We start from the raw sequence: 576716 nt of genomic DNA on the forward strand, positions 1-576716 counted from the left end.
TCCTGGGGTGTTGGGTTCAACTTTTAAACTTCTTCTGAAGAAAACCAACCCCCATATCTCTATCTTTTCCATAAATTCAATTCACTTCATGCTATTTCGTCTTACGCGACTTTTTTGTGGAACCAATAAATTGCATGAAGCGAGGGACGCATGTTAATTACCATTGGCTACCTTATTATTTCGAGGGCGCTTTAGTTAAAAAGTATTAGAGCAGTGATGTCACGCACCAGATCCGAGAACCACGCTCACTGAACCAAGGCAGCACTTATTATATAGCCCTGTTTTCTTTAGGAATTTTTAATTTTTGCAAAGCATAATTTGAGGATTTTCAGGGACTTTTCTGTACAGCTACAAAAAATTGGAAGAATTTGGTTTTTAACCAAAAGATTTTGAGGCTTAGAAGCACTTGCACATTATTTATCTTGTAAGTGAAACTTTCTGGTTTTTTCCCTTTCATTCGACTTAGGATAGAATGCAAGATGATAGCGTTTTTATACGAGAAGTGGTCTGTCTAGATATTTTTATAGGGTCCAAGTTTTTGTAAAAATGTTCCTTAATTTTTTTATGAAAAGTAATTTTGTGGCAAATGAAACAATGTAGTTGATTTTGTATAAAAGAAGAGAAAGGTCAAATTTATGGTTTTATTCATTTTTTGTGAAGTGTCCAAAAAATTGACCTATTTTTCAGCTGGACACACCTCCTGATTAATAGAGCCTTCATTACTTTGTATGGAAAAATTTGATTCAGGATAGTTGATTTTCATGGTGCAAATAACATTCAGGTATAAGGTGAGCTTGTCGGTTGCGATACTACTGTAATTTATGCTAAGCCAGACCATAGACATAAACTTGTCTGGTACATGTGTGCCCAAGCCTCCCCCATCAACATTTTCCACCATGTACATAGTAACCTATGTAATATTAGGTTTGATTGTCCTTCCCCAATATTTCCAATAACTTTACCCCCCATGAGCCTCACAAACTAATTATATGAGTATGTACTTCTATATTCTGTTGATGATCTACTGTACCTATATTTCACATACTTATTTTAATTCCTTCTTTGCCAGTGGTTGGAAAAAAAAAACCCTAACCAACGCATCAAGAATCCTGATTTCGATTTGTAAAATTTTATAATTGGGAGGTATATATATTATGAATGTATGCATTTTTTTTTTATTGTTTAGGTGATGGACTATCATTTTATTATTTTTAGTATTCTGATCATTGATTGAGATGAAAACATGTCTACGACATACATTAAATGCAAAAGGAAATTATTTACAAATTTTAGTCATTTTTTTCTTCTTTGCTTTAATTTTTCTGATGGAAATTCAATTTCATGACATATTTGTTGTAATAGTTGTTTATCCTATTTTAACTTCTTTTTTTAGAATAAATATCAAGAGTCATGCTTTTGAAGCTTTTGTTACGAGTGGAAAATTTATTGCATATTTAATTTAATTGAGTTGTTTGTCTATTAAAATCCCCAAAGCAGAATGTTATGCGTTAAAAATTCCCATATAGCAGTCGAGAAAAAGTGTTATTTTCCCTTATTTTCTTAGAATTCTTTCGAGGATTGTTCTGTGACATTCACAGTTTTCAGTACATTCTGCTTTAGGGGTTGAGGTCAAAATACAGCAAAAAATCTCAAAAGGTAGGTCCATGGACGGGGTAAAATCTGATATACACATGCTACTTAGCTGTATGGAAGCATGTTACTTTTGAGAAAATGCAACCAATAAGCTTATTGCCCATAGGCTTAACCCTTTCACTCCCATTAGGACATATACAAGGCGATTCTTCCATAATTCCCTTTGATTACCCTTCTGCTTTAGCTGGTGTTGGCTCTGAGAACCAAGGCGCTACTCATCGAGAGCCGAAAATATGTGAACTGAACTTTTCGTTTACTTGGATCTCTTGCTACAAGTTCTAAATTCTCCTGTAAATCGAAACCACATTTGAGAATGTGTTTTCAATTGAACAGTAACAAAATCCACGGGATATAGTCAGACCTCGTTAGTTCATCGACTGGGCCACTTTTTGGAAACCCCAATTGTCCTCTATGAGGTTCTAATGCTAATAATCTCCTGATAATACGTCACCCCACTCCGCTTAAGGGGGTTGGTGCACGCAAATTTTCCGAAAACCACATTTTCCAATTTTTAATTAGTATGAAAATTTCTGCGTCTAACTGTGTTAAAGTTTTTGTCCTAGCTGTATTAAAAATATTTTTATATAAACTGCTGGCAGGCATTACACATGCTAATGTTTTTCACTAAAATGCGTTTTTCTCAAAACTAACTTTTTTTCGAACACTGTTCATTCAAATGTATTGAAACTTTGTGTGCCTCTCAACACTATAGTGTTACACACTTTAACACGAGGATTTTTTATTAAAATTATTGTAAAAATTTTTATGGCACAAAATATGGGCAAATTTTGATGATTTTTGAAAAAGTTACATGTTGTTCGAGTTAAATTTCGATAAAAACATAACCAACAATTAAAATCCTAAAAGCTCGTGTTAAAGTATGTAACAGAATAATGTTGAGAGAGACACAAAGTTTCACGTCATTTGAATGAGCGGTGGTCGAAAAAATGTTCCGTATCTAACAAAAAACATAGTTTTGAGAAAAACGCGTTTTAGTGAAAAACATTAGCATGTGTAATGCCTGCCAGCAATTTGTATAAAAATACTTTTATACAGGTAGAGCAAAAACTTTAATGCGGTTAGACGCAGAAAATTTCATAGTATTGAAAAATGGGAAAATATAGTATTTTGTAAAATTTGCGTGCACCAACCGCCTTAAGGAGTCACTTTTGTGACTATATATTTGCACTCTATCAATACACATCAAGTTCAACGTTCACTCTTATCACGTCAAAGATCTACCTACCTATCATTTCAAGCAGAAGCCACTGAAGCCTCCATTACCCCCACCCATCTGTCACAGCAGGCTTGTTGACGGATTCTTTTAACATTAGGCGAATTTTTGGGAATGATTCAGCGGAAATTTTTTTCTTTCTTGGTGAGTAAGCGATTCTTGGTCACTTTCTGAAAAAGTGTCAATGGCAGAAATTGGCCGTATTTTGTTGTTTTACGGAGAAAAAAAAACCCTTTTGTTTAAGCCACTCCATATTTTTGTCGGCACTTTGACGCTTTAAGATAAAATCTTAAATGGATGATTGTCAAGCACCTGTAACCCAGTGTGTCAGAATGTTCTTCGAATTGAAAAAAAAAAAAGAAGCTCGATCACTTTTAAAGACAAAGCAGCGTTGTAATGGAGGAATATGAAAAATAGACTTATAAAGAAAATTTTTTTGTATCGTGATTTTGGAAAGCACAACAGACAGACAGGACCGTCTAAGAGCATCATGGGCCCCCGGGCCAAGGGATTTTTCTGAGGCAACTAACTGGCAAATTGTCGAAAATTTCAATCGGTTCTCATTTCTGTGAGGGCCCCCGGGCCGTGCCCGGTTGAGCCCATGCGTTAAGACTGCACTGCAGATAAAGACTTCCATCTTATTCAGAGAAAAGGATCCTCCTTCAACTATCAATTCCATTCAAACAAACGCGTCAGTATTTTTTTTCAATAAAAAATAAGCAATTATTTTCTTTGAACTCATAAAGAATATTTTATTTTCATTTAATGATTTCCAAAAGAATTTAACTGCATACAACACGACGATAGTTTGGTTTCCATAAACATGCAGAATTTGAGAATTTTTAAATATTGAAGAGGTAATATTTTGTGTTACTCAAATGCCTATAATTATGTAGCAAATAAACATTAATTGATAAACAAAAACTAAATTAGTTTGAATAACTAAAATTTGTTTTTTTCTGGATGAATGCATCAACAGGGAGATAGGAATCAGCGCGGCCGCTCCGCTTACGAGGTCATAGTTTTGGTCTCCCAAGAGTGACTCATTAACGAGGTTTGACTGTATATTAGTTTTGAGACATTAACATTTAGATAACTGATGCCTTAAGAAATTCTCTTGGGGGGGGGGGGGGACGCACCTTCATTACGAGCTGGCTTCAGCAGGATCACGGTATAGGCTACTTCCCTGCGAAGGGCATCAGAAGTGTTTTATACCTGTGGGTGATCAGCTTCAACTCGATACACAAAAATCTCATTTTTAAATAAATGTTAGGGTGATTTTGATCTCTTCTAGAGAGAGAATCACTGTGATGACTATGCCATCGAATGCCCCGTCATGGCGTTTTAGTGAAATTTTAAGGAGACCTAAATAGCGCTAAAGTTGCCAAAACGAGAAAACACATTTGCTAATGCTCAATTCCGATGCGTAGTCGCTTTACCTAGTGGCTATGAGGCTTTTTTGGATCACGTGATATTTCCTTCTTTTTTTGAGGGACATGCAAATCGTATCCAAGGCAACCAACATGGACTTCCTCGGCAGTTCATGAAAAAACAAATATAAATTGAAGAAATGTAGAAATGAAATACATTTTGTTTTATTGATGAGTGCTAATTATTTCTTTTTTTTTGAAGCTCAATTGAGCTTAGCACAGATAAGTATCTGCCCGTCCAATTATCTCAATTGCTGCGGAATTATTTTAATGTAATTTATGAGCCATTTATTAATTTAAAAAAAACTTAACCCATATGAATTGATGCAGCTGAATATTAAAAGGCAATAAGGGGACATAAATTTCAATTTTCATACTCAAGAAGATGTGAATAAAAAGTTGAAATCAATGTTAATGCATATGGATATCCAACTCAAAAGTAGATCCGGCTGATTATTTTATATTAATTTTCTGGGCTTTGCTAAAATATACGAATGCACAGTTATAACAGAAAAAAAAAGAGCTGTACCATACAAAAGTCATACTATGCACGCATGATTGTCAGTAAAGCTCATCATTGGATGCAGGGGCGTAGCCAGAAATTTCGTTCGGGGGGGGGACCAAAGTGACAGAACAATGGATTTGGCCATCTTTTTCCCTTTTTTCGGTCATTTTCTCACATTTCGGGGGGGGGGACCAAACCCCCAAGTCCCCCCCCCCCCGGCTACGCCCTTGATTGGATGAATGTCCAAAATCCACGTTACGAGATCGAACCGAAAATGAGTCTAATATGGGGTATGGTCCCCTCTCACAGTCAAGATAGGTCGCACAGCGCGACGGCGTACTGGACATGAGGCAGTTTAGGGAGTCCCTGTGGCAATCGGTCCCACTCCTGCAGCAACAGTTTTCAGTTCCGGGATGGTGAGATGCAATTGGGCGTCCCAGACATGTTCTATAGGGTTTAGGTCAGGAGATCTGCTGGCTAGCCAATCCACACGCCGAATATTCTGACTTTCCAGATAATCGTTGATCAGGTGAGCCCGATGTGGACTGAACAGAAACTGGGCCAACTACGCCCCTGAAAAGTCGAACATAGCGCTCTAAGATTTCCTCTCTATACCTCCTAGCAGTCTCACGGACCCTCTGCCAAACACATGGAGGGGTGTGCGGCCGTCCAACATGATGCCTGCTCAGACCATGACACCACCACCATAGTGGTCCATTTCCCTGATATGGGAAGGATGGCATCGGGTACCAGGCTCTCTTCAGATAAGTGTACGTCGAGAATCAGTGTCGAGGCTGAATCTCGACTTATCTGTGAAGAGCACGGTGCACCACTACCAAAGTCTGGTCCATGGCTGATGTTGTCTGCACCATGCTAAACGCGCTCTCTTGTGTGCTGCAGTTAGCGGGACGCAGACAGCGGGTCTTCTGGCGTAAAGCCCTCTCTCACGAAGCCTTCGGGCAACAGTAAACAGTGAAACTCGAATTCCAGAGGCAGCATGCAGCTCACGTGAGAGCTGTGATGCTGTAGCAGTCCTGTGGCACTTTCAGCGCTGTGACTCCGTCGTGGATCTCCGACGAGCTTGTCCAGGTCTTTTCGATATGGATCCAGTTTCCTGAAACTATTACCACAAATTGCAGATGATACTGGGCGTAACATCGAGCTCTGTAGCCACCTGCAATTGTGATTGCCCTGCCTCCTATCTACCGATGATTCTCCATCTCATTCCGTCATCCATACGTTTGTGCCTGCTCATTTTACCTGATAGCTTATAAAATTTACCATTCTTGCGAGAAACACAGCGAATGTAGTCGACGAGTACGGGCACACGAATCGTGGAAAACGCCTCGTGCCCTTATCATCCCCTCCGTGGGCACAGCCCGCCCACACGCACGTGTAACGCTTATGTATTCGACATTGAATATTTGCATACTTTTTCGGTGGCATTATTAGCATGTTTTTAACGCTGAAAGATCAGAGCTACCAGTCCGATATGGTTAAAACATGTGACGCGGTTTATCTCCCACTTTACAAAAGCATAAAAACAAATTTGGAAATCCGAGCCGTTCTCCTCTTCTCAACAGGAATTCATATAAAACGATTGATAATCAAATTACATTTTGGCTTTCACATCATTTATTTTAGTAAAAATAAAATCTGCGCAGGATTCAAATTGCACATTTTGCAACATGGGGGTAATTGAGACCTGGTCTCATATTTTGCTAAAGTGCCCTGCTTATAACTCGTATAGAGTGCACTTTCTGGGACACGTCTCAACCGATGATATAGCAACCTACCTTAATAATCCCACAACTAATTATAATAGCATCTTCCGTTTTTTCCGCCCCATTTGTAATTTTCGTTCTTCGACTGATTTTTTTCCCCACGCACAATCTTTCAGACGTATTTGCTTGAGTCTTTTATTTATTTTGCACATGTAAATAGTTTTTATACTTTGTAATTCTTATTTTTTTTGTGTTTTACTCTTACTTATCTTGTCTTTACTAATTTATACTTCGTAATCCTATGTTTTTAATAATATCGCAGCTCTATTTTAATTGCCATCATATTTGTGTTGTCATGGGTCCATGCACACAAACAAATATTTGATTGATTATTTGTACCTCTGGTTCAGTACTTTTTGTGAAAATAGACCCAAATGTGCAAATTCTCTTAATTTTGCACACGAGTGTACTAACAGTGTGCTTGCGTGTCCAGCATAGTGAATTTCTTGCGTTCAGTAGGTGCTGCTATCTATCATCCTCCAGATGACTAATATGTGAATTTGCAATTTATTGTATGTGTTGTAAGTTTGCTGATCGTCATGACAAGCGTGGCTTGAGACAAATCTCTGCTCGTTCAGAAGTAGTTTTTTAGCGCCCGCCCCATCTCAATTTTTGCCCTGTTCAAGCAATTCCTAAAAAAAATCATAGGACTAATTTTTTTTCGCCTTTTCATCTCAGGTTTAGCGTCCCTCCAATTGATGCGCAGAAACTTTTTCCCTTATTATTTTTAATCGGTAATTTTTTTAGCCCCTTTATCTCACATTTAGCTTTTTTCCTACAGTGGGAGGAAAGAATTTTCTATTATTCTTTTTCGCTGAATTTTTTTCCCTTTGATCTCTAATTTGGCGCCGCTCCCAGAAGAGCCGTCTCTGCGTCGTGGCAGCAGAACTTTTTTCAAAGGAATAGCCAACTCGAAAATGAAAAACTTCAGAAAATCGTATTTAACTGACTATACCACTGTGTCGCGAGGCCGTGTTCACGAACATAACAGTATATGAACTTAATAGAAATTGCAAACCACCAGAATTAAATAATAATTAGGGCTCGGATTTTTATGCCCCTAAAGATGAAACGGCGTTGCTGATCGGTAAATTCAGGTTTTTTTAACCTATCAGCAACGTCGTTTCATCTTTTAGGGCATAAAAATCCGAGCCCTAATAATAATATTCTTAGACGTGCAACATTTTTCTAACACCTATTTTATTAACGGTTTACTTCTTAAAGATTCCTAAGTCCCAAACTCGGATTTTCGCAATGTGAAATTCACAAACACATAGAGGCTTATTTACTTACTAACCGAAACGACGACGCAGTCCATATTCCGAATCCCCTCCATAGAGGCTAGATGACAAAACGGAATATTTATGATCAAGTATCACATATTGGTCAACCTTATGTATAATATCAACCTTACACATATTGGTTATTTTTCCCCCTCCAATTATCGCGGAAATTTTTTTTCAATTTGAACGGGCAATCCCATCCTATACGATTTTTCAAAAAGGTGCATGTGCAATCTTGTGGGAACGAAGTGAATTTACTCAGTAAATACTATCTCTGGATATGGGTGAGTTAGCCGCAAAAGTAACTTCCGTAACTCCCCAATAAATAACCCACTGGAGAAAAAAACTCTTAGAAATGAGAAAATTCTGTATGATAGCCGCTCATTCAGGGACACAACTAGATATTTCGTTACCCTTTTCGCGATAGCCCAGTGTGTTATATATTTTATACAGTACAATACTTTCTTTGTACTTACTTATCAAGGTCACGACATAGCGCGATCATAACAGATAGTGAGGAGGAAAAAAAAAAGGTTGGTATAGACATTTTTCCATCCGTTTTTTCTCTCAGAACTCGGGAAAAAGTCGTCCCACAAGACGCGAACAGAATTTTCACACATATATGCATCCTTTCCCAAAATTCCAGATATTTGACAGCTATGGGATGTTAGCGGCATCTATAGTGATAGGGAAATAGAGAAGTTATTGGTTTTTTTCATTGGCTTATACAAGAGTGATTTTGGGGTTCTAATCCCCCTTCTCTTGGGACGAAATTATAGAGTTATTTTGCTGGGAAAAACGTAAAAAATCCCTTAAGGGAAAAGAATTGTGAACCCCTGTGCTTGAGAAAATCCTACGTACGCGTATGATTGGCTCATTCAATGTTTGAGACTCATAAAACCTCCTACCAGTGGCGTAGCCGAAAGGGGGGGGGGGAACGATTGCTGTCCTAATCAAAGTTTTACCAAAATTGGCGCCTATTCTTTTAAACGAAATTTTATCTCCACAGCAAAGAAAAATTATGTCTCCAATTTTTCTCTGACCAAGAATCTCTCCAACGCAACCTTAACATTATTTCCGAATGGTGCTCAACCTCCGAATGGGATTGCCCTCAACTCCTCAAAAACAGTTTTTATGAAAGTTACCCGTAAAACAATTCCCCATTATCTGGGCATTATAATATCTTCCGATCTCCGCTGGAATCTTCACGTTGACTCCTATATTTTTAATAAATGTCTAAAAAAATTCTTTTTCCTTCGTCGTAACCTGACATACTCCACCCGTCATATCTTCCCTGCTTTCTCTTTTATGCCTGTGAAGTCTGGGAACCCCATAACAATCAACATAGACAAATTAGAATCTATCCAAAGTCCACTCGCCTCATTTTTAACTGTTGGTCTTCGTCTGTCTCCATATCGGAGCTCATGCGCCAAATCAATATCCAACCGCTTTCCTCTCTGACTTATTTCTCGTTTAACTTTTCTTTCCAAAATCCTCCATGGATTTTTAATATCGACACTTCCAACATTCTAATTAAATCCTCACATTTCTCTGTTAGACTCAACCATTCCCAAAAGTTACAGCCCATCTTTTACTTCTTCCCAAGAACTATTATCGACTGGAACAACCTACTACCAAATATTATAGATTGTACCGAATAGATTTCCGAATTTTCTTGTATCATCAATCGTCATACATAACTTCCGCATCCTCTTGTATAGGCCTCGGCCAAATATTTGAATAAATAAATAAAATTTTGTCTACCTCCATATTTACTATAATCGCGCGAGAGGATGAATACCTAAGTGTGAGAAAAACTTCATTTACATGCTTCCATCATTGCAGTTTCACTGGGTTAGTGTTATTCATTTGAGAGAAGACAGAAAGGTGTAGGGATTTCCTTACTATTTTTCAAAATTGTTATTAAACTTTTTATCTCAAAACATGATCAAGGCAGCCCCCCCCCCCTTCCGAAGGACAATATTTTGAATGCATCTATGTGAAGCTTTCTTTGTTCTGTTGATCGTGCAGGATAGAGCTCCTAGAAACGCCTTTCTTTGGCACCTTAGTTCTGACGACCGAACGCTCGTTCTGTTGTGAGGGTCTTATAGAGCAGCGGTTCTCAACCTTTATTGACTTTCGGAGCTCATTCTACCTTATAATTTCTATGGCGGAGCCTCTGGGAAGTGCACATAGATCTCCGCGGAACACTGGTTAAAAACCACTGCAGGAAAGCTTTAAGAACTGAAAAAATTAGGTACGATATTGAATCCTATTGTGAAAAGACCACTGACCCGAAGAAGTAATGGCTAGAGATTTCGATTTCCTAAACTGTATGGTGATTAGAACACAGCCCACTGATAGATCGATATATTTAATGTTTTTTCAGAAACTGACTCTACGAATCGCATTTTTTTCATGTTGTGTTTCATCTCAATCAACTGTCTCATACGGTAGAGCAGTGAGTCGGAGAAATTATCCCTGGAATAAGTTATGACCGATGCATGCCTTTTTTTTGTGACACCTGCATCGTTCTTCCCATTAATTAGTTAAAAACTTTCAAAAACCTATATATATATATATAAAATTAGTTTTCTGTCTGTACGTGTGTTCTCTATACAAATCTACAATTTTCGATCGATCGTCGTCAAATTTTGCATATATACCAAACAGGACCGGGATTCAACCGTAGGCTACTTTAAAAGTTCGTCAGAGCTGGGCAAATGCCCAAAGGGGCGAAAAAACTGTCGGGCAACAATGGTTTCTGAGCCTCAAGAATCACTTTCAGAATTTTTACTTTGGTTACCGCGGTTTTCTAGCAATGTATTCTGTCAGTTCTGCTGTTTCAGGTCAAATGCAAAGACCCCCCCCCCCCCACTAGAAATATTTTGTCCGACAGGAATTTAATCAAACAAGCCTTGTCTATTCATCACTCACTATAGTTCGTTCTTTTTTTTGCTTTGTTCTGGAATCACTAAAATAACGAACGAATGAGGCAAATAAAAAAAAAAAACCACGAAATTCCTAACCCGTTTCGACACACTATAGGTGCCGTGCCATCTTCAGAGAATATATATGACTACACCATCACACTAACCAGGGATCCCAATTGGGTTGGTTACCAAATCTTAATTCCCGGTTGCTCAGCGCAAAAATACGTCTGTTCGAGTCAAAGATTTTGACCTCGACGATTGACTCGCACAGAAGCATGTTTTTCCCGCTGAGCAACCGGGAGTTAAGATTTTGTAACCAACCCAAGTGGGATCCCCGTCAGCGTGATAGTGGTCTGATTTTTCCTCTGAAGATAGGTACCTATTGGGTATCGAAATGCGTTAGGAATTTCGTCTGTTTTTTTCCCTTTTAGTTGCATCGATTGTTGGTTCTGTTTGTGATTATAACAGGCAAAGAATTATTTAATTTTTATGTCCTCAAATACACCCCGTGCAGGGGCGGCTCTGTAAGGCTATGCGGCTTGCAAAGGGCGCCACGATAGCAGGAACGAAAAATCAGAGTTGTAAAGGGAAAAATAATTGCAGAAAAATTTAGAAAAATATTTTTTCTGTAAAATTCAAATTACAATGTGCAGCAAATTTGCATTGGATGGAATGATTCGTAGAGGGAAAACTATAGTTTTGTAGTTTTTGATGCATTCCATCTAGCTGGGGACAGCTGCGAGTTTTTGCGGTTGTTTCACTGGTGCGTGTTGTTTTACTGGTGCATTAAGCGCACACACATATATATATACGACATAATACGGCATACACCAATTCATTGAAATTCCTGCACGGTAGTTCCAAAACTTCTTCGGTTCGCAGCACCCTTTGCGTGAGCGCCTGCAATCTTGTAGCATGTGGTATCTGCTTACGATAGCACTGTAACACTATAAAAGCAATTATGAAAATGTTTCTAAACTTTTATTTCTTATACAGTAGCTAATTGTTATTTTTCTTTTCTATATATATTTTTATAATATCTAATCTTATTTTTTTCAGTCACATTGTTGTGGCCCTAGAGTTTGTATTTTTATAAGCATACAGTATGTACTAAAATAATAACAAACATTTTAAAGTTGATTGCATTGTGAAAGACTCGCAAAGCCACTCACAATCAAAAGGTTTCACAGTACTATACTATGCTACATTTGATTCAACAACACTTTTACTGGAACGTTTCATTTCAACAGTAGACGTAATATTTCTACAGTTAAATGCAAATATATATCGTACAAAATCCGTAAAGATCCTCCTTTTAAAGCTTTTTGCATAATATCTTTGTCTAATTAAAAGTCACTGCTGCTCTCAGCTACAGCATTTTAACGCATATGCTTAAAAAGAATCTGAATTCGAAGCATAATAATTGTCGGCTTCACAACAATCACTGCTTTCAAACCTATCGATGGTCATATTGCGCTTAAACATCAACTCTTTACACTCCGTGATGTCACTCTCTGATGAAAGAATTCCTCTAAGAAAGTCATCGATGTCGAAATCAACCAAATTATTAGCAATAGCAGCAAAAAAATTCATGCTCTGAACAAAATCAGAAAGGAATTTTTTTTTATCAGCTTCTAACGCACAGTTTATTATCATCTTTATCGTATCAGTATCACCACGATTGAGTAAGTCATGGAAAATGCTTCGATGAAATTTTTGTTTTGGTTTCATCACATCTTTCAAGAAGCGTGTTTTCAAGTTCAAAGGGCTAGCGTACCACACTTCCCCGAATAACTTCTCAGTCAATCTACCTTTTCTAATCTTCGAGACAATTTTTATCATTATTTCAACGTAAATAAATTCGTCCAGGAATGGGAACATTGCGGAAATTGTTCGCAAGAAGTATTTTTGCCATGGCCAATCGTAAAGCATCCGCTCCAGGATCTCCTTTCCATATTTTTGGAATACTTGTCTCCATTGCTCGCAGTCATTCATCTGACGTAGCAGAAAAAATAATATATCAAGAAATCCGTTATCTACATTGTCATACCAGCCGTCTTTTCGAATCAAATCAGTGATCCATTTGATTATATTCTTATGCTTTTCCTCTTCTGTCAGTTTTCGCCAGAAGTATTTTGCTGCAAGCTTATTATGCGTCAAAACTGACAGATCAAACATGTTCTCTGAGACGCTGCGATCATATTTATATACATAAGCGTAATCTGCCTTTTTGATAATACTAATCAAACTCGACAACTCGTCTTTGCAAAAGCAAGTCCAATAAATCACGAGGTGATAACCATACTGGTGTGTTCCGCACAACTGCATATTGCGAATACTGTTAGCGTCTTTCACATGCTCTGGCAATCTAGTCCACATATCCTTAACAAGGTCTTCCAAACATGCATTCGAAATTGCCATAAACATATCCTGATCTTCGCTGTTTCCATCAAAAATAGATCTGATCGTTTCTGGGACATTGATCGTTCCTTCGCTCGTCCAATGAATGTGACCCAATGAACGTAAACCCAATTTGTTGAAATTGTCAGGATTCAACCAATTCAACAAGTGCTCGCCGATAGGCCTCACATATAGCACAATCTCTTGCTCCAGCTGTTTTGGCAATCCCAGAACAGACAACTTATTCAACACTTTTTTTTCCATACTCGGAAAACTACGGATATGAGAATCAGGACGGAGCGCGCCCTCAAAGTTGATAGCTTCCAGAGAGCACTGAAGCTCCCACAATTTGGTAATAATTCTGAAATTTGCGGCGTCTTTCAATGACGGCACAGAAAAGCAACTGATAAAATCTTCACACTCCTCCATTTCTTAAAGCAAAATTTGTCTGGGCTTTACTTGAACAAAATTTCAATTCAGAACCATCGAGACTCAACTGGAAAGAAAACAAAAATTAGCCTGAAATAGGAGAATCATTTTAAAGAACATTGTACACATTAAACATTTTTTTAAAGAAAAAATTTGCCGGGGTACCATTCATGATTTGGTGAAATTTTGATTTCTATTGCTAAAAGTCATCATTTGGCGATCAGGTAATTTTCACTACTTCAGAAACCTACGTCGTCCTATACACGCTAGCGAATATTTGAAAAAAATTATCACTAAAAAAAAAATATATATATATACTGGATTAATTTAGGAAACGACTCCAGAACTAATGCTGATTTTGACTGATTGAAAATTCAATACAGAGTATTTATAAAAAAAAATCCAAGTCCAAATCGGGGAGTAATATAATTAATTAATAAAAAATCAAGGTTAATTAAAAAAAGCATATTTTTTTGGTTAGCAAAAGCATTTGCATCAAAAACGATAAAATTTATAAAAATCTTTCAAATTTATAATAATTAATTAAAATAAAAAAATAAAATGTTTATTAATGTATATAACATTATTTCCATATTAATTAACCTACAAATATTTCTTAAATTTTAATAAAAACCAACTTTTGCAATTTAACTATTTGAAGTTGAATTCAAGGAATTATTTTGTTTGATAATTTGTTACTATTAACCATATAAAGATGTTTTTCCAGTTACTTTCAATATGCTTAATTAGGAAGTTATTCCACAAAAACTGTGATAAAAACTAGGTAAATACTGTGTGTTTAATGAAGCATATTTAATGCAGATTAATTAGTTATGATTTACGATATGCAGGATGATTATAACTAAAGTTCTGATTTCAAAACACTAAAATAAGAACCAGTAGTCAGAATAACTTGAAAATTCGAAAAAATATTCCTGAATCAATGGAATTTTGTTCGTCGTCACATTTTGATAACACGATTTGCAGAGGCCGGCGGAAAACTTGAGTTATCGTTAGTTCGACTTATTGAAAATTCCAACTTGAGGGTGCGGATTTTTGATTATTTATAAAAATAAAATAGACGTACATAGTGTATTATGGAAACGGACGCATACCCGATACTCGTATAAATGAAGCAAATTATATAAATCGTGTTCAAGATTATTTCCCGTCAAAAAATGCGGTGATTTTTGACTGCTTCTCTCTTCCTTCTTCCATGAGGAAGTCACATTGACTTTTCAGTAGCAGACAAATAAATCACCGTCATCATTGTCTATGCTCTCTATGAAACGTTGCACCGTACTAATGGCCAAAGTCGCTTCTTTCTTCGAAGGGGGGAAGAATAAGAATCATCTTCGTTCCCTGAATCATCACTTTTCTCTTGCAGCGAATTGACAATGCACCCATCAGACATATCATCACAAATAAGTATCTCATCAACATTAAGGAACGTATCTACATTTCCCTCCACGTCCAATTGTGGAATCATCTAATTCACACAAATGATCCATACTTGGTACAATTAGATCACCAAAGAATTCGCACATTTTAAAACAATTAACAGCTGTTTGTGGTGTTACATCCTTATTTCAGGCGCTAGAAAGTAGCAGTATGGCTTTCAGACATCGATTCGGCTCGTGCCATTATTGTCTATGTCATAAATTGCCGCTCTCACCAGTCGCTTTCTGTACGAATGTTTCAGACACTAAAAAATGCCTTGATCCAGAGGTTGCAATTTCGCAGTGTGAGAAATGCGCTTCCATAATGGAGGAGAAATATGAGGGATTTCATAATGGAGGAGGTATATGGGAGATTCCATATAATGGAGGAGAGAAGTGTTATTCCATAATGAAGGAAGGAAAAGTGTAATTCTATAGTGGAGAGAAAAATTCGATTCCATAATGGAAGAAAGTGAAATTCCATGATGGTGGAGAGATAAGTGTGACTCCATAATGGAGGAGAGATAAGTGTGACTCCACAATGGAGGAGAGATAAGTGTGATTCCATAATCAAGGGGAGATGTGTGAATCCATAGTGGAATCCACCCATCATTTAAAAAAATACTCTTATTTCTATTCTTTTATTTATTCAAATACTTATTTAAAAAATCTGAGTGGGAATCTCGTGCGATAGATGTGAAACTTCTAGGTTGTTGAAGTCTCATTTGACATGTGACTAGATTCACCTCGCTTCACATCTATCTTTTACTGGTCGCAAGATATCGAAGCGTGGGACCACACACACTCCTTCCCACTCCATCCTAACCCACTTTTCATTTCTTCCAAACTGTGTGCATCGCCCATATCCTACCATTTCTAAAGGGGACGTTCTACGATTCCAACGGCATCGTAGGGGTCGGGTTAGAAAAAGAATAAACTGTCTTTGTCCAACACAAACCCCAAAATGGTTCGACGCAACCGTTTTTAATTAGGGAAAGCTTAACGTTACTTCCGTTCTACTTTTTCTGACGTGGACCTGAAAACTCGCATCGTCCGTAAAGACGTTTCATCTCAAAAATTCTTATATTTATTTTTTATCGAGAAAACATGATTCGCCTAGATTTGCAATAACTGATGAATTTATCTTTAGAGGCCATATAATAAGGGCTGTCTAACGACTCGCCGCAGTCTGTACTCGTGAGACGTCATCGCCCTGACAGAACTGCCTGATTAGTTGCCATTAGCTACCCTAGTATTGTATGCCCATACTGAGTTGGTCCCTGACCTTGACGCGCGAAGGGAGGGTTCATTTTCCAGGGGGGGGGGGAACTCACTAAAACAGCGCAAAAGACGCCAGCGGAAAATACCAACCTGCTCCTTTTCCCTGCAACCTTTATAAATGGAATCGCCCGTCGTGACGTAGCCAGAGGCCAACTCAGCGTGGGTATACAATATTTCAAGGGCGCTTTAGTAAAAAGTATGAGGCTTACCGCATAGACGTCATAATCACCAGCCGCATCACTTTGAGGGACAGGCACAAGATATTCCCCATAGAAATCAATGTTAAAATTGCCGATTTTACTTCAGAAATGCAAAAATTTAATTGGGTTTTCTGCCGCATCAATAACTTTAAAAATTGAATTCTTGGTTTTCGAAACATTTTGTTTAAATAGTTCGCTTAGAGATCCCAAGCTTAGAAAATTAAATATAAAATAATTAGCTGGACCCACTTTTTAGTTCGAATATCTATGCAATAACTGATTTCAACTTTTTAGTTATATTTCCTCAAGTATGAAAATGAAAGTTAATGTCCTATTGACCTGTAATATTCAACTGCATCAATTGATATGAGTTTTATTATTAATAGTGACTCGCATAAAATTACATTAAATAATTCCACACCCTCTAATGAGGCTTTTTGGATCACGTGATACTTCCCTCTTTTTGACGGACATACAAGGCAACCAATATGGCGACTTCCTGTGCGACTCATGAAAGAAATCTAAATTAAAGAACAGAAATGAATCGGTTTTTTTCTTCTTTTTAATGGGAGCTAGATATTTCGAAATTTTTTTTTTAACTTAAGTTATCGATCCGCCTGTTTTTCCTTCAAAAATGCTTGTTTTACTGCCGTAACTGTGAAATTCGATTGCGCAGTATTTTTTTTGAGACAAGGTGACTTGAGGATGTCTCAACAACGTGATTTACCGGAATCCATGGCATGGCGTGTTATAGGCAGACTGGAATCCGGGCAAACACAACGTAGTGTCGCGAACGCTGTTGGAGTCGCCAGAAGTGTTGTTGCAAGGCTGTGGAATCGATTCCAAGAAACAGGAAATGTTAGACGTCGACCAGGGCAAGGTCGGCCACGCGCCACTACAGCAACTGATGGCCGGTATGTACGGTTAACAGCCCGTCGAAACAGAACAAAGAATGCTACGCAGCTGCAAAGACAGTTGCTCTTGGCAACAGGACGAAGGGTGTCCAGCCAAACAGTACGTAATCGGCTTCATGAGGGAGGGCTCTATGCACGTAGGCCAATGGTCTGCATTCCGTTGACCCCACGCCACCGTGCGGCCCGAAGAAGATGGGCTGCTGAACATCGAGATTGGGAGCAACATGATTGGAGCCAAGTGCTGTTTACAGACGAGTCCCGATTCAGTCTGGAGTGTGACACCCGACGTGTTCTGGTATGGAGGGCACTCGAAATAACCCCGCATTCGTTCGTGGTCATAATACAGACGAGCTGGTTGGATGGTATGGGGTGGAATCAGCATAGGCGGACGTACGGACCTGCATATCATTCGGAATGGCACTTTGACAGCCCGAAGGTATGCAGACGAGATACTGCGACCTCATGTCATCCCTTACGCTGGAGCCATTGGAGATTCCTTTGTTTTCCAGGATGATAATGCCCGACCGCATAGAGCTCGTCTGGTGGAGAACATGCTTGAAGCTGAAACAATACAGCGTATGGAATGGCCAGCGTGCTCTCCTGACCTGAATCCAATCGAGCATGTCCCAAACATAAACGACGACGTATTGCTGCGCGACCAAGGCCGCCTGTTACTGTCCGAGACTTGCAGATTGCACTTCTTGAGGAGTGGAACAGTATTCCCCAAAGTCTGATCGATAACCTCATCGCATCCATGGCAAACAGGTGTGCAGCAGTCTTAGCTGTTCGAGGAGACCACCCGCCCTATTAAAACTCATGCATCATGTCTAAACAGTACTTTTTTGTTATCGTTTACATGTAACCAAATTGTTGCCCTAAATCATCTTTTCATGTTTTTTCCATATTTTCAAAGAATTAAAGCTTAATTCCAAATTTTTTTACGTCTTTTTTCTGTATTGCGCATTGATACGCGTGTACTATCCATTGTATGCCAATACGTTGCTGTCTCGCACGGTTTTCTTCACTTTTTTGCTTGCTCCCCTAATTGTTTTGAGCAGTGTATATGGGGTGATGCGATTGAATAATATAAGACAATACGAGGACATTAATTCTTATTTTCGCTCTTGAGAAGATATAAAAAGTTGAAATCAATGTTATTGTATGAAAATCCACCTCAAAAGTGGGTCTGGCTCATTATTTTATACTTAATTTTCTGGGCTACGCATCTCTATGTAAACTCAATATTTCGAAAATCAAAAATTCAATTTTTAAAATTATTCATGTGGTGGGAAAACCCCACTAAATTTTCGGCATTTATACGCTAAAATCGGCAATTTTAATAATCTAGTGTTTGTCCATCAGAGTGATGCTGATTATGACGTCTATTCGAAAAGCCCCATTGTACAGGCAGATAGATAACTTGAACTTCCAAAAATATAAAAAAAATCGAAAATATTTAGCACTCATCACAATGAAAAAAAAAAAAAAAAAAATCAATATTTCACACATTTCTGCATTTATTTTAGATTTGTCCTTTCAATCTTTCATGAGCTGCGGAGGAAGTTGCTATGTAGGTTATCTTGGATACAGTTTATCTGTCCCTCAAAGAAGGAGGGAAATATCACTTGATCCAAAACGCCTGATATTAGAGCAGCGATGTTATGCACCTAATCCAAGACCACGCCCACTGAACCAAGGCGGCAGGAGCAACTCTAAAGGGATGATAAGTCCTTGCTACATAGCCGTTTTCTTCACGGATTTTCTTTTTTTGCAAAGCATAATTTGGGGATTTTCAGGGACTTTTTCGTACAGACATCAGAAGAATTTGGTTTACGACTGGAAGATTTTTTTGTGGCAAACGAAGGGAAGGCCAAGTTTATGGTTTCATTAAATTTTAATTTTATAAAGGGGCCAAAAAACATTGACCTCAATTTCAGCTGGACAGACACCCCCCCTCCCCGTCCGATTATAAGAACCTTCATTATAAGTTATATGGAAAAATTTGATTTAAGATAGGTGATTTTCACGATGCAAATAACCATTAGGGTATAAGTTGAGCTCGTCGGTTGCGATACTACTGTAATTTTATGATAAGTTAAAAGGCATACCCGACCCGACCCGACCAGAGTCATACGGAAAACTGATTGCTAATCGTCGCGACCGTAGTCCCAATACAATACTAAACAATCTGTACTCCAGATTATAACTTGAAACAATTTTTGAGTCCAGTCTTAGCCCAAAATAAACTTAAAAAATCGTATTACAACTAATTATAATTCCACATACCCTGTGAATATTATACAAAAATACAATTTTAAATTAAACTAAAATAGTATACTTTCTTCATTCAAATAATACAAATATTCTGTATCAATAGCGATAAATGTGCTATTTCTCGTATAAATTCTTTTTTTTGCACAAATTGAGTATTCTCATTTGTCTCGCACCTACTGGAAAGAATGTCTTTTCTGATTCCAATATGTACATTCCAAAAAATAATGATCCGATCGGGTGTCTCAAAAGAGACACGAATTATCTCTCTTATGGTACCATCCCTGATAATAGGGCATGACAAGACACGGCCAATAAACACTTGATTCAGATGAAAATCTACCCGATTTCTCTTAACGGAGACTATTCACATTTGGTTGATGTGTTCTACTGAACCTATATTTTGCATTCTAATTTTAATTCCATTTTCACCGGAGGTTGGGGAAAAAAACACCGAAACAATGTAATAATATTCTTCAGATTTTGGTTTATAAAATTTTATAATAGGGATGTGTATATTTAATAAATGTGTGAATTTTTTTAAATTGTTTAGGTGATGGACTATCATTCTATTATTTTTACTATTCTGTTCATCTATTGAGATGAAAACACTGTCTACGACATAAAATATGTACATTAAAAGCAGAAGGAAATTATTTACAAATTTGAGTTTTTTTTTTTGCTTTAATTTTTCTGATGGAAATTTAACTTCACGGCGTGTTTGTTGTATTCCTATTTGAATTCCAAGTTGTTTATCCTATTTTTTTACTTTTCTTTTAGAATAAATATCAACAGTCGTGCTTTTTTTGAGTGGAAAATTTATTGAGTTTAATTTAATCGAGTTGTTGGTCTGTCAAATTTCCCAAAAGCAAAATGTTATGCAGTGTTTTGCGATAAAAATTCCCATATAGCAGTCGAGAAGTCTTTTTCCATTATTTTCTTAAAATTCTTCTAGAGATTTAGTTTTCGATACATTCTGCTTTGGGGGTTGGGGTCAAAATACTGTATCTCTAAAGGTAAGTCCATACTATGCTTGCTCCTATTCCATGGGAGGGATAAGGCCTAATATACACATGCTACTTAGCAGCACGAAGCACGTTATTTTTGAGCAAATGCAACCAATAAGCTTATTGGCTCAATCTTTTCATTCCCATTGGAACATATACAGGGTGATTCTTCCATAATTCTACTTGCCGCATTTTACAGGGTGTCCATATAAACAATTTTTATATTTTAATAACTGCAGTCCTTCGTAATATAAATGACGTATGTGAGTTCTACACGTGATTTGGAGACTTTTTCCAATTGGAAGTATGCTTCTAGGATCAACAGTTCGCCAGTACAATGCGGCAAGGAGACTTATAGAAACAACATTTATAACAGGGGGTTCTCACTGTGCACCTCCAGGTTTTTGGAAGAGATTTTTTGTTAAACAGCTCTGAGAAGACGTGGATAAGCGTTGATTAGGAAAAGGGGTGCTGTGGGTGGAAAAAGTTTGAGAACCCGTGCTGTATGCCATGTCCGAATAGTTTACAGACTTTTTTTCTGGGTAACTTTTGTAGCATATGGTACAAGAAAAAAAAAAAAAATCCCACGGAAATGAAAAGTATTTTTCTAATATATTTCTTACGAAATTATTAAAAAACTTATTTCTAATAGTTAATTAGTTGAAATTATGCGTACCAAAAGTTTAAGGAAACTAGTGAATATACACATCATGTCTACGCAAATTTGAAACGAACACAGTAAGACAGAATAAGGGAGGGGGTGAGAAGAAAGTCTTTTTATTACACGATGACAACATAGCGAGTGACGGAGCTTCCTGTAGACGAAGTCAACAAAATTTTGAAATTTAAGTTGCAAGGTAAGAAGTATTAAAGAAATTTCAAAGGCTTCAAATCGTTGCAAAAGCATTATTTATCCAGGGCTCAGCACGGATCATGGCCTCAAAACTAGTGAAAATAGTGACCAAAATATTTAAAAAAGTGACCAAATAGTGACCAAAATGTTTAAAAAGTGACCCAATAGTGACCAAAATAATTTTAGAAAGAGACCAAATGGACAATGAATTTTGATTATTACCAAATTGAATGAATTGAAATTGAATTTAGTTTTCACTAAACTTTGTATTTCAATGGAGCTCATCGAAATTGCTTTTTTTACATAATAGTGTGAAATAAATCAAACTCGAATGCATTCTGCTAACCAGAAAAGTTTTGAATAACTTATCAAATTTATCAACAACTATGTGTGAGAGAGTAACATTACATCCTTTCTAAGTAACAGTAGTAATGCCTTTCCCCCCCCCATAGGGGCCGTTCAAGTATTACGTCATCATAGATGGGGGGGAGGGGGGTTTCCGATTTGCTGACTTTTGATGACAAGGGGGGAGGCTGAATAACGCTTACGTCATCAACCACCCTTTATGAAAATATGAGTTAGGATTCGGGGGGGGGGGGGCAGAGCTGATGACGAAATTTTGCTGACAAGGGGGGGGGGTGGTCAAAAATGGCTAAAAATTTGCTTATATAATACTTGAATGGCCCATATTGCTATCCACAACCCATCTTAAAATCAATTTAAGCAGGAAAAACTTCAAAACGGGAAAAAATTTTCACATTTAAAGAAGGAAAAAAAAAATGAAATAACACAAAATTTGATGAGAGAATTTGTCCCATCTACATTCTAGTGAATTTTTCATTATGTTATGCTATGAATGACAGTATACAAAATGTACTCAAACTTTTTTTAACTAGTATAAATTGATTTACATAATTAGGTTTGTATAATATCTTCCAACAAATTAAGAAATTTACTATAATGATTGATTTAAAAAAAAACTAAAATTACATTTTTAACAATATTATTTTAAATTATTAAATTAAAATATTACTTAAACTACTGAATTAAATAAATTATTTAAATTATTAAATTAACTAAATTATTTTAATTGTTAGGGGCCGTTCAAGTATTACGTCATCATCGATGGAGGGGGGGGGGGTTTATGACTTGCTGACTTTTGATGACAAGGGGGGAGGGGGGGTTTCGATAATGCTTACGTCATCAACTACCCTTTATGAAAATATGAGTTAGGATTCAGAGGGGCAGAGCTGATGACGAAATTTTGCTGACAAGGGGGAAAGGGAGGGGGTCAAAAATGGCTAAAAATTTGCTTACGTAATACTTGAACGGCCCCTTATACGTTGAGGGAGGGCAATCCATCCTTCCCCCCCCCCCCCCCAACGTCAATGGCAGAGCCTACTGATGTATACATGATGTATATCAATTGTCATCTGCCGCACCTCTAAGACCTTCAAGTCTATCTGCACCTATGGCTGGACTGGGAAGGGTTGCGTGGGTCTACTCTTTTACAGGCGGAGGAGGTACCAAAATAATACTGCCCTTGGGTGAGGGAGAAAACAAATCAGTTTTGAAATTGTTTGGTTTTTGAGAGAAAAATTTGTAAATATATATTTTCCTTTTTTTTTACACACAACATACACCCCTGCAAAAACAACATTTACTACTTTACCCAGAAACAATATAATTTTGCCCCCCCCCCCCCCGTAATTTTTAACAGAAAAAGACTCCGCGGTCTTCCCCGGTAAATTTCCCATGAACCTTGTAAGCACCAACGTGGCGACTTTTTTCCGCGCCAACCAATCGCCGTTTTTGCGGCGGTCAATTCAAGATGGCTGACAAAGGGAACATAAAATTACAAAAAAATATATAATTTATAACATGAATCAACCAAATACGCGGCAATATGCGAAAATCGATAGAAATATATCGGGAAATACGGAAAATTAGGATAAAATTAACACAAAAATCGAATCAACGACATACGGGGTTTATAAATGCGGTTGATAGAGTTTATGGATGCTGCTGTCAGGGCTACTTATTTTAGCGCGAAAAAAAGTCGCCACGTTAGCTCGGACTCCTCCCGTAATTTTCAAAGAACAAAAACAGTGAATTCGCCCCCACCCGGGGCACTCGATTTACCATGGCCGTAATACGATATTTTTTCTGGAGGGGAAATGTAATTTTACTGCCCCTTGACTGTGAAATTCGATAATTTTGCAAAGGAATTTATTTCCTTTTCTTAAATATACCATTCTATCAAAAATTCCATTCGAGGCATTGCCCCCCCCCCTCCCCAGTTTTGGATTTGATCACGGTATGTAGCAACCCGGGCCACAAGTACGTACGAAAATTTACTATCGCCCGGGGCCGGTATCCATTTTTAATAACGGAAAAAAGAGTAAACTCGGCACCCTTCCTCGTTCAACACCCGTGGAACCAGACCCCGCCCTCTCCTATTGCGGTCGTAACAGCGACTCGACACAAAAACGTTGTAATAACTTCCGAGGTCTGAAAAGGGGATTTTTTTACACAACACCGAGAATGGAGCGCAATATGTCGATATTAAGTCAACAATCAGCATCGTGAAGATGCTCTAAATTAAGTTACGACCAGAAGCGGATAAAGGTCAGTTGATGACGGCCCGGGCTTAAAAAAAAATTAATATTACGCCCCTTAAATTAGGAAAAAGTATAAAGTAGGGGCCAAAGGCGCGGTCGGTGTGCCCACCGTTAAATCCGCCTCTATGTACGGCTCGCATGCACGTTAACTGAGTTTTCATCAGCCTGATGACCAATTTTCATCTGATTTGGTTAAACTGAACGTTGAATCCGAAGGTTTTTAACAACTGGCTGTTGCGAAGATATATTTTGGAAAGAGAAAATTCAACCGGAAAGTGAAAGGACGTGGGTTCGATTCCCAGCAGGGGCAGCTGAAATTTTCTCTCTTTCCAAAATATATCTTCGCAACAGCCAGTTGTTAAAAACCTTCGTATGGTAGCAGAGAGTGACGTCCTCCTTCCATAAACGTTGAATTGCAGGATTCTGTGATCTTATCATAAATAGTTCTCCTTTCGATCATATCTGGGGCTACGGTTTCTTGCTGAGATTTAAATCCAGTTAGAAAAATAGTACGAATTTTATTTCTAGATAGATCGCGATTTTCAGTCGGATGATATTTTATTTTATTGTAAGTAAATTCAAAATACTTGCGAGCTGCTTTAACGTTGGCCAGCTACAAGAGTATTCTCCAAAGCGTACTAATAATACGCTTAATACGTATTAATAGTACGCATCTTTAATATGCGCGCTTTGGTATTCTCCCGCTGCGCGTAAGTTAGTTTCTGCACGGGCTCTCTTTATAAACTCGCTCAATGTAAATGAGCCTTTAAATCGTCATTTCAAATATTTAAAAAAATTAATGAAAGTAACGATAGAACAAACAACAAATGTAACTTGCTCGATGCTCCAAGAAAGGAATTCGGCCCTTAGGACTAAAACTTTTTAAAACAAATAAAATAAAGGATCAATTTTAAAATAAGATGAAAATGAAAGAACGAGTGGGGAAATAAGAAAGAATGGTAGTAGAGGAGGGGAAAAAATTCTTTGTTGTAAATACGCCTTTTACGCTATTTTTTTCCGACCGGCTTTTCCATAAAATGACGACTCTTAAACTATAAGGAGCTTTCTTTCCAAGCGCCTTGAAATCAAGTTATGCTGACGTCACACGGTATGCTCCCGGGAAGATAAAGACGCCTTCATATATATATAGGGGTTCCTTGTACGATCGTAGTTCAATGAAGGGAGGGAGAAAATTAGCGACCTTGAACCGGTAAAGTTCCTCCTTGAAGAAAAGAAAAACACTGACAGCCGAAAAGCGCGCGAGACCGAGGTTTTTTTGCTAAAAAAAGTGGAAAAAGTGACCTGGGCCCGAAAATAGGTAATAAAAGTGACCAACTTCTAAAAAAGTGACTTTTAGGGGAAAAAGTGACCCGTGCCGAGCCCTGTTTATCACGTTTCAGGTAGTAAGATGCCTTATCATCCAAAAGCACGGTTAGGGAGACCTTGATGTACGACTTCACAAGACAATAGGCTGATAGTAAGAATGGCATCTAACCAGGTAATGCGAGTTTGTGGAATTGCTTAGCCTTGTGATTTGAATGTGCGTGTATCGAAAAATACCGTTATAAGACCAATCAAAGAAACTGGTTTCATGGTCTATATGAAAATGGTGCGTCAGCTACCCCTTTAAAAGCGGCACATACGTAACAGGTTGTATAATAGTGGGCTCGCAAGTACGTAACTTACAGGGACAAATGGATCAGTGTTATTTTCAGTGATGAAAAGAAATATAACTTAGATGACGCCCCCCCCCCCAAATGGATAATGCTACGAAAATTATGTAAATAGTGTATCATTTATTGTCATTTTTTACCTGTAAATAATCGTTAGTGCATGTCTCTGTAAATCTCGCAAAATTAAGGACAAACTTGGCACATTTGGCGACAGTTCCAACTTGATGCCATAGAAGAAATGTAAAGATGTCACGCGAATCTTGGAGATTATTCTAAAAAGATGCTTTTACCTGCATATATGTTGCACCGCTTTTCCGGAACCAAGGAGTTGTAAAATTTGAGTCGGAAGACAAGGTCTGATTTGAAAAACGCTCTCGCTATTTTTAGATCACGTTCCATCAAGATATTTGTTGTAAATAGCTATTCTGTGAATAAATCTGATGTCCTGCATTTTGTTTCATCTCTGCTCATTTCAAGGATTTGAGAGAAATTATCCAGAACAATATACATAGTATGGACATGATTCGGGGAAAAACAGCCATGCTCATACTTTAGCAGACATCAGGGTGGAGGTTCTGTGATGGTACGAGCAGCATTTGGGCAAACACTTTTAGCTCTCCTAGATGGGAAACAGAACTCGCTTAATACATAACAACACTGGAAAATCTCATTCCTTTCGGTAAAATTTGGGGGGGGGGGCAGAATTGGGTTTATCAGCAAGGTAATGCTCCTATCCATATACATCTACCGCTACAAAAACCTATTTGGAAATTAAAAATATGACTACTGAATTGACCACGTCATAGCCCCCACAAGGGTGGGGCAGACAGGGGGTCCAGCTCTGGGGCTCCGGACAAATACTATAATTTGTTTTTTCATGATATAAATAATATAATATAAATAATATTAATATAATAATTATATATATAATATAAATTCACCATGAAAGGGCTCTTGAAAAGTCTGGCTTGGAGGCCCGCCAAAGATCCCAGCCCAGCGGCCCTGCCCTAGGATGTGTGGGCCACCCATCCTGGTCTCTACCAATAGAGAATGTGTGGAGCATAATGACCCCCGAAGTCTACTCAATAGGTGACAGTTCAACTCGGTCAATGCCTTGAAGCATTGCCATAAGAAACTGCATGGTACAACATAGATCCACAACACAACTCCTACAAATTTTAGTTCTTTTAATGGAAGATCACTTGTTTGTTCAAAATAGTGGAAAAATGATGTTATTAAGTAACACGTTTGTCAGAAATAACGTACAGTGAAACCTTGCTACAATAATTTTCCCGTATCTACTTTGACATTGCCTTTACGTTAAACTCCCTCGATACAACGCCATCTTATACCACAATAACTCCCTCTATAATATTTTATCAGAGAGCTATAACATTTTTTTTGGCTTTGCTATTTTCCTTTAGAAGATTTGATCCACTTTGCCCAAGAATATTTAGAAGACACCAACGAATAAGGCAAATACACAAAAAAATAATAAAAGTCCTAATGCATTTCAACACCAATGGGTGCCGTCTTCAGAGGAAAAATTTAACCACTAGTTTCGCTGACCGAGTTTCCCATTTGGGTTGAATACCAAATCTTCACGCTCGGTTGCTCAGCGGAAGAAGTACGTCTGTTCACTTCAATTAAAAAGTTTAATCTAACAACCATAGATGTGCCCACTAAAAACTTTGGTTTCATGCCCCCTAAGGATGCTATACCGCAGAATAAACAATGGGGCATTTATTACATTCCATGTGGTGATTGCTCTCTTGGTTATATAGGACAGACAAGGAGACCCATAAAAGCAAGATTAAATGAACACGCTCGATGCGTTAAGAATCAGGAATGTGAAAAATCGACCATCGCCGCTCACTGTTGGCAAGAAGGCCACAAATTCAAATTTCAAGAAGCGAGAGTTTTTCACAAAGTCAAGTCCACAGTTGATCTAGATTTCTACGAAGGCACATATATTCGGGCCTTCAAAAATATACTTGTGAACGATAATAAATCTACACCCCCGATCGCAACACCATGGCTTAAATTCATTTTGAGCGGGAATTACAAGAAAATTCGAATGGACCAATCGGATAGCACTATTCCGCAAAGGTCCAATCAGGACGCTGCATTAGTATCTCACGCAGGCTCACAGCTTCATTCTGACCACGACGTTTGAAGTGAACAGACGTACTTCTTCCGCTGAGCAACCGAGCGTGATTTGGTATTCAACCCAAATGGGAAACTCGGTCAGCGAAACTAGTGGTTAAATTTTTCCTCTGAAGACGGCACCCATTGGTGTTGAAATGCATTAGGACTTTTATTATTTTTTTGTGTATTTGCCTTATTCGTTGTTGTCTTCTAAATATTTTCCTTTATTTTTAAAATCTTTTCTGAGAGTCTTTAAAACCGGTTTTGTTCTGTTTTCTTTCCCCGAATGCTTGCTGTGGTGAGTTTCAGATTCCCATCTGCACAACATCCCCTGGCTATTCCCACAGGCTAGCTTTTTGAACAATCTTTTGGCTATTACACACACTTTTTGGGTATTGTTTGTCCCACATGCAGGCGGCTTCATTAGAGAATAGCAGCACAATATAATTATCCGCTACTGTAGTCGTATGTGGGTTTTCTGACAACTACCTTGTCCCTTTTTTGATTTGTCGACGTGGGCGATGGAAAGTTCCAAGGGGGCGGTAGAAGCTACGGGTATAACATAGGATCCTATGAATTAGATTGCGTTAGGGGGCGATGGGACGAAAAAGGTTGGGAAACTGGTCTAGAGAGAGACACCGCTATTCTTTTTTTTCCCCCAGGAACGTTAATCCTAAAATTCAACACTTTCTGCTGTGTTACAATAATGATGTCTAGTGCTTCTGACTATATGCAAGAAACCACTGGGTGACAATTTTCCTACAGGGTAGGTTTTAAAATTGAACGGGGTGAGTAATAAGGTCAGAACTAAGTTCTGCCATCAGTAGGATTCCTTCGTTGGTCACTATTATATGATATATGCTGTGTTGGAAAAAAAATTACTTTCCACATCTCTTGTTCATAGTGATACATGTTGACCAAACATACAAAAATATTGGATTATTTCAGGTGAACATTAGACAATAAATCAGGTAGTCGAATCATTAGAATTTTTGCTTTCAACATTTTACCAATTCTTTTTGAAATGCATGTTTTTGTGTGCCAAAATTGATCAGTATTTAATCTGTCATATATAAACAATATAAAAGTTTCTTTACCAATATTTCCAAACAAAATAGTACAGTACATATTTTCTCTAATTTTAGTCATTCAAATTTCTGTTGTGACGTGTTGTTCTTATTTTAAGTAATTTAAATTATTGTTACCCTCACTAGCGTATGCAGGGGAGATGGGTCCTTGAACATTTAAAAAAAGTAGTAAAAACCAAACCCACAGATAAAATTCTGCCTAGCCTATGATTTTAAAGCCTGATGGTGAACACAATTTTTTTCCATTTTTTTTATACATAATTTTTAATTAATCAATATTGGGCAAAATAAGAGCTCATCAGTGCATTTATGATGATACCGACTATGAAAAACTGAAAGAAATACCTGCAGTGTCATAATTGCGGCACGGTGAGATACCTCAATATAAATTACATCATTTATATATACTCCAAAGCAGAATATGCTGAAATCTGCGACATACGTCACAGAACCATTACTGCAGAACAATCTGGAAGAATTTTAAGAAAACACTATTATGTATGGGAGCTTTAACTACAGAACATTTCCAGTCACCCGAGGGCTTGTTGCAAAACATTCTGCTTTGGTGGATATAATGATACTCCCTCTACGTTATTTTTCTTGGGTCCACAGAATACAGTGCATAGATTTCACTGTATTCTGTAAACATTTGGGACAGCCTTCATTCGTATTTATTTTCAATTGAGTTGTTGAATGCCAATCACATTTGATCTGCAAAATATTTTTCACGCATTCGTGTATTTTATGTGCAAAAAGATGCCTAGATTATAAACAGTAGGCCTTACAGGAGGCACTGGTGCATGTGCAAGTCGTTGCTTGTTCATCATGTGTCTAAACTTTATTTCACAAGACTTGTAAATGACGTAATTTAGTATTTACAATATATGTAACTATGCTACAACACTTAATTCAACAATGCTTTTACCAACACATTTTATTTCAATAATAAACAAAATATTTATTTCTACAGTTGAATGCAAACATATATTGTACAAGGCCTGTATACATAGTCTATATAATATGTACATCTTTTGATGCTTTCAAGCTCAAAATCTTTCTCAATACCAGTCTAATTCAAAATCGCCACTCTCAGCCATTGCATCGTAATGCATATATTTAAAAAGATCCTCTAAATCCGAATCATAATCATCATCTCCAGAGGAATCACTGTTTCCAAACCAATCAGCGTCCATATTACGCTTCATCATCAGCTCTTTACACTCCGAGATGTCACTCTCTGATGAAAGAGTTCCTCTAAGAAAGTCATCAATGTTGAAATCAACCAAATAGTCAGCGATAGCAGTAAAAAAATCCATGCTCTGAACGAACCAAGAAATGAACTTTTTCCTATCAGCTTGCGAAGCACAGTTTATAATCATTTTTATGGCATCAGTATCACCACGATCGAGTAAGTCATGGAAAATGCTTCGATGAAACTTTTTTTTTGGTTTCATCACATCTTTCAAGAAGCACGTTTTCAAGTTTGAAGGACTAGCACACCACACTTCCCTGAATAACTTCTCAGTCAATCTACCTTTTCTAATGTTCGAGACAATTTTTTTCATTAACTCAACATAAATAGATTCTTCCAGGAACGGGAACATTGTGGAAATCGTTTGCAAGAAGTATTTCTGCCATGGCCAGTCAAAAAGAATTCGTTCCAAGATCTCTTTGCCATATTTTTGGAATACCTGTCTCTGTTGCTCGCTGTCATTCATTTGACCCAGCAGAAAAAATAATATATCAAAAAAACCATCTTCTCTTTCAAAATACTCATCGTCATTTTCAATCAAATCAGTAATCCATTTCATAATATTCTTATGCTTTTCTTCTTCCATCAGTTTTTCCCAGAAGTATTTTGCTGCAAGCTTGTTATGCGTCCAAACTGACAAATTAAACATGTTCTCTAAGATGCTGTGATCACTGTTATATACATCGGAGTCGTCTGCCTTTTTGATAATTCCAATCAAACTCGACAACTCATTTTTGCAAAAGCAAATCCAATACATCACAAGGTGATAATCATAACGGTGTTTTTCGCACATCTCCTTGTTATGAATGCTGTTAGCGTCTTTCACATGCTCTGGCAATTTGCTCCATGCCTCTTTAACAAGATCTTCCAAACATGCATTCGAAATTGCCATAAACATGCCCTGATCTTCGCTGTTCCCATCAAAAATAGATCTGATAGTTTCAGGGACATTGATTGTTCCTTCGCTGGTCCAATGAATGTGACCTAATGTACGTAAACCCAGGTTGCTAAAATTCTCAGGATTCAACCAGTTCAACAAATGCTCGCCGATAGGCCTCACATATCGCACAATCTCTTGCTCCAGCTGTTTTGGCAGTCCCAAGGCAGACAACTTATTCAACACTTTATTTTCCATACCGGGAAAACTACGGATATAAACTATATCCTCCACATCATCATCGTCGTCGTCAGGGTCAAGCGCATCCTGAAAGTCAATAGTTTCCAGAGAGCACTGAAGCTCCCACAGTTTGGTGACGATTCTGGTCATTGCTGCATCTATCAATGACGGAACAGAAACATAACTGATGAAATCCTCACCCTCATCCATTTTTAAAATAAAATTTTGTCTGTGCTTTATTTGAACAAGATTTCAATTCAGAACCGTGCAAAGCTCAACTGGAAAGAAAACAATCCATAATTAGCTTGAATCAGAAGCAGGCGGGTCAGTTTCAAAAACATGTATATTCAACATTTTTTAAGGTAGAAAACTTTGTAGATGTCATGATTTGGTGACATTTTGATTTCAAATGCCAAAAGCTATGATTTGGCCATCTGACCGATCCATGTTAAATAGTCCTAAAAAAGTGAAAAATTACCAGTATACAGAATATTGAAAACAAAAATTGAATTTTTTCTTTTTAACTATAATTTTTGTTTGGCATTTTGAAATGCTGTCATTAAGCTTTTTTTGGGTTAAAAAAATAGTTTTACACTGAATATTTAATAACTTTTGAAGATACTGGAGTTGAAATTGTTAAACATGGCAACTTGACATAATAAAGCAAAAGTTAAGGTCGACTATCTGAAAAGGGTTCAAGTTCTTGAGAATAATCTTTAGGACTATTATAAATAACTTGAGAATATTCTCCTGTTATTTATAATATATATAATATCCTTGAAAATATTCTCTGAAAGGACTACTTTTACAAACTATTCTCAAGTTATTTATAAGTCCTTCCAGTGGGAATGGAATATTCTCCTCAATATAAAAATATTATTCAGTTATTTATAAAAGTAGTCTTACCAGAGAGTTTTCTTAAGAATATCTGTAATAACATATAATAAATAATCTATAAATAACGAGTATTATTTTATAAGAATATTCTCTCATAATTTATAATAGTAGTCCTTTGAGAGAATATTCTCAAGAATGTCTCTCTTCTCATCAAGACAGGGAATATTGAAGCTTGTACCCACAATATTAAAGTTTAAAAGCAAGAAAATGAAACCAACATGGTTGAATTGCACAACTTGCAAAGAAATGAGAGTGATAGAATTTAAATGTATGTACATTGAAGAAAATAACAGTTCTGCACCTTCTTAGAATGAAGGTGATTGTAAAACAATAGCTTCCTTTGTCAATCAACTTTCAGTTTTACTTTGCACTGATTTTTGAAAATTTATCTAATTTTAAATAACTTTTTAAGGTTTTAATCTCAAAAGTTTCTAAACTCTTCATAACCTATAGGTGCCAATTCTCAGACCTAAAAAATCTGTAGTTTGTCACGTGACAAAATATTAAAAAAAAAAATACACAAAAGAATCTCATACAAGAAAAAAGAGAATTTTTCAAGGGAATGCATAAGGTGACCATATTACCTACCCGCTCTTTTTTTGGATATCCCGTTTTTAACATGCAACTTACAAATTATAGTACATACTTGACTGTAAATATCAATATTTATCACAAGTTTGTCATGCTAAAACTTTATTTTCTTTGTGTGGAATAATTGCATTCATTCTTTTCCCTTTAATCCACAGTGATTTTCAGTCACTCTTCATTTCCTGCCATTCTAGCAATAATTGACTAGTTCACTGTTGGTGTCATATTTGGCAACAAAAAATCGATGATTTCCCGTTTTTTGAAATCTAAATCTTCCCCAATTTTTGTCAAGGAAACATGGTCAGTGTATGAGTGCAAGGACTGAAAGATTTTCTTTAGGAATTTTTCATTTTTGCAAAACAATGAGAATTTTCAGAAAGTGTACAAATTTACAAAAAAATCTGAAGAATTTGGTTTCCGACTGGAAGATTTTAATAGGGCTAAAAACCAGAAGGCTTTCGGGTAAATCGGAAGCATTGGCACTTATGATACAACCAAACTTTTAAAACCTCTCCCCATGACCAGGAGAATATTCTCTAACTAAAGTGATTATGCCAAAAATTGTTTTGTTATAAATGTTTCAGGCGATGAAAACTGATTTATATTTCATAATATAAACAAAATTAGTGAAAAAATTTAAATTATTTAAAAGAAAAATGAATATTCTTGATTATTCTCCAATTTTTACATCCAGGAGAACATTCTCAGAATATTCTTGTTCTCTGAGAATATTCTGCGGATCTCACTTCACATCTCTAAATTCAAGTGATAATTTTCTAATTGGAGAGAATTAACATAGCATAAATTATACGACAAATACTTCAGTGGTTTGAGAGATACTAAGTCTAAACTTTAGCTCAAGTAAATAGAAATCAACAGTATTTGGTACATGTGTCCTTCCAAAAAAACGTAGGCTACATTCCACATTTTTGAAATGGAAAAAAAAAAAAAAATGGAATTTTCAAAATGAAATTGATCTCAAATTATAGCCAATGAATTGAAGTTTAGCATTTTATAAATATTATTTTTTGGGTTTTGTGACCGATTTATTGCCTGTGAACTGCAAAAATGCTTCCCATAACAGAGTGCACAGAAATGTTTAACTGAGAGCAAGATACTTCAAATATTCTATAAACAGACTATGCAACTACTTTTATTTCTTAAAAATGTGATCAGTGATTCCTCCTGTGCCCCCCCCCCCCCTCGGCGGCAGTGATTCTGATGATCTGTACTACTCAACTTTGGTGTTTAATTGAAAAAAATAACATGATGGAGAATGTGGTAAAGGGTTTAAATTGAATAGATAGCTTATTAAATTTAACTTATAACTTCAAAACCTCTTAACTAAGAAAACTTTACTTTAAATCATAGTTTACCTCGCACGAGTTTTAGGAAGATGTAACAGTGGACAAATGAGCCTATATTTTTTCATTAAAAATTTAAATGATTAATAAAAACTTTTATTATATTTTGAAGCATATCTCCATGCACTATCACTTGATGTTAATATAGATGAAAGAAAAAAAATCACAGTATATTCCAGTGAAAAATCTGGTAATAATATGAATCTTTAGTTTTCAAAATTCAAATTCAAAAAAAGTTAATCAAGCATTAAAAGTAAACCTTTCAATGAGCTCAAAAGTGTTATCAGATTTAATCTGGTATAAAAATGTATTTCCCAAATGACCGTAACAAAGTGGACATTTCAAAATACAAACAAAAAAAATAATTTTTCCATAAGAATTTTTTTTTTTTTAATTTTATTGTCAGTTTTATTCATCTATGGCACATATATAAAACATGATTCCAATTTTTCGAAAAAATAAATAAAATCCAGATTTGTACCAAGTCTCTAACACTTTTTGAAGCTGGGACAGCCAGATTGTGAGGTTTTGCTACAAACAACCGATTTAAAAAAAAAATTAGGTACTACCTGAAACAAATTAAGAAATACTATATGACAGAGAATTAACTAGGAAAAAAAATTAAAATTACTACTTGAGTGATCTGAAATTTTATTTAAAAAAATGATTAAGTCTCGGAAATGGTTTGTACACTGTCATTTATAAAGACAGGTTGTCATACATTTAGATTTCTGCTCCCCTATCAGTACTTAGTTAATACAGTGAAATTTAGTTATAACGACAATGAAAATTCCACTAAATTTTGTCGTTATAACCGCAGTGTCTTTACAGCTGAACTTGATGTTTTTGACATTTTTGATGAAAAATACAATCAGAGGCAATCAAGTACTGTGCATGACAATTTTATTTATGATTAGAGTGACCAATTTGATCGAGAGAAGTACGAGAAATTAGATTAATACAAGACTAAAGGCCCTTTTACAAGTACGATTTTCCTGCACGCCTGGAGCGGAATGTTCTTGAGCGAAGAATTGGAGGGCAGTTAGGAAGGCGACGTTCAAGAGTGTTGTTAAAAAAAGACCGTGCAGGAAAGAGAGCGGACTAAAATGTAAGGCCCAGTTCAGAATTGTGTGCGCAAAGGGAAGCGTGTGGCGACATCCATACACTTTTATGTGGCGTGCAGACTTTTGGGGAAGCACAACATTCCATGTTCCGGGCCAAAGTTCTTTCCCTGCCGATGTTTACACGGAAAAAATATAGATTTCAAAAGCTTATTATATTACTATGTGGATTATTCATTTTTAAAAATAATTTCAATAATTATTAATTGAAATTAATGGTTACTAATTTATGGTAATTTTTTATGCAATTGATAAGAAATTGAGAAATAAAATTTCTGTGGCCGTTAATTTAAAATTTTTTTTTCGATTCGGCTTTCATTTGACTTTAATTGCTGTAATTAGCTCAACCACATTTTCTGAATTTAATCGAATATATACTTAATATAATTTTACCGAAACAAGAAAAAAAAAATCAGACTTTTTTCCCTCCCATCAATTATTAACACGGTGTGTGTAGCCGATGTTTTTTCAATATTATCAGCCAGAAAAATAGATGAAAAGAATTACAAAATTATTACACTGAAACCTCACCACAATGATTTTTGATATAACAAGGGTTTGAACCAAATATTTGGTTTAAACCTTGGTTTTTTTAAAAATCAAATTAAAAGTGGCCTAAATATAATTTTTTCCTTGAAAAATATCATTATTAGCCAAAATTTTTAATTTTTACCACATTTTATATTCCTGGGGTACATTTTGATGGTATATCTTTAAATGACATAAGATTTTATAAGTGGTTTTTTTTCAAAAAGTCTCATAAAAGTGGCCAGAATATATATATATATATATTTTTTTTTTTTTCATATAAAGTATCTTAGTTATTTAAAGTTATATGCAGAAGCCAAAATTTCTCATTCTTATCACATTTTCTAACCTTTGGCTACATTCTAATACTCTATATATCTTTAGCAAATTCATGAATAAGGATTGTATCACACATCTAAATGTAATTTTTTTTATACTTTCATGGTTAAGCCCAGTTAATCAAGGTTCTACTGTATAGTAGTAACAGATTTATGAAAAATAATCAGCTATATATAGAGTAATTATAATTAAAGTTTTGATTCCAAAACTATACAATAAGAACTACTGGTCAGAATGACTTGAAAATTTGCATGGATACATCTGAAGCAATGGAAATTTCTTTCGCAAAAGACAAAAAAAGTGCAAGTAGATGATGCTGTACTTGGCCAGCAGTACAATCTATTTTGTGCAACCACATCATTTCGGCACTTCCACAGCATCAGTGTGTGGATAGAACAACTTTTATCAAGATGCACATTGCAATACCAGCAAAGCAGCTGCTGAAGATCCATTTTGACAATAACAGGATGGCACGACACCTGGCTGGCCGTCAGTTCACTTGACTTAGACCTTAACCCTTGTAACTTCTGGCTGTGGGGGTATCTCAAAATGTTATGAACAGTGGACAGATCGCAAACTTTGGTGAATTGCAAGCTTCAGCGTATCCCCCTATATATTAAAAGTTTCTCAGGAATATTAACGTACGGGTGCGTTTGGTTTAATAAAGGTGAATTGCAAGCGCATCCACATCGTGACCATGGCATACTCTGATCTGTTGTTGAAGAAGAATTTTTGTGCTTTCACCTCATAGGCAGAACACGGTGGACAACATAGGTGAACACGGTGGATTTCCCCCCCCCCCTTACTTAATAAAATTCCATTTCTTCAGGAATATTCATGTCAATTTTCAAGTCATTCTGACAATCGTTCTTTTTTTACAGTGTTTTGAAATCAGATCCTTAATTATAATCACCCTGTATATCATAAATCATGGTTAATTAATCTGCATTATTTATGCTTCATTAAATACATTATATTCACTCATTTTTATTATAGTTTTTGCAAAATAGCTTCCTAATTAAACATACTGAAAGTAACTGGAGAAAACATCTTTATATTATACGATTAATAATAACATTAAAAGAATTTTCAAACACGAAGTAGTCCATTGAGTTAAGCAAAAAATAATTAAATTGCAAAAGTTGGTTTTTGTTAAAATGTAAGAAATATTTATTAATTAATATGGGAATAGTATTAATTACATTAATAAACATTTTATTTTAATTGTTAGAAGTTTGAATGTTTGAAAATTTTTCAGAAATTTTATTGTTTTTAATGTTAAACAAAAAAAACCGGTTTAAACCAAAAAAAAAAAAGTATTTTTTTTCCAACCCTGGATATAACGATAAATCCTTAGCCTATACAACGATATCTCTTCAAATCTTGTTTAAAAATGTCTATATTCTAATGTTAAACTGCTGCCTCCCAATATAACGATAATCCCTCTACAATGATATTTTTTCCTTGATCCACTGAGTATCGTTATATCGAAGTTTCACTGCACTTTTTTGGAATTATGATAATATTTTGTAGGGTTTCATTTCAGATACTTTTAAGAAATTCTTGATAAATTTCTCTCGGTTGTATTCATATCCTCAAAAAATCACTTCAGTCTACCAAATTGATGTTGTCGAGCATAAGCAGTTCATAATACAAAAAATAAATTGAAGCATAATTTTTTAAAAAATTTTACAACTCTATACACGTATTCTTACCCATGTAAAACATTCCGTTGCACGTCATGCTATGACAGCAATAAAATTAAAAGTGCGAATAGCAATACGTTTTTAGTTGGATATCATTCATGATATTCAATGGTTTTTGATTTTAAATGAAATCGGCGATAATCTCATATAACACGAAACACCCCTTTTACTTGGTATTTTGATCACTTGATCTTGGACATCTTTTGTGATCTTGCCATGAAGAAGTGCAGCACAGTCCACTGAACACCTGCTATGAATGCAGAGTTGGTTAGATCTAATGAATAGGGTGCTTCTTTTTAAACAGCATCATTGTTAACCTTCAGACATTCAGATAATGGAAGTTTTTTTCCACAACCCTAAATCCCTTTTAAAGTTTTTTTTTTTCTAGTGTGTTGAAGTCAAATTTATACTAACAAATTTAAATCAGAGGTTCTTAATCTTTTTAGCAGCGACTTAAAAACATCAACTTCCCCAGATCTAATTCCAATTTTATTGAATAATTCCCAGACGTGACAACTTTTGGAATTCAGAAATCCAGAGATTCACAGAGATCTTATGCTATGCTTTATTCAAATTGTATATTTTATAAGAAAAAAACATACATTGTCCAAAATAATTCTGTAGAGAGCAGAAACTTATTTTGCAATCATATTAAATGTTTATTCTTTGTATAGGCCTAACAGTCACTTTAAACATTAAATGCAATTAACGTGCGTATTTCCAATGGGAATTTTCATTTGAGGATTTTGACGTGACAGTTTAAACAATCAAAAACTGCCATGTGTCAAAAATCTGCCAACCATGCTAGAAACTTAATATTCCCATCTTTTTGATGGGAAGAGAGATGGGGGACATAAAGGACTACTATTATAAATTACTAGAGAATACTGTTATCAAAAATAATTTTTTATATTTACATTTATGTATTTTTTATATTTATATTTTTTACATTATTTATATAGATTATTATAATACATGTTATTACAAATATTCTCGAGAATACTCTCTCTATAACTGAAGAATGTTTTCATCAAGGAGAATATTTAAGAATATTTTCTAAAAGGACTTACTAATAATTTGAGAATTCTTATTATTTTCAATAAGAATATCCCCCCCCCCCCCCCCAGTAATTTATGAAAGTATATTCCAGAGAATATTCTCCAGCCTACTCTTGAGAATATTCGTCTAAAGATTATTCTCCAAAATTTTACATCTCTACCTTGGTTACAATGCAAAAAGATAGCTGTCCTGTTTCTAGATTTTGTGCGCGGCAAAAAATTGAAGAAAAATATAGGGTGCTAAACTTAAGATATTACTCCACTAAGTATTTGCAATACATTAAAGTGGGGCACTAGGGTTCCCCTCATGAAAGAGAGAAATTAGTTTTGTTTATGTATAAAGCCTTGAATGAATTCTATGCTCTAATCGCTCATTTAAAACAATAGATGTTGAATCAACACAACTGTTACGAAGGGTAGCAATTTGAAGAGGCTATTCTAACAAGTCATGCGATTGTTAAAAATAGAAGAGCTAGATTTATAATGGACTCGGACAGTAGAATTCAAAGGTAGAAGATGTATGTTTGGAAGGTTGCTGTAGTTTTAACAAGACTTCTAGTTAATGTAAATAAAGGAGTTTCTTTGTTCTCAAATCAGCGTTTCGGTGAGTTTTTACCCATCTTCAAGCCCTCAACGAAGACCCAGAAAGGTCAGCGTGACGGAAAAATCTGGTGACAGAAGTTCAATGAGACCCAGCAGAGCCACACAATACCATTGGACTTGAAATTTTAATACAAAAAGTGAAAAGATCTAGATAATTTGATATTTTTTTTAAAACCAAAATTGTGAAAGAATAAAAATGAGTAAATTATGGAGCAACATCATTCAAGTCAGAAGCACATAACAAAAAATGCACCCATCAACTGTGCAAGAAACAATCTTGTCAATAGCTTTTCATTTAGTTGATGCTGAATGACCCTTTCACATTAAGTGAAATCGAGAAATCTGCACCATAAATGAATTTTCCAAATAACGCAACAAATAAATGAGAATCAGAACTCAAAAGAGCTTCATGATCATTTCCTCTACAGGCTCTCAGCGTCTGGTAATCCCGAGGGAACATGAACACTTTATTTTTGGCATGGAATCAATTTTATTTTAAAAATGCAGTTATCATAAGCCATAATTGAAACAGTAGACGGAGTAAGTACAACCAATTTTTTAACCAGTTTTCGGACAGTCAAAACTTTATCTTTCCACTAATTATAAATGTATTTTTTTAGTGCTTATTTCTGGAATTTTTAGCGCTGTTTGCTAATATATTTTTAATATTTCTGTGCCTAAACTTCTGGACTCTATTTAGGATTAACAAGATTTGTTTTAACTAATAAGCACTCAGCTGATTAAAAAAAAAAGATTTTTTTTATACTCTGTTAGGTATAGATAAAGCAGATGAACATTTCTTGGATTTGATCAGAATTTCTTGGGAAAACGTCATGGAAATAGAATACAAAAGTAGCAAAAAATTTGTCCCATCCGTCTAGCAGAGTTTTCTGATGCATCAAGATAACAATAATAACGGCTCGCAAAGCGGAGCCTGGATATCACTCATTGATTCACAAATATTCTAACACGCCATTTGCGTTGCTGAAAGCTGTTCATTTATGAACATTATCATTCATTTTCTATTATTTATAAATTGGGGGTGAGGGGGGAATGAGCTTTCATGACAAAATAAAAGCAAAATCACATCCATGGTTATAGCTGTAGCAATTTTTCACGCTCACTTTTATAAGTCATTTGAATATTCGCATATACATACATTAGCGATTGGCCTCAAAGCAGAATATATAAAAATCTGTGATATACATTACAGAACAATTAGTGCTATTGCAAAACCTGAAAGAATTTTGCAAAAAAAAACAGTGCAGAAAACACTATTATGGGGATTTTTACCAAAGAACATTTCCAGCCAGCCAAGGACTCGTTGCACAAAAATACGAAACATTCTGCTTTGGGGGCAATTGGACAAAACGTTTTCCACATTGATGTATCGTTAAACTTTGTGGAATTTCATTTCACTTTCATCACACGGTGGTACTGATGCATATTCTGCTCGTGGTTGCGTTTCAACACTGATTTTTTTAAATTGTTTTTAATGGTGTTAAACGCATTTGCAGTGTTTAAGCTAGATAAATAATTCAGCAAAAAAGCAAAAATGGAAAAAAAAGCTTTAGCAAAATGGTAATGATTGACGGATAGATGTCTATTCGCTTCGTACCTCCTGTATGAATTTTTGCAAAAAATGTCACATGAATGTGTTGACGTTGTTCTAGAATGTTTTTTCTGTTAAAAAAATACAGCGAGATGGCGCTGGTGGCTGTTTTCCATTGTTTCTAGTGCATCTTTTGAAACTTCCAACTGCCATTTTCAAAGGGTCTTCTCCCTTTCCATTCTTTCTCTCTCTATATTTTCTCTTCCAAATGACATCACCTTATAGCCGCAGTGTTTTGAATGATTTGAAAAACTGTTGGGATCATTTTCTCTTCCTTCCGTATATATAATGTAGTGTGTGGGTTGGATTAATTATTGGATATCTGGAACCGGATATCTCTCAGGTTGCACCTTTAATATTTTCCAATATTTATTCTTTTCTGCATACAGGATGTCCCGTATCATTTTTATTTATTTTATTTATAAGAACCTGGATACCCGGAAAGCGAGTCCTGGTTTTCATTTATAATACATAGAATATATTTATTTATACAACATGCAGGACTGTTGTTTATTTATAAGAACTTGGATTCCCGGAAAGAGAGTCTGGGTTTTAATTTATATTTTTATTACAATTATGCTTGTTGGTTTTAGCATTTTTATGCCCGCTCAATCCAGCTCTTATTTGTTTTCATTTCTTGTGTTTCATGATATTTTTCATATTGTTTTCTGTGCAGGCGATTTTTTTTTTCAGTGCCCGTAATGTGTCTAACGGCCTTGGTGACTTTTAATGGGGTTGTCGGACATGTTTGGCACCACAAGAAGTCGCTGAAAATAGCCAACCTGTCCCTTATACCAAAGCTGCCTCCCCTTGGATAGTTCATTGAGAGTTGTGAGAAGCGTATCGTATTTCACATTTGGAATTCCAAAGCAAATTGACACTGAACCTTCTATTATCAAAGGAGGGATTAATTATTTATCCAGGCTCGCGTTGTCCACTGAGGAAAAAAAAAGATCATCTGATGGCCATTATATTGTCTGCGACGCAAGGACGGAGTGCGGTTTGCCAAAAATGCGTCCAATGCGACAAATAGGTCTATCAAATATATGTTTTCTTTCTTTTATCACTGCCATTACAGAACATTTCGAATTTCCTGCACGCATTTTTATGTTAAAAAAGCCAGTATGTGTTACGAATTTGAATTTTTAGTAGAAAATAGAAAATTTAGTACAATAACTGTACTCCAGTAATAAATAATCGTTAGAATATAGACGATACCACTTTCCGCTTTCACCTCTTCCCAAGTGCCAATGTTCCACTTATTGAACATCGTGAAAAACGAAAAAAATTTTTTCTTCAAATTTCAAAGTTGATCTATGTATAGGCATGCAAAAGGACCTCAAATTCCAAAACAATAATTGATCGGGAATCTACAGGGAATTTGGAAGCTCTTCCAAATCCTCTGTAGACAAGGGGCAACCTCGCTTACGGAATCAAGCATGATGACACATGCTCATGTTTGATGAACGAAACCAAGTTTCACCAACTCACATTTGTAGCACGACTCGGCTATCACATCATTAATTATCCAAACAAGCTCAAATTAACTAATCTCACTGTTACACAGGCCAAGATTACACTGTAAAAGTTTGAGAAAAGAATTTATAAAACTTGAAAAATGTCACCAATAAGATTATTGGTCACATTCTAGAAAGAAAATGCAACAAATGATTTCACCGGTAGCATTTCTCAAATTTTATAAAATAACTTTTATCAAACTTTCAAAAAAAATAGTGTAATCCCGGCTTTAGAAATACAAATGATTTATCAGTAAATTATATTCCGACAGTGTGTAATACTGGATAAAAAGATTCAAAATTTTGGCTTCACATTGCCAAAGACTCGCAAGTTTATTTATTAGAATTTACTTACTCGATACTAACTAATATTTGAATAGAATTATATTCTAATTAGTTAATTTTTGTTTATGAAACAAGAAATAGCACAAAATATTCTAATTACCGCAGAAACTCCACAAAACGAAAGACAATACAATCATCAGTCGCAACAGCCGAATCCGTTTAAAAAACGTGCACAACCACAACTACAAACAATACAATAATAATTATACAGGGCTTTTGGGGCTACTATGACCATCCCCTGTGCACATCCACAACTATATCAAGAGTGATCCTACTAGATTAGATAGGAGTAGCGCAATGGATGTCGGATGTCCACACGTCCGGCCTTGTATTTCGTTGAATCAGCTCTCCATTTTCTGCCGTTCGGTAATGTTTCCGAGACATCTGTGTCATAATTAGCGGCTTTGTTCGCCATTGACAAAAGTCATTTTTGGTGACAATTGGCAATTATTCGTGTTTTTCCGTATTTGAGATCTCAAGCTCCCGCACGTTTCTAAGGAAAATATGATCATTATAATTAAAGTGACCATACGTCCCGGTACAGTCCGGTATTTTCTGTTTTTATGGTCGTCCCGACTTTTTGGCAAAAGTGTCCCGGTTTTTCCCGTATTTTACACGAAGCCTACTTGAATATTTAATTTTTATTGAAGTCAAAGATTGACATTATTTTTCAACTCATAAATTATTTTATGATAATTACAACTATAAAAGAGAATATTAATCTCCCACATTCGTGTTGACGTTTTTCTTCGTCTTCGTGGAATTCATTTTAATTCACTTCAATTTGCAGTAATGGTTCATTTCCCACCATTTTGATTTTTCCGTAATTTCAACAATATTTGGCAACTTTTTTTGATTTGGCTCCATTTTTGGCGATAATTGGCAGTATCCCGTATTTTCCCGTATTTGGAATCCCAATATTTCGTCTGTCGAAGAAATATGGTCAGCATAATTATAATACTAATAAAGTCTATGTCCAGCTATTGCAGCTCTTGCTGCCATCTATTCAGGAATTGGAGAACTGCATTGATGGATCATAGACAGAAAAATAGGAACCATGCTGTTACCTATTATTTAGAAAGTAAAAGAAAAACCGTCTGCTATGTAGCATATCTTTTCTGAACCACAGATGGCAGTAAATTCAGTCTGGTAAAGAAAAAGTGGTCCGAATTTTCTCATGTAAACAAACTTAGCGGTCAATATGGAGGATTTTCAGCCTGACCATGATGGAATGTTTCTAACGGCCGTATTCACCAACACAGTTTCAACTGCAATCGCAGGTGAAAGGATTGAAGATCGAAACGGATTGGTTAAATTAAGGATTTTAACCAATCCGTGTCGATCGCTGATCGTTTAACCTGCGATTGCAGTTGAAACTGTGTTGGTGAATACGGCCGTAAGAGCATTACAGATACAGGCAGGGCCGTCTTAAGAGCATCATGGGCTCCCGGACCAAGTGATTTCATTGAGGCCCTACCTGATAAATTATCGAAAAATTCAACTACTTCTGTGGCCGCTGTGGTGGTCGAGTGGTTATAGTGCCGGACTCGTGATGCGAGGATCCGGGTTCGAACCCCACAGTGGTGGTCGGCTGAAGTTGGTTTTCTGTGGTTCCCAACTTCAAGGCGCAAATGCGAGCCGATCTCCCCGTTAAAAAGTCTCGCCACAGAGAGCAACAGTCCTACAACGGTAAATCATTCAACCATAACACTTCACTCATAGTTTGTAAAACTGGGGGCAGATGACAGCACTACACATAACAAGCATTACACAGAAACAAACTTTACGTCAGGTAGCACTACACGTACACGCACATTCCCGCATGTACCGATTCGTTGGGGGGTTCCGCGGGGGGGTGCATGTGTGGGTGGCAGTAGTAGGTAGGGGCTCGGGGATCCATGATGTTCTTAACTCAGCCACCTCGTTGGGCAATTTGCCTGTTGTGGCGTTGTATTTGTTTTGTATTTGTATTTTTCTGAGGGGCCCGGACCGTTCCTGGGTGGTCCCATGCGTTAATTAACGCCGTCTTAAGACGGCACTGACCCTAGCTTGAACTCGTAAAATGGGTATTTCCACTGTTTGATTTAAATTGTTGGTGCTGCGATATAGTCTCGAAATTAGAGATGACTAGAGCCCAGAAGTTCAGGCACTAAAAATGGTCGGAATAGGCAGGAAAAAAGGCCCTAAAAATGCCTAAAATAGGGACTAAAAAAGACATACTTTTTGGAAGGAAGAAAAAATAACTACGGTATTAAGGGACCAAAAATTAGCTGAAAAATTGGACTTAAAAATGCACTTAATCCGTCTATTGTTTTAATTATAGTTTATAATAACTGCATTATAATCGAAATTATATATAAATTGATTTTAAGTCCAAAATAAAGTGTTACCAGACTCTCAGGAAATAGGCCAATTCCTTGGACTCCTTCTATTTGCGAATAATTCTAGTTTATTTGTTGTATTATTTGGAATAATCATTATCATTTATATGGTTGAAACATGACTATATTGTTCTATTTTTGTAAAAAGAAAAAAAATATTTTTTCATTTTACCACGTATGTCACACACACCTCTGAGGGCGACTCTTGCCAATTTCGAATATTAAATATGCATGTTTAATAAATAGCCACGATTGTTTTCAGGGCATTTATGGTGCAAAAATAAAATCAAAACAACATGGGGCTCAGAACCTGTCTGCTCCTACCCCGCCTTGTGTGAGTTATGACATCAATTCAAGACCTCTTGGGACAATCATCGGTCTGCTATACACCTACAACACAGTACAGTGCCCGAGCGAGGCATATTATGTGCAGCAAGTGTGCGGAAACAAATTTCTAATTTTCCTCTGTTTTTCTCTAACACAAGCTGCATTCATCTGAAACAAAATCACTCTCGACTAACACCACCCGGTGAAAGCAAAGTTAACTCATGACAACACTAACCTCTCAGATCACTTGGTTGCGTCTAAATGGGGCTGGAAGGGGGGGGGGAATTGATTGATAATTAATACTTAGTGTTGAAAAATTTTAAGAAAAAAATTATTTTGGAGTACTCAATGCCCAACATATATCGCAGATTTTTATGGGGCCACAGACTGGATATATCTTGGGCTTCCGCTATTGCAAATTTTTCAGTGTTAAAGCAGCAAGAAAACATTGAGATCCATCAAAGGCCCTTGGAAATAAAACATTTTACTTTCCCCATGAAGGTATATGTGCAATGCACCACGCGTACCCCGACCTTGTGCGCTGCGAGCACTGGTAATATATCTATATTATACATATACATACCTCTCGGCATGGCCCTCGCAAGGGCAGGGCTGACAGGGGCCGGAACGATTCTTACAATTTTTTGATTTTGCACACTATAAATTAACTACAGAAAAAGCTGGTTCGGGGGTCCGCCAACTATCCCAGCCGTAGGGCTCTGCTGCAGGATGTTGGGGGGGGGGGGGGGGTACGCCTCTCGGTACATACACATAATTTGGTCCCGATGAGTCAAACGGTTCCCGATCCAATTTCCGTTGCATAAAAACAGGCTTTTTTCAAGTTTGTTATTGTATATTATAGAATATATAAATAAACCACGCACGTGTAAATTTATCTCGAAACATCGAAATTAAAAAAAAATCGTGTGGGGGGGGGGATGTGTCATATGCGTGCATATTTTTAGAATGTGCGGGGGGGGGGGGCTGACTGAACACCCTACTGAATACATATTTCCGTTGGCTTGAAATAAGAGCCGGATGGCCAGGGGCGTAGCCAGAAATTTCGTTCGGGGGGGGGGGGGACCAAAGTGACAGAACAATAGTTCCATCTTTTTCCCAGGCCATCTTTTTCCCTTTTTTCGGTCATTTTCTCACATTTCGGGGGGGGGGACCAGACCCCCAAGTCCCCCCCCCCCTGGCTACGCCCTTGCGGATGGCTATATAACCGTACATCCCGTACTTCCGTGCACAGTCCTGGTCTTTTCTGTTTTTCTGACTTTTTTGCAAAAATGTCCCGGTTTTTCACGTATTTTCAGCGAAGCGAACTTCCCTTTTAACCTCTTACTTTTCCCTTACTAATTTAATTCTTAATTTCATTCATCAAATCAACGAGTAAAAGTATGTTCCAAACTCAGAAATTATATCAAGACTACAGACAATAAAATTCATCTCACATTTTTTCCATTTCTTTTTTGTTTTAATTCACTGAATTTGAAGAGGGTTGCATTACCCGAGATTGGCGACTTTCCTATGATTTTAGGACTAGTTGGTAAATATTCTTACTTCTACCATCGATTTTGGCGATAATTAACGATATTCTGTATTTCTAAGCTTAATTTACCGTATTTTTCTCGAGCAAATATGTTCGTTCAGTCCACTAATGATACACGTCAGCACATAAAGAATCAATAGATGTCACTGCAAGCAGTTTGTTGTCTGTAACAAATGTAAGTAAACGAATCAACCTTGTACCAATGCCTAAAACATAGTAAAAGCCCAATACACTTCTCTGAGCTCATGATAATTCCTTAACATATAAAGACTCGTTAGATGTCATTGCAAACAGTTAGTTGTCTGTAACAAATATAAGTAAACGAATCTGGCTTTCTACCAAAGCCTAAAATGTAGTAAAAGCCCAATACACTTTTCACAGCTTATGATGATGTCATAGCATATAAAGACTCACTAGATACCGCTGCAAACAGTTTGTTGTCTGTCACAAATATAAGTAAACTAGCTCAAACTGGTACCAATGCTTAAAAAGGAGTAAAAGCCCAATATTATTCTATCTATGATCAGCATCATCTATGAACATGTCATAGCATGTCGTGACAGCTAGCTGTCGCTGGAAAATGCATATTGTCTATTACAAATACCAGTGGACAAACTTGTTAGTCACTGTTATGCATTACGTATTTCATGTATCACGTGCGATATTGCTTATTCTAATGCAGTGTTTATGGTGCATTGGGGTTCATTGCGTATTGTGGTGCACTGCATATTCGGGTGCATTGCGCATTGTCCTGTGTTACCTATATACGGTGGAGGTGTATTTCTTATTGTTCTATATTGCGGATGGTGGTACGTTACGCTTTGTGTTGTTTTGCTTATTGCGATGGTGGTGTATTGCTTAATGTGGTGCACTGAATATAGTGGTGCATTGATTATTGCGGTGCTTTGAATATAGTGGTGCATTGCTTATTGCGGTGCTTTGAATATAGTGGTGCATTGCTTATTGCGGTGATTTGAATATAGTGGTGCACTAATCATTGTGCTGTATTGACGATGGTGGTGTATTAAGTACTGTGCTGTATTATTTAATGCGGTGTCCCCTGTGTTGCATTGCTTTCTGCGGTGCCCTGAAAATAACTGTATAGGGGGTATAGGGTGCACTATTTATTGTGCGGTATTGCCTATGATGGTTGTTGCATTGCCTATTGTACTGAATCGCCGATCGTGGTGGTGCATTACGTGTTTTATCTGCAGTATTTCTTATTGTAGTGCATTGTACGCTTATTACGATTTATCGCGTGTTGCGGTGCATTACATTTTAGGCTGTATTGGGGTGCACTGTAAATAGTGGTGCATTGCGTATTGTAGTGCATCGCGAGCTGAATTGCTTATTCTAATGCATTGTTTATTATGGTGCATTGCGTATTGTAGTGCATCGCGAGCTGAATTGCTTATTCTAATGCATTGTTTATTATGGTGCATTGCGTATTGTAGTGCATCGCGAGCTGAATTGCTTATTCTAGTGCATTGTTTATTATGGTGCATCGCGTATTGAGCATTGTCGTGCATCGCGTGCTGTATGGCTTATTCTAATGCATTGTTTATTATGGTGCATTGCTTATAGCGGGTGATGCATCGCGTATTGCGCATTGTTGAGCATCGCGTGCTGTATTGCTTATTATAATGCAGTGTGTAATGCGTATCGCGTTGTATCGCTCATTGTACTAAATCGCCGATGGTGGTGCATTGCTTGTTTTATACGTCATATTGCTTATTGTAGTGCATTGCACGCTTATTGTGATACATCGCGTATTTCGGTCACTACGCTTTATGCTTATTCTAATGCATTGCTTATAGTGTGTGATGTATCGTGTGCTGTATTGCTTATTATAATGCAGTGTGTATTGCGTGCGTATTGTGCCGTATCGCTCATTGTGGTGCATTGCTGATTGTGATGTGTTGCGTATTGTTATGCATTATGCATGATAGTGCTTCGCGTGCTGTGTTTCCCATTGCTTGTTATATATTGTGGTGCATTGCGTATTGGGTTGTATTGCTTATTGTGGTGCACTGCAAATAATTGCACATCGCTGATTACAGTACATCGCTTTCTTATCGTATTTCAGTGGTTACGGTGTATTGTGGTGTTTATTGCTATGTATATTGATGTATTGCGTATTGAGCTGTACTACTTATTGCTGTGCATTACGTGTTGTAGTGTATCGCGTGCTTTATTGTTTAGTATAATGCAGTACGTATTGTGTATTGTGGTGTATTGCGTTGCGCATTGCGTATTGTTATGCATTACGTATTTTAGTACGTCGTGAGCCGTATTGCGTATTATAATGTCGTGCCTACTGCTTATTACGCTGCATTGCTGCAATATGGTGCATTGTTGTAGGTGGTGTATTGCATCACGTATTATAGTGCATCGCGTGCTGTATTGCTTAATATATATCAGTGGTTATTGCTATTGTGCTGTATAGTGTGCTGTACAGTGGTACAATGCTAGTTTTAGTGCATCGCATGCTGCATTGCTTATTACAATGCAGTCCGTATTGCGTATTTTGTGGTATTGCGTATTGTAGTGGCTTGCTTATTGTGATGCTCCGCTGATTGCAGTGCATTGCTGATTTTGCTGGTTGCGTAGTGTTATGCATTATGTATTATAGTGCATACATGCTGCATTTGCAGTGCATTGCTGCTTCTGCTGGTTGCGTGCTGTTATGCATTACGTATTGTAGTGCATACGTGTTGTGTTGCTTATTGTAATGCAGTGGGTATTATTGTGCTTTGCTTAATGCGAGACATCGCGTATTGTGGTGGATTGCATATTATAATGTATTGCTTATTGTGGTGCACTGCAAATAGTGGTGCATTACTGATTGTTATGCGTTGTGTATACACGTAGGCATCACGTGCTGTATTTGCAGTGCATTGCTAATTCTGCTGGTTGCGTACATTACGTACATTGCGTTGTACATTACGTATTGTAGTGCATACGTGCTGTACTTGCCGTGCATTGCTGATTCTGCTGGTTGCGTACATTACGTACATTGCGTTGTACATTACGTATTGTAGTGCATACGTGCTGTATTTGCAGTGCATTGCTGATTCTGCTGGTTGCGTACTGTTATGTATTCCATATTGTAGTGCTGTAATTGCTGTAATTTCTTATTGCAACGCAGCGCTTATTGCGTACTGTGGTGCATTGCATATTGTGTTGCAATGCAGTGCTCATTATATTGTGGTGCATTGCATATTGTGTTGTAATGCAGTGCTCATTATATTGTGGTGTATTGCATATTGTGTTGTAATGCAGTGCTCATTATATTGTGGTGCATTCCTTATCATGGTGCACTACTTATATCGCTTTATTGCCGATGGTGGTGTATTGCATATATTGGTAGTATTGTGCTTTATTGCCGATGGTGGCTCTTTACGTGTTGAAATTCACAGCATGTAGTGCATGATGCACTGCTTAGATAGTGGTGCATTACTTATTGTGTATTGCCTATCGTTGTGTATAACGTATGTATTGTGGTGCATCGAATATTATTATGTATTTATAATGGCAGTGCATTACTTATGTGTAGCATTATGTGTTGCATGTATGGTGTAGCAGTAGTAGGTAGGGCCTCCAAAAAATGGCTCGGGGATCCATGATGTTCTTAAGTCAGCCACCTCGTTGGGCAATTTGCCTGTTGTGGCGTTGTATTTGTATTTGTAATTATCGCAATGTAATTTCTGAGTTGGGAAGATAATTTTAATCGTAATAAAAGTCAAGTTGGCTTCGTTGAAATTACGTGAAAAACCGGGACATTTTTGCATAAAAGTCGGGATAGCGAGAAAAACAGAAGAAACCGGGACTGTCTCACACTCACTTAAGTTCACATGTTTTTTGCACATGTGAACTTAACACAAGCCAACTTGACACAAAACGTTCGCAATTTCCCGTATTTTTTCTCGAGCAAATATGGTAAGTCTGCCATATAAAATAATTGAATTACGCAAGATTTTTTTTCCCAATTTATTTTTGTGGTACCCCAGATGAAATTTTTTGGGGCCCCCCTCTGCCCTGATTCATACAATACATACAATATACAAATACAACGCCACCAGTTAGCGTTTTCAAAATACTGTGTTCGCAATTTTTTTTTTTCAATTAATTAGTATAAAAGTGTGCACTTCACACAGTCTCTCTTCCCCTCTCGCCTTCTCATAGAGAAACCACAAACCACACGTTATAACAATACATGGGATGCAACACGTGTGCTCTCCTTTCCCTCACCAGGTATTTCTAAGACGCACTTGAGCACCGAATAAGTACGTATTACATAACACAATCACAACTCCGCAGACAGACATTGTGCCTCTGGGCCAATGAAAACCCCTTACTAAAATCAGGCGATTGCCTTTGACCAATAGCAGAGGTCTTCACCAACTTGGTTTGGGAACACACGAGGCTTTTGCCAGAGAGTATTGCTGGAGGTTGATCGACCAACATGTCACGCTTGAAGATTCCATAATTTTCTCTCTCTCCTCCTAACCCCGGGTCGAGATCCCTCAATGTAGGGGACGCAAGAAACCTTGCCCTCAGATGACGGTGATGATTCAAACTATATATAATTATAGTGTGACCTTTCTTTTGTGTGTATTTTGGTGGAGTGAGAGTGTCCATGTTGAATATAAATTGTATCGAGTTTAGTGTAATGCACCGTGTCGAAATATTTTCAATGAATGAATAAAATTAAATAGTAATTCTCTAATCGGAAAGGTTATTATTATTTTCGCAATGTCCTGTTCATGATTTCCTAGTAATATATAATATGTCGTGCTACGAAACTAGTTCGTTTAAATCTCCGGCCGCGTCGTAGACATGAGGTATGAAACATGGCATTATGTAAAATATCGTAAGTTACATCACAACATATAGTGGTGCGACTTAACGCTTCCGCAACACATCCAGTCCCTGTGCAGTGTCGTTTAGTTCGAAAAAAATATATTTTTTGGAAACCCTCTTCCCCCTACCCTGGACTTATGAATTAAATATATTTTACACAAATATGTTGCGTCTATGACAATTTAATTGAGGCGCTGCTCGCCCCCTCCCTGCACGTACCAATTAAGAAACGAAAAAGCAGAGCCTGACTTTGATCTGGGGGGGGGGGGTGAACCATGAGCAAAGCGAAAATTGGGGACCCTGCGAATGATGTGAGAAGTGTTTGTTGATTTAGGCAGTAAAAATACTCTATGTGTCTAATTATTTGTCTTATTTGCTTAATTAGTCATCTTGATCACTCATCCCTCAAATTAACCACCCCGGGTTGTTATGCCTTCCTCCTCCACTCGAAAATAGCCTATGTCTCTAAAGGCACAACTTTTCATCCCTCGCCGTGCTTGCACACTTCCTTGGTCACTCCTATGCTTACACACTCTCAAGATTACTCTTTTGGTCACTCCTATGCTTACACACTCTCAAGATTACTCTTTTGGTCACTCCTATGCTTACACACTCTCTCTAGGTCACTATTTTGGTCATTCGTGGATTTGTTCATTGCTCTCTACGTCATACTTTTCGTCAATCATATTACAGCTCACTATTTTTTGGTCGCCCACATGCTCTCCACATGCTCTAGTTCACTCTTACGATCACTCACAGGCCTAGCCCCACACTCTCTAGGTCACTCACATGCTTGCAGACTCTTTGGGTCACTCTTGATCGCTTGTATGCACTCATGGTGCAGAGCCCCTTCATTATATTTGCCTACCCTCCATAAGTTCCTATGCCTATAACCAGGCTCGGATTAAGCAAAATAAGAACGTGCTTAGGGCATCAGTACAAAAAAGGCACCACAAAAAGGTATTAAATGTTTTTTTTGTTAAATGTACAAATGTTTTTCAACATCGATCATCCGATAGAAGATCCTAAAATTTTAAGAACACTTGATTGTATAGTTGAAGATCATTATCACAAGGATGGCACAAAGATAAAAAAACTAATAATATTACAAACTGGACTTCACATTATTTTGATGAGTTTTCCGATTAGCTTTTCACAATTTTCATAAAGTATGCCCAGGGCTGCCTTAATATTATCCTACGCCCACATACGAAGCGATTTTTCTGAGAGAGGCACTATTATCTAGCTAAGAATTCCTACCTACCTACCTACCTACCTATTTGCATATTTACTCTTGAAAATTGGAACCAGATCTAATTGTCACTTGACACCCCGGAGAAGTTCCCAAATGGGCCCATGAAGTAAACTAAGTTCTACAGAATAAGGACATGATTTTTGTGGGTCATTAGTGGATCAACTGTGTAGTTTGATGAGTAAAAGAAATGCTATCAGGTGTAAATTACAAACTTGAGAATGTATCTAAAAGAAAAGATACCCAATGTAACGGTGATTCATCAGAAATAAGATACCTATTGGCAGGGCGGCAACTGGATACTTGGTTAGCCGGGGCAACCACTCATTTAGGCATCCCCCTCGTAATGCTGAAGGATAGGTTAAATGGTTAAATTTGCGCCCTCTTTTGTGGTGCGTCTGGGGCACCAGATCCACCTGCTCCCCCCCCCCCCCACTATTAGCGGCCCTGCCTATTGGTAGTATTATGGCCCTTCTAACGTTTCCAAATTACATTCACCGCTTCAAAAAACGAGTAACAGATCATTACCTTTGTGGTGAAATCGGCACTCCCATTCATCACTTGACAACATGCAAATGAACCGCACATCCAAAGCACGTGACCTGTGCCCGCTGCTAAAAATGTCACTCTCTGGATCAGAGAGATTTTTAAAAACAAAATTATAGTGAATAAAGTCAAGAAAATAATTAGATGGATAGAAGACAATGAAGACTAAGTGATCCCATAGACGCCATATCAACAAATAGCGCAAGTACAAACTGCACCACCTCTCTCGCCGTTCACAAAGAAACTGATCAGCTATAAAGAAGACTGACTAATAGCACAAGAACAGTACAATGCCGTGGAAATCGAACGATTTAAATTAAGGATGAAATCGATTATGAATTTTATATCTGATTTATTATTGATTTCAATATGCAATTTAGGATTTTATATTCGAATTAAGGTTTAAATATGGAATATATAAGATATAATATATATATATATGCTTGATTTCCGATTCTATACGTAGATCGTGATATCGCTGATTTTATACTTAGATTATGATTTTATACTTAGACTAGCTATAATACCCGGCGCTACCCGGGTTTTCTTCAATGGGGCTTTTCGGATCACGTGATATCTCCCTCTTTCTTTGATGGACATACAAACCGTGTCCAAGTTCACCAATATGGCGACTTCCTGCGTGACTCATGAATAAGCAAATCTAGATTTAAAGAAACGTAGAAATGAATATATATGTTTTTCCTTTTTTAAGGGGCGCTGAGTATTCCGATGACCCCCCCCCCCCCCCATGAACTTCAGGTTATTCATCTGCCTGTTTGAGCTTCCAAAAATTCTTAGTTAAAGGTGTGGAATTTTTTCGATGTACTTTTTACGGGCCCATAATTAATTTTAAAATATCCTAACCCACATGAATTTATGCAGTTGAATATCAAAAGACAATACGGAGACATTAGTTTTCATGCTTGAGAAGATGTAAATAAAAAGTTGAAATCAATGTTATTGCATGAATATCCAACTCAAAAGTAGGTCCGGCTAATTAATTACTTCATATTTAATTTTCTGGGCTTCGTATATCTCTAAGTGAACACAATATTTCAAAAATTGAGAATTCAATACAATTTTTCAAATTATTGATGTGACAGAAAACTCCACCGAATTTCCGCATTTCTACATTAAAATCGGCAATTTTGACACTGATTTCAATGGGGATCATCCTTTGCCTGACCCTCAAAGTGATGATGATTAAGACGTCTATTCGAAACTTAGAGGAGAAATACTTTATTTCTCCTCGATGATTCGAAAAGCCTCATTACTGGAAGCATTGAAAAAGTGGCAAACCATTACAAAGGCATAAAGTATATATATATATATATATATATATATATAATATGAAATAAAAACCACGCAAATGGTTGTCCTCATAAGCAACAAGCATCGAGCATATGCTACTGGAGGGAGCATCCAGCCGCCGCGACGGTAGCGACATCAAATGCAAGGAAATCACGTGACTCGGTGAAAACACAGTTCGTGCCTGGCAATTTGCCCATAGAAATGTACGCTATACATTGTACAGTTCGATCTCTAAATATTGGGTTTTAAAGATTAAAAAAAGGATAGAGAACTCCCATCTAAATATGAAAAAAGATTGAATTATTTATTTCATTAATACTGGAGTCATTTATTTCATTAATACTGGAGTCATTTATTTCATTAATACTGGAGTCATTTATTTCATTAATACTGGAGTCATTTATTTCATTAATACTGGAGTCATTTATTTCATTAATACTGGAGTCATTTATTTCATTAATACTGGAGTCATTTATTTCATTAATACTGGAGTCATTTATTTCATTAATACTGGAGTCATTTATTTCATTAATACTGGAGTCATTTCTTTCATTAATGCTGAAAAATTTCTTTCATGAATTCTGGAATTTTCCTTCATTAATTTTCATTAATTCTGGAATTTTCTTTCATGAATTCTGGAATTTTCCTTCATTAATTTTCATTAATTCTGGAATTTTCTTTCATTAATTATAGAATTTTCCTTAATAAATTCTTGAATTTTCTTTCATTAAATATGAAATTATATCTCATTAATTCTGGAATTATCTCTTTCATTAATTATGAAATTATATCTCATTAATTCTGGAATTATCTCTTTCATTAATTTTGGAATTATCACCCTGGGCGGAGATACGGGGGGGGGGCAGCGTCAAAGGTGGAGTCGACATATATATGAATTGATATCATCATCATAGTGCCCCCTTAGCAATAATGACCGTGCCTCCCCAGACTTCCAAGTCTATCTCCGCCTATGATCATCACTTTCATCAATTCTGAAATTATTTCTTTCGTTAATTCTAGAATTTTCCTTCATTAATTTTGGAATTATCCCTTTCATCAATCTGAAATTATCTTCCATTAATGCTGGAATTATCGCTTCCATTAATGCTGGAATTATCTCTTTCATTTAATTCTGGAATTATCTCATCGATGCTGAAATTATTTCTTTCATTTATTGTTTTAAATTCCTGTGGATGATATAAGAAAATAACGGGGGATTGTGTGTGTTTTCACCGAGTCACCTGATCTTCACCTGAAAGATGTTGGGGGGGGGGGGGACATCGGTCATCGCTTTGGCAAGACGGAAGCTGTATGGCTTTGACCTATCGAGCTCGATGTTTTGACCTATAGAATTGGGTGAAGAATGCTGTTTGGTTTTTTATGCCATCATTTCCTTGCTGCCATTAGGTCATTCCAACCATTCTTTCGATGGTTTGTATTAAAAAAATCAAGGCAACCTCTTTTTCCATTTCTGTCAATTTTTTTTTAATGATCAGGGGATGATAGTAGTAGCCAAAATGCCCTGTATAATTATTATTGTATTGTATTCTCTCTTGATACCAGAAGACCTGATCACAGAAGATATTCCACAATCGATTTCATTTTTTCCAATGACGTTTTTCTTGTCGATAGATGGCATCAAAGATCACAATGTGTTAAAAACGTTAATGTTCAAGAACTGAGCCGAAAGAAATTGGCCTGCAAGGCGGTTCCAGTTTCGTACTTCCGATTTTCGACCACAGGGAGCGGCACGTTTCCTATAGATTTTACGGAGTACGGTTTTTTTTTTTTCGTTTTCTCTTGCTGTAATCCAGTGAGTCCTCCATAAGCACTAAGCAGTTCAGCCCGTACATATGTCAGCTCGTTAAAGGTTGGGTCTCTCTTGGGATGGAGGACGCTGTCATTGTTAATGTGCATCAGGTTGTTTCTTTTTCATGAAAAGGTAGTAAATTGTTTTGAATTTATTGTTTTTTCCCTTTCATTATTTTAGCCTAGAGGCTCCCGTAGTTTTAGTTGATTTATAAATCGGTAAATTCAGATTTTGAAATTTGAGGATCCACCTTGATGGGTCTCAGCCATGTTTCATAACCAAATCATTTTGTGCAAGAATGGAAAAAGTAAAGAATGACAATTCATTTTCCCCCTTTATCACAAGCACTTGCAAGAAGTATTCTGTGTTAAATTATAACATATGCTTATTGCAGTCATAAACAAGCATGTGCTGCTCCCCCTCCATCCCATGATTAGGGCTGATACCCCCCCCCCCCCGCTTTTCCCAGGTGAACCGTTTTTTGTTAGTTCCCAATATACGGTATACGATTTGGTGACTTTTTTTTGTATGAATTGAATTGTTCGGTACAACACGCAATGAGTTCTTGATTATGTGTCCCAATCGTTCAATAGTGTTAGTATGACCATCAGTTTCTGTGTCTTTGAAGGTTAAGCTCTGATTTACAGTGGAATGAGATTTCCGACTTCCAGTAATCAGAGATTACTATTGTTCTCGGTAGTATATATTTTTTCAGCACGTTCAATAGTATATTTTTGTCATGGTTCAGCACCACTTCAACGAAACATTTGTTGTGCCTCCACAAAAACCAAATCGCCTTTCACTTCCTATCGCCAGCAATCCAAGCATTCTTTTTTTGCTTCACCTGCACATATATAATTTTTCAAAATGCTGGTAAGCATGAGCCAGCTTTCTTCAAACCATGTGCCTCCACAGATAGACCTTAACAGTGTACGAGAACCCGTAAGTTGATCCTGTCAACAGACATACTGATCCCATGAAGTCAATTGACGGGGACGGGGGGGCCACACACACAACAGAAAGCATCGCTTATGTCTTTGCTCGCCACCATCTTCATGGGTGAATGGAAGTTTGGGCATTCATAATTGTTGCTACTAAGCAAGGGCGTAGCGAGGGGGGGGGGACTTGGGGGTCTGCCCCCCCCCCCGAAATGTGAGAAAATGACCGAAAAAAGGGAAAAAGATGGCCAAATCCATTGTTCTGTCACTTTGGTTCCCCCCCCCCCCCCGAACGAAATTTCTGGTTACGCCCCTGCTACTAAGCCCATCCTTCATTCAGAAATCGTTAATGCTTCTTGGCACTTCGAGTTGTAGGCAGTGTAGAAACATTCAATTGGCATGATCTGTGGTGATGCAGGAAAAGAAACAGTAATCAGAGGAATCATAAGGAAAAAGCAGCAGAAGCACCAGAGTGTAAAAAAATGAGCACAGTGACACCATCTACGTTTCAGGACTTGGAAGGATTATGTTACATATCAATGCTTTGATCAACCAAAAATTCAGTGACAAAGAGGTATACAGTGTATTGGGAATTAACCAAAAAGTGGCGACATTGACAACACTTACTGAAAATGACCATCAAAGCGCCAAGATAATCAGTTTGCGACAAAAAAATGATCATATTTGGCTCAACCCTGCTTGTGGAATCGTAGCCAATCTTACAGAATGTTAGCGAAAAAAAAGTTGGGTACATTTTTTAAGTTGTGGCAACTTTGTTTTTTCACAGAGTTTTTGAAACCCTGACTGTTAAATCGGCGTTGCTACCTTTGGCTATCTTTAATCTTTTCTTATCGTCTTAATGCACCCCTTATCTCTATCACTCTTATCTGGGTCCTTTGCCCGTCGAAGTGCGGAAAGGGTAAGATGCTCGTCGATCACTGTGAAGGTTGCCATCATGTCCCAGGTTTGATTCTGGGGAGAAGAATATATATATAACGATATTTTCTTTAACAAGCTTCATTCGCTGATGTAACCTTTATTTCTAACGCAACTCGTTAACAGTAGTAAAGTGTGTATATCGATGTGACTGGGTTGGTGTGTGTGGTGAAGTTGTTGTCCCCTGTGCTCATCACCTTTATTATCGCTCGTCTCTTCGTCTCCTGTGATACATTCTGTTCTAGTTCATTTCTTGTAATTTTTTTTCCGTGAATGGCGATCTTGGAATCCGATGAAACTACATTAAAGTCTCTGTGTGATGTCTGTGCCATTCCTACCAAAAGTAGTATGTCATCGTGTCCTGTGTGTGTGAAAAACATGCTTATGGAAAATCAACTGCTTTTGGCTCTTTGAAAATTTTTGTATTGGGGAAAATAATGTTTTTCAAGTCAACGTACTGTCCATATCTGTATTATCACCATTATAATTCCTTATTGTCACCAGTTCTATTGTTATCATGAGGTCTCATTAGGTCTCATTATCGTGTTTGTCAATCAAAATTTAGTGAGCATAGGCTGAAGCTCTGTTCGTCATCATGTTTTTTTTTGCAGTTTTTCAACTTTTTCATGGATGAGCATTCTTCAGTTAGATGAGAAAACACTTCAGTTTTTGCAGAAGTTGACTTAATACCTGCCAAAGAAATTATAGTTTTTTGATTGAAATATGCTGCTAGCGTAATTCTGAACAGTGGCCGCACCAAGAAATTCAGTTGGCCCTGTGCGATTGCACAGGTTGCACCACCCTAAGACTGCCTCTGTGCACATGGGAGAAAATGGAAGACAATCTCTGGCTATTAAGGAAGTCACCAAAGAGAATAGGGATTATACATAGACCTACTATTGCTGTTCCGGAGAAACAATGCCCAAGCTCTCACTGTTATTGTTAAGCAACAAAATTTTGAAAAATTTGAATTGTAACATTCACTTTTATGTATTGCAAAATGATCAGTGCAGTATAAACCATAAATGACGTTTGAAGGGTACCTGTAGCACCATGAATGCTGGCACAAGATGCAGACAAAGAAATATCTTGCCAAGGGGTTGGTGCACTAATCTCTTAGCGCGGAGGGGGGGGGGGAGACTTCAGCACTAATGTGATCTGCATTGGTTGTTTCCACACATCTTTGTATCTATCGCAGGCATTTATCATGCTACAGGTACTGTTCAACACTATTTATGAGCTTTTTTACTCACTAATTACTTTGCAGTGCCAAAAGTGAGTGTTGTCAAATTTTTTGAAACTTAGTTGCTATGATTAAGGCCATAAGAGCTAGGGTTTTTTTTCTCTTCATTCTCGAGGGTATATTCTGAAACACCTATATCTCGTATTTCATTCACGTTAGTTGATTTTTGCAGGCTCTGAGGCTTAGGTCTTCAAATTTTTCTCACCTGCACATAGGCAGAGATAGACCTGGAAGTCTTGGGGGGGGGGCGGGAACACGATGATGCCAATTCATATATACATTAGATCAGTCAACTCCACCTTTGACGCTGGAGGGGCAATGCCCCCCCCCTACCCTGTATCTCCACCCATGCACCTGCAGCTCGCTTGCCCAATTCATAGTTCATCTGCAACTCCCCAGTAGTTTGGTAACTGGCTTATATCTCCTAACACAGGATCTCTCCAGATCCTGGGTCATGTCTGGTCTTAAAGTAGTATAGTTTAAATAGTTTAAATTTAGTATAGTTAAACCTTATAGTATAAAAACCCTCCCCCTGGTCTTAAAGTATAGTTTGATAGGCCTAGATATTTTCCCACATGAAAAAAAAAACCACTTTTAAGCATTAACAAGCACGCAAATCAATAGCTCCAGTTCATTGCGATGCTCACTTCGAGAAACCCTGCTGAAAGGGCTCATTTATCAGCATTGTTTAAAATCAAGAATTCAATATTTCAGTTTTGAATAGGCCTACTAATTAGTGATTACTTCAATTATTATTGTTATTACAGTATAACCTTAACTTAGAGCATGCAGATAACTCGACTGGCCTGGTCACTCGATATTTATTATTGTTATAGTTGGGCAAATACTAAATCTAATGGCGAGAAACCAAGAAATGGCTAAACCCTGCTTAAGTCAGCTACAATTTGTACTTTGTTATCACAACTAATTTTATAAATTTGCTCATGTGTTGGGCAGTTAATAAATTTTCACGACAATGTGTATTTTTCAAATTTTTTTTCGTTGTTTGAAGATTCTTAGGATAGGGTCTTTTCCCGTAAAACACAACCTGCAGACCAAAAAAAAAAAAAAAAAAAAGTCACCAATAGGTGTGAAAATGATCTCGGCAGTTTTCCAACGAGTGATTATTGAGTAAGTTGGATTGAAAGTTTTAACCTGTAGAATGTTTCTTTATTTTCTCCTCCTTTCACTGAAACACATTTTCCCCTTTCCCTTGCGAAAATGCACCAAAAGTCGAAGATTCGCCATCATATTGAGGAAAGAGAAAAAGAGATTATTTTAGTTGTGGATTTTTTTTTTTCAAATACATTCTTGGTTTCAGAACAGGTTTTCGAGGCGGTTTGCTAAGTGGAGATGGAGTTATATAGGCCTATGAGTGGATATTCGTCATTACAATAGATAACAGTTTTCAAAGTATTCAATGTTTCATTTGTTTCTCTTATTAAAATAAGACTCGTTTTTTAAAGGACACGTTTTAAAACTTCTTACATTAGGGACTGTTTATATAACTTCGTTGGCAAAACTTGCGTCAGAGCCATGGGTGAACAAGCATCGCCAGTATTTGTTTTGTCATGAATTTGAGCACACCAGAATTAATTCAAAAATCAGAATTCTTTTACATGAAGCTCAAGCCGAGCACCATAGATTTGATCTTTCCTGACTCTCTCCTGAATTTAGTCATCTCTTCTTCAACTGAGCGTTTAGATTCTAACATCATTCATGAATATATGATGTTGAACGAAACATATATCTAACAAAAAAATACTAAATGAGAAATTGATCCTCAAATGTATTCCTTTAGTCAAAAAAGAATTATTGTGGGTGTAATGTAGTAGACAGATAATTATATAATGCCAAATTATCATAGGCATAAACTTTAATCTGGTTTATGAACCCAAGAACATAATATTTGCCACCATCTCGATAAGACATAAAAGTATTAGATACGAGTCCCTCCCCCCCCCCCCATAATACTTTTGATGAATTCCCAATATTTTCAATAACTTCACGCAAGGGTGTAGCGAGGGGGGGGGGGACTTGGGGGTCTGCCCCCCCCCCCGAAATGTGAGAAAATGACCGAAAAAGGGGAAAAAGATGGCCAGATCCATTGTTCTGTCACTTTGGTTCCCCCCCCCCCCCCGAACGAAATTTCTGGCTACGCCCCTGACTTCACGCCTTCGCATAATGTGCTTGATATCATTTTGAGTCTGATAACGCACTAGTCCGTTTTAAATCCTCACTCTATCAAATTATTCTAATGTATGACCTCTCAAGCAGACACACAGGGAACAAAAAGGGGAAAAGAAGGTTTTGGGTGAAAACATGTTCGAGTGAGAAACACGTGAAAAATTCTCAAGGTTACATTCTTATCTCAAATCGGCGTAAATATAGGGTGCCCGAGAAAGACTTTTATTATTCTAAAAATTAATAAAAATATGAAAAGGTGAAATGAAATGCAGTTTGCGACAAAAGAATGAAGAAATCTAACTTTTTTTAGTATCAATCGCCTGAGGTAGATGGCGCTAGTTGCAGCTGTTATAAGAAACGAATATGATGACCACACACAGGAGAAAGCATGATGTATATGGAAACAAGATCACCAGAAACCGTGCAAAGAAAGTTTCGCCTGATGTGCCATAGAAATTCACCAAGTATGCCTTCAATTTATGCATGGATGCATAAGTTTAGAGACACAGGATATGTTGAACATGTGAATTTCTTGATTTCTTACCAAGTGTCAATTACAGCATCATGTAAAAGATCACACGAAACATTACATTTTGGGCTGTCTCGTTCATGTTCGACTGAAATGCTTCTCTGATTCGCTCGACACTTTTTTTTGTCGACGGTGGGCCGTAATTTGTCACACGCTCAACATTTCTGGTGTCTTTAAACGTCTTCATCTATACATAAGTTGAAAGCATACTTGGTGGGTTTTTATGGTCCATCAGACGAAACTTTCTGTGTCCGGTTTTCTGTGTTTTCGTTTCCACTGACCACAATACACACTGCGCGGCTGGCATTTTTGTTTCTTATTGCTGCTGCTGAGCAACTATTGCCATCTGCCTCAGTCTACTAAAAAAAATTGATACTAAGAAAACTGTTAGATTTCTTCATTCTTGTGCCGCAAACTGCATTTCATTTCACCTTTTTGTATTTTTGTTATTGAATAATAAAGATCTTTCTCTGACACCCTATACTTGTCAAGCTAAAGAATGGTGTTTGTATTTCTTCCGTAGAACTTCTGATGTAATATTACATCAGTAACACTGGACAGGTTAACTTAAAAAAAATGAAAGGTTTTCTTTATTTTTTCAACAACTGCAGAGTTGCCAACTCTGTTGTCTGTAGTTTCTATGGACAGCCACAATAAACTACGGAGCTACAGGAGACGCTCTCAATACTACGGAAATCTGTTTAAAAAAATCGGATCTTTGAATTTCTTGTGGTGTTTTACTTATTTTTTATTAGTATTTTTATAAATTTGCATTGATCTTTACGTAACGATGAATTTGTATATGCATGTAGGAGAGTTTGGGAGAAGACAAACTCGAAGCGATCTGTTTAGTCCGTGGGTGAAGGCAATCTGTAAATCCATTTCTAAACCCTGCTGCTCTACCAACACCTTCTATAGCTTCTGCGCGAATCTCATGACATCATTGAAGTTGGGCATTTCACCTGGATATACTACAATAAAAAGGTAAAGGCATCGACCTGTTATATCCAATTCCTACATGTGAAATAACTTCTTCAGTGACATCACAAGCTTCGCTGGAGGCCTACTTTAGAAGGTGTTGGCTCTACTCGATGCCCAAATGCAAAAAAACCTGTTTTCCGTCAAAACTGCTCCACGATGTGGGCTAAAAATGGAATGGTTCAGCTCGCAGTGTCCAGACTCTGCTTTATTTGCATAGTGCATGGTCAAGCTCAGGGAACTTGTCTGAATGTTTCATTTAGGTGCCATAGGAGCTTTGATATGAAGAAGATGGGGGTCTAGGGTTTGTAGACGTCCGTATGTATGGCTAAAGCCTCCTAGATACTACTTCTAGGAGGCTTTGATATGGCTCACGAGAGGGCATATGTGGATTGGGATTGCATTGAATATTCATGAATTATTAAGGGACTGCAACTTTGTGATGTTGGTTTGCGAGGTGGGAGGAGGACTCGTGACCTGAGCCCTATAGGTTGCGGTGCCACTGAGGTGCTGTATTTAATGAACTTTGAATTAAAATTAAAAAAATAAGTAAATTTTTGAGTGATTATTTTTATCGTATTACGATTATAATGTCCTAGGGAGAGTACCTCCCCATAGCAAAGCTAAACATTCATCACTACTGACGAGCTTTAAGCCAATGTTGGCATGTCTGCAATTGTTTTGCTCATTCTCGAATAACATATTTTGACAACTAAGTTTTTTTTAACCATAAAACATTTAAAGTATGCATGGGAAGGTTTCAGTGGGCAGCTGTGCACACCTGTACACCAACACTGTACCAAACTACATTTTGCTGTCCGCATGTTTAGATTTCAGCAAAGAAATAACGTTACTTCAAGTTTGTGCTCTGCCGTAGCAAGCAAAGCATGGGGTTGTGTTGTAAAAGCAACCCCAAAGTAAATACCTAATGAAATTTTCTGTTTACAGCGTGCTTCAGCTTCTGATCAATTTGACTTCGATTTAATGAATAAAATTGTTGGTTTATCCGATTTATTACAATGGAGTTTGACTGTATTTAACTTTTTTCTTTCCCAGCCAGACTTTTTTTTATTCTGTCAGTAAGGCATTCAATTGGGTCCAACATGACAAACTCTTGAGCCGTTTACACGAGATTGGAATAGGGGGCAACTTGCTGAATTGGATAGAATCGTGGTTAAGAGATAGGTCGCAACGAATTATGGTGAACGGGGAATTCTCTGGTTGGACAGACGTCACAAGTGGAGTTCCTCAGGGAAGTGTCCTTGGCCCCATACTTTTTTCACTTTTTATCGACAAACTCGATCAGGGTATCGATGGGATTACTAGCAAATTCGCAGATGATGTGAAGCTAATGGGGGTAATCGGGAATGAAAGCGATAGGGAGTTGCTCCAGACCAACTTAAACAGGATTGCAGCATGGGCAAATGAATGGAGCATGACGTTTAGCGTAGATAAGTGCATGGTCGCTCATTTTGGTTCGAACAACCCACGGTTCTCTTACGAGTTAAATGGTATCACTATCCCGGATGCAACTAGGGTCACCGATTTAGGAATTCTCATTGACGAACGACTTAGGTTTTCTGAACATTGTTCAGCGGTGGTAAAAAAAACGAATAGAATGCTTGGTCTCATTTTCAAAAAGGTCTCTTCGCGTTCTGCTAAAGTCATTCTTCCGCTTTTTCGAGGCTTAGTTTGTCCTGGACTGGAGTATGCTGTAAGGTTTTGGAGACCATACCTACAGAGGGACATAGACTTGGTTGAAGGGGTGCAGAGAAGAGCTACGCGTGTCCTTATTGGCACGCAGGGCTTGAGTTATGAAGAGAGACTTCATTTTTTGAATATGTTTACATTGGATGAACGCAGGTGTCGAGGAGATATGATCGAAGTGTTCAAAATTTTCAATGGGATGGACCATGAACTTTTAGTATACCGCCAATCGACTGCTTTTACAAGGGGACACCAGTATCGATTGGTGAGGGACAATTCAAGGTTATGGTGTCGCAGGGAATTTTTCTCTAATAGGGTTGTTAATAAATGGAATAGCTTACCCCCGGAGGTAGTAAATTGTAACACAATTGACACGTTTAAAAAGAAATACGATAAACATGTTGGGGTAAATCGAGAACCTATCCATTCTTAGAATAAGACAACCATAAGTATTCATTATAGGCATTTTATAATATTTTATCATAACATAACATAACATAATTTATTTGTCCCCAGTCAATTTCAATAATGCTATACAAATTAGAGTTTACAATTAAATTACATATTTACAATATTTGACAGAAAATGCAAAGAGAAAGAAAAAAATGTTTGAAAGGACACGGTAGAAAATAGTTAATTCATAATATGGTGAAGAAAGCTGGGACAGGGAAGAGAGCAATAGCTAAAAGCTAGTAAAATGCTCTCGACCCTATGACATCTTTGCTCTTGCGATACACGTAAATCTTCTTATTTCTTTTGACCTGAAAGAAAGATAAAAAGAACGAAGTATATCGGACAAATAGGTGCAAATATATTTATTTATTAAATAAAAAATGAATTATGGCAACCCAAAGCTAATATAAGAGAATTTCATTCTACGCGTTTTTTTTTTTTTCATGTTTATATATTGTTAATAATTTGTGTCAATTGCATTTTTAATTGGGTTGCTGTATTTTTTAAATATGACATCCATATTTTTATGGGCATCTTTTTATCAGCCACCTCGTTGGGCATTTTGTCTGTTGTGGTGTTGTATTTGTACATATGTGCCTATAATTTTCTGGGCAATCAATTTAAATTTTGATTTGTTTTCATAATTTTCAATATGATCTCCCAATATAACCTCCGTTTTCCATGAAAAAGGGGGTTATTATAATGAGCATTTATTGTATATTCTTTATAGTTCTATAAAAATCTCTAAGAATCCCCCCCCCCTTAAACTATACAATTGAATTGGTGAGTAGAACTACTACTAAGAGTCCAAAATTCTCGATTCAACATAATCAAGTTTTAAGTTTCGATATAAGTACTGTGTTTTTACTAATTCAAGTTTATGACATGCCTGGAACCAATGAAGAAAGGCTGGTATAGTATAGTACTGCTGTTACACTCAGTGTTTAGATCAACATTTATCAAACCGATTTATTAAAAAAAAATAGAGGCAGAATTTTCGGACTTGTACTGTTCTTCTCACCGATTCAATTAAATCAAGGAAATTATACCATGTTATCATTAGAGTACATCACCATGACTCTGTCTTTGATCAGTTTATATTTTTCTGCAAAAGTTACGGGTATTTCAAATTAGTTGAAGTTTTTTGTTTTCTTTTCAGCGTAGTCTTGGCAATAGTGAAGAAACTGAATTGAAATTTTTGATGACATATTACTCGAAAAAAGGTTGAGGTAAAGAACAGATATGACATATTATATGCATGGTATCCCTAAAATGATGCTGTCTTGATGTTTGTTGGAACATATGTTTAAGAAAGAAACTGATAAAATTTTGTTTCAGAAAATGGATAAAGGCAGAGATTTTATTAGTTATACAAGTCCTGTACCGCCATTGAAAGTTGCTGCGATGATCAAAATTGTCACTAAACTGTGGGAGCACCAGTGCTGTCTTGAAAGTACTGTTTTTTCTGATGTGGCTGACTATGATGCCAAGTACACATTTCGTTTTAGTGGTTCCTCTGTTATGGAAAAACATGTGGTAGATAAGTTGTCTATTTTGAGATTGCCAAAACTGTTAGAACAGGAAATTGTGCGATACGTAAGGCCTATCGGCATACACTTGTTGGGTTGGTTGGATCCAAAGAACTTTCATAGCCTGGGTTTACGTAAATTAGATCACATTTGTTGGACTAGTGAAGGAACGATCAATGTGTCAGAAATGATCAGATCTGTTTTTGATTGCCATAAGGGAGATCCAACTATGTTTATGGTGATTTCGAATGCGTGTTTGGAGGATCTTGTTATGGAAGCATGGAGTAGGATGCCAGAGTATGTGAAAGATATCAGAAGCATTCATAACAATGTGTTGTGCAGTAAATACAGGTACAAGTATCATCTGGTGATGTATTGGCTTTGCTTTTGTGCGGGTAAATTGTCTCAACTGATACAAATTATAAGAAATACTGATGCTGAAGATATATATCATCATGGCCAAAGCGTGTACAAGAACATGTTTGATTTGTCGATTCAGACGGGTAATGAGCTCGCAGCTAAATACTTCTGGCGAAAACTGACTGGAGAGGAAAAGAACATTAATATGATGGAATGGATTGATGATTTGTTCTTCCGTATGAAATCGTATCATGATATATTTGATAGAAGATATACTGGGCTTCCAGGTATATTGTTTTTTTTGCTGGGTCGGATGAATGACTGTGAACAACAGAAACAAGTGTTCCAAAAATACAACAATGAGGTCCTAGAATCGCTACTTTTTGATTGGCCATGGCAGAAGTACCTTCTACAAACAATTTCTGTGATGTTTCCATTCCTGGAAGAAAGCGTCTATGTACAATTTATGAGTATTCTTGCCTCAAATATTAAGCGAGGTCGAATGGAACAGGAATTGTTCAAAGAAGTGTGGTGCGCTAGTACCTCAAACATGAAAATATACTTTGTGGAAGACATTTTGACTGGTTTGTGGTTTACTGGGAGTGTTTTTAATAACTTAATTGAAAGTGGTGATTTTGATAACTTGAAGCTGATCATGAGTTGTGCGGCAGAGGAAGAGAAGAGAAACTTCTTTTTCGCTTGCGCTGAGAGCTACGTTTTTATTTCTTCCGTTATCGACAACTTGGATATCATTGACAGTTTTCTTAAAGACATGCTACTCTCAGAGAATGACATTGTTAAGTTTAAAGCTCTGATTATAAATTACCTTGAACATCCTCGTGCAAGATATTGGTTCCATGAACTTGATAGAAAAGCAACCGAAGATTTTCTTAAATGGTGTTCTAATTCTGAAGAAATTATTCGTTTGTCAAAGAATATATTGGATTAAAAAACCAATCGATAAAGAAACCTCTGAATATTATACATGATGGCTATAACATGTATATGATGGTTATTGACTTGATGAAATTAAGTGTACATGTCACTGGGAAGTGATTTGTGGGGAAAAAAAAGATGATTGAAGTTGTAACATATTTCTGCTCAGATACATACAGGGTGCATAGGTAACGGGACGTATGGTGTTTTTCTGGCAAACCGTTGATCCTAGAGGCAAACTTGTAATTAGAAAAAGTATCCAAATAATGTGTAGTACTCAGATATGGCATTCATGTTTCAGGGGGGTTGTAGTTATTAAAATAAAAACTTTTCATGTGGAGACATCATGTGCTCTAGAACCCAATTACAAAGTGTTGTCCTGTTTCTTCTGATGGCAAAAAAAAAAGCCAACATTTCTAAGTGTAAATTATAAATAAAAAAAAACTCTAAAAATGAAGGGAAGTTTGGAAAAACAGCTTTAAATATGGGAAAACTGTCTGACCTGCCTGCATTTAATGCTGTTTTCACCCAACTTTCCTCCATTTTGCAAATTCAAATATCGCTGCAAATGTTGCACTTAGAAATGTGGGAATTTTTTTTGTTGGCATCAAAAAAGTCAAGACAGCAACTTTGTAATTGGGTTCTGGAGCACAAAGTGTCTCCACATAAAAAGTTTTTTTAAAAACCGCGTAAAAAAACATTTTTATTTATTTTATTATTTATTCAATATTGTTTGGCTGAGGCCAAATTTTATTTTAACTGTGCAACCCCTTGAAACAGGAATGACATATCTGAGTACATGTTATTTGGATACTTTTCTAATTGGAAGTATGTCTCTAGGATCAACCGTTCGCCAGTAAAATATCATACGCCTGTTACTTATGCATCCTGTATATGTGTATATCAAATTTAAAATTTAGTACAGAAAATACACATAATTACATACCAATATTAATGTGAATGTAATGTCAGTTAAATGTGAATTTTCTTAAATTTAAAAAAAAAGGTCGTGATAAGTATTTTAGTGCAAAATCTCAACTTTTTATGTCAATGGGGTAGATTTGTTGATAATTTTCAAAATGTGTCTAGGACTTCTCATCTACCCTGTGTTATTGATAGAAGTTTTTCAAACTCTTTTGAAAAGTCAAAAAACCTGAGGAGGTTCTATCATTTTGATTCTATTACTCTGTACAGATTCTTGGTGCTTCCCTCTTCAGCCGGCCATATTAATAAAACTAGCCTTAAATACCAAATTCCCATGTGCTAATTTAACGTTGTAACTACTGTGTAGTGCATGACTCGACAAATATGAAATCACCGTGGTGACCTAAAACACCTAAAATTTCTTATGTGTGATTACCAAGCTGGAGTCTGAGGAATAACAGAGTCCCTAGGCAAATAACAGAACCAGGGTCTATCTGTTTAGTAATTGAGCAAAACAAAACCCCAAAAAAAAACTTATCTTTCATTTATGTAACAGTTTAACTTTAGAAAATAGACAAGCATGCTTAGATATGTACAATTGATTACTACTTAACTCTATGTGCACGTCTTAAACATTCCTCTAGGGCAGCGGTTCTTAACCGGTGCTCCGCGGAGCCCTTGGGGCTCGTTGTGTACTCTCCATTGGCTCTGCGGAAGCTCAAGGAAAATAAAAACAAGAAGTAAAATTAAAAAAAAAACAATTATAAATATTTTTAAATAGTAAAAATAAATCACTAACTTTGATTATATAACTATATTAAAAAATTGACCTACGGGGCTCTGTCATATACTTTTTTTTTACTTGTAAGGGCTTCGCTAGTCAAAAAAGGGTGAGAACCGCTGCTCTAGGGAATTCTAGGTAAATTGGTGCATGTAGAAACATGCTTTGTGTGTGTATATATGAGTGGCCATAATAGAGGTAGAGATGCGAGGTGAGAATATTTTTTCTCCTGGATGTAAAAATTTGAGTATAATCAAGAATATTCATTTTTTTTTTATTAAATAATGAAATTTTTTACTAATTTTGTTTATATTTATGAAATACAAATTGGTTTTCATTGCCTGAAATATTTAAAACAAAGCAATTTTTGGCATAATCACCCCCAATGACAACTTTTAATTTGAAAATATTCTCTTGTGTGGTCATGATAAAAGGTTCATAACCAAAAATTTGGATTTTAGAAACCTTGATCGAAACCTTAAAAAATTATTTATTTTAAAACTAGATAAATTTTTTAAGAAATAAGTTCAAAACACACACAAACCAAAGTTGATTGATAAAGGAGAAGTTATCCTTATGAGACTTTTGGATCACATGATATTTCCCTCTTTCTTGAGGCACATACAAGGTAACTAATATGGCGACTTCCTGTGCGACTCATGAAAGAAAGAAATCTAAATCAAAGAAACAGAAATGAATCGGTTTTTTTTAAATTTTTAATGGGAGCTAGGTTTTTTTTTTTTTTTTTTGCACTTCAAGTTATCGATCCTTCAAAAAATTTGGGTTTTGCTTCAAAAAATACTTGATTAAAGCTGTGGAATTCCTTCAATGTAATTAATATGGGCCCCACATAATTAATTTCAAAACATCCTAAACTACATGGATTGATGCAATTGGATAACATAAGGCAATACGGAGACATTAATTTTCATTTTCGTGCTTGAGAAGATATAAATAAAAAGCTGAAATTAATATTATTGCATGGATATCCACCTCAAAAGGGGGTCTGGCTCATTATTTTATATTTAATTTTCTAGGCTTCGTATCTCTAAGTGAACTCAATATTTTGAAAATCAAAAATTCAATTCAATTTTGAAAATTATTGATGTGGTGGAGGACCCCACTAAATTTTCGGTATTTCTACGTTAAAATCAGCAATTTTAACATTGATCTCTATGGGGATCATCTAGTGTGTGTCCCTCAGTGATGCTGATGATGACGTCTATTCGAAAAGTCTCATATGATCACCAACTTGCCATTACTTGATTTTTTTTTTTAATTGCGCAATAAAGTGAGGTGTGCTACACATGAAACAGTTTAAATTAACAGATTATAGTGGAACCTCCCATTTTGGACATCTCACCTTATCGGGCATGTTTAAAAAAAAATCAAGTTTCAGTATATTTTACCATTCATTGACAGCTAAAAAATTCCATTCCCAAGGGTGTCTGTTATTGTCTTGTCAAAGAAAAGATATATATATGTGATCAATCTATATATGTAAAATAACATGTCCTGTGACTGACTGATTCATCATCACCAAGCCAAAACTGCTGGAGCTATAAGTATCAAATTTGGTCAGTAGTTGTGTTTCATGACTTAAAGACCACGGCCATAGTGTGCCTTTTTGGGGCTCCCAGGGCAGACATTTTCCTTGGGGGCGCCTATTCAGCTCGGGCCTAGGGGCAGTGCCCGGTTGCCCCAGTAGTTATGGCCCTGGTAAAGACTCACTAAGGTTTTATTGAAATTCGACCCCTAAGAGGGTTCAAAGTAACTTAGAGATATTATGCTGAAGCTATAGTCATGAAATTTGGTCAGAAGTTTTGTTTCATGACAAAGAATAATTAAACGCTTTTTCGCAATTTGACCCCTCTAAAATACACATAAGGGGGGTTCAAATGATAGCATTCAGTAGTTTTATTTTATGACTTAAAGGTTTTTTTGAAATTCAACTCCTAAGGGGGTCATGGGGGGTAAAACAAAATTTCTTTGTCCTGTCTCTTCAATGTGTAAGATTCATCCAAGTGTTGTACAGCATCATTGATTTTATTATCACTTAAATGCTTCTAGAACGTTTTTATTGTAAAATGGTACAGTTCATTGAAACCTCTCGATAAGGGACCATGGAACCAAAAGTTTTGTCTGTTCACAGGGAGTGCTTGTTAATATACAAATACAAAGCCACACAACAGATCAAAATGCCCAGCGAGGTGGCGGAGAAAAAGATGCCCATAACAAATATGGATATCATACATTTCTAAAATACAGCAAACCCCCAATTAAAAATGCAATTACAGAAACTAAAAATAATATATACATACATGATAAAATATTATACAATGCCCATGAAATATATTTATGGTTGATGGTTGTCTTATTCTAACTATGGATAGCTTCTCGATTTCCAACATGTTTGTGTAAGGGTGTTTACCCCAACATGTTTACATAATATGTAGTATAATGGTGGATTCACATCTACAGACACTCACCATGTTGTGTCACGCACTGCAAACATGCTTTAACATAAAACCAATTAACGTATTCTTATCTATCACATCATGGCTATGCAGGTGCAGACACATTTTTATGTTAAAGAATATTTACTGCATCTTACACAACCCAGTGTGTGTCTGTAGGTGTGAATTCACTCAATGTATAAACATTGAGGCTGTGTTTCATAGGTTTTGAAAGTGCCCGTTAATGGGAGGTAGGCCTATCTGTTATGGAGGTTCTGAAACACAGTTTCAGAGCCACATTAGTTCCAAACACTGAAGTTCCACCCAGCTGAGTACAGTATGTCTACCAGCGTGAAATAGATCAAGTTCCAAAAAAATCTAAAACAGCATTATTTCGGATCCTTTGGTTTCTTCCAATAGTTTGAGTTGTATTGCCTATTCTCTCACTAAGATGGGTCCATGCTACTCATGATGGGATTGTTAAGTGATATATGCTGAGTTTGTGCATTATGTTAGACAGGGGCGATGTCATTAGGCAAGAAACTTGTGAGTATAACAGTTACATTGAGCAGTTTTTTTATTTCAATGTTTTTTAACTGTGATGTTATTTCAAGAAGTATGGCTAGTTACATTAAGAAAATATGCTTAATCGTGTCATTTTGTCTAGTCGTACGTGCACTCTTTCATTTCTGAATGTGGTTATCCATCTTTTTATGCAATATATTTCTATTTCAAGTTAATTCGGTTTTCTCCTCTTTTTAGCCAGGTCTTGCAAGGAACTGGAACAACATTTTCAATTGCCACCTTCACGTGTTGAGGTGGAAAAGTGACTACACATTTTCTGGATTCTCAATGTTTATCCATTATCTTTTGTGAAAAAAGAAAAACCCAACGGAATTTATAGAATGGATCAAAGTGAAGATTATATTAGTTATGTTTCTGTACCATCACTGCAATCTGCTGCAATGATGAAAATTGTCATCAAACTATGGGAGCTGGAGTGCTCTCAGGAAACCATAGATTTCACACTCATGGTCAGTGATTGTGATTCTTCTGACGAGTCAGAGTATCCTTCTGTTCATTCCGAGGGATATCGAGCTATGGAAAAAAAAGTGTTGGATAGGTTGTCTGGCTTACCACTGCCAAACCAGTTGAGGCAAGAAGCCATGCGATTTGTAATGCCTATCGGGCAACAATTGTTGGGTTGGTTGGATCCAAAGAACTTTAGCCCTGGTTTGCTTACATTAGATCGTGTTTGCTGGACCAATGAAGGTACGATAGATTCACCAGAAACGATCAGATTAAATTTTGACAGCCACAGGGAAAATAAGTCCATGTTCATAGCGGTTTCGCAAGCATGCCTAGAGGATCTTGTTGTAGATACATTTAGCAGGATGCCGGAATCCATGAAAGATGTTGACAGCGCTGAGAATGACCAAATGTGCTGGAACCACAGTTACGATTATCATCTCATAATATATTGGATTTGCTTCTGTAAAGACGAATTATCGAGATTCATGGAAATTATACGAAAGACAGACCCTTTGCATGTGTATAATCAAGATGAAAGTGTGAATATGAACATGTTTGAATTGGCAGAGTATACTGGCAATTGTCAAGCAGCAAAATACTTCTGGCATAAACTAACGAAAGAAGAGAAAAGCCTGGGTATGAGTTTGTGGATAGATGATTTGATAATAAACTCTGAATCACGTGAACATGCTTTTCATAGGAAAAATGAAGAGTATGCAGATCTGTTGTTCTATTTGCTGGGTCAGATGAATGTTTGTGAACAGAGAAAAGTATTCAAAACTTATGGTGTGAAGCTCCTAGAAACGCTTTTCTATAATTGGCCGTGGCAGAAATATCTCTTACAAACTATTTCTGCTATGTTTCCAGTCCTGGAAGAAATACAGTATGTTAATTTTATGAGCCAACTTGTCTTAAGAATCAAAAAAGATACAATGACTGAGAAGATATTCAGGGAAGTGTGGTTTGCTAGTCCTCAGAATTTTAGAATGTACTTCGTGGAAGACTTGGTGGAATTCGGAAAGGTTACGCTGAATGCCTTTGATAATTTATTTAACATTGGTGATTTTGATACCATAAAGCTAATCCTAAACTGTGCACCGAGAGAAAAGAGGAGAAAGTTCATTTTCTCATATGGACTGTTTAATATATGATTATTTATTACATGGATTATATGTTATTTATTTTCCTCAAAATTGTACATGTTCTGGCTGAACTCTACTTTGCGACCACTCTGCGAGTTGATCAAGAGTTTGCTAATCACTTTGTGAAGTGCCAAGACTTCAGGCATTGACTGTAATATAATCAACAAAAGTATACATTTCACAAAAAATTGAAATGGAATATTTCAGTAAAAGGATTGTTGAATATTATATTGTTGTTATTCTCATCCCCCCAACACCATCCCATGATGATGCATATTAAAATAACTATCTCTCAGGTTATCGCATCGAGCAGGTTATGATAATTTTGAGTGAAGGAAACGGAACAGACTTATGGGGGGCTTATCTTGTCCTTAATGTGTACGTATGGAAAGTTTTATGCATCAACGCCGATTTTTTTAGCCTGGGATTTATCAAGCCCTGATAGAGATGTGAGGTGAGAATATTCTCACGTAAAAGCGAAAACAAAAATTAAAGAATAATTGAGCATATTCATTTTTCTTTTAAATTTAATTTTTTTTACTAATTTTGTTTATATTTATGAAATACAAATTGGTTTTCATTGCCTGAAACATTTACAACAAAACAATTTTTGGCATAATCACTCCCCAAATACAACTTTTAGTTTGAGTATATTCTCAGAATATTCTCTTGGTCATGATGAGAGGTTTTAAAAGTGGTTATGAAGATTTTAGAAACCTTTAGATTAAAACCTTAAAAAGTTATTTAATAGATAAGTTTTCAGAAATTAGTTCAAAGCAAAGAGTAAAATTCAAAGTTGATTGACAAAGGAAGCTATTCTTTTACAATTACCTTCATTCTAAGAAGATACAGAATTGTTTTCTTCACTGTACGTGCACTTAAATTCTGTATCACTCGCATTTCTTTGCAAGTTGTGCGATTCAGCCATGCTGGTTTTATTTTCTTGCTTTTAAACTTTAATATTGTGGGCTAAAAACTTCAATATTCCCTGTCTTCTTGATGGGAGATGGGGGACAGAGAATATTCTCTCAAAGGACCACTATTATAAAAATTACCAGAGAATATTCTTATCGTAAAATTATAACAATTATTCTCAAATTATTTGTAGAGATTATTTATTATAATGCATGTTATTACAAATATTCTTGGGAATTCTCTCTGGAAGGACTTAAAAATATAACTTGATAATAATTCTTATTATTTTCGATAAGAATATTCCCCAGTAATTTGTAAAAGTAGTCCTTCCAGTGAATATTTTTGAGGATATGTATATTTATATTCTAAATAACAATAGGATATTCTCAAGTTATTTATAACAGTAGTCCTTCCAGAGAATATTCTCCTCGATGAGAGTATTCTCCTAAAGATTATGTGCAATTCTCAAGCTATACGTGTTCTCGAATTTTACATCTCTAAGCCCTGGTGTAGGTGCTCGTCCGAAGCGTAGATGGTGCTTGGCAGGGCCGTAACCTTGTCTGGGGCAAGCGCAGGGATGGGATTGTTGCGCCATTAGTAATTTCCTGCTACATACTGCGCCATAACGTTGATTTTCCGAGAAAATTTGGTGCTTCTGCGCCAATCGGGGTTCTCTGAAATTTCCCTCTAACTTTTGATGACGTCATTGAGTCATGCTGTAACTTAAGTTGTAGAAAACCTTTGTGTATGTTTCCGGTTTTTTTTTTTGTAGAATTCATCAAGATAACCGGTTCTGCCAAGGTTTCCTGCATTTGGGTGTCAACATAGTGCCAGTACCGTCTTAACGTTTGCGCCCACCCGGGCACCTCAAGAGAAGAGGGGCCTCAGAAAAAAGAGAAGTAATTGAATTTTTCGGGAATTTGTCTGGTAAGGCCTCAGAAAAATCACTTAGCCCGGGGGCCCACGATGCTCTTAAAAAGGCCCTGCATATAGCGCGTCCGTATTTCGGATTCCGAAAACCCACGTCGTCTCCGATTGATTAAAAAACCGAATTTCAAGCTAAAAAAAAGTTCGGATTTTAACCAATCGGAGACGACGCGGGTTTTCGGAATCTGAAACACGAACATACAAGATATTTGCACCAAAGCGGCTCAAGATTAATCTTTAAGATCTTTAATACAGCTTTGGTTTGCACCATCGAGTAGGAGGGAGTATGACGTCAGCGGTCTTCTCCTTGGCAGTGCTGAGAGAAAAAGTCAGTCTTGCCTCTGTTTTTTTTTTTATCTTCCGAAATGATGTCACACGTTGTAAATGGGGGGGGGGGAAATAATTGGAAATTCCTTTTTATAAGGAAGTTTTACAAACCCTCTGATGGTAACAAGAAAAGTTGTTTATCTTATCGTGCAGGGAAATAGCTTAGCAGCCAATACTCCTGGATAATAATTGAAGATTATAGTGACGCGCATGTGGTCAAAACTTCCTCTTTTGTTGAAGTTGCGTACGTGCGATAACAAAAAAATTCTGATAAGCAAAAAAAATATCTAAATTTTAAAGATACTTATTCCCCGATGAACTTCATCAAACGTTTCCAGAGAAGGGCCGACTTTTTTTTTGTACAAGTTGTATTCGTACATAAACATCGGTCATGGTGGAAAGACTGACATCATTACCCATGTGAAATCAAAAAAACATCAAGCAAATGTTACAAAAAGTCACGTGTTCTTCAAAAATTGACGCTTTTTTCTCCTTTCGATGATTTTGGGGTCATTCGCGCAGAATGTTTGTTCACATCGTTTCTGATCGTTCTGAACACTATTTTTTTTTAGATCACCATTGAAGTTTTGGCCTCCAATTTCATTTGTTTTTTGTATAGGGATTTTATTTCCAAGGGTTTAACTTCTCCATGCGTGTAAAATCCCTATTTTATTTGGAAAAATCCCTTTTGTGTTTATTAGGGAGTGGCCTTAGTATAAAATTGGTGATCTAGTTTAGGAGAAATTCAGTCTTTTGTTTACAACACTGAAATCTGCGTTCGTCAAAGTAATTTTAGTAGGTTTCGGCAACTTCGATTTTTCACTTCACCAATCTCAGCGCTTGAAACCTCGCCATGAAATATAGGTATCCTGTAGGTGTAGACAGAGGCAATGTCACAATATAGGATTTTTTTTTCTGCGAAATCAAATGTTAATCAAAATCTGTAACCTCGAATATCTACTTTGACAAACGCTGATTTCAGTGATGTATTGCGAACAAAAGATAATCTCTCCTGATCCAGAACAACGATACGATTTGTTGTAGGTTCAATGGACAAGTTTTCTGTAAATTTCACCGATTGTAGCTACATGCATGCTAGCATAGATATCTCTAGATGATGACTGCCCCGAAGCGTACTCGCTTCGGCAGTACATATACTAAAATTGGAACGATACAGAGAAGATTAGCATGGCCCAAGTGCGCAAGGATGACACGCAAAATCGTGAAGCGTTCCACATTTTATTGTGTTGTAAGAAAGGAGAGAAGGTTAGCACTCCCCTTGACAAGGACTGCCCCGAAGCGGTGCAACTTCGACTGTCCTCTGGAGTGTTAATTGCATGCCTTTCTGGAAACCTCTGAACTGTCTTGTTTCCCTAGGGAGCCTTGAGAATTTTTCATTCATAAACACCACCCCATCTCAGAATCATTCTCTCATATATTCCGGAATACAATGTGTAAATTCTAAATTTTGACAATTTTTACTACTGAGCTTCCGAAAAAAAAAAGGTAAGACTTCTTCCCTTTTTTCTGCTGTTAAACAATAACAGAGCGGCTATATTAATCCAAAAAAAAAAAAACCATGCTTAGAGCATCAAACGAAACGGTAGACTAGAAAAGATAGCTAGCAATTTTTTCCCCTTGAACCCCCCCCCCCCCCCTCGTTGGAGTTACCATCTGGTCTGGAGGTACCAATAGTGCGCACAAGGTGAATGTAGTTTCATTCGGCGATGCTTCCACTGTTGATGTTCCATAGTAGACTAGCATGGATATCATAGATATCTGTAGACCAGTGGTTCTCAACCTGGGGCCATATGGCCTTCTTGCGGTCCTGGGATGTTCTAAGGGGGCCACGGGAGAAAATCAGAAGCAAAGCTTTAAAAATGAAACATGGTTGAAAAATATTACTACTTTCAGAATCCGTCCCAGGGGCATCTTAACCCTTGGGTCTGTGTGGGTATGACCCGGGTCTTCATGTCTATAATGGAGGGAGGGGATATGGGATCTGGTGCTATGATTTTCATATGTAAGCTGTTATTTACAGCTAAGTATGGAGGGCCGCCAGAACAACGGTTGATATGTTGGGAGGGTCGAGTTATCTGGCAGATTCGTTGGATCGTCCCGTATTTTACACAGACCATTTTTTTACCATATAATTTGACTCCTGGAACTCCCTCTTTGGTGAGGGTAGAGGGGGCCATGAGCTGAAAAAGGGGCAAAAGCACTGAAGCTGAAAAAGCACTAGATGACGATTGCCCCGGGGCGAGGCAACATCGACTGTTGTTCGGGGTGTTAAATGCATGCCTTCCTGGGAACCTCTGAACTGTCATGCCATGATCTTTCCCTATGGAGGCTTGAGAACTTCTTCGAAATTTTAATTCATAACAAACACCTGGGATAAAACTGCTGGTCAGTCTCAGGAGACGTAGGCCACGGTGGAGAAATCCAATGACATCCGAGACCAGTAAACCACCCACACCAAGCCAACCAGCAGCAGGACCCCTTCATACAAACTTCACCCCCCCCCCCACACACACACACACACTACCCCACTTGTTGTACATGATATATCAATAGAAAGATACGGGGAACATTCGCAGGTGTAGAGACGCACATCGCCTGCAGGCCACGAGTGGGACCCATGAAAACTAGTTATACACATATAGGAACGTTCTCTCCACTTGTCAATACAAGATTCATCGAAAGACTGGTTATTTGTGGAGATGAAGATTACAAGGAAGAAAATTCATCACTGTCCCCCTTTCTATACTATTTCTCTACACTTTCTATATGCATATGGCCATCTGGTTGGCCTTAGTCATTCACGAGCTATTAGTTGATTGTTGACGCCGTCCATGTACGGTGCCTTTCAACATATATATACGCTCCAAGGTTGAAATATTCTATCTGCTTCCGTAGCTTAGATGGTAGAGCACTCGTCCGGCAAGCGTGAGACCGGGGTTCGAGTACCCGTGGGGACAGTGATGAATTTTTTTCTTTGTAATCTTCATCTCCACAAATAACCAGTCTTTCGATGAATCTTGTATAGTTATACACAGTTTATATATACTGGGGGGGGGGGCGGCTCTTCTCAACTGTTGCTATGGCGGCCAACCTCCCCCTTTTCTTTTCACAACATATCTTGTTTATTTCGTCCCACTTCATCAGCGTGCTATGGAAAGGGACATGTGAAAGCACCAGCTTACTGAAGAATCGAATTTTACAATAATAAAGCAACAAAAAACAAATGTCATTCATCAAGTAACCCCCAGAAAACTTCCCCATGGGGTCCCCAGACTCCAATTCACTGAATTTTAGTGGGGCCCACACTGGATTTATCTCGGACTACCGATGTGTTACAAGTTTTACAATGTTAAACAACAAAAATCAATGAGATTCATCCAGGGTCACCCGAAATGAAACCTGCCAACATTTCCATGGGGCCCCGACCTGGAGGCTTGTCGGACATCCCCCCCTGTGAGAGACCACGAAAATTTTTCATTTTTATCAATTTTACAGCAAATAAAATCCAGGGCCCACATCCTGTAGCGGGGACCCAATACGCAGATTTTTAGAGGGAGACTTAGACTGGATTTATCTTGGTCCTCCGCTGTTGCAAATTCTACAATGTTAAACAACGGAAAAGAATGAGCTTCATCCAGGGCCCCTAAAATGGAACCTGTAAACATGGGGGGCCCCCGACTTGGAAGCTTGTCGGTCATTCCCCGCTGCGAGTTCTATGAAAAATTTTCATTTGTATTCATTTTACTAACGAATAAAATCCAGGGTCCCCAACCAAAACTTGGGACACCAATTCGCATTCTTTTAGTGGGTGCCCAGATTGGCTTTATCTCAGGCTTTCGCTGTTGCAAATTCTACAATGTTAAATAACAGAAAAAAATGAGAGATTCATCCAGGGCCCCCAAAATGAAACGGGCTCCCTACTCGGAAGCTTGTCGAACATCCCCCTGTGAGTGCCACGGCAAATGTTCATTTGTATTCATTTTACCAACGAATAAAGTTCAGGCCCCCTCAATTACCCGTGACCGAATTTGCAATTTTTTTGGGGCCCCCAGACTGGATATATCTTGGGCTTCCGTTATCTCAAATTTTTCAATGTTAAACAGCAAAAAAAACAACGAGATCCATCGAGGGCCCCTGGAAATGAAACCTTTTAACTTCCCTATGAAGGTATACGTGCAATCCCCCGGGTACCTCCACCCTGTGTGTTGGGAGCACTGCTGATATATGTATATTATACATACCTCTCTGGATGACCCCCCCCCCCCCACAAGGGCAGAGCTGACAGGGGCCGGAACGATTCTTATCACTTTGATTTTTCACACTATAAATTAATCACAGCGAGGCCCTGGAAAGCTGGTTTAGGGGCTCTGCTGTACGACGTGGGAGCCTTTCGGTACATGCACATAAATTGGGCCGATGGGTCAAATGGGTACCGATATACGCTAGAGTCGAATGAAAACTTGACCCAAAATCGTAACCGATTTCCGTAAGGGGCCGTTCAAGTATTACGTAAGCAACTTTTTAGCCGTCAGCAAAATTTCGTCATCAGCTTTGCCCCTTTGAACCCTAGCGCATATTGGTGGGATCAGAGACGTACACGGGGGAAGGGGGGGCATAGGGGGGGGGGTGCCGTGCCCCCTCCCCGCGATCAAAAATATATTTTTTTAACGTAAAAAAATATTTTTTAATTGAAATTTCGGAAGAAAATACCTTTATGTGTGTTATTATAATCAATTTCTGTTAATTTCCATGTTATTTGAAGGCTCTGAACTCAAAATTACTCTTTAATAAATTCATAGCGACCCCCACCCTCTAAGCCATATAATGATAAATCGCAAAAAGGCCCGCGGACCAAATATGGCCTTGGGGGTTATCTGATGTGGCCTTCCCTCCTCAAACCTAATTTTGTAAAAATGAACTAAGCGGTACATTTAAAGATCGGTTAAGTGTCCCGTGGTACAATTCCAGAACATTTAAGCTGCCCGTGGAACATTTTCAGATCATTTAAATGACCCGGGACACCGTTCCAGAACACTTGAGCGATCCGTGCCATATTTAGAGATCCCTTGAGTGACGTGTGACGTAGTTTTGGAGCACTTAAGTGGCCCCCCCCCCCCAGTGCGGTTCTACATCACTCAAGTTACCCACGGCACATTCTCAGATTATTTAAGTGATCCACGGCATATAATTACGGATCACATCAAACTTCCAGTTCAGTAATTTTTTCAAGACCCAAGGAGACATGTAAAACAAAGGACCTCCACACAAGCAGATGACAGGTAAGATCGTAAAAAGTGAATTTTTCCGCACTCCACTTTATAGGAATGTGCTGCCATCTAATGTCAAATTTAAAAGCGACTCATGAGGTGATGAGGAAGTTTAAAGTAAAAAAAAAACTATATTTTTTATTTCGCTCAGTTCCTTATAAACAAAGCTCATAAACTGAACTGGAAATTCAAACTGAAAGTTCGGTTATTTTTTTCGAGCATAAGGAGACGTCCAAAACAAAGTACCTCTTAATGAGCAGACGACAGATGGTTTGTTCGGTTCCCTATAAGCTAAGCTCACAAACTGAACTGGAAGTTCGAACTGCCAGTTCAGTAATTTTTTCAGGACACAAGGAGAGACGTCCAAAACAAGTAACCCGGAGAGAAGCAGACGACAGAGATTCTCTGAGGCCTGCATCGAGCATATATTACTGGAAGGAGCATCCAGCCACCCCGACGGCATCAAATGCAAGGAAATCACGTGACTCGATTCACGTCTCTCAAAGTTCCCGCTTGGCAATCTGTCCGTAGAAATGTACAGTTTGGTCTCTATGGGGTTTTAAAGATTAAAAAAAAGATAGAGAACTCATCTAAAGGTGATAAATAATTGAATTATTTATTTCATTAATACTGGATTTTCCTTCATTATTTCTTGAATTTACTTTCATTAATTCTGGTATTATTTTCTTTATTAATTATTATTTCTTTTATTAATTATTATTTCTTTCATTAATGCTGAAATTATTTCTTTCATTAATGCTAAAATTATTTCTTTCATTGATTCTGAAATTATATCATTCCTTCATTCTGGAATTATCTTTCATTTAATCTGGAATTATCTTTCATTTAATCTGGAATTATCTTTCATTTAATCTGGAATTATCTTTCATTTAATCTGGAATTATCTTTCATTTAATCTGGAATTATCTTTCATTTAATCTGGAATTATCTTTCATTTAATCTGGAATTATCTTTCATTAATTTTGGAATTATCTTTCATTAATTTTGGAATTATCTTTCATTAATTTTGGAATTATCTCATCGATGCTGAAATTATTTCTTTCATTGATTCTGAAATTATTTCTTTCATTGATTCTGAAATTATTTCTTTCATTGATTCTGAAATTATTTCTTTCATTGATTCTGAAATTATTTCTTTCATTGATTCTGAAATTATTTCTTTCATTGATTCTGAAATTATTTCTTTCATTGATTCTGAAATTATTTCTTTCATTGATTCTGAAATTATTTCTTTCATTGATTCTGAAATTATTTCTTTCATTGATTCTGAAATTATTTCTTTCATTGATTCTGAAATTATTTCTTTCATTGATTCTGAAATTATTTCTTTCATTGATTCTGAAATTATTTCTTTCATTGATTCTGAAATTATTTCTTTCATTGATTCTGAAATTATTTCTTTCATTGATTCTGAAATTATTTCTTTCATTGATTCTGAAATTATATCATTAATTTTGGAATTATCTTTCATTAATTTTGGAATTATCTTATCGATGCTGAAATTATTTCTTTCATTGAATCTGAAATTATTTCTTTCATTGATTCTGAAATTATATCATTAATTTTGGAATTCTCTCCTTCATTAATTTTGGAATTATGTTTCATTAATTCTATTATTATCTCTTTCATTAATTCTATTATTATCTCTTTCATTAATTTTATTATTATCTCTTTCATTAATTTTATTATTATCTCTTTCATTAATTTTATTATTATCTCTTTCATTAATTTTATTATTATCTCTTTCATTAATTTTATTATTATCTCTTTCATTAGTTCTAGAATACTTTCTTTCATTAATTCTGGAATTATCTCATCGATGCTGAAATTATCTCTTTCATTTATTATTTTAAATTCCTGTGGATGCCATAAGGGGCCATTCAAGTATTACGTAAGTAGATTTTCAGCCATTTTTGACCCCCCTCCTTTGTCAGCAAAACACTGACCTCCCCCCCCCCCCCCGAAAGCAAAATTTCGTCAGCAGCTTAGAATATTTCATATCTTCAAAAAGGGGGTGGTTGTAAGCAGCCTTCAAACCCCCTCCCCCCTTGTCATCAAAAGTCAGCAAATCCGAAACCCCCCCCCCCCCCCTCGATGCTGAATAAATGGAAAATAGCGGGGGATTGTGTTTGTTTTCACCGAGTCACGTGATGTTCCGAGAAAGATGGGGGACACCGTTCTCGGCACTGCCAAGGCATAGGCGGAGATTGACTTGGAAGTCTGGGGGGGGGGGCACGATGATGATGTTGTCAATTCATATATACATTAGATTAGTCGAATCCACCTTTGCCCCCCCTCGCGCCGCTCCCCCCGCCCGTATCTCCACCCATGCTGCCAAGGCGGTGACGGGGCTAACGAGAAAGAGAGCCTCTCTTGCTGCCATCTAATCTCGAAATTTCAGGCAACTCTTGCGATGGTAAAAAAGAGTTCTTTGTTATTTTTTTAGCATAAATTTTTTTATGAGACGAAAATTTCGGTAACGAAATTCGTACATTTGCACAATAATCGATATTTTATGTAGAAAAAATAATTATTTCTTTCTACAAAAACATTCGGACAATATGGATGATCGAACAAATACGTGAAAATACGGATTATGTGGTCTTCAGATAGGGTTACCAGATTCAAAACTGAAAAAGGAGGGCGCCTGGTACGAACTTAGGCAGTGCCGTCTTAACGCATGCCTCCCCCACCCCGGGCCGTGCCCAAAGGGCCTAAAGATAAGAAGTGACTCAGAATAACGAGACGTAGTTGAATTTTTCAGGTATTGCCTCCAAAATAATCCTTGGATCGGGGGGGGGGGGAGCCCATGATGCTATTACGACGATCCTGCCTGTCAGCCACACCCTTGTAGGGGTCATGGAACTCCAGTACTTTATTCCTTTACTTCTATTAATTTACATTAATTAAACAGAAACAGCAATTCAAAAAATGATATGTTATCTAATTGCAACGTATATTTGATAAAGATACATTTATGATGTTTGATAAGAGAAGTATGACAAAAATTCATGTCTGTTCAATATGATTCGAGCCACGATGAAGTGTCAGCAGGTGGACCACGCGCTAATTATTATTAACAATTTATGAATTTTGTAAAATTAATTTAAATGCCATCCCCTCTCAATGGGTCGTGTTTGATTACGATCCGGACTATCAACGCGTTCCTGAAATAATGAAAAAAAAAAAAAAAAGAGTGTAATAGAATTCGTTTTCTTTGTGAAAAAAAAAATTCCCTTCAAGATGTACGTTCGTAACTCGAAAGTTTGTAAGTCGGGGAGCAACCACATAAATTTTTTTTTTGTATTGGGCCTCGAAATTCTCCTAGGCCCGGACCGGTCTCCGATTTTTGAATTTAAATATCTCGGGGAATAATGCAGTTAAAAACATGTAATTAGTTTGGTGGGATCAGAAGAGAAAGAGCAACAACTGTTTAATTGAAAGGAAGAGGACGGGGGGGGATCGTACAAAAATTTGAATTTTTTTATTTTGTGTACACTTTCATCTTCAAAACTCGTACAAGGTGGTCTGGTCATATTTTTAGAATTTTTCTAAATCAGAACCATACCACCACGACGAACGGTTGATGAGATAAAGTCTGTAACAACACTCCAAGGAGAAACCATTGAATCTTAGAATGGCCATAATATTACCAATAGGCAAGGCCGCAACTAGTGGGGGGGGGGGGCGGCGAGCCGGCGGGTCTGGTGTCTCGGGCGCATCACAAAAGGGGGCGCAAATTTAACTTATCCTTCAGCATTACGAGGGGTTGCCTAAATGAGTAATTTGCCCTGGCTCACCAAGTAACCAGTTGCGGCCCTGCCAATAGGCATCTTATAGGTATCTTATTTCTGATGAATCAACGTTATAGTATTGGGTATTTTTTCTTTTAGATACATTCTCAAGTTTGTAATTTACACTTGGTAGCATTTCTTTTACTTCTATAGATCAAACTACACAGTTGATCCACTAATGAAACACAAAAATCATGTCCTTATTCTGTAGAACTTGGTTTACTGCATGGGCCCATCTCGGCACTTCTCTAGGCTGTCAAGTGACAATTAGATCTGGTTCCGATTTTCAAGAGTAAATATGCAAATAGGTAGGTAGGTAGGAATTTTTAGCTAGGTAGTAGTGCCTCTCTCAGAAAAATCGTTTCGTATGTGTGTGTATGATAATGTCAAGATAGCCCTGGGCGTACTTTATGAAAATTGTGAAAAGCTAATCGGAAAACTCATCAAAATAATGTGAAGTCTAGTTTGCAATATTATTAGTTTCTCATCTTTTGTGCCATCCTTGTGATAATGATCTTCAACTATACAATCAAGTGTTCTTAAAATTTTAGAATCTTCTATCGGATGATCGATGTTGAAAAATATTGTACATTTAAAAAAAACCATTTGACATCTTTTTGGGGTGCCCCTTTTGTACTGATGCCCTAAGCACGTGCTTATTTTGCTTAATGGTTAATCCGGCCCTGGCTCCGTGCGGCTGTGAGACGTGGTACACTCGGCATGGCCCATCTTCCGTACCGGTAGCTGCGACTGAGCATGCGCTCCGCGGTTGGCCTTTTTCGTGGCGTTTCCCAACGACTTGTCTTTCTGTGTCCCACGATCGTTCTTGGCACTCTTCAGAAGTTCTTTCAGCTCTCTGATGATGTCCGCCCTAGCATCCTCCGCAACAGTACTGTTGACCATTCGTCTGTCTTTCCTCGAAGCTTTCTGGGCTGTTTCGAATTTCATAGCGTAGACGAGCACTTCTCACGTCCTTGTACTCGCCCAGACGCAGCGCGTGTTGGATGTCGGGGTCCATGGCGGAATCGACGAAGCTTTGCAAGGTCAATCCATCTCTGATGTCCGGCAGGCGATCGGAGTAAGCCAACTGTGAGAGCCTCTCGATGTCCATGGCCAATTCTTGCAATGTTTCGCCAGCCTTCTGTTATCTGGTCTTGAGCTGAAGTCGGTGGAAGTCCTTGAGGTAATTTTCTCCGAACCTCGGGTCGAGTGCGTTGGTCAGAGCTTCATAGTTGGATCGGTCCTCGGCGGCGAGCGTCTGAAGAACTTCGGCAGCTCCACCTCGGAGAGCGGCTACTAGGTGGAAGGCCTTGAGTACACACTCCCTTCCGTTCGCTGAGGCGATCATCTTGAACTGGGTCCTGTAGATTGACCGGGATGTCCTCCCATCATACGTCGAGGGCTTGATGTTAGGCCGACTGACATCAGCTATGGCTGGCAGGACCTGGTGAGCGTCCGTGGAGTTCTTGAGGGCTCTTGAATTTTCTTTTCTAGCTCTTGTATCTTCTTTGAGAGCTTCTCGTCATTCGATCCGTGACAGAGTTCATTTCCTGGGTGAGTTCCTTTTCACGGCGTCGACCATTCCATCCACTCTAGTTTCAACGGCGGCAACATCATCCTTCACAACGGCAAGGGCGGTGGCGATGTCTTGCTTAACGGCGGCGACATCATCCTTGACTTCAGCGATGGAGTTGGTGACACCCTTCTTGCCTTCAGCGATAGAAGTGTTGACAGCGGCAATGGAGGTGGTGACGTCATCCTTTACAGCAGCAATGAATAGACGTGTTGACGGCAGCCATAGATTTGTTCATCTTTTCCACAATGCCCAATTTCATCTGTGCCATCACAGACATCAGCTGGTTCAGCTGTTTTCGCATCTCGTCCATGTCCATTCTTCTCGTTTTCATGCAAGTCTTGAATTATCCCACTCCTGACACCAAATTGTTCCGGATAATTTTCCACAAGACTTCGAGATTGCAAAACAAGAAGCGGTTCGACAAACACAGATTTATTTACCGAACAGCAATTTACAACCTAATCAGAGCGCTAACAACTTTCTCGCAAAGTTCAATCACAACTGACTTTTCATCGAATCTCTCTAATCTGGAATCTCTCCTCTTGTGATCGCCTCGCTATTTATAGGTCTGGCCGAAACTTCGAGAAAAAGAATATTCCACAAATTTCTATTTCATAGTACCACGTTTGTGGGACCACTGTCGGGTGGGGGCGGAACCCTCTGGAATGTTCTTGCCAGCCCTCCGCCAGTTCTCCTCCAATAGCACGTCTCTGCGGTAAACCGAAACCGGTATCATCTGCTGTTGCCAACAGATTTCGATATTTTTGAGAGCCATAACAAATCGCGCCATCTATCATCTATAGATCGCAACAATATGAAATCCAAGGGGGCCCGAAGTTACTCTCAAACCTGGCCCCGCGTCTGATAAGGGCAGCCCTGCATGTTTTTCCTCCCACCAGTTCCCACCTAAAATTGTCGCAACCCCTAAATTTTGCAAATCGGGACAGTTGCCCTACTGCCCTCTCTAGTTTTGGCTCTGTCTTGGATACAGTTTGTATGCTCCTCAAATCTTTCAATGGTGTGACCATCGAGGAGGAATATAAGTTCTATTTCCTCCTCTAAGGGTGTGACACATGCTTCGTAAAGAGGGAGACATCATGTGATTTAAAAAAAACCTACCGATTTCATGTATTTTTTTCGAGGAAATATGGTCAGCATAAAAAAAACCGCTCTAGACGAGAAAAATTGTTATTTCGTCGTAAAAGGGGGAAGGGGGTTTGTTGTGCATAGGGGTCATTCAAGTATTACGTCAACATCGGGGGGGGGGGTTTCGATTTGCTGACTTTTCATTTTCATGACAAGAGCGAAGGAGCGAGTTGCATGATGCTTACGTCATCAACCACCCTTAATGAAAATATGAAATATTCTTAATGACATCTTACTCTTTGCGCCAAAAAACGAGAAAAATCTTTTGCTAGTTTGTGAGCACCTGAATTAACATTCCCCCAATGATAAATCCCTTACAGAGCCACTTCAGCGATCTCTAAATGTTTCACGGATCCTTCAAGTGCTCTGGAACTGTGCAACGCATCACTCAAGTGATCCGTTGATCCGTAATTATGCCACAGATCACTTACGTAATCAGGGAATGTTCCGCGGGTAACTTGAGTGATGTGTAGAAGCGCACTGCGGGGGGGCGCTTAAGTGCTCTAAAATTGTGCCACATGTCACCGGGGTCGCAGCTAGATGCTTCGTCACCTGGGACAAGCGCACATTTTGACGCCCCCTTGAAAGAATTGAGAATTCCCCCTTGAGAATGAAATTTTCGCCCCTCGGGTCTAGCGCCCGGGGCACGAGAACCGCCTGCTCCCTCCCCCTAGTTGCGGCCCTGCATGTCACTCAAGGGAAACCTTAAATGTGCCACGAAGTGTTCTGAAACTGTGTCGCGGGTTACTTAAGTGATATTTGAATGTGCCACAAGCCAATTAAATGCTCTGGAATTGTGCCACGGGTCATTTAAGAGATCTGTAAATGTGCCGCTTAGTTTATTTTTACAAAATTGGGTTTTAGGGGGGAAGCCACGTCAGATAACCTTCAGGGCTACATTTGGTCCGCGTGTCTAGGGTCTACCATATACGGCTTAAAGGCTGGGTCGCAACATTGAGAAGAAAAATATAAGATTTAACTATCTATATCTATCCCTATTTCTTCTCCAAGGGTCGCAATGAAATTCTTTTTAATAACGTGATCCTCACGTATTCCCAAGGGATCAGCATGATCCGTCCAGGGAATTTGTTAGTGTTAGTAAACATCCATGCCCGAACCGGGATCCGAACCCAGACCTGCGCAGTCAGAAGCTAGCTCCCTAACCACTGGACTGCCAGGCGGCCTTCTCTTGAGATTCTTGAACAGAAGTTTTGAGTTCTTGTCCTTGAAACAGCATTGAAATTAACAGAAATTATATATATATAAAGGTATTTTCTTTCGGAATTTTAATTTAAAAAAAAAAAATTTTCATCTGGTGGGGGGGGGGGGGGGGAAAGGGAGGTGCACGATTCCCCTATGCCCCCCCCCCCTCTCGCGTATGTTTCTGATCCGATCATTATGCGTTAGGAGGTAGCAGTGCTGACGAAATTTTGCTGCCAAGGGGGGTTCAGAGTTTCGTTGACAAGTGGGGGGGGGAGGGAAAGGTCGAAAATGGCTAAAAATTTCCTTACTTACCTTACTTAATACTTGAACGGCCCCATATCATAAAAAAAAAACAAATTTGTCCGGGGAAAAATAAGTCATATGGTCACATAGTTTGTGATACAAATGCATCGTGTTATAGAAAACCTTAGCAGCCAATACCAATGGATAATGCAAAACGAGCTTTTTAAATTGAAAAACGTGGGAGATCTTTGCTTTGTTGATTAGAGGCTTCTTCATTGTTGAGAGGTATTTATGGTTTATTCATTTTCTTTACATTATAAGTGAAATGAAAGTAAATTCTTCGGCCTATTATACTTAATATGTCATTGAAATAGGTCAATTGTTTTCTAAATAAGTAAATTTTAGATCTCCGATTCGGTAGGCTTCTTGATTACACAGCTGAACCCGCTTATAATCCAAAACATCGCTTATAACGAATTGCCGTTTTTATGAGTATCGGATATAAGGATATTATTTTTTTATTATAATTATGCTTGTTGGTTTTAGCATTTTTATGCTCGCTCAATTCAGCTGTTATTTACGTTTCCATTTCTCTTGTGTTTCATGATATTTTTCATATTTATACAAAAATTGCCACGTTTTTCAAGACAAATAAATTCAATTGGTCGACGCGTTTCGGCTCTTCAATGGAGAGCCGTCATCAGGACCTCGTGGTCAGAACTCACACGAATGAAGAGTGATGTTTACGTCTGGTCGTCCGAAGAGTTCGCCTTTGTATTTGCTGCGTCCGAGTGGTCTTTGGATGCGAATTGGGGAGCCATCTGTTGTAAAGTGTTGAAAGTTTTTTCATGACTGAGGTTAATAAAGCCTGTCCAAGCTGACGAAATAGGTGGTGTGTTTCTTCCATCATTAACGAGGAAATTCTGGCATGTTCTGATGAAGTATCCCTCGAGAAAATTCAATTCCGAATTGTGTGTTGCTTTTTTAAAAACAAATGCTTTGTCAAAATCAAAATAATGTGAATGTTGCCAACAGTGTTGGACAATAGCCGAATTATCCGTCCGTCCCTTCTCAACATGCTTTCGGTGTTCGAGAACTCGAATATTTAGATTTCTTCTAGTTTGGCCAATATATCCATTTTCACAATTCTTGCATGGGATGAAGTAGATACCAGATTCTTTGGAGGGTGAGATAGGATCTTTCAGATGGGAAAAGGTGAGTATATTTGTTGGCTGGAATATTGTATGGAAGTCAAATTTCTTGAAGATAGAAGAGATCATGAAACTTGAAGAACCGAATGGAAGAACAACGGTATTAGAAAACTGTTTTGAGTCAGCTGGGAGCAGGTTCGTGGTGCATGTCTGGGTCATTTTTCTGAGGACCTTGTTGATGATAAAAGGTGAAAAACCCCGATTAGAAGCGATGTCATGAAGGATATTGAGTTCATTCTGGAGGGAGGCTGAATCACTGCAAAGTTTTAGTGCTCGATGAACAAAAGAAGAAAATGCAGAAAGTTTCTGATTGGGAGGATGAAAGGATTTTGCATGAGGTGGCATGGAGATAGCGAATGGCTTACGGTACACAGATGTATGAAATTCAGTGTCTGTCTTTTTAATGAGCACGTCGAGAAAAGGCAGCATATTATTTTTTTCCATTTCATAGGTGAATTCAATATGTGGGTCAATAGAATTCATAAAATTGAATAACTCAGTGACATTAACATCAGTCTCATCAACTAAAGTGAATGTGTCATCAACATACCTGATCCAAAGTTTGAAGTGGTGGGTTTCCAAAAGTTTTGTTTCGAAAAAATCCATATATATGTCACAGAGGATAGGCGAGAGTGGGTTGCCCATGGCAAGACCTTCTGTGTGGCGGTAAAACTTTCCAAACACTGAAAAATAATTGTGCGATACACAAAGTTGGGTGAGTTGACATATTTCTTCGATTTCAATCGAGGAGAAGTGGAATTCTTGCAGCCGTTGTTTCAGGAAAGAAATTGCACCGCTGATGGGAATGTTAGTAAACATGGATTTGATATCGAAGGTTAAAAAACGTGGAAATTTTTGTATAAATTAAAACCAGGCAAAGTTACTCATTTTTTGTGATAAAATTTTTCATATTGTTTTCTATGCTGGCGATTTTTTTTTTTCGGCGCTCGTAATGTGTCTAACGGCCTTGGCGACTTCTGATGGAGTCGTCGGACATATTTGGCACCGAAAAAAAAAGTCGCCGAAAATCGCCAACCTGTCCCCTATACCGAAGCTGTTCCCATAGGGGAAAATTTGTCTGTGCTGTAGAATATGGGACAATATTTCTGATGCACCTGCACAATAAATTGCTTCGTCGATATGTTGCCTTGGTTCTCCCGCCTCTGCTCTATTTGCAGTTGAAGATGTCTACCTTCGCTTCATTTGTAGCTTAAACTGTCTGCTACCGTTCCATTTGTAGCTGAAGACACTCGATCTTGCTTCATTTGAAGGTGAACATGTTTACCTTGGTTTCATTCATAGCTAAAAATATAAAAATATATGCCTAGGTTTCATTTGCAGCTAAAGATCTCTATCTTGGCTCATGTGCAGCTGAAATAGCTGTCTTCGCTCAATTTGTAGCTGAAGATGTTTGCTTCTTCTCAGGCATGGACCTGGGGGAGAGGGGCAGTGAGAAAGACTGCCTTCCCCTGCCAAGATCCAAATAATATAATATGGGAAAATTTGTGTGTTCTGTAAAATATGGGACAATCAAACACAACAATCATAGGCGGAGATAGACTTGGAAATCTGGGGGGGGGGGGGGACACGATGATGATGATGTCAATTCATATATACATTTATACATTAGATCAGTCGACTCCACCTTTGATGTTGCGGGGGGGGGGCATATCTCCACCCATGACAACAATACACCCCCTCCTCTCACGTGATCCTGGATTCGCTCCTGCCAAGAGTGATACAGTCATGCTTTCAGCTGTTTTTCTTGCCAAAGAAAAAAAAAAGTTGCCAGTAAGGGGGAAAAACCCTGGCTATCAAAGCGAAAAAAAATGACAAAAACGATAACAAAACATTCTTAGACGAAATAATGGATGCAGATTTGAAAATAAAACATTTTTGGACTAAGTAAGGATTGAGATTTAGAATGTAATGTCCTAAATCAGATTCAGGATTGAAAATAATAAATTTAATTGAAATAATAAAACAACGGTCAACAAAAAAAAGCTGTCTGGGTCTCTAGGTTCAATAAAAACTATAACGCTCAGTACGCAAAAAATTAAAAATGGAGATATGAATGCATAACCGGAGAGAAATAAATCTTAAGCAAGCTATTTCAACAAGATAACTGAATGCAACATACTGTGAGAAACGAATATATATTCGTGTTATATACGAAGCAATGTGTAAATGAACAAACAAGAAATAAGCTCCAAAATTGTAATGACTCAATTAATTCAAACACTGTATGTCTCTGTGGGAGGGGGTGATAACATTTATTTCCAGATGATATGCAGTAGCAGGAAATGGCAACTAGAAGGAGATAATGCAGTCGAATCCCGTTATAACAAACTCCGAGTTGCTGAATAAATCACTTCGTTATAAAGAAATTTCTGATTTTATGAATTTTAACATTCGTTAAAAAAATTTGTTGCAGCTGAAGTTGATTCTTTGTTACTTATTACTTATTTACGTTCTAGAGAATGAACGAATGAAGTCAAGTTTAAAAAATTACTCAAAGCAAGTCAAATGAAGTAGGTATTGAATTTTTTTTTGGAACAAGTAATTTTTTAGCATATTTGAGGCAAATAATCTGTATTATTACAGTAAAACCTCGTTAAGTCGTCACTCCGGTTAAGTCATAATTTTTCTTCAGGCCCTTCCAGCTTTCATAGACAACAATGCTATTAAACTCTTGTTTACTCGTCGCTAATTTTGGTTAACTCGTCACCATGAAAAAGTTTAAGAGAGAGAAACAAGGCTATTTTTATGGCTCTCATTTGAAAAAAAAAGAAGAGTTTGTTAACAGCATTGTCATATGCTTAAAAGCAACCATAAAATCATATATACTCAAACAGGACAGTTTAGGCTGAGTAACGAAGGTTATGTTGGGGAAGTTCATTTGCCGACTAAGGTTTTTGAAACGTTGGGGACTGTGCAAGCTAAATCTCATTTCTGCATGGGCCCTACTAATTTAGGGTTTCAAATTTAAACCATCTTTGTTGAAAAAAATCAGACATTCTTTCCCAAGTTGAGGTCCTCTGTTTACTTTTCACTGCCCAGGGCCCCCACCTCACGTCAAAAGAGTTCGAGATCCTGTGTTCAAGATTACCTTGTAGTTTTATCATGAACTACTGATGAAGAATTGAAACACTAAAATTAAATTTGATGTATATGTAAAATTAATGTGCAATAGAGAGTTCTGTTATGGAGAAAAGCAAAGCTACCTATTCTAACAGTTGCTCTGTTAGAATAGGTTAGTCTAAATTAAAAATTACTAGTATAAATCAAAGTGTACCAGTATATTTTACCACAATAAGTTAAGTAATAAGAGATCAAAAGGTAAAAAATTGCTATTATTTATATTCTTTTGCAATCTATAAATGATATTAATATTGTAATTTTGATTCATACTTTAATAAATGTCATTACTTTAAATTGATATGATTTTTTTCACAAGATTGCACATTAAAACTGACGGCATTCCGCTTAAGTCGTCACTCCGTTTAATCCATCATAAATTTTCGATAACATGAGGTGACGACTTATTGAGGTTTTACTGTATTTTTACACACACACACAAGTATTTGGAATTTAAGAAGCCGAGAAAACAACAAATTCCTCTAAAGTATACGCTTGCTCAAACGTGTGCAATTTTTGAAAAAAATGCTTGAAAGATTTTGCATCCAGCACCACATGCATATTCCAAAGTCTTTACTCATATCAGTGAGCTGGTGACTGGCACATTTCGGGAATGAATATCCTGAAACCATGTAGGCCTATGTTTCTGGTAAATGCTGTGAACGAATGTCCTGCAAAGACTATTACATCTTAAAGATTGGAAAAAGTCTAGTCCTTTTTTCCATGGGATCCTATAACTGCTGTTAGATTTTGAAATTCAAACTTAGTCTGATTTTTCAAAAACGTTGAAAGAGTAGATTGAGATGTGTCGTATTTTTTATTGCCATGTATATTATTTTCATTTACTCCTCTCCAGCATAAACTTCAGAAATGGGCTTAAGTTTTTCTTCAATTGAAAATTGTTTCCTTTTGAGACTACTCTTTTTGAAATGGAACAAACATGAAACATTCCTAATGCATAGCGACTGGTCTACTGCAGATTTTTTATTTCTTTTTTTCACGCACCGTATTAGTTAGAATTTCTTTTCACAAGCCATAGAAAAACAACCCTTCTCTCCCACCAATTAAGCAAATTAATTCTTTGAAAAAATGATTCCGTAAAATCTGTTTCACATTCTGTACTGTGTTGTTGATTTTCAGAAACTTTTTTTTTTAATTCGTTATAACAGATTTTTCATTTCGTAACATCGGAATTCGCAATACATTCCTATGTAAACTTATTTAAAGACTACGTTTCTAAAACTACTAAAGTTTTCGTTACAATGAGATTTTTTTTATAACGGGACTGTAATAGCTGACAGAAAAAAAAAATAACAGAAGAAAAGGATTATACTATAGCTGTTCCTCTTCAGAAACAGTCTGATTGTAAAGTGTCGTCGACGGCGCTTTATGTGATCACATCCAGGATTCTGGGTTTCTGATAACAATAACCGAATGGTAACTATATTCGAAAAAGTCTTGTTTGCAAGTATGGTGACCATATATCTCACTTGGTTGAATGGGACATATGGTAAACTATATTGTGCAAAACGGGACAACCATTTTTCTTCCCCATATAATTGATTGCAAAAATGTTCAATCATTCTTCTTTTTTTTTTTAAATTTTAAAACGAGACCCTTTTCCCTCTTTAAGCTAAAATTTAGTGTCTGTCAATCAGCCATTGTGAGGTGTTAGAATGAAACTGTCTGATGTTTATCACAAAGTATGATATTTTTTTTAATGTACACAATACATTTCACAGACCCTTTGAGAGTCTCTCGGAAAAGAGAAATTGATCAAGAACTGAGCAGAAAGCACTTTTTTTTTTGTCATACATCTTCCTTCACTATAAGGAGGCAACCATGGCCAAAGATCATCCAATATCAAAGGTAAGGCTGACTGATCTAATGTATTTGCATAGGCCTATATATGAATTGACATCATCATTCCCCAGCAATCATCGTGTCTTCCCAGACTTTCAAGTCTATCTCCGCCTATGGAGGCAACAAGGGAAGTGTACATTATAGTTACCAAAATTGACAAGGATTTAGTGGTTTACAGTTTCTTCTATTGTTTCTTTTCCAAGTGTTCACATTTGAAATCTGACTTTTGGAAGAAATTCGGCATGACTAATTTTGATAACAGCGTAGAATTGGTGTAGCTATCTCTAGCTTCATCTCCTTATACTTTAGTTGAGGATTCGGTAAAAAGTCAGGCACATCTTGACTGCTCCTGAGTGGGACTGGAGCACATGTGAATTGCGAGTGGGAAGACCACTACAGTGGTTCGTGTGTCTACTCCATTTCAACGAACTCCCTTTCCGTCATATTTTTCAGCATATAGATGGTGCACCCACAGAGCCAAAATCTTTCTCTCGACCAATTGGATAAGAGCTTACTGAGTTTGTAAAGCTCACTGTGGGGGGAGTATGAATAATGAGATTATTTGATTCTAGAAGTCGCAACTCAATCAGTAGTAAATTGCTTATGGCGATAGACCGGAGTTGTGCTCAGTTTGTATGAATGAATGATTCTAGAAGTGCCGCTATATGGTGGTCGGCTGAAGTTGGTTTTCTGTGGTTCCCAACTTCAAGGCGCAAATGCGAGCTGATCTCCCTTTAAAAAGTCTCGCCACAGAGAGCAACAGACCCACAAACAGAACAAATGTGATTCAATCATAACACATCACTCACTTCCCTTCTGAAATATAGATGGCAGCACTAAAAAATCAAACACAACACTACATATGCACTCAGACTGTTAGGAACACACACACACAGTTACACTTCCGGCACAACTCACTAGGTAGTAAATCGCCCATAGATGGTGATAGACCTGAGTTGTGCTCGGTTTGAAAAAAAGAAATTCTAGAAGTAAAGCCAACGAGGGAAGACGTGTGGACCTGGCCACAGCGGAGGCTTACCCGAGCCAACAAGCCATCGAGGGAAAACATGGTTCAGAACCTGGCGCTTGGCTGCAGAGAACAACAAATGGCTCAAGCTCAATAGAGCTATCATAAGAGCTCATTGAAATAAATTTTATAACAGAAATATTTAAATCTGTATATGCTTTTTTCTTTTAATAATGTGTTTTTTATATTCATGTATTTTTAATGCATAATAAAGCACCTGACACCGCTCAGCCCTCTCATCTGGGGCAATGGCTAAAATTGACAATGGTCGATAGAGCCTGTGTGATACGCGATATGAAATGAAATGGTTCTAGAAGTAGCCAGTTGTTGTGCAAAGGCCAGCAGTACTGTATGTATTAGACATTGTCCAGAGGATCTGGATCGAGATCCAGATTCTAGATCCTGGTCCTCTGTCACAGTTCCACATAAAAAATAAAGTATTTTAGTGACATACTAATCATGTTTTTCTAGCAGTTCAAACTTTGCGGTATTTATTTATCCTTCAAGTTGTAATTGAACATAATGCGTTCTTTGGCCACCAAAATTTACTATTGGCTATGATCATTGATGACAGGGAACACGTTCGAGAGATATTGGGTATAGAAGAATTTTAAAAGCAATATAATCTGCCTCGAATTAAGAACTATTGAACACTCCATGCTAAGCTTAATTTCATTAGCCTAGCTAAATTGTTATTTTCTGTTACATTTTTAATTTTCTCACTTTTCTTTTCTCTTGATCCCTTGATTAACTGGCCGGACTACCGACTGGAGTTTTTTCGGCACGACAGCGCCCTTCTGAGCACTCGGCTTGCATCGCTAATGTGATAGAGCCTGGTTGTGATCGGTTTGCTCTGTTCAGTTCAGACACTTCATGCTACCTAAGACTAACTTTGAAGCTACCGATTACCTTCAGATTATTTACTGGAATGCTGGCCTGTTGTATCCTCCCCCAATGCTATGGGAAGTATGTAATGGTAATATTATATTTATCAATTCCGACACTAACGTCAGAGCCATCATAAAGTTTCCCCTGTCACACTCGGATAGTCAACCACGAGAATTATTATTAGTTAAAATTTTTCACACACACACAAAATTAGATTGTAAATAATACTTCCCAAGTTTTTTTTTTGCTAACCTGTTTGTACAAAATCATGAAGAAAGGTTGATTTGTACAACCAATGTTGATTTGTTGATTCGTTTTTCACACGAAAAATTTTGGCTGGTCAAAATCTGGTTGACATACTACCAGACTGTTTATCAACAAGGCAGGACTTGACAGATCAAAGAAAAATCTATACGCCAGCCAAATATTTTATTAGCCAAGCGCAATTTGGGAGTAGTAGCCCGGGCCAATAAGATGCTCCCTTAAAGTACCAAAGGATGTTTAGAAGTGTTGCTCGATGCTCGGTTCGTCCTCGTCAGAAACCTTCCTGATGGCGGGTTATGAAAGAAACCGTGACAATATGACCATAAAAAAAGATTGCTACAGCAGGAACTCCCTCGCCCAGGACTTAGAGTACCAACCTCTCGCTGAGTATAAAAATGCAAAATGTTGGACCCTGCCATTCGGAATCGGCAATAAATTGTACATAGCTGCCAAGTCTCCCGAATTTTTCGGGAATCTCCCGAATTTTAACTTCATCGCTCGACCTCCCGAAAAGTTCTTAAATCTCCCGAATTTTTACGAAAATCACAAAAATCCCTAATTGTCCGTAAACATTCCCTACTTCATTAAAAAAAATCCCCGCTTATGAAAACAATCCCTAAGAAATTTCTTGTGGGGCATCAAGCCTCTTTTTTTTCCCTTTCGAAATGACGTCACACGTCGTAAATGGGGAAATTCCCTTTTTAAGGAAGTTTTACAAACCCTCTGATGGTAACAAGGAAGTTGCTTGTCTTATCCTGCAGGGAAATGGCTTAGCAGCCAATAGTCCCAAGGGCGTAGCCAGAAATTTCGTTCGGGGGGGGGGACCACTTTCATTTCGGGGGAGGACCAAAGTGACAGAACAATGGATTTGGCCATCTTTTTCCCTTTTTTCGGTCATTTTCTCACATTTCGGGGGGGGGGGACCAGACCCCCAAGTCCCCCCCCCCCTGGCTACGCCCTTGAATAGTCCTGGATAATAATTGAAGATTATAGTGACGCGTATATGGTCAAAATTTCTTTTGTTGAAGTTACGTACGTGCGATATAACAAAGCATGAATACTGATAAGCAAAAACATATTTAATCAATTTTAAAGATACTTATTCCGATGAATTTCCTTTCATCAAACGTTCCAGAAGAGGGCCGACTTTCCCTTTTTGTACAAGTTGTGTTACGGACATAAACATCGGTCATGGAAAGACTGCCATCATCACTCGTGAAATGAAAAAAAAGACCATCAAGCAAGTGTCACAAAAAGTCAGTGTTCTTCAAAAATTGACGGTGTTTTCCTTCATCTTCCGATGATTTTGGGGTCATTCGCTCAGAATGTTTGTTCACAGCGTTTCTGATTGAACACAATATTTATTTTTATATTATTGAAGTTTTTGGCCTCCAATTTCACTTGTTTTTTGCGTAGGAATATTATTCCCAAGGGTTTAACTTCCATGTGTGTAAAATCCCTATTTTAATTTGACTTCAGTTTTTGAGTAGGGATTTTATTCCCTACGCTTTAACTTTTATGTTTGAAAAATCCCTATTGTATTTATTAGGGAGTGGTTTTAGCATAAAATACGGGTGTGCGCGAAAATCTCCCGAATTTTCATTTTCAAAAGTTGGCAGCTATGAATTGTAGGTCCCGGTGAAGTTAGCCCTCATGTGTGCGAAAAATGACCAGTGCGACAAAAATGACCGTGAGTGCCATATTTTTGCCCAAGCTAGTAATTACACAGAAAATTTTAGTCGCCAATACCGATTTCTTTGTCGCCATGTAAGCGTCTGGAATTTGTCAAGCCCTCAAATAAGGTTCATTACATACGTGATGTAATAAGATTGCTTTTTAAAAGCCTATTTATAAAGAGATATTCTGACCAGAATTTAAAGCCTATTTTTATTTTTTACTTCTATCCACATCAACATATGATAAAAATATGTTTATGCCAAGAGAATTTATAATATGAAATGAGCGTATTCAGGCACTTTAATAGTCATGCTAGTAAGAATATAATAATTTTTCTTTCCTGTGTGTGCACGATAAGTGGCTTAAAATTATACATTTTGTTCAGAAAAAAACAAAGAATCTCTCAGTAGTTAAATGTTCTAAATGGCATAAACAGTGATTTTGTTCTCCGAAAGCGGTAAAAAACATGGATTTTTCCCAAGGTGAAAAAACCGTGAGGAAAACATGGTAAATATCTTGCCAACCCTGACCAGAGCTCGATTTTTAAATGATACGACAGTTGTAGAAATAAATATTCTCTGGAATAATAAATTAAAACCTGGACTTTCTTGGGCGCGGTAGCCCGGCAGATAATATACTCGCCTAAGGTACCACAGGATGTTTAGAGGTGTCGCGAGTTCGATACCCGGTTCGTCCTTGTCAGAAAACTTTCCTGGCACAGGGGGTGAAACAAAAAACGGCGACTTGACCGCAGCAAAAAATTGCTATCGCAGGGAGTCCTCCATCGAGAGGTTAGTGCACCAACCTCTCGATGAGTATAAAAAACAAGCCTGCCGTTCGGAATCGGCAATAAATTGCAGGTCCCGGTCTAATTAGCCCTCGTGTGCAGAAAATGACAGTGGTGCGACAAAAACGGACTGGACTTTCTTTTGAGATAATGCAGTCATGGTCCCACAAGGGTAGGGCTTACAGGGCCCCTGGATGATTTTCATCATTTTTTGTTTTTTCCCCATTGTAAATACAGCATAAAGGGGCCCCGTAACAGATCCCAGCCTAGGGCCCCTGCTCCAGGATGGGGGGGGGGGCATGAATACAGTGGCGAAGGCAAAAAAGCTCTGGGTTTCGTCCAAAGGAAGTCTTTGGGTTCAATAAAAACGTGATTGTAGTATTAGAACTATAACGACCAGTAGCAAAAAATGAATAAAAATGGGAATATGAAATGCACAACCTGGTAAAACGAATCCTAAAATTTTCATCCGATCTCTAATAATAAATCTACATTCTTGTGTGTAGACTACTACTCTTTCATTGCTTTCTTTGCAAATTATACACACAGCTGGTGTTTTTTCCTAACTAATTATTTTCTTTTTCTTTTTAGTTGTGTTGTGACGAACTGGAAGGAATTTTATGTTATACAATGGATACAGACAGAAATTTCCTTAGTTATGCCTCGGTACCATCATTACAAGCTGCTGCAATGACCAAAATCGTTGTCAAACTGTGGGAGTTACAGTGCTCTATGGGAAAAATAGATTTCACGCTGATGGATCACCGCGGTTTTGATGAGTACGATGATTATGAAGAGGCCGAGTATACTATAGTCCGTTACCAGGGGTATCGAGATATGGAAAAAAAAGTGATGGACAAGTTGCTTGCCTTGCAACTGCCAAAAGAGCTAGAGCAAGACATCGTGCGATATGTAATGCCTATCGGCCAGCACTTGTTGGGTTGGCTGGATCCGGAGAACTTCAGCCTGGCTTTATCTACATTAGATAGCATTTGTTGGACCAGTGAAGGAACAGTTGCTGAGGCGGAAACGCTCAGATCTGTTTTTGACCGCCACAAGGAAGATCTAGAGATGTTCGTGGCGGTTTCGAAAGCGTGTCTGGAAGATCTTGTGGTGGAGGCATGGAAGAAAATGCCAGAATATGTGAAGGATGTTGACAGTGTTGAGAATGACAAATTGTGCAGGAAACACCAGTATAATTATCACCTTGTGTTGTATTGGATTTGCTTCTGTAAAGACGAATTATCGAGATTGATCGGAATCTTGAAAAAGACTGATCGTTGTAATATATATGATCAAGACCACAGTGTGCACAGGAATATGCTTGATCTGGCAGTTGAGACGGGCAATAAGTTGGCTGCAAAATACTTCTGGCAGAAGTTATCGGAAGAGGAAACAGATATTGATGAATGGATGGATAATTTGATGCCATTCCTAGATGAATACGATCGCGTGTTTGACAGAAGAACGGATGGGATCTTGGACGTTTGTGTTTTTTTGCTGGGTCGGGTGAATGGCTGTGAAGAACAAAGATTATTGTTCGAATCATATGGTGATGATTTTCTGAAAGCCATCATGCATAATTGGCCTTGGCAGAAATACCTCTTTCAAACTATTTCTGTGATGTTCCCGTTTATAGAAGGCACTGACTATACTGAGTTCATGAGCGCTCTTGTCTCAAACGTCAAGAGAGGTAGAATGACTGAGAAGATATTCAGGGAAGTATGGCGTGCCAGTCCCTCCAATTTGAAAATGTGCTTCGTAAAAGGCGTGATGGAATTCGAAGAGTTTGACTCGAGTGTCTTTGATAACTTGTTTGATATCTGCGACCTTGATACTGTAAAGCTGATCATGAACTTGGCATCCGAAAAAAAGAAGCGGAAATTCCTCTTTTCTTATGTCCAAAGTGACGTTTTTGTTCGTTGTGCTTATTATAACTCTGTTAAAATTGACAACTTCCTTAAAGAGATACTGTCCTCAAAAAATGATTTCTTAAAGTGTAAAAGACTGTATACGAAGCTGTTGTAGATCAGTTTGAGAAACGAATCGAAAAAAATGGCTATTAAAGACCCCCCCCCCCTCCTTTTGTTATGTTGTCTCGATTATCATTTTGTAATCCCTTAACGTACAAGCTTTTGGCAACAAATTGAGATCTGTATTTGACGAATCAGTGACAGGTTTGGTAACGTTGCCCTGACCTAACCGCACGTTAGAAAAAAGATCGGAAAAAGAAACAAATAGAGAAAGGGGGGGGGGAAACAATATAGCTAGATAAAAGAGAGTGCACAAAGTAACCATCATGGCGAATTCCTTAGCGGTTCATGAAAGGAACAAATCGAAATTAAAAGAAATGTAGATATATATTTTTAACCCCTTCGCTTACAAGCTATTTGCCAGAAATTTGAATGATCTCTATTTGACGAATCAGCGATAAATATTGTCATCTAACCGAATGTTAGAAAAAAGAAAAGGGGAAAAAATGTAAATAGTACGATAAGAGTGGGTTTCCCTTTTACCCTCACCCTACGTGTTCTCTTTTGCTTTTACATGTACATAATAGAAAGATACATTATATGTGGGGAAAGTATAACGGAGAAGGGAAAAAGAACACAGACCTGCCAACTCTCCGGATTTAGGCGAGAGACTAATTTTCTGTCAAAATCCGGAGATATTTTAACAAATCCGGAAATCCAAATTTTACACGAACTAACACGTCGTGACGTCAATGACTGCCGTTGTCGTTAGGGAAAACACCCATAGAGGACACTCGTAAAAAAAAAAAAGTCTTGGTGACCGCATTTAAGTAACTGGCAAAGACGTGACTTTGTTTACGTAGCGTTTATCGGCAATCATTTATCAGGGGCATGACCTTGGTTGCCGAAATTCCTGTATAATCGTTATTGTATTCCATTAACAGCCGTATGCTAAACACAAGTTTTTTCGTCAGCAGCTTTGTATTTTGAAGTTTTTTAATTGTTTCTCCTCCGATTGAATATATCATGAGAAAGAAAATTTAAAACTTTAAGCTATATAAAGTTTTTAAGAGTTCATATATCCAAGATTATCAATCTCTGATAGCATCCACGAAAGGAAACTTATGTTTTATGAACAGTATGTAGATGTGATTTCTCTATTCTGCATGGAAAGACTGACATGGAATTATATTCTGCTCGGGGGGGGGGGGGGAAGTGTGGGACTTTTTCTTTACTGATATTTAAAAAAAATTTTGTGAATTTTTTTGATCGAGTCTATGAGTGTGTGGGGGTACTCCGTTCGAGAGAATCTCCGGATTCCAAAAGTTGCCACGTCTGAGAACGTTTTCTTAGGGTAAACAACAAAGCTTCGCGATGATGAGGAGAGAGGATAGAAAACACATAGAACTGGATTGAATTCATTCCACTCTCATTTGGACGAAATATTTCGCTCATGATCGCAAAAGGGTTAAAAAAAAAGAAATTGAGCTCTGAATGTATCTTCCCTTCCGCTATTCAAATATAGCCCGTATCTTTTATGGTTTCACCACAAAAATACACTATTTTGATCCAAGGGTAACTTTCATTCAGCGAATCACAGCGCTTCTTGTCTAACGATGATTCCCATGTGCGAAATCGTACCCCATTGTTTTATAGTATTGATTATATATAGCAGGGCTTAACAAATTGAGAAAATCTAGGTGCAGTATCTATATATATAAAATTGATTTTCTATGTGTATGTATGTTCTCTATGCAAATCTACAATTTTAGATGGATCGTCGCCAAATTTTGCATATATACCAAATGGGACCCGACTTGAACGATAGGCTACTTTAAAATTTCTTCAGAGCAGGGCAAATGCTCCAAATGGGCAAAAGACTGTCGCGCAACAATGGTTTTTGGGCCTCAACAATCACTTTCCGAACGTTTACTTTGGTTACCGTGGTTCCCTGGCAATGCGTTTCAGACGTGTATATGCCTTTACAATGGTTTGCCACTTCTCTAATCCTGTTAGTATATGTATAATAGTTTATGCCTTTATAATAGTTTGCCACATTTTCAATATACTCCCAGTAATGAGGCTTTTTGAATAGACGTCATAATCATCATCCGCATGAGTTTGAGGGGTCAGGCAAAGGATGATTCTCATAGAGAAATCAATGTTAAAATTGCCGATTTTACTGTAGAAATGCGGAAATTCGGTGGTGTTTTCCGCCCCATCAATAATTTTAAAAATTGAATAGAATTCTCGATTTTTGAAATATTGAGTTCACTTAGAGATATACGAAGCCCAGAAAATTAAATATGAAGTAATTAATTAGCCGGACCTACTTTTGAGTTGGATATCCATGCAATAACATTGATTTCAACTTTTTATTTACATCTTCTCAAGCGTGAAAATTAATGTCTCCGTATTGTCTTTTAATATTTAACTGCATAAATTCATATAGTTTAGGATATTTTAAAATTAATTATGGGCCCGTAAGAAGTACATCAAAGAAATTCCACAGTTTAATTAAGCATTTTTGAAAGCTTAAACAGGCAGATGGATAACTTGAAGTTCAGGGGGGGGGGGGGGGGATCGAAATACCTAGCGCCCCTTAAAAAAAGGGTAAAAAATTCATTTCTGCGTTTCTTTAAATCTAGATTTGTTTATTTCATGAATCGCGCAGGAAGTCGCCATATTGGTTAACTTGGACACGGCTTGTATGTCCCTCAAGAAAAAGAGAGGGAGATATCATGTGATCCAAAGAAACCTCATTGAATAAAACCCGGGCAACGCCGAGTATTATAGCTAGTATACTATATTTCTTTTACCTGAGTTAGTAAACTTTTGGGAGCTTATACTATGGGGGGAGGGGTAAAGCTGACTGATCTATTGTATTTGCGTATATATGAATTGACATCATCATCATGCCCCCCAAGTCTATCTCCGCCTATGGCTTATAACAATTTTTAAGTCTCCCTGGCAACTTGAAAATTGGTATTGGTGCCTAAAATTTCCCAGAAGTGATTGCTACATTGCATAGATGCCAAGTTCCCTGAATTTTCTGGTGATCTCCCGTCCCGAATTTCTACCCCAGACTCCCGACAAATTCTTATATCTTTCTAGTCGAAGAAAACGTTTGCAATAGCACCATTTTTCTTGAGCAAAAACATTTTTGGCTCCTACGAAATTTGTCTGGTGCCTAAATTTTTCTTTGATTTGTCATGCTATGAGATATAGCGAATTCTTTCAGTACTTGACAAATCCCAGGTCCCTACTAAAAAATTGGCATTGGCGCCTAAATTTTTTTTGTATGAGTGACAATTGAAGTGTGAGGATAGCACCAAATTTCCGGAAATTATGTCAGTGTGTTTACTGACATGAAAAGTGGTCCCGGACAAATAATGCACTGTTTTGTGCAGATTTGCCAGTGAAGAAAAAAAATATGCTTGACGCCAATGAAATTTTCATGGAGGCTTGAATTTGTTCCCGATACGTCAAGCCCTGCCGTACATGTTCCGGCTGTAGACCCGAACTGCATTCATATTCTTTCATTTCATTATAGATATACTTAGGAAAGTAAGCAATAAATATTTTATTTATTCGATATCACAAACATATACATTAATATTGTAGACATTTTGTAGAAAGTATTGCCCCAATTGAACTTTTTGACACTTTTATTCACTGGGGGAGATATCTTATTGGGAAAACCGGATCGAGGCTATAATGCTTGATGAGTGGGTGTAACCAAATTCTCAATAGGATGGAAACGCCAAATAATGACTATTTACAAACAATTTTTTTTTTATCAAATTGTCTCATGCTCTCCCGGGACAATTTAGAAACTGACCGAGTCATCGAGTTTTAACAGAGATGATGTAATTAATGGGGGATAGCAGTCCGTTCAATATTGAGTAATTCAATATTTTCTTGCCTTTTTTTCAGAGTGTAATTTATATTTTGCATTTTAATATTGTGTGTGTGATTGCAGTGTGTGCAACGTTTCAGGCCATGGATTTTTTCGATTGAAGCCCGTAGCCGAACAACGGTCTATGCCGTTTTTTTTTCTTCAAACTATAGAGGGGCCGCTAATAAAAGTCATCGCTGAATTGGAGAAATACCTTTTTTGCATGGATATGCATAACAACTACATCTGTTGGTTAATGTAGAAACTTACTTTAGGAATGTTTAACGGAAGCTCTATATGGAGCATTATTCAGTTAAAAAAGATTTCGCAAGAATGCAACGTAGACCGTTATTCGACCTAACTCTTCAATTTTATTGCCATGGCTGATATGACAGAAATGTGACCCAACTGCTAAAGGAGCAGAGGAAATAGCCTTTTTGGAGTTGAATTACTGCATCGAAAAATCTACAAAGGGCTTACCAAGTGATATATGCACCCCCCTCTCTCTCTCTACATACCTGGCAGTAAAATCCCGGGGCTACAGCTCGAGACCCCTCCGTCTATCGTAAGAGGCTTGAACAGAAGGGCGGATCCCCTGCGGCAAATTTCAGGAGGCAGGGGAAAACACCGTTATAAAATTATAGAAGTTTAAAAGTTATGTTTGCCCCCATCCCACAAAAGTCCTAATTACAGCCCTGGGTTGATCGTCCCGTATAATCTGGGAATTAAATACTATACATTTTTATTTTTTACACAAAGAAATCAATATGTGGAGCTTATATATCATCACTTCAGGGGTATATAATGGGGCGGGGGGAAGATAAGTAGTATCTACAAACGTGGATTTTTGCTGATCAGTTCAACTTTGTTGGGCATCACACTGACCGATTACTGCACGGTGAACCGAGGTAGCGGTGTTATGTACAGAGCGCACTGGGAGATTCAAACGCACCTTGTATGGCAAAAAAACAGAACTGAAAATGGTCCCGATTGTCACGTGGTTCGCGTCTGCGAAATACAGTTTAGTTCTAGTTCTTCCGCAAAGTTCTTTTGTGTCTCAGAGTTTTCAATATTGGAAGACGGGAGAAAATGTAGTTTGTTTTCGACTCTCATAGTCGCTTTCTTGGCTGTTGCTTCTCGTAATACTGGTTGCTGGCGAAGTTATTCATGTTGGGCAGGTCGAGTTTCTCCTTGATCCTCCTCATCCGAAGACACAGGAATACGCAGATGATGACGACGAGCAGGAAGAAGAACATGAACGATGTTGTCACGGCTGTCACTCCAGTCACCGGTAGGCACATGACTTGAGAGGACAGGTCATCTGAAATGAATACTGTAGATTAGGCCGTGATTACACACTAAAAAATCTTTATTAAAGTTCTTTTTTATAAAACTTGGAAAACGCAACCAATAAGCCGGTAGGCACATGACTAGCGTATTGGATACATTCGAGCGAATGTAATCAATAGCTTCATTGGTTCTTCCTTGCAAGTTTTGCGAAAAGATCTTTTATCAAACTTTTACAGTGTAATCCCCGGCTTTGAAGGAGAAATCGAAATACATTCTTATCGAAATGATAATTATGAGACGATTATATAATTCTGTTTTTCTTTTCGGGACGTTTCTAGCAGGAAGAAAAAGAGAATGGAACCCCATTCACAGATGTTTTTTCAGCCCCATGCTGTACTGTGAATACCCTCGGCTCCGACACTACAGAGTCCATTTTTATGCGATGGTGATTCCGAAATCGGGTTATACGACTCCAATAACATTGCCGAGTCAGAGTCAGTCAATTATTCCAACCATGGCACAAACAAATCTCAGGAATCAGAACGCCATGGCGAGTGGAAGATCGGAAAATTTCATCGGAATCTTTTTCTTATTGTCTTTCAATGTCGAATAGCCAAGTCTTCAAAATGGTCGATAGCGGGTGATGCGTCCAATATCTCTGCTCCAAAGAGTGGTTAACCGTTTCAGGTACAGGCTTCAGGCATCTCAGGATGTCTAAATCCTGTACCCTTTCACGTGTAGGATTTGATATATCTCTTCGAGATGGGAAGAGGGGATGTGTCCGGGGTCGTCAAAGGCTTTAGGCAACAAATATGGACGATATATGCTTGAAGTAACAGTGTAAAATCTCAAAAACTGGTTTCTTTGCTTGTATGCTGCAATAGTAGGGGAAAAAAGAGCGCAGTAAATTTCTCTTTCGCAATTTTTAAGGGGAAAAACAAATCTCGCGCGGGGAGAATACAGGGATACCTCAGCTTACGATTTTTGTCGGCTAACGACGACTTTTTTGCGTAATTTTTCTGCTTCAGCTAACGGATATTTTCGTTGATATAAATGGAAGCAATAAATAAAACGGCCCCGTCGTGAGCTGAATTTTAATGACAATCATCATCAGAATTAGTGTCACTCGAGTCCGATTGGCCAACACCACATATAGCAAAAGGCTTCCACGCGAAGCTCGCGACGTCACTGAAGAAGGTCATCTCACCTATAGCTATTGAATATCCTATAAGGAAAGGTAAAGATGGCGCATGCGTCGGCCTGCTATATCCTACAGCTATAGGTGAGATTATAGCCACTGGAGCCTTATTCCAGTCGCCCTTAGGTGAGATGACCTTCAGTGACGTCACGAGCTTCGTGCGGAGGCCTTCTGCTACAGATGGTGTTGGATTAACTCATGTCCACATCGGAATATTTTTCCAAATGTACCTTTACTTCTCTTTTTGAGTGTTTTTGACTTATTTCATGGAAAATGAAAGATTCAGCTAATAGAAAATGCATTGAAAAAAAAAAAAAGCAGCCTTTGTTTTCAGACCAAGCGCTTTTTCAATGCAAGACTCGGCATCAAACTGAACTGTCTGGACATTCCAGAAACTTATCTTTCCCATTCACATGTCGGCATGTACGAGACAGAAATAAGCTGACCAAAACACAAATGGATCGGGACACCTACGAACTCGACTGGGTTTTGTCTCACGACACCAACTTTAGCAGAATAAAGCTGGTGTTGGTTGTGTATATCCAGTGTGAAATGAAAAAAAATCTTCATTACACATCTTCCTGTAAAATGATCATTTATCTAATTTTGAAGCGGTTAATTGTAGCCTTCAATCAGTTTTTGTCTTCTTTTATGGCGTCCCTTTTGGTGTTTCAAAGAATTTATCTTTAAATTTTGGGCAATATCTGGAACGAACTAAATTACCTTCCACAGAAATCGCGTTTAAACTAACGAACGTGATTCCGGAACGAATTGTCTTCGGTAGCCGAGGTATCAATGCAAATATTAACACAGCTCCACGAAGAAAGGCGATTGTGTGTGGGGGCAGGGGCGTAGCCAGAAATTTCGTTCGGGGGGGGGGGACCAAAGTGACAGAACAATGGATTTGGCCATCTTTTTCCCTTTTTTCGGTCATTTTCTCACATTTCGGGGGGGGGGGGGACCAGACCCCCAAGTCCCCCCCCCTCGCTACGCCCTTGTGTGGGGGGATAACTTCCGTTTATAGGGTTCACAATGAAACTTCGCCGATGAAGAGAAAAGAGGTAAAGAAAACATGGGGAGTGTGTGTTGGAATGAGTTCTTTCCATTTGTGTTGGTGCTCCTAATATCGTTAGAGGGGTTTAAATCGAGGAGACATTTTTACGTTATAAAGTCAGGAAATATAATTATAATTATCAGGATAATTGTTATTAATTATAATTATCAGGATAATTGTTATTAATTATAATTATCAGGATAATTGTTATTAATTATAATTATCAGGATAATTGTTATTAATTATAATTATCAGGATAATTGTTACTATAATTATAATTATCAGGAAAGCGATTTACCCGATTTGAAACTTCCTGGTCCATTGGCATCTGGCGTCTCTTGCATGACTTGAAGTGCTTGGAAGAGGCTTACGTTTTGGGACACTGATGGATCGTCGAAATCTTGCAGTTGCGAATCTACCGACCTCTTCGTCAGACTCTTCCAGTGACATCTTTGAGCCTTGAATGTGAAAAACATAGAAACATACCAGAAAAATTCCAATTAACAACTACATATATCCGTATACAGTATTGTGTGTTTTATTCCGTACATTACGTGTTGACGTCCGTATATTATGATAAAAGTCTAAGAGCATGTTTACTTACGGGACAAGTTCCGTGGCACATGTGCACGTCACACTCAAGGTAAAGCGCAGGACTACTCGTGAAGCGGAACGCTTTGAAGTACGCGTACAATATCACGTGCTGGGCACCGTTGTTGTTCCTAACTCCTCGGAAGGGACTCATCAGTTGGTCTTTCAAGATGCATCTGGAATCGAACGGAAATGATACATTTCTCAAGTGTTAAACTGCATAATAACAACGGTTTTGGAAATTTTCTGTTTTTTTTAATATTAAAGAGAATGTTATAGTGTTGCACATTCCATGATATCCATTCTCTCATTACCAGTTCCGTCTTTTAGGAGATAAATGTGCGCACCTGAACACGCGCACTACTTAAATACAGAGTTTGGTTCCACAATAATCAATTTCGTCACAGTCACCTCTTCGTAGGTACAATGGTAGTGAATTGCCTGCGTTACGAAAAGACAAGGGCTATGTGAGCTTTGTTCTACCTAGAGGATTGTAGAGGGCGTTGTATTACCTCAAATGGCATCAAATTAGAGCCACAGACATTTCAAATGGTACATTGACCATTTAACGGATAAAAAAAATGGCTATAATTCGGTAGGTGGAGACTGTTTGAGAGGTGTTTAAAATACCCTCTTGGTTAACAACCATGCTTTCGACAGCTGAACGCACACCGACAACATGATACTTCCATAAACACGAAACCCTCCAGGAACTTGTCACTTCAACCTCTGCAATGTTTTCTCCTCGCTCCTCCTTTTAATGAAATAAATTTTTTCCTCCCCAATGTAATTATCCACCAAAAGTGTATTACGTCAGCATCGAGGGGGGGGGGGGAAGGGGGTTTGAAGGTTGCTTACGTCATCAATCACCCCTTTTTGATGATATGAAATATTCTAAGCTGCTGACGGGGGGGGGGGGGGGGTGAAAAATGGCTGAAAATCTGCTTACGTAATGCTTGAATGGCCCCTTGGGGGAACACCAAGGCATTGTAGTGAACATCTGTAGAACGATTTGTCGGGCGGCACATATCGACGAATTTTTTTACTAATCTTTTTTTATTTGAATAAAGGGCATCATTTGAAACGTCTGTTGTCCATTTGGACCAGTAAAACGCTTTCCACAATCCCCTGAGTTGGGGGTGATATTCCCAAATGATATATATATTTATTGATATTTTGCCCCTTTCTCCACCAAATGGAGCCATGATCGGTATAGCATCGATTAGTAAAAATCGGTTCCGTTATAAATGATTGGTGATTAGGACCTACTGTGAGTTGAGTGCATCGGATTCATGAAGTGAGTGGCGAATTTAGAGCCATGGCGCAATTCTTTTAAAAAGATTAACCCATGTTCACGCCCCCCTCCTACAAAGGCAACATTTGGGGGGGGGGGGGGTCAGGGGAGGCCGTTGACCCCCCCCCCCTGGCTTTTGAAAATACACTACAAATGTTATATATATACAAATATATATATACACATAAATTGAGTATATGTTGTTTGCCCGGAAAAAGTTGAAATGACGTCCCTGCGCAAAGGTGGGACTGACAGTGTCCGGGACAAAAAATTCTTATTTTTTTCCCACTATAAATTCACTACATACAAATGGCGTGAAACATTTGGCCTAAGGGTCTGATAAAGATCCAGCCTAGGAGCCCCGCTGAAGAATGTGGGGGGGGGGCGTGGGAATGTTCTCTAATTTTAGGTGAGTTTACGGGTGCAAAGATGTTTTATACAGCCAGTACGAGAGACTGTAGGATTTTATATGAATTGTCATCGAAAATAAAATTGTGTCAAAATATGGTATTCACCCGTTAGCGTCTATGAGCTGCAGTTTCTTCTTGGCCCCGTTGTGTGCGTAGCAACTGCTGACCGCCACATCGAATTCAGCTGTCGCCAAACAGAAATAGAAGAAATTTGTAGTTATTTTTTTGGGATGGCATAATGCATTACGTATTGATTATACATTGCATGATCATGAAATCGCGATACTTCGTATATCACTCACTGCTGTCGCTCTCCATGTGAATCATCAACGTCAGTGGATCTCCGACGGTCACGGGTCCTGTCAGTCTTTGACCGTTGGGTCCGAATCCGCTTCTGACTTCCATGTAACATTGTGGTGGAGAAAGTGTCACGAGGTACGGGCTTGCCGTATTCTTCCTGCGAATGAAGGAAACAATGAAAGCGTCATGTGTAGTTGGAAATTACAACAATTTCTCATTATAAGTAGCTGTAAAAATATTGATACAGAAATATATTTGGTGGAATATACAGGGTGTACAGCTAACACATTACTGGTGCTTTCACAAATTGCAGCACCACAAATTACTGGTGAACCGTTTATCTAGAAGGCATACTTCCAATTAGAAAAAATATCTAAATGATGTGTGGACCTCAGATACGTCATTCGTATTGCAAGGGATTGCATATATGTAGTTGCTGAAATACAAAAACTAACTTTTTATACGGACACCCTGTTTTCAAAAACCCAATTAGAAAATAGTTGCCCTGTCTCTCCTGAGGCCAACTAAAGAAACTCCACGTTTCTAAGTGCAATATTCGCAGAGATATTTGAATTCAAAAATTGGAGTAAAATTGGCACAAAAAAAAAAAAAAAAAAAAAACCGCAGCAAAAACTTGCAGAAAACTATTTTTTCCCTCATTTTTATGCAATTTTTCCCAAATTTTTGAATTTATTTAATCCTATGTGTATATTGATGGTCCAGTTGCAATGCGCAGTCATTTTGCGGATCTCCAGTATACAGAGTGATTACATAATTCCCCCTTGCTGTTGATCCTCGAGGCATACAGCCAACCCTCGGTTTACGAACGGCTCAGTTTGCGAACACACAAAAAGAACTCGAGGGAAGGGTATTCCGGAAGTCCGTGGTCTCGAGGCTATGTTTTTTTCTTGTTTGAGATAACGAGTTGGGTGAAGAATTTGATTTCATCTGAGCAATGTTCACGCTCCCAAATACGACTCCATTGTCCACTCTATGATTGATGGGATGAGCAGGTCGTTTCAAACTTCAAGAAGCTGTACACAATGAGAACTCTTTTTCAAAAAATTTTTACGCCAGTTTTTGGCACTTTCAATGACTTCGCAAAACATTATATTAATATTCCACATTGCATATTGAAAATTGCGTATCGCATTTGCTCTCATTGACAAAGCTTAGCCACGCGGCCGTGAGTGACTCTTAGCGGCAAATATTTTACAGATCTATTAATTACGCTTGGAGGAGATGTAGCCAGATTGTGTTGCGGACAGAAACTGCGAGGGCTTTGACACTGGGATTATAGGTGATATTCAGCCACCCCGTTGGGCATTTTGCCTGTTGTGGCGTTGCATTTGTATATTGAATGGACCACACAGACATCCACTTCATTCCGTCTCTTACGGCTGTAGTTATTTTTTCAGTAACTTATTGTTCTAATGATTCTTATCTGTTTCACGTTATGCGCAGGAACTGCTGCGAAAATTCACTGACTTCGAGTTGGCAGAAACGGATGAATTCATTTTACATTGATCCTTATGGGGAAATATTGTTTCGGTTTACGAACAATTTGGCTTTAGAACGGACTTCAGGGACGAATTAACTTCGTAAACCGAGGGTCGACTGCACTTCCAAATAGAAAAAGTATTCAAATAACTTGAGTTCTAAACGTTATTTCGGTAATTTTTCTGATTGGACGTATGCCTCTAGGACATAGTTTCCCAACCTGTTTTGTCCCATCGCCCCCTTCTTCAGAATTTTTTTTCCCCCATCGCCCTCAACGCAATCTAACCCATAGGATCCCATGTTATACCCGTAGCTTCTACCACCCCCACCCCCATGGAACTTTCCATCGCCCCCGAGGGAGCATTAACACCCACGTTGGGAATCACTGCTCTAGGATCAACGATTCACCGGAGAGGCAAAGGGGGAATTAAGTAATCATCCTGTAGATTAATTCGAACATTTTCCACTGTCCTCATGTGAGCTTCGAATCAACCAGGTTCGACTGTGCATATGATTTTACTATTGCACTCACTCGACTCCAACCACTGGGAACGTGACCGTGCGCCGGAACTCGTAACCGTATTCGCAGGTCACTTGGAAGTGCTCGTCCCAATCCTCTTCGATTTCTGGGTTGTACTGGACTGTTATTGTATTCCACATGAAGTGGTTCCGGTCCTAAAAAAAAAAGTACACGCATTAATTTTAATACAAGCAAAACAAAGAGCAAATTTCTTCCAATACCGTGAGTTGACTTCAGTAAGTAACACAGTTGGATCCAGATCGCAACAATAGATGGATCCAGTTCGCTACAGGCATGTATCCAGATCGCAACAATAGATGGGGTGATCATAACGGAGCAAACGTAATACGGGGAATATGTCCTGTATGTTAAGGACAGAGAGAGAAAAAGAACCATTATTTTCCATGTTATACTTAGATAAGGCATAGGATACGCACTCACCCTGAGGCCAAAGAAACTTCCCGGAAAACCTACAGCCTCGACGTGTGAAGCAATCCTGCTCCACATTATTCTTTAATGACACCACTCGCGTGTGCGAACCAATCCGGGTCCACCTATGCGTCCCGCATATATAAGTGGTACTTCTCATTAACAGAATAAATTGTTCCACTAGTGCAGTTTGCACGAAAGTGGATTTACACCGAGGACTTACTCACTCTTATAACTGTGCCAAAATGTGTCCCGTGTAGACTGGCCACAGGGGGCCTTCTACGTGAAGAAGACGGATAACTGTGCAGCCAGGCCATAAGGGCTCTACACGCAATGCAATGAATATCTGAGGAACTGTTGTGAGAAAATTGACATTACTACAAACGGATGCGCCGTAAAGGCCTGTGTCGTGAAGCAGCACCCAGATGTCTGTAAATATGTTTTGTGTGTAACTATTTATTGTTTTGATTTATGATGAAGCTCCCGAAGGGGGGGGGGATTCGGTCGCGGGGCGTGATGTGGGGTTTCTGGGAGGTCGGGTGGCGGATTTTTTGTGGGACTTGGCTGAGGATGTTTAGTTAGGGTCGGGGGCTCGAACGTCCTGGTGTTGCCGGGCGAAGATGCTAGGCTATTGTTGGGTTGGGAATGAGATGGAGGCAGGGTGGCGAGAGAGTTGGCGAGGGGCGCCCTGGGGTGGCTTCGCCTGGCTGATACACCAGTATGTTTTTCCCGGCACGTCCGCGGTCTTATGACCACTGTGCTTAAAATTTCAAAATAGCGATAGAGCCTGGACGTTCATTCGGTTCATAGAGCTCGGCTCATTCTGTATTCGGTGTCAAAATGTGTCAGACACGACGTACATCCTTGCAGTTACAAACCGTGCAATTACACCGCCATGTCTGGGGGGGGGGGGGAGAGACAAGGAATTTCTTCCAGAGAAATTTTGAGTTAAAAAAACATTTAAATTTTCAGAAGTCGATTAAAATAGCATATAAAAGGTATCTTAATTGAATATTTAATTTTTGGTTGCCTTGAGAGGTGGGAGCTTCTGCCCCTTACGCCCCCCCCCCCCGTTGCGTACACCTCTGACCACACCCTGCATTTAATCACCAGGGCGATATCAACATGCAGTTTTATCTGATGTAAGTAAAAGTTGCAGAGAAATATCTTAAAATACAAACGTACCGGAACTTCGTTGGCCGAGAGTTCGAATTCGGGTCTACCCAGAGTACCGCAGCGGTTCAGTCGTATGGAGAACTCGTACCGATCCGTACCGGATCCATTCACGTACACGCAGTCGCTGTCGTGGGCGTAGCCGCTGCTGTATATGAGACCACTGAACGAACCATTAAACTGCACCACGATCTTCATGTAGTTGCTGAAACAGTCAGCAGTGACGTCTGGAAAATAGTAAAAAACATAAGCCACATTGGTAAAAAGAAAAGAATTGCATGTACCCGTTGTTTAAAGTAATGAGTGGGCGAAAAGCCCTGGAAACATTTAAAAAATTAACAGTAAATCAACCAATTTACATACAAAAAGTTCTATCTGCACCAAAATACTCATCACGGCGTTGAGATTTTTTCTGATAAGTTTCAGTTCAGTTTTACTCACAGATGTCGCTGTATCATTTAGTGTTCATTTAGTGAAAAAACTCGGCATGATACATAAAATGCGACACTACCAGTGCATAATAAATGTTTATCAGGATTTGCGTTAGGGGCCATTCAAGTATTACGTATAAGTAGATTTTCAGCCATTTTTCACCCCCCCCCCTGTCAGCAAAAGTCAGCAAAACACTGCCCCTCCCCCGTCAGCGAAATTTCGTCAGCAGCTTAGAATATTTCATATCTTCAAAAAAGGGTGGTTGATGACGTAAGCAACCTTCAACCCCCGAAGCAAATCCGAAACCCCCTCCCCCCCTCTCGATACTGACGTAATACTTGAATGACCCCTTACATGAAACTACCGCACATTCGAAATTCAGTACTCTTTCACCCATTTAGATGTAGCCCGAGCTACAAAGGGTAAGGTAGTAGTTTTATGCAACGAAAATCGTAAAAAAACACTAACTGTTCACTGTTTTCAGGACCTTCTGAAGAGCATTGTGGGCCCCGGGCCAAACGATTTTTTCCTTGACCCTACCTGGCAAATTCTCGATAATTTCAACCAGATTTCATTTTTGTGAGGCCTTTTTTTTTCTCTTGAGGCCCCAGGGTCGTGCCCGGGTAGGTCTATGCGATAAAGCGGCACTGACTGCTTGTATCGCCTTTTTGTGTTACGTCAAGTTATTCGTGATACAACGCCATCTGTGAGCGAAATTTCAAATTATTATTATTTTTTAATTTACCGAAAAACAACAAAAAACTCTAGGCCGTGATGAGTATTCTGGTGCAAAACCACACACCTCTTTGTGCCAATTGGTTGATTTTTTTCTGAAAATTAATTTTTAAAATGTGTCTGGGCCTTTTCGTCCACCCTGCATATGTGTATAATATGATAGGAACTCCAGATCTATTCCGCCAAAACTAGAGTGGTGAACACGTCAAGACAAAAATATGCAGAAGTAGACCCCACTTATCAGAAAGATACGTGCAATTTTCCATTTTATAAGTCGCCAAAATACGACAACCTTGCATTACCATCATGAGCAACGACAGGGAAATTTCTCCCTTCCAGTTACAGAGGGGAAAAGTTATTGTCTTTTTATCTCTCTATTGGTATTATGTGTATAGTGAAAATACTTTTTCCCCTCTCACTTCCAGGGTTACTTTAAAAAACACTTTTCCCTCTCTTTTTTCTGGCGCCAAGGCCTCATTACGTGTTAACAAGCGCTGACCAAAAGAATCATTTGCGACCATTGTTGCCATAGGGGAAAATTGTTTGCTCTTTGACGTATATCGTATATCTCTCCTATTTTGGCTGGGGTTGTAGGACAACCCGGAATATACTTACATTCGACTCTGGGAGTATCTCTTTCGTGCTGGAATCCAAGCATGATTGGAGCAGATTGTTCTATGACCGTCGCTGGCGGTACGTAGCCGGCTCCCGGCGCTGGCGGGAATTGGGGGTGTTTGGCTGTCCTAATGATGTCTTGTTCTTCCGGAATCTCGTTTCCAGACACAGCCGGTGACGTAGTCAGTATCCTGTTCGGAAGCTCACGGACCTCTCTGGTCTGAGATTCTTCTCTAAGCTCGGCATCTGCAATGAATATGGGATTATTTTCACTACAATCCTCACCATGTATGCAAAAGTTGAGGTAAGGGTTCCTATAACCCTTTTTAAGCCGTGACCCAAAATCAACACCAAGATAAGCTTCACGACCTATAGGACTGTTTATTTTTAGAAACTAGTGACGAAATAAGTGCATTTATAAAAGGACTGTAAGTGAATTTGTATGACTCATATCGGCAGTCCCTGTGAATTAAATTTGGGTCGTGACCTACGTGAGCTAGTTCAAGTATCCTTGGCTGTAAGTGAATTGGTATATCCCATCGTGGAAGACCCTGCAAATCAAGTTTGGGTTGTTACCTACAGCTCAAGAATCTCTGGCTATAAGTGGATATGCATGACCAATCTCGGAAACCCCATTAAATCAAATTTGGATCGATCCATAGCTCAAGAATACTTGGCTGTAAATGGATTTGAGCGAAACATCTCAGAAAACCCTGTGTTAGAAAGTTTGGGGTCATGACCCATGGCTCAAAAATCCCTGGCAGTAAGTGGATTTGAGATCTTAGAAGCCTCTTGCGATTCAAGTTTGGGTCATGACCCATAGCTCAAAAATCCCTGGCAGTAAGTGGATTTGAGATCTCAGAAGCCTCCTGCGATTCAAGTTTGGGTCGGGACCCATATCTCAAGAATCCCTGGCTGTAAGCGGATTTGTGCAACCCATTTCGGAAGCCCCATGGGAATCAAGTATGGATCGTGACTTATAGCTCAATAAAGTGGATTTGCAAGACACATCTCGGACGGCCCTGTTGGGTCACGACTCATAGGGTGAGAACCTCTGTGTTAAGGTAGTTAGTTCTGAGTGAAGAAGATTATACATACCTTTTCGGACGTACGGGGAACCAACGTATGATCCACTCCGGACAGCGCCTGCGTATGACACCTTGCTGTATCCCGAATCCGTACTACCGGTACGCCTGGATTGCGGAGTTTTGGCGTTGTGGTTGTAGACAGGGCTCACGGTGGAGTTGTACGTAGGCCTGGACATCGGTGACGAGAGCGAGTCCGACGGAGGCGTGACTTGCAGGCCGGACGGTAACGTGGCTGTCGTGCTTCCAACCACCTGGGCCACGTATCCCATCACGTACAGGGTGAGATGCCCGAGCACGTAATGCATTTTTCTGAACTTAGAAGCCGGAGGACAGTTCAGCCTTGTCCCGATTTTGATGTGGATCGCAACTGGTGTCGTCCTTTTTAAGGAAAGTTGGAGCTGAAATGTGCAAGCATTTGCCGGGTGTCAACGTTTTTTTTTTAAAATCGCTATTCACGTTTGATGTCACTTCAATGGAATGAAAACTTTCAGTGATGGGGGGCCAATGTCCGAAGCCGGGTCAGGCACTTCAGCGTGCTGGCTAGACTTCGGACATTGGCATATTGGCAGTAACATATACGAATACAAATAAACCTAAAATAAAACTAATTTAATTAATAAAAACTGAGATAATTATGAGACAATATACAGTAAAACCCTTCTTAACGGACTTTTCTCTTTTACGACCAGAAAACAACTTCCCCGTGTAACTAAAAGTATTCATTTCAAACTCCTGATTAACGGTCACCCCTCTATTACGGACGAATTTTTTTGTCCTGCTGATGTCCACAAAAGAGTCTGTGATACACTACCCATAAAAAATTATGGTTGTCTTATCTAAGTATGGATAGATTTTCGATTCGTCCCATGTTATAACCATCGCATTTCTTTTTAAACGTGCCAATTGCGGTAGAATTCACTGCAATAAGGGGTAAACTATTCTGTTCCATCACAACCCCGTGAGGGAAAAATACCCTGTGCCACCACAACTTGGTGTTGTCCTTCATTAATCGATACTGGCATCCCTTTGTCGAAATACTCGATTGAAGATGTATTGATAACTCACGGTCCATCCCATCCATTCCGTTGAAAAATTTAAAAACTTTAATCATATCCCCCACGACACCTTCAAGAAGAGCGTGTTTCTCTTTTCTCTGCACCCCCCTCAATCCAAGTCTGTGTCCTTCTGCAGGTATGGTGTCCAAAACCTTAGTCCAGGATGAACTAAGCCTCGAAAAAACGGAAGAATCCCTTTAGGAGAACGCGAAGAGACATTTTTAAGAATAAAACCAAGAATTATATTCTTTTTTTTTCGCCGAACAGTGTTTAGAAAAACCTAAGCCGCTCGTCAATGAGAATTTCCAAATCGGTGGCCCAAGTTGCACCCCCGGAATCGTAATATCATTCAACTCGTTAGTGAAACGTGGGTTGTTTGAACCAAATTGAGCGACCATGCATTTGGCAACGCTGAAACTCATGTTTCATTCATTTTCCCATCCTGCGATCATATTCAGTTTCGTCTGGAGAACACATGCTCAACCTGTAGCCCGCGAGCCAAATGTGGCCCACGACCTGAAACATAATTTTGTAAAAATGGGTAGAAGGGTTAAGGGACCCGCAGCAGATCGCAGTGCAGTTTCTTATCACTTGAGCTACCCGCGGCACAGTTCCAGATTACTCAAGTGGCCCGCGACACGTTTTCAAACCCCAATGAAGTGGTCCTCACTCAACTAATGGTTGAGCACCCTTTGTCTGGAGCAACTCCCTATCGCTTGGTTTCCCGGTTATCCTTATCAGCTTCCCGTCATATGTGAATTCGCTAACAATCCCATTGGTACCTTGATCGAGTTTATCGATAAAAAGTGGAAAAAAGTATGGGCCCCAAGGACACTCCCTAGGGGAACTCCATTTGTGATACCTGCCCAATCAGAAAATTTCCCGTTGGTCATAGACCGCTGTGACCTATCTCGCACCCACGATTTCTATTCAGTTCAACAAGTTGCCTCAATGCAAATCTCATATAAACTCTTAAAGAGTTTACCATGTTGGGCACGATCGATGCATGACTATAAGAATCGGTATACAAATTAACATGAATAAACCTTTACGGATTTCGCCAGTATATGTAGCCATACAATCTTTCCTAAGGACCATACATGGTTCACTGGTCAAATGACAGCCTGCTGATCGGTATACGCCGCTAACATATAATACTCACTGAGTAATATGCGCCGCCGCAATTACGGGTGAAATCCCTGGTTGCATTTGAAAGTTTGAACTACGCCGTAATAGGGGTTCTTTCAAAAGTGGTCTGTGGCTACCCTCCTCTCAACCAGGGTTTGCTGAAGGTTGCTAAGAATTGGAAGAATACTATGGCATAGTGCAAGGAAGTCCTCGGTTCCATAGGCGCGTCTCGATTGATTGCACTTAACCGAAAAATAGTAGCTTAGACCTGAACCTAAAGAACCAGGTGCATCCAGGTGGCCATCACTCATGCGATTTCGAATCTTCTCTTAGGATGGATGCAGCGTGGAAATCCACATAGAGAACTAGCCTAGACCAAAAATGACCCCTTCACTTTCCGAGTATCCCCTGGATGCATAAGAGGCATGGGAGAATGGGAGGTTATAAAATATCACTACTTCAATGTTCCCAGAAAGTAGAGAAAATCCAGGGCAGCAGCGGATATTATAGCTGGGACAGAGGCGCCGACATGAAGAAAACATTGGAGGGGGCTGAAAGTTGCTGGTTGTCCCGTATATACGGGACTCAAGCGCGTACGCGGGAGGAGGAAGGTGCATTGCATTGCTTTTTCAGAAATTATTGGGAAGGGGCTCAGCCTCCTTGGAAAATTTATTTGGGGGGGGGGCTTAAATGGCCTCAGCCCCTAGGTTCGGCACCTATGAGCTGGGGGGGTTGATTAATGAAATTCATTTAGTTGTTTCACACTGTAAAGTTTATTGTGCAACACTTTTTTATGCTACACAGAAAGTAGCTTCGCGCAACTTCATCAACACTTGCATGGTGCAGACAGTGCAAAATAGCGATATTATCAAAAAAAAATCTTCGAAAGAACAAAAACTAGCGCTAATTTCAAAATATATCAAGTGATTTTGAGCGAAATATCAAAAAAATAACATCTACAAAAAATGCAATTGTAGCAGTTTCAAAATATCCTTAAAAAAATATCGTTATAGAGAGATCCATTGTAGTAAAGGATATCGTTGTGTCGAGAGAAGTGTAACATAATATAAGCAATTCCAGAAATAATTTGAAAAAACCATATCGTCGTAGAGGGATTTATCGCCATATCGGGTATCGTTACAGCGAGGTTTCACTGTACTTCCTTCAAGACCATGTTAAAATTAATGGAAGGGGACGACTCTAGACTAGGTGGCCCCCCTACAATGGTGAGGCTGACAGGGCCCGGGACGATTCTCATCATTTTTTTCTTTTTCACACTATAAAGGGGGGCCTTGAAAGTCTGGCCCAGGGCTCACAAAAGATCTCAGCCTAGCCCCCCCCCCCTGCTCCAGGATGTGGGGGGCATGGAGATTATATTAACTGAAATTACTCACCGATTGTGATCCCAGGATTCTTTTTATTCCATTGGCTCATAGGTTATATTCCAATTTCCCTCGATGATTGAGTTGACGACGGCACTACTCACACAGAAACCTGGACCAACCGAGATAATCACACACGGTAGTGACGGCGGTGGCTGTGCTCACACGATAAGATACTCACAGGAAAATGATACGAGGGATGTACAACGACATGCCATTTTATACGGACCTAGTTATAACGCCATTCAATGGACCGACCGATGTTTCGAGATCACTCCCGTTATTGGTCTGGGCATCCAGTGACGCAACTGATGACGTACAACAGTGGTGGTGATGGTGTTACTACATCTACGGGAGAAGGCAAAAGGAATTTGCTTTTGTCTGTGGGAAGAAGAAGAAGAAGCGGCAACTTCTTCCTCTGCCTTGGATGGCAAGACAAAAGGGCATCATCATCAACTCGTATTTAATTATTTCTTGCGGAGCAGACCTTGCCATGGTTGGAGGGACATTGACAACGAGAGACAACAGACCATCTTTGGAAATCACCGTTCTGTACTATATACACCATTCCATACCCTATCGGGTGCAACCAAAGTTCTCCTTCTTGTTTTGTTGTTGTTTCTTCAATTGTGGTCTCAGCGAGTGATCATTACGGGTGATGAAATATATTTATATAAATTATATATATATATATATATAAAGTCATCCTCGTACATTGACATGGCGATAACTGGGTTAATTGAATTACATCGTAATTAAGTAATGCTTTCACTTCGTGATCACTCATGGATTGACAGCCGAATGTAGAAGGAAACAAAAAGGATCCCTGTGGAATTTTTCGAGACGCAATACCTACTGGTTTATTAGTTGCATTGTGTTTTGTCGGTTGATGATGATGATGATGTCACTCATCGAAGACTCCTAACGTTCTTGGCATGTGGTTTGCCGAAAATCCTGCCTTTGGGCAGGGCAGCAACTAGATTCTTGGTCACCCGGGGCAAGGGCGCATTTTGGCGCTCCTTTGTAATGTTCAAGGAGAGGTTTGAGAATAAAATTTGCGCCCCCTCCCCTCTGTTCCAGCGGCAGGGGCACGAGACCTGCCTGCTCCCTCCCCCCCTAGTTGCGGCCCTGACATTGGGTGCCTCACTCGAAGATGTGCGGGCTATGATTGATATACAGTCAAAATCACTTATAACGACCGTGGTTGTTACTGCTTCGTTTGGCCCCTGCACATATCACATTTACGTATAAGCAGTCGAATTTCGATTTAACGAATCTTATAAGAGAGAAACCAACCATTTTATTCGTTAAATTGAGGAAATTGTTCAACACACTCGAAACGGCGGATTTTAAAAGCTATTTACTTTGCTATTGCAACTTATTCCTGACAAAAATTCTAACAAATATATATAAGTATATTGTATAAACTTAAGAATAAAGTCAAAATGAATACAAAAATTGCCTTATAAAAGTTATTTTGGTATTCGTCGAACATTTTTAGGGGCCGTTCAAGTATTACGTAAGCAAATTTTTAGCCATTTTTGACCCCCCCCCCCTTGTCAGCAAAACGCTGACCCCCCTTCCCCCCCCCCTCCCTTGTCAGCAAAATTTCGTCATCAGCTCTGCCCCTCTGAATCCTAATGCTATGCCCTCCCGTAACTTCGTAATTTGAGCACTATTCCTCATTCCCCCAGCTCCTTACATATTCCATACCAAGTACGGTTTTTATCGTAGGATTATTCGCAGGCAGAGCAAACGGACTTTTCATTGCAGAGAACACGTTCTTTCAGTGGAAGACTCAGCATCAAATTGAACAGTCTGGACATTCTAGGAGCTTATCATTTCCATCTGCGTGTATCAGACACAAACATGAGCTGACCAAATCACAAATGCATATGGGGCTCACCCACGAACTCGACTGGGTTGTGTCAACATAGTGTGAAATAAGATCTTCAGTACCTCATCTTCCTGTGGATTCTAATTTATCCAATTTTGAAGCTAGGCCCGTCATTTAGGGCTCTTGAAAATACACTAAAAATGGTATATATATATATATACACACACAAACATGTACATACATTGAGTACATGTATTTGCCCCCCCCCCCGGAAAATGTTTGCCCCCCCCCCCTCCTCCCCCTGGAAAAAGTTGAAATAACGGCCCTGTGTTTGAAGCTGTTCATTTTAGCCTTCAGTCAGTTTTTGTCTTTTTAGAGCGTTCCTTGGTGTTCTAAAAAATTTATCTTCAAATTTCGGGCCATATCTGGAACGAATTAAACGATTTTTCGTTGAAACCTACGGGAAATCTCGTTCCGGCTAGCGAACGTGATTCCGGAACGAATTATCATTTGTTAGCAATGTGTAAATTTTTTTACTTCGGTATTGATTACATTTTTATTTCCTGGGTGTGTTTCATATAGTAGGTATGTGCGTAACTGTATCCCAGCACAGGGCGGCAGCAAAAAAAAAAGTACGTGTACTTATGTTATCTTCTTTCACGAATACTCCATTAGGGTATACTATCGCGCTGGAAGTTGGGTTTTCAGTTTTCTCAAACAGCCCCGGGCTCACGACGCACCGGGAAATTAAATATTAGGACCTTGAAAACTGATCAAAAGACGTTGATTACACATTTGCATCATGGCTTTCAAAAGGGGGGGGGGGGAAGAAGCATTTCTGTGGAATTTCACGCGTGTGTGTAAGAACACTTGCATGCCGGTTGAAATTTTTACATGTCCCGGGCATGTCGGGCAATAGTTGCGACTATAGTTGCGACTATTGCCCGACTACTGCACCACTACTAACGGTCCAGTTGCGATGCGCACGTATTGTTGCAACACCTTCTATAGCAGAAAGTCTCTGCGAGAAGCTCGTGACGTCACTGAAGTCGCCCATTTCACCTAAGGCGTCTTGATAAGGACCTTATTCTAGTGGCCATAATTTCACCTATAGTCATTGAACATACTGCAAAAAGGGTAAAGATTTCGCATATGTCGGATTGCAATATCCAATGGCTACAGGTGAAATGGACGACTTCAGTGACGTCATAATTTTGCATAGTTTCTGCTATAGAAGGTGTTGCCACCTTTATACATATATATATGTAATCTGCCATCGTCATCTTCTGGAAGAAGTAGCTAAGTTTATAATCTAGGTACAAAAAGTTTTATTTTTTCATTGAAAGGAAAATGTTTTGTTTTTAAAAAAGATAAAAAAAAGCAAGTTTAAGCATAAAATACATTATAATAATAAATAGCAATAGGAAATTAATATAATAACATATAGTACACTTTTTTGATCAGGCAACAGTTTCTATCTCGGTGAAATTATATTTAATATTGTAGGTATATTGAGAATGTTTGCAATGTTCGAGATTTATTTTTGAAAACATGTGTGATCTGAGAGAAGTAGCAAAAGATGTTTTAACTTCTGCAAATTGTTGAAAATGTAAATCAATATACTAGTATTGTGTTCTAGTAGTGAGAATATTTTATGTTTTATTTATATAATATAAAAAAAAAATCACCGACTGTTGTTTTTAAGCAACCGTTTTGCCATTGACTGATCAATATCTCTACCCTAAGTAAAGAAACCAAGACGGAGAAGACGAGAGCTCAGTGCTCGGTACTTCGCGTCAACTAGCAACGGCAACGGCAATAGTTTCTAACGTACAGAAATGTCTAGATATATACACTGCTAGCCACCCAAATTGCAACACCAAGAAAGACAAGAGATATCGCAACAATATTTATTTTGTATATAACATGTTGACCAAGCATCAAATGATTAAATTTATAGACTTCTGTGAAGTGTGGTTCCTGCCAAAATCAGTAGCCAGAGTAGCCGCCATTGTTGGAGATGACCGCTGCCACACGCCTCGGCATTGATTCAAAGAGACTTTGGATGTGTTCTTGGGGTACAGCAGACCAAGCAGCTTCCACGCGTTGCCAAAGTTGATCTGGTGTGGCAGCTGGGGATGTAATCTGGGTCAATCGTTGAGCAACCATGGACCACATGTTTTCTATCGGCGAAAGATCCGGAGAGAGAGCTGGCCAGGGAAGCAATTCAATCTGGCGATTGACGAAGAACCTTTGGACAATGCGTGCCACGTGTGGTCGCGCATTATCCTGTTGAAATATGGCTGTGGGCAAGCCCTGAAGGTAAGGAAGGACAACTGGCTCCAACACCTCGGAGATGTAGCGCTGGCTTTTTAAAGTACCGGCAATGCGTACTAGAGGAGTGCGAGAGTGATATCCAATACCGCCCCATACCATAATACCCAGTGCAGGACCAGTGTGGCGGTGCATAACGCAGCTGTTCAGCATCCTCTCTCCACGGTGTCTCCAGACTCGAATCCGACCATCGTGGTGTTGCAGACAGAAGCGTGACTCGTCAGTAAAGACAATTTCATTCCATTGTGCCGTCCACATCCTTCTTTCATCGCACCATTGGCGGCGGAGACGTCTGTGGTTCTGCGTCAAGGGTAGACGAAGCAATGGACGTCTTGCGGACAGACCACTCTGCTGTAAATGGCGTCGAATGGTACACGCAGACACTGAATGATGCGGTACAGACTGAATGTGCTGTGCTATGGTTCGTGATGTGGCTGAGCGATCCGTCACTGCCATACGCACAATACGCCTGTCATCACGTGAAGTGGTGCACTGAGGTGGATGCGATCGAACACGTCGGTCCGTCGTACCTTCCTGCATCCAACGATCACATATCCGCATTACAGTTGTTTGGTTTCGTCCAACACGACTACCCTGAAAGATAATCCACAATCTCGGTAGGCCAGTATCCTTCCTCTGTCGAACTCGGATACTTGATCAAAAGATGATCGCTGTTTTCTACGAGGCATAATTGACCGTTTTTTTGAAAAAAACCACAAGAAAAAACACAATTGCCGTACTTCAAATCGTGGAAATCTCCAAGCCTTAAATAGCGCTTTGAAGGGCGTGATGTGCGTCTGTGCTGAAATTCTAATCATTTGCAAATCTCACCTCCGCTAATGCATGTTGTAAATTTCATATTATTTGCATGCATCCTTCAGGGTGTTGCATTTACGGTGGCCAGCAGTGTATATTAGTATATATTTTTGTCATAATACTTATATTGAGGCCGTTCAAGAATTACGTGAGCAAATTTTTAGCCATTTTTGACCCCCTTCCCCCCCCCTTGTCAGCAAAAGTCAGCAAAGCGCTGACCCCCTCCCCCCCTCTTGTCAGCAAAATTTCGTCATCAGCTCTGCCCCTCTGAATCCTAACTCATATTTTCATAAAGGGTGGTTGCTGACGTAAGCATTATCCAAACCCCCCTCCCCCCCTTGTCATCAGAAGTCAGCAAATCGGAAACGCCCCCGCCCCTCTCCCATCGATGATGACGTAATACTTGAACGGCCCCTTATCAAATTCTATCGAAATTGGTATTTTTTTTAGCTAACCTAAAAACGTTTCTCTTCAGATGAGCGCCATTCTTTGCTTGTCAAGACAGAGCCCAGACTTCTTTACTATAAAGTAATTTTTTTTACTGAAACCTAAACATGCGGACAGCACAATGTTTTGTGACATTGGTGCGCATCAATTGGCGACTGAAACCTTCCCACGAACGCTCTAAATAGCTTCATTGTCTTCTTCGCTCAAAAAATGCAACAGAATCCCACTCTTCCTTTTTTATTTTTAGTTCGTCTCCAGAGGAGAGTTGACGGTCAAATCCTAGGAAGTCAAATTCTTCGGATTGTGGTTTTGGGTGATGAGAAATATAAGGAAATATAAGGATATAGTTCGAAATTAACTCGTTATATATGGAGGATTTTTATTCGTTGAATAGGGGTTTGAACTTTATTTACGTCAGAATGTCAGAAAAAATTTGTTCATTAAGAAATGCTTAATTAACGAATCGAGGGATTCGTTAAGCATTACCCAAACCCCCCCCCCCCGTCATCAAAAGTCAGCAAATCGGACCCCCCCCCCCCCATCGATGATGACGTAATACTTGAATGACTCCTTAAGCCAATTATTTCTAAATTTCCATATTTAAACTCTTCTTTCAACTGCAGTAGGGTCAACCGGGGTAAACGTGGCACAAAAACAAATAAAAAAAAATTGAAGTTTGACAGTGAGGCAATACTGTAGGTAAACTAATAGAGTTGCGAAACAATTTTGTTTCCCATTATTTTGTCCATAATGTAATTGATTAATAATTTTTAATCCAAATTCGGACAAATGTGTCGTAGTTTAAAGATAAATTATTATTTTTTTGAAAAGCTAGTTGGCATGCCACACTTACCCCTTGAATTGGGGCAAGTGTGGTTTCAAAAAGGTTAAGTGTGGCACCACTTTTTCCATTTTTTACAAATACAGAGTGAGGTTAAGTAGATACTTCTCTTTTCTTCTCACAAGAACTTTTTTTGCATACCTCAAATGATAAATAGTCTTCCAAACATATAAAATGTATACTAAATACAAAAATCCTGAAAAAAAACCCTTTAATGTACTACTCGAAGGAAACACTTTTTAAAAGCTGTACAGTTAAAAGATAAATTGAATACAACAAGAAACATATTCTGAAGAAGATGAATTAAGGTGTTTTGTAGACATACACGTTAGATACAAATTTCCAAGGTACTGTGAATCCTAGCAAATGCCTGAAGGAAACGTATGAGCCATTATATATCTTATATATAAATGTGAAAGTATGTATGTATGTATGTTCTTTATACAAATCTACAGTTTTAGACCGATCGTCGCTAGATTTTGCAAATATACCAAACAGGTCCGGGATTGAACCGTAGGCTACTTTAAAAGTTCGTCAGAGCTGGGTAAATGCCCGAAATGGGCGAAAAACTGTCGGGCAACAATAGTTTTGGGGCCTCAACAATTACTTTCGGAACGTTTACTTTGGTTACCGTGGTTTCCAACAATGCGTTTCAGACGTGAATATATGCCTTTACAATGGTTTGTCACACCGTTAATTCTGTTATTATAACAGTTTATTCCTTTATAACGGTTTGTCACTCTTCCAATCCTCCCAGTAATTGAAGAAAACAGGGAAGCACCGGGTATTTCTGCTAGCCTATATACAGGGTGTCCTGTAAGTGATAATGCGGAATTTATCTCATCAACCACCCATTGTATAGGTATAGTTTCAATTTAAAAAATGCTTAAAAGGCGTTTGAATAATATTCGCTGCACAAGTTGGACGTATGCCGTCGCTAACAACAGAGAACAACAACTACGACGACAAAACTGGGAATAAAAATGTTCAACGCCAACTGATGAACTCAATGCTTGCCTCAAATCATCAACACTCTGGCACGAAGCTAAAAAATGATCATTATCCACCAACATGCGAGTTCAACTGCAAAATGATTCAGCACTGCTATCATTTTCACGTCAGTTGATCAAACTTGGCAATGGAAGAATTCCCGTAGACCCAAGCACTGGACTGATTACGTTCCCAAATGGATTTTGCCAGTTCTTATATATATAAACTCAGTTCAAGAACTAGCAGTCAAAGTTTCAACATTCAAGTCCCAAACATTCAACAAAATGACCAAAACCATGAGTGGCTTTCTCAGAGCGATTCTGGCACCGAAAAATGACAGTGTGAACAAGAACAACGAAAAAATCCTAAAAATTATTCCAGGAGACTCCACATCTTACAAATCGGTTGACACTGTCACAGACATTTAGTTCTGTATCCTGCAGAATTTCTGAACTCCTTTGGATATTCCGGGTGTGCCACCACACAATTTGACGCTCAAAGTCGGAGCACCTGTAATGCTTTTAAGAAAATTGGACACACCGAGACTCTGCAATGGCACCAGACTCTGCGTGAAGCAATTGCACAATTGCATCATTGAAGCAACGATTCTAACTGGATGTGCCAAAGGAAAAGAAGTCTTCATTCCACGTATTCCAATTATCACTGAAGAAATGCCATTCACATTCAAGCGATTGCAGTTCCCGATTCGTTTAGCTTTTGCCATGAAAATCAACAAAGCGCAAGGCCAGTCGTTAGCAGTGGCAGGTATCAACTTACATATATACATTTTTTACGGGGCGGGCAACGTCGCCGGGTATCAGCTAGTATATATATATATATAGGAACTCATTTTTTAAATTAAAAAATGCATACACATTCGACTCATCACTTTCAGTTCATTTTCATCATCTGCTGCTCCTTAGGGGGGGTCATTCAAGTATTACGTCAGCATCGATGGCGGGGGGGGGGGGGTTCCAATTTGCTGACTTTTGATGCCCAGGGGGGGGGAAGGGGGGGGGTGTTTGGATGATGCTTACGTCATCAACCACCCTTTACGAAAATATGAAATATTCTTAATGACATCTTATACTTGGTGCGCCAAAAAACGAGAAAAAATCTTTTGCTAGTTTGTGGGCACCTGAACTAACATTCACCCTAATGATAAATCCCTCACAGAGCCACTTCAGCGGTCTCTAAATGTTTCACGGATCCTTCAAGCGCCCAGGAAATGTGTCCGGGCCGCTTAAGTGCTCTGGAACTGTGCAACACATTACTCAAGAGATCTGTAATTATGCCATGGATCACTTCAGTAATCTGGGAATGTTCCACGGATAACTTGAGTGATTTAGAACCACACTGGGGGGGACCTTCTTAAGTGCTCTAAAATTGTGCCACATGTCACTCAAGAGATCTCTAAATGTGCCACGGATCGTTTAAGTGTTCTGTAACCGTGTCGCGGGTTACTTAGATGATCTTTGAATATGTTACGGACCTACTTCACTGATCTGAAAATGTGCCACGGGTCATTTAAGCGATCTGTAAATGTGCCACGGGTCATTTAAGCGATCTGTAAATGTGCCGTTTGTTTCTGCTTTGTGCCGATAACCTTCAGGGCCACATTTGGTCCGCGGGTTAAGGACTTACCATATATGGCTTAAAGGGTGGGTCGCAATGAATTTCTTAAAAAGAAATTTTGAGTTCTTACCCTTCAAATAGCATTGAATTAACAGAAATCGATTATATAATAACATATAAAGGTATTTTCTTTCGAAATTTTAATTTCTTTTAAATGTTTTTTTTGCATTAAAAAAAATGTTTTTTTCGTCTGGGGGGACGGGGAGGCGCACGAGCCCCTATGCCCCCTCCTCCCGCGTACGTTTCTGATCCCACCAATATGCGTTATGAGGTAGGGGACAGTGCTGACGAAATTTTGCTGACAAGGGGGGGGGGAGAGGGGGTCAGTTTTGCTTACTTTTGCTTACGGGGGGGGGTCAAAAATTTCTGATAAAATGCTGACGTAATACTTGAACGGCCCCCTTACAAGACGACTCAAAAATATTGATTTGATGCATGATTTTTTTTTTTAATTCCCGTAAAACACGATAATAAATACGCATTCTTTTGAGGGTTCATATCTGCTGGAACATGACGTTCAAATTTACGAATTACTACTTCCTGCAGTAATTCGATTGTTTGCAATACAGTGCAATAATCAGACGAAGTACTGTATCGGAACTTCAACAGAAAAACTGCAACATCTAACGGCTGAAAGATTCAAAAAATGGAGAATCATGGAAAGGTTGCTTGAAAAAATCGTTACATATTCGAGGCGATATCAGTTATAACTAATTCAATAGGTCATATGCTTTTCTTCATTTACATCGTAGTTTCCCAACCTTTTTCGTCCCATCGCCCCCTTCTTCAGAAATGTTTTTCTCCCACCGCCCCCCAACGCAATCTACCCCCATAGGATCTGATGTTAAATCCGTAACCTCTACCGCCCCCTGGAACATTCCATCGCCTCCCAGGGGGCGTTAACGCCCACGTTGGGAAACACTGATTTACATCATTGATAAGAAGATTTGGATGAGTTGTGTAACTTACCTTCACATACAAATTCTTGAACCAATTTAGAGAGAGCGTTCAATCAATTTCCATCAATTTTCTTTTGCATTAAGAAAATTGCAAAAATTGGGGTCAAAAATGGCTAAAAATTTGCTTACGTAATTCTTGAACGGCCCCTAATATATAAAAAAATGCACAAAAATATTTTTTTCTTCCTAGAAAGTCCACACACCTGATGGCAGGTGTTTTTGTAATATAGTGAGGGAAATAAAACCGATGGGACGGGGCTAATTTTCTTGTTGTGGGGGTGGGGGGAAGCAGCCATCAACTCGCGATCCCCGGGTAAAAAAAACTAAACTTCTTGAAAATAGGGTGGCAATTTGTGAAGGTTCCACTATTTCAAATGTGGCAGTTATAATGCGGTGCCAAACTTACACATCGCATATGTTTATATGGGGGGGGGGGGGGTCTATCGATCATAGATGGGTATAGATAACTCAGGTCTATCACCATCTATGGGCGATTTACTACCTAGTGAGTTGTGCTGGAAGCGTAACTGTGTGTGTACCTAACAGTCTGAATGCGTATGTAGTGTTGTGTTTTGATTTTTCAGTGCTGCCATCTATATTTGTGAGTGATGTGTTATGAATTACGTTTGTACTGTTTGTAGGTCTGTTGCGAGAAGACTTTTTTAAAGGGGAGATTGGCTTGAATTCGTGCCTTGAAGTTGGGAACAAGGGGAAAAAAACCAACTTCAGCCAAAAAACTACCACTGGGGTGACGGTGGGGATTGAACCAGCACCTCCTAGAGATAGAAGGCCTCTGCAGACTCCTTGTGACGTCAGTAAGTAGTCCATTTTCCCTCAGAAGATTCAGGGGAGAAAATTCCCGGCTCGTGCCAGTATTCGTTGTGAGGAAAAGAAATGATCGGGCTCAGAATTGGCGATTTCTATGCCCCACATCCAATCACTATGCGGTATTTGTTATCCAATCGGGAAGATTCTACGCCAAAATAAGAAGAAACGAAATAGGATGCTGTGTTTCATTCAAAATGTGGCAAACTTGCTAGGTAGTAGAGAATGACGTTTATGGCAAACACTGCAGAGGCCTTCTATCTCTAGGAGGTGCTGATTGAACCCGGATCTTCGCGATGCGAGTCCGTCGCTATGACCACTCGACCACCACAGCGGATGGGCAATTTACTACCGACTGAGTGTGCGTGTACCTAACAGTTTGAGTGCGTATATAGCGCTGTGTGTGAATTTTTAGCGCTGCCAAAACTGAAGAGCCAAAAAAACTGTTACAGGCATGCGTATGCAAATAAAGAGATATGGGAACCAATCAGAGCGCTGTGGTCGGCAACGCCTATATAACACAACAAGTGTCTGGCACAGTTGTTAGATCGGTTACTGCTGCTAAAATGGCAAGTTATCGAGATTTCAGTGAGTTTGAACGTGGTGTTATAGTCGGCGCACGAGAGATGGGACATAGCATCTTCGAGGTAGCGATGAAATTTGGATTTTCACGTACGACCATTTCACGAGTGTACCGTGAATATCGGGAATCCGGTAAAAAATTAAATCTACGACATCAGGAAAAAGATCATGCAAGAACGGGACGACTGACGGGACACATTAAACGTGACAGACGTGCAACCCTTCCGCAAATTGCTGCAGATTTCAATGCTGGGCCATCAACAAGTGTCAGCGTGCGAACCATTCAACGAGCCGGTTTACGGAAAATTCACCGCCAACAATTCACCGCCATGCAATTCACCGCTAGGAAAATTCACCGACCAACAATTCACCGCCAACAATTCACCGCCATGCAATTCACCGCTAGGAAAATTCACCGACCAACAATTCACCGCCATGCAATTCACCGCCGGAAAATTCACCGACGACAGTTCTATGCGAGTCAGTTAGCGAGGGAATGAGCGATTGAGTTACTGAGTGAGTGACCCAGTGAGTAAGTGATTCAGTGAGTCAGTGAGCGAGTGAGTTACTGATTCAATAAGCGAGTAAGTCAGTCCGTAAGTGAGTGAGCGATCTATTGAGTGAGTAAGTGACATATCCTAAAGATATGGCGGAAAGTTTAAACAATGACTTTATGAGAAGAAATTCAGATGATACGGATTCGGGTTGCTGTATTTTTGAAATATATGACATCCATATTTATTGTGGGCATCTTTTTCTCGCTGGGCATTTTGCCTGTTGTGGCCTTGTATTTGTATAAATTACAAATTGCTGTTGCCCAATACAAGATAGTATATTCAACAAAATTCCATTAACTCTGTTTTACTCAGAAACTTCTAATGAAATGTTAAAAGGGATAATAACAGAATTAAAAGATAATAAAGTAAGTGGATACGCGATGAATTAACTTCCTAAAAATGCTTAAAATCATCTCCTGTTATCACTTTGATGCTATAAAAAAACATCGCTGATCATCAGTAACCAATGGATGATGAAGTAGCTGTTACCCGCGATTTCACGTGATGAACTTTCAGGAATCCCGCCTTAGTGCGTATCTAGTATATGTACTCTATATTTACTATATACGTATATATATATACTTCCTATGCAACGGAAATTAGTGACGATTTTTTTATTACGGGAGTCGGTGACGTTTTTTGAGTGATGGAAATCTGTTACGTTTTTGTGTTACGGAAGTCGGTTACGATTTTGGGATCAAGTTTTCATTTAACTCTTGCATATATCGGGACCAAGTTATGTGCATGTACCCAGAGGTTACCACATCCTACAGCTAGCAGTCCCCTAAGCTGAAATAGATGGCGGGCCCCCAAACCAGCGTTTTCACGGGACCCTCTGTGCTTAATTTATAGTGTGAAAATATCACAAAGGATAAGAAACGTTCCGGCCCCTGTCAGCCCTGCCATCGTGGGGGTCATGCCGAGAGGTATGTATACGTAAAATATACATATATCACCAGCACTCCCAACATACAGGGTCGGGGTACCCGGGAGATTGCACATACACCTTCATGGGGAAGTTAAAAGGTTTCATTTCCAGGGGTCCTTGATGGAACTCGTTGTTTTCTTGCTGGTTTAACATTGACAAATTTGCGATAGCGGAAGCCCAGTGTATATCCATTCTCAGGTCCTATAAAATTTGCGAATTCGGTCACGGGTAATTGCGTGGGGGGGGGGGGGGGGAGAAAGCCTGGATTTTATTCGTTGGTAAAATGAATATTTGCAGTGGCCTACACAGGGGATGCCCGATTAGCTTCCGAGTCAGGGGTCCCGTTCCATTTTGGGGGCACTGGATGAATCTCATTCTTTTCCGTTGTTTAACATTGTAGAATTTTCAACAGCACAAGCCCGAGATGAATCCAGTGTCTGTGTGCCCCACTAAAAATCTGAGTATTGAGTCTACACTACTGGATGGGGGACCTGGATTTTATTCGTTTTAAAATTGATAAAAATTAAAAATTTTCGTGGCCACTCACAGGGGGTATGTCCGACAAGCCTTCAGGTCGGGGCCCCATGGAAAAGTTGATAGGTTTCATTTCGGGTGTCCCTGGATGAATCTCATTGGTTTTTGTTGTTTAACATTGTAAAATTTGCAACACATCGGTAGCCCGAGATAAATCCAGTCAGGGCCACCCCCCTAAAATTGAACGAATTGGAGTTTGGGGACCCCCCATGGGGAAGTTTCCTGGGGTTACTTGATGAATCACATTTGTTTTTTGTTGCTTTATTATTATAAAATTCGCTTCTTCAGTAAGCTGGTGCTTTCACGTGTCCCTTTCCATAGCACGCTGATGAAGTGGGACGAAATAAATAAGATATGTTGTGAATAGAAAAGGGGGGTGGGGTTTGACAGACGGCGGGGGGGGGGGCAGAGCCCCCTAGTACTGTATATAAAATAACATGTCATGCCTGATTCATCATCGCCGAGCCAAAACCGCTGAAGCTGTAAATATCAAATTTTGTGAATAGTTTTTTCACGACGTAACGACTCACTACTCACTAAGAAATGGTTTTTCCATATTCGATAACACCTAAGGGCGTCCTAAGAGGGGGGGGGGGGTCAACGTTGAAATCATGCGGAGCCGAAACAGCTGAAGCTATAAATATGACATTAGATCAATATTGTAATATAGACTCATTGAGAAGGGATATGTTTTCGGAACAATCGGATTTTTTAATCATTTGTGACACTACTACGTCAAAAAAATTAACTAACTAACCAATTCCCTCACTCCCTCACTCACTTACTGAACATTCACTCACTCACTCACTCCCTCCCTCACTCACTAACCAATTTACTCGCTCGCTCAATCACTGACTCGATCACTCGCTCAATCACTCACTCGGTCACTACTGGGTCACTCACTCACCCGCTGAATCACTTACTCACTGGGTCACTCACTCAATCACTGACTCGGTCACTCGCTCAATTACTTACTCACTTGGTCACTCAATCACTGACTCGGTCACTCGCTCAATCACTTACTCAGTCGGTCACTCGCTCAATTACTTACTCACTTGGTCACTCAATCACTGACTCGGTCACTACTGGGTCACTCACTCACCCGCTCAATCACTTACTCACTGGGTCACTCACTCACTCGGTCATTCAATCACTGACTCGGTCACTCGCTCAATCACTGACTTGGTCACTCAATCACGGACTCAGTCACTCAATCACTGACTCAGTCACTCAATCACTGACTCGGTCACTCGTTCAATCACTGACTCAGTCACTCAATCACTGACTCAGTCACTCAATCACTGACTCGGTCACTCGTTCAATCACTGACTCAGTCACTCAATCACTGACTCGGTCACTCGCTCAATCACTGACTCGGTCACTCGCTCAATCACTGACTCAGTCACTCAATCACTGACTCAGTCACTCAATCACTGACTCAGTCACTCAATCACTGACTCAGTCATTCGCTCAATCACTTACTCGGTCACTCGCTCAGTCACTTACTCACTCGGTCACTCAATCACTGACTCGGTCACTCGCTCAATCACTTACTCACTCGATCACTCAGTCACTCACTGGGTCACTCAATCACTGACTCGGTCACTCGCTCAATCACTTACTCACTCGATCACTCAGTCACTCACTGGGTCACTCACTCACTCAGTAACTCAATCGCTCACTCCCACGCTCACTCCCTCGCTAACTGACTCGCACTAAAACTGTTGTCGGTGAATTTTCCTAGTGGTGAATTGCATGGCGGTGAATTGTCGGTCGGTGAATTTTCCTAGCGGTGAATTGTTGGTCGGTGAATTTTCCGGCGGCGAATTGTTGTCGGTGAATTGCTGGCGGTGAATTTTCCGGACACGCAACGAAACATCATCGATATGGGCTTTCGGATCCGAAGGCCCACTCGTGTACCCTTGATGACTGCACGACACAAAGCTTTACGCCTCGTCTGGGCCCGACAACACCGACATTGGACTGGAAACACGTTGCCTGGTCTGACGAGTCTCGGTTCCAATTGCTTCGAGCTGATGGACGTGTACGGGTATGGAGACAACCTCATGAATCCATGGACCCTACATGTCAACAGGGGACTGTTCAAGCTGGTGGAGGCTCTGTGATGGTATGGGGCGTGTGCAGTTGGCGTGATATGGGACCCCTGATACGTCTAGATACGACTCTGACAGGTAACAGGTACGTAAGCATCCTGTCTGATCACCTGCACCCATTCATGTCCATTGTGCATTCCGACGGACTTGGACAATTTCAGCGGGACAATGCGACACCCCACACGTCCAGAATTGCTACAAAGTGGCTCCAGGAACACTCTTCTGACTTTAGACACTTCCGCTGGCCACCTAAATCCCCAGACATGAACATTATTGAACATATCTGGGATGCCTTGCAACGTGCTGTTCAGAAGAGATCTCCACCCCCTCTTACTCCTACGGATTTATGGACAGCCCTGCAGGATTCATGGCGTCAATTACCTCAGCACTACTTCAGACATTAGTCGAGTCCATGCCACGTCGTGTTGCGGACTTCTGCGGGCTCGCGGGGACCCTACACGATATTAGGCAGGTGTACCAGTTTTTTTGGCTCTTCAGTGTATATTTCGAATTGTGAACGAAGTGTAACGATTGAATGTTTATGTCGTTGAGTGTAGGCCTGTTGCTCTCTTTGGCGAAACTTCTCAACAGGGGGGAGATAAGCTCGCATTCGCTCCTCGAATTTGAGAACCACAGAAAACCAATTTCAGCCGACCAACACTGAGACGGTGCACCGCCGCGGCGGTGGGATTCGAATCCGGGTCCTCGCGATGCGAGTTCGTCACTATGGCCACTCGATCACCACAGCTGCTCTCTTCAACACAAGGGCCGTAATTAGAATTTTTGTGAAGGGGTGGAGGCGGAAGAGGCAACGTAATTTTTCTGTCCCTTATTTTTGTAAAATTCGGTGACTTTACAGCAGTGCTTTTGTTTTCACCTAAAATCTTCCTCCTCCTCCTCCTCCAAATTTTGCCACCCGTTCAGTTGCCCCGCTTCGCCTCAATACTGCGATCGCGGAGGGCATCTTGCATATAATTTTGTATGTCTTGCATATCATTAGAAAATCCAACCCTTGCACTGATTTCTCCTGTAGAAAAAAATTTGTTGCGATTTCATAGAAAGCAATTTCTTCTCTACATACGGCTCATTAAAACCACAGCATCAAGTGCGGAAACGGTTTTTGCCAATCTACAGAGGGTGGAGGGGATGATATAGAACTCACATATTGGCAAGCAGAGATACCGGAGACCACTTAGCTACTTCACCAAACTCCAACTCAGGTCATATCGCTATTTACTGCCATTAATGAGATGGTTTGGGAATGAAGGCGCTGTCTGTCGATGGTCTCGCCTCGAGTTCCTTAGGGAAAATATCTTATATTATATCGTCCCTCGGGTTCGCGAACAGCACCTCCTAGAGATAGGAGGCCTCTGCACTGTTTGCCATAAACGTCATTCAGAATACCTAACAAGTTTGCCACATCTTGAAACACGACATCCTATTTCGTTTCTTCTTATTTTTGGCGTAGAATCTTCATGATTGGCTCACAAACACCGTATAGTGATTGGATGTGAGGCATAGAAATCGCCAATTTTGAGCCCGATCATTTCTTTTCCTCACAACGATTATACTGGCACGAGCAGGGAATTTTTTTTTCCTGAATATTTCTGAGAGGGAAAATGGACTAATTGCGGACGTCCCGAGTAGCGTGGGGAGGCCTTCTATCTCTAGGAGGTGCTGGTTCGAACCCGGGACCGTGGCAGCAACCTTCACGGTGGTAGGCGAGCATCTTACCACCATGTCACTCGGGCTAAGGACCACTTAGCTGATTTGGCACATTTACAGTTCACATAAAAGACTCGCGGCACATTCCCAGATCATTGAATGGCCTGCGGGACATTTACAGATCATGCATGTGGTGGCCCGCGACACGTTTCAAAACCACTCAAGTGACCCGCGCTCATCGAAAGTTTGAGCACCCTTGGTATAGAGAGGCAGCACTGACATGTATAAGATATTTATTCTGTAACTATTTCTAACAATTGCCAGAGTAAATGACACACAATGCCTCAGAATAACCAAGCGGAATGGAAGGATTTGAATGAAGCAGTCACTCTTCTCTCTCAGAATATCACCAGCAATCCATTGTTCAAAGAGGAGCATATAATCATCCGCAAATAGCGGACAGAGGATGAAACGAGGTAAACACTTGCATAATGAAAAAAAAAAAAATCAATATTATAAATAATAATCAATTAATTTGATACACATCGATCCAGTGGTGGTCCAGTATTGCCATAAAAAACAACATAATGTATTCAAGTCTAACTTATAACGAGTTGACTTTGAGGTCAACGAAATCTCAGTGGCTATTTCAATATGAAAAGGGTGGTTAAGGTCATTCATATCATAACCCCCATTGAATGTAAACAGCGACAGTTTATATATAGACAGTTAGACCGTTTTATATTAATTATAATATTATGGAATTGTGTGTGTGTTTTTTCCAGTAGCTTTCCCCTTCGATGTGTTCAGGCTTTCACCGCTTTCGCTAGTTTGGCCTAGTATTGTAGATGCCCGGAGTTATATGAACCGGGCCATCTAAGCCAAGTAGACCGTGTATTTCTACTGGACAATAGAAAGGCCCAACGAAACTTAGATGTGGATGATCATCATCATCATCCCTTTCAGAATCATCATTGCGTGGCTATCCACATACGCCATCGGTTTCCAAGGCCATTCAATGCAAGAAGCATTCTTTTGATACCAGTCCCCCAACGGGTGATGGTGGATTTTTGTTTTTTCACTCGTATATGGTCACGTATAAAGAAGTATATATTGATTTCGGGATCGTTGAACACCAATCACAGACAAAAGGGCGAAAGTGATTTCGACACACTTCCACAGTCTTGCCCCTTTTACAACAGAAAAGGATGGTTTGTGTGTGTGTTATATATACGCGTGTATTGATACTTCTTGTTGTTGTTTTTCAGTCCATCCATAGAAGATGTTCATTGGCTTCTTTCGACTTCCTGGTGATGTCACGGGTTAAGTTCTGTGTTATAACTAGGCTATATACGAGGGGCTTTATTTTCCATGTGATTCTTAACTCGTGCTTTTTTTTTTATCGCTATAATTCAGGTTGAGGAGGAGATGAAGCCATAACACGCCCGTTAATTGAGATTAGCATTTGCCGTTATGGTGTTGTTAATTATACGTTTGTCATTCCGGTTGTGCAATGATTCCGTATTATAAAGCATTTCCTTATTGGGAAAAGTTTTCCTTATTGGGTACGAGCATTATTTGAAAAAAAAAAAAAAAACTGATAGCCCTGGATATGGTCAGAAAGATTGAATGCAAATGTTATGGCGTATCATATGGCGGGATATTCTATGACACCGTTTATGAGGAAATCGAATTTCTGTAACGATTTGTGTTTTTTGTATTCAATTCGAAATTGGATTCTGAATTTTATACAAATGGGCAGTCGAACAGTCGTGTTTAGGAAGTAGGTGAATCATGAATCATTTGGTTTTTTTCAGGTGAATCATACACCGACGCGTACCAAGTAGTCTTCATAGTGGCCTGCTCCGTGCATTGTACAGGTTTAACTCAGACCGGGATTAGGGGCCGTACAAGTGTTACGTAAGCAAATTTTTAGCCATTTTTAACCCCCCGCCTTGTCAGCAAAACTCTGCCCTCTCCCCCCTTGTCAGCAAAATTTCGTCATCAACTCTGCCCCTCTGAATCCTAACGCATATTGGTGGGATCAGAGACGTACACGGGGAGGGCCATAGGAGGGCTCTCACGCCCCCCCCTCCCACGATCAAAAAAAATTTTTTTTTTTTAAATTGAAATTTTGGAAGAAAATACTTTTATATATGTTATATTATAATCACAATTTCTGTTAATTTCAATGCCATTTGAAGGCTATGGACTCAAAATTTATTTTTAATACATGCATTGCGACCCATCCTTTAAGCCATATAATGATAAATCGCATAAAGGCCCTTGGCCCGCGGACCAAATATGGCTCTGGGGGTCATCTGATGCGGCCTAGGGTGGTTGATGACGTAAGCATTATCCAAACCCTCCTCCCCCTTGTCATCAAAAGTCAGCAAATCGGAAACCCCCTCCCCCCTCCATCGATGCTGACGTAATACTTGAATGGCCCCTTACACTATTAAAGTGTGATAAAGGATCTTTTACAAAACTTGGGGAAAAAAAAACTAATAAGCCTATTGGTTATATTCAGTCGAATGTAACCGATACGCTTATTGGTTACATTTTTCAAGTTTCATAAAAGAATTTTTCTGAAACCTTTATAGCGTAATTACGGCCTGAATTCGAATTTTAAGAATTTCCCTCGAGTTTCCTAGGCCGGTATTTCACTATAAAAGTTTAATAAAATTTCGTTTATAAAACTTGAAAAACGCAACCAATAGGCTGATCAGATAAGTTCAGTCGAACGTAACTCGAATGTGCTTATTGGTTAGATTTTTCAAGTTTTATAAAATAATTTTTATCAAACTTTTATAGCGTAATACCAGCCTTATTCAACTTAATATTAAAATTATCTGTTTAGTCCAATCTTTCCCCTAATGCTTTGGGTAATTTGAAATTTCGTTCAGATAAGGCCATTCGCGAAATGTCTATTTTTTCATGATTTCTGGCTAAAATTTGGTCACCTTTTTCTTTATTCCGTGGTTTACTGATCTTTTTCCACAGTATAACATGTGGCCAATATCAAAAATTACAAACAACATCCAAAATTTTCTTGTTGTGGCTCTGTGGGGGGAACCAAAATATTATTCGCTCACTTGGAAAATGCTTATAACCGGCATTGAGGCCATCGCATAGTCAAATGACTACTTACATGGGGGTAAAAGCAGGGGTTTTTAACCTATCGGTCGTGACCTAAAATTTGAGTGGCTGGGGATTCCGACATGAGTCATACAAATCCACTTACAGACGGATTCCTGAGCTACGGGTCGCTGGGCCTTCGAGATGAGTCATACAAATCCACTTAGAGATAGGGATTCCTGAGCTATGGGTGACGACCCCCCGATTCTCACGGGTTTACGAAATGTGTAGTACAAATATACTTACAAACGCGAACCCTTGAGATGTTTCTAAATGGGTCGTGTCATTAACAGACAGGAGATCTTGAGTCATGGATCACGACCCAAACTTGATTCCTAGGACGTTCCAAGATGGGTCAGACAAATCCACTTACAGCTAAAGATTCTCGAGCTATTATTCGCTAATAATAGCTGATTCGCAGGCGTTTCTGAAATGGGTCGTACAAATCCCATTACAGCCAGGGATTCTTGAGCTATGAGTCACGACTTAAACTTGATTCGCTGCGGCATCGTAGATGAGTCGTACAAATCCCCTTATAATCTTGTTATAAATGCAGTTAATTCGTCACTAGATATTCACTAGTTTCGGAAAACAGTCCCATGGGTCGCGAAGATTTTGGGTCACGATTGAAAAACGTCAAGGACCACTGGGTTAGAGGAAACTATTTTCTGACGGGATAAAAAGAAATTTGAAAAGCATTGGAGAAAGTGTGTGGAGCTTGACACGACTCTTGAGACTAAAAAGTTGAGCAACGGAACACAGTCAATGCACATCACACATGTGTAAATTTTCCATTTATTACAAAAAACAGCATAAAAAATACGGCTCTTCCCTAAATAAAATAAATAAATAAATAGAACACAATACAAACACACAATACACTGCTTGCCATATTCAAGGGCAAATACGAATACACGTCCAAAGACAATGACGGGCAATGAACGGGTGTTTGAGCCCATGGGTAAACGCTTTTGAAGTTTGTCATATTGCATGAATAGGAAGAATCGAGTTTGTTCGTCAGAGCTTATATAGTGTATTTTAGTGCAAATTATAATCTACTTCAAACAAGGGATAAAACAGAGGTAGAGCCAACTCCTATCCACAAGCCGTGCCACAATCAAAATTATTTCCGATTTCGCGTGTCACTACAAAAAATTCTAATATGCAGACCATGCATCCCGTTTTTTACGGGACATGAGAGCATTCTCTAAGTTCCTACAAAATACAGCTGCTCTTCTGTTCTCTTTATTTTTGTAAAAATATTTAGTTTGTCACTCTTGAGTCCTAAATTGTTTTGATTTTTGAGTCATAAATTCGATTATCACAATGCAGGTTGTGTATGTATATCGGTAGAAGCTCATTTCACCCTCATCACGTTGGGCATAGACACCGGAACCTGAGAACTCATGGTGCTTGGGGCCTCCCCACTCCCCCAATAAACTTTGTAAGAGTGTTTAGCCCCCCCCCCCAAAGAATTTATAGATTTACAATGTAATTGTATTATACAATGCATGTCTCCCATGCGGACGATCCTGAATCTCGTAGACATGAGACGGGACGTCCAGCTACTATGCCCAAAGATGGGCCTATCAGAAACGCATTGAATCGAAAGTCATCGCATAATTATTATTTTTAAGAGTGCCTACCATGCTAAACATAATTTTGGCAGCCTAACAGCCTAAAAGACCATCATTCATAAGGAAATTATAGTTTAAAAGTTGGGGGAATTTCTTTGATCGGAAAATAGAATTTGTTTTAATTTTTGAAAAGCGTTCGCGTTCCACTCATGATACCACAACGTACCACGGGTTGGCCACCCCCTGGGATATGGAAACAATATTAGACTTCGTTATTTATCAATATTTGGGGAGAACGCCATTCATTATCCCACTCAGCGCTTGAAAACTTATCGTACGCATAGTTACTTCGGGTGCAGATTAGTTAATTTTTCGACTTAACGGATTACATGTGTTGACGTTCTCACCGACGGCTCTGATTTTGACGGTGAACTTGCTAGCTTTGTGAATAGGCGGTGGCCTGTAAGTCTTCATGTACTGGTGATTATCGACGACTTCCTCCGCTTTCCGCGCCGACATTTCCTTGCGTTTATCCGCAGCCTTGGACAGCCCGGCGGTTTGTCAAGAGAATTCGCGCACGGGCCCGTACGGGAAGCCTTGTCTCGACATCAGACGCCGCCTCAGTTCTCGGGCCCGCACGCACATACATATGGTGACTACCAGGGAAATGAGCAGTACACCCAGCAGCACTCCTATGATTGCGACCATACGGGTAGAATTCAAGCAGAACATGTCTTCTTGTTTGCTCGAACCATCCATTGCAGCTGTTGTGGAAGACAAAAGGAAAAACAATATCTTACATACAACACAAAACTTTTTTAACAACGCATTTTTGACAAAAAAAAGTTTTCCCAACAATTGTATTACCTACAAAAAAAAATGTTTTTATAACAATGCATCACTAAAAACAAAGGTTTTTATGCATCACCCTTTACAAACATTTTTTAACGATGATGCATCACCCTTTACAAACATTTTTTAACGATGATGCATCACCCTTTACAAACATTTTTTAACGATGATGCATCACCTACAGTAAAGTCTTTTACAACAATGCATCACCTACTGGAAAGCTTTTTATAACAATGCATCACATACAACGATTTTTTTTAAATACGTGTATCCCCCTATGACGAAGGTTTTTATAACGACGTATAAGCTTCAACAATGGATTTTGTAACAATTTGCTACATGCAACAAGGTTTTTCCAACAATTTGCTACATGCAACAAGGTTTTTCCAACAATGTATCACCTACAGTAGCGAATTTTATAACCATGTGTAACCTACAAAAAGTTTTAATATGTCATCTACAATAAAGGTTTTATGACTAATTATGTATTACCTACAACAAGGATTTTATAACAATGTGTCGCCAAAAGCAAAGGTTCTTATAACCAGTATATCTTATACGATAAGAGTTCTTTTTAACAATGCATCATCCATACAAAAAGTTTTGTATCTTTTAAACAAGTAGAGGCGAGATAATAGAGAGACATCATTTAGAGAGCGATACTACATTTTTATTCTCCATAACATCAACCATAATAACTCTCTCGTTGCCATACAAGTAACTTTAAACTCTCCGAGATATGTACGGCTTTTACCTCAAATAGACTTAGCACTTCAAATTACGTAACACCTAATAATGTATCACCAAAACAAGGATTTTGCGACAATGCATCACCACTAAACAAAGGTTTTCATAAGGTTTTTATAAGGTATTTATAACATGCATCACACATGACAAAGCTTTTATAACAATGTATCACACACGACAAAAGCTTTTATAACAATGCATCACACACGACAAAAGCGTTTATAGCAATGCATCACACACGACAAAAGCGTTTATAACAATGCATCACACACACGACAAAAGCTTTTATAACAATGTATCACACACGACAAAAGCTTTCATAACAATGTATCACACACGACAAAAGCTTTCATAACAATGTATCACACACGAAAAAAGCTTTTATAACAATGCATCATCTTCAACAAAGGTTTTTATAAGAATTTACTGCATAAAACAAAGGTTTTTTTTTATAAAACAATGTGTCACCTACGACGAAGGTTTTTATAACAATGTTCGCAGCAATGTACTCACCTGCATTCTGAAAAGTAGACTTGTGCCCTCCCGACTCGTCGAACGGACTCTTGACGCTGACGGAATTGAAGACGTCCAACTGCCGTAAGATGTTGCCACTGACGCTGTAGAACTCCCTGGACATCCTTCTCCGGGATCCCCATTTCGTGGATGGGCAAGGTTGCTGCACCAGAGAGAGAGAGAGAGAGAGAGTAAAACGGTGTTGATGTGTGATCAGTAACATATTTATCATTCACAAACGTCACGTTTTTAAATATCAAGAATCGAATGCTCTCGAAATCACGAACCAGGGGACACGTGTTGTTACATATCAGGACCCGGCACTGCAGGTGGAGGTTGTCCCTCTCCGGGAACTTGAACGCTTGAAACGATGCGAAAGCCATCTTCAACCCGGTTTTCGGATCGAGCATTTCTTGCAGATGGGGCATAATTTCCGGATCAACGGAACAGCTGAATGAGAAACAAACGTGCATTTCAGCAAACAGAATGGATGTTGTGACCATTTAGTTAAACAATTTCAAAATTGGCGCACGAAAAAAAAAACACTGCCAACAAAATGCCAACAAATGCCAAAAAAAAAACAAACTTCCACGTTACTAAGTGCAATATTCGCTAAGGTATTTTTGAATTTAAAATCACAGAGAAAAAAGTCAAGGAGAACTGCATTTACTAACGGAAAAGCTAATTTTGCGGTTCTTTCCCGCATTGTCAGCGAGTTTTGAATTCAAATATCTGAGCGAATTAGAAACTCGTTGTTTTTTATGCCTCAGGAGAGACAATACAACAACTTTCTTATTGGTAATTTTAGGATATAGGTTGTCGCTATAAAACTTGACTTTTTATTTCATTTTAATATAACTACACAAGCCAATTTTTGCAAACTTTTTGTTCCATTGCGCTCCCCGTATTCAAAAATCTTTTGTTCTCATCGCCCCCCCGATTTAAGAGCCAATCTCCATAGGATCATACCAAACCCAAAGCTTCTACCGCCCCCGGACCCGTCCATCACCTCCGTGGGGAGGGGGGGGGGTGATATCGCCCACTTTGAGAAACACTGATACAAGCCCTCACAATATGAATGATGTATCTGAGGGTCTACGCGTTATTTTGATACTTTTTCTAATTGGAAGTACATATGCCTCTTTAAGATCAACGGTTCACCAGTAATTTATGGTCAAGGGATTTGAGTAATCATCCTGTATATTGGACATTTTGTGTGACTTACCCGTTAGAGTCAGTGAGTTCTTGTTGCGCCTCGTTCGTGCCATCACTGGCAACGCATTTAGTCACTTTCGCCACAACGCCTCCTACGTTGAAGAAACATAGAAAAATGTCAGTGGAGTATTTTTTTAGATCATATCTATACAGATTGGGGGTAATAAGCAAAGAAAAATGTCCGTGCCTGGGTCATTGAACGGATGTTCCTATGATCTGGATATTTGCAAATTTTATGAGCACTGAGCCCGAAAAATTGCCCCCACACAGACTTTTCTTAATTCAAGTTTTTGTCTCATTTAAGGTTCATACAATTTTATGTGTCACAACAGAGCTTTCACGATCAAATTTTCTTCACAAGGGGGGTGTTTCATAATGTTAAACCTGGTTTATTGGAATCGTGCGCATGGATTATTGTTAGTCCCTGCACAAGGGTGGGGCTGATAGGGCTCTAGTTCAGGGCCCTGGGCAATTTCCATTATTTTTTGTTTTTTCTCATGCTATAAACTCACTATAGAACTATAGAAGGGCCCGTGGAAAATCTGCATTAGGGGCCTACCAAAGATCTCAGCTTTGGGGGGGGGGGGAGGTGATCCACATTCATCCCCCCCCCAAAAAAAAAAGGGTAGGGCTGACAGGATTCAAGACAACCGAGCTTCCGGGACGATTATTATTATTTACGATTTATTCACACTATAAATTTACTATAAAGGGGGTAGTCTGTGTGGGGCACTGCCAAAGATGACAGCCTTGGGGGCCGAGAACGATTTTTATCATTTTATGTTTCACAAATTCTCTCTGAAGTGGCCAGTGAAAAATCCGTTTGGGAGGCACATAGCTTCTCCATACTACATCAGAGGCCCCCCAGGTTAAAATGTTTCTTGGGGCCCTTCTGCAGTGAAATAATAGTGTGAATAAACAAAAATTGCAAGAATAGTCTCTGGCATCCGTGCTGGAGCCCTGCCAGCCCTCTCCTTGGGGAGGGGCATAAGAGGCCCCACTACCAAAGATTACAGCCTAAGGACCCTGCTGCAGGATGGTGGGGGCATGACATTAACATTCTGTTAATCAGCCAGTTAATTAACAGGAATGTTTTAACAGCATCTTTGGTCTTCGGGTAAAGAATAAAGCCGGACTCCCCGGGCCCCACCAAAGATCACAGTCTTGGGGGCTCTACTACCGGATGTGGGGACAATGCTATTATGACACATGCTTTTTGCCGATTCACTGAATTTTGTTAGGGCAGAACTTGCTTTGAATTTGCACCAATAGAGGTCAGCTACCATTACTGTGAGTCTTCGAAATAACCTTGGCACATTTCGGAAATTTTCAGAGTTACATACGCATATGCATACGAGATATAACATAACTGTTTCTTAACATTTTTTAACCCACGGTCTTCTTGGACCATACTTTCTTCTCAGCCCCCCCTCTCCTCGCCCCATCCACGAGTGAAACCCTTTCTACTTATTGAATCAGCGAATTCTTGTGAACAAAAATTTTATAAATAAGCTCGATCTTCGTACCCCTGGGCTGGAGGTCCAACGAGCTTCTTTTTTTGTGTGCGAGTTCTGTGTTTCCCTCGAAATCATGGGGGGGGGGGGGTGTTTCGATGCAAAGTGATGCTCTGTCCAAGGCCTAACTGTAGAACCTCAGGACCGAAAGGAGGCCACAGAGACCCCCTGGTAGAGAAACACTGGTCCAAAAGATATTACAAAAGTGATTTCCAACATTACCAGCGTGTCTTACTTTCACCATCATCGTCAGTTCTTCTCCAACGTCGATATGCTTGTGTATAGGTTGAACCATCGGCATCTTGCCACGAAGAATTTCCATCCAGGTGTCGACTGTCAACGGTGACATCTGGTGAATAACAAAAATCTTATACATGAATGTGAAAGTATGTATTTATGTTCTTTTATACAAATCTACAATTTTTGACCGATCGTCGCCAAATTTGGCATATATACCTAGCAGGACCGGGAATGAACTATAGGCTACTTTAAAAGTTCATCAGAGCTGAGCGAATGCCCGAAATGGGCGAAAAAACGTCGGGCAACAATGGTTCCCCAGTCCCAACAGTCACCTTCGGAATGTTTACTTTGGTTACCGTGGTCCCCTAACAATGCGTTTCAGACATGCACATGCCTTTACAATGGTTTGTCACTTCTTTGGTGCTGCCAGTATTATGTATAATATTACCATAATGGTTTGTCACTCTTTCAATCTTCCCAGTAATTCAAGAAAACCCGGTATAAGCGCAGGGTATTTCCGATAGTAATATATAAAAGTCAGTGGATGAGGAACAAGGAACTGTGATTCAAATGTGCTCTGGCGGGTTCTTTAGAACAGTGTTCTTCCACCGCTGGTCCGTAAAACACTTCGCCAAATTCGTCAAGTAACTATATGATTAGGAATCCCGATATTTTTGTATAGAAGATAAATGCGCATAGAATGTTGCTTGAAATAGAGGAGCTTTGAATGCTGGAACACCTGCTGCCACCTATCAAATAAAAACAAAACCTATTTGTTGTAAATTCTTCAAATGAAATCTACTGTTGGTTTTTCACCGGTTGCAGCTTGAAAATGAACAATATGTCACTGATGCCATATATTGTTTGTTATCATACAACATATCGATGCGAATCTTACGCGCCATTAATATCGGTTACTACTTGGTTTAGCCGAAAAATTATTTTGAGGTAAACTTAAAAAAAAGAAAACATAGTAAACCGGTATTATATGGAGCATAAAATTTACAGAATATGTAGCATGAAAATAAAATATATATGTGGTATCATAACATTTTTACTTATTTGTACGCTGCACACCGCTATAAAACATACAACCAATTTCAATTTGAGAATCACAACAATTAGTTTTTTTATTTGATAGGTGGCAGCAGGGGTTCTAGCAATTTTTTTTTTTTTTTTTGCTATGAGTTGAAAATGTTTGTAGTGACTGGTATTATGACTCGTAAAATTTACATCATGGAAATAATTTTTTTTTACTATCATACAACATACATTTCATGACTGCCCTCTGACTTAAAATCAACACACAGTTTCACTTGAAGAATAATAACAATCAGTTTGTTTTTATTTGATAGGTGGCAGCAGGTGCTCCAGCGCAATTACTTTTTTTTGTGTGTCAAAAATGTAAAACATAGCAACCGGTCTTATGACTCGTAAAATTTACACTGGTGTTAATCATGAAAATGAAAAAAATACATGATATCATACCAAACACTATTCATTTTTCATGCCGCACACCGGTTTAAAACATGCAACCAATTTTTATTGAAGAATCATAACAATCAGTTTGTTTTTATTTGACAGGTGGCAGCAGGAGTCCTGGCGCTATTTTTAAATTATTAATTCAATCTCACCGGTCTACAAGTAGAGTAAGGTTGCAAAGGTTTGTATTTACTCACGGCCGTCGTAGTGAAAGGGTCAGTTGTGGATCTCGTCGATCTATCCGTATTTGAGATTGGACCACCTATTCTTCCGCTCATGGCAAGTTCTTCTTCCGATGGGGAGCATTCCACGAGTATCAGATTATCCGTTGCCTGTTGCAAGTTCTTGTCGTGCTGGACGTACACGTATACTTCATACTTCCACATTCCGCCCTGCGAACAGAAGAAATCATATTGGTATAGTGCATATTACCAATTACTGCGGCAGCATCCTCATTGTGCTGTGGTAATAGAGCTCTGGCTTCATAAGATAAAGTTCCGTACGAGCGCTGTGTTCGACCGTCTGGCGCTGATGCGTTTTACGCACGATCATGCACGTGCAAAATAACCGTTCGTAAGCCTATTTTGTTTGTATTATATTAACCTATGCAGTACATATACGTAGTACCAAATTTCATTGAAATCTATCCAGACGTTCTGGAGATAATCTCGGCCAAAAGTGAAAAGTCTCTTAATTTTGAACATCGGTGTAGTTTCTGAACCAAGGCTTCTCAACTTTTTTAAGAGTGCGGGTCACTTCACTGGTTTAAAAACGTGTCGCGGGCCACTTAAGTGGTCTGTAATGTGCCGCGGGCTTCGTAAGTGACTTTTAAATGTGTCAGGGGTCACTTATGTGATCTGGGAATGTGCCCAGGGACATCTAAGTTGTCTGGACATGCACCGCAGACTACTCGATTGAAGTGAGAATGTACTGTGGAACATTTAATTGATGTAGAACTGCAATGAGGGTCACTTAAGGGATTTGTGAATACGCCGCGTGTCACTTAGGGGTCATTCAATTATTACGTCAGCATCGAGGAGGAGGTTTCGGATTTTGATGACCGGGGGGGGGGGAGTTTGAAGGTTGCTTACGTCATCAACCACCCCTTTTTGAAGATATGAAATATTCCAAGCTGCTGACGAAATTTTGCTGACGGGATGGTGGCGGGGGGGCGGGCGGTCAGTGTTTTGCTGACTTTTGCTGACAAGGGGGGGGGGGGGGTCAAAAATGGCTGAAAATCTGCTTATGTAATACTTGAATGGCCCCTAATATATTACTCATTCATATTTATTTAGAAGAATGTGCATACTACCACAAAGGGTGTAAAAAGCCATAAAAACAATCGTTCGGCGTATCGGTGATTCTCCCATAGGAGATTCTTCCGCGATCGATGTATCAACGCGGAAGGACAGGGTGGGAGGGAGGAGTTTTCACTACTGTGGTCCCGCGGGTCACCAGTTTTTTTCCCTGTGGTCCGATTATTAAATCAGTGGTCTCGGATCAGCGGACCGCCAATGATTTCGAACGCCAATGATGATTTAGGAATATAATTTCATGGCATCTAATCAATTTCACCAAATAAATAAAAATATATATTTATTAAAAATAATATAAATGTATACGGGGGGGGGGGTCAGTGTTTTGCTGACTTTTGCTGATGGGGGGGGGGTCAAAAATGGCTGAAAATCTGCTTACGCCATACTTGAATGGCCCCTTAAGTGATTTGGGAATGTGCGAAGGGACAGGGCCGCAACTGGGGGGTGGGGGAGCAGGAGGGTCTCTTGTCCCGGTTGCTTTACCCGAGGGAGCGCAAATTTCGTACTTCAACATTACAAGGGGCTATCAAAATGCGCGCTTGCCCCGGGTGACCAAGCATCTAGTTGCGGCCCTGCGAAGGGGTGATTTAGTGGTCTGAAAGTTTGCCGCGGAGGGATTTGGAACAGTGTCCCCAAGTTCAGAGTTATTATTATTATATATATTTTATTATACTTGAGTTATCTGCAAATGTGTTGTTGGCCATTTAAGTGAGCTGGGAATGTGCTGCGGGTCACTAAAATGATCTGGGAATGTGCCACTTGGTTAATTTTTACAAAATTAGGTTTGTGGTCACGGGCCATATCAGATTGCTTCGAGGGGCCACATTTGGCCAACGGGTCATAGGTCGAGCACCTATCTTCTAAACTTTGGAGCAATCCTGTAGACACGCTCCAGCTAGTGCTTTAGCCTTGGTTGCGTGGACCAGTATTTAGGAGCGGGACCTCTTACATCCCACTCTCCTGAATTTTACGAGCTAGTGGGCAACTACTGATCTATACCTAAGTAAAGAGAGAAGCCCGCTCTTGAAACCTTGTATAATGTACCTTTTTTTCGACGACTTTAGCACCACATTCATTGACTGGAATCGTGAGGCTGATTTCTCTGGATCCATTGCCGTAAGTACCACACTGGTCCGGATAGCCCCGGCTGTAGAGCTTGCCGTAGAACGGATCACGTAGGAGCAGGATAGCCTTCAGCGCATCGCGGCTGCACCCGGTATGAACAGCTGTAAACATATGATACGGAAATCATGTGAGATGAATGTGATAAATCTGGTTATTATGTATAATCGCCGGGCGTTTCGGTAAGTTTGATAAATTTCCCTAAATTTTATCACTCTCACCGCGGTGATTATGCATAGTACCCAAGCATCATTGGTAAATTTAATAAGTACTAAAAATAATTATCACTTTTCCGGGCGATTATGCATAATACCCAAGCGTCGCGTGGTTGCTAAACATGTAAATCTCATTTGGAATTAATTTTCATATTTATCAAATTCACCAATTACACTAGGATATTATGCATAATCACCGATAAAGGCCGTAAATTTTAAGTATTTATCAAATTTATCAACGACGATTGGTTTTATTATGCATATTCGATGGCAAAAGTGACATAAATTTATCAAACTTACCAAGACGATTGGTAAGTATGCATAATAGGCGGTTAATTATGTATAATATATAACCGATTTATACCATTTACCGTAACAAATACATGTGCGTTCATCTATCCAATTATCATGAGAACTAGTTCTAACACTCACATATAATTTTATTCAGTGAATTCCGATGACCATCAGTCGTGAGTTGAGGTGGATTCGAGCTGGTCTCGGATGCCTGTCAAGACATAGTTCGTATCAAAAATTATCACTGAAATTATCATTGAAATCAATTCATAATTTCCGCTACGATTAATTAATTACTCACCAAACTAGGCACAATAAATGCAATTGCAACGAGGAAGTAGAGGTTCATGTTCCGATACCTGATCGAAAGAAACAATGAAAAACCATTAATATGATGACGTAGATGATTATTTACAGATGAATTCAATTGAAAAAAAAAATAATGCGGGTGCTGCCATCTATTCTTCAAACTAGCAATTAATGGACGTTTCGTATTTTCGGAATGTCACGAATCTGCCGTCACTGTTACGAAATTCGATTAAATTGATCAAGGGTGCTGGATGCTAACATACCGAGCCGAACTACGGTCGAATCCCGTCATAACGAACTCCAAGAGACCGGAAAAATCGCTTCGTTATAAGCGAAATTTCGTCATAAAGGAATTCCAGGTCTTTGCATTGTTTCTGTATAAACTTATCTGGGGGATTACAAAAGTGTTCGTTAAAACGAGATTTTTTCGCTGTAACAGCATTCGTTAAAACGGGATTCGACTATATATACCGCCGGGGAACCAAGCCGCAGTCTTCTTGTATTTTAACGTAATTATAGCCAATACACCTCTTTCAGTAATGATGTCCCGTTTTTCACGTGTTTTCACCGGTGCCTACTTATATCTTTATTCTTTATTGAAATCATTTTAAACTCATGAGTTACATTATGATAATTACAATTTTAAATATTTACCGCTGAATATTCATCTCACATAATCATCACACACACACACACACACCTACACTTTACCATTTTGTTTCGGGGAATTCATTTTAATCTACTGCAATTTGCAGTAATGCTGCATTTCCCACTCCCCATTGGAGATTTTTCATTTTTCAGTGATTTTAGCAATGGTAGGCACAACTTTGCTTACGTTTGGCGTAGTTTTTAACAATGTATGTGTGTATTTTCCCCGCATTCGGAAGATCTGTATTTCCATCGAGGAAATATGGCCAGCTCATGATTATCCCAACTTCTCGGATTTGTATGGATTAATTGCGGCCAACTCAGTTATAAATGTATGAGTATAGTGACCAGATTTCAATGAAAAATAACCGGGACATATCTACCACACATCGCCACCTTTGGGAAGGGGGAACCGTCACCTTTGCCACTTCCTGGGGCAGAAATTGGATTTCATTATTATCAAATGAATTGAAATGATCTGCTTTGGCTTTCTGCACATGTTTCTTTGTCTGCGTTTAGCGCCGGCGTTTATAGTGCTGCAGGTACCGTTCCAATTATGCATTTTTTTTACTGCGCCGATGTCTTTAGCAAGATATACAAGTGAGTGTATTCATTTGCTCCTTCCACAATTTTGTTGCTGTAACCGTAACCACGAGAGCTAGGTTTTTGTTCCTTTGCACGCTCCGAAATACCTATATCTCGGATTTCATTCTGCTGCTAGGGGCTCGTGTACCGGCAAATTCCTTTTACGACCACCGTGTATACTAGTTTCGTTCCCGAGAGCAGCAGGAATACCGCATACCTGGCCCGCGGACTGAAAAGGTTGTGCACCCCAAAATCTATATAAAAAATATCTATAAAAAAAAACACCAATATATTTCGAAACATGAAATTTCAAACAATGAAAAATGACACTAAACCAATAAACACTCTCTCTCTATAAAAAAAACCCACAACAACGACTGCAATAGGAAACTCTTTATGAAATCGAAACTGGAATCCGTAAAGAAAATTAAAAAAAGGATAACGTCCTCCTTACGAGTGCCTTTCACAATGTACTTTCGCTTGGTCCAGCCCTGCTGCATCATAAAACAAAATGGTGGACGACGTTCATCAGACCGAAACTCTCTTAATGAACCGGCCAATGCTCATATCTTAAAAGAAAAGCACGTCCTTTTTTTTTGTAGAATTTAGACAAAAAAAGAAATGCCCATTCAATTTCCAGAGAGTAAAAAACAAAAAAATCGTGTTATAAGGTGAGAAATAATAGGCGTTATAGCGAAATCTCTTCTCGCACAACGGGAAGATGATTTTTATATACGATATATAAACCTCTCTCTTTTTCTTTCTTATGTTACATCATCTTAAAGGAAATGATAACCTGGTTATAGGTTATCACATAAAGATAAAGGGTTGAAGAACTCCGTTGAAATTAAATAGTGAAAAGTGATAACACGGTTTGGAAGATTGGAAGGAAAGGGAGGCCATTCAATTTGGAATTTGATCGCAAATTATAGTTTGGCGACAGATATACGCAACGTCATTTCCGCACAATTGTAATTTGGGGACATTTACGCACAACCAAGTTCTTTCTTAAATCTCTTCTTTTTTCTTTCTTTCTATCCCCCCCCCCCACTTTCTTTCATTCCCTTCCTTAAGGAGACCTTTTTTTTACGTGGTAACAAACTATACTCTATTTAGAAATATCATTGAAAATACTATTTAAACACTGATTAGTTTCAAATTTTTTACACGTATTTCTGATTGTATGTGCTATCCTATGCCAATATCAAGAGTTCTGCATTTCTGTGATACTTAATTTTTTGAAAATTATAAAAAAAAAAAATTGCATTAAAAAGAGTTTGCGCGCAGAGAAATGTAGAACTCTTGACACTGGCGTAGGATAGCGCATACAATCAGAAATATTTCTAAAAAAATTTTAAATTAATCAATGGTTAAATAGTATTTCAATGATACATCTGCTAGAGCATAGTTTTTCACCATGTTAAAAGGTATGAGACCCCTTAAGTGGATAGGAGTTGTATAGGTGATAGTGATAGGAACCGAGAGACACCCAGGCTCTGTCACACTCGGTGATATAAGCACATTGTCCCAGGGGACTCGGGTGCCTCCGGGGAACCTAACCATTTATTGAGCTTGAGAAAGATATATTACATACATGGGCAGGTGCCATTACGCACCTCGCCAGTAAACAAGTATAAAATTTACGATCGAAAAAATGGTAATTCATGTAAATAAATCACAATTATAAATCACAGGTTATAAATCACGCAATCATCATAATAATCGTCATAATCGAGAATAGTTCTTGATAAAATTTGATTTGATTCTCCTCAGGGATTTTCATTGAATCAGTAACTATCACATCAATGAAAGCTGTCAATCTGCTGCTGGGTTGATCTAATCGCCGCAACGTGTGGTTTGATTTGATCTAAAGACATTCGTCAGTAATTGCTGCTTGTATCCAGCTTTTCGATAAGCCCGCGTGAATCAAACCATTCTCGACTATTCAGGCTCCTCTTCGCTAAACAGATGTATGAGATCACTGTCTGGGTGTAGTTGACGTCGTATTCTAGTGGATCTCCTAACTGGCATAGGTGGCTCTCTATCTGGTTCTGGCTCTGGGACTGTAGCTTTGATATCCTCAGGGTGCTACTCTAGAAAGCGGACCAGTTTACGTATTTTACTTTTCGAATCTTCCCGCTTCAGGATGCACTCAAGCCAAGGTATTCGCAGATGTTCAGCTGGCTCTCTGAAGTCTTGGAGCACAGAGTTGCGTAGTGAAGAGGCGTGCCTATGGCCGAACATGCACATTTATCACTGGGGATTGATTTGAACCTATGAAGGTTATCCGGAAACGGACCATGGCTCGTTACGAACATTATCATCTCACGTGACCATTTATGGTCCCGAGGCATTACATGTCGCAGGATGCTATAAGTTGATCGACCGGGCTCCGTGTTGTCATCCCACCTCTGTTGCCATTTATTCATTAGATCCTTCCATAGAATTGCTTTGGCGTGTTCAGCAGATCACCAGTAATGATTCCGACTTCGGTAGCTTCCTTCGCCGCGGTATCCACCAATTCATTGGTGCTGTATTCACATAATATTGCAACTATTTCTTTATCACTAGAATGTCGAATGTTTCCCCTCCAAACCATTTTTTACCCGTAAATGTTACGAAAAAAGGGGGTAAATCATTCATAAAATGCACTTCGAACTTGGATATCTGACCATTCCTTGGAGTTTTATGAATTTTTAAAGTTTGGAAAAAAAATACAAATTTCAAAATCTGAATTCAAAAATTTTTAAAAATACTTCCCATCGTTCAATCGCAAAATTGATTCATTTTATCATCACATGTCGAGTATAAACATTTCTGCAAAATTTCAGAATTTCCAATGTAGTCAGTTTCTTTAATCTTACGGGTGAGCTCAAAATGTGCACAGTGAGAAAATCGCGTTCAAAGTGTTTTTTCTTGTATACGTTTACACTACAATTCACACACACATTCTTTCTTTCTTTTATTATGAAAGAACAAATTAACCGATTGACACGAAATTTTTAGTATTTCATTCGCAATTAAATGAAATATTTTCTGAAGTCATTTTTGAAAAATCGACGTCAAGGGTCACGACACCCCCTTAAAAATTCAATTCGATTCAATTCGTGATTCTCATTCATGATTTCAAATTCAATTTCGATTCATGGTTTTAATTTAGTCAAAGCTTACGTAATTTATTTTCTAGACGAAGTATATTCAATTTTTCTTTTCCATTTCGTATTTAATTTTCACTTAAAAGTGTGTTTAGTTGAACAACTTTTTTAAATCGATCAGTTCTCGTTAATATGCCTGTTGATTTGTTGAGATATGTACGTTGAAGATTTCATTGGCTATATTACCTTCACCTGTTAGAAATCTAGCCAAGAGGTAGACTATTTGAAAAAAGTTTTTTTTCTTCATATTTTCCGTTGTGTTATACTTGGATCATTATTTTCATATTTAATAACTCTTCAAAGCACTTTTTAACATTATCTATTTTGCAGAATTCGTCATAATCGCATAATATTTCTTTTCTTACTATTGATTTTGCTGATCAACTCCATCGTATAGAGTAGCATTTTGGTGAAGTGTACATGTGTGGCTGATCTTGGTATTGTATCCATAATAATAACCTCAGCTAGCACACTTTGTTTTTCTTTTGCTTCTTGTGTGCATCTCTTAGTCTTTTATTTTTCCTTTTATTTAGTTATTGCAGTTCGTAACATTTTGGCGAATTGTACATAAGTGATTTCGTGTTAAATCCATTTTATTACATGCACATTTATCACATAATATTTCTTTTTTACCACTGGTTTCATGTCATTTGCCCAATCTCTCATACTGTCAAAAATGATTGTTCATGCCATAAGGTGTTGAAGCGTGTAAGTTGGTAATCGATGTTGATGGCTCTGCCTGCACGAATGGTGCACTGTGTTGTTCATTCCTTGCCATGTTTAATTACACATATAATATGTGCCTACTTTTTTTTTAAATTTACTTTTTCTTAAAATTTTTCTGAAATTCCATCCTTATCGTTTTTTTTTTTGCGTCACAATTTGTAAGTTCATCTTACGTGGTGTTTCGTCCCCCTCCCCTTCCCCTGCAGATCATTTGCGTGACTTAATTTGCTAATTGAGAACTCGTGGTGATATAGGGATTGAGCTTCAGGCAAAAAGATCTGAAATAATAATCTGATGGTGGCATTTACCGAACCCCGTATGTTGTTTTTTCTTTCTATTAACTGCAAGCACTTCACATCTACACAAACACGCACACACAACCTTGTCTATACTTGTATAATTTCATTACCAATAATCATTTGCACACAATTAAAGTTCATCACCAATATATTTCCCGGCGTACAGTACCATAGTAAAGAGTTTAGGTATCGCTCCTGGGGGGGGGGGGGGCTATAAGGAGACAGGACCGAAACTAGAGGGGGCGTGGGGTAGGCAACTGCCCCAGGCTGAAAAATTTAGGGGGAGTGGCAATTTTCAGGTGAACACACAGAACACCGTTATAAAATTGTCTAATTCGGAATTGGTGGGGGGGGGGAACAAAATCATGTTTACCTCGAGCGGCGAGAAATACAAAAATACAAAAATCCTAGTTACGACCCTATGAGGAGCTATATCTTTAAGGTATGACTGCCTTAGGCAACGTTACATACGTTTCATGAGCACGAACATCACCTTCCCTCCTAAATATAGAGGATGATGGGAGGATTTCAACCTGTGGTACGCGAAACTCTCTGGGAGATACAGCTGGTCTTGAAAGATATGGTTTGTTTATCAAGTTAAACTTTGTTCAAAAATATCGCTCTTCTACCGAAACATTTGTAAACCAAAGTTTTAACACTTTATTTACCAGATAATGAAAATAGAATACGAAGAAAATTGCAATAAATATAGATAAAAGAAGGTGGCTGGAAATCGGTCTTCACTACAGAGGGTTTTCAGAACATTGATCTTCACCAAAACCGCTTACCCTATATTAATCCAATCAACTCTGATTTAAATACCCTATGTGTAAACACTGTACTCAGATTTTACCCAATCAACTCGTATGACGTGACGTTCACGTCTTTGCAATGCTTACAGGCTTTGGGTAAGGGTAAAAATGTAGATGTTGTTTACCTTGATTTCCAGAAGGCATTCGATTGGGTCCAACATACTAAACTCTAGAAGCGTTTACAAGAGATTGGGATTGGGGGCAACTTGCTAAATTGGATAGAATCGTGGTTAAGAGATAGGTCGCATCGAGTTATGGTGAACGGGGAATTCTCTGGTTGGACAGACGTCACAAGTGGAGTTCCTCAAGGAAGTGTCCTTGGCCTCATACTTTTTCACTTTTTATGGATAAACTCGACCGTGGTATCGATAGGATTGGAAGCAGATTTGCAGATGACATGAAGCTAATGGGAGTAGTCGGGAAACAAAACGATAGAGAGTTGCTCCAGACCAACTTGGAGGACCAACAGGATTGGAGCATGGGCAAATGAATGGAGCATGACGTGTAGCGTTGACAAGTGCATGGTCGCTCATTTTTGTTAGAACAATCGACAGTTCTCTTACGAGTTGAATGGCGTCACTATCCCGAATGCAACTAGGGCCATCGATTTGAGAATTCTCATTGACGAGCATCTTAAGTTTTCTGAACATTGTTCAGCTGTGGTAAAAAAAAAAAACGAATATAATGCTCGGTTTCATTTTGAAAACGGTCTCTTCGTGTTCTCCGAAAGTCATTCTTCCGCTTTTCCGAGGCTTCGTTCGTTCTGGACTTGAGTATGCTGTAAGGTTTTGGAAACCATACTTACAGAGGGACATAGACTTGGTTGAAGGGGTACAGTGAAGAGCTACGCGTGTCCTTATTGGCACATGGGGCTTGAGTTATGCAAACACAAAACATGGCCCCCGCTCTGTCCCTTGGGAATATGAGCAGGCTACCTTACGGCTTATCGGCTGCTTTTAAAAGGGGACGCCAGTATCAATTGATAAGAGACAATTTTAGGTTATGGAGTCGCAGGGAAGTTTTCTCTAATAAGGTTGTTAATAAATGGAATAGTAGTAAATTCTAACACAATTGACACGTTTAAAAATACGATAAACGTTGAAGGTGAATCGAGAAGCTATCCATACTTGGAATAACACAAACATAAGTATTCTTTATGGGCATTGCATAATATTTTATCATGTACACATAGGCATCCATATTTGTTAAGGGCGTCTTTTTCTCGGCCACATCGTTGGGTATTTTGCCTATTGTGGCCGGTGTCACGGACCGTGTATAAAGTTATACAGTTTCATGTAACTTTCGAGATAGCTAAAACACTCGAAAGGACGCAAACTTTTGATTTTTTGGGTTGTGAAACACTTATCCGACAGATAATAAATGTAAAGAAATATTTTTACCGCCATCTCTCGACCGAAAATTCTGAACAATAATTGATAACTGCAAGATAATTTTTTTTCCCGATGAATAAAAAATATGAGATAGTCTTCAAAATAAATAAAAATATAAAAGTTTTACAAAGTTTTGAAAAATATATATCAATTGATCATAAAAAATAATTATTAATCGATTTTATAGAACTTTTAGTGATTAGTGATTAGTGGTTGATGTTTATTAAAGGTATTAATATTGTGGTATATAAATCAATTAAATGTCACGCTAGCAATAGGGAGAACGTGTGGAAGGAATTTGCTCGCCGCTTCCCCGTTGAAAGGTGTTCAGAGGGATAGCTGATGATGATGATAACTTCCCTCAGTACCACATATAGGAACATCGAGGTGGACCATCACTGGGATATGCGCGTGAGGATACGTTCCAACACGCGTGCGTAGCGCCCACTAACATTCAATAAGTGGGATTCGCACGCGTGTCGGATACGTATTTACTCGCATACGCTGATGAAACTGACGTCGATGGCGTAATGAGGATGGGGAATTTTATCCCCCAGCAGCTCCGTGAAAACGGGGCTGTGGGTCGTTAACGTCGACGGAAATGGGCCCAAACGTCGTCGACATCAACGAGCGACAGCCGTGCATTCACGTGTTTGGCGACTGCCGGAAAAAAAAAAAGAAATAGGTAACGGAGTCGATCCATTTCACGCATTTGCCGCCGATAAAAATCTTGAGTAACATCGGAGATAATAGCGTAACTGGTTGTGGAACATACACTACTGTTAGTTATATATTAGTGGCGACGAACGGCGTATCCTGATACCCATTGGGAGAGCCGTACGCCGTGCCGACCTCTACTGTAATGAAACATCAGTCAACCAGAAGCGAGAGGAACAAATTAATAATGGGTAGTACAACTTCCTTCCACACGTTCTCCCTATTTTATAATTCACAAATCCATACGCGGAATGCGAGGAATTTTGCGCCGTGTCCTCTCTCGGGGCGATTACAGCGGCTTACAAAAGGCCTGGTAGGCTGAAAACTCAAGCTATATTTCTTGTAGCAATGACTACATACAGTCGAAACAGCGATACCATTATTCCATCATTAGACTTCACTCATAGCTTGAAAAATTGACGGCAGGTGGCAGCACCGCACATAACAAGCATCACACGAAAACAAGCTTCACGACAGGTTCACAACACATATACTCCCTACTGTAGAGGAATGTGTACGAGGTGCATGTACGGTTAAGTAGTAGTGGGTAGTAGCAGTCGGAAAAAAGTTCGAATATTTTGAAATTCGAATCATCCAATTAATCTATCGTGGATCTGTAAAATGACAACAACTTGCAACTTAATCATGACATAAGATAATAAGTATTGAAATTTCATCATCATTTACGAAACTTTTTCCCAAATTTGAGTAATTTTGGAATCGTAATAATTGATCTCTTAACTGCTACATTATTCCTCCGTTCCAGAATCAGCATCACCGCAGAATTCCGTGACCATGTTCGAAACCTGATTTATGGGAAAAGTTCACGTGATTATCCGCTATGAAGCTGTTTCCCAAATTTCGCTCATCATTCTTATGCTACCAAGGAAAAATATGCATTCATTAATGAATTAAAAAATCTGAACTTCCCGATACTTTCCATACTCTTAATGACGACAAGAAGATTCAGATTTTGAATGTTTACACCTCGATCTATATGTTGAAAAGCATAAAAATAATCGGTATTACGTTGTACACAGTCTCGGAGCACTGTCATCTACAAGAGAAAGTCTGGCTTCTTGTAGAATTTTTCCAAATTGAATTTTCTCCCACAAAAATAATGAAATACTTCGAATTTTCCAAAAAAATTCGAAAAGTTCGAATTAATCAAGTTTAACTATACAGTCGAATACCGTTGTAGCGAAAATCTCGTTTTAACGAACACTTTTCTAATCCTCCAGATAATTTTACATAGGAACAATGATAAAACTTGGAACTTCTTTATAACGAAATTTCGTTATAACGAAGTGATTTCTCCGGTCTCTTGGAGATCGTTCTAACGGGATTCGACTGTATATATATATTTTTTGAAGTGAAACTTCTCTTTGGAACCATGGTTCAGTGATTTTGTTTCATAGAAAATCAGCTTCATGACAACTGAAACGTTTCTATCAATACATCAACAACACGAGTCTCTAATAACAAGTCTTTGGTAGCACATGGGATGGTGTGATGGTTATGTCTTCATGTTTAAATGCCATCACGTGTGTCGATGGCAGTGCGTTCTAACCAACACCTTCAATAGCAGATAGCCTTCGCGAGAAGCTCGTGACGTCACTGAAGCCGTCCGATTCATCTATAGTCATTGGATATACTGCAAAAAAAAAGGGTGAAGATTTCGCATACGTCGGATTGCTTTATCCAATTTCTACAGGTGAAATGGACGACGTCAAAGCTTCACGCGGAGGCTTTCTGCAGCAGAAGGCGTTGGTCCTCACTCCTTGCACTGGGTAGAAAATAAATGTTCATCATTTCAGTACTTCATACTCCCGATATCGCGGGAGGCTGCAAGCACTTTGAAGCTGCAAGCTTCTACGTGTTATAATCGCAGTGGAAAATTATTTCGTTGGATTTTGTAAGACCTTCATTTTCGCGTTCTACCTGTGTTCATGCGACATTTCGAGATTTAGGGATCAAAAGCCTTTGTAGATCATATTGTATCATTCTCAGAACATACGCATGTATGCATGATCAATGCGAAGTACATAATAAGAATGTTATATAATTCAATGATTAAGTTTTAATAGCCGAAATTCCTAGAATCATTGTTTGCTAACCAAAAGTGAAGTGGGGAGGGAGGTGGTGTTACCTCTTCTCTCTATTTAAAAAGAAAGGAAATAGGATGTAAACAACACCCAATGCTAATTCCTATGTCAAGTCACCTTTGACAAAAACAAAACAAAAAAAACACAGCACTCCCGAAGAAAAAGAAACCTACTGAGTGTAGGCATAATAAGGCTATGGAAGCTTTTAGAAATGCCAATAAATGTAACAAAAGACAAAGCTCTCTTTGCTGAGGGAAACCTCCTGCCCCAGGCAAAGCAATAGAACTGAACAGACGGCAGAAACAATTCACAAAAAGCGAAGGGAGACAGATAGTTATTTTGTTCCACAATAGCGGCGTCATCTATTGTGGAAATTGGGACAAGTTACGTTACCAAAGGTGCACGCGCAGGCGTCCTCCTTTCTCAGTTTTCGCATCTGTTCACCCTGTGTGTGTGTTGGATAGACCCCCTTTTTAACACTAGAACAACGGGAATTTCGAACTGCAGTTGAACCCCGATGTAACGCCAACATCCGTCACAAAGAATTTTGGCGGTATAACGAGTTTGGCGTTATATCGGATCATGGTCGGAATAGCGTCTCGGAAAGGCATCATTACATAAATTCACTCGTTTATTATGAGCTACTGCATCTCAGCGTCTTATTAGTGTTTGTCCATGTGACCTATTTTACAAGCATTCAATTTTAAGGTGAGAAAATTCATGAAGTTTCAAAAACTGTGCAATTTAATATTTCTTGATACAAAACTTAAGAGATACATAATTTCACACTTCGTCTGATATTATTTTAATTCTGCATAAATTTATCGATGCATTTTATAAGTATAAAAACAAAATAAACAAAGCAAAACAGTGCTTTTTTAGTCCGTATTGGTTTGATAATCACAAATTTCCCGTTTCTCAGATATTGAAAGAGAAACACCTGTCGACTGAAGGACATAATGGGAGCAAATCAAGGGAGATGATAGTACAGGAAATGTAATGAACAGTGAGCAAGGCCATATCATGCCTTTTCGGGGTCTCGGGGCAAACTTTTCCTTGGAGCCTCTTCTTGAAACGGTTGTTATCAAGCAAAATAAAAATAATAATTCAAAGCAAGTTAAAAGAAAATCCAGAAAAAGCAAAAACAATTGAATCACAAAGGAAATAGTAAAAAGAATAAATTACAAAGAAAGATTGTTCAAAAAATATTAAAAATACCCAAATATTGTTTAATACGAATTAGAATACAAAAAAAAATATAATAAAGATCTGAAAATGTATATTAAAAAAATAAAACAGGAGCACATTATAGGGACATATTTAGGCTATGTGGAAATAATGATAGTGAGATTGATGAGATAATAACAAAATTAAAGATTAACAAAGCAAGTGGATACGATGAAATAACCCCTAGGATGTTGAAATAATCGCCCATTATCACATAGACATAATAAAAAATCTAATTAACTCATCTATATTAAATGGATACTTTTACAGGGAGTTAAAATATGCCATTATACATCCCATTTATAAAACAGGAGAGACAGATAACTTATTGAATTACGGACCTATATCAATTCTTCCCATTTTTTTCAAAAGTAATAGAAAAGTGTGTGAAAAAGCAGCTCATAAGTTTCTTAAATTATCAGAACTATTTAACACCTAACCAATATGGGTTTCAAAAAGGTAAAAATACAGAAATTGCCATTTTAGAACTAAGTAATTATTTGAACACCGGGTTTAACTGTAATAAATATTCAATAACGGTTTTTCTGGATTTAAAAAGAGCTTTTGACGATGTGGATCTAATTATACTAACAGAGAAATTGTCATCAGCTGTGATATATACGAGGTAATACATTAAACTGGTTTAAAACATATTGCTTCAATGGAAAACAAGTAGTTAAAATAGGTGAAGAAATCGGTCGGTACATTTCTAGAAGTATAAAAAAAAAGAGTACCCAGGGATCGGTTCTCGGGCCGATTTTGTTTCTTGTTTATATAAATGACATATTCAAACTGAATATAAATGGTAAATTAATTTCTTTCGCTGACGACACAATACTGTATGTTGAAGATACCGAAATTACAAATTCACTAAAAAAAATTCGAAGAGAACCTATTCAAAATCAACAACTGGCTTAAGAAAAATAAACTTAAACTAAATATACAAAAACGAAATACATATGCTTAAAAACTAGAAATATAAATAATTTAACTAACATAAAAATTAAAATCTGCGATCACTGTCCATGCCAATATATTTCACAATGTGACTGCCACGAAATTGAAAGCGTTCAGAAATACAACTACCTAGGAATAATAATACAAGATAATCCAAAACGGAACTCGCAATGTGAGAAAATAATAAAAAAAATTAAGAACATATGCCGTCATTTTATATAGATTAAAAAACACAATCGACAATAACTAAATATCTAAAACATTTATTTTGTGCTTGGCCGCCGCCTGGCAGTCGAGTGGTTAGGGAACTAGCTTCTCACTGTGCAGGTCTGGGTTCGAATCCCGGTTCGGGCATGGATGTCTACTAACCTAACACTAACAGATTCCCTGGACGGATCATGCTGATTCCTTGGGAATACGTGAAGATCACGTTATTTATATTATATACTCAATAGTAACATATAGAATTACTGCCTGGGGAGGTGCTTATGAAACAGATATACAAAAGCTCGATAATTTATATAATAAAATAAGGTCCCTAATAACAAACGCCACAGCAAACAACAATGCAACAGAATGTCACAAACTAAGAAAGACAAAACTATTTTAGGCACCCGTGTAGGAACCGATGCAGGGCACCGGTGTGTAGGCGCCTATTTGTAGGACCGGTTGTTGAGCTCCATTGTTAATGATAACAATCAGAAGGTTTTTAAATAAATACATGTTTAATTTGGTACGGACACATAAAAATGAAGGACATCACATAACAATGGTTGCTTGCCGACTGTGTGGGAAGAAAAACATTTGATTTTATATCACAACTAGGGGGGCTCTGCCCCCCTGCCGCCTTTGGCGGCCAACCCCCCCCCCCCCCCACTTCTCTCCCGGACATATCTTGTTTATTTCGTCCCACTTCATCAGCGTGCTATGGAAAAGGGGGAAAGGGACGTGTGAAAGCACCAGCCTACTGAAGAAGCGAATTTTAATGAAAATAATAATAAAGCAACAAAAAACAAATGAGATTCATCAAGTATCCCCAGAAAACTTCCCCATGGGGGTCCCCAGATTCAATTCACTGAATTTCAGTGGGGCCCCACACTGGATATATCTTGGGCTACCGATGTGTTGCAAATTTTACAATGTTAAACCACAAAAATCAATGAGATACATTCAGGGGCACCGAATTACAACCTGCCAACATTTCCATGAAGCCCTGACCTGCAAGCTTGTCGGACACCCCCCTGTGAGAATTTTTCATTTTTATCAATTTTACAACGAATAAAATCCAGGGCCCCAAAATGAAACCTGTAAACATGGGCCCCGACTTGGAAGCTTGTCGGTCATCCCCCGGAGCGAGTGCCATGAAAAATTTTCATTTGTATTCGTTTTACCAACGAATAAAATCCAGCTCCCCCAACCAATTACCCAGGACACCAATTCGCATAGTTTTGGTGGGGCCCCAGACTGGCTTTATCTCGGGCTTCGGCTGTTGCAAATTCTACAACAGAAAAGAATGAGATTCATCCAGGGCCCCCCAAATGAAACCTGTAAACATAGGGCCCCCGACTTGGAAGCTTGTCGGTCATCCCCCGGAGCGAGTGACATGAAAAATTTTCATTTGTATTCGTTTTACCAACGAATAAAATCCAGGGCCCCCAAAATGAAACCTGTAAACATGGGGCCCCCGACTTGGAAGCTTGTCGGTCATCCCCCGGTGCGAGTGCCATGAAAAATTTTCATTTGTATTCGTTTTACCAACGAATAAAATCCAGGGCCCCCAAACAATTACCCGGGACACCAATTCGCATACTTTTGGTGGAGCCCCAGACTGGCTTTATCTCGGGCTTCGGCTGTTGCAAATTCTACAACAGAAAAGAATGAGATTCATCCAGGGCCCCCCAAATGAAACCTGTAAACATAGGGCCCCCGACTTGGAAGCTTGTCGGTCATCCCCCGGAGCGAGTGCCATGAAAAATTTTCATTTGTATTCGTTTTACCAACGAATAAAATCCAGGGCCCCCAAAATGAAACCTGTAAATATAGGGCCCCCGACTTGGAAGCTTGTCGGTCATCCCCCGGAGCGAGTGACATGAAAAATTTTCATTTGTATTCGTTTTACCAACGAATAAAATCCAGGGCCCCCAAAATGAAACCTGTAAACATGGGGCCCCCGACTTGGAAGCTTGTCGGTCATCCCCCGGAGCGAGTGCCATGAAAAATTTTCATTTGTATTCGTTTTACCAACGAATAAAATCCAGGGCCCCCAAACAATTACCCGGGACACCAATTCGCATACTTTTGGTGTGGCCCCAGACTGGCTTTATCTCGGGCTTCCGCTGTTGCAAATTCTACAACAGAAAAGAATGAGATTCATCCAGGGCCCCCAAAATGAAACCTGTAAACATGGGCCCCGACTTGGAAGCTTGTCGGTCATCCCCCGGAGCGAGTGCCATGAAAAATTTTCATTTGTATTCGTTTTACCAACGAATAAAATCCAGCTCCCCCAACCAATTACCCAGGACACCAATTCGCATAGTTTTGGTGGGGCCGCAGACTGGCTTTATCTCGGGCTTCGGCTGTTGCAAATTCTACAACAGAAAAGAATGAGATTCATCCAGGGCCCCCCAAATGAAACCTGTAAACATAGGGCCCCCGACTTGGAAGCTTGTCGGTCATCCCCCGGAGCGAGTGACATGAAAAATTTTCATTTGTATTCGTTTTACCAACGAATAAAATCCAGGGCCCCCAAAATGAAACCTGTAAACATGGGGCCCCCGACTTGGAAGCTTGTCGGTCATCCCCCGGAGCGAGTGCCATGAAAAATTTTCATTTGTATTCGTTTTACCAACGAATAAAATCCAGGGCCCCCAAACAATTACCCGGGACACCAATTCGCATACTTTTGGTGTGGCCCCAGACTGGCTTTATCTCGGGCTTCCGCTGTTGCAAATTCTACAACAGAAAAGAATGAGATTCATCCAGGGCCCCCAAAATGAAACTTGTAAACATGGGCCCCGACTTGGAAGCTTGTCGGTCATCCCCCGGAGCGAGTGCCATGAAAAATTTTCATTTGTATTCGTTTTACCAACGAATAAAATCCAGCTCCCCCAACCAATTACCCAGGACACCAATTCGCATAGTTTTGGTGGGGCCCTAGACTGGCTTTATCTCGGGCTTCGGCTGTTGCAAATTCTACAACAGAAAAGAATGAGATTCATCCAGGGCCCCCAAAATGAAACCTGTAAACATAGGGCCCCCGACTTGGAAGCTTGTCGGACATTCCCCGGAGCGAGTGCCATGAAAAATTTTCATTTGTATTCGTTTTACCAACGAATAAAATCCAGGGCCCCCAAAATGAAACCTGTAAACATGGGGCCCCCGACTTGGAAGCTTGTCGGTCATCCCCCGGAGCGAGTGCCATGAAAAATTTCCATTTGTATTCGTTTTACCAACGAATAAAATCCAGGGCCCCCAACCAATTACCCGGGACACCAATTCGCATACTTTTGGTGGGGCCCCAGACTGGCTTTATCTCGGGCTTCGGCTGTTGCAAATTCTACAACAGAAAAGAATGAGATTCGTCCAGGGCCCCCAAAATGAAACCTGTAAACATAGGGCCCCCGACTTGGAAGCTTGTCGGTCATCCCCCGGAGCGAGTGCCATGAAAAATTTTCATTTGTATTCGTTTTACCAACGAATAAAATCCAGGGCCCCCAAAATGAAACCTGTAAACATAGGGCACCCGACTTGGAAGCTTGTCGGTCATCCCCCGGAGCGAGTGCCATGAAAAATTTTCATTTGTATTCGTTTTACCAACGAATAAAATCCAGGGCCCCCAAAATGAAACCTGTAAACATGGGGCCCCCGACTTGGAAGCTTGTCGGTCATCCCCCGGAGCGAGTGCCATGAAAAATTTTCATTTGTATTCGTTTTACCAACGAATAAAATCCAGGGCCCCCAAACAATTACCCGGGACACCAATTCGCATACTTTTGGTGTGGCCCCAGACTGGCTTTATCTCGGGCTTCCGCTGTTGCAAATTCTACAACAGAAAAGAATGAGATTCATCCAGGGCCCCCAAAATGAAACCTGTAAACATGGGCCCCGACTTGGAAGCTTGTCGGTCATCCCCCGGAGCGAGTGCCATGAAAAATTTTCATTTGTATTCGTTTTACCAACGAATAAAATCCAGCTCCCCCAACCAATTACCCAGGACACCAATTCGCATAGTTTTGGTGGGGCCCTAGACTGGCTTTATCTCGGGCTTCGGCTGTTGCAAATTCTACAACAGAAAAGAATGAGATTCATCCAGGGCCCCCAAAATGAAACCTGTAAACATAGGGCCCCCGACTTGGAAGCTTGTCGGACATTCCCCGGAGCGAGTGCCATGAAAAATTTTCATTTGTATTCGTTTTACCAACGAATAAAATCCAGGGGCCCCAAAATGAAACCTGTAAACATGGGGCCCCCGACTTGGAAGCTTGTCGGTCATCCCCCGGAGCGAGTGCCATGAAAAATTTCCATTTGTATTCGTTTTACCAACGAATAAAATCCAGGGCCCCCAACCAATTACCCGGGACACCAATTCGCATACTTTTGGTGGGGCCCCAGACTGGCTTTATCTCGGGCTTCGGCTGTTGCAAATTCTACAACAGAAAAGAATGAGATTCGTCCAGGGCCCCCAAAATGAAACCTGTAAACATAGGGCCCCCGACTTGGAAGCTTGTCGGTCATCCCCCGGAGCGAGTGCCATGAAAAATTTTCATTTGTATTCGTTTTACCAACGAATAAAATCCAGGGCCCCCAAAATGAAACCTGTAAACATAGGGCACCCGACTTGGAAGCTTGTCGGTCATCCCCCGGAGCGAGTGTCATGAAAAATTTTCATTTGTATTCGTTTTACCAACGAATAAAATCCAGGGCCCCCAACCAATTACCCGGGACACCAATTCGCATACTTTTGGTGGGGCCCCAGACTGGCTTTATCTCGGGCTTCGGCTGTTGCAAATTCTACAACAGAAAAGAATGAGATTCATCCAGGGCCCCGAAAATGAAACCTGTAAACATAGGGCCCCCGACTTGGAAGCTTGTCGGTCATCCCCCGGAGCGAGTGCCATGAAAAATTTTCATTTGTATTCGTTTTACCAACGAATAAAATCCAGGGCCCCCAAAATGAAACCTGTAAACATAGGGCCCCCGACTTGGAAGCTTGTCGGTCATCCCCCGGAGCGAGTGCCATGAAAAATTTTCATTTGTATTCGTTTTACCAACGAATAAAATCCAGGGTCCCCAAAATGAAACCTGTAAACATGGGGCCCCCGACTTGGAAGCTTGTCGGTCATCCCCCGGAGCGAGTGTCATGAAAAATTTCCATTTGTATTCGTTTTACCAACGAATAAAATCCAGGGCCCCCAACCAATTACCCGGGACACCAATTCGCATACTTTTGGTGGGGCCCCAGACTGGCTTTATCTCGGGCTTCCGCTGTTGCAAATTCTACAACAGAAAAGAATGAGATTCGTCCAGGGCCCCCCAAATGAAACCTGTAAACATAGGGCCCCCGACTTGGAAGCTTGTCGGTCATCCCCCGGAGCGAGTGCCATGAAAAATTTTCATTTGTATTCGTTTTACCAACGAATAAAATCCAGGGCCCCCAAAATGAAACCTGTAAACATAGGGCCCCCGACTTGGAAGCTTGTCGGTCATCCCCCGGAGCGAGTGCCATGAAAAATTTTCATTTGTATTCGTTTTACCAACGAATAAAATCCAGGGTCCCCAAAATGAAACCTGTAAACATGGGGCCCCCGACTTGGAAGCTTGTCGGTCATCCCCCGGAGCGAGTGTCATGAAAAATTTCCATTTGTATTCGTTTTACCAACGAATAAAATCCAGCTCCCCCAACCAATTACCCAGGACACCAATTCGCATAGTTTTGGTGGGGCCCCAGACTGGCTTTATCTCGGGCTTCGGCTGTTGCAAATTCTACAACAGAAAAGAATGAGATTCATCCAGGGCCCCCCAAATGAAACCTGTAAACATAGGGCCCCCGACTTGGAAGCTTGTCGGTCATCCCCCGGAGCGAGTGACATGAAAAATTTTCATTTGTATTCGTTTTACCAACGAATAAAATCCAGGGCCCCCAAAATGAAACCTGTAAACATGGGGCCCCCGACTTGGAAGCTTGTCGGTCATCCCCCGGTGCGAGTGCCATGAAAAATTTTCATTTGTATTCGTTTTACCAACGAATAAAATCCAGGGCCCCCAAACAATTACCCGGGACACCAATTCGCATACTTTTGGTGGAGCCCCAGACTGGCTTTATCTCGGGCTTCGGCTGTTGCAAATTCTACAACAGAAAAGAATGAGATTCATCCAGGGCCCCCCAAATGAAACCTGTAAACATAGGGCCCCCGACTTGGAAGCTTGTCGGTCATCCCCCGGAGCGAGTGCCATGAAAAATTTTCATTTGTATTCGTTTTACCAACGAATAAAATCCAGGGCCCCCAAAATGAAACCTGTAAATATAGGGCCCCCGACTTGGAAGCTTGTCGGTCATCCCCCGGAGCGAGTGACATGAAAAATTTTCATTTGTATTCGTTTTACCAACGAATAAAATCCAGGGCCCCCAAAATGAAACCTGTAAACATGGGGCCCCCGACTTGGAAGCTTGTCGGTCATCCCCCGGAGCGAGTGCCATGAAAAATTTTCATTTGTATTCGTTTTACCAACGAATAAAATCCAGGGCCCCCAAACAATTACCCGGGACACCAATTCGCATACTTTTGGTGTGGCCCCAGACTGGCTTTATCTCGGGCTTCCGCTGTTGCAAATTCTACAACAGAAAAGAATGAGATTCATCCAGGGCCCCCAAAATGAAACCTGTAAACATGGGCCCCGACTTGGAAGCTTGTCGGTCATCCCCCGGAGCGAGTGCCATGAAAAATTTTCATTTGTATTCGTTTTACCAACGAATAAAATCCAGCTCCCCCAACCAATTACCCAGGACACCAATTCGCATAGTTTTGGTGGGGCCGCAGACTGGCTTTATCTCGGGCTTCGGCTGTTGCAAATTCTACAACAGAAAAGAATGAGATTCATCCAGGGCCCCCCAAATGAAACCTGTAAACATAGGGCCCCCGACTTGGAAGCTTGTCGGTCATCCCCCGGAGCGAGTGACATGAAAAATTTTCATTTGTATTCGTTTTACCAACGAATAAAATCCAGGGCCCCCAAAATGAAACCTGTAAACATGGGGCCCCCGACTTGGAAGCTTGTCGGTCATCCCCCGGAGCGAGTGCCATGAAAAATTTTCATTTGTATTCGTTTTACCAACGAATAAAATCCAGGGCCCCCAAACAATTACCCGGGACACCAATTCGCATACTTTTGGTGTGGCCCCAGACTGGCTTTATCTCGGGCTTCCGCTGTTGCAAATTCTACAACAGAAAAGAATGAGATTCATCCAGGGCCCCCAAAATGAAACCTGTAAACATGGGCCCCGACTTGGAAGCTTGTCGGTCATCCCCCGGAGCGAGTGCCATGAAAAATTTTCATTTGTATTCGTTTTACCAACGAATAAAATCCAGCTCCCCCAACCAATTACCCAGGACACCAATTCGCATAGTTTTGGTGGGGCCGCAGACTGGCTTTATCTCGGGCTTCGGCTGTTGCAAATTCTACAACAGAAAAGAATGAGATTCATCCAGGGCCCCCCAAATGAAACCTGTAAACATAGGGCCCCCGACTTGGAAGCTTGTCGGTCATCCCCCGGAGCGAGTGACATGAAAAATTTTCATTTGTATTCGTTTTACCAACGAATAAAATCCAGGGCCCCCAAAATGAAACCTGTAAACATGGGGCCCCCGACTTGGAAGCTTGTCGGTCATCCCCCGGAGCGAGTGCCATGAAAAATTTTCATTTGTATTCGTTTTACCAACGAATAAAATCCAGGGCCCCCAAACAATTACCCGGGACACCAATTCGCATACTTTTGGTGTGGCCCCAGACTGGCTTTATCTCGGGCTTCCGCTGTTGCAAATTCTACAACAGAAAAGAATGAGATTCATCCAGGGCCCCCAAAATGAAACTTGTAAACATGGGCCCCGACTTGGAAGCTTGTCGGTCATCCCCCGGAGCGAGTGCCATGAAAAATTTTCATTTGTATTCGTTTTACCAACGAATAAAATCCAGCTCCCCCAACCAATTACCCAGGACACCAATTCGCATAGTTTTGGTGGGGCCCTAGACTGGCTTTATCTCGGGCTTCGGCTGTTGCAAATTCTACAACAGAAAAGAATGAGATTCATCCAGGGCCCCCAAAATGAAACCTGTAAACATAGGGCCCCCGACTTGGAAGCTTGTCGGACATTCCCCGGAGCGAGTGCCATGAAAAATTTTCATTTGTATTCGTTTTACCAACGAATAAAATCCAGGGCCCCCAAAATGAAACCTGTAAACATGGGGCCCCCGACTTGGAAGCTTGTCGGTCATCCCCCGGAGCGAGTGCCATGAAAAATTTCCATTTGTATTCGTTTTACCAACGAATAAAATCCAGGGCCCCCAACCAATTACCCGGGACACCAATTCGCATACTTTTGGTGGGGCCCCAGACTGGCTTTATCTCGGGCTTCGGCTGTTGCAAATTCTACAACAGAAAAGAATGAGATTCGTCCAGGGCCCCCAAAATGAAACCTGTAAACATAGGGCCCCCGACTTGGAAGCTTGTCGGTCATCCCCCGGAGCGAGTGCCATGAAAAATTTTCATTTGTATTCGTTTTACCAACGAATAAAATCCAGGGCCCCCAAAATGAAACCTGTAAACATAGGGCACCCGACTTGGAAGCTTGTCGGTCATCCCCCGGAGCGAGTGCCATGAAAAATTTTCATTTGTATTCGTTTTACCAACGAATAAAATCCAGGGCCCCCAAAATGAAACCTGTAAACATGGGGCCCCCGACTTGGAAGCTTGTCGGTCATCCCCCGGAGCGAGTGCCATGAAAAATTTTCATTTGTATTCGTTTTACCAACGAATAAAATCCAGGGCCCCCAAACAATTACCCGGGACACCAATTCGCATACTTTTGGTGTGGCCCCAGACTGGCTTTATCTCGGGCTTCCGCTGTTGCAAATTCTACAACAGAAAAGAATGAGATTCATCCAGGGCCCCCAAAATGAAACCTGTAAACATGGGCCCCGACTTGGAAGCTTGTCGGTCATCCCCCGGAGCGAGTGCCATGAAAAATTTTCATTTGTATTCGTTTTACCAACGAATAAAATCCAGCTCCCCCAACCAATTACCCAGGACACCAATTCGCATAGTTTTGGTGGGGCCCTAGACTGGCTTTATCTCGGGCTTCGGCTGTTGCAAATTCTACAACAGAAAAGAATGAGATTCATCCAGGGCCCCCAAAATGAAACCTGTAAACATAGGGCCCCCGACTTGGAAGCTTGTCGGACATTCCCCGGAGCGAGTGCCATGAAAAATTTTCATTTGTATTCGTTTTACCAACGAATAAAATCCAGGGGCCCCAAAATGAAACCTGTAAACATGGGGCCCCCGACTTGGAAGCTTGTCGGTCATCCCCCGGAGCGAGTGCCATGAAAAATTTCCATTTGTATTCGTTTTACCAACGAATAAAATCCAGGGCCCCCAACCAATTACCCGGGACACCAATTCGCATACTTTTGGTGGGGCCCCAGACTGGCTTTATCTCGGGCTTCGGCTGTTGCAAATTCTACAACAGAAAAGAATGAGATTCGTCCAGGGCCCCCAAAATGAAACCTGTAAACATAGGGCCCCCGACTTGGAAGCTTGTCGGTCATCCCCCGGAGCGAGTGCCATGAAAAATTTTCATTTGTATTCGTTTTACCAACGAATAAAATCCAGGGCCCCCAAAATGAAACCTGTAAACATAGGGCACCCGACTTGGAAGCTTGTCGGTCATCCCCCGGAGCGAGTGTCATGAAAAATTTTCATTTGTATTCGTTTTACCAACGAATAAAATCCAGGGCCCCCAACCAATTACCCGGGACACCAATTCGCATACTTTTGGTGGGGCCCCAGACTGGCTTTATCTCGGGCTTCGGCTGTTGCAAATTCTACAACAGAAAAGAATGAGATTCATCCAGGGCCCCCAAAATGAAACCTGTAAACATAGGGCCCCCGACTTGGAAGCTTGTCGGTCATCCCCCGGAGCGAGTGCCATGAAAAATTTTCATTTGTATTCGTTTTACCAACGAATAAAATCCAGGGTCCCCAAAATGAAACCTGTAAACATGGGGCCCCCGACTTGGAAGCTTGTCGGTCATCCCCCGGAGCGAGTGTCATGAAAAATTTCCATTTGTATTCGTTTTACCAACGAATAAAATCCAGGGCCCCCAACCAATTACCCGGGACACCAATTCGCATACTTTTGGTGGGGCCCCAGACTGGCTTTATCTCGGGCTTCCGCTGTTGCAAATTCTACAACAGAAAAGAATGAGATTCGTCCAGGGCCCCAAAATGAAACCTGTAAACATGGGGCCCCCGACTTGGAAGCTTGTCGGTCATCCCCCGGTGCGAGTGCTATGAAAAATTTTCATTTGTATTCGTTTTACCAACAAATAAAATCCAGGGCACCCAAAATGAAACCTGTAAACATGGGCCCCGACTTGGAAGCTTGTCGGTCATCCCCCGGAGCGAGTGCCATGAAAAATTTTCATTTGTATTCGTTTTACCAACGAATAAAATCCAGGACCCCCCAACCAATTACCCGGGACACCAATTCGCATACTTTTGGTGGGGCCCCAGACTGGATATATCTTTTGCTTCCGCTATCGAAATTTTTCAACGTTAAAGCAGCAAGAAAACAATGAGATCCATCAAGGGCCCCTGGAAATGAAAACTTTTTACTTATACGTGAAATCTTCCCCGGGTACCCCGACCCTGTGTTGGGAGCACTGCTGTTGTGTGTGTATATTATACATATATATACCTCTCGGCATGGACCTCCCCCCCCACAAAGGAAGGGCTGACAGGGGCCACAACGATTCTTATCACTTTTTGATTTTTCACACTATAAATTAATCACAGAGGGGCCCCTGAAAAGCTGGTTTGGGGGCTCGAAATCTAAATAGGGGCCTAAGGGCTCTGCTGTAGGATGTAGGAGCCTCTTGGTACATGCACATAACATGGTCCCGATGGGTCAAATGGGTCCCGATATGTGAATATCGACCCAATATCGATATATGATATATGATATCATATCGATATATGAATATATGAATATGAATGTACGATATGTGAATGTGAATATCGATATATGAATGTGAATATCGATATATGAATCGAACCCACTTCCGTAACAGATTTCCGTCACTCAAAAATTTCACCCACTTCCGTCACTCGGTTGCTTAGCAACAGGCCCTTTTCGAGTTTGTTTGTGATTTTATATTATAGAATAGACTAGCGTTGCTAGGTAACAATCATTCGCACCAGAAAATTGCGAAGTGCGACGTCATTATTTTTCCACAATCGGTAAAAGTTCAAGTAGAGGTCGCTACACTATATTTATAGACTAATAAAATTTTCATTCTTAAACAATAAATGGCTAGAAACAAAATAAAATAGAGCCTCATCTACAGGGCCGGATTGAGATGTTTGAAGGCCCTAAGCACTTAAATGATTTTGGTGCACCCCCGTACGTATATTTTACACAATGTTGAAACCATCAATGGAAAAAAAAACCCCATTGAATGAAACTTTGAATTTCAGCAGTAACTAGTCTAAGACCAGCCGGGGATCCAGAAGCAGGATGGGGAGTAATCACCCCTTCCAAAATCCGGATAATGTGGTGAAACTTGGCCTGTCCCGTAAAATACAGGACAATCCTACAATCTTACACAATTAGCCACCCCTCCTGACTCATCGCTGTGGATCCGTGACTGTGTCAAAGGTTGAATATATGATCTGTATATTTCTGAGCACTCACTTTATTTATCTTAGAGCTTTCTCCTACTTTTTCTAGTTCAAAGTCTTTGATAACATCTTTAAAACTAACGCTACTTATCCACATTTGTGTCAATACTTAGTAGAGAGATGAGCCATCATATATTTTTACATACTTTAATCGAGGAAACGGACCCTCAATCAAAAAGGGTTTTTTCCACATTATTTGGTTCTTAACTCAACGCATCTTAAATTTTCCTTTTCAGAGTTTTGATACTGGCTTTGAAATTACACACAATGATAAATTTTATTGCTTTCTCCATCCCCAAATTCAACGCTTGATCTCTCCCTATACTTTTCTTGATTAAAAATTGTTATGAAAAATTTGCTAAAAGATTAATTTTTAAAATTATGCAAGGTAGAGGCATGAATGTCAATTTTATCTTTTTTTTAATTGCCAAAATGTACGCTTTCGAACTTTTTTTTTCCATTTTTTAGATAGACCATAGATTTACTATATAGGGTGTCCTCTGTTAATTCGTCCTTCATCTCATCAACTATTTGTCGGAGAGGTAAGGTTCCAATTTGAAAAATACTAAAAATGTGTCCAGAAACCAATCTGATTCAGTTTTGAGAATGAAAATACAGTGTGTCGCAAAATAAATAAAAAAAGATTGATTTTACATGGACACCCTGTGTTAAAAACCCAATTAGAAAGTTGTTGCAAATTCAAAAATCTGCGAAAAATTGGGAAAGAACATGTAAACTAAGGGGGACAAGCCTCTTTCCCTCATTTATGCTGTTCTTTTCCAACTTGTCTCCGATCAGGACCGGACTTGGGGGGAATGGTGTGAAAGGTGCGGTCGCACCGGGCCGCACAATTTCAGAGGCCGCAATTTTTTCAACAGAAACCTTTTCGTTTCTCGGCAGATGCTTTGGAAATTCTTGATTAAAATTTAATTTTTTCCCCATTAAACTATTATTGTTTGTGAAAGAAGATTTTTTCATTTCAAATCCACAACAATATTACTTTCAACGTTATTAGGTTTGGCAGTAGCTTATTTCTAAAAGAAAGAAAGAGTATGTTATGCAGGTGGTCGCACTCTTTATCCCTGAAAAAAGTCTGGCCTTTCTTTCAGCAGTTAAACAGTAACAGAGCGGCTATATTAACCAAAAAAAAAGAAACATGCTTAGAGCATGAAACGAAAAGGGGGACTAGAAAAGATATCTAGCAATTTTTTCCCCTTGGAAACCCGCCCTCTCGTTGGAGTTACCATCTAGTCTGGAGGTACCAATAGTTCACACAAGGTGAATGTAGTTTCATTCGGCGACTTCCACTATTGATGTTCCATAGTAGACTGTAGCATGGATATCATAGATATCTCTAGATGACGATTGCCCCGGGGCGAGGCAACATCGACTGTTGTTCGGGGTGTTAAATGCATGCCTTCCTGGGAACCTCTGAACTGTCATGCCATGATCTTTCCCTATGGAGGCTTGAGAACTTCTTCGAAATTTTAATTCATAACAAACACCCCATCTCCGAATCATTCTATCATATATTGCGGATGACGGATATACAATATATAAATTCTAAATTTTGATTAGTTTTACTACTGAATTTCCTAAAAAGGGTACGACGTTTCTCTGATTTTTGTTCTCAATATAATTATTCACCAAGTACAGTTCCAACATTAGAGCTATTTTGTTTCATGAACAGGAGCTGGATCTTGAATCCTGTGAACTACGCGGCCGTAAAAGGCGCCAACTAAAAGGGGTGATTTTTTTAATCACCAAAACAACATTCGCTTACACTTAAAAACGGAGGACGCCTGGTGCGAACCTTAAAATATATCTGAGCCTCCACCCCACTTCTGGCTGGAAATGCTTACCTAACAATTTGCATGAAAAAAGCTGCGAAAAAAGTTGACAAAATCCTATCATTCTGAGCCTCGTCCGAGTGGACACTGGCCCATAAAAGGGCTGGTGCAACCAGAGTACTGTCTCGAGCAAATGGGGGGAGGGGGCTTACAAAAAAATATGCACTTATTTTGTATGATAATAAATATTTTCAAGAGGCCCCAACAAAGTCTGCCCCGGGACCCCGAGAAGGCACACTACGTCCCTGGGTGGACTCCCATAGGCTCCTTCCCACAAGCAGGGTCGCAACAGGGTCGATGCTCGATGAGCCGGGCAAGATCACATTTTGGCGCCCTTTGTAATGTTGAAGGGGAGTTAAAAGTTGAAATTGGTGCCCTCTCTGGTCCGGCGCCAGGAGCATTGAACTCGCTTGCCCCCCCCCCCCTCCACTACTTGCGGTCCTTTCACAAGAGTAGGCAGGACTGTAACTAGATGCTTAGTCAACTGGCGCAAGCACGCATTTTGATGGCCCCCCCCCCTGATCCGAGGCCCGGGTCACAAGACCCCCTCCTGCTTCAGAGGGCCGCAACTAGAGGGGAGCAAACACGGGAGGATAATTATCATTTTTTTGTGTGTTTTCCCACATCATAAACTTACTCTGGGGGGGGGGGGCATGAAAAGTTCGGCCTGGAGGCTTACCAGATATCCCACCCTAGGAGCCATGCTGTAGGACAGCGATTCTCAACCTTTTTTGACTCGCGGAGCCCTTTTTGGCATATAATTTCTATGACGGAGCCCCACAGGCATATTTTTTCTTATTCATCAGAGTTGCTGATTTATTTTTATTATTTAAAAGTATTCATAACTAGCTATAATACCCGGCGTTGCCCGGGTTTCCTTCAATGAGTCTTTTTTGGATCACGTGATACCTCCCTCTTTCTTTGAGGGACATGCAAACATGTCTAAGTTCAGCAATATGGCGACTTCCTGCGCGACTCATGAAAGAAAGAAATCTAGATTTAAAAAAAGGTAAAAATAAATATATATTTTTTCTTTTTTTAAAGGGTGCTAGGTATATCGATCCCTCCCCCCCCCCCCCCCCCATTTGAACTTCAAGTTATCCAAGTCTGCCTGCTTCTCCTTCAAAAAATGCTTCATTAAAGCAGTGGAATTTTTTCGATATAGTTTTTAACGGGTCGATAATTAATTTTAAAATATCCTAAACTGTATGAATTTATGCAGTTGAATATTAAAAGACAATACGGAGACATTAATTTTCATACTTGACAAGATATGAATTAAAAGTTGAAATCAATGTTATTGCATGGATATCCAACTCAAAATTAGGTCCGGCTAATTACTTCGTATTTAATTTCGTGGGCTTCGTATATCTCTAAGCGAACTCAATATTTCAGAAATCGAGTATTTAATACAATTTTTGAAATTATTGACGTGACAGAAAACCACACCAAATTTCCGCATTTCTACAGTAAAATCGGCAATTTTAATACTGATTTGTATGAGGATCACCCTTTTCCCTGACCATCAAAGCGATGCTGATTACGACGCCATTCAAAAAACCTCATTAATGGGAGTATTGAAAATGTGGCAAACCATAATAAAGGCATAAATATTATACATATACTGACAGCGTTGAAGATATGACAAACCATTGTAAAGGCACGTTTGAAACGCATTGCTAGAGAACCACGGTAACCAAAGTAAACGTTCGGAAAGTGATTGTTGAGGCCCAAAAACTATTGTTGCTCGACAGTTTTTTGCCCATTTGGGGCATTTGCTCTGGTCTGACGAAATTTTAATGTAGCCTATCGTTCAAGTCGGGTCCCATTTGGTATATATGCAAAATTTGGTGACGATCGATCTAAAATTGTAGATTTGTATAGAGAACATACACACACAGACAGAAAATCAATTTTATATATTATTAGATTATTAGAAACCCTGGGGAATGGTAAGATATGGGATCCATGGTTCTTTTATAAATTCATTACGGAGTAATGAATATCCGTTAAAAAAAAATCGGACACAGCGGCCCTGTTTATGGAGGGGGGAGGAGGCCTGATGCATCAATATGCGTTAAGAACAGAGGTGACTCGAGAAGAAATCTGTACTTGTGCGGAACCTATTTTTGTCCCCTTCCCACGTTTTTTTTTCGTCGACAAAGCTTCTTACTTTTTCAACTCGAATTTCGCACTCGTCTTAGAGCAGTGCCCAAGTGCGGATTCAGACGGGGACGATCGCCCCTCCCAAGAGCCGAATAATACGGGTGAAATTTGTCTGTCCCGTGAAATACGGATGATCCAAAGTACCAAGGGCGTAGCGAGGGGGGGGGGACTTGGGGGTCTGGTCCCCCCCCCCCCGAAATGTGAGAAAATGACCGAAAAAAAGGAAAAAGATGACCAAATCCATTGTTCTGTCACTTTGGTCCCCCCGAACGAAATTTCTGGCTACGCCCCTGCAAAGTACCTACACAGGAAGTCACTTCTCCGATACATAGCCCTGGATTATTACCTTCTATATAAGTGCCTTATGTGATGACGAGAAGCTCAGGTATAGAAAACTAAATTCTTCATTCAGCTCAGCTCCTTATAAACAAAGCTTGTAAACTGACGCGAAAGATCAAACTTCCAGTTCAGTAATTTTTTCAAGACACAAGGAGACATCCAAGGGACCTCCACACAAGCAGACGATAGGTAAGATCGTAAAAGTGAATTTTTCCACACTCCACTTTATAGGAATGTGCTGCCATCTAATGTAAAATTTAAAAGCGACTCATGAGGTGATGAGGAAGTTTAAAGTAAAAAAACTATATTTTTTATTCCGCTCAGTTCCTTATAAACAAAGCTCATAAACTGAACTGGAAATTCAAACTGAAAGTTTGGTTATTTTATTCGAGCATAAGGAGACGTCCAAAACAAAGCACCTCTTAATGAGCAGACGACAGACGGTTTGTTCGGTTCCCTATAAGCTAAGCTCACAAACTGAACTGGAAGTTCGAACTGCCAGTTCAGTAATTTTTTCACGACACAAGGAGAGACATCCAAAACAAGTAACCCGGAGGGAAGCAGACGACAGAGATTCTGAGACTTGATTTATATTCTGTTGATGCTGCCATCTAATATCGAAATTTGAAGCAATGATGAAAAAAAAAGAGAGAATGAGAGTTCTTTGTTATTTTTTAGTATACATTTGTTTTTTTACGGAAATTTCGGTAACAAAATTCGTACATTTGCAATAATCGATTTTATGCAGAAAAAATAATTATTTCTTTCCACGAAAGAATTATTATTTAATACAAGATATACAGAAGACTGGATGTTGTGAAGATATTTGTTATTTGAGATGTTAATTTTTTTTTTTTTAAGGAAGGAAAAAACTCATCTCTGCCTCTACCGGGAGTCGAACCCGGGTCCCTCGATTGCCGGACGAGTGCTCTTTGAGTTTTTTCCTTCCTTAAAAAATTAACATCTCAAATAACAAATATCTTCACAACATCCAGTCTTCTGTATATCTTGTATTAACAAGTGGAGAGCGACATTCATGTCATATTATTTAATAATTATTGTTTCTTTCTACGAAAGAATTCGGACAATATGAATGATCGAAAAATAAGTGGAAAATACGGATTATGTGGTCTTCAGATAGGGTTACCAGATTCAAAACTGAAAAAGGAGGACGCCTGGTGCGAACCTTAGGCAGTGCCGTCTTAACGCATGTCTCCCTCTCCCCCGGATCGTGGCCGAAGGGCCTCGCCCTATATTGTTTATAATTTTTTATCAATTGCATTTGTAGGGTTGCTGTATTTTTGAAATATATGACATCCATATTTTTATGGGCATCTTTTTCTCAGCTACCTCGTTGGGCATTTTTCCTGTTGTGGCGTTGTATTTGTATTTGAGAAGAGGTGCTTCAGAAAAAAGGAGACGCAGTTGAATTTTTCGAGAATTTTTCAGGTAGGGCCTCCAAAAAATCCCTTGTCTCGGGGGCCCATGATGCTATTACGACGATCCTGCCTGTCAGCCTCACCCTAGTGGGGGTCATGGAATTCCAGTGATTGATTCCTTTACTTCTATTAATTTACATTAATTAAACAAAAACAGCAATTCAAAAAATGATATAAGTTATCGAATTGCAACGTATATTTGATAAAGATACATTTATGATGTTTGATAAAAGAAGTATGACAAAAATTCATGTCTGTTCAATATGATTCGAGCCACGATGAAGTGTCAGCAGGTGGACCCACGCGCTAATTATTATTAATAATTTATGAATTTTGTAAAATTAATTTAAATGCCATTCACTCTCAATGGGTCGTGTTTGATTACGATCCGGACTATCAACGCGTTCCTGAAATAATGAAAAAAAATGAGTGTAACATAATGCGTTCTCTTTTTGAAAAAAAAGAAACTCCCCTTCAAGATTTACGTTCGTAACTCGAAAAGTTTGTAAGTCGGGGAGCAACTACATGCTTTTTTTTTTGCATTGGGCCGCGAAATTCTCCTAAGCCCGGACCTGTCTCCGATTTTTGAATTTAAATTTCTCAGGGAATAATGCAATTAAAAACATGTAATTTGTTTGTTGGGCTTAGAAGAGAACGAGCAACAACTGTCTGATTGGAAGTTAGAGGACGGGGGAGAGGACGTATAAAAATTTACATTTTTTTATTTTGTGTACACTGTATTTTCATCCTCAAAACTCGTACAGGGTGATTTCTGGTCACATTTTGAGAATTTTTAAAATCAGAACCATACCACTACGACGAACGGTTGATGAGATAAAGATAAAATTTTAGAATGGCCATAATATTACCAACTAGGGGGGGGGGGGGGGAGCAGGTGGGTCTGGTGCCCCGGGCGCATCACAAAAGGGGGGCGAAAATTTAACCTATCCTTCAGCATTACGAGAGGGTGCTTAAATGAGTAATTGCTTTGGCTAACCAATAAGTATCGAGTTGCGGCCCTGCCAATAGATATCTTATAGTTATCTTATTTCTGATGAATCACCGTTATATTGGGTATTTTTTTCTTTTAGATACATTCTCAAGTTTGCTGACATGGGGGGGGGGGATCAAAAAGAGCTAAAAATTTGCTGACGTAATACTTGAACGGCCCTCAAAGTAAATTTTGAAGTCTTCAATCAAAGTCAGAAGTCGACCCCCCCCCCCTCCCCGACGAGAAAAAGGAGTGTGTGTGTAGTTTGAGTACAGTGAAACCCCTCTTAACGGCCAAATAATAGTTTCCAATTTTATACCAGAAGTATGCATTTCAAACCCCTAATATAAAACACCCTTATTCTTTTACGTACGAATTTTTTTTTTGTCTTACCAGTGTCCGCAAAAGAGAGGTTTTAATGTGTTTGGCAATCAAAAGGGTATTGATAGAAATATAGGACTATGCTTTCCCATCCCCCTCCCGATGAGTTCCGGGGTTCTGAGAGTAAATATTTTTGGGGGTTCTAATTTTGCACACGAGAAATACGCTGCAAAAGAATTGGAAAAAGTAATTGTATTCTGGGTTGTTCTTCTGTGGTTCCGTGGCGCCATCTGTTGCAAACAATATAAGTGACGTTTTCAAGAGTGTCACATGTGTCCTTATTTCTAAGTTTCGGGAAAGTTCTACTGAAAAAAATTGAATTTCGCATTCATTCATGCGAAAATAGTAATAATAATAATGAAATGGAATAAAATTTTTCAATTCAAGAATTTTTGGATTCATTAGCAAAGAGTAAAATTTTTTTACATCAAAAATTGCCCTCGCGCAAATGAAAGTATAAACCAAGAATTTCACATATTTTCATCTGCAAAAATATTTTTCCAAATCAAAAGTTTCGCATTCATCAGCAAAAATGTTTTTCAAATCGAAATTTTTGCATTCATCAGCAAAAATGCTTTCAAATCGAAAATTTTGCATTCATCAGCAAAAATTCTTTCAAATCGAAAATTTTGCATTTATGAGCAAAAATATTTCTAAATCGAAACTTTTGCATTCATCAGCAATTTTTTTTTTCTAAATCGAAATTTTCGCATTCATCAGCAAAAATGTTTTCTAAATCTAAATTTTTGCATTCATCAGCAAAAATGTTTTTCAAATCTAAATTTTTGCATTCATCAGCAAAAATGCTTTCAAATCGAAAATTTTGCATTCATCAGCAAAAATATTTCTAAATCGAAACTTTTGCATTCATCAGCAAAAATATTTCTAAATCGAAACTTTTGCATTCATCATCAAATTTTTTTTCTAAATCGAAATTTTTGCATTCATCAGCAAAAATGTTTTCTAAATCTAAATTTTTGCATTCATCAGCAAAAATGCTTTCAAATCTAAATTTTTGCATTCATCAGCAAAAATGCTTTCAAATCGAAAATTTTGCATTCATCAGCAAAAATGCTTTCAAATCGAAAATTTTGCATTCATCAGCAAAAATGCTTTCAAATCGAAAATTTTGCATTCATCAGCAAAAATGCTTTCAAATCGAAAATTTTGCATTCATCAGCAATTTTTTTTTTCTAAATCGAAATTTTCGCATTCATCAGCAAAAATGTTTTCTAAATCTAAATTTTTGCATTCATCAGCAAAAATGTTTTTCAAATCTAAATTTTTGCATTCATCAGCAAAAATGCTTTCAAATCGAAAATTTTGCATTCATCTGCAAAAATGCTTTCAAATCGAAAATTTTGCATTCATCAGCAAAAATATTTCAAAATCGAAACTTTTGCATTCATCAGCAAATTTTTTTTTCTGAACCGAAATTTTTGCATTCATCAGCAAAAATGTTTTTCAAATCTAAATTTTTGCATTCATCTACAAAATGAATTCAAATCAAAAAGTTTGTCTTCATTAGCAAAAATAATTTGGGAATGAAAAATTTTGCATTCATTCGCAAAAACGAACTAAACTAACAGGATTTTTTTTTATAGTTGAAATGACGAGCCAAGTACGAATTAAAGTGCTGTACTTTGTTGAAAGTTCTAAAACTCGAGTGCTCGGCCAAAGTACAACCATAATTTTTAACAACTAAAATCAAAAAATGTAAATTATCAAGATGTCGCGTAAAAAACAAATTTCCGCATTTATCCATCAAAAATGCCAAATTTCGCATTTATCGTGTAACCGCGAACCGCGATTCATAGTTGAAGCATTTTTAGATAATAAATATAATGTACGTAACCGGTACGTAGCGCTCCAGTGGCGTGGTGGTAGGATACACGACTGCAACCCTGAAGGTTATCGTCAGTTTCCAAGTTCGAGCCGATGAATGTAGATAATGAGATATCTTTTTGTAACGAGCTAGAGGCGATCATCGAATGCCATAGTGGTGGTGGAAGTTTTTCCTGTGTTCGAAACTTCGAGACCTCAATGTGAGCCGATTCAGTCATTGCACTTCACTAATAGTTAGAAACATTAATGGCAGATGGCAACACTGGACATAACAAGCATTACACAGAAACAAAATTCATATGAGATTTACAACATATACATGCGTAGCATCCAGCATTATAGCGGCCGGCGAAAGCGCGAATTTCGGACACTGGCAGGGTCAATACCGGCCAGTTCACGAACTGGCTAATTTCGGGCTTTGGCAGTAACACACGCACGCACACATATATATACAGTCGACGCTCGTTATAACGACCATTCCTTCACAACGGCCGGTAGGATAAGTCCGAAATGTTGGGACATAGGGTCGTTATATCGAGCGTCGACTGCATGTAGACATATATAGATACTGAGTCCTTCGGTAACCGCCGTTGTGCAGTCGTGTGGTCATCGTGCTGGATTCTCTCACCCTGAGGATCCAGGTTGCACGTTGGTGGTCGGCTGAAGTTGATTTTTCTGCGGTTTTCCAACTTCCAGGAGCGTATGCGAGCCGGCCTCCCATTAGAAAAAGTCTCTCCGCAGAGAACAGGCAGACCTACAATACGATACTTACATAACATCAAACACACACGCGTTTGCCATCTTCACTTCGAAATACGGAAGACAGATGGCAGCATTAGGAAGAACACGAAACAAGCACAACGCTGACAACATAAACGCGTTAGGGCCAAGCATATATATATAGGTGATTCCATAATTTCCCTTGCCGTATTTTACTGGCGAACCGTTGATTCTAGAGGCACATACTTCCAATCAGAAAAAGTATTCAAATAACGTGTAGAACATCATCTATCTACGCATTATGCTTTACGACTAGTCTGAGTACCCCAGAATTCACTGAGATTTCAAAATTTGTCATTTTAAGCTCAAGCCAAGCACCACAGTGTATAACTCTCCTCTAAATACGACAATGCAGTATGCCCACAAAGGTACGCCATCTATGAGGCATTGAAAAAAAATTGCATATAAGGAGAACCAAGTACGTTGTTATCTGTTGAAATGATAACAAAGTGTTAATTTACATGGTATATAAATGAGAGTACCTTAAGTTTTTTTTTTTTTCTCTCTATTAACTTACAAGCACTTCACATCTACACAAACACGCACAAACTTGTCTATAACATTCTTCATAGCTAGCAAGAGCAGTCTGTAAGTCGCCAGGCAGCCCCTTTGGGCTGGGCAGCGACGAGAAAAATTAAATTCTGTCTGTCTGTCCTTAAAAGTGAAATACTCCTCCAGTGCCATCTATGAAACATTAAAGCAACTACATATCATTATCAGGCGAACCAAGTACGGTGTTATCTGTTGAAATGATAACAAAGTGAAATTTACATGGTATATAAATGATTACTACCGTACGGCCATCTTAAGGTAAACAATTTCTCTCATGATGAATTTCTCTCGCGATTTGTCACGTCACTGGGTGTAAGGAGGTAATTCTTGGTGTGATGCATATCATAGATACATATACACACAACTATAAAATCAATATACAGGGTGTCTCGATGAGTACCAGTAATGTCCGTGATAAAGTAAGACCTAAGACACTACACCAAAGAGTAAATAACAACGTGTTTGGTTCACGTTAAGGCGACTGCTTTCTGTACATCGAATGTTAAGATACGTACTTGACAACCAAGCGACGATAGTCCTCTTCTACCCATAGGAAGTACCTGTCACCGTGCCGGCCTCCGGAATCATTTACAAAATGGACATTTGGTGACGAAAAGTTGCGGAGAAACAGCGATATGGGTTGCCAGAAATTCATCCACTGTTTACCTTATGCTACAGGATACAGTACTGACATCGTGAAATCAACAGCCAGGGCCGGACTTAGGCGAGTGCGAAAGGTGCGGTCGCACCGGGCCGCAAAATTTCAGGGGCCGCAATTCTTTCTCTTCGCAATTCCTTTTCTTTCTCAGCAGGTGTTTTGGAAATTTTCGATTAAAATTTAACTTTCCCCCATTAAACTATTATTGATTGTGAAAGGAGGCTTTCGGTTTGAAGCCCCTATAATATCATTTTTAGTGTTATTAGGTATGGCATTAGCTTATTTCAAACAGGAAAAGAGTGTATGCAGGTGGTCACATTCTTTACCCCCTGCAAAAAGTTCGCCTTTCTTTCTGCCATTAAAGAAATAACAGGGCTGCATTAACCAAGAAAAAAAAAACATGCTTAGGGCATCAAACGAAACGGGACACCTTAAAAGAAATCTAGTAATTTTTCTCTCGCACAAGGTGAATGTTTATAGTTTCATCCCGCGGTGCTTCCACTAGCCATAGTAGCCCGTGGCATGGACATCTCTAGATGACGACTGTCCCGGAGCGAGGCAACTTCGACTGTCCTTCGGAGTGTTAATTTCATGCCTTCCTGGGAACCTCTGAACTGTCATGCCATGATGTTTCCCTGAGAGGCTTGAGAATTTCTTCGAAATTCCGGAGAACTTGTATTCCGACATTAGAGACATTCTGTTTCATGAACAGAGAATTCATGCGTAAAAACATTTAAGATCACAAAGGTCCGAAAATTTAAGATGTAGGCTACGTTGCTTGCAGCCCGGGCAGTTCATTCTCTGACAAGAAAATGTGTTTGACAACTATATATTAAATAAATTATATCTGAGGTTTAGGCTGATTGCACCTAGTGTTGCTAATATTTGACAACCTATACCAGGGCGTCTTTTTGAATTTCGAATTTGAATATTCAAATATTGAAATTACAATCTCATTCTCTTCGTGAAATAATGAAAAAATGAGTGTAATAAAATGAGTTCTTTGTGAACAATTTTTTCCCTTCAAGATTTATGTTCGGAAGTCGAAAAACTTATAAGCTGGGGTGCGACTGCATAAAATTTTTTTGGAGGGGGGCCGCGAAATTCCAAAGCCCGGTCCTATCAACAGCTGTACCCAAGGCCATCTTAACAGCATCACGGATCTCTTCCCCCATTCAAATTTGAGTGTTGGAAGTGTTATCTATATCAGCATCTTTAACCCGTTGCTCGTGCAGTAAAACCCACAGAGTAAGAATAATTATATCTTTAGTCTATGGTAAAACCATATCCACGCGGCTGGAAACATCATGATTCAAAAGTTTGGTGAAGGATGAAAAATTGTTGAAATTACTTAAAGAGTACTAGCTAGATTTCTGGAAGAAAAGATCAATTACACACTAAGATCGATCCAGCATTAGAGATCCTGGCCCAGAGTCGCAGCAGGAGCGAAAGGATTCGGGGGGGGGGGGGGAAGTAGCCCAAAGAAACCACTATAACGAAACGGAAAGGACAAAAGACATAGAAACTGTGAAGGGGAAGAACAGAAGAAGACAACTGAGCTCGGAACAGAATTGAGCTCGGACTGGGACTTCATGCGAAAACAGAATTGAGAGCTCACCTGAAATAGGATGCAATAACGTTTCGCAAAAGGTTGACAGGAGACATCATGTCATAAACGAGGCTAGAAATCGAACAAAAGAGGCGAAAAGCCCAAGAAAAGACCGCGGCGAATTGGCCTAGAGCCAAAATCGATTCGTAATTTACAATCATATGAAGCCGGGATTGCACTATAAAAGTTTGATGAAAGATCTTTTACAAAACTTCAAAAGAAAAACCCTAATAAAGTCTATTGGTATTCGATGCGCTCATATTGGCTGCATGAGCAGAGAGATCATCTAAGGCCGGGATTACACTATAAAAGTTTTATAAAAGATCTTTTCCAAAAATTGAAAAAAAAACCAGCCAATAAGCATATTGCTTCTATTCGCTGGAATGTTGATGAACCGATGTCCGTATTGGTTGGATTTTTGAAGTTTTATAAAAGGACTTTTCTAAAACTTTTATAGTGTAATCCCGGCCTATGAGAAAAAGATTAATAACGTACTTATAGGAAGTTATTGGTTTGACGGTCAAAGCACGAGCTGGGGATTACGCATAATCACCGGTAAATGGGAAAAACTAAATTTATTAAACTCACAAAAATGGCATGCATAATAGCCGGTCATTATGCATATAATAACCGGATTTGTGAAATTTCCGTAGCATATATGGTGATTCTATTTTAATTGGGAAAAGAACGGTGGACATAGAGAAACTACCAATTATTTGGCACAACTGGTTGCATGTCACCAAGAATTTTGGGGAATTCCGATTTAAATGCTCACTAAAGGATGGGGGAGCTTTTCATAACTTGCAGTATTAAGAGAAGGGGACGACCGTCTGCCAATAATTTATGTTTGCCTATTGCTTATGAGGAACCAAGTAAAAATTCAAAAGAAGAAGTACGACGACATTCTTTCTTTCTCTGTTGGAATTTGTTGATCCTCTATACCAGTGTTTCTCAATCTTTTTTTGCCCGTGGCCTCCTTTGAACCATGTTTTTTTTCTCGTGGCTCCCCGGTCTTACCCAAAGTTTTCGACCCTCATCTGGAAGCAAGATCCTATATACGTACTGAATTGATTTTTTCAGTGAATATACGAACATTTTGCAAATGAGATCGGCCTCCAGACCACTGGCCTAGAATTTATTGAGCTCCCCGCTAGTTCGAGTTCTTTTCACAGCCGTCTCAACATCATGGGCCACCTAGGCAGAGTGACGCTATGGTAGTCCCATACTTAGCTGGAAATAAACAACCTACTTATTTTCAAACTTTATATTGTACTATACAAAATATCATAAGGTGGGGGTCACTTATGGACATGAGACCCCCTGGGCATGACCCCCCACAAGCAGTGCCGTCTTAAGGCATGAGCCCACCCGGGCACGGCGAGATCTGGTTGAAATTTTCGAAAATGTGTTTGGTAGGGCCTCAAAAAAACCACTTGGCCCGGGGGTCCAGGATGTTTTTAAGACGGCTCTGCTCACAAGAGTGGGACTGACAGAGCTGCAGCCCGGGGCGTGATATGGCTTACATCATTTTTTGTTTTTCACACAATAAATTTAATATAGAGAAGGGGGGGTCTGTGAAAAATGTGGCCGTTGGCCTGCGAAAAACCCCATCCTAGGGAACCTGCTTCAAAATGTAGGCGGAAAGCTCGGGTGGGTCCATGCCCTAAAACGGCCATAGTTTTATGGGTGGTTTTGTTGGATTCTGCAAGTGTATAATCACTAATATAAAAGCATTATTTCTTCACACCTTAATTTTTCTTCTCAGATTTCTGCAGCCCTCCAAACCACCTGTCATGGCCCCTTTCTCCATTTTTTTCCGTGGCCCCCCTGAAGTATCCCGGTACCACTAGGGGGCCATATGGCCCCCGGTTGAGAACCACTGCTCTATACTAGCGGTTCTCAACCTTTTTTGACTCGCTTTATAGTAAAAAAATTCTATGGTGGAGCCCCGTAGACCATTTCTTTAATTATTCATCAAAGTTAATGATTTATTTTTAATATTTAAAAATATTTATAATAATGTTTTTAAATTTTACTGTTTTTTATTTTCCTCGAGCGGCCGCGGAGCCCCTGGGGAGTGCACAAGGAGTTCTAAGGGCTCCGCGGAGCCCTGGTTGAGAACCGCTGCTCTATATCATACATTCTACCAAAAACTTAATTCGTCTGAGAATGTCTCTGCTTACGTTAGTGACAGCGAAGAAGAATCTACATGATTAAGAAACACACTTGTTATTTAAAAGTAAGTAAGAAAGTAAGAAATAAGTAAAGTAAGTTAAGTAAGAAATTTTGGCATAATAACCCTTTTTTAGAGGGATAAACATAATTTAAATTTGAAATGTGTGTGTGTTGATGACTTGTCTTACTTTGATATTTAATACAGGGTGATCAGCGAATAAGCCCTTATTTCAAAATTAAATATCTCTACAACAAAGATCAATAGAATTATGCGGTAAACGGTACGTTTATTAGCAAAACTATAAAAATGTTGTACAGAAATTTCGAAAATTTATTTTTTTTTTAATTTTTTTAAATTTAAAAAAAAAACAAAACTGGAGATTTCGGGGTTCCGAAAATCCTCATTTGTGTGAAGAGAAACCACTGCATTCGCCTAAAGTTACTGCATGGCCTGCGGTATGCGCCATGTGTGCTGACAAATTGTTCCAAAATTGTAACGTAACGTTCAGTAGTAATCGTTTCTCGCACGAAGGAGGGGCCGATAATGCCTCTGGCGCATACCGCAGCCCATGCAGTAACTTTAGGCGAATGCAGTGGTTTCTCTTCACACAAATAAGGATTTTCGGAACCCCAAAATCTCCAGTCTTGTTTTTGTTTTTTTTTAATTTTAAAAAATTAAAAAAAAGACTAAATTTTCGAAATTTCTGTACAACATTCTTACAGTTTTGCTAATAAACGTACCGTTTACCGCATAATTCTATTGATCTTTGTTGTAGATATATTTAATTTTGAAATAAGGGCTTATTCGCTGATCACCCTGTATGTTTATTTGTTAGTTGTTAATATAGTTACTTAAGAACAAAGATTGAAAACAACAATTCTTGGAGTTATCATGTTCTGATCACATCACAGAACATTTGGTCAGAACATGATATCTTGCTAATTAATATTTCTTGCTAATTACAACCAATTAGAAGTGAGATAAACGCACAGATACGAGCATATGGCTAAACAACATGCTAATGTATGATATTTTCATTTGTATTTGTATCTATACTTGATTTCTGATTTTTAAAATGACAATGAAATTAAAAATGCTTATATCTCAAAACTGTGATTTCGGAGTTATCATGTTCTGACCAAACACCACAGAATTATTGAGGGGGTGCATTAGCCCCCTCGTTTATTGTTGAGGGGGCTTAAACAGCCTCAGCCCCAAGTTTCGACGCCTATGGATTGAACGTCTGTTCTAAAACAGGGGGTGCACAACATCCGGCCCGCTTTCCAAATGCGGCCCACCTAGGGGTTTTACCCGACCCACGGAAGATGCCCCGATTCCCAGTAGAAAAGTATCAATATAAACAAGACCATAAATACATAGTCTGATCATATTTCCTTCATAAAAGTACGGGAAATCGCCAATTATCATAAAAAAATTGTCAAAAGCAAGTAAAGTTGCCAGTTACAGCCGAAAAATTGTAGAAGGCAAACAATTTCACAAAAAAGCGTACGTGTTTCACAAATACGTCAAATGACTATTTTTATTCGGTTACAATTACTTATGATGGATGAATTAATTATGATGGAGTCATAATTATCAATAATATAGTTTATAAATCATGAAAATAATCGTTATTCTTGATTTCATAAATGTCGTAATGTAAAGCGTCGTTGAAAATAGGGGGAAACGGGACATTTACAAGGTCGGGTACATTTTATAGGTCGGGCCGAAATTAGGCACGGAAATGTTCCGTAAAATACTGATCGTATGGTCACTATATATATATAAAAAAAAAGTTTCCGGCCTTTAAAACGGCAGACATGTAGTACATCTGGCCCGTGAACTGAAAAGTTGTGCAGTGCCAGCCCGGGGGCCTCAAGTGCAGAGTAGCTTCACAAAAAAAATGAGATCTGGTTAAAAATTTCGAAAGTAAACGTGTCGCCGAATAGGGGGCCCTCAGGACAGTGCCGTCTAAAGGCATGGGCCCGGCACGGCAAGGGGGCCTCAATGGAAGAGGGGCCTCGCAAAAATGAGATCTGGTTGAAATTTCCGAGAATTCGTTCGGTAGGGCCTCAGAAAAATCAGTTGGCCCGGGGGCCCATGATACTCTTAAGACGGCCCTGCCTCAGGAAAATCCCTTTTCCCGGGAATGGGGCCCCAGGATGCTCTAAAGACGGCCCTCAGGTTGTGCACGCATTTCTAAAATATCGGAGGGAAAATTAATTTCATTGATAACGATTTTTATTGTTAAAAAAAAGGAAAATATCGTCGGAAATTTATGAAAGTCAGAAAAATCCGGAAAAACAAATAAAATGAAGAGAAAAGATTGCGTCCGGGTATTTATAGAATAAAAGAGGATAAAAAATGGAAAACAGCCATTATTTATATTTTGAGGAGATTCCAGAATGCTCTCGGTGCATTACGTCACTGATAACGTGTCTTTTATGACGTCACGCAAGGGATGAGAGAGAGCTTCGGAGAGCTCTTTCGGTTCGGGTTACCAGATAGCCTTCTATTGGCGATATTTCTTGGCGCGATTATTCAGTAAACAATACGATGTTCGTATTTTCCAAAATAAGCACAGTAACGATTTGAAATTTGAATATTTTTCTATTAAATATCAAGAAATTAGAAAGAAAAAAAAAATTTTTTTAAGTATCATAATTAGAGATACGTGAATTGCGCTAATAAAAAAAATTTAAATTTCGCAAATTTTCCTTTTTTTTGCCAAATCGGAAATTTGGCATTTATTCGCAAAAATTGAAAAAATTGAACAAACATTTTGCGTTTATATATCAACAAAAAAAAGTAATAATAATAAATAAATAAAATTACAAATTTTGCATTTGTCAGCAAAAATATTTTTTCAAATCAAAAATTTTGCATTTATTTCACAAAAACGAACTAACGACACAATTTTTCTTTGATTTAAATTATGAATTTGAGTGTTCAAAGTACAGTACTTAGTTGAAAGTCCCATAGAATTCAAGTGTCCTGCAAAAAATCCCTACCTATTTTTGTTTCGAAAGGCGTAAATTTTTCCAAGATTTCGCGGAAAAATAATAAAAATCGAAAATTTTCGCATTTTTTCTCCCAAAATGTCAAATTCCGCATTTTTGGCATTGTTCGTAAATACGAAATGTATGTATCCCCCAACTATGAATGTATGCAATTCTTATACCAAGTAACTTAAATTATCCTGTTAAGATAACAAATTTCAGTCTCGTCTTCTAAAACTTCTATCAAATCTAATTCAAAAGCTGGAAAAATCACCAGTTTTTGTTGAATCGACTCCATGTTGAGAAATTTTATCAAAAAAAAAAAACATTGATCAAAAAACTTTTATAAATGTTCACTTATCTGAAATGTGTTTACACAGTCGAACTTGGTCAATTCAGTCCAAAATCACATTGGAGAAAAATTCGAACTATCCAAAATACGAATTATCCAATTGATCTATCCTGACTACAAAGTGCAATATAATCATCGACATTCTCACATAGGATATTAATTATCTATCATTAAAATTTCGTCATCAGTTACGAGACTGTTTTCCCAAATTTTAATAATTTATAATTATAATTATTAATCTTAGATGCTGCATTGGTACTACATCATTTATTTTATTATCAGCTACGAGACAGTTTTATACAAATACAAATACAACGCCACAACAGGCAAAATGCCCAACGAGGTGGCTGAGAAAAAGATTCCCGTAACAAATATGGATGTCATATGTTTCAAAAATACAGCAACCCAATTAAAAATGCAATTAACACAAATTATAAACAATATATACACATGATAAAATATTATACAATGCCCATAAAGAATACTTATGGTTGTCTCATTCTAAGAATGGATAGAGCTTCTCGATTTACCCCAACATGTTTATCGTATTTCGTTTTAAACGTGTCAATGGTGTTACAATTTACTACCTCCGGGGGTAAGCTGTTCCATTTATTAACAACCCTATTAGAGAAAAATTCCCTGCGACACCATAACCTTGCATTGTCCCTCACCAATCGAAACTGGTGTCCCCTTGTAAAAGCAGTCGATTGGCGGTGTACTAAAAGTTCATGGTCCATCCTATCCATCCCGTTGAAAATTTTGAACACTTCGATCATATCTCCTCGACACCTGCGTTCATCCAATGAAGTCTCTCTTCATAACTCAAGCCCTGTGTGCCAATAAGGACACGCGTAGCTCTTCTCTGCACCCCTTTAACCAAGTCTATGTCCCTCTGTAGGTATGGTCTGAAAAACCTTACAGCATACTCCAGTCCAGGACGAACTAATCCTCGAAAAAGCGGAAGAATGACTTTAGGAGAACGCGGAGAGACCTTTTTGAAAATGAGACCAAGCATTCTATTCGATTTTTTGACCACCGCTGAACAATGCTCAGAACACCTAAGACGCTCATCAATGAGAATTCCCAAATCGGTGACCCTAGTTGCATCCGGGATAGTGACACCATTCAACTCATAAGAGAACCGTGGGTTGTTTGATCCAAAATGAGCGACCATGCACTTATCAACGCTAAACGTCATGCTCCATTCATTTGCCCATGCTGCAATCCTGTTTAAGTTGGTCTGGAACAACTCCTTATCGCATTCCAAATTTTAATAATTTATAATTATAATGATTAATTTTAGCTGCTTCACACACACACACACACACACACACACACACACACATTAGTACTATTAGTACATCATCAATTTTATTATTAACTACGAGACAGTTTTCCAAATTTTAATAATTTATAATTATTAATTTCAGCTGCTACATTATTCCACCGTTCGGGAATCAGCCTCACTGCAGAATTTCTTGACCACGTTCAAAACCTGATTTACGGGAAAAGTTCATGTGATTACCCGCTTTTGAAACTGTTTCCCACATTTTGCTTATCATTCTTATGCTACCAAAGCAATATACTTTCATTAACGCATTACACAATCTGAACTTCCCGATACTTTCCATACTTTTAATGATGACAAAAAGATTCAGATTTTGAATGTTACACCTAGATCTACAGGTTGAAAAGCATAATATCGGTATTAAGTGGTACACAGTCTCGATGTGTGTGTGCACTCGGGCTGAACAATGTTAAAATAGATAAATAAATAAATTAATTATCATCAATAAATTATTCATCAAAGAGTAGAGGAAGAAAACAGAATTTTCAAACTTTTATGTATTTTTGAAAAAATTTGTTGATCACTAGCCCAATTCGTAGAATTTTTCCAAAGCTAAATTTTCTCACACGAAAATCATAAATTTTTCCATCCAAACCATCGAATCATCCAAAACATTCTAAAAAATTTCGAATTAAACAAGAAATTTTAACATTAAATTGGGAAAAAAAAACAACTCGAGGGAAGTTCTTAAAAAAATTAACCAAGTTCGCATTAACGAAGTTTTACTGTATTTAGACAGCTGTTAGAATTGAAAAATGAAAGTCACTGTTCGACCCACGGACGACACTAATTGTTTAGTGGGCTATGGTTCGACCAGGAGAGCCTACAAGAACATACTGGTCAGCAGCCATCATGAGTAGTCCGCTAAACGAAATCTGCTCTGAATGATAAAATTACATAGTTTTCCTGAATATAAAATACAAGTAAGGGGTCATTCAAGTATTACGTCAGCATCGGGGGGGGGGGGTTCGGATTTGCTGACTTTTGATGACAAGGGGGGTTGAAGGTTTCTTACGTCATCAACCACCCCTTTTTGAAGATATGAAATATTCTAAGCTGCAGACGAAATTTTGCTGACAAGGGGGGGGGGGTCAAAAATGGCTGAAAATCTGCTTACGTAATACTTGCATATCCCCTAATATATTACTCATATTTATTTAGAAGAATGTGCATGTGCATACTACCACAAAGGGTGTAAAAAGCCATTCGTTCGGTGATTCTCCCATAGGAGATTCTTCCGCGATCGATGTATCAACGCGGAAGGATAGGGTGGGAGGGAGGGAGGAGTTTTCACTACTGGTCCCGCGGGTCACCAGTTTTTTTCCCTGTGGTCCGATTGTTAAATCAGTGGCCTCGGATCAGCGGACCGCCAATGATTTCGAACGCCGATTTAGGAATATAATTTCATGGCATCTAATCAATTTCACCAAATATAAATAAAAATATATATTTTTAATAAAAATTTAGATATATATAATTGGTCGAGCCAACCCACTTTTGACCGCTCCTCCAATTCATGACAAATGCAACACCGCAACAGGCAAATGCTCGGGAACATCGGATTTATTAATCGGAAAAAAATATATTTTAGGTGTTCATCAAAGAACTTGATTTTTTTTCCCTGAAGAGATTCCAAACTCAATTTAAAAAACAAAAATTTTAATCATTTCCCCACACGTATGCTGTCAATTTAATTTCTTTTTTTGATTTTTAAGGAAAAGAATAAAATTTAATATAATTAAATAGTAACTATTCCTTTTAATTTTTTTCAAATTTTTAAGGAAGAATTAAAATTTAATTTTTTCAAATTTTTTAAGAAAGAATAAAATTTAATTTTTTTTGTTTTTTTTTTTATTTTAATGGGCATGGGCGATTCCAGAAAACATACAGGGAAACTTTTCTTTCATAAATTTTTTTTGATTGATATTTATTTATTTATTTATACAAATACAACGCCACAACAGGCAAAATGCCCAACGAGGTGGCTGAGAAAAAGATTCCCGTAACAAATATGGATGTCATATGTTTCAAAAATACAGCAACCCAATTAAAAATGCAATTAACACAAATTATAAACAATATATACACATGATAAAATATTATACAATGCCCATAAAGAATACTTATGGTTGTCTTATTCTAAGAATGGATAGAGCTTCTCGATTTACCCCAACATGTTTATCGTATTTCGTTTTAAACGTGTCAATTGTGTTACAATTTACTACCTCCGGGGGTAAGCTATTCCATTTATTGACAACCCTATTAGAGAAAAATTCCCTGCGACACCATAACCTTGCATTGTCCCTCACCAATCGATACTGGTGCCCCCTTGTAAAAGCAGTCGATTGACGGTGTACGAAAAGTTCATGGTCCATCCTATCCATCCCATTGAAAATTTCGAACACTTCGATCATATCTCCTCGACACTTGCGTTCATCCAATGTAAGCATATTCAAAAAATGAAGTCTCTCTTCATAACTCAAGCCCTGTGTGAAAATAACGTGTAGCTCTTCTCTGCACCCCTTCAACCAAGTCTATGTCTCTCTGCAGGTATGGTCTCCAAAACCTTACAGCATACTCCAGTCCAGGACGAACTAATCCTCGAAAAAGCGGAAGAATGACTTTAGGAGAACGCGAAGAGACCTTTTTGAAAATGAGACCAAGCATTCTATTCGCTTTTTCGACCACCGCTGAACAATGTTCAGAAAACCTAAGCCGCTCGTCAATGAGAATTCCCAAAACGGTGACCCTAGTTGCATCCGTGATAGTGAATACACAGATATAAAATACATAAAATCGAAACAAACACTAGTCAATACCAAATAAATAAAATTAAGGCCTGCATAAAATCACCGGATCAATTAAAAATGAATATAAATAAATAAAAACACACGATGATTGAAAATAAAATGAAAAATGAATAAACAAAGGAAAAAAGAAAATATTTTTCAACAGTCAAATGCAAGAAATCATTTAAAGAAAAAAAAAAATCGCTGATCAATCGGAGAGAAGAAGCTCTTTGAATTCACCAATAGGTGTTGCAAATATATCAAATTCGTCAGGTAAACTATTATACAAAATACAAAATCTGTTTATAGCACAAGACAGACAAAATCAATGTCCTAAAGCGAGCTATATGAAATAGTTTATTTGACCTGGTGTTGTGACCAAGAATCCTATTTTAGATAACAGAAAAGAACAATCTATATATTACCATTAACTAAACTCCAGAAAAATTTCAAAAGAATGAAATATGTCTAAACTGAAGGATCAGAACGGGTAATGAAAAGGAAAAAAATTATAAAAATCAATCTAAATCCGAGTTCGGCCGGTAAAACATTAATTTATAACGAAAACACCCAAAATACAGTCGAATCCCGTTTTAACGAATACCGATATAGCGAAAATCTCGTTTTAACGAGCACTTTTCTAATCCCCCCAGATAAGCTTACATAGGAACAATGAATAAACCTGCAATTCCTTTATAACGAAATTTCGTTACAGCGAAGTGATTTCTCCGGTCTCTTGGAGTTCGTTATAACGGGATTCGTCTGTGTAGGAATTCGTTTTTTGGATTTATATTTAAAATCTAATTTCAAGTTAATTTTTTTTTTTAAAAACTCATGAATAGAACTTGAGAAATATTCATTTCATCTCCATTTAAAATTGTGATTTGAGTATTTTATTCATTTCCTGAGAATATTTTTTTTTAAGTTCTAAATATAATTTTCTTCTTCTCAGGCCTTGGCATTGGGGAAACGAGGATATTGGCGTCAGTTTCACGTCGCCAAGGTCACTTCCAACTCCTGCGGCAACCCTGATTGCGACGGAGGCGAAACGGGAACCTTCTCGATCTTTCTGCGTGGCTTTAAATGCGCGGCGGGAGTAGCTGTTGGTCATAAATTGGATCTCGCTCTTGAATCAGCTGTTAGCTCTGTTGACACTGACTAGCATCTACGACGCATATTCGATCGTTGTTTTCTTGACATTGTGCGATATTTCGCGCTTAGGATTAACCAGATTTCGCGCTCGCTCAAACGATAAGGACTGTGAACATCGATATGGCTCCAAGATCACCGGCTATCGGCATCGATCTCGGAACGACGTACTCCTGCGTCGGAGTTTTCCAGCACGGAAACGTCGAGATCATAGCCAACGACCAGGGCAACAGGACGACACCGAGTTACGTGGCCTTCACCGACACCGAGAGACTCATCGGCGACGCGGCCAAGGCTCAGGTTGCCCTCAATCCCGAGAATACAGTCTTCGACGCGAAGCGGCTCATCGGGAGGAAATACGACGATCCCAAGATCCAGGCCGATATCAAACACTGGCCGTTCAAAGTGGTCGGCGAGGTCGGCAAACCCAAGATCAGCGTCGATTACAAAGGCGAGAGAAAGCTCTTCAACCCCGAGGAGATCAGTGCCATGGTGTTGACCAAGATGAAAGAGACCGCGGAGATGTATCTCGGCCAGAAAGTGACTGATGCTGTCGTCACTGTCCCGGCTTACTTCAATGACTCTCAGAGACAGGCCACGAAAGATGCCGGGAGAATAGCTGGACTGAATGTGTTGAGGATCATCAACGAACCCACGGCAGCTGCCCTCGCTTACGGACTAGACAAGAACCTGAAAGGTGAGAAGAACGTCTTGATCTTCGACCTCGGCGGTGGCACTTTCGACGTTTCGATCCTGACCATAGACGAGGGTTCTCTGTTCGAGGTCAGAGCCACATCAGGAGACACCCATCTCGGTGGCGAGGATTTTGATAACAGGATGGTGAATCACTTCCTAGAAGAATTCAAGAGGAAACACAAGAAAGACCTACGACAGAGTCCCAGGGCCCTGCGAAGACTGCGCACTGCATGCGAGAGGGCCAAGAGAACGCTCTCGAGCAGCACCGAAGCGAGCATCGAAATAGACGCTTTGTTCGAAGGAATCGACTTCTACTCCAAGATCACCAGGGCGAGGTTCGAAGAACTGTGCATGGACTTGTTCAGAAGTACCATCGAACCAGTCGAGAAATCCCTGAAGGACGCCAAGATGGACAAGAGCAGCATCCACGACGTGGTACTTGTCGGTGGATCGACGAGGATCCCGAAGATACAGAAGCTGCTGAAAGACTTCTTCAACGGCAAGGAACTGTGCATGTCCATCAACCCGGACGAGGCCGTGGCGTACGGTGCCGCAGTCCAGGCTGCCGTGTTGACCGGCGACACCAGCGACAACATAAAAGACGTCTTGCTCGTCGACGTGGCACCCCTGTCCCTGGGCATAGAAACTGCCGGTGGCGTCATGGCTAAGATCGTCGAAAGAAATTCCCGGATCCCGTGCAAGACGTCGCAGGTGTTCACGACTTACTCCGACAACCAGCCGAGTGTCGACATCCAGGTGTACGAAGGCGAAAGGGCAATGACCAAAGACAACCATCTCCTGGGCAGATTCCAGCTGTCTGGTATCCCACCGGCTCCGAGGGGCGTGCCCCAGATCGAGGTGACTTTCGATCTGGACGCCAACGGTATCCTTCAGGTTTCGGCCATGGAGAAAGGAACGGGCAAATCCCAAAGTATCCGAATCACCAACGACAAGGGCCGTTTATCCAAGGAGGAGATTGAACGCATGCTGTCCGAAGCCAAAGAATACGAGAAGGAGGACCAACAGCAGAGAGAAAAGATAGCATCTAGGAATTCTCTGGAGAGCTACGTCTATTCCGTGAAGCAGGCCGCCGAAACTGCCCCCGAAGACCGCCTGTCCGCTTCTGACAAGGCCAAAGTCAAGGAATGCTGCGACTCTGTCATAACGTGGATGGACAATAACACGTTGGCCGAAAAAGACGAGCTCGAACACAAGATGAAGGAAGTCCAGTCCGAGCTCTCGCCCTACATGATGAAGATCCATCAAGCTGGTGGTGCTGGTGCCAGCGCTGCCGCCGGTAGTGCAGGCTTTGCCAGTGCTAGAAGTGCCGGACCCACTGTCGAAGAAGTGGACTAAGTGAGATTGAGATTTAACTTGTGACTGTGATAGACATTCGTGCGCGTTCGTGACTCATCATGGACACATTGTATATACATGAACAATATAAATAGATCTCTCTGCAGTCCCTGTCACGCTACAGCAAAGATTTTGGTATGTACTGTACATATGTTTACGATAGTATTACTGCAATTGTAAATGATGTGTTGAATTTTTATTAAATGCAGTATTTTTTTTTTTACTCGGTGTAAGTTTTCCTATGTGAATGTCTTATTTTGATATATATATTATTTAAATATAAATGGGAAGTTTGAAGAAGTGAAATAAATTATATATATTGCTAAATAATATTCACCTTGAGATTCTCAACAATATTTTAATTATTTTACCAAACCGGAGATAGATTCGTACAAAAAAGGAGCAGTAAATTTATTTCTATAATTTATCTCCAAGGAGATGAAAAAAGAAATGTCTTGATGGAAACCTTGCAAATAACCATGTATGAAATAATGTAAATTTGGAGAGTTTAATTGCGGGAAGTTAATTTTCAGAATTTTTGAAAGAGAAATAACTTCGGGATTATTGAAATTATTATTTATGATGAGAGAATGCAACAATTACGAGAGTTGCATTTCGTGATTCAATAATATCAACAAATTAACCTGAATGGAATTTTTTTAAACTGACCTGAATAGACGGAATTAATGCCGTTGCTAGTTGATGCGAAGTACCGAGCTCTAGGTATTGGTTTCTCTACTTAGGTAGAGGTATTGATCAGTCAATGGCAAAATGGTTGCTGTAAAACAACCATCGGTGATGTTTTTTAATACTATATAAAACCTTTGCATCAGTCCGGGGTTGTGGGCGGTTCTCTATCTATATACATAAAATATTCTCACTACTACAATACAATATTAGTATATTGATTTACATTCTCTCAAAAATTTGCAGAAGTTAAAACATCTTTTACTACTTTTCTTTCAAATCACACATATTTTCAAAAACAAATTTCGAACATCGCAAACATTCTCAATATCATCAATATTAAATATAGTTCCACTAAAGTGATTTACTTTGCCACAAATCGCAAAGTTTATCGATCTTTTAAACAAGTTACAGGAGGAATTAAAATTATAGGAAAATCTTTATTATAGTACATATATATATACATACTTTTCTAATACATCAAAGGCTTAATAGTCACAAAAACTCCACTATGTTAGCAATTACAAAACTTATTCAAAATTTCTTAAGTACAAAAAACGCTCTTACACACTGAAAGATTTAAAAACAAAAAAAAAAAAATCAAATTTATCAGTTTTAGTATTGACAAAACCTCTATAGATGGCAGCACAAAACGAAATCATTTTGTCATCCGTGGGGGTGTGGAAAAATTGGTCCCTCCCCAAAGATACAACAGCCGTCGAGCTTACATATAAGGTCCATGAGGAAAATAAAGGAGGATTGCGTTGCACGAACATCTTTGATGACGTCATTTCTCCGAATTTCCGCAACAGATGGCGCCACTTTCATTCCGGGGGAAAAAAAAAAAAAAAAAGAAACCACCACCAGGATAATTTTTTCTAACAAATACAGAACCGCGCTGTATACTGCATGTTAAGAAAATTTGATAAACCCGGTTATTATGATGCACAGTTATACCTACCATACCATTTTTGTAAGTTCAATAAATTTTGTTTTTCACATTTACCGGTGATTATCATAGAGCTTATATTACTGGAGAGCCATAGGCGGGGATAGACTTGGAAGTCTGGGGGGGGGGCACAACGATTATGATGTCAATTCATCTATACATATATGCATTAGATCAGTCGACTTCACCTATGATGCTGGGGGGGGGGGAGGAGGGGGGGGAGTGGGACTACCCCCTCCCCCCTGTATTTCCGCCCGTGTGGAGAGCGTATGACGTGGGTGGTCTCCGCCTTGACAGTGATGAGAACGGTGCCCCCCAACATCTTTCGTCGGAAGATCACGTGACAACAGACACAATCCCCCGTTGTTTTCTTATGGCATCCACAGGAATTTAAAAAAATAAATGAAAGAAATAATTTCAGCATCGATGAGATAATTCCAAAATTAATGAAATAAAATATTCTAGAATTAATGAAAGAGATAATTTCAGCATTGATAAAAGTGACAATTCCAAAATTAATGAAAGAGATAATTTCAGCATTAATGAAAGAGATAATTCCAAAATTAATGAAAGAAAAAATTCCAGAATTGATCGAAGAAATTATTCCAGTATTAATGAAATGAATTACTTAATCCTTTTTTTTTAAAAATAATTTTAATAATAATTTTTTTTATTTTAATTTAATAATTAATTAATAACTTTTAAATAATTCCCATATTTATATTAGTTTTTCTATCCTTTTTTTTTAATCTTTAAAATTCAATATTTACAGACCGAACTGTACATTTCTATGGACAAATTGCCAGGTACGACCTGTGTTTTCACCGAGTCACGTGATTTCCTTGCATTTGATGTCGTTATAATTTTCACGCTATAAATTCATTGCAGAGGGGTGCGTGAAAAGTCTGGTCTGGATGTGGGGGCAATGATAAACAATGAAAAAGGGCGAACATTTGCGTGTAAACCGGGCTATAGTTATGAGGTCATCCGAATTCACCCGATAAGTTGTCAATAAAGAGGGGAACAAATACTAATGATACAATCGATGTTTGTGACGTAGAAATGTTACAATCTGCAAAAAAGTAATACGTCGCCCCTACAGTTGTCAAGTTTATTTAATGTTGTTGTTAACTGGCAATTTTTTCCCCTTCAGAATTTTAGACCAGGTGGAAAGAAGAGTAGGATAATGGCGGCCAAAACAACCTATACAATATTGTCCAATACAATATCAAGTTCAATAGTTTTGGACTTGAAACGTCTCGACACAATTTGACATTATGAGTTGGCGCAAAAACGAAAAAAAATAACGATCCGTCTACCCCTGGCTTTTAATGAATTGTGCTCACTGTCTGGTCAGTTTTATTACTTCGCCTTTAGCAAGGAGGTGGTGGGGCGGGGGGGGGGCACGTTCTTTCTATACCCTTAGAAGTTTTTTTTCTAAATGCTTTATAGAAGTGTTGAATTTTTTTGCCAGAGGAAGAAATCAGCAATGAGTGTTGTTTTCATCGTATTTTTATTATTTCTGAATGGAATAGGTAGCCCCTCCCTCCTCCCCACCCATACTTCAGTACACGGCAACTGCTGTTGGTGAGCAAACAATGGTATTATCAAAATGTATATTACGGTTTTCTTCTTTCAGAGCTACTTTTTCCGACTGTCTTTTTCATGCTACCTTGGGGTAAGCTGGGCTATGGTTAGAATAGCATCTGCCCTGCTTGGAAGGCAACTTGGATTCATCTGGGAATTTCGAGAGCGTCGGTCAAAGCGTGCAAAAATGTGTGGGAAAAAACACACACGCAAACATTCATGCCAAAGAGCGAAAAAAATGTCCCCTAAAAAAAGAATGATTCCGGAAACCTGAAAAGGAGGATAAAAGGACGAATTTTCTTAAACGTAGGAGGAAGCTTGAAAGGATACCAAAAAACGAAGGGACGGATGGTAACCTTACCGTATTTCAGTGGTCCTAAACGTGTGACTAGGGCTTACCAGGTTCAAAAACTGAGGAAGGAGGACCTGCGCATGCGCACCTTTGCTAATGTAACTTTTCCCAACTTTCGCATCGGCAGAAAAAAAAAACGAAAATAATTCCGAAATTTCAAAAGGCGCACAAAAAGACAAATTTTCCGAAACGTAGCAGGGCGCTTGAAACGACATAAAAAAAGAAGGACGTCTGGTAACCCTACATGTGACCCGCGGGACACATCTGACCCTCGGAGCTATCTTACAGTGACCCGCCATCCAGATTTAGAAAATGGCTTCAAAACATTCAAAACAGCCGATTGAGATAAAAAAAAACCGAAGATCAGTGAGAGACGGAGCAAGAGCCCTAAACAGTTTTTAGGTGTAAATTCACCCTCTAAAAAGGCACTTCCTGGGCGCGGTAGCCCCCAGATCGATAAGATACCCGCCTAAAGTACCAAAGGATGTTTAGAGGTGTCGCGAGTTCGATACCCTGTTCGTCCATGTCAGAAAACTTTCCTAACACAGGGGTACAAAAGAAACGACGACATGACCGAGGGAAAAATTGCTACCGCAGGGAGCCCCCCCCCCCAACGAGGGGTTAGCGCACCGACCTCTTGATAAGTACAAAAAGAAGGCTGCCGTTCGGAATCGGCAGTAAATTGTAGGTCCCGGTCTAATTCGCCCTCGTGTGCAGAAAATGACCGTGGTGCGACAAAAATGATCGAAGGCACTTTCTACCTACAGAAATTCTTGAAAAATACATTTGTTAAAAAATAATTTCATCACTAATGAAAAATGAAAAAAATAATTTCGAAAAATTAATGAAACAAACGTGATTTCGGAATTATTGAAATTATTATTTTCGAAATCGAATTTCGTAAAATTATTTCGTGACTGATGAAACTTTTCAACTATTGGGAGTGACTCACGAATTACTGAAAGAAATAATTTTTGCAACAAATAATTTCAGAATTAGTGAAAAGAAATAATTTCGGTATCAACGATAGAAAACTTTATATAAAAAATAATTCCGGAATTATATTGGAAGAAATTGTTTCTAAATCAGCGAAAGTAATATTTTCGGAATAATTTCAGAATGAATGAATTCTTCAATTATTTATGCCCCGTTGAACCTCCTCCTTTTCAGGTAAAAACCACTGTAGGTATGTATTGAATCTTATAATAAGTCTAAACACCTCAGGTTGTTTGCCCGCGGGCTCAGGACCGTCTTGAGAGCACCATGGGCTCCGTGTGAAGTATCTTTTTTTAGGCCCTACCAGGCAAATTTACATGTATGCTCCTTGAAAATTTCAACTGTGTCCCGCGGACAAGATCAATAAACTATTATAGTTTTCACATTAGTTTCGAATGACGAAATTGTGATTAATGTAGAAAAAGGGGGGGGGGTAGACCTTCCCCCCCCCTTCCCGTTTGCGTACGGCAATGTCCACAGTGTGCGCGAACAACTAAATCTATCTCGATACACATAGAAAAAGGCGCACATCATCAAAACGGAGCAATGGACGTTGTGATGTTGGTGCAATGTTTATACATGTTTTTTTCATAGAAAATCTTGTCTCAGAAGTTGTTCTTCGTATTCACGTTGGGTAGTCATTTTATGGACACCCTGTATGCTTATGGAAAAATAAATTTCCTCGAAATTAATAGATTAAAACACGTGGGACAATGTGCTTGCTATTTTTTATTTTGAAAATTTAATGCGATTAAGTATATTGTACTGAAAAGCAGCAGCAGTCAAAATGACTGCAGGTGGCCCTTACAGGTAGGTACAATGTGTAGTCCGGCCTTTCTAGTATTAAGCCGCCCAGCCAGGAAGCGGTCATGCATAATTTGAAAATGGAATTGCCAAACCAAGTCACACATGCGCATGACCATCTTCGATCTCCTCAATGACTCAGATAAGGTACACTACTGGCCGGAATAATGATATCATATGGTCTCACCCTGATGGTCATGCACTGGTGAATAAGTTCATGGATGGATATGGTGGATCCCCGTGATGAATACAAGAAACTACTCCCACGTTTAATAACACGGGTCATGTATTATCATTGCTGTGATCGGAACTGGTTCTCGGACTATATTTCGGCCCACAAAAGGACTCTTATTTTCAAGGACCGTGAAGTCGCAGAAAAAAAATCGATTTTTATAAGGAGAGGGGAACAATTTTCTGATTGGGTAATCGAATTTGAGAGGGACCAGTGGTGTATTTTTTTTAGGAGCCGGGTCGTCAACGCATGCATGATGAACCCGTGGCCCTTGGTATCATCTGATGTGGCCCGCGACAAATGAAAAAAAAAAACCACTCAAGTGCCGCAAGAAAGATTATCAAATCACTCGAATGGCCCGTGGCACGTTTTCGGATTACTTCAGTAGCTCGCGAAACATTTTCAGATTATTCGAGTAAGCTGCAAATAGTGCATATCTAGATCACTTAAGTGACCACAAGCAAATTTCTGAATCACTAGAGCGACCCACGACACACCTCCATTTTGACACATTGTACATTTTCAGATTACTTGAGTGACTGTGCTGTCACACGTTTCAAGATCACTCGAGGCGCCCCGCAGCGCTCTTCGAGATCGCTTGAGTAGCTCGCGGTACACTTGAACGCCCCTCTCGCCGCAATTTAATAAATCATTGAAGTGGCTCTCGATCACTTCACTTTCGCACTTTCAGATCAATTGAGTGACTCGACGAACACCTCCATTTCACTTACGTGGCGTGATGTAATTTTACATATTGCTTAAGTCACTGGTGACAGGCACATTTCCTGATCTATCCAGTGGCCCGCGGCACGGTTCGAGATCACTTGAGTGGCTTGCAGCACATTCACAGCTCACTGGAATGACTTGCAGCACACTCACAGATCACTGGAATGGCTTGCAGCACACTACCCTTTTATCTCAACGAACACACGCACACCAGCATAAAGAATGGTGTACATAGCTACGAGAATGTTGGAAAACATCAAAACACAAGAATATGAGCATGAGGCGAACAAAAATTAATGGGAAATTTGGAATGAATGTGATACGAAAATTATGTAAATAGCACTCATTTACCATTTATTACGTCATTTTTCGCCTGTAAATAGCCATTATCGAATTCCTCTATAAATCTCACCAAATCACCCTCAAACCTTGCAAATGTGGCAACAGCTCCGATGATTTAGCGATGTCATAGCGCCGAGGGAAGTGTAAAGATCCCGCGGGAATCGTGGTGACTCCTCTGGAAGATTTTTCTTTCCCTATGCAGTGGCGCCGCCACAACGGAACTATGAGTTTTTACAATACGAGATCTTTCGTGCGTGAGAGAAGCCGCGCTCTGTTTTTACAGTGTTTCATCACAATCTCTGCTTGTAAATACTACGTGCAAATAGCCGTCCTGTGTTGTCCTGGAAATTGGATCCGTGCTTCGCCAAACTCGAGTGCTTGCGAGAGACAGTATCCGGAAAAAAATGATTTCGAATTAATGAAAGATGATTATAATTAATGCTATTCTTTTAACACTAATCATTCATCATAATGCATATATTACCTACTCTCATTTTTATATTTAGCGTCAACCATATATCATATTAATAAATGCGATTATATGTTAATTATGATTATTTGATTAAATATATATTATCTACAAAATTTGATATTTTGCAGTTGGTCTAATTATATACATTTTTCACAATCCCGGTACCTCCGGTCTTTTCATAACCAGAAAGTTTTTGGAATTGATGAAAATTCACAGAATATTAAGGAAATAAATAATTTCGAATCAATTCAATCACTAAATATTTACCGAATTATCCGAAAAATAATCTCACGGAGAAGAGAATTCAACAAATTAGCTGCGACACGATCATGCAATTTTTATATTCATAGTAGGCAACGCCATCTATATTTCAAGTTTAACAGCTCTCTCCAAGAAATTCATATTTCCGGAATTTTATTTTCAAAATATATATTAAATAGAATCCTATTAATAATTTCTGATAATTAATCATGAAAAAAATTGTTGAATTTATTGAAATCGTTCAAATAAATTAAACATTCATGGAATCATTAGGAAAAATAAAATATATTTACACGCAACAGCAGCTTAATGTTGGAATTTTTCATCAATATCCGTATAAAAAAAAAGGTTGAACCGGCACACTGATCTTCATGTTGGTTAACTATACTTTGTCATCATCGTACGTTTGTGGTTATTCTTTTTACATGGATATTCAACATGAACATAGTTATAGGGTAAAAAGTATCGGTAGTGGGAATGGGCGGAGAGTCGACTGATCTTAAGCATAAATGAATTGACATCATCGTGCTCCCCCCCCCCCCCGGACTTCCAAGTCTATACCGCCTGTGTTAAGGCCGGGATTAGAATATAAAAGTTTGATAAAAGTAATTTTATAAAACTTGCAAAAAAAAAAATGCCACCAATAAGATTATCGGTTCCATTTGCTCGAATGCTTTATTGGTTGAATTTTTTGAGTTTTATAAAAGGGGGATTTTATCAAACTTTTATATAGTGTAATACCCCGGCCTAAGTGTCACAGTGCCATAGCATTTTGCGCAGATTGATTCCATTTTGCTGAACGATAGAGTTCGTCCAAATCGAGCACTGCTGATGGAAGTGCTCGTTAAACGCGGGGAGGAGGTGAAATTCTTTCGGCGCCCCTCCTGCGAATAAGCCGCACATGTAAAATGAAACGGGAACTCGCAGAATTGTATATGTCACTGACAAAGAGTCCGCGAAGTGGCCAGCCCAGATGCCGCTGTGGTGGTCGAGTGGTCATAGTGACGGGTTCGAACCCCACCGTCGCCACAGTGGTGGTCGACCGTAGTTGGTTTCCTGCGGTTCCCGACTTTGAGGAGCAAATGCGAGCCGATCTCCCCCATTAAAAAGTCTCGCCACAGAGAGCAACAGGCCTACAACGATAAATTATTCAATCATTACATTTCATTCATAGTTTGAAAAACTGGTGGCAGATGGCAGCACTACACATATATAACAAGCATTACACAAAAACAAACTTCACGCCAGGTTTCATTTAGACGTACATGCACGTTCCAACATGTACCAATTCGTTAGAGGTTCCGCAAAGGAATATGAATGAGGTGCATGTGTGGTGCAGTAGTATGCAGTATGGCCCGCGAAACGTGTTCCGGTAGAAAAGGGCCCGCTCAAGTATTACGTCAGCAAATATTTAGCCATTTTTGACTCCTCCGCCCCCGTGTCAGCATAAATTCCGAATTTCCTTCAGTTCTGGGATTCTAAATTTACATCGATTCTGGGATACTGGAATTTCATAAATTCTGGAAATCTGCATCTTCATTTAGAAAGTAATTATTCTGGTGTTCTGCATTTTCATCTAGAAAAAAATCATTGTGGAATTATTATTTTCAGAAAATCTAAATTTCCATTGATTCTGGAATCGCGAATTTTTATAAATTCTAAAATGTTTCCCTTCATAAATTCTGAATTTCCATCGATTCTGGGATCACGAATTTCCATCAATTTTCTGAAATTCCGAATTTTAATCAAGTCTGGAATTATCTCTCTTTCAATTATTCTAAATTTTCATGAATGAATTTTCTTCTTTCATTTTTGCTGAATTTCCCATGGATTGCTGAATTATTTCCTTCATTTATCGTGAATTGTCATGGGCGATGGAATTATCTCAGTCAATTAAACTCATGTCCATAAACAGTCTGAACCGGGATTAGAATAGCGAGGAAGGAATTTACTTTTGTCGAAAATCATGAAATACACTCATGTCCATAAATTAAGGATAATGCCAGCTCCGGCAAATAAAGGTTCAAAAACAAAACAAACGTTACTTATTCATAAAGCCCATTTATTAAACAAAAGATAAAGAACAAAAACGATGGTGTATGTATGATACCATTCATAAAAACTACGATTTTTGCTCCCTGAAGCAATTGTAAAAAATATCTCCTTTACAAAAATTTCCTATTACATGGTTGGTATGATGGTTAATACATTGTATGTCTCCCATGCGATGAAATACAGTCCGTACAACGCCTAGGCATGCTGAGTATCAAATAATCGATCTGATCTTGGGGAAGATCACTCCACTCAGCAAGCAATGCTCTCCGGTACACATGTAGGAGGTGGTTGACGGGCTGCAACTCGTCGGCCAAGCATGTCCCACACATGCTCTATCGGATTCAAGTCAGGTGAGAATGCTGGCCATTCCATACGGGTTATATCCTCAGATTCAAGGCATTCGTTTACGATGTTTGCTCGGTGAGGACGGGTGTTGTCATCCATAAACACAAATTCTGCGCCCATGGCACCCCTAAATAAACGTACATGTTGTCCCAGAATGATGTCTCGATAAATTTGGGCTTTCATGGTTCCGGTTTGAACATGCAGATCTGTTCTGGAACCCAGTATAATTCCACCCCAAACGAGCAATGCTGCACCACTGTAACGGTGTCGTTCAATGATGTTGTCTTGGTGGTAACGGGTACCAGGCGTTCTCCATATGAAAGCCCGACGAGAATCAGACTGCAAGCTAAACCTGGACTCGTCGGAAAACATCACACAAGCCCACTGTGACGATGTCCACATTGCATGTTCTCTCACCAGGCTAATCGCTGCCGACAGTGAGTTGCCGTGAGCGGAACACATCTGACAGGCCTGCGAGTATATAGACCAATATCTCCCAAACGTCTGTACACGGTTTGCCTTGAAACTGTAGTACCCGCGGCTTGCAGATAGCTGACGAGACGGGTCGGATGCTGTGCTCCGTCTGCTTCTTTTGGTAGTTACTGCCAAATACCGGTCTTCATTCGGCGTTGTAACTCGGGGGCGACCTGTACTGTAACGTCTACTGACATTTCCGTTATCTTGGAATCGTTGCCAAAGCCTAGAGATGACGCTTTGGGCAATTCCAAGTCCCTCGGATACTTCCATCTGAGTATGTATATCCCACATTCCAGGCGGCCGATAATTCTACCACGTAAAAAATCATCCACATGCGTCCTCTGTGTCATAACTATTCGCTTATGGCACTGAGCGCCTTACAGAACTCTCTTGTGAACAATTTTACTTCTTTGCCACCATTCCTTATATACCCCCCCTCTTACACTCTCGTCATTGTGACGTACTACCGGCATGATCTGGTGGCTTTCTGAAATTTGCATATCATTCTTGCAGATGTGTGTGATAATTCTACAGGTGAAATTTTTACTTTAGATTGCGATTTCCGTGTGATTCTGAATTTTCCTTAATTTATGGACATGAGTGTGTTTTGCTTATTTTTGATTTTTCAATAGTTAATTTCCATCAGTTCCCAGATAATTTATTTCATTAGCATATGTATAATTTGAATTGGTTATGGAATCACGTCTTTCATCATTTTAAAATTTTCACCAATTCAAAATTTTCATTTGTTAATTTACATTTAATTGTGCCTATATATCTTTTTTGGTATCAATACTTTTCAACGCATTCTTCCTGAAGACTCCTCTCTCTCCCTCAGAATATACATATATATATATTCGGGGCTAAGGGGGCCCGAAATTATTAAGAGATGCCTCTGGCGGCCACCGCTATACATTTACGCACCCGGCCCCGCGTCTGTTGAGGGTGGCCTCGCGCTTTAACGGCCTGCCACGGCTTCCTCTTTTACCGGATTTTCTCTTGTGGCCATCTTAAAATATTCCACGGTCACAGCGATTGTGGACCCACTGATTTAAAAGGCGAATCGCACCTTGTGTTAAAGTCGGAGAAGGTCGTACCTACGTTGAAGTTTGTTTGGTTAGCTTGTATAGCCGTAAAAACACAATTTTTTTTTTTGCGCAATTTTTCTCTAAATGGCCCTAATCGGGAAATAATTACAAAATTTAAACATGCTGTAAAAAAAAAATCTTTTATGAATGAAAAACTCATAAAAGAGCATTAAAAACTCTCGAAGCAAATATAGTCACGTCATACTTCCTAACTCGCGTTCAACTTTTGGCAAGCACTACACTTAAATAACCAGAGAAAAGGAAGGGGGGTGGGAGGGGGAGCTCACAATCTCCGGCCATGCTTAGGCTCACCATATTTCTTACATAAAAATAAGGAAAATCAGGATCCATACGGGATATCATCAATTATCATGATAAAATTGTCAAAAGCAAGTAAAGCTGCCAATTACAGCCAAAAAAAAAAAAAAGTTTTTTTTAAGGGAAGCAAAGTTATAATTTTTTTTTATAGCCAAAAAAATTAACAAAGGGGAGTAAAGTTGCTGAAAAGCTAAAACTGCTGAAAAATCGCGAAAACGGCGGGAAATACGTGGCTGCAAGCCGCAATGGGTAAAAATGCCAATCCACTAAAAAACCGTATATATTTGACCAATATGTGAGATGAATATACTTATTTGGACATAATTAATTATATTCAGTCGTAATTATCACAATATTATTTATAAGTCACGAAAATAATCTGAATTCTTGGTTTAAAAAATTCAAGTAAGCCATGTTGGAAATATGGGAGATAGCGAGACATTTTATTGGAAAAGTTGGGACGGCCAAATCACGGGAATGTCCCGTAAAATACGGGTCATGTGCTCACCTTATGACAAGTTTTCGACTGAAAAGGTTCAGGGCCGCAACTAGAAACGAAAGGCTTATTCTGTCGCCAGGGACCAGTGTCCCCCCATTATGCCACCCCTCTCTTCCCCGTTAGTTTGAACTGAAATCAAGTGAACTCGCATTCTTCCTGGTCCAGCGCCCGAGCACTAGACCCCCCTCCCCCCACTGCTCTTCCCTGGTTGTGGCCCTGGGTATGTGCACCCCGACACTAGAGGGATGATCAACACTATCAAATGCATTCCCAATGTCAAGTAAAACGTCCATGTTCTCGATACATCTACATTTTGATTGGACGTGTTTCGGTGAAGTATAAAAAGAACAGAAATTCTCCGTATTCTAACTAGTAAAAAAATGAATACATGCAACGAATTAGTAGAAGAAAACCGCACTTACCTTTTTACATGAACACAAACACAATATCCTTTATATCCTTACACTGAAAATCACCACCACCTTGTGTAATGAATAGCACGTCCAGTGTCACTTTCCCGATAGGAATGAACGCTTTGCAAAACAAACACAAGAAAGCATGCTTGCTACCTCTGCCGGTATGTTATTATCATTATAATGATTATTATTCTCCCCCCTTTCAACCAAGGTCAGCAGCAGCAGCATCATCATCATCGGATCCGACCGAACAGCAGCGCCACCTGTCGGCCCTCAAATTAATCAGGTAGATTACGTATAATAAAATAACGGTTTCGCTTACCGGTTTTCTTTTTTCTATGCTCTTTACCCTCTCTCTTCTTCTTCTTCAAGCTTGACTGAAATATGCCGTATAAGAAATAATGATGATAATAATGATATGACTGGGTGACTTCCGCGTGCTGTTAGATCCGGTTGTTTAGTTTGCGAAAGATCAATTAAATGGCTCGAGTTTATACCTGAACTTCGGGCCCAAACCTTGCGAGGATAATCGCCATATGATTGGCCGCGATCGCTCTATAAAACTTCGTCGAGGAGATTAGTATGGATCCCGAACAGATTTTATTTATTCCAACTTACTTACCGTGGATGGTAATTTAAAAATTTATACAGTGGAGTATGAGTTCGGGTACTGGGTGGGCCGTTCAAGTATTACGTATGCAGTTCCTTAGCCGTTTTTGACCACCCCGCTCCCCGCCGGCAAAAGTCATGGAACCTTTGACCCTCTCTCTCCTTGTCGGAAAAATTTTGTCAGCTACGCCCCCTACATCCTAACGCACAATGGGATCAGACACATTCGTAGGAAGGAGGTGGTGCACAAGCTCTCCTATGGCCGCTCCCCCCCAGACGATGAAGAATTTCTATTTTTTTTATGCAAAAAGTATTTTTAAAAAATTAAAATATCGGAAGAAAATACCTTTATATGTTATTATAAAAAATTTCTGTGTTAATTTCACTGTTATTTGAAGGGGCTGAGAACTCGCAACTTCTTTTTAAGGAATTCATTGCGACCCACCCTCTGAGCCAGGCCTCGGCAACCTATGGCCCGTGGGTTACCGAGTGACCAACTTCAGTTCCGCAAATAATAATTATTTTACGGGTATATATAAAGTATACACCCGAAACGTATTCTTAATACACACATTTTGGTTGATTTTGACAGCAGCCAAAAAAAAGTTGCTGACAACCCCGTGGGCCAAATGTGGCCCTCGGGATTGTCTGATGTGGCCCGCCATCACAAACGTAAAAATGAACTAAGAGTCACATTCACAGATCAATTAAGCGGCCTCAAACGACATTTTTGGATCAGTCAAGTATGCTCGTGGCACATTCACGTATCCCTTAACTGACCCGCGGCACAGTTCCAGAATGCTTAAGCGGTCCGTGGCACATTTAGTGGGGGTACATTAAGTCACATGTGACACATTTTTATAACACTTAAGTGGCTCCCAGTGCAGTTCTACATCTCTCAAGTTGGCCGCGGAACATTCCCAGATTACTTGAGGGATCCGCGGCATATTTACGGATGATTTGAGTGACGCGTGGCATATTCCTAGAGCACTTAAGCGGCCTGCGATACATTCCTTGAGCACCTAAGTGGCCCGCAACACATTTCTAGAGCATTTACGTGTCCCGGACACGTTTCAGATCACTTAAAGGATCCGTGGAACATTTAGAGATCACTATAGTGGGTGGCTCTATAAAAAACTTATCAATTGTGGGAGAATATTAGTTTAGCTGCCCAGAAACTAGGGAAAGGTTTTTCTCGTTTTTGACACACTCAGTATGTCAAGATGCCATTAAGAATATTTCATATTTTGATAAGGGATGGTTGTGGGATGACGTAAACATCATTCGAACCCTTCTCTCCCCCCCCCCCCCGTCATCAAAAGCCTGCAAATCTGACTACCCCACCATCAATGCTGACGTAATACTTGAATGACCCCGGGCAAATATGATTTTTTTTGTGGTATCACTTACATAAGCGGAACAGGGGAGGGCGAAGAAAGCGATCGCCCCTCCACCGCTCAGTAAAAAGAATGTCATTGACATAGGAGGGGGGGGGGTGGACATTCAGCTTCCGTCCGCGAGCGTTCACATTATACACCTCCCTCAGTGAGCTCCCCCTTCTCCGATCGAGGAGCCTGTACTCGCTTATGGCCACTCATACTACGAACACCCTTGGAGCCGAAAAATTTGTCCGCTAACGGGAAATATCCGTTAAAAAGTGGTAAAATACAGGGTGTCCATAAATTGGTAAATGGTTTGAAAAATTGAGATTTTTGTTTGCACAGAAAAAATGGTTCCGATTTTGGTTGATAGAGGGTGTTGCACAAAACCCTGGCAGGAGTGATTAGACCTGAATCTTTTTTCAATCTCTTCCGTGTCCAAAACATTCGTGAAGTTTCGGCCGGCGATTCGTGGCTGAGGTACCACAGCTTCACAAACAGAGCGTAATCCACCCAATGTCAACATCGCAATGAAAAGTCAGTTAAGCAACGACGGTAATTTAGAAAGTGCCCGAGTGGTATGGTGGTAAGATGCTCGTCTACCATCGTGCAGGTTGTTGTCTGGGTACCGGGTTCGAACCCGAGGGAGGATATCGATAAGGTATTTTCCCTAACTAACTCGAGGCGACCACCGATAGACATCGCATTCACTTCCAACCCATCTCACTAACGGCAGTAAATTTCAATATAGCGATATGGCCAGTGTTGGTGTTTGGTGAAGTAGTAGTAATTGAGAAAATACCTTTTTTCCCCAAACTTTTTTAGGCACCCTGTACATTAAGGCCCGTTGGCCGAAGCTGTCCGCGGATATTTTCCGTAATGGGGAAGTTCCTTTGTATAAATTGCGTCCTCTGGGCATAGGCGGAGATAGGTTTGGAAGTCTGGGGGAGGGGGCACGATTATGATGTGATGTCAATTCATATATACATGTATACATTAGATCAGTCGACTCCACCTTTGATGCTGGGCCCCCACACTCCCTTTGTATCTCCACCCATGTCTCCGGGGCAGAGGCTTACTTGGAGAACCCGTGTCCCTAAACGATCAAAAATTGAAGAAAAAAAGGTAACATTTTTGTGAAAAATTAAAGTATCCAAACAAAATGCAAATTTTGGGGTCCTGGAAATGTGTGGGGCCCTAGGCACGTGCCCCGTTTGCCCACGAGCACTGGTGGAAATTGGTTAAAAAATTTTGATAGTTCAGATTTTAATAATCTCTCACCTGAATGAATGAACGCCAGAACTTTGCCACTGGACTTATCCCGAGATCTCTTACATCCCAGCTTCGTGGCAGAGTCTGGAACTGCAATAATTTCCCCTGTAAGTTTCGTTTCAATTCAATTTAATGTTGAAATTATCTGTTCAATTTGATCCCCCCCCCCCCCATGAACGTTTTGGTTAATTCGAAATTTTGTTCAGATTTCTCTTTTCCTCTGAATTCCTGGCTAATGTTCAGCCATTGCCCCTCTTTCCTGATATTAATTGAGGCCTACATAAGGGAGAAAATGGCAATCGGCAAAATGTGAAATTTTTTTGTTTGTTGTTGCGGAAATAATTCGGGAACCGGCAATAAAAAATAATGTGGAAATGTCCAAATTTTATATTTTATTGTGAGAGAAACCATCGTGCTGCCACCTACGAAATAAAAACAAAACTATTTGTTATAATGCTTCATTCGAAAATTGTTTGTTGGTTTCAATCCGGTGTGCAGCACGAAAACGAACAGTATATAGTATTATTGAAGTATATGTGTTTTTTTTTTAAGTTCATGATACACACCGGTGTGAATTGTAGGAGTCATAATACCGGTTGCTATCTTTTTATACAAACAGACAGCCGCTGTGCGGTCGTGTGGGCATCGAGCTGGACTCTCGTCCCGTGGATACAGGTTCGAACACCCCCCCCCCCTAACGGCACAGTGGTGATCGGCTGAAGTTTGTTTCCTGCGGTTTTCCAGCTTCGAGGTGCGAATGCAAGCCGATCTTCCCATTAAAAAAGTCTCACCGCAGAGAGCAAACAACGGTAAAATTTTCAAACATTACACTTCGCTCATATAGTTCGAAAAATACGTGGTAGATGGCAGCACTTATAACAAGCATTACACAGCAACAAGCTTCACGTTAGGTTCACAACACGGACACGCACATTCCAACATGCACCAATTCGTTAGACGTTCCGTAGAGGAATATGGATGAGAGGTTCATGTGTGGTTTAGTAGTAGTAGTAGCTTCGAGTTGCGAATGCGAGCCGGCCTCCTATTTAAAAAAAGTCTCTCCGCAGAGAGTAGGCAGACCAACAACACGATACTGACATAACATGGAAATTCAAGACAGATGGCAGCACGAACGCAAAACAAGCGAAACTTGACAACATACATACGTTAGAGCCAAGCATACGCTCAGAACACACATTCTCCGACATGGGCGATAGAAATTCCGTAGAAGAATGTGTGCGAGGTGCATGTACGGTTAAGTAGTAGACAGGCAGACACTCCCGCTGACCGCCCAGAGAGACCATCTTGGGATGGTTTGCGCGTACCTTTTTATACAGACATTTTTCACACATAGCAAAAAAAAAAAAATCCAAAAAAACCAATTGAATTGGGACATCTGCTGCCATCTAAATAAAGAAAAACCAATAGCTAATTTAACTTGGATAATTTATGACAAATGGATTTGCTCTTACTCGATAGGTGGCAGCAGAGTTCAACTAGCTTTTACGCACATTTCTTTTCTATCTGTTGACAAGTGCATGGTCGTTCATTTTAGTTCGAACAACCCACGTTTCTCTTACGAGTTGAATGGTATCACTATCCCGGATGCAACTAGGGCCACCGATTTGGGAATTCTCCTTGACGAGCGGCTTAGGTTTTTGTTAAAACTGTTCAGCGGTGGTCAAAAAATCGAATAGAATGCTCGGTTTCATTCATGAAATGGTCTCTTCGCGTTCTCGTGAAGTGATCCTTTCACTTTCCAGTGGCTTAGTTAGTTCTGCACTGGAGTATGGCGTTAGGGTTTCCGACATCATACCTACAGAGGTACGCAGACTTGGTTGGGGGGGGGGGGGCTACGCGTGCTCTTGCTGGCACACAAAGATTAAGCTATGAAGAAACACTTGACGTGTGTTCACATTGGAGGAACGTAGGTGTCGGGGGGGGGGGGAGATATGATCAAAGCGTTTAAAATTTCCAAAGAGACAGATAGGATGGACCGTGAGTTATCAATACACCGTCAATCAACGAGGGGACCCCAGTATCGTTTGGTAAGGGGACAATTCCAAGTTGTGGTGTCGCGGGGAGTTTTTCTCTAATAATGAGGGGTTGTTAATGAAGGGAATAGCTTACCCCCTCGGGGGGGGGGGGGTTGTGAATTCCAACACCATTGATACGTTTAAAAAGAATTACGATAGACATAGTGGGATAAATCGAGAAGCTATCCACACGTAGATAAGAGTAGTTCTCTGCAAAACAGTACAGCAGAATTCGATTTTCCGCGCGTGGATTAACCGTGCTACGAAAATTTCAATTTAATGTTTAGCTCTTCCCTATCCGTGTTGTTGGTTTTGTTTATTGGTTATGTAAAATTTGTTTTGAGAAGGTTTTGTGATCAAAACAAACATTTCCATTTCGTAAAACTGGGTCCCTTCACTGTTTTTTACAGAACGGCCCCGTGCCCCTTATTCTCAGAGCTGAAATCCCACGTCAACGCGTTTGAAACGGTAGCCCTCAATATGCACACACACAGTGATGGTAACCTCTTCCAGCAAAATTTCCCTTTTGACTAAATTTTTCCCACGCATTCCGAAAAATGTGCTGCCATGTAGCGGGAAAAATACGTAATCAAGTATTTTACAATAGAAAAGTATTGCCAAAAGCCCTGTATAATTATTATTGTAATTAGAAAAGTATTGCACTGCATTAATTTCTATTTTGTTCAAAAAATTCTTTTGTTTGATGAACTCGCAAATACTACGAAATTTCCCAATTGGGCAAATTTTGGCCAATTTTTCCCACGAATATGGGAAATTTCCCATGAGTCAATCACTGCACACACACAAGAACCGGACGTTGTCCGGCACGCACGCCGTCTGGGGGCGATTGGCACTTTTACAGCCAATTGCAGGAAATGCCGGAAAGTAAGTGGAAATTTATTGCCCTTTCCTTCTTCTTTGCGACTGATAAGTCACAAGAATGATGTAACTTCCAATGCGGTCACGAGACCTCACGACTCATCATCAGCTGGATCAGCGCTATTCCTTTGTCTGTATCGTTCTCGTAATGCATTTTATAACTGCAGAATGGCCTACAGGAGAAGGATAACCCTTTTTTTCGGTTACCCGCGGTCCCAACATTAGCCCAGATAATCGAGGCTCTACTGTATTTCTGCCATCAATGAAACCCAGTATAATAATAGTGTGACTATCATTCGATAAGTGCAATTTTTTATTCGATTTTTTCGCACGGATAATACGAATATATACAGTGGATACTCATTTTAAACAGGTAAAATACATTTTCCAATTGATAACATTGAATTTTTTTTTTCTATTTTTGCGGTTTGACCGTGTTTCGATTATCCGTGTTCACCTTCCTCACCATTAGCCCGGATAATCGAAGTTATACTGTACTTATTTTTTGACCGTCTGCACAAAATTACTTCTTCTATTTATTTTTTTTGCCATTCCATAAATTATTTCTCCTATAAAAATGGCATTTAATTTTCGCCAGTCAGCAAATTACTGTATTTCTCCTATGTATTCTTTTTTTGCGGTCCGCAAATTATTTCTCTTAAGTATTTTTTTTTTTTCCGATCCATAAATTTCTCCAAATAAATGGTATTTATTTTTGTCAGTTCTCAAATTATTTCTTCTATTCATTCATTTTTTTTGCCGATCCTTATATTATTTTCCCTATTTTCTTATTTTTAGCTGGTCCTCAAATGAATTCTCCTACGTATTTATTTTTTTTTACTTTACGCCAAATTAATTCCCCTATGCATTTATTTTTTTACTTTACGCAAAATTAATTCTCCTATGTATTTATATTTTTTACTTTACGCCAAATTAATTCTATGTATTTATTTTTTTACTTTACGCAAAATTAATTCTCCTATGTATTTATTTTTTCACTTTACGCCAAATTAATTCTCCTATGTATTTATTTTTTTACTTTACGCCAAATTAATTCTCCTATGTATTTATTTTTTTACTTTACGCTAAATTAATTCTCCTATGCATTTATTTTTTTACTTTACGCTAAATTAATTCTCCTATGTATTTATTTTTTTACTTTACGCCAAATTAATTCTCCTATGTATTTATATTTTTTACTTTACGCCAAATTAATTCTATGTATTTATTTTTTTACTTTACGCAAAATTAATTCTCCTATGTATTTATTTTTTTACTTTACGCTAAATTAATTCTCCTATGTATTTATTTTTTTACTTTACACCAAATTAATTCTCCTATGTATTTATTTTTTTACTTTACGCTAAATTAATTCTCCTATGTATTTATTTTTTTACTTTACGCTAAATTAATTCTCCTATGTATTTATTTTTTTACTTCACGCCAAATTAATTCTCCTATGTATTTATATTTTTTACTTTACGCCAAATTAATTCTATGTATTTATTTTTTTACTTTACGCAAAATTAATTCTCCTATGTATTTATTTTTTTACTTTACGCTAAATTAATTCTCCTATGTATTTATTTTTTTACTTTACGCCAAATTAATTCTCCTATGTATATGTATTTATTTTTTTTACTTCACGCCAAATTAATTCTATGTATTTATTTTTTTACTTTACGCCAAATTAATTCTCCTATGTATTTATTTTTTTACTTTACGCCAAATTAATTCTCCTATGTATTTATTTTTTTACTTTACGCCAAATTAATTCTCCTATGTATTTATTTTTTTACTTTACGCCAAATTAATTCTCCTATGTATATGTATTTATTTTTTTTACTTCACGCCAAATTAATTCTATGTATTTAAATTTTACTTTACGCCAAATTAATTCTCCTATGTATTTATTTTTTTACTTTACGCCAAATTAGTTCTCCTATGTATTTATTTTTTTACTTTAAGCCAAATTAATTCTCCTATGTATTTATTTTTTTACTTTACGCTAAATTAATTCTCCTATGTACTTATTTTTTTACTTTACGCCAAATTAATTCTATGTATTTATTTTTTTACTTTACGCTAAATTAATTCTCCTATGTATTTATTTTTTTACTTCACGCCAAATTAATTCTCCTATGTATTTATATTTTTTACTTTACGCCAAATTAATTCTATGTATTTATTTTTTTACTTTACGCAAAATTAATTCTCCTATGTATTTATTTTTTTACTTTACGCCAAATTAATTATCCTATGTATTTATTTTTTTACTTTACGCTAAATTAATTCTCCTATGTATTTATTTTTTTACTTTACACCAAATTAATTCTCCTATGTATTTATATTTTTTACTTTACGCCAAATTAATTCTATGTATTTATTTTTTTACTTTACGCAAAATTAATTCTCCTATGTATTTATTTTTTTACTTTACGCCAAATTAATTCTCCTATGTATTTATTTTTTTACTTTACGCTAAATTAATTCTCCTATGTATTTATTTTTTTACTTTACGCAAAATTAATTCTCCTATGTATTTATTTTTTTACTTTACGCCAAATTAATTCTCCTATATATTTATTTTTTTACTTTACGCCAAATTAATTCTCCTATGTATATGTATTTATTTTTTTTACTTCACGCCAAATTAATTCTATGTATTTATTTTTTTACTTTACGCCAAATTAATTCTCCTATGTATTTATTTTTTTACTTTACGCCAAATTAATTCTCCTATGTATTTATTTTTTTACTTTACGCCAAATTAATTCTCCTATGTATATGTATTTATTTTTTTTACTTCACGCCAAATTAATTCTATGTATTTATTTTTTTACTTTACGCCAAATTAATTCTCCTATGTATTTATTTTTTTACTTTACGCCAAATTAATTCTCCTATGTATTTATTTTTTTACTTTAAGCCAAATTAATTCTCCTATGTATTTATTTTTTTACTTTACGCTAAATTAATTCTCCTATGTACTTATTTTTTTACTTTACGCCAAATTAATTCTATGTATTTATTTTTTTACTTTACGCCAAATTAATTCTCCTATGTATATGTATTTATTTTTTTTACTTTACGCCAAATTAATTCTATGTATTTAAATTTTACTTTACGCCAAATTAATTCTCCTATGTATTTATTTTTTTACTTTACGCCAAATTAATTCTCCTATGTATTTATTTTTTTACTTTAAGCCAAATTAATTCTCCTATGTATTTATTTTTTTACTTTACGCTAAATTAATTCTCCTATGTACTTATTTTTTTACTTTACGCCAAATTAATTCTATGTATTTATTTTTTTACTTTACGCTAAATTAATTCTCCTATGTATTTATTTTTTTACTTCACGCCAAATTAATTCTCCTATGTATTTATATTTTTTACTTTACGCCAAATTAATTCTATGTATTTATTTTTTTACTTTACGCAAAATTAATTCTCCTATGTATTTATTTTTTTACTTTACGCCAAATTAATTATCCTATGTATTTATTTTTTTACTTTACGCTAAATTAATTCTCCTATGTATTTATTTTTTTACTTTACACCAAATTAATTCTCCTATGTATTTATATTTTTTACTTTACGCCAAATTAATTCTATGTATTTATTTTTTTACTTTACGCAAAATTAATTCTCCTATGTATTTATTTTTTTACTTTACGCCAAATTAATTCTCCTATGTATTTATTTTTTTACTTTACGCTAAATTAATTCTCCTATGTATTTATTTTTTTACTTTACGCAAAATTAATTCTCCTATGTATTTATTTTTTTACTTTACGCCAAATTAATTCTCCTATATATTTATTTTTTTACTTTACGCCAAATTAATTCTCCTATGTATATGTATTTATTTTTTTTACTTCACGCCAAATTAATTCTATGTATTTATTTTTTTACTTTACGCCAAATTAATTCTCCTATGTATTTATTTTTTTACTTTACGCCAAATTAATTCTCCTATGTATTTATTTTTTTACTTTACGCCAAATTAATTCTCCTATGTATATGTATTTATTTTTTTTACTTCACGCCAAATTAATTCTATGTATTTATTTTTTTACTTTACGCCAAATTAATTCTCCTATGTATTTATTTTTTTACTTTACGCCAAATTAATTCTCCTATGTATTTATTTTTTTACTTTAAGCCAAATTAATTCTCCTATGTATTTATTTTTTTACTTTACGCTAAATTAATTCTCCTATGTACTTATTTTTTTACTTTACGCCAAATTAATTCTATGTATTTATTTTTTTACTTTACGCCAAATTAATTCTCCTATGCATTTATTTTTTTTTACCGGAGTCACACTATTTCTCCGAAAAACGGTATCTATTTTTTACGGTCCGCAAATTATTTTTGTCTCATTTATTAATATTTTGCCGGTCCGGAAATTTCTCCCAAGTGTTTATTTTTTCCGCCGGTCCATAATCGTTGAAAAGTAGATAAACGCGTTTGTTTTTTAGGGAAACCAATCATCGGCCAACGTTTCAATTATAATATTGAAACGTTTCTCAATTTCCATAAAAGTGCGTAAATCATTTGAATATGTCAAAATACTGTTGTGGTCCAGGAGCGGATTTTTTTGTGGTTTTTGCCGCCCTTCTCTTTAGTCTAATTCTCTTGACTACTCTTTACTCGAATTCGAAAACCTGTGCAATAGCCCGCTTAACCTTCTCCCCCACTCCTGCAAGTACACCTGTATCTGCCCCGTGATTAGGCTGGGACAACCGCGGCTCGGGGCCTGAACTAGAATGCCCGCCCCCCCCCGCCCCCACATAAAAAAGTGCACTTACTGTGCATATTTCTTAGACAATTTGACAGTTCTTTGTTTGAAAAAAATCTGCAAAATGAGAATGGGAAGAGGAGGGAGGAACCCCTTCTTTTCTAAGCGTACCCTTTCCAGGGGGACTCAAGAAAAAAAAATCTGCCCCGGGACTCAAGAGGGCACGCTACGGCCCTAACCTGTGTCTCTCTAAAGTCACTTCTAATCATTCACACGGTTGAACACTTTTTTAGTCACTCACATGCTTGCACACTTCTTTGATCACTCAAATGCTTGCACACTTCTTTGATCACTCACATGCTTGCACACGCTCCAGGTCACTCACTGACCTGGTCCTTCACTCTAGATCGCTCGTTTGGACATCCGCATGCTTGCTCACGCTCTAAGTCACTCTTTTACTCACTCACAGTTGCAAACTCTCTAGGTCACTGTTTTAGTTACTCAGTGACCTAGCTTGCTGTCTAGACAGAGGCGGATTCAATGAGGGTTATAGAAATTTCGCCGTCCTTCTCTCATTCTATTAATTCTCCTGGTCAGTCATTCCTCAAATTTGCCACCCCCTCTGAACTTTCCACCCTGGGGCTAGGCTCTAAGCCCGCTAAGCCCCTCTGTAAATACGCCACGGTTGAGGTCATCGGCCGCTTGTCCAACGATGTCTTTGAAAATGAACGTTTCTGACTGTCTTTGACCGGCGTCTCGTTCTACCTCAAGGCAGAGATTTTTGAAAGGATTCTCCTTCTTTATTATAATATCCACGGAAGAGAAATTACATAATACCCTTGTGCCTCCTCGTCACGCTAAAATAAAATGGTAGTAATAATAATGCATGACCGATCCCGCTTGGTTTAATTCAAGTACAATACCAGCTCGAGCATTTAAGTTTAAAATATAATGGACGGCCATTGTGCGCATATTTTTCGTGATTTTTATGGTTCTGTTTGGGTTTTTCTTATTCTTTTGATATAGACAATTGAGGGACAACTTCCGCATAATAATGGCTGTTTTATATAGATATATATAAAGGACATCACGTGACACTTTTACATGTCGCGACACGCACGTGGAGGCCGTGTCATGGGACTCGTGACGTTCGAATTCAATTTTTGTGCTTCTTTATAAAGCTACTTCGGAGAGAGTTCACAGGAGAGGAACCATGACGTCTGATAGTCGGGTTGCTCTTCCTTAAATCAAGGGTTCCGCAAACTTTACAAGTTCGTGGCACCCTCGAAAACGGAATCAGAATTTCAAGTACCTTGCGGCACCCATGCCGATTTTCGAAGCAGTGTAGAAGCGTTTCTTAACTGGCCTAAAATCAAAGACCATTAAAAAATTTTGAAGTGATTCGACGGACCACCAACTAATAGCATAAATAGTGTGGCCACATACGACCCTATTCCGGGCCGGATTAGCGGCCCGCTGCGAGCAGGGGCGGCCTTGGGATAGTGCTACCTGTGCACAGGGCGCCGAATAATAGGGGGGGGGGGGTGTCGGAACAAGTAAAAATTTTGTTTTTATTAATTACTGCGCAAAATATACGATAAATATACGATTGTGGTCGGCTGAAGTTGGTTTTCTGTGGTCCCCAACTTCAAGGCGCAAATGCGAGCCGATCTCCCCGTTAAAAAGTCTCGATAAACGCGGGGAGGAGGTGAAATTATTTCGGCGCCCCTCCTGCGAATAAGCCGCACCTGTAAAATGAAACGGGAACTCGCAGAATTGTATATGTCACTGACAAAGAGTCCGCGAAGTGGCCAGCCCAGATGCCGCTGTGGTGGTCGAGTGGTCATAGTGACTGGTTCGAACCCCACCGTCACCACAGTGGTGGTCGACCGAAGTTGGTTTCTTGTGGTTCCCGACTTCGAGGCGCAAATGCGAGCCGATCTCCCCCATTAAAAAGTCTCGTCACAGAGAGCAACAGTCCTACAACGATAAATCATTCAATCATATCACTTCACTCATAGTTAGAAAAACTGGTGGCAGATGGCAGCACTACACATAACAAGCATTACAGAGAAAAAAAAACACTTCACGTCAGGTTTCACTACACGTACACGCACATTCCCGCATGTTCCGATTCGTTGGGGGTTCCGCGGGGTGCATGTGTGGTGTAGCAGTATTAGGTAGGGCCTCCAAAAAATGGCTCGGGGATCCATGATGTTCTTAAGTCAGCCACCTCGTTGGGCAATTTGCCTGTTGTGGCGTTGTATTTGTATTTGTATAAATTAGAATTCTAAATTCATGAGCGAAATGTTTTCAGAACTGATGAAAAATTTCATCAATTTAGCGATCGCAGTTTGATACGGAGCCTTGGGCTCAAGCCCTGTTATCCCACTTGTTAATAATGAAGCCATGGACTAGTTCCACTAATTTTGAAAACTGAACATTTTGTTAATCAGAAATATATTTAATAAACATTTTTCAAATTCAAAATAGACCAATGGGTCGCAAAGTTTGATCGTGTTGTTGATTTTGGGTCGTGGCTGGAAAACGTTAAAGAACCCCTGTCTTATCAGTATGCTGAGACGATTCGGACCTAAATATATAGGAAAATATCTTTGTGATTGATGTCGGGCATCCTAGGGAGCCGCGACACACACACACACACACACATTTGGGAACCACCATAATAAGCACTACTTTGTCTCAGACCGGCCTTGTCATGCAAAACTGGACTCATGGCATAGGCGCTTGAACCTAAGGGCTGAGGCCGTTTGACCCCCCCCCCCCAATAATTAATGGATATACTATGTAACGTACCGATCCCCCTCGTGCACAAGGGCTCAAGTCAAGTATATACTGGATAACTTTCAGCTCCCCCACCCCCAATGTTTGCTTCATGTCGACTCCTCTGGCTCATTGGTCCCTGTAATTACTTTAGATAGCCTTCAGTGAACCCATCAATTCGAATATAAATAACAATTTTTCCAAAAATTAATTGTTGCTTTTCAGAATCTTATTGTTGATCGGATTCTATATGCACTTTTCAACAGAAAACATATCGTTAACAAAGGACAAAAGGGTTACGTTTTTCCATCTCGAGGTCTTTCAGTTTCCCACACCTTGAATCCGATTGTTGTTTAATCCTAGGAATCATTGTTTTTTTGTCGCTAATACAGCAACAAGGGGTTAATGGAGCAAATCTCTCTTCAAGTATTGTTATTCCACTCTTGATTTATTTTTTAATAACACGCAAAAAAAGGAGGTAACGAAGATTTAATAATGCCGTAATCCTCTATTATGTTGATTCCCACGATTTTCCCCCTCACGTAACAAGTTCGAAAATCTTACCATTGTCATTATGATTGTTATTCGTTTGTCGTCGTTGACATTTAAGCTCCAACCAAGTTCCAGATCGAGATGTCTTTCGCAATTTCACGCGCCGATTGTTGTCTCACTTGGAGAAACGAGTCACGTGATTCAATTATTAATTCAATATAGCTATTTTATTACTAGATTTTTTCCTCTTGTTATTGTTATTATTTGTCGTATTGGAATTGTTGCGTCGTTTACCGTCTCGTAACCTCTTGTGGTATTTGATTAACACTCATGGTAATGTTTGGTAAGAATGCTAATAGAGTTACGCTGACTGACTCGTCCGGTGTGCGATGGGTGTGGTAGCACCGCGACCCCAAGTTTTCAGGGAGGGCGCACTTGCGGCAATAATAATTTCTTTCATATGTAGTCGATCCCGCTTATAACGTTTTTCAAAAAACAGCAGCTAAAAAACTTTATAAGCGGGAAATGTCTATATAAGAATTGTAAGACGTAGTTTTTTACCGACCATAGCTTCGGCAGCAGCGTGTTACATAACCACGCTATGTGTTTGTGTTTTCCTATCGTGTCGCATCAGATCGGGCGGATATATTATATTGTATGGCTTTGGCATCAGCTACTGTGTCGTCTGCATGCTCCGGTTTGAAGGGAAGGGAGAGAAAACACACAAGAGTGAAGAGAACATCGGCAAAACGCGCGGCGCACGACGCATTTGACTCCTCCAGAAGCAGTCGGCCAATCACGCCCGCCGTAAAGCTCTGTCGCGAGGCGTATTGCGCTCTGCAGGAAAACAGTCATGCTGCTTTTCTTATTGGTGACTGGACGGCGTGTCGCGCTGGGCGAACTGCGCGCGGCACAGGAAACCTGCTCCTAGGAAAAACCCGGCTTCACTGCTTCATTTTTCCGAAATTTCAAAGGTCATGAAAGCATCGTATTGGCTGTTCTGTGAAGAATTAAATTCCAAGGGTGGTATAGTTGGGAAATCCGGCATTTCTTATCCGGAAAAGTCGCCTTTACATGCAACTTGACGCTGGCGTCTGAAAATCTGTGAAGTTGTTTATGTTTTGGGTCCATCTCACACACGCTTTTCCGGCTTCATTTTGTATCAACAGATTCAGAGGTGGATGAAAAGAACCACCTCCTGATTCCTTTGTTATATGCAGTCGTCTATAACACCACTTATAACGTTAGAGAAGATTCGCTTTTTGTTTTTGGAATCGATCTAATGCCGAAAATTTGAATAAGACTGCAAAGCGAAAAAAAAAAATTATCCTCTTCTGAGAGAACTTTCCCTAGTTCTTATCTGTTATGGTCTCCCCTATTCAGTGGCATAACTTTGATCACCCTGGAGTATGTGAAGAGTGGTAAGGGCAGTTTATGCTCTGTTCCGCACTATTGTTAGACAAAGTAAAAGAAAAATAATATTAAAATTATTGTGTATAACTCTTAAAAAAAGAAAGAAACGTAGTTTCTGTCGATTCTTTATGTCGAAAAAATAATCGGCTTCCAAAGAGCCATAAAAGTGAAGTCTAGTTTTCACATAATAGTTAAGCGCTAGCACATAAATAATCACAATTTTCGTTTCTTTACCTGTGAAAAAGGCAAAAAATACGCTGTTTTCAAGGGAGGAAAAAGCCCGATGTGAACGTTGTAAGCGGGAATAGCAAAGAATCCAAACGTTGTGTCCGGGAAAAGTTAACATTATCAATATACAGGGTGTTTCACGAAGGACCCCTAACTTTGAAAATAAATAACTCGGAAACGGTGATAGATAGAAGCATGAAACCAGTGATATGTTTATTAAAAAAACTAAGACAATCTGATAAAGAAACCCAAAAAATTTAGTTACGAATTGCGCCGATAGATGTTGCCGCAGGTGGCATTACCATAAGTAGACTGTTCGTAGTGGGTAATGCAAGCAGCCCGCGTTGCATTCACATCAAAAGCGATTCAAAATGTGCACCCTTCGCACAACACACATGTCGCAAACGAAGAATGAAATTGTCGGTGACTCTTTGTAGCGTGTCACCGACACGCCGTGAAATCGACACACAAGCTTGACAAAGAGCCTCCTCCAGCTCGTCGAGTGTTGCAGTAAACAGTGTCCTTCAGTGTGCCCCACAGAAAGTAGTCGCAGGGGGTGATATGTCGGGTGAATACGGAGGCCAGTCCATGTCTTCCCTTAACCAGTAGTGTATTTACGGGGGGGGGGGGGGTACTTTCTCTGAAGGGCTGTCTATAGGGGGGGGGGGTGTCGGTACCAACACGTTCTAACGTTCTAGAGCAGAAAGCCTCCTCCCGAGATTCGTGACGTCGTCGAGATCCGTCCCCGAAACCCATCTTCCCTATAAGATCGTTTTTCAGCAGCAGCACCACAAACTATAACCGCCGATGTTATATACTGTATTTGACCCACACACGTTGCTATTGTATTTTTTCTTGATGTTATGGAAAAAGAGGTCGAATTAGTAAAGAATTGAGCACTCGAATAGACGAGTTTATAATTCAATATTATTTATAAATTTGATTATTCAGACCTGTGGAATTGAAATTTTGGAGAATTATCTGTGTAAACTAATGAACATGCCAAGTTTTGGAAACCATGAAGTTTCGTGATGAATTTTTAGTCACTGATTTTAAATGCAATCCCTTGAAACAGGAATGACGTAGCTGAAATTCCTGACTTCGCACATTTATATTCCGCTAGAATGACTTAAATATCGGTCACCGTTTTCTTGCTATTCCCATTCTGAAAACCGTGTGGCGATTGTGGGACACAATGTATATTCAAGTAATGCAAGCACATTCAAATGACACGAGTGCGCAAACCACTACACCACACATGTACCTCGTCCATATTCCTCTGCGGAACCTCTAACGAATTGGTACACGCGGTAATGTGCGTGTACGTGTAGTGAAGCCTAACGTGAAGTTTGTTTCTGTGTAATGCTGTCATCTGCCGCCAGTTTTGCTAACTATGAGTGAAGTGTAACGATTGAATAATTAATCGTTGTAGTCCTGTTCCTCTCTGTGGCGAAACTTTTTATTGGGGAAATCGGCTCACATTTCCGCCTCGAAGTTGGGAGAAACCACAGGAAACCAACTTCGGCCGACCAACACTGCGGTGACGGTGGGGTTCGAACCCGGATCCTCACGATGCGAGTTCGACGTTATGACCACTCGACCACCGCAGCGTCTGCACAAACCACTGTCGGGGCCCATCTGGAATTTTAGTTGATCCACGAAAAAGTTTTGAAAAAGTATTTCATTATTTCAAAATACACTTTATAGGATGTGCGGTTAAATATAATATGTATAGATATTATGTAATGCATTACATATTCATTTTGTTGCTAGACTATAACCAAGTACGCACAAAGTATCTCGCCACCACTGATAACATACAGTACCACTTTTTTGTTTTTCTTTGTTTATGATTTGTTAATAATGGCATGGGGGGGGGGGTAAAAAAGTTAGACTGAAATGGGAGGGGGCTGCAAAATTTGTATAGCCCACAGGCGGCAAATACTTGCATACGGCCCTGCCCTTAACTATCGAATAGTTCAACGCAATAACTATCATCGAAGTATTCGTCCAGAAAGTCAAAAACGGCTTGTGTACGGTGTGGGCAAGCCCCCATCTTGCATGAACCACGCCGTGCCTGGTCGATCGTCCAACGCTTGTTGAGTGGCGACAAAGTGTTTCAAAAGCTCAATATACCGGTCAGTCGTCACCGTTTCTCGCAAGAAAAAGGGCCTAATGATGCCTTTGCAGGAGATTGCCGCCCAATTCTCGGCAATGGAGTGGTCGTGCGTGAGACAAATGTGGATTTTCGGTACCCCAAAATCGCGAATTGTCTCTTAATGACACCATCCAGATGAAAATGCGACTCGTCTGTAAAGCATATTCGGGCGACAACGAAACCAGAACCATCAATCACGTTGAGCATCTCGTTGTCGTTCAGTTCGAGCTGCTATGGCGTGCCGGCATTGAATCTTGTACGGAAACATGTGTGTCTCCCGCAGGATTCCGTACGTGCTGGATGGCGTGATTCCGGATTCAGCTGCAAGTCTGCGGACCGATTTATTCGGATTATTATTTCTTTCACTATATGCTAATAACGGTGGTGTTTTGACGGCAAGTCTTCGACGACTGATCGATCTCGACGTCTGAACTCTATTCATTGAATCTGTCGTGCTGCCCGTGGCGCCATCTATCAGCGCAATTTGTAACTAACATTTTGAGGTTTCTGTATCATTATTCTTATGGTTTTTTTTTTGATAAACATACCATTGGTTTCATGCTTCTATCTATCACCGTTTCGGAGTTATTTATTTTCAAAGTTAGGGATCCTTCGTGAAACACCCTGTAGGAGAAAATTCTGCATTTTCACCTTAAAAAATAATTGCATAATTCTGCATTTTCATCTTATTTGCCCATAAGTTCCCCCAATATTCGCGGTTTTCCAACTCCGAAGTCAATTTATTCAAAATTACACACGAATAAGAGCTGTTGTTCCGAGTAATAAGTTAGTTTCGAAATCGCGCGCATGCGCTCTAACAAGAATATTGCTCTGTATACTTTCACCTCAAATGATATTTAATTTTATTTCTGAAAAAAAAAAAATGGAGGCAAGACCGGCACACATTGTCTCGATGTGAAAATTAGATAAGGCAATCAATGAAACAAACACAATCGTATCGATGCCATTTGATCTTTTTCTTGTTCGGTGTTGATAAGTTTATAGAAACCCATTGCGATAAGTTGACGCCTCTTTTTTTTTTTTTCTTGCAGGGTGTTTTTGGAGAGTCTTATAACTTTCGAAACATGTACTGTATTCGCCGATAATAATAGAAGGTAAAAACAACAGCAGTGGCGTATATACAAAAGAATTCCGATCTTGAAGAGGAGGAGGAGGAGGAGAGAGGGGAGCGAGACCCGTTGCTGCCTCCCGTGTCTAGAAATCCAAGACGTGATGAGATGGGCGACGTCTCCAGGTCCACTATTTCGTTCCGGAGATTCAGTGAACGCACCAGCAGCGCCCTGTCCAACTGCGCCGGTTTTGAAAGTACGTGGAACAAGGGTCTCGTATGGGGATTCCTGTTGGTCACCGTGTCCCTGATTGCTGGCGGATGTTACTTCTCGGCCATCTTCCTCCAGGATATGGACATAAACGCGGCCGTTTGGGCTTTTCTCACAGGTAAGAGACGTTGTTTTGTACCTTTCCAGGTGGGTTCGGAACCGGGGGGGGGATGAGATTGGGGGGGGGGGGGGCGATGTGAGTACTTGAGCCCTCCTTGCATATTGTAGCATGGTGTCGAGTAACCCCCCCAGAGCGTATTAAAAAGTCGAAATCTTCTACACGAGACTCAGGCTGACTCAACGGATCTGAAACTCTTCCCACGCCTCTGTTCAGAATCTTAATAGTACCAGGGGTGCTGTGGGTGCTTTAGCAGCACCCCTGGCATTTTGTAGCATGGTGTCGAGCAACACCCAGAGTTAATTCAAAAATCAAAATTTTCTACATGAGACTCTAGCCAAGTACTCACGAGTCTGAAACTCTTTCGACGCTCCTGTTCAGAACCTTAATACAATAGAACCTCCCATAATGGACACCTCCCGTTAACGGACACTTCTGGAGTCCGTGGAAGGGACCCCAATGTATGAGACAGAAATTTCGGTCTCATTGGTGTCCGTTTGTCCGTTATGGAGAGGTTCAAATGTAGAACTAGCGTCGGAACCAGGGCAGTAACTAGGATTTTTGCCGCCCTGGGCAAACAGGTTTTGGCACCACCCTCACAACATTAAATTTCGATGATTTTACAATGGTGTTTTTTGTTCCCACCTAAAACTGTTACCTCCTAAAATTTGCCGCCCGGGGTCCCCCTTTAGTTCCGACCAGGGCCGAAACTGCGGGTACTCTGGGTACTTGAGCACCCCTGGTATATTGTAGCAGGGTGTCGAGCAACCCTCGCAATTGATTCATAAATCAAAATCTTCTACATTGTACTCAAGCTGAGTACTCATGGGTCTCAAATCACTTCCTTCCGACGCCCGCCCCTGTTAAGAACCTTAATAGAATTTCACCCTTATTTCTTAAGCATTTTTTGCACATGCTCCCCTCCCCGTCGGACCATATTTTTTTTCTTGTGGCTCCTCTATCTTAACCAGGGAGAAGGCTTGTTTCTCATAAGTTCGGGTCCCTGGCAAATGCGAATTTTCGGGGCATCTTATATATAGTGTTCTTTTAGGCACACACAGAGGTGTGGAGGAGGGAAGAGGGCCCCCGTGCCTATAATGCAAAAGGCAGCCGATTTCGGGGCCCTGAAAATTTGTGAGCCCGTTTGATCATGCAAAAAACAGGTGCTCACGCTCTAAGTCACTCTTTTGGTCACTCAATAACGCTGTCCCTTGATATATGAGCAGAGGCGGATTTATCGAGATTTATACAAATTTTTCCGTCTTTCTCTCATTCTACTAATTTTCTTGAATTCTCATTTGCCACCCGTTAAGCCCTCCCCCCCCCCCTAAATACGCCACTGGTGATCTTCCTTCTTGTGTAGATTTTATGCATTGCCGTCTCAATATCGTGGGTCGCCGGATAAAGTGATGTACTGGGTCGCCCAAACTTTGCCGAAAGTAACAGCTTGCATACTTACGCATGTAAATCATAGTACCAAATCTCATTAGATGCCCCCTTCCCCCATGAGTATGAGGCCCCGAGCCATGCCCACATGGACCCGTTGGTAAAGATAACTCTGGTTCTATAGACAGCTCTTCTATAGATTCTGAAAAATAGCAACGTTTTCCCCCCACCAATATTTCACTTGAAAGCTCTAATTCTTCACAGCACTCTGAGAGAGAGAAGTTCCCCGCTTTACCACTATTCCATTTGATTTTCACCCGTGGCCATCTTAGAATATCCCACTATCGTAGGTGGGGGGGGGGGGAGGGGCATATGACCCCAGGTGGAGAACCACTGGTAAACCATTGCATGAGGAGGACGCTATGAAATCATGTAAAACTGTGCGCAATAATATTAATATTCTCTGTGTTTTTTGATTGGCAACATTTCATGTGCAGCCGGGATCGCCTTGTGCCTGTCATCACTGTTTATCCTGCATCTGGTGAAGAAACTGGAGTACTGGCATAACATAGAGACGTTGGAAACTATCAAAATGTTCGGCTTGTGCATGTCTATCTTCTCCGGCACCGCTCTGGGTATCTATTTCATCCTGGGTTTCCTGAGACATCAAAGTGAGCCATTATTTCGAAATTTCACATGCAAATTCCTTCATATAACAAGTATGTAAATGATTAAATTTGCGAGACCAATGAATGTTAACTTCGGTCATAGCGCGCGTTTCTATTGCGCAGCTAACATTGTATAAAACAGGTAACAATCGCGGACGGCTGATCTTTTCTCGTTGCCGACGCTGCAGTTCCCTGAAGACGCAACCAATAATGCCGTTATGACGTTGTCGAAGACGTCCTACCTTCTAGCCAATTGAACGAGTTCGAACGTGGCCGCATAGTCGGGATGCGTGAAGCTGGCTGGTAATACCGAGCAATAGGCCGCCACCTGCACCTTACAGGCACGGCTGTGCAAAAGTGCAGGCAGCAATGGTTTCTGCAAGAAACTCATCGGCGGAATGAAAGCTCTGGAAGGCCAAAGTGCACGATCACGAGGCAGGCCCCCGAACTTCCCCAACGACATCATTGTGACCTATCCAACCAACGTGCTACAGCAGCACCTCCTAGAGATAGAAGGCCTCCGCACGCTGCTTGTGACGTCAGTAAGTAGTACATTTTCTCTCAGTATATTCAGGGGGAAAAAATTCCCCTGCTCGTGCCAGTATCATCGTTGTGCGGAAAAGAAATGATCTCGAGCTCAGAATTGGCGATTTCTATGCACGCACATCCAATCACCATACGGTATTTGTGAGCCAATCAGGAAGATTTTACGCCAAAATAAGAAGAAACGAAATAGGATGCTGCGTTTCAAAATGTAACAAACTTGCTAAGTAGTCTGAATGACGTTTATGGCAACCCGTGCGGAGGCCTTCTATCTCGAGGAGGTGCTGGCTACAGCCTCTTCCCTAACCCCCGTGGTGCCTTCCACTATCTCCCACCCACAGCTCGCGGGATTACGCTCACAGCGGCCTATAAGACGTCTGTCTTCAACCCCCACAATATCGGCAGAGTCGTCTAGAGTGGTGTCGCAGCCGATCATCATGGCTGCCAGCAGACTGGAATCGCATAGTGTTCAGAGATGAAACCCGCTTCAGTCTTGGAGCAGATAAAATGTGGTCCAATGTTATGAGTGTGGAGGGGCCGGGGCCCAACGGTCCCACTCAGCCTTTGTTTTACATAGCCATACGGCCATTACACCTGGTGTAGGGTGCTATCTCTCGACAGCAGGTCGCCTCTAGCCATCCTGCGCACAACTTTAACAGCTCGACGATATGTTGATGACATCCTCCGGCCAGTCGTGTTATTACCCTTTATGGCACGTCATCCTGGGGTAATTTTCCAACAAGACTTCCTAACAAGTCATTCCCCCCATACGGCTCGCAACATCTCTGGACTGCCTCCGTGCTGTTGATGTCATTCCTTGGCCAGCAAGGCCACCGGACCTTTCGCCAATCGAAAATGTATAGGGCGCCAGATTCGGGCAAACCTAAAATGTCGCACATATCTGGTGCAGCAGTTGATGAAATGCCGTGCAGAATGTATCGCAAGATGAGATTAGGAATCTTTATCACTGCTTTCATCGACGTATACAAGCACGCATCGCCGCCAGGTGGGGCACGGGTTTCACCAATTATTGATATGAACATTGAATGCGCGACTGCTATCCGTTGATGGGTCCTACGGCTTTGAATTTTTGATAATTTCATCATCTGTGTATGAGCTTTACGCATGTTTAATTTCAATAAGAGCAGTCACTTTTTCTTCCTTTTTTTTTTTGCAACAGTGTATTTAGTTATTCATTATTATGCTAATTCCTCGGGGCATGCAGTAAAATGTGCAGATGATTCATGTAATGATACGGGACTGATTCAGGATTTTTTATCGACAGGAAATATTTTTGATTTCGTTCCATCAGGTCTCGACTCCAAAGGAGAAAATTATTTCAGAGCGTCACTCTTCAGTGGATTATGCTTAGGATGCAACTTGTTGACGTACTTCTCTGCGCAGTGGTACCAAAATATCATGATGGTCAGTGTGTGGTGTGTGTGTACACCTTTTTTGTTTCTTCTCTTTTAATGTGAAGAATGTTTTGTATAAGTACGGACCTTTATACATTCGGACTCGATTATAACGACAGTGAAGATTCTGCGAAGTATTGTCGTTATCCAACCCAGGTGTCGTTAAAGCCGTGGTTGACGTTTCAAAACCTTTTTGGTGAAACTCCACGCCGCTTAATGTGATCAAATCGGGACTCGGGGTTTCCGACAGCAATAACTGAATGACAACTATATCCGAAAAAGTCCCGTTTGCAATTACGATGCGATCACGACGGGGGGATACAAACTCCACCGTCGTGGTTGGTTTTCTGCTAAATATCTGTTGTTTTCTGAATATACACTGGTGTAAGAAATTAAGAGAATTTGTAGACTTGGTCGATTATCTATAGAACTACTGTATCGATTTTAATGAAATTTGATATGTACATACATTGATACAATACAAAACAAATAACCATTCAATAATTGTATAATACACACACGCATGATCGTGCGTAGCACTCGTTGGAGTCGGAAGGTATGAAACAGCTGTTGCAGAATAAACAAAAAAATGGGTTAATGGGGGGTATGGTCCCCTCTTACAGATATACAGGTCTCGCAGTGTGATTTCATACTTGAAATGAGGCAGTTTACCATTTCCTGTGGCAATTGGTCCCACTCGTTCAGCAACGCTGTTTTCATTCCCTGGATGGTTCCCGGAAGTGGGTTGCGAGTTGCAATTGTCCTCCCCAGAGCGCCCCAGACATGTTCTATAGGGTTAAGGTCTGGAGATCTGGCTGGCCAATCCATCCGGTGAATACGATCACTCTCTAGAAAATCGTCGAGCAGAAGAGCTCTACGTGGCCTCGCGTTATCGTCCATTAAAATGAACTCAGGGCTAACTGCACCCCTGAAAAGGCGAACATAGGGCTCCAATACCTCACACCAGTCACAGTACCTCTTTCAAAGACATGGATAGGTGTGCGGCCATCCAACATGATGCCTGCCCAGACCATTAAACCTCCTCAACCATAATGGTCGATTTCGCGGACATTGGAGGGTAGGTAGCGGGTCCCTGGTTCTCTGCATATGAACGTACGGCGAGAATCGGTGCTTAGGCTGAACCGGGACTCATCAGTGAAGAGAACGGTCGCCCATTGATCCATACTCCAATCTCTATGCTCTCTGCACCATGATAAATAGATTCTCCTGTCCGTAGAAGTGAGCGGGACGCAAACAGCAGGTCTTCTTGCAAACAACCCTCTCTCATGAAGTCTTTTGGAAACACGGGTTCCTGTCGCTATAATCGACAAATGGCGATTTTCTCTGGCCGTCATGGCTCTTGGATGACCTTGCCCCGGCTTTCTCTCGATGGATCCGGTATCCTGGAACTGTTTCCATAAGTTACACACGACGCTGGGCGTTAAGTTGAACTCTCTACAAATCTGGACTTGAGATTGGCCTGTTTCTAGCCTCCCCACAATTCGCCACCTCATTCCATCATCTAAACGTTGGTGGTTACTCATTTCTACTGTTACAATTTGAAATTAACCGATTGAAATTAACACCAAGAAATTCGCCGAGGTGTGCTAGCGAACGAAATGCGTCTTAACTTACGCGCGCTTATAAAGCCTGTTTCTCTACCGGCTCCGCCTACACACACGTGTACGCTTACGTATTTGGCGTACAATATTTGCATTTTTGTCTAGAAGCAGTGGTTTTACATTCTGTTCAGTTCTTTTCATGAAATTCGATAAAATATGTAAATTCTCTTAATTTATTTCACCAGTGTATATATTCTCAACTTCGAGATACAAATGCGAGCCGATCTGCCCACTAAAAGTCTCTCCACAGAGAACAACAGGATAACGAACAACAGGCCAACACACAACGATATAATTATTAAACCATTACATTTCGCTCATAGCTAGAAAAATTCATGGCATATGGCGGCATTGCTGGAACCAGCACCAACTGACTACCATGGTATGTTAATGTACGAACCCCTGGTATGAGTTCGGATTCCGATCCGGATTTCGACCCGAGAGAAGAATAATTCGCACATAGACATTGTAATTTATTAATATACCAGCTATAATACCCGGCGCTGCCCGGGTTTTCTTCAATGATGCTTTTTGGATCACGTGATATCTCCCTCTTTGTGGGACATACAAACTGTGTCCACGTTAACCAATATGGCGACTTCCTGCACGACTCATGAAATAAACAAATCTAGATTTAAAGAAACGTATAAATGAATTCCCCCTCCCTCTCTTTTTAAGGGGCGCTAAGTATTTTGGTCCCCCCCCCCCTCCATGAACTTCAAGTTATCCATCTCTGCCTGTTTCAGCTTCCAAAAATGCTTAATTAAAGCTGTGGAATTTTTTCGATGTACTTTTTACGAGCCCATAATTAATTTTAAAATATCCTACCCCCCACGTGAATTTATGCAGTTGAATATCAAAAGACTATACGGAGACATTAATTTTCATGTTTGAGAAGATATTAATAAAAAGTTGAAATTAATGTTATATTGTGCCTGGATATCCAATTCGAAAGTAGGTCCTGGGCCTCGTATATCTCTAAGCGAACTCAATATTTCAATACAATTTCTAAAATTATCGGAGTGGCAGGAAACCCCCACTAAATTTCAGCATTTCTACAGTAAAATCGGCAATTTTAACACTGATTTCTATGGGGATCATCCTTTGCCTGACCTTCAAAGTGATGCTGATGATGATTCTGACGACTATTGAAAAAAGTGGCAAACCATTATGGCTACTTTGTTCTATTGTTATAAAAAAAAATTAATCTTTATTTTTCATATTACCACACATACGGGATTCCTTCAAGAACTGGGCCCGATGTGACTGCATCTGAGAGCGACTCTAGTAAATTTAATAGAATATTTACACGTATGTAAAATAAATAGCCATTGTTGTTTGCAGTGCATTTTTGGTGTACAAAAAATAAAATCAAAACAACATGGGCTCCCAAGAGCCCTGCCTGCTCCTACCCCGCTTTGTGTGAGCCATCACGTCAACTGATGACCTCTTGGGTCAGCTATACATATGCAATGCAGTCCAACGCCTATTCAAGAACGTACCTCAACAAAGCTATGACCACAGTGTCAAGGGACGCCGTTTAGAGCGCATGTACGCTAGAATGCTCATCTTCGGATGAAATCAAGAACTTTCGGAACATTATGATGTAGATTTTACGGTTAATTTTTAATTTCTCCCTCCGTATATTATAATGCGTCCATTGACGAATATTGATTATATGTGAATTTATATGTGCAATCTATATGTAATGTTTTTATTTATTATTCTGAGATATTTAATAAAATTTCCAGACACACCCATCCTCCGGGAACGCTTCGATATCTCAATGAGATGGAAAGCGGGGTGTGTTTGGTTTTCAAAGGTCAAAGTCACCTATAATGTTAAGCATGTGTTCTATGATGCATGTTCTATCAAGCATGTTCTATGATGTTAAGCATGTGGAGAAACAAATTTCTGAATTTCCCCTGCCGTTCTAACATGGGCTGCGTTCATCTGAGAAACAAAATCATTCACGTCTAATATCATCCGGTCAAAGCGAAATTAATTTTTTTTGCATGGCAACACCAAGTTCCGTATCTCTCAGATCACTCGCAGTCGCTGGTGTTTAAATGGGGCTGGAAAGAGAGGGGGGGGGGGCTATGAAAAATGAATACTCAGAGTTTTGGAAAAGTTGAAAAAAACAACAACAATTCTTTTGTTCTAAATGCTCAAAATATCCAAGTTTTGCAGATTGTGGCCTCTGAAATCCACTAATAAACTTAAAACTATATTAAAACAGGCATTTATAGCAGGAAAAGTTAAAACATTTTTTTAAAAAAAGCTTGAAAATTGGCAAAAACGAACATTTATGGCATTTTTCCTAAGCTTCCGGGCTCTATTAATACTATAACATTGTGGTTTCAACTTTTCCAGCCTCGCACAAGACCTCCGCCGATTATGTCGATGCGAACGCAAACTATAACAGCGTAGAAGAGGACAAAAATGCAATACTCTTTTTCCCCGGGATGTCCACAGCTGCTCATTTGTACTATTGCCATCATTACCGCTCGTCATTTTACCTGCGTACCGAGACAGAAAATTATTTTCGGAAGCCAATATATGTGTACTCAGTACATGAAGTACTTAATCTGAAATTTTGTCTGTATTGTATGATTAAATTATTTTTTGACACTTTCCTGCTCTTTCTTAGTGTTTTTTTTAATAGTGTTAACATGTCTGTGTAATGAGAAACTATTCCGTGAAAAATTTCAATTCAATACTCATGAAGCATATTATCAAGCTTGTTACTAACTACTAAACCATATTTGCTCAACCCACGGCCCGCGGGCAAAATGTGGCCCAAGGAGTCGTCTGATGGGGACCGTGACCCGGAAAACTAATTTTGTGAATTTTACAGATCACATATATAGCGAGGCGATTACGAGGTACGGGGGCGCGTAGTAAAAGACTAGCCACGAAAGCAATTCTATTTCTTTGTTCTCGAGGAGCGAGAGAAAGAGGGCACATAACGAGGTGCGCGACTTGAACAGTCCTGTTTGTTTTAACCTCGATCAGCTGATTTTCGCTATCTGCTAATTGGTCCGCATCTTTTTTTTTTCCTTTCCCCATTTTGCGGAGGGATCATCATCATCACTCTCTTTTACATTTGAGAACCCCAACCGCCATTTTTTTTATTCTCTTCCTCTTTTAGTATATAATATATATGTGTGTGTGTGGACATCTCTTCATCCATCCCTACGCATTTTTTTTCTTCCTGGTCGCTATTCTTGGAACTCGTATCTCTTCGCTCCACTGTGACCAGTCTCAGGACCGAGAGAATTGGCTCGCGGTGCAGTTCCGCATCGCTCGCTCAAGAGGTCAGCGACACATTTCCAGATCACTTAAGTGATTTGTGGTATATTTACAGATCGCTTGAGTGATTAGCGGCGCTACTCTAGCCGCAGGTTCGAACTGGGGGGGGGTGAATATAGATAATATTTAATACCTACGGCATAAATGCGTAAGAGCATACGCAAACACTCTTCCTGCATGTGTTAATTCGATAGGATTTATCTAGGGAACATGTTCACGAGTTGCATGTACGATTAAGTAGCAGTGACACTGTGCGGTCAAAGATCACTGTGGAGCAGTGACTCGTATGGTGAGGACCCGGCCACGGGTTCGAATCCTACCGGCGGCCCTGTCGTTTTCTGTGGTTCCAAACTTCCAAGGCGTGAATGCCAACCAATTTTCTCGTTGAAAAGTCTCGCCACAGAGAGCAACGGGCCTATAAAACGACACCAATATTCAATTAATACACTTCACAGATTGAAAAATAGATGTCGCATCTCTAAAAATTCTCGTAAAACACTGTAAGGTACACACACATGCGCGCACTTCCGGCATTTGGTAGTAAATTGCCCATCGACCCCAAAACCTTTACGTATATATATCACTCCTCGGTGAGTGGGGTTTCATTTTCGAAGTAAATTGTCCATGGTGACAGACCGGAGAAGAATCACCACCAGCTATAGAGTAAGGCCTCCACACGAAGCTGAAGGCCATTGGATATAGCAGGCCGACGCATGCCATATATTTACACTTTTTTGCAGAATATCCATTGGATATAGTAGAAATGGCCTTCATTGAGGCCTTGCTCTATAGGTTGTGCTCGGTTTGAAAGAAAAAAGGGTAAAGTGGATACGGAACACAGTAATCGGCTATAGCGATGGCAATACTAACATCATTAAGATTCCGTTGCTCTAAGATGGCGGAGGAGTGACTATGTGAGCCCTTAACGTATTTGTGACGCGAGTATTATTCGTGCTCGAGAAGTGCCGCCACCTATGCTCCATTTTCGAAATTAAAGTGGTAGATGTCTGAAATCTCTCATGTTCATGTGTTGGAGGTTTGTCCGCAGCATGTGCAGCACAAAAAAATAATTCTCATGAAACACATAATTTCTGAATAATTTTCTTTTTTTATTGATGTAAATAGGAGATGAGGAAACAATATGCATGATGATATTATAACAAGTGTTTCATAATTATATATATATAATCATTCTCTATAAATTTTTTTTTCCAAAAAAAAAAGAGAACCCCATCAACGGTTTTTCTCGCTCATCATGATAATTTGCTCACGTCCGTTGCCACCGGTAAAAATCGAAATCAATTTCTCTGCTAAGAACACAAAAAATGGCTAGTTAAATAGACGTTATATATTTTCCTATATTTACAATCCTTCTTCCAGACAAAAGAACTCGAATCATTCACGTAACTGTACATTTGTGTCCGTGGGAAATAAAAAACATGCAACCATGAATATATATAATTACGTACTTATACAAATTACACTCAACAACACAAACATTAAAATTACTAGAGAATAATTATTCATGAACCATAAAAAATCACAATATGTTCTCGAACGTTACGGAAATAACATGCAAGTGAAAAACGGGTTCATTAATGTTGTTCGTGACATCTAATCTTCATAACAGGTACAGAAAATTGTTTTTTCGAGATCTTATGCAGTTTCAATGTACAGTTTTCTCTGGGATTTCGCTAAATTTATCCAAAGATTCTCCAAGAACAGTTTTTTGGTACAAATATTTTTTTGTCAATTTCAAGTTATTGAAAATAGATGCATAATATCTTGTTTTAATGCAACAAAAAAAACTGAAATATTTGATTGGGGTACCCCCAAGAGCTAGCAGCACAACATAATTTGATATCAGTGGTGGCAACACGGGCTAAGGTTTACTGAGATTATAGACGTGCCTTATTTTTGATATCATTTTTAGCGTATTCATACGTTTTTAAAACTTCGTTGTCCTCATTTTTAGGCATCCAACAATATTTGAACATTCAATTTTTTGGGATACTTTAGAAGAAAAGAATATTCAATTTTCTTTGAATATTTTTCGTGGCGATTTCTATGATCCTCTCACACTACACTGGTTGAAAAACCCTGCCTTAATTAAGAATTAAATTAATTTAGAGGTAAATCCTATTACCCGAAAGAATTCCCGTAGCCAGAAATTTCGTTCAGAGGGGGAACCGCTTACATTTTGGAGGGGGGGGGGGGGAACCAAAGTGGTCGAATAATAGATTTGGCCACCTTTTCCCCCTTTTTAGTAATTTTCTCATATTTCGAAGGGGGAGGCGACTAGATCCCCTCCCCAAGCTACGGCCTTGACCCAAAATAATAGCAATTTTTTTTTTTTAATTCTCAAACTTTGTCCTTCTGCGGCGCTCTTGTAATGAAAACGTTTACCCATGGCTCCCCAGAATAGTATAAAAAACAACCATTTCAAAACACTCAAACGGACATATATAAATGTTGTATGATGCAAAGTTTGAGAACCACTGATGCATATTTTTTTGGCGAGGAGGTAATTTTAAAAGTACAGTCTCAGAGTTACCTATTGAAAATATGTATTGAGGGGGGGGGGGAAACTTAAGTAAACACATATAGATGAGCAGATTGTTTCACAGTGGAATTCTGGAACCCTGAAAGTGTGGAGACAACAGGTAGAAATTTCAAAAACGTATGGGAAGGTTCAAAAAATAAGATTTAAAAAATTTGATGTCCTCATAAACGAGAACGGCTCGTAACCCTAATTTGACGATCACATGTTCCTGGGAAGAGATCCAAGTTTGTTTTTACATTAATCTTTCATTATCTGTTTTTGATTATGCAGGAAAACATTTAAACATTCATGTTTTGGATATTATTGCCATTTAATTTATAATTTTTATAATATTCAATTACTCATGTATAAAATTCAAATGCAGTAGAATCCGGACTATCCGACCTGATGTGGCGGAAGGGCAGTCTGGATAACAGATAGGCCAGAGTTCTATAAATGCTCACTTCTTACCCCCACCATACCACCAAAAACACCATTTTAATAACAAAAACCCCTCCTGTTCATATTTTGTGACCTCTTGGTGCAGGTCAGTACTTTATACACAAATGCATACCTAATGTAAATGTTTGTTATGTACTGTACATTTTAAAAATTTATTGCAGGCAAATTTAGTCCAAGAATATAAACATTGTTATGAAAATTATGTAAATAGTTCTTATTTAGCATTTACTTTGTTATTTTTCGCCTGTAAATAGTCGTCACTTTACGTGAAAATGAAAATGAACACATTTCTCTGTAAATATCATCAAAGTGGCAACAAATTTAGCGACACCAAGAGATTAGGCCAAATAGTCAAGATTCTACTGCATTAAAAATATTTTCACAAAAAACAATGATTTGAGACGAAACCAGATCCGTCCCAAAATTATGAATGATTCTGCAATGATATAGAGATCAAAGTGCTTTGTTTCCTTAAAGAAAAAAAATGGAGTGAATACGTAAAAAAAACATTTACAATACATATTACAAGTGGAATTGCACAAATTCATATGCACATAAACATTAAACAACACACTGTAATAGTTTTGAAAATGGAAAAAAAAACTTCTTGTAATAATTAGCGAATGATATTCCCCTCTTTCGTGCATTATTGCCTTCTCACAAGTCTTCAACGATTTTGGCACTGGTGAACTCACACAATTTGTTAGCGTTCAATTCACAACCAATCAAAAATTCTCATTAAAAAAGCCAAATGAAATATCGCACAATGAAATGAATATAACTGTACATAAATAAAGTAAAAAAGAAAGAAATGCCCAACAAAAATATTTAACGTAAATAAAACTTTAAAAAACATAAAAAAAAATTACAAAATTCACAAAAGTGATAATAAAAATGATTAAATTGGTTTTTTTTTTCAGTTTGAAAAAAAAAAGAAGGTGTTTTTCTCATGAAAACCTGTGTTTAATACGTGTGAAATACAAGGCGATTCAGAAAGAATCGTCAGATTTCAATATATATATATATATTAAATTAAATATGCAGAAAAATGTCTGTCTTATATTATGAATAATTAATGATAAAAATGTGTCATTTATAAAGCTCTTCTGGTGAAAAAGTAGAATGGGGCATCCAGTTAGCACAAAAGTACTTGTGTTCTTTGATTTGCATGATGTCAGTCAGCTGGTAGAGCACCAGAACAGCACACAGTGGTAAGATACTTGTCTTCCACTATGAAGGCTATCATCAAAGCGCAAAGTTATGTAATTTGTATGATCAGTAACACAAGTTGCAAAGCTTGGTGATGAGCTAAAATGACTTTTTCTCCATATGCAAGAGACAGGTGGACAGGTTTTGCATCTGACTTCCAATAGAATCTGTTTTGCAAGATTTTACAGATTGGCTCGACATCTTATGTGTGATCGAAGAAAATCATGTATAAAAAAAATCTGACATTTGACCTTTATATTCATGTATTACGCATTAATCTGTGTCGTTAATTAAAGAAATATAACCTATTCATTTGAAATTGGATGATTTTTAAAATCACCCTGTGTACTAATCATGCAGTGATAAATAGCTGATCTTAATGAAAGATTCCCTTCGATGAAAGGAGAAAATTATGTTTCTAATGGTAATTTTGTTGAGGAATTTATGTGCATGTAGGAAAGCTTGCTCAGAAAACTGCAGACAGAACATGCTTCAAATACAGCCACAAACAATTTTACCGAGCTAATCAGATTCATTACGGAGAATAAAATTTATTTAGGTCTAAGGTAGATGCTTATTATAACTTGCGTTTATTTTGACCTTAAACACAGTGCAGACCACATTCAACATTTTAATGAAGCTTGTGTGTGACACCAAGACATACTTAACATATGTTACAGCTTAGCAGGCCACCAGTGGCTTACTGATGTTGCATTGGTGTAAGGCAAACTCTTAAAAATGCACAGTGATAGCCAATTTCTTCCCCTTACTTGTGGCAATATTTATAGGATTTTGGACATCACTGATTGATTGTACAGGTCGGAAACTTGTCAATATTATAAAGGCTTCAATACACTGGATCAACATCAGAAGAAATTTCATCATTTGCAATCAGAAATTCTTTCTTATGGAATGAAAATTTCTTTATGATCTAATATTTTTCACCACATTTGAAAACTTTCAAAGCAAACTCTATGCTGATCATAGTTACCTTGGCATACATGCCCAACTTTGTCACCTTTCTTACATTTGAAGAATCAATAATCATCATGTCATGGATACAATTGATTCATTAAATATGGCATGAACATGGCACCGGTTTGAAAAAAAAAAACTGCATTGCATTTTGCAATTCTTAAGAATAACATTGAAATGTGAGGCAGCTTTGGCTTTCAGAAATAGCCCCATCAACATAGACTTTACAGATCTAAAGATACACATCATTGATGAGATATGCAAAGAAACAACATTGAAAAGTAAATTTAAAAAAAATAATTATTATAAACCTGTTAATATTTCTCTTGCTCATATTTTTCAGAGTTGGGACATACAACTTTTTGGCACCAGTCCATATCAATACATCATACAGTGCTTTTATATTTTACATCAGTGGTACTTAGCCATGGGTCCACGGGCCCCTTGAGGGTCCTTGGAGAGGTTTTTAGAACAATTATCTTATGGTATTGTCTTGTTGGCACAAAAGGTCTATGGAACGCAAAGAGTTAAGGACCTCTGTCTTACATGGTTTTAATTATTATCAATTAATAATGCAATTGACCGTGATCTATTCAATGATAGGAATGAAAAATGACAGGAAAAAGTCCACAGCAATGTATAAAATACGATACACTGGCAAATGAAGATAAATAAAATACATTATTTCAATGTTTAAAATGTTTGTTAAATCTTACAGAAGTGCTGTTTGAAATAGAATGCGGTTGATTTTAAAACAGAATTGTCTTGTGACTACCTGAATGAAAGTTATGCATTTCAATAGACTTATCTGCGGCCTTTTCATCCAATACGCAACAATCATTTCAAAGAGCAAACCAGCAACAAAGCCGACATAAGAAAGGAAATTAATTCATTAAAGATGAAATGAAAATTAACATGGAAATCAAAAACCACTTTTCACTGAAATTTTAGAAGTTTCCATTCCATTGAGATCAGAAAAATACAATGGTGTGTAGGTTATTTTCATGTGAAATGCTTTGATGATTCTTATGTATTGTAAAAACAAAAACAATAAAGGACAACATATATATTCACAATAACTACACACTATATGTATATATATTCTACACTATAATTCACTGTACATTATCTTCATGTGTACACAATAACATGTATAACACTTGATACAAAACAAACATTCAACATTAAAGTAAAAATGAGACATTTTTACTATTATGAAGGGAAAAAAACAAATCAACATGCACTAACAATTAGAAAAAAAAAGAAAAAGAAGTTATAATGATGCATCCACACTTGAGGTCTGCGCAGAAAGATGGCCCGTTTCTCCTTCCAGCATTGCAATCCTCTGTTTCAGCATCCGAACCTTTATGAGAACAGACATATAAAAATATTTTAAAGAATAACATACAAACTAATTTTACAAGGTGAGTAATTTTACAAGCTTGTAAGTGAGTGATGGTAGCAGGCATTAAAAGGAAAACAGATTTCCACAGAACATGCTATTGCAAACCATGTTTAGTTGTTGAAAACCACAAAAATACTTATGAAGAGTTTGATGTCAAGCAGGGATGACAAAAAAAAGTAAAAAACATTTGACAATATTTACAACCACAGGCATACACCAGAAATGCACCGAAATTACAGGGTTTTTGCAGTAAAATTAGAGAAGAAAACCCCTTGGGAAGAAACAAGAGAAACCCAGGAGAAAATCATGCTTAAACTAATGTAAAGTATGTCTAAGAATTTTTAAGACGGTCTGTAAATTGAAATAGAAACGAGAAACTATTATTTGTTTTGGTTTTGTATTCAAAACAAGTCCCTCCAGATTCAATACATTGTTTGCAGTGAATTAATAATGATTTGAATCCCTGTTCTAGTTAACTTTATGGAATTGCCTCCAAGGCACACGTTGAAGCTTGTTTTTTTTTTTGTTTGTGGTGAGTTTTTTACTTCTATTCTGCACTTTGTCACTTCGTTTTAGGATCGCACTGAAAACATGTTTTGTGAACTGTAGAAATCGATTTCAGAAGTTTCTATCATTTTCAAGAAATTCTGGTTCTGCCATCTATTTTCAAACTGTGATGTGAAATGATTGAATATTTATACCATTGCATCCCAACTTCAAGGCACAAATTTGAGCTAATATTTCTATTGAAAAGTCTTGTCACAACAAACAACAGGCCTGCCAAAAAACAGGCCTGAAATGGTGTGTGTGTGTATATATATATATATATATATACACACACCATTGCGGGCCTGTTGTTCTTTGTGACAAGACTTTTCAATAGAAATATTGGCTCAAATTTGTGCCTTGAAGTTGGGAATCACAAAAAAAGCAAAGTTCATAGTGATTGCTGAATAACAAAGATGGTAGAAAAAAGAACTGTCATTGGCTATTGTGATACATAGTAGCTAGACAACGACAAATAATAATTTGTGACCAAGCTGGTCAAGGAAGCAAGTTACCTGAGCGTTATGCCTGTCCATCATAGAACTCAGTTGTTGCTCCAACTTCTTAACTTTCGTCTGCTGTTTCTTTTTGGACTTTTCAAATGCAGTCACCAAGGCACTAACAACACATACAAACCACACGATTGAAAAAAATGTCTCAGAATCAAGAAGCAAATATATAAAAAGTTTTGATAGGAAACAGATTGCAAAAAGAACAACTTTCTTTGAAATTTCAAGAAAAATTTCAAACTTGATAATGAAGAAAGGTAAACTGATGGATGTATACCTATTAGCTCGCTTTAGGTCATTGACAAACTCAACAGACTGCTGAGCACGCATCTCTGAGTTCTTTGTCACCTTCTCGACCATGGCAACAAGCTCTTGAATCCTGGCTTTCAACTTGGATTCTTTTTTGGCAGCTTCATTCACATCTTCCATAGAGTCAACACCAGAATCACTTTTCTAGAGTACAAATAAATCAAAATTAAAACTTAATAAATTGTGCGTGCGTGCTGACATAAACAAATATAGTTCTTGATACCTGGAAAATACAAATGAATTTAACTTGTGATTTTGCAGAAACAAATATAAAGGATGTTCTGAAAGCATGTGTATGGCCTTAACATGTCAAAAATAAAGAATACCCATATTCAGACTGTCCTGAATGCGTGACAAAGGTTTGAGGTGAAGCGGTGCATGTATAAAGTGCCAGAGATTTGAGTGATAGGTAGCAAGAAAGTGTGAGAATGCTAAATCGAATTTGAAAAACATCACACGCAGACATGTGATAAAAATATGAAAAATGAAGAGTGAGTGAGTGAACTACAAAGTTGGCATAGAAAAGTGTGGAAGATATCCACAGCTGATCACAGAGTAATTATGGTCCTGCCATCATGCCCCATCAAAAGTGGTTAAACAAACTGTCAAAAATTTTATCAGGGCACAGAGTTACAAAAGGAAGGTTTCTTTTGAGTCCATATGCACAATACACCTCAATGCCAGCAACATAAAAAAATAGCCAAAACATTGCATTGGGTTTTAATGTATGTATAAAAATCTGTTTGCTTCTGGAAAACAATAACAAAACTTATTTTACGAATATTCCTTGTGAAAATGTGAGAATTTTGTTATAACTATGGAAATTCCCAAATGACAGTTTTTTGTTCTAAGAATGGCATAAAAAAGAATATTATAAAAACATCTTAACCCCTTAATCGTTATAACTATTTTTACAAATCCACATTTATAAAGTGGCACAACTTTTTTTCTTTTTTTTTTTTGCATGTGTTATCCCAACTCCAAGAACAATTAAACCCATAAGGGAAATACTCTTTATCGTATTCACTCCAAAGGCGCATTTGTTTAATACCTTGGGTTAGACAAAGGGAAGGAAAAAAAAGATACAATAGACTCATGCTAATCTGGCACATATCAGACCAGAGTGTGAATGATTACTAAAATCACTGAATTACTGGAAGTATACTGAAAAAGCCCATTTAAATGATACAAACTTTGGTGCAAAGACATTGAATAACATATTTTTCCCATCTATGGTCAAAGAAAACCCATAAAAAAACCAGTATATTGATGGAAGGGCCAGATTAGTGCATGGCCGGATTATTGAGAGTCCACTATATTTCAAACGCACTTTATTTTTTACAAAATCGTTAGGCTCATCATTGCCGGAATAAGAGGCTTTTAAGGAAGCAAAATATTTAAACATTGCTGGTGAAAGGGTTCACGAGTTCTTGGAAACTGACTGGGAGAATCAAACACATTCATCTTTAAAGGTTCAGAAACTCACAAGACGTGCTGATCATGACATTTATGACATTTCAAGGAAATATTTACACAACTGATTAGATACACTTATAGCACATTAAAAAAAAATTATTCAAATGAATTCAAAAAATACCTTCATTTTCTCAATAGCTTCTACTTTGTCTTGCAATTCACTTTTGAAGTGCTCAATCTGTACCAGGTATGCCTGTTCCTGTGCTTCTCTGCTACTCAACTGCAATTCTAGAGATGTCTTCTCTTTTTCCAGCAAATACACCTGAGCTTTCAGTTCGGCTTTTTCCTCCTAAATGAGAAACAATTTTGGTTGCAAAAAGAAATTCATTTCAAACAGATGACGTAAATTTTAGTTTCTCAAGTACATGTATTCACATAATCCTGCTCATTCATCATTCAATCTGCAATGTATTATAATTCTGATTCCAAAAACAGTGACATAAAAAAGATGAAGTTTGCACTGAAATATATTTTACGTGGCATAGTTTTTTTTTTGATAAATTGAAAAAAGTTCAAATTTCACTCACAGGTGGTGCTGTAAAACGTAAAAATTAGATGCAACACATAAAATACAACACAAACAGGGAATAATCAATGTTTATAAAAACTTACGTTACATAAAACTGCAATATTTCGAAATGAGCACTCTTTCACCTGTTTAGGTGTAGCTCGAGCTAAATAAGGCACTTATATTGAAATGTGATAGTTTTATGTAATTGTAAATTGTCATGAACATTAATTATGCACTGTTTGTGTTGCATTTTTATGCGTTATGACAAGTTTTTTGTTTCACAGTGCCACCCGTGAGTGAAATGTGAACTTTTTCTTAATTTATCAAAAAAAAACTCTAGGCTATGGTGCTTCAGTGCGAACTGTCATACCTTTTTATGTTAATTAGTTAATTTGTCTAACTTTTAATAAACCTGTATAACAGAGTTCACTTCAGGGGGTGCACATTCACTACAGGTAGATCTTACTACTACAACTAAACCATATATATATATGCACCTCATCCATATAATCTTCTACATAATTTCTAACGAATGGGTAAATGCCCGAATGTGAGTGTATGTATTGTAAACCTAACATGAAGTTTATTTCTGTAGAATGTTGGTTATGTGTTGCTTGTCAATTGCTGCTATCTGTCTTCAAAATTCAGAGGAAGACAAATGGGCTGGTTATATTTTTGCTAGTGTCGTGCGTGGATTTTTTCAATGATGTAGGTCTGATTGCTCGCAGTGGAGAGATATTTTTTAAGGATAAATCTTACTACTTCACCAAACACCAACTCAGGCCATATCGCTACATTGCAATTTACTGCCATTAGTGAGATGGGTTGGGAATGAAGGCGCTGTCTGTCGATGGCCGCCTCGAGTTGGTTAGGAAAAATATCCTATCTACATCCTCCCTCTAGTTCGAACCCGAGACCGTGGCAGCAACCTTCACGTATATAACATAAACATGCCCATAACAAAATGAAACTTATGCTTACCTTCATGGCCATCAACTCTTGCATAAGGACAGCATTTTCCAAGTCCAGCTTCTGAGCATCCATCATAGTAGGAGACTCCTTATCAGCAGGATCCAAATAAACGCTCTGAAGTTCCACGACTGTCATTCGAACTGCAGCACGATCATTTTTCAACTGCACTATATAGTCCCTGAGTCTTTGCTCGTCTGCTTTGGTAAAATCTGCCTCACTGCTACTTGATGTGGAGCTTGTAGTGCTACAAATGAACAGAAAAATTAGACAATGAAGCTCAAGTGAATTAGAAAACATAGAAACACGCCTTTTGCAAGCAGCAGTTTAAAAAGAAACTGAATTCTGAAGACCTTCATGCACAGCATTACTCACCTATTTGTATGACTGTGAGAGGAGAGGTCTTCCCATGGACTAACATTACAGTTTGTGGCACCACAAGAAACACCATAACTACGATCCAGTTTTTGTAGGAAGTGTTTTGCAACATTTTCAGCCGATTTCCTGTTGTCTTGCGCTCTCTTAAGAAGAGTAGTAACTTCATCGTAGTCATCTTCAGCCGAATCTTTGACTGAAATTCAAGTGCAAAAATTTGAATTATGTCAATAAAAAAAACAACTAAAGAAAGAATTTCAATAACTCTCAACCAAGAGAGCAAGATGATATAAGCAATCAAAACGTCTCAGGTCCTAAAGCTAGATAGTAAATGCATGTCCATTATTAATGGAAAAGAGCTGAATAATTTTGATCTTCAACTGGGCTTAGATTGCGCCACTGCTTTTAACTAAGGTACCTATCGTGGCTCCCATAAGGGTGGAGCTGACAGGGCTCTAGCCCTCAGACTCGGGAAAATTCTCAGCGATTTTAGCTTTTCACGCTGTAAATTATCTATAGAAGGGCACAGGAAAAGCCTGACCGGGGAAAGGGAGAAAGATCCCAGCCTAGAGGCCCTGCTCAAGGATGTGGGGGGGGGGGGGCACACATACACACATGGAACCTATATAACCAGGTGGACTTCATCCTCCTCTCTCTTACAGCTTCCAAACCAGATTTTGGTTCAAAGTTAAAAACCAGGATATTGGTTATAGTGATAATACTGCATCACATTTAGTTAAAAAAATGGTGGATAAGTCAACTGGAGGTGTCAAGGAGCCCTACTTTTAGCTATTTTGTTGGACAGCTTAGCTATTATCGCATTAGAATGAAGACCTATCATTATCAATCAGATTGAAATTTCTGAAAATATTTGAGTTTTATCAAGGAAATAAATTTTATAAAAATATATAATCCCTATTGATTTACCTAAAGCTCCAAGGCCAGCAGCACGACAATTAGCCAGTATCTGCCCTTGCTCCGTGTCCAGCAGAGCAACTAGTACCTCAAAAGTCTCTATGGCTTGGTCACTGTAAGATAGAGCCAACTGCAGTGCAGTGCTGTTTGACTCGTACTTCCCCAATAGCACACTCAACCTGTCACAGTGTCCTTTACTTTCCTCCAAAGTGAGACTGAGAACATCGTTTTGCGATTTCAAATGTTCCACTCGACTGTTCAGTCTCTCCATTTCGACTTCAAACTCTCTGATTTTATTTTCTGGCACTGTCGAGCCAGAGGAGAAGAGGATCTGGAAGATTTCCTGGGCATGGGATTCTTCATGTACATTCTGAGCCAAATGCTCTGCAACTTTTGTAGTAGACAGCTGAAAAGAAAATTGCATGATTAAGTTCTTTGATTTTTAGTGTTGAGAATTCACTAATGCATAGAATAAGTAGAAAATAATTTACTGCGATTGACATGTGATGATAATTACAAGAAAGAAAAACCATGCCTCAATCGGTTCCATGCAATTTACTCAAAGTATAAAACTGATGATTTGACACTATAGTGATGGCTCACTGTATATAGAACTAGATAATTTAGACTACCCTAATGGTGGTTAGGTGTATGTGAGAGCCATTTTATTTCTCTAAAATTTGAAATAACGTCTAGGACAGATAAGATGAAAGCATTGCCCTGTCCCAGCTATTTAGGGTTGCCCCTAAAAGGCAAAGGAAGAACTTATATGTCTATTTAAAGGTTGAAGTCAGTTCTCATTCAGATCCTACGGATCATATTTCAAAGTATTTTTACAATTCTTGAAAGGAGGTCCCTTTGCTTATTTTTCAGTAATGTGGTCTCACACACTGTGATCTCTGTTCATTATAATAACTTCGCCTCACTTGATACAACTTTAGCCTCGTTCTGTAACTGAGTATATAAGACTGAAGTAATATATTTTGAAAGTAAGCAATATGAAAGTGATGTCTTTTGAATGTGTCTGAGAACTTACTCCTAAACTAGATATTTCTGAACCAAGTATATGTCTGTCACCACTCTCCATCTTCTTCAGCCGAACCCTTTCAGCCATTTTGGCAATAGGAACATCTTCCCTAGATGTAGGTGTCCGCTCTCCAGTCGTAGGGTTGATATGTGGACTTTTGCTTCTAGTTGGCGAGCTTCCAGTCTGAGAACCCTGAGAGCTCTGGGACTGGATGCTTGTCAGTTTCATCTGCATTTCACGAATCTGAGTAAACAGAAATTTTTTTATTAAATTAAAATTTGAATGATATAAACCTAAGTACAGTCGGACCCGCTTATAACAAAGTCAGGAAAAACAGTGAAACTATTCATCGTATGCAAACTTTGTTACATCTGTACTGACTTTAAAATTATGCATTTAAGTAAAATGAAACAATTTAAATGCACAATTCACACATTTTTGAATAATATGAGCATTTTTAAAACAAACAGAGCCTAAACGCTAAACAAAAGACATCGAAATTTTAATCGAAATCTTATGTAATGAAATACATATATGGAAAAATTTGTCATTTTCTCCTTCATGATACGATTGATTATAATTGCAAAATGTTTGACGGCCACAATCAAAATAGCATAAATAAGATATACCAAAGTCATGGGACATGGAAAATCTTTATTATATGTGACAATTTTTGTTGTGCCCATTTTGACAATGGGCTTAATTTTAGAAAAATTACAGAAAATGTGCAAACCAGAGAAAAAAATAAGCATAAGCAGTTTTTCTAGCAGCAAGTCAACAGTGTAAACAAAAAAACAAAACAATCATTACATAAATACTCACTCTTCGCTGCAGCCTGTCCCTTTCTTCTCTGCAACTGGATAATGCAGTCCTGGTGCGATTAAGTTCTGCTTCCTGGCGTCCAAGCTGTTCTTGAAGAGCAGAGGTCTCCGTCCTTAGAACTATGACTTCTTCCTGTAGTTGGGAAATTTGAAGGCTGTGACACGATGTTGCTCTGTTTTCAGTAAGGCAAGCAATATCAATCTCTCTGCCAGACTGAAATCACATAAAAACAACAGCATTAAGACAAGCAAGAAAAAAAAAAAAGATTCACTTGTGAATGTAAATCTCAGTGATATTTTAGAAAATTCCAGGGAGCATAAAATTTTGAAAATCTAAAATATTTGAAGACTTAAGAGTTAAAATTTCCGGTAACTGACCTGCAGAGCTCTTTCTTCACAGCTTTCGTTGTCACCAAGACCAGAGCTTGCTTCATCTCCATCTTGTAGAATAGTCCTCGAAACTTCTCGATGAGAGTCATCTTCTCCACCAAAGCCGGAAAGCTCTAAATAAATATGGTAAATGCACGATCAATTTGTTTTCTATGAATAAACTTAGAAAAAAGTATTATCTACTCATATTGCATTATTTTTCCGAAATTACATAAAATATAATCGTTTCGTTATATGGTTATAGGAATTTCATATATTGGGGAAAGTAAACAAAATATGTGAAATTAAACAAATGTTCTTTTCTCAGGAAGATGATTGGTCAAAAATAAAAATCAAGCAATGGAGTGAAATAAACCTGGAGAACATACAATGCAATAAAACTGCTCCAAGAGAAGTACCTTCAGATATCTAGAAACATTGATGTACGCGTGGAGGGAGTTGGGGTCTAACCCCTCTCCCAAGCCGAGGTTATAGTGTTATTTTGCAGGAAAAAATGTAAACCCCCCCCCCCTTCAGAAAAAAAATTACAACTTTGAGGGCCACTGAATTATATATAGAATTAAATCATGAATACAATATTGAATACGGAAACAGAGCTAATAAAACATTCTTGAAACATGCAATAAAAATCTAAGATTATAGAATAATGATAATGAAAATATAATTAAAAGAATCACCTTTATCACTGCAAGACTCAGTAGCATTATTGTCATTGCTGGTTCCCTGACTCTGTGACTCACTTTGCCTTGACTCATCACCAGACTGTTGACTACACTCATCTTCCTCCCTGAATATAGAAAAAGCATACATGAATATTCTTGTGACTTTGAACAGACAATATTGTACCATTAATTATATGCAGGGATATTTAAAAAAAATGTTTGTTTCAAAAATCTAAAGTATTTAATTTCTTACATACCCCCAACCATTAAATCTGATTTTGAATAAAATTTATTAAGTATGGTACTTTCTCTCCCACAGAGCTCATTTAAATAGGTGGTGTGCAGCTTACATACAGTCCAGTCACCCACCATACAATGAATTCGTTTTGTCCAATGAAAACAATTATTGTAAGACTAGCTTTAATACCCGGCGCTGCCTGGGTTTTCTTCAATTACTGGAAGGATTGAAAAGTTGACAAATCATTATAAAGGCATAAGCTATTATACATATACTGGCAGTGACAAACCATTGTAAAGGCATATGGAACACATTGCTAAGGAACCATGATAACCAGAGTAACCATTCTGAAAGTGATTGTTGAGGTTCAGGGGCCATTGTTGCCTGACAGTTTTTTTGCTCATTTCAGGCATTTGCACAGCTCTGACAAACTTTTAAAGTAGCCTATAGTTCAAGTCGGGTCCCATTTGGTATACATGCAAAATTTGATGACAATCGATCTAAAATTGTAGATTTGTATAGAGCGCATACAAACACAGACAAAAAATAAATTTTATATATCTAGATAAGCTTGCAAGCACTGCTGCATTCTGCTTGTGTGGTAGCTCTCACATATCTGGCCCACTTGAAAATGCCATGTATATCCCACTTGTCTATAGGATCAGTGATCATAAGTATCAAAGATGAAATTTAACTTATTTGAAAAACTTGTCTGGTATAACCTCTACCACCATGAAGATTGTAGTCAGGTCCCAGGTTTGAACCTGGGGTGGGGGGGGGGGAAGAATATAGACAACAAGATATTTTCCCTAACGAGCTTGAGGCAACAACCTATAAATGACACCATTTCCAAGCCAACTACCTAATAGCAGTAAATTGCAGTATAGCGATATGGTCGGAGTTAGTGTTTGGTGAAAAGTTAAATCTATGCTGAAATACAAGAAATTAAAATGATTAAAATAAGAAGGACAAAACAGACTTGCAAACATTCTTTGGAACTTTTCTAGTGCTTCACGTAAATTACTTTAATTTTACTTTACTCATAATCGCCAAACAAGTTTGCACAATTCAGCAGATGCCTTCAAAAAGTTGAATTATTCCTTACTTGATAACGTTAGCTCGCTGAGCTTCCAGCTTTTTTGAAAGTTCAGCTATGATGCTGTGCAGCTCCGTCAATCTCTCTTCATACCTTTGTGCTTGATGATCTAACCTCTCTTCTTGTTCTCGCACTAGCCTCAGTCTCTCAAGCTGATGAAAAGAAAGGGAGAAATATATGTGATAAACTGCCATATTTTACTATTTTAATTACATTATCGAAAAAAGAAAAGTGGAAAGAATTTTAAAATAGTAAAAACAAAAACTTCAAGTCGGATTGAAAATATAAAGCATGCAGTGATTGGTTTGTGAGTAAAAGACTACTTCTGCAAAGCAAGGAAGTATGTGATTAACAATTTACAATGAGAAACTCACTTTTTACTTGTAGGCTCATATTAACTTGAGAGATTCATGATGCATGCATGTACATTATGAAATTAATATACATTGATTTCATAACATGCAGAATGAGCGCCACAATATTTGTGCAAGAGTACATCTATAGATCTGAGAGCTTTGATTCAACAAATTCCTTTTCTACCAGTGTGGGAAGTCTGCAAGCTAGAAAATACCCTACGGATAAAATTCTGTTTTAGCCTATCAAGACACAGTCCTATGACTTTTGCGAAGTCATTAATTTATGTAGAGAAAAGACGTCCTTTCCTTGTTTATACAATTTATTTGTAAATTTGGCTGTATGAGGAGATATTCATGTTCAGGAAAGGAAAATTTGTCTCTGCCCTCACGGGCTCTATCTCTAAGCTATAGGTTAGCTTATAATTATAAGTACAGCACTTATCTGGTATATGAGAGACTGGAGTTAGAGTCCCCCTGAGGGTAAAGAATTTTTCTTTCGAAAACATCAATATCTCTTCATACAGACAATTTTTCGAATAAATTGTCATTCATTTGTTTCTTCACAAAACCAAAAATATGGAAATCTGAGGGTTTAGTTTCAGTTACCTAACAGTGGAAGCAGAACCTTTCGATCGTTTTGAACACTGTTATATGTCTTTCTTAGTGATCATATCATTCTTCATCTTCTGTTCTGTGCCGGGGAGTATGCGGACATCTGCTACAGGGTTGATACTAGTGTTCCCATTTTTTGACGTGTTCCACCCATGAACCAATCTCAATATGCATGCAGAAATCTTTAACAGATTTCTGTAGCAGGGACTTCCCAAAATAAAACAACAGTGTGGGCCCTATTGTATCACCTGCCCATAGGGCTGGAAGTAGAGGGGGAAGGACTAAGGGTGTAACTGCCCCAGTCGGAAAACTTCAGGGAACGGGAAATTTTAAAAGGTAAAAAAAATTATAAAACATTAAATTTTACAGTGCAAAACCATGTTTGACACCCACAAAAAATTCTAGCTGTGGCCCAATAACATTTCAAGTACTTTTGTACCCGTGTCCAATAACGGCAGCCCGAATATTCATGAAATCAAACACGTTATAAACTACCGCATATCATAAAACTGGTAGAAAACATTTATGATAAAATAAAAATAAGAACTTTGAACATTTACACAGGTCTTTTACTGCTCAATGAAACATTAGTGATTTCAAACAGCGTGTCATGACACACTGGGGGTGCTTTCAGATAGGTTACGGGTGACAAACTATTTTGGGTATTGAACTGAATGTAGTCTCAGGGCTGCATTCCACTAAAAAGACTAGCAATCATAGGAGGTAACGCAAACATTGCACGAATCAACAACTCATGGATGCCATATCCAAAGAGCATACAAGAAGCTTCTGTATCAGATGGATAACTTAGGATTTTTTGCTATGGTGTGTGTGCTCAAGTACTTTTTATACTTTTTAAATGAAATCCTATGAGTGGCGAAAAGATTGATGAAAATTAATTTCTCAGACTACAAAAAAGAAATTTCTTATTGCATCTATAGTGTAGAGGTAACGCACTCGCTCAGACTGCGAGAGGGCTGTGGCTCAAGTCCCAGTAGAAGCAAATGTGAATTTTCTTTCCAATCATCATCTCTGCATAACAACAGTTCCTGTATATTGTATTAACAAGTGGGGAGGGCATCTTTGTCTCTACATATTTGTCACCATCTGATGGCCTTGATGTTGTTTACGCGCAATTAGCTGATTGCTGTCACCGTCCATTGCACGGTACCGGTTATCATTTACGCCCCAAGGAAGAAATTTCTAATTGCTTCTACAGCGTAGTGGTAGCGCACTCGTCCGGAATAAGAGAGGGCTATGGTTCGAGTCCCAGTCGAGACAAATGGGAATTTTCCTTCCAATCATCATCTCTACAAAACCAGTTCCTGCGTGTCTTGTAATTTATAATTTTGCCAGTGCCACATTGTTTTCCCTGAACATCTTTCTTTATTTTTTTTGACAGGACCGTAAATAAACTAAAAATACATATATATATATATATATATATATATATATATATATATATATATATATATATATATATATTGAAAGCTGAGACATTAAAATGAATTTAAAAGGAAAAAAGGGGTATAAAAAACCAACCTGTGTCCTGTTCAATTGCCTTTCAAGAATATCTCTCTCTTGCGCAGCATGCTGAAGCCTATTAGTGAGTTCCATTATTTCACCCTTCAGGGAAGCCAGGGCTGCCAAATGCAACTGAAAATACAATTGGAGAAATAATTTGATATCATTGAAATTCAAACACACTTGCACCGAGTCGTTCATCAAGTTCATATAAAAATACGTACATGCAAAGCAGGGATGCACAACCTCTGGCCCACATGCGGCTAGCCAAAAGGTTTCATCCGACCAGCGAAAGGTGTACCGGTAAAAAAATTTGGGTAGTAGTAGGCTGACCGTATTCATAAATACGGGAAATCGGTATCCATACAGGCCATCGCCAATTACGTCCAGAAAAATTGTCAGGGGTAAGTAAAATTGCTAATTACAGCAAAAGAAATTGCCAAAGTGAAGTAAAGTTGCTAATTACAGCAAAAGAAATTGTCAAAGTGAAGTAAAGTTGCTAACTTGCGTTAAAATTACTGAAAATTCGTAATCATCATATAATTTATAATCTGAATCCTTGATTTCAGTAAAAAATAGACATTCGGCAAGTTGAAAATCGGCGAAAACGAGATATTTTACAGAAAAGTCGGCACAGCCAAAAATGTTCAGGAATGTCCCTCAGAATATGGCTTCACATTGTCACCTTATATCTTCCGGTTTCTGGTCCTGGCCAGCAGACTGGAAAGGTTGCGCACCCCGATGTAGAGCATTGTTTTTGAGTAAAGATGCGTCTAAACCATAGTTTTCCAACGTTTTTTGTCCCATCGCCCCCCTTCTTCAGAAATTTTTTTCTCCCATCGCCCTCCAACGCAATCTAACCCACAAGATCCTATGTTAAACCCGTAGCTTCTACTGCCCCCCCCCGGAACATCCCATCGCCCCAAGGGGGCGTTAACGCCCACGCTGGAAATCACTGGTCTAAACCATAGTTTCCCAACCTTTTTTGTATCATCGCCCCCTTCTTCAGAAATTTTTTTCTTCCATCGCCCCCCAACGCAATCTAACCCATAGGATCCCATGTTATTCCTGTAGCTTCTACCGCCCCGTGGAACATTCCATCGCCCCCAAGGGGGCGTTAACGCCCACGTTGGGAATCACTGGTCTAAACTATTAAAAAAAGGATAGGCCTATGTTATGTAGCATGCATGTAGAGTTGTTCTCATTTATGTAGATTTAGAACGAGCAATGTGTGCTTTTTTTCCTCGATAATACAAGGTGTCATCAGATCACACTTTTTGCAAGATTAAGGCACCCCCAATCTTATTTCTGGCTAAAGCAATTCCGACGAAACCTGTCAGCACCAGTCGCTCCTTCTCTTTTATCATACCCCCACCCTCTACTCTTACAGCGCAGTGTAAACGAGCAATCAGACGCTTGACAACTGCGGACGATTTACTGATGGCGGGGGGGGGGGGCTCTTTCAGAGATCACCGAGATCTTTGACACCTTGGAATGACAGATGCAGAAAAAGAGGAAAGCTCCTCACGTTCCAACAAAATAGATCAATTTCCTTTTCTCTTTTCTTTCTCTTCTGGAAATGGGATCAGGAGCTAGGGGTGGAATAAAATTGAGGAGAAGCGTCTTGCAAGTCAATCTATAACGCCTAATGGAAATACCCATTAGGATCTAGAAGGCTACTCTATACTCCAAGTTAAATACAGTTGGCCCGCTTAGTTGGGTAACGGATAAACGGATACTCCGCTTATTCGCGGAGAAAATCCTTTGGAACCACAATTTCTCTAGTGACAATGCTAAAGCTTAATCGAATATAGGAACTTGTACAATAATAACTGCAAATACATGTTAACCAATATAAACTTTAACTTTCATCAAGTATATGCTAAATCAACCATATATGCTAAACCCTTGGCCCACAGACCAAATGTGGCCCCAAGGTTATCTGATGTGGCTTGCCCCCTCAAACCTAATTTTGAAAAATTCAACTAAACGGCACATTTACAAATCGGTTAAAGACCCGTGGCACAATTCCATAGCATTTAAATGGCCCGTGGCACATTTTCAGATCACTGAAGTAGGCCTCAAAGATCACTTTCACATTCAAAGATCACTTAAGTAACTCGCGACACAGTTGCAGAACACTTAAACGATTCGTGGCACATTTAGAGATCCCTTGAGTGACATGTGGCAGTTTTAGAGCACTTCGGCGGCCCTCAGTGCGGTTCTACATCACTCAAGTTACCCGCGGAACATTCGTAGATTACCTAAGTGATCCGTGACATAATTACGGATCACTTGAGTGATGCGTGGCACAGTTCCAGAGCACTTAAGCGGCCCGGAAACATTTCTAGAGCAGTTGAAGGATCCGTGAAACATTTAGAGATCATTAAAGTGGCTCTGTAGGGGACTTATCAAATGGTAGAATGTTAGTTCAGGTGCCCAACAATTATCGAAAGGGTTTTTTTTTCGTTTTTGGCGCACCGAATAAGATGCCATTAAGAATATATTTCATATCTTCATCAAGAGTGCTTGATGACGTAAGCGTCATTCAAACCCCCTCCTCCCTTGTCATCAAACGTCAGCAAATCGGAAACACCTCCCCCCCCCCCATCGATGCTGACGTAATACTTAAATAACCCCTTATAGCTCTTCACTGAGACACAACGGAAAGCCGTGATCTAGTTAGGAGGATTAAGTTATAATAGTTAAGAGACCATGAAATTTTTTTCGTTATAACAGAAGTGGTATTAAAATCGAGGGTAAGGTTTTCAAGACACTGGTTTAAACTGTACATAATCACACAGGAGCGTCAGAAATATTTTAGATGGGTGCTCAGCTTTAAATTGCGGGTGAGCAGGAATTTTATTTATGAACTAATTTCCAGGAGGTGCTCGGCCCATTGCTATAGACTAAAATACTAAATAAGACTGTGGGCGCCTCCTATTGATGATGAAGTGTCGCTATACGCGAGGCCATTGCATTTTGTTGACTTTAAAAGCGAAATTCATCATTAATACTCTCTGCTAGAGAATCGGCATAGACCACAACTTCTTAACCACGTAATATCTAAGGTGCTCCTATAATATTCATACCCATCATAAAGCAGTGTCAATGTGTGACGTAAACGTTCAAGTAGCAAATTTTTCTATATTTAGCACTTTTCTACATTATAGCTATAGTACTAAATCTGGATCGGTTGAGTTTAAAGAGATCTCGTTAATATTACTATCGTAGAGGACAGTGTTTTTCTCAACCCTTGTGAATTCAAGGACCGGTAAAAAAATCAAACGATTCGAGGGTTCCATAATTATGTGGGTTCCGTTAATTATAATTAACGGTATCTAGGTTTTTTTTTTTTGGTATTACTTTTCTGGGTATTGTATTTTTCCCTTTGAACCCATGTGAATAATACTAATATTAGTTACATGAATTCGAATAATTTTCACTTAATTGGAATTAAATTTTCAAGCCTGTATGAAGATCACAGATTAAGAAACGCTGACATGGGGGGGGGGGGGGGAAGAAAATTTTCCCGATTCCCTGTATAGGAAAACCAATACAGTCGGAATCACTTGTAACGAACACGGACGGGGTATAACGAATTTCGACATATAACGAAATTTTATATTTCCCATAAATTTCGTATTGCTTATCTATGCTTATGAAACCGGTATGATTCTAACGAAGAGTTCGTGCACAACGAATATATTCTGTTTTTCTCCATTTCGTTATAAGCTGGTTTGACTATTTCAAGAAAATATAGTGACTTTATTTCTGCATCTGGTAAGTGTGGCCCTGCCAGAGAGATTGTCCCGGGCGAAAGTAATAGTGGGGGGGGGGGGGGGCAGGTGCGTCTCAACAATTTCGGGGCACCAAAATATGTTTAAGAACCCCTTTGCAAGGGAGTCGGCAATTAATATTTCAGAATGCTGAGAAATACCCATACAAAAAAATTTCAAACACACAATTAAATGTAAATTAACACTAAAATTGATGAAAATTCTAGCACTGAAGGTAATTTCATACTAATGAGAATTCACAATAAATGAAAGAAATAATTTCAGAACTGATGTAAGAAATAATTTCAGAACTGATGTAAGAAATAATTTCAGAACTGATGTAAGAAATAATTCCGGAGTTGATGAACATTTAGAAATAATGAATGAAATAATTTAGAACAAATGAATGAAATAATTTAGAACAAATGAATGAAATAATTTAGAACAAATGAATGAAATAATTTAGAACAAATGAATGAAATAATTTAGAACAAATGAATGAAATAATTTAGAACAAATGAATGAAATAATTTAGAACAAATGAATGAAATAATTTAGAACAAATGAATGAAATAATTTAGAACAAATGAATGAAATAATTTAGAACAAATGAATGAAATAATTTAGAACAAATGAATGAAATAATTTAGAACAAATGAATGAAATAATTTAGAACAAATGAATGAAATAATTTAGAACAAATGAATGAAATAATTTAGAACAAATGAATGAAATAATTTAGAACAAATGAATGAAATAATTTAGAACAAATGAATGAAATAATTTAGAACAAATGAATGAAATAATTTAGAACAAATGAATGAAATAATTTAGAACAAATGAATGAAATAATTTAGAACAAACGAATGAAATAATTGCAGAATCGAGGGAAAAACTCAGAATTTATAAAATAAATAATTCCTCAATGGATAAAAATTCAGAATTAGCACAAGAAATAATTTAAGAATTGGTGAAAGCCTCCAACAATTTACCGTGTGTGCGGTGCCTCACAGAGCGCAGGCTCCCGTTTCCATCACAACAGTCACCTAAGGGCATAGACTAAAGATATAATATACTATTATAACTCAGTGCCTAAGGGCGGCTTTGCTATACAGTATTTTTTGTAATGAGAACTCATTCTTTCGTAGATGAATTGCAAGCCATCTTTCCAGGGATTCTAAAGGAGAATGAACGACAGGGAAAAACTTCTAGAGACCTTGAATCCAATCTTTTTTAAGGAAAATAAAAAAATTGATGTATACAAATTTTATTCTTTTTCAAACTAACAGCAAAGAAGGAATCGCAGACCATAAACAGAAGCACCAGAAGAACTAAGGAGAGAAAAATAGAGCCTTGGGGGTCCAAAAAACTGGGAAAATAATGAAAAAAAAGACAAACCAAGAAACGTCTTCATAAAAATAAAAAAAGGCCAAAAGCCCATCCAGATTAGACAGAGGAAAGGCTTTGTGTTTCACGTGTTGTCCTTCAATCTCAACTGAGGATAACCAGCACAGACAGAGCAGCAATGGGATACTGCAGTTGCCAGGAAAAGAAAAAGGAAATGATGGATTAGTCAATCAAGTGATGGTGAAATATTGCATCATCTGCTTCAAGTCTGGATACAACAACAACAGCCCACGCCAACGTTTCTTTCTTTCTTTCTTCTCAGGCTCTTACATCCCACACATCTTAAACCATTCAAAGAGTGTTATTATTCATATACATCACTTCAGAGTTTTTGCCAAGAGAAGCGGGTATTGTCTGTCTGCTTTTTAGTGCGCTTAGGCAAAGCAGATATAAAATTTCTTCTATGGTATTTTGAAGTAAATCGACGTATCATATCTGTAATATTGGCGGGAACCACATGAACTACAGTGCACTCCGTTTACAGCGTTTTCGAAAAACCACTATAAAAAAAAACGTTACGAGCCGGAAAGAGCTTCAAACGGCAAATCTCCATGAGATCGGGTAAAAGTTGGGACCACAAAAAATAAGCGGAATAAACCAAGCGAGAAAACATTCTAAGTGGGAACGTTATAAGCGAGATCCAGTGTATACGTGCAATAAAACGACAGGTAGACCCATAGGCGTAAAAAGTTATGTATATAAGAAGGGCTTTAAAAATATGAGGGGGAGGGGAAACGCCCTCAAAACAAACACAGTCAACAAGCTTATTAATCCTTTGAGCGGCAATTACAAATCATTAAACCTCATTCAAAATGTCATATCTTTTTTTTAATGGTGTAGGCTTTCTTCCGATTTTCAGCAGATGCAAAACTAGGGGTTCTGGGGAAAAGTTTCCCATTGAAAACTCAACTTCACAAAATATCTGGCTTTGTCAGCGCATAAATACGAAGCTTTTATGAAGACGAGATGTTTCGTCAATGCAGCTTAAAGGGTTAAAATCACGAAAAATGTTATCGTTCGGATATTGTTATCACTTTTCCAACAGAACGGAACGAACCAATATCATAACATGGGGAAAAAATCGTTCATAGTTATCGGTCCTATCAAGAAGCCCAAGAAAAACTATTTTACTTCATGTATCTCTAATTATCGAAGAAATGCAAAACCTCACGCTTCTTAAGACGAGAAAAAAAAAACTATTCAAAGAAAGCAAGCAAGCCTATATATGAAAAATTATTACAAACATAAATTCTCCCACCTGCCATTTTGCACTACGTCTCCGTTATGGGGCCGTTCAAGTATTACGTCATCATCGATGGGGGGGAGGGGGGGGGTTTCCGATTTGCTGACTTTTGATGACGGGGGGGAGGGGGTTTTGGATAACCACCCCTTATGAAAATATGAGTTAGGATTCAGAGGGGCAGAGCTGATGACGAAATTTTGCTGACAAGGGGCGGAAGGGGTCAAAAATGGCTAAAAATTTGCTTACGTAATACTTTAACGGCCCCTAATACATATGAAATAAATCACAAAATGAAAAATTTCACACTTTTTGGTTCAACGAATCTGAATTTTCACCTGAAAAGTCACACACTCAGTTTTTGTGAGACAAGATCTTGTAAATTTCAAGAGTTTATTGTCTCATATGTCAAGATACTATGAGATTCTAGGATTTAAAGCTGCGTCAAAAGCTTCCGAAATGCATTTATCTGGTGCAAAATATTCATGAAGATGGTCCGAAAGGAATAAAATTTCTACGGATGATTTAGAAATGAAATTGTAAAAAATAGAGTCTGCAGAAAAATAAAAATTTAGTTATGATAGTGAAGGGGGTTCTCAACCTGTGGTCATTCGGCCCACCTCGAGGTCCTGGGATTTTCTAAGGTGCCACAGGTGATATCAAGTAAAGGGGAGCCGCAGAAAGCCGTGAAGAAAAATTCGGTTGTGAATAAAGCTTTCAAGTGAAATATGGTTCAGCACCATCTTAACACATGGGCTCATCCGGACGTTAACCGGCGCCTCGAATCCATGTCACGTTGATCTTCACGAGTAAGTATGCAAGCATGTAAACTTCCCAGTGAAGTATGAGGGTCCCAGAACATCACTTTTCCCGGGAACTCATGATGTTGAGACGGCCCTGCGTAGAACCACCACAAGAAGGAGACTCGCAGAATTCTTATCCAGGGTGATATCTGTCAGGAAGGGCGATTAATTGCGCAGGATCGTCCCGTATTTGCGCCTCTCTTTGATAATAAAGAAATACTCAAAAAATTTACCTCGTGACATTTATATAAAATTCGATTAGGTATTCATTCGGTGATTGAAATATCCAGATTTTGTCACGTTTTTCACTTGCTGAAATAACACCTCAAAATTAAATCTAAATTTCTGGACTTCGGGAAAAAACGGCAAAAAATCAAGAATTTTTATTGCATCGACATCGCGATGAATTGCTGAAGTTAATCTACTCCGAGTGTTAAAAGTTAAATTTTTCCCTTATGTACAAGGTGCCGAACTCGATTCGCAGGGACTTCCTACAGAGGGATCGTACGAATCTACTTCAAGTCCTGTTATACTGTATATGCATTTATTGCACTGGTTTCACAAGCCCGTCATTTAGGGCCCCCCCCCCTGGCTTTTGAAAATACGCTAAAAATGGTACATATATATACAAATATATATATATATACACATACATTGAGTACATGTGCTTTGCCCCCCCTGGAAAAAGTTGAAATGACGGCCCTGTGGTTTCACTTATTGCGAAAAACAAGCAGCCCCATGGGTCGCGACGCTAATCTTGTTGTTGAGTTTGAGTCGTGGCTGATAAGGTTAAGAACCCTTGATGTATGTTTTCAGGCTGGAATATACGAGGAAATCGAATTTTTAAATCTTGCATTTTTATAGGGTTTTTTTTTTTTTTTTTTTTTTTGCAACATATTATTCGTTCCCACTTTCCCTGGAAATATCGCAACTCTGCAGATCTCCCATTTCTTTCAGCCTTCCTTCCCTTCTCCTCCCCCCCCCCCCTCCCATATGATGCCTGTTTTATAAAGGCGTTGTAATTCGTTTTTGCTGTTTGACTCATTCGATCAAAACCTTGAAGGAAAAAAAGGGATAAGAAAGAGCAAGTATGGGGGAAAAACAGAAATGACTTTTCTCTCCTGTAAAGTCAAAGACATTTTTCCTGTTTCCTCCGGGGAAAAAAAAAAAAAAAAAAGCTGCGATGTGATAGAAGCTGATGTCATTTGGCTTTGCCACAGAAACAGATGACTCCGAAAAGACCGATCAATAACAATCCCATGCCGTGGTCCAGACTTATTTTTTTTTATTATAGGAATTTCTTGAATAGTGTTTTCCTGTTTCAGTTCGTGTTTTGCTGACTCTGTAGTGGGGTTACTTATGGTGAATCGTGCTTTTTTTTTTTCCCCTCATTGCGGAAGGAACGATTCTATTTTGGGATATGCTGTTCCCCAGATATTCACTTTAAATTCTTTGCTTCGGGTCGGGATAGTGCGCGGACCCGATCGACCGAACGGTCCGTGTCTTGAAAACGATATAAATAAACTCTTTTTGGAAGTTTTTAAACGGTAAATATACGAACCCGGTCCTATATTTCTTGAATAGAAACTTTCATTTCACGTGGTCGCGGTAAACATTCGAATCGCTGGTTTTGGTATTCACTTGCATTGATTGATTTTGATACAATGGGGAAAAACGATAAGAGCGTTTTCGTGCTCACTCCGGAAAATAAACATTGAATTTAACATGTTCAGTATCTGTAATTTTGCAGTGAAATGAATCATTTTCTCTAGATAAACCAATTTTGCTAGGAGTATGAGCTGCCCCTCCCCCCCTCCACACTCGTATGATGAAAATACGATACGTCGAAAAAACAGGATACATATTCTATGCCACCCGATGATATGTATAAAATTTCTATGTTATGGTAAATAGATCCGATTGTTATGCATTATCTCCGAGAAGTTTGTCAAGTTTTTCTAAATTTATTACTTTTGCCCATGATTATGTACAGTACCCTGGCATCGTTTGTAAATTTGATAAATTTCCTTAAATTAATCACTTTTACCGCTGATTATGCATAATACCCAAGCGTCGCGTCATTGTAAAACATGATAATTCATGCTACATGATAGTTTATGCATACATATCATCGAGGGTACGATCAGGAAATTTATCATTATATTGGGGTCGGACTATATTCATCACGCTTACTAGACGACTCATTTGGGATTTTTTCCATGTTTATCAAATTCACCAATTACACTATGGCAGCGGTTCTCAACCTTTTTTGGCTCGCGGAGCCCTTTTTTAATAAAGAAAAAAATTCTATGGTGGAGCCCCCTGGATATATTTTTTTATTTATTCGTCAAAGATACTGATTTATTTTTGATTTAAAAATATTTATAATTTTTTTCCCAAATTTACTGTTTGTTTTATTTTCCTCGAACGGCCGCAGAGCCCCTGGAGAATGCACACGGAGCACCGGTAGAGAACCGCCGCACTATGGTATTATGCACAATTACAAATAAAGGCAAGATAAATTTCAAGTACAGTCCACTCCACTTAATGTGATCACATCGGACTCATTTTTGATAACAATAATCAATTGATAACTATATCCGAAAACCCGGTTGTAAGTATGACGACCATATTTTGTTCAGTCGAGCGGAACAAGTTATTATTTCCCACAAAACAGACTTCAAAATGTTAAAAACAGTTGGTTTTTTTTTTCAATTGTTCTAAATTTCTTGTTTTCCCTTCAAACTAAGACCATTTTTGCTTTAAACAAAAATTCAGAGGAGTCAGAATGGAATTTCCTCATGCGTGTTGCGAATTACGATACTTTTTGTAACGTGCGGTACGTTGTTTAGATTCCCTTGTGAAAGTTTTCCGGCCGGTGAATGTGATCAGTTGAAAGAAACTGACCAAGAACTTGAAAGGGTTTTTTTTTACCTTACCATTCCTTCTCTATAGGAAAGATACTGAACGGATTTTTTCCGTGTTGTGATATTGGTAAGTCCCGTTCTTAGCCAAAGTGATAACATTATCCGTGATTTTAATAAGCGACGTTGACTATTTATCAAATTTACCGAGAACTAGTTTTTATGCTTAATCACCGGTAAAAGTGATAAATTTATCAACCTTACCAAGAAGATGGGTAAGCATGCATATAATGACCGGTTATTATGTATATAATTACCGATTTATCACATTTACCGTAACATGAATACAAGATGCGTAGGAGAAAGGGGTGGAGGTCGGATATTCCCGCAACGTTTTGCAATTGTACGCAGTTGTAAGTTTCATTGATGGTGATCACTTAGAATAGCTCTAGTACTATACCACACATTAATTTAGTAAACATTGCTGACACACATAGGAAATTCCGACGTATTGGTAAATAGGGGCCGATCAAGTATTACGTAAGCAAATTTTTAGCCATTTTTGACACCCTTCCCCCCCGCCAACAAAATTTCGTCATCAGCTCTGCCCCTCTGAAACCTAACGCATATTGGTGGGATCAGAAACGTACACGGGAGGGGGGTGGGCATAGGGGTTCTCTCGTGCCCCCTTTCCACGATCAAAAATTAATTTTTTGTAAAATTGAAATTTCGGGAGAAAATACCTTTATATGTTATTATAACCAATCGCTGTTAATTTCAATGTTATTTGAAGGCTATGAACTCAAAAGTTATCTTTAATAAATTCATCGCGACCCACCCTCTAAACCATATAATGATAAATCACATAAAGGCCCTTGGATCAAATACGGCCCTGGGAATTACTTGATGCGGCCTGCCCTCTTCAAACCTAATTTTGTAAAAATGAACTAAACGGTACATTTACAGATCGCTTAAGTGTCCCGTGGTACAATTCCAGAACACTTTTAAGCGATCCGTGACACATTTAGAGAACCCTTGAGACACGTGACGTCGTTTTAGAGCACTTAACCCGTTTTATCCCAATTTATTTATTTTGCTCAAATTTGAGAATAATTGTATTTTCTGAGGTATATCAAACCTAAATAGACTAAATATACAAAATTTGAATTTTTTTAAATTTTTTATACATGAAATCTGACCCGTCCTCTAAATAGGACACTGGGATAAAGGGGATAAAATTTGCACTTACAGGTTTTAGTGCTCTCTTCATTGGGGAAAAGCAATTTCCGACTAAAATTTTTCACGGTATCCGAATAATACTTCATTATTTACATTAGAGTTCAATTTTCAGTTGAATATGACACTAAACTTGGTGGAAAGGCCCAAAGCAAGCCTGACAAATGGTTTTATCGCATTTCCCACAGTATGTTTTGGGTTTTGCTTTGCAGCCCTCTCTTTGACAACGACGCTGTTTTTCCCTCTTCAGTAGAAAATGGCCTACACCATCTTTGTAGATGTCTTCTTTTGCACTTGGAGGTACAGAAGAGATCCTGGGTCTACCTCTTGTTCTGCTTACAGACTTTTTTAGATATACCATTGTTATTGCTCGTCGGAACTCCTTCAAGTTTAGGGCGTCGCTTTTGTTGAGAGCTTTGTGGATTATCCATGCATTTACCACTGCCATGTCCAGTGTACGAATGAAAAGTCGCCAGTACCACTTTTTTCCACGAATCTTAACGGCATATATCCCAGCCAACCAGTCGTGGTGATCCACCCCACCCATATTTTTGTTGTAAGAATTTATCAAATTAGGCATCTTCACGTTAACTTTATCTTTGTGTCCCTTTACTCACCTTTTCACATCAATACATGGTTCTAAAGTGCTGCAATTTGTAGCAACCGTGACAGTACTGTTGTCATTCCATCGCACCAGGAAAATCTCGGAATTCTTGTCAAATGCAAAATCATACGTGCCTCTTTCCTTCTTCCGCATAGACTTAGATCCTTCTAAGGGACACTCATGGTTTATCCGATTTTCTCGTACGGTTCCTGTAGCTCGATAACCTTGTTCACCAAGACTTTTCAAAAGATCAATGCTGGTAAAAAAATTATCAAAATATAAAGTGTAGCTTGAAGGATTCAGAATGTTCTCTGTCAGTTTCATCACAACACGTGTACCAAGTGGAGTATCCTTTCCTGCACCAGATTCTTTACCGCAGTAGAGGAAAAAGTTGTAACAATATCCTTCACTTCCACAGAGAGCCCAGAATTTATAGCCAAAACGTATTGGCTTGCCTCGGATGAATTGTTTCAGACTATTCCTACCATAATACATGATTATCATTTCATCAATGCTTTGATTAGCTGAGAAGTGTCCAAACTTCATAAAATTATTATTGAGCATGTCAAACAAAGGTTTTACCTTGAAAGATCTATCCTCGAGATACTGATTCACTGTTCCATTATCCACAAAGTGTAAATAAGATTTCAACTTTTGGAAACGGTTTCGTGACATGGCATTTTTCACCAGGGTAATGCCAAGGTCTTCAGCATCTGACCAGTAGTCACGTTCACAGGTATTTGAATGATAACCAGTTAGAAGCAAAATTCCAAGAAAAACACGTATTTCATCAGCTGTGGTCAAGAAATCGTGTTAGTTTTTTACATCTGTTGCATATCGCACAGTTTCTTTAACTATATGATCGTAAACATCGTTGGAATAAAACTGTTCAAATAGCTCTGATGGAGTTTTTCCTCCCAATGTAGTTTCCATCTTCTCGAGCAAGTCATTTGCAATTGAATCATCCTGTGTTTTCCATTTTGTATATTGTGGTGATTTCATCTTTACCCAAGAAGACTGATGCTTCTTAGCTTTTCGTCTGCGCTTTGTTGTCGAAACACCAGAGCTTGTGGAAGCTTCGGGCTCAAAACTGTCTCCAATTCTAACCTCCAGAGTTCCAGGAGCGTCGTTTACAATAATCTCACCAGCATTTACTTCATTGTCATCCCCTTCATCTTCGTCAGTTAGTTCACTGGCATCTGGCGGTACAACATCAATTTCAAAAATCACTCTCATCTGAATCTAAACGATTTAGTAGTTCCAATGCTTCCTCCAACTTCAGGAACCTTTGCCTAGACATGACTATGCAGGGGGGAAAAGCTAGGGAGAAAAAAAAAGTTTTTTTTTCACTCTTAGCTATAAGGGGAGAAATAAGCGACAATTGCAAGCCCATCGTCCCACTGTCCTATTTAGAGGACAGTTATAAAATAATGTGCTACAACTTACCTAATAAAAATAAATCTTTAATTAACCATCAGGATGATAAGGAAAGAGTACTCTTACATAAAAAATGCCTAGCCACGTATCCAAAGTACACTGAGAAGGAATTCTGCAACTACAAAGAGAAGATACAAACAGCGCCCCCTAAAGCGGGGGATAACCAAAGTTTCCAGATGGAGGAAGGGGGGAACAGACACATAACTCACGCTGGCAGAAGCTTATATATACCCCTACATGTTCCAACTGAAAAAATATTCGCAACAAAAAAATACTGATTTACACATGTTATTTTTTAGCTGTCCTCTAAATAGGACAGTGGGATAAAATGGGTTAAGTGGCCCACAGTGCGGTTCTATATCAATCAAATTATTCGCGGCACATTCTCAGATTATTTAAATGATGCGTGGAACAGTTCCAGAGCACTTTAGCGGCCGGAACATATTTCCAGAGCACTTTAGCGGCCCGGACACATTTCCAGATCACTTGGATCCGCAAAACATTTAGAGATCACTAAAGTATCTCTGTAGGCCACTTATCAATAGGAGGGATGTTACTTCAATTGCCCACAAATTATCGAAAGGTTTTAGGGCGCACCAAGTAAGATGCCATTAAAAATATTTCATATTTTCATAAAAGGTGGTCGATGACGTAAGCATTATCCAAACCCCCCTCCCCCTTGTCATCAAAAGTCAGCAAATCGGACCCCCCATGGATGATGACGACGTAATACTTGAACGGCCCCTTACTTAGAAGACACAGAATCATAATCCGAAAATGGAAAATGCGAAATTTCACAACCAGCGAAACACACATACAAAATGATTACAGATACTTTTAATACCAAACATGAGCGAGCTATGAAATTCTTCAACAATAGAATGAAAAGCTAATATTCAAAATTTATCTCGGGCGGGGTCGAATATAGTGGACGAATGCACGCAACGATGGTATGTGACATATCACTATAGACTGTTCGAGTTCATATTCGTAAAAGCTTCGGAAACGCGTGTTTCACAGGCAGAGAGAATGTTGTATTTTTTTTATTCTCTGCGGAATATTTGGGAAAAATAGAGCGTTGTACGGCGAACGTGGGAAAAAACTGTCAAAGAAAATATCTATACCAGACTTTAGTCTGGTAATCAGCAAATGGTATTACGGACAAGCCATTAGCCCATGTCAAGACAAAAACAGAGATAGGATATTATATCAACGGTTCTTCTCTCGCTATAAAAACAGGAACCGACCGGTCGTACATCAGGGCTTGACAAGAGATTAAAAAATAATAACGTCCTAGAACTTTATCTAAACTGATCGAAAGAGTAATTATTTTATCAAAACTTAAGTGGTGACAAACTGGGAGAACATCTACTGGTAAAATGCAAAATGAGCACCACTAACACTTTTGTTTCAATAATCTATATAATTCTTATTTTCTCGAACTCTTCTAGCGCATTGGGCCATTACTGCGAGTGGACCACCAGTAAAAACGGTCACGAAAACTCACAGCTAAGCTTCTAGCTAGATGAAATGCATCAGAAACAGTTCAGTTTTGATAAGAGGTGTGTTTTAATCGGCCTGGGTGATAACAGTTTCAACCACTTTATACAAATACAACGCCACAACAGGCAAATTGCCCAACGAGGTGGCTGACTTAAGAACATCATGGATCCCCGCGCCATTTTTTGGAGGCCCTACCTACTACTGCTACACCACACCCCCCCCCCCCAACGAATCGGTGCATGCGGGAATGTGCGTGTAGTGAAACCTGACGAAGTTTTTTTTTGTTTCTCTGTAATGCTTATGTGTAGTGCTGCCATCTGCCACCAGTTTTTTTAACTATGAGTGAAGTGTTATGATTGAATGATTTATCGTTGTAGAACTGTTGCTCTCTGTGGCGAGACTTTTTAACGGGGAGATCGGCTCGCATTTGCGCCTTGAAGTTTAGGTGGTGAAAATTCAAAATTAATCCAATTTTCTCCCATTGATTCTTAATATGTAGTCACGTGAGATTGCCTTAATAACCCAATTTAATTAATGACTGAAATGATAGGGTATGAGTATTTAAAAAAGGATTAGTTAACCAATTAATTGTATTTAAGTAAAAATTTACTATTAACACGAATAAAATTTGGTTCAAGCCAAAATAAAAATGTCAAAAATCGAATAATATAATCGATGGGGTGAACTATATAAACTACAGTATCTTCACCCCCCGATGTTGACAAGGTTTTCGACATTACAGTAAAAACTTGAGTATATATACAGGGTGTCCTGTAAATGCTAGCACGGCCTTTATCTCATCAACCGTCCATTCTATATCACTTTAAAAATGCTCACTAAGCTCTCAAAAGTTTTCCTGTAGCAGTTTTGAGTGTGACAATACAGTGTGCCAGAAAATAAAAAATCTAAATTTCTATACGGTCCCCCTGTGCTCTAACTTCCACTTAGAAAGTTGTTGCCCTATATCTCCTGAGGCCAACAAAAAAAAAAATTCAATGTTTCCAAGAGCAATATTCACAGAGATATTCAAATTCGAAAAGCGGAGGAAATTTGGGAAAGAACAGCGTTAAATGTGGGTAAAAAAGGTTTTTATGCTGTTAACCGCATTTAAGGCTGTTTTTTCTCAAATTTCCTCCGTTTTTCAAATTCGAATATCTCTGTGAATATTGCATTTGAAAACATTGGATTTTTTTGTTGGCATCAGGAGAGACAGGGCAAAGATCTTTCTCCAAAAGATCTTTTATGAAACTTGAAGATAAGAACCAATTAATAAGCCTATTGGTTACATTCGCTCGAATATTACATTTGTCGAATTTTTCAAGTTTTATAAACGAACTTTTCTAAAACGTTTATAAAATAATCCCAGCTTAATGAACGTTTAAAGAACCCTTTGAACACATGCAAAACTATGCATTTAAGGCCGGGACTACACTATAAAAGTTTTAGAAAAATTATATGAAACTTGAAAACTGCAGCCAATGAGCGTATCGGTTACATTCAAGTAAATGTAACACTCAGGCTTAGGGGTCATTCAAGTATTACGTCAACATCGAGGTGGGGGGGGGGGGGCTTTCGAATTTGCTGACAAAGGGGAGGGGGGTTTGAAGGTTGCTTACGTCATCAACCACCCCTTTTGGAAGATATGAAATATTCTAAGCTGCTGAAGGGGGAGGGGGGTCAGTGTTTTGCTGACAAGGAGGAGGGGAGGGCTTAAAAATGGCTGAAAATCTGCTTACGTAATACTTGAATGACCCCTTAATGGTTGTTTTTTTAGAGTTTTGTAAAATATTTTTTGTCAAACTTCAAGTGTAATCCCGGTCTAAAACAGCGTTTCGAAGATCGGCAAAATTACGAAGACAGTGAATTTTTGGACTTTATTAAATTAAAATTCCTAGCATCTTCAGGTGAGATGGAAAAAAGTAAACATTATCAACGTAATAACTTCAGAGACATCATGAAGAAAGTGAGTAATGCCTCCAGCCTATATTACTCTTTATCAACTTAATGAGACGAAGTTATTAAACTCAAAAAGAGGAACATATGAATGCAGGATACACACTAAACTTATAAAAAATATACTTGGCAAGAATCTTCATTTAATTTATTATTACTATAACCCTTTGGAATAAATAAGGTATTCTTTGCATGCGATAAGCTAAAAGAGCACATAGCAGTGGCAACATTTTACAGAATATGCCCCCCATTACTCATTCGGCTCCGGCCGTCGACAGCGAAAGGTCATTAGGTCGATACTTAGGCACGATAAACGTAGCTACGGCGATGACAACCAAGTGTACGGTATCGGAAATTCCTAGTTTTATAGAGATGGCCCGATGCCAGATAAGTTCAATTACCGTCTTATCAAATGCTCGAATCTTCCCACACTGCACTACCGAACGAGCATGAGACGTTACCATAATATCTCGGTCGATTCATAAGAATTCAGAATGACTCAAGTTTCGAGAATCAGCCGAAGACTGGTAATCGATTCATTACAGAATCAAGAAAACATACAGAAAGCACAGCCACACACGTACGAGCTCCTACACAGCATGTCTTCACCTCCTTTTTTGTATCGTGCTCGCGTCCTGCCATGAAGTCTTAATAGCAGCTTCTCTACTGATAAGGAGCGCGTCGCCGGATGGAACGAAAATGCTGTTTGTGGCTCTCATATCAAGCTCTTGCGAATATTCGTCTTCCAACAGATAGTGATGGTACGTGATACCACTCAAGAAAATTCCACACATCGATGGGACTTACGGCGGGTCCTATCAGGGACAGATAGGCCAATGCACGGAGGGTAAGCTTTCAGCCAGGGATTGCTTCTAGCAGAGGTTCTTAACCCTTTTCAGCAGCGACCAAAAATCAACACGATCAGCTTCGCGACCCGTGGGACTGTTTGTTTTCCGAAATTAGTGAAACCGGTGATGCAATAAATGCATTTTTACAGGGTGTTTCAAAAAAAAAATAAATAAATAAATAAAAATCGCCAACATGAAAGGACAATTTAGGCATAAGATAACAATCGAATAGGAACATAGGAATCCACCGCCATCTGGAAGCAGCAGACGTCATTCAAAATAATACGTAATATAAGGACGACGAAGAAGAATCCTTCTGCAGTACTTTATTTAGGAACAATACTACTAAAGTAGACGCTCAAAGTTTTTGCTAGACGCATTGGCACACGCATTATATCGACGCTGCACCTTCGCAAAAATACCCGGCGTATGCCGCAATCAGGTGTATTTACAAGTGCGTGAGGCAACAACTCCCTTTCGCGTATCCGAATGGCGTTTGCGCACCTATGTTCATGTGATTTTGGATTGCTATCGTATGCCAAAATGCCACCCCCCCCCCCTTTTCACTTTGGAAATGTATCTTCTGTAAAAGAACTGTGAATGGATTCGTTCCTCTTCTAGGAAGCGCCTGCGAATCAAGTTTTGGACGTGACCCATAGCTACAGTAATGCTGCTGTCGTGGTCGAGTGGTCATTATTGACGAACTCACATAGTGAGGACCCGAGTTCGATCCCCACTGACAACAAAGTGGTGGTCGGCTGCTGAAGTGGGGTTTTCCGTGATTCCCAAGATCGAGGCGCGAATGCGAGCCAATCACCTCGTTAAAAAGCCTCGCCACAGAGAGCAACAGGCCTACAATGGTACAAATATTAAATCATAACATTTCACTCACACATAATTCGAAAAATAGGTGACAGCACTGAGAAAAAGACACAACACTGGATACGCACTTACACTGTTATGTACGCACGCTCACACTTCCGGCACAACTCACTCAGTAGAAAATTGCTTACGGCGATAGAACGGAGTTGTGCCCGGTTTAATCAAGTTTGTCATGACTCATAGCTACAGTAATGCCGCTGTGGTGGTCGAGTGGCCAATGACAGACTCGCATCACGAGGACCCGGGTTCAAACCCCACCGTCGCCACAGTGGTGGTCGGCTGAAGTTGGGTTTTCTATGGTTCCCACCTTCGAGGCCCCAATGCGAGCTGATCTCCCTGTTAAAAAGTCTCGACACAGAGCGCAACAGGGCTACAACGGTACAATTATTCAATCATTACACTTCACTCATAGCTAGAAAAACTGATGGTAGATGGCTGCATTACACATAACAGACATTATACAGAAAAAAGCTTTATGTTGGATTCACAACACGTGCAAGCACATTCTGGCATGCACCAATTCGTTAGAAATTCTGTAGAAGAATGTGTACGAGGTGCATGTACGGTTAAGAAGAAGCAGCTTTGTGGATGGTACGTTGTGGATTAGTGGATTCGTACGACCCATCTCGGAAAAAATCTGCGAATCAAGTTATGGGCCCTGCCCCATAACTCAAGATCCTTGGCTGTAAAGGAATTTCTACAACCCATCTCGGAAGCTCTTGCGAATGAAGTTTGGGTCGCGCGCGTGACCCATATCTCAAGAATCCCTGGCTGGAAGTGGGTTTGTATGACCCATTATGGGAGCCAATGCCCGTGGGTTGAGAACCCTTGACTTATGGTTTGAGATGCTTAGGTTGAAAACAAGAGAAACACCCCCTCGTTATTTATTTATTTATTTTTGCTGCAGGGAAATAAGCTCAAAGTAAGCAATATTCTCACTTTTCTTCCCAGTCAGATAAGAATAAAAAGCTCCAAGTATTTTCCCCTACAAAGCTCTCCCATCTAACACAGCTGCGGTAAAGAGCTCTCGAATGAATGAGGTGTTTGCTTCACTTGATGGTATTGGAGATGCCTTTAGATGGACTTCTTTCCTTGCTACAGGCAAAGTACCGGAAACATTTCTTCACTGGCCAGTTGTGTGGTGGGTATCTTGTGCGTGTTATATTTCCTTCCTCATTCCCCCTCGCGTCCCCCGTATCAATAGACCTCTTGCTTGGTATTCTTCAGGGAGACATGACAAGCGTTATCATGATATTTTTTTTTCAAGGCTTTTTATTGGAACTCGAAGCAGTAGAAAATCTACTTCATCCAACAACGAGGGTCTTTTTTTTCTCTCCCAAAACCCCTGATCTTCCGTACAATGAAACCGTCAGCAGAAATGGATGGAAATGTTGAAAGTGTTGGAGAAGGCTGACGCTATTCTAGGTTCCAAATAATCTCTAGATCTTAGGGCCACCTAAATTTGGATAACTCATGAAAAAAAAAGTTGCACGAGGTGTCTTGATAATTCCGGCGCCTTAGCACCGATTTTATGTGTTCTGCGGGGGTGGAGAATCTAAAATTCAGAATACGTGAAAGAAATAATTCCAGCACCCAAGAAAATTCAGAATAGGCCTAAATCACAGAATTCCACAATTCATGAAAATTCAGAATTCCAAGATGTGTGTGTGATGAAAATTCAGAATAAATCACAGAAATAATTCCACAATTGATGAAAATTCAGAATAAATCACAGAAATAATTCCACAATTGATGAAAATTCAGAATAAATCACAGAAATAATTCCACAATTGATGAAAATTCAGAATAAATCACAGAAATAATTCCACAATTGATGAAAATTCAGAATAAATCACAGAAATAATTCCACAATTGATGAAAATTCAGAATAAATCACAGAAATAATTCCACAATTGATGAAAATTCAGAATAAATCACAGAAATAATTCCACAATTGATGAAAATTCAGAATAAATCACAGAAATAATTCCACAATTGATGAAAATTCAGAATAAATCACAAAAATAATTCCACAATTGATGAAAATTCAGAATAAATCACAGAATTCCACAATTCATGAAAATTCAAATTCCGAGATGATGAAAATTCAGAATTCCAAGATGATGAAAATTCAGAATTCCAAGACTGATAAAAATTCAAATTGCATAATATATATATATATATATATATATATACACACACATATATATATATATACATTGATAAAATTCAGAATTTATTCTTAAAAAAATTCCAGAATTGGAGAAAATTCAGATTTTGTGAAGGAAATAATTCCAGAATTATTCCTTTCTAGATGGGGAAATGCATAAAATCCAGAATTGATGAAAATTCAGAATTTATAAGAGAAATTACTGTTATTGTAAGTGCGAGAGTCCGTGCGCCTGTGGCATATCTCTAAGGACAGCTCTGTGGAAATCTTAATAGGGTTGAAGAAAACTGACGCTATTCTAGGTTGCAAATAATCTCTAGATCTTAGGACCACCTAAATTTGGGCAACTCATAAGGGGGAAAAAAAATTACGAGGATCCAAGGGAGAGAAAAATATCCCAACAAAGAAAGAAGAGATAAAGAGAGAGAGCGCGAAGCACAAGAACCTCAAGTATTTCATGAAGGAGGAAACCCCATTTTAGGCGTAATAGGTGGGAGGTAATATGTTCATGAATAAAATAATGTAGAATGAATATTATAACACGCGTTCGTTCAATCACCCACCGCAAAGCAATTTCACGTGCACAATCTCTTCAGAGAAATTTTCTTTTTCTTCCCCTTCCATACATTTTATAATTTTTCCTTTACGATTTTTAAAAGCTTTTTTTTTTAGAAACTAAGGGGGAGAAAAGGGATTTTTTTTTCAAGTGCGAAATTTCATTAAAAAAATTCAATTCAAATTTTCTTAACGGGAGCCGTTTATCAGAGGTGAATTTTTTTTTTCCACAAGCACAAAAGGAATATAAATGAGTGCAAATGAAAATGAACGTGGGTCTGAATATGGTAGCATTTGTCTTATCATAAGGAAAAAGCTTCGGGAGAGGGAGGAAAATATGAGATAACAGCTCGCACTTAAAAACATCATGGATCCCCAACCCATCTTTTGGAGTCCCTACCTACTACTGCTACACCCCACATGCAACCCCCCCCCCGCGGAACCCCCCAACGAATCGGTACATGCGGGAATGTGCGTGTACGTGTAGTGCAACCTGACGTAAAGTTTGTTTCTGTGTAATGCTTGTTATGTGTAGTGCTGTCATCTGCCCCCAAATTTTCTAACTATGAGTGAAGTGTTTATGGTTGAATGATTTACCGTTGTAGGACTGTTGCTCTCTGTGGCGAGACTTTTTAACGGGGAGATCGGCTCGCATTTGCGCCTTGAAGTTGGGAACCACAGAAAACCAACTTCAGCCGACCACCACTGTGGGGTTCGAACCCGGATCCTCGCATCACGAGTCCGGCACTATAACCACTCGACCACCACAGCGGCTATATGCTATATCTTATTTCGTTCTATAAGAGCGGTTATCAAATCGAAAAAAATGACCGGCTCCCAAAGCAGCCTAACTGCGTACCATACTGCTGATTGCTCTTCAAACTTTTATATGAAGGGCTAAAGAAAGGATGAATTCACCTCTAAATGGAGAAAAAATGGATTCGAATAAATGGCACAAACAAATGCCTCTTTAAACGAATTCCACTGGGCCGAGCCCGAACGAAATGGACCACATCGCCAAAAGCTGGCTTCAGAGCCCCGACATGGCTCCACAAACTAAAGCACCAAAGATTTAAGAAGAGACAGAGAGAGAGAGAGAGAAAGAAATGCCTCTCTTTCAATGACAGAAGCCGAAGCGGCGCCAACGTATTTTTCATTTACGGTCAATGTGGAGCCACTTCTCCATTCGAGTATTATAAGGGCTGGAGAAATTCTCTCTCTCTCTCTCTCATGCTCTTCACCAACATCTTTTTCGTTTCCGAGAGGTAAATGGAGCGAAGGAAAAATAAAATAAAATGACGATACAGAGAAAAGAGATCGAGCAAAAATACATAAAAATATCGCGAGGAATTTTCTTTTTTACGGTGGGGAGGGGGGGGGGGTAAACCCAAAAAGATGCGATGAACTGCAGCAAAGACGCGGTAATAAATATCAGGTTTCATTCCAGGATGTCAAGTAAACATTCAGTTTTTAAAACATCTCGAAAGAAGAAGCAGCAGCACTGCTGCGATTGTGTTGTAGGGTGGAGCAATGGGTCTTTTTAGGAAGAAATAATTTTATTTTTACCACACAGCGGATTCCTTTTCCCTCCACTTGTATAAATAGATCCATTTGGGAATCGCGAAGAAAGAGAGGCCTTCATTTTGTATGCCTATAATGCTCTGCCTCAGTCACAAGAATGCCGAGTCAATGACTGCAGTTAACGTCATTTGTGTTGAGTTGGCGGAAGTCGATCGCGCGATCGGATTTTATGACGGTGTGCAAACAATATTGCACTGTGAGGCGAGACACGGTCATTAGCCCGAAATTAAGATCTACACGGTGACCGGATCAAATGTCACGAATTTCAAACAGGGATCAAAAATCAGTAATTTCACGCAGGGCGACGATATTAGGAAAAACTTGGATGCCCAACACTGCCAGTTTTAGACGACGACTTTTCTGAAAGCGGTCATTATGCACGCTGCCATTGTTATGAGCAAACAAACACAAAAATGGTATCACCATAGGAAGAAAACGTAAAATGTTCTGTGGAGATGTTAGCTCTCATCGATGGTGAGCCACCATTCTCCAGATGAGGCAATTTTCTTTCAAGTCATTTTCTCAGATGATTGAATATTTGTATCGTTGTAGGCCTGTTGGGCAGACGTGCAACGGTACAAATATTGAATCAGCAACTTCACTTCTGACAAATAGATGGCAGCACTGAAAATCATACACAATGCTATGTACGCATTCACACTGTTAGGTACACACACTTCGGGCACAACTCACTCGGTCAACCATTGCCCATGGCGATAGATCGGAGTTGTGCTTTTCGAAAACTGGAAGAAAAAAAAACGAAAGATGAAGCATCATTCCATATGTCCAACCGGGTTAATAATTATAAGCACAATAGCCGAATTCGGGGCTCAGAAAATCCCTATAAAAATTTTGAATTGCAAACAAACAATATCAAAATGAATGTGCGGTCTGTGCTTTCACGTAATATGGTCATACGATCGGTCCAGACAACAAAAGGAGCACGTGTAGAAGTGCAACGATTTTTTTTTATATTAACGCTGTTGTTTTCAATTTATATACTTTTCCAACTTCTTGTAAAGTACAGGAACTGATCATAAAAAGGGACATTTGATCCAGGCACCCCATATTTCAACCTTTAACCATAACGCTGGTATTCGATTGAAGAAAATACATGTACGACTGCCACAGAATTCTTTTGATTTCAAGAATCTGTCTGTCATTTTTATTGACTTGCAAAATAATGGCAATTCTTTGCTGGACTGAACACGCTAACTTCAAGCGAACGGCACAACTTCGAGTTGAAAGGCTCCCTCGACAAAGCGAGCATCAACTCTTCTCCGCGACAAAGAGAAAAAAAAATGCTTCGTAAAACAGTCATTGCTTATATTTGAGTGCTCCACTTGTTCATGTGGAAATCAGGCCCAAGCACATACGTGTTGAAGAGACAAGTTTGTGTTTCAGGACCTTGAACACTGAGTAGTTATAGGACTTTTCAAATTAGGTACTACTTCTACTGCACCCCACATGCACATCGTATACATTCCCCTGCAAAATTTCTAACGAGCCGGAACAGTGGCGTCCGAGTTGTGGGTGCTTGAGCATCGACGATAATTTTTGGTACAGGTCTTAGAAACTCCACAATAGATTCAGAAGCCGAAATTTCTTAGACAAAGCTCAAGACGAGCACCCACAGTTTCAAAACACTTCCGACGCCCATGTGCCGGAATGTATGTTCTGAGTGTATGTGTGGTTCCTCACGTATTAATACTGTCAGAGTTGTGCTTGTTGCGTGTCTTTTTTTTTTTTTGAACGCTGTAAATTGTAACCTCCCATACCGGACACCTCCCGTTAAAGGACATATTTTTTTAAATTACGTCAACGGGAACCAATATATTTTACTATACATTAACGGTCACTTCTCGTTAGCGGACAGAATTTTCTGTCCCGTGGGTGTCCGTTATCGTGAGGTTCCACTGTATATGGTACTCGAATATGGAAAAACATGGTTTAGTCTATTGTTGAAACACTCTGGTCTACCCCCCCCCCCCCACAGAAATTTCTGGCAACTGCCCTGGGCATGTGGAACATACATTAAGCCGGTTTAATTCTATCATAACGCTCTCATTCACGTTTAACTTCCTCCATTTAGGCGTTGAAAAATGTCTCAAAAATCAGTAAAACATGTGTCCAGCGGTATTAAAATCAATGTCAACATAATTTAAAACTGTACTCACAAAGGTTTTTTTTAATTCTCTTGCAAGAAATTCTAAACCACCAGAAGACTTTTCTTCTTCTTTAGCCAAGACATTTTTGTCTAATGCAAAGAACACAACCGCAAACGCGTGCTCAACTCCTGTCAAAATAACACGTGGTGAACGTTATTTGTCAGCAGAAAATTCTCTTTCCTAACACATGCCATAATTCATCTTCCGCTGAATGGTAATGCATAACACATAAACAGACAAGCCGTGTTTTCCTCACGGCTCACTCATGTGGGGTGGGGGCGAGAATAGAGAAAGAGTCGCATCTTTCCGAGAAGAAAATATAGATGGCAGACGTCCCGGAAGGGCGGGGGGGGGGGGTCAGCTTGCAACATAACAAACAGAAGCAGCTTCAAACACTAACTTCATAATGAATGAGGATTCAAAAAAAAAAAAAAAATACTGAAAAATAGGCAATGCTTATATACAATCTGTAATAAGAAGATTGGAACACAAGAGACACAGTCCACTGTATGTCTTGTGGCTGGAACACCAATCCGGGATTTAATGGATCAGATTCAGAAAGTCTTAGCGCAGAAGCACTCTCAGTCAGAGGCGGATTTATGGTTTTACCGCCCTTCTCCAAACTCATTCTTCAAATTTGCCGCCCTGAGCTGCAAAGAACGCTTAGCCCCCGCCCATGGAAATGCGTCTGTCTCCAAGTTATTCTTTTGGTCACTCTCATGCTTGAACATTTTCTTAGTCATTTTTTGGTCACTCTTTTGGTCGTTGATCGACCCGGCTCGTCGTTCTCTGGGTCATTTCCATGCTTACGAACAGTCAAGGCCACTCCTTTGGTCGCTCACTGATCTGGTCGTAAGTCACTTTCATTCACATGATTGTACACTTTTTGGTCGATTACTAACTTGGTGTCTCGCTCTCTAGGTGTCACCCCAGTCACACTAATAGTCGCATAATGATCTGGTCCCTCACTCTTTTGGTCACCCACATGCTTGCAAACTGTTTTAATCGCTCAAATGCCTAGGTCACTCTTTCGGTCGCTAATTTTGACCTGGTCTCCCGCTCTCTACGTAAATTTTTAGGTCACTCACATGTTTTTAAACTGTTTTGGTAATTCACATGCTTTCACACTTTCTTGATCACTCGCTCTCCAGGAGAGACGGGGTTATGGTTTTACCGCCTGTGGGCTATACAAATTTTTCCCACTTTTCTCTCCCTTATTCCTCAAATACAGTTCGGGTAACTATGGTTAGAATCGTAGCGAACGCATGGATATCTGATAAACATTCCAATTCGGCTTCATACCACGTGCAGGCGTCTACTTCTTTCCAAGAGCATAAAATGGGGGGGGGGGGAAACCAAATGGAAGTTTTTGTGTTGAGAAAAACGGTTCAGGGGTCATTCAAGTATTACGTCAGCATCGGGGGGGGGGGGGTTCGGATTTGCTGACCTTTGATGACAAGGGGAGGGGGTTTTGAAGGTTGCTTACGTCATCAACCACCCTTTTTGAAGATATGAAATATCCTAAGCTGCTGACGAAATTTTGCTGACGGTAGGGGGGGGGGTCAAAAATAGCTAAAAATCTGCTTACGTAATACTTGAATGGCCCCCCTCACTGTAGGAAGATATCGAACATGGGAACGCCAGTATCAAACACAAAAAAGCCTACATCACATCGGCAAGAAGACAAAAGTGAGGATTAATAAATTATAAAGCACCGAGCTATGGGGGGGGGGGTATATTTATATATATCATGTCCACCTTTGATGGCAACGCCCTCAAAACACCTAAGAAATATCACTCAAAGCCCCAGGGATAAAAAAAAAGGAGGGGTACAGGGAAAAAAGTACTGTAAGGAATTTGGGCGTTTTGAGACAAACGCATAGCGGTTACTTTGCGGTGATTGAAGTGAGCATCAGGTACACAGATGATGCGCACACCTTTTTATAACAGTGATGACGACGGGGAAAATGGGTGGAGAACGGACCCCGCGAAACCACAAAGCACCTTGAAGGGGGCCCCCATAGTCCCATCGAAATGAAAAACATATTTTTCACCAATCAATATGTTTACGAAACTCGGGCCTCGGTGATTACACGAGCCGTTTCATGGGCTTGTCCGATTCCGCAAGACACAAATACTACTGTAAAGGACACGGTCGCAGCAACTTCAAGTAAAAGGCGTAATTTCATCTCGGAAAGCATTAATTAGACGATTCCGAAGAGGAAGTACCGGGAGGGAGGAACTGAACGGTTTTTTTTTTTTTTTTGCAAAACCTCACAATCACGTTATGAAATTTCTAGTCGTTCGTGAAATCAATCGGGATGGGAGGTCGAGAAATTATCTTATAAACAGGTTTCGAGGACTTCATTTTCCCTCGTTGTCTTGCGGGCGAAGTTTGCACTTTTCTTACAGGTAATTAATTTCCTGACTTTGAAGCTTCGAATTCCACACATCAAGTTGTTCCGAAGCGGGATTCAGCGGGAAGAGGCAGGGGCCGCAAGAAGAGGCTTGATCAGCCGGGACAAGTACGCATTTTGGCGCCCCCTTGTAATGTTGGAAGCGAGCTTAAAGGGTCAATTTTAAATTGCCACCTCGTCTAGTTAAGCAAACGGAGCACCAGATCCGCTCGCTTCCCCCTCCTCCAGTTGCGAGTCTTGAGAACAGTAGAATAGGTCATACAATAATCACTTGTAGCGACCAATTCTGACACTCCATATAATCTTTTTTTGTTTAATCACAGAAAGCACCTATACATCGTTCACTTCAATTTATCTTCGAAAAAAAACGCAACATAAACGTATAAAGAAAATACTGATTTGATGAATAATTACATATTAATATACACCAATGGTTCCCCCTCCTTTTTACTGGACTGTGAAACCACGATGAACTTCATTTCCCCCCATTAACACTGAATTTTCAATTTTGTAAACTCTCGAACAGTAAATAGCTCGCGTACCTCCTAAAAAAAGATGGCTTTCTTGCACATCCAAAAATGGATGCACCCCTGGTTAAGAACCACAGATTAATGCTAACGCATTCACACAGCTAAAATTATAATTTAGCCGCCAATGTCGAACCAATGCTCTCATCACAATAATCTGAATATGTGTGCGTTTCTAACCCCTTAAATGCTCTTTTTTATCGAGTTGACAACTTTTTTGCAAAAGTCAATGACACGTAGTGAAAGCCAGAAAAATCATTTCGAAAATCTATTTTGAATTGTACTACTTATACAGTGCCTCAAAAATCGCATATACTGTAAAATATATGTATTGAAGTAGTATTTTACTTCCCAAATATATAAATCCCTATCTTCTTTGTGATTCAAACTACAGTAAGAAAAATATTCGGATTGAAAACTTCAAAGTAAAAGAAAAAAAAAAAACGCAACAAATTAGCTAAATTACAGCCACACATGCTCCGCGACAAACAAAGAGCTGCTGCCGTTAGTTGGGACACCTACCAGCAAATTTAAAATATAAAACATCAAAGATATGACCTCACCTTCATGTGTAAAGGTGACTCCGAATTTTTATCTTCAAACTGAATTCAGTAATGAACGTTTAAATAAAATTCCTTGCTCACAGACAAAGCTACGCATTTAAGGGTTAAAATACCAATCGATTTATATAGACAGGGTGATTCAAAAATAATAATTGGGTTTTAAAAAAATATGTCCTGAAACATAATAAAAATTGTACTGTTTAATAGTAAACGGGGGCACGAAGAAGCAAAGGTTAAGGTTAAATTTTTATTCTTACACATTTCAATATTCCAAAAGTGCTTTTGTGTTTTGGAATATGCGACATCTTCATTGCTCGTTCCGTGTAACGAGCATACCGAAGAAAATATGGAGCACAGTCACCGACTCATCAGACGAGACTTTTTTGAGGTATCATGATCTTTTACTGTTTGTGACATTTTCCTTTGGGATTTCATTAAAGACGCCGTGTACGTGCCTCCACAGCCAGACACTTTGAATGAGCTCAAGAACCGAATTACCACCACTGCTTTTACGAACATCAATAAGCTACTGGCATGCTGTATATCGGGCAGGAATCGGATTATCGTGTATACGTGTGCCGCGTAAAGAAAGAAGGACACATAGAATATGGGGTCTCTGCTGCTTACGAGATATTATCCATCTTGCTATATATAATACTTTTTGAAATATATTGCTTTGAAATTCGATGATTATTTTTATCCTGATCTGTCATTTTGTATATATATTTCAAAGTGACATATAAGGTAAAGACCAGAGAAACGTATTTGAAATGCCTTCTATTATTCTTTCTTTATGGGCATTGTATAATATTTTATCATGTGTATATATTGTTTATAATTTTTGTTAATTGCATTTTTAATTGGGTTGCTGTATTTTTGAAATATATGACATTCATATTTTTATGGGCATCTTTTTATCAGCCACCTCGTTGGGCATTTTGCCTGTTGTGGCGTTGTATTTGTATTTAATTTCACTATTCAGACAAGATTTCTGAGGTATATGATCACCGTAACACCGGCTATAACTACAAATAAAAAAAAACAACTGATCCCTGTTCTTTTTTATTCACACTGAATTTTGACAACTGCTCTTATTGCTTACGTAAATTTATCTTAATATACTAACTGCACGACCGAAGCACAAACCAAACCAGATCGGGTTGACTTTTTTGCGGTCCAGAGGTTTTTTCGGCATTTCGTTGGTACATACTTCATAGCACCTCCCTGCAATGAGGAAGGCTCCTGGAAGTTTGTTCCTTTGCCGTTTTTGCATAATTTATGAGCTCTGCTAAGAAGCAAAATTCACAGGGGCCTTCCTATTATCGTAAGGGGCGTTTGATACAATGTAATACAGTTGTTTTCTGATGCAAACCTGTGACGAGTCCATCTCGGAATAGGAAGACAAAAGGTTAGGTTCAACAAAAAACGAAAATTATCATTTCGAACATAAACTTATGAACTGAACCTTTCAAAATTGATTTTAAGGGGACACTAATATGATTTCTGAAAAACACATATCAAGCGCGAAACAAAAACTTTAAATTAGCAGTTAAAAATAAAACATGAAAAATACTATACACATGCGTATATACCTCTGTTCTTTCTAACTGTCGATGGTGCAGATGGGTGGATCGTAGATCGACTCCGATCCCACTCTCGACCAAGTTCCAGTCCCTGTCATAATGGTTATCATAACAGCTCTTCTGACTCCTGGTTCTCCTGCTACCATCCATCTTTCTTCGGGATTAAAAATATTAAAAGATGCTCCCCCTATCGTATATCATGGATATAATTTCATAAACTCCCTATACGTCAATTACTACTATTCGTCTTCTTTCAAAGATATGTCAATGGCACCTTATCATCAATTGCTGATACAGAATATATCTTTGGGTCGATTCTCAGAGAAACACAAACGAATTTTCATTCACTCGCTGCGAACTTCTTGAAGTATATTCCCGATGGAAACGTCGGAGTAGACAACGCCAAACAAATTGATCAAGGGACCGGAACAACCGAAGTATTTTCACTGCGCATATTTTCTTTAGAATTCCAATACCAAATTTTACATCAACATTCCATCTCCGACACAAAATTACGCACGGACGTGATCGGATGTCGATGATTCGCCCGAGTTTTCTACGCAACTGATCCGAGAGTCGTCGTCATGATCTCCACAGGTTTGCATCCATCTAAATGAGCACGAATACTAATTCGGTGAAATTTTCCGAGAAAGGATACATTATAAACATATGTTTCTCTTCTCTCTCTCTTTCTTCTAAGTGGAATTAATTATAAAGGAGCGGCCCGAAACAAACGAACTGTTCTTTCACTCAATCAAAATTCGCGCACACTCACATACATACACCGAGGATGAAAGAAAAAAAAAAGTAGCTTAATTCTAGATCTTCATATAATGACCTCCGGGAAGGTTTTTTGATTGGCGATCGGGGCACGACTGACACAGAAAACTCGAACCCGATTTCACTTTGAGGAAAGGAATGAGAAGAAAAAAGAAGTTGACACTAGAAAATGAAGAAGAAAAAAAAAACTTTGCTCGCGGGATGTGATTAGAGAGGAAAGTAAAAGGCGTTGGTTTGCCTCTGGGGCTGTGATGGTGAAGAGGAATTGGAAGTCCCGCCAGTAAGTAGTACCATAGAGAGAGAGAGAGTAGGAAAAACTCTGTGGTATCCATCCTCTCAAAACAACACTTCCTCCCGTCGCCAATCAAGTCGCCAAAGACACAAACTATCGGTTGCTATAGAAAATTCCGACCAATCCCACGTGCTGTAGCTCATCGTTTAGAAAATTCCTCCTCATCAATGCCAAGATTTAATTTTCATTCGAACTTAGTTAATTTGAATCTTAACGGCACAGTAAAAAAAGTTCGAATTATCCAATTCATCAATATTTTAGGAGAATAAACTATACTTTCATAAAAAACTCTCAAGGTATTTACAGAGGCGCATTTATGATTTTCCGCCCATCTCTACACTGTTTCGGTCACTCGCATACGTGCACACCCTCTTGATCACTCACTGACCTGGTCCCTCGTTTGGCCATTCTCATGCTTGCTCCCGCTCTAAGTCATTCTTTTGCTCTCACAGGTGCTTGCAAACTCTTTTGGTCACTCATTGAGCTACCCTTACTGTCTGGGTACAGGCAGATTTATCAGTCATACAAATTTCGCCACCGTTCTCCCATTCTACAAATTTTCTTGGCTACTCATTCCTCAAATTTGCCACTCCTCTGAACTTGCCGCCCTGAGCGAATGGCCAGATAAGCTCCCTAAATATGCCACAGGGTATTCACCACCTTTCTCGTCACTTTTCTATAAAATGGTAATCAAGTGAACTTGAATAACTTTTTTTGATAGAAAGTGGCTCAAAATGGTGAAAACAATAAATTTTGGACTATATCATTTTCTATGAAAAAGCCATTTTTATGTCAAATTCTAAGCGATTGTAAAAAATTCTATGAATGAAATGTTTCATTATTTTTACAGTACATTCAGCTGGGGATAAACTAAAATTTAAAGGATTGTATGGTCTGCTCATAAGTAACACCGAAATCTCTTGATGTACGTGTGAATTTTTCGAGATTATGTTCTACATATCGTGTATAAAAAATTGTAATTAGACAAATATACGTGATAGGCCTTAGATTTTGGTTCATAACCTTAATATTATATAGTAGAATATCGTATCATGTTAGAAAAGTACCCAATCAGTTGAGTAAATGTTTTCCTGAAATATCATATGCAGTCGAACTTGGTTAATTCGAATCTAAGATTGATTTATTTGCAATGCTTTGTTTATTATAAATGAAGTTTTGACTAAATTCAAAAAAGTAATGAGAGTCTCGCTCCTGTATGAGAGGGGGGGGGGGCACACGAGAAGAAAATCTGGGCCATGGGCTAAAAAGGCTAAGAAACTAGTTTTAGCCTGTGGCACGATGGTAACTTGATTAGATACTTTGGGTAATAAAAAAAAAAGGGAAACTTTTTTGTATGAAGCTTTGAATTCGATGCCACGGGTGCACAACCTCCGGCCTGCCAAGAGGATCCATTCGACCCGTACAAGCTGTTCCAGTAAAAAAGTATCAAAGCACACAACACCATAAATGCGGCTGACCATATTTCCTTTATAAAAAAATACGGGAAATCGCAATCCGTACGGGCAACCACAAATTATCGCAAAAAAATTTGTCAAATAAAGGCAAGTCGGCAATTGACAATAAAATTTGCATTATATTGACTTACACAGAAACGAACTTCCCGTTAGGTTAACAACACGTACACGCACATTCCGGGATGTACCAATTCGTTAGAAATTAGGTAGAGGAATGTTTAATAATCACCGAGATGCATGTACGGTTAAGTAGTAGTAGTAGCCAATACAATTTCACAGACAAGTAAAATGTTCAATTACAGCTCGAAGAATTGTCAAAGGAAGTAAAGTCGCTAATCACAACCATGAAATTTTCAACGGCAAGTAGAGTTGTGAATCACAGCCAAAAAAAACATTGTCAAAGACAATTAAAGTCACCAATTACAACCCAAAAAATTTTCAAAGGAAAGTAAAGTCACCAATCAAAGCCAAGAAATTTTCACAGAGCAAATGAAGTCGCCAGTTCCAATATAAAAAAGAAATATCTAAGGTAAGTAAAGCTGCCAATCACAGCCCAAAAATTGTCAAAGGAAAGGAGAGCCGTCAAGCACAGCCAAGAAATTTTCAAATGCAGTTGTCATGAAAGTTGTCAGTCAATTGCAGCAAAACAAAATTGTCGAAGTCAATAATTTATGTCATGAAACTTTCCTTCATTTTCTTTATCTGAAAAATTCAAGGTAAGCCTTGTTGAAAGTAATGGAAAAAACAGGATAATTTTAATGAAAAAATTGGAGCGACCAAAATTACGGAACGCCCCCGAATTTACAGAAAAATGTCCCGTATAGCACGAATGTGTATTCTTTTTTTTTTATCAGTTAGTTCAATATCTTATTTTTGTATCAAAGTTTTGCCTGAAACGACAATTTGTATCTCTATTGAAACTCGTTAAAAAACATTTCAGAAAAATAACTTCCACAGAGTAATAAGAGTAGAGTAAACATTCAAACGTCCATTTTCCACGAGGTTCTTCTTTCCAAGGACATTGCACATCCGTGCTTCTGGCATGAGGAGGAGACGACATAAAAGTTTCTGACCCGGGAACGGCAGAATTATCGTATATCTGACCTGCGGACTGAAAGGTTTGTGCATCCCTGCCCTGTGCTGATTGAAAATAAATGTTCTTAATAAAAAATAAAATAAATTGTATACGAAAAAATATTTTCAATTAACTGTAACATGTTTTCAATTAGTTCATGCTGAAGGACCCTTATTTTAATTATTTCATGCTGTGAAACGTGGCAACTGTTCCATATTACGTATGAATCTCCCCAATTCTCAGTGTTTCAGAATCCAGACAAAATAATAAATTGCGTTTTGCACCACAGAACCAAAAAGGCGTTAATGTGCTTCTGGAAGGTGGAGAAGGTCGATATATATATACCTTGATGATGACGCTAGGGAAATGAAGGGGAGGGGGATTTCGTAGATACAGTAGGAAACTGGGAGGGCTCGATTCCCACAACAGCAAAACTCGCGCTAATGATTTGATTTTGGGTAAGCGGGTCTGCCCATATATATACACACCGAAGAATTTACATTTCCCCCCTCAACTTCAGCCGTTTTCAATTTTCACATGCGCCTCACAATACAGCATCACGGCTTCTCCTTACAACAGCAACAACATCAACAAACAGCCCACATCGATAAACTTCATCAACTGATGTGCATAACTTACATATGCATTTTTGAAGCAATTGATTTTTTTTTTCTTTTTGTCCCCCGCTATCAACAACTTCCCTGACGAATCGAGTAAATTCCGGTTTCGCTCTAAACGCGCGAAAATTATGAGACGATTTAGGGGAAAAAATAATGATTTATACACAAACTTCTTAGTGATTATACGGTGAGGACATGAGAAGCAGCTCATCACCAGCCCTAAAAATGAATTTGCAACGTACAAAAATACAGGGTATTATTCAAATGAGGCAGCAGGTTATATGGGAATTGAACATTAGGGATAGATGGTGTGAAATTATTACGCGATCTCAGTCAAGTTCCATGGTACCTCATGTAAGTAAAACTATGGTTAATGAATGAATGAAAAAAAAAAAATCTGAAAATTTATGCAAAAACCTCATGGGGCACCGAAATATCTCGGATTGTACTTGCTAAAGGTTATTTCTCGCCAAAAGCAAAATAAAAATGAATTTCTAATTCTTACGTACGTAAGGAGCGCTTAACTTTTTGGAGAATGTGTGTACCACTTGAGCGATTCGGAAACCAGTTGCGAGCCGCTCAAATGATTTAAGCAACCTGTCGAGGGCCACTTGAGTGATCTGGTAATCCTTCGTGGACCGCTTGCTTGTTTTGATATAACAGGAGTCTGTTCAGCCGAAATTTGGGTCCGTTTCCCGGAACCGTCACAAAATTCTTAATCTGAAAAACGGACCCTCCACAAAATAAAAATCAATGGAACCATGAAAATTTGGCATTTCATTTCTTTCGTGATTAATTAACTAGATTATTTTGCTTCCAACCCAATTACTTGTTTTTCAGATAATTAACGACCCTTTTCACAAAAATGAAGAAAATTCTCACAAAACCAGGACCCTACGAAAAAGGTCTGGACTGACCCCTGTATACTGACGAACACAGACCGCAATCAAATAAAATATTTCATGATTTTCAATGTTTTTTATTTTTTATATTGTTGATGTTTAAAACGTCATTTTGAAAGAAAATATCGGTATATATATATTTATTTATTTATTATGAAAGTCTCGATTTCCGGTGATTCCAAAAACAGGCCTTGCTTTGTTTATATGATGCTTAGAAACGAAGTTACGCCTACTTTAGTGTTGCGTTTTTAGTCAAGTAATCTATGAATAAAAACTTTAAACGCGCTTTACGAAGAATACTATTTTTGACATTTTACTTGAGTTTTGAGATACAGTTTCCAAAATGCCATGATATCATTACAAAATTTCAATATGATATTCTGTCATGTATTGTTAAGGTAGTACATCTCAAAATGTGCGTCGCGGCTAGCAGATATTTATTTGAGTGTCTATTTATGCTTTGAAATGGTTCTTTTATAAGTGAAAGTATCTACTAAGCTATTCTGGGGAACTACACATGAATCACGAATAGTGTAAGGGAGCCGTGGGTGAGAAAGATTTGAGAAAGTTTGAAAAAGTTGAGTTGTGTTCAGGTTATGAATTAAAATCTAAGGTCTACCACATGCATTAGTTCAATTACTTTTTTATGTACGATATGTTGAATGAAATTTCAACTAATTCACACGTACATCAGCAGACTTAGGTGTAAATTATGAGCATTCCATATAGTTCTTTAAATTTTGGTACCTAATCCGCATCGTCACTAGCTAAATGTCTAGTGAAAAATAACCAAACATTTCTTTCATAGAATTTTTCGCAATCGTGTTTCTAATATTACATGAATTTTGCTTAAAATCTGACATAAAAATGACTTTTTCACAGAAAATGACAGATTGTCCACAATTTACTATTGTCTCCTCTTTAAAAAAAAATTGATTGAAAGTGTCTTAAAGTTTATTCCACTACCATTTTATAGAAAACTGCTAAGAAAGGATGTCATATCTTAAGTGAAAAGTTTTAAACCAAAACCAACTTTTTTACATGGGGCCTCTACACTGGATGCTAATGGCGCAATTTTAACTAAAATCACGTTGAAATACATAGTGGAAGTTACAATGGAACGGCCCTACTGTTTAATAACCAGCACATAAAAAAAATAATAAAAGATACTAGTATGAACACTGAGGGCCACGGTTACAGCATGTATGAGCTAGACCAGATCATAGTCTCCCCAACTTTTTTGTTCCATCGCCCTCTTCTTCAGAAAATTTTTTCTTCTCATCACTCCCAAAACTTAAGCCAACCCATAGAATCCTGTACTAAATATAAAATTCCTGCCCCCCCCCCAGGAACTTTCCATCGCCCCAGAAGGTATAGGCGGAGATAGACTTGGAAGTTTGGAGGGGGGGGGGGCACGATGATGATGTCTATACATATATACATTGGATCAGTCGACTCCAGCTTTGACGCCCTCCCGTATCTCCGCCCATACCAGAAGGCGATATTGCCTGCTTTGGGCAACATTGAGCATGGCTCCCACATCCTGTCCTCTAGGCTGAAATTTTTGGCGGGCCTCCTGCCAAGACTTTTCACGGGCCCCTCAATAGAGAATTCACACCGTGAAAAAAAAAAGAAAATTGAGAATCGCCCCGGGCCCTGTCATCAGCCCTACCCTTGTGGGGACCATGACATTGAGGTATATGAAACTACGGATGCTATAAAATTTATGCAAATGATGCATAACGCATGATTGGAATGGCACATCTGATCGCACGATCAGGAATGGGCCATGCCGATTTATTCTAGTGCTTGAAGCTCTCGGGGGTAGGTTTTATTTTTGAGATGTTTAAAAGAAGGATTTTTTTTCAACCAACTTTTGATCTCGGCATTTCCATTGGGAATGGAATGAATGCCACCTACAACACAACCCATCGCACGCAGTTGAAAACATGCATACTCACTCTAAAGAATTGGTGACATCCCGTTCCACTCCAGTCCTCGTCAAGCCATAATTAGAGCTCTACAGCCATAAATTTGTTGCCAAGTCTCGTCTCCGATGTGGAATCAAACACTGGAGGAACGCGTCCTCGTATAGAACAACGCCGGGATGAATTACGATGACGCACGCGTCCGAATGACGAGTCCACATACTCACACTCACTCCATAAAAGCGTCCAGAAAGGAGGCTCGAACGCTCAGTTAAACAGTCATTAATAAATAATAATAATATAAATACGAGCTTCCGCAGAACGAGATGACGTGCACGGCGTAAGAGTTACGTACTGGAATGCAATAAGGAGTTTTGGGAGCAGCAGCAACTACTGCCGGAACTCTCTCTCCGATTTTCCACACCTCGGGAGAGTGAAGTCCTTAAAAGCACTTCAACTTTTTGACGGCCATGACGAAACGTTATTATGAATGATGAAGGGGGAGGAAGGGCTTGTCTGCAGTATTTTCTGCAGGTCCAAAAGCTGAAGAGGAGAAAATAACCGTGAAATAATTATAATTGAATAGGATCATGGGGGGGGAAAAGACAAAAAGTTTACGTATCGTCTGTAATTTAGATTCGGAGAGGGTCGAACCGAAATTATTCGATAAAGTGGCAGTTTGACGTAAGAATTTTAATGTGAGAAACGGTACGATCTCTTACTTCTGAACAAATTAATCCGCCTTATTTCAGGTTGTTCGGTAAGATCTTCTCCGAATCAACAACAGATTAATTTTGTTCAGAAGTGAGAAAGCATAGTACTTCTCATTAAAATTCCTATGCCTAGCCGTCACTCCACAACGTTAAAGTGAAGCAACGATTGCGCAAAAAACTACCAAGAAATTCGGTGATAACATATTAGTGTCCGTTCCGATTTAAGAAAAATTCACCACCCTACGATTCAGCGACAAAAAAATTCATCGACGGAAAACTCAGGGACAACAGTTCAGCACGAGTAAACGAGCTGGTGATTGAGCAGGTAAGTGAGCGGACCGTGACCGTATGAGTGAGTCAGTGAGTGAGTGATAGAGTGGCTAGTGAGTGAGCGACCAAGAAAGTAATTAATACAGTGAGCGATCTCGTTATCGTTTTAAGAACCATTTCTGACGAGAGATGTAATCTCATAGGGTGACCATATTTGATCGATAGAGAACGGGAAATCAGGGTCATCATCAATTCTCACCAAAACTACTACCAACTGTCAGAGAAATCACCAAATATGGCGAACGAATAATCCTTGGCGAGAAATACGGTACTAGAAAATTTGAAGTGATTTAAAATGTATTTCACGGGGGAAAAAATTAACATGGCAAATAAACGAGATGAATATTTATAGTCATATTCATTTTTATACAATTTATAAATTATGCAAAAAATATCTTCATCTTTGATTCCAGTAAAGATTAATAATTAAAGTAAATTTCGTCCGATAAAACCGGGAGATTTTTACAATGGGTGTGGGGGGGGGGGGGAGAGGCCGGAAAGGGCGAAATCACGGGAAAATACAATAGTGCCCCATATGCAGGTCATATAAATCAGAAGCATGTCGGAGCACCAAACTTATCTTTTTTACTTTTATCCGTCATAAGGCATCAAAAGCGCCATAAAACAATGAAAATGGGACACTATCCGAGTTCGTGACATTTTCATCGACGTTATAAGCAAGGTTATTAACATTATTCTCGATGGAATTAGCCCAGACAAGCCAATTGCTGACGTTATAACCGAGTTCGTTATAATCAAGTTTGGCTGTATCTTTGAATATGCACATGCAAGAAATTGTTTTGATTATTCCGAGTATGGGAAAGATGACTTTTAGAGAGAAATGACGTTTCTTTGCGACCAGAAGCAATAGAAAGGGACGGAATCCATTCTTGGAACGTTTCTCAACCTTTTCGTCGTGGACCAGAGGTGATTCGCAAGAGAGAAGATAATTTGATTCTAACTGAATGAAAAATTATTCAATAATTGTAACTGATATTCGTACTATCCATCTGGGTTGAAATAAAAATTTTACCTTCATACTGAGCTTCACCATACCTCAACGAGAAAAATGTAATTACGATCTTAAAATACCGGACATTTAAAATATATAATTTACAAATTTACTAAATACTGCTAAAATTCGTGCAGGGTGGCGAAATAAAGAGTTGCTGCAAAAAGTAAACCACAATCAATTTCACGAAAACAAAAAAACATCCGCATAAGTAGGTGGACATATTTCACTGAAAAAAAATATGGGAAACTGCGATCTCTTAGATACGGAACATCTCTCGGTAAAATATGGGACGTCGCGCAAAAACGTTGTCATAAGTTGGCAAAATCACACATTAGTTGTCATTAAAATAGCTGAAAAATTGCTAACATAAGGCAAGGAGCTATGAATACACGTATTACTGAAATGTTTGTGCCGGGAAAAACTGGAACCTGACAAATATGCAAGATGAATGATTAAACATTTACATACCATAATTATGATATAATTTAAGGATAAAACTCTCTTTATTCACGATTTGAGTAAATATTCCAAATTCACATAAGCATCTTTGAAAAAAGGCTTACGGAGAATTCGCTGGAAACAAATCACCGCTAGGAAAATTCACTGACCAACAATTCAAAGACGAAAAATTCACTGCTGGGAAAATTTACCGACTAATAATTCACCGACAACAGTTCGACACGAGTCAGTGAGCCAGTATGTTGCGAGGAATGAAAGAGTGAATGAGTCAGTAAATGAAACTGTAGTAAATAAGTGAGTGACCTGGAGATCATCAAGTGAGCTAGTGAGTGAGTGGGCGAGTGTCATAGTGGACGGCACAGTGGTAGAACTGAGTAATCTAGTGAGAGAGAGAGTGACAGAATGAGCACCTTAGTAAGCCATCGTGACCTGGTGATGGAGAGTGTGACAGAGTGAGAGAGTTAGTGATAAAATGAGCGACTTAGGGAGTAACAGAGTGAGCGATCTAGCTAGTGAGCGAGCAAGTGACGGAGTGAGCAAGCAGGTGATTGAGTTTGTAACAGAGTAAGTAATAGAATCACCTAGTGTGTAAATGACACAGTGAGTGACCTAAGGAGTAAGTGAGCGACCGAGTTAAGTGAGTGAGTGACCCACTGAGAGAGTGATAAAGTGGCATAGTGAGCAATGTTGTGAGTCAGTGACCTATGAAGTGGGTGAGCAATGTTGTGAGTGAGTGACCTATGAAGTGGGTGAGCAAGACAGTGATTGTGGTTCCCAACTTCGAGGCGTGAATGCGAGCCGATCTCTCCGTTAAAAAGTCTCGCCACAGAGAGCAACAGCACTACAAATGTTCAACCATTGCACTTCACTCAAAATTTGAAATACAGACGGCCACACTAATGAACGCAGGACACTATACGCACTCAGACTGTTAGGTACACACATTCACATTTCCAACACAACTCAATCGGCAGTAAATTCTTCATGGCGATAGACCGGAGTAGTGCTCGATTTGAACGAAAAGAAAGGAAGGAAGGGCACGTGTGAAAAAAAACGGGAAAAATATTAAAAAAACTCGGAACTAAAAAATATGGGACATGAGTAGTCCTTGGGTTCAGAAACACTGCACTATTGGAATCAATATAAGTTGGGAAGTTGGAGAGATGAGAAACATTCGGCGCCAATTACAGTATTACTTCAAATTGGTAAGTTTTTCCCATTAGAAACAATGAAAAAGCTTCAATAACTTTCATCGATACATTTCCCCCACCTCTTATTTTATACGAAGAGTCGCATGGCAGGAAATAAAAGTAACAAATCCGTAAATATACAACAGAAAAATATAGAGCTAATGCTTTTCCAAATGATATAAAACATCAGAAGATTATAAGGAAGGAGAAATAGTATCAGAAGAGGAGGAGTGAAGTTCCTCTTTCGGAGCATTACACAATTACTTCACTCTTCCATCACTGGTAAAAGGGTGAAAAACCATAACAACGTTAGACAGGAAAAAATAGAAGAAAGAGTGTAGAAAAAGTCTCCAACCGGTGGAAAAAAAAAAGTCGGAAATGTACAAATACATAAAAGAAAAGTCCAACGCGAAGCCCTGAGGAAACACTTTTTCTCTCGACTATATCTCAAGAGTGACATCGAACAGACATTCTCTGGTCCTTTCGCATATATGGGGGGTAAGTTTGAAATTAATTTTTCCTACCAATAGGGGGGGAGGGGACGACGAAAAAAGATTAACGACTGGCACGGCCAAAACAATAAGAGTATACGGATGGGAGGATGAAGGGCAAAAAACTATTTTCCTGTCAAAAGCCTCTCACGGCATCTAGCGATTCTCTCTACTCTACGGGTCGTGGTGCTCGGCCAAGTACCGTAACATTAAGAATAAGCGGTGACATGAAATGATCAGAGTTCTAGATCGGAGCATGGAGGCAGATACAGTAGCTGTATACAGTATGCATTCCACGTAAAAGGTCACTGATCTCCACAAATCAGGAAATGATCAGATTGAAAGATTTAGTATATTGACGATGATGAGATTTATCATTTATTCACGTATTACAGAAATACCAGCCTTTTCGCTGTAGCTTTCGATATCAAGCACGTACTGCAATTTTCATTCCAGAGTTGGCGAACTGATGGGTTATTGCTAGGGATACGTAAATTTCGTATTTACGAAATAACTGCGATAAATGCGAAATTCACTCCCTCGTAATTGATGAATCACAGAATTGATGAAAATTCAGAATTAATGAAAGAAATAATTCAAAATGATGTAAATTCCAGAATCAAACCAGTTGAAGCTCAGACCCCCCCCCCCCCTCTCCCTCCTAAGAGAGTTGTAAGTAACAAGTGCGCGAAACTGAAAAATCATCTAATATTTCAACTATGACAGGAAAGTTGCGTTCTGGTAACGAGAAATAAAATAAACATTGAAAACGCAAGAAAAATCTACGTCCAGCGATGAGGGGAAACAAAAATTGTAGCCACATTTTGTTATTATAAATACATGGTGTCCCATAAATTCGTAAAGAATTTAAAAATTGAAGAAATTGTGTCTTTGAAAGCGGTTTGTGAAAAAGTTATTTTCACGAAAGGGATTTTATTTTTGGTACATAAAGAAAAATTTATTTCAAATTTTTTGTTGATAGAAGGCGCTGCACGAAAAGCAAATCATTAGGAAATATAACAAATCAGATTCAATTAAAATGGAGGATGTACGATTATAACAGCTCATTTCTGAATTTTACTGGTTCTGGCGAACGTAAAATTTTTCTTATGATGTTGACTTTGGTGGATGAAGCATTTATTGGTCAAGCCACGAATTGCCGATTGAAGCTTTACGAACCTTTCGGACACATAAGAGATGAAAGAAAGGTTCAAGTTTAATCAAGTCAATTGAGGTGATGAAATTTTTTTTTTTGTGCACAAAAAAAATAGCCTATTTGTGGGAATAAGTTTTACGCAAACCCCATTCAAATATACTAATTCCTTGAATTTTTACGCATTTTTATACTGTTTACGAATTTATGGCACACCCTGTAAATACGAAGCATGAATAATAATAATCATCTAATCATATAATAACAATAACCAGACAAGGGTGAGAAAGATCACGACGATGGCTAACGCTCGAAGATACCCAAAGAAAAACTTCACTTTACCCACCGATTGCTCTTATCCTCGGATGAGCAATCGCCTCCAATTTATTCCATGAAATAGGACAGATACTTTAACAGAAGAGAATCCCTCCGGAGAGGGAATTCCAGTAAATTCGGAGGCAGAAGAATCAAACCCTCGTAAAAATCTATGGGATTCCCGTAAAAGTCTCTTACCGAACGGGATTTCAAGTACCCCACGTTAAAGCAGGGGAAAGAAACATGCCGATGCCAGGATTTACCCTCCCCCCCCCCCCTACTGTTTTTTGTACGGACCAGATGAAAACTTGGCGACTTCATGCCAAAAGTTCAGGAATGAATGCAGGGAAAATTGCAACTTTTGATTTTGCGCAAATGAGTCAGAAAATTCAGATGAGACATCGTCATCCCCCACCTCTTATGCGTGAATTCTCAAACCATTGTCAAAAACATTACCTTGTGCACTTGTTTGCGCTCTTGTGAAAAATTCGTAGCCAATACACCGCCGGAAAACTCACCCAAAGGAAAATTGACCGACAAGATAATTCACCGCTGGTGAGGAGCCAGTCAACGAGTGATTGATCGAGCCAGGGACTTGGTGAGTGAGCAGGTGGGCGAGTCACTCATTACGAAAACTCACTTAATCACTTACTCGGTCACTCATATGGTTACTCAAAAATTATGTCACACATCCCCTTACTTTGTTAGTCATACGGTCACAGGCTAACTCATACGATTATTTACTCAGTCACTCATACTGTTACTCACTAGCTCATTCACTCAGTCATTCATACTGTTACTCACTAGCTCATTCACTCAGTCATTCATACTGTTACTCACTAGCTCATTCACTCAGTCATTCATACTGTTACTCACTAGCTCATTCACTCAGTCATTCATACTGTTACTCACTAGCTCATTCACTCAGTCATTCATACTGTTACTCACTAGCTCATTCACTCAGTCATTCATACTGTTACTCACTAGCTCATTCACTCAGTCATTCATACTGTTACTCACTAGCTCATTCATACTGTTACTTACTAGCTCATTCATACTGTTACTCACTAGCTCATTCATACTGTTACTTACTAGCTCATTCATACTGTTACTCACTAGCTCATTCACTCAGTCATTCATACTGTTACTCATGCGCTTACTAACTCACCCCACACTCAGTTACTCACTCACCTATTCACTCGGTCAGTTACTCTCTAGCTCAAGTACTCGGTCAGTTGCTCAGTCGCTAGATCAATCACTCGGTCACTCGCTACTGGTGACGAACTGTTATCAGTGAATTTTCCAAGCTGTGATTTTTATGTCAGAGAATTGCGTGGCAATGAATTTTCCGCAAATCATTTGCATCGATGGCAAAAGGGTTCTCAATGTCTCTGAAACTGCCTGCCGGTTTTAAGAACAAATATCAAACTGCAAAGGAGAATCTCGTGTTTCTATCGATTACAAAATCCATTTTTCTTCGAAGTATAATCACTGCATGCAATCAAGAAATGGGATAGTAATGGGAATAATGATCTGAAAAGGGCAGCTGATTCACCAAACTTGGTGGTCAGCAAACAAAAATCAAGTCGCTTCTCCGTAGTCTTTCGCAGAGACTTTTCATGAATGTCTAGATTCCCAAAGGAGAGGATATAAAAGACAACGAGGGATCTTAAAGGGATCTTGGAGGATCAATCGGGAAAAATAAATGGGGCAAACGGTGGACAATAAATAGAACGCGATTATGATCACGACTTCCCGAAAGAACAATCGATTCGTCATGACAACTGTAAGTCAGTACGTAGGAGGGAAGAAGAATGCTTAAATCCACATACAGTGAAGCCCGCTTCTAACGCTTTTCAAATACAGTGGAATATGGATAAGTCGAATGTACAGCGGCCGACACAAAACTTCGAGTTAACAGAAATTACGATTTCAAAGTATGAAAAAGAAAGATTTATTTAACATATCAGCACTATTTATACAAACATCGTATTAGTAAAGCACATGAAGAAATACGAAAAGATTAATTATTCTAATGGCATCTTATTTAATTAAATATTGAATTTGAATATTTAGAAATGAAACTAGACGTACATACCCTGTATTATGGAAACCGACGCCCACTCGTATAAATGAAACGAATTATAAGTAGTGTAAAAAGATTATTTTCAGCCTTTCGCGAAAAAGTTCGCGCGTTCTGTTGTTAAAGGCTAAATTTTACTGCTAAATGCTAAATTCTGTTACTAAATGCTACGTTTTGAAAACTTCGGCTTAAACAGGAGGAGTTCAAATTAAAGGAGTTTGACTTACAGCGAATTGACTGCAGCTATCATGGAAAAACATTTTAAGCGGGAAAACGCTTTGAAAGAAAAAAATCTTAATGTGTATCAGTAAGAGTTGGGACTATGAAAATAAGTCGTACTAAGCGGGGAAATGGTTTTCTATGCAGGGCCGTCTTAAGGGCACCGTGGGCTCCCGGCGCGCCGTATGCAGACAAATGAGATTCTGAGGCTCTACCTGGCAGGTTTACATGTAGTGCAGCAGGGCTGTCTTAAGAGCATCATGGATCCCCGGGCGAAGTGATTTTTCTCACCCCCCCCCCCTCCCGGCTAGAAATGCCTGACCACACGAATTTGCATGCTTACTCTCGAAATTTTAAATTAGATCTCGTTTTTATGAGGCCCCCATCTACACTTGGGCCCATGCGTTAAGACGGCACTGTTTCTTGGTGTCTCATAAAACTATACGAGATACTACTAAGATTTTGGGCAGTATCTGGAACGAATTAAACAGTTTTCCATAGTAACTTATGGGATTTCGTCTAACAAATGTTATTCCAAAACAAATTATCTTCGTTATAGATTCATATTAAATACAATACAAACACAAAGGCCAAAACAGACAAATTGCCCTAAGAGTTGGCTGAGAAAAGATGCCTACCAAATATATACGTGTCAAATATAACCAAAATACAGAGCAACCCAACAGACATAAAAACATATCACGAAAGAAAAAACTAATAATTAACAATATATAATTACCCCCTGTGGGGACCATGGATGCAGCCATAAGCGGATACAGGCTTTTCGAAGAGAGGAGGCCGCTTCAAATAAGAAAATGTTCATGGAAAATTAAATAGTAAAAAGAATTGAAAATTATTCGTCTCAGAATGGACAGTGATAATGGACATATTTTCGCATCGAGCCCTTCCTCTGACAAGAGAGACCCGCGCCACTTTGTAACTACCTACGTGTAACGTAATAACTTTTCAGTCGTTTCTGGGTGTCGAAGAAAAACGCGACCCATCGATTTATAGGCATTATTCCCGATTTCCTCGTTTTCATTGGATTGTTTGAACAAAAATATTTACTAGCTGGCTATGACCGACCTTAAGACCGCCGTTAACAGTGGCGGAATGGAAAGGCACCCAGCACTCATCATAGTTTGACAATTAGGCTGACCGAAAAAACACGGGACTCTGCCAAAAAAGAAGGTACCGATTGTCAGCAATTACCGCAAAAACCACCGAGGTATTGCTAATTGCGAAAATAAAAGCTGCAGAAACGAGCAGAAAATATAGTTTATGAAAAATGCTGTTTGATATAAGTTTTTACGATCATCGGGAATTGTTAATAATATTGTTGATATTGCTAGTTTTGGTGTAGGGATGCAGAAGTGTTATGCGGTGAACCCCTCACAGGTAGGGGCGGCTCGGGAAAAAAAAAAAAAAAAAAACTCTAATCTCGTGTGGCTGCACGGTTTAAGAGTCATCCCCTTTTTTTACAAGAATATTGCATCTAACTGAATTTTATTAATGAACTATCAATTAAAGTTTTATTTTTGAAAAAAAATAAGCGAATAAATGCTTAAAAGCTCGTTTTCTAGTGGTACTAACAACGCTGATTTAGTAAGATCTTATGGGCATCTTTTTCTCAGCCACCTCGTTGGGCATTTTGCCTGTTGTGGCGTTGTATTTGTATATAAATTAGGTGGCGCACACAGGGGCTTATAGGTATTTTGTGGCCAGATGCAAAACAAGCTTTGTGGCCCTCTAAAACAGGGTTTCTTCAATCTGCCAGTACATTGGCGTACACAAATGGGAGTTTTTAAGGGTCAATAAACACCCCTCTAAAGAAGACAAAACCTCCTTTTTTATTGGGTGTTAACTCAACCCCCCCCCCCCCCCCGAGCAGAGATAGTGTATTTTTGCAGTATGTAACACTCCCTTCAAAACCCCAATTCAACCTCCCCACCCCGAAAAATCCTGCTTACGTTACTGCCCCCAGTGTCCATGAACATCATGGTCAGTGATGGTAACCTCTTCCAGCAAAATTTCCCTCAAAAATTTCCCTTTTGACTAAATTTCTCCCACGCATTCCGAAAAACGTGCTGCCATCTAGCGGGAAAAGTACGTAATCAAGTATTTTACAATAGAAAAGTGTTGCACTGTATTTATTTCTATTTTTTTCAAAGAATTCTTTTGTTCGATGAACTGGCAAAATTTCCCACAAATGCTACGAAATTTCCCACTTCGGCAAATTTGGTCAATTTTCCCACGAATATGGGAAATTTCCCATGAGTTACCATCACTGATCATGGTAGACACCAGAAGCCTTACACCCAAGGCCACAACAGATATCTTTCTAACAACAATGCACTGTTGTGCCTGCCTCCCACCGTGCAATTTTGAAAGAATTTTAGTGCCTGCGCTCTGGTCCAGTCCGAGATCCACCTGCACCATTCTCTTGGCTTGTGGGGAGTCCATGGCCCCTACATCCTAGAGCAGGGCCCTTAGGCTGGGATCTTTTGCGGGCCCCCCGACCACACTTTCACGGGCCCCTTTATGTTGAATTTATAGCGTGAAAAAGCAAAAAAAATGGTGAAAATCGTCCCGGGCCCCCAGGGCTGGAGACTTGTCAGCCCACCCCTTGTGGGGGCCACGGGTGGGGGGGGGTCTGTTGAAAACCTAAGCCAAAGGGTTTTATGCCTGAATTTTAGGGGGACAGAGTTTTAAGCTATTGTGTGAATGTCCTTTCGGCTAAAAAGTAGAAATGTAATCAGTCTTTTTGTCCTGTTTTGCGCATCCTAAAATTTAGCGGTCCGGTGCGGCCGCACCCTTCGCACCTGCTTAGGTCCGGCCATGGTGGCATATGATGACGATGTTGCTAAAAGCTGTACTACGAAGTAAAGGTTTTCAAAACAGCTTTGATGTGTGTGTGTGTGTGTTGCTCCTCAAAAAAACTTCAATCTCTCTGTAACGATATTTTTTTTTTCCTAGTTCTCAGAGTACCAAGGTTTCACTGTAGTACACTGTGATATTTGGCTTTGCTATACAGTGGCGCCATCCTTAGAGCGGATTGTGAGATGCACACTCCAGAGATTATGTTTGGTAACAAATTCTTATTCCCTCTGAAAGAAGCATGTATTGTCAAACGAGGGTAGAGAATTGTCACATGTGGGAGAAAATTCAAATTTTAGGCCAGAGTATTCCCAGATCATTTTACAGCCGTTTTCCTGGTTCATTTATATGTTTGCTTATAAATTTATAAAAAAAAAACATTTGTGGGCTGTGAATGTAGAGGTTAAATAGACCAGTGTTTCCCAAGATGGGCAATATTGCCCTTCTTGGGGGTGGGTTAATGGAACAGATCAGGGAAACTGTAGATGCTGCAGAGACAACATGGAATATAAAAAATTGGCTACATCTGTGGGCAATGGGGTTTTTTTTTAGATGTGGTTAAATGGAAAAAACCAAGTTTAAAAAACTTTACTACACAATAATTGCAAATCTATTACGGAGCACCATGGTGATCGAAGACAGAAGACATTGAAAGACTATTTTTCAAAGTATTGCAAGAAAAAATTGTCTTTGAAACGTTGTAAACTGTGAGTACATGGCACATGTAAATTTTGAGAGGAATAATCATAATTTTCATAATTATTCAGGTTAAGCAAACACAGAAATAACTTTAAACCAAGAAGTAAGGGGAAAAAAAATTATTACATTATGAAATACCGCAGTCCTACCATAATAAGTTTTAAAGGTTTTCCATCTTAGAGTTTGTTGTGAAAGCTCATCAAAATTAATTTGAAGTTTTAAAAAAATTGAGCACTCTATCACCACAGAAAAATTCTCCCTCCTTTGTTTGATGCAAACTATTTTTCAAATGATTTTTATGATTTTCATGATTTTTATCCACATGGACGTAAAAATTTGAAAATTGACAACACCCGAATCATTTAATCATTTCCATAACTTTTGGCTGATGATCATTATATGCACTTAATCTAAGACCACTAGTTTATTAGCTGAACAAAGTTTTCTCCATAACTTTTATAAACAGGTTGATGAACCAACCACTAGGTGAAAGAAGTTTTTGCACGAGCCGTATATGTTACTTGTCCATCCCTCTATCTTCCATAAGTGGAAGTAGTGTATCTAGCTTTTTAGTCAGAGAAGATTCACATTGCCACACAAAACATACCCATATGGAGTCAAACCCATCTGTGCTACTGCACTCACAACACCACAAAGAAGCTTTCTTCGTGATTACAATTTTGTAGATCAGGTGCATATAATCAAGCCGGGAAAAAAATAGTCTACAAACCTCAACAAATATGTTAAGTGATATATATATATACAAGGGAAAAAGAATCATAGCATGCAATCTTATACTATTGTACGTCAAGTTAATTGGCATACACAGTTACAACCGGGAAAAGGTAATGATTGTCTGTCACCTCAGCACTGGACTGGGAAAAGAGACAGTAATGATGGATGCAAGTGCTGATTTTTGTACGCAAGTGCAAAGAGATTATCTTTTTTTTTGTGGGTGAATGATGATGAAGCAATAAACCATGGGCATTCATGAATTGAATAATACATGGCTTGCTCCATACCAACTCAACTAATAAGGGTTGCACAACCAACTCTGATTTTATTAAAATTTGGTAGACGTACCATTGAGGTATGAAAATACTTGAATTTTCAATGACCTGCCCTGAGTATTTGTGGAGCTGCATGAATTAAAATTTTTTGAAACGTATGAAAAAACTGAAAACAAATGGTTTTGCTTCCTTTTTTTGTACAGCAGCTGTATTGATGAAGAATGCGTCCTAATAATATAGGAGTATTAGGTATCTATGAAAACAGTATTTTCTGTAAATTCAAAATAAAATTACAACATCTGAAAATAAAATCATATCTCACCTGGAACCAAGGGTGTAGCGAGGGGGGTCTGGTTCCCCCCTGAAATGTGAGAAAATGGCCGAAAAACTGGAAAAGATGGCCAAATCTATTGTTCTATCACTTTGGTTTCCCCCCGAATGAAATTTCTGGCTACGCCCCTGTCTTGAACATGAGCTCTACATGTTTGATTTTTCTGATTTTATCAAAAGTGAGACATCATTTTGAACAAAAAAAGCTTGAAGAACCAGGGTTTTATTTTCTCCCATTTCAACAATGACATTTATTGAAACTTTTTGTCCTATAAATTCTCATTTGTTTCGTCCCATAAATTACATTTTTTTCAGAAATATTTCAGCTTAAAACTGCTTTTCAAACAGACAATCAAATATTGGCAACCATTTTTCTCAAAGAGACCAAATGTTTAGAGCATTCCATTTTAGTAGATTTAGAAAAATGATGTCAGCTACTCATTGACAAAGAGTTAACTTTTGGCTATTCATTGCATAATATCTATATTTTGATAATGGCTTTCTCTCAAGCACATTCGAAAAATCAGACTTCAACCCTAAATGGTATAAATAAGATTTTTTAAATATGCTTGAAAGCCATAATGAAATTATATGTATTATGCAATCAATAGCCAAAAGATAAAAATTTTCTCAATGAGGTAGCTGACATATCATTTTTCTAAATCCACTGAAATGTAAAGCTCTAAACCAGTGTTTCTCTACCGCCGGGCCCTGATATCATTCATACCGGGCCGCGAGTGATTAGCTGTTTCATTTTTCCTCATTCATTTTCCATTGGTCGTGTGTTTGATCGGGCCTTCGACTCACAAAAATGAATGAAACCGGGCAGCGGGCTTGAAAAGGTTGAGAACCACTGATCTAAACACTTGCCCTCATTGAGAAAAATGGGTTGCCAAAATAGATTTTCTGTTCAAAGAGCGGTTTTTAAGCTGAAATATTTCCGAAAAAATAGAAGGCGAAACAAATTAATTTATAAGACTGAAAGTTTAAATAAATACCAGTGTTAAAACAGGAAAATGTAAAACCCTAGTTCTTCAAGCTTTTGATGTTTAAAATGTTTCGCGTTCGATAAAATCCGAAAAATAAAAAATTTACAAAAAATACTGTTTTCATAGATACCTAACACTCCTATATTTTGTGCAGTGATTGCATCACTACAATCACTGCACAAAAAAAAGAACAAAAAATATTGTTTTTGGTTTAACAAAATTTAAATTCATGTAGCTCTACAAATATATGTAGCAGGTCATTGAAAATTTGGGTATTTCCAACCTCAACAGTAACTGTACCAAAGTTGAAGAGAATTCAAGTCGGTCATGGAATTGACTTCTAATTTTTTGGTTGATTTGTTATGGAATGAACCACATACAAAATAGATGGTAGCTGTTGATGACAGAATCAAATTAATATCATGTGGAAATGACAGACTGTGGCATACACAGTCAACTACTACACACGGTTCTAATTAATTACTACTAAAAACGATTGATAAAATACTAGCTGTGTGTATAAGCACTTAAACCCCTGACAAATGAAAAAAGCATCATGAGTTGACGACGTAATAAAATTTTTCTCTGAAAAAAAATTAATGACTGGAGAAAAGTTCTAAAAGTTGACCATGTCAGAGCTAGCCATATGTGTGTTTTTTTTTTTTTGATGATAGATATAGACCAACAATATTTTCAACTTAGAGAGTCCGAGAAAATAGGATTAGTGGCCCATGGGCTGACTTGAAAATTTAGTTAAATTATAACTTAAAAAAAATTAATAGTATCCCATGTCAAAAATATTATAAACTAGCTATAATACCCAGCGCTGCCCGGGTTTTTTTTCAATGAGGCTTTTTGGAGCATGTGATATCTCCCTCTTTCTTTGAGGAACATGCAAACCTTGTCTAAGTTAACCAATATGGCAACTTCCTGCACAACTCATGAACTAATCTAGAATTAATCAAGAAACGTAGAAATGAATATATATATTTTTTCCTTTTTCAAGGGGTGCTAGGTATTTTGATTTCCACCTCTTTCCCCCCCCCCCCCCAGAACTTCAAGTTATGCATCTGCTTGTTTCTGCTTCAAAAAATGTTTAGTTAAAGCTGTGGTGTTTCTTCGATGTATTTCACAGGCCCATAATTAATTTTAAAACATCCTAAATTACATGAATTTATGCAGTTGAATACTGAAAGACAATAATGAGACATTAATTTTCATGATTGAGAGGATATAAATAAATTGAAATCAATGCTACTGCATGGATATCCAACTCAAAAGTATGTCCGGTTAATTACTTCACATTTAGTTTTCTGGGCTTCGTATATACTCTAAGCGAACTCAATATTTCAAAAATCGGGAATCCAATACAATTTTTAAAGTTACTGATGTGGCGGAAAACCCTACTAAACGATTGCATTTCTACAGTAATCGGCAATTTTAACACTGATTTCTATGGGGATCATCCTTTGCCTGACCCTCAAGGTGATGCTGATGATCATTCTGACGTCGATTCAAAAAGCCTCATTATTGGGAGGATCTAAAAAGTGGCAAACCATTATAAAGGCATAAACTATTATACATATATACCAGCAGCATTAAAGAAGTGACAAACCATTGTAAAGGCATATACACGTCTGAAACACATTGCTAGAAAACCACAGTAACCAAAGTAAATGTTCCGATAGTGATTGTTGAGGCCCCAAAACCATTGTTGCCGACACTTTTTTGCCCAGCTCTGATGAACTTTTAATGTAGCTTATCGTCAGGGCTGCAACTAGTTACTTTTTTAGCTGGGGCAAGAACACATTTTGGCGCCCATGTGTAATATAGCAGTTAAAGGGTGCATTTGGCACCCCCCTTCTGTCCAGCGCCCAGGGCAGAAGACCCACCTGCTCCCCCTAGTTGCGGCCCTGCCTATCGTTCAGGTCATTTGGTATATATACAAAATTTGGCAATGATAGATCTAAAATCATAGATTTGTATAGAGAACATATGCACAGACACACAGAAAATCAATTATATATATAATATACATTCTAAAAAGAGATGCTAAATTAAAAACCAAGTGTATTCGAAACAATTCAAAAGCCAGAGTATAGCGCCAAAGGCTGCCCTATACAAATAACTAGAAATTATAAAATGAGAAGAAAAATAAGACGAAAAATACAAAAATAAAATGGGACAATGAGGAGGTCGTTCTCAAGGATGAACCCCCCCCCCCCCATTGTTCTTAATCATGGGTTTTAGATATATCGATGATCTCATTATTTTTAATTTGGAAAATTTTCTGGAACTAAGTGATATTATTTACCCTACAGACTTGACACTCAAGAGAACCAATCATAACCCCCTTTCTGCGGATTTCCTTGATCTTAACATTTGCTTGTTTAATAACAGCCTTTAATGGAATTTTTGATAAAAGAAAAGAATTTAAATTTAAAGTTAATTTTCTTTCTAATTTTGATTCTAATATAAATTATTTATATTTTAGACTTTAAATGTCTTGAGTGGCAATGGTTATCCGTTTCCCTTTATGGGTTTCAAACTTCACCCACGTTTTCCGACTTGTTAGTTTTACGCCGTGAGGCTTATTATTTGTGACATCAGTAATAAAAAGTTGAATTTCAGGTAGGTTTTGCATTTTTATTTTCTATTTTTTTTTATATTTTTCAACTTTAAAACACACTTTTGTGAAGGTGCCACTCATGTATTTTTCATGCTTTTCTGGTTTTTTTTAATTTTTGTATTAACTCATATTTGCTCTTTGACTTCCAAAGCTTGCTTTTTGCAAAAATTTCGAGGGAACTGATGATAAATTTATGCCTATACTTGGCTTACCATCATTAGAAACATTTTTGCTGTTTGGAACAATGTGGGGGGGTTCCCCCTTGAGAATGACCTCCTCATTGTTCCATTTTATTTTTGTATTTTTTATCTTCTCATTATATATATATATATTAAAATAAAAGATCAGATTCATATGATGTTAGTCCTCATCTATCTATGATGTTAGAAGTTTGTTAAACTTTTTCAGATGTTTCACTGGTCAATGGGTGCAGAAAATATGACAAATACAGTACTCGCATAACTTGAAAAAAAGTAGACTCTTAATTTAAGGCAACATTAAACCTAGTGTTTTGACTACTACTTCATTGCTCACGAACTCTGGCTACATTGCCATATAGCAATTCACAAGCGACCGAGTAGGGTTTTGGGAATCTTCCTCTCTAGAGAAATTGATTTTACTCTTCTGTCCTCATCATGGACAAAAGGAACTTCTGGCAAGAGCATATTGAGACACCATCTAGTGGTGGTCACCTGAGTTTCAGTAGGGAAAGAAATGATTATTTATGTTTTTTCTTAGGATCGAACCTGTGCAAATGACGGCATCCTTCAAAGTGGCAGACAAGTATCTTTCAATAGACCACATGCCCCTAGTGTTTTGACTTGAATTACATTTTATATATAAATGTGAAAGTATGTATGTCCTTTACACAAATCTATAATTTTAGACAGATCGTCGCAAAATTTTGCATATATACCAAACAGGACTGGGAAGGAACCACAGACTACTTTAAAAGTTCTTCAGAGCTGGGCGAATGCCCGAAATTGGCAAAAAATCATCGGGCAACAATGGTTCCTGGGTCCTAACAAGCACTTTCGGAAAGTTTACTTCGGTTGTCTTGGTTCCCTAACAATGCGTTTGAGACATGCACGCACCTTTACAATGGTTTGTCACTTCTTTGATGCTGCCAGTATAACAGTTTATTCCTTTATAATAGTTTGTCACTTTTCCAATCCTTGCAGTAATTGAAGAAAACCTGGGAAGTGCCGGGTATTTTTGCTAGTCAGAAATAAAAGTGAGCTGCTTGTATAGCGTCTTTATTATATTTTTCTATAGTGCAACCTCGATAACTCAACAAACTCGATTATCCCAGCAACTCAACATTTATTATTCCAATGGTTGTCACAATGCTAAATTTAATGTAGAGAAACCTCTACAACTCGACACATGATGACCAAATCCCACTTAAGTCAGCTGCGATTTATAGTGCATTATCACAATTCACTTTTAGAAATCACCAATATGTTGATCAGTTCAAGAGAATTTACATTACACTCTGTGTATTTCAAAAATTGCATGTTCCATTTTTACTGCCATTTGTATGTTGATTGATAAGTGAGTTGAATATTTCCCGCCACACCTTGGGATAGAGTTACTTCCCATTGTTCCTCTGTTTGGAAAATGAAAACTCAACATGTGGATATGGTGAGTGGGTATGGTATATGGTATGTGAATCCACTGATAGATGTGAATGATTTCTGAAATTTTTGAATGGGAGAGGGTTGTGAAAGCTAGATCGAAATGTTTTAACTGAGAGGAAGACAGTTATTTTGGGCAATCACACTGCTCATTCACAAACAGGTCTTTGGCATTCAAAACATGTTTTTTCCTCCACATAATTCAAGATTATTCTCAATATGAAAACTTTTCATAGAAAATTGGAGATTAAAAAACATTTTATAAATTTGTAGACGATAGAATATAGAATTGTTTAATAAAAATGTACGTGCACGTATGCATACATAAACAAATTTAAAATTTTTTTAAAGGTGAAATAAAACAAAACCATGTTAATTTGACATCCACTTAAGTCAACATGTTTTTTGATCCCCTTGGGGTATCAGGTTATCGAGTATTAAGTGTATTTAAAGAGCAAGAAAAACTTACCTTGTTAGCCAGTTCAAGCAAATCATTGCTGCTACCAGAAATAGTTCCCCCAGCAGCTTCTATTAGTTTATGAAGCGTATTAGGTTCTGGACTCAAATCCCTTGCGCCAGAATCAAATTCCCAGCTTTCATGCTTACCACTGGCTCCATGACTTCCTAAAGAACACACGTAAGAAAACTTACTTATTACTTATATAAAAATTATCGCCACTTACACAATGAAATGGCTAAAACTAAATCTCCACATCACTACATATTGTCGAGAAACTCTGAACGAGCCTATCCTAAAATTGAACTTCCTATCCTAACTCTCAGTGGCTATTATCATTACTACTGCCAGTACAGTACAGTATAACCATGCTTTGTTCCTGTACTAAGATTTTGTCTTTCCCAGGGCTCATAATGTATGCTGTCACCTGTTTTTTGAGTCAGTAGTGAATGCTATAATGTTGGAATGATCAAAGCCTTTACGTTATGGTTAATGTGATAAATTGGTTAGCCCTTATTGGCCAGTTATTATGCATAATCGTCAATCGTCTCAGTAAGTTTCATAAATGAATCACTTTCATCAGTGGGTTGTGCATAATACCTTTGCATCGTTGGTAAATTTGATGAATACTAAAAACATTTTGTAATGATAATTTGATAAAATTATACGTAATATCGGGGTGATTTTGAAATTTGTTAAATGACAGTTCATGATATCAGGGTACATTAGTAAAATTTGTTAGATAGGAGCTCGTTATATAAAGGTCCAATTGTAGAATTCATTAAATAGAAGTTGGGTTTGCTAAATTGGGTTCTGATTGTATGCACACAAAAATTTGTAAAAACACAAAAAATTGTAAAAAATTAAATCAAAGAATTTGTTAAAAGAGGTGTGATCATATCAGGGTGTGACCATAAAATTTGTTAAATGAGAGTTTGTTACATTGATCACAGCATGATAGTAAAAAACTTTAAATATGAGTTTGTTATAGAGGTCCCATTTCAGAATTCATCAGAGTTTAGACTCTGGTTCACAAGTACAGTCACATGAATAATAAATCTTATCATGGCAATGGGAACGATTTGTCATATTTACCAATTTGAATGGAAATTATGCATGCTAACTGCAAAATGTGATGAATTTAGTATGATTTGCCATGTTCACCAATGACGCTTGGGTATTATGCATTGTTAAAAGTGACACATTTAGAGAAATTTGTTAAACCAACAAAATTGGTAGATGATTATGCATAACCAGATTTACAGACTTCTCTGTTTAAACAAGAGCCATGACATGTAGGGCCTAGTGTGAGAATGATCACTGATTACACAGCCTTAACTAGAAGCAAAAATTTATTCTCTCACTTCTGAGCAAACATCTACTGTGGTTCCCCCTATTTTTAAAATTATGAGGGGGGTAAATTCGCCACAGCATGCCTGCCCCCCCTTCCCCCTAGTTAATCATAACCTTTATTGAGACTTAGGCAAAAATCCTCTGCAGTCTGCCTAGTTGTGTAGCCTAGTTGTCTAGGCTCTTTGTGTAGCCTATTGTCTGCCTAGTTGTCTCCCTAGTTGTGGTGCTAAATAAGAGACTTCCAACGACACGTTTCACTGATCGCTTAATTTCATCATTTTCCCAGTTGAAGCTCAGTATCATCTTGTTTTTCTATTATAAATATTTTAAATTCCTCCCCTTGATCTCTACTGCCATGAGTACTGGGCTTGGTGAGGTTCCTGATGCACACTTCCAAAAGCTCTATTCCAAACACAAGCACAACCCCAGTCTTTATCTGCTGTAAGTAGGGCTGCAACTAGATACTTTGACACCCGGGGCAAGCCAGAATTTTGGCGCCCCCTTTGCATGTAGAAGCACTTAAAGGATGAATTTGCCTCCCTCCCTTCTGGTAAAGTGCCCAGGGTACCAGACCTGTCTACTTCCTCCAACCCCCAGTTGTGGCCCTGGCTTGTAGGTGTAATTTACTACCATTTCATCCCCTTCAAGGTAATAGTTGTAGAGTAAGCGCATATAGCTAACAAACCACATGCACATGTAGTGTTGACACGTAAAGTTAGTGCTGCCATCTATGATTCAAATTAATAAGTGGAATGCAATGGCTAACTATTTTTACCATTGTGGAGTTTGTTGTTCTCTGCAACAGCCAATCTTTCAAAAGAAAAATCAGCTGACATATCTTGGTAAGAGATAGAACTTCTAACAAATTGGTATATGCCGTAATGCAATGTACGTTGCGGCTCTTAGGGGCAGTGCCAACCTTACCTTTGGGATGCCGCAGCTTGCTGCAATATTGATGTGCTTCTGTTCACAGTATTTTGAATGTTCTTTTACACATGCAGAATACTTATTGGACTATTCTGGGAGCTACTAATGAACTACAACTAGGGCAAGGGAGCAGAGGGCCACAAAAGTTTGAGAACTGCTGCAGAATATCTACTGGTTTATTCTGGGGAGCCACGGATGAACTATGATTTGAGTAACGGAACTGTGGATCACAAAAGTTTGAGAAGTACTAGCACGTTCTGTGCATGTGTGACCCTGATGTGTCTATGTCATCACAGTTATGCATGTTTTACATTTGAAAAATGCTGTCGTCTACTAAACTATACAGAATCGTATGGACCTCATAAATATTATTTGAGGAACTTCTAGTCAATGTCAGAATGTGTAATGTATCTAACGTGACATTTGTTTGTGAGAAATGCTTGTTATGTGCTCAAATAGTACTGCCATCGGGTTTCCGAATTTACAAGCAACAACAAAGCAGGTTACTTTACATATTTTGTATTATGCTTTAATTTTAAATGTTGTAGGCCCAATTGTTCTCCGTAGAGTGTTTTAAAAAGTGCTGCCATCTCTGTCTTATATATAAGCAGTGAAAGCAGCAAATACTTTCAATACAGCACAATTCAACTATGAAGCTCATGATTGCATGCTCTTGCCCACACTATATATGCATGATTTGAATTGTATAAAAAAAACCTGACTCACCCTGACTGTCGCTGCTCGTATGCCAATTCCCAGTGCTGCTACTTCCCGGAGCTGGCGAAGCTTGCTGCAACTGGTGCGAGATGCAGTCCCCAACGCCACCAACTGAATCATGAGTCTGTTCTTGTAACGTCAACGCATTAATTTCATTTATCAGCTGCATCCTTCTTCGTAGAAACTCGCCATATGAAATACGCCCCTGGTCATCAGCTCCTAGTTGCTCCATTATCTCTTCCACGCAATGTTCCAAGTTCAACTGTTTACACACCGCAAGCAGATCTTGGCTAAATTACCAGAAGTAAAATTAACTATTTAAAAAGATATATTTTTGAGGAAAAAGGAATATGCACTATAATTCACATGACTAGAAATATTACAATGACAGCGAAGCACTTATTGATAATCCATAGAAAATTTCACTGAGCTGAGTTCTTTTGTACGAAAGTGCATTAAGAAAAATTATACATGTCAAGAAACACGTAGGCCTATATAGGCCCTGCACAAAGTATTGGAGTTATTGAAACCAATGCTATTCTTTTTCTGTTTTCCTCATAACCTTAGACAAATCTAAAACCATCTACAAAAAGACCACGAGTACTATTTTCCTTCAACCAGAGTTTTAATAATGAGAATCAATTTAACAAATTAGAGGAAATACAATAGAACTATGTCAGTTCAAATTCTGGATAATTCAAACTTTTATGAACGTTTCTCTTGAGAGAGTGTTTTCTATCTAATTTCATGTTAAAATTTCTATAATTTAAAATTTTTTAGGTAATTCAAAGTAGGAGGAAAAAAAATCATAAATTTACTATTTTAAAACATTTACAAGGGGCTGGAAGAGGGACTGCTATCTTCTAATGCTTATAAAGAATAATCCGAGAGATAGTGGGGATTGGTTCTCAAAAGGGAACCCTTTATAGATCTTTGACAATTATGCTTCAGATCACGTGACATCAAGGAAGAAAATATTTTCCCTTTCATCTGACCAATTACTGCCACGCATTTAAGATTTCTTTTCATCTTGGTGGTGCTGGCATCGCTTTTGTTATTTGTACTGGAGCTAAATGTACGGGAGCAGGATAAGGTTTATGCTTATAACGAGCAGGTGGGTCCATTTTTATGTAAATTTTATAGTTAATATGAACTACACAAATTTTATTATTCGTGATATTTCCGCAACATCATTCAGCAAAACTACGTAAATGTATGTTGATTCCTGTAAAAGCATGGAATAATCTGAATTATGTTCACTTTCTTTACTCCCCCCCCCCCATGGCTTTGATTACCCACATATACATAATTATAATTTTTGCATTGGTCAGTTCAAGTAGTTTGGTTTATGAGAAAGATATTTCTAAAAAAAATATCTGTATTTAAAAAATATATATATAGATTTTTTTGGCAATTCAATATCGATTTTAATATTGTTCAGCTGGATTGCCCAGAGAATACGTACCACTTAACCTTTTAATGGCCGAAATTAAGATGCAAATTGATTTACTTACATTTTTTTCTGTTGTTTTCCCTTCTGATGATCCTTTACATTAAAAATATCAACCATAAAATTCATGAAAAACAAAATTTCTTGTATGTTTTCTGGACATACTGATGTCCATAGAAACATCAAAAAAAAAATTAAATTAAATTTTATTCTTCCTTAAAAATAGGTGAGGGGCCATTCAAGTATTACGTAAGCAGATTTTCAGCAATTTTTGACCCCCCCCCCCCGTCAGCAGCTTAGAATATTTCATATCTTCAAAAAGGGGTGGTTGATGACGTAAGCAACCTTCAAACCCCCCCCCCCCCCCCGTCATCAAAAGTCAGCAAATCCAAACTTTCCCCCGATGCTGACGTGACGTAATACTTGAATGACCCCTGATTAAAAAAAAATTAAATTTATGGCATAACCTTTTTGTTCCAGAGGTAGAGTAACAGTTAATGATGAAGAGTCCACATCATCATTAACTGTTTTTAATGGTTTTAATGATTCTGTTTTCAAGTTAAGACTTAAGGTATGTGTAAGGGCACCGAGCTCAAATGATAATAATAAAGATATTGAACCAAATCAATTAATTTTTTGAAAAACATTTTTTTCTTTTTAAAAAGTATTTTGACATATATTAAACACATAAACCAAATGAAAATTTTTTTTTTTAATGGTTAGTTTTGTTTCAGGTTTGAAGAGGATAAGTGCTGAAATGAATGAAATTTTTGTTTTGTAAATTAAGTTTGGAATCGATTATGCTTTCAACCCACAGATCAAATTTCTGATAATTCAAAATCTGTATCCTTTTGCCATCATTATGAGCATGGAAAGTACAAATTGTAGCACGTTAATGAAAATATATTTCCTCTTGATAACATAAGAATGGTAAGTAAAATTTTGGAAATAGTTTCTTAACTGATGATCATGAACTGTTTCCGTAAATCAGTCTTTGAGCATGGGTCAAGAAATTTGGCAGTGATGCTGATTCCAGAACTGTGGAATAATGCAGCAGATAAGATCAATTATTTATAATTATAAAATTAAAATTTGGGAAAAAGTTTTACAACTGATAAAATTTTAATGATTGATAATTATTATCCTACGTGAATGTTGATAATTAAGTTGCAGTTTTTAGTGCTTTTACGGATCTAGTCAGATTAGTTGGATAATTCAAACTTTCCTCCCAGTTAAACTTTGGACTTCGAATTAACCAAGTTTGACTGTATAAGAATGATTGAAATTGACATGTTCTGAGCTATCTACAGCTTCAACTACAGTCGTAGCTAAGGTTTTTTGCTGATCCCTTCACTGAAGAAGTACAGGTTGAGCAAAAAGTCTGTAGAAACTTTAAAAATTCATAAAAAAACAGAAAAATAACCTCCTCTAGCTCCACTGGTTCACACACAAAAAATTATCATCAGATAGTTTTTAAACAAATCTCGTACTAAGCAATTTTTTTGTTATTCAGGGCAGTATTTTCAATTAGTACTTACAAGAGCCCTCTTTTGGTCAAACAATAGGAAAAGCAAGGAAGCCCTGGTCTATGACATAATCAGTTGCTAAATTGTAACTCTTATTTTTTTTTTCCTGCTTTGCTTTTTTCCGAAACACGTCTAGTACACCCATTAGCATCTACCTCAGGAATCCCTGATGCTCACAGAGCACATTTTGAAAACTGTTAACGTAGAGAAGATCCTGCATAGATATTTTTGAAGGGCCCAAAGAAGGAAAAACTCCTTCAAAGCAATCTTGATGGGCTATTTTTCTTATGTGATACTGCATCATTTTCTTTCATTTTAGTTTCCAAAAGTGGCTGTTATAAGGAAATCCTTGTTCTGCGGTTAACGTCAATAATAGTCCAATGGGATGTGTTCTGTGTCCCCCAAGAAAATGTGGCTGTTGCTCAGAGGTTACTGACATTCAGAGCTAACAGTTATGATACGTTAATTTGGTTGGCTGGTAATTCCAGCCAGGTAAGAAGCTCAATAATGCATCGTCATCACTTTAGCCAGAAAACAATGATGCTGAGATGACCCCCCCCCTCTCTAGAAATCACTTTCAGACCAACCCTTGTGATCTGAAAATAGTTCAATGTTGATGGACACATACTTTACAAGAAGGGATGCAAAAAAACCTGTACAGTCCATGACCAGTTAGCAGTATATCTGCCGCATAGGCGGAGATAGACTTGAAAGTCTGGGGGGGGCACAGACATTATTGCTGGGGGGGGAGGCAAGATGATGCTGTTGTCGATTTATCTATACATATATGCATTAGATCAGTCGACTTCACCTTTGATGCTGGGGAGGCAATGTTCCCCCCCCCCGTATCTCCGCCCATGATCTGCCGCTCATGGGCCTGAAAGTTGTATATACAGAGTGACCATATGTGACTCATATTTTACAAGACATTCCCATAATTTTAGTCATGCAAACTTCTTACTTTTTCACGGAATGCCCTGTTTTTCCCTTTATTTTTAATGAGGCTCTTGATTTTTGAAATTTATTTTTTTCAATGAACTATCAGGTTATCATTATTTTTACATGATTATCAGGGGTTTGTCCAGCTAAAATTTGGGTCCCTTTTCCAGACCCTTAACAAAATTCCAGATCTAAAAAACTGACTCTTTACAAAATAAATAATAACATGTGGTCAGCACGTATTCCCGAGATCGTTACGATCGATTCAGGGAATTTAATACTGTTAGTAGACATCCATGCCTGACTTGGGATTCAAACCCAGACCTGCACAGTCAGACGTTAGCTTCCTAAACACTGGACTGACAGGCGGCATATATTGAACCAATTTTGAATTTTAGTTCTTTTGTGATAGATCAACTACATTACTTTGCTCCCCACGAAATTACTCATTTTTCACAAAAAATGAGGAAAATTTTCACAGAAAAAGAATCCTACAGAAAAGTCGAGACAGGCCCCTGATCATTCATATTACATTTTCGCACATTGCGACTTTCAGTAACCCTCTATTTTCTGCCACTGGCAAATTTTCAGCAGTTTTAACGATAGTTCACACTTTTACTTGCTTTTGATATTTTTATTTTGCTATAACTGGCAACTTTACTTGTTTTTTTTGGAATTTTTTTTAGCTGTAATTGACACTTTTACACACATTTGAAAATTTTTTGACACACTCTCTGCACAATTGGAAATTCAACAATTCATTGATGACATCTCGTACGAATTACCCTTTCCATATTTTCATGAAGCGTTCGTATTTATAGTGTTGTGTGTGCTGACACTTTTCTACTATAATGTCTTTCACAGGCCAGATAGAACCTCTCGGGAGGGTCACATTTGGCTCACGGGCTGGAGATTGCACACCCCTGCTTTACAACCTTAATTATTTAGTTTTAAAAGAGATGAAAAACAAAGTTTTTAAAAAAGCTAAACCTTTTATGGCTGTATAATTTCAAGCAAATCCAAGAATTTAAATAATAGTAGGACCCATCGCCAGTACTCTAACCCATGTGTGACTAATTATAACTTACAGAACTGTCCGAATCCATAGGACCATCCAGAGGCCCTATGATAATAAGATTTGGTACTATCATTATCTAGACTAAATGTATACATTGGTAGGCAGCTACTGCCACCTACGTAGAGGGTCCCCAAACACCACATTGTCTGGCCCGGGGACCAGAGCCAAATTTATGGTTTTGCTGTTCTTTACACATCCTAATCGAATTTTTTTTTAATCACTGATGCCCCAAATTTGTAACTCTCGGCCAAAGGGCCAAAAACCCGCTTACTCCTTCCCCCCTTTCCAATAAGCATGCTTTTGAGTCACTCTCAGGCCTGAGATACACACATTACTTAGCAGCACAAAAACATGTTACTTTTAAGAAAATACAACAAATAAGCTATTGGTTGCATTTGATCGAATGCTACTAAAAAATGCTGCCAATAAGATTACAATTGGCTATAGTTTTTGCTCCAAAGTAGCATGCTTTCATGCTGCTAAGTAATGCATGTATCGCGGGCCATATGCTTTTGCACCCTCTAGACAACTCTTTTGATCCCTCGCTCACTAGATAGCTCTTTCCTTCTCTTGCTCGCAGGATTACTCTTTTAGTCCTTTGCTTAGACAGCTCTTTTCACACCCTGCTCACTAGATATCTCTTTTCACCCCTTGCTCACTAGAAAACTCTTTTGATCCCTTGCTCACCAGATAGCTCTTTCCATCACTTGCTCGCAGGATCACTCTTTTAGTCCTTTGCTCCCTAGACCGGTCTTTTCACACCCTGCTCACTATCAGAGCCACAACTGGGGGGGGGGGGAAGCAGGCGGATCTCATGCCTCGGTTGCTGGACCCGAGGGGGCACAAATTTCATTCTGAAACCTCTCCTTCAACATGTCAAGGGAGCGTGAAAATGTGCGCTTGCTCCAGGTGACCAAGCAAATAGTTGCGGCCCTGCTCACTAGATAGCTCTTTTGACCCCTCTTTTCACTCGAAAACTATTTTGACCCCCTTGCTCACCAGAATGATCACTTTCATCCCTTGCTTGAAAAGTAACTCTCTCCATCCCTTGCTCCCAAGATAACTCTTTTCACTCTTCGCTCTCTAGAAAACTCATTTCATCCCTCGCTAAATCGTGAAAATGAATATTACGGCGAAGAAAGAGTCAAGTGTCCAAATACCTGTCGATGTAGCCGTCTCCATTGCCATCACATGTTTGAAACAGTCTCCTGATGCGCTCCTCTTCGGGGGTCGAACCCGAGTCGCTGCCGCTCGAATCGCTGTTGATGTCGCTGGCCATTTCCGCGAGGAAGTTTCGTTGTTTTTCCCGATGATAAAACTCTTTATTTGTCGCTACATCCCGTAATTATTTGTTGAACTTCTCACTCTTGTTATCAGTGGGATGTAAATACCGAGTGGGTTCACGGAGAAAATGTCCACTTTTATTGAATTTAAACGAAACATTAGGGCTCTTCATGATTCGGCTCGTTTCTCGGCATTGCTTTATAACGAATGTTTACCATAAATACGTCCATATTTAAAATATTGAAACCCATGACATGAAATCGGACATTTAACAGCACCCACTAAGAGAGATCAAGAGAAGCAAAACAAAAATCCCGAAAATAATCGATTAAAATTCATCAGTATCGATATATGAGTTATGACCATACGATCCGTGTGTTAAGGCGATGTCCCGTTTTTCTGACAAATTTTTTTTCCAAATGAAATCGTTGAAGATAATTTTAATTACAATTTTTTGTGATAATTATAAAACAAATATCCATATTAAATATTTTTCATGCTCTCGCAGAGATTGCGAATATTGTGACCACACGTCCCGCATTTACCGGTATCATCTCGTCTTAATGCAGCGAAATTGAATTGTTCTCTTTTGAAATCATGGAATGAAATAGCCTTCCCAACTCATTAATTTTAAAAAAGGCAATTTTCTCAGTAATTTTAGCATTGCTTATTTGAGCTAAAATAGGCTTTCCGAATATTATGTCGAAGTGAACCCAGGAGCTCTTGCATATCGGGTACAAGTGCATCGATCATTATCCCATTTTAAAGAGACGATCCTTTTTCCTTAAAACACGCACAAATAACGTGACTTGCTGAGTAAAAACATTCCAGCCTCTGTTAGCTTCAGCTAATGACCTCCAAGCGGCAGCAATAGAGATACATGATTTTTTGGTTCTGCTGAAAGATACAAAGAATCAATTAGACTTTCTGGATACTATGCTGCGAAAACCTGGGAAAAAAAGTGTGGTTCTCTCCATCATACCCAGAACCTTTTGAATACCGGGCAAGCGTACTGATCTCCTGTATCTTTAAAGCCAAGCAAAAAAAAACATCTCAACTTGGCTAACTGTTGCCATCATTTTTGGCGATAATCAGTGATGACTTGTATTTCTCTCGTGGAAACGCGGTCAGCCTCCAGAATTATATTCAACGCCCATTTTTACCCATAACTGGCCGTCTTTTATATTTGACTTCATTTTGTAAGAAATGACAGCATCCCCGTTATTTTTCTCCATGATATAGGAAATAATCACTTTGATTTTTTTTGTTTTACATTGTATGTGAAAATGTTGTTAGAATGAATTTTAAATCATGAATAAAAAAATTAATATACATTCATACCATGGAGCAGCATGACTGACATCCACAGCCAAAGAAAAAAAATTAACACGTTTTCCGAGAAACAGCTTTTTTTAGATATTTTCTTGCCCAAGACTCGATCATTCACCACCGGCCACCTTATACTTAGTCATATTCTTCTGCGGACCACTTTCTCAAACCTTCATTTACCCCTCCTGCCATGTTCACACAACCTACATGAATTTCTAAAATTCTGAAGGTATATTTTCAAGTGTAAAGAAAATGATTATGCGCAATTAGCAATAATAAATAAACCGTACGTTAGTGGCATAATCAGAATACAATACGTTATGCATAAGTGACCCCGCTTTACAATTCTTTCAAAAAAAAAAAAATTTCAGAAAATTACAAAAAAAAGAAATGAAATTGGCATGATGTATATATATATACACCGAAGAGCCAAAAAAACTGGTACACCTGCCTAATATCGTGTAGGGCCCCCGCGAGCACGCAGAAGTGCCGCAACACGACGTGGCATGGACTCGACTAATGTCTGAAGTAGTAATGGAGGTAATTGACACCATGAATCCTGCAGGGCTGTCCATAAATTCGTAGGAGTAAGAGGGGGTGGTGATCTCTTCTGAACAGCACGTTGCAAGGCATCCCAGATATGTTCAATAATGTTCATGTCTGGGGATTTTGGTGGCCAGCGGAAGTGTCTAAAGTCAGAAGAGTGTTCCTGGAGCCACTTTGTAGCAATTCTGGACGTGTGGGGTGTCGCATTGTCCTGCTGAAATTGTCCAAGTCCGTCGGAATGCACAACGGACATGAATGGGTGCAGGTGATCAGACAGGATGCTTACGTACCTGTCAGAGTCGTATCTAGACGTATCAGGGGTCCCATACCATCACAGAGCCTCCACCAGCTTGAATAGTCCCCTGTTGACATGTAGGGTCCATGGATTCATGAGGTTGTCTCCATACCCGTGCACGTCCATCAGCTCGAAGCAATTGGAACCGAGACTCGTCAGACCAGGCAACGTGTTTCCAGGCCTCAACAGTCCAATGTCGGTGTTGTCGGGCCCAGGCGAGGCGTAAAGCTTTGTGTCGTGCAGTCATCAAGGGTACACGAGTGGGCCTTCGGCTCCGAAAGCCCATATCGATGTTTCGTTGAATGGTTCGCACGCTGACACTTGTTGATGGTCCAGCATTGAAATCTGCAGCAATTTGCGGAAGGGTTGCACGTCAGTCCCGTTCTTGCATAATCTTTTTCCGGTCGCAGCGATGTCGTAGATTTTTTTTACCGGATTTCCGATATTCACGGCACACTCGTTAAATGGTCGTACGTGAAAATCCAAATTTCATCGCTACCTCGGAGATGCTATGTCCCATCTCTCGTGCGCCGACTATAACACCACGTTCAAACTCACTTAAATCTCGATAACCTGCCATTGTAGCAGCAGTAACCGATCTAACAACTATGCCAGACACTTGTTGTGTTATATAGGCGTTGCCGGCCGCAGCGCCGTACTCCGATTGGTTCCATATCTCTTTATTTGCATACGCATGCCTGTACCAGTTTTTTTGGCTCTTCAGTTTATATATACTTTTTATCCCTTTGAAAGAAAACCCCTTCACCTTACCCATGTTAAATTCAAAAAAAATTATTTGATTAATTTGCAAAACCAATTAATTGCATAAATCAAAAGATACACGCAGTGTCAGTCATTACAGTGATATGACCAAAAATTTGATTTGCTATATCCCAATCTAATAAAAAACAATGGGATGAGGCTAAAATTTTTGTTTCAAAGCAGAGTTCCAAGTACCCTAATTAAGGACACATGATAAACAATTCCATGACATTGGGAATGACACAAATGAATACACAGCAAAAAATTCATGTAAATATATAAAATATCATACATTTCAAAAACATCTTTAATACAGTTTATTTTTTTTACACTGACTTCTGTACAAATGTGTATTTGCTTTTTTTTTATTTGCTGAAAGACATCATGAGAATTCTTTATTGTTATTATATACGTGGCCAACTCTCTTATGGCTTTTCCCCCCCTTAAATAAAACTGAGGTGAAATGACAGCAAGCGATTCCATGGAAGAAAAAAAAAAACCTTAAATAAATTTTAATTGAACATGAAACCCATGACTGCATATACTGGCATTGTCTTCCTATCTTTACATTGAGGAGATATGATGAGAAAAAATTCGTCCAGAGAATGTTTGGTCACACTGACATCACAAAAACTAGCTCCATGTTGGGTCATATCCTTTCCATTCGGCTGGTGGAGCAAGGTAAACTCTTCGTCCTTTGTACATAAAACTTACTACACCTCGGTAACCAGTACGAGGAACCCCTGACTGTAAGAAAACAAATATAACTTTTCTTATAAAAATATAATAATTTCTAAAAGGGGGAAGGAAAATTCAAGGAAGAGAAGAGGGGGGAAAAAAACACCACCTTTCAATTCTTGGCCAGTTTCTTTCCACTGACCAGATACATAGTAACTTGGCCTAAAGATTTTCTCATGGAATTTGTGGACCATAGCAAACATGAAATTATCATAATTTGTAATACATATCTGTCCCATTTCGATTCCTAACATTGGCTGAATAATAATCACAAAAATTACAGAGGATTTTAGCTTCAATAAAAAACACTGTTTTGGAGCAATGTGAAAAAAGTAGTATGATTGAACATTTTACAACCAGTTATGTGAGAAAGAAAAAACGATGTCCCATTTGACCGTTTGAATGTATGCGTTATCGCATTGGCTTCCAGATTTATTTCAGACACAGTGAAATCTGTGTGTAACGATACTGTCTGTAATGATGTACCTGCCTATAATGATTTTTTTCTTCGGTCCCGAAGAGATATTCCTGTTTACTCAATGTATTTTGAGCCTGCCTATAGCAATAACCACTTTTTTAGATGCACTTGTCTATAACAATAATTTTGTCACTTCAGAAAGCTGGTAGATTTTCTCATGGAATTTGTGGACCATAGCAAACATGAAATTATCATAATTTGTAATACATATCTGTCCCATTTCGATTCCTAACATTGGCTGAATAATAATCACAAAAATTACAGAGGATTTTAGCTTCAATAAAAAACACTGTTTTGGAGCAATGTGAAAAGGTAGTACATTATATTCCAATTTTTTTTACTTTAGAAAACGACAACCCATGGTCTAGAATGTGAAATAACAAAAGATTTCAGCAAATAAGTGAAAAGAAATCATAATCTACATTATTTCTTTCGAGTTTATTTTCCATGTTGATGAGTTTCTTTGATCGACCAAGCCTTGAAATCCACAGGATTTCATTTCAATATTACCAAATGTTTTCGATGTGCATCTGAACATGCATATGCAAGTGTCATTTGCATCAACAAGTAAACAAACAAAATTAAGATTTTTTTTTCTCAATAGTAAGATTTTTTTCTGTAATTTTATTATCAAATAAAGTTAAGCTTACATCTTCCTTTTATACAAACTTTTATGTATACTGTTAGTAAAACTTTAAACTAAAATTTCCACTTTGAAGTTCTTAAAAAAGTTTAAACTTTGTAAGACGAATCATTAAGAACAATGCAATTAGTACTATATATACATACATTATACTACATACACACATTATACCAGGGTTTAAACCAGATAAAAAATTCCTTTACAAAAAATTAAAAAATGCTAATGATTGACAGATGGATGTCTACTCATTTCGTATCTCCTGTATAGATTTTTACAAAAGTGGCTACTACTTCTTTTGCATTATAAGATTTTCTTCTGCATTTCGTAGAAAATGCAACTGTGGCTTCAACCCAGCATTATACGTACATAAACATTGGATGTGTAAATGCTCAAACCGTCTACAACAATCATTTTTCTAGGTCTGTACACTACTGTTATAGACAAGTTTTACTGCAGTTATTCATTGGTTAATGTTATCCGAAACCCAGAGTCTGGATGTGATCACATTAAGAGTGTGCAGAGTATTTCAAATTTTGCTAAAATATTTTTAATTTTTCTCACATTTTTAAAAAATTGTCCAGGTCGCTAGGAATCCTTCTACATATAGCAACTTTCTCCCATGCTTATATTCAGATTAATATAATGTGAATCATTGAATGAAACCTGAATGGAATGATTTGACTGAGGTACCAAACAAACAAAATTAGGCTCAAGCATGATTATGCAAACAAAGATGATAGTGTGAAGGACAAAGTGCTCAAGTAGTGCAGTGGTAAGATGCTCATCTTCCACTATGAAGGTTACCGTCTAGGTCCACAGATTCAAATCCAGACACAGAACATTAGCAACAAATTCTTTATCTGACAAGCCTGGGAAGCGGCAGATGATTCCTTCATTTCCCCCCTAACTCCACTGGTTGGAAAATTACTGTATGGCGATATATGACAGAGTTAGTGTGCTGTAAAGTAGTGTGAAGGACAAAAGTGATAATGTTTGTTTAACCTCAAGCAGAAGTTCTCCGAACATAGTGTCTTACTATGACTGAGACACCTCACCTTGGCGTGATAAAAATTGTGTTGCACTTCCTGAGTGATTGGCACAGACTTTGGAAGCTGAAAGTACAGTTACATGCATTTACGTGCTTTCACTGTTGTATTATGACCACATTTCGCAGGACAGAGGCCATGCACATCTTAATAGTTTTCATGGGGGTAAAAACTTGATAAACTCCAGTTCTTCCAAGAGAAATCGATTTTTTTAAGTATTTTCCCTCATGAGCAGTGACTAGCTTACTGTGCAATGTTTGTATATGTCCTTGTCTCCTCCCCTCCCCCAATGATTCATCGAGGAAATGAAGGATAATTAGACTGGGACATACAGTTTAAAGCAGATTTAAAGTGATTGATCAATTTTTACCATTTCAGCCAAGATATCTTAAAACATACCTTTCACACAAAATTCAGTGTGATAATCATATGCAGTTGAAAATCTGGTCAAGACTATTATATTTTCAAAATCAAAATTGAATCGGATAGTTTAAAACATTAAGATAAATACCATTAAAGCAAATTTTTAATCACTCAAAAAATACCTTTATCAAATGATTAAATAACATAAATATGATATCAATGAAATAATAAAACCAAGGTACCTTAAAATCATCCATGAGACCTAAGGCTTTCGAAGCTTTCTTGAAGGTATCCTTATTTTCATAAGTCACTCGCACAGGCCCAGAGTGATCGATATGTCCTCTCTGGAGCTGGGCCAGAGACACTGGTGGGACACCATACACTTGCTTCACAAAGGCTACATCATAATTGTCCTGCAATAATATATAAAAAGATGCCCAATCAATACCCTTCCCATATTTTCTTAGCAATATTACAAAAGGATAAAGGTTGAAAAGAGGTAGTCAAATAAAATCTAATAAAAATCACATTTATCATATATATATCCATCCTGGGAAGGAGAGTGTATAACCTTGCTTTTGCAAAAGGTTCAGGTTTAGTCCTTGGATAAGGACAAAAAAAAAATTTCACTTAAAATTTTTTTAATTGCATTACAAACAGTCCTGATTACTGCAACCACCTGGATGATTTTTGATAGGGTGAAAGATCAAAATGCACTAGACACCATTAAAACTTGACCATACATGAAAAACCTTGTACAACTTCCTCTACAGAATTTCTACAGGGTTACCAGTAAAATCTGCTTGATGATTTCCCCGACCAAACTCTGGCTGGAAGAAATAAAATTCAAAATCTTAAACCTTTCAAATTTGTTCTTCTTTCCTTCACAGAACTCTTCCTTGACTTTTTGCCAAATATTTGACATTTTCTCAGGCCATTTTTTAATTTCTCTGACTTTCCAGGTTGCAAAATTTTGACTATACAGTTGATTGAAAGCCAAAAATGGTAAAAAAAAAAGTGAAAGGGCAAAAAAATTCTGGATTATTCAAAGTTTGTTATTCTCCCTTTGAATTGATTGAAAAATTTAACAAAAATTTTCTGGTATCCGTGCTCTTACCCAAAGGAAAGGCATTGAACATTTTGCCAAATAAGCATGTAAAATTTTTAAAGTCCACAAAAATATCAAGGGAAAAAAGAAATGATTGACACATATTTCTGTTGATCTGAATTACTTGAGATTCGCTGTAGTTAAAATATATTATTTTAAGGAAACTGATATTTTCTGTATTTTATGCCAAGGTGAAAGTCACCTGATCTCTGCCAGGACATGAACCCAGGCCCCTTTGCATTATGCACAAGCATGTTCTGGCAGAGAGCAGATGACTATATTTTTCCAGAATTCACCTCACCATAAAATTCAGAAAATATGTTTTCTTGATACATTGGACTGAGAAAATGCCCCATCTACCTCTACTATTTTAGTCTATCAAAATTTATTTAAGAATGCTCATATTATTACTAGAAAATATGTGTATCGTGCATGTGAAATGGCTATTTTGCTTAAACATATCATTTTGCAAGGCGGTATGGATATAACGAATAGTTTCGCTGTTTTTCCCAACTTTGTTAAGTGGGTCTGACTGTAATAATGTACAAAAAAAATATTTGGTCTCTTGTTTGTGTCTTATCCTATGTAACACAAAGTCTACTAGAACAGTAAAATACTTCTAGGAGAGAGATCTAAATGCTCCATCTTATTTTTCATAATTACCAGATTGATGGTAGAAAACATTTACAAGCAAAAGTGTTATAACAGTATGTGTTCAACTTATTTTAAAAAGTTTGACACATTTTGTATTAATAAAAATAATCCCAATGAATAATACAATAATGGTATGTACAAAGTGTTTTGGTAAAAAATCAATTATATAGTTTGGACAATGTTTTAGGCAGAAAACTTGAGGGAAAAAATGACTTAAGTAATGAAAAATTATAATTTCACAAATTCAGGGGGGGGAAAAAAAACCATTACCTTCTTTAAAAATTTAAGATCCATTTTTGTGAAAGGCACAAATTTGTCATTTAATTTAATGAACTTCAGGTGTTTTTCATAGAAAAGACCACTGAAAAAGAATAGAAATTCTGTGAGAAACTTTATCCAATGCAAAAATCCATAGAAATGGTTAAAAACAATTTTCAATATATTTTGTTTTAATTCTTTAACTGAACAAAAAATTTGCTTCATAATTTAGCTGCATGCATTCAACCAATACATTATTTGATCACATTCAATACTTGTTTCCATGATAATGAGGGGGTGAAAAAAAAAACCATGTGAAATATGAACATGGTAGAATAAATATTAGTAACTAAAAATTAAGCCATATTTCTTGAAATAATGACAATAATTATCGAAAGTCCATAGAAATGTCACGTACTTGCTGACACCTATTTTGCCGAATGTTTTAGTGCGAGAAATTTCAGGGCGGATGCATGCACGATCTTTCCGCTGGCTAGGTTGACGAATCCAATCATCCCAAAACCTAAAATATAATACTCAGAATCATTACAGATATAATCATTCAAAGAATATACAGTCAAGCTCAGTTAAAGAAAAGTTGAAGAAACACCAAAGAAATGGGATGTTAAATAATGTTCCTAGTCCATGGATCAGAGTTTTCAAAACTTTTGTATTCTATCACCTCTTCTTCAAAAATGTATTTTTCTACATAATGCCATCCTCCCCAAATTGAGCCTACCATACCTATAGCCTCTATCAACCATCTGGAGCAGTGATTCTTAACATGGGCGTTAACGTACCCTTGGGGGCGATAATACCCACATTTGGAATCACTGATCTAGAGGATTCCACCTCATCTCCCTCCTCAAAGGAGGAAAGGGTGATACTGCCCACTTTCAAATATACAGTAAAACTTCAATTAACCATCAGTTTCTGTTATGTCATCTGAAAAAAATAAACGGAAAAAACAGCCTCAAGTTATAAAGTTCAAAAAAATTGGATCACTGCTATGGTCTGTGCAAATGCCACCAACAATCATAGATCACCGTAATTGGGAAACCAAAAAAACTATGTGCTTTCAAAAAATTTAAATATGAACATATTGCCTGTGAACTGTTATGCCTAAAAAAATGTTTGGATGGACCAAACAATTTTTTCAGAATGGTTCCACAAAGTTTTCATGCCTCAAGTTAGAGCTCATATGGTTGAAGCCAAAAAGCAGTTGTCGCAGGAAGCATTCTGTTAATGGACAATGTGCCAAAACACCCCTCATGTGAACACAAAAGTGATGACTACCATCATCAAATGATGGTAAAATAATATGCCTCTTTCTCCCAAGGAATACAACTATTTATACAGCCTATGGACCAAGGCATAATTGAAAATATGAAGCAACATTACAGAAGAGCTTTTATCCGAAAGCTTGCTTTCAAGACTGTCAAAGAATTTTAAAAGAGATGCACAACATAAAGGAGGCTATTTTCAATGTCGCCACTGCCTGGGCTGACCTTATATTGAAGTTTATAATGATCGTTTTGTAAAATTAAATACAATATGTAGATATGTATTTTTATTCACTTTTAAAGGATTTTATTTTCATTTTCTTCTCAAGCCCACAGTGAAATCACGTCACTGTACATACGTATTAACAGATTTGTTATTCATCAATTTGGTTATCCGTCAGCCCTGGTCCGGAAGGTGACGGTTAATCATTTTACTGTATTGATTTGAATATTATCAAGTTAAGAAACACCACTTATTATAAAGAAAAATTTGATCAAAATGAAAGAATGAGATAAAATACACTTATTTTACACAACACACTAGCAATATACATTCATACGCTTTTAAATTTATAGACCAGTGATGGAGCCAATTAATATATATAAGGTACAGTCGAGCCCTATTTTGATGCGACCCCATTTTGATGAATTCTGGTGTTATTGATGGCAGATGAAAGCACTACACATAACAAACATTACACAGAAACAAACTTCATATTAGGTTCACAATACGTACATGCACATTCCGGCATGAACCAATTCGTTAGAAATTCCATAGAGTAATGTGTTGAATGCCACCAACCTTCTAATTTTAGAGATGACAACTTCTCTGTTTTTGACAAAAAAATCACTGTATCTGGTTGCGGAACTCGAATGTTCAATAGCACAATATGAATCTGACCATCCATCATGACAAATTTTTGCTCTTTGGAATTATTGGGGTCTGTGTAGCCTAGTCGGTTATAATTTTGAGGCGCCATTGTGAGTTGGCATACACATCAAAAACGTTTTTAATTAAATTCAACTAGAAATACAAAGGCAATGAAAAAGTAGAAAGAAATGGGGTAAAAATGGCTATGAAAACTTTAAAAGCAATGCGCGTGTACAAAAAAGGCAGTGTGATGACAACATAGATGATAACTGTCGTTAATAGAAATAATCAATACAAATAGTCTTTCAATCAGGTCTGCTGTTGAAAAAGACTAAATTAATAAGAAAATCAATTTCACACACAGTAATTTTACCTAATTGTGGGTCACACAAAATAACCTCATGGGCCTGTGGGCCAGCAGTTGGCCATCCCTGTCATAAAGCATAGTCAAATTTTGAGAAATCAATTTCAAGAAAACTCATTGTTGAAATTTTCGTACTCTAGCATAGCTTTAAGAGAAAAATTTTGAAGAGAAGAATGGATTAGGATTTTTTTATTTGAAGAGTGATTGTTATTTTAACTGGGTGTTCATGGCTATAAATTTTACAATATACATCCGAATACATGAGTATTTATTTTGTGTAGCATTTGGCTGATCTAAGAAAAATTTCTGATAATCAAGACAAAAATTACATCCACAACGAGGACTCTACTGCAATATTTGAAAAGGGATATGGTGGGAAACTATTTTGAATTATCATGTACTGTCAACTTACGCTTTAGGCCACTTGACCATCAGCTCCAGCCAGAGAGATTTTGTTAGCATCCATCCCAAACCAGGGAAAAAATCAGACCTATACAACAATTCTAAAAATAGGAAAAAACAAAACGCTCTAAATTTTCTAAAAACAATATCTCACCACATATGTAGTTGTTTTTATTATCACAAATTATTGAATATTTAAGTAGGTGAGTGATATATGATAGTGCTGAGTTCAGGAGATACAGAATAATACCACAAAAACAATCAACCAAAATTTACCAACAGCATGAACACATTCATGAATAAGAAATTATTTGAACGATTCAAAGTAATGTAACTAATCATTAATTCTTAGCAATAGGCAGTTGCCTTTTTTAGTGTGCCTTTATTTTGTTAATCCCGAAACAGTTTTCATCATTTTTCCTTGGAATATGCCTATAATCTGGAAGAACCTATAAAAGCGTACAATATAAATAATTTTTTTAGGATCATCTTGATTCAACGTCATCTGATTTAACTCTTTAACGCCCAAATAAAAAACTTGGGAGGGTCGTGAAAATACCAAGTTTTTTGTGTTCGAAGTGGACTCGTCCAAATTTCGGCCACTTTCCCTTTCCCCACATTTTCTCCATGAGTTTCTATTCATGCCACCCTTTGCATTGACGTTCACCTTTTCATTGCAATGGATTTTCGGAGATAATTTGTCTATTGAAAACACCCCTTCCCTCACAGAATTATCTGTTTGTAAAATGCATTGAGTACCCTAAGGAACATTCTAGTACATCAGCTTTTAAAATCCCATTGATAGGGCGTTGCAGTTGTCTTTTCCGTTCCCGCCTCTGACAAGAGCTTTTATCTTCTTAACCGTTGGTGACAAAAGCTCACCAAAACATACCCATACCCCCTAGCTGGGCCGACTTGAGGCGGTTATGGGCATTAACCTACTCGGCCGACTTCGGGCGATCTGGGCATTATAGAGTTAATGATGTAATTGATAATTCATTCTACTGATTTATTTTAGGATTTCAAGTAAAAGGAATAGGAAGATTGATGTACAACTATAATGTTTGAAATTCTTTTTCTTCCCAGTTGGCAGAGTTTAACATTTAAGAAGAACGAAAAAAAATCAACAGAAAAAAAAAAAGAGTTAAGAATCTAGATTGTTATTGGCTTGCATTCGTAGAATTAAACTTAAATGAAGATGAAAAGGAAAAAATATATACTGTATTTACTCGCACAAGATGAGGTATGATTTTAGAGATCAAAATAAAGTAAACTAGATTTATTAATTCAACTCCTTATTTAGTTTATTCTCATATAATAGCATAAGATTTTTAGGACAAGATGACGCGAAAGCAGGGTGACATATTGAATAGAGGATTTCTGAATAAATTCTGGGGATTAAGGGGGGGGGGCGCTGAGAATGGTTTTGCAAACTACTGTGGGTGGTTGAACACCCACTGCACCCCTGGATTTGATGCCACTGTAGGGATCCCTGTGTCTGGCACAGGGCTCTGAATTAAACAGGGGACCCCCCTCAAAGTATTGAAAACTCTCACTAATTCTGAGAAATCATGTCTTTCATAAATTCTGAATTTTCATAAAATTTTAGAACTACTTTTCACTTTTTTTATTCATCAATTTTAGATTATATTACTCCCAGATTCTGACTTGTACAATATTAAATTTTCAATGAATCCTGAATCATCGTCTCCAATCAGTCAAAATTACCATTAGTTTTGGAGTTATTTTTTAAATTAATTCCCCCTTTTGTTTTGTCTTTTAGTGACAATATTTTCAATCTTAAATTAGAGAGAAAAACTCAGGTTGAAGAGCTACTTTTGAACACAGCATGATCAATAATTTTGCCACAATCACATTTAGAGAGATATTAAAAATAAAGAAAAAGTAGAGACAAAAATAATGATAGATTAGAACACTTATTACCTGGTTGTACTGCAACTAAGCTTTCTTTCCCATTATCATTCCACGCAGAGACACACCACAGAGTGGGATCACTATGCAAAATGGGGTGAGTGGCAAGAAAATACTCGAAAAAATCTGGAGCAATATCCAAATCATCTGCAACCAAATTATACATAATTAAATGAGTTGCAATTTATAAACACAACAATTTATACTGAACTGAACTGAAAATGGATATGAAAGAGAGAAAATCTATGCATGCCATACTAATCCTTAAGACCAAAACCACAGGCTGACTCATTCACCATCTTTAAGCTCAAGTTTAAGTCAGTATTATTGCTATAGCTAATCACTGTTGTCTATCTTTTTTTAATTATTAGATGTCACTTGGAATGCCAAAATCAGTTTTTTGTTCAAAGATGGAGGACCATGACTCCATCTTCCTTTCTACGCATCTTATGCCATATTGATATGGGTGATTTATGTGATGGTTGAATCATACTATACTGGTTATTATTACAGCAATAAGTATCTTACATATTCTAAATTTGTTTGGTGTGATAATTTTCTGAATAGAATTTTGTTGATGGTATAAGGACAACAATATTTTAAGGATCTTATTTTCAAAAGAGAGCATTTTCACTTTTGCTAAATTTACAGTGGAAGCAAAAATGTACTTATCAGAAACACATTTGCTTTACAAAAGTAGAAAATAGCCCAACAGGTAGAGGAGAGAGAGCAATATTTAAACATTGTTTCTTGATCAACATTCAAGGGAATTATCTACATTTGAATTTCAGAAGTGTTCCAGTTTGAAAGAAATTTAGTGGAAATGTCACCTTTTCATTAAAATTGGAGCTGGTCAAGTCTGAAAAATTGGAAATTTTTGTCACCTAATGATTCCAGATCTCCCAGAATGGTCTAACCAATTGCCTAAGTTCCCTTAGGGGACAGAGCGGGGATCATGTTCTGGTCTAGTGGCAGTGTTGATTAGAATAGACATTTTCTCCTCTTCTATTGTTACTGCCCTCTCGTCATTAACACAAAACCCCATCATTCTACTGGAACCTCCCATAACTGTCACTACTGTTCATGGCACCTCCACTAATACACTTTTTTGAATTATACTGACAGGATTCAATGTATTTTACTATACATTAATGCAAGATATACAGAAAACTGGATGTTGTGAAGATATTTATTATTTCAAATGTTGATTTTTTTTAAGGAAGGAAAAACATATCTCTGCCTCTACTGAGAGTCGAAACCAAGTTCTTCGATTGCCAGGCGAGTGCTCTCACCACTAAGCTACAGAAGAGATAGAGATTTTCCTTCACTTAGAGCGTATAGGTGAGTATTAGTGGTGAGAGCACTCGCCTGACAATCAATGGACACTCATCCAGCAATCGAGGGACCCAGGTTCAACTCCCGGTAGAAGCAGAGATGAGTTTTTTTCATTCCTTAAAAAAAAATCAACATCTGAAATAATAAATATCTTCACAATATCCAGTTTTCTGTATATTCAGTTTTTCTGTATATTCACCTTTCATTAACAAGTGGAGAGCGACATCATGTCATATATACACTAATGGACACTCGTTATGAACAAAATTTTAGGTCCCATGGGTGACTGTTATCGAGAGGTTCTACCAAAAAATGCTGAAGTGAATAAATCAGGTGGATATGTTCCCTTTCGACAGAAACGACTAACTTTACACTAATTTTTACCAAAATATCTCCATTGGAATAAACTCTGTTGCATAATCTGATAGAGTTCATCCCAAAGATTCAGAAATGGTAGAGAAATCAATTTAAAAAAAAAAAAAAATGGAAATGCTGCTCCCTTTTAAAAATAAGCTTCTCATTTGATGGATTACAAGCTACACTATTTACTCAAATTTTAAAGTCCATTTCCCCTCTCTTAACAAGTGAAATCAGTCTATAAGGAGGTGCACATTGGAATCAGCAATAAATACATACTTATATCTATGAATATTTTTTTAAAAATCGCATAGTAGAGCAGAAATAACATGAAAGTCAGATTCAAGTAAATATGGTACTCATATAAATCACATAATGACAAAACACCTAGTACATATTTTGTAAAAGGAAAAAAAACTAAAGAAAATTCATAGAATTAAAAAAAAAAAAAAGAGGGTGACTACGTAATTGCTTCAAAACAGCTTTTATATACTGACCTTCAACTATAATTACAGTGTTAAAATTGAATCGATGAAAAGTTTCATTTAATGCCCAGCCATAATGCCTTGCTATCTTATAGTATCCTTTAAATTTCTTCTCTTTACCAGTAAGAGGAATGTCACTCTGGTCTGGGTGCTGTAACATGAAAGAATAGAATATTTAAGTTATACATACACATTCTTATTTGGCTTAGATTCACAATAATTTATTCCACATAATAGGCCTAATTTAAATACTGTGACACATCAACACTCCTTAAGCATTATCTCCTATGTAATTTTATGATTACAACACTATGAAATATTCTCTGTAAATAGATAGCAAGTTTGCCCATCACGAAATAAAAATGTGGGTTTTTCAAACATATGTGGGAGGAATTCAAACAACTATCTGCACTGTTGCCATAGGATATCTTTAGGTTGGTCAACTGTCATCTATGCATACATGCTTAGAATTGACACTACTCCGACAGAAACAGATTTAATGCTGGCACACCAGGTGTGCACCCAGGGCCCAGACTCCTAAAAAGGGACCAAAAAACCCAAACTTTACATTATTTTCTGATTTAAGGGGCCAAATACTTTCTTTTGTGCCTGGGGCCTCACTGCCACAGTACTCCAGTCGTATTATCAAAGTTTATATATATAATTTTCTTGTTTGTATGGTAGCAGTATTCACCACGGGAGAACAAAGAGCAGTGATCAAATTTCTGGCTAAACCCTTAACCCATTAACGCCAGTTGGTAAGAAAATTTGCCATTCTAAATTTTAAGTTTTTTTCTTTGCCAATAAATGGTGGAAGTGGTTCTACTCATTATTTTTGTTTTTGACGTTAATGGGTTAAACATTGAAAATAGAGGAATGTATCTTTTCATAAGGGAAAGAGAAAAATTACTTTTTTTTTCCAGCATCGTAAGTCATTAATAAGTGATTGCATCAGGATACTATTTTACTACTTAACTGTATATGCACCTCCTACACATTCTTTTGCAGAGTTTCTAATAAATCAGTACATGCTGGAATGCGTGTTCCGAATGTCTGAGTTATGTTTGCTTTGTGTCATTGCTGGTGCGGTCTTCCACGTTTAGAAGCAAAGATGGTAAATACTTTAATTTTCATGTTTTAAAAGTATCTTGTTGAAGGACTGCCTGCTCTATGTGAAAATACCTTTTTTTATTGTATCAGGTTACAAAACTTACCACTTATGAGTAATGGCAGCAATTTAAAGATTAAGGCATTTAATTTTTTTGTACATGTAAATCACTGAGGGCACAGGTCGATAAGATACTCGCCTGAAGTACCAAAGGATGTTTAGAGGTGTAGCGATTTCGATACCTGGTTCGTCCTTGTCAGAAAACTTTCATGACACAGGGGTACAACAGAAACGGCGACATGACCACAGAAAAAATTACTACCACAGGGAGTCCCCCATAGAGGGGTTAGCACACCAACCTCTCGATAAGTATAAAAAACAAGCCTGTTGTTCGGAATAGGCAATAAATTGTAGGTCCCAGTCTAATTAGCCCTTGTGTGCAGAAAATGACAGTGGTGCGACAAAAAAGATCAAATGTAAATCACTGACATAATATGGTGCAAAACACCACACAATACTCTTTCACAATGTGAAGTATAATTTTTCTGTAGCAACTCGTTACTTTTTATTTGACCACACTGTATATACCAGGTCTGGGAAGCTATGGCATCAAAAATATTAAATGACTAAAAAAAACAAACATGCACAACAGTTAATACACCATACCTGTATGAGAGTAAGCTGGTTTCCATAGGACTCAATAACCTTTGTTGTGGGATCATGGCCACAGTCTTGACTAACAATGATGGGGAATTGTTTGGAAGAAGGTCTGTACCTGAATCAAAGTTTTTTGAACAGATTTTAATTTCTTTACTTAAAAAATAATACTAATAAATTTAAAGACATAATCTTCAGCATCAGGATAAGGATTTGTTAATCACATTTTTTGTTGAAAACTTTGATTTTTATATCATTATCTATACGCGATAAATAAGTCTGAAATTATTTTAACCCACAGATTATATGCAGGAAAATATAGTACCAGTATGAAGTGAACTGCAGTCGAACCCACTTATGACCAGGAACTCATTTTCAGTGAAAATGTTTCTTAAATCTGGACATTCATTAAATTTGTTTTCCAGTTAAAAGAAAGAAATTTCTTAAATTAAGAGCTTATAGCGAGCATATACAAGATCATACAGTCGAATCCCATTATAACAAATGCCAAGAGACTGGAGGAATCACTTCGTTATAAAGGAATTCCAGGTTACCTAGCATTGTTCCTATGCAAACGTATTTGGAGGATTACAAAAGTGTTCGTTAAAACGAGATTTTCGCTATAACGGTATTTGTTAAAACAGGATTCGACTGTATTATTTATGTGTAAAATATTTTTTTTCAAATAACTTTTTCTCTGATAACTTGATGATTCATATATAACTTTAACAGTATAAACATTTTGTTCCCAAAAAATAAATCAGGAAAGGAAAAATTTTGCTGATGATTCTCACATACACATACATAGAGTCTATATGAGAAGTTGAAGAAAGGCTGAACAAAGCTGGTTGAAAGCAACTGTTAAAATAGTTTGGGGCTCAATCAGCAATTTTTAAAAAGTTTAATTATTCAATTTTTTAATGACATTTTCCATGCTAATTTCCTCCCTCCTAGACACACAAAGCATTACTTCCTGAACATTGATAATAAACATAAAGAGGGATGAAAATTTTTTCGAAACATTTGACTGAGTCATCCCTTGTCAAAAAAGTGAATTATCTAGATATTTTTTTCGTAAGAACGGTGAAAGAAACAAAACTGTTTTCTGGTTTTTCTTGCTTTTACTTTCCATTTCCTCTCATTTATGCGTTAATTTTTTGGAGGCATGCCATTTAATCACTTGTTAAATTTAGGCTACTGCAAAAATCTGCTTGCTAAAAGTGACCCGACTGCTATACAATTAGCATTGTACTAAACAAAATGCATTAATTTCTTCCTTAAATCCAGATCCTTCCGAAAAGCAAGCTTATATAAGTGGATCCAACTGTATAGTTCAGTAAAACCTGTCTTTAATGGAACCTGTATTAAGTGGAAACCTGTCGTCAATGGAAAAAAAATTGTGGTCCCGTGATTTTTTTTCTTTAATGTGATCACCATGTATTCCTGTGTTTCAATGCCAAAATACACATTAAAAAAAAACCTGGATTAAAGTGAACCTGTCTAATGCTGAAACGGAAAGGAAAACTGTACCAACAGAAAATTTCACACAAACACTGAGTGTTTGGTGACCAATAGACCAAGGGATCATACAAAATATCAAAGTGTTCCACCAAAATATTTTGCAAGGCTGAGCAGGACTGGAATTAATTAGAGAGGGGGAAAGGGCAACTGCCCTGGTGGCAAAATCCAGGGGAGTGGAAATTTTAGGAGGGAACAAAACATATCGGAAAAAAATCTTGGTCCCTTGCGATTCTGTTGAAGACTGGTTTTACTGTATTTTGATTTTCTAAATCAAAACAATGTTTTTTTTTCACTCCAGCTAATTTCGAAATAGCAAGGTTCTAATGTACATAACGAAAGAGTCAGAATATTGAGAAAAAAAATAATAATAGTGATGCTCACTTCAAGAGCTGGTCCAAGTTCCTCTTGACTGTTACTCTATTGCAAGCAAACACCAAAACACCTATCACAACATCCTGGAATGCAGTATGTTCTAAAGAAGCTAGTCCGCCATTAGTTTTGCCACCATCAACCAACTCTGAAAAAGTTTGAAAAAAAAACCAAAATATTAATTTACAATTTGAAAGCATGTTGCATCAAACAACAAAAAAAAGTGAAATATGAGGCTTAAAAAACCTAAGAACATTAATCATATAATGACTTTTAATCTCACACCATTCAAGGTCAACTCCATTTGCAAAAAAGGATCTACAATTAGGATTTTTAATGCAAAAAATGTGACCATGAGATATTAAAGATAGAGAATCTCTATGATGATGAGTGAACAAAACATCCTGTTATTATGGGCAATCTACTGCGGTTAATCAACAAATTCTTAAAAGAAACAATCACTGTTGGAATCAGTGGTGGAGAAATATAAGGCTGTGGTATCTATAAAATTCACAACACGATATGGCATGCATTTAAAATCACATGGAGACTGATGAAAAGCAATAGTGATATCTTGACTTGCATCAGTATTTCATTCCAAGACTGACAAAATAAGTCGAAAAAATACAAAGGAAGAGGTAAACCTTGCCAATGGTAATGCCCCACCCTCCTCAGGTGGAGAAGGGAGGTAAATTGATATTTTTTCATTCTTTCCTCAGGGCTTCCACTCAAAAAATTAGAAAAAGTAGGATGGGGTACCCCTATTAGACAACATAATCATAGCATAAAAAAATCCCTAAAAAAAAAAAGTTTTTTTTAAAAAAAATTTTAAAGTTAATTTTTTTTTCATAGCACTATTCCAGTATCCTATAAGATTAGCTCGAGCCAAAGCAAAATGACAGAAATGGTTACAAAAACAATTTTTGGCCAAAACAGTACTAGCAAGCACAGATAATTCTTTTTCACCTCTCCTCACAGTATAAATTGCATTCTTTTATTTTGGAGTCTTCCAGTCTAGTCTATCAACTCTCTTTGACAATCCACACAACAGACGTGCAAGTTTTTTAAGGATGACACTCTTTCGAGACCACTTCTAAAAGCACAGTGCAAAATGTGTGAATTACAAGGCCTGATGTAAAGAAGAAAAATAAACCGGATGGTTTTACTGCCTTGTCCTTTTTTTAAAAATGATATACAGGGTGATCAGCGAATAAGCCCTTATTTCAAAATTAAATATCTCTACCACAAAGATCAATAGAATTATGAAGTAAACGGTACATTTATTACGTGCGGTATGCGCCAGAGGCATTATCGGTCCCTTCTTCGTGCGAGAAATGATTACTACTGAACGTTACCTTACAATTTTGGAACAATTTGTCAGCACACATGCCGCAGCCCATGCGGCGAACTTTAGGCGAATGCAGTGGTTTCTCTTCACACAAATGAGGATTTTCAGAACCCCAAAATCTCCAGTTTTTTTTTTTTTTTTAAATTTTAAAAAATTAAAAAAAAAAAACTAAATTTTCGAAATTTCTATACAACATTCTTACAGTTTTGCTAATAAACGTACCGTTTACCGCATAATTCTATTGATCTTTGTTGTAGAGATATTTAGTTTTGAAATAAGGGCTTATTTGCTGATCACCCTGTATTTACATTTTACTGTTCAATGCCACTGTAACCATTTGCAACAAATGAAACATTTTCATTTCTAGCTCTTTGTTGAGTGTAGTAAATATTGTTTATGCTCCTGCATGCCCCAAAAATACACAAGACAATGCTATTGAGTAGCATCAGAATCACAAAATCTAAAATAAGCTTATGTATCCAACTGCTTTGTTATGCAGTTATATACAAAATGTGCACCATAACTTTGAATGATGAATGTTAGTTACTGTACAAGTTAATCATAAATTCAAAATTATTTTTCCCATCCAGACAACTACTCTACATATTGAACCCTCAAACTAGGCAAACGAAAAATTAATAAATTGAAATGGTCCACATAAACCCCCAAATAACCCTAAAAACGATACAATTTCTGCTTTGGCAGAATCAATACAATCTACAAAATTTGTAATATTTGGCAATATATTGATGATTCCCTACTCAATTAAAATGAATTAAAAAGAAAAGTAGGAAATGTTACCAAAAAGTAGGACACCCTGTACTTACTCGAATGATATTTTTTCATGATTTCATATGAATTTTAAGTTATGTTTTCTGCCTGCCCGCCCGCGCACACACGCACGCGCGCGCGCACACACACACACAGCCTCCTACGAGGTGAAGAGAGGAAGTTGTCTTGCACAACAGCTCTGGGCATGAGCGGTCATCAATCAATCAATCTTACACACACAGTAAAACACGTTTTTACATATCAAGACCACAAAGGTGGCATCTGGCACAAACTAATGCTTGAACTTATTTGAATTAGCTGAACCCAGTAGAATTTCATAGTATATAATATCCACAAGTATTTTTTGCGATCACTAGGGTGAGAGGAATAATTCACTTTCGATTAGAGATGTTTAATTCTTGAGAATAATCTTGAGGAGAATATTCTCTGGAAGGACTATTATAAATAACTTTAGAATATAATTAATGATAAATATTCTTATCATTTTTGATGAGAATATTCTCTCCCCCACTCAAGAACACAGAAAAAATTTGTGAGAAAAAGTTTATAGTCCACAACATTAAACTTTGAAAGCAAGAAAATGATATCAACATGGCTGAATTGCACAACTTGCAAAGAAATACGAGTGATACATAATTTATATAAGTTCATTCACATTGAAAAAAATAACAGAGTTCTGTATCTTCTTTAGAATAAAGGTGATAATAAGAATAGTTCCCTTTGTCAAATTTGGTTCTATTTTTTGTGTGTTTCAAACTTATTTTTGAAAATTTATCTGATTTTAAAAAGATATTTTCTTCATCTTCAAAGGTTTTCAAAATCTTAATAACAAAAACTTTTGAAACCTCTCACTATGACGAGGATATTCTCAGAATTTCTGCGAATATTCTTGAACTAAAAATTGTCATTATGAGGTGATTATACCAAAACATTTTTTGTTTTAAATGTTTCCAACAATGAAAACTGAATTATATTTCTTAATATAAACAAAATTAGCCATTTGTTTTTGATTATTTAAAAGGAAAATGAATATTCTCGATTATTCTCCAATTTTTTATATCCAGGAGAATATTCTCATATCTTTAGTTCCAATGATAATTGATAATTAAATTCAAAGAGCATTCTGCTTGTGGATGCAAATGTGTTTAAGAAGAAAAAAAAATTATCATAGAAAAAGCAGATTGGTTACTACACAGTTCTAGACAAATGAGCGTAGGATAAATCAAGGTTCCACTGTATTGAAAGTTGTCAAAGGCTTACTATTTTTGAAGCTTCTCAGGACAGCCAATAATTCTTTATTGTAATTCAGTTGTTCAGTCAGTTCGATTTCCAACTGATCCAGTTGTTGGTTAACTTGCTGAAATCTTTGAGCCTGATGAGAAAAAAATCATGCATCACAATAAACATATCCAATAAAATATCAAATAATCCTATTACATGACACTCAAACTTGCTTTGTTTTTATTTTTACCCCAATTTATCACAAAGATAATAAATTAAATAATGCAGATTTAATTCATCGAAATGCTATGAAATAAACACTCACTTTCCCCTGAGGCCGATGAAGAAACAAGAAGTACGTTATGGCTGCCCAGAAGAAAAACGCTAAGGTCACAATAAGAATGAAAGATCTTCTACGCATTGCCAACTGAGGCGTTCATTCATATCTGCATGAAATCAACAATATAAGAAAACATATGGATACTGGAAGGCATAAGAGGTATAAGAAAAACGTGACTGCAAAGAATATTAAACATAATGTAGAAATGCTGCATCATTATCTAGAGCACGGGTGGCCAACAGCTGCCCTGTGAAGTGATTTTGTGCAACCCACGACAAGGTAAAAGTACCGTGAAAAAATTAAATTTATGATCATTATTTGAACTATCGGTTCCAACAGCATATTTCCTGATTAATAAACTTCTTATTTCTAGTGACAAAATTAATTTAACTAAAAAATTAATTCAATTAATAATGGAGCGGCTTATACACTGAAGATGCAGCCCGCGATGCTATAGATCAGTGGTTCTCAACCTTTTCAAACCTGCGGCCCGGTTTCATTCATTTTTGTGAGTCTAAGGCCCAGTCAAACACACGACCAACAGAAAAATGAAACAGCTACTCACTCACGGCCCGGTATGAATGATATCAGGGCCCGGTGGTTAAGAAACACTGCTATAGATGACCATTATGTTGGCCCGTGAACAGAAAGAAGTTGGCCATCCCTGATCTAGAGCAAACCAAGAGGATAAGACTCAAATTATTTGCAGCTCTTGCTTTATGATGCCGCAAAAGCTCAAAGATAAAAAATATGCATCAATCTAGGCTTACTGATTATTTTAAATGAGGTGCACAAATAAAAATTGGATTGAACAAAAAACAACTTATCCCGCTTATATGCGGTTTTTCAAAAAACAGCCATGAAAAAATGTTTTAAGCAGGAAAACACTTTAAGCAAGAAATATCAGATTACACAGACCTGTGATGAAAAAGCTTCCTTAAAACCACAATTAGTGCTTTTTACAGTATTTTAGGTGCTAATTACTGGAATAATAATTAGAAAATTCCATCAACTCTAGTTTTTTAAATTAAGTGAAAATTAAATTTCAATAGTAATGTATAGGCAGCATATAAACCACATTGAAACAGTGTTATAAACAAATATAGTAAATAACTTCCAAAAATATTTCAGTGATGTTAGAATGATTTTGGGGCCCCGATTCCAAATCTGGCATTGGTTTTGCCATACCGTTTCTACCTTATCAGAAAAAGTGAAAATGATATTTCAATAGTTACACCATAAGCAGCATACGAATCACATAGTAACTGTGTTATGAACAAATATATTAAATCACTGCCAAATATATTTTATTGATTTTAGGGCCGATCATTATAATGACAGAGTTAGGATATAAATGTGAGGTATGCATTTATGAGGTGACAAAATAACAATAAAAATTCTGAAATATTTGGATTTGACTTTTATATAAGTAATTATAAAGTATTATAAGTATACTTAAGTATATTACTTGAGTATTTTTTTTAGAACTGTGTTATTATTAGTAGTCCTCCAAGCATTAGATGAGACCGGGCATACAACATGCCAGGTCACAATAGAATAGTTCGACTATTTTTTTTTTTCAAAATCAGAAGTTAAACAAGAAAGCTTAGTTCTGTCGAATGATTCTTGATATGCAATAGACTTACCTGAAAGAAAATAGAATAGTCTGACAAGATGGAACATAGCCAAGTCTCAATCTTGTTCTTGAAGGACTATAATACAGTTCAACTCTTCTTAACGGACACCGTTCAGATACGGTCACTCTTTTATGGTCAAATAACATTCCCTTTTCCATAATAAAAAAGTATGCATTTGAAACCCCTTATTAATGGTCACCCTTTTTTCACTGACAAATTTTTGTATCTCGCCAGAGACAGCAAAAGAAAGGTTTTACTGTAGTTGGGACAATGACTAGTAATAAGCAGGAAAATGTTAATAAGTGGGGACATTGTAGGCGATTTCCCACTCTATTCGCATATAGTGCAACTGAACATAATTTGTAATTTGTGTAATTTAACACTAGAAGGATAGAATTATCAATTTTGACCGCAAAGCTACTTTGACACGCGATTACACTCGAACGGTTTATTTCAGCTACTTGAAATTTCATGACTTTTCTCGTCTTGAGACACTTAAATTCCTAAAATATGAATATTCTAGGTTTCTTAGTTTAGTGGTAAAATGTAGTTCTACCTAGAATGATGGTAGTGGTTGTAACATATTGTCCTAGGGGCTCACATGTTCCAATAACACTAAGTGGTCCTCCGGGAGAGGACCCGGTCAAGTCATGAGAATTGCTTTGTTATATTTCTTATTTATGAATAATGTCATGATATTTTATTGTGTTGATATATATAAATATATATAGTGAAAAAATGTAGTATTATTAAATATCTCACGGGCAGAGGTACCCACAGGCTTCTGTTCGTCTTAATAGTTCCATGATTTCGTAATAAAATAGTTATGTAAACAATGTGGGAAGAGCCTGATCAACTTCCTCCATCTTGTTGAGACTGTTGCCACCAAGACTTAATAATGTTGAACATAACTCAATGCCCACATGTCCGTATGCAAATCATCTGAATGATGTCATCAATTTCTTCCTACCCCGAGTGCCTGCCGTACGACGACTGGTCCGAGAATATATCTGTTCACCTCCACTATAAATAGTCCGGCTAGACTTCACATTTCTTCTTCGTTCATCCAGCTAGGCTAAGAGCAGCCACGAAGCTCTTCACGATAATTTACTAACAACCTAAGATGTGTTAATCACTAAAATGTGACTAATCTTATTGAGCTTAAAACTACTCTGGCTGGTCTGGATAGTCGTTTTCTAATGATTTTACTTATCTAGTCTGAGAAGTTCGTATATTTCTAATTGGACAAAGTGTTTGATGCGAGCGATGATCGTAGTAATGTGATTTATGTCCGCATGTCTGCAGTACGCCGTTCAAGGATGCTCAAATGAGCTTACAACAAAAAGTGATGACAGGCATCTTCCTTGTGTGATGAAATCATCTTCTGTGTGTTGTCTTCTCGTCTACTAACTTACGATGTCTTGATGTGCTGATTCATGGAACCGCGATCTTCCCGCTGATGGTGTGTGCCACATCATTGATGTGCTGTCTCATGAATTGTGATCTTCCCCCTAGTAACATTTGTTTCATCATCGATGCGCTGATTCACGAACTTTGATCATGGACTTCCGTCGATCAGATTGAATTGCACACCATTCCCAGTCTGATTCCTGAGAAGTCAGCCAGATCTTCATAGTCTGTGTGGATAGTCGACAACATAAGTGGGCGAGATCTTTTCATATCTTATTCATTGAGATCATGACTATTCTTGTTTAATGATATTTAAATTGATGCATTGTAAATTAATTTGTGTTTTTGATTTTCATAAACGACTTAATCTGGAAATTGTCAATGTTCCTTTGAGTTTGCCTGTGACTTATATTATGGATGCAAGAATCACAGGATGTAGCTGAAACTAATTTGCTACATGGTCATTTTCACCACTATAGATATATTTAACTAATATGATTGTAAAACATGCGGCAATAGACAGTCTTCTTATGCGAACATTGACACTGGGAGAACAGATGTTTTATCACGTTGTTTTTCGCCAGAACCCATTTTGTATCTTTCGAAGCTACATTTTTTAAAAAGCTAGTCACTGTACGCTATTGAATTTGTTTTGTATTTTATGGATCTTTGCACTTCTACTGCATTTTACTCATAGTACAATGTTTTGCATGATGAAAATCTTCAGTTTTCACTATTTCCTCTATGGACAGGGCTGTAGCCCCGAGGCTGAGATGATTATCATTTTTCAAAAACTTCAAGTTAGATTCTCACAACACGTACATACACATTCCAATATGTACCGATTCGTTAGAAATTCTGCAGAGCGATGTGGACGAGGAATGTGTGGCGCAGTAGTACCTTGGATTATCCAGAACCTCAAACTTTCGAGATGCAAATTATCAGGGTTTTACTACAGTAAAATATAGTGCATTTTAATTGTCAATTGAAATCTTTGCAAAATTTTTGGCACATTTTTCTTATCCAGCAAAAGAACTCCATTTCTTGAAAAAACTCCCTATCTGGAATTTTTTCTCCATCCTGTCAGTTTTCAGATATAGAGGCTTTATTTCACAACATCCAGATTTTCTCTCCACCAGTCACCACTAAGGGACTGTTAAAATATTATATCAGCAGATTTTAACCTTTGACCCCCCCCCCCTCTCGTCAGCAAAATTTTGTCAGCTGTGCCCCCTACCTCCTAATGCATATTGGGATCAATGACGTAAATTAAAATATCGGAGGAAAATATCCTAAAATGTCATTATAATCAATTTCTGTTAACATCAATGCTGTTTGAAGGCTAAGAACGGGAAATATTTCTTCGGGAAATTCATTGTTTGTGACCCGCTCCTTAAGCCTTCTGTGCCCCCTCGATCCTGCGTACACCTCGGATCGGATTGCCCTTCGAGAATGTACGTAGGATGGCAGGGCAAAAATAGACAATTCTCCCTGGATCACTATGCACAGCCCTGGTGAATCCTTCCCCCTGTTCGAAGAGCATGTATTCGCTTGTGTGTAGGAATCCAGCAAATCATTCGCCATAGCATTGAAATCAACATAAATTGATTATAACATTTTTCTTCCGAAATTTCAATTTAAAAAAATATTTTCTGCAATAAAAAAAAAATTGATCTTCTGAGGGCCCCCCCCCCGCGCCCTCCACTCATGTCTCTGATGCCACCAATATATATTGTGAGGTAGAGATGACGAAATTATTCTGACAAGGGGGGGGGGACGAAATTTGATGACGTAATACATGAACACCCCCCCCCCCATGAAATCAAATACCTGGCTACTCTTACTCAGCACCCATAAATAATGGTCACGAATACATTCACTTTAATGGGAAACCACAATGAGCATCAACATTATATTCCTTACATTAATAGCAACGACCTAAAAAAAACAAACCGAAATCGAACTCCAGCACGTGGACATTATCAGTTTCACATACAATCCAATACATTCATGTTTCATAGTAAGTACACGTCATTACTCAAACCACACACACACACACCTGGTGAAGGGAGGGAGGACATCTCCCGGTATGTAAACACATTAAAGAAATAATATAAACAAATAACATTTCAGTACACTTACCGGTCACGTATTCTCGGAGAACGTGCTACGAAACATCAAAATCTGAGAAATACTTAGAATGTATAAAAAAGAAAAGAAATTCAAACTAGCGTTTAAAAGGAACCCCCGCTCCCCGGCAAGGGATTTTGTTTGTAATAATATTAGGCTTTATAATAATGATGCGAATCACGGTTGCGAGAGGGAAAAGCATGTACCGGCGAAGAGATTAACGCATCGGGAGTTTTAACGGGACCAAGACGAAGAACATGTTTCTCTCGAGGCGTTCCTCGATATGGTCCAATAAATTAATACTGCTGCATTCTCCACGTATTATCAACAACAAGCGCCGCCATGACAGCAGCAGCTTAATCCAGAGTGGGGGGGGGGAAGGAAACAGGGACCGCCGATGAAGAGAAATGCTTTTCTCCCCCGATGATCAAGATATTGGAACATGGCGGGAAAAACTATTAAAAAATAGCTCAAAGGGTTAATTAAAAGTTTTAAGATAGTTTTTTTTTTTTTTAATTGGAGTAAGTTTGTTGCTTTGCGTGTAACGTGAATCGCCCATTAAAGCCGGGTTTTCCTAGAAGCCGGGTTTCTGTGCCGCGTGCAACGTGAATCGCTCAGCGTGACACGCCGTCCACTCACCAATGGCAGTATGACCATCGAGCTTATATTAAATAATTAATAATATAAGCTCGATGAGTATGACTGTTCTCCTACAGAACGCAATACTGCTCACGACAGCGCTTTACGTCGGGCGTGATTGGCAGACTCCTGTTGGAGAAGTCAAATGCGTCGTGCGCCGCCCGTTTTGCCGATGTTCTCTTCACTCTCGTGTGTTTTCTTTCCCTTCCCTGCTAACAGGAGCATGCAGACGACAGAATAGCTGATGCCAAAGCCATATATATACTATATAATATAACAGCCCTGATCTGATGCGCCACGCTAGGAAAACACAGACGCGTATTCCTAGGAAAACCTGGCTTAACCCTTTGAGCGGTTTTTTAGAAGTTTTAAGCCGGTTTTTTTTGTTGGGGAAGTTTGTTGCTTTTCGTATAACGTGAATCGCCCATTAAGCCGGGTTTTCCTAGGAGCAGGTTTTCTGTGCCGCGTGCAACGTGAATCGCCCAGCGCGACACGCCGTCCACTCACCAATAAGAAAAGCAGCATGGCTGTTTTCCTACAGAGCGCAATACGCCTCACGACAGTGCTTTACGTCTGGCGTGATTGGCCGACTGCTTCTGGAGGAGTCAAATGCGTCGTGCGCCGCGTGTTTATTTGCCGATGTTCTCTTCACTCTCTTGTGTGTTTTCTTTCCCTTCCCTTCAAACCAGAGCATACAGACGACGGAGTAGCTGATGCCTGGGCCATATACTATAATATAGCCGTCCTGATCTGATGCGCCCCGCTAGGATAACACGATTGTGTTTCACTCATTCTCCCACCTAAAACGCGTAGCGTGATTATGTAACACGTTGCTGCCGACGTGAAGTTATACTGTTCGGTTCACGCGGCGCAAAACACCTATTCCTAGGAAAACCCGGCTTAAGAAAAGCAGCATGACTGTTCTCTTACAGAGCCAGCACAATACGACTCACGACAGCGCTTTACGTCGGGCGTGATTGGCTGACTGCTTCTGGAGGATTCAAATGCGTCGTGCACCACGCGTTTTGCCGATGTTCTCTTCACTCTCGTGCGTTTTTTCTCTTCCCTGCAAACCGGAGCATTCAGACGACAGAGTAGCTGCCAAGGCCTATAATATATAACCGCCCTTGATCTGATGCGCCACGCTAGGAAAACACAAATGCGTAGCGTGATTATGTAACACGTTTCTGCCGGCGCGAAATGGTCTAATTTGGTTCACGCGGCGCGAAAAACCTATTCCCAGGAAAACCCGGCTTTACAGAGCGCAACACGCCTCATGCCAGCGATTTACGTCGGGCGTGATTAGCTGACGTTAAATGCATCGTGCATTTCACGAATCTTTTGTTGTGTTTTCTTTCCTTTCCTTTTTGTTTACCTCGTTTATAGTGCAAATATACGTGGATGTGTAGACGACATAACAGAGGCGCAAATGAGAGCCGATCTACCCGTTAAAAAGTCTCGCCGCAGAGAAAACAACAGGCCTACCACCACACAATTATTCGATCATCACACTTCAGTCACAGTTGGAAAAATTTATGGCAGATGGCAGCACTACACATATAACAAACATTACACTGAAACTAACTTCTCGTTAGATTCACAACCCGTACACGCAGGGCCGGATTAAAACACTTGAAGGCCCTAAGGACTTAAGTAATTTTGGTGCCCCCTTTCGCACTTGTAAGTAGTTTTTACCAAATCTTGAATTTATTAATTGAAAAAAAAAGAAGAAAAACAGTTCAAGGAAATTTTATACTCCAGAAAAATAAATAATATCTAAAGCCGGGTTTTCCTAGGAATGGGTTTTTTGCGCCGCGTGAACCGAATTAGACCATTTCGCACCGGCAGAAACGTGTTACATAATCACGCTACGCATTTGTGTTTTCCTAGCGTGGCGCCTCAGATCAGGGCGGCTACATTATAGTATATGGCTTTGGCATCAGCTACTCTGTCGTCTGCATGCTCCTGTTCGAAGGGAAGGGGAAAGAAAACACACAAGAGTGAAGAGAACATCGGCAAAACACGTGACACACGACGCATTTGACTCCTCCAGCAGCAGTCGACCAATCACGCCCGACGTAAAGCGCTGTCTTGAGCCGTATTGCGATCTATAGGAGAACAGTCATACTTCTTTTCTTATTGGTGAGTGGACGGCGTGTCGCGCTGGGCGATTCACGTTGCGCGCGGAAACCTGCTCCTACAAAAAACCCGGCTTAAGGCAGAATATGATATGAATATTTATAAGCGCACAATTCATTTATTTGAAAGGTTCTCCTACAAACCGCTTTTTTGTGGTTATGCAAATTGATGACATTTTCAAAACCGAATGCTACGTAATACACCAGCTTTTACTTTTAGTAGAGAAGAAGCATCAAGCCTCTCTATTGTTCAACAATTTTTTTGTTTAAGTGATTGACATAATTCTATCTTCCAAAATTACATTTACATTTAAGAAACATTTACATTACAGAAAAATTACATTTCTGTAGCTTTTCCATTAAAATTTTGCATGATTCAATATTACGAAAGTCAGTGTTATTATCACTGTTCTTGAATTTGCCAAATATTCCAAGATACTTTTTATTTTATGGTAAATATACCATACATAATTGTGTACTAAAAATTAAGAAAATACAAGGTCCATCCCAGGGTCACCTGATTAAATTCTGCTAGCTTGTTTTCCTTTGAACATACGTATTCGCAGGGGCCGCAACTAGATGCTTGGTCATCCGGGGCAAGCGCGCATTTTGACACCCCTTTCTAATGTTAAAGGGGAGGTTTCAGAATGAAATTTGCTCCCCCCCCTCGGGTCTAGCGCCCGGGCACAAGACCCGCCTACTCTCCCCTAGTTATTGACATTCTTCCGAAACCGAAACTGTTTTTTGAATAAGGATTTAAAAATTGTTTTCGTTTGCACTCTCCTAGGACTGTGTTTCCAAACAAACTTAAATCTACGCTTACTCTCTGAGGAAGAGGAGTACGCAGTTGGTGGGGGGGGGGGAAAGGCCGCTGTGGTGGTCAAGTGGTCATAGCGACGGACTCATCGCGAGGGTCCGGGTTTAAACCCCACCGGTGCCACAGTGGTGGTCGGCTGAAGTTGGTTTTCTGCGGTTTCCAACTTCAAGGCGCGAATGCGAGTCGATCTCCCCGTTAAAAAGTCTCGCCACAGAGAGCAACATGCCTACACCGTTACAAATATTCAATCATTACACTTCACTCACAATTTGAAGTATAGATGGCAGCACAGAAATATCAAACACAACACTAGCTACACACTCAGACTGTTAGGTGCACTCACTTTGTTCCAGACTCTGCCACGAAGCTGGGCTGGAAGAGATCTCGGCAACGAGATAAGCCCGGTGGCAGAATCCCTGGCGTTCATTCATTCAGTTGGTGGGGGAGGGGGATATAAGAGACTTTTGCCCCCCCCCCTCCCAATACGAACGAAAACTAAATTTATTGAAAAAATATTGTCGAAAAAATTGAAGGGAAATACTTTCTGATCAAGTTCTGTTAATTTGAATGCTTTTTGAAAGTTGGTAACTCTGAGTTGTAACTGATTTTTGTAATTGAAGGATACTCAGACTAAAAAGAATAAGTGAAAGAACTACTTCTAGAATTGATTAAAATTCTGAATAAATGAAAGAAATAATTCCAGACCCCTGATGAAAGTTAAAAATTGTAGAACTGATGAAAACTCGATATTCTAAAATTCATACAAATTCAGCTTTTCCCCAGAATTGAAGGAAATTCAGAATAAACAGAATATTGGGGGGAAAAATGCTTCTAGAATTGATGGAAATTCTGAATTGGCAGAATAAATGGAAGAAATACTTTTGAAGGTTGGTTTCTCTAAAGGAATTTCTTGTGTTGTTTCCCAAAGGTCGATCCGGCGAACACCACTGCCCGGAGGTACGTGACACGCTATTCAGAGGTCACGTTTCATAATAGGTAATAGCGGGGAAAAAATAATAATGCATTACTTTTTACTGATGAATGACAGTAGAAGAGTCACGGTAGTAAAAAATGCAGGTATACACCTCTGAATGTCGCTACGTCACTGAAAACGTTCCTCGAATATTGATATTCGTTTTGACATGGATTCGTTATGCATTGCAGTTCCAAAAAATTGTGCGAGACCTCTTGAGTAAATGCTACGTCACTGGAAAGGTTCCCGGCCGAATGTTTAAGACACCGATATTTGGAAGGCTGTGAAGATAATTGTGCTCATTTGGTAACCACTACTCCACTGGCAACTTATCATAGACAATGTTTTAAGACCGCAAGGTAAAACAATGAAAACCTAACGTTGATTTCTCACTAATTCGGCACACGTCGGGCCAAGATCATGTCGAATTACTGGAAAACAGTTGAGAGAGAGAGAGAGAGAGAGAAAACAACCCACTTAAATAATGTTAACCCATGCGCACAGATACGCACAGGACCTGATTTCCGCGTGCAAAAGCGGTCCAGTGCCCCATGATTTTGGGGCACCCAAAATTTAAGCAACATGAATTCATTGACTACTACTTAATCGTACATGCACCTCGTACATATTCCTTTGCTGAATTTCTGAGAATTCTGGTACATGCCGAAACATCTTGTGTGTATTTATATACGGTATTTTAACGTGTGTAAGGTATCTCTTTCTTAGCAAAAAAAATCCCGTCAAAAATAATAGGGAGGGGGATTTCTTATACATGGACAGTATATTGTAGATATCAATAAATTACTCAATTCTTTGTACTTCACGATGATAGTGACTCTGCTGCTGATGATGAACAAGTTGATGTATAGCTTATCGTGCCCAGAAAATTTCACCGACAAATTCGCCAACCAACAATTCACCGGATGGAAAATTCACTGACAAACAATTCACCGACATCAGTTCGACATGAGTGAATGAATAATCGAGTTGACAAATGAACGAGTGAGTGAATGAATGAACGAAACTGGCCTGTCACTAGAGCATAGTTTCCCAACCTTTTTTGTACCATCGCCCCCTTCTTCAGAAATTTTTTCTCCCATCGCCCCACAAAGCAATCTAACCCATAGAATCCCATGTTATGCCCATAGTTTCTACCACGCCCTGGAACAGTCCATCGTCCCCCGGGGCCGTTAACGCCCACGTTGGGAATCACTGCACCAGAGCTAGCTCACTCTCACTTACTCAAAAGGTCACTCCGTCAATTACTAGCTAGCACATTCTATTGCTCATTCACTGGATCGCTGCCTCTTTCACTTACTCTTGGTCGGGCATTATATCCTTCACTAGGTTGCTCATTATATCATTCACCAGGTCAATCACTAACAATGTCACTCACTATGTCACTCGATCACTCTTTCAGTAAGCCGGTCACTCACTTGATCTCTAGGTCGCTCGCTTTGTCATTCACTCACTGGGCCGCTCATTGTATCTCACTAGGGCACTTCTTCTATCATCAACTTACTAGGGCACTTCTTCCATCATCAACTCACTCTGTTATACACTCAATCATCTTGTCGCTCACTCTGTCACTCGCTCACTCACAACGAGTGATTTTTCGAAGAAAACTTTTTTCCAAATTTTAAACCCAAAAAAAATCAGGGGGGGGGGGTTCCGAAAATATGAGGGTCCGTTATACACTTTAAAATACGGTACGTGACCTTAACGTGTTCCTGTTGTAAGAGTTGTGCTTATTTCATGTTCTTGCTGGTGCTGCCATCTCCCTTCCATATTTTTGAAGTGAAGCTGGCGGATGCTTAAATTTTTACGTCACGTAAATATACCAGAGGTGCTGAAACCTCTGTCTGCTCCCAGCGGATAGACGTTTTACAAATGGGATACCGGCTTGCATTCGCGCCTAGAAGTAGGAGAACCGTAGAACAACAACTTCAGCCGATTATCACTATACCACCAACGGGGGTTCGAACCTGGATCCTCACGATCACACCAATTTATTCATTGGCTAATGAAATGTCTTTATCCTTGATCGCAAGTGGGGGGGGGGTCATATAATTTCTGCTTCATGTATATAAAAATCGGTCTCATGACACCGCTTCCACACACGAGAAAGCCAGCCTGAAAAAAGCCTTATTACTGATGGATGGGACGGACTAGCACTCGACCAGATTATAGAGAGCCTCTACTTGATAATTTCTGAACGGAAAGGAGTGGAAATCCAACTGTTAGTGACCATATCATATTAATTTTCACGATTCCACAAAAACAGTACTCACCCATGTTCTGGACACCTCACGTAGGCCACTTAACATTAAAAATAAATAAAAATCAAAACGCTCTCAACGAGAAGAATCCCAGCAATAACAGACACACCGAACACGTTAATACCAAAACAGTTCCTAGTCTTTTTTTCTTTTCCGAGGGCGCCACCGGTTCCGAACCGATAGTGATATAATCGTTGATATTGGAGACCAGCGTTTCGAAGGCCTTCATTGATTAATACGAGGAATCCCAACCCCCCCACTCCCCCTAAAGTCAGTTTTTCGAAGATGAAACAAATAAATAAAAATGACGGACCAACTGGTGCATGTTTTGCAGGTCTCTCTCTTCCCTAGCTCGTCGTAGGAATTATTAATATCTATAGTTATTTGCGTTATGTCTAGTTAATAATACATTAAATGGCCCTCTTGTAACATCCCCAGACACCCATTAATCATCGGTCAACGCTCTCTCTCTCTCTTTTAATGATTAGCAGCTCCGAAGATTGCATTTTTTTCCCCGGTCCTTCCCGCTACAAGTGAAAGTTCGTACTTCCTTCATTTTCTAGAATATTCTACAGGGGGAAGAAGAAAAAAAAAAAAACGACCTTATAATCCACAAAAGATATACTTTTCGATATTCTTCTTAATCATCAGCTTGGATTATTTTTTTTAAAAGGCTTTTTTGATTGATGAGTTTTTAAGCTTAAATATGAAGTTTGCTGAACGATGAAACTCTTCTTTTCCCCCCCCCCATGATAATGAATATGAACAATTATTAAAAATAATTTTTTTTTATCACATATATCAAGCTTTTTATAATTATTGTATAATATATTCGTTTGTTTTATCTCTGTTATAATTAGTTTTTTTTAAAAAGCTTTTCTCTTCTATTGTTCAGAATTATCAAACGGAGGATGAGCATATCAAGGAATGGTGTGAATTAATAGGTTTTATTTACATAATGGTTTTGCCCTGTGATGAATATTCTAAAAATAAGCAATGAAAAATAAATACCAGGTGCTCCAATTAATAACATTTCTGAGAGATTTTTGTGGGGTTAATGCCATCTAACGGCCAAATTACGAACGAACTTTTCATTTTTTTTTCTATAAATAAAAATATTTTCTGTTCCATCAATACTACTAGAGCAGGGGTACAAGGTCTCGAAGCAATTTAAAATGAACACATTTAAATTCACTGGTATAACTCTCTAACCTTTTTTCATTTTAATTTATCTCTTGAAGGAGCGCGTTGAGCCACTACCACCTAGATATGTGTGGAGGTCACAATTTAGGAGGTCATGGTTGAGCAAGAAGGCTCTTGAAGAAATTATTCATCTTCCATATTGAAACCTGAAGAAGTAATCTGGATTTCATATGCATCTGAAGAAAGGATTCGGCATTCGTGCTGCTCTCGAAGATATGCAGGTTTTACACGGGGCCTAGAAGTAATTCAGCTATTATACGGCCCTTGCAAAAGTTATTAGACTTTTACACATCTTTCGAATTAGCTATGCACGTTTTAAATACCCTTCCAAGACATAATTCAGCTTCCATATGGTCCTCAATAAAGTAATTCAGCTTCCATATGGTCCTCAAGAAAGTAATTCAGCTTCCATATGTTCCTCAAGAAAGTAATTCAGCTTCCATATGGTCCTCAAGGGAGTAATTCAGCTTTTATACAACCCTCAAAAAATTAATTCATCTATTAAATGAACCTCAATGCAGTAATTAAGCTTTGAAACGCCATTCGAGAAGTAATTCCGCTTTTACACGTCCCTCAATGAAATAGTTCAGCTTTAAGACGACCCTCGAAGAAATAATTCAGCTTTGAAAAAGACCAAGTAAATATTTAGCGTTTATACACTCTTACAGACGTTATGCAGCTTTTACACCGCTCTCGAAGAAGTAATTTAGCTTCCATGAGGTTCTCGCTGAAGTTATTCAGCTATAACGACTCTCAAAGCAGTAATTCAGCTTTTTAACGACCATCAAAGCAGTAATTTAACTTTTAAACGACCCTCGAATAAATAATTCAGCTTTTAAACGACCCTCAAAGAAGTAATTCGGCGTTTAAATGACCCTCGAATAAGTAAGTCAGCTTTCATGCAGTCCTCAAGAAAGTTATTCAGTTTTATACACCCCCCTCTCAATGAAGTATAATTGCAATCCTTCAACTATAGCACTGCCTTCTAAGGAAATATTTAGCTTTTATACGGCTCTTACCGATGTTACGCAGGTTTGTACGGCTTTTAAAGACATTGTGCAGTTTTTGCACGGTTTTTAAAGACGTTATGCAGCTTTTATACCGCTCTCGAAGAAGTGATCCAAATTCCATGCGGTCGTCGCGGAAGTTTTTCAGTTATAACACGGCTTTCAAAGATATTCAGTTTTTAAACGAACCCCCCCCCCCTTCTCCCAAAAAAGTACTTCAGCTTTCATTCGGATCTTCAAATTTTATATGACGCCCCCAAACTATCATTATGCCTCGCAAAATTTATCCAGTATTATATTGCACCTGAAGAAGTTATCCATCTTTCATACGGTCCTTGAAGAATATAACCAACTTTTATACAACCCCCGTAGTTATTTTGCTTTTAAACGACCCTAAAAAAAACTCAATCTAGCTTCCACGAGGCCTGCAGGAATGTGGCCGGGCGAAAAGTGGCCCCAAAGAAGTCTGTGCATCCATTTCCTGAAGCGAACTGCACTTTCGTATCCTAATTTGTTCATTTTTATTATTATTTTGTGAAGTTTCCACGAATTCTCGAAGCAGAAAAATGACGAGCTTTACTCAGAAGTTTCAATAGCTGATGGTATAAACGACTTATCGTTTCGGCTGATATGAAGCAAGAGACTAACCACATGAGACACGATAATGACGAGTTTGAAAGAATGGCGAATGATGAGGAATGTACGCATATAACGCAGATATCGTGGCTATGCATCCATTATGGAAATTTTATGAGTCCGTTTTTACGACCCCCAAAGGAGAAGCTATGATGTACCGTATACTGGGAAATGTAAATGGTCAAATAATAATAATTCTTCCCTATTATATTGACTTTTCGAACGTCTCGAAAATGAGGATCGGAATGTATTGGCATCACGTCAGAAGAGTATAATGTCTGTTTTCTTCCATGATACAAAGTCATAAAAATCTTCAAAACGGCTCTCATTAAATTAACTAGTACTTCTATTATAATCTCTAATCCACTCGTGATTCTTCCCAGTGGCGTAGCAACCACGTGATTAGATTTGAAATCTGGTGATTCGTTATAGTAAAAGGCATCGATTAATATTATCGTTTAAGCAAGGCCCGATTTCCGCATGGGCAACATGGGCATTTACACTCGGGGCATTCATTTTAGGGGGATTTATAATAGCATATATTTTTCAATTAAACGTTTATAAATTTTATTTGGTAAAATTTTAGAAAATCATAGTATTTTCCCTACATCACGTCATATTATTTCCAAAAGCCCATTCAGTAAACCCTATTAAATACCAATTTCAATATTATACCAATAAGTAATAGAATTTACACAGCATGTACAAAGCCCGCATTGCAATGTTAACTCCACCATTAAAATAATTTTTGATCGTGGGAGGGGGTACGAGCCCCCCTACGCCCCCCTTTGTGCACGTCTCTGATCCCGCCAATATGCGTTAGGATTCAGAGGGACAGAGCTAATGACGAGGGGGTGGGGGTGGGGTGTCAAGAATGGCTAAAAATTTACTTACGTAATACTTCAACGTCCCCTAAGATCGTAAAAAGTGAATTTTTCCACACGCCACTTTATAGTAATATGCTGCCATCTAATCTCAAATTTAAAAGTGACTCATGAGGTGATTGTGAAGTTTAAAGTAAAAAAAACTATATTCTTTATTCCGCTCAGTTCCTTACAAACAAAGCTCATAAACTGAACTGGGAGTTTAAACTGAAAATTCGGTTATTTTATTTGAGCATAAGGAGACGTCCAAAACAAAGTACCTCTTAATGAGCAGACGACAGGCGGTTTGTTCGGTTCCCGACAAGCTAAGCTCACAAACAAAACTGTAAGTTCGAACTGCCAGTTCAGTAATTTTTTCAGGACACAAGGAGAGACGTCCAAAACAAGTAACCTGGAGAGAAGCAGACGACAGAGATTCTCAGGCTTGCATCGAACTGGAGGGAGCATCCAGCCGCCGCGACGGCATCAAATGCAAGGAAATCACGTGACTCGGTGAAAACAAAGTTCCCGCCTGGCAATTTGCCCGTAGAAATGTACAGTTCGGTCTCTAAATATTGGGTTTTGAAGATTAAAGAAAAGAGAAAACTCATCTAAAGGTGAAAAAAGAAAATATATATATAATTTAATTATTGATTATAAATTATTAAATACTGGAATATTTTCTTTCATTAATTCTTGAAAGTTCCTTCATCAATTCTGGAATTTTCCTCCATTAATTGTGGAATTATTTCCTTTATTAATTATTATTTCTTTTATTACTTCTGGAATAAATTGTTTTCATTAATTCTGGATTTGTTTCTTTCATTAATGCTGGAATTATTTCTTTCATTAATGCTGGAATTATTTCTTTCATTAATGCTGGAATTATTTCTTTCATTGATTCTGAAATTATATCTCATTAAATCTGGAATTGTCTCTTTCCTTCATTCTGGAATTATCTTTCATTAATGTTATTATTATCTCTTTCATTTATGCTGAAATCATGGGCGGAGATACGGGGGGGGCGTGGAGGCATTGCCCCCCCCCCCAGCGTCAAAGGTGTAGTCGACTGATCTAATGTATATATGAATTGACATCATCATCATCGTGCCCCCCCCCCCCAGCAATAATGACCATGCCCCCCCCAGATTTTCAAGTCTATCTCCGCCAATGGCTGAAACGATCTTTCATTAATTTTGGAATATTTTCTTTCATTAATTCTGGAATTATCTCTTTCATTAATTCTGGAATTATCTCTTTCATTAATTCTGGAATTACCTCTTTCATTAATTCTGGAATTATCTCTTTCATTAATTTTGGAATAATCTCACCGATGTTGAAATTATTTCTTTCATTTAATGAGAAAATAAGGGGGGAATTGTGTGTGTGTTTTCACCGAGTCACGTGATGTTCCTACGAAAGATGTTGCGGGACATCGTTCTCAGCACTGCCAAGGCGGAGACCGCTGACGTCATACTCTCTCTAGTAATATAAGCTCGATGGAGGCTTGATTATAGTCTGTTTCAGGTTAACTTTGCAGCGAAGAGAAAGGTAGAGAGCGTATTCTTTCTCCGCAAAATATAGTTCCCATACATCGGAGGTTTCTGATAGAATATTTCACATTTTTTTATGATTTTGAAAAAGATACTGAAAAAATTCCGTTTTGAACCAATGTATATTCGTTTAAAATTTTTAAATTATCAAAAATATTGGTTACCATTATCAAAAATCCATGGCGAGCTCAAAAATATTTTGGCGCGATTTCCAAGAAATTTTCCCCGCCAATATTACTATCGTACTTTTTTTTGATTGCACAGTTATATATATATTATATCGCCATTTTGTTGAATTTTTTCCGATACAGTTTTTCATTCAGTTTTGCATGTAGTTATAGGCCTACACACCCAGACGAATATTCAATTAGTTTTTTTTCCCTCCCGAAAATAACCTCCAACGAATTCAGATATTGACTCATAGATTACAGGAAGTAAAAGGTACTTTCACGACAGCGCCGATACCGTTGTGAGAGGCTCTCTTTATAGGTGTAGGTTACGGTTCCAGACCCCCCCCTTTTTTTATATCTATTTCTTGCCGTGTCCGTAGGATAGGGGTGGTTTCTGAATTCCAATAGCCGATAGAGGAGGGTGTTGACATAAGTAATGTCTCTTTTTCACCCATACCAACGCCATCTTCTCCCCCACATCAGAGGCTGCATCAGATAAATATAAATAAGCAAGAGAGAGAGAGAGAGGGCCACAATGGTTTAGACTTGTAGTGTATTTTTTCCTTCCGTGACAGTTGTATCTTTCTTTTCAGCAGAGATAGAAACTCGCTAAAACGTTCTTCGTTCTTTTTGGCAATAATGCATAAAGCACGTTATTGAAAAGGAAGGAATTTTGGATTGCAGATGGCCTGATGGAGCACATGTTGGAGCAACAACAATTAATAAGTAATAGACAATCCAATAGTTCTACAACTTCAAGTCAGGACTCCGTAGAATGGGAATCCGTAAAAAATGACTAAAACTGTAGTGATAACAAGTGGCATCGACGTATATGCGTTCGGGTGGGTGAGCGACGGAAATAGCGGCAAGAAAAGTGAGTAAAAGAATTCTAAATTTTTCCTTATCATTTTTATTATTATTAATTGGGGCTATTACCAAATTCAAACGTGAAACCAGGTTAATAGGACTTACTAAGATACTTTTCAATAAAAAAAAAAATGATGTCAAAAACCGCTGTCTAATTTCTGAAAGTATCGACGATGGTTTTTCCTTTTCATTAGCTAATTGTTACTAACTGACTGCAATTTTCCCTGCAAGCATTACGTTACACGTAAAAAATATTTTTTTCTGCCAGATTGGCGAGAATCAGCCATACCTTACCGAGGCCGCGCATCGATACATAGGTTAAGAGGCTTTCGTTGTCATAGCAACGAGTGATGCGGTTCCCTCGTAGCTTCCTCTTCACTGCAAAGTTAACCTGAAACGGACTATAGACGGCAGCATAGTTGAATTTTTCAGGTAGGGCCTCCAAAAAATCTCTTGGATCGGGGGCCCATGATACTATTACGACGATCCTGCCTGTAAGCCCCACCCTGGTGGGGGTCATGGAATTACAGTACTCGATTCCTTTACTTCCATTAATTTACATTAATTAAACAAAAACAACAATAACAAAAATTCGAAAAATGATCAAAGTTATCGAATTGCAACGTGTATTTGATAAAGAGATGATGAAGCGCTTTAAAAGTATGGCAAAAATTTATGTTTGTTCAAAATGGTTCGAGCCAAGATGAAGTGTCAGCAGGTGGACCCACGCGCTAATTATTAATAATTTATGAATTTGGTAAAATTAATTTAAATGCCATTCACTCTCAATGGATCGTGTTTGATTATGATCCAGATTATCAACGCGTTCCTGAATGAAATGATGAAAAAATTAGTGTAATAAAATGCGTTCTTTCTGGAAAAAAATATTTCCCCTTCAAGATTTACGTTCGTAACTCGAAAAGTTTGTAAGTCGGGGAGCAACTACATGATTTTTTTTTGCATTGGGCCGCGAAATTCTCCTAAGCCCGGACCTGTCTCCGATTTTTGAATTTAAATTTCTCAGGGAATAATACAATTAAAAACATATAATTTGTTTGTTGGGCTCAGAAGAGAAAGAGCAACAACTGTCTGATTGGGAGTTAGAGGACGGGGAGGGGGATCGTGTAAAAATTTAAATTTTTTATTTTGTGTACACTGTAGTTTCATCTTCAAAACTCGTACAGGGTGATTTCTGGTCACATTATGAGAATTTTTAAAATTAGAACCACTACGAAGAACGGTTGATGAGATAAAGGCTGTACCAACACTCCAAGGAGATACCATTGAATCTTATAATGGCCATAATATTACCAATAGGCAGGGCCGCAACTATTAGGGGGGGGGGAGCAGGTGGGTCTGGTGCCCCGGACGCATCACAACATTGATTAACGAAGATTATTCGTTAGCCGAAACGCGATTTCCTATAGGTTTCTATGGAAAATCATTCAATTAGTTCCACGTAAGGCCCAAAATTTAAAGATAAATTTTCTAGTACACCGAGGAATGCTACAAAAAAAGAAAAATCAATTGAAGGCTGAAATGAACAGCTTCTAAATTGGATAAATGAGAATCTATAGGAGGATGAGAGATGGCTGAAGAAGATCTTTTTATTTTTCAGTGATGTACAAAACTAACACCAGCGTTAGTCTACTAAAGCTCGGGTTGGCACAACCCAATGGACTTCGTAAGTGTCCCTATTCATTTGCGATTTGGTCAGCTCATTTCTGTGTCAAAGATTGTAACACGCTTAATGTTTTCTGATGGATTGCTTCCATAGAATGTATTTATTTATATAACAATATATAATTGTGTCGTTTGTTGAATAAATAGAGGACGCTCTCCGACTCGAACCAGCCTCCTAGGAGGTGAAGAGAGGAAGTTGTCTTGCACAACAGATGTGGGCGTGAGCGGTCATCAATCAATCATTTCGGAGTCTGATACGTACAGGTGGGAAAGATGAACTAGAATGTCCAGGCTGTTCATCTTGATGCTAAAAGAGTCTTGAACTGAAAGAACGCGTGCTCTGAAAAAACAGGAGATCTTTTATTTCAATGCATTTTCTCTAAGCTGAAAATCTTTCATTTTACATGAAACGATTTAAAGAATTTCAAAAAGTGAAATGCAGGTACATCTACTGCTTCACCAAATCTGGCCATTTCGGTAAATTGCAATTTATTGCCATTAATGAGATGGGTTGGAACTGAAGACGCTGTCTATCGGTGGTCGCCTCAAATTCGTTTGGGAAAATACCTTACTTATTACTTATATCCTCCCTTGGGTTCGAACCCGAAACCGCGACAACAACCTTCACGGTGGTAGACGAGCATCTTACCACCACGCACTAGGACGTTGCAGTCACAACAGGAAAAATATTCCCAGATGGACGTGAGTAAATCAAGTACTGGACAATTCTGGTGCGAAAATTCAGCTCACGACGTGGTTGCTTTCCGACGTGGCTGCACGTGCATCCATGTCAATGAGAATGTTCGCTAGCTGAATCCGTATTCGTTAGCCTAGGCAGAAAAATCACCAAAAAATCCTCGTTAGCAGAAAAGTTCATAATCCGAGGCGTTCCGAATTATCACTGCAAAAAATTCAATATTTCCAAATCAAGTTCCACAGAGGAATATGAACGAGGTGCATGTCCGGTTTATAGTATAGTATTTCCAAATCGATTTCGTTCTCCCGATATAAGCAGCGCGTACACAAAGAAACACACAAATCAAGGCATGTTGTGACCATTTATTAGCTTCATGAAAGCATTATAAGGACAGACTTCTCAGCAATTATTTTTATAATTATTATTACCATTACATATATCATTACCAAGCGTACGTGAGTGCGTTTAACATAACAGTGGAAACTGAGACGAGACAGGACATCGAGTATATTAGTGTGTTTTCCACGGTCCATATATATATATAATAATAATAAAAATCATGATACGGCCTCTAAGATTTATACATATTAAAAGATCAACATTATAATTAGGACATTCAGTCAGTCTTCTACAGGTAAATATTCCGATAGCATGTATATGTGTGTATGAATATGTATATATAGATATATTTATTCCCTATGTATATTATACGTATTTCTATTTTGGAGAGAGCTCCTACAAGAAATCATATTCCATCTCTCGGTCTAATGGCTAAAAAAAACCATTTTTCTTTTGAATTTGCTATCTAAAAATATAGTTTGGAATTTTCTGGAAAAACAAGGTGGCGCTCCTGCTCTCCAGCAATGACATTCCGTTGTCGTTCGAACGATCTCGACATCTTTTCGTATGTTGGCATTCAGACTCTTTCCGAGTTTTTACCCAAGCATCATCATCATCATCCGTAGCACCCTTGGTTCAAGTAACCTCGAGTGATTTCTGTTCTGATCTCAACTAATTATGTAATTTCTGATTTATCGTGTGTGTGTGTTTTTGTTTTATCGTATAGATAAGATGATACTTTATTTTACTTAGACAGATAGATAGGTAGAGATATATATATAGAGAGAGATAGTGTGTGTGAGAGAGATAGGTGGCGTTTTCGATCGTTTTGGTGTCTTTTTTTTTTTTTTTTTTTTTAGTGACCCTCGATGTCTCTCTGTTCAAGCTTAGACGTTTCGGTGGGATATGCTTGACTCGTCTGCATCTGGCTGTTGTTATTGCTGGAAGTTGGTAGATGTTGGTTTCTGTTGGAAGACTTCAGTTCGTGTAGTTGTCGAACGGCGGCGTCGTCGTCGTCGTTGCCGGCGACTTTCGGTGGTGGCGGTGGCGGCACGGCCAGGAGCCGCGCCGAATTGTTGTCTTCTTCGGCGTAGAGCTCTCCTGCTGCCGCACCTTGATCTTCGTATTCAAAGTCCAAGTTATTATTGTCGTAATGGTAAGGGATCTGCCGGTAATCGTACTTTCCTGCCAATGGAAAGAAAAATAGTAAGAGTGAATTCGTTCATTTTTTGTGAATAGTTTTGTAAAGTCATACAATTACTACTACTTGTGGAATGAATTATAAATACATTTACACAAAGATATATTTTACTTTATTTTTGACATGATTGAGGTACTATAACAATGTGCAGCAACAACTGTTTTAAAATAACCTTCAACGGTGTTCACATATTTGATAATCTTTGTGCACATTCATTTTATAAATTATGCGACATTTCCACTGGGAAAGCCGCTTAGAACAGGAGAGAAATTTTAATTTGTTGATACTGACAATGATGTTTTAGAACGGCATGGCCTCATGTTCTGCTACAACGTTGGTCAGATGGAGATACTAAATAAAAGAACATTTATTTTTAAGCCATTCCCGTGTTCTTGAGTAAGTAATACTTCATACAACAGTACAAATCTCTTCAGTCATTCCACTTCACTCATAGTCTGAAAAATAAATGGCAGCACTATAACAAGCATTACACCGAAACAAACTTCACGTTAGGTTCACGACACGGACACGCGCATCCCAACATGTACCAATTCGTTAGAAGTTCCGCAGAGGAATATGGACGAGATTCATGTATGGTATAGTAGTATGTATGAAACTTGCCGTCTGAGAACTGTATAAGTTAGACTGTTTTATCCAGAACAAAGTGATTCCGTCTACCCTAACATCGAGATGTTACGGTGCATCTGGATGAACTCTACTTGGATGATGGATGCACCGGAATGTGTGTTTGAGGGTTTCCACAATCGAACTCCAATCCCTTCGATGCAATTTCCGCTCTAGTCTCCTCCCTCAAGTGAGGGATCAGCAAACTGTTTCTAATGTGATTTGCCACCAGGGTTTTACTGTTGGCTAAAAAACAAAAGGCATGATGTCAGTGAAAGGAAAAAAAATACTTTTGAAGTCCATCGATTGATTGTTAACTCCAACTGGTTCTGACCGGCTCACACAACGCGCTAAAATAGCATTACAGAACTGTTCCAGCGCTGTGCATGTAATTCCGGAAGTCACAAAGTGTTGTGGGTCATATGGTCACGAAGATCCCCCTGGTTAATGGTATTTTATATCTCAATGAATTATTTATATTACAAAAAAAAAACAAAAAAAAACTCATTATATATATTTTTTCCCAGTAATATTTTCTTTTTCCACTTTGTAATAAGGTACAAATGTTGTGTACTTTGGAACATGTTTGCTTTTTCTAAAAACCTACACTTCCTAATTATGAAAGAAGAGAAAGGTAATTTAAGGGCTGGTGCACGATAATGCATTTCCCATGCTTTCCTATGGGAAAAATCTCCTTCCTCTAAATAACATTTAAAAATTTTTTATTCTCTCTTCAGACACTCAATTTTTTTCTCAAATAATATGGATAATTTTGCTCATCGAACACGAGCATTTAGGATTTTAATCGTGTGTTAATTTTTTTCTGAAATTTTAAATTCAACAACATGCAGCTTTTTCAAAAATCACCAAAATTTACACATATTTGGTGACATAGAAGTTTTAAAAATAATGTTAATAAAATATCGTCCTAGTAAAGTATGTAACACCCATAGTGTTGAGAAACGCACAAAGTTTCAAGACATTTGAATGAGTGGTGTTTCAAAAAAATGTTCCTTATCTAACAAGAAAGTTATTTTTGAGAAAAAAAGAGTATTTTAGTGAAAAACATTAGCATGCATGTAATGCCTGACAGTAGTTTATATTGAAATATTTCAAAAATATATTTCCAGTATAGGTAGAACAAAAACTCGAACACAGAAGACGTAGAAAACTTCGTAGTATTTGAAAATTGAAACATTCGAAAATGCGTTTTTTGGAAAATTTGCATTTCACCAACCCTCCTAAATTTATATGATGGCTCATAGATACTAAAAATGAAATTTGTGAAATTTTACAGTGAAAACTAACTGGTAAAAAAGGAGTTTGAAAAAATAATGTTCCAAGGTTTCACAGTCTTCTCCTACTTTGTGGGGGGGGGGGGAATTTTTTGTTTTCTGTTCTTACCATAGTTCCTGGGATAATCGTCACGATGCTCTTCTGAATTGGTAATGTGGTGTTCCGGATGTGCAACTTCATCTTCCATCTGCGCCTAAAAGAGAAGGATTGAAAATAAATGAAACCTCATTTCACGTCGCAGATTCGCAGTCATGAATATAATAAGACTATCTGCCTTCTACCTGGTTTACGTCATCAATTAAGAGACCTTTTTCCCGATTGGGTAGAAAAAATAAATGCGACTTAACTAGTATTTTTGCTGATCTGAGTTTGTCGTTGTCAACAAGGGGGCCATTGGTCCCTTTGCGGTCTTGGAATTATCTAGGGGGGGGGGGACCACGTAAAAATCAGATCAAAACGGAGTGTCGATAATGGTTGAAGGGGGGGGGGGAGCGGCAGAAAACTATGAACAAGTGAAGCTTTGAAGTGAAATATTGCGGGGAAAAATGTGACTACTTTCAGAATCCACCTGAGCTGTCAATCAGGGCCTATCTTGACCGATGAGCCCATTCGTGCCCTGGAACCTCATTTATACAGGGGACATACACTGCTGGCCACCCAAATTGCAACACCAAGAAAGACAAGAGATATCGCAACAATATTTATTTTGTATATAACATGTTGACCAAGCATCAAATGATTAAATTTATAGACTTCTGTGAAGTGTGGTTCCTGCCAAAATCAGTAGCCAGAGTAGACGCCATTGTTGGAGATCACCGCTGCCACACGCCTCGGCATTGATTCAAAGAGACTTTGGATGTGTTCTTGGGGTACAACAGACCAAGCAGCTTCCACGCGTTGCCAAAGTTGATCTGGTGTGGCAGCTGGGGATGTAATCTGGGGGGTCAATCGTTGAGCAACCATGGACCACATGTTTTCTATCGGCGAAAGATCCGGAGAGCGAGCTGGCCAGGGAAGCAATTCAATCTGGCGATTGACGAAGAACCTTTGGACAATGCGTGCCACGTGTGGTCCTTTTATTATCCTGTTGAAATATGGCTGTGGGCAAGCCCTGGAGGTAAGGAAGGACAACTGGCTCCAACACCTCAGAGATGTAGCGCTGGCTTTTTAAAGTACCGGCAATGCGTACTAGAGGAGTGCGAGAGTGATATCCAATACCGCCCCATACCATAATACCCGGTGCAGGACCAGTGTGGCGGTGCATAACGCAGCTGTTCAGAATCCTCTCTCCACGGTGTCTCCAGACTCGAATCCGACCATCGTGGTGTTGCAGACGGAAGCGTGACTCGTCAGTAAAGACAATTTCATTCCATTGTGCCGTCACATCCTTCTTTCATCGCACCATTGGCGGCGGAGACGTCTGTGGTTCTGCGTCAAGGGTAGACGAAGCAATGGACGTCTTGCGGACAGACCACTCTGCTGTAAACGGCGTCGAATGGTACGCGCAGACACTGGATGATGCGGTACAGACTGAATGTGCTGTGCTATGGTTCGTGATGTGGCTGAGCGATCCGTCACTGCCATACGCACAATACGCCTGTCATCACGTGAAGTGGTGCACTCAGGTGGATGCGATCGAACACGTCGGTCCGTCGTACCCTCCTGCATCCAACGATCACATATCCGCATTACAGTTGTTTGGTTTCGTCCAACACGACTACCGATTTCCCTGAAAGATAATCCACAATCTCGGTAGGCCACTATCCTTCCTCTGTCGAACTCGGATACTTGATCAAAAGATGATCGCTGTTTTCTACGAGGCATAATTGATCGTTTTTTTGAAAAAACCACAAGAAAAACACAATTGCCGTACTTCAAATCGTCGAAATCTCCAAGCCTTAAATAGCGCTTTGAAGTGGCGCCACAGGCTCGCGTGATGTGCGTCTGCGCTGAAATTCTAATCATTTGCATATCTCACCTCCGCTAATGCATGTTGTAAATTTCATATTATTTGCATGCTCCCTTCAGGGTGTTGCATTTACGGTGGCCAGCAGTGTACATGATGGGGAAATCTGATAGTATGATTTTCGAGTGTAGTATATGTGTATATATATATATAAATATGTAAGATGTTACTTCCAGCTAAGTACGCCCCCCCCCCAAAACATCACTTTCCTAGGTACCAATGATGTTGAGAATGCCATGGATTGACCCCCCCCCCCAAGAAGAAAGTTCAACTAGTAGGCATAGACCACGGGTGATGTGTAAGGAGGGGCAATTTATTCGCCCTCGCGAGGTTCGTTGGATCGCCCTGTATGTTTTTTACACTGACCTATTTCCCCCCATGAAATTCGGCTCTTGGAAGATGATGACCATCTCTTCCCCCTTCTGGATTCGTGCCCAGTCCAGGGTTCTAAAGATCGATCTTAATTTATAGCATTTTTGTTCACACTACAAATTTGGTCAATCAATCAAATCAATTCGATAAGTAGAAAACGATCTCACTCCTGGATGAGGGTGGGGCAGATACGACAGGGGACGCTAGAAGAAAATATGGGTTCAAAGGGGGCCCATGGGCTAAAAACGGTTCAAAATCACTTAGTTTCTGAATGATTTTAGATCACGTATGTAAACGATAATGGATTGATTCTTGGATTTTTCGAGACAGATGTACCGAAGCAGATAATAATCTAGAGCAGCAGTTCCTAATTGGAAGTGTCTGGACCCTCGGGGGGGGGGGGGTCGATGGCCTAATTGTGGAACTATGAAAAAATTCAATGTTAAGTAGGGAAACAAATATTTAAAAAGAAAAGTTTTAATGGAATATTAATGCGCAAAGATACTGCTTCAACGTTGGTAGACTGCAGTAGCAATATTGTTATAATTTTTGACAAAAATCGTACTCGTGGTGACATCTTTTGATAGGAGTTCATAAAACGTTGTTTTAGTTCTTTTGCAGTACAGTAGATGACATTGCTATCGTACCCCATACTAGTACCAAAGATGGCATTGTTACCCTCCTCTTTTCTCTATTGTTCGAGAACATTCTCTGTGATAAATGGCTGTAGTTTCTGCTGCTATAAATGGAGGTCCATGACTAAAAGTGGGGTTCCGTGTCCAGCAACAAGACTTCTGGGGAGGAGGTCCACAACTAAAACATTTTAGGAACCGCTGATCTAGACTGTGAAGATACATAAACAACATATGCTTATCAAATTTTTTTTTAAAACTTCATCTCACCTGTTGTCTGGTCAGAGGTGCTCTTGAGTCCATGGGAATGGACAAGTCAGCTATCTTGCGATCCGGCCTGTCCTCGTGTCTCATGGCCGCTGCACCGGAATGCAGTTGATTCACCACCTCGTCATCCTCATGGGCTGTCTTTGGATGGGCCTCGGTAGCTGCATCATTACCGATTCCAGTGGAAGATTTACTATCGACCGCACTTTTATTTGAATCGGAACGATGATGTGCCTGTTCATGGTTGTTTTCGTTGACCTGCTGCCGGTGGTGGAGGTGGTTGTGGTCACCGGCTGCTGTTCCACCGTTCGTGACGTCGTCGGGACCGACGAGGGTTCGGCTCTGCAAGAAAGGCTCCGTCGTAGTCGGTGGGGATGGCGACTGCTGACCCAGCTGCTGGTTATGGAGATCGTTCTCACGATCTCTACTTTGATGAGGGTGGTACCTGAGTTTGTCTACGAGCTGTCTGGGCATGCCTTTTCTGGTTGATCTCGGTAAGAAAGGCATGTTCTCGTAGGTCATAGTCATTGAAGAAACAGGCTTGAAACCAGCTGGAACCATTTCACGATCCAGAGGATTTGCGGCATCGTCATCTCTATCGGAGGGTATTAAAGGTGCCGTGAATCGAATCGACGCCGGTATGGCTGGGTGTCCATTTTGCTCTTCGGATTCTCGTGACTTCGGTACATCAGTCCCAATCGCATGAACTGGTTCCGTAAAGGGAGGGCCGTCATCTTGTTGATGAAGATTATGATCTTCCACGTGGAATCTCTTTGTGCTATGGCGTTGTACCAGACCAGGGTGCATCCTGTCGAAAACTTTACCAGTTATGTATTGTTCGTGTCCGTTCCTCTGTCTCGGATGGTCTGCAGTTTCGTCGAAGAAATTTCTAGCGTTTTCCAACTGGACGTCATCTGGAATGATATCCGGGTATGTTTCCACGGGATGTTCATTGTATTCTTCATCATCTTCTTCGCTTTGAAGGTTCTGTTGGCGATTTTTCTGGAAGCACATGTTCCTGTGTTTTACGGGAAGACTTTGGAGTTGCCTGGACAAGGAGTCGAGTTTTTGGACGAACACGAGGAGCCAACTTCTCTGCCTGCCGTCATCGACGCGATCCAGCATTCTTATGGCCTGTGCTAGCAACGATTCGATGTCTTGGGATATGAAGTAGGGGAAGCATATACTGTAATCTTCCGACTCAGTATTCGGGTCACCATTCTTTGTCCTACCAGCTGGGAACCTCAGTTGCTGAGCCGGGACTGGCGAGGGGTTTGGCTCCTGCTGCAAAACAGAGAAATTAAAAGACTTGGAATATGTAATGAATTTTTCACAGAACCATTTCAAATTGCGATATTGTCTAATTTAGTTATGCTGATTTTGTTTTTGTTCAATATTGCTCAATCAATGATTCTTTTTTAACAATAATGAACTAGCAATGTTTTCATAACTGCACTCAACTAACAATGCTTTCCTAACAATACTCACCTAACAGTGCTTTCCTAACAGTACACAACTTACAATGTCTTCGTGACAATACTCCACCCTAAGTTCTTTGGTAACATTTTTAAACTAACAATAATTTATTTTAACAGCAATGAACTAAAATGTTTTAATTCCGTTCGACACATATACGCTCTAGCGAAGGAAAATCTCTATCTCCTCTGTAGCCTAGTGGTCAGAGCACTCGTCCGGCAATCGAGGGACCCGGGTTCAACTCCTGGTAGAAGCACAGATGAGTTTTTTCTTTCCTTAAAAAATTAACATCTCAAATAATAAATATCTTCACAACATCCAGTCTTCTGTATATCTTGTATTAACAAGTGGAGAGCGACATTCATGTCATAAAATGTTTTCATAACTTGCACTCCACCACAACTCCTTCCAAGGAGAGCTCAACTAACAATGTTTTCTTAACAATGTCTTTCTAACAGTACTCAACAAAAAAAAAGTGCTTTCCGAACAATTTCAAACTAACAATGATTTTTTTAAAGTAATGAACTAGTAGTGATTTCATAACTGCACTCAACTAACAACACTCAACTGACAACGCTCTCCTAACAGTATTCAACAAACAATGATTTCTTAGAAGTATTCAACCAAAAGTGCTTTCCTAACAATTTTAAACTGAAAATATTTTTATAATTGCACTCAACTAACAATGTCTTCCTTACAGTAGTCAACAAAAAGTGATTCCCAAACAGTTTTGATTACAATGTTTTTCTAACAGTACAAAACTGACAATGTCTTTGTAACGGTACTCAACCAAAAGTTTTTTCGTAGCATTTTTAAACTAACTATGATTTTTTTAAACAGTAATGAACTAAAAATGTTTTGATAACTGCTTCCCACTAACAATGATTTCGTAACAGTGCTCAACTAGAAATGCTTTCCTAACAGTATTCAACCAAAAGTGCGTCCCTAACAATTTTATACTAACAATGCTTTTTTACACTTGCACTCAACTAACAATGCCTTCGTAACAGTAACCAATTAAAAGTTCTATCCCAACAATTTTAAACTAACAAGATTTTTCAAATAATAATAAACTAGCAATGATTTCATAACTGCACTCAACTGACAATGCTTTCCTAACAGTGCTCAATTAATAAAGCTTTCCTAACAGTAGTCACCAAACGTTTTCTGATACAAACAGTTTTTCTTACAATGACAACAATGTATTTCTAATAGAACTCAACTGACAATGTTTTTCTAGCAGTACACAACTGATGATACTTTTCTAACAGTACTCACCTAACAAAGCTTCCCAAACAGCACTTTACAATGCTTTCCCTAACAGTTCTCAATTAATATTGCTTTCCTTAACTGCATTCAACTCGTAATTTTTTTTCCTATAGCACTCAATTGACAGTGTTTTTAACTGAAATTTTTTCAGCTGCTAAAGTTCTTTGAAGGCTGCTCAGCTGCCCAAATTTTCTTTGCCAAAGTTTGTTTACGATATAATGAAGAAAAAAATTCTGAAGCGATGCTTTTGAAGAGAGTTGCGTAGTTATATTTATATTTTTATTTCCTATTTTTTTACTTAAGATTTGAAAAAAAAAGTATTAAACCAAAAGAAAAAATGCAAGTACTGTAATAATAAATGATTTAAGTTTCTACTCAAATAAATACAAATAGTTCTTCATTATTTACAGGGTGATTATGATTTAAATTACCGTACCCGGAAGAGTTTTCCCTCAAAAACTGCTTATCCAAATACAGCCAAATTATTAAGATATCTTAATGAGACCATGGGAGAGAGATTAATGAAATAAAATGAAAATAGTCCAATTTTCGACCACCAGATGTAAAAGTGGTGCTTTTTATTGCATTTTCCCATGGTCCATATATCGCATATACCAAGTTCGAATGGAATACGTCTGCCAGAACGGGTGCTATATACGTAGGTTTTGAGTAGTTTCAGTATACACTGTCAAACATATGGTAGCGTCTGTCAGTATACACTCACTACTCCGACCTATGTAGCGCAAATTCCGGAGGACGTATTACATTGAAACTTGGTATATACGCTATATGGTCCATGGGAAAAAGGAAAATTCAATTAAAAAGTGCTACTTTTTCACCTAGTGGTCAAAAATTGAAATTTTTTTTCATTTAATAAATCTCCCTCCCATGGTCTCATTAAGATATCCTAAAAATTTGGCTGTATTCGGATAAGCAGCTTTTGAGAAAAAAATACTCAGAGTACACGGGAAGTTTAATGATAATCACCTGCATATAATAACATCCCGAACTTCCCAAACTTTCGTTTCCGAAAAATAGTTTTTTCTCGATATCTTACGACTTATAACAATTTATGATGAAGGTAACATGAGGGTATGACCACATGAAGGTATCTCTTCATAAAAAAAAAAAAAATTAAAATTAAATTCAGCATCCTTGCTAATTTTTTTTCAAAAAATATGTTAAAAAGATGTTCAATCTGTGGAAAAAACCCAGAATATAGTAATTAATATAATAATATAATAAATATAATATAATATAATAATCTATTAATATAATAGAATATAGTATAATAATATAACATCGTATATCGATGTTATATTTTTCCTTTTCTTTTTTATTCCTCTCGTTATTATTCGTACCGATATACATATAACAATAATTATTTTTCGGGGCATACTCGATACAAGCTAGCTTTGCCGAAAAATCTGTGGTGTCTGGTTAGAGCATGATAACTTCAAAATCACATTTTTGAGATATAAGCATTTTCATTGTCATTTAAAAATCAGAAATAAAGCATTCACACAGAATGCAAATATCATACGTCAGCATGTTGTTTAGCCGTACGCACGTATTTGTGCATTTATCTCACTTCTCATTAGTCGTAATTAGCAAGACTTACTACTAGATCAAAAAGCCATTTTTTTTGGAGATATCATGTTCTGACCAAACACCACAGAAATATCTGCATTTTGATTGAATAAATAAAAAATTATCTATCTATCAAAATAATAATAACAATAATAATACTTACCTGATGAACTGGTGTTACACTCGGCAAAACAGCAGCTATAAATAGATACATGCATATCAGTTGAAAATGTACGAAACCCATAAGTTCATTGAAACAATGATTGATTCAAATAATGTTTGAGAAGTAACAATAACATGAAAATATACAATTCAAAGGAAAGTGATTATTTTGTTTTAATGATTCAAAATTTAATATCCTCCCCTATCGCTGTGTACATTGTATTATAATTGTATTTCCCCCTCGGTTTAAGACAATTTTTTGCTTCACCCGTTTAGATGTGGCCCGAAGTAAAAAGAACGCTCTGTTGAAATGCGATAATTTTATGTAACGCGAATTGCCATAAACATTAATTATGCACTGTATGCGTTACATTTTATGTGTTATACTGAAATTTTCGTTTTACAGCATCACCTGTGAATGAAATTTGAACTTTTTCCTTTAATTTACAAAAAGAAAAAAAGCAAAAATCAGGCCGTGATAAGTATTTTAGCGCGAGATGACGAGATTTGCACTGCGATTATCCAATCGCCTGACACAAAATTTTAGTTTACTGTGGGAAGACCGGCGGGTTATTTTGGGAGACACTGTATATTCTTCATCAAAGGCAACTAACAACGTTTCTAATTTTACTTCAATTAACAATTTCTTTAATTATATTTCAACCAACAATGTTATCTGAGTACTGTTAGGAATATATTAATGGTTTTTTCCAACAAAACGTAACTAACAATGTTAGCTCTGTATTATTAGGAATAGTACAATGTTTTTTTCCTACAAAATTCAACAATGCTTTTCTAACAGTACTCAATTTACAATGCTTTCCCTAACAATCTCATCTCACATAACGTTTCCCTAACAGTACTGAACTTCCAATGTTTTCCTAACAGTACTGAACAGCAATGCTTTAAATTTTACTTCAGTCAACGATGATTTTCTGATAGTATTCAAACAACAATGCTTTTCCAGCAGTGCTCATAAGTTCTCTAGTACTAACAAGGCTTTCCCTAACAGTATTTAAACCGATGACGTTTTTAACTGACACTACTGATAAGGTTTTTCAACCCTTTAGGTGGCATTGACGAGATATCGCGCATCCTTAAAAGCCCGTTATTTCAGAATTGACTAGCCCCGATATTCTGTAAAGTTGATTTCTCAACGGAATTTTCCCAACACTCTTTTGTTTGCACCTTCTGAAAATCGTAAGAAAGTCTACTTTGTTAAAAAAGGTATGACATTTCGAGGGGGGGGGGGGGTTAGTGCTGCTTAAAGGGCCAAAGAGTATCTCAAAGATATTATTTAAAAAAAAATCATTTCTGAATCGATGTTTTCTAAGAGTTGTATGGTCAGCTAAATTTCAAATTCCTATTTTCGTCCGCCATGGCGTAAGAATTAACCTAAAAAATTTATAAAAAATATTAATTGCTCCATTCTTATTAAAGTCACCAAAGGAGAATCAACAGCAATAGCTTTAGGATGCAACTCCTAACGAGGCACATAGGAAGTAGGAAGCCATTACTGCCAGCTCTAACCTGACCTTGAACTTGATATTCCTCGCATCAATGCAACCTCTCATCCAATATTTCCGTTCGAGTTACATTCGATATTGAATAATAACAAAAGTAATCGCTTCAAAAAAATGAACTTACCGTCCGATTCGAAGGATTCGATTGCGCAAAACAGCAGGATCACGGAAGCCAAGACTCGTAACATCGCTGGTAATATTGTATTATAATTATATTTCTCCCCTCGGAATTAAGGCAACTTTTGCTGAACTGTTCGTACAAATTTAGGCTTTGCGTCGTTTCAGTTGATGGCTCGAGCTAATATTATCATTACTATTTCTCTTATATTACTTTCGCCGTATAGATTGTGTATAAATGCTATAATGACACCCGAGGGAGATCGTTAGATGAACGCAAATGATGACAATAGGAGAGATGAAAGAAACGAAAATTGCACGAAATGGCCCAGAATTTCTATCGGCAAGGAGCGCTTTCTAATGTAGTGGTTTCCACGGACATCTTGGGAGGCTGCCTGGAGAGAGTAGACCCCGTGAATATCTGCTTTTGACGTCACTTCCGAACGAAAATCGATATTTCCTAGGCTTAACACGTGCTGTATCGAATCGTGTCGCCCCCGTCTAGCCACACGTATCCTTTCCACACAATTTACGTAATGGAGATATTTTGTTCCAGTGATACATATCCGAAATACTAATTGTATAACATCACTGCTGTAGCATAAAAAATTGATAATGAACAACAAATTTTTTGCATCCGGAAAACAGAAATAATAATTTCTTATGTAATTTCCGTGTGTTGAACATAAATTTGACCGTAAAGAAAGCTGGACTAGCTACGGTTTTGTCTGAAATCATACATTTAATGTACAATATATTTAAAAAAAATATATGTATGGAAAACAGTACAGAAAAAAGACCGATAACTCTCTTAGAAAGATCACCAATATTTCCTGTTCTCAGATGACAAAATGTAATAAGTCACTTTCAAAATTTCACGAGGGCAAATTTGTAAACAAATTTTGCAAAAATGTGATACTGTGGCTTTTTGACAATTACAATTTGCCTCCGTTGGTTCCTCATGAACCAAAAGAGATGGACGGAATTTTGTCAGCTTTCATAATTTTGACGAACAAGACACCAGAATGTGAACAACTCAATTTTTTGGGAAAAGTGACTTGTGACATTTTGCCACCTGACCACATATTTCTGGTCAGATGGCATTTGTGCCATACACAGATGGCTGTGGTGCTTACGAATTTTTCGACTAATGAACTTTTTTTAGACGTGAATACCTATTTTTGAAATTATCTGACGATACTGGGAGCATTCGCAAAAAGTTTCATGACGGAATTCTTTAAACGACCATTATCCCAGGAAGTAAGCAAAGCCAAAAGCAATGATATCGTCAGATGCACATCGTAAAGGCGCATTCAATTCACTCTGGCTTCAATATCTTTTCCCGTCTGGGAAACCAGGCTCGCTGCCCTAATGCGTAACAAATTGTTTTTCGCTATATTTCGACCAGTTCTCAACGAAAATAGATGACACTTGTATCGTTTATTAGCTATTCCAAAGACAAAACCGATGGAAATGTCATAATTTCATTATGCCAGTACTTACCACGCGATTCAAGTCACAAAAAAACAACAAAAAAACACGTATTCACGTCAAAACTTGCAGCCCTGTCTATGACACAGCCTATTCCAATTTTTTGCAACGATTTTTCTACCACGGCTAACCAATACAGATTCGGCTAACGTAAATTTTTCGCTGATATGGATGTACACAATAGCGTAAAATATCTGCGTTGTGAGGTGAATTTTAGCGCCGATTAGAACTACTGTCACTTGAGCCGTATTAATTCATTCCTACCTCAGAATCTTTCTCCAGATGTACCTCCACTTTTCCTTCTGAAAGTTTTCGAACCCTTTCATGCAAAATGGCTTTGCCAGTAGGAAATACTTTGAACGAAATAAAAGAGCCTGTGTTTCCAGAGCACGCGTTCCTTCAGTCTCTCAGTGCGAGACTCTCAGCATCAGACTGAACATTCTGAGCGTTTTAGGAGATTATCTTCTTCATCGCCATGCATCAGACACAGAAATGACCTGACCAAATCACAAATGAATGAGGACACCTACGACCTCAGTTGGATTGTAACAAGTAGACTGAGCCAAGTAGACTGCCGCTGTGGTGGTCGAGTGGTTATATTGCCGGACTCGTGATGCGAGGATCCGGGTTCGAACCCCACAGTGGTGGTCGGCTGAAGTTGGTTTTCTGTGGTTCCCAACTTCAAGGCGCAAATGCGAGCCGATCTCCCCGTTAAAAAGTCTCGCCACAGAGAGCAACAGTCCTACAACGGTAAATCATTCAACCATAACACTTCACTCATAGTTAGTAAAACTGGGGACAGATGACAGCACTACACATAACAAGCATTACACAGAAACAAACTTTACGTCAGGTTGCACTACACGTACACGCACATTCCCGCATGTACCGATTCGTTGGAGGGTTCCGCGGGGGGGGGGGGGTACATGTGTGGTGTAGCAGTAGTAGGTAGGGGCTCGGGGATCCATGATGTTCTTAAGTCAGCCACCTCGTTGGGCAATTTGCCTGTTGTGGCGTTGTAATTGTATTTGTATTTGTATTTGTATAAATTATAGTAGACTATAGTTGGTGTTGGTTGTGTACATTGTGTAAAGTAAAAAAAAGATCTTAGTATCTCGTCATCCAATTTATTTAATTTTGAAGTTGTTCACTTTAGCCTTCCGTCATGTTTTTTTGCTTTTTTATTGCACTACTTGATGCTTTGAGAAACAAAACTTATCTTTGAATTTTGAGCACAGTTCCTGGAATCAAATAAACGATTTTTCATAGAAACTTATTGAAAATCGCGTTTTGGCTAACGAACGTGATTCCGGAACGAATTATCTTTGTTAGCCGAAGTAATAGGTGGAAGAAAAAGCACACGTTAGCATCATGCAAGGGCATTATATACATTAGCATAAATAACTAAAAATCTCTCCGTGGTGCGTATAAAAAAGCCACGGTCATTTTATGAAAAAATGGAATTCTATGGAAACTGCTGTCCTTTATAACGATAACTATCTCTATAACGATTTTTTTTAAAGAGATTTTGAAACTGCTACAACGATATTTTTAAAAACTCTCGCACAAAATCTCCTTCAATAATACAAGCATTATTTGAATATCCATAGAAGGGCATTTTGTGTAATAGACATATATAATGTAATAGGCATGTCGTAATAGATGGAACTATTACAGTAAAGGATACGTGAGTACGTACATACTGAATGTATCACCATGATTACACGGGGACTGCGCCTCAAACTTGCAATTTACTATCTTATTCGTCTAAAAAATTATAACTTTGGAATAATTTATTTATCTTTGTCTTCATCAAATTTCAATATTTATAAGTATGACAAAAACTTTCAAATAATAAAAAGAATATTTTATAAATTTGAACAAATTTTTGAGAAAAAAAATGAAAATTAGAAAATTAATGTGAAAAAATTTGAACTATACCTACAAAAATAGCTGAAGTTATTGCCAATAGGTGACACTGCATAATTTTTTTCCCCCTCTTGCTGAAGGAGTGGGGGGGGGTCTCATACTTTTTAACATGGTGGAATCTATGTTCTAATAAAAAAAAATCATTAAAATTACTATTGAAGCATTGATTTGTTTTTCACATTCATTTTTGATTGGTACGTATATACTATCCTATGGAAGTAAAAAATTCTACATATATCTAATATTCGAGTTTGCAAATTTTCAAAAAGAAAACCATTAAATATCAGATTGTGCGCATGATAAAATAAAGACATCATTCAATTGAATAAAAATTGATTCGAAATAAAGGAAACTGTACAGCTCATGAAATGAAGTAAAAGATTGAGATTTCATTGGCTCAGTATCATTTAAAATTAAATTTTTAAATTTTATTGAAATTCAAAATTTTATTTGAAACAAGACTCAATCAAAAAATGAAATCTCAATTATTTTTTCCAAATTTTATGAACTGAACCGTTCATTATTATGAAGCAATTTTTATTCAATATACTTTACATCGCATTGATGTCATAAGGTTTTATCATGAACACAATCTGGTTTTCAATATTTTTTAAATTTGCAAAAAAGAGTATCAGAGATATGGTCAATTTTTATACTCTAGTATAGAATAGCACATACAATCAGAAGTATGCATCAAAATTTTTAAATAAATAATAGTGTTATTTCCAGCATAACCTAGTTTTCACTACGCTATAGATACGAGACCCCTCCCCTTAAGAGCAAATTTCATCCCTTTGAAAGATGATCATCGGAATCAATGAATAGCTCACAAACAAGTTTTTCCTAGAAATTAGTGAATGAAATCATTACGGATCTGTTGCGAAATCGGGGCCGTTCAAGTATTACGTCAGCAAATTTTTATCAATTTTTGACGCCCCCCTTGTCAGCAAAACTCTGACCCCCCCCACTTTGTCAGCAAAATTTTGTCAGCTCTGTCCCGTACCCATGGCCCCACATCCTGGAGCGGGGTCCCTAGGATGGGACTTTTGGCGGGCCCCCAGACCAGACTTTTCACGGGCCCCTTTATAGTGAAATTATGGCGTGAAAAAACAAAAAAAAATGATGAGAATCGTGCCGGGCCCTGTCAGCCTCCCCCTTGTGGGGGCCATGCCCCTACCTCCTAACGTTGGGATCAGAGACGTACGCGCGAGGTGGGGGGGGGGATGCTCATGCCCGCTCCCAGACGATCAAAAATTTATTTATTTTGATGCAAAAATTGAATTTTCAAAAGAAAATACCTTTATATATATGTTACAATAATCGATTTCTGTTCATTTCAATCATATTTGAAGGCTAAGAACTTGAAATTTCTTTTTTAGAAATTCATTGCGACTCACCGTCTAGGCCAAATATGTTGAACTCACGGTCCGTGGACCAAATGTGGCACCTTGAACATCTGACCGCCCTAATCGTGACGTTTTCGAGTCTGATGTGCCGTACTTTCGTTTTCTTTTGGAGAAGTGTTTTTAGTTGTTCTTTCATACTCACACTTCTTGGAGCTCGATCTCTTCTACTCACAGAGTACAGCCGCATCCCGTTATAACGAATTCCAAGAGACTGATGAAATCATTTCGTTATAATGAAATTTCGTTAAAAACAAATTTCCGATTTCATGAGATTTAACATAAGCTAAACAGACTTCGTTGAGGAGAAATTCGATTTTAAGGAAAAAATTACTTTCTTACGTTCCAGATCAGGGGTGTTCAACTTTTCAGACACAACGGGGCAAATTGGAATTTCCCACGAAGCCCGCGGACCACTAATTAATACTGAAGCATTTATAATTGTAAGATGGAATTCTCCGATTCACAAGGGTTTCCTATGTAATTTAAAGTCACATCTTAATACATACAGTATATGCTCAACCCATCGCCCGCGGGTCAAATGTGGCTCTCGGATTCATCTAATGCGACCCACAATCTCAAACCTAATTTCGAAAAATGAACTAAGCGGCACATTTACAGATGACTTAACTGACCCGCGCGGTGCAGTTCCACATCACTGAAATGGCCCGCGGCACATTTACGTGAGTGACCCGCTGCCCATTTACAGAGCACTTAACGCGACCCTCGCTGTAGTTAAAAATCAGTTCTTTCATTTAATAAGATATTATTTCTTTTATTAATTTTAGAATTAATCGTTTTCAACGATTTTCTGAAAATGATTGGTGGAACACAATGAGAAGCCCCGAGGGCCAAATGTGGCCCGCGGGGCTATGTGGTGACGACCCCCTGTTCTAGATAATAAAAAGAATGAAATTTAAAAAAAAAATTTACATGCAAAGAAATTAAAATGAAGTAAGTATTGTGAAAACCGAGGAAACTAATTCCTGTAAACTCGTGCTCTAACAAATGATGCCCCTCACGCCACAGTGCGTGAAATAAAGAAGGCGGGTTTGCGTGTCTCCAGCAGTGTAGATGGTAGCATGCTTTTGGCCGGTTTCGCGAAAGGGCTTGGGTTCGAGTCCCGGCAAAGACCAGGTGACTTTTCTTCCCGAGTTCGACTCGGCATGATATATCCAGAAAATATCTATTTCCTTGAAATGGTCTGGAAGGTTCTTAGAAAAATAATTCTTTAAACACTGAGACGATATAGAAGGATATCGAGCTCATAAACACTGTTTTAGAGTTTCCAAACTAAGACTCCATAGATGCTGTAGGTACGATATCAATTATGAGATTTTGAGATGTTTAATTAAATTTTTGCTCTGGCTGATTAAATTGGTTCCATTCCGCGAGAGAATGACCATTGTTTAACGAGTACAACGCCATCTATGACTAAATTTTTGAGCATTTCTTTCCTACGTAAAACAGAATTCCTTTGTTTCAGGAGCATTCGTGGAAATTTTCGAGCGATTTTTCTCTCAAAAGCGGTACTTATTTCACAGCGTTTTGAAATACGACTTAAGTTATAAAGGGGGCCGTTCAAGTATTACGTCAGCAAATTTTTATCCCCCTCCAACCCCATTGTCAGCAAAATTTCGTCAGCTCTGCTCCTACCTCTTAACACATATTGGTGGAATCAGATACGCACGGAAGGGGGTCCCCGATTTCCCCGTTTCGGGGACCTCCTCCCCACACGATCAAAAATTTATTTTTTATTGCAAAAATGTTTGAAAAAAATTGAAATTTCCGAAGAAAATACCTTTACATGTTATTACAATCAATTTCTGTTAATTTCAATGCTATTTGAAGGTTAAGAACTCAAAATTTCTTTTTAAGAAATTCATTGCGATCCTCCCTCGAAGCCGTGTGTATGGCACACACACAAACCCTTGGCCCGCGGACCGACCAAATGTGGCCCGGGGGGTTATCTGATGCGACCTGACCATTCAAACCTAATTTTGTAAAAATAAACTAAGCGATACATTTACAGATCGCTTAAGGGCCGTATTCCCCGACATGGTTTAAACTGTAGTCACAATTTTTGGGTAAGAGATCAACATAGATTGGTTAAAAACCTGAATTTAACCAATCCCTGTCGATCTCTTATCAAAAAATTGTGACTAGTTTAAACCAGTTTCCCAACCTGTTTTGTCCCCCTTCTTCAGAAATTTTTTTCTCCCATTGCCCTCAACGCAATCTAAGCCATAGGATCCTATGTTATATCTGTAGCTTCTACTGCCCCTCTGGAACATTCTATCGCCCCCAGGGGGCATTAACGCCCACGTTGGTGACGGACATGGAATCACTGGTTTAAACCTGTAGTTACAATTTTTTTATAAGAGATCAACCTAGATTGGTTAAAACCTTGAATTTAACCAACCCGTGTCGATCTCTTATCAAAAAATTGTGACTATAGCTTAAACCATGTCAGTGAATACCGCCCTAAGTGACCCGTGGCACAATTCCAGAGCATTTAAGCTGCCCGTGGTGCATTTTCAGATCACTTAAATGACGCGGGACACAGTTCCAAAACACTTAAGCGATCCGTGACACATTTGGAGATCCCTTGAGTGACATGTGACCTACTTTTAGAGCACTTAAGTGGCATCCAGTGCGGTTCTACATCACTCAAGTTACCCGTGGCATATTCTCAGATTATTCAAGCGATCCGCGGCATATAATTACGGATCACTTGAGTGACGTTGCAGTTCCACACCGTTTTAGTGACCCGCAACACAGTTCCAGACCACTTAAGCGGTCCGTGACAGTTTTAGAGCATTTAAGTGGCCCGTTGTATGATTCCTCATCACTCAAGCGAACTGCGGTACAGTTCCACATCGCTCAAGTGAGTTGTAGTGAAGTTCCACATCACTCAAGTCTACTGCGGTACAGTTCCATGTCACTCAAGTAACCCACGGCATGATTACAGATCGTTGAGCGTCACACGAAGCAGTTGCAGAGTTCTCAAGTAGCCCGCGGCACAGTTCCAGAGTTCTTAAGTGGCCCACGGGAGAGCATTTAAGCGGCTCGTGGTTCACTTCCAAATCACTTGAATAGCTCGCGCTCATGTAAAGGATTTCGTCGTAGCGATGTTTCACTGTATAACGTGACAGTGAAACTTGCAAGCACAAATATTATTCTTGTAATAAAACGAATACAAGTTGCGCTATAAATATAAACGAATTCTGAAAAATCATGAAAAATAAGTGAATTGACATACCGGGAATGTGGTTTGCGCCCTTGAAAAAAATATATAGCCAATAGATGACGCTGCATAGTTTGTTTCCTCCGATATTAAGCAAATTTAGCCCATTTAAAAAACGATAGGAATCAACACAAAACGTGCTTTTCAACAAATTCTTTCTAGATATTAGGAATAATAGTTCCTAGTGAATGCGAATCACACTCACACACAAATTACGACTCTGTCGCATTTTTGTGTCTCTTTGAAAGACTGCAATGATACTGGCAGAGAAAGGCACATTTGGTGAAGTTGCCGGAATCCAGATGTTTTTCATGTACAGTTGACACGCTTATTAGAATCATCGATGATGTTGACATTCGTGTATTGTCATCACTAGAGCCCTCAATTTTAGACACTAAAATGGTCAAAATAGGCTGTCAAAAAAAAAAAAAAAAAACCACTAAAAACTCCCAAAAACATCACAAAAAAATACATTTATAATTAATGGAAGAATAGAAAAAAAAACTAAAAGCCTAGGTATCAAGTTCCAAAATCCCGCCAAAAAATATTAACTGCACTTAATCCGTTTACTGTTTCAATTCTGGTTGTTTGTAGTGCATTTGTGGCGTTAAAAAATAAAACGGGTCCCAAATATGAGTGATAAGAAATACGGGAAAAAAACGAAAGCCACATTACAATAATCACTTGGCATTAGCATAAAGGACTGAAATTTTGTTGACAATTTGTCAGATAATTTCTGATCTTTACTACGATAACTCCCTCTATAACGATTTTGTTTTTGAAGATATTTTGAAATTGCTACAACAAAATATTCTTGAGAACTCCAGCTCAAAATCTCCTTCAATGTTTCAATATCTATTGAAGGAGATTCCTGCTGGACTAAATACACGCACGCACAGTTCCCTTCACGTGGAGCCGTCGGCACTCAGTACCAGCAGATAGAGTCTAGTCTAAGTGATATTGCAACCTTGGAAGTAACAGTTGTGGAGGTCGCTCGTAGATTCCGCTTAGCCACTATACTAATAAACTGATTACAATTCCCAAGCAAGTCAAACAGCTGACCTGAGACATGGGTCCAGTCAACCAGGGTTACCACCCACCATCTGATGATCGGTATATTGCTATAGTTCCCAAGCGGAGTCCACGAGGGACTTTCACCACTGTTACATTCATTGTTGCAGCATCACTTTTTAAGACAATATTTGCCAGTACTGTGTGCCGAAAGCTCCACATCAAGGGACTATGCGCCCGAGTACCACGCATTTGTGTTCCATTAACCGTCCAATCCAGAAGCACCAGATTAAAGTGGTGTCGTTATGTTAATGTAAGCCATCGCGTCCTTATCTTTTGGAAGCGGGTGTAGTAAATATAAAGTGAGTGCAGTAAATATAATAGCGAGTGTAGTAAGCATTATATGCTTAACCCGGGACCCGCAGGCCGAATCGTGACCCTCGGTATCATATGATGTGGCCCACGACCTCAAACCTAAATATGTAACAATGAACCAAGTGGCACATTTAGCGATCACTTAAGTGACCCGTGACACCATTTCAGACCACTTAAGCGGCCCGTGTTATAGTTTAAGAGCATTTAAGTGGCCCACGGCACAGTTCCACATCATTCAAGTGACCACCGGCATATTTACAGATCGTTGAGTGACCCTCGAAGCAGTTCCAGAGTTCTTAAGTGGCCCGCGACAGAGCATTCAAGCGACCCGTGGTATAGTTCCACACCACTCAAGTGACCCACGGCACATTCAGCGATTAATTGAGTGACCCGAAGCAGTTTCAGAGTACTTAACCCTTTTCAAGCGGCAATTATAAATCACTATCTCTCCCCCCCCCCACCCTCCCTAAAAATTCCATATCTTTTTTAATAAGGTGGACTATTAAGGGTGAACTAATAAGGGTTCCTATTTTCAGCAGGTGCAAACCAAGGGGTATAGGGAAAAGTTTTTTAATTGATAAATCATTTTTACAAACTTTCTGTTGTTGCCAATTCCAAGATACGAGGCTTTAGGCAAGCGAGATATCTCGTCATTGCCACTTAAAGGGTCAACTGACCCGCGACACAATTACAGAAAACTTAAGCAGCCCGTGGGCAGATCTATTCATCGTCGTATAGAGATTTCACTGTAATAATGCAACAGTGATACGTAGGGAACAAAAGTTGTTCCAAAAATTTTAATTTTGTTTGATAAGTTATACATTCTTAACTACATTAAATTTCAATAATTGTTAGTTAAACACGAAACATAATAATCATTAATTAATTATTGAATTTAATACAATTTTGATAATAAATACAAAATAATAATAAATAAATTTGAACTAATTCTGAAAAATCAGCAAATTGACATTACCAGGGATACGGTTTGTGTCCTTAAAGAAAAAAATCACCGATAGATGACGCTGCATAGTTTGTACCCTGTGTTATTAAGGGCGTTATTCACAGACATGGTTTAAACTATAGTAACAATTTTTTGATAAGATATCGACATGGATTGCTTAAATTCCTGTTTTTAACCAATCTATATTGATCTCTTATCGAAAAATTGTGACTACAGTTTAAATCATGTCGGGGAATACGGCCCTTAACTGTTTCAATTCTGGTTGAGCCATTTACAAAATGTATAGCCTATACAGTCGAATCTCGTTATAACGAGCTCTAAGAAATCACTTCGTTATAACGAAATTCCGATGTAAAGGAATTTCAGGTTTTTAACATCGTTCCTATGTACACTTATCTGGGAGATTAAAAAAAAGCTTTCGTTAAAACGAGATTTTCGCAATAACGGGGTATTCGTACGTAATCATACGCGAGAATGGAGCACTCTGGTTACTTCAGAGAGCATCGCGGTGCTCGCAAGCAAAGGGGTTGAAGATGCCTGAGATAGAGGAAGCATTTGCACACTTACAGGACGCCCTGTATATTTCGAATCAATTTTTATTCAATCACATTGATGTCATGGTATTTTATCTCGTGCATGCAAACTGTTTTTAGTTGTTTTATTTTAAATTTACAAAAAGATTAAGTATCCAAGATATATATAAAACTTTATACCAGCATAGGATAGCACACACACAATCCATCATGTGTAAAAAAACTTTAAATAAATCGATAGTTAAATAGTATTTTTAATGATATTTATATTAGAGCATTGTTTTTCACCATCTTAACAGGTATGAGACCACTCAATGAAATTGCTCGGACATTAAATGTTTAGATATAGACAGGATTTTCTGGAAATGTATTAACAAACACACACACACACACACACACACAAATAGAGCCTGTATACGGTAAAAAAAGTGGCAAAATAAGCACTAAAAAACGTTGAAACATGCACTAAAAACGGTGAGATGAACAGTTAAAAAACCGGAAATATATGCACTAAAAATAAAGACAAACCTGCATTTAAAAATGCCAAGGTGCGACAAGAAACCTAAGATATGCGCAAAAAACGAAAACCATCTTAATTATATATTGGATTAAAAAAGACAAATACAGTCGAATCCCGTTATAACGAACTCCAAAAGGCCGGAGAAATCACTTCGTTATAACGAAATTTCGTTATAAAGGAATTCCAGGTTTTTGCATTGTTCCTACGCAAACTTATCTGGGAAATTAGAAAAGTGTTCGTTAAAACGAGATTTTTCGCTATAACGGTATTCGACTGTATATAAGCAAAAATGAAAAAAAAAATGCATTTAAAAGAGCCGATAATTTAAAAATTAATAAAAATTGTTAAAATATGCAAATTAAAGAAATTTGATTAAATTTTAAGAACAATAAAAAGTTAAAAAATAGTCTTGCAAAAACTTTGGTACAATGCGATTAATAGGAAAAAAGTGGCAAAAAAATGTACACTCATTCTAAAATTGCGGTGAATTTATGCATTTAAATGCAGTAACTATTAAAAATTGCTAAAATATGCAATTTTTTCGTCCTCGAGGCGCTCTAATCAACTAAAATATTCTATTGCGGATAAAATATGCCACTTATATGCGTTTGCATATTTTATCCAGGGCCTACACATAAACTAGTCACCAGTCAGCGTCTGGAACACGTAATGTACCATAGCTGAAATTCCGGTCTGTGGCGAGTTTTGCAGACGTCACTGCCCTCAGTGTTAAGCATTGAATAAGAAATCAAGGAGCCAAACAAAAAAACTGGTTCCCCGACATACGTAACTAGTTCGCAACCAGCTCTTTTCCTTTCTCCGTTCCGCCAAAAAAATACGCCAGCAACAGCTATTTTCTTTTGTATTGTTTTTAATACGGAAAGTAGGTCAAGGGATGGCAAAATCCTTTCTCGTAGACACACACACGTATCTTGAAATATCATAATAATCCAATTATTTTTACTAATTTTTTTAGTGACTGGTAACTATGTGATGCCTGAGGAATGTGTGTGTGAATTCTCATGTTGTGTGTGATGTTGCAGATTGAATTAGAGGAAAAACTGACGCGTGTGTTGGCGCAAACAATGGATGTTTAAATGTGTCGCGATTATCGCTGGTCTTTCTAGTCAAGTAAGTCATGATTTTCTATAGCGAAACTTTAAGATATCGCGGGCCACTTAAGTTATCTTTGAATGTGTGTCGGGCCTCTCAAATGATCTGTTGATGCGCCGCGAGCCAAACAAAAACTGGACGCGAGTCACTAAAGTGATCCGGAAATGTGTCACGGGTCACTCAAGTCATGTTGGAAATGTGTCGCGGGGCCACTTGTGCTTCGGGGAAGTAAAGTGATGTGGAACTGCACCGCGGGTCGCTTAAGCTTCCTGGAACTGCGCCACACGTCACTTGAGTGATCTGTAGACATTTCGTGGGTGACTTGAGTGATCTGTAGACATTTCGTGGGTGACTTGAGTGATCTGTAGACATTTCGTGGGTGACTTGAGTGATCTGTAGATATTTCGTGGGTCACTTGAGTGATCAGTAAACCTGCAACGGGTCACTTAAGTGATTTTTCAATGTGCCGTGTTCCACTTGAGTGATGTGGAATTTACCATGAGCCACTTAAGTGATCCATTTGGATGCCTCTGGAATTATCCCGTGGGTCACTCAAGGGAAGTTTGAATATGTCGCTTTGTAAATTTTTAAAAATTAGGTTCGAGGTAGCGGGCATATCAAATGACTCTGAGGGCCACATGATCTAGGGTGTTTGGTCATTGCATCATCCATATGATGTGCAGCAGTGTTTCTTAAAGAAATTTACCCAGGGCTCCTCTTTGAACAATATTTTATTCTGGTGGCCCCCGGTCTTATCCAGGGTCAGAGCTGTCTTGAAGGCATCACAGGCCTCCGAGAAAAGTGATATTTCTGGGACTCCCCTCACGTGGATAGAAATACATGCTACCAAATTCATATTCTAACTGTCCAGATTTCATTTTCACGAGGCCCTTTCTTCACTTGAGGCCCCCTCTGGTTGTGTCCAAATGGGGCCCATGCGGTAAGACGACACTGTCCAGGGCCTTTCAGCTCATCCTATCTCTAGATCCTCTCTTATTGAATTGCGTCAAAATTGATTTTAAAGTGAACAAAATTTTTTTTAAATAGGATGAACCATGGGCCAGGCAGGGCCGCCATTAGTGGATCAACTGTGTAGTTTGATCTATAGAAGTAAAATAAATGCTACCAGGTGCAAATTACAAACTTGAGAATGTATCTAAAAGAAAAAATATCCAATACTAACTATAACGGTGATTCATCAGAAGTAAGATATCTATTGGCAAAGCCGCAACTGGGTGCTTGGTAAGCCGATAGAAGTGATGAATGATAACTACTCATGTAGGCATCCCTCGCAATGCTGAAGGAGAGGTTAAATTTGCGCCCCTTTTGTGATGCGCCTGGGGCACCAGACCCCAGGGCCGTTATTTCAACTTTTTCCGGGGGGGGGGGGAGGAGGCAAAGCAGATGTACTCAATGTGTGTGTGTGTGTGTATATATAAAAATAAATAAAACCATTTTTAGTGAATTTTCAAAAGCCGGGGGGGGGCCCCCCCCCGTAAATGACGGGCCTGCCTATTGGTAATATTATGACCATTGTAACATTAATGGTTTCTCCTTGGAGTGTTGTTACAGCCTTTATCTCATCAACCGTTCGTCGTAGTGGTTCTGATTTTAAAAATTCTCAAAATGTGACCAGAAATCACCCTGTACGAGTTTTGAGGGTGAAAATACAGTGTACACAAAATAAAAAAATGTAAATTTTCACTTGATTTCCCCCCCCCCCTCCCGTCCTCCGACTTCCAATCAGACAGTTGTTGCTCGTTCTCTTCTGAGCCCAACAAACAAATTACATGTTTTTAATTGCATTATTCCCTGAGATATTTAAATTCCAAAATCGGAGACAGGTTCGGGCTTAGGAAAATTTCGCGGCCGAACGCAAAACATTTTTTGCGGCCCCTCTAAAAAAAATAAATTTATCTAGCTATTCCCCGACTTACGAAATTTTCGAGTAACGAACATAAATCTTGAAGAGGAAATATTTTTTTCCAAAAAGAACGCATTTCTATTACACTAATTTTTTCATCATTTCAGGAACGCGTTGATAGTTTGGACCGTAAACACGATCCATTGAGAGTGAATGGCATTTAAATTAATTTTACAAAATTCATAAATTATTAATAATTAGCTCGTGGGTCCACCTGCTGACACTTCATCGTGGCTCGAATGATATTGAACAGACATGAATTTTGCCATACTTTTAAAGCGCTTCATCATCTCTTTACCAAATACACGTTGCAATTCGATAACTTTGATCATTTTTCGAATTTTTTATTGCTGTTTTTGTTTAATTAATGTAAATTAATAGGAGTAAAGGAATCAAGTACTGGAATTCCATGACCCCCCCACAAGGGTGGGGCTGGCAGGTAGGATCGTCGTAATAGCATCATGGGCCACCGAGGCAAGGGATTTTTCTACAGTCGGAGGTCCTACCTGAAAAATTCAACTACATCTCCTTTTCCTGAGACACCTCTTCTCTTGAGGCCCTTCGGGCACTGCCCGTGGGGGCATGGGTTAAGACGGCCCTGCCTAAGGTTCACATCAGGCGTCCTCCTTTTTCAGTTTTGAATCTGGTAACCCTATCTGAAGACCACATAATCCGTATTTTCCACTTATTTGTTCGATCATCCATATATTGTCCGAATTTTTTCATGGAAAGAAATAATTATTTTTTCTACATAAAATATCGATTATTGTGCAAATGTACGAATTTCGTTACCGAAATTTTCGTCTCAAAAAAAATTTTACGGTAAAAAATAACAAAGAACTACTCACTACCTTTCTTATCATCGCATGCGTCTCATGAGTTGTCTGAAATTTCGAGATTAGATGGCAACAGTATATAAATCAAGCCTCTGAATCTGTCTCGTCTGCTTCTCTCCAGGTTTCTTGTTGTGGGCGTCTCCTTATGTCCTGAGAAAATTACTGAACTGAAAGTTCGAACTTCCAGTTCTGTGTGTGAGCTTAGCTTGTAGGGAACCGAACAAACCGTCTGTCGTCTGCTCATTAAGAGGTACTTTGTTTTGGATGTCTCCTTATGCTCGAATAAAATAACCGAACTTTTAGTTTAAACTCCCAGTTCAGTTTATGAGCTTTGTTTATAAGGAACTCATAGGAATAAAGAATATAGTTTTTTACTTTTAACTTCATCATCACCACATGAGTCACTTTCAAATTTGAGATCAGATGGCAGCACATTACTATAAAGTGGAAATTCCCTTTTTACGATTTTACCTGTCGTCTGCTTGTTTTGGATGTCTCCTTGGGATCTTGAAAAAATAACTGAACTGGAAGTTTGATCTTTCAGGTGAGTTTATAAGCTTTATTCATAAGGATCAGAGCTGAGTGAAGAATTTAGTTTTTTATACCTGAGCGCTTCGTCATCATCACATAAGGCACTTCTGATTTTCAAAGTAGATAGCAGCACCAACAATTATTTTTTAAAAATGAATGTCTTAAAGTATTCTAGAGTATTAAATTAATTTTAATTCCCTTAAAATTTTTAGTGCCATTGTGAATTCGCGGCAATTCTACAAGGCAAAAAAACTGCTATTAGTGGACGGCGTAACGTTAGGTTATGCCCAGCCTGGCATAACGTCGCTAGGCTGGGATCTTTGGTGGAGCCTTAGAGACCAGATTTTTCACTGGTCCCTCGATAAAGAATTTATAGTATGAAAAAAAACAACAAATCATAAGAAAGTAGGCTGACGCCTTTCAGTCCCCCCCCCCCACAGTGGCCGTGCAACCCGTGCAGCCACATGGGTCACCTCTCTAGGAAAGGGTGACAAATCCGAGTTGGACGGTAATAAAAAAAACTGTTCAACTGAGGAAAAATTCACCAGGGGCACCAAAAATAGATTTCGCACGAGCAGAGATTTTCTTTTTTCTGCCCCTACTCATTGGTACATCAAGGCCACCTTAAGACCATCGTAGACCCGGGCCCACAACTAGAGGTTTCGTCAGCTGCGTTAAGCAAACATTTTGGCGCCCTCTTGTAATGAGGGGCGAGATTAAACTGATTCTCTGAAGGGCGAGAGTAAACGGTGAAATTTGTTCCCCCTCTGATCCAGCACCGCCCTAGTTGCGGCCCTGCATAAGCCCTGTGACGAAGTGATTTTTCTGACCCCCCCCCCCCACACCTGGCTAGAAAAAAAATACCTGCCTATCAATTTGCATGTTTATTTTGAATTTTTTTTCTTTCAGATCGTATATTCATGAGGCCAATTTCTACAGTTGAGAACCGTCCCCTCCCGGCCGTGCTCGGGTGGGGGGGCCCGCTTTAAGACTACACATGCGAGAAGAGGGGAAGGGGGCATAATCAGCAGATAATACTTGGCAATAGGGAGTCGCCCATAAAATTCTTATTTAAGTCCCGCATTACACTATGAAAGATTGACCAGAGCAAAGTTCTTTTATAGAACTTGAAAAATGCAACCAATAAGCTTATCGGTTTCACTCTTGGTTCTTACAATTTCAACCAGACCTCATTTCACTGCCCCTGTGTTGTGCCCGGGTGGGCCCAAGCGTAAAGACGGCACTGACCTTGGGCCCCGGCAGGGCCGTAGCGGAAGGAGGCAGACTTGGGAATCTGCGTTCCCCCGAAATGTGAGAAAATTACCGAAAAACGGGAAATATTCACAAAACTATTGTTTTATCACTTTGGTTCCGAAATGAAAGTGGTCCCCTACAAACAAAATTTCTGGCTACGGTCCTGCTCCCAGGGACGGTACCATTACCATATTTTTGTTTTTTACCACCTTAAATTCACTTTAGGGGGGGGGGGTCCGTTAAAGATCCCAGCCTAGGGAGAAGATGTTGGTGGGAGGCACCAATTTTCCCACAGGACAAGTGGGCTATTTCTCGAGTCTCATAATTTTTCGGGCAAAAATATTTGACCTCAGTGAAAGCCAGTAATTTTGGAAGGGGCAGTGCTATGTTAACGCATGGGCCCCACCATGGCACGGTCCGGAGGGCCCCTCAAGTACGAAAGGAGCCTCGTGATAATGAGATTTGGTTACAATTTTCAGTAGTTTGAAGGCGTGTTGGTTGTGTCTATCTTGGTGAGAGAGGGCGGCAGGAAAATCACTGCCAGTGCGGGCCTATGGTGCACTTAAGACGGCCCTAAGGGAGGAGGGGGAGGTGTAACCTAAAGGATAGAACAACAACAAACTCTAGATCATGTTATCCCATCTCCATCGGCCATTTTCCTCGTGTTTTGGGTAACCTCCCCCCACTGTGGTCTTAGTAGTTGACTTTAATTTTTGCTTTGGCTATGATTGGCAGGGCCGCAACAGGGAGAAGAGTAGGCGGATTTTGTGCCCCTGGCGCTGGACTGAAGGGGGCACCGAATGCACCTTTTAACTGCTGCTTCTATATTACATGTGGGCACCAAAATTCATTCTTGCCCCGGCTGATAAAGTATCTATTTGCGGCCCTGATCATTGGCCCGTTACTATCAAAGTGGGTCTTTTAAAAACCACCACGTACTTTTACAGAAAAGCATGTCAACCAATACTTTCTAAAAACGACACCGTTATCATCAGGGCAATTGCCCGAAATGCCCGGGGAATGTAAAAATTTTGACCAGGCATGTATTTTTTTCCCACAACCACATGACCCCTATTCTTGTACAAAAAGTATTTATTCGTGAATGTGAATTTTTGTGGATTTGTCCAGAGCTTTTTATTATCTATCCACACATTTAGAAAAGAAACTATAATCGATGCTCTTAACCAGGGACTGTTCTTTGGCCGTGCGACCTGCGCGGTTGCATGTGGCACCGCCACGTACGGATCTAGGTCGATGTGTCGAAGCGACTTATGTGAGTTCGTTGGATCGTCCCGCATTTTACGAAACAGGAAAATTTTTCTAATATTATTCGGTTCTTACCTATCGCCCTCTCCCTGGGTCCGTTCCTGAGCAAAGGCAGACATCTTCAGCTTGGAATGGAGCAGAGGTGAATATCTTCAGCTTGGAATGGAGCAGAGGCAGAAATATTCAGCTAGGAAAGAAGCTGAGACAGACATGTCAAACTGCGAAATGAGTGGAGGCAGAGATATTCAGCTCCGAATGGAGCGGAGGCAGGGGGATCCAGGGCGATGTGCCGGAGAAACGACTTCCTGCGTAGGTGCATTAGATCATCCGTATTTCACGTCACTGACAAATTTCACCCATATTATTCGGCTCTTGGGAGGGACGATCGTCCCCATCTGGATCCGCACTTGGGCACTGCTCTAAGAGGAGTGCGAATTTCGAGTTGAAAAAGTGAGAAGCTCTGTCGACAAAAAAAAACAACAATGTGGGCAGGGGCACCAAAAATAGGTTCCACAAAAAACAAATTTCTTCTCGTCACCCCTTTTCTTAACGCATAACGTCCCCCCTCCAGAAGCAGGACCGCTGTGTCAGATTTTTTAGCAGGAAATTCGTTACCGTGTAATGAATTTATAAAAAAGCATGGATCCCATATCCTACAGCATGGCTCCTAGGCTGGGATCTCTGGTACGCCTCCAGGCCAAATTTTTCATGCCCCCCCAGAGTAAGTTTATAATGTGGGAAAACACACAAAAAATGCTAATTATCGTCCCGTGTCTGCTCCCTTCCAGTTGCGGCCCTCGGGAGCAGGCAGTTCGGTTAAAGGAGTGGGCACCAAAATGCGCGCTTGCCCCGGCTGACTAAGCATCTCGTTGCAGTCCTGCCTACTCTTGTGGGAAGGACCACCACTTCGGGGGGGGGGGCAAGTGAGCCCAGTGCGCCGCACCAGAGAGGGCACCAATTTCAACCTTTAACCCTCCTTCAACATTAAAAAGGGCGCCAAAATGCGATCTTGTCCGGCTGACGAAGAATCGACCATGTTCTGATCCTGCTTGAGGGAAGGAGCCTATGGGGTTCACCTAGGGACGTAGCGTGCCTTCTCAAGGCCCCGGGCAGACTTTCTTGAGGGCTCTTGAAAAGATTTATTATGCAAAATAAGTGTATATTTTTTGTAAGCCCCCTCCCTCATTTTCTCGAGGCAGTACTCTGCTTGCCCCAGCCCTTTTACGGGCCTGGGTCCACCCGGGGGCCTCAGAATAATAGGATTTGGTGAACTTTTTTTCGGAGCATTATTAGGTGAGCATTTCAAGCCAGAAGAGGATGGAGCTCAGATATATCACTTTGTTCGGGTGCCGGGACCGTCTTAAGAGCACCATGGAGGCCCCCGGGCCAAGTGATTTTTCTGAGGCACTACCAGGCAAATTTACATGTAAGCGCCTCGAAAACTTGAACTATATCTTATTTTTGTGAGGCCCCTTTTCTCAAGAGGCCCGATGAACCGTGCCCGGGTGGGTCTATGCTTTTAAGACGGTAATGCTGACAGGGCTCCAGACCTGGGATCCGGGAGAAAAAACAATAACCATTTTTTTTCATGCAATAAATTCATTACAGAAGGGCCGCATCAAAAGTCTGGCTTGGGTCCCGCTAAAGATCTCGACCTAGGGGCCCGCTCCAGGATGTGGAATTCACAAAAATAAAGAAAAACATTCTGAAACACGTTAGAACTACATTTGAAAATGTAGAATAATTTAAAATTACTACAGCATATTCCGCTTAACACGTTCCCACTTAAAACGTTTTCTCGCTTAGTACGACTTATTTTCGTGATCTCCTTACTTTTACTAACACTTATTGAAATTTCCCGTTTAAAACGTTTTCCCGCCAACAACATTTTTCATGAGTTTTTGGAAAACGCTATAACTGGGATTCACTGTATATGTGTGAGCTCTTCAATGTTATTACTTGTTTAAAACCGTTTCTTGCCACAAACGAAATCCAAGATTACAATCTCAATATTTGAATATTTAAATTCGAAATTCAAGAAGTCGCTCTGGAATAGGTTGTGTGTCGAATATTAACAACACTAGCTGTGCAATCAGCCTAAACCTCAGATGCAATTCATTTAATAGTAGGCAATGAACTACCGGGTCTGTAAGCAACGTAGCCTACATCCTAAATGTTCAGAAATTTGTGCTCTCAAATGTTTTTATACATGAAAGTGGCATTTCTGGAGAGTTTCACAGTTGTTTTTGGTCCAATCCAGAAACGCACAGAACACTACTCATGAAGGCTCTATTCATAAACAGGGTCGGTTCTGGACATTTTTCAAGTGCAAGCGAATGTTTTGGTCATAAAAAAAAAAATCACCCCTTTCAATTGGCGCCTTTTACGGCCGCGTAGTTCGCAGGATTCAAGATCCGGCTCTGTTCATGAAACAAAATAGCTCTAATGTTGGAACTGTACTTGGTGAATAATTAGATTGAGAACAAAAATCAGAGAAACGTCTTACCCTTTTTCGGAAGTTCAGTAGTAAAAATTATCAAAATTTAGAATTTATATATTGTATATCCGTCTTCCGCAATATATGATAGAATGATTCGGAGATGGGGGTGGTGTTTATGAATTAAAATTTCGAAGAAGTTCTCAAGTCTCCATAGGGAAAGATCATGGCATGACAGTTCAGAGGTTCCCAGGAAGGCATGCATTTAACACCCCGAACGACAGTCGATGTTGCCTGGACCCGGGGCAATCGTCATCTAGAAATATCCATACTAAAGTCCACTATGGACCATCAATAGTGGAAGCATCGCCGAATGAAACTACAAACATTCACCTTGTGCTCGCTATTGTTACCTCCAGACCAAAGGGGAAAAAAATTGCTAGATATATTTTCTAGTCCCCCCCTTTTCCTTTAATGCTCTAAGCTTGTTTTTTTTTTTAGCCCTGTTATTGTTTAACGGCGGAAAGAAAGGCCAGACTTTTTTCAGGGATAAAGAATGCGACCACCTGCATAACATACACTCGTTTTACTTTCAGAAATAAGCTACTGCCGTACCTAATAACGCTAAAACCAATATTGTTGGGGCTTTAAACTGAAAAAATCTTCTTTCACAATCAATAATAGTTTAATGGGGAAAAAATTAAATTTTAATCAAGAATTTCCAAAGCATCTGCCGAGAAGGGAAAAGGTTTCTGTTGAAAAAAATTGCGGCCCCATGAAATTTTACGGACCGGTGCGACCGCACCTTTCGCACCTCCCTAAGTCCGATCCTTATCGGAGACAAGTTGGGAAAGAACAGCACATTTTTTAGCATTTTTCAAATTAGAACCATACCTCTTTGACAAATAGAAGGGCGAATTAATAGAGGCTACCCTATGTAGTAAATCCAGGTCTATCTAAAAAAAAGTTCGAAAACGTGCATTTTTGCAATTCAAAACAAAAGGTAAAATTGACATGAATGTCTCTATCTTGTGCATAATTTTAAAAATTAATCTTTTATCAAATTTTTCATAGGAATTTTTAATCAAGAAAAGTATAGGGAGAGATCAAACTGAATTTGGGGATGGAGAAAGCAATAAAATTTAACATTGTGTGTAATTTCAAAGCCAGAATCAAAACACTGAAAGGGAAAATTTAAGATGCGTTGAGTTAAGAACCAAATAATGTGGGAAAACCCCTTTTTGATTAAGGGTCCATTTCCTCGATTAAAGTATGTAAAAATATATGATGGCTCATCTCTCTTCTAAGTATAGACACAAATGTGGGTAAGTAGCATTAGTTTTAAAGATGTTATCAAAGACTTTGAGCTGGAGAAAGCTTTTAGATAAATAAAAGTGAGTACTCAGAAATATCCAGATTACATATTCAACCTTAGACAGTCACGGATCCACAGCGATGAATCATGAGGGGTGGCTAATTGTGTAAGATTATAGGAGTGTCCCGTATTTTACGGGACAGGCAAAGTTTTACCATATTATCCGGATATTGGGAGGGGTGATTACTCCCCACCCTACTTCTTCCACCACCCTTCTGCTGGGGACATAATAAATATTCAAAGTTAATAATAATATTCATATAATTCAAAGAAACATAATTCTTTGTATTACTTCTGTAATACAAAATTTCATTCAATGTTTTTTTTTTATTGATAGATTCAACATTGTGTAAAATATACGTATGGAGGATACCAAAATCATTTAAGTGCTTAGGGCCTTCAAAAATCTTAATCCGGCCCTGTGAGTGACCAAAACAGTGTGCAAACATGTGAGTGAGCAAAAGAGGGAGTTAGAGCGTGAGCTGAGTGACAAAATAGTTTGCAAACACGTGAATGACTAAACGAGTGACTTTGTAGACACAGGGTGGCGAATAAATACTATATGAATTTTTTTGCATCTAATTGCGTTCAAGGTTTTGTTCTATTATGTGTACTAAAATATTTTTAAATTATTTTAATATAAACTACTGGCTGGCATTTCATATACATGCTAATGTTTTTCATTAAAAATATTTTTATTCCTCAAAACTAAGGTGTGTTTTTTTGGATAAGGAACACATTTTTTTTTAACACAACTCATTAAAATGCCTTGAAACTTTGTGTCTCTCTCAACGCTATGGTGTTTTATACTTTAACACGAGGATTTCGTATTAAAATTATTTTTTGACAAAATGTATGGCTCAAAATATGGGTAAATTTTGGTGATTTTTGAAAAAGGTGCATGTTATGTTAAAGTTAAAATTTGAGGAAAAAAATAATCGACAATTGAAGTCCTAAATGCTCTTGTTATACTGCAACTAAAATTTTCAAGCTCTGCATTAACCGATTGATAACAGAATTGTGTGCCGTTTGGTAGCTTTTGGCATTGATGGCGAGTAACCTCTTCGAACCTGAGACAAAACTGACTATTAAAATTTTTTTTTCCGATTGATTTGCGTTTATTGGATGTCAATGTATTTTAAAAGAGAATTTCTTGAACTAATTGAGTGATTAATTAATTAGGGTCGATAATTAATATGATATTTACTAGGACCATTTGAGTTGGGTTCGTCTTAATTTGAAAAAAACTATTAAAACTATTCGAAACCATTTTATCGCCTCAATACTACAGAATTTGGCAGTAAGGTTGGTTGCTCTGAAGGGATTGCTTGGCCTGTAGTGGGCGTTGTCACTTTAGATGCGTGAGATCATTCCATTTTCAAACATCGCTGTTTTCATCACATTTACAAATCCCCGATCGAAGTGTCTGCAGAACTTTACTTACAAGTCACTTAACATGCATCCCTATAAGATAATGGTTGTACAGGAGTAAAAACGAGAGGGATTATGAAATTGTTATGGGAATGCATGTTAAGTGACTTGTGTAAAATTCTGCGAACATTTAGAACTAATAACAAATAAATCTAAGGAAAATCATCAATACAATATCTAGTCAATATTCTTACGCGTCAAATATTGATTACAGTGCTGCTTATAATAGATATACATAAACTTCGTTTATATCGAATTTTACTGTTTCTACAAAAAAATCAAACATGGGTCACATTGCGACCCACTACTATACAAACAAGACAATATGGAATTCAATAAGAGATCATAAAGCCTAAAAAAAAGACTTTCTTATTCAAAAGCAATTTTTATATTTATCACCAAGATCTTATAACACATTAAGTAATGATATAAAATTCGAAAGAAACATAAACCGTTTCAAAAAATTGCTTGTAGATTAATTACGTCAACTCCTGTCAATTCAATTTAAAGGAACACCAATATCTGCCAAGTGTTTAACCGTGTTTTATTCGTTAAAAAAATAAAGGCATCCTGGAGAGAAGTGAATATATCTGCTAACAGTTAAGACAAGTGTTAGCTCTCTTTTAAAAAAAAGGCGGGCAAAAGTAAATTATACATATTTTTTGTCAAATATTATACAAAATATATCGACTTTTTATACAGAATGATTCCAAATGTAGTTAACATTTGTAAGTTTAATAATTTGTTTAATGATTAACAAGGAAGGATGGAAACTGATAAAAACGTTGGAAACGGCATGGAGATTGAATGAAATAGTTACAAAAATCACGAATAGATGACACTAAATACATTTCCAATCTAATCTTATCTTAAGTTATACACGTATATGAATGGTTGCTAATACTAGATACATTCTAATACTGATTCTTGCTTGTGTCATCAGGTGAAGCGCCAACTGTAGGCCATTGTTGTGAATATTTTTTTAAGGTTTCAATATATATAAAACCTAATGTTTTCAGCACGTCTGTCAATATTTTATCCCACTACGTATATTATTCCACGAATTATTTAACTTTCAAATGTCGACTGACTTTCGGATCACATCATCATTGAAACTAAACTGGAATTTTCAATTCTCATTCACTAGGTTCATCGAATCCTCCCTCAAGTGAGTTCAAGTACCTGATGAAAACCATAGCAATGGCACCAAAACTATACACTGTTATTCTGTACTCTTCCCTTGTGTTCGTCTGTCACGCACAGTTAGATTTACTACCTCCACCTGAAGAAGACGAACCACCACCGGGACCGACAACAACAACTCCAGCACCAACGCAGCCACCCGAAATTCGATGTCCCTCGGACCAGAGGTACATTTTCCCCTGTAGGTGTCTCAGTGGCGGAACGCAAGGTCTCAAGATCCTTTGCGAAGATGCTAACATAGCCATGATATCGGTAGGTTTAGCGTATCTCAAAGACACGCGGATCCATTCCTTGACGATCACGAAGAACAACATCAAACGATTCAAAGGTACGATACTGCATAACACAACCATAGTGGACCTCGATATGTCCCGCAATGGCTTCGAGGTGATCGAAGACGATATTTTCCAGACACTGGAGGACACTATGGAATCTCTCAGCCTGGAAGGGAACAATCTAAGGGTCATTCCCGCGAAGGCGATAAATATCCTCTCGAAACTTAAATACCTCAATCTCGCCCGCAATCAGATCGACGTCATTCCATCGAGTGCTTTCAACGGGTTGCCTCTGGTCAAGGAACTCAGACTGGACCACAACAAGATCAATAAGTTGGTGCCCGGGGCATTCATCAACATATTGAGAAACCTCGAGAAGTTGCATCTTCAGCACAACAAATTGGAGAAGTTCGAGAAAAACGTGTTCCGTCAGACGAGGTTGAAGTACTTGGACGTGTCGCACAACGAATTCGCCAAGTTCGGGAAAACTGACTTCAACGATCTAACTTTCCTGTGGTTCCTGAACATATCCGACAACCACCTCAACGAAATTCCAAGGTCTGCCTTCGCCAGAAATGCTCAGCTGCGAGTTCTAAACGCTTCGAACAACAGCCTGAAGGACGTCGACTCTTACATGCTTCGCGGTCTGAGGCTTCTGAGGGATATTTATCTCAGGGGAAACAAGATTAAGACTATAGCCAAGAGGGCTCTCATCACTCCTACGAGGATCCGGACCCTAGATTTAGCCTTCAACAGCATCGAGGACGTCGACTACGAAATGTTCAAGGACTTAAACTGGCTGGAGAGACTGGACCTGAGTTACAATAAGATATCCAGGATAGCTAGTTCGGGTTTTCAGAGGATGTACCAGGTAGTTGTCGATCTGAGTCACAATAACATCACGTACATAGGTAAAGGTGCCTTTCAGGAAATGTCCAACGTGACTTTGTTCGATATGTCTTACAATTCCATATCCGAATACCCAGATGGAGCTTTCGAAAACAGTGACGTCAATATCTTTTTACTGAACCACAACAAGATATCGGACTTGTCTAAGGTCCTCATAACGAACTTAACTGGCATAAAAGTCCTTAACTTGACGCACAATTTTATAAATAAGATCGACCGGAAGTCGTTCTCGAAAAAAAAGCTGTACGAACTGCACACCGTGGACTTGAGTTACAACAACATCACGGAAGTCACAGGAAATGCATTCGAGAAATTCGGGAGCGTGCGGAATATAATTCTGCACCATAACCGGATCAGGAAGATCGACTACGGAAGTTTCGGTACGCTGTCGACTCTACTCGAAGTCGACGTCAGCGACAACAACATAACGGAGGTCACCTCGGGGGGATTCGCGAACCTCGTGTCCGTGAGAACGATATACGCCCACAATAACAGAATCAAGCGAATGTTCGTCATACCGATAGCTCTGAACGAACTCCACCTGCAGAACAATTCCCTGAGCCGTTTACCCCCGGGTATTTTCCCGGCCATGAACTCCTTGCTGCATCTGTACCTCGACAACAACAACTTGACGAAACTCGAAAAGGGTTCGTTCCGCGGTCTTCTCACTTTGAGGACGTTATCGCTGGGGTTCAATAACATGAGTGAGGTCCCATGGCAAGCCCTCGAAGATATGAGCTCCCTACAGTACCTTTACCTTCAAGGGAATAAGCTCACTGAATTGAACAGGAAGGCGTTCGGGAATTTGCCGGTGGTGTTCGAACTCAGACTCGATCGCAACAACATCCGCAACGTCAGCGTCAACGCTTTCGAAGGGATGCTCCAGCTGATAATGCTCAACATGAGTTATAACAACTTGAGCCATATTCCTCCAGGAGCTTTCCAGGGGCTTGTGTCGTTGAGGAATCTTGATGTGTCTCACAACACACTGACGCAATTGGAAAACAAGACCCACGGGTTGTTGAATGACCTGCTGTCGTTGGAGACAATGAATGTATCCCACAATCACATCTCGTTCATTTCCGACCGCACTTTTCCCAAATCTCCGTACATTCCCTATAAGATAAGGCACATTGACCTGAGCCATAACTTCATACCTGTCATCACGGGTACATTCGACGACGGTATGAAAAGGGTCGAGATTCTGGAGCTTCAGAATAACATAATAAACGAGATCAGATCCGACGTGTTGAGCAACATTACAGAGCTGAGGTATCTGGACCTGTCTAATAATCAGCTGAGAAAGTTGCCGAAGAAGACATTCGGTGTACTCGAGAACATGGAAGAGTTGTACCTGAAGAACAACAGACTCGGGTCACTGGATATCGGAGAGATAACGTCCATGAGTCAACTGAAGAAACTCGACCTGAGTCGGAACAGGTTCGTGTCGTTCTATGACGAGCTGGTGCCGATGATGAACCAGAACCTGTCTGTTTCATTTGAAGGTAAGTTCTTTGGAAAAATAATTAATAGTATATTATAAAAAAGGTAAATATCTATATATATATGTTTCGGTAAATTCGATCAATGCGGTTATCATATACATAACCGATTATTATGCATAATCACCATTTCGTACCTCCAGGCTAGAGGTTTTTTTTGTGGGTGCTCTATGCTGGGCCATTTCAACATCACGGGCCTCGAACAAAGTGATATTGCATAGTTTCTAAAATTTTTCGAAGGCCCCGTTAGCTGAAATATTGTACATATAATATAACATCTTATATTGTTGCAAAAGTTGGATACTTGAGCTTGAAATTCATAGCACCAGATCTCATTATGTAGCTCTTCTATGGGCAAGAGGCCACTGGCGGGGCCATCTGAACAGCACTGTGAACCCCCGAGCAAAGTATATTTGGTGCCCCAAAATTTTCTGTGTGCCCATTAGCTCTAAGCTTTCGGGCCTTCTGGACTGGTAATACTGTACCAGTCTACCGAATTACATATCGTAAAAAAAATCGTATTATGACATTATTATTATGGGGGAACAGTTATCAGTCCCCGGGACGTGGTGTTTTTTGGACATGTCCCGGGCTAGAAATTGTAGCCCCTTTATATGTACATCGTTTTATGAGTAATTTTGCTGGATTCTGAAAAAATAGTCGCACCTCTTCCTACCAATATTTCTCTTTAAAGCTTTATTTCTTCACCTTACTTTTTTTTTCAAAGCTCTCTGTGATCTCTTCAGGTACTCGCAATTGCTCCCCTTCCATTTGAGTTTTACCCGTGTCCCCCTTAGAATATACGGCCCCAGGTTGAGAAACATTGCGTTAGACGGTTCGCGCAACACTCTTTGTACTTATCGCCATTACGTGAACAGGGAAGGGCAATTCTCCACTTTCTCTAAGGCAGTTTAAATATGTAACTAACCTGTGATTTCAATGATATTGTCTGACTCTTCAACATGGCGTTTCTGCAGTAGTGTATATTGCCATTATCAAACAAAACCCGTATGTTTAAAAATATACAAAATATTGTTTACTCCTTTCTCTAACGAATATATTATGACATATAATTCACAGGTAATATCCTCTCCTGTGACTGCAAAGTCAGGCTCCTCAAAACTTGGCTCAACAGCAAGGACGAAGAAGAGGACGTCCAAACTGATTGGGCGAATGTTACCTGCCACGATCCGGAACGCCTTTCCGGGATGTCGCTTTTGACACTGGACATCGACGAGTTGTCTTGCAAAGGTGTCAAATCGGAACCCACAGATAAAAGGAAACCGGACCTGAAACTCAGGGGCAGCGAGAGAGTCGGCAACTCCGGCGTCAGGGTGGTCTGGTACGTCGCCACCAGGGAAGACGTCGCTGGCTTCAGGGCAGTTGTGAAAGACCAAGCTGGTGACGTCGTTCAGAAGGAAGACGTTCCTTATTACGGGAGGGAATACATCGTCGGAGACCTCGATCCGAAGGAGATTTATCACCTCTGTATCTCGGCCTTGGATTCGCAGGGACTCGAACGCGACCATTATCAGTCTCAATGCACGGACGTCGATCGAGTCGGCAGCGATTCAACCAATTCCAAGCCGTTCGTACAAATCATTTTTGTCTTGTTTTTTCTATGTCTAAGCTTCCAGCGTTCATTTTCGGTTTTGTAGATCTTTTAAGGACTACGACAGGACTTCGTAAAATCCACGAAAAACAGAGATCACACTATAGCCCTCCACCAAGAACGAGAATGGAAATACGTCACGTGGCATTGAGTGCTTCCATTCTTCCTGTATAAGTAAAGTGGTTTCAGAAACCATTACGTTTTTTTAGATACTACGTTTTAAAGCTATTTAAGATAGTGTTCTTCAAGTTCAATGCTTTTATGCTTGCCGCAAAATCACTTTTTGTAAGCCGTGTTGCGGAACACATAAAAACATTAAGTTAACTCCACTACACAGCATTAAAATGAACAAGATCTTACCACTTTTTTTTTTTCATGCTGCGCACCGGTTTAAACCAACAATGAATTTAGTTCTGTTAGACAGGTGGCAGCAGTAGTTCCAGCATAAAGCTTCTCTACATTGAGCAACATTTATGCACATTTCTCCACTAAGCAAAAATATCGGAACGGGAAAGCGCGCGAATAGAATTTTAACTCATTCATCAATGTCCAAGGCAACATAGTTTATCTTTCTGACACACACAGATCTTTCAGAGAAATCATTGAAGAAAGCCTTACATTCCCACATCACTGCTCTGAAGTTAAAAAAAAAAAGCCCAGTAAGCCAAAGGCACCAATAGCAAAATATGTCGACGAATATGTAATGATGGTAATTGAGGATGATGGGATTATGTGCAGTTATAGTCTCGTCTACGGCATCCTGAGAAACGAGTTGAGGTTCAAGATTTCAATTTTTTTTCTGCAGTTGAAACATACACTGTTTACGTGGCGTAGCTCCAGCTCCGTAATATAAAGAACTGCTTCAAGTTCTCTTCGATACTGACACGTTGAGCAGTTTTTACCCACATAGACAGAAATTTCAGAAGCATACTTCTCAGCATCGCTAGTGGCTTCAAGAATTTGGTGAAATGTTTCGCGGAACGGCATCGGTCCGTAAACCAGTGGTTAAGGACCACTCATCTGGGAGGTATTGCGAGAAATCACTGAGCAGAAACTGTGTTTTTTCGTTTAGCGTCATCGGTGCCATTTTTGGCATCCTTTAAAATCTGTTTATACGACTAATGCAGAACAAAACACCGAGAACTTACGACAAGACCAGCAACCCTAGAGACATTTCTATCTAAACAACAAAATAGTCTCTTTCCAATTAACGTTTCCAAGGGCATTCTCGTTCCTGTAGAGCTATTAAAACACATTTTCAGGGAAAGATATTCAATGCCATTCGGACACGAGATTTCTCTGTCCTGAAAACAACACGGAAAGTGAGAAAATGCTGTGATATTTGTGTTTTTATGAATGTGTCCAACTTTTTATGTATAATGAATGCAAATAAAGATTTTATTTTCATTTCTTGTTAATTCATGGGGGAGCCCCCAACACCTCTAATCATTCGCTTTAACAGACCTGACCGCGTGTTCCGAGCGCCAGCTTTCCTGGGGGAAACTTCGGAGAGAACCAGCTACTAGATGGGAGCAGCACGCCTACAACGATAAATTATTCAATCATTACACTTCACTCACAGTTAAGAAAACTGGCGGCAGATGGCAGCACGACACACAACAAGCATTACACAAAAACAAACTTCACGTCAGGTTTCACTACACGTACACACACATTCCCGCTTGTACCAATTCGTTAGAGGTTCCGCAGAGGAATATGGACGAGGTGCATGCGTGGTTTAGTAGTAGTAGTAGCTACTAGATGTTTCGATTAGTCTTTCGCCCCATACCTAGGTTCGAGGATCGATTTACACGTCAGAACCGCTGCGATCCTCCACCAGAGTTTCCTTAGCTTCGACCTGCCCGGGCATAGTTCACCCCCAACACCCCATCCGTTTTTGAGGATCCTGGACACATCTATTTTCCGTTATTTGATAGATTTCCGGATGCACCTATCCTTCGGGAAGGCTTCGGTATCTCTCAGACAGGTGAAGCGGGTGTGTCCAGTCTTTCAATGTTCAATGGTATTTAAAATTTTAAGATGGAATGTACAGATTAACAACCACTTAATGTATTGTACGTTGGCGTCTAAATGGGTTTGGCCTACACAAGGACCCGAGTGATTTAATATTTGTTTATTCCGAAATAATTTCTGGGCTCTTTCTTTCGAAATTATTTTTCTTTCAAAAATTCATTTAAGGGGGTTTTTGAGCATCTGTAAATTGTGTGATTTTATGTATGCTTTTTTCGATGCGACTTCTCATCATCTCACTGTGCTTGAATGAATGAAATTTTTGTTTTGGTAATTTCAGTTTGTACAATCTCGCAACTTCGAACATGTTCCCAATTGGGAAAATTGGCTGTTGATAGGCCCTGCAGATGATGCTTTAATGGTTGTAGGTAGGATGCGGCTTCAAGGAATTATAATTTTCTCTATTCCATCTGCTTTCAATGTTTTCTTTTTAGCTATTTCCAAAAAAAAAATAGTCGGCTGGAAAACGACAAAAAAGCTCAGAGGGCCACATCTTTCCAGCAGGCCATGCATTAGAGACCACCCTGCATCAATTTTGCAAACGTCACGCATTTTGAAGTGAAAGAAAGCCATTCCCACTTCGTCGAAGGTTCACTGTTGCCATGGCCCCCACATCCTGGAATAGGGCCCCTAGGCTGGGATATTTTGCGGGCCCCCGAACAAGACTTTCACGGGGGCCCCTTTATGATGAATTTATAGCGTGAAAAAAACCAAAAAAAAAAAAAGTGAAAATTGCCCCGGGGCTGGAGCCTTGTCAGCCCACCCCTTGTGGGGACCATGACTGTTGCATATAAAATTAATAATATATTGTAATTTTTTAACTTCTGCAAGAATGATTTTGCTCATAAAGAGCTCTCAAAAATTTTACAAATGTGCTGCCATCTACTAACAAAACTATGTACACAATTATTCCTCCCCATATGGGGAATAAATAGTTGGACTGCATATACACGGTGCATAGGTACGTACGGCATTTCACTGGCGAACAGTTGATCCTAGAGGTATACTTGCAATTAGAAAAAGTATCCACATTAAGTGCAGAATTCAGATACGCCATTCATGTTGTAGGAGGTTGTGTAATTGTAAAAAAACAAACTTATATGGACATCCTGTCCTCAAGAATCCAGTTAGAAGGTTGTTGACCTGCATCTCTTGATGGCGGTGGGGGGGGGGGGGTGGGTGGGTTAACGTTTCTAAGTGCAATTTCCGCCGAGGTACCGAATTCGAAAAAAATGGGGTTGGCCATGTCAGACACGGTTGCAAGTTTTGACGCGAGTGCGTTTTTTCCCGTCTTGATCAAATACAACGCCACAACAGGCAGAATGCCCATAAGAAATATGGATGCCATATATTTCAAAAATACAGCAACCCAATTAAAAATACAATTACAAACAATATACACGTATATGTATAACAATATACAACGTATATACATGATGAAATATTATACAATGCCCCATAAAGAATACTTATGGTTGTCTAATTCTAAGTATGGGGTAATCGTGTCGTAGGTACTCACATATTAATGAAATTATGTAATTATCATCGGCTTTATTCATATAGCGCAAATCTATATACATGCTACTACGATTCGGGGCAGCGTCCCTGGTGCCCAGACGGGAAAAGATATTAAAACCGAAGTGATATTATTGAATGCACCTTCCCCGAAATGTGCATCTGTCTCGATACCACATTGCTTTTAACTTGCATCACGTAGTTTTTGGAGATATAGCGGAAAACAATGTGTTTACGAATCGGGGCAAGACGGGAAGCGATATTGAAATCGGAAGGATATCATCGAGTGCACCTTTGCATCTAACGACATCAATGCTTTTGACTTGCGTCTCGTTGCCTGCATCCTGAGATATAATGGTTTAGAGAAGTGGTTCTCAACCTGGGGCCATATGGCCGGCCCCCTTGCGGTCCTGGCATATTCTAGGGGGCAACTGGAGAAAACCAGGAGAAAGGTGATCCACGACAGATAGTGAAGGGTGTCATAGAGAGCTGTGAAAAGAAAAAAAGCTTTAAAAGTGAAACATGGCTATAATGGAGGGAGAGGAATGCACTGAAATAACAGCTTACGTATAAAAAGCATAGTACCAGATCCCATAATTTTTATGTGAGCTGTTATTTCCAGCTAAGTATGGAGGACGGTTGATGTGTTGGGAGGGTCGATTTATAGTGCAGTTTCGTTGGATCGTCTCGTATTTTACATAGACCGTTTTTTACCATATAATTTGACTCCTGGGGAGGGATGATAATCCACCATTTGAATCCGTGCCTAGCCAGGATTCCAGAGATTGATCTGATTTATCAAAATTTCATTCATAACAAAAAATCAAGTCAATGAAGAAGAGCCACTGAAAGCCTTCAAGTAATTCTTGAAATTATTTCTTTCAAAAATTCTGAATTTTCATTAGTTCTGAAATTATTCCTTCAATATTTTCAACTATCTTTTATTTCTAGAATTATTCTTCATTAATTCCTGATTTATTTTCATTAATTTTCGAATTTTTCATCAAATCTGGAATCTTTTCCCCAATAGGAAATGATTTTAATTAATACTGGATTGCGAATGGATTCTTATGACATCGTCTCAAGAGCCCCTGTGACCCGAGTTTGGGGTCGCGACCCATAGGTTAAGAACCCCTGCGCTCTATAGCATCTTCTCTGTCGTACTGTAGTTATTTTTTTCAATAATTTATTATTTCAACGATTTTCATTGGTTTCACGTTATGCGCAGGAGCTGCTGCAAAAATTCACATTAGACAACTTCGGATTAATTCATTCTATACATTGATTTTCACGGAGAAATTGGTTCAGTTAACGAACTGACTTCATGGAGGAATTAAGGTCGTAAACCGAGGATTGACTATATACAGACTTGATATATACAGTGAAATGTGTCGCCATCTATGAGTGGAAAAATGAGAACATCTTTTGTCATGATTAGAGCGCGGATTATATGCACTAAAAATCATAGGTGGAGATTAGACATCTTGAACATCTGGGGGGGGGGGGCATGATGATGATGTGGATTCATATACACATGTATACATTAGATCAGATGACTCCACCTTTGATACGGGGCATGACCCCCACACTTCCCCCCCCCCCCCGTATCTCCCTACGCCCATGGGCAGACGAAGCACATTTTCACTTGGATGGTGCAGTCAATACTCACAACTGCCATGAGGTGCATGCGCCAAAAGTGACGGTATGGTGTGGATTTACCACATCATTTATTCTCGGTCCCTACTTTTACGAGGAGTTACGTTCTACGGGTCCAGCGACATGTTCGATCACCGGGAAACGATATGCATTGCTGTTACAGAAGGAAATTGTTCCGGCTCTGCAATTACGTCACTGCCTTGCAGGCACAATGTTTATGCAAGACGGAGCTCCTCCACACATTGCAGTGTGCGCTAAGAAAATGTCGTTAAAGCACCTTTTACAGAAGAACGTGTCATCAGCCGGCACTTCCCTAATCCATGGCCTCCGCGGACCTTAATCCATGCGATTTTTGGCTTTGACGGCATTTAAAACGTCTGGTAAGTCGTGACAATCCAACTTTACCTGACCTTAAAGGCAGCATTTCACACCGCATGCTGAACATTTCCCCACACACACTTCGGACAGTTGAACATGTCATCTTGCGATTTCACATGGTATCTGAAAATGATGTGTGGCCATCATGTGGAACATCTTTTGTTGCAGTAACCATTTTAAAAGTGTTTAACAATTGTTAAAATTGTAAACGTTTGCCTAAATGTGTCATTTCTTTCATAAATTTCCCTCTGGTGGCGACATGTGCAACTCATTTTTTTCCCACCGGGAACAAATTCCCATCACTTCATGAAATCCTCCACAGTTTCACAATTTTCTGATGATTACTTCACCAAACACCAACTCTGGTCATATCGCTATATTGCAATTTACTGCCATTAGTGAGATGGGTTGGAAGTGAAGGCGCTGTCTATCGGTGGTCGCCTCGTTAGGGAAAATACCTTATCTATATCCTCCCTTGGGTTCGAACCCGGGACCATGACAACAACCTTCATGATGGTAGACGAGCATCTTACCACCATGCCACTCGGGCACCATTAATTAATTAATTTAATCATTAATTTTTTGATGACTGGTTCCGCCTGTAGGATACTTTAAAATGGGGTCTTTTAAGTAAGGACACCCTGTATAATGGCGCATAAACTCTCACCGGTTTCTCTGTGCCCACACATTTTTTAATACTACAGACGAATCCCGTTTTTACGAATACCGTTATAGCGAAAAATCTCGTTTTAACGAACACTTTTCTAATCCCCAGATAAGTTTGCATAGAAACGAAGGAAATATCTGGAATTCTTTTATAACGAAGTGATTTCTCCTGTTTCCTGGAGTTGGTTTTAACGGGATTCGACTGTATTTGGTACAGTAGAATGTGGCGTCATCTATGAGGAAAAATCAAGAACACATTCTGTATCATGACGTTAGGAAAAAATTAATATATTGCCATTAAAAAATTTTCATTTACGACTAGAAATCACAAAAATCAAAATTACCGTACGAAGAAACTCTTTCCAAATCGCGCCATCTATCGCCTACAGATCGTAACATTGTCCCTCTCTTAGAATTGTTCGTCCCGACAATTCAGTTCGGCGGGTTGTTGAAGTGGACCACCTTGCACTTCGAGGATGGCGTCTTCTGGATCCGAGCTACGACGTTGTTCAGTCTCTTCAAGACTCTATAGGGTCCTTCCCATGACGTCTGAAGTTTCGGGCACAGTCCTTTTCGGCGCTTCAGGTTCCAGAGCCACACGAGGCCCTTCCTTGAAATCATGAGATGTGGTCCTCGCATCGTAGCGGTTATTCATCTTTTCGGAGCCGATTTTGATCCTGTCTCTGGCGATTCGATGCATGTCCTCGAGGCGCTCCTGGAGTCCCTGGACGTATTCTTCCGGTGGAAGAAAAGCATCTGGCGGTCGCCCAGGCAGTCGAAGATCTCGTCACATCAGCATCTGTGCTGGTGAAAACCCAGTGCTCTCGTGGACGGCAGTTCGGTAGGCCAGTAGGAAAAGCGGCAACTTTGCGTCCCAATCCTGTTGGTTCTTCGACACGAAGAGCGAGAGATGATTCAGGATGGTTCTGTTGAATCTCTCGACCATCCCATCGGGTTCCGGATGGAGCGGAGTTGTCTGCGTCTTCTCCATTCCTAGAAGCTTGCACATGCCACCGAAAACCGCTGAAGTGAAGTTCCTTCCCTGGTCGCAATGGATCAGCATGGGGACTCCGAATCGAGACACCCAATTTCGCACCAGAACTTCGTGGCACTGCTTCTTGATCAGGAACGGGATACGCTTCCGGCCACTTGGTAAAATAGTTCATGGTCACCAGTATGTACTTGTGACCATTGTGGGTTCTGGGTAACGGTCCGAGGATGTCCAAGGCGATTTTCTCGAATGGCGCACCAACGTTGTAACGTTGGAGGCGGGCTCGGGTGCGCTTCGGAAGTCCTTTGCGAGCGGCGCAATCGTCGCAATTCTTGCACCATTTTTCTACATCTGTCCTGAACTTGTCCTAATAGAACCGTTCACAGACCTTCTGGAGCGTCTTGGGAATGCCGACGCCCTATCGAGAAGACCGTGCCCACAGAATTGTCGTCATTGCGTCAAGGCTGAAGAGAAGTACGGGCCCGTGAACCCTATAGCGAGACAGGTAACGTCTCAAGTGACGATCCGTGGAGCGATGAGAACAACCGAAAGGCCCAACTAGAAGATCCCAACATACGATCAATAATGGACCTGAAAGAATCCACCGGGAGTAAATCAACGTGGCAAAACGTCGCCTCTTCCAGTCCGACGACCAAAAGATACTGGGCGCTTTGGAACTCTCTGGAGATGAGAGATGGCGTGCTGTACCGCAAATGGGAGTCGGAGGACGGGAAAACGTTCAGATGGCAACTCATCTTAAACTTTTTCTTTGACGTTGTTGATTATGGTTATATGACTGATGACGGTTCAACAGTACCTGTACTGCCGAATGAAAACATCTCTGATTAGTGTCTCTCGATTATGTAAAAATTTTATAATGTTTTGGGTAGCATATCATCAGCTACTTCCCTCAAGACATTTTCCCCTTATTTTCGACTGTGTTGTGTTTTATCTCGATGAGCATTCATTTCGCGAAGATTTGTAAAAAATACTCTATGTCATTCAGACTACCTAATAAGTTTGGCACATTTTGAAAAACACAGCATCCTATTTCGTTTCTTTTTATTTTGGCGTAGAATCTTCCTGATTGGCTCCCAAATACCGCATAGTGATTGGATGTGGGGGCATAGAAATCGCCAATTCTGAGCCCGATCATTTCTTTTCCTCACGAGCAGGGAATTTTTTTCCCCTGAATATTCTGAGGGAAAATGGACTACTTACTGACGTCACAAGCAGACTGCGGAGGCCTTTTATCTCTAGGAGGTGCTAATTGATCAAATGATAATTATTAACATTTACGCTCAAACTCAGTTGCAGGCGAACTTGGCTATTTCGAGTTTTTGGATAAATTTATGGATAACACAAAGGGCTGCAATAGATGCCGTGGCACGACCACAGAAAAAGATTGCTGTCGCATTGAGTCCCACACCGATTAGAGCACCAACTTCTCGGTGAGTATGGAAACAAAAAGATGCCGTCCGGAATCGGCAATAAATTGTAGGTCCCGGTCTAACTCTAACTCGTGCGCATGACGTGGAAAATGAACGTGGTACGAGACAAAAATGGTCAAAATGTCTATTTTCTCAGAATTTATTTTTGGCTGAATTCTGGTCCTCCTTTTCTTTATTCCGATGTTTCTGCTTCTTTTACGCACATCTTTTCCAGAACATGTAGCCAACGTTGAAAAAACTACAATCAACAAAATCGAAATTGTTTTGTTGGGGGCAGGTAAGAAGCAATGTAGGTTTCTTAACAAATGACTGTTGCGAAGATATATTTTGGAAAGAGAGAAAATTGAACTGCCCCTGTGCAGGGAATCGAACCCACGTCCTTTCACTTTCCGAGTTAACGCACTAAACTACAGAGGCACCGAATCTTTCAATCTTTCCTTGGAGCCCGTGTACACTGAAAGGGACCGTACATGGACGGCCGGAAGACTCAGGCCAAGCTCACAACTGCTGACGCTGCTACCAGATGGCGACATATACAAGGATGACGTCACTCTCCGCTACCATACGAAGGTTTTTTAACAACTGGCTGTTGCGAAGATACATTTTGGAAAGAGAGAAAAAAATTCAACTGCCCCTGCGAGGGGTCCCTTTCAGTGTACACGAGCTCCAAGGAAAGATTGAGAGATTCGGTGCCTCTGTAGTCTAGTGGTCTAGGGCGTTCACCCGGAAAGTGAAAGGGCGTGGATTCGAGCACCCCACAGCGCCCATGGCTCTGACGATACTGGTACAAGGCAGTTAAAAAAGTAGTAGGGGAATAGTATAATAAAGTTCAATATATCTCTTTGAGGCTGCTTTTTATAGAAAATTTATTCTTTCTCTGAAGAAAAAAAACAAGTTTTTAATTTGGATGCTCAAGAATCGATAGTTCAGTTTTTGTCGTGGCGTATTCTGTCCACTGTGTGCTTGTGTGGGTATCGTCGTCGTTTTGTTATCACGAAAGCCTGGGTGTGGCTAAAGCCATAATATCTCTTATACTATAAGAGACTAGGGGGACTACTATTGGGACTAGATATAGACTAGATCTTATATAGAGTAGATATAGACTAGATAGAGTAGATATAGACTAGATCTTATATAGAGTAGATATAGACTAGATAGAGTAGATATAGACTAGATCTTATATAGAGTAGATATAGACTAGATCTTATATAGAGTAGATATAGACTAGATAGAGTAGATATAGACTAGATCTTATATAGAGTAGATATAGACTAGATCTTAGATAGAGTAGATATAGACTAGATCTTATATAGAGTAGATATAGACTAGATCTTAGATAGAGTAGATATAGACTAGATCTTAGATTGAGTAGATAGAGACTAGATCTTAGATTGAGTAGATAGAGACTAGATCTTAGATATAGACTAGATAGAGACTAGATCTTAGATATAGACTAGATAGAGACTAGATCTTAGATATAGACTAGATAGAGACTAGATCTTAGATATAGACTAGATCTTAGATATAGACTAGATAGAGACTAGATCTTAGATATAGACTAGATAGAGACTAGATCTTAGATATAGACTAGATAGAGACTAGATCTTAGATATAGACTAGATAGAGACTAGATCTTAGATATAGACTAGATCTTAGATATAGACTAGATAGAGACTAGATCTTAGATATAGACTAGATAGAGACTAGATCTTAGATATAGACTAGATAGAGACTAGATCTTAGATATAGACTAGATAGAGACTAGATCTTAGATATAGACTAGATAGAGACTAGATCTTAGATATAGACTAGATAGAGACTAGATCTTAGATATAGACTAGATAGAGACTAGATCTTAGATATAGACTAGATAGAGACTAGATCTTAGAGTAGATAGTGACTAGGTTGTAGATAGACAGATTAGGTTGTAGATAGACAGACTAGGTTGTAGATAGAGAGACTAGATCTTAGATATAGACTAGATCGCAGATAGAAAGACTAGATCGTAGATAGAGCCTAGTGTAGGAGAGATCTAGATAGATCTAGAGAGATCTAGATAGAGACTAGATCTTAGATATAGACTAGATAGAGACTAGATCTTAGATAGAGACTAGATCTTAGATATAGACTAGATAGAGACTAGATCTTAGATATAGACTAGATAGAGCCTAGATCTTAGATATAGACTAGATAGAGACTAGATCTTAGAGTAGATAGTGACTAGGTTGTAGATAGACAGACTAGGTTGTAGATAGACAGACTAGGTTGTAGATAGAGAGACTAGATCTTAGATATAGACTAGATCGCAGATAGAAAGACTAGATCGTAGATAGAGCCTAGTGTAGGAGAGATCTAGATAGATCTAGAGAGATCTAGATAGAGACTAGATCTTAGATATAGACTAGATAGAGACTAGATCTTAGATAGAGACTAGATCTTAGATATAGACTAGATCTTAGATATAGACTAGATAGAGACTAGATCTTAGATATAGACTAGATAGAGACTAGATCTTAGATATAGACTAGATAGAGCCTAGATCTTAGATATAGACTAGATAGAGACTAGATCTTAGAGTAGATAGTGACTAGGTTGTAGATAGACAGACTAGGTTGTAGATAGAGAGACTAGATCTTAGATATAGACTAGATCGCAGATAGAAAGACTAGATCGTAGATAGAGCCTAGTGTAGGAGAGATCTAGATAGATCTAGAGAGATCGATATATTCGGTTCGTAACCACACGAGCAGCATAGTGGGGGAGGGAATGGGTGTGCCGGCTGAAGTTGGCTGTATGTGATTTTTCTAGCTTCGAGGCGCAAACGCTAGTCGGTAAACGCTTCGGAAGCATGTCGCCGCACCTGGTAACACGCCTCATAACGTTTACATGTAATTTTTGTTTTTGGGAAATAATCAACAAAATAGCTATTACATACTTCCAAATTGGAAGACAGATGGAATCAGCTAAAAAGATACTCGTCCCATTCATCAGAAGCTTGAACATTTCGTGCATATAATATGTGTGTGTAAAACTCGTAACAAATAAGCGCCAGCATAAAATTTTGTCATACCCTAGTCAAGTCACCAGTTTCAGAGAATCACCATAAGCATACGCAGTGTTATTAGAAAAAATAATTCCCAAAAGCAATTATATTTCTCTTCAGAATTTTAAGAAATATTTTTGCGAACAGAGGAGTATTTTGTTTTACGTAAAACAAACAGAGGAAACAAGTCTAATAAAAAATAATCTGCCATTTGAAGGAGTATTTTCACTCCTCATTGAAATTAGTAGGAGGGAATTTGAATTTTGATACGGAGAATCACGCATTTGGATGCATGTTGGCGAACACTGGGCGTTCCGTGTATCAAAGTTCCAATTCACTTCCCCTAAATTTTGATGAGGAGTGAAAATACTCCTTGAAATATAATAAGTAATTTTCGTAAGACTTGTTCCTGTATATATTACACCCAAAAAAAAAATCCCCGCTTTTCTTTCAAACTGAAGATAACATGCTTATCGACGGACACACACCCTTCAAAGCAAACCTCCACCGTTTCAAAGTGGTACCAAATTACACGTCCGCATCATGATTGGGACCAAAATGCACTATGTGACGGCCTGCCCACACACAGCGCATATGCACTTCAGGACTCCCGCTGAACGTTGGGTCGCAGCCTGGATAAAATGGATATTCGAGAGACCGGAACTAACCAAACAAGTAGTAAATCTCATCACTTTTCTGAGTGACAACCCAGAGAAGACCAAGGAGAGCCCGAATGATGACGAAAAAAGAGTGTGCTCGGACATCCCAGTGCCCCCCACGCCGGAGATCAGCTAGACCAGTGTTTCCTAAAGTGGGCAATATCGCCCCCGTTGGGCAATGGAATGGTCCGGGAGGGAGGCGATAGAAGATACGGATTTTACATAGGATGTTATGGTTCACCTAAGTTGGGGGCGATGAGAGAAAAAATTCCTGAAGAAGGGTGGGAGATAGAATAAAACGTTTGGGAAACTGAGCTAGACCATAGTTCCCCAACCTTTTTTGTCCCATCGCCCCATTCTTCAGAAATTTTCTCTCTCAGCGCCTCCCGCCACGCAATCGAATCCATAGAATCACATGCTATACCCGTAGCTTCTACAGCCCCCCTGGAACATTCCATCACCCCCCAGGGGGTGTTAACGCCCACGTTGGGAATCACTGAGCGAGACTGACAACAAGACCCGTTTACGCAGAAGGATAGGACCTGGAACTTACGCAGAGCCACTAACGACATGAGTTAGGTCCTCCCCTTTGGGCCCCACGATGGGACTCCCGATTTTTCTTTTTTTAATTTTGCATTTACACATTGTGAATTATATTTTCCGGTCTCGAATTAATGTATATTGTCACAACAATTGAAGGTATAACGAATTATACGATGTATAACGATTAAATAACGTATATTGTACCCTGCGAAAGTGGGGTGGGGGGCAACCTCCCTCATTGTCCTGTTCCGTCTAACTGACTTAACTCTGATTTGCTACCGAATGAGTTGTGACAGACGTGTGCATGTATATCCAGAGGCGCCGACATGAAGAAAACATCGGAGGGGCTGAAAGTTGCTGGTCGTCCAGTGTATACGGGACTGAAGCGAGTACGCATTAGGTAGGAAGTACATTGCATTATATTTTTTCAGAAATTATTGGGAGGGGGGCTCAGCCCCTTTACGAAATTTATTGGGGGGGGGGCTCAAATGGTCTCAGCCCCTATAGGTTCTGGATCCTATGTGTATATCTAATATTCTGAGTGCATATATAGTGTTGGTTGTGCGTGAAGTAGGTGACAGCACTGAAAAACCGAAAAGGGACAGTGGTTGTCGGCTGAAGTTAGTTTCTTGTGCTTCGCAACTTCGACGCGAATATATACGCCCGTTGAAAAGTCTCCCCACAGGGACCACCACTGTCCCTCTTCCGGGCAATGTCTGATTAGGGGTCATTCAAGTATAACGGTAGCATCAAGGAGAGAGGGTTTCCGATTTGCTGAATTTTGATGACAAGGATTGGGGTTTGACGGTTGCTTACGTCATCAACCCACCTTTTTTGAAGATATGAAATATTCTAAGCTGCTGACGAAATTTTGCTGATATCTAGGTGATTGTTGCTGGATTTCGTAGTGAAAGGACGCATAAATCGCTGGAAAATCTGCTGACGTAATACTTGAATGCCCCCTTAACGACTATGAACCATAGTGATTCGCCGTGATTCGTATTTATTGTATTTAATCCAAAATAGTTACAAAAGCTCCACTGTTTTTTTAAATATATTTTAAAATATTGATACAAATTATTTAACATTATCACAGCGTTGTATTTCTTTCATTTTGCAGTGCCATCTATTGACGCGAGTAGCTGTAAGAGCATTCTTTTTTCATTCTCAATGTAACAAAACTCATTTTTTTCTATGTTGTTTTCTCAAATGAAAACGGAATATTTTGGACAAAAAAATGATGTGATACAAATTATAAAAGAAGAATACTCAGTGAAAAAATAATAATTAACAATTACTAAAGTATATTTAATTTATTATCAACATGTAATTTCATTTTTGCGTAGTTCATTAAGTTGTTTTCATCTATAGTATTAATGAAAGTTGATATGTGTGTTCAGATTGTGTACACACATGTCACTTTTCTCTGAACGGAAATATGTAGTAAATCATTGTATAAATAACTCGGATACGGTGATAGATTAGAAGCATGAAACCGTGGTATGTTTATTAAAAAACCATAGGAATATCTAATACAGAAACCTCGTAATTTTAGTCACACATTGCGGCGATAGATGGCGTCATTACCATAGGTAATGCAAGCAGCCCGCGTTGCATTCACATCAAAAGCGATTCAAAATGTGCACCTTTCACACAACACACGCGTCGCAAACGGAAAACGAAATTGTCAGTGACTCTCTGTAGTGTGTCACCGGAAATCGACACACAAGCTTGACAAAGAGCCTCCTCCAGCTCGTCGAGTGTTAAAGGATTGTTGCGGTAAACAATATCCTTCGGTGTGCCCCACAGAAAGTAGTCGCAGGGGGTGAGGTCGGGTGAATACGGAGGCCCGTCTCTTTTCCTTTTACTGTCGAATATTTCAACGCAATAACTCTATCATCGAATATTCGTCCAGAAAATCAAAAACGGTTTGTGTACGGTGTGGGCGAGACCTATTTTGCATGAACCACGCCGTACCTGGTTTATCGTCCAACGCTTGTTGAGTGGCGACAAATTGTTTCAAAAGCGTAATATACCGGTCAGTCGTCACCGTTTCTCGCAAGAAAAAGAGCCCAATGATGCCTTTGCAGGAGATTGCCGTCCAATTCTCGGCAATGGAGTGGTCGTGCGTGAGACAAATGTGGGTTTCCAGTACCCCAAAATCGCCAATTGCGTCTGTTAACGACACCATCCAGATGAAAATGCGACTCGTCTGTAAACCATATTCGGACTACATCGAAACCAGAACCATCAATCATTTTGAGCATCTGGTTAGCGAAATCCTCTTGTTCAGTTCGAACTGGTATGGCGTGCCGGCATTGAATCTTGTACGGAAACATGTGTAAAGTCTTCCGCAAGATTCCGTACATGCTGGATGGCGTGATTCCGGATTCAGCTGCAAATCTGCGGACCGATTTATTCGGATGACGCTCAATAACTGCAGCAAGTGTCGTTTCATATTTAGTAAAGACGGAGAGGGTGGGAACCACGTTTTCGACTAACGCATCGGCCACGTTGCCTGTCTATTGAAATTTTTTGAATAACTCACGGATTGTTTTCCCATCCGGGCCTTTTGTGACTTGAAATCGTGTATGTAAACTTCTCCTTGTGGCAGTAGGGCTATGATTTGATCGTTGGTACTCCAACACAATAAACACACGGTTCTCCATGGAATACATCACTTCCGGAATTTCTTTCACTATATGCACGGTGGTGTTTCGACGGCGAAGTCTTCGACGACTGATCGATCTCGGCGTCTGAGCTTTATTCATTGAATCTGTAATGCCGCCTGTGGCGCCATCTATCAGCGCAATTCGTAACTAACATTTTGAGGTTTTTTTTTATATCATTATTCTTATGGTTTTTTTGATAAACACACCATTGGTTTCATGCTTCTATCTATCACCGTTTCACAACAGCGGAAGCCCGAGATGAATCCAGTGTCTGGGTCACCCACTAAAAATCTGCGTATTGGGTCCCCGCTACCGGATGTGGGACCCCGGATTTTATTCGTTGTGAAATTGATAAAAATAAAAAATTTTCGTGGTCCCTCACAGGGGGGGGGGGGGGGTGTCCGACAAACCTCCAGGTCGGGGCCCTCACGGAAATGTTGACAGGTTCCAATTCGAGGGCCCCTGGATGTATCTCATTGATTTTTATTTTTTAACATTGTAAAATTTGCAACACATCGGTAGCCCGCGATAAATCCAGTCTGGGCCCCACTGAAATTCAGCGAACTGGAGTATGGGGACCCCCCATGAGCAAGTTTTCTGGGGGTACTTGATGAATCACATTTGTTTTTTGTTGCTTGATTATTGCCAAATTGGCTTCTTCAGTAAGCTGGTGCTTTCACATGTCCCTTTCCATAGCACGCTGATGAAGTGGGACGAAATAAACATATGTTGTGAAGAGGGGGGCACCAAAGGCGGGATTTTGTTTATATAAAACCACAGAGTTTATGAGAGTGCAGTGAAATAAGCATTATTGCTACAGATTTTTTTTTTTTTGCAAAAAGAAAAAAAGTTCAGAATTTCATGCATAGATTGCTCTCTACCGTTCATAATTGGTTAAAATTAATAACTTTGAGATGAATAATAAGAATCGATATTTTATTACGTATAATCGATACTGCAGATCATGTTAGCAAATGCATGAATTGAAATAAAGTAAATTTAAGACACGACTTGTGGTTGGCCTACAAATGGTATATCCTTTAAAGTGTAACAGTGCGTGTTCAAAAAAAGCGTCAAAACTCAAATGCGAACTGTTACTCTTTGCCAGAATTTTGTTTTTTTTGTGTTTACATGATTTGAGGTACAATACAAGCATTGCATGAAATTTAATACAATTTCTTTTAATACCGAAGAATAGTGCTTGGCCATTACACAGCAAACATCACTGTGAGATGTGGACTTGTTGATTTTATATTGATTTTTCAAAATAAGTCACGGACTTTTGGCTCACCCTGAACATTACACATAACCGCTGAAATGTCCTGCTTATCTTCCAATCGTACTTTTTTGAAAATTCTTTGCCGTAGAACCAGTTTCCAATGAAGATATAATTAAAGTTTCAAGCATAAGACGACAATAAAAATGCTAGAAGGAAGAAGTTTTGCTACCTTTAAGACCCAATGTCCGTCTCAATGGACATCATCTTCATGCAAATGTTTAAATACGACTGCAAATGAAAATATCTTCTATGGTATAAGAAGTATAGGGTACAGAGACGATGTTAAAAAATAGTGAAAGGAATTCCATCGTAAAATAATTTTTCGAGAAACAAATAAAAATGATCTTCATTGTATAAACCAAGAAGCACCGATGACTGACATAAATCGTGGCAACGTTGCCACCGTAGTGTTGTCAACGTAGAAATATAAATCTGATTCAGTGGAGGGTCTGTCGTTAATACCAAAAAGTCAATAATGGACCTTATCGCTCGATAAAAAAAAATTTGAAGTGGTCATTTGAAGGTTATGTTCATTGAGATGGACACTGGGTCTGGTTAAGCAAAAACAAGGAATCTTTGACACAAGCAGAAATTGTGAGAAAGGGGAGGGGGAACTCTACAGTAAATGCCTCCTTTATCGGTGCCTAAAGGCGATATCAATTGTTTTGAAACCAGAAACTCCGGCAGATTCAAGACGCACAGGAGGGACACACAACTGGAAGTTTTTCCTTACTTTTTTTTTTTCATGTTCGATATTTGCGACAAAAAATTAGAAACCGATGTAGGAGATTTTTATTTCTGAATGAATTCCGTCGGTGCTCCACCCTTTGCCACAAAATATCGTGGGTGCTCGAGCAGCCACAGCACCCCCGTCACTAGTTTCATTGAGTTTCTCTGATTATCTTTTGAAAAAAATAGTTGGAGATCCTACCAACATTTAGTGACTAGAATTATTCCGCCACCGAGCAGGAAAAAACATGGGTGGGATATAATCAAAGAACATTGATGGGTTATAATTACCACTATAACCCCGGTATCACCAATTATAGTTTTCAGGTTTAAACGCTCATATCTCAGAAAGTTCACGACGCAAACCAAAACCAATAGTCAGATGAGCATTGCAAATACCCACCGACGATATGACCCCGGTTTGAAATACCTCTTTCTGTTCGGGCATCAAGTCCACTGCTCTTATTCGTTACAAAATTGTTTTACTCTGTTTTGGGATGTAGCTCAATCAAGTGCTAGGGGCTGAAATGGGAGCCCGCAACACAAAGTCACTTCGGCTGGCACCTGAGCAGGGCTGAAAAGCACGCAACCGCGCCTAATGAGGCATCATTTCGCGAGGCGGCGACATTTTAGAGCTGTTTTGTAAATTTATTGTCAACAATGGACATACGATCTCATTCGTCTGTTTATCGACCTTCTCGATTGTTGAATGCAAAAATACTAAAATCTAATTGTTGCAGTGGTATATACCTGTATGTATATAAAGCCGTTGTTTTTAAACGTACGTCTCTCTGGTGGTACACCTCTCAAACCGTAGGGGGCGGTGATGGTCAATTCGGGTAGACGCGGCCCGATAACGGTAAACTATAAATAAATGAAATCGATTTAATAGCCTATCTCTATCTATTGCAAGTGTTGAGGGTTGTATGCGTGCATGCTCCGGGCAATCCCGGAGTCCGCTCAGTACAGACGCTACGCAAAATGGCCGGCCAAGTACTATCTGGCCGAAGCTAGAAAAGAAGGCCGGCTATCTGGCAGCGGTGAGGAGTGGCCGACCAAACAATTTGTGGCTTGACCGGATTCCCGGATCCTGCCCGGATCATACGCTTATACTTTAAAAAGTGAGTTTTGTGTCCATTGTCTATTCGCCGCTTAGCCTCAATTGGTGGGGCCCCTCGAGAGGAAAGCCCTGAGTGATTGCGCTTGCTCACGCAACAGGCTGAGTTATATTATGTTTCCGGAACACCAGTTTCGAGAGATTATAGTAGGAAACCCTTAGTAGTTCGTCAATCAATGGCAAGATCTCGCTAGATGGTGCGGTAAGTTTCCCCGATCCGGCCCAGACATTGTCATCAATCGGGTGAGTAAAGCCTCCAGGCTCGTAACGGAGGTAGTTCTGATTCGTTTCTGGAAATTCGTCGAGGAACCATTGCTCCTGCCCAGAGAGTCTGCTGCGAATAGGTATCTATGTATTCACAGCAGATGTTGTATATACACTATTTAGCCGCAAGTCAGTGTCCACCTTTGAGTTGAAACATTTTTCAGAATTTATGGAAAACAACTTTATGAGGCGCACTTTTTTACTAAAGTGCGCCATTATCCCGTACGTTAGAACGGTTGCACGCTAGAATAATTTCACAGGGCTAATTCCGCACCTTTTATTCACTGTGACGCAGATTTGCATACGGTTGCTTCTTCTTTCCCAGGTTACATTTGCATGCATGGTGCGTTCTTTTCCTTCCGATAAATTTCAACAGGGATGCCGTTTTAACGTTTGTGCGGAGCGGCCGTTTCGAAAGGCGATAGCGCGTTTGCGTTTCATGTTAGACCATGCATTCTTCGTTGACAATTGCTTGTATTGGTGTGTATCAGCAATTTCAATATGCGTTAGGATTCAGAGGGGCAGAGCTAATGACGAAATTTTGCCGACAAGTGGTGGGGGGGGGGAGGGGGTCAGAAATGGCTGAAAATTTGCTTACGTAATATTTGAACGGCCCCATTAGAGCAAATGCAACCGATCAGTTTATAGATTGAATTTTTCAAGTTTTATAGAAGCACTTTTACAAAACTTTTAGAAAAAGTTCATAAAAGTTCATTTATAAAACGTGAGTAATTTAACCATAAAGTTACGTTCAAGAAAATGCAACGCCATATTCGTCGAATTTTTCAAGTGTTCCAAAATCCCTTTTTTATAAAACTTAAAAAATCTAACCAATGAAGCTCATAGATTACATTCGAGCAAATGCAACCGATAACCTTATTGGTTGAATTTTTCAAGCTTTATAAAAAGGATTTTTAGAAAACTTTTATAGTGAAATACCGGCCTTAGAAAGATTCTGTAATGGCTATAAGATCCAGGCCCTCCATCGATATCATAGTTTCTAAGAAGCCTTTTTTTTTCTTATTACCCAAGCTCCTGGTTTTTATTAGCACGCATTTTAATTTACCCTGTGATTCGAGAAGCCAGAGAGAAAATGTCCCGTTTGTTTGTTTCTAAAATTTTTTCTCAATTGACTAATATTTATGTGTATTTTTTTATCAAAATTGTACCTCGATTTACTAGGCATTGCCGTCATAAAATTCAGTGGTTGTTTTTTGTATCCACTATTACATCGGTTGAATGTAGGTTTCATGTGAAGTATATATTCTAATCTGGTTTCTCCTGAGACACAGGAAAGTGCTCACAATATTTTGTGTTTGATAATTAGGGATACGTAAATTTCGCATTTACGAAATAACCAGACTCAGCGCGTTACATGACTGCGTGCTTCAAATTATTAAAAGCAGTTCCTGGTGGCAACATTTTGCACTACCAGTGCTGGGTGGATTTTGTGGGTTGGACGCATTCATTGAAGAATTCAAAGAATTTACTTTTGTTGCGGCCAAGACGAAGATAACTTTTATTTGCACTCAAGAAAAATTAGCAGTGCGTATTTAGGTTACCAAAAATAAAAATAAAAAGTCTCACTGTTAATAAGTAGGCTATTACTGGCAGCGAAATTATTCAAAACGCCTGTAGTAACCAGGCAGAATTCGTGGTTCAAAGGTCGCGTTCACCTGAGCCAGTGGTTCCCAACCGGGGGCACTCGGAAAAAAAATGGTAATGGCAATGGCGGCCACCCATCTAAAAAACGAACAAAATTATCAAAAAGAATTTTTAAAAGTAGGTACAGGTTTTTATTAATATTGTCAGTTGTGTAATATATTGACCTCCCTAGCAATAAACAGAGGGGTTGCGTTCGATGCAAGGTTCGGCCTTCCCTCCTCCCTCCCAACCTATGATCGGGATTCGTGAACTCCTTTCTGTCGGCTCACTTTTTTTGGGCGTTTTAGATTTGATTATTGACTTTTATGCCGGGCTGTGCATAAAAGCCAAGAATTAATTCCTTGTTGTGTTTAACTTTTGTTGTGGGCGTTCGTATTGAGGCGTGTGCGTGTTATTCCCACAATTTTCTATTTCAACTTTTCTACCAAGCATCTACTACTCACGTGATTTGCGCTATGGATCAGTGGCTAAAAACTTTATCTGTGCGGAAGCGGACTGAAACACCAAAATGAAATACCGTGCACCTGTAAACGTGAAAACATATTTTGAATCTTCCAAAAGGGATTCTGCCAAAGTTACCGAAACCTCCTACTACACTAGCTGTCGTATTGCGAGACACGGAAAAAATCATACTATTGGTGAAAAGATGCTGTCAGATGCATATAGAATTGACAAATGAGTACAATAGAGTCTCGCTTATACTCCATGAAACGGGCCGGCAGAACGTCGGATAATACGGAGGTGTTAAGGAAAAAGCCTATTAAACATGAAACTATATTATAATTTTGCACATTACGAACCTAATAATCATGTTTACAGCAAAACAACACAGAACATTTAGTGAGAAAATGAACTTAGAGTTACAGAATATTTTGAGGTTAAATACAGTACTTAAAAAAGTTCAGTCATGTGATGATTTAAACAATTTCACGGGGAGAACGACGCGAGTAATTCGAAACTTGCGAGCACTGGGCAAGAGGAGCCTCTACTATACGTCTTTGCTAACTTTTCCCTCTTTTGAGGTAACGGAAGTAAGGTGCTTTGCATCAGTCAGGGCTGTGAGCGGTTCTATCTATCTATCTAATTGCAGTTTCTAGAGCCTTAACTCCGTCGTTATGTGAAATTCGGAAAGCTCAACAGTTGGTGCTTGATCATTTTTTTATGCGTTGGGACGTCGGATAAGACGGAAGGTCTGACAAACGGGACTCTACTGTATGTTGGAATTGATGAACGGCATAGTATTCTGCTGAAGACACAGTAGCAGAAAAGAGTTAAATTAAATTGACTTCACACGTGGCATCCAACCAGTGTCGTCTTGATGCATGGGCCCAACGGAGCACGGCCCAGAAACGTTAAGTGCAGAGGGGGCCTCATGAAAATGAGATCTGGTTCAAATTATCGAGAGTAAGCATTTCTAACAAGGTAGGGGGAAGAGGGCCTCAGAAAAATCATTTTAGCCGAGGGCCTATGATATGCTATTTTTTTAAAATATATTTTATTTATTTTTTGTGAACAAAAATCTTTTTTTTTTTTTGTGAATAAATGCGAAATTTGATTTTTAATTTTTTTTTTTGCTAAATTTACGTATTTCTATTGGCAATATACATGGAAATGTGTCGCCATCTATGGATCAAAAAGAAAAACATTTTGTTTTTTACGATAATAGAATAAAATAGGTACTTTTTTAAATTTTTCAAATATTTAAAAAGAAATAAAAAGCTTTAAAATACCAACTTTTGCAACTGTGAACTTTTAGAAAAGGTTTATAAAAATATATACAAAAGTTAAGTAAACATTAAAAGTCGTTACTTGACCCATTTTATGACTATATTTTAACGTGAAAACTTTTCATCATGTTTTCTATGATTGAAGTAGTTATATGTCACACAAGTTGGTCGAGAGTTTTGGCTAAAGCCAGATTTTCAGAAATGACTGGTGTTTCTTCAGGCTTTGGCCGACTTATTATTCGCAAAGTGGTTGAACAGATATCCCAGGCCAATGTTCGATGTGCTGATGTAAGAGATAGGCGCCACATCAATTTTTTTTCACATCGCCAATTGATTCTTGGCTATATCAACACCGTCTGTAACAGAAGGCAAAGCTCGTCACGTCACTGAAGAAGGCCATTCATCGACATAGCAGGCCCACTCGTACGCCTTCTTTGTAGTATAGCCAATAGCTATAGGTGAGATTGCTTTCTCCAGTGACGTCACGAGCTTCGCGCGGAGAACCTTCTGCTATACATGGTGCTGGCTATATACAGGGTGGTTACATTATTCCACTTGTCGCATTTTACTGGCGAACCATTACTCATAGAGGCGTAATTGCAATTAGAAAAAAAGTATCCAAATAACGTGTAGAGACGTCATTCATATTGGCAAGGGCTGTACAGTAATTAAAATGGCAGCACTGAAAAATCAAACACAACACTACATACGCACGACTGTTAGGTACACACACACAGTTACACTTCCGGCACAACTAACTAGGTAGTAAATCGCCCATAGATGGTGATAGACCTGAGTTGTGCTCGGTTTGAAAGAAAGAAAGTTATTAAAATACAAAAACTAACTTTTTAATGCAGACACGCTGTTCTCAAAAACATTTAAAGAAAGGTGTTGCCCTGTATCTCTCGATGCCGGAAAAAGTCCATGTTTCCAAGTGAAATATTCGCTGAGATATTCGAACTCAAAGATCAGAAAAAGTTGGTAAAGAACAGCATAAAGATGAAAAAAAAGGTGTCTTTCGTTGGTTCTTCTGTGCCTTTCTCCGATGTTTCAATTCAAATATTTCAGTGAATATTGTACTTGGAGATATTGCATGGCCTCAGAAGAGTTATAGCAACAACTTTCTTACTGAAAGTTAGGGGCCGTTCAAGTATTACGTAAGCAAATTTTTAGCCATTTTTGCCCCCCCCCCGCCTGCAAAAGGCAGCAAAACTCCCCTTGTCAGCAAAATTTCGTCATCACTGCCCCATACCTCCTAACGAATATTGGTTGGATCAGAAACGTACGCGGGGGGGGGGGCGTAGGGAGCTCGTGCGCCCCCCCCCCCCACAAAATTTTTTTTTTTTAATGCAAAAAAATATTTAAAAAAAATTAAAATTTCGAATGAAAATACCTTTATATGACCTCGAAATAGACCCATCCTTTAAGCCATATAAGATAAACCCTTGACCCACGGACTAAATGTGACCTTGAAGGTTATCTGATGTGGCTTGTCCCCCCCCCCCCCACCAAACATAATTTTGTAAAAATGAACTAAGCGGCACATTTAAAAATCGCTTAAATCGCACCCGTGGCACCATTGCAGAGCATTTGAGTGGCACATTTTCAGATCACTGAAGTAGGCCTCAAAGATCACTTTCACATTCAAAGATCACTTGACCCCCGACACAGTTACACAACACTTAAAAAATCCGTGGAACATTTAGAGATCTCTTGAGTGACATGTGGAGCAGTTTTAGAGCACTTAAGCGGCCGCCATTGCGATGATACATCAGTCAAGTTACACGCGGAACATTTTCCAGATTACTTGAGTGAACCGTGGTATAATTACGGATCACTTGAGTGATACGTGGCACAGTTCCAGAGCACTTAAGCAGAAACATTTCCTGAGCACTTGAATGATTCGTAAAACATTTAAGAGATCACTAAAGTGGCTGTGTAGGGGACTTATCAATAAGGAGAATGTTAGTTCAGGTGCCCAATAACTATCGAAAGGTTTTTTCCGTTTTTGGTTACCAAATAAGATGCCATTAAGAATATTTCATATCTTCATAAAGGGTGGTTGATGACGTAAGCATCATTCAAACCCCCCTTCTCATCAAAAGTCAGCAAATCGGAACCCCCCATTGATGCTGACGTAATACTTGAATGACCCCTTAGAGAGGACAGGAGGGACCATATAGAAATTTGGTTTTTCATTTTACACGACACACTAAATTTAACCCTTGGAATACGTTTTTTTTTTTAAATTTTTGACCTCATTTACAATGAAAATGTAAAAACTATGTCACCAATTAACAAATTCAGTGTTTGGGATTTCTTCACCAAGTAGTATTTGAACCAAGATTGGGACTGATACGCACATGTTCCAGTCGTAGTCAGAGACGGGATACACGTGTCCCAGTCGTGTACCCAACTGGGTGTATAATCAGATATTTATGTTTAGGAAGGAAAAAAAAAATCATCTCTGCGCTCTAACGGGGGAATCGAACCCCGGTTTCTCGTATGACGGACGAGTGCTCTACCTAAAACCTGAGCGGAGGGGAGGGCTTTCCAATTTTTCACACACGGTGGGCCAGATTGCACCAACACCTTTCCGAACAGAATATAGAAGCCAGATGACAGCACCAGCAAGAATAGGAACATCACAACTCGGACAACATAAATTCGTTAGAGACCGACATACACTGATAACATATATTCTGGCTTATACCGATTCGTTAGAAATTCCGCAGAGTCATTCGTTCGAAATGCATTAGAACCTCGTTATCACGGACTAATAAAGGATGCCCGTAAAAATGAATGTTTTATGTATACTTTACTTTGATGCAAGAATGTAAATCCCAGGGGCACTAAATATTTGCTCGCGAAATGTTAATTGTTGATTCTTAAGATGAGTTTGGTTTTTTTTGGCCGTGGTTAAGTATCTCATAACCGAGCCCGACATTTTGACAGCTGGCTGATGCATCCAGGAAAGAAAATTCAAATGCCCTTGAGGGGAACATAATCCAGGTCCTTTCACTTGCCTGGTGAGCGCGCTAGACCACTAGACTACATGGACAATGAATTCCCTCTTTCCTCAGAGCTCGTGTGCGCTGAACGGGGCCTTACATGGACAACTAGACCTAACTCACCTAACAATCTGGTGGCGGTATCAGAAATTGCGAACTTTGGCCGGAGTTAGGTCTGGTTGTCCATGAATGGTTCCTTTCAGCGCACACGAGCTCTAAGGGGGAAAGGATTCATTTGCTTTGTGCTCTAGTGGTCTAGGGTCCGACAAGAGAGAGGACGTGGGTTCGATTCCTCGCAAGGGCATTTGAATTTTCTTTCCTGGATCCGTCTTCGCATCAGCCAGCTGTTGAAAAACCTTCGTAGTAATAGCGGGGAGTGACATCATCTTCGGATATCCTTCAAATTCGGCCGTTCTCTCATCGACCGTTCGTCGTAGAGGAGCGGTTCCTCCGTTCCAAAAAAATGTGTTTAGGAAACACTTTCTACCGGTTTCGGAGTAAAAAATATAGTATGTCATAAAATAAAAAAATCAAATTTTTATGCGGTGCCTCTGTCTTCTAATCTCCAACAAGAAAGTTGTTGCCCTGTATTTCCCGAGAATGCTCAATTTCTTCAAGTGCTGAGATATTTGAATTTGAAGATCTGAGAGAAGTTCAAATACATACAAACGAGCGTGCACTATGTTCGCACCTTTTGCCAATAAAAAGGTAAATGTACTAAGAGGGGCCCTGTTTACACACCGTCTATGCATCATTTTATTATCTTCGAAATACTGATAGTAATCCAAATCCTCAACTGATGATTGAGCAGTTGAGGATTGGCAATCGGACTGTTAAGGACAGTAAGGTCGCGAAAATTATGAAACAACTAAAGTCTTGCAAAACACCAGGTCAAGATAATATCATCAATCAAGCACTTCGAAGACCCTTTCGGGGAATCGAACGCACGTCCTCCCACTTGTCGGATGAACGGCCTAGACCATTAGACCACAAAGGCAACGAATATCTCAATCTTTCCTTGCAGCTCGTGTGCACTGAACGGGACTGTTCACATTGGCGGTTGGACCTAATTCAGACCAAAGCCCAAAATTTTTGACAATGCCACCAGATGACGTCTTATCCGAGTATGACGTCACTCTCCACTAATTATACGAAGGTTTTTAAAAGCTGGCTGATGCTGGGAGTTTAGGCATGCACCGGAAAGTTACGTAGACTACCTATTACTTATCTTCAATAGACTCCTTAAACTACAGTGTTTTTCCTAAAAATTGGAAATTTGCGATCGTGAAGGTCATCTCGAAACCAGGTCAGGTCCTGCACTTTCGTAGCAACTGGAAATCAAGTTCTCTCTTGAGCTCAGTAAAGTTCCCCTCTTCTTCTTATTGGTCGTAGGTCCTCGGCTGTACCTCCACTACGATTCCAGGGCGAAATAACTGGATTCTAGACTCCCAAAAGGAAGAAAACAACACTTTATTTAATTTATTATCCAACACCTCCACGAAACCGTCCTGTCTCTTCGGTCCAAACCTTTACACTCCTCTCTTTTTCGAATGTCTCAACTCGTTCTCGTTTCTCTCTCTCGCGACTCCTGTTTCTCCTCGGCCTTTTTCCAACCTCTTTTCTCCTGAACCTTACACGTCCCATCATCGAAAAGCACATCCATCATTTTTAAATGATGATGATGCTTCAAGAGCGTAACTCGGTTTCTCACTGCTACTGTGACAGGGCGTCGGCATTATCTTGCGTATCACCCTTTCGGGTCCCTCAGGCCAACGCATGACGCTATCTGGTAGGCGAGTGTTGTACCGTGCAGTAGCAGCTACTTTGGCGGCGGCCATACCACCCTTGAATGGCAAATAACGGTTGTTCATCTCCTTGAGCTGCGAGGCCTTGCCCTCGGATGCGGACGCGCCCCGATTGGTCTTGCACTTGACGAGGGCAAGCGTCTTCTTCACCATGTTCCCGTTGACGTAGGGACAGCGCCTCGTACAGACATATGGTATCTTGGATCCTCGATTGACGACTGCCACGTCGACGACTTCTCCGTGTTCTGATATAAACTGCGACACTGACTCGGGTGTCATTCCCTCGGACGGCATGTTGCAGACCGGGGTCATTTTAGCGCATCTGGTCTCGCAAGCCGGTACGGGCACAATACAGCGCACTTTAGTGCCTCCTCCGTTGACTTGGAATTTGTTCGAGTTCCTGAGACAGTACCGGACGACCCTCCAGTCCTTGGTCAGGGTCTTGACCTTCCTGAAAGATGAGACCAACCTCAGGCTGATGTAGCCCTCCTTGTTTCTCTGGATTTGTTTCAGCAGAAAGTTGTTCTTCATGATGTTGAAGTTGGTGAAGTAGCTCTCGACTTGGGATATGATCCTCTCTTCAAGTTCTTCGTTAGGTATGCAAAAATCGTTGTTATTGCCGTTGTTGGCCTTCTGTTTGCCATCGGCAGATGAAGTACACACACCGTCCCTACGGCTCGGCTCATTGATCGGACTTGGAACTGGTACATTTTCCAAGAGTGCGTCGTATGCCGTCGGACATATTAGCATTTCATTTATCAAGCGGCTCGACACTGCGCAAGTAATTGGCACGTATCCGTGTTTGCCGTCGCTGATCTTCATCATACATATTTTGAGAGGGGCTATCTCACTTTCGCCAAATGCGGACTTGATCCTTATTCTCCCCTCGCCTTCACTGTCGTCGATCTCAACCAAATCAGATCTAACGACTGAGATCTGGGTCCCAGAATCAACTACGCCTCTTATTGTCTTCTGACCACATTTCAAACTCACGGTCTGCGGTGTGTCAATGTCCGCACCAACACCAGCTGCCGGCACCGTGATATGTGCTGTTAGAACTGTGGTTTCTTCAATCGTGTCCCCCTCTTCTGTCTGGACAGAGTTCACCTGGGCCCGACTCAATGGCTCCTGCTGGCCTCTTGCAGGACAAAACCTTGCTATATGGCCTTCTGCTCCACACGCGTAACAAGTGACTGCAGCTCTCTCTCTGGAATTCGAACCCATCGTCGCCTTAGGTGGGCAGGACTCACCCTGAAGCCTCTGGTTTCCGTTGGCTTTCCATCTCGGATTTTGATGAACCGGTCTTGGGGTTCTCGTCCTGTCACTAGGAAAGGGTGTCTTCAGAGTCCTCTTCACATCATCGAATCTATCTAGTTTCTCCGATAGCTTACTTGGTGACACCATATCACTCCATTCGTCCAGATAGTGTTCCTTAAAATCTGCTGGAACGCGTTTTTTCATTTGATCGCTGATGATTAAATCTCTTAGTTGCTCAAACGTCGTGACCCCCAAAGCCTCCGTCCATCCATCAAAATAGGTACACAGTTCGTGGTAGAAATCTCTCCAGGTGTCCTCTTGATTCTTGTGGCGCGAAGAAAACATCTGTCGGAACTTCTCTGGGGTGAGTTTGAATCTCCGCAATAACAATTCCTTAACTTGATTATAGTCCTGTACTTGCTCTTCCGGCTCGCGGGCAATTAACTGGTTCATCTCGTAGGGAAGAAGTCCCAAGAGCTCAGCTAACCATTCTTCCCGTGCCAAGGCCGCGCGACGAGCTTGCCGCTCGAACAGCACCAGGTACAGACTTATGTCTTCTTCCATTCTGAACTTTTGCATCATGTTCTGGAAATCCCGGCTGGGGGTTCTGCCGCGCCCAGCTTGATTATTCTCCTCTCTTCTGACTCCTGTCTCGATCCTCAGTCTTTCGAGTTCATGTTCCATCTCCTTTTCTCTACGCCGCTCCTCCATCTCCATCTCTTTCTCTCTACGCCTCTCCTCCATCTCCATCTCTTTCTCTCTACGCCTCTCCTCCATCTCCATCTCTTCTCTTTCTTTCCTATTGCCTATGATCGTTTTCAGCATCTCTCTGCATGTCGCTTCGTTGTACAGTTCACTTTCCTGTATGGTACTCACTAGTTGCATTAAGTTGAACTCCAATCGGACTTCTACCCCCAAGTTGGCGGCCATGGTCTCCAGATCCTCCTTGTTCCCCTTTGCCAAATACGCCATCTTTATTTATCGTCTCGATACCGCCGTACAACACTTGCTCCTTTTTGCCTGGGCAGGATTGCCCCTCTCAGCACCGGTTGTCGGGTTGACTTCACGAAAAAAAAAAAAACAGCGTGGGTGCTCGACGCTGCTACTATCCTTCTATACGAACCGGGTGGTTCCACCGTCGCTAGGACACTCTTCTTCGAATTCAGCTCGCAATCTTGAGTCGTTGAAGCTACGACCTCATCCTGTCGACTGCGCCAGTAAAGTTCCCCTCTTCTTCTTATTGGTCGTAGGTCCTCGGCTGTACCTCCACTACGATTCCAGGGCGAAATAACTGGATTCTAGACTCCCAAAAGGAAGAAAACAACACTTTATTTAATTTATTATCCAACACCTCCACGAAACCGTCCTGTCTCTTCGGTCCAAACCTTTACACTCCTCTCTTTTTCGAATGTCTCAACTCGTTCTCGTTTCTCTCTCTCGCGACTCCTGTTTCTCCTCGGCCTTTTTCCAACCTCTTTTCTCCTGAACCTTACAAGCTCTTTGGGCAAACTTTCCGAAAGAATGGTGGCTGTCAGAATATATAACTAAACACTCAATCATAGGACTAGAAGAGGTTCAGAAGATCTCATTCAATCACTACCAAACTTCTACGAGCAGCTTCCAATGGCAGTATTTCACAAGGATTTAATTTTACCAAAATTTTCCTGCAGCATGGGCATGCTGGCATGGGCGGAGATACAGGGGGATGTGGGGGAGGGGGGACATTGCCCCCTTAGCGTCAAAGGTGAAGTTGACTGATATAATGTATATATGATACTAGGGGGCTCTGCCCCCCCCCACTTCTCTTCACAACATATCTTGTTTATTTCGTCCCACTTCATCAGCGTGCTATGGAAAGGGACGTGTGAAAGCACCAGCTTACTGATGGTGCCCCCGACTTGGAAGCTAGTCAGTCATCCTCCGGTGCGAGTGCCATGAAAAATTTTCATTTGCATTCGTTTTACCAACGAATAAAATCCAAAGACCCCGACCAATTACCTGGGATACCAATTCGCATACTTTTAGTGGGGCCCCAGACTGGCTTTATCTTTTGCTTCCGCTATCGCAAATTTTTCAACGTTAAAGCAGCAAGAAAACAATGAGATCCATCAAGGGCCCCCCTGGAAATGAAAACTTTTTACTTATACGTGCAATCCCCCCCGGGTACCCCGACCCTGTGTGTGTTTGGAGCACTGCTGTTGTATGTATATTATACATATACATACCTCTCGGCATGACCCCCCCCCAAGGGCAGGGCTGACAGGGGCCACAACGATTTTTATCACTTTTTGATTTTTCACACTATAAATTAACCACAGAGGGGCCCCTGAAAAGCTGGTTTGAGGGCTCGCCATCTAAATTCCAGCCAAGCGCCCTGCTGTAGGATGTGGGAGCCTCTCGGTACATGCACATAACATGGTCCCGATGGGTCAAATGGGTCCCGATATATGCTTGAGTTAAATGAATACTTGACCCAAAATCGTAACCGACTTCCGTAACACAAAAACGTCACCCATTTCCGTAACATAAAATCGTCACTAATTTCGGTTGCTTAGCAACAGGCCCTTTTCGAGTTTGTGATTTTATATTACAGAGTAGATATGAATTGACATCATCATCATCATGCCTCCCCCCAGAAATAATGACTGTGCCCCCCAGACTTCCAAGTCTATCTCCGCCTATGGTTCCTGGATTTAAAAAAGAGCTTTGACAAAGTCTGGCACAGGCCTTTTATACAAACTCATACAGATGACAGCAACTGTCAACCAAAGCCCATAAGGTCTTCTATTGCTCAGGGAAGTGTACTTGGTTCAAATCTGCATAATTTTCACATGAACGATTTCCAAATAGCACCGGTTTGCGATATTCACCATTGACGTGAGATATAATTCACAAGAATCATCACCTCAAGTCATCATCGATCACATTTCAGTTCATAAAATGACCCTACTGATAAGTAGCACCGGTTGGCATCACTTCTCTCTCTACGCAGATGATGACTACGGTAATTATTTGAACAAATAGAAAAGCAACAAAAGCCTTCAGCAACTTACAGAAATGCTTCTCAAGTTGAAACATGGTGAGGAAATAGCCGAATTGAACTAAATGTATCTGAAAAACAGTTATTCGTGTGGATGCCTATCAACCAAAATTTGCCTGCAACAGCACAGATATCCTATCTGTGCATTCGTCGATTACTGTCTGAGATAGTGATCAACGAAGTTACATCTTTCCTCCTAGTCACAACAAATATTTTGAGGTGACACTAGACACAAAGTAAAATTCTTCCAAAACATTGTAATCCACTAATCAACAGGGGCCTCTTGAGCTATGTATTCCGACCCAAACTTGTTTCGCAGGAGCTTCCGAGTCGTACAAATAATCTCACACAGCCCTGTTATAAATGTCACTGGTTTCACTAATTTTGAAAATAAATCTCCGTGGGTCGCGAAGCTGACCTTGTTTTTTTTCAAAATAGGAGTGACTCCCCGGCAGACAGATGGGTGGGAGTGAAGCTCCTTATACAGACGGCCGAGTGGAGCCCACCTGTGATCACTAACAATTGCCCTTCGGTAGCAGAGTTAATCTTGTTTATATGTTAATATGTTACTGTATATTATGTTCATACACTTTTAATATTTGGTGATTCCCAGCTGGAATCGCAGACGATGCGTCTATTATGGCACCGGCCCATGTTAAATATTATTGTTGTGATTATCATCCGCCAGTAATGATGGGTTTTGTGATTTTCTTAAAATACAATAAACGCGGAGGTGTCGGAGAGTGCGGGAGGCGTATCCCGGGTTGTAGGGCGTGGCTATAGTACCCAGAGCGCAACGCTCTCCGGGCCTTTACATCACCCAGTTCTTCCAGCATACGCACACCCGTTGGGGTAACCAGCTTATATTTGCTTATATGAGACAGAGCGGGAGTATGTAAGGTGGTGACCTTGTTGTTGATTTTGGGTCGCGGCTAAAAAAAAGGTTAAGAACCCCTGATCACCCCTGAGGCTCCCCTTTAATACTTTCGAATAAATTCAGAAACAACACGAATGCTTTTCATAACGCCATGAAATCAGAGTTTTTCAGAAATGCTTTTCTTGATTTCATCCGTCTTCGTGAAGCGAGTGTTTAGAAAAAGAAAATATAATTTCTTCAGTCAATGGTCATTGTTAACGACGGACTTTTTAAGGACTTTGAAGAAACGAAGTAACACGGCAAAGTAGAAGAAGTTCTCTTCAGAGAAATGAATCGAAGCGGACGTATATACGGGATTTTTTTATTATTATTATTGCTTTTATGCTCTCGTTGATGTTTTTGGTTGGGTTTCGGCGTATCTCTCAATGTGAAGTGATTTGTGCTGTGGCGATATCTGCGGCCGTTGTCACGTTCTCACGTGACTAATGGCACGAAATTCGAGGTCATTGGTGGATCCGTCTTCTCGAATCAAAGATTTCTTTTCTCGCTCTCCTTCCACAAACTAGGACTCAATGGGGGTCAAGATTCCGCAATGCAGAGAATTTATTTTTCCTATTTTTTCTCCCAATTGTCCATCTCGTGGGTCAAGAGGATATACGGCTATAATTCCTTATAGGAAAGAAGAATACGAGGTACTCGCAACTTGTTATATATATAAATACGTGAAATTTCATTGTGATGATTCGCAAGAGACGAGCGAATATTTTACTTGGGAGGAAAAATATTTTATCAGAAAGCACTTTGTGATTGACCCAATTGAAATAAATATTCATAATTTGCAGCATCGAATTTGTTTTGATGAGGAAAACGTGAAAAATTGGGAGAAAAAGTTTTATTGTTGCGTAATCGGATAAATACAGTGTGTCCCATAAATTCGTGAATAGCTTAAAAATCATAAGAATTGAAGGAATTGGTATATTTGAATACGATTTGCGAAAAAAATTATTTTCACAAACATTGTTATTTTTTCAGGAAAGAAAATTTAGTGCAAGTATTTGTTGATAGATGGTGTTGCATGAAAGCAAATCACGTAATTCCATGAAAACACTTTTCTCAATATCTTCTGTGTCCGAAACGTTCGTAAATCTTCAGCTGGTGATTCGTGGCTTTATCCAACAATCTCAACTGTAAACCTTACGTAAGCACCAGTAACAGGAAAATTCTGAAATCAGCTGTTAATCACACACCCTGCATTTTATAGCGCTCTGATTTGCGTATGTCCAGTGATTTGCTTTCTGGCAGCACCCTCTATTTAAAAAAAAAAAACCACCCTCCCGTCATGAGCATAACTTATCCGCAAACCGCATTCAAATATGTATATTGATTCCTTCAATTTTTATGAATTTTTAAATTATTTACGGATTTATGGAACATTTACGTATTATGGGCATTTTGCCTGTTGTGGCATTGTATTTGTATTGTATTGTAAATGGTCGTGTAAAAAAAAATCATAATCATAGGTATTATGATTATTATATGAGCAGTATCAAAATATAGAAAGCAAAAGAAAAAGTTTTCCCACAGGAAAAAGAGCAGCAGTTCAATAGCATCAAATTACAATCAGAAAAATATTCACACAATTCATCAAATCGTCAGTTATTATTTGGAAGACAGATGGCCTCATAAAGAAATAATAACCCCCGGTCCGGCAGATATGGCTCGCCATACGGGGGTGTCCCGGAGAGAACATTATTTCCTACAGAAAAAGAATTCGTACCACGATGCAGTGCTCCTGGGGTTTATAATAATTATTTCACATAATCACACTACACTTCACTTAATAGTTATCATTCTCTCTAGACTCGCATTCTCAAAATTCTTCAACATTATCTGCCACATAATTACCATCATTTATTTTTTATTATTTGTATTTCGATGCGTGAATACTAAAGTCGGCTAAAACATATCATATCAATCCGACATTCAACATTAAAAAAACATCTATAAATATCAGGCCGACTGAAATATACAGAAGAAAATCAGTCCGTTAATCACCTAATGTTCCACGAGATTGAAGAAAATTGCGATGCATTTCCTAAAATTTATTCATATTAGAGATTCATCATGTGTTCTAAGTTACATTTGGATCAATTTATGCATTATTACACATACAGGGGTTGGAAAAAATAATATGGACACCTGTGAAATGAGACAAAATCTTTATTAATAGGCTGTCGGCCCTCCTTTAGCATTAATTACAGCTTTTATCCGTCGTGCGATGGACAAATACAAGTCATGCACCACAGTCACAGGGATACGTAGCCACTCCTACTGCAAAAAGGTCACTAATTCATAACGTGTCTTTGCAGGTGGAAACATACTGCGCAGTTTGGCCTCCAAAATATCCCACAAAGGTTCAATTATATCAAATACCTGTACCGGTTTTGAGAGTGAAAATACTGTGTGTAAACATGTTTAAACGCTTCCCCTCCCCCGGCCTCTAACTTCCAATTATAGAAAGTTGTGTTTCTGTCTTTTCTGAGTCAAACAAAAGCGATCGGCCAATGCGAATATACTCCAGAGTTAAAAAGTTTTTAACTGCAATATTTTCGAATTGAAAAATCAGAATTTGAATTCTCTTAGCAAATTCAAATTCAGCATTTGTCGCCTGACAGTTCAGCTGTTTAGAAGGCTAGCCTCTGACTGTGCAGGTCTGGGTTCGAGCACGGATGTGTGTGTCTGCAAACATTTACAAATTCCCCCTGGGCAGGTCGTAATCTCTTGAGAATACGTGATGATCACGTATTTATTTTTGAAAAAGAAAAAAAAAGAGAGAAGTTTTGGGGAAACAAAAGGATAGCATATAAATGAGGGGGAAAAGAGCGTTTTCCGTTAGTTTTTGCTGTTCTTTCATAACTTTACACTGCAATTTTTGAATTCAAATACCTTAGCGAATATTACACAGGGAAACATGAAAATTTCTCTGTTGGCCTCATGAGAGACAAGGCAACACTTTTCTAATTGGAAGTTAGAGGACAACGGGGAGACCGTATAAAAATTTAGTTTTTTTAATTTTGTGACGCACTGTATTTTCACTTTCAAAAATGGTAAAGGGTAATTTATGAACGCCTTTTGAGCATTTTTTAAATTGGAATCATATCTCTACGACGACGGACGGTTGATGAGATAAAGGCGCATTAGCACTTACAAGACACCCTGTATACGTAATATGCATTTTCTTCGTGTGTGTCTGTGTGCGCAGATTTATAATTTGCAAGTTCTCAACTTGTTTTCTCCCGCATTTTTGTTTTTCACGCAAGTTCTTGCAATATAGAAGGGGCTGTTCAAGTATTACGTCATCATCGATGGGGAGGAGGGAGGGGGGCTTCCGATTTGCTGACTTTTGATGACAAGGGGGAGGGGGTTTGAAAGATGCTTACGTCATCAACCACCGTTTATGAAAATATGAAATATTCTTAATAACCTCTTACTCGGTGAGCTACAAACGACAAAAAACCTTTCGGTAGTTTGTGGGCACTTGAAGTAACATTTCCCCCTTTCATAAGTGCCCTACAGAGCCACTTTAGTGATCTCTAAATTTCGCGAATCCAAGTGCTCTGGAAATGTGCCACGCACCACTCAAGTGATCCGTGATTATATGCCGCGGATCACACTTAAATAATCTGAGAATGTGCCGCGGGTAACTTGAGTGATATAGAACCGCACTGGGGGCCGCTTAAGTGCTCTAAAACTACGTCACATGTCACTCAAGGGATCTCTAAATGTGTCACGTATCGCTTAAGTGTTCTGGGACTGTGACCCGGGTCATTTAAGTGATCTGAAAATGTGCCACGGGCCTCTTAAATGCTCTGGAATTGTGGCTCGGGCCGCTTAAATGTTCTGGAATTGTACCACGGGACACTTAAGCGATCTGTAAATGTGCCACTTAGTTAATTTTTACAAAATTAGGTTTGAGGAGGGCAGGCCATATCAGATAACCCCGAGGGCCATATTTGGTTCACGAGCCAAGGGCCTTTGTGATTTATCATTATATGGTTTAGAGAGTGGGTCGCAATGAATTTATTAAAGATAAATTTTGAGTTCATAGCCTTAGAATAGCACTGAAATATTAACAGAAATTGATTATAATAACATATAAACGTATTTTCTTCCGAAATTGTAATTTACAAAAAAAAAAAAATATTTGTTTGCATTAAAAAAATAAACTTTTGATCGTGGGAATGGGGCACGAGCCCCCCCCCCCTTCCGCTCCATGCTCGTCTCTGATCCCACCAATATGCGTTAGGTTTCAGAGGGACAGAGCTGATGACGAAACTTTTCTGTCAAGGGGGAGAGGGGGGGATCAAAAATGGCTAAAAATTTGCTTACGTAATACTTGAACGGCCCCGAAGCAATTGCATTCATAAGTTCGAAAGACAGGTTACTTGACCAAGTTCGTCAAAACTGGGCAAATGCCTAAAATTGGCAAAAAATTGTAGAGCAACAATGGTTCTTGAGTCTCAACACTTGGTTACGTAGTTCCCAAACGATACGTTACAGACATGTTTATGCCTTTACAATCGTTTGTAATTACTTACTAATTAATTTACTTAATTAATTAACGTAATTAATTTACTCCCCATGGGGAAAACTTGGTCAGTACCAAAAAAAAAAAAAACATTCTACGGCAATAAAGATTTATATAATAATTAGATTTTTATGACTGTTGCAGTTGTAGTGTCGTTCCCGATGTAGGTCTTTCGATGGCGAATGTCCTAGCGATCAGAAAGCCTTGAATAACAACCGAGGAAATATCATCAGATCAATCCTCGTCATGATAAATCTCCTTGCTGCCATTAAACCGGAATTAATAATAAATCTCCGTGCCTTTAATGAAGATCTACAGAATTTTACAGCGGCAGTTAGTTCAGTGTAAGCGTTAGGTAGTGTAGCTTAAACGTATGTTTGTGCTGCTATATAATACGCCTACACATAGTTATTATGACCTCCTAGCTTTAAATCAGTTTTCCAGGCACCTTCAACTCCTGATCGCCTATTCTTCCGGGAGGGAGCGATTCTGGAAAGCTTTAAATCTCTGGCATCCACGATTCTCTCTACTCTATCTCACTCCGCCTCTTGCTCAAACGTGGAAACTTTATGACCCGTTGCCCTCCGGCGAGAACTCGGATAATATTCCAGCATTAAATAAAATGTGATTTATAACACCTTATATACGATCGAGGTACATATTCTCGAGGGCTTAAATGGATACTGAAATACACGAGGATTATATAAGCCAGACAGTACGTGAAAATGAATCATATCCATTATATTACGCATTATTTTAACGTAGAGGAATGAAATTATCTAGTGGAAATCTATAGGTTATATGAATATCAAATCATTTCATATGTTAATTTGTATTACGCATGCGCAGTGTAAGATTAATGGGGGGGGGGGGGTCTTTGATATTTATGTGATTCCTCTTGCTCTGACTCCAGTAAATACGGGGTATCCTGCAAGCACGGATATTTTGACAGCTGGCTGATGCGAAGATGAATCCAGGAAAGAAAATTCAACTGGCAATGCGCGGAACAGAACCCAGGTCCTTTCACTTGCCTGGTGAGCGCGCTAGACCACTAGACGACATGGACAATGAATTCCCTCTTTCCTTAGAGCTCGTGTGCGCTGAACGGGGCCGTACATGGACAACTAGACCTAACTCAACTAACAATCTGGTGGTGGTATCAGAAATTGTGAACTTTGGCCGGAGTGAGGTCTGGTTGTCCATGAATGGCTCCTTTCAGCGCACACGAGCTCTGAGGGGAAGGATTCATTTGCTTTGTACTCTAGTAGTCTAGGGCAGAGGTCGGCAAAACTGCGGCTCGCGAGCCACATGCGGCTTTTTAGCCCCTAGAATGTGGCTCTTTTAAAAAATACCACGTGCGAGCTCACAAAAACTCCAGATTTTGTTCTCGCTCCTTTTCCCTCCCTAGTGAGTCATCTTTTTCGCGGGGTTTTCCTTGAAAGCCTGACGCTGCTGTTATGTGCCACTTCGGCGACCAATCAGGTGGGACGAAACTAGGAAGTTCTGAAAAAGTTGTCGAAAAGGAGGCTGTTTTCTTAAGGTACTGGGGGGGGGGGGAGATAGACGCAAAAGACGAGTCTCCCTCGGAACATGCGGGGCATGCAATGTTTTCCATACCAAAGGAACGTTCACTTCCACCCGGCCAGATCATAGAAGACGACGCTCCTGATCACCACCTCTCATGATGACACCCGTGGCCACCTCTCTCCATCCGCATCCAACATCGGTCATATACAAGACGAGTATGGATGGGAAAGGGTCGACCCCAGAGAACGTACTTCAATCAGATCGAGGACGTTTTTAGCGAAGGCCAGCTTAAGAGTACCCTAATTAAGTTAATAACAATGTACCTATACAGTTTAAGTTTAGAAAAATTAGGCTCTCGAAAGAAATTTTTCAATCATTGCACTGTTGATATTTGGCTCTGTTGACTCTGTATGAGTTTGCCGACCACTAGTCCAGCCGACAAGAGAGAGGACGTGGGTTCGATTCCTCGCAAGGGCATTTGAATTTTCTTTCCTGGATCTGTCTTCGCATCAGCCAGCTGTTAAAAACGTTCGTAGTAATAGCGGGGAGTGACATCATCTTCGGATATCCTGCAAATTCGGCCGTTCTCTCATCGACCGTTCGTCGTAAAGGAGCGGTTCCTCCGCTCCAAAAAAATGTGTTTAGGAATCGCTTTCTACCGGTTTCGAGAGTAAAAAATATAGTATGTCATAAAATAAAAAAATCAAATTTTTATGCGGTGCCTCTGTCTTCTAATCTCCAACAAGAAAGTTGTTGCCCTGTATTTCCCGAGAATGTTCAATTTCTTCAAGTGAGTGCAATATTCACTGAGATATTTGAATTTGAAGATCTGAGAGAAGCTGGGAAAGAATAGTATAAATAAGGGAAATTGTCCGTTAGTTTATACTGTTCTTACAAAGGTTTTTAACTGCTGGCTGATGCAGAAATATATATATTTCGGAAAGAAAGAAAATTTAACTGCCCCTGTGGGGAATCGAACCCACGTCCTTTCACTTTCCGGGTGAGCGCCATAGACCACTAGACTACAGAGCCAACGCAACACGTATCTCACTCTTTCCTTGGAGCTCGTGCGCACTGAACGGGACCGTGCATGGACGGTCGGACCTAACTGCGATTCCCCGCGGGGAAGAGTTGAATTTTCTCTCTTTCCAAAATATATCTTCGCATCAGCCAGCTACTAAAAACCTTTGTATGGATAGCGGAGAGTGACGTCATCCTCGGATAAGCAGCCGTCTGGTGGCAGCGTCGGCAGTTGTGAGCTTTGGCCAGAGTTAGGTCCGACCGTCCATGTAAGGTCCCGTTCAGTGCTCACGAGCTCCAAGGAAAGATCAAGATATTCGCTGCTTTTGTAGTCTAGTGGTCTAGGGCGTGGGTTCGATTCCCCTCCGGAGCAGTTCAATTTTCCCTTTCTAAAATATATCTTCGCCAGCCAGCTATTAAAAACCTTTGTATGGATAGCGGGGATTTGAATTGAAATATCTCAACATATATTGCACTGAGTAACTTGGGCTTTTGTTGGTTGGCCTTAAGATAGAGCAACAGCCAACTTGAGAGCCAGAGCAACAGTTTTCTAATCAATAGTTAGAGGGCAGAAGGGACCGCATGAAAATATCGATTTTTTAAATTTTATTTTATGACACTGTATTTTAACACTCAAAACTGGTGGAGAGTGATTTCTAAACACATTTTAAGCATTTTTTAAATTTTGGAGCCATACCTCCAAGGGGCCATTCAAGTATTACGTAAGCGGATTTTCAGCCATTTTTGACCCCCCCTCCCCTGTCAGCAAAACATCCCTCCCCCCCCCCCCCCGTCAGCAAAATTTCGACAGCAGCTTAGAATATTTCATACATATCTTCAAAAAGGGGTGGTTGATGACGTAAGCAACCTTCAAACCCCCCTCTCCCCCTTGTCATCAAAAGTCAGCAAATCCGAACCCCCCCCCCCCCATCCGATGTTGAAGTAATACTTGAATGACCCCCAATGATGAACGGTTGCTGAGATAAACGCCGAATTAGGACTTACCCTGTATATCGCATAGAGAATTTCGTGAAAAATTTATCTCAACGTATCTTTCAGCTTCATTATTTTTCAATAGAAATAAGGGTAAAATGATAACACATATACAGACAAACTTCACTACAACGATACTCGATATACAACGTTATTTTCCGCAAATCTTGTTTGAAATCACCTATAGTCTAATGTTAAACTCCTCTCGATATAAGGATATCATTTACTATGATAAATCTCTCTATAACGATATTCCGCAACCGCTATAATGATATTACTTTTATTCACGGGTCCGGGTGTATATTGTTTAGCTTGCTTGTCTGGAAAGAAAGAGGACGATTCCTGGCACAGACTCAAGGCTGTAACTAGGAATTTTGCCACTCCCAAAACTTTAAAATATGACGATTTTCCCTGTGTTCTTTGTTCCCACCTAAAACTGCTATCCCTTAATTTTTGCCGCTCTGGGCACTTAGTGCGTTCCAGATCATTCAAGCATCTCCAGAGTGATCTCCGACACATTTACACGCCACTAAACTAATCTGTGGCGCTGTTCCAGATCACTTTAGTGGCCCGAGAGGCGTTTTCAAACCGATGAAGTGGTTTAGACCAAGCACTCTTGGTCTAAAACGCGATCGAAAGGATATAATTCTTTTTGTCTTGGTCCACGGAGTATCGTTATTCTGAGGTTTCACTGTTCATTGATTTTTAAATATGTTTGCTCTTCGAGTTGCCCATCCCTTTGGGAAAGAGTTCAAACTATTCCAAGATGGTATCTCTGGGAGGTCATGTTTTCTGTCTGTCTGTGCGTTGAGTAAGCCGTTGGATTTTACGCTGAGACGTACAGCTCAACCAATGACCCGCGGGCCAAATCTAATATTCAGAGTCATCTGATCTGGCCCGTGACCCCAAACTCAATTTTGCAAAAATGAACTGAGTGGCGGTGGGGGGGGGGAGATGAGAGAGAACACATTTAGAGATCACTTCTTAAATGATCGGTAGCACATTTCCAGATTACTTAAGAGGGCCGTGGCATATTTACATATCACTTGAGTGACCCGTATCGAAATTACAAGCCACTTAAGAGATACGCTGCATATTTACAGACATTGAACATTGAAGGACCGGACAGACCCCGCTTCCCATCTCAGAGAGATATCAAAGCTTTTCCGGGGGATGGGTGTATCCGGAAATTTATTAATGTATGTGAAAATAACAAACAACGATATACATACAATCGAATCCCGTTATAACGAACGCTAAGAGACCGGAAGAATCACTTCGTTGTAACGAAATTTGGTTATAAATGAATTCCAGATTACCCAGCATTGTTCCTATGTAAACTTATATGGGGGATTAGAAAAGTGTTCGTTAAAACGAGATTTTCGCAATAACGGTATTCGTTAAAACGGGATTCGACTGTATATGCAATGAAGAATCTGGAGTAAAAATTGTGATCATAGCATCATCCACAGATAATCAGTCCGTAATCGTAATAGTCCTTATATAAATAATCAAAGAATAATTTTAGTCTTGTATGTGATAGAATCTGGAAGTGAGTTCATCCAATCTAGAATATACCAATCTCAGCAATTCAGCAATCAAGCTGTAATAAGATATAAATTGACGTGTATAATGTCCGGCATCTCCATTTCATTCACACCCGCCGGAAAAGGATGAAACAGTTGGCACTTGTCTTCTTGGGCGTAAATTATATCGATTATTAGGTGTCGGTGAAATAACCGATGCTTTTCTTCTTGGCAGTAAATTATACTTTTTAATAGGTAACCGTGTTATCTCTTGTCGGCTCGTAAGACGGGTCCTCCGAGCCCGAATGTCGTCCCCTTGATCCCGCGTCTTATTGTGGAGTAGATGTATGTAGGTTACGGTCCAGGAATCGAATCAACCTCTACAAACGTTGAAAGTTCAGAGGGCTGTCTAGAATTCTTATCTTCCAAGCCAGCATTCTGGACTCTGGCAGTTGGCCAAAGTGGAAGTCTCTCGTCTGGGGACACGTGGTGATGTAGTGCCATCGGGAACCATTCGAACCGCAGATGCATACGCTGTTACATATTTACAGACAGCTTATTGAACCGCAGCAAAGTCCCTGATCACTTAGGCTGCTCGTGGCACATTTGCAGATCACTTAAGTGCCCCGCGGCGAGCTCTTATACCACTTAAGAGACCCGCGACATAGTGTTCCAGATCATTCAAGCGGCTCCCGTTTCATCTCCAGATCACAAAAAGTGATCTTCGGCACATTTACGGGCCACTCGACTTATCTGTGACGCTGTTCCAGATCACTTTAGTGGCCCGAGACACGTTTTCAAATCGATGCAGTAAGTGGCTCGCACTCTCCTAAAGGTTTATCACCCTTGGTCTAAAACGCTTTTTGTCTCAGGAGTATATCATTAACACATAATTTCAAACCATTCTAAATTTTTGGAAGAAAAAGGGAAGAGAAACAAATGCGCGTGATCATATTATCAGGCTTTATATAATCTTGTTCCGATATAAGATTCACTTTCTTGAGTTTTTCGAAAAAAAATTCGAAAAGGTTTATTTCTGAAAATATTTTTAGCAACAAAAACATATTACGACCAAAATCGTAGGTATAAACGATATAAATGTACGTAAAAAACGAATTAAATTAAGAATCGACTTAAACGATCGATGAAAAAAAACAACAAAAAGAACGTTGCGTTTTTCGTTTAGAAACAAATATTTAGTGCATTGGATTATAATTTTTTTGTAGTTTTAATCCAATTTAATGGAAAATAAAATTTTATATTGGAATTCCGGTATTTTATGGGATGTTATTATTACTTTTTGATCTGATTTACTCTCTCCGTGTTTCGTTTTTACTTAATCAAATTTTCCGCCATAATGACCGGTTTACGTTGAAATTATTGGATTTTTTTTGTTTTTTGAATATTAAATTATATAATATGTATTTCCGTACTTACTTTATCGGAATTTGTTGAATCGACTTCAAAGATCGCTCAAGATTTTAAAACAAGTCTTTTCAAGAAACTTGATTGCGTGAAGAGTTTATAGAATTTGTTACGAGCGGTGAATGCGATAAATCCGGTTATTATGCGCAATCGACGTCAGTTTTGGTGAGTTATGAATTTTCGTAAATTTATCACTTTAACCGGTGTTTATACATAACACACAAGCGTCGTTGGTAAACATGATAAATCGTACTAATCTCCCATTCGAAAAGTCTTGTCATAGACCCTTCAACGGTAAAAATATTCAGTAATCATACAAATGCAAAGGCCACAACAGACAAAATGTCCAATGAGGTGGCTAAAACATTATGTCCATAAGAATCTGGTTGTCGAGAATATATATCTAAACTATAAACTCCATAAGAGCAATATAAAACCAATAATTATCATAAAATATAAATTTACTGCCTAAAAAATTATGGTTGTTTCATCTAAGTATAGGTAGCTTCTCAATTCATCCTAATATGTTTATCGTATTTGTTTTAAACGTGTCAATTTCATTATACTCCACGACCCCCAGAGGTAAGTTTTTCCATTTAACAACAACCGTATTAAAGAAAAACTACCTGCAACATGATAACCTGAAATTTTCCCTTATTAAACGATACTAGTGTCCCATTTTCGAAGCAGTTGATTGACGATGTATTAATAACTCATAGTCCATTATATCAATCCCATTGAAAATTTTAAATACTTCAATCATATCTCCCTCACATGACACCTACGCTGTTCTAATGCAAACATTTTCAAGAAATCAAGTCTCGCTCCGTAGCTTAAGCCTCGTGTGCCATCAAGAGCTCGCGTGGCTCTTCTCTGCATCCCCTAGACCAGTGGTTCTCAACCTTTTCAATCCCGCGGCCCGGTTTCATTCATTTTTGCGCGTGGAAGTCCCGGTCAAACACACGACCAACGGAAAATGAATGAGGAAAAATGAAACGGCTAATCACTCGCGGCCCGGTATGAATGATATCAGGGCCCGGCGGTTGAGAAACACTGCCCTAGACCACGTCAATGTCCCTTTTGTAGGTATGATATCCAAAACCTGACGGCATACTCCAATCCAAGACGAACGAAACCCCAGAAAAATGAAAGGAACTCTTTTAAAAAACGCGAAGAGAACTTTTTGAGAATGAAACTGAGCATTCTATTCGATTTTTTGACCACCGCTGAACAATGTTCATATAACACAAGCCGCTCGCCAATAACAATATACAGATCGGAGATCCTAGTTGTATCTGGAATGTAATAACACCATTCGAACCATGTTCGAACCAAAATGAGCGACAACGCTATTGGCATGCTCCATTAATTTACTTATGCTGCAATGCTGTTTACATTGGTCTGGAGCAATTCCCTATCTTTGTGATTTCCGACTAACCCCATTAAAGCTCGTATACATTATCCAAACGTATACATTATCCAAACGTATACATTATGAAACGTACGACCCTCTGCACCGATTCTAATCCATTCGTGGGTACACAAACTTCCTTTGTATTCCTTTTCTTGTGTTCGTTGAAAAAACCGATTCCAGGTGGATCCAATTCAAACAGCTCAAGAATCGTTCACACCACCGCACAAATTACTGAACCACCAATTGCGAACGCTTCCATTGCATGATCCGCGCTAAAGTATACGCGCCATTAGCATCATGTCATCTGAGAATTTGCTAAAAATCTCATCGATAACCTGATCGAGTTTATCGATAAAAAAAAAAGAAAAAAGTATGTGGCCAAGGACACTTCTCCTTGAGGGACTCCACTCGTGATACCTGTCCAATCAGAGAATTTCCTGTTCACCAGAAACCGTTCTGATCTATCTCTAAACCACGATTCTATCCGATTCTGCAAGTTGCCTCCAATTTCGTGTAAACACGTAAGAATTTATCATGTATGTGTAAGAATTTATCATGATGAACCCAATCGAATGCCTTATAGAAATCAAGATAAACAACATCTATATTTTTGTCTTTACCTTGGTCACGTGATCATAGAAGCAAAGGAAGTTGGCTACACATCACTTCCCCTTTCTGAACCCATGCTGATTATCCGACAATACATTATACTCGTCTACCCACTTCACCAATTGCCTCTTGATAATAATTTCCAAAATTTTCGAGAGGGAGCTCGTCAAACTCACTGGATGATAATTGAACACGGCTTATCTACTACCCCTTTTAAATATCTCAACCACACCGGCAAGCTTCCGACCCCCGGGACATTACCTTCAGCAACATCACTCCTGTAAATCTGAGCAACTGGCCCCCAACAGTTCATTTAGTACGTTCCCAAAGGGTCCCTAAAGATAAATATCATCTGGTCTTTGTACCCTGCTTGCACACGCATTTTTAGAAGTTTTGGGACTTCCACATGCTCCACCTGAATATCGTTGAAGGCTTTATCCCCTCCATGACACACTCGTACTTTGGATATCATATATATCATATTCCCTATTAAGAACTGACGCGAAAAAGCACTACACACATCTACATTGCTCTCTTCTCTAAATCCCCCTATCGAGAGGGAACCAAATATCCCCTTACATCCATTATTTTCGTACCTGAAAAATGATTTTGGGTCAGAGCCGATGTTATCTGCCAACCTAGATTCAGCTTCTATTTTACTATCTTATTGCTTTCTTCGCACTTATTGCTTTCTTCAACGCCCTTCTTTTTTCAGTTCATAATGACAGGTCACTTCTTCCACTTTTGTATTCTCTGAATGCCCTTTTTTTCACGATAAATTACGCACGCGCTATCCGCAAATCGGGGGGGGGGGTGAACGAACCCGCATTTTACGAGTAAAGGGTATAACATTGTGCAAAAGAGAGGAGAGTTTTATTCTGAATTCTCCCCACTGACTTACCACACCCACTGATACCAACGGGTCTTTCAAAATAAACCCTAACCTTTCCTTGAAAAGTTCGAAGTTGGTTCTTCGAAAACAAGGAACCATTCTTTTATTGTTTGGGGTTTACCCGCGAAGAAGCTACAAAAAACAAATTAACAACCCGATGATCTCTAGAAGGAAAAGTTCTTAACCGAAACATGTTCAACAAGATCCACGGAACCAGTGAGAATCAAATCCAAAATATAGAAGCTACTCTTACGATAAAGATACAAGAAATTATCGAGCACCAACTTAAGAAAATCTCTCTCATAGTGATCCGGATAATTAAAATCCCCTAATATCACTATCCTCTTATGTTTTACACATGTACGAAATTTCTTCATGAAGCTTGGAGATGTAGTTTGGATCCTAATTCAGTGGGTTATAGCAAACTCCTGCAATAAGCTTATGGCGCTCGTTGTTTTCAAGGTTAATGTAGTTTTAATATCACTTCTCTGTACATTACGCTTCTCTAGCCTTTAGGGGTCATTGAAGTATTACGTCAGCATCGGGAGGGGGGGTTTCGGATTCGCTGACTTTTGATGACGGGGGGGGGGGGAGTTTGAAGGTTGCTTACGTTATCAACCACCCTTTTTGAAGATATGAAATATTCTAAGCTGCTGACGAAATTTTGCTGAGGTGGGGGGGGGGGTCAAAAATGGCTGAAAATGTGCTTACGTAATACTTGAATGGCCCCTTATTCGTCACTTCACGTAAATTAAGACTCCACCCTCCTTTCCTATCAGATCTGTTTTTCTAAAAAGTATCGTATCCCGAGATGTGTAAGAAACGTACATCCCATCCCCATCATTTGTCCAAGATTCTATAATGGCTACAAGGTCAAGGCCCTCCACAGCTACCAAAGTTTCCAAAAAATATTTCTTATTGCCAAAACTAGCACTTACTACTTCATATTTAAAACTTTATACTTCACTGATATCTTGAAATGTAGATGGCAGTACTAACGTAAAAAAACAGCTGTAGATAATCCAAGCGCGACTATTAATTAAACACACACACGTTCGACACAACACACTGCTTTAAAGGGTATAAAACTGCAGTAAACTGACTGCCGACAATTGCGCTAATGAGGGGTTTAGAAGAAAATCAGTTTATTATTCTCTCCTTAGTTGACCACTATATGAATGAATTATTTATTAAATTACTATTTAGTGTTAACAAAATTTTTGGTCGATAAGTTTTTAGTTGAATACTTGCTCGGCAACATTTTAGTTGAGCACTATCATTGCAATTTTTTTTTGGTTGAATATTTGTGATTTATGAACTAATTATTCATACAGAACGATAACTGATTGATGATTTAATCATTTTTTTGTTTAATATATGATTGACTTTGATTATATATATTTGATAAGTGAATTAATTGCGTTTCAGTGACGGTCGAAGAAATTGAACGAAACGCTGATTGATTCAAATGCAATTGAACAGCGCATAAGAGAATAAACGGAGTTTAATAGTAAATTAGTGAATAAATTTACAGAATTTTCGATCGAAACTGGTTGTTAGTAAAGCTTCGACCTCCGAATTAATCAGCGCATATCTTGCTCGGTATTTAAACCCGAAACAAAATTAACTATTAACGATAGAGAAACAGGATACCGATATTGATTTTACCACAATATTTGTGGAAATAAATATTCTAATAATCTATTGTTCTATGAATTTTGAAATTAGATTATGATATCAACGTACACATATATTGTACATTGGGCACTAAAAATCATCATAAGTTTTTGAGTGCGGATAATCGGAATCTTTTCATCTCCGACGGTGAAATATCCAAAAAACTGATTTGTGAAAAGATTGCCTTGAATATTTATAGATGGCGCACATCAGCAGAAAAATCGACACGTTTTTTCTATGGAAACGTGACAACACCTTCCATGAGTTACGATTTCATAGATGAAATTTTTACCAGCGGATTTATACGCAGGACATTACGGTGTACTAATTTATGTTTGATGATTTGCATGTGTATGTATTAGGCACTCGCTTGACAGCTCTTAACCCTTTATTTGGCTGTGCTGCTCTCAAATAAAACGTTGACAAATAACATTGCTTTTTCTTACATTTTTCAAATTAGAGGCATTATATATTTTGAGCTCATTTTGGTATTGATGCTCCAAGGCAACTCCTAAACATTCGATTTTTAGTTGCGAGCTGCTCACGTAGTTTTCGTATAATTACCAGCGGAATGGCTCAAAGCACAGGTCCCCTTTTCCTTGACTAACCAAGCAAGACCGATTTTTGATTCTTTCATATTGGAAGGAAATACCATGCGTGGAAGAAATATATTATTGAGCATTCATCAAAACAGATGAAACAGTAAATTGGCAAACAATAAATGATATTTTTAAACTATTCAGTTCTGCTTAAATCATATAAATTGACAATAACTTTTTTTAAATGTAAAATCAAAAACAGGTTTCCTCATTCACTTCATATAAAACCATTAACAAGTTTTTACCTTCTACATGTTTCAATATTTGTTAATGGAAAGGTTAAATTAAGAAATACTTGTGATATATATTACTGTCATTAATCTTCATCCAAATTTGTTTGATATTTCTCGAACAAACATCAAATTTTCTGCACACAGTACTTACTGATAATGATACTTCCTCCAAGAGGATGTTAATTGCATGCATCACTTCTCTATCTGAAATATAACTCGAGTCCAACGAAGGCATTTCTTCGGATGATTAACGATTGAGAAAATTTGACACTACATATACATTCATTTTGCCACCATATTTTTCAAAATAAATATTATAAGTTAATTGCAAGAAATCGTATTGTATAAGCTAATTGCGAATTGTTATTGTGAGAAAAAATTTTATCACAAGAATCCTCATTAAAAAGGGAATTTCTTAAATAATAAACAAGGACATCGAATGCGTTTTATGTATAACTAGCTATGATACCCGGCGTTGCCCGGGTTTTCTTCAATGAGGTTTTTTTGGATCACGTGATATCTCCCTCTTTCTTTGAGGGACATGCAAACCATGTCTAAGTTCACTAATATGGCGACTTCCTGCGCGACTCATAAATAAATATATATATTTTTTAATTTCTTAAAGGGTGCTCGGTATTTCGATTCCCTACCCCCCCCCCCTCCCCTCTTTTGAACTTTAAGTTATCCATCTCTGCCTGTTTCTGCTTCAAAAAATGCTTAATTAAAGCCTTAAAAGACAATACGGAGACATTAATTTTCATGCTTGAGAAGATATAAATAAAAAGTTGAAATCAATGTTATTGCATGAATATCCAACTCCAAAGTACATGTTTAATCTCCTGGGCTTGGTATCTCTAAGCGAACTCAACATTTCAAAAATCGAGAATTCTATACAATTTTTAAAATTATTGAGACATGTGACAGAAAACCCCCCTCCAAATTTCTACAGCAAAATCGGCAATTTTAACACTGATTTCGATGAGGATCACCCTTTACCTGACCATCAAAGCGATGCTGATTACGACGTCATTCAAAACACCTCATTACAGGGAGTATTGAAAATGTGGCAAACCATTATAAAGGCATAAATATTATACATATACTGACAGCGTTGAAGAAATTACAAACCATTGTAAAGGCATATACGCCTATTTGCCCTGCTCTGACGAAATTTTAAAGTAGCCTATTGTTTAAGTCGGGTCCCATTTGGTATATATGCAAAATTTGACGACGATCGATCTAAAATTGTAGATTTGTATAGAGAACATACACACACACAGACAGACAGACAGAAAATCAATTTTATATACACTGCTCAAAACAATTAGGGTAGCACATGGTTTTAACAAAATTACGCAAAGATGTATACCGATATGTAACATTAACGGCCGCATTCACCAACACAGTTTCAACTGAAATCGCAGGTGGAAGGATTGAAGATCGAAACGGATTGGTTAAATTAAGGATTTTAACCAATCCGTGTCGATCGCTGATCGTTTAACCTGCGATCGCAGTTGAAACTGCGTTGGTGAATACGGCCCTAAATGAATCATCCATAATTTAAAGCCTAGCAGGAAACGGAAGAAGAAAACTTCATATGCAAATCAAAGTTCATGACGTCAAAAACCAGAAAAAGGAGATAAGGGCATAAATCGGGATGTTGCAGAAACGTCTGTTTTACTGCCGTAACTGTGAAATTCGATTGCGCAGTACTTTTATTTTGAGACAAGGTGACTTGAGGATGTCTCAACAACGTGATTTACCGGAATCCATGGCATGGCGTGTTATAGGCAGACTGGAATCCGGGCAAACACAACGTAGTGTCGCGGACGCTGTTGGAGTCGCCAGAAGTGTTGTTGCAAGGCTGTGGAATCGATTCCAAGAAACAGGAAATGTTAGACGTCGACCAGGGCAAGGTCGGCTACGCGCCACTACAGCAACTGATGACCGATATGTACGGTTAACAGCCCGTCGAAACAGAACAGAGAATGTTACGCAGCTGCAAAGACGGTTGCTCTTGGCAACAGGACGAAGGGTGTCCAGCCAAACAGTACGTAATCGGCTTCATGAGGGAGGGCTCTATGCACGTAGGCCAATGGTCTGCATTCCGTTGGCCCCACGTCACCGTGCGGCCCTAAGAAGATGGGCTGCTGAGCATCGAGATTGGGAGCAACATGATTGGAGCCAAGTGCTGTTTACAGACGAGTCCCGATTCAGTCAGGGACAGGGGCACTCGAAATAACCCCGCATTCGTTCGTGAAAGGTCACAATACAGACGAGCTGGTTGGATGGTATGGGGTGGAATCAGCATAGGCGGTCGTACGGACCTGCATATCATTCGGAATGGCACTTTAACGGCCCGAAGGTATGCAGACGAGATACTGCGACCTCATGTCATCCCTTACGCTGGAGCCATTGGAGATTCCTTTGTTTTCCAGGATGATAATGCCCGACCGCATAGAGCTCGTCTGGTGGAGAACATGCTTGAAGTTGAAACAATACAGCGTATGGAATGGCCAGCGTGCTCTCCTGACCTGAATCCAATCGAGCATATCGGACGACGCATTGCTGTACGACCAAGGCCGCCTGTTACTGTCCGAGACTTGCAGATTGCACTTCTTGAGGAGTGGAACAGTATTCCCCAAAGTCTGATCGATAAACTCATCGCATCCATGGCAAACAGGTGTGCAGCAGTCTTAGCTGTTCGAGGAGACCACACTCCCTATTAAAACTCATGCATCATGTCTAAACAGTACTTTTTTTTATCGTTTACATGTAACCAAATTGTTGCCCTAAATTATCTTTTCATGTTTTTTTTCCATATTTTCAAAGAATTAAAGCTTAATTCCAAATTTTTTGACGTCTTTTTTCTGTATTGCGCATTGATACGCGTGTACTATCCATTGTATGCCAATACGTGGCTGTCTCGTTTTCTTCACTTTTTTGCTGGCTCCCCTAATTGTTTTGAGCAGTGTATATAGATGAACATAATAAATCCCAAGAAAAAGTTTTAATTGAATGATTTTTCAACATATTCCCTCTCCGGAGGAAAACCATAAAAATCAACATTTGAATTTTTCAATGAAATATAATTTTCAAAACTCCTCCTCACGTGATCAATTTAAAATTCTTTTTGCCTTAATATTTGGATATTTCTAATCCGAAATCTTCATAGGATTCGATTTCCGTACACGATCCGTCCTATCTTCAAGGAATAATATTTCAAGAAAAACTGATGTAAAAATTAGAGTTAGGTTCTTGTATGAGAAACCGGGCGGATAATCAATTTATTTGGGATTAAATTTCTCGAAAAATTAATTTTTGAACATTAATTTTTTTTGAGTACGTAATTAGAGCTATCTATCACGGGTATAAAGAGTGTATTACCAAGGAAAACCCAAAAGTTTCTTCTATGTGTTACGAGATATTTCCAGATATGGAGGAACGGGGTCCTCGCTGAGTGTAGGCTCAGCTGATATCCTATGCCGTGATCCATGCCGATTCGAAAACATCAGTTCGCCAAGCAAATCACTATAGTAGGGTGTAATAGAAAATACTTTGAATTTTCTGGCGCCCAGCATCACTCGATCCGGTCAATCCAATCTGTCGGAACTGAAATATGCGATCCGTGAGAGGTGTCATGTATACACCTGGACCTGCTGCCCTCTGCCGTTGCTGGATTTGTGACTCGCCTGCAGGGTGTTATTCCCCTGTGGTGGTAGTCATGAAGAACACTAAATACTATTGTAATAAACGATTTGGAGGTATTCTGTTCGTTATTTGCGTATGTTTTCTTTGACTTGTGAACGTCAGTGCTACCTATCCGCTGTTTCTGAGGGGTTTTTTCCGGTCTTAAAAAAATTGCCGTGACCTAGCGATGCTGTCCCTGCAAACTGTATTTTATTTTAGTTATTTTTTCAGTTTTATGACTTTTTAAAGTTTTTATGGGCTTTTGCCCGTAAAAAATTGGGGAAATGTCGTCCTCAAGGGTCTTCCTATTGCAGTTATCGGACATGATAACCATAAGCTATATATATAGGGTTGCCAGATTAGAAGACTTAGAAAGGAGGACATTTGCTCATGTTAGAACTCCTTAATACATGAATTATGAAGGTATTATACTTCATAATAGTATATGAAGTCGTCTTAGCTCATGCACCTTCAGTGTTACGTCACTTATCCCGATTTCCCCAATAGATGGCGTCACTATTGCGATTAACAAAACCAGCCTATCAACAATAAACAGAACCGCTGAAAAAGCAGAAACAGAAAACAATTCTGGGAATTTCGACTGCTATTGGTGGATGCATATGGGAAAAAAAAGTGGAGAAAGAAAAAATTGAACATAATTCCGGAAAAAAATCTGAAAAGGAGGATAAAAAGTCGAATTTTTAGAAATGGAAGAGGACGCTTGAAATGACATCAAAAGGAGGACATGTTTTCCTAAAGGAGGACGGTTGGAAACGCTAGTTATACATATATCCAAATGGACTATTAGAGATACACACATTTCCGATACAACTCACTCCTGAAAGGGGTTAAAACGCGGCAGTAAACTATTGCGGTAGATAGGGGTTTCAAAAAAATTGATGAATTAATTTTTCATTTAGTTTAATATTTCATTGTTATATATTATTTTGTTGGATATTTGCTTGGTGAATTAATTCTTCATCCATAACTGACTGACGAATTAATTTTATATTTAGTTTAATATCTGGTTGACTATTGATCAAACTGATGGACCGGTTGATTGAACAAATTGATACTGTCCCTCGATTGAAGGTTGATTAAAATAGTTCAGCTGAGGATAATTTTTGCTTCAAGAAATTGGGAGAAGAGTGTTCGTTTACCATTTGATTAACAAATTGGCAACGTTGAGAAACGCATCGAATAAATCTAGCCATATTGCTCTTAAGACAACAAACGGGATACACCCCCGTCGGTTAATTACTCAACTTGGTCCTGAGATGATGCACGATAATTAATATTAACAGCTATATGAAAACAAATAATCTATTAAACGATTAATTTACAAATTTTAATGTTATAATATCATATTTACTTGCTCATAAGGCATAAATTAAACACAAAAATGATTCAGTGTTATTATCTGAAACTTTTTTTTATGAAGATAAAATATTTAAAAATTGATTTCAATATTTATAGATGGCGCACGTACATTTGAGCAAGAAATCGACACGTTTTTCCATGGGAACGTGACAAACACCTTCTATGAGTTATAATTTTATTGATGAATGAAATTTTCACTAGCTGATTGTGCACCGGAAATTACGATATATCAATTTTAACCCTTTATACGGTGACGGTACTTTAAAGTATCAGGTTAGATAATTTGTTTGTAACTAATCGGTTCAAAAAATTTTTTTTTGTCTTTAATCGGAACTAAAATGGCCTACCAAATGATTTACATGATATATATATATAACTATTTACTATTATCATCACATTTATACTTTTAATTTGTTATAATTTTCTTCTCTCTGATTCTAATTTCGTAATGTCGGATATAAAGGGTTAAGTCTGATGATTTTCTGGTGTTTTTATTCGGCACTAGCTTGACAGCTCTTGACCCTTTATTTGGCCGTGTTGCTCTCAATGTGTGTAACATTGTTTTCTTTATGTTTTTCAAATTAAAACTATTGTATATTTCGAGCTCGTTTCAGCATTGATGCTTAAAAGCGTGCGATTATTACTTGTCAGATGTTCATAAAGTTTCTATAATACAAGAGGAATGACTCAATGGTAAACAAAGTAAATTTGCAGACAATAAATGACTTTTTAAACTATATACAATTCTAATAAATTGTGCAGTGTTCCCCTGATGTCAACATCCGGTATTATTTTAAATACTGACAACAATTTTTATTGTCATGTAACAATCATTCAAGTCACCTCTTTTGCTTTATATAACCCTTATAAATTTTTCATGCCTACATATTTCAATGCTTGTCAATTAAAGGGTTAAAAGGAGAAACACTGTGATAAGTATTAAATGTCAATTAATCATCATCCAAATTTATTTCAAGTTTCTCGAACAAACTTCGAATTTCCTGCACAGTATTTACTGCTGATGTTTCCTCGGAGAGGATGCTAATTGGGTCAGTTCTCACTCGTGCCAAACGACGACATTTCTTAGGGTAAACATCAATATAATTGTGAGAAAACTTTTTTGATTACACGAATCTCCCCGTTAAAAAAAAGAACGTTTTAAATAGTAAACAAGGACATCGAGCGCGTTTTATAATGAACATAATCAATCCTAAGAAAAAAATTTAATTGAATGGTTTTTCAAGATTCATTCCCCGGAGGAAAACCATTAAAACCAACATTTTTGAGTTTTTCAATGAAATATAATTTTCAAAACTTCTCACGTGATCAATTTAAAAATCTTGTCTCATTAATATTTGGATATTTCTAATCCGGAATCCTCATAGGATTCGATTTCCATACACGATCCGTCCTATGAACTGATATGTTCAAGGAATGATTTCAAGAGAAACCTGATGTAAAAATTTGAATTAGGTTCTTCTATGAGAAACCGGGCGGATAATCAATTTCCTTGGGATTAAATTTCTCAAAAAATTACGCTTTGAACATTAATTTTTTGAACACGAAATTAGAGCTATCTATCACGGTGTTAAGAGCGTATTACCAAGGGAAACCCAAGTTTCTTCGATATATTACGAGATATTTTCCGATATCTATATATTTATTTGGCTCCAAATATTTTGAGAGTGTGTGAGATCTGACATGTGTTTTGCTCCTCGTCGAATGCTAATTTTCATTATGTTTGACGTGAGGTCTCGATGGTTTTTCGGATGTGATGCATTTACCAATTTATCTCTCCTGTCATAATTGGGAAAATATGGTTTTGAATCACTTTTTTTTACAAATATAACGGGATACGTCAAAAGTTCGTTAGCACTTTGAATAACAAGGAGTAAATAATGATAAAAAGATATTGAGGTTTTACACTAATGGGAATCACGGGAAAATCGGATTTATTTTTGATGAAAACAAAATTAGTTTCAAAGTTTACCGATAGATAGTGTTGATATTCACTATTTGTAGCAGGTTTATGCAGATGAATTAAATTAATATTAATTGAATGGTAGAGAGAGCGTATGTGTGTGTTGTGTTGGAAAGTTCGTAGATTATTTATCGGGAAGTTTGATTCGGATAACGAGCACGTTGGCAGAACGAATTAAGCTTTAACCGAAGTTCCACTCTACAGTACTGCACTGGACCCCTTAAGTTAGAGAAAGTGGAAAGTTTAGGTCTTTTGGGGACCCCTTCAGAAGTCGGCACCAGCCGTTAAATTCATTCACTATATATTTATTTATTATTATTATATTATTACTTATAGGCAGTTTTCAGATGGGCTTTTTCAAAGTTTCTGTTAGCGAGTATTCAGAAACATTTTTTTAACATAACGAATGAAGGTAATTTAATTAAAAAAAAATATTTTATTGAAACGCAATCCTGCTCACGTATTTATATAAATGAAAGGGAAAATGAGGGAAAAAGTGCCTATGACTATACACTGCTGAGGCGACACTGGAATAGGTATATATCCAGTGGCTATATACACTTCATGTAATTCCGACGGAGATAACAATGGCGCAGTGCAAACAATCCACACAATGCTCGAAACGCATTGCAATACAGCGTGATAAGCGATTATCCGACAACGCTCAAAACACAGTACAGTACAATTGTCCGTGCAGTGCCCAAACTCATTGCAATACGCAATTAATCACAATGACATAAACGCATTTCAATACAGCGTTTATCTACAAATACTCTAAACGTATTACAATATGAGATTAACCCATGATGCCCAAAACACAGTACAATACACAATGCCCAGGACGCATCACAAGACAGCATTACCCAAACGCGATATAATACAGTGCGTGCAATGCGCAATTAATCCACGATGCCCAAAACGCATTACAACGCAATATCCCAAACACACAGTGCCCCAAACGGAATACAATGAACCGATATACGCGATTAACCCACACAATGCCTAAAACGCATTACAATACAGAGCAATACGCGATTAACCACAATGCCCAAAAAACGCGTTACAATAAAGTTTAATACGCGAGTAATCCACAATGCCGAAAACGCATTACGATAGAGCGCAATACGCGATTAGTCCACAATGACCAAAACTAATTACAATACAGCGCAATACGCGATTAACGCAAAGATGCCCAAAACGCATTGAAAAATAAAGCGCAATACGTGATTAACCCACGATGCCCAAAATAGAATACAATGAACCGCAATACGCGATTAATCCACGATGCCAAAAACACATTACAATACAGCGCAATACGCGATTAACTCACACAATGCCCAAAACGCATTCAAATACAGCGCAATACGCGAATAACCGCAAAGATGCCCAAAACGCATTACAATAAAGCGCAATACGTGATTAATCCAAGCCCAAAATAGAATACAGTGAACCGCAAAACGCGATTAACCCACGACGCACAAAATGCATTACTATACCGCGCAATACGCGATTAACCCACAAATTGCAATACAGCGCAATACGCGATTAACCCACACAATGAGAAAAACGCATTACAATACAGAGCAATAGGCGATTAAACACAATGCCCAAAAAACGCCTTACAATTAAGTTTAATACGCGAGTAATCCACAATGCCGAAAACGCATTACGATAGAGCGCAATACGCGATTAGTCCACAATGACCAAAACTAATTACAATACAGCGCAATGAGCGATAAACGCAAAGATGCCCAAAATGCATTGCAATAAAGCGCAATACGTGATTAACCCACGATGTCTACAATAGAATACAGTAAACCGCAATACGCGATTAACCCACGACGCACAAAATGCACTACAATACAGTGCAATATGCGATTAACCCACAGACTAAAACAAATTAGAATACAGTGCAATACGCGATTAATCCATGATGCCCAAAACGCATTACAATACACGTGATTAACACACAATACTCAAACAGAATACAATGAACCGCAATACGCGATTAATCCATATATATGATGCCCATAACGCATTAGAATACAAGGCAATAACCCAAACAAACAATGTCCCAAACGGAATACAATGAACCGCAGTACGCGATTAACCCACGATGCTCAAAACGCATTACAATACAGCACAATACGCGATTAACCCTCACAATGACAAAAACGCATTACAATACAGAGCAATACGCGATTAACCACAATGCCCAAAAAACGCGTTACAATAAAGTTTAATACGCGAGTAATCCACAATGCCGAAAACGCATTACGATAGAGCGCAATGCATGATTAGTCTACAATGACAAAAACTAATTACAATACAGCGCAACACGCGATTAACCGCAAAGATGCCCCAAACGCATTACAATACAGTGCAATACGCGATTAACCCACAGACTAAAACATATAATACATTGCAATATGCGATTAACCAGACTGACAAAAACGCATTACAGTACAGCGCAGTACGTGATTAACGCACGAAGCACAAAATGAATTACAATACTGCGGAATACGCGATTAACCCACAAACTAAAACATATTAGAATACAGTGCAATACGCGATTAATCAATGATGCCCAAAACGCATTCCAACACAGTGCAATACAAGTGACTAACACACAATGCTCAAACGGAATACAATGAACCACAATACGCGATTTACCCACCATGCCCAAAACGCATTACAATGCAGCGCAATACGCGATTAACCCACACAATGACAAAAACGCATTACAATACAGAGCAATACGCGATTAACCACAATGCCCAAAACGCCTTACAATAAAGTTTAATACGCGAGTAATCCACAATGCCGAAAACGCATTACAATACAGCGCAATACGCGATAAACGCAAAGATGCCCAAAATGCATTACAATAAAGCGCAATACGTTATTAACCCACGATGTCTACAATAGAATACAGTGAACCGCAATACGCGATTAACCCACGACGCACAAAATGCACTACAATACAGTGCAATATGCGATTAACCCACAGACTAAAACAGATTAGCATACAGTGCAATACGCGATTAATCCATGATGCCCAAAACGCATTACAATACACGTGATTAACACACAATGGCTCAAACAGAATACAATGAACCGCAATACGCGATTAACCCACGATGCTCAAAACGCATTACAATACGGCGCAATACGCGATTAACCCACACAATGACAAAAACGCATTACAATACAGAGCAATACGCGATTAACCACAATGCCCATAAAACGCCTTACAATAAATAATAAAGTTTAATACGCGAGTAATCCACAATGCCGAAAACGCATTACGATAAAGCGCAATACGTGATTAGTCTACATTGACCAAAACTAATTACAATACAGTGCAACACGCGATTAACCGCAAAGATGCCCCAAACGCTTTACAATACAGCGCAATACGCGATTAAGCCACAGACTACAACATATAATACAGTGCAATACGCGATTAACCCACGATGCCCTAAACGCATTACAATACAGCGCAATACGCGAATAATCCACAATGCCGAAAACGCATTACAATACAGAGCAATGCACGATTAATCCAAAATGCCCAATTCAATTCAATTCAATTCAATTCGCCGACAATAGCCCCGGCAAATCGTCTAGGGACAATTTACTGCCGAATCCCTTTCGGGGGGGCTAATGCGGGTTTTTTATTGTTTATGAAAAAATATTTACAAAGCAAGACAAAAGAAAAATATTTACATGATATATACATTATATACATAAAGATTTCACGCCGCTATGTAAACCGACATTTTTCATTTTTTTTTTTTTTTTTAATGCACAACCATTCATAGCCCTGATCACAGTTTGTCCCGGGGATCTCTTGGGCCGTGACTTGGTCGCTAACTTATTGTTCAATGGCGCCGTGTTGCTGCCTGTGCTGCCAGTCTGCTGGATCTTCTCGTAGGCTGATCTGGTCTAGTTGTGTGGTTGCCAATGTCTATTCTCCTCCGGTGGAGTTTTTCAATGCCCTCTTTTTCGAGATAGCGCACGAGATTCTCAAGAGTTCGTGATTCTTTTTCGAGCCGGCTCATCCTCCTAAACCACTCCTTCACCAGCTCTTGCCTTGGTTTGATCAGGTGGAAGACTTTTGTGTAAGGGCAGCTGGTGGCATAGTGGAGTGGTGTGCCGACTTCTCCGCACATACATTTGTTGTTGTTAGATATTTTGAATCTCTCGAGGTAGCTGGGGAATGGTCCATGACCAGTAAAGAAAATGGCTTTCTCTCGGGACCATCCCACAGCCCTCCATCCGACTCGAGGTAGGATATCGTGAATCAGTCTGCCTGGGTGTTCAGGTTCGTCCCAGTCCTCCTGCCACATTTTTAATAAGTGACTTTTCAGAAGTCTTTTGGCATGGGAAGGGGGAAGCTTAATTAACATTGCGCTCTGAGCAGATTTGGTGGTTTTCTTGGCGAGCTTATCCACCAACTCGTTGCCATGGATACCAGAATGACCTCGCACCCAGTGCAGACTGACATTTCTGTTGGTGGTCAGGTAGTTGCGGATCTGTCTGGCATTGTGGTGTCGTGTGAGCGGGTCTCTTATTGCTTCCAGGCTAGCTCTGCTATCCGTGAAAATCCTTATTCTGTCCTCTGTTTTTATGGCTTGCTCTGTAGCCATTTTGAGGGCCCACAGCTCCGCTTGGAAGACACTGCAACCGTCCTGCAGCCTCGCGGCCCATTGATTGGTAGTGATTCCATCAGTCAGCCATATAAGGGCTGCTGCCGTCCCGTCCGCTGTTTGGGAGCCGTCTGTGTAGATTGCTTTGCATTTGGGGTCCACGAGTTGCTCATCGGTTGTTATCTGGGCATCGATGGGCTCACTGGCAGGGTGTTGGGTCCATCCTATCGCATTTCTTTCATAATTGGTTGAGTCAAGGTGTATTCCTGCTGACGTGATGTTTCTTCCCAGCCTGGTGAGTCTGGCGGATTTTGCAAGGAATTGCGTGATCAAGGCCAACGGAGGAGTACCTGCCAGCACCTGCATTGCCATGGTAGACGTCGTGCGGTAACATCTAGTCATGTACAGGAGAAATCCTCTTTGTGCGGAATTCAGCATGCGCTGCGTTCTAACCGTCATAGAGGACCCCCATGCGGCTGCTCCATATGTAATTATCTTAACCGCAACTTGGGTATAGAGAATCCTTCGGTATTTTGTTTTGAGGCCCCACTGCGGTCCCGCTGCATTCCGCATTCGCTGTAGGGTCCTCATTGCCTTTGCCTTTTGCTCCTTCATGTGTGCTAAAAAATTTAGTTTGCCATCTATGGTTAGACCTAGACACTTGAGGGTAGCAGAATGTCTAATTGGCTCCCCATTCAGTTTGATAGTGGGACGGGATTTCTCACTAAACCAAATGTACCGGCACTTGTCTGCAGCAATTTCCAAGTCGTACTCTGTTAACCAATCACTGACTATCTTCATCGCAGTCGCCCCTCTAGCCGTCACGCCATTAATTTTCGGGGCCGATAAAAGGAGGAGGACGTCATCTGCATACGCTTGTATTCTCACTCCTTCCGGCCAATTGCGTTTGAGCAGTTGATCTGCCACCAGGTTCCATAACATGGGGCCCGAGCATGAGCCCTGCGGGCAGCCTCTGGTCTGGTGATGAGAGACGAACTGTCCTTGTGTCTCCATGCCTATAACTCTGTCCAACAGGAGATTCTCCAGAGTTGCTGTTATTTCACGTGGCGCCGGAATTGATTTTAGGAGCTTTCGGAGAATGGGGAATCTCAGTGAATTAAATGCTCCTTTTATGTCCAGGGACACAAGTGCCACATAGCGGTTGCTTCTTTTTGCCCCATCGATGGCGTCCAGCAGGTCACAGAGTGCCTCTTCTGTGGAGCGGCCCATGCGAAAGCCATATTGGTGCTGGTGAAAAAAATTCACTTTGTCGAGGTGATAAGTGAGACGTTGCACCAGAATTCGCTCCAGAATCTTGCCCATGTGTGGCAGCAATGTGATGGGCCGGAACGAGTCCAAGTTGTCGGGGGATCTGCCATTCTTAAGGAACATTAACACTTGTCCCGTTTTAAAAGCCGCAGGCACTGAATTCAGTCCGAGGCATTTGTTGTATAGGGCATCGAGGATATCTGGAAATTTTTCGTGTATAATGGTCAGCATGGGGATCGTTATTTTGTCAGGCCCTGGCGACTTTTTCTTGCCTGTTTTCGCTAGTGCTCTCTCGATTTCGTTTTTAGTAATGCTAGGTTCCGGATTGACATTGGTTGCGATGTGAAAAACATTCTCATCTTCGTTAGATATATATTCAGCCAGATCTGCGCTCTCATCTATTGGGTATAGTGTGTGTAGTTGGGCCTCTACTGCTTCGAGGATCGTTTTCTTCCCATCACCTAGGAGTAGCACTTGTGGGGGGAGCGTGGACTTTCTCACCGTAGCCTTGTAGACAGCGCCAAATGGGTTGACTGCACTATGACAGAATGCGCGCCATGCGTCCGTTTTTGCTGCTGTCATTTGTTTGGTGTAAATGGCCTTCTGCTTCTTATATTTGGTTAGGGCTTCTGCCTTGTTCGCATCGGCTGATTTCTCCCATCTTTTGTGCAGGGCCCTTAGTTTTCTTCTCTCTTCTGCCAGCTTAGGTGACCACCACCTCACCTCTCTATTAGCCAGTCTGTGTTGGGATTGGAGTGTTCTTTCGCCAATTAACTTCAACGTCTGCATGAGAGAGGTGGTGGTATGCTCAAGTTGCTCGATGTTGTTGCAATTTGATATTTTATCTAGCCAGTCTGTGGCTTGCTTCCCGAACTTGTTAGCAAATATTTTCAGTCTTCTCTGGGAGGAACTAAACTTTACTCTGTGTTCCACCAGAGGGGCGTCATTGAGCCACCAGTGGAGATACTTGTGGCTGCTCTGTGTGACCTCTTCCCCTACCTGCCAGTTAGTTGGGCTTTCCTGTCTCGTATTCGTTAGTGAGAGGTCTGGCCATCCTTCTGAGTCCCCGAGCTGATATGTCGGTCTGATGTTATCCCCGTTGAGGATATACAGATCTCGCTCTATGACCATATCCAAGATGGCCTGTCCCCTATCGTCCTCCCGTTTATAGTTCCAATAACTATTTTTACCGTTCAGGTCCATTGCAGTATGCGTAGGTGTAGAGCCTGCTTTTCTATATATTGTTGAAATTTCCTCCAATGCTGGCGTGATGTCTTGAATTGGAGAGCAGTAGCTGCTGATGAGGATATGCTCTTTCCCCATCAGGCCGATTTTTATTGCAACCGTGTGGTCGTGCACCGCCAGCGTTGCTCCTCTAATATTTGGATTTGGAATAAATATGGCAGCCTTTAGGTTAGCAGAGGACCATTTTTGCCAAGCCATCGGGATCCCCTTTAATTTCCCGTTTGCAACCCATGGCTCTTGAACGAGGATTATGTCCACCCGTAGTTCTGCCACTGTTTGCATCAGTTGGTTTGTGGCTTTCCGAGCATGGTCCATGTTAATCTGTAAAATTCTGACTTTGCTGTCGGGTGATGGATTTACTCCCACGTGAGAAGGAAGCAGTTTATTGGTTGATAGTTTAGACATACCAAGTTAGTCACCGATGCCCTTCTCTTTTCCTGTCTTTAATGACGTTTGATTATTGGTTTGAGTGTCTCTCGACCTGTGCTGCACTGCGCTGCGCCCCGTTATATGCTTTGAAGCAGGGGCAGTTCAGACTTGAAGCCATATGATCTGACCTGAATCGGGTGCCCTTTGCCTGGTTTGACCACAGACAGTTTATGCAGTGCAGTTTGTTCATCTGGCAGTCCCGGGTATTGTGTCTGTCTGCGCATTTAGCGCAGAATGGATCGCCTGATCTGCAGTCTGCTGCTTTGTGCCCGAATGCTTGGCACTTAAAACAGCGATTGGTGACCTTGAATTCCGATATCCTGTAGTCCAAGAAGCCCAAGAGTAGATGTCCCCTACGCAAGGCTTCAACACTTTTTTTACTTATTGGTACCTGAAATACCAGGTGTCCGGTGTCTGGGTTCTTAGAGCGTAGGGAGGTCTTGAAGATAACCGCGTCTTCGGGGGTGGAGAAGGCTTTAGCTAGTAACTTTGCCACCTTCTCTGAGGTCGATGTACGTCTAACCTCCCTCACCATAATATGGTGTCTTGCTTTGCCTGGAAGCTTTGTATCTAGGGTTTCTCTCAGGTGCTCAACGTTAAGTATCGCTTGTCGAATGGTCTCACTATCCCCCTCACTGAAACAGTCAACAGCAAAGCCTCGGGATATTTTTCTGATGGCTTTGATTTTGATCTCATTTTCACAGGAGCTGAAGTGGTCTTCTAATAAGTATGGAATATTCGTATCTTCCCCTTCCAGGCGAGGGTAGATCAAAACTGTGTGCACCGTATTGCGCAGCAAAGCCTGTGAGTACAGCTGGCGTGAGCCAGTATTCCTCCACGCCTCTCTTAAGTTCTTGTTGGGATTGGCAAGGCTGCTTTCCTCTCCGTTGCCTCTGTTTATCCTTGTCTCAACTCTCTTGGGTTTGGTGTTGTCTGTCGCGGTTCTTTTTTTCATATTGTTTTCTATTCCCCCTGCCACTACTTTTCCGATCCCTGCTCCTTCTCTTCCTTTACCATCTTTAGCTTGGGGTCTGCTTACCGTTCTTTTGTTGAGATTGTATGTGGCATTGCTACTTGTTGAAGGGGCGAGATGATTGTGGATTGCTATTTGTAGTCTTTCTCCATAGAAGCCACTGTTGATCCGGATCTTATCATTTGACTTGACTTGTTCAGTTTCTTGCAAGTTGTGGACAGGTTTGTGTTGGCCGCGGTTGTCATGGCTCTTCTCCTGTCCATGGGAATTAGTGGTCATTAGTTGTGGCATCTTTTGGTGCGTTGCTGTGGGCCCTGAAGTTAATACGCTCTTATTTGCTCCAATGTCTTGATTCCGCGGAACACCTGGATGCGTTTCAATATGGGGATGTTGTGCTCGCCACCTTTTCCAGGGGTATCCTGCCATCGCCAATAGTCTCTCCTGGCAGCTCTTTTGTGTGATACTCTGGGGTACGTTCTTTCCCACTTCTGTTTCTCCAGCCGTGAGATCCTCACTGATTGAGGTGGGTACTTCCGAATGAACTTTCTGCTCCGCAACTTCTGCCTGTACGCTTGACGCTCCCGATCCCGTCACTGGATCCTGTGTCTTAGTACTCTCGTTGCACGCTGTCGGGCTGGATTCCTCCTCTGTTTGTGTCCCTACTGATGTATGAGTTTTTTGTATTTTATTTCCCGCGGGTTCCTCTTCTCCCGGTTTCGACCCTTCCAAATCGTTGAATCTGTGGTGCCCCCCTCTACTTGCTGGTGGCTGTGTCCACTGAAGGTTGTGATTATCCGACTCATCTTGGGGCATATCGTAGGCCAGTGGGTCAATTTCATTCGCCAAATACAACTGTAGTAATTTGCTCCCATTCGGGTCATCCGTGGGAAATATTTGCCCGTCTGCCGTCCTGAATGTATCGATTGCAGCGTTGGGGGCGTGGCTAATCCTGGCTTGATCTATAATTTCTCGCAGGAGGTTGAATGCCTCGTGTTGCCTCCCTTTCGGTACCAAAGGGCGCTCTTTTTTACCCCCTTTCCTTGGGGAGGTTAGTAGAGTCCACAGTTGCTGTGCCGCTTTTACCTCAAGATGCTCTTTTTTTAGGAATTTTGTCACCTTACACTTGCGTTTAGAGGGTGTGAGCACCGGCCTGAGTGCGCTCCCACATGCTGACTGTTCAGTGTCCTCTTTATCAGGGGGAGGGGACGCAAGTTTGTTTGTTTTCTTTTTTTTTAACGTTATGGCCTTTCGCTTGACACGTTTAGGCCAGGGAGTCGATATTTGTCCCTTGTTTTTTGGGGTTGCGAGAAAACTACAATCGGCACTGTTTTGTGTTTCCACTTCTGTGTCGCTGGTTATCCATTCCTCAGAGTGGAGATCGGCATTAAAGCCCTCCTGCAGCAGGCTGGCCCCCTCGATGCTGCCATTTTGGGGGGTTGAATTAGGACGGTCCGACATTTCCAGCATAATTCTTTCCTCAGTGGTATCGGGTGTCCATATAAGCAGGGATCTCTTCATTGTTTCTATATAACCCCTCTTTTTTTTTTACGAGATGCAAAAAAGAATAGTAGCAGCAATTCACAACAAAAATTTTGCAGTCCAAAAAAAAGCGATGGGGGTGGAGAGGTTGTGTATGCAGGAATCGTATTTACGCGAGGGAAAAGAAGAAACACCCCTTGAATGGCCTGGGGCGAGTTTGTGTGGACGATTTCCTTTCCCTTCCTCACAGATTGAGTGAGAGAGGGGGGGTCGTTGTCACCAGCTTGTCTTCCTTCATTGTCCTTCTTTACATATGCTCGTAGTGTTTTCTTCTCTCTTAGGCCAGTGGAAAGAAAATGGCGAAGAAGAATATTTAAAAATGTTATGGAGTCTGAACAGCTCGATCCATAGAGACAAAAATCTTTAAGGTGGATTAGCGCCTTTCACGAGTCTTTGGACTACTAGTGATTGAGATCAGAAATTTGGGCGGGGGAGTATATCTATTTCCCTAAGGGGTTGCTTCGTGAAAAATATAAAGCAGATGACTTACCCCGTAATTCAAAAGTGGATTTCCATTTACGATTATCCAATATGATACGAAAGAGGCGAGGATCACATATCACTGTCACAAAAATATCGCCTGTATCCCATGTTGAAACAGTCCACACCCGAATACACACACACACACTCACAAAAATGTTGCTTTCTGCTCCTTGAAATCAGACCTGAACGTCAGAATATCGTGATCAAAATTATCCAGAATATGCGCCGTGAATTACACTCTACAAAAACAAAAGCAAAACTTGGGTTTTTGCTAACAGTTGATTTTTACAGCAGCTCTCGCACTCTCCGGGCAGGGAAAAACTTGACCGTCGGCTAAACACATACGCGCCGCAGGGAGAATGGGGGAGCTATCGTATAGAGAGCCAAACTGGACACGTCTTAACCGTATGCCTGTTAAGACAGCACTCATCCAAAATGCCCACAGAACGCATTACAATACAGCGCAACATGTGATTAACCCACACAATGCCAAAAACGAATTACAATACTGCGCAATACGCGATTAATCACACATATACGGCGCAAAAAAGCAATTAATCCACAATGCCCAAAACATATACAATACAACGGAGTACATAATTCTTATCTTATCGGTTCTGTACGCACATGGTCGAATAAGCAATACCTAATGATATGCAATACCAAAGAACAGAGTCCGAACATTCATGGGTAACTGTCCCGGGGGCGGGGCGGAAAATCGTACGAAAGAACGAAAATACCGTTATAAAAATCATCAAATCTGGCGACGAAGTCGTTTGTCCGCTCCTCCCCAAAATCCCGGTTACGACCCTGCCCAACAATACCACCCGATACAGCATAGTACGAAATACAAACGCAATAGTTAACAGTAATAATAACAGTACACAGCATGGGATTGAATCTCCCTATCGCACATCATTTTATGAACCGCGGATAACTTGACCCTACAGTATGGTTACAATAATAAATAAAACAAAAAACTCACTTGACCATCATTCAACACAGGATCTCGCCTTTATGTCGGGGCCAGAAAATTTTTAAAAAATGTGATCACTAGGGCTAGGACTTCTATGACCTAAAAACCGACAAAACATGCTCCACAAAAAAGAAAAAAAAATGCATTTATGCTCTAAAAAACAAAAAATATGCCTTTATGATTATTAGGCTGACTCTATTTTCTCGAGAAAAATACCGGAAATCATCATGTGTATTACGTCATTGTAAAAAATGATGCCAAAGGTATACTAATACAATTGCCAATCGTTGCTAATATATAGAACAATCATTCACAAAAAAATTTACAATCATTGGCGAAAAAAACGATGCCAAAGGCAAAATTAAGCAAGGAGGGGGGAAAGAAAGAATCCCTCTTCATTCTTCTGCTGAGACATCAAAAATTGTGTCCTTCAATCTTTTTCTAGTCGCGAGCACTGCCTATATCCATCATCAAAAGGAAGAGTACTTCCTTATGGCAAGTTTGACACATGAAATTAAGATTGCTTTAATCCTTGAAAGCAAGTTGTTCAAGGTGTTTAATTGGAACGTTGGTCAAGTGCTTGTGAGCACGAGCACTCCGGGTGCTTCAAGAAGCAATGAGTTGGAGATGCCTGCTCTGATATATGGAAAATCATGAAAAAAAAAAAAAAAAACTCTATCACGTATCTATAGCGGAATATGCAAAAGCATTTATAAAAAATTCATAGAAATCCTAGTTCTAATGATTTAGAAATTAATTTCAATTCTAATGATCATTCACTCAGCACCTCGCAGAGATGGAAGGCCTCCGCACGCTACTCGTGACGTCAGCAAGTAGTCCATTTTCCCCTCAGAATATTCAAAGAAAAAATTCCCTGCTCGTGCCAGTATCATCATATTGCGGAAAAGAAATGATCGGGCTCAGAATTGGCGATTTCTATGCCTCACATTCAATCATCATGCGGTATTTGTGAGCCAACCAGGAAGATTCGACGCCGAAATAAGAAGAAACGAAATAGGATGTAAAACTGTAGCAAACTTGCTAGGTAGTCTTAATGACCTTACAGATAAACTTAGCAACCCGTGCGGAGGCCTCCTGTCTCTGGGAGGTGCCTACTCATTCTGGCCTCAGTCCCTCCATCGTCCACAATTCGGATCCTTCTGTTTGGTAAAGGACAGAAGTAAAACCAAGACTCAAAACGACACGGGATACAAAGGAGCGACCAATGCCTCCGATTTTCTTGGCGGCTGGTCGGATTCTGTTTTATGACCTAGATCACAGAAAAAAAACATCGAAGGTAATTTACACAATTTTTAGCGTCACAAAATGCAAACACACCCAAGAGAAAGTTATTGTTCGATCACTTATTCGTTCTCAGTGGTGATAAGAAGATATGCGCGATCGCACACGATGTTCAAAACACTGTCGAGGAAACATAAACAAAGATTCAGAACACAGTTACCAGTTCGAGGTTCGACTCCACAACAGCAGCGGCAGAAGAGTCCCAAGAGAGTGCTTGCTGGGTGAAAAAAAAACCAATTCTGTACACATGTTGAGCATGGTCGTTTTCAACTTTTGCCTTGAGGATCCTCAGTTACTGATCCAGCTCCTGATCAAGAAAAAGAAAACAATAATTATCACGGAAGTTATAATTAGGTGTTATTATAACTCGTCCGTGAGAAGAAAGAGGCCACTCAAAACGAGGCGTGCGATTAAGACAAACGTGCTTGTTTTTTCATCTCGATCTGCTGATTTTCACGATCTGTCTATTATTCCGTTTCGCCCTTTTTTCTTTCCCTTTTCCACGGTAGCATCATCATCATCATCACACCCTTACATTTTAGAAACCCCTTAGGTCATTTTGTCTACCCTACGTCATTCAATCCAGGGGCGTCAGAAGTGTTTGGAACTTGGGGGTGCTCGTCTTGATCTATGAGTAGGAAATTTTGATTTCTAAATCAAGTCAGTGGGTGCTTAGACAACACCTCCTAGGAGATAGAAGGCCTCTGCAGTCTGCTCGTGACGTCAGTAAGTAGTCCATTTTCCCTCAGAATATTTAGGGGGGGGAAAAATTCCCTGCTCGTGCCAGTATCACCGTTGTACGCCCGAGTGGCGTGGTGGTGAGATGCTCGTTTACCACCGTAAAGGTTGTTGTTACGGTCCCCGGTTCGAACCCAAGGGAGGATATAGATATGGATATAGGAGATGGCATTTTCCTCTAACGAATTTGAGGCGGCCACCGATGGACAGCGCCTTCGATTCTTTAATGGCAGTAAATTGCAATATAGCGATGTGGCCAGAGTTAGTGTTTGGTGAATTAGTATCATCGTTGTGAGGAAAATAAATGATTGGGCTCAGAATTGGAGATTTCTATTCCCCACATCCAATCACTATGCGATATTTGTGAGCCAATCAGGAAGATTCTTCGCCAAAATAAAAAGAAACGAAACAGGATGCTGTGTTTCTCAAAATGTGGCAAACTTGCTAGCTAGTCTGAATGATGTTTATGGAAAACAGTACAGAGGTCTTCTATTCTCTAGGAGGTGGTGGCTTAGGCCACAGGCCATAAATTAGCGTAGGTGCACCCACATCACCCCCGGCACCGACGCCATTGATCAAATCAAACATGTTATATATATATAGTCGGTTAACGACCCAACGTTACAGCAACCATTCCATTACAATGAACGACAGGAAAAGTCCCAAACGCTTTCATATTAAAACAGTACTATATGTTTTCCTTCCGATATAACGACCTCCCAATATAACGTCCGTTTTCCGTAGAATGAGGGGGGTCGTTACAACAAACGTCGACAGTATCTTCAATTCGCAAGTCCATTTCCAAGATTATAGTCAAACTCCAAGCCGAATTTTGCAGGATGGAGTTCCTAAAAAACAACTTTTAAAATGATTAAAGCGAAATTGCGGGAAGCTGTACTGATGAAAACTGTGTTGGTCACAGTGTGAATGTACCTACAGAAGACTTACAAATGTAATTTTATATCACATGCATTACCACGTGGTCTCACGTCACTTCAGAGTAGGCTGTAGGCACTTTAGCAAATCAATGTTTCCTATATCTTGCTTTTTTCCCCCCCAACGATTCAAGAGACATCAACTGGAGAGGCAAAAACTTGTTCTCTGCTGGTTGGTTGAGATCAGAAGACCGGCAAATCAAAAAGACCAATCAGACATCTTCAATCTGTTACTCACAAGCAAAATGCAGTGCTCATAGAAAACCATCCAAGATTGTGTACGATTTCATAACCACAAAGTATCGACGACAATTTTGGAAACACTTTGAATGGATTGATGGCCAAGGAGTGCCAAACATTTATTAGAATTTCAGAATTGTGTGCTGTATAGGAGTTCGTTACTTGGAAAAGATTGAAGGACCAGGCCCGTAACTAGGCTGGGGGGCAACCGGGGAACTACCCCGTAACTACGGGAAGGCACGCTACGCTCTGTGAAGGGCCCTGGTTTAATTAACTTTTTACCGGCCGAATTCAGATTTAACCCTTTAAGCGGCACAGCAGAAATAACTAAACCCAGTTCAAAATGCCATACCTATTTTTTAATGATGTCAGCTTTCTTCCGATTTTCGCGAAGAGGCAAACTTCGGGCTTTGGCATTAACATTACATTCATGTATAGAAACATTACATTTGTGTATGAAGTAGGCAACTGTACCAAGAGATAATAAAATATGAATAGGAGCGGTTTTTGGTATTAAATTATTATATTGCTGTTTTTGATGGTATGGTGGTGGCAGGAAGTGAACATTTATAGAACTCCGACCTATTCGGCTTTTCTGTTATCCGGCCTGCACCTTCCCTCACGTTAGGCCGGATAGTCCGGATTCTACTGTATTTCGTCCGTGATCATAAAGGGAGTGTGAAAACCAATGTTCCCAATTGAGACCATTGGCCGTTAAAAAATTGAATAATTTTGAAAAATCTATTGGACACACATGAATTTTTTTTAAATTCGGATCGTTCGTAAATTTTTAACTGCTCTCATCTTTTATTTTATAGATTTCACTGATCCACATTATAACTACCATAGAGGGAAATTACCCTCTACACCAGCGGTTTCCAACCAGGGGTATACTACGTACTACGTACCCGCTGGGGTACGTGAGAGGCTGTTAGTGGGTATGCAAAAAGAAAATGGTAATCTCGGTCACCCACCGAATAAAAAAAAGTATTAAAAAAGATTAAAAGAATTTTAAAAAGTAGGTGTAGAGGTTTTTACTAATATTTCCAGTTGTAATAATATATATTAACCCTTTCACTTTCAATAAAATCTTCTATAACAGAGAGGTTGTGTCCGCTGGAAGGGGATCGGCCTTCCCTCCTCCCGCCCGTGCCCAACTTACGATCCGGATTCACGCACTCCTCCTTCTCGCCTTACTTCGGTGTTTTGGATTTGATTGTTGACGCATGCCCGGGCTGTGCACATGAACGAAGAATTAATTAATTCCTTGTTTTGTTTAACTTTTGTTGTGGGTGTTTGTATTGAGGCGTGTGCGTGTTATTCTTACAATTTTTTACGTCAACTTTTCTACGAAGCACCTACTACTTACGTGATTTACGCTATGGATCAGTGGCTAACAACTGGATCTGTGTGGAAGCAGAAGTTGACTGAAACACCAAAATGAAGTGCCACGCACCAGAGTTCTCTAAACGTGAAAACATATTCTGAATCTGCCAAAAGTGATTCCGTCAATGCTACCGAGGCCTACCACACTAGCTATCGTATTGCCAGACGAGGAAAAAATCACACCATTGGTGAAAATTTAATTTCACCGTGCATCAAAAATGTTGTCAGATGCATGCGCTTGCAGAGGAAAGTGTTCATATAATGACTTTAATACGTCTGTCAAATACGGTGTCTCGAAGAATACAGAACATGTCAGACGATGTTGAGAGCACAGTCATAAGTCACGTCAAAGGTTGTGAATTTTTTTCTATCCCAGTCGACGGAAGTACCGACGTTGCGCAGTATCCTGAGCTACTTGTAATTGCAGAGTACTTGAAAGACAGAATTCGAAGGGAATTTTTTGTATGTGTCACCAATTGAAGGTGTACGACTGTTAGAGATTTATTTGAAGCAATTGATATATATATATTATCATTATTTGGTTGAAAAAAGAATTCAATGGTCAAAATGCGTTGCGCTCACCACAGATGGAGGAAAATCTGCGGAAGGTTGCTACTTAAGCTGTCGTGCACGCGTGGCAGAAGTCGCCCCCAAAATGAAATGGACTCACTGCTATATTCACAGACAGAGCCCTACATCGAAACCTTTGCCTCCAGATTTGAGAAAACGCTCTTCATGACGCGGTCAAAGTTACGACTTTATGAAGGTGAATCCTATCAACTACGGGTTGTTTAAATTGTAGTGTGAAGACAGGGACAGCCTTCACAACACTTTGATTTCGCACACCGAAGTTAAGTGGTTGTCCCGGTGTTAAGTCCGGACGTGGCTGTTCAAACTTCGGCACGAGGTAGCCCTTTTTTTATAGGAAGTGTTCAAAACACTTCACGATTTCTTGTCACAAGCCGAGCTAAATTTAGCAGTCGGCCATTTGGAAGGATTAAAATCCTCCAAAACGAGCCGGAAATGGGTGATCGGTGGACATCTAATACTTTCAAAGAAGAGTATTTTGAACCGGCTTCATTGTTGATTCCAGAGAGGAGAAATTGCTGGAGCTCGCATCAGATATCCCTCTGAAGTTCCTCTTCAATGACGGAATGGCGAACCTTGTCAGTTTTTGGGCTTGCCGCGGTGAAGAACACGTTGAATTTTCTAGAAAAGCCATAATGCTTTTGTTGCCGTTTGTTAGCACAGAGCTTGTTGAACGCGCTTTTTCTTCGTATACTTATGTAAAAAGTAAATATGTAGAAGCAAATTGAGCGCAGTTTGAGTTTGTATTTATCCCCCTTTGAGCCTAATTTTTTAAAACTTTGTAATTCAATACAGTTTCAAATATAACATTAATTTTTCTTTTTTCCAATCTTTGTGTTAATTTGTTTAGTTACTTCAAAAATAAATAACTGTATAATTGAAAAAATATCCATTCAATTTAATTCAACATAGACATTTTTTAGAGAAGTTTTCGGAATCTGTAATGGGTGAAACAGATTGGGTGGGGGGGGGGGGAGATGCCTGGAGGATTCGGGGTCGGGGGTACGCGGAAAAGAACTGAGCCAGCGAAGGTGGGGGGGGGGGGGGAGAGATGCCTGGAGGATTCGGGGTCGGGGGTACGCGGAAAAGAACTGAGCCAGCGAAGGTGGGGGGGGGGGTGTTACGCGAACTGAAAAACTGTGGGAACCGCTGCTCTACACCATAGTTTCCCAAACTTTGTTTCATCGCCCCTTCTTAATTTTTTTGTTCTCTTTGCCTCTAAACTCCAGCCAGTCTATAGGATCCTATGCTACACCTACAACTTCTACCGCTCCCTTGGACCATTTCATCGTCCCTCCCCAAGTGTGGTGATATTGCCCACTAAGGGAAACACCACTCTACACCCTCTGCAAAATGCTGGAACTTTGTTTTTTTCCATGAAAAATACTTTTCCGATTTTTGTGTAGGTGAAATACCAGACCGACTCATCCGCTATCTTTGACAGCAATTGTGGAATAAGTATTACGCTATAGCTGTTTCTTATCTTGCTCTTTTTTTAGTGATTAGACGTCATTTGGAGCACCAAAGCCAACTTTTTTTTGTCAAAAATGGAGGATAATGTGTTCGCCCTTTTCTACTATGACACTAGCTAAGGCACCTGTAACATGAGCGGACTCATCATCCTCCATCTTTATTAACTTCTAACAAATATGGTGGATGAGCTAGCTTGGAGTTTCCAGGAGCTCTAGTTTTAGCTATAGTGATACTACTGATGTCACATTTGCGCTCAGACACAGTGAATGAGCCAGCCTGGGGTTTCTAAAGCCCTACCCAATCCTGCCCACACCCTGCTCTTTTTTTACCAATTAGGCGACACTTGGAGTGGCAAACCAGTTTTTTGTTCAAAAGTGGGCGGGCGATGAGTCATAAGCTAATAAATGTTTCAATTTCAATGTTTAGTGATTTTCGAGACACCACAAAGTATTGATGACCGAAATCTTGTCCCTGAATCCGTTCAAGTTATTTCCAAGGAGTAAAAATAAACCGATTAGAATAGTGTTTCCCAACGTTTTTAATGTCACAGGCCCCCCTCCCGTAGTGAAGGTCAATGCACCACGGATACCTGTAATAAAGATCAATGTTCCACGGACTCCCTTTAGCGTCAGAAGGTAAATTTTGATGACATCTTTCGAAAAAATACGCAAAATTTATTATTATTTCAATTTGCATGTCATAAAAAAATTGAATAAATGAATTTCATACCATAAAATCAGTCATTCATTGCAATGGTAGTAAATGAAAATGATCCCGTATATCCCCAGGCCGGGGGGGGGGGGTGGGTTAATTTTGTGTCACATAGTGTTGTTAACTACATGAAAAGATTGAGGAACACTAGCTTGTGCCAAAGAAAATCAAGAATTTCAAAAACCACCTATAAAAATTCCAAAAGACGAAGGAAAATTTACAAATTAATTACAAAATGTAAAGATGATAATCAGCTTGAATAATACTCACCCCAGCTATTTCAAGTACCCGAATTATTGAGAAACCATAGTCATGGAAGTAAAATGATGTGCTTTCACTTTCCAACCATTAAATATCTTCAATCCTCAGGACCGAAACATTAGGACTTTTTTCCATCAGCAGCTCAATAGTATTTGACAAAAGGGAAAAAAATAAAAGAATGTGTGACATGAAAAAAAACTACATGCATACAAAAGAGGACAACACACACACACATTCATCCCTTTCACACAACACTAGACATGACAACACAAAAAACACATAACACAAGACAAGGACAACACAATCATCCATCCCTTTCACACAACACTAGACATGACAACACAAAAAACATATAACACAAGACAAGGACAACACAATCATCCATCCCTTTCACACAACACTAGACATGACAACACAAAAAACACATAACACAAGACAAGGACAACACAATCATCCATCCCTTTCACACAACACTAGACATGACAACACAAAAAACACATAACACAAGACAAGGACAACACAATCATCCATCCCTTTCACACAACACTAGACATGACAACACAAAAAACACATAACACAAGACAAGGACAACACAATCATCCATCCCTTTCACACAACACTAGACATGACAACACAAAAAACACATAACACAAGACAAGGACAACACAATCATCCATCCCTTTCACACAACATTAGACATGACAACACAGAAAACACATAACACAAGACAAGGACAACGCAATCACCCATCCCTTTCACACAACACTAGACATGACAACACAAAAAACACATAACACAAGACAAGGACAACACACTCATCCATCCCTTTCACACAACACTAGACATGACAATACAAAAACACATAACACAAGACAAGGACAACACAATCATCCATCCCTTTCACACAACACTAGACATGACAACACAGAAAACACATAACACAAGACAAGGACAACGCAATCATCCATCCCTTTCACACAACACTATACATGACAACACAAAAAACACATAACACAAGACAAGGACAACGCAATCATCCATCCCTTTCACACAACACTATACATGACAACACAAAAAACACATAACACAAGACAAGGACAACACACTGATCCATCCCTTTCATACATAATTAGACATGATAACACACACACATGCATCCGTTTTATACACAGTTAGACATGATATAACAAAAGATTAAAAATTCCATATGTAGCACTTACGTGTTTCATCACATCTTTACATGAAAATTTACAGCTAGTTTTATGCACCTATTACGAAAGACCAGAAAAAAAAAAGTGTTACAGCACATGGAATAATTAGCAGGGACACAGTATACATACTACTCTGAGCGGCTTCTTTTCATAACTCTCTGTTATACGTCTTGTCAACAAAGATTCTTAGGAGGATTGAAGAGCATATCAAACTCACGTGACCGTCCTGAACATCCTATGTCATATTAGGTGAGTGTGTTATCAACCTGAGCAGGGTCATCAAATGTCACAGGTCCATGTCAAATCACCCAGCCATGACACCCATAGTCTCAGATTTCCATGATTTTTTTTATTTGTTGCATTTACCATCCTTATCAACCGTGTGAAATATTATTTGCATATCTCTGAAACTTTTTGAGAAAATTTTTTTTTAAATTTATCAAAAACTGATGCAGATGACTTTTCCGAGGCTCAATTTTTGAGCGGCATTGTTTGAGAAAATAAATCATAACTTTTTTAATTTTCAATATATTCAAGTGCAATTTTCACTAAAGTGTTCACAAAAACATACAAAATAGGAATAAAAATAATTCATACACTTACATTTGAAATTTACATGCAAAAAAATTATGTAAACTTTGTTTTTGTGTAATTTTTCGTTAGAAAAAATATAATTTTTCAAACGTATATTTAGACCAGAGGCACAGCAGTTACCAAAACAACTTTTATTTTAAATTTCTCCTAAATATATGAAGTAAAATACTGGAGAAAAAAAATAATGGTTTTTTGACCGTTAATATGTTTATTCTGGTTCGCAACACAAAATTCATCGAAATAAGACTGGATCGTTCCGATTTCAAATCATTCAACTAGATACTGAAATGCAACCCATCATCCCGGATTCCAATTATTATTTTTTGTTTATTGCTTCTGCCATGCTTGTTGACCATGCAAAGTTTCATGTACATATCTCACAAAAACTTTTTGAGAAAAAAAATGTTTTCTAACCTCACGAATGACGTCTCTTAGGCTAACCCCATTCAAGCAATATTATTTGTAAAAATATATCATAACTTTGCAGATTTTCAATATATTCAAATGAAATTTCCACTAAAATGCTCACAAAAAAATGCAGATTATGAATAGAAAAAATGTAAACCTTAGAGGAAAAAAGTAATTTAAATTTAATTTTTTTATTATTTTTATTTTTAACACAATTTTTTAAATACTTTTTTTTGGATGCACAGCATGAATTTTAAATTTTTTTAAAATTTAATCGTATTAATATATTAAGAAGACTGTAGAAAAGTACATTATTTTGACAGTTAATACATTTGAGTAACAAAACACAATTGTACTTATATGACTACATTAATTATATTTGTACATTTTGACTTAATATAATGATTCATGCTTAGTAAATAGAAATTTATATTTTATTTTTCATGTACGCTTATACATTTATTACAGTATTGACTAAATTAAGTTTCATGAGTAGTTAATGCAATAAATACAAATACAAATACAACGCCACAACAGGCAAAATGCCCAACGAGGTGGCTGATAAAAAGATGCCCATAAAAATATGGTTGTCATATGTTTAAAAAATACAGCAACCCAATTAAAAATGCAATTAACACAAATTATAAACAATATATACATATATATTTATACATTCAAAACAATGAATAAATTTTAAAATTCTAGGATTAAATGAATTCATGAAATAATAATTAGAAATGTTAATGTAATGTGTCAAATGGGAGTTGGTGGAAAAAAAAGGTTTTGGGTGAATAAAATAATTTTTTAAATTAAACCTTCATGTTCAGATTCTTATAATTGTTCAAATTCCAAATAATTAATTTCACTTTTAATTGATCTATAATTATTTCTTATGATGCAACAAAGACAAACTTTTGTAACCTGATATATTTTTGCATAAAGAATTATTTTGTATTTGATAAACCCAGATAATATTAATCATATATATAGATTAATTTTTGAAGTTTTTTAACATGCTTAATTATAAATTTATTTTACCACAACAGTGTTAAATTTTTTTTAATTACTTTGATTTTTACAGCATATATTTTAATAAACATATATTTAATGTATATGATAAATATGAAATGGTTAAACTTGTGTGAAAAAAAATCTACATTATAATATTTAACACAAGCCTCTATATATTTTTCCCAAGAAATAATTTAAAATTGCTGATAAAAAGCCAGAATATGAGGCATTAAATCACAAAGAATGAAATAATTATCTGCTACAACCTAATTGTTGTAGCTGAGGCAGATGGAAGAGAGTAGAATTGAAAACCTAATGTATATAATGCCTGGTGGTGATATATAAGATGTGATGGTTCTTGTTGTGATGATGATTGTAAAAAATAATAGCTTCTGTGAAGATATAAACTATGACACACTGGTCTTTGTCCTTCAGAGGGCAGCTGGTGTCTTATTTAATTATAAGACTTTATCATCCCAGCAGGTGATGATAAAGTCACTGCTGCTGCTTCATTGGGAAAACTAAAACAAAAGTGTTAGAACTAAACTGCCCCCTCCCCCCAATCACAGGATGCAAGTCTCAATTATGATCTTGCTGAAGACAGAGAATGTGCTCCATAAAGTAGCCTACTGCAGTGTTAGCAAATTTTTCTTATGATAACTACAATTTCCATTTGAGCTAAATATTTTATATTATCATTTTGGAAATCAAAGTAAAATGTCAGAAAAGACACTTGAAATTTATAGTGTTGGAAAAAAAAACTGGATCTGACTGTCATAAAAAGTGTTACGCAAAAGTGTAAAATCTGTTACCCATTACATCATTGGACCCATAGGACATCAATATTGAGGAGTGGAGCAAGTTCCGAACATTTATCTACTGTGTGTTTAAGCATCATAGAGCTTTTTTCTCAAAGTATGAAATATATCTGAAAGCATGCTTTAATCCTTTAAAATGTCATAAGAAAAAAATAACAAAAGGTTTAAGGATAGTAAACTTGTATTTTTCATGTATAAATGAAATAAATGGTTGTACAAAATCAATTCCAGGGAAAAAAATATGCCATGCCTGTACGGACAGTGAATATAAACAACAATAAATTAGGTGAAGTAACTGAATACTGTGAAGTGATGAACAGTGATAGTAATGTAGAGAAGTAACTGAATACTGTGAAGTGATGAACAGTGATAGTAATGTAGAGAAGTAACTGAATACTGTGAAGTGATGAACAGTGATAGTAATGTAGAGAAGTAACTTGGAAAAATGTCAATTATTAAACAAGAAGCACTTGAAATAAATTCATCTCTACAGAACATAGAAGAGTCACCAATTAAACTTCATAGGGTAGCTCCACATTGCAAGTTAAACAATGCCAAAAGAAAAGTTGAATCTGCTTGCAACACTTTAAAATCAAATGTTTGTAAAATTTTTGAAGAATTATCAGAAAATGAATCTCAAAGCACACTTAATGAAGATATTAAACAGAAAGCAAATATGATTATTTTGATAAAGTTAATTAGAAATAAGACTCAATTTAACCATCACAACAAGGGGAAAACTGCAAATTTTAACTCTGGCTCCTGCTTTAAGAAAGGGGAACAAGGAAAAAAATCTGAAGAGTTCAATGCCACTCAATATGCTGTGCGAAAAGCAGGAGAGCTTTTGTAAATGAAAAAGCAAAGGTGAGCCATTGTGTTTTTGTTATAAAAAGAATAAAAAAATAAATTTCAACGATTTTTTTGCAATATAATTTGTTAATGCAAAGGTTTAAATTTTCTTTCCTAGTCATAATCTACATTTTTTTTGTGAGCATTTTAGTGGAAATTTCATTTGAATGTATTGAAAATCTTCAAAGTTATGATATATTTTCACAAATAATATTGCTTGAATGGGGTTAGCCTAAGAGACGTCATTCGTGAGGTTAGAAAACATTTTTTTTCTCAAAAAGTTTTTGTGAGATATGTACATGAAACTTTGCATGGTCAACAAGCATGGTAGAAGCAATAAATAAAAAATAATAATTCGAATCCGGGATGATGGGTTGCATTTCAGTATCTAGTTGAATGATTTGGAATCGGAACGATCCAGTCTTATTTCGATGAATTTTGTGTTGCGAGCCAGAATAAACATATTAACGGTCGAATTATTTTTTTTCTCCAGTATTTTACTTCATATATTTAGGAGAAATTTAAAATAAAAGTTGTTTTGGTAACTGCTGTGCCTCTGGTCTAAATATACGTTTGAAAAATTATATTTTTTCTAACGAAAAATTACACAAAAACAAAGTTTACATAATTTTTTTGCATGTAAATTTCAAATGTAAGTGTATGAATTATTTTTATTCCTATTTTGTATGTTTTTGTGAACACTTTAGTGAAAATTGCACTTGAATATATTGAAAGTTGAAAAAGTTATGATTTATTTTCTCAAACAATGCCACTTAAAAATTGAGCCTCGGAAAAGTCATCTGCGTCAGTTTTTGATAAATTTTAACATTTTTTTTCTCAAAAAGTTTTAGAGATATGCAAATAATATTTCACACGGTTGATAAGGATGGTAAATGCAACAAATAAAAAAAAATGAAATCTGAGACTATGGGTGTCATTTTGGCATTTTGCCGGGGTGATTTGAAATGGAATGACCCAGCAACCACTTCGTAACTGCATACATATGTTGCACGTGTTCAAAAATAATTTCAAATAATTGCTCTCGAAGTTAATCAGCCCTAGCTCTATGGTTCAGTGCTGTTTCCATGTGGATTATTTTCTTCGACTATGTAATTTATGATTCACGTGTAATGTGATTCTTGGACCTCCAAGTTGTGCTAAATGTTAAACTTTTTAATATACGCCACAAAAGTGAAATAAATCTCCCCCACCCCCCTTCTCTTTGGGGTAGTGTAAGAATATGCATACTGTATAAATAATAGAAAAAGATTAAGCATTTTTCTTTCTGGGGGGGGGGGGTTATTGTTCTCCAAAGTTTGGGGGGGGGCACTCTTACCAGTGAAAATTCAGAACAGTCTTCTTCTTGATAGAGAATGTACTATTTTACAGAGGGTTTGGTTATTGGCACTGTGCCAGTTAAAATGTGGATTAGTGAAATTTATAAAAAATCGCTTAAAGGGTTGGGAGAGCCTGGAGTATGTGAAACAAGAACTAACAACGTTTATTCAACATTTTTTGGTACAGTTTTTGGTACAGTTTCTTTTCAGAATTTTTTTTATACATAGTTTTCATAACTACTATTATTGTTTCTTTTCTGTCACTGTTTCTTTTCTGTCATTGTTTCTTTCCATTTTGAAATTACAGTAAAACCTCTCTTTCATGGACACCAACGGGACAAAAAAATTCGTTCGTAAAAAAGGGATGACCGTTAATCAGGGGTTTGAGATGCATACTTGTATAATACATGGGAAAATTATTATTTGGCTGCAAAAGAGGGGTGACCGCATCTGACGGTTGACCGTTAAAATTGGTGTTACTGCACTTAAACTCGAAGTTTAATCAAATACAAATACAAGGCCACAACAGGCAAAATGCCCAAACGAGGTGGCTGAGAAAAAGATTCACATAATATGGATGCCATATATTTCTAAAATACACCAACCCTAACTCCCAATTAAAAATGCAATTATAAAAACTAAAAACTATATGTACATGATAAAATACCACGCAATCCTAAATCTTTAACAATTAAATTCAGAGTATCACGTGTGAAAAATACTAAAGTGATGGAAAAAAATATATTATGGACAGTCATTAGACAATTTTTCACAACTTGAAAGTTGCAGGCTCCTGCAATCACTTTAGTTAAAAAAACGCGGTCGACTTCAGAAATTACTTTAGGAAAATTATTGATTTGAATTTATTATTTCACTGAAACTTACTTTGATTAAGATGCCTTTTTTGTAAATGAATACATGTGCATGGTAACACTAGAACAGCCCAATCGGTTTTTGATTTATAAAACGCTTAAATCTCCATGGTATTTGAGGTACACCCTCATTTTTAGTGACTTTTCATTAATTCTGTATTTCTCTAGGTGTTCAAAGATTTTTAGACAATGAATGTTTTATTCCTCTGCCAGCCAAGAGCAGAGATTTTGACTGCTATATGGAAATTGTATATATTTTCTTGTTGCTGTGGGGCATTTGGATGTGTTTTGGCCAGGGTTGGTAAAAAAACCGGTTTTTTTGAAAAAAACCAAAAAACCGGGTTTTTTTGGTTTAAACCGGTTTTTTTGTTTTAAATAGTATTAACATTAAAAACAACGAAATTTCTGAAAAATCATTCAAACTTCCAATAATTAACAGAAATAAAATGTTTATTAATGTAATTAACACTATTCCCATGCTAATTAATCAATAAATATTTATTAAATTTTAACAAAAACCAACTTTTGCCATTTAATTATTTTTTGCTTAACTCAATGGATTACTGTGTGTTTGAAAATTCTTTTAATGTTATTGTTAATCATATAATATATAAAGGTTTTTCTCCATTTACTTTCAGTATACTTAATTAGGAAGCTATTTTGCAAAAGTAATAAAAATTAGGTGAATATAATGTATTTAATGAAGCATAAATAATGCAGATTAATTAGCAGTGATTTACGATATACAGGGTGATTATAACTAAGGTTCTGATTTCAAAACACTGTAAAAAAAGAGCGATTGTCAGAATGACTTGAAAATTGACATGAATATTCCTGAAAAAATTCAATTTTGTTTGATAAAAGGGAAAAAATACTTAAAAATGTAAAATTAATGACATCATCCAACATGTGGGAAATTTGCTCGCAGAATGGAAACGATAGACAGTCATGGCAAAACTATAACTTAATTATAGCATTGCACGAGTCCATAATTCACGGAAACATCACAAAAAAAATGAAGTAATTGAACAAATAACTACAACTTACTCAAAAAATGTTAAATACACTCATTGCCATAAAAATTTGCGCACCCAGAAGAAGTCGTCAAAATGAAACTAAATTTTACACATGTAAGTACTACGTTGATATAAGTAAGTGATTAGAAAATCCAAGAAAAAGGATCATTTATTGCAGAAAAAAGTACAGATGAACAGAAGTTTTAGTACTCTGTTGGACCCCCTCTAGCGCGAATGCACGATGCGATACGAGCGGACATTGAGGCATACAAGTTCCGTATGATGTCCTGAGACATCTCGTTCCACAGTTGCTGTAAATGAGCCTCTAGTTCGACCAACCTCGTAGGGTGTACAACTTGCCGTCCCAGATATGCTAGATTGGTGACAAATCTGGGGATAGAGCAGGTCAGGGAAGGGTGGTAATGTGGCGGAGGCAGTCTTGTGACATCCTTGCTGTGTGTGGCCTAGCATTGTCTTGTTGAAAAATGGCTCCTGGGAGCCCTGCCATGAGTGGCAACACATGTGGCTGAAGGATGTTATGGACGTACCGCTGGGCTGTCATTGTGCCATGGATCAATATTAGCGGTTGACCGTGTATTGTAAGCAATGGCACCCCATACCATGACACCAGCTGTGGGAGCGGCGTGCCGCTGTAAAGCGAAGGCAGGATTGAAGCGTTCACCACGGGGCCTCCACACACGAACACGATTGTCATCACTGCTCAAGTTGAATCTCGATTCGTCTCTGAAGACGGCCTGGTTCCATTCCGTTGCAGTCCAATCCCATCGTGCTCGACACCACTCCAAACGGAGACGTTGGTGGGTGGGTGTCATTGGCAGCACACGTAATGGGCGCCTCGATGCCAGATGTCCTTCAGCCAGGCGCCTTGCAATGGTTCGGGAAGACACAGGGGCCCGTAGTGAAGCTGCTGCCTGTGTCTGGATAGCGGCCAATGAGGCAGTTGGCTCTACGCGTGCGTTTCGGATGATGTGACGTTCTTCTCAATGACTGGTCTGTCGAGGGCGTCCTGAACCTGGTCGCCGTGTAAATGACATCTCTTCTGTCCACTGGTCCCAACACCGCCTCACAGTAAAATCAGAACGGCCTAGTTGACGAGCTACTCGCCGAGTTGACCACCCAGCTTCCATCATCCCGATGATTCTTCCCCTATCGAACTCTGACAACTGCTCATATGGTCTTCGACGGCGGCGTAACGGCATGTCTACCTCAGCATTTCCTTTGCAAACGATTAAATACACTCCAGCAAACTCTGCTTACCTGTTTTATACTCCAAGGAGAACGAAGTTCAACGCCCTCTAGTGGCATTACGCAATGTGCAATCATGCTGCATTTCTAATCATTTGCATATCTGCCCGACATGTACCTTCAGGCCAACTTTCGTTTCGATCCCACAATTATTTCTTGTGCGCAAATTTTTATGGCAATGAGTGTATGTTGTCCACCGCGTGTTCTGGCTATGAGGCTGAAAGCACAAAAATTCTTGTTCAACAGCAGAATCGGAGTATGCCATGATCATAATGTGGATGTGCTTGCAATTCAGCTTTATTAAACCAAACGCACCCTCTTTCCCCCGTTCATATTCCTGAGGAATGAGAAACTTCTAACATATAGGGAATGTGCTGGAGATTACAATTCACCAAAGTTTGCAATCTGACCATAGTTTATAACATTTTGAGGTACCCCCAAAGCCAGAAGTTGCAAGGGTTAAGGTGCATCCTGTCAAAATGGGTCTTCAGCAGCTGCTTTGCTGGTATTGCAATGTGCATCTTGATAGAAGTTCTATCCACACACTGATGCTGTGGAAGTGCCGAAATGATGTGGTTGCACAAAATAGATTATACTGCTGGTCAAGTACAGCATCATCTACTTGCACATTTTTCACTTTTTTCTTTTGCGAAAGAAACGTCCATTGCTTCAGGAGTATCCATGCAAATTTTCAGGTCATCCGATCAGTACTTATTGTATAGTTTTGGAATCAAAACTATATCAATAACTATAATCACCCTGTATATAGCTGATTATTTTTTATAAATCTGTTACTACAATACAGTAGAACCTTGATTAACTGGGCTTAACAGTGTGTGTGTGAAAGTATAAAAAAAACAACTATTGAATATTAAGACAGAGATATACAGTAGGAGATGTGCTACTTCTTATGGGAATGAAAATGTATGTGAGGTAACGTAACTACTAGCACACTAGTCTTTGTCCTTTAAGGACAGCTGGTGTCTTTATTGGATTATAGGACCACCTGCCCCTAGCATGATCGTGTCACTACTGTTGCTGCTTCTTTGTGAAGGGAAAAAGAAAGCTGTGAGATAATACACCACTAAATTTAGATGTGTGATGCAATCCTTATTCATGAATTTGCTAAAGATAGAGCGTCAGAATGTAGCCAAAGGTTAGAAAATGTTGTAAGAATGAGAAGTTTTGGCTTTTATATATAACTTTAAATGACTAAGATACTTCATATGAAAAATATATATATATTCTGGCCACTTTTATGAGACTTTTTGAAAAAAAAACACTTATAAAATCTTATATCATTTAAAGATATACCGTCAGAATGTACCCCAAGGATATAAAATGAGGTAAAAATGAAGCATTTTGGCTAATAATGAACAAATATGATATTTTTCAGGGGAAAAAAATGATATTTAGGCCACTTTTATCTGATTTTTGAAAAAAACCAAAGTGGTTTTTTTAAAAAAACCAGTTGGTTAAAACCAAGGTTTAAACCATGGTTTAAACCAACGTGGTTTAAACCAAACAACCCTGGTTTTGGCTGAAGGCATGTACAACACCACACATACTCAACAGCAACATACAGATAAGAAAAAATGAATACACAACCAAACACCATTTGTTATTTAGCTGTAGTCTCTTTTATCAAAGTTGAGAATTCTTATTTTGTCTTTTCTGATGGTTCACCTGGCAAGCTGTTTTGTTTTAGTTAGACTTTTCATAATTCTACATGTCACCCATCTGCTTTGAAAGCTTCCTAGGAAACAGAGGCTCATTCCCAATGTGTAGAAATGACTCTCATAGAAGACAGACATGTTTGAATCAATGACATGTTGTATCAGTACCAAATATTATTTGGGGGACAATGAATATATAGGCTGAGAAGAGGAAACTTACAATGCAACTCTGACAATTCAGATCATGACAATTCACATCCACAGGCACACATCAAAATGGAGCAATGCAAGTTGTCATGTTGGTGCAATGTTTATCTATATTAGTTTCATGCAAAATCGTATAAACAGTTGTCCTATATATTTTCATATTTAAAGTTCGAAAATTATTTCACGAACACTATAAGAAAAAGGTAAATTTCTTCGAAACTAATAGATTAACCACAAGAGACAATGCTTGCTATTTTTTATTTTTAAAATTTAGTGTGATTAAATATATTGTGCTGAAAACAAATCACTGCCGGTGGCCCTTATAGGTATACAGTATAGCACCCCCGCCTTTCTAGTGTAAACATCTACAAAAAGAAATTGGAATTCCCCATTCTTCTATAGGGTGTTTTTTTATATTATGCAGAGAATTTTTCAATCACACGGAGTGATTTTGTTCCTAGCAACATAATGGTTGAGGCCTGTGCGCGCAACGTTAAGAGGACGAACATAGTGCACGCTGGTTTCCGGTTCTGCAAGTCAGCACCGTTGCTGACAGGTAAAGAACTTTTTCAGCCAATATGAATGTAATAAGAGAAACCTTTTCGAACTTGAATGCAAATTGATATTTAATGAAAAAAAATGAATTAAGAATTTTAATGAAAGAAAATGATTTCAGAATAGATGAAAATTCACATTTAAGGAGAAAAAATTATTTCAAATAATGAATTCACATGTAATAAAAAATAAATAATTTCCAAACTAATGCAAATTCATATTGAATGAGAGAAATCATTTCAGACTTAATGCAAATTGATATCCAATGAGAAAAATGAATTCACAATCAATTTGCAATCCAAGAAGTTTCAAAATTGGCGCTAATTGTTTTATTTACTGAAAAAAATTAATTCATAATTGACAAAAAAAGATCATATTTAATGAAAAATTATACCGTATTCCCCCGCATCAGCCGGCACGCCGGGATACAGCCAGGGAGGCCAGCATGATGAAAAAATTTGAGTCACGGCTCCTTAAAAATTCCTAAATAACTTCATTATGAAAATCCATTGAATGGACAGGATGCGTACAGTGATCTTTATTGAATCTCGCCTTTCCCGACATGTCGGAGATAGCCCAGACCCAACAATAAAAGAAGCTGGTGTTCCCCGAGTTTTACGACATGCAGGTAAATGTGGGGGAAATTTAAAAATTAATAAAGAATTCATATTGAATGACAAAAAGATTTGATAATTAAAAATTCATATTTTATGAGAGAAATAATTTCTAACGCAACATCATTCAACTAACTCAAATTGATATCTAATGAAAGAAATCATTTCAGACGTAATGCAAATTGATATTTGATGAAAGAAATGATTTCCGAAATGAAACGTGTTCAATGGAATGAATGATTTCAGAATCGATCAAAATTCGCATTTGATGTAAAAATAACTTCGGAATTAATATTTAAGAATTCATATTTTTGATAATAAAAAATAATTTCCTCATCATTTAAAAATGAATTTTTACTCTTTGATATTTAATAAAATAAATGTCAGATCAATATTCAATGAAAGGATGAATTCAAAATTGATAGTTAATGTAAGAAGCAAATTCAGAATTGAAATTTATAGACAGAAATAAAAAAAAAATTAGCGCAGAATGATATTTCATGAGGGAAATTTGGAAATTTTAAAGCTTACTATTTATGAGATATATTTGAGAACAAACGATGATTATTTCTAGAGAAATTTGGAAATTAACACAAATTGATATTTGATGATAGAAATTTGGAAATTAACAAAAGTTTATATTTGATGAGAGAAGTTTGGCAATTAACGCTAATTGATATTTGATGAGAGAAGTTTGGAAGTTAATGACAATTATTTACGAGAGAAATTTAGAAATTAAGGATAATTATTTATATAAAACAAATTGATATTTAATACGAGAAATTTCGAAATTAACGCTAATTGATATTTAATGAGAGAAATTTGGAAATTGGAGATAATTATTTATATAAAGCAATTTGATATATAATGAGAGAAATTTGGAAATTAACGCTAATTATTTATGAGAGAAATTTTGAAATTAATTGCAAATTGATATTTGATGAAAGAAAGAATTCAGAATTGATGAAAATTCACATTTACGAAATTAATGATTTAAAATTTTTGAAGAAATCATATTTAATGATAGAAATGATTTCAGAACTAACTCAAATTAATCACAATGAAAGAAATTTTAAAATTGATGCAAACTAATACTCAATGAAAGAAATGGTTTCAGAACTTATGGAAAACTCCTCTCTTCTAGTTTTTGAAAAAAAGAAAGAAAAAAAACTTTTAGAATAAATAAAATTCTAAAGAAGCCTGATATTTTTTCTTTTCCCTAGGAACAGGTTTTTCTGCGACGCGTGAACCGAATATGACCATTTCGCGTCGGCAAAAACGTGTAACTTTATCACGCTAGTGTTTGTGTTTTCCTAGCGTGGCGCATCATCTGTTCTGTCTCTGCACATCCTCATATTTTTGAGCAATCAAAAAAGAAGACAGAGGAAGGGAAAGAAAACACAATAAAAATGTGTAGAGATCCGCGAAAAGCGCGGCGGAGGATGCGACGGACGCATTTGACTCCTCCAGGAGCAGGTGCTGGCCAATCACACCCCAACGTAAAGCGCTGGCGTGAGGCGTGTTGCGCTCTGTAAGATAGCATAGGTGGAGATAGACTTGGAAGTCGGGGGAGCCATTATTGCTGGGGGGGGGGGGATCGCCCCCCTCCATTTCTCCACCCATGGAAAACAGTTGTACGACTTCTCCTATTGCCGAGTGCACGCGGCGCAGAAAACCGGCTCTTAATAAAACCCGGCTTTATTTGTGGTCCTAATTTTAACGTGGCCCGTTGACATGCCCGTAAAGACGCCGCTGCACATATTAATCCCGGTTTTCCTAGGAGCAGGTTTCCTGTGCCACGCCCAACGTGATTCACTCAGCGCGACACGCAGTCCACCCACCAATAAAAAAAGCAGTGCGACTGTTTTCCTACAGAACGTAATACGGCTCACGACGGTGCTTTACGTCGGGCGTGATTGGCGGACTGTTTCTGGACGGGTCAAATGCATCGTGCGCCACGCGTTTTGCCGATTTTCTCTTCACTTTTGTGTGTTTTCTTTCGCTTCCCTTCAAGCCGGAACATGCAGACGACAGAGTAGCTGATGCCAAGGCCATATTCTATAATTATAGCAGCTCTGATCTGATGCGCCACGCTAGGAAAAGAAACGCGTAGCGTGATTATGCAACACGTTTCCACAAAAAAAACATATTCCTAGGCTTTAGTGCTCGAAAAAGATGCAAAAGACCCCGAAAATTTAACACCCTGGGCAAACAGGAATTTTTGGGGACCGCATTCAGCGTTCATGGAGGAATTGTTAAATAGAGTATTGCTTCGTAACGATTCGACGTGTGTAGATAACTTCCACAAATCATTCGAGAAGAATTATAGAAGCTGAGTAAATAAATGTGTTCAATATCAGGGCCACCCTTACCAGACGCGGGGCCCGCTGCGAAAATAATAGCGAGACTATAGGCGTCCTAATAATTTCGGGCCTCTTAGCCCCGATTTTATATACCCTGCGGGAGAGGGTAATCAGTATTCAGAAACTCATACACAAAATTGAATTGCCAAAAAAAAACATTAATAAAATTTCGTGAAGAGAGAAAGTTTTAAACTGATGAAAGAAATAATTCCAAAACCAATTCAAATTAGTACCCAATAAAAGGAATTGTCTGAGAACTAATGAAAATTCAGAATGAACGCAAGAAATAATGCCAGAGTAAATGAAAAAAAAAATATTCCAGCATACACACATGAAAATTCAGAATTTATTAAAGAAACAAAATTTTAGAATTATTTCTTTCAGATGAAAATTCAGAATTCCAGTGTTGAGGAAAATTCAGAATTCATCAAAGAAATAATTCCAGAATTTAATTTCTTTCTAGAGAAAAAAATGCTGAATTTCACAAAATTATTTTTTTCAAAAATAAAAATGCGGAATCACAGAATTACTATTTTTCTAAATAATTTTTTCTAAATAAAAATGCAGAATCACAGAACTACTGTTTCTTCTAAATAAAAATGCAGAATCACAGAATTACTGTTTTTTCTAAATAAAAATGCAGAATCACAGAACTACTGTTTTTTCTAAATAAAAATGCAGAATCACAGAATTACTGTTTTTTCTAAATAAAAATGCAGCATTAGAGAATTACTGTTTTTTCTAAATAAAAATGCAGAATCACAGAACTACTGTTTTTTCTAAATAAAAATGCAGAATCACAGAATTACTGTTTTTTCTAAATAAAAATGCAGAATCACAGAACTACTGTTTTTTCTAAATAAAAATGCAGAATCACAGAATTACTGTTTTTTCTAAATAAAAATGCAGCATTAGAGAATTACTGTTTTTTCTAAATAAAAATGCAGAATCACAGAATTACTGTTTTTTCTAAATAAAAATGCAGAATCACAGAATTACTGTTTTTTCTAAATAAAAATGCAGCATTAGAGAATTACTGTTTTTTCTAAATAAAAATGCAGAATCACAGAATTACTGTTTTTACTAAATAAAAATGCAGCATTAGAGAATTACTGTTTTTTCTAAATAAAAATGCAGAATCACAGAATTACTGTTTTTACTAAATAAAAATGCAGAATGACAGAATTACTGTTTTTTCTAAATAAAAATGCAGCATTAGAGAATTACTTTTTTTCTAAATAAAAATGCAGAATCACAGAATTACTGTTTTTTCTAAATAAAAATGCAGAATCACAGAATTACTGTTTTTTTAAAATAAAAATGCAGAATCACAGAATTACTGTTTTTTCTAAATAAAAATGCAGAATCACAGAATTACTGTTTTTTCTAAATAAAAATGCAGAATCACAGAATTACTGTTTTTTTAAAATAAAAATGCAGAATCACAGAATTACTGTTTTTTCTAAATAAAAATGCAGAATCACAGAATTACAGAATTTATTAAAGAAATAAAATTCCAGAATTATAGCTTTCAATTGAAAAGGCTGAATTCTAGATTTACTTTTAAAAAATATATAAATGCAGAATTACAGAACTGATGAAGGAATTTATTATTAAGAAATTTTTATTATTAAAGAAATTTTATTTCATTGCAGATGAATTCAAAGATTATCATTATTTAAATAAAAATGGAGAATTCCAGAATTAAAGTTTCTATTCCAATATGCCTAATTAGAATATTACAGAAAAAAAGAAAACCAGTTTTTAAAACAATTACTTTTTAAACGGCAGTAGTCTATGCACGTAAAAAGTGATTCCAGCTGAGAAATTAATAATAATTCTTAATTACTTAATTAATAATTCTTAAATGCTTAATTTTACGATATACGCATTAATAGGACCGTATTCTAAGCAATTTTTACTCTAAATATTTCACAGATAACAAAATTAATCAATGAAGAAATCAATTTCAAAAACTCACCCCGAAAGAGATGAAGAAAATTCTTATAAAATTGACTTTTTTCCCGGCATTAATTATTCATTAATTTAATTAATAAATGCACTTTCGGAGAACAACACTCAAAGAGCGCGGGAGTCAGTTACGTCACTGATGACGTCTGAAGTTCAACTGCGCAGTTAGAGCTGCTCCCGTTGTCAGCTTTCTTCCCAAATTGGCGGGAACTTTCAAGTCTTCTCATTGGTCGTCAGGCCATCTTCCGCATCCGGGGACTTCTGACTAATCTGTTTATCACTGCGCGAGAGGTACAAGTCGTCTGCGCTTTTTCTCTCTTGTACATTTTTGGCGGGATATTTAAAGCCCTCTCATTGGCCGTTAGACCATCTCTCACATCCGGTGAAGCTAACTCTTTTGTTTATACAGTACAAATCGTAAGATACACAAAGAGCAAAAACATCGTCTGCTCCTTCACATCCGGGACTTGGTTACAACCCGAACTTGATTCGCAGGGGATTGAGGGAAGGTTTCGTACAAATCCACTAACAGCCAGGGACTCTTGAGCTATGGGTAACGACCCAAACTTTTTCCGCGGGGTCCATGGCCCCACATTTGGAGCAGGGCGACTAGACTGGGACCTTTGGTGGGCCCCTCAGACTTTTCCACGGGCCCTTTTATACTTCATTTATGGCCAGGAAAAAAAATGAAATTCGGGCGCCAGGGCCCGCAATTGTGGAGGAGATCATGGCAAGGGCTTCCGAGAATTATCGTACAAATTCACTAACAGCCAGTGCCGTCTTAACGCATGGGCTCACCCGGGCACCTCAAGAGAAGAGGGGCCTCACAAAAATGAGATACGGTTGAAATTTTCTAGAATTTACCTGGTAGGGCCTCGGAAAAACCACTTGGCCCGGGGGCCCATGATGCTCTTAAGACGGCCCTGCTAACAGAAAGGGATTCTTGAGCTATGGGTCACGACCTAGGCTTTTATATGGGAGGTATATATTTAATTAAGTTAATAAAAATGAATTAATTAATTTTAAGTTAATGAAATAAATGATTTCAAAAGTGATGCAGTTTTTGAAATGATGAGATGAAATAAGAAAAACTATTTGATAAAATAATTCCAGAATTCATGAGAATTCAGAATTAGTGAAAGAAATAATTCCAGAATTGGTGAGAAAAAAATTTGATAAAAATTCAGAAATGATGGAAAAACTTATTTCCGAGCTGTTCAGAATTCAGAGGGGCGCGGTTAGCCCAGGTCGATAACATACTCGCCTAAAGTACCAAAGGATGTTTAGAGGTGTCGCGAGTTCGATACCCAGTTCATCTTTGTCAGAAACATTTCCTGACACTCGGGTACAACAGAAACGGCGACATGACCGCAGTAAAAATTGCTACCGCAGGGAGTCCCCCATCGAGGCGTTAGCGCACCAACCTCAGAATCGGTGGGGTGGGGAGGACTTATGATGCAAGGGAAGAAGGAGGTTTGAATGATGCTTACGTCATCGACCACCCTTTATAAAAACAATTCTTAATGGCTTATTCATACTGAGGGTGCCATAAACGAGAGAGAGAATAACCTTTCCCCTATATTGTGGACACCCGAACTAATATTCCCCCTATTGATAAGTCCTCTACACACTCACTTTAGTGATCTCTAAATGTTCTTTAGATCCTTCAAATGATCTGGAAATGTGTCAAAGCCACTGAAGTGTTTTAGAAATGTGTCGCAGGCCGCGATCCGTAAGTATGTAGCGGATCACTTAAGGTAATCTGTGAATGCGCCTCGGGTGAATTGAGTGATGTTGAACTAACTACACTACACTGTATGTAGCCTGTCACTCAAAGGATTTCTAAATGTGCTACGAACCGCTTAAGTGTTCTGGAACTGTGCTGCTGATCACTCAAGTGATCTGTAAATGTCCCGCGGGTGACTTAAATCCTCTAGAATTGTGCCACGGTTCAGTTTAGCGATCTGTAAACGTCCGCTTAGTTAATTTTTTTTGTACATAAAATTAGGTTTGAGGTGGCTGGCCACATCAGATAACCCCGGGGTCCACATCCGACGCGCGGACCATGGATTGAGCTGAATGGCTTAAATAAAGGGTAGGTCGCAATGAATTTCTTAAACAGAAATTTTGAGTTCTTAGCCTTCAAATAACATAGAAATTTACAGAAATTTGTTAGAATAACATATCAATGTATTTTCTTCCAATCCATAGGTTACGGGTTTGATTCCGGCTCGTCACATCTGTTAAAAAAATTTTTTTTGTATTTAATTTTGTATTTTTTTTCTTACGCTTCACTCTTGTACTAGGCTTCAGTCCCTACAAAAGCACCCGCCCCCCCTCCCCCATCCCACTCTCTGATTTAGGGCCAACCACAATTATCGCCAGAAATGCTTAATGAAGAAATCTGCCACAAATGCGATTTAATATAGGATTATTGCGGCATTTAATTGAATTTAAAATGTTCTAAATATTCAATTTTAAACGATTGAAATTAAATTCAATTGAGGTGAATCTAGACATGGGGGTCAAACCTAGAAGTTTCACTTCTATTGCGCGAGATTCTCACGCAGATTTCTTTTTTGTATGGGCATTTCTCAGCGTTCATGTGTATATTTTATATGCCTATTCCGCTTTTTCACAAAATATATGAAATCCTGAATAAGGAGTCCTAAACATTTTTTATGCCCAGATATTGTTGAGACGCACCTGGTCCCGCGTCTGGTAATGGTGGCCCTGGCGGAATATAAAGAAAACATAACGGGGAAAAACATTTTCAACAATTTTGACGCCAAAAGATGAGTCAAAATTATGTTTTATATCGTATAACGAAATTTTGCCAGGGAGATTATTGTTAAAGTAATAATGCAAACTTGAAGAGCTAATTGTGTTCCATTTCCAATCTTATATATAAATGTGAAAGTATGTAATGCATGTATATTTTTTCTTTATACAAATCTACAATTTTAGACAGATCGTCGCCAAATTTTGCATATACAGTCGAATCCCGTTTTAACGAATACCCTTATAGCGAAAATCTCGTTTTAACGAACACTTTTCTAATTCCCCCGGATAAGTTTGCATAGGAACAATGCAAAAACCTGGAGTTCCTTTGTAACGAAATTTCGTTTGGTGGTCGGCTGAAGTTGGTTTTCTGTGGTTCCCAACTTCAAGGCGCAAATGCGAGCCGATCTCCCCGTTAAAAAGTCTCGCCACAGAGAGCAACAGTCCTACAACGATAAATCATTTAATCATAACACTTCACTCATAGTTAGAAAATCTAGTGGCAGATGGCAGCACTACACATAACAAGCATTACAGAGAAACAAAAAACTTCACGTCAGGTTTTCACGTCAGTACACGCACATGTACCGATTCGTTGGGGGTTCCGCGGGGGGGGGTGTAGCAGTAGTAGGTAGGGCCTCCAAAAAATGGCTAGGGGAATCCATGATGTTCTTAAGTCAGCCACCTCGTTGGGTAATTTGCCTGTTGTGGCGTTGTATTTGTATTTGTATTTGTTTTAACGATGTGATTTCTCCGGCCTCTTGGAGTTCGTTATAACGGGATTCAACTGTATATCAAACAGGACCGGGATTTAACCATAGGCTACTTTAAAAGTTCGTCAGAGATGGTCGAATGCCAGAAATGGGCGAAAAACTGTCGACCAACAATGGTTCCTGGGCTCCAACAGTTACTTTCGGAATGTTTACTTCGATTGTCGTGGTTCCCTACCAATGCGTTTCAGACATGCATGCGTTTACAATGGTTTGCCCTCTTCTTTAATGCTGCTAGTATTATAGTTTATTCCTTTATAATGGTTTGCCACTTTTTCAATCCTCCCAGTAACTTAAGAGAGACCGGGCAGAGGCGGGTATTTTTGCTAGTGCTCTATAAATGAATCATTGTTTTGGTTTGAACACATACTAAATAGAAAACGGTTCAAACATTTTTGGTTTTTCTTTCATCTTTTTTTTTGTATGAAAATACAGGAGATATTTTAAAGTTGGTAGAGAAATTGGAGAATGGATGGGATACTCAGCTCTTGAACACTTTGTTTAGTTTCTTTTCTCGCCAATAGATTACCTTATTGTAGCTTCACTCACAACAGGGATAAAAACCAACATGGCCGTTGAATTTGTTGCTTAAAATAAAAAATTAACATCAACAAAAAAAAAAGTAAGTTTCTGCACGCGTTTCTTACTTTAATTCCATAAGTACTGAGTATAAGCCAACAATCCATACTTTGCTTTTCATATATCTTATATGTTAGTTATACAAATACATGGTTCATTTTACTGTCTCATGAATGCATGTTTTACAAAATGGTTGCAAATGAAGAGTTACAGCATAGGGATGGATGGGACAGTAACACATAGGGGATAATTGGGACTGTCCCATTCATTCCTGTTGCATTAAAGTAAGGTATGGTTTATTTTTAAGGTGTTTCTTCAAATTGATAGCTATTTTTTAGATCCAAAATGAGGTATTCAAATGTGATTTTTGAAATTGTTACTGTGCATTAATTTTTTAAAACAATGGAATGAGGACAATATGTTTTGTTTTAGAAAAAAAAAAACGTTGAGTGCTGAAGTGATAGGCCCCCTACCTGGATATTTATTTTGAGTATAGGAATACATAATTTTAATGATTGTTGTTTTAGTTATCGGTTAAGAAAATGGCGCATTTAATGGGAACCTCCATAAACCCGGGAAACTTTTAAAATTTTCCAATAAATCCGAAAATATTTCAATGCAGAAATGCCTCAAAAGTGGACAGATAGACAGCAAAAAACAGCTGTTGAAGTAGAAAATGCTGTAAAAGAAGTTATCGAGAAGAAAATGTCAATCCGAGTTGTAGCTGAAGCTTACAGCATTCCCAAATCTTCATTTTTCATTGCGTTAGCGACGCAAAACGTGCTACTGATCTCTGGAGTAATCATTTTAATCCAAACATTGGTAATCGAAAAATATTTAGTTGTGACCAAGAAATTATCCTCATAAGCGTACCTTAAAACGGCTTCTAAAACGTGTTATTGGTTAACAACTCGTTGTAAACTCGCATTATGGCATATCAGTATGCACGTGGATCAAAAGCGAATTTGTCTCCTACTTAGAATCAAAATAAAGGTGCTGGAATAGACTGGCTACAAGGATTCATGGATCGTCATAAAGAACCATCTATTGTTAGATCTCTCGAGGTGAAGAGTATGAATGGAGATGGCAGTTTTTTAATTCAACAAATATAGGCTTTATATTTCCTTCCCATTGTACTCGTCGGGCTACAACGATTAGATATATCTGTGTGTGTCCAGTTCAAGGTGACTAGTTAACAAGCAATCCTGGTAAACATATAGCAATATATCGAGCTGCTGCTTTGTCAAGGGAAGCATTCCTTTTCATACCTTTACTTCCTCCTATATATCAAGTTTGTTTAAAAAAACAGGAATTTTCCCACCAAATAAACTCAAAAATTTTCATTAAAATAACTTTCCACTAAATCACAGATAATGATTTCCTTCCACCTTCCTACAGATCAGTCAAATTCTGACTCTGTTAATGGAGACAGCTTCTCTGAAATAAGTTTTGCGTGTGCTCCCTCTACATCTTTTGTCAATCTGCTGAGTAATTCTATATTACAAGCTGTGGATGAAAATTAGAGTTACAGTCAGGGAAAGAGAAAGCCATGAAAGGAAGTAGGCCTAAAGTTAGAAACATTCCAGCCAAGAAAATATAACGAACACCACGCAGCTCTACTGATGAAGAAATTTTTATGGGGAAAAGATTTAGATAATTCTCCCATATACACAAGCTGAAGGTTTCCATATTAACAAAATATGAACAAATACAAAATATTGCGTATTTCTATTGCAAGAGTTTTAAATGTTCATGGTGAAAATGATAGTTACACGGTTCAATTTTTAAGTTAAAAAAATTTGACAGCTATGAGTTTCTTTTAATATCAGAAAAAGGTGAAATATGTGACATATTCAAAATCTGATATTGTGTCCAAGTTGCCGAAACCACGAAGCCAAGGAGGATACAGAAAGGGTAAAACATTTATTACATTTTAGTTTGATTTTCCCCACCATTTTGAATGAGAAGTCCGAAACGGTATTGAAAATTTTATTGCTGTCCATTCATTCCTTTAAGTGTCCCATTCATCCCTGTCTTGGGGGATCGATGAGACTATTTGGACTTTTTCATGAATCTTTTGTTTTCTTTCCTTTAACCAAAGAATGTTTCTATTGAAGCTACGTAACACAAATGCGAAATTATACGCAAAACTTGCTTTTTCGATTGTTTGTTGCGAAGAGATAAATATTTTGGTGAAAAATGTCCCATCCACACACACATTCCCCCTGCCTCCCATACTTACATCAGATCACGCAACACGTTAAGCAATAAATGCTCAGCCCATGTCCTGTGGGCCAAATGTGGCCCTCGGAATCATTTGGTGTGGCGTGCGCTACGGAAAAAAAAAAAACTGCCACTCGAGTGGTGAAAAGCACATTTCGAAATTAATTGAGCGGCCAGTGGAACACCTCCAGTTCACTTGAGTGGATCGTGGTACATTTGCAGATTAGCTACTTGAGTGGTTGGCGACATTTTTATAGATAATTTTTGGATGCTCGAGGTACATTTCCGGATAACTCAAGAAAAACCCTCGACATATATCCAAAGCAATGAATTGTGTGTGGATCACTCAATCCCCACAAAGTTGCTCACCCCATGTGCTAAATACCCGATATAGGTGTTTCAGCGACTGTGACTTTGGCAATTGGTACTTTAAATTATTATCGAATACTGGCGAGTTTTTAACATTGATTCAATCCCTGGCAGACTAAACACCCCCCCTTAATTATTGCCATCTGCAGAGGGGCCAATTTTGGGTTCAGAAGATTCCACGCACGCACACAGGGCAAGATATGTGCTGTTTCGTACGATATATGCTCCCACTAATAAGGTGAGATACACTCCTCATAGGTGAATTTGACACCATCTGCCCCTGCAGATGATTATGTTTATGATGGCCGTTTATACTAAATAAAAACGAGTGTGTATATTGTACATGAGAGGCCCGGCCCCTACAGATTTTTTTCATTTCTGGATATGACTTTTTCCCCCCCCTCTCCCTTTTCATCACCCCCGATAGATTTCCTCCCTCCAAACTATAAACAAGAATATATATAGCAAATGACCGTCGTTTTCTTTCGGCTGCATTTAACGATGTTATCGTTTTTTGCAGGTTTGTCACGTACAAAAAAAAAGCCCGGCTCGCTGCCGGGGTTTTTTTCAATTACTGAGAGAGAAAAGTGACAAACCATTATAAAGGTATTAACCATACAAATACAAATACAACGCCACAACAGGCAAATTGCCCAACGAGGTGGCTGACTTAAGAACATCATGTATCCCCGAGCCATTTTTTGGAGGCCCTACCTACTACTACTACACCACACATGCACCCGGCCCACAGCCCCCCCCCCCGCGGAACCCTTCAACGAATCGGTACATTCGGGAATGTGCGTGTACGTGTAGTGAAACCTGACGTGAAGTTTTGTTGTTTCTCTGTAATGCTTGTTATGTGTAGTGCTGCCATCTGCCACCGTTTTTCTAACTATGAGTGAAGTATTCTGATTGAATGATTTATTGTTGTAGGACTGTTGCTCTCTGTGGCGAGACTTTTTAACGGGGAGATCGGCTCGCATTTGCGCCTTGAAGTTGGGAACCATAGAAAACCAACTTCAGCCGACCACCACTGTGGGGTTCGAACCCGGATCCTCGCATCGCGAGTCCGTCACTATAATCATATAAACTATTATACATATACTGACGGGATTAAGGAAGTGACAAACCATTGTAAAGGCATACGTACATGTCTGAAATGCATTGCTAGGGGAATCAAGGTAACCAAAGTAAACATTCCGAAAGTGATTGTTCTGACCCCTAAACCATTGTTGTCCGACAGATTTTTGCCCATTTGGGCCGGCTCTGACGAACTTTTAAAGTAGCCTGTCATTCAAGTCGGGTCCCGTTTGGTTATACGTATATGCAAAGTTTGTGGACACACACACACACACACACACACACACACACACACGCGCGCGCAAAATCAATTTCTTATATATAGATAATTATTAATTACTGTTATTATACTATATTAATTTACTCTAGGGCTATTATAGTCACATCGCTATTGCTAATTTAATGAACATTTTGATTTCACCGAACAGGCTTCGTTAATATCTTGAAGCAGACGACGCTGCTCGGTTGAACTAGCAGCCAGCACACGGCAACGACATGGGCAAAACACGGATAAGTGTGGTTTCAGGGGTGGGGGGCGAATCACGTCCAACTGATGACCGAGCTACGGTCCTGGCCCGTGGCGTTACGTTATTCTATCCTTCACGTAGGATTTCAACATGGGCTTACGCTCATTGGCCAAGATCATTATTCCGTCACTAAAAGACGAAGCGGAGCTAAAGAGGTGAGGGGTTTAAAATGCTTTAGTATTCAGTATATGTTACGGTGAATGTGATGAATCGCCATAATCGCCAATCATCTCCGTAAGTTCGGTAAATTTATCACTTTTTTTTTATCGGTGATTACGCATAATACCCAAGATCGGGAGTAAATTTGATAAGTGTTAAAATAATTATTTTTACGGGTGGTTATAAACAATACCCGCAGTATACCTGGTAAATTTGATACTTTAAATTTATCGCTTTTACCGGTGATTCTGCATAAAACCCTAGCGATGAATTTGATAAATATGAAGGAAAAAAAATCCAAAATTAAAAAGTACTATGTGATGAAGCCCGCTAGTAACGAAATCGGTTAATACAAAGTATCGGTTGCAAGCCGATAAAATATCAAACGCAACCAACAAGCTCATCGATTGCATTCGCTCGAATATAACCGGTAAACTTATTGGTTGAATTTCTCAAGTTTTGTAAAAGAACTTTGAAAGTAAATGTCCGTGAGCGCTGTCATTTTAACCCCCTTCGCGTACAAGCTGTTGGCGTTTGTTTCATAGGGCTACTATAGAGGGGAACAAGAGGTTGAAGAAACAGTCAGCTGCATTTAATTCATTCCACTGGCATTTGGGCGTAATACTACGTCCCTGACCGTAAAGGAGCTAACTAATTTATACACCCTTTTGATGTTGTTTCTGTGCTTTCACGTTTGTTTTTGAGTTTGGAAGTAAATCGTGACGCACTCTCCGTACCAATATCGCCATTTTTATTACGCGGACATATGTTACCGCCATAGGTGGAGATAGACTTGGAAGTCTGGGGGGGGGGGCACGGTCATTATTGTTGGAGGACAAGATATGATGATTTCAATTCATATATATACATTAGATCAGTCGACTCCACCTTTCATGCTGGGGAGGGGGGGGGGGCAATGCCACCTCCGCCTCCCCGTATCTCCGCCCATGGTTACTGCGAGCAAATCATTTTGCTTTTTAGTTAAGGCTAGCGTTCAATTGCAGCTTAAAGTGTACAGTTTAAGAATGGATTCACATCTGCAGACCCTCACCGTGTCGTGCCAAGACACAGCATACATTCTTTAACATAAAATGTCTGTCTGCGCCTGTGCTGTCACGATACGATAGATATGAATACAGTGGAACTTCGATTAACGAGCGATTCACGTAACGAGCAAAAATTTTGAAAAACTTTTTTTTATTATTTATTTTCACGTTATCATAACGGAGCTGATGGTATTTTGCTTTCACCCACACACGTGTTATGGAATTGTGGGTATATGGTCCACTGGACTTTTCCCGTTGCCGAGATCTCTTCCAGCCCAGCTTCGTGGCAGAGTCTGGAACAAAGTGAGTGTGTACACCAAACAGTCTGAGTGTGTAGCTAGTGTTGTGTATGATATTTCAATGCTGCCATCTATACTTCAAATTGTGAGTGAAGTGTAATGATTGAATATTTGTAACGTTGTAGGCCTGTTGCTCGCTGTGGCGAGAATTTTTAACGGGGAGATCTGCTCGCATTCGCGCCTTCAAGTTGGGAACCACAGAAAACTAACTTCAGCCGACCACCACTGTGGGGTTTGAACCCGGATCCTCGCATCGCGAGTTCGTCACACATCTAGCAACTTCTGACCTGACATTCTTAATGTGATTCAAGTACGGTTCATAGGATTCTAAAATATGACTTTATGACGCTTCCTTCTGCGAAATTGAACGAGTCAACCAAAGAAAAAAAACGAAGAAATAAAACAATTCTTAAAAATCCTGAACACTGGACAGAAATTTAAGGATGTTCATAGAAAATCGATTTCAAAATAATAAAATTTTATAATTGTTGCGAGGGAATAGATTATGCCATATTACATATATGTATCATGCCCATTAGAGGCGTGAATGACGAGATCTTGGTTATTATTTTCGAGAGTAACCGTACAAATAAGTTGTTACTTCCAGCTAAGGGTGCATGAGGCTTCAGAACATCACTTTTTCCAGGTATATCGATCCCCGGGATCAACATGAAATCATGTTAAGATGGTTCTGCATGGAACCCGAACAAGAAGGAAACTCACTGAACGCTCATTGAAGGAACGAATCCAGGGCAATATGTACGGTGGGGTGATTTATATCGTGTAGATTTATTGAATCATCCTCGCACAGCAGTTTTTCCATATAATGCGGCAATATATTTCTGTCCCCCTCTGAGTCTTCGCCTGGCCCATGGATTAACTTTATTTATAAAAAATTCGGTTCTGTATAAAAATTTAGTTTCAACTGAATTCAATTTAGTAAGAAGAGTTTTTATCGATGAGGACAGTGGCACTGGGTAAGACAGGGATGGGGGCATGAGAAGAAAATATGATCCAAAGGGGGCCATGGGCTAAAACAGGTTAAGAAACACTGCTCTAAACGACGAGAGAGAGAGGAGGACGACGTTGTTTGCTAACTTTATCTTTTTGCGTGACTTTAAAAAATAAACTTATTCAATGACACTTGCTTTTGTCTATTTTTTTAGGATTTCTGGGAAATGGTAAATTGCAGTGTTCGTTGGAGAGATTCGTTGCCTGCACATTGCTACAGCTTTATTTGGGTGGTTCTTTTCTACAGAATTTTGCACAGATTCCCACATTCTACACCTCTCTAATCTCATTTTATATGAGTAACTTCTCCTTACACTCTTCCTCAGAAGATACCGTTCATAAACTCTTGCTGGTACTTGAAAAAGGGAGATCCACCACTTCATCTACTGTCAAATTCTAGACATTTCTCACCGCTAGTTCTTGAATGCCATCGTCACGCACCTCCAGTCCATGGTCTTCCTCGAGCACAAAATCTCTTCCACAAGTAGTGGCTCTTGTTCATGAGCTTGCCCTCTCAAAATCACGTTCAATAATGCAATCAGCACACAGTTTTTTCCAAGCAACATTTAAAAAAAAAACTTCAACTGCGCATGCGCATCGTTGCTATGCTACATCTAGTTCGAATGGTAAATATTCACACTCGCACGTGTGTTAAATTTCCGACTGAGGAACGCTTAACGGAGACTCACAGCTCCGTTGTGATAACGTGAAAATAAATTAAAAAAAAGCTCATTTTTGCTCATAATGCGAACCACCGCTCGTTAACCGAGTCAAAATTTGTTTAAAATTTTTTCTCGTTATGCGACTTGTTCGTTAACCGAACCGCTCGTTAACCGACGTTCCACTGTATTCATGAAATAAAAATTCAGAATCATGAAATAAACACTTTTAGAATTCATGAAATTAATAATTTCAAGATTCATGAGATGAAATGATTAGCAAAGATTTCATGATTAGCGAAACAAATAATTTCCGAATTTCTTTTTTTTTTTTAATTTCACAAATACAAACATGTAATACACGAATTCAGACATGTGTTACACGAATACAAACATGTGTTACACGAATTCAGACATGTGTTACACGAATACAAACATGTGTTACACGAATACAAACATGTGTTACACGAATACAAACATGTGCTACACGAATACAAACATGTGCTACACGAATACAAATCTAGAAATGTGTTACACAAATACAAATCTAGAAATGTGTTACACAAATACAAATCTAGAAATGTGTTACACAAATACAAATCTAGAAATGTGTTACACAAATACAAATCTAGAAATGTGTTACACAAATACAAATCTAGAAATGTGTTACACAAATACAAATCTAGAAATGTGTTACACAAATACAAATCTAGAAATGTGTTACACAAATACAAATCTAGAAATGTGTTACACAAATACAAATCTAGAAATGTGTTACACAAATACAAATCTAGAAATGTGTTACACAAATACAAATCTAGAAATGTGTTACACAAATACAAATCTAGAAATGTGTTACACAAATACAAATCTAGAAATGTGTTACACAAATACAAATATATAATACACAAAAAAACAAATATATAATACACAAAAAAACAAATATATAATACACAAAAAAACAAATATATAATACACAAAAAAACAAATATATAATACACAAAAAAACAAAAGATGGATGCACACATATTACAAACAAACACTTTGTAGCCTCAAGGGACTGAAAAGTCCTTCCAGCAGGCCTAAAGGAATAAGCTATAGAATATTTTTTCTTTCTCTTGCAACAGCATTATTATATCTATTAGATATGTGTTCACAAACGTATTTTCGCTTATCTATATATATATCTGAATAATGTTCACAATTAAGTTGTTTTACGTGTAGCTCAATATAATACAACCATCGTACACCTCTTCTCTTATTTATTACTATGCTCTTTTGAAATTTAGTGAAAATTTTCGAAATCAATGAAAAACAACTTCAGAAGTTGTGACAGACATTATGTAAGAGTTAGTAAAAAAAAAATGAGCGTAAAAGTAAACAGAATTAATGCTAGAAATAATTGCAGTACTATTGAAAATTCATATTCCATGAGAGAAATAGTTTCGGAACAATTCAGCATTGTAGAAACTGTTTGACAACGGATCTTGGTTGAGACACCAAAAATCATAACAAAATGCCCAATAGACACGGACAACGAAAGATTCTTCACAAAGAGATCGGCATCAATTCTACCATCAACAAGAGGGGGGAGTTTTCACAATTGCGAAACTAATTTCCCGTGATTTATATCGAAACTTCAACAATAAATTTATAAAAAGAAAAATAATACACATAAATTATTTGCCATCACATCATTCGTATCAACGACGCTTCTCTTTCAACGAAAAAAGAAAAGAAAAGAAATATATACATTTTTATTGCATTCGTTGTAGATCATACATATAGATAGAGGGGGAAAAAAGGCAATCTTTAGGGGCCTCTGGGAATCTTAGAACGTGTCTTTGACGTCCAACAAAAGAACTCCTGACATTCTTAATGTGATTCAGGTACGATTCATAGGATTCTGAAATATGACTTTAAGACGTTTCCTTCTGCGAAATTGAACGAGCCAACCTACAAAAAAACGAATAAAAAAAAAAATTTTTTTTTTCAGGGTCTGTATTTGAAAGGCACAGGTTTAAAATTTAAGAGAGAAGGGAATATATAGTATGGAGTTGAAGAAAAAAAAATGCAGTATTTTTTTCCGCCATGAAATATAGGCTGCCAAAGCACGAGAAAATCTTCAGCAGCGATCAATCTCTGAATCTATGAGGCGTGCGATGAAGTGAAAACCGCGTCCATAGATCAGCCGAAGCTGGTGGTGGAACAGAGGTCAGTTCCAGCCTCTTTTATATATATATATATATATACTGTACATGGAGAATGTATGTATGTATATATCCCCGTTACTCAAACTGGAACCGGAAAATAAAGCGAGATCGAAATTTCAATGTGGTTTGGTTATTAAGTACCATTTCCGAGGGAGATTGGGTAGATTGCCGAGATTTTGCTTATACGGGGAGTGGCGTTACGATGATTATGGAGATTGGAATTGATGGAGTATTTATTCTGGAATTTCATTTGAGGAAATTTAGTTGGCTGATCAAAATCTGATTGGCTTGATTTCCCATTGTTGGATAGATTCAAGATTGTCCAGATAAATTAATTGACCTGTGGCGTATTTATAGATGAGCGTAGCACATTTACGGATAACTCAAGCGGACTGCGACACATTCCCAGATAACTTGAGTGACCTAAGGCTCATTTTTAGCTCGCTCAAGTGTCGCGCGGCACTTTTACAGATAACTTAATTGAATAGTGGTATATTTACGGATCACTACGGCGCAGTTCCAGAGCACTTGGTTTGGTTATTAAGTAGCATTTCCTTGGAAGATTGTGCGGATTACTGAGGTTTTGGTTACGAGAAAATGGCTTTAAGATGATTATGAAATTCAATTCATATGAAATTTTTAATTAGCTGATCAAATTTGATTGTTAGTATTTTTCCTTTGTTGAATAAGTAGCTCATTAGAAGATTCAGTTTCTCGATGGATTAATCGTTTTCCTTTCTGACAGCAAGGACCATCGTGGTTGTCTGAGATGCATGTTGGGTATGAAACTATGGGTAAATATGAAAATTCACTTAACGAATGCAAAAGGTAGCGTATTTAGATCATGTGTGCTCAACCTTTAGGAGAGTGCGGGCCACTTAACTGATTTAATGATCTGGAACAGCAACGCAGGTTACTCCGTAAATATGCCAAGGGCCGCTTGGGTAATCTGAAACTGAGCCGCTTAATTTATTTTTAATAAACTAGGTTTTTAGGTTGCGGGCCACATAGATGACTCCATGGACCATGAGGTGATCATGCATGCTGTAGACTGACAGATCTTGTCATTTTTCTCGTTAATTCTAAGCTCGTAACTCGAATATTTATTCGAAATTTGAAAATCTTTTGCTTGTAACTCATATTACTCTCAACTCCAAGTACCGCTGAATATATTTTTTTTGTGGACTATGAAATACCCTTGTCTATTGCAACAATTTACTACCTTTTCATCCCCAAAAGGAATGCTAGATATTTGAATGGGGGAATCCACTTCTCTTTCCCAATAACTCTTTCCTACGTTTTAGTGAAAATATTTAGGTTACTATTTTTCCTAAAGATCACCATCTTGCTGGTACATTCTTAAGATTATTCGAAATTATTTTCGCGCTATTCTACAGCCACATTCGAACAAATTATGAAGAAAATTATTTCCGCATTTTTTTCAATGGCAAGCGTCGTGTGTCAATTTATGGAAAACGTTAGGTACTGAACGAGTTCTGATATACTAAACGGTACATTCATTAACTAAAAACAAAATTATACAAACGCCAGTAACTCAAACAATGCACCCTCTTATATTCTCAAATTTTTCAATGGTGACCAATATTTTCTCAAACATTTTCTCATTAACCACAAACTATTAGCGTTCTCGTGTGAATCCGATCTCCTAATATGTTCACGACCACGATTCATTATTTCTAACAATCATTAGTCTTTGCATATATGAGTATATGTATGTATACGCTCGCGTTTGTTAAAATTAGCGTGACAAATTAACTTCACGAACGTAGTTATCGAAAATATGTTCTAAACAACAATTTTTAAGGGGAATATCCAACCGTTTTTGTCGGAAACACTTAGAAATTATTCTCGCAAGAGTGCAAAAATTCCCTTGATACATATATCATATGGGTTTCTTTTAAAACAAGGCCCACGGTGACGGATATTATACTGGAGTTTACTTCTCGTTCGGTTTTTTTTTATTACCCAGGTAAGAAAAGAAAGTTATTTTCTTAGTTGCCTTACCTAAAGGAAAGCTTTAATCTTCCTTAATACACAAATGAAGATGAACGAAGGTTCTTCGTCTTAGTTTCCAAAGTGAAAACACGATGCTTCTCTCACACGCACATGCGCCTCCTTAAAATTTTATTAAGAGAAAGGAGAGGAAGGAAAAAACAAATTAAATCCACTAATTAGGAAAATTTGTTAAGAAGACCTTTTGCACTAGCTTTTCTCATTTACTAACCCGAAAATATTAAAAAATTCTCGTGAATTTTAGGGAGTAAAAAATTAATTTTCTGTGAAAATGACACTAATTATTCGGAAAGAAAATAACGATAATAATGAAAACATTATTTTTTAGTTCAAAGAAATTTTTTTTATGGGTACGTTCGTTTTTGAAAGCTCATCGGTTTGTGCTTTGTATCTGCTAATTACTGTTTCGCACTTGATGATTATTGTTAGTTAAACGATTATATACGGAATTAATTTTTTTTCCCCGTGCTACTTTATTTGTTCCTAGAAACAGATACTTTTATAATTCTCTAGAAATGTTTTTTTATTCAATAGTTACGAATAGAAATCAAACGATACAGAAGAAAAGTATCCAGCAGTGACTTCTAACACCGTAAGAAAAAGCTGAAGGAATGAAATTTTCAATTGAAATGAGCTGCATAAAAGAAAGATTAAAAAAAGCAACGTGAATGAATAACATTGAAAGTAATAAAACATATTGAACTCTAGAAATGGAACTTCGTTTCCAATTGCTGTACGATGAAAGTAAAACTAACGGAATAGAATATAATGTCAGATTTAATATTTCTTCTTATTCTTTGTGAATAAGTTTTTCTTTAGTTTCTTTCCTACTCATTGTCTGTGAATTTTTTCTTCGACATTTGCTCCTTTTATTTTCTTCTCGTCTTTTCCTTCCCTTTCCGTCTTTTTTTACTTCTTCCGTTCTGTCTTTCTTCTTTCTTGTAAGTTTGGTTTTTATTATCTTATCTTTTCAGTTTCTCTTCTTTTTTCCCTATTATCTCGGCTTTTTTATACAACACGTCTCTTGTTCCTTTTCTTTTCTATATCTTCCCTTTTTATCTGATCTCTCCTGTTCTTTATGTTCTCTTTCACATTCGGTACCTTTTCTTTCCCCTTTATCTTCTCACATTTTGTTCTCTCTTTCTTTCGTCTCCCATTCTTTATCTTCTTGTCCTTTCTGTCTTTTCTTTTCTAATTTGCTTCTTTATTTTTCTTCTTTTATTCATTTCTATTTCTTAATTTATTGCTCTTCCTTCTTTTTTTGTCGCGTTTTTCTGCTTTCCTTTATTATATTCATTCTTCATAATATTTTTTTTCTGCCTTTCTTTAATATATTTTCTTTTTCTTTTCTTGTTATATTTTTCCTGCTTTTCTTTATTGTAACATATTATTCTTATAATTTTTTTTATAATCTTTTTTCCTGCAATTTCTCTCGTTTTTTCTTTACATATGCATTTACATTTTTCTCTATTTATTTTCTTCGAGTCCTCTTTTCTTAAATCTTTATATATTCTTCTGATTTTCTATCCGTTTTTCATTTTTTTTCATCTTTTCAACTTCATCAATTTTTTTTCCATTTTATCTTTTATTTTTGTTTATTTTCTTTCTAATTATATTTTCCCCTATTTCTTTTTAATTTTTCCTAACCATTTTCTTCACTCATTACTCTTTTTTCTTTTATTTTCTTTTTAATTTGTATTTTCGTTTTCGCTTTCTTCGTTATTTCTTCTCATGTTTCACAACATTCTCAACCAGTAAACCTGATCCAGCTCAAAATATGACGCCATTACGAAAATAAGCAAAAATTAGTACAAATGCGACTCTCATTTCATCATTTAATGAAAACACATTTTCTTGGCTTTTCGTGAGTTTTCTCACACAGCTACGAGTACGTATTGTTAACTCATATGGATCTGTGGTTCCCAGAGATTTCATCTCTAATGTGGATTAATGATTCTTTATATCAGAAAATATCTTTCACTGCATAGGACAGAAGGTAACGCAACGAGAGCATGCTACTGTTCACTCATTTTATTTTAATCTAACACTGAAAGAAAAAATTCATATCAAACGATCCCTTTTTCTGTTTGATTTATGAATTTTGATGGCATTTCGCGCAATTTTTTTTAAACCACAAAAGAGAGAATATACTTACATTCTCTATTTTTTATGAGTGAAATATTTGGAAAATGACATGTGTGCAATTTTTTTTCTCTCTTCCCTGAAATTTCGCTCATCTTCACGTGTTGAGGGAGAGCAAAGGAAAAAAATGTGATTACAGTATTTTTTTTTTTTCAAGAAGAAAACACTCAATTTTTTGAACCTGGTAGAGAAAAAAAATGATAGATTACGGGCGATGGGAAGCATTCGACTAGGTTTTTCCCAAGTACAAAGCCACATTTGAACTTTATTTTTTTCGGAAAATCGAATGGGATATTTCACGAAGGAGAAATTTCTTACTATGCTGGGAAAGTAATGGATTTAGCTTGTTTCCCCCCCATGAACCAATTTTTTCCCCTTCTTGTATAATCTTCTTTCCGTAAAATTCCCAAGGCCAAATGCATGTACAAAAGGATTTCGATTCAATTTCTGTTTTCATCTTGCCAAAAAAGGCTCCCAAACCTAATATAACTTTTCATATATTTCTCATAGTATTGAACTATTTTTAGTTTGATTTTTCTACTACGCGATGTAACCACTTCTGTGTCACTCCAATTCATCATCGGCTAATGGTATACATAATTATATCTCGATTTGCGATCGAGTTTTGATGTATCAAAAATATTTTATAGCTTATGAAACGCTTTTGCGTCAGTAAACGCGGCTGCAAGAACTATTGTTTAAGTTCCCTTGAGACGTGAATTATTATTAAAACATCTTCGTTGAAATCGTCTTCGCCGTCGTTGGGAACGGACGTGCTATTATCGCGCTCCGCTCACCGACACGCCAGTGCGCCATTTTGTGTCTTTCTTTGTGTTTTTCTTCGTTCTCGTGAGTTTTACTTAGCGTGTTGTTTATTTTTGGGTCATATTCTGCGGTGATTTTCTTTTTTTTTTAGCGCACGTTGGATTGTGAGATAAGTGGTTTTTTTTTTTTATATTGCTCTCATTTTTTTTTAAATTTTCGTTGTGTATTTTCGATCGACTTATATTTATTTTTCTCGTTCGCATTTCATTTTCGTTGTTTTTTCGCCAGGTTCGCTCGCTTCTTTGATATAAGTTCGTAGGTTTTGGACGTTAGTGTTAGCAAACAGTGTATACTTTTTCCCGGGTACTCTCAATAACGTTGTTTTCCTTCCATTTGGGCCTATTGTTGTAGTGTTAGTGTTTTGAGATAGTTAGCTAATTATAATAAGTATAAATTGTACTTCGTAGCTTAATACTTTTTTTTAGAGGGTGTTGTATTCTTTATATACATATTTATTTTATTCTTCGTGATTTAGTGCTGAGCATTCTACTTTACGTAATTTTTTCGTATAATCTCTTACGTATATTTTGCATAGTAATGTATTTTACATTATTTTAATTTCCAGTTAACGTTTCTCATTTTCGTATTGTTAAGTATTATTATTATTATCTAGCTTTAGCAATAGTGTTAGTATGCCTCGACCTCGACTAGTGTTGTGTAGAGCTTGCGACGGGAGGTTTCCCTGGTCTAGGGGTATAGTAGCTGACAGTTTCAATTGTAAAGGGTGCTTGGATAGAAAAAGGCTGGAACACGAGGTCGAAGCTTTACGGGAAAAAGTTAGGGTGCTAGAGGGTCCGGTTATAACGGACCCTCTGGTCGTCGAGCCACCTGTTGATGAAGAAGCAATCTCCACGAACAACGACATTTTAGAGGGCGAATGGGTGGTCGTGGATGAGGTAGAGGGGGATAGTGATAGGGGTTTAATCATCGGCGATTCTATGGTTAGGGAACTTGGGAACCGAGTGTGTAGGGATTTTCGGGGTTTCGAGCGCTGTTGTCTTCCTGGGGGGAAGATTGGCAACGTTCGAGACGTTTTTCATCGCCGAAAGTTGCCCTTGCGGGTGATTCTGTGGGTGGGAACAAATCAGGTAGGAGCGAATATTAGTGAGTCTCTGTCAGAGTACCGGGATTTACTATTATCCGCTAGGGAGGGGGGTTCAGATGTGGCAGTGATTCCAGTGCTGCCAAGGGGTAGTAGGGGATATAGGAGTAGGATCCACCAATTCAATATAGGCCTGAAGGACATTTGCTCCTCACTTGGGGTCACGTTCTTGGAGCTTCCCGCATTTACCGATAGGTGGCTTCGTTCGGATGGGATCCATCTAAATAAGAGAGGGGTCTGGGAGGTTTACGATAGTCTTAGGTCAGGTTTTTTACTCCCAGACCACGTAGTCGGGAATGCGGGTTAGTTAATGATAATCACAACAGTACTGACGGGGAATTACCCACCTCTGACTTGGATGGCTTCTCGATTGACAACAAACCACCGGGCAAATTAAAATGTGTGTTAATAAATGCCAGGAGCTTGGGTAACAAGAAAGATTTTTTAGAAACTATGATAGTTGTGGAGGACTTGGATCTTATAGCCATTACAGAATCTTGGGCAAACGATGGGGATGAATCTTTCTTACACATCTCCGGATACGATACTTTTTTGAGAAATAGATCTGATAGGAAAGGGGGTGGAGTGTTGATATACGTGAAAGCATGTTTGAAGGCTAGAGAGTGTAACGTACAGAGAAGTGATATTGAAACCATATGGGTTGAACTTGAGAACAAAAGACGTCATAAGCTTATTGTTGGGGTTTGTTACAATCCACCGAATAGGGATCAAAACTACATCGCCAAAATGCACGATGAAATTTCCTACATGTGTAAGCGAAAGAGGGTTCTCATACTAGGGGATTTCAATTACCCGGGTATTGATTGGGAGAACCTTTCATCTGGAAATCAGTATGAAAGAGACTTTCTTAAGTTGGTGCTCGAAAATTTTTTGTATCAGCATGTATCAGAAGCCACTAGGGGTACTGCTATTTTGGATTTAGTTCTTACTAGTTCTGAGGATCTAGTTGAACATGTTTCGGTGGGGGAAGAGTTTTCTTCCAGTGATCATCGTATCGTCAGATTTCACTGTAACTTTTCCTCGGGTAAGGTTGATAACAAAAGATTGGTTCCTTGTTTTCGGAGAACTAACTTTGATGTTTTGCGAAGAAGGTTAGCGGAAGTTTTCAAAGACCGGTTGGAATCAGTAGGGGTGGTAAGTCAATGGGAAGAATTTAGTACGAAGCTGTCCTCTGTTTTGCACGACGTCATACCCTTTGTTCGAAAAAAGCGTGTTTGTACATCACACCCTCTATGGTTCACGGATAGCGTGCGGAACCTTTATCTTGAAAAGAAAAGAGCATTCAGAGAGTATAAAAGTGGACGAGGTGACCTATCATTGTTTACTGATAAAAGAAGACTGTTGAAGAAAGCGATAAGGGATAGTAAAAAGCAAGTTGAATCTAGGTTGGCAGATAACATTGGCTCTGACCCAAAATCATTTTTTCGATACGTCAATAATGGATGTAAGGGGACAGTTGGCCCCCTCTCGATAGGAGGCTCAAAAGTAGAGAGCAATGTAGGCATGTGTAGTGCTTTCAATGACTTTTTCGCGTCGGTTTTTAATGGAGATAATGATATTCGATATACGGGTGTTGCATGGGGTAATAAAACGCTCAACGATATTCAAGTGGAAGACGTGGAGGTCCTAAATCTTCTAAGAAATGTATGTGCAAGCAAAGCACCAGGACCAGATGATATCTATCCCAGGGTTCTCAGGGAAGGTGCTAATGAATTGTTGGGGCCAGTCGCACAGATATACAGGAGTAGTGTTGCTGAGGGTATCGTCCCGAGAGATTGGAAACTGGCTAACGTTGTTCCGATATTTAAGAAGGGTAGTAGAGAAGTGGTGTCTAATTATCGTCCAGTGAGTTTGACGAGCTCCCTCTCGAAAATTTTGGAAATTATCATCAAAAGGCAGTTTGTGAAGTGGATAGACGAGAATAATGTATTGTCGGATAATCAGCATGGGTTCAGGAAGGGGAAGTCATGTGTAACTAACCTCCTTTGCTTCTATGATTACGTGACTAAGGCTTTGGGTAAGAGCAAAAATGTCGACGTTGTTTACCTTGATTTCCAGAAGGCATTCGATCGGGTCCAACATGGCAAACTCTTGAAGCGTTTACACGAGATTGGAATAGGGGGCAACTTGCTGAATTGGATAGAATCGTGGTTAAGAGATAGGTCGCAACGAGTTATGGTGAACGGGGAATTCTCTGGTTGGACAGACGTCACAAGTGGAGTTCCTCAGGGAAGTGTCCTTGGCCCCATACTTTTTTCACTTTTTATCGATAAACTCGATCAGGGTATCGATGGAATTACTAGCAAATTCGCAGATGATGTGAAGCTAATGGGGGTAATCGGGAATGATAGCGATAGGGAGTTGCTCCAGACCAACTTAAACAAGATTGCAGCATGGGCAAATGAATGGAGCATGACGTTTAGCGTAGATAAGTGCATGGTCGCTCATTTCGGTTCGAACAACCAACGGTTCTCTTACGAGTTGAATGGTGTCACTATCCCGGATGCAACTAGAGTCACCGATTTGGGAATTCTCATTGACGAGCGACTTAAGTTTTCTGAACATTGTTCAGCGGTTGTCAAAAAATCGAATAGAATGCTTGGTCTCATTTTCAAAAAGGTCTCTTCGCGTTCTCCTAAAGTCATTCTTCCTCTTTTTCGAGGCTTAGTTCGTCCTGGACTGGAGTATGCTGTAAGGTTTTGGAGACCATACCTACAGAGGGACATAGACTTGGTTGAAGGGGTGCAGAGAAGAGCTACGCGTGTCCTTATTGGCACACAGGGCTTGAGTTATGAAGAAAGACTTCATTTTTTGAATATGTTTACATTGGATGAACGCAGGTGTCGAGGAGATATGATCGAAGTGTTCAAAATTTTCAATGGGATGGATAGGATGGACCATGAACTTTTAGTACACCGCCAATCGACTGCTTTTACAAGGGGACACCAGTATCGATTGGTGAGGGACAATGCAAGGTTATGGTGTCGCAGGGAATTTTTCTCCAATAGGGTTGTTAATAAATGGAATAGCTTACCCCCGGAGGTAGTAAATTGTAACACAATTGACACGTTTAAAAAGAAATACGATAAACATGTTGGGGTAAATCGAGAAGCTATCCATTCTTAGAATAAGACAACCATAAGTAATCTTTATGGGCATCGTATAATATTTTATCATGTGTATATATTGTTTGTAATTTGTGTTAATTGCATTTTTAATTGGGTTGCTGTATTTTTGAAACATATGACAACCATATTTTTATGGGCATCTTTTTATCAGCCACCTCGTTGGGCATTTTGCCTGTTGTGGCGTTGTATTTGTATTTGTATTTGTATTTGTATTTGAATAAAATTAGTTTCGGAACACAATTGTTTCATGATACGTTACCGTAATGTGATTGAAAATCGTTAAAAAGTAATTTATATTGCCGGAGGTAGTTTCGTTTGAATGATATTGTTGGATGAAGTTTAGTAGAAAATATATTGTTGGATGAAGTTTCATTAAAAAGATATGTTCAGTTTTGCATTGTTGAAAATACATTGTTGGGTTCGAAACGCGGTTTGTGTAACTGAATGCATTCACAAGAACAAAAAAATGAAATCCACTTAAGGCATGAATTCTTATTGAAACATCTTTATTGAGTAAAATCAATTTCGAAACAACATTTTTGCATGATACATAAACGCAATGTGATTGAAAATTGCTGAAAATGAATTACTGGATGAAGTTTTGTTGAAATTATTTGTTGATATATTTAGATTTGAACTGTTGAAAATATATCGTTGGGTATTCAGTTTTTTTTGAAATTGAAAGCATAATAATTAATGTCACTAATATTTTCCATAATCCAAAACATGTGTACAGGGTGTTGACAAAATAATTTTGCCGATATACGAGATCCTAGTGGTAGCAAAAATCAACGAATGCGAATGAAATTTGAGACATACATGTTTCAGAGAATGCGTTCGTGAATCAAAAGCGGAAAAAAACCAGCTTTCGTTGTTAAGCTTAGAGCAATAAGATTTCAAAAAACTCAAATGCAACACTCATTTTATATATTGTTAAGTGATCGGCGCATTAAATATACTAGAAATGGCATTAGGACGGAATGATAGCCACAGACAAAGAAACATATGGGAACAATTAATGCAGATCGCATTTCTGTTGCAGAAAGCACAGAAAGTCTCCCACCAAGGGATTAGCGCAGCAACTCCTTGGTGAGATCTTTATTTTTCCTGCGTCCTGCGCTGGCGTTCATGGTGCTATACAGGCATCGTTCTAACGCCAATCACGATTTTTCCCTGCGCCGATCACTTAGCAATAAATAAACGTGAGGGTTGACACTTGAACTTTTCGAAAGTTTGTTGGAGTGACCATAACTATGGAAGTTGGGTTATTGTTTCTTTTCGAATTATCGCGTGCATAGTTTGAAACCCCTATAGCACGAATTTTACTCGAATTCTTTCATTTTTGCTGCCACTAGGGCGTTTATACATCGGAAAAGCTATTTTATGACTACCTTCTGCTGCAGAAACAAAAAAAGTGGAAAATTACCTTGAAAGGATAGTTTTTGCACTGTTGCAAAGATAGTTTTATATCGTTGAAAACATAGTTCTATATTGTTGAAAACATAGTTCCATATTGTTGAAAACATAGTTCTATATTGTTGAAAAGAAATTACAAGATATTATTCATAGTCGTAATTAAAACATAATCGAAGCCACCAAATGTTTTCCATGATCCAAGAAATACATTCGTCCAATGTTACGCTTTCTTCTATGTTGTGTCATCCCAGACAAGAAAAAGAAAACGCCACCAGACTCCTTCTTTTTCAAGAGCCATCTTAGGGAGGAAAAAGAATGGTATTCGGTCAGACGAGGTTCACCTTTAGCTCTGTTCTTTTCTTGGCCACAAGAGACACCAATTGTTCCATTCATTTCATTGCTGTGTCATCGTCGTCGTCGTCTCTGGTACCACCACACGGACTCTTCCACCTGCCTCTACCACAAAAACTGACATCAGTTTGCGAGATGTTGGTTCTTCTTCTTTGGCGCCATAAGTGATGGACCCACGTGCGTGTGTGTGTGTGTGCTTTTTCTGCCTCGTAGCCGATGGCCTTTAGCGTAAAGAATCGCATCGATCCATTCATCATCTGGTCATGACAAGAGACGTGTTCATCTCAAAAAGCATCCAAAATAAAGAAAGAAGAAAAGGAATCTATCAAATCACTTGAATAGAATCATTAGTCACGTGTTTTTCCTTCTTTTCTTTTTTTCCTGCCGCCGAAGCACTTGGCTTTGAGCCGATGCCATGAAAAATGGGGAATTTTCGCATTTTTTCTCCACACGTCAAAATTGTGGCTTCCTTTTATTTTATTTTTCAGTTATTTGTATGCCTGCCGCTATTTTGTTTTTTGTCCCAAGATGTCGTCGACGTTTTTCACACGCTCTCCAATTACCATTGATGTGTATGTATTTATTACATTGTGTGGTAAGCACTGAGACGATATACTGTTGCACTGTCCGCAAGAAGACAATGATCGATGAATACGCATTAATCTGGAAAGGAATCATTTCCTTGCGTGTCGCGTGATTAATGGCAAGTCCTTCGTTCATCCATTCCAATGATTCGCTCTTTGAACGGACAAGCTTCAGAATGAGTTTGAAGTCATTGTTGGAAATATTAATTTGGTATTGCTGGTTGAAATCATTAGGAATGTAAAATCAGTTCCGAGTTTCGTGAAGCTTAACGTATTACTTTTCAAAATTTGTGGTGTTACTATTGAACAAAGAATTCTACAGGGCGATTCTAAATTCATAATGCATGGGGCAAACTTTAAGACACCGAAACAAACATTTTTGATCATAGAATGTGCGGTCGAATCTCAATATCAAAGGCAGTAGAGGGTGTTTTTAGAGAGTGCCCAACAGCAATTTGCCAAAAAGCAATATAATGTTTTTCCGACGGATTTGCTGTGATATACCCTATCTATCATTAAAGGGTGCATATGCACCTCTGGATCGGAGTTTTTTTGGTGCAAGAAATCTTAAGGTTATGCTGCGCTAAACCACTAATGAAGCGATCAAGCAATTTAATGACTTGTGGTAGAATTTGCGTTACCCCCAGGTTGACCATGAGAAGGCCTACCACATTAAAATAAATACCCTGCACCCTCGAATGTTTGATTGAACTTATTGCAGCAAATCTATCAGAACAATATGACAGTTGCTTTTGGTGACGGCTTGTTGTGCCCGCTCTAAAACCACCCCCTACCGCCTTCGCTACTGGGATCTGGCAGCACATTCTATGTCCAAAAATGCTTGTTTAGGAGTCTTATAATATCACCTATTAAAGTTTGTCTTATGAATTTAAAACCACTGTGGATATTTTGAACAATCTAATAACCCGCTTAATATAATCATATCGGGACCCGGGGTTTCTGATAATAATAACCGCTGATAACTATACCCAAAAGAAACCCCAGAAACCAAAACGACAACCATCCGTTACTCATTCCTCTCAGTCGCGCTGTTTTTTCCACCTCACATTGTTCTATACAACCGGGTTTTTCCCCTAACCATTTGATGGGTTTTAAATATTTTTCTGCACAGAAAATATCAGGTTTTATAAATTTTTTCATTCTATTCATACGTTTATGACTAAGAATAACAGACTATTATAGAAAATCGTATGAACAGTAAAACCTCGTGAAGTCGTCACTCCGGTTAAGTCGTCGTTTTTTTTCAGGCCTGTCCAGCTTTCATAGACAACAATGTTATTAAACCCTCGTTTACTTGTCACTAATTTCGGTTAACTCGTCACCACGAAAAAGTTCGAGAGAGAGAGAGAGGAACAGATAATTTCTATGGCTGCCTTCAAAAATATAGCTTGTTGACAGCATTGCCATATGCTTAAAAGTTACTATAAAAGCATTATGTTCCAAAACGGAACATTGGGCCTAAATGGGCCAGAAAAGTTCCAGAAGGTGGGGAGGGGGGCGGCTAAATCCAAATTCTTGCGCAGGGCACAGGAATGGCTAGCTACAGCCCTGTGAGTGCCTACTATGTTCTCGCCGAGATAGGTTTATTGTTAGTGTGCATGGATCACGGAAAGGAATATTTAACAAAGTGCAAAAAAATGCGTCAAACAACATTTAGCACCACATTCTCAGAAATTCATCAAACTCTAATGAAAATAAACGTAAATAAATTACAAAGTGTGTGTGTGCTTGTGTTTTTGATAATGTATGATATCGTTAACCTGTAATAATCGATCAGCTGAATCCGGTTTTTCTTTTGATAATTTAATGCAGACATCTTCAACCCGTTGCTCGATGACAGTGTACGAGATTTCGTGCTCGCGAACACTTGATCAACTTTCCAATCGAACACCCTTTACAAATTGCATTCGAGCATTGAAATCATGCACTCGTATATCAAACTTGTCGTAAGGGTGCTCTTTTTTGAGACTGGGCACAGGCAGTGCTTACGACAAGAAAAAGGTTGAAGACTTCTCATTTACTGTGTCGGAGAACTGTCAAGCGATCAGTTTCTCCTTTACGTTGAGTTCCCATGTCGTGAATTGTGCAACAATGGATTTTCTTATCGATTGACTACATTGTTAGAAAATTAGTATGACGTCGATGAAATTTCTCTAAGATTATACTGTGTCGGAGATTTTTCCGTCGATGGATTTTCTTTCCATCGAAAGAAAGAAATTTTTTTTTGTTGAATTATCGTTCGGTGAATTATGCAACACTGAATTTTCTTTTCGATGCACAGTACCGCTATGTCGGAGTATTAAGTTTCTGTCGATGAATTTTCTTTTGGATAGACTACTGTGTCGGAGAATTAATTTTCCTTTTATCGAATTTTCTTTTCGATTTTATACTGTGTCGGAGAATTGCCCGTCGATGAATTTTCGCTCTGTTCAATTATTGTGCAGTGATACAAGATAATACTGTATCGGAAGATTAATTTTCCTTAAATGCATTTCTTTTACAAAATAAAAAATTATTGCGTCGGAGAATTATGCAAAAAAGAACAACTTTTTGTTGAATTTTCGTGAGATGAATTATGTGACAATGAATTTTTCCTCTCCTCTGAATTATCGCGTGGCCAACTATGCAATGATGAATTTTCTTTTCGGTGTACTACTGCGTCGGAGAACTAATTTTCCGTCGATGAATTTCATTTCCGTTGAGTTATCGAACTGTGACCTATGCGAAGTTGAATTTCATTTTCAAGTAATTGCACCTCTCAATGAATTGAGATGAATTACGACGCTTTGCGCGTTGTCGAATTGGTGTCAGTGAATTATTTGTCGATGAATTTTCCTTAAACATTCATGTATTAGGAAAGAAGACGTTGAACTGTACCGTTTACTAAAAATTCGACGACATTAGTGTAATTTATAAAAGGGTGCTGCAGATGAAAGTCTTAATGCCGAGTCCATAATATCACGGAAGAAAAGATAGCACGTTTACAGGATTTTCGAGATTTTTCTCTTAGCTTGGAAGAGTAACACGTAGGACATCTTCCATCTTTACTACAGAATCTAGTGCTTTGAAAGAGATTTTAACATTTTCAAATATGCAATATACAGGGTGGGCAAAAAGTCCGTAGAAAATTTAAAAGTTCATAAAATAAACCGAAATAAAAAACGGATTGCAGGGTTAGCATCGCTAGGTAATGCGAATTTTTTTAAGACAGGAAAAAACTCAGAAAACAGCCGATAGGTGGCGCTGACGTGCACAAGTCAAAGAAAAGATACGCAAATAACGAACATAATGCCTCCAAATCGTTTATCACAGCAGTATGTGTTCCACCACCACAGGGGATAACTCATTGCAGGCGAGTCACAAATCCAGCAACGGCAGAGTGCAGCAAGTCCACAAACACGGAATATAACGGTGAACTTATTGTGGATTAGGACCGCAAGTTCTTAAACCAATTCATTTGCATATTTCCACTTAAGTCGCTAGTACCAATGCCACCTATCGGCTGTTTTTTTTTTTCGTGTCTTAAAAAAGGTCCCGTGACCTCTAGCGATGATAACCCTGCAAACCGTTTTTTATTTCGGTTATTTTTGCGGTTTTTATTCATTTTTAAAGTTTCGACGGGCCTTTTGCCCACCCTGTACGTTCAGAATGTTCGGAAAACGTACGGCTCGATACCAATCGGAAAAACACTAATCTAGGTTTGTAACGGCTTGATGACCGAAACGGTAGATACTGATGTCATTATCATCGGGAAGGATATTATCTGATACGTATTTGGAAAATACGTAATGTTAAATCAGACGCAAACGGGGGGGGGGGGGGGAGGATACCTAATTGTAGTATGTGTTTGCCTGTAACGTGGGGTTCCGTGTCCGGCCATCTTTCCGTTATACACATGTTAAACCACCCATTGACAGAGATTCGGAAATGCAATTCCGCGGCCGTAATTACCGGAATGTTCTGTTCGGGAGCGATCGAAAATCTGTCGATATCGATCTCGGTTATTTGTCTGTAGCTTATCGACCGGTGACGGTACGTTCACGTACTGCGTCTCGCTGGTTGGTCATGAAATACCGACTTTGGTACGCCCATCATCCGGATGAAGCTATAAACTTGCTAATGAAACTCCACGCTGCTAATGAAGCGTGGATTCATTACGAGGGCGATTCGTTGATGAGATGGATCAGTACCTGTTTTTCCAGTCGCTGATTTCCGAAGTGACTGGATTCGTGTCTTTTCGGAAATAACTCTTGTGTCGTTAAGGATTGCTTTACATACAATGGTGGATAAAACTATAAGGCCAGGTGGAAAATGACGACTGAAACAAAAAAGGGGCCATTCAAGTATTTTTATAATATTTCATATCTTCAAAAAGAGGTGGTTGATGACGTAAGCAACCTTCAAACTTCCCTCGCCCCTTATTATCAAAAGTCAGCAAATCCGAAACCCCCCTCCCCCCTCGTTATATCGAAAAGTAGCATTATTATCGGGAATCGCCAAATTTGCATCTCTTCTCAACTGGTAGTACGGGTACCACCATGAAATGCATTTTGAAGTGTTTTATTTGGAGCAAATAATTTTTATTGATTGATTGATGAATAAAATTCATTTGATTGTTTCACCGCTTTAAAGTAGTTTTGTGTATGACACAGAAACAGAGGCGCATTTATGGTTTTGCCCCCCCCCCCTCTATCATCATAATCATAGTCTAATATTCTTGACTACTGTTTCGTCGAATTTGCCACCCTATGCTGTGGCTTACTGGGCCTCTCCTCACTTCTGCAAGTACACCTAAGGCACTCTTTTGGTCACTGTCGTGGTCACACACTCTCTAAAGGCCGTTCAAGTATTACGTCATCATCGATGATGGGAAGGGGTTTCCTATTTGCTGACTTTTGATGACGGGGGGGGGGGTGGCTTTGGATAATGCTTACGTCATCAACCACGATTAATGAAAATATGAAATATATTTTTAATGGCATCGTACTTGGTGCGCCAAATTTCGAAGAAAACCTTTCGATAGTTCGTGGGCACTTGAAGTAACATCCAACCCCCCCCCCCCCTTCATTGACAAGTACCCTACAGAGCCACTTTAGTGATCTCTAAATGTTTCGCGGATCCAAGTGCTCTGGAACTGTGCCACGCATCACTCAAGTGATCAGTAATTATATTCCGCGGATCACTTAAATAATCTGAGAATGTGCCGCGGGTAACTTGAGTGATGTAGAACCGCACTGGGGGGGGGGCACTTAAGTGATCTAAAACTACGTCACATGTCACTCAAGGGATCTCTAAATATGTCACGGATCACTTAAGTGTTCTGGAACTGTGTCCCGGGTCATTTAAGTGATATGAAAATGTGCCACGGGCCGCTTAAATGTTCTGGCATTGTACCACGGGACACTTAAGCGATCTGTAAATGTGCCGCTTAGTTCATTTTTACAAAATTAGGTTTGAGGAGGGCAGGCCGCATCAGAAACCCCCCAGGGCCATATTTGGTCCACGGGCAAATGTGCGATTTATCATTATATGGCTTAGAGGGTGGGTCGCAATGAATTTATTAAAGATAAATTTTGAGTTCATAGCCTTCAAATAACATTGAAATTAACAGAAATTTATTATAACATATAAAGGTATATTGTCTTCCGAAATTTTAAATTTACAAAAAAAAATATTTTTTTGCATTAAAAAAATAAATTTTTGATCGTAGGGATGGGGCACGAGCCTTCCTATGCCCCCCCCCCCCGTGTACGTTTCTGATCCCACTAATATGCGTTAGGATTCAGAGGGGCAGATCTGATGACAAAATTTTGTTGATAAGGGGGGGGGGTCAAAAATGGCAAAAAATTTGCTTACGTAATACTTGAACGGCCCCTAAGTCACCCTTTTAGCCATCCACATGCTTGCTCACTGTTTTGGTCACTCAAATACTTAAACATGCTCTAGGTCACGCTTTCGATAAGAATATTTTCTACACATGCTCTATGTTTTTTTTTTTTTTGTCTATCTCATACTTTCACACTCTTTAGATCACTCTTTTGATCATCCACATGTCTATACACACTCTCTAGGTCACTCACTGGCCTAGTCTTTCTCTCTGTAAGTCAGTCTTTTGCTCACTCACGTGCTTGCAAACTCTCCAGGTCACTCTTTTGGTCACTCACTCACTAACCTAGTCCCTTGCTGTCTGGGCAGAAGCGAATTTATACAAATTTTGTCGTCCTTCTCCCATTCTACTAATTTCTTGGCCACTCATTCCTTAAATTGGTCATCGCTCTGAACTTGTCGCCCTGGGTTTATAGCCTTCTAAGCACCCTGTAAATACGCCACTGCATAGAAAGTAGGTTCACGACAACTTTCTCCAACACTTTCGGAGGGTAGAGAGTGGAAATTGCCCCGATGCTATTAAAACCCTGAAAAGAACACAAACTGGTGAGGAATTTCAAAATATGTTGAACAATTTGAGTGTATGTTCGACCTGTTTCAACAGGTTAGTTTTACCCTACTGTTGACAGGCCGGGGTTCTCCGGATCGATACAGGGAGTGAAGCTTCAGTTTGGTGCACGTTCTGCACTAAGCCCTGGGGTCAGCGGCTTTAGCTCTGTAGCCATAGCCAAAAATCACACGACGGACATTAAGGGGGGGGGGGTGGCACCTCCCCCTCGAATCTCTCTCCGACGGCACTAGACTCGAGATTATTTCCGTTTCGCTCTGCCAGAGAATGTGCAGAGCAGGATGGTGGCGTCCGATTTACGAAGTTACCTGCATACCCACCCTAAGGAGTGGGACAAAGGTGTATCAATGATATCAATATGTTCGGCCGCCCGCCTTTACAGGCATACGGCAGGGTGGTTACATTTCACATCGATGTAAGTAAACAACTCTCCTGCCAATATACTGATCTTAAAAGAGCTAACAACAAAAACAAAATTTCGACGTAAACATGACACCCACAATCTAAATTCCTTTATTTTTTCAGTGTATAATAATCACATTCAACACTCAGAGCAGAGTTCTCATTGATCTTCGTAAGTTATGCATCATTTCAATTCAACATGAGTGTGTTGAAATTATTAAAATTGTTATTTAGAACTGCTTCAGTTGGAGCAGATTTACTCATCAAACATTATTATGTCCCAAAAACAATCATTCTTCAACAGCAGTGCTTCTCAAACTTTTGTCACCCGCGGCTTCCCAAAATAGTTTGGTAGATATTTTTTAGTATAAAAACACTTTAAAGTATAAATAGACACATGAAACAATATCTCCAGCTCGCCGCGACGCCCCTGACGAAGGTTCGCGACGCGAATGGGCGTCACGACTCACACTTTGAGAAACACTGTTCTACAGCAATACCGACCGTAGAAGTACACCAGTACGTGAGAAATACGTGCCTCGTATTCAGAGCGTTTGCACGCGATTGTAGTATCAACTGCGCTATTCTTCCTCGAAGCATCTAAAACCCAAGGTGTGTCATAAATCATATTTTATAAGGATGGAGTATTATCCAGTCCCAGCCGAAGACGACGGATCATAAAGTTTCCACGCTTGAACAAGATGCTGAGAGAGGAATAGCACGATGACTGCCAGAAATTTAAAGCTTTCCAGAATCTCCCAGTTGGAAGGTTGGAGAGATTTGGGTGCCTGGAAAAACGGACTTATATATAAAACCTACCGTAAATTTTGTCGATCTCCATCATCTATGCATAGGGTCATTAAATTTACTTTAATGGCAGCAAAATGACGAAAAGCGATTTGTTTCCTCCGAGGAGTGCTATTCACTAAGAGGACTCTCATACCTTCTACAGATGATGGAAAATGCGGGGATATACATCGGAGAGACGGGCAAACGAATGATTTAAACTGGTCGTTTGCGAACGGTCTTGGAATTGAAACGAAAATCGACGTTTAATACGTTTTGAAGTTTGAGAGAATAATGCACTAGTTATTAGGAAACAGATATTTTTTGCCGAGTTGTTCTTCAATTATTCGAAGATAACTTTGTGTCTGATCAACATCACGAGTCTAAACATCACCCTTACAAATACATCACCCCCAGATATCCCATTTTTGACCGCTCTTACAATTCATGACCACAAATCGCACAATTTTTTCATACATGCAATGACTGTCTCCAAATATGTCTCCATAATGCCTCCAAATCGTTTATTACAGTAGTGTGTGTTCCACGACCACAGGGTATAACTCATTGCAGGCGAGTCGCAAATCTAGCAACGACAGAGTGCAGCAGGTCCACATACACGGAATAAAACGGTGAACTGATTGTTGATTAGGAGCGCAATTTCTTATAACCATCTCATTTGCATATTTCAACCGAAGTCGCTCGTACTAGCGCATCTATCGGCTGTTTTTTTAGTTTTTTTTTCCCCTATCTTAAAAAAATTCCCGTGACCTAGTGATGTTAACCCTGCAAACTGTTTTTTATTTCTTTTATTTTTCGGATTTTTGTTAATTTTTAAAATTTTGACTGACTTTTTGCCCACCGTGTATAATAAAAATGAAAATAAATGGTATGAGAATAAAAACATTCAACATATTGCTCAATAGATAACAGCACTTCCTTCCGTTAAACGGTGTCTGAAATGAAAAATGTTGACAATGAGAGAAAACACTGTTTTTTGTGTTCTACGTAGATTATGCACGCGACAGCTGTGTGCATTTAGAAATCTCTAACTGAAATAATAAAAAAAAAATGACTTAGTGTCAATATCAGTCACTACGTTCCACTGAAGCGCTGTCATCTGTTGAGCGAAACGTGTCAAATGTCAAACTTTTTTTTCCCTTGTTTTTACGTGTGTGTGAAAACAGATTTATGATTATGTGTAATAGTTTTGAAAATATAAAGTTATAAAAGCATGACATTCATGTGCAAACCCTGTATGTAATTAGCTATTTGAATTTGGAATATTTACGAGGTTGCATCTACGGTTGAGTTTTTGCAGCCAGAAGTATATAATTCTTTTTATTATCTCTCATTATTTTGTAGTTTGTCGTTTAGCGATGTTCTGACGTGGAAACACAGCTTCGAAACATCGCCACAGAACCATCGCCAGGTGTTTTGTCATCCCCTTTAGTTATTTGTTTTAGTATTTTATACACTTGCCGATATATTTGTCGGTAATCTCTTCGCCAGGGTAATGTTTTGTTTTAATTATTTGTAGTGCATTTAATTATTATTTTTTTTTTTTGGTGATGTTTTTTGTCAGGGCGATGTGACGAGGAACCATACAGCATTAAACATTACCCGAGAAACATCATCATGACAAAAAGATCATTAATGAACCATCACTGTGACAATATCATTACCAGTCATTTTTTTATTTAATTATTTGCAATCTATTTAATTATTTTTCATTTGGCGATGTTTTTTACAGGGCGACGATTTTATTGGCGATGCTTCGACATTGAATCCTTGGTCCAACATCGAAGGAACCCCAAGGACAATATTTTCATTATAATTTATTTTCTTTGAAACAGACTCGCAATAACTCCTCAGGGGGGGGGGGGGGTTCGAAAAGATACTTTCTATCGAAAAACTCTGCCTTAAAGGTATGATATAAACGTATAAATGCAGGGTAATTCATATTGCATGAGAAGATTACACTACGATGGGTAAAAGCTGATTTAGGTATTGAGGGGAATGAAATGGCGGATAAATTCGCAAAAGAGGCTACAAAACATCAACATGAAAACCACCTAATGAAAAATTACCGGCATCCTACATTAAAAATCTGCTCTCGCAAGAAGTGTCAGAGAAATGGCGACACCATTGGCAAATATGCACAACTGGAAGAAAGGTCTTCGACGTAACACCAGAAGTGGGTAAAATGAAAGAAGTCATGCCGAGCGAAATAGTAATGTTCCTCACAGAACACGGTCCATTCGGTGATTACATGCAACGGTTCAAAATCAGCCAGACCAGCATCTGTAGATGCTGCCGTCCGGGAAGCGTGATACACAATGTGACACAGTGTGGGCACACAAAAATGGAGTACCATTTAGAGGCGCCTCCGAACGGACGGGAGATCTCGTGGAAACGGAAAATTATTTTACAAAGATCTGCAACGAGAAAACTACAACAAGTCTTGCTGTATCTGATGAATAATAAAGAAACTATTTTGATAATAACTGAAAGCAGTGAACAATCCACTAGTGATTCGGAAGTGGAACCTGAAACAGATACAGATTCAATATAGAGGGGCGCACTTAGGATCTTAAACCATAATATTTAAGTAATACACCCTGTATAATTTATGAATGTTTTTGCACGTACAATTTGATAGTATGATGGTGGTTTAGTAACCTTGAATATTTGTATTATGAGCTCATGGTGATATTTCTTTCTAATATGTATTACCTTCATAGTAACGCTTATGTACATTCCCAAAAAGGGAAATTTTTGTAATGTAAAATACTGTATATGAGTAATTCAAATGTGAATGTCCAGCACTGTGGACGGAGGCTTTGTTTTTTCATTTCCCGTCGCACAGTGTAGGCGCTGTATATATATATTTTGTATACATTAGGTATTTAGACCATACTCAAATCTCTCCCACTTCAACATGCCAGCTTCTTCTTCTTTCTTGCCCACAAGTCTTTATACACTAATTCTGTCTAAATCCTAGGCTGTGGTCTCCGGCCCCTATGTGCCACTGGGCGCACGTGCAATTTTTCTCCCTAGTCATTTGGTTCAGCTGTCCATTTCAGTCAAATGTCTTGTACGTTGCACTGAGTTGATGGCTGTCAAGGGGAGCCACCACTGTAAATCTTTGCTAACTTTTCCAACACAACTCTGCCTCTTTTGAGGTGGCGGAAGTGGGGTGCTTTGCATCAGTCCGGGGTTGTGAGCGGTTCTATCTATCTATCTATCATATTGTATGAGCCAAAAATAAAGTATACCTGTGACAGCTGCAATTAATTTATTTTGATAATTCAAATTTACCGTGAAACTACAGGTTATTCAAGTTTCCGTAGGTGTTCTATGTGTGTCCCTGCGGTGACACGGCAAATGTCCATGCCGTATTCCAGTTCCTGCCGCACTCGTGATGGAACATACCCTGTTAATGAATCCAACACGTCAGTTATCCGCTGTTTCAGAAAAAACCCCATAGGAAAATATCGCAAGGGGTTAGATCTCGGCAGCCAAGAAAGCAGTGACATATCATTTGACCCAGCACGGCCAATCCAGCGATGGGGTAGACGATCGTTGAGGTATTGACGTACGTTGTTATGCCAATGTGATGGAGAACCATCTTTTTGCGCACACTGAAGCCGGAGACCGCTTATCTGAGAGCATGTCTTGGTAAATGTACCCGTTAATCGATTTTTCCACGAAGGAAAAAAGGTACCAAAAACACAACTGTTGGTTACGGCGCAGAAAACTACGTTCACCTTTGGAGAATCACGCTGATGTTCCATTGTTTCATGTGGATTTTCCGTGCCCCGAATCCGTAAATTATGGCGGTTAACTATGAAACATAATTGAAAGGTGGCTTCTTCTGTATAAACATAAGTGTGTGTTCGCGAAACCATCCCTCTCCAGCTTGTCTTGCAAATTCACAGAGAAAGCTTTACGCAACGGTTAGTCGGAAGGTTTTAAATCCCGTACCATCTGAAATGTGAATGGCTTGAATTGTACACGCTTTCGTAACACACGCCGCACCATTGTTTGAGGCACATTCAGTTCTGCACTCGCACGACGCGTTGATTTTGTGGGACTTCGTAAAAACGTTTCACGAATTCTTTCAACCACTTTATAGGCGGAGATAGACTTGGAAGTCTGGGGGGCGGCAAGATGATGATGATGATGTCAACTCGTATATACATATATACATTAGATCAATCGACTCCACCTTTGACACTTTCGTATCACCGCCCATGAACCACTTCCGTTTTGGCGGATGTTTGTCCTGTGCTGGTTTGCTTACATAAGCAGCCCGTATCCTGAAACTACTTCACCCACCTTACGATGTTGTGACGATGCGGCTGTTCTGTACCAAATTTCGTGCGAAAATGTCTTTGAACGACAATAAACGATAAACGATGACGTTTTGGCGTATTCGAAAACAGAGTACGCTTTCTCCTGCATGGAGGGCGACAGTTTGATTTAACAGCGCGTCTAGCGGAGATTTCGTAACTGGATTAATTTCCGCTGTTGCCAGTAAAACTTGTATGATTGCAGTTTCAGAATACATTTGTTTCGGCTAAATAAATCAATTTACGTAATTCGTACTACGCTGTTCTTTTTGGCCCATTCGATATGAATCACCCTGTACTGTATTTAATTCGTGATCCTTACAATTATGCTTCCGTATTTACGTAAAATAGCCATTTTAATAGCTGTGGTACATCGTTAATATGTGTATAGCGTTTCGAGAACTTCGCGAGTTGCTATTCCTCATACTCATATCTAATTACATGAAATATGTGTAAATTATCTTGAATATGTTAAATACATTTCAGGTATAAGATTTGAAATTGTTTGAGGAAATTTGAAAAGCCTCCCGACAATGAATTTTAGAAAACAAAACAGATGAGTTATTTCGATAAATAATATTCGCTTGCAGATCTTTCACATTTAACACGTAAAAATTTATTATTAGATGAATAAGTACTTAAATACGTACTTTTTCCTGCATATTAAAATGAAAGGTTTGTTCGTTATATTTGAAATGCAGCCAATTTCACCATTCGAATATATCGAAATATTATTGCTTTTTTTTTAAGGGTGGGGGGGGGATATTTTGGAATGCTTCAAAACATTTGTGTGAAGTCATCTTCGTCACAAGCTTGAGATTATTATACGAGTTTCGTTCTTTTCGTGCTACTATGACTTTAAGCGAGGTTTTCAAGAATTGACTAATGCGAAGATAAATTTAGAAAAGAGTAAAAATTGAACTGCCCTTTCGGGGAATCGAACCCCCACGTCTTCGCGCTTGCCGAGTGCTAGCCCTAGACTAGTGGTTCTCAGCCTTCCACCACCAGACCAACCGTGACCCCCGCTCTGCCCCCCCCAGGGGATATAAGCTGGTCCGTCTCAGGAGACGTGGGCCACGGTGGAAAAATCCAATGACATTCCAAGACCAGCAAATCACACACACCAGGCCAGACAAACACACAATAAATGAGGCTTTGGAAGCTCGCGGCCCGGTTGATGTCCTTCTGTAAGCGGAAAGCCCGGTCTTATACGTGGCTTCTCTACTACTAAACTACACATGCACCTCGTCATATTTCTTGTAATGAATTGGTTCGTGTTGTAATTTGCACGTTTATGTGTTGTAAACCGGTTGGTTTCTGTGTATTGTTATGTGTAGCGTTGTTATCTGCCATCAGTTTTTCTGACTATGAATGAAGTGTTATGATTGAATAGTTTCAGGCCTGTTGCTGCTATTTGTGGTGAAACATTTTTTAACGGAGAGATCGACTCGCATTCGTGAGTTAAGTTGGGAGCCACAGAAAACCAACTTCAGTCGTCGACCGCTGTGGCGACGGTCAGTTTTGAACCCCGGGCCCTCGCGATGCGAGTTCATCACTATGACCACTCGACCACCACAGCGGCTCATGCACATGACTGGCGGGGCTATGAATGTAAAAAAATGAAACGACGAACCACTCGCGACTTGATTTGACTGATGTCAGGGCCCGGTTTGAGAAACACTGCCCTATAAAAGCAACGAATGTGGTGAAAGGGACCGTATATGGACGGTCGGACCAAACTCAGGCCAAAGCTTATAATTGTTGACAATTGGAATCGATTCCCCGCGAGGGTCCTAAATGCATCTTCGCATCAGCCAGCTGTTGAAAAGCTTCGTATGGATAGTGAAGAGTTGCCCAACAAAAAATATTCTATGTTTCTAAGTGCAACATGCACTTATTTATTTGAATTCGCAAACCGCAGAAAGTGAGAGAAAGAACCGCTTAAACTAATGCGCAAGCTCATTTTATGCGTCATATATACTGATTTTTCTGTCAGTTTCCCATTTGAGCCAACCTACGATTTGGAAAAGTTTCTCCACAGAGCGACAGGCCTTCAACGCAGCGTTTATATATACGGTTATATTTTATAGTTTTGCAAACATTGCCACGATCTACAAATCTCTTAATCTCATTTGAAGAGAGAGGGACGCCTCATTTCTCTCTTCGTCTTCCTCAGCCGAGATCCCGTGCATAAACACTTGCTGCGTGTGCGTAGTTCGTCTGAGATATGACCATGTTCTTCCACTAGTTCTTGAATGTCAGGCTCATGCACCTCCAGTCCCATAGTGGCCCTTGTTCATGCTCGAGCCCCTCAAAGTCACGTTCAGTAATGCAATCAGCCCACAGTTTTCTCCAAGAAGAATTTGAAAAAAGAAATTTCAAGCGCACGTACGCGTGGTTGCAATACTACATCTAGTTTTGTATCGTAAGAAGTCACGTTCCTACGGGGTAAATAGGCACTATGACCGAAAACGGTGGGGGAAAATATTACCCACAATTTTTTACAGCACGCGTGTGGACGAAAAATAGGAAAAACCATCAGCTCAGTTGTGATGACGTCAACATAAACAAGCACAGCAAAATTTTTGCTCGTAATGCTAATCATTGATCGTTAACCAAAGTTCTTATGTTACACAACAATCCAGTCATGTGCCAAGTCACTTGAAATTATGATTTAATTTTAAAGCCAGATGGCAGCAACATAAATTCGTCAGGGCCACGCATACACACTCAGAAAGCAACACGTTACTGCATGTACCAATTCGTAAGAAATTCCATAGAAGAATGTTTAAGAGCTAAATATCTGCGGTGTTATACAGTGCGTATGTAAAAACTCACGGAAAACTTATTATTGAGAGATGGAGTTTACACATCAATTCTATTTTCAATATTTGCTTCAAGACTATATTAAAAAGTCTTACGAGAGCGTTTATAATTTAGTTCATTTCTGTGGGTTTAAACATGAGCTCCACTTATTGCAGTGAGTGAAAGAAATTTCTGCCGAAATAGTTTAACAAAAATGACAAGAACGAAACTCTTAACTTCGCGAGTTCTTGAAAAATACTTTCATGTTTCGGAAGTTCTTCTCTTCGTTCATAAAACTCATATAAGAAATACGCACGTGCAAACAAACGACGTTTCATATTGTGTACAATGCTATTTAATTAAAAGGTTCCTCGTGGATTTTTAAATAAACTTCTCTCTCTTTTTTTCCCGGATTTCACTTGCAAAAATGTCGTCTCTTGCGTTCTTCGATATGCCGCCAAACACATGCTTCTTTGCACACAGAGAGGGTTCTCCTTTATTATTATATGCCAACTAATTAACGAAATGCGTAGGAATTTCATAATGTATTTTCTTGAGATGAACGCTGCTAAATCCATCGCCATGATTAGGTTCAGATCTCATCAATTCGCTTCTAGTGGCGATATTTTTAGGGGCATTGCATTTTCTTTTTCATCAAGTGAATTAATTAATATACGATGTGTGCTGGATGCCGAGCGAAGGTAATTGGAAAGAAAAGTAACATTCCTCTGCGGGGAATCGGACCACCAACCTCGCACTTTCTGGATGCGCGCTTTACCATTAAGATACAGCGGGCAGACGGTTTATTTCCTGAGCAATAGTCTCCTAACTCAGCAACAGCTCACAACGAAATTAGCCAGCAGATGGTGACATCAAACGAAACGGTGAACCTCTTCGCTAATTATACGATATCGCTTCGTTTCGTTTTAATATTATAGTTTGATTTCCCGATAGCATTTTTTGTTTTGACGTGTTCAAACCATCTGCGATATTAGGTGCATTCCCAAAAAGTTGCGTAACGAAATCTTTTGAACGCTCATATCTTAGGAAGTATTTAGAATATATCAGTGCTTTTTGATGCCTGCGTGTAGATCTCGTAAACAAAAATTCAATATGTGTGACATTACTCTAATTTTAATATATCTTCCGGCATGGGACCAGGCTCGCGGCTCGCTCTAGTGGCAAAATTGTTTAAACCTGTATCTCAAGATGTTCACAACGGAAATAGAGGTCAATGATGTCCTCTGATAGATACATTTGAGACGCATTCAATGACATCGCACTAGTTTCAATACTTGTTCCGACATGGGCACTAGACTTGCGGCCCTCTTTGGTAACGAAATTGTTTTAAGCTGTATATCGGAAGGTTCGCAACGCAAATAGATGACATTGGAATCGTCTTTCAACATTCCAAGAAAAAATCATGTGGTACCAATAATTTAATTAATTATATGAATTATCCGCCTATGATGTAGGTTAAGAAGTAGTTGTAGTACAAATATCGTAGCGGACCTAACCCACGATAAATGGTATAAGGGGAAAGTCTTACTTGCACCAAAGCCACACCACTCGAAGTTAATATCGGTCAGATATTTCAAATATTTTATGGATTTATGCAGCTTGAACGACGTGCCATTTTATGGTGGACCAACCAAAATCCTTAACTGCCGGTATCCGACTTATCCTCAAGGACAGCGTCTCCCAGTTCTGCACCACGAGGCCGGTACAGGTTGTCCACAGGTAAATTTGATAATTTTGATTCTAACTGAATGAAAAATTGTTCATTTATAGGTATTAGTAACATCCTTATGGGCTCGAATAACAACTAGTCCCTCATACTCAGGGTAACCATATCTCATCGAAGACAACACGGTAAATTGTAATATTGAACATGGAATATCGCTATTTGTAGTCAAAAATGCAATTTCCGCTAACTCTGCTATTTATTGCTAAAATTGCCGAAGAGTAGAGGAATAATGGACTGTGGTAAATAACAAAACAAAAATGCGTTTCACCAAAAAACTATCATTACGACTATGAAACCATTTTCATCGAGGAAAAAATACAGGAAACTGTGATCTGAAATACGGTAAAACACGGAAGCGCCAATGTCACCAAAAATGTTGCCATAAGTCAGCAAAATCAACAATTGATGCTGATATGACTGAAAGCAACAAATGAGCAAAAAAAAAAGAAAAAAAAAGCAGGCTACCGGAACTTTCAGCGAATCGAAATGTAGTTCACGGAAGTAACATCTGAAAAAAAAAACACGACATATATGTGAGATGAATGGCGTTTTCAGTCATAATTAGATTACAAATTCAAATAAGGTTTAAAAAAACGGTAGAATTGTATGATAAAAGTCGGAACAGGCAAAAATATAGGTATGTCCCGTATTTTACGGGACACGTGGTCACGCTACTCATGCGGTAAGTTACTTTCAGGTATTTCACTGTTCCCTGGGTTCAGAAAGGTTGAGAAACACCGCTGTAGAAGTTGGATGCATATATGAACGTCTATGGTGTCGCACAGGAACATTTAATCTTCCACAGATAAATTTATTTAATCTCTCAATGATCAGTGACGGGATATATCGTTCAAACACGAATGAAAAAAAAAATCGTTCCATCTCTCCCTGTTTTTTACTTCATTTTTCATCATTTCGAAGCTTTATTGTAACCTATTAAAGAAAAAAAATTTTCGCCTCCCCGTTCTTTTTATACTCATGCTCTTAATGAACCCCACTCCACTACGTAGAATATATCTTTCTGTCAAATATTTATGTGAGAAAGAGAGAGAGAGAGAAAGAGAACAAATATTGGAGGGTGAGGGTAAGTGAGATCCGTTTTTTACGCGGCAAATCGCTGTAGGAGAGACAGGCCAACAACTTTCCAACTGGAAGTTGGTCGACAGGAGGACATTATAAAACTGTAGATTTCTTATTTTGTTACGCACTATATTTTCACTGCCGAAACTGGTACAGAGTGATTTCCGAACACATTTTCAGCATTTTTTTTTTTTTTTAAATTAGACCCATACCTCTCCGACGAACGGTTGTGAAAATCCGATTTAGGACTTGAAGGACACCCTGTATAGAAACTGTCCATTGCTTATTTCATAGAATTTAGAAATAAATGAAAAACATTCGTTAATTACTCACACGCGTGGGTTTTATTCAGATAATGTTTCAAGAACAGCCCATTTCTTATTCCATATCAGATTCTCAATTCTGAAAAACAAAAAAAATTCTGAATTGAATCTCAATATCGAGACTAGAATAACAACACGTGCTCAACATGGAACTCCCACACAAATTCGATTACCAAATTACCAATTTACAGATTTATATAAACTTTTTCCTTCCCCCTAAAGTAAAGAGGAATAATATTCCGATCCTGAATAGAAAATATTAGTTTTTCTTTTTTCGTTTCGAAAAGAAAAAAAAAAAGAACCATGTTAAAAAGAATCACGTGAACCAACCATTCACCGAAGTTGAAGTAAAATATGATCAAAAGAATATCGGGAAAAAAGAATTAAATTGCCCGTAAATTTTCCGAAGGAAAGACGTTTTTTTTGAGTCGATGATGATGAAAAGCGTTTTCTCAAAGTCGTTGAGGATCGTCTTTTGTGTTTATCCATCGATACATTTTCCATAAATACATTTCATTTTAATCATCTTTTTGTGCTGTTTTATAGCCGAGAAATAATTAGAAATTTTGAGATCCCACCCACAAAGAAAAATTCTTTATTAGCTTTAGAGTCTTAATGGAAGAGAAAGCCATTCCACGTTGTTCGCAGGGGATTATGAAATTTTTCATTACGGTGAATTTATTCTTTTGTGTGTATGTATCGGTGTTCGTTAATTTATTCAGCAAAAAATAAAATAAAATAAAAAATAAAAATAAATTACCAAAAAAAACACAAAAGAAAATGATAAATAAATTGAAACAATTGCAGTGATTCAAAAACGGAGTAAAATAAAAAAATTGGAATGAAATAAATAAAAATGGAATGGAATAAAATAAATAAAAATGGAATGGAATAAAATAAATAAAAATGGAATGGAATAAAATAAATAAAAATGGAATGGAATAAAATAAATAAAAATGGAATGGAATGAAATAAATAAAATGAAAAATGAAGAGAATGAAAAATGAATAAAATGAAAAATGAATAAAATGAAAAATGAAAAATGAATAAAATGAAAAATAAAAACAGAATAAAATGAAAAATAAAAACAGAATAAAATGAAAAATAAAAATGAAATAAAATGAAAATACGAATGGAATAAAATAAAATATAAATATGGAACAAAATGAAAAAAAAACTGAACGAATACATAACGTAAAAAACAAAAATTTAATATAATAAAAAAATAGAATAAAAATGCGGAATAAGGTACGAGATCAGGCAAGAATTGAATATTTTCGTCGGTTCCTAGGCTTCGAGGCTGCCTTCTGACCTTCAGGTCGTCTAGGACTAGGGAATATGAAGAGAAAGACAAGATTGCGCTTGTGAGTGCAGTGTGCGTGCGTGTAGAGAAAGTAATTTTACGTCAATCCGAAGTGGGTAATTCAGAAATCTTTGAATTCAGAGCACTCATCAGTAGAGATAGTTGTCATAGTCTGAAGGAATATTCGACATTAAAAGGAAAAAAAATGTAGCAGATGTAAAATTTGTACTGTGTACCCAAAAAACCCCCGCGGATAATGTGATATAGTTAAGAGATGCTAATTAGTGTGGAATAAAGTAAAAGAAATAAGAATTAAATGAAATAGAAAAGTGAAAATGGATTAAAATGAAAAAGCAGAAATGGAATGAAATGAAAAAAAAAAAATTAAATAAAACCAGTAAAAATTGAAATCAAATAAAAGAAATGATGGAAAGTGAAGAAAGATAAATTAAATAAACAATAAATAAAAAAATTAGAAATAGGAAAAAATAATTAAAAAACTATAAATGAATAAAAAAATGAAATAAACATGAAATGTGAAAATTAAATGAAAAACAGATTGAATAAAATGCAACACTCACGTCTTTGTGGTGTAATGGTCAGTGTACTTGCCTGGTTTCAAGAGCTCCTCAACTGAACTTTTATGAGACAACCATAATTTTTTATGGACAGTATATTTACATTTTATCATAATTATTGGTTTTATATTGCTCTTATTGGGTTGCGGTATCTTTGATAGTTTCGATATTTATTCAACATCCATATTTTTTATGGCATCTTTTTTCAGCCACCTCGTTAGGCACTTCATCTGTTGTGACCTTCGTATTTGTATGAAAATAAATAAAATTTCATTAAAAATAAAAAAAATTAAAAAAAAACAACATATATAATTATAATGTAATATAATACAGGAGGGGTACAAAAAGTCCGTGGAAACTAAAAATGAATAAGAACCGGAAAAATAACCGAAATAAGAAACGGTTTGCAGGGTTAGCATCGCTAGGTCACGGGAATGTTTTTCACAGTAAAAAAAAAACTGAACAGCCGATAGGTGGAGCTGGTACGAGCGACTTAAGTGGAAATATGCAAATGAAAGGGTTATGAGAACTTGCGCTCCTGTATATAATCCACAACCAATAAAAACTCATTACAAGTTCACCGTTGTAAACCGTGTATGTGAACCTGCTGCAATCTGCCGTTGCTGGATTTGTGACTCGCCTGCAATGTGTTATCCGCTGTGGTGGTGGTCGTGTGGAACATATACTGCTGTAATAAACGATTTGGAGGCATCCTGTTAGTTATTTGCGTATCTTTTCTTTGACTTGTGTACGTCAGCGTCACCTATCGGCTGTGTTTTGAGACATTTTTTTCCTGTCTTAAAAAAATATTTCCGTGACCTAGCGACACTAACCTTGCGAACCGTTTTTTATTATCGGTTATTTTTCCGGTTTTTATGAATTTTTAAAGTTTCTACGGACTTTTTGCCTACCCTGTACAAAATTCAAATATAAAAACAAAAATTTAAAATTAAAAAAAAAAGATAAATTACTGAAATGTTTATGAGGTTTAACGTATCCCGAGAAATGAGATGGTAAAAAAAAAAAAAATACTTAAAAAAACAATAAAGATTGTTCCAAATAATTAATTGTTATTGATAATCATGTTGTGATCTTACACAGCAGTAGAATTTCGATTCTCAATTTGCTACCGAAAATCAATGCAGATAAAAAGACCGACTTTCGGTAAATATCACTGAAAACAATTATTTAGCGACTGAAATATTCATTAAACATTTCTACCCGAAGATTACCTCGGAAAACGTTCACTCGAAAAGATTATGTGCTTAATTTTAAAGATTACATTTCCTGCGTGATTATTTCATTTTGACTAATGAGATATACACTCAAGGAAATTAACTGGGCGAAAAAACATAAAAATATGTATCGTGATCGCTTCAACCAGTGGGTACGATGAAAGGAAACACAAAAGGCGGAAAAGAATAGGACATTAACAGTTTGAGAACGCAAAAATACATTACATTCCGATATTGATAACGTTTGACAAACATAAGCCGAAAATTCCACTTTTATGTCTATCCTTTCGAAAGTTAAATATTTTGTATAAAAGTATCGAATTTTAATTACTCCGTGTTATTCTCTAGTTTTTCCGGGTATTTCTCACAATCAGTTATAATCATACAATCAAAATTTTAATAATTACCTTTGTCTTTAAATTTTATAAACGTTACGATATTTTCAGAGAAAAGGGCTCAACACTTTTTGTGATGGAAGACGTTTTATTCTAATTATTATATTCATCTTGTTTAACGAATATAATGCGAATAGAAATATTTCTTTGAAACAAATTATACAGATTTATTTGTTAAATATACTTCAGATGTATTATATCTTAGTTATAGACCTATTGCAACCAATAAGTAGTCGATGCATAAGCTTCAATTCTCTTCAAAAAAAAACTACTGCGGTCTTTTGTTAGATAAGCCTTGTAAGTGATGAAATGTTAAACTACGCGATAATTTCATTGAATACGAATCATGTGTCAACAATAATAAGTGTTTTTGATGAATTAACAAAGAAATGCGCGTTATAGCTATTTATTATTATTATATATATAAGTATATAAGTGTAGGAATTTTTTATTTTAAGTGCTTTATTATTTAATACACCGAAAATTTAAATATTTATTTAACAAAAAAATTATTAACAATTTATTCGTTTACGGTTGACACTGTTTAACACTGATTTTGTTGTTGAAGATTTCTTAGTGAGTTTACGGCGCTGATATTCCGAAAATCTACTGCACTAGCCTAGTTTTTTCTGAATTTGTAAAGTTGCAGATTTTATTTATATGTTGGATTTTTCTGCAAAGTATGTATAATCAGACGACGTAGTTTGGAAATTGCGGACATTTTCATTCCTGTGAAATAAAATCAGTTTGTGTATCAAGTAATGAATTTTTCAAGTTATTCTAATTTTTTAAATTGGAGTTGTACATAATAAGTTATTGAAATTTAAATTCCAATAGCGGGTAACTTGGACCCAAGCTACTTTCCCACGAGATAAAAAATGTAAATAGATGATGGGCTGAAGTAAGACCTAGGATCTGGAAAGGAAACACTTTTGCATGTTTTAGTTGTAAGAATTTTTATGTAATTTGGTATTAAATATGAAAATACATCATAAATTTGATGTATTGAACAGATGTTGAATGAAATATTTTAGCATTCCTTTATATCTTTCTAACTAACCCCCATAGATCTACTTATTTTAAAGTGGGCTGATACTTCTCTCTGAGACATTTCCTCCTGACCTTACAGTATTTTAACAATCCAGCTGCAAAAACTGCATACTTTCTGCTTTGAGGAGACCTCTTATAATTGCGGGCAATTTGTGGTTTCAGATCTGCATATAAATTTCAGATGAAGATTGGATAAAACTTTTAAAATGAAAGAAAATTCACAAAAAGTGGTGATACCAATTATTTTTAAGGTGAATTTTGAAAAAGTAGCTACGGTCTTTTCCTGGCTGGGTCCAAGTTATCTTTAGTTTATCAGCGCACACTGTTCATTACTTATAAATTTTACTCTGTGTTACGTGGTTCTCTATGTAGCTAAAATTATTGTTATTTTCTTAAGGACTACATATATATATATATATATGTAGGGAATTTCTCATTACCTTAATGTGTGGCTGTAGTATGTAAAAAAGTTAAAGTGGACGTTATTTGGTCAAAAAATTCATGCTTTTACTACAAAGCAACCTAACCTGAGCTAGGAAAAATCGGGTAGAGCGGGGACGTAGTTTAGAGTGCCTCACACTAGCTAGTGACGCAACCTGTTGAAGAAATGTGGAATCATGTCTATATTTGCATAACGACAGACCCAGGAGTGAATTTGAAACTTTTATTTTCTGTCTTAGGTTCAAGTACCCCCCCTCCCCCTCTCCTCCTCCCAGGGCCCAAGTGAGTCCTGTTTACGGTATCTATATATAGGGTATCCTGTAACTGCTAATGCGGTCTTTATCTCATCAACCGTTCGTCGAAGAGGTATGCTTCCAGTTTAAAAAATGCTCAAAAAAGGCGTTCAAAAATGAACCTCTACCTGTTTTGAGAGTAAAAATACAAAGTGCAAAAAAAAAAAAAAAAAAGAATTAAATTTTCATAAGGTTCTCTTGTTCCAATTAAAAAAGTTGTTGCCCTGCATCTCTTGAAGCCAACATAAAAAAATTCCATGTTCCTAAGTTCAATATTCGCTAAGATATTTGAATTCAAAATCAGAGGAAGTTGGGAAATAACAGCAAAAACTAACGGACAGCACTCCCTTCCCTCATTTACGCTGTTCTTTCCCGACTTATCTCCGATATTTTAAATAAAATAGCTCAGCTAGTAAGTACTTAAAGACATCGAATTTCTTTTTTCGTTAACCTCAAGAGAGACTGGGCAACAACTTTCTATTTGGGCGTTAGGGAGGGGGTGGGTATAAAACCGTAGAGTTTTTCTATTTTTTTACGCGCTGTATTTCTACTGTCAAAACTGGTACAAGGTAATTTTTCAACGCCTTTTCGAGCATTTTTTTTTAAATGGAAACTACAACTCTACGACGAACGGTTGGTGTGATAAAGGCCGCATTAGCACTTACAGGACACCCTGTATACGTATGAAATGAAATTCATTCATTTTTACCATTCAAGTCTTCTCGAATTATATCCTTCGCCGTCGATCATAATATTCCATTCCGGTGTTTGTCGGTCTCTCTTAAAACATCGAATACAGAGGAACGCGACCATAAATGCATTAAATATATGGCACAAGTATAATAAAAGCATACGATCATTTTTCTTATTTGTACACGGACGCCGAAATGCCTCGGAGCGAGATGTTTGTATTGTCATCACATTCTTTTCATCTGAAAAACATAAAAAAATCTCCTGAAAAAAAGCCACTCGTTCGGAACCAAAGAGAAAAATTCAATATTTTCCTACATTTTTAGAGAAAAAACTTTCACTCGTGATGAATTTGTGTTTGGTACATTCGAGGGGAAAAATGTGAAGGATTCTAAAAAATGTATGTAACATCAACATAACATGTACATTTTTGTATATTAGCTTATTTTTTTCCGTTATTCGTTTAAAATTGCACGATAAAATATTATTTTGAAAATGACGTGTATTGTTATTCTTCAGAGACACCGCAAATATTCTTTTTTTTTTTCACCGGGGTGAACAACCTCCAACCCGCGGGCCAAATGCGGCCCGCCAAGTAGTTTCAAACGGCCGGCAAAGTTGCTCCAATAAAGATCATCGATACACACAACATGATAAATACCTGGGCTGACTATAGTCCTCTCCTAAAAATACGGGATATCGACATTAATTTTGTCTGCAGATGAGACCATTGGAAATTGAAATTCTTGGATAATTTTCGTTTCATCCAACCAGTGACGAAGGCACTATAGCAGCCTCGAAACAGCTGTCTGGCGTTCAATTTGGTACATTATATTTTTAGTGAACATCATTGGATTTTTTTCGCTTTTTACATTGCGTTAAAATAGCAATTACATTTTATCTATTAATTAGGTTTTTGAGGACAGAGTGTGTGTATCAAAAGTTAATTTTCATATAATACGTATTCAATAACCATACCTGAACAATTTTTGGCTGCCAATATGGCCTTTCTCCGACATTTCGTGTTAATAGGAACGTACATAGGATTGAGAGGACGAGTCAGCTTTATAATAATGAACTACTATGGGCATAGTTGAAAGGAGAAAAATTAATGGTGAGTTTTAATAGAAAGTCATTTTTAGGTGAAACGAGAATATATTTGAATTATACGCGTGAGTGTTATAATATAAAGATATTGTCACCAAGATTCACGAGCTGGTGAATTCATTTGAAAAGAAGTTACTGTCGAAATTGCCAACAACAGACGTTCAAACCAAAACTTACTCAAAAAATATTTTCAATAAACGCATGCTCCGAAACTCAGCAGAACTGAATAAGCAGTTTTTAGTTCACGCTCTGTCCACTACAACTATAGGGTCATTTCTCACAGCCTGACTGCCAAAAATTTTGGCCATTAATTTTAGAGCTCAATATCAATTTATACCGTTCAAGTGTTTCCAATATTGATACTTTGAGGACATATTAAGTTCTGTTTCTCCAAACAAAAGATGAAACTGATCAAGACATATTTTGATGAATGATTCTCTGAGAAATCCATTTTTCAGAACCTTTCATACGTTACAAACCACCTAAGGTTGACGAACCAAGGTTCTCTTGCTATTCGTTTGTGTAAAATGTATAGTTTCTAAAATACTAAAACACTTGGGGCTGAAACACTGACACTGAATGAGGGGCCTGTGCGGTTTCTACTGATGAGGATTGTTGTTACCTCGTTGGGCATTTTGCCTGTTGTGGCGTTGTATTTGTATTTGTCACAGTTTTAGACCGAACATTTGGCTGTACGACGTCAGAGATACGTCGTACTGCACAAAAAATATCATAGAATCGTATTCCTTTATATTCTTTTAAATGCCATTTTTTAGAATTGTTTTCCAAACGATTCTTCAAGGCATTTTATAGTGTGACGAGGTTGGAGATCACAACATTTATTTTATTGTAAATTGAATTAACAATAGTCATAGAGAAACTTACATCAAGTTGTTCCGCAATTAAATTTTAAATATTCATTCTCTTCAAACACATTTTAAGAACATTATTAATTTTTTCTGTCAAATAATTTTAAACAATTTATTTGGTATTAACGGAAGTTATACTCTTAAGGGCCGTATTAACCGACATGCTTTAAATTGTAGTCGCAATTTTTAGATAAGAGATCAACATAGATTGGTTAAAAACTTGAATTTAACCAATCCGTGTCGATCTCTTATCAAAAAATTGTGACTATAGTTTAAACCGACGAATACCGCCCTAAGACAGTCTATATGAAATTATAATACACAATTGTGTAATGTGGCAAACACAAAACCGATAAATAATTTCGGCAACAGTCACTCTTGCTAAAAGAAAAAAAGCACAACACCCGCCCCTTGGAGCACTCGGTGGTAGGAAAACCCGTGTGTATTATATTAATTTTTAAATTAAATTTCAAAGAAAATCGGATCGGCCCGACCAAAGAAAGTCACTTCACCAACTGTGGCCATATTGCAATTTACTGCCATTAATGAGATAGATGGGTTGGATGTCTACCGGTGGTCGCCTCGAGCTCGTTAGAGAAAATATCTTATCTATATCCTCCCTTGGGTACAAACCCGGGACTGTGACAGCAACTTTTACGGTGGTAGACGAGCATCTTATCACCACGCCACTCGGGCGCACTGAAGAGAACTGGACTAGCACATTATGTCGAATGTCAAACTTTTACCCTAAAAGTTTCCGCCAAGAGATGTGTGACCGAAAACGTATTCTAAAGAGATGCGAGCTTATCTAATTGGTCAATAGGGATCATATGTGTTGCTTCTGGAATTTCATCCCAAATGTGAAAACAAGACAGAAGAGAGAATTCTTATAATTAGACGGGCAGTCACCAACTGAAAAATACAACAGATCGGTTATCTGTGTGAGGAATATGCTCTCATGAGGCAATAATAAACCTCAAAAGTTTACGCATTTGGCCTTTTTTACTTTCTTTATTTTATTTATTTATTTCGAATTGTTCCCATTTCTTTTAAGTCGCATCAAAATATGGAGAGCGCTTAATGGCTATCGGGAAACGAACGTAATTCTTCATTGTTCGGTCTTTTGCGTGGGAAATTGGCAGGACATCACATCATGGTACTATCAAGTAGAGGTGAACATTTTGTGGTTTCAATTGCTTAATTCTTACAGCAGTATTGACGAGATATCTCGCCTAACTTGATGCCTTTTATTTCGGCAATTACAAGATATCTCGCCTTTTTAAAACCCCTCATATTTCGCCGATAACGAGTCCAGATATTGCGTTGTTTTTGTTTTTTTACAGCAATTATGCACCCCCCCTACAACCCTTCCAGATCCTCTGCCAGTGGGCGGAGTCAGCTTTTGTTCACAATTTGATTACAAAAGGGGAGAGAGAGAGACAGTGATTTTTTCTCTCCTTCTTCGGGGTAGTATAGGAATATGGGTACAGTGTAAATAAGAGGAAAGGGGGTATTTTTCTTCCGCGGGTTTTGTGTTTTCATTAATCTCGGATTTGGGAGGGGGAAAACACCATGAGCTGCACGACATCGGAAAAAAATATTGTTCTTGAAAAAAGTGTGAATTTTTTTTTTACACAGCGTTTATTGACTTCCACTGCGGCAGTTATAATGCGGATCAAGAAAATTTCAGAAACCACTCAAAGGGTTAAATTGTTTTAGGAGCATAATGATGAGTGCAGTTTTTACAACCCATATCATTTGTAGTAGAATATGGTACTATTTTCGGTGGGATCTTGTATCTCCTCGATGACCTGTTTCTTTTTTTCTCACACACACCCCTTTTGTTTTGTTTTAAGCAAATTAACGATTTAATTTTAGGTGATCATACTAAGATATGAAATAAACATGACGATTGTAATGACAATATCAACGGGCAAAAATCGGATCGATTCATATTGACGAATTCTGATGCTCAAAAAATCGTCAACGAATAAGGCAAATACCAGGAAATACTAAAACATTCCTAATGCAGAGAGAAACGACGTCACTCTCCGCTATTCACACGAAGTACGAAAGCCTGGTAGTTCGATTCCCCACAGAGGAATGTGAATTTTCTTTCCGAACTTACATCTCGATCTCCGCTTGGTTAAGGTCTGGACACACATATCCGCACCGTGCCAGGACCGTAGCTTGGGCATCAGTTGGCCGTGTGTGACTCGGCTCGTCCCCCTTCAGACCACACTTTCCGCATGTAGCCCGTGCCGTCACCGTATGCTGGCCATCGAACCGTGTCAGTTTGCTTTAAGATTTAATTTAGTAGACGTAGCCGGTTCAAAACTGTTCGGCAAATTTAGTAATGGCGATTTGGCTATAATAGCCCTGGCATTAGAGGAAGAGGAGAATTTGAAAAGAAAAGATGTAAAATATCGAGAAAAAAATAGGTAAGAAAAATCTATTACATTGTGCTTTGGGGCAAGTAAATGAAGTTTTTATATAAAATATTGTTATTGACAATCACATCTATTGCACTGAATTCAATTTTTTGGGACGGCAAAACAGATTTTATAAAAACATAAATATCTCATGGATAGGATGGTAAAATTTGTGTAGTTATTATATTTTTGCAAAGTTAAAATATTTTTTGCAAAGTTTTTTATTTGGGTTTTCAATTTAAAATGTAAATTCTAAAATATTTAATACATGTGCAGAACAATTTAATGTATGGATTGAATAAAGTAAATACTGCTGTAAATAATCTATCCGTATATGCATATAAATATTTTTTTCTGTCTCTGTGGATGTGTGGTGTTATTTATTTGGTCTAACCTCCACCAAATTGTTTTGTACGTACCAAACAGGAACTTGCGAGAATCTTAAGAGCAGCTGAGAGTAAAAATGTCCAGGCCGGGTGCTATTTGACTGCGTATATTTCTGTTTACATGCCGTTGGCAGAGAGGAAATAATTTCCCGGAGGGATATATTGAGAAAAATAGTCACTAAAAAGTAATTTCTTTTTTTATCAGTATCAGAATAAACAGAATCAACAGTCATCTGTTGGGGCAGATGGTGTCAAATTGCGATAAGACCCCAGCTGTGTGTGTGTGTGTGTGTGTGTGTGTATACTACCCTTACTCACAATTATATAGAAACAGCATATTCAACTTTGCGTATGTATGTAGAATCTTCTAACCCAGAATTCGACTCTCTACACATTGCGATTGGTGACAAATATAGTGGAAATCGTTGGAAGTGTTTAGTCTCCCAGGGCGTTTTTTTCCGCTTACATAACAGTATTGGATAATTTAAAGCATTTATTGCCCAAGTCCCAGTCTCTTGAACAGCAATTTCGGGTGTCGTGGCCTTCACGAGGGTGGAGATGACAGAGCACCGAATAGTATTCAGGGTAGGAGTGATGACGGAGCACCAGCCCCGGGAACTAAGACGATTATTATCTCTTTTTTTCACTCCATAAATTTACTACACAGGATCCCCATAAAAAGATCGAACTGGAAACCCACCAAAGTTCCCAGCCCAGGGGTCCTGTTGCAGGATGTGGAGGGGGGGGGCATGTCGGATATAGCGAAGCATGTTGCGTGTTCTGATTCATGTTGCGTAAGTACTAAATTTAAAAAGTTTCCTATATTTTCATATAAAAAAAGCGTTTGAACCATTCTCTATCAAATGCATGTTCGAACCGAAATAGTGTTTTATTTATGGAGCATTGGGGTTGTTGGAGCACACATTCACACAGTTTTTAAGTTCTTTATTCTATTATTATTTCAAAAAAAATCTCCAAACGCAATTTTGCTACCATGCTATTAACAATATAATTCTACGAAACATATAATTTTAAACTTACCTATTATCTTTTGAAGTTGTAGAAATGTTTTTCCATACGTTTGCTTTATGTTGTGCATTTCGATATTTTACGTGTGATTGATCATGAAGTACAGGGACCTCTTCTATTAGTTTTTCTACGTCCATCTTGAACTAAAGGGTGCGAAATGAAAGATTCGAAAATAATTACTCTTCCTCACCTACAAACTCATTTCTCTCTTTTTTTATATTCGGAATCCACTGCTATCATAAATATCATCATCTGTCGGGGCAGAATGGTGTCGGATTCCGAGAGAATAATATCTTACTCTGTGTACAGTCTTCTAAGCCCAAAATTGGTCCCTCTGCAGATGGCAAATGGAGACAAAATCGATAAACATAAGGGGGGAAGGGTGTTTAGTCTGAAAAGGCATATTTTTAAGCTCATGTGAAAGCCATGGAACTTGTACTAAATGTCGAAACTTCGGCAGTATTACGATAATAATTTCAAATCACTCATTCTCAATGTCCCAGTTAGCGCTGAAAAATATCCGTACAAAAAAGAAATAATTAAACACACAATTAAATGTTAATTAACACAAAAATCGATGGAGATAATTTTAAACTAATGCGAGAAACCGTTTCCGAAACTAATGAAAAATGTAGAATCGAGGGACTAAAAATAATTGGGAGCAATAATTTCAGTACCAATGAAAATTCAGAATTATAATAAAAGAAATAATTTCTTGCCCCCCCCCCCCAGCGTCAAAGGTGGAGTCGACTGATCTAATGTATATATGTATATATGAGCTGACATCATCATCATCGTGCCCCCCCCAGCAATAATGACCTTGCCCCCCCCCAGACTTCCAAGTCAATCTCCGCCTATGCGTCACCGTAAAAATATAAAATAAACTATTTGGTGACGGTACTGACGCGATGCGGATATGTGTGAACGGCTTCATTGCTTAGCAAAGAATTATTCTTTGACCGTGTGATGACCTACACTCGGCCGACGCACGTGTCGGACACGGTGCGGATATGTGCGTCCAGACCTTGATCCAGGCTTTCGTACTTCGTATGAACAGCGGAGTGACATCATTTCTCTCTATATGTCGCCATCTGGGGGCTAACGTCGTAAGGGCTATTAGCTGAGCTAGGAGGCTGTCCATGCGCAGTCCCGTTCAGCATTCATAGATATACTTTAAGTATTGAAAACGTCTGTCCTCAGTAGGTTAATGGTTAGAACACTCGCCCGGACAGTGAGCGATTGGTGGTTCGATTCCCCACAGAGGAATATGAATTTTATTTCCGAACTACATTTCGATCTCCGCTTGGTCATCCAGGCTTTCGTACTTCGTATCATTCCTACTGCATTTCGACACGCTATGGGTGTCGTCTTCAGAGGATAAGAGTATCACGCTGCTTCAGTTTCCCACTTGTGGATTGAGTACTAAATCTTTAATCTCGGTTGCTCATTTGATCATTTTTGTCGCACCACGGTCATTTTCTGCACACGAGGGCTAATTAGACCGGGATATACAATTTATTGCCGGTTCCGATAGTAGGCTCGCTTTTTATACTCATCGAGAGGATGGTGCGCTAACCCCTGGACGGGGGACTCCCTACGGTAGCAATTTTTTGCTGCGGTCACGTCGCCGTTTTTATTGTACCCCTGCGTCAGGAAAGTTTTCTAACAAGGATGACCCGGGTATCGAACTCGCGACACCTCTAAACATCCTTTCGTACTTTAGGCGAGCATCTTATCGCACCCCTCAGTTGCTCAGCAGAACGAAAAAACAATACGTCTGTTCAAGACAACGTCGTTCTTGAAGTCAAACGTCGTGGCAAGAAACATTTGACTTGAACAGACGTATTGTTTTTTTTCGTTCCGCTGAGGAACCGAGATTGAAGATTTCGTACTCGATCCAAGTGGGAAACTCGGTCAGCGTGATTAATACTCTTATCCTCTGAAGACGACACCCGTAGCGTGTCGGAATGCATTAGAAATTTTTCAGTATTGCCTATTATTTGCCTTATTCGTTGACGATTTTTTGAGTATCATTAGGCGAAGTCATCTACTCTTCCGAATTCTGATTGTTGTATGTTGATAATTTTATCTCTGCCAGAGGTGGCCATTTCGCTTTTGTGTTTTAATAAAATTTCCGGATACATCCATCCTTCGGGCAAGCTTTGATATCTCTCCCAGAGATGTGGAGCGGGGTGCATTTGGTCCTTCAATATTCAATTTTTTTAGCGATGGATGTGCCAATTCATAATTATTGTACGTACGACTTGATTACACTAGAACAGGCATAACTGACCACCAAGTGTTGCAATCTCGGTTACCAATGAAACTTGTGCTCAGTAACGTACATTTATGCCATTTATGGGAAGGAGCTATATCTACAAGAATATTATTCAATCACGGGTTTCATACTCATAAGATCTCCTGCATTTCGTAGCATGTTAACTAGGCATTCAGTAATTTATTTAAGATTCTTTGGCGTTTATTTTGAGCTTTCCGCAACATGCAACACTTCATTCTTTCGGCTTCTCTTCCAGATTTATGCTCAGTAAGATGTCCTCTTCACTTGTTAATACGTAGAAGATACAATGGAACATCATTATAACTGACCGGTGGGGGCTCAAGGGTGTCCTTTTTAATGAATGTCCGGTTTATAATAAATAATTCTCACAAGGATGAAGTGGTATCAAAGCACAGTGGTTAGCAACAAAAAGTGTTTATCATATATCAAATAAATAAACCTCTCAACATAGGTTGAATAGAAAAATATGTGTGCGTAAACACTGCAATAAACTTGACTTTCGTGTTTGGCTAGCAATATGAGTCATGCAGCACCTCTATGTCTATGCAAAACCAACACAACGAACGATGCTTAATACATCGCTTGGAAATGGAAAACTCGTCAGATGAAAAAGAAACACCTTTTATTATAATTAAAAAGAATTTAAATGTCCGTCACAACGAAGTTCTTTATAGATGATGATTTTTGGAAAGAAAAAATTCATCACTGTCTCTACGGGGACTCGAACTCACGAACCAATTCCAGACAAGTGCGCTACCACCACGCTATAGATACACACAGAATATTTCTTCCGTAGGGGCAAATTTTTCTTTCCGAAAATCAGCAACTACATTACGGCCAGTTCCGTGTATATCTTAGTATCGTAACAAGTGTAAAGGAAATCTTTCTACACGTTCAGTGGTTTCCGCTTAATCGGATAAACGGATACCCCGCTTGAACCGTAGAGACAATTTTAAAGTTTTCCGCTTAATTTGATAATTTCAACCACTTTTCCCCGCTTAATCGAATATTACGCTTCACGCGTCAACTCTTAATACACATTAACCACTGTACACAGAATATTATTATTGAATGAAATATTTTTGGAAATAATAGAAAAGAAACTAAATTTTAAAATGAAAAGGAAAGAAAAACATTTGAGAGTATGTCCAAATAAGCCCAAGTATTGAAGTTGTCTTCAATACGTACATTTAATTATTTTATTTTTGTTCTCAGTTACGCCAATAGAGAGCGCTAGATTTCGTAATGAAAATTTAAAATCTTATGTATTGTGATCATTGTAATTAAGTGCAATTTGATTGACAATGCAAGGCTATGGTGTCGCAGGGAATTTTTCTCTAATAGGGGTTGTTAATAAATGGAATAGCTTACCCCCGGAGGTAGTAAATTGTAACACAATTGACACGTTTAAAAAGAAATACGATAAACATGTTGGGGTAAATCGAGAAGCTCTATCCATTCTTAGAATAAGACAACCATAAGTATTCTTTATGGGCATTGTATAGCATTTTATCATGTGTATATATCGTTTACAATATTGTATTTTTGAAATATATGACATCCATATTTTTATGGGCATCTTTTTCTCAGCCACCTCGTTGGGCATTTTGCCTGTTGTGGCGTTGTATTTGTATTTGTATAATTTGTATTTCATTTTTGATGTCTGATTTATTTGAATAGCTTTATTAATATTGATCCTTCATCAGTTTTCAATATAGGCCTACAAAGTGTACTAACGTTGTAAAATTGCAATTATATACAAATACAATGCCACAACAGACAAAATGCCCAACGAGGTCGCTGAGAAAAAGATGCCCATAATAAATATGGATGTCATATATTTCAAAATTGAATTGTATATTGAATTGTATTGTTGATAAGATTAAATTGTTCCCCGAGTAATCGGATATCGTGTGCTGGAATCACTGATATCCGATTAAGCGGGACCGACTGTATATGTCGCCATCTCATTCCCTTGATGTAATTTACGAAACATAAGCTGCTTGCTGTCATCGTCCATGGCACACTAACGTTCAACATCCATACAGGGTGTCCCATCAAGACCGTCCAATCTCTTTACAGCCAGATTCCTCGCTTAGAATACATAAAAATTGCCCAAAGAACTGTACCTGTACGACCCATAGTTTTCGGGAAAAATGGGAAAGAAAAGTATGACGTCATATCTGGTGATATTGACGTCATCAGTGACGTATCAGTGACGTCATATCGCGTCATTGCATGCCTCGATATGCGCGGTTGATATTTTGGACATCGTCCTACGTAAACATATGCAAATATCGATGTTCATATTTCTTTCGAATAGTTTTTTTTCTTGCACCGGATATGACGTCATGCTTTTCTCTCGCATTTTCCCCGAAAACTATGGGTCGTACTGGTACAGTTCTTTGGGCACTTTTCATGTATTCCAAGCGAGAAATCTGGCTGTGAAGAGATTGGCCGGTCTTGATGGGACACCCTGTATACGCTGCAAGGAAGAAATATTCTATCTGCTTCTACAACGTAGTGTTACCACACTTTTGGTGCAAACGAGAGGGCGTAGGTTCGAGTCCCCGTAGAGGAAAAGATAAATTTTTTTAAACAAAAACTGAGCATCTCTCTCTCTCTCTACATAACAGCCAGTTCTCTTTGTACCTCAAGATTTATCTTTTTCCTAAAACACGTTATTATCTTTTCTAGAACAAGATATTATAAAGAAAGACGAAAAATATGAAATGGTTTTCTCCTGGGGATTTTCCCGATGTATTTTGTCGCTCCAAATGGCAACATCTTACCGAGAAATAAAATAACGTATATATATATAACAAAATAAATGGTTTTTTTTTCATATCTTTTATGTGAGATGGTGAAAGTATGTAACCTTTCAAGAATGGATTTTCACACCGTTTCGTGACAGCTGAAGAAACAAATAGAGAAAAGGGAATGATACGTCTCAGGTGCAGCGTATTTACAGTCATCTCTAAACTATATTTTTTGGACATCATCCATTAATATTTGTCATTCACCGATCAAAAATAGATCGATTTTAAATGAGTTGTAAATAATGAATATAGCCTGGATGATATTCAGTAAAAAAAGTGACGAAATATGCTCTAAAAGTATGTAAATATAGACCTAAAAATGCCAGAATACGCACTTAAACATGCAAAAATTTGCATTTAAAATGCCAGAATACGCACTTAAACATGCAAAAATTTGCATTTAAAATGCCAAAATACGCACAAAAAATTTTCAGTGACCAGCACTGGTTTAACGAGGTTTTTCTCGTAGTTTTAACATTTTCCTATGTAAAGTACCTATTTTCTCGAGATGATCGGCGGACAACTCCAGAAATCTCCCAGGAACACATTTGATCCACGGGCAAGATCAAAACCTTCTAAAACTTTTTTGTTCATCACCTCTTCACAACACCCCTCCCTTCCCATACATATTTTTTGCTCGTCGCTCCACCCGTTCCTGAGCGATATCCGCATCTATTATTCACCCGCAGAGGATGATATTGCTCACTTTAGGAGCGAGTGACTTACTGGTGTAGATATACTGTATTTTTGGTGATTTCTCGTGAGAATTTGGTGAAGCCGTGCGTGGTCATAGGGGTACGCAGGGAAGTGCATAAGTCGGGGCGGGGCGTGCTCACCCCCTTCCCCGAAGACGACGAGAAATTGAAATTTTTTTTTACTTAAAAAATTAAAATATCAAAATTAAACACCTTTGCATGAAATTTTAAAAAATTTCTGTTAATATAAAATGCTTCAGAGAAATTTTTATGCACCCCTTCTCAAATCTTGTGTGCTTCCCTCAAAAAGTCGATCACGCGTACGTACCACAGTCCAGAGCGGTGGTTTGTGCATCATGTTTAATTTTCGACATTCGATGCGCTTAGACAGCCTTGGCTTAATCTTTGAGACAAGCTTATGATTACCGGCAGGATCAACCAGTATATTTCAACGTGTTGGTGGTAAGACTGGCTATTAGACAATGTTGACTGGGGTTGGTACCACCCATTTAGTAAATTCTCCTAGAGCTATTAATTATCATTCATTCACCTATATAATCACGCCATGTTATACGGCAGCTTTTATCTAGGTTAAAAAAAATACTGATGCTATACAGGGTGTCCTGTAAGTGCTAATACACCATTTATCTCATCAACCGTCCGTCTCAGAGGTATGATTCCAATTTAAAAAAATGCTCAAAAGGCGTTCAAAACCTGTACCAGTTTTGAGAGTGACAATACAGTGGGTAGCAGAATAAAAAAAAATCAAATTTTCATACGAAATCGCTCCCCTCCTCCACTAACTTCCAATTAGAAAGTTGTTGCCCTGTCTCTCTTGGGGCCAACCAAAATATTCCAAGTTTCTAAGCGCAATATTTGATGAGATATCCGAATTCGAAAATCGGATAAAAGTTACGAAAAGATAGCATCAATGAGCGAAAGGAGTTAGTTTTAGCTGTTCTTTCCTAACTTTTCTCCGATTTTTGAATTTAAATATCTAAGCCAATATTACACTTTGGCACGCGAAAAAAAAATTTCTGTTAGCCTCAGGAGATACAGCGCAACAAGTTTCTAATTGAAAGTTAGGGAAGAAGGGGGGACCGTATAAAAATTTAGATTTTTTCATTTGCGACACACTATATTCTCATTCTCAAAACTGGTAATTTTTGAATACCTTTTGAGTATTTTTTGAATTGGAATCATACCTCTATGACGGACGGAGATAAAAGTCCAGTTTAGCACTTACAGGACACAGTACAGTCAAACCTCGTTAATGAGTCACTCTTGGGAGAGCAAAAATATGACTTAGTAAGCGGAGTGACTCGTTAAACGGGGTAAGCCATGGCAGTGTCAGTTCTTGCCTGAGGACAATTGGGACTTCCAAAAAGTGACCCGGTAAGCGGAGTGACGTATTAACCGGGTGACGCACTAACGAGGTTTGACTGTATATATTATTTATTGACGCGCACATTTTGCCTTTGATGCGTATTTTTATCATAATTTTTCATGATTCATAAGAGTTTGTCGTCCAAAATATCAATGGCTTCATTTCGTTTATAAAAGCCAAAAGTTAACAAAGTAATTTCTACGACGTTATATATAAAAACTTAAGTTAATTTAAAACAATTTTTTATTTTATTTTGACGAGAGCTTTTAATTTTATTCATATTACGGCTAAAGTTATGCAAATGAGTTTTAGTTCTTCATGTACGCAGACAATAGAATAGACTTCTCTGAAATATTCAAGCATGAAATGATTCGTTCAAACCCTATGAAAAAAAAATCGAAGTCAACATTATTATCATTTTTTCTTCTTCTTCTAACGTTGATATCTTGCTCCTCGAGTAAATATTACCTGTATTATGTAAATGAATGCCACATTTTTGTTTCTTCCTCTTATAAATAAAGAAACGCATCCGGGAATTTGTCTTACTTTAGATGAAGCTAATCTTGTTTTCTTCGGAAGAACAACAGGGTAATAAACTATTTCCAAGGTTTTTCTAGTTACTAGTAGTTGTTGAAAACTAACGCACAAAAATAAAGAAACTAACTATTCTTTTAAAAGAAGACAACAATACTTTCATGTTTTATTCTGCTTTCATCATGCTTTTAGGGGAAGAGCCTCTTACCTTTCAATTTTAACATGGTAAAGAACTTTCTTATGTAGAAACAATATATTCATCCATTGATATATTTAAGAATTCTAACACATATATTTGATTGTGCGTGCTATCTTATGTCAGTACAAAATTTTACTTATTCCCGATATTTATGGTGACCATACGCTCCGTATTTCCCGGGACAGTGCCGGCTTTTTGGGAAAAAGTCTCCCGGTTTTTCTCATTTTACATGACGCCTATACTTGGATTTTTATTCTTTATTGGAGCCAAAGATTGAAATTATTTTTTAACTCGTAAATTATATTATGATAATTACAACTATGAACTATGAATAAGAACATTAATCTCCCGCATTTCTCTTTGTGAACGTTTTATTTCGTGAAGTTCATTCTAATCCACTGCAATATGCAGTAATGCTTCATTTCCCGCCATTGCGATTTTTCATTAATTTCAGCAATACTTGGCGAGTTTTTTCGCTTTTGGCACCATTCTTAGCGATAATTGGCGGTCTCTCGTGTTTACCCGTATTTGGAATTCCAATTTCCCGTATTTCTCTCGAGGAAATATGGTCAGCCTACCAATAATGAATTTTTTTTACACATTTTCAAAACAATACATTAAAAACAGCTTGGACGCGTGATAAAATGGCGCCGAATCAATGTAACGGACTAAAATATGATTCGAAATAAAGAAAATTGTTCGATTCACAAAATGAAAAAAGATTAAGAGGTTTTATCGACTCAATCTTATATTCGAAATTACAGTTTAAATTTTAAAGATTTTATAAATTTGTGAAAATTGTTTTGTAACCCAAGTATTTATGAATGGATCTCAAATATTTTTCGTCATTTTATGAACTGAACAGTTTCCATTATTTTGGATCAATCTTTTGTTATTTTCAATTTCAGTGATGTCGTATTATTTCATTATGCGTGCAAGCTGTTTGTATACATAAATTAAGTATTATACGTATGTAAAATTTTTTTCAGGCATAACAGAACAGAATTTAATTTATTTCGTCGTTTCCCAGTCCAACGGGGTTCCGGAAAAAACACATTTGAACGAACATCTGGCAGATTATGCAATTTTAATATGATATACGCGATTAAATATATTTGGCGAAAGTTTGAAATAAATCAATGAATAAATAATATTTTTAATAACGCAGGGTGGGCAAAAAGTTTACGGAAACATTAACGATTGACGAAAACCGGAAAAATAACCGAAGTAAAAAAAACAGTTTGCATGGTTAGCATCCCTAGTTCAGCTGATTTTTAAGAAAAAAACTAAAAAAACAGCCGATAGGTAGCGCTGACATACACAATTCAAAGAAAAGATACGCAAATAACGGACAGAATGCCTCCAAATCGTTTATTATAGCAGTATTCGTTCCCCCATGACAGGGGATAAAGCATTGAAGACGAGTCACAAATCCAGCAACAGCAGAGTGCAGCACGTCCGGATCGCATCTTTCACTTCCGACAGATAGGATTGACGTTATTTGCGTATCTTTTCTTTGACTTGTGTACGTCAGCGCCAGGCTGTTTTTCGAGTAAATTTTTTTTCCTATACTAAAAATATTCCCGTAACCTACCGATGCTAACCGTGCAAACCGTTTTTCATTTCGGTTATTTTTTCCGGTTTTTATGAATTTTTAAAGTTTCTTCGCGCGCGCGCGCGGAGTTTTGGCCCACACCGTATTAACATTTATGTATCTTAATATGACCAACCAAAAAAATCACATTATAAGTTTCTCTTATAATCCTCAAACTTGGAGAATAATCAATGAAATAAAAATTTGGAAATTTAAGGATTCCGAAATTATTATATGTTCCGGGAAAATTATATATTATATGAGTACAGTGAACAGCGATTAATGTGATCACATCGGGACTGGGGGAATTTATGATAGCAATAAGGGATTGATAACTATATCAGAGTTCGATTTTCGATTTCGCACCGTTCAATCGCACAGTACGCACGAAAACGTGACAGCTGTTTTTCTTTCCCACGTAGGTAGTTACAACATTTTCAGTCGTGCCATTTAAGCTGAAATCCTGCGTTTATTACTGTTATTTAGACATTAATGAGGAGTTTGACACTGTGTCTAATATGTTTTACGAATTATGATAACTTATTTATGGATACGGTACGTTCCATAGATCCCCTGAAAAAAAAATCTTTCGGCTGAGTAGAAGTGAAACTTAAGGAAGAATTGACCAAGAACTGAAGGGAGGGCTTTTTTTTTCACACACTATATCTGTCCCCACTACAGGTAGGTCATTGCAAAAGCAGCTTCATGCATACATGGATTATATAGCGGTTACTACTGCCCGATTAGGCACTGTGAACCGAATACGGGAACGTTTGCAAACAAGGGAGAGGTTACACATTCTGACTTCCTACATAGTCCAGCAGTTTGATAATGATAATTAATGGTAAAAAAATGGATCGGGTTCAATCTCAGTTTGAAAATGCGCCAGAAAATGATAACATAAACCGAAGTCTCGATAACTATAAATTATTTTCTTCATGTTATGATATTAGTTTGTCCCGACTTTGCGAAAGTGATAACAATACCCGGATGATAGCATTATCCTTGAGTATAATAAACGGCGTCAAATATTAAGGAATTTGTTTTCGCAAATATTCAGAATATAAATTTCCTTTCAAAACTGTTAGAGAAAATTTGTTTTTTTAACATAAATAAATAATTGTGTGGATTCTTAGAATACCATAAATCATATTATGAAGAGATTTAACACACTATCCATTGTTGCAAAACCTTCTCCATTGTCGTAATATTCCGAAACGAATTTTCGCTTCAACATCCAATAACGATTCACTGGCGCAGTTTCCGGAGAATCGAGTATTTGTTACGTTACAAATAGCTCGTGTTATTCTTCGTATAAGAAACGATAGCCGTATATCTTTCTCGCCCACGAGATGGACAAAGGAAGAGAGAAAAATTCTCTGCATTGCGTAATCTCGACCCCTATTGAGCTCTGGACTTTTTTTTGTTGAAGAAAGAACGAAAGAATCTGTGATTCGAAGACGCATCCGAGACCTCCAATACGTACCATTAGTCACGTGAGAACGTGACAACGGCCGCAGATATCGCCAGAGAGCACAAATCACTTCTTCACTGAAAAGATACGTGAGAACTAACCGAAAACATCCTACAAAACTCAACGGGGGAGCGTAAAAGCCTGAGAAAATCCCGTATCTCTTGGATTTGGATTCTTTGGAAACAAAGCTTCTTATTTGTTCTTATTTCGTTTTCTTTTTGTCCCCGTTTTATTTGGAAGTCCGTCATCGGCCGCAGATAACGTAAAATAATCACGTTATAGGGAAACATTAATACTATGAATTCATTTTAACTTAATTCTTTGATTCATTTTATGGAGAACGTCAATTGGAAAGTCACAAAAGGTCGACACGGATTGGTTGAATTCAGGTTTTTTACTAATGCGTGTATAATTTTCTATCCGAAAATTGTGACTATAGTTTAAACCATAACGCCCCCAAACTTTTTGTTCCATCGCCCCCTTCTTCACAAATGTTTTTCCTCTCATCGCCAACCAACTCAAGCGAACCCATAGGATCCTATGTTATACCGGTAGTTTCTATCGACCTCCAGGACCATTTTCATCCGACTTTGGGAAACACTGGTTTAAACCGTGTCGGTGAATACCACCCTGAGCAATGTTCTTCAACCGCTTGTTCTCACGAATTTCCTGCCGGTCCACAAAACATTTTACCAAAGTTTTAAAACTGCTACATGATGCATATTCAAACTGTGGCCCTTGGAGGTTTTTGATGGGGCCTGCGACCTCAAACCTAATTTTGTAAAAATGACCTATGCGATACATCTCCATATCGCTTAAGGGATTGATTCAGCACATTTACAGATAAATAAGTTAGGTGACCCACGGTGCAGTTTCACATCCCTTGAGCAGCCCGCTGCACATTATCAGATTAGTTAAGTGACGCGCGGCATATTCACAGATCGTTTGAGTCGACCTACGGCACAGCTCTAGATCACTCAAGGGATGGATCTGCAGCATATTTGCAGATTGGTTAAATGACTCGCGGCAAAGTTCACTATAACTAAAGCGGCCCGCGGTACATTTATAGATCACGTAAGTGATCCGCGGCATATTTTCATATACATAATGAGGGTTGATACACATACGGGTTGTTTAAATAAATATATATATATCGCCAAAATGGAAATGCAATTAAGCATATGATATCAATCAAAAATTACATTCGTTTGCGATAAGTGCGCAATTGCCATCCGGGGTCTCTACAGGAAGTTGTTGCGTCACATACACAATAGAATACAATACACCTCATTGCGTCATACACCTGGTGTTTTTGAGAAAGTGCGGCAGTCTACGCAGCGTCGATGCGCGTGTCAGTGCGTCTGGCAAAAACGTTGAACATCTACTGCGGTGTAGTATTGTTCTTAAATAAAATTATTGCGGAAGAATTCATTCTTCTTCGTCATAATTGTATTACGTATTATTTTAAATGACGTCTGCTGCTTCCAGATGGCGTTTGAGCACCATGTTCCTACCTGATTTTGGATTGTTATCGCATGCCCGAGTTGCCCTTCAATTTCGGCAATGCTTTTTTTTTTTTGAAACATACTATATAGACATTCTCGATCTCACAACAGAGCTTGATGAGTAGAACAGTCATATACTACGCAATAAATTGCAAATAGCATTTTTTAAGCAAATATTACGTCACTACTATTTTAAAAGTTATAATCATTAGCTTTTCTTCATCAGTAAACTTTGGCTTCATAATAAGAAAAAACAAAAACACGCATTGATTTGATCTAATACTCTATGCTAGGATCCGTGTCGACAGTAGTGCAAAGACAAAAAACTCATTACTTAAATAGTATTTACGTGATCTCATACGTTTACTTTCAGACTGCATTAAAATCTCACGAGAGCACTTACTCACGTATAATACTATGCGCATATTTGTGAGTGTTTAGCGATGCGTTGTCATAACGCTCCGTTGATTATAACGAGGAAAAGAATATTTTTTTTTTTACTGATGAAAATCTTCCATTCAGGAAAGTTCCAGAAGATGTGCGAATACTTAGAAAATAGTTTTTCGGGAGAAATTCCTCTACGGTCTTGGAAAATTCTCGTAAGAAATTAGTGAGTAGCCGCATGAATGACTGTGTGAGTAACTCACTCTTTCACTAACTTCGTGTCTTCCTTTGATGAATAACTGACTCGCTCACTTACTCCCATGCTCATCCATTCACTCACTTTCTCGATGAATTGTTTGTCGGTGAATTACTGCCGGTGGTGACGATAAATTTTCCGCACATCACTCACATGTTTCTCACAAGGATTTTGAACTCAGACAGGGTCAACCTCACAACAGAGTTTGTTGCGTGGAACACTCGCATGCATACTAAGCAATAAATTTTAGAACATTTTTACTCAAACAATACATCAAGTAATATTCTAAAAACTATAATTATTAGCTTTTCTTCATCGGGAAACTTTGGCTTCATAATAACAAAAAAACACACCACACTAATGCTATTTCATAAGACACTAGGGTCCATGTCGACGGAGGTGCGAAGAGAAAAACTCATTACTTAAATAAAATAGTATTTACGTGGATCTCTCGTACGTTCGCTTTAAGATTGCATTAAAATCTTACGAGAGCACTTATTCACTGTGCGTATATTTGCGAGTGTTTAGCGATGCGTTATCATAACGCTCCGTCGATTATAACGAGGAAAAATATATATTTTTTTTTTCACTGATGAAATCTTTTATTCCGGAAACTGTTGTGAAAAGATGCGCGAATACTTAGAAAATACTTTTCGGGAAATTCCTCTCCGTTTGGAAAATTCTCGTAAGAAATGCGCGCAAATAAACGGATAAGGATTTAATCATTTACCTTGTGTGTGGTATTGTTTTCTTTCTAAGCCCTGTTGCATCTGCGGTTAATTTTAAAATCAACGTTAAAAATTTTTTCCTAGTTTCCGTCTAGAAAAATGTCGTCTTACAGTTTCCAAGACGCATAAAAAAAAAACGCTTCTGTTTTGAGGGGACAGGATTTTTACTGACTCTATACAAACTA

General features: G+C 38.7%; 11 protein-coding genes, 1 non-coding gene and 1 pseudogene across 23 annotated transcripts; 7 read left to right on the forward strand and 6 right to left on the reverse strand.

Moving 5' to 3' along the window:
- Positions 1-11787: 11787 nt before the first annotated feature.
- Positions 11788-43407, reverse strand: LOC149074981 (uncharacterized). Of its 2 annotated transcripts, none has more exons than XM_089245947.1 (2): positions 43294-43391; positions 11788-13718 (listed from the first exon to the last, which is right to left on the reverse strand). In XM_089245947.1, the coding sequence occupies exon 2, from the start codon at positions 13649-13651 to the stop codon at positions 12215-12217; it is 1437 nt and encodes a 478-aa protein (XP_089102073.1). In that variant the 5' UTR covers positions 13652-13718; positions 43294-43391; the 3' UTR covers positions 11788-12214. The 2 variants fall into 2 exon arrangements, with proteins under 2 accessions (XP_089102073.1, XP_089102072.1); XM_089245946.1 differs by lacking the exon at positions 11788-13718 and adding an exon at positions 30070-31793 and having other exon boundaries at positions 43294-43407.
- Positions 43408-56965: 13558 nt separating this feature from the next.
- On the forward strand, positions 56966-75594 carry LOC149074982 (uncharacterized). 5 transcript variants are annotated; one of them, XM_089245950.1, is made up of 3 exons: positions 56966-57367; positions 67366-67435; positions 73955-75594. In XM_089245950.1, the coding sequence occupies exon 3, from the start codon at positions 74098-74100 to the stop codon at positions 75373-75375; it is 1278 nt and encodes a 425-aa protein (XP_089102076.1). In that variant the 5' UTR covers positions 56966-57367; positions 67366-67435; positions 73955-74097; the 3' UTR covers positions 75376-75594. The 5 variants fall into 5 exon arrangements, with proteins under 5 accessions (XP_089102076.1, XP_089102074.1, XP_089102077.1 ...); XM_089245951.1 differs by having other exon boundaries at positions 57067-57198; XM_089245949.1 differs by lacking the exon at positions 73955-75594 and adding an exon at positions 67545-69148 and having other exon boundaries at positions 57238-57367.
- A 3074-nt stretch (positions 75595-78668) lies between these two features.
- LOC149074983 (U6 spliceosomal RNA) lies at positions 78669-78777 on the forward strand. Its single transcript, XR_016194325.1, has one exon. It is a non-coding gene; the product is annotated as a U6 spliceosomal RNA (small nuclear RNA).
- Positions 78778-78779: 2 nt separating this feature from the next.
- LOC149074984 (U6atac minor spliceosomal RNA) lies at positions 78780-78828 on the forward strand (annotated as a pseudogene).
- A 4356-nt stretch (positions 78829-83184) lies between these two features.
- On the forward strand, positions 83185-103751 carry LOC149074985 (uncharacterized). 3 transcript variants are annotated; one of them, XM_089245956.1, is made up of 2 exons: positions 83185-83419; positions 102253-103732. In XM_089245956.1, the coding sequence occupies exon 2, from the start codon at positions 102292-102294 to the stop codon at positions 103687-103689; it is 1398 nt and encodes a 465-aa protein (XP_089102082.1). In that variant the 5' UTR covers positions 83185-83419; positions 102253-102291; the 3' UTR covers positions 103690-103732. The 3 variants fall into 3 exon arrangements, with proteins under 3 accessions (XP_089102082.1, XP_089102080.1, XP_089102081.1); XM_089245954.1 differs by lacking the exon at positions 83185-83419 and adding an exon at positions 90888-91091 and having other exon boundaries at positions 102253-103751; XM_089245955.1 differs by lacking the exon at positions 83185-83419 and adding an exon at positions 94521-94548.
- Positions 103752-107266: 3515 nt separating this feature from the next.
- On the reverse strand, positions 107267-123895 carry LOC149074986 (uncharacterized). The gene is made up of 10 exons (XM_089245743.1): positions 123739-123895; positions 120172-120559; positions 119074-119319; positions 117304-117518; positions 115702-115844; positions 113672-113826; positions 113475-113553; positions 111679-111841; positions 111373-111532; positions 107267-108853 (listed from the first exon to the last, which is right to left on the reverse strand). Exons 2-10 carry the CDS (start codon positions 120464-120466, stop codon positions 108642-108644), a joined length of 1668 nt encoding a protein of 555 aa, XP_089101869.1. The 5' UTR covers positions 120467-120559; positions 123739-123895; the 3' UTR covers positions 107267-108641.
- Positions 123896-144705: 20810 nt separating this feature from the next.
- On the reverse strand, positions 144706-218125 carry cyr (cypher). Its single transcript, XM_089245958.1, has 10 exons — positions 217990-218125; positions 155317-155374; positions 155154-155226; positions 154429-154610; positions 152266-152460; positions 150569-150695; positions 148843-148924; positions 147905-148067; positions 147618-147780; positions 144706-146269 (listed from the first exon to the last, which is right to left on the reverse strand). The coding sequence occupies exons 2-10, from the start codon at positions 155362-155364 to the stop codon at positions 146067-146069; spliced, it is 1236 nt and encodes a 411-aa protein (XP_089102084.1). The 5' UTR covers positions 155365-155374; positions 217990-218125; the 3' UTR covers positions 144706-146066.
- Positions 203259-205600, forward strand: LOC149074988 (heat shock protein 70 B2-like). The gene has a single exon (XM_089245957.1). The coding sequence runs from the start codon at positions 203449-203451 to the stop codon at positions 205375-205377; it is 1929 nt and encodes a 642-aa protein (XP_089102083.1). The 5' UTR covers positions 203259-203448; the 3' UTR covers positions 205378-205600.
- A 6152-nt stretch (positions 218126-224277) lies between the features above and the next one.
- LOC149074989 (uncharacterized) lies at positions 224278-245709 on the forward strand. 2 transcript variants are annotated; one of them, XM_089245959.1, is made up of 5 exons: positions 224278-224531; positions 237035-237440; positions 239324-239497; positions 241323-241462; positions 245448-245709. In XM_089245959.1, the coding sequence occupies exons 2-5, from the start codon at positions 237221-237223 to the stop codon at positions 245502-245504; spliced, it is 591 nt and encodes a 196-aa protein (XP_089102085.1). In that variant the 5' UTR covers positions 224278-224531; positions 237035-237220; the 3' UTR covers positions 245505-245709. The 2 variants fall into 2 exon arrangements, with proteins under 2 accessions (XP_089102085.1, XP_089102086.1); XM_089245960.1 differs by having other exon boundaries at positions 224289-224531; positions 241350-241462.
- A 1773-nt stretch (positions 245710-247482) lies between these two features.
- On the reverse strand, positions 247483-330663 carry LOC149074990 (colorectal mutant cancer protein). 2 transcript variants are annotated; one of them, XM_089245962.1, is made up of 16 exons: positions 330254-330663; positions 324110-324390; positions 321116-321270; positions 265334-265447; positions 262833-262975; positions 261505-261614; positions 260816-260940; positions 260439-260651; positions 259626-259859; positions 258602-258995; positions 257675-257870; positions 257312-257546; positions 255941-256108; positions 254312-254487; positions 254041-254143; positions 247483-252937 (listed from the first exon to the last, which is right to left on the reverse strand). In XM_089245962.1, the coding sequence occupies exons 1-16, from the start codon at positions 330370-330372 to the stop codon at positions 252848-252850; spliced, it is 2856 nt and encodes a 951-aa protein (XP_089102088.1). In that variant the 5' UTR covers positions 330373-330663; the 3' UTR covers positions 247483-252847. The 2 variants fall into 2 exon arrangements, with proteins under 2 accessions (XP_089102088.1, XP_089102089.1); XM_089245963.1 differs by lacking the exons at positions 321116-321270; positions 324110-324390; positions 330254-330663 and adding an exon at positions 295445-296494.
- Positions 330664-333598: 2935 nt separating this feature from the next.
- LOC149074991 (alpha-1,3-mannosyl-glycoprotein 2-beta-N-acetylglucosaminyltransferase-like) lies at positions 333599-365142 on the reverse strand. Of its 3 annotated transcripts, none has more exons than XM_089245966.1 (12): positions 365018-365142; positions 352968-353088; positions 352682-352793; positions 349294-349429; positions 347401-347509; positions 345639-345777; positions 343462-343596; positions 341528-341618; positions 339016-339120; positions 338610-338700; positions 336820-336990; positions 333599-334056 (listed from the first exon to the last, which is right to left on the reverse strand). In XM_089245966.1, the coding sequence occupies exons 2-12, from the start codon at positions 353061-353063 to the stop codon at positions 333943-333945; spliced, it is 1299 nt and encodes a 432-aa protein (XP_089102092.1). In that variant the 5' UTR covers positions 353064-353088; positions 365018-365142; the 3' UTR covers positions 333599-333942. The 3 variants fall into 3 exon arrangements, with proteins under 3 accessions (XP_089102092.1, XP_089102090.1, XP_089102091.1); XM_089245964.1 differs by lacking the exon at positions 365018-365142 and adding an exon at positions 358172-358558; XM_089245965.1 differs by lacking the exon at positions 365018-365142 and adding an exon at positions 357983-358088.
- Positions 365143-374031: 8889 nt separating this feature from the next.
- LOC149074992 (uncharacterized) lies at positions 374032-386941 on the reverse strand. Its single transcript, XM_089245967.1, has 5 exons — positions 386526-386941; positions 384880-384914; positions 380385-381665; positions 377253-377337; positions 374032-375208 (listed from the first exon to the last, which is right to left on the reverse strand). Exons 1-5 carry the CDS (start codon positions 386587-386589, stop codon positions 374880-374882), a joined length of 1794 nt encoding a protein of 597 aa, XP_089102093.1. The 5' UTR covers positions 386590-386941; the 3' UTR covers positions 374032-374879.
- Positions 386942-398853: 11912 nt separating this feature from the next.
- On the forward strand, positions 398854-417066 carry LOC149074993 (uncharacterized). Its single transcript, XM_089245968.1, has 3 exons — positions 398854-399122; positions 411306-414050; positions 415128-417066. The coding sequence occupies exons 2-3, from the start codon at positions 411344-411346 to the stop codon at positions 415703-415705; spliced, it is 3285 nt and encodes a 1094-aa protein (XP_089102094.1). The 5' UTR covers positions 398854-399122; positions 411306-411343; the 3' UTR covers positions 415706-417066.
- Positions 417067-576716: the final 159650 nt, after the last annotated feature.

The sequence above is a fragment of the Pholcus phalangioides genome, unplaced genomic scaffold (assembly GCF_987345545.1).
Source record: "Pholcus phalangioides strain wild (caught in Gottingen) unplaced genomic scaffold, Ppha-v1.0 ptg000016l_1, whole genome shotgun sequence".
In the NCBI taxonomy this organism is placed as follows: domain Eukaryota; kingdom Metazoa; phylum Arthropoda; class Arachnida; order Araneae; family Pholcidae; genus Pholcus; species Pholcus phalangioides.

Excerpts from the sequence above, each read along its gene's own strand:
- LOC149074981 (XM_089245946.1), bottom strand. The coding sequence starts at position 31,725 with ATGGATGAGGGTGAGGATTTCATCAGTTATGTTTCTGTTCCGTCATTG.
- LOC149074982 (XM_089245948.1), top strand. The coding sequence starts at position 67,509 with ATGTTTAAGAAAGAAACTGATAAAATTTTGTTTCAGAAAATGGATAAA.
- LOC149074985 (XM_089245956.1), top strand. The coding sequence starts at position 102,292 with ATGGATACAGACAGAAATTTCCTTAGTTATGCCTCGGTACCATCATTA.
- LOC149074986 (XM_089245743.1), bottom strand. The coding sequence starts at position 120,466 with ATGCATTACGTGCTCGGGCATCTCACCCTGTACGTGATGGGATACGTG. Across the intron at positions 117,519-119,073 it reads AGATACTCCCAGAGTCGAAT|ACGTCACTGCTGACTGTTTC; the intron begins GTAAGTATATTC and ends ACTATTTTCCAG. Across the intron at positions 111,842-113,474 it reads CAGCTCATAGACGCTAACGG|ATGCATCTTGAAAGACCAAC; the intron begins GTGAATACCATA and ends GTTCGATTCCAG.
- cyr (XM_089245958.1), bottom strand. The coding sequence starts at position 155,364 with ATGAACCTCTACTTCCTCGTTGCAATTGCATTTATTGTGCCTAGTTTG. Across the intron at positions 152,461-154,428 it reads CTAAAGTCGTCGAAAAAAAG|GGCGGAATGTGGAAGTATGA; the intron begins GTACATTATACA and ends TTCTGTTCGCAG. Across the intron at positions 148,925-150,568 it reads GGTGAAAGTAAGACACGCTG|GAGGCGTTGTGGCGAAAGTG; the intron begins GTAATGTTGGAA and ends TCTTCAACGTAG.
- LOC149074988 (XM_089245957.1), top strand. The coding sequence starts at position 203,449 with ATGGCTCCAAGATCACCGGCTATCGGCATCGATCTCGGAACGACGTAC.
- LOC149074989 (XM_089245959.1), top strand. The coding sequence starts at position 237,221 with ATGGGCGACGTCTCCAGGTCCACTATTTCGTTCCGGAGATTCAGTGAA. Across the intron at positions 237,441-239,323 it reads CGTTTGGGCTTTTCTCACAG|CCGGGATCGCCTTGTGCCTG; the intron begins GTAAGAGACGTT and ends TTTCATGTGCAG. Across the intron at positions 241,463-245,447 it reads GGTACCAAAATATCATGATG|CCTCGCACAAGACCTCCGCC; the intron begins GTCAGTGTGTGG and ends CAACTTTTCCAG.
- LOC149074990 (XM_089245962.1), bottom strand. The coding sequence starts at position 330,372 with ATGGCCAGCGACATCAACAGCGATTCGAGCGGCAGCGACTCGGGTTCG. Across the intron at positions 262,976-265,333 it reads GGCAATTGAACAGGACACAG|CTTGAGAGACTGAGGCTAGT; the intron begins GTTGGTTTTTTA and ends TCTTTTCATCAG. Across the intron at positions 257,871-258,601 it reads TGCTGGCCTTGGAGCTTTAG|TCAAAGATTCGGCTGAAGAT; the intron begins GTAAATCAATAG and ends CTTGAATTTCAG.
- LOC149074991 (XM_089245966.1), bottom strand. The coding sequence starts at position 353,063 with ATGCGTAGAAGATCTTTCATTCTTATTGTGACCTTAGCGTTTTTCTTC. Across the intron at positions 347,510-349,293 it reads AACTTGGACCAGCTCTTGAA|GTACAGACCTTCTTCCAAAC; the intron begins GTGAGCATCACT and ends ACTTTGATTCAG. Across the intron at positions 334,057-336,819 it reads GTCTCATGGATGATTTTAAG|TCAGGGGTTCCTCGTACTGG; the intron begins GTACCTTGGTTT and ends GTTTTCTTACAG.
- LOC149074992 (XM_089245967.1), bottom strand. The coding sequence starts at position 386,589 with ATGTTACGAGTCTTGGCTTCCGTGATCCTGCTGTTTTGCGCAATCGAA. Across the intron at positions 384,915-386,525 it reads CGAATCCTTCGAATCGGACG|CTGCTGTTTTGCCGAGTGTA; the intron begins GTAAGTTCATTT and ends ATCTATTTATAG. Across the intron at positions 381,666-384,879 it reads GTGTAACACCAGTTCATCAG|CAGGAGCCAAACCCCTCGCC; the intron begins GTAAGTATTATT and ends TCTGTTTTGCAG.
- LOC149074993 (XM_089245968.1), top strand. The coding sequence starts at position 411,344 with ATGAAAACCATAGCAATGGCACCAAAACTATACACTGTTATTCTGTAC. Across the intron at positions 414,051-415,127 it reads CCTGTCTGTTTCATTTGAAG|GTAATATCCTCTCCTGTGAC; the intron begins GTAAGTTCTTTG and ends TATAATTCACAG.